This window comes from Myotis daubentonii, chromosome 17 (assembly GCF_963259705.1).
Source record: "Myotis daubentonii chromosome 17, mMyoDau2.1, whole genome shotgun sequence".
NCBI classification, from domain to species: Eukaryota; Metazoa; Chordata; class Mammalia; order Chiroptera; family Vespertilionidae; genus Myotis; species Myotis daubentonii.
This window is the reverse complement of record NC_081856.1, coordinates 33,331,931-33,908,646: the sequence shown is the minus strand read 5'-3', so window position 1 is coordinate 33,908,646 and position 576,716 is coordinate 33,331,931. Positions and strand designations below refer to the sequence as shown.

At 36.4% G+C, this 576,716-nt stretch overlaps 1 non-coding gene and 2 pseudogenes across 1 annotated transcript; 1 reads left to right on the top strand and 2 right to left on the bottom strand.

Moving 5' to 3' along the window:
• Positions 1–159,072: 159,072 nt before the first annotated feature.
• On the bottom strand, positions 159,073–159,180 carry LOC132220228 (U6 spliceosomal RNA). Its single transcript, XR_009449730.1, has one exon. It is a non-coding gene; the product is annotated as a U6 spliceosomal RNA (small nuclear RNA).
• Positions 159,181–332,614: 173,434 nt separating this feature from the next.
• LOC132220134 (peptidyl-prolyl cis-trans isomerase FKBP3-like) lies at positions 332,615–333,277 on the bottom strand (annotated as a pseudogene).
• A 206,276-nt stretch (positions 333,278–539,553) lies between these two features.
• Positions 539,554–540,690, top strand: LOC132219598 (microtubule-associated protein RP/EB family member 1-like; annotated as a pseudogene).
• Positions 540,691–576,716: the final 36,026 nt, after the last annotated feature.

The window sequence follows — 576,716 nt, the reverse complement described above, 5'->3', positions numbered from 1 at the left end:
TGCTCAAGAAAACAGTGATGAACTTATTCAAGAATAGTTGATTTAATCTCATTGTAATGTGTGACAGCATCTGAATTCTTGATTACAATTCCTGAGTACAAGGCCTTGGGTTTGGTCCTTTTAATAAAACAGAAAGTAAAATGCTCTTAACTGGACTTCAGGGAGAGTATTCATTCCATAAACATATCATTGGTCTAAGACTAGGAAACCTGGGTTTCTAGAGTAACTCTAGAAGAGGTGTACCAAATAGTTTGGATAATAGAAGTTTCTGGAGAAGAGCCTAAAAACCCATATCAAACAGCTTCCATGATGGAATTAAATAGACTGAAAAGAGCCTTTATCCCTATATCTCTGTAACATCAGTTAGGACAGTGATTTCTAATTTTTTTTCAAAATAATTAAATTCAAAGAACTTTATGGCTGTGATTCATTCCTAGTGAACTTAAAACATACTCTCTCTCAGGGTGTACTATGGTTTTTAATTGACTCTCCTACCCCCGAAATAACACATAAAAAACCGTACTTTAATACTAACTATAATTTTTGCTAAATAAGCTTTGGAAAAAATATGTGTAACTGAATTAAAGTAGTATATTCATCCCATGTTTCTTCCCATTCCATTCATTATGCTCCATATTCATTGTGAAATGAATACAAGTTACATAATACTAGTCACCCATTGCACGAAGATTCGTGCAATAGGCCTTCCTTCCCCTGGCTGCTGGCACTGGTTTTCCTCCAGCACCCGGGACCCAGGCCTTTGGTCCGGCCACAGCAGTGACCCAGGCCCCCAACCACTCCTTGAGCGGAGTCCAGGGCCAGCAGGAAGCTTGGCTTCCTCTGTCATTGGGAGCAAGCCAAGCCTCCTGCTCGCTCCAGCTCTGTGGCCGCCGCCATCTTCAGTCATCTTCAGCCTTCACTCCACACCTGCATATGCAAATTAACCACCATTTTTGTTGGGTTAATTTGCATAGTCACTCTGATTGGCTGGTGGGTGTAGCGGAGTGGTGGGGTGATGGAGTGATGGTTAATTTACATGTTTCTCTTTTATTAATGTAGATGCCACAATTCCAGGACTTCATGTACTGCAGAATGCTATTACTTATCACACATATTAACAGTGTCTGAGGTTTTATCATGGAATAATAGAAGCAGCTTTTAAGAAAAGGCTGATCTAGTCTATTTTTTATGTAAACTTTTATTTTTAAAACAGCTTTCGATTTATGGAAAATTACAGACAGTGAAGAGAGTTTCACCCTATAATTTAGGACATTACATTAATTTGGTATATTTGTTCCAATTAATGAAACAATATCGATGCATCATAATTAACTAAATCTATACTTCATTCAGATTTTCTTTTTTTTTTAAATAAAAAATATTTTATTAATTTTTTTATTTTTTTTTTATTTAAGTCTTTATTGTTCAGATTATTGCATTTGTTCCTCTTTTTTCCCCCCATAACTCCCCTCCTCCCAGTTCCCGCCCCACCCTCCGCCCTCACTCCCCACCCACTGTCCTCTTCCATAGGTGCACGATTTTTGTCCAGTCTCTTTCCGCAGCTCCCACACCCCTTTCCCCCGCAAGAATAGTCAGTCCATTCCCTTTCTATGTCCCTGATTCTATTATGATCACCAGATTATTTATTCACTTGATTCTTAGATTCACTTGTTGATAGATGCATATTTGTTGTTCATAATTTGTATCTTTACCTTTTTCTTCTTCTTCCTGTTCTTAAAGGATACCTTTCAGCATTTCATATAATACTGGTTTGGTGGTGATGAACTCCTTTAGCTTTTCCTTATCTGTGAAGCTCTTTATCTGACCTTCCGTTCTGAATGATAGCTTTGCTGGATAAAGTAATCTTGGTTGTAGGTTCTTGGTATTCATCACTTTGAATATTTCTTGCCACTCCCTTCTGGCCTGCAAAGTTTCTGTTGAGAAATCAGCTGACAGTCCTATGGGTATTCCCTTGTAGGTAACTGGGTTTCTTTCTCTTGCTGTTTTTAAGATTCTCTCTTTGTCTTTTGCTCTTGGCATTTTAATTATGATGTGTCTTGGTGTGGTCCTCTTTGGATTCCTTTTGTTTGGGGTTTTCTGCGCTTCCTGGACCTGTACGTCTATTTCTTTCACCAGGTGGGGGAAGTTTTCTGTCATTATTTCTTCAAATAGGTTTTCAATATCTTGCTCTCTCTCATCTTCTGGCACCCCTATAATTCTGATGTTGGTACGCTTGAAGCTGTCCCAGAGGCTCCTTACACTATCTTTGTATTTTCGGATTCTTTTTTCGTTTTGCTTTTCTGGTTGGGTGTTTTTTGCTTCTTCGCGTTTTGAATCTTTGACTTGATTCTTGCGCTCCTCTGGTCTGCTGTTGGGTGTCTGTATAATATTCTTTATTTCAGTCAGTGTATGCTTAATTTCTAGTTGGTTCTTTATCACAACATCGAGGGTCTCATTAGATTTCTTGAGGATCTCAATACATTTATCGGCATTCTTACCAGTCTTTTCGAGGGCCTTAATAAGTTTATCGGCAGCTTCTAGACAGTTCTTGAGAGACCTTAAAAGGGTGGTTTTGAGCTCTATATCTTCCATTTCTGACATTTGCATCCTGTTTCTTTGTCTCCGCATTTTTTTATCTTTTCTTGGTGCACCCCCTAGTGGTCTTTGTGCGCAGTCTTGTAGTTAAGCCTTGATTGTTGTTGGTAATACCAGGGGTGATTTGACCTCCAGGCTAACTGGCTATGAGAGTCCGCTGTGTCTGCAGTGGGAGAGCTTCTGTGCTGGATCTCTAGGGCGGTGCTAATCTAGCGTTTGCCTGAGGCTATCCAGCAAATGGTTCTGCGCAGGGCTTGGGCGGGGCGGGTCCCCGGGGATCTACAGGGCGGGCAGGAGCGAGCAGTTATGGCTGATCTCAGTTCCGTCCCTAAGGGCTCTGCCTCACAGAGTCCCAGCAACTGCTGCAAACCTCGGAGAGAAAGCTGCCTTCGAGTTCCGACCAAAGCCAGACAGTCCCACTTCTCCCGTTTGAGTCTGGGTCCCCAGAGACTCGCCCTGATCTGGAGCTCAGAGTCTGAAACTCCCTCCCAATTGAAAACAACAACCTCGCCCTCCGCCGCCAGCCCACTCCACGTGCGCGCACTCTGCACCTGAGTATTTCACTTCAGCACTGCGCCTCCTCTGAGTCTGGGTATGATATTCTCTTTCCTCCTAGTTGTAGAATTTCCACTCAGCCAGCCTTCCTGTGGTTCTGGATGATGTCTCTTCTGTCCTTTAGTTATATCTCTGAAGTGGTTGTTCGAGGCAGCAATCTCCGGCGTTAACCTATGCCGCCGTCTTGGTTTCTCCCAGATTTTCTTAATTTTTACCAAATATATATCCCTTCTCTGCTCAGGATCCCATCAAGGATAGCACATTACATTAAGTCATCATCTTTCCTTAGGCTCCCCTTCGCTATGACATTTTCTCTCAGACTTCCTTTGTTTTTAATGACCTTGACAGTTTTGAAGAATACTCATTAGATATTGTGTAGAATGTTCCTCAATTTAGATTTTAGATTTTCTATGTGCTGTTTTTTTCATAATCAGGCTGGGGATATATGTTTCCCAAGACCCAATCCATAAAGGATGCTAATAAATTTGTCTCATATTTATTTTTGTTACATTACATTTGCACATCTCTCAATGTCTTTATATATCACTGTATGTCACCTTAGACTTGTCACCAGAGGTTTTAATGTACACTTAAAACATGAAGCATTCACTAAATCATTTTTATGGAAAGATCAGTTGCAAATGTTCAACATTTCGCATGAAGTAAGACACACCATAAGGGCATGCTTGATATTGCATCCCTGTGGGAACCAACTGCATGGCTTAAATAGAGAAGGCGCACCAAATCACTGTATCTGAGTAAATTCATACTGAGCAGGCAGTTACGATTTTGTCAAATTTCAAAAAGGCGTGGATCATCTTATGTTTCCCCTGGCGTGGGCAGGGTAACTTACGTGGCGTTACCATGAGTAAAAACTGACAAAAATGTCCCATGAATTACTTCACGTCCATTATCTGCCTGGTGGCTTGTGAGGCCAACGTTTTTGTTTTGCTTGTCAAATCAGTGTCTGCACTCATGCAGGAGACTTACTTTACCAGAAAGCATTTTTATTGCCATTCCTGCCATGGAATCATTTCCATCTAATGCCTGAGCTCCTTGGGGGACAGGCACCTTTCACCTGCATTAGAAAAGTCTCAGCTGACCACCTCTTGTAAGGGCTTAGCATCTTAGCAAGTCTACATGTTTCTCATCATACTTGAGCTCTTCTTTTCATTTAGAATCTGCAGGGAAGTGTTTATACTTGTCAGCTCCCACTGGGTTGCAGTCTTTTTGGAGGAATTTTACCCTAATTTGAGCCACCTTATATTGAAAGAACATACATATATTTACCCACTCTGACACTTTCCAGCAGAGAAACTCTAGCTTTAAATCGCAATTTTAAAAATCTATTTTTAAAAAAAACAGGAAAATGTCTCTTTTTTTCTTTACACTAGTCACATGGGGGAGGATTAAAACGCACTGACAACCCCTCCCTGCTTTCAGCCCCCAGCCTACTCTTCACCCTTGCCCCCTTATTTCAATTAGTGTCAGCCCAAAGAAGTCATTTTTACCTCACCAAAATTATGCCAGAAACGGACATATGCATGGTCCCAAGACAATATGAACTCAACATATTAGAATCTTGAACCGATAAAAATGTGTCAGCTTATATTTATTTATTATTTTTAAATATATTTTATTGATTTTTTACAGAGAGGAAGGGAGAGGGATAGAGAGTCAGAAACATCGATGAGAGAGAAACATTGATCAGCTGCCTCCTGCACACTCCCCACTGGGGATGTGCCTGCAACCAAGGCACATGCCCTTGACCAGAATCTAACCTGGGACCCTTGAGTCTGCAGGCTGACACTCTATCCACTGAGCTAAACTGATCAGGGCAGCTTATATTTATTAACTACACTTCTAGGTGGTACATCCTCTGGCATATTTTTATGATTTGATTCTGTGGAAGTGCTTTTGCTCAATGACTATGGACCCTAAGATAATGCCCATCCTTTGATGAGCAGGAAGCAGAGATCCTAATGAAAGGAGTTAAAACAGAATTAGACAGACAGACAGGGTAAGGGGCGGAAGAAGGAGGAATCATGGAGCTAGTTGGAACAAACAATGTGTTTTGCAGAAAAACAGGATGGATAGCAGAAAGACAGGGTGTTTTGGAACCAGGATTTTTTTCTAGCAAGTGCAAAAACAAAATGTTGCAAAAAGGCCAGTAATCAATCAGAGAAGGGCACCGATAGACAAAGAGCAGGCCTTTAGCAGATGTAAGGGGAAGAGCAGAGTGCTTCAGGGGCAACGCCTTTGACTCCCCCTCCCGAGCTAGTAGCCTGTATTTGTGTGCAATAATCTCCTGCCTGGTTTTAACTCCCCTGGTGTGCGGGTTCATTCTTCATTCTTCCATTCCATGACACAGGACACGGGCAAAAATCCCTGCTCACCTGGTTCCGGTATCACTAATGGTCCTCTAATGGGTGGGGTTGTTCTGAACAGTAGCACTCACAGCGTCAACAGTGCCCCCTTATTTCTGGCCAGATCACATACACAGACCCACCATACTTTATCAATTAAAGTTTTCCGTCCCAAGTACTTGTACATTTGCACTTGGAGGCCACCTGTTCTAATTAGAAAATTATTTCTGATACCCAGCCTTCTGAATACCATTATTTGTAACCCAATTAGCTTGCACAAAGCACAGTGCTGCAAGGTCAGGGCTCTCACTTCAGCCTGTCTGTAAAAGCAAGACTAGCTGACACATCTTAAAACAGTTACTCACAATTAAAAATAATAGCAAAACTTTAAATTATTTTGTCTCCTTTCTGTGTTCTGATGTCCTTATCTTTTTTCCCCCCCTTTCTTTCTGGCAGTTAGAACTGCATGGTTATGAGGTAAAGCACTTCTTGACTCCTGTTTTACCTTTTCCCATACCTAATACCTCAGCAGTTTGCAAGTGCATGCCGAGAAAGTTGCTTCCTGCCAGGCTGGGTCTTGCAAGGCCCCACAGGGCCTCAGCCAATCACAGCACCACCATTGCAGCTGTCTTCTCTCCAGCCATGGGGACCACAGTTTTAGTATCTGCTTCCTTGCCAGCCAGACATCTAATCTGGTGGTTTTCTTTTACAAAACCTCAGGTGCCTCTTCTATTGAGCCATTAGAAGCCACAGGGAAATGATACATTTCGCTTACTTCAGATTCTGGAGTTGTTGTTTTTAACCAGTTGGCCAAAGGGCCAGCGTGCCTGCAGTCAAACTTTTGCAACTGGTCTCAGTTCTCCAGCTCCTCAGCATTTGTTGTCTGGTACCAGGTATGGTTAAAACTGTGATCCTGTTGTTGCTGGGATCATACCCTTCCACTTCCTTTATGTCCCCAGTTCCGTATACCAGAGTGGGATGCTTTGTATTAAACGTACTTTAGGCGTCAATCAGCAGGGCTTCCGTTGTGAGGATGGCCCCCAAAAGGTGACTCAAGACTCAGCCCCGTGTCACAGGCCCTTTAATACGCACAAAATGGCGATTCAAAGCCAGGAAAACAATAGTGGTCTCAGACCAAAGGACAAGCTGCTGTGACTTTCAAATCCCTGTCACAGTGCCCAGTATCACCCCCTGAATAAAGTGTGTAGCCCATTACTCCTTTTCCAGAGAACTCTGCTATTTTTATGGGGGCAGGATATGTGTGTAGGTTTGAGTAATATCCCCGCTTGCCAATGAAAAGCACATCACTTCTTACTGCTTAAATATATCCCTTCGTGTTTACTGTGGGACAAGGTGAATCAAAGCTCAGTGTGCCAGGTGGAACATTTCCTTGTTCTTCCAGGTTTCCTTGAAGTATATGCCTATAGATAACTGGCTCCAGTGTCTACCTACCATGGGAAAGAAGTTTCACAATAATTGAAGAGTAGCACATCACATAAATATTACCAATGACTATATTTGGCTCATTGAAATGAGCCTTGGGTATTATGCCCTTTGAAACTGCATATACCTCAGAAACACTTGACGTTAGATCGTTGGTAACATGCACTTTGAATGATATTCAAACCAAATGGATCTCTAGGAAGAACAGCATCTGTAGTAAAATCTGGAGTTTGGGACCCAAGGTGTTCAAGTGACTACAACTCAAGTCCTAGATCGGATCCAAGTGGTCTTCTTTTAAAATCCTATATAATAAAGAGGTAATATGCAAATGGTCGTTATGTAATGACCGACTGCGTAACGACCAGATCATGGATCAACAGGAGGGTGGGGCAGCGAGCTACAAATGGGTGGCAGAGAGCTACAGGAGGGGGCAGGGCAGCAAGCTATGAGGGGGTGGGGAGAGCCACAGGAGGGTGGCAGTGAGATACTGGCACATGGATTTGTGCGCAGGGCTACTAGTATATATATATTTTTCTGTTGATAGTATTACAGATATCTCCCATTCTATCCCCCTCCTAAGCCCTACCCACCCCCGCCCCCAGTCTTCACCACCCTATTGCCCGTGTCCATGGTCCGTAAAAAGACTCTATTTTCAAGAAGCTTACAGTTGCATGGGATGGAGAACAATAAAAACATGAGCTATTTCATTACAGTATGATATAAACCTTCATTTTGAGCATTTAGAAATGGTTTCCATTATTGTGTATGAAATGCCTAAAAAAAGTTAAAGGATAAACAAAAATAACAAAGTACTAGATCCAGGTTTTAAAAATGCTAATTGATTTTCTTTTTACATTAGCATCCTCACAGATTCAACCTTGGGGCATCAAGAAAGTAGGCGGTGATTAGTGGTGTGGGCATGTTTCATATTTCCCTTCATAAAGATATATCTGTCTGGTACATTGTGTCTGAGGATGTTTGCCTCTCATAATTAGAGTTTATATTACCAAGTGTTATTTATTTTTTTCTCCTTGAGTATGTTTGATAATAGAATAGTTTGTCTTACTCAATATTGGGTTCTAGCTTGTTGTGTTAATAGCATCTACTGAATCATTTGTATTGATTTTTATTTAATCAAGAATTAGAAATCATAAATAAATTTAAACTGTCTGTCCAAGGATTTTGTTGTTGTTTTCCCTTCTAGGACTGTGTCTTGTATTTTTTCCTTTTATAAAAGAATAAAAGATGCTGGTTTGCACTGATTGATTTGTCTTGCTGTTAACATTTAATATATATATTTAATCCATCTTATCTAAATTTTCATTTCATTGCTTTTCATCTCCAACTTTTTAAGATGTGTGTGTGTGTGTGTGTGTGTGTGAATGGTAAATTATATGTGTCATTTACTTCTTTAAAAATTACACCTGAAGTAATTTAGACCTTTGTATTCTCTTAAGAAAATGATGGGGAGAAAACAGTATAGCTTAAAATACTTTATTCACATGTATTAGAACTTGAAAAACTCTACCAATCAGAGGTAATCAATCATTGGCATGATAATTTGCCTCAACAGGGAAATTTTATATTTCAACATATTATTATTATCATTATTATTTTTAATCCTCACCCAAGAAAATATATTTAGAGCGGTAGAAGGCCAAGAGGGAGAGGGAGAGGGAGAGGGAGAGGGAGAGGGAGAGGTATCTTTTGGTCGTCTCCTGTATTACCCAACCAGGATCAAACCAGCCCCCTAGGTATGCGTCCTGATGGGGAATGGAGCCCACAATCTTTTGGTTTGTGGGATGAGGCTTCAACTAACCAAGCCACCAGGCCAGAGCTCAACATCCTTTTGATCTATTTTCTCTTCATATGGAAACAATATTCTGAATGGTACATATATAGGCAGGTGTTCATGAATGCACACATGGTCCGTGTGGGAAGAATTCTTAGGATAAGATGCAAGATCCTGGAATATTTTTCTTCTTTTAAAATAAAGATTAGAGACGTTTGATCATTGGAGTTCACTAGAAATAAACTTATCCACCAAATAGCGAATCAGATAAGACTGTTTGCCCTCCAGGAGTTCAAAATTCAGTAGAGAAGACAATTTATCACCTACTACATAGTATTGTGGTAAGTTCTAGGAGGAGATACACATGGTTGCTAAGGCTGTATAATATTATCGAGGAGGGAGTTGGGAAAGTGAAGAATAAGAAGGAATTAATTTGTCGTTACGTACACAAAGAGCTAAGGCACTAAAGGCAGAATGAACAACATATGCAAGGTAACGGAGATGAGAAAACAAAGTATGCATTTGGGAAATTTAAGCAGTTGGGTTTGATTTGAGCATAGGGAGCATGAGGTAGGGGGGATATTTATGGACCAAATCATGAGGGAACTTGTATTTGTGCTACATTTATCCTTACTAAAGGAGGGCCACTAAATCCTTCAGTCAAGGAGATGACACCATTATGTCTGGGTTAAAAAAAATTATTTATGTTGCAGGATAAAAGTTCCAAGAAGAGGGATAGGGAGTTCTTGTTAGTAGCCATTATAATTAGCAAAGAGACAAGGTGAATCAGAAACAAGGCATGGCAAGTATGAATGGAGAGAAAGGACTTGTGACATATTTACCAGGCACATTGATAGGATTTGGAAACCACTTGGATAGCGTAGATAAGGAAAAGCTCTCAAGATTCTTGTGTGTGTTCGTTTTTATCATAATCAGATTGATGATTAGGATTTATAGGTGAAAAAATCATGATTGAGAACAGTTATAGAGAATAGGATGAGAAAGTCTGTTGGGAAACAGTGAATTTATCTAACACTGGAATGCTCCGTAGTGAATATCTAGTAGGCAGTTAGAAATGTTCACTTGAACTTCAGTAAAATGTGTTATGTTAGAATTCTAGCATCCGAAGACATGCAGTTATGACAGAACACAGCATTACCTTTCATTCTCTGATTTCTGGGCTAAACTGGATTATTGGTCCTCATTTGTGTTTTTCTCTTCCATAACAATAGCCATTCTGCTCTTCAAATGTGTATTTACTTGCATTAAACTGGTAGGGTTTTCTTGGTTGTTGCTTATTTGTTTTGATCCAAGAAATAGTTTATTTAACAGGGTTAAACAATAGGATTTAGACAGGCTTGAACAGTAAGGCTTTTCTACTGTTAGACAAATAGTAGAAGTCAATACACATATGTTCAGTTCCCTCTGTCTCTCCCTTTCTTCCTTCTTTACATTCCATCGTTTCTTTTCTTCTTTCCATCCTTCCTCTCTCCCTCTGTTCCTGCCTTCCTTCTTCCCTTTCTGTCTTCCTACTCTCCTTTCCCCACTCCTCTCTTCATTACTTTTTTTGCGGTTATTTACTGAGCATCTACTACATGGCAGTGAAAGATATAAAGTGGTCAACATCACAGATATATTACCCGATCTTTGGAGATTTTACTCTGATAAGGAAAGACAAAATATACAAGTGGTTTAAAAATACATATTTAACCCAAATTGTTGTAAGTTCTATGAAGAAAATAAAAGGTAAAGTCTTTACATGTAGCACTTACTGCTGCATATCAAGAATTCCACTCAAGACTTTGTGGTACTTAGTAAGCATGTAATAAGTATATGTTGAATGAATGAACAATTATGTTCAGGGAAAGATGAATGGATAAGCATAAATAACCAGAACCCAGGTTTTCTGACTCTTAGTTCAGAAAAGTTCAAATTGTAGCTTGAGTTTTTGAAAAACAAACAAACAAACAAACAAAAAACCTTTACATTTTTGTATTCTGAAATCAAGGCTAAAAACTAGAAACATTATATCAATGCTGTACATGCTATAAGTCATTGAAATTGCTCTTAAAATTTCAGAACAAATTTTGCTTTTTGTTTAGTGTCTATATATCTCACACCATCCCTGCCATATACAGCACTTTTAAATTATTTCTTAAGTAGTTACATATGCAAGTAACTCCTCAGTTAACCCTGGTTTATTTCCTTCATGTAACTTCTGACTGTCATGTGCTTAATCATTTTTTTTTCTATTTCAATTTTATCTCAACTAGAATGAAAGCTAGAAGACAAAGTCTATATATCTTATAGCTCTTGGTTTTCTAGCTTCTAGTATTCTAAATAAATTATAGTTAAATGAATAAATAAATGATTATGAATAATAATTTTAAAATCTCTGTAAGCTTACGGGTTTTAAAATTAACAACAACAAGGACAAAACCCTAATCTGTGCTATATTATTTTACTGCCAGAGAACTTCTTGGTGGTTTTTCAAATCATGATTTCTTTCAAGGAAGTAAACTTATGCTATATTGAATACCATCTGCTGTTATAGAGTTAGAGTGGCAGACTCAAGAGTAAATTTTATATTCCTTTATGAATGCTTTGATTTGTATATAAATATTTTATTTTGTCAAAGCCTCACTCATGTTGGTATCTGATTGAATAGTATAGGCATATTTTTAGTTTGAAATCTAGAATTAATATTGAATGTTCCTAAAAATTTCTTTACAATAAATATATATTCATGATCTATTTTTTCTTTGCTTTATTTCTCTTAAAACAGAGCATCTAGGCCTCACAGTTTTATTTTCACAATATAATGTTTTCAACAACATTTTTCTTTTCTCAAACTTTTTTTGTTTTGTGGGGGGCAGAAAACTTTGATCTCAACACATTTACTCAGAACTCTCTAAGACATCTTAGCTTGGAAAATCTTGTATTTAGCTCAATTCTGAGATCTCTTATTTGTTTTAAAAACAGGTTTAAAAATCCCTCGGCCAGATATACATATAAATATCTGTAGACGCTTTTTGCCTTTGAGAGATTTCAGATGTTTTCTTAGCTCATGATATTATAATTAACTACTTTTCATATTGGTTTATAATCTGTCTGTAAAGATTACTGATTTTAGGCTGGCTGGTATGGCTCTGGTTGAGCATCAACCTATGAACCAGAACCAGGAGGTCATAGTTCAATTCCTGGTCAGGTCACATGCCCGAGTTTCCAGCTCAATCCCCAGAAGGGGGCATGCAGGAGGCAGCAGATCAGTGATTTTCTCTCATCATTGATGTTTTTATCTTTCCCTCTCTGAAAATCAATAAACATATTTTTTAAAAAGATTACTGATTTTATTCTTTTGCAAGCATAGAATATTAAAAAATCATAGGAAGTCCTTAGTAGCATGATGAGTGAATGCCTGTTCTGCTTTGGTCAGCTCTGAGAGCTTGGGGCTTTTCTGTACATTAGGAAGGCCAGCCAAGGGCCTGGAAAAAAATTGCAAAGTTTATTTCATCATCGTAGTTTTAATCAGTTTTGAATGTTATAGTAAGTTTTCTTCTTTAATAATTAATTCCAAATTCTCTCCTTTCCCAATTCACTAATAAAAATTTCCCAAATTACTTTGTGCTATTTATTTTATGGCTGATAATTAATGGAATTCCTTCATAGAATATTTTTCAGAGAAACAATTTCTAATAGTTACTAAGGGTAGTCATATTCATTGGCAGCCAATTTTATCCATTAATTGCAAAGGCAAAATGAAAGCATGAGATTATGCTTTCTTTATTTTGTTAGTGTTTTCTCATATCAGGTTATACAATGTGTTGGGAAATGGAAATCTTGTGATTTTATTAGAGTAGGGTTTTTACTGAAGATTTGTGATGGTTTCAGCTATTGACCGTGAAAAAAATGGAAATTCATTTAATGGCCACTTGTTATAGAGTTGGATGCCATATTACTGCAAGGCAAAAGAATTAATAAAACTAGGGCAGCACATATATATTTCTGTCCATCTTTGTTCCCATCCAAGCATCTTGGCAACATGAATTCAACCCCTCTAGTAGATCTTTTAGAAATGGCCTGGCACGGAAAATTCAGGCCACATTCAATTAATAAGGCAGCATCAACTAGCACCTTATTAATTGAATGTTTAACCGTTAGACAGGAGGTGAAGTGTGGCTCATGGAGAGCTAAATGATTGGAACTTGGGCGAAGGGTCTCTGTGTTTACGATGGGCGCTGAGGGAGCTGGGGAATCTGGGGAATCTGAAGGAAAGGAGTGGGGGTTTTCACAGCATTTCCCACTTCTTTGTGACCCTCTTTTAGGAGTGATCAAATTAAGCAACCTTTGGTAGACTTCTGAGGAACATAATATTTATTGGGCATCAAGCAAAAATAGCACATTAGGCAACAAATGCCTATACTCATATCATTTCATCCTGGGTCCCAAGGGATTCCATCCAGATGGCTGGCTAGTGATGGATATCGTGGTGATGGGGGTGAGGCTTCTTAGACCAGGACTTAGATGCTGCCAAGTTCCCACTTCTCGTACGTATATGTTCTCACAGCATCATCTGATATCAGGCAGGTTGAATATTTTAAAAGCTATAGATTTTATTTTAATAGGTGTTTTTTTTTCCCTTAATCACAGTATCAGGAGTTGGACCTGCATTACAATGAAACATTTTTAGAATTGCTACATCAGATGGTGTGTGTGTGTGTGTGTGTGTGTGTGTGTGTGTGTAACTCTGGACTTACTTATTACTAAGATTCCACACCAAATTTGAGAGCCCACTTCTCATTGGCTGAACTGTTGCTATGTTGCTATTGTTTAGTGCCTCATATCATGAAACATAACTGTTATTTTTATCTCTTGTTCCTTTTATCTCCTCTATATTCCCATGATGTCCTTGCTGTGGGCAATGCTGACTGAGTTTTTGAAAGATAAGCAGCTTACACAATATCTCTTGGTAGAAACAGGCATGCATGCTGCCCCGATAAATTTTAACTACTGATATGAATTTTTAAATGCATAAAGAGCTAAAATTTTAGCTCCAGTATCATATAGTGTTTAATTGAAATCTTCCAACAAAACAGAAAATAAAGACATTAATCATAGTAACCTTATTGTAAGTGATATTAATAACTTGGTATCTGTTGCCTCATTGTGTATAATTGTTGAAGAATAAATAGTAATTTTAGAGAAAAGACCTATAAAGTTGTGTGCTTCAGAATAGCTGCAATATATGTTTATTTAAATAAATAAATCTGTGAAAATTGGCCTTTTCACTTAGAGAACTAGAGGCTATCAAGAGAACTTCATAATTTCTTAACACAGCAGAAATATAATGCATGTGTGTATATTTTAGTTTGTGGTACATGCATAATATGCTACAGATAATCATTTATTTGGATGTAATGTAAGAAGCATGGGTTCAATTCTGGTTCAATAAATAACTTCAAGCATAAGCAATTTTGAGGTTCAAGAATATAAAAATTTACTGTGTGATCTATCACTTGAAAAAAGTGGAATGTGAAACTTAGTTTAAAATTAGAAACAATCAAGAAAATATTACCAGATAGAGACACAATGATTTACATTTCAATATGAGATTAAAGGCAATGCAACCTTTTTTTTTTAACATTTTGAAATAATTTATTTATTTATTAATTAAATCTTTATTGTTCAGATTATTACATTTGTTCCCCTTTTTTTTCCCCCCATAACTCCCCTCCTCCCAGTTCCCGCCCCACCCTCCGCCCTCACTCCCCACCCACTGTCCCCATCCATAGGTGCACGATTTTTGTCCAGTCTCTTCCCACATCTCCCACACCCCTTTCCCCCCCAAGAATAGTCAGTCCATTCCCTTTCTATGTCCCTGATTCTATTATAATCACCAGTTCATTCTGTTCATCAGATTATTTATTCACTTGATTCTTAGATTCACTTGTTGATAGATGCATATTTGTTGTTCATAATTTGTATCTTTACCTTTTTCTTCCTCTTCCTCTTCTTAAAGGATACCTTTCAGCATTTCATATAATCCTGGTTTGGTGGTGATGAACTCCTTTAGCTTTTCCTTATCTGTGAAGCTCTTTATCTGACCTTCAATTCTGAATGATAGCTTTGCTGGATAAAGTAATCTTGGTTGTAGGTTCTTGGTATTCATCACTTTGAATATTTCTTGCCACTCCCTTCTGGCCTGCAAAGTTTCTGTTGAGAAATCAGCTGACAGTCGTATGGGTATTCCCTTGTAGGTAACTGAGTTTCTTTCTCTTGCTGTTTTTAAGATTCTCTCTTTATCTTTTGCTCTTGGCATTTTAATTATGATGTGTCTTGGTGTGGTCCTCTTTGGATTCCTTTTGTTTGGGGTTCTCCGAGCTTCTTGGACCTGTAAGTCCATTTCTTTCACCAGGTGGGGGAAGTTTTCTGTCATTATTTCTTCAAATAGGTTTTCAATATCTTGCTCTCTCTGATCTTCTGGCACCCCTATAATTCTGATGTTGGTACGCTTGAAGCTGTCCCAGAGGCTCCTTACACTATCCTCGCATTTTTGGATTCTTTTTTCATTTTGCTTTTCCGGTTGGATGTTTTTTGCTTCCTCGCATTTCAAATCATTGACTTGATTCTTGCGCTCCTCTGGTCTGCTGTCGGGCGTCTGTATAATATTCGTTATTTCAGTCCGTGTATGCTTAATTTCTAGTTGGTTCCCCAATATAAGATCGAGGGTCTTATTAGTTTTCGTGTAGATCTCATTAAGTTTATCGGCAGCTTCTAAACAGTTCTTGAGAGACCTTAAAAGTGTGGTTCTGAACTCTATATCTTCCATTGACAATTTTGTCCTGTTTCTTTGTCTCCGCATTTTGTTATGCTTCCTTGGTGCACCCCCTAGTGGTCTTTGTTCGCAGTCTTATAGTTAAATCTTGATTGTTGTAGCTAATTCCAGGGAGGGTTTGACCTCCAGGCCAAGTGGCTATGAGAGTCTGCTGTGTCAGCAGTGAGAGAACGTCTGTCCTCTAGGGCGGTGCTAATCTAGCCTTTGCCTCAGGCTATCCGGCAAATGCCTCTGTGCAGGGCTTGGGCGGGGCAGGTCGCACAGGATCAACAGGGTGGGCTGGAGAGAGCAGTTATGGCGGCTCTCAGTCCTGTCCCCAGGGGCTCTGCCTCTCTGAGTCCCAGCACCCGCTGCAAAGCTGGGAGAGAAAGCTGCACTCGCTCTGACCGAAGCCAGACAGTCCCGCTTCTCCCGTTTGAGTCTGGGTCCTTAAAGACTCGCCTGTATATGGAGCTCAGAGTCTGCGACTCCCTCCCGATTGAAAATGCCAACCGCGCCCTCCGCCGCCAGCCCGCTCCGCGCACTCCGCACCTCAGAACTTGACCTCAGCACCGCGCCTCCTCTGAGTGTCCGTGTGCGTTTCTCTTTCCTCCTAGTTGTAGGACTTCCACTCAGCCAGCGTTCCTGTGGTTCTGGGTGATGTCCCTTCCGTTTTTTGGTTTCACTTTTGAAGTAGTTGTTCAAAGCAGCAAACTCTGGCGTTAACCTATGCCGCCATCTTGGTTCTCAGGCAATGCAACTTTTAACCCACTTAAACAGTAACATCTCTTATAAGTAAACTAATGGCCCAGTGCATGGATTCATGCAACATTGAAGGGAAATTAATTGGAACAAAGATTCATGCAGTAATTACGTTACCGCAAAAAATTACATATCAAAATAGTATATAAAATATCGTATTATAAAATCAAAACATGCGTGCAATTGGTGCCAGCAAGAGCTTTATATGTATCGCACATGCATGAGTCAACATTTATTTTTAAATTGCCAGTGCATGTCATATGTGCCAGCTGGTCAGTCATTTAGCTTTTTATATATATACTAGAGGCCCGATGCATGAAATTCATGCAAGAGCAGGCCCTGGCAGCCCCAGCTTCCTTGGCCCTCGCCCCCTATCTACTGGTCGTTCTGAAAGGGTGTTCTGGAAGTGCATTCCACCAGGTCATTAAGCTTTCTGGTCTAATTAGCATATTAGCTCTTTATTATATAGGATATTAAGGATAATCTATACCTTATTATGAAGAAAGTATTTTCTCTGTGAAATCAGAGAAAATATTAAATTATGCAGACATTCTCTCATTTAACAAATAAAATATTACTAAACTTCTGTCATTTGATTTAATGTTTCTGGATAATAATGGTATGATAATCAAGTCAATCACAATATAATTAGTAAATAAGATATTATTATTCATAGCCTTAATGAGAATATTAAAAGTTGTAAGTAATTGTGATTTTCTAAATCAATTTGATGCCAATTATATAGTTTCCTTTATTCCCAATAAATGTGTACACTTTTTTAAAGTAAACAACCTTTGCTATATCATTGCATCTAATATAGGGTTTAGTTTATAATCTATGTATGAAGTACTTTTTTTCTATGTGGTTCCTGTAGCAAATTGGTCAAGCAAGTTTCTCCTCATCCATAGCACCTTCTACCTCTGCTGCAACAATCTGCTTATGTGGATAATATACTTGGAGTTTTTGCAATTTAATTGACCCAAAATATTGTATTTTCTGTAATTTGCCTTTCTTAGATCCATTGTGGTTACAAGAGTGCATTTTCCCTACGTTACACCCACTGTCCATCTGAAATGTCCTAAAAACATTTCTAATTAAATGCTACTGCTTTGCAAATAAAGTTTACAAATGCCCATACATTAAAAAAATCCAAATAGAACAGATATTAAGAAGTATTTACATCCTGAATTCAACAACCCATGAAGCATTTTTAGAAACTGTCTCTGGAGCTACATGACTTTTTCTGTGGTTAAGCTGTTATTATTTTCCATATATACTAGTGTACACACACACACACACACACATATACTATAGTCTTTTTATTGTGGTAAATATACAGAACATAATTATTCCATTTTAGCCATCTTTTAAGTGTATAATTCAGTGACATTAATTGCATTTGAAAGTATGCAAACATCACCATATCTATTTCCAAAATAATTCATCATTATAGTCTTTTATTTAAATAATTTTTCCAAAACCTGTTTCCTGTAAACTGGTTATAAAGTCTCTATACCCATTGCACTCCTTTCTTTTTCCATTAAATTTATTGGGGTGGTATTGGTTAATACAATTATATGGGTTTCAAGTTTAAATTCTATAATATGTCATCTGTATGTTTCATTATATGCTTACCACCCAATGTGAAATCACCCATCACCATATATTTGACCTCTTTTACCCTTCACTAGCCCCCACACCCTTTTCCTCTGGTAACCACCATACTGTTGTCTGTTTCTATGAGGTTTTTGTTTGTTTGTTTTTTTCTTGTTTGTTCACTTGTTGCTAAGTTGTTTTTATTTTATTTTTTTAAATCTTTAATTTCTTTATTGGTTAAGGTATTACAAATGTGTCCTCATCCCTCCATTAACCCCCAACCACTCCCCCCACTCATGCTCTCATCCCCCTGTTGTCTGTGTCCATTGGTTTGGCTTATATGTAGCCATACAAGTCCTTTAGTTGTTTTTAAATGTGTAGGGGTGAACAAAAATATCTGGGTAATTGAATTCCTATTTTGTATAGATAATAGATATTTAATGTAAAATATTACTTCCACATGGTATTACCTTATTATGTGAGGTATTAATTTAAAATATATGCTGCATTGTTTTAACTTTGTGTGTTTTAATAATACTGTGTAATCTTAGCAAAACTCTATTCTGTTAAGTTATATAGAAGCTGGATGCCACAGGTTAACTGCATCAATAATATTAGTAAAAATAATGGGGTAAAGATCAGTATTCGAAAATCTTGGAATTTGCTTGGGCTGAGAGTAACAAGAAATAGTTTCAGCTTTGGTTACAGTCATGTAATGGAGTAAAGGCAAAACTATGTTCAGTAGAAAATGTCAGTTTCATCTATAATATTTGTGTGAGCATAATAACAACTAGCAATTAAAGACCATTCATCTAAAGATTAAATGGAATCTTGGCAAAATTTCATCTCAGGGATGTGAAAAAAATCTCCATGTGAACTAAGGAAGAAAGCCATGATAAAATGAATTTTGGGATGTAAAAAAGAAACATATTTTAAACTATCAAAAAATACAAATCTGGCCTGGCTAGTGTGACTCAGCGGCTGAGCGTTAACACAGGAACCAAGAGGTCACTAGTTCAATTCCTGGTCTGGGCACATGCCCGGTTGTGGATTCCATCCTTGTTGAGGGTGTATAGGAGGCAGCCAATAGATGATATTTCTCTCTCGTTGTTTCTATCTCTCTATCTCTCTCTATAAAAATCAATAAAAACATATTTTTTTAAAAAAAATAAAACTGAAGGCAAAAGATGAGAATAAATTGTTACATTAAAAAGATTCTGAGGTATAGTAAATAAAATATGAAGTTATTGGAATCAAAGCAGCACTTTTGACTGTAGGTAACCATCTGCTTACCTGAATTTGGGCCATTTCATTTGGGCAAATTGTCTCTTATTCCTTTACATTATATTAACCAGTGTCACCCCAATAAATTTAATGGTCTGTCTCTTCATATGTCTCTTTCTCTTCTACCCTGTGCTGTCTGTGCTTCTTTCAACCAATGTGGTTGTCTCGTACTTTGATATCTTCCAAACATTACTTGTAGAAAGTCCTTCTTTGGGGGAAAATATGATTTTAAAAAATAAAAGTGTGAAAAAGAAACACTAGATATTTAAAACCTATTAATTGATTACATCTTAGGGTAAGAATTCTGCTAGGGCTCATGAAAGAAGTGCTGTATCTGTAATTATCTTGGATATCAGAGGTGAACCCAGGGTAATATGAGAACAGAGAAGAGGTATTTAGATAAGCCTGGAGACATCAAGGAGTAGTTCTACAAGAGGTGTCACTTGGGCTGAGAATTGAGAAAATAATATGCTTTCAAATGCAGGGTTGGGCAAAAGTAGGCTTACTGTTGTTCTTATGGAAAAATAATACAATAATTATTAAATAATAATACAAGAATAAACTGTTTTGCATACTGACAACTGTAAATCTACTTTTGCCACACCCTGTGTAATTAAAATCTGTGATTTGTACAATAATACTTAGATGTAATAATGAATGTTAAATGTAGCAAGTGCAAAATAGGTAGACCTTAATTTATCACTAAAAATGTCTCCATTTCCTGCCCTGACCAGTTTGGCTCAGTGGCTAGAGCGTCGGCCTATGGACTAAAGAGTCCCAGGTTCAATTCTGGTCAAGGGCATGTACCTTGGTTGCGGGCACATCCCCAGTAGGGGCTGTGCAGGAGGCAGCTGGTCGATGTTTCTCTCTCATTGATGTTTCTAACTCTCTATCCCTTTCCCTTCCTCTCTGTAAAAAACCAATAAAATATATTTTTAAAAAAGAATATCTCCATTCCCTCTACAGTTTTTTCAGCCAAAAACCGAACAGAATTATTTATCCTTTTGTTCTCTTCTTTGCAATACTGCACCATCACATCTAATTCCAGAGAAAATCTTACTTCTTCAATCTCCAAAATATATCTCCAATTCAGCCATATCTATCATCCTCACTGAGATTGCTCAAACTACCATGAGATGCTGTTCTGAGCTACTGCTACAGTATTCCGGCTGAACAATCTGATTCTACTTCTCTTTTCAATTTATTCTCTACTGAGCAGCCAGCAGAAGTATCTTCAACGCATAAATTAAAGCACATCATTTTTGTTATCACAACTAAAAAAAATCCAAACTCTTCACCATACCTATAAGGCTTTAAAAGAGCTGGTCCCACCACCTCTCCAGGCTCATCTTGTACTATTTCCCCCTTTGTTCACAGTATTATAGTCACTCCAGCCTTTCTATAACTCAAAGATAGCAAAGGTTATTCTCACTTAGCTTTGATTTCTTATGCCTGGAATGCTATGCCGTCGAATCTTTACATGGTTTATCTGTTTGTTTTCATTCAAGTGTCCACTGACATGTGAGGTCTACTGCTTAGAGAATTTGCATGGGCACTCCAGAGCCTGAACAGGGGGCTGAACAATTAGTCATATTTATTTTCATTTTGTAAAATCCCTTCCTTCCTTCTTGATTGCAGTGGTGGACATATAACCTTAAGCATTTGACAAAACCCATAGAATTGTACACATAAAATAATATATTTTACTATATCTAAATTTTAAATAAATCTGTAAATAAATTTTTTAAAGTGCTATAAAAAATACTTGGGTTTTTTTCACAAAAGGGCTTAACCTATATGTTTTAGTTTTAGTTTATTTCAGAAAGACTATTTGGAAGTTGGGTGGAGAACGAAGGAGTAGTGGGCATGATGTCAGTACTGACAAGCAGTAGATCAGTTGGGAGATTACTTAAGTAGTGGAGGCAGATATATTGAAGACACTGATTTGTGAAAATTCATAAAAAGTAGAGAAGTGAATTGGTATAGCATATGTTTTGGAGGTTTAGTGCCAGGACAAGTTGATGAATAAAATATGTGTAAGGAATTATATAAAGAGAAGAATCAAGAATGTTCCATCTTTTGCATTGCTCCTTGTTCGCTATGTCTTTTCCCAAGTGTTCAAATTTGTTGGCAGTGAGAGAAAGAGTAAGAAGTAGTGAGCCCTTGCATAGTAGCTAGCATTGTTTTCCACTCCATGCTTCCAACGAATACAAATACTTTTCTCCTCTTCTTCTCTCTGAGAACTTGCTGCCATCATTTTACTTTGAAGGCACTGGGGTCAATGAGTTGAACACTTAGCAATGGACTTGGTTTTCATAAACCTCTCACTGTAGTTTGATCTATGTTTGTTCTTCGAAAGAGGGATATTTTTTAATCACATTTGTTCTCAAAATGCTTCATCTTGTTCACACTGTTTTCCCTTTGGCTGAAACACTTCTCTCACTTCTGTACCTTTGCAAGCCCATGCTTTTCTCTAAAACAATCCTGCTCAATATGCCCTTCTCTGAAAACATCTTTGTCTTTATGCCATCAGTGTGCGCTGCATTTGCTTCTCTTAGGCCTCCCATCCCAGTGTGTTGAGTAATGACTTGTTTACCTGTCTGAGTCCCCGACGAGTTCGAAGGCAGAGCTAAGATGATTTCATCTCTCACTGTGCAGTGCACTTAGCAAGCATTCAAAAAATGTTGTGAATGATGGCAAGAAAAAATAAGTAAATTGTTTAAAAAGAATTAGTTTATTTTAAAGAATCGAGGAAGGAAAACAATCAACCACACAAGCCAGCAGTGTGCTGCTCTGTTGCCTGTGTGTTGAATTGAAATGCCTGCACTTCGGGGGAAAAAGAAAATTGCATGAAAGTGGAACACAATCTAAAAGCTTATCAACAGGAAAATTGGCTTTGGGTGGTCAAATTCCGGGACTGTTCTGAGATCATGTCTTTAACATCGTCTCAATGAAGAAAGCTGTGTAGGCTGGATGAGATTTTCTCTGACCCTTGTATATCTGGCCCAGATTACCCTAATAGTTCCAGCCTGATGGGAAAAAGAAACCAAATTATCCCCAAATTCCACTCTAACATACAAGTTTATTAAAATCCAGACAGGAATAATTTTCATCTTTTCAAAGGATTCTATGACTAATCAAAAATAGCATGCCTAAGAAGGAATTCACTTACAAAGAAATTGTCATTAATGAGTTACTAGAAACGAATGATCTGGATCATGTAAAGTACAAACTTTCATATCTGCAAACTTTTAACTTTCATGAAGTTTAGAAGTCTAATCTTTTCTCATCATTACTTCTGATTTTTCCCCTCCCTGTTTCACTTCTGATTATAAATGGAGGAAGAAAAATTATGAGCAATGAATAATTCACATGGGGATGTGAATCACACATGGTAAGAGAATTTAAATTGCCTATAAGTTGACAGATCCATCATTCTACTCAATATCACTTCTCCTCCATGAACTGAATCCTTCCCCTACATTTCCACCTTAATTCTATAAACACTAACTGAATATATATTACATGGAAATCACAGTGTCAGGCCATGGGCCATTGGCAAAGTTTAGGCAGAAGTTATAGAAAACCCAAGTATATATTTATATTTCAAATCCATACTATTTTTAGAAAAAAATGCCAATTCATTTAACTGATTAATGGGATTCGGAGACCTATGGAGAACTAATACATTAAAGTAAAAGGGCACAATTTTCATCTTAGACTGAGCTTAAAACTCAGAGACAAAATTCTAAGTAAAACCACAGGGAGAGAGGAAGAAGATAATAAAAATAGTGAAACATTTATATATTTGTTGAAGTTTTTCAAAAGTATTTAAAAATATTTATACTAATAAAGGCACGTTAAAGCTGAAATGTTGAAAAAATAGAAATAGTTGTTTCTATACATTGATATTTCATATATTTAAACTTACATATTTATAAATAGAGATAGATTTAGATAAGCAGATATGAAAAAAGACAGAAAGTCAAGCGTACATTTGGTATTGCATTAATATACCATCAGAATTATATGTAGTTTGATTTGTTTTACCCAGCAGTTATTATGATTTCTCCTGAACTATCCACATTTTTTTCCCTAATAATTGGAGTTATCTGTGCTAAGTATTTACCAGGGGACTGACATTCAATCAATATTAAGATGATACATTATTGGATTAGAATAAATCTAATTATGTTTTGGAGTGATGTCACTCTTGACTTTGGCTTTATTATCCATGCATTCTGATCACCTGGAGAAGAATTTAACAAAAGACATACAGATTAGTAATACAATTTAATTCAAGACTGAGCTTTGATATTTACTAGCTAAATTTAAAATAAAGAATAATCTAAAGTTCTTAATTTCTTTCTAAATAAAACCATGTGATGACAATGAAACCTCACACAAATGATAAGATGATTATGTAAGACTAGAGGCTCACTGCACAAAATTTGTGCACTTGGAGGGGTGTCGCTCAGCCCGGCCTGTGCCCTCTTGCAGTTTGGTACCCCTCGGGGGATGTCCGCCTGCAGGCTTAGACCCGATCCCCCCGGGGATTGGGCCTAAACCAGCAGTCGGACATCCCTCTTGCAGTCTAGGGTTCTCATAGTCCGGGACTTCTCGCTCCTTACTATCTGCCTGCGGTGGAAGCAGGAGAGGCTCCTGCCACTGCACTCACCAGCCATGAGCCCGGCTTCTGGCTGAGCAGTGCTCCCCCTGTGGGAGTGCACTAACTACCAGGATGCAGCTCCTGTGTTGAGTGTCTGCCCCCTGGTGGTCAGTGTGAGTCATAGCGACCAGTCGTTCCACCGTTCAGTCAATTTGCATATTAGGTTTTTATTATCAATAGTATAAAATCCAAGCGACCAGAACGCTGTAACTACCCGTCAGTATAACGTGCACTGCAGCCGGCCAACTGGCCTGATGGGGGCAGCCACTCCCCTGGGCCGGCCCCTCCCCTGGGCTGGCCCTGCCCCCGATCGCACCCCCACCCTGACCGAGGGCGGGGCCAGCCAGCCAACCTTCCTCATCCCCTCCCTTTCACCAGCCTGGCTAGATCAGCCCCCATCGGGGTGGGCCGGCTGGACCCACCTGTGCACGAATTCCTGCACTGGGCCTCTAGTATAGGATAATATATGCTCAAGCACTCTAAACTGTGAAGAATTATGTATACCTGTTTTTAGTATATGGTTTATCATATGCATAAGGACTGCATGCCTGTGGGTTTTCCATTAAATACTTGGCAGAAAGAATGTTTCATGCACCATGGTGAATGCCAGTGTTAGAGGAGGCCTAGATATGGAGTTTTCAAATACATATATTTCAAATTCAAATATACAAAATTCTACGAAAATGAAATATTCAGATGTGGATATTAGTACACCATTTTTAAACTCCTGAAAGTCTGTTTATTTTTTATCAACTTTGTAAATATTTGCCTCATTCAGCACAAATGGTAATATGTTCCTAGACCAGTGATGGCGAACCTTTTGAGCTCAGCGTGTCAGCATTTTGAAAAACCCTAACTTAACTCTGGTGCCGTGTCACATATAGAAATTTTTTGATATTTGCAACCATAGTAAAACAAAGACTTATATTTTTGATATTTATTTTATATATTTAAATGCCATTTAACAAAGAAAAATCAACCAAAAAAATGAGTTCGCGTGTCAGAGGTGACACCACCTCTGTCCTAGACTCTCACACACAGCAAAAGTAAACATGGATCATGGTGATTTACTGCCAGCATAACCACAAGTTAAAGGGACCCATCGAGCCTGGGAAATAGATCCAGTTCTTCTTAGGTGTGATAATTAACTGGAGTTAAGGATCTTTAAAATATTTTACCCTTAGGCTTTAAAAATAATTTTGCTGTGTAAAGGAATTTGAAGCAGATGAAAAGGGAGGCAATAAAGTGGAGACTGCAAAAAAAAAATTGCTTTATACTTAAAATTTTTTTTTAACTGAGAGATTCAGAAGAAAATAATCATAAAGGCAAAAGAGTTCCATTATTTTCTTTCACACGAAAAAGGGATGAGCAGGACAGTTTGTTGGCAGGTGTGTCTGAACCTGGAAAAGTTCATGCAGATGGGATAATGGGGTATTCAGGTTTAAAACAAAATGTACCATAAAAGTGGGTCAAGCTCTCATCTGTCATCAACAAAGCAGTTATTACATAGGTTCAGTTTCCACTATTCTCCCTTCCCCCCATACACAAGTTATTCGGGGCTGATAATAATTCCCTGAAAAGCTCAGGGCTTTTGAGATGGTCTGTAATGCTCTCCTTGCCTTCTTCTTTTCATGTTTTCAGTGTCTACTTTTTATTTTGTAAATGTCAACATTTTATTATTTTCGTAATACTAAGTATTGTATTTGTAAAATATTTCATATTAATCAATGTATTTACAAAGGTGATGCTGGATTTTAATGGGTATCTCACTCATTATTTATAAACAATATATAATACTTGAAATGTACATTAAATTGGAAATGGTGATAGGTAATCTTTGTACCATTTCTGTTCTTGCAAAATTCATCCCATTTTAAAACCACCCATTAGTTTTTCACTTTCCATTTTTTAAGTAAAAATATTTGATTTGAGTAATCATGAACTTTATTTTACCAAGTTTTCAGAAAGTCAGAATTGTAATAAATAGATCAAATGATTATCTTAATTTGGCCTGACTGTTGGATTGTGAAGTTTTATTTTATAGCAACATTTTTCTGCAAACTGTATCCTTTAATATGTATGCATTCTTCAGACTATTACATTCTTATTCACAAAGCTCTTTGCTTTGGTCCACCATAAAATCACCAGCCTCTGCTGGAGTGCTTCATTTATTCTCTAGCTATTGATTTTTCCCCTTTCTAGCACTCAATTTCTGCCAAAAGTTTAATGCTTTAAAATCAATGCATTAAGAAATGTAAGTAAAATGTAAACTTTCTTATGATTTTAAGTATCTACTTACCATTGTTGTAATAAAATAAACAGTTACATCAAAAAAAATTACTGAAAGTTTAAAGGGAAGAAATGCAATAGAAAGATGTAGAGAAAATAATAGTATGCCAATAAATTGCTCACAAAGAGTGCCACGAGCAGCAGTGATAAAAACAATAATAGTGCAAATTGCATAGTAAAAAGGAAAAGCGTAAAGAAGGTCAAGAACTCAGCTTGCTTTCATTCTGGGCTGGTAGTTTTCCATTAGTCTCCCCCACACACCATTGCCTTCAATATATTTCAGAGCTGGATTATTCAAGGTATTGTAGCCGGTGATAGATTTGGAAAAGACCTTGCTGTGCTTTGAATAGGCAATTGATTGCCCTTTGGCTGGTAGGGCAAGTTTTCTGATCATGTTCACCCATTCATTTGACAAATATTTATGTGCCTACTCCATTCTGGGGATAGAACCATGAGCCACATGGTTTCTGTCCTCAAGGAGAGTGCCTTTACTCTGTTACCAGCCGACACCAGTATTAATGAGGCGGCTTTCTGGCGAGGGGAAGGGATCCTGTTTCAACTGAGCTAACCAGTCTAAAGGGACTTATACCTGACATCATTAAAATTTCTCTTGTTAGAAGAGGTATTGTTTGTTTGCTTTTATGTCGGTAAAACACTACAAGGGATGTTGTCAAATTTGAGAGACTCAGGTGATTATGTAGGAAGCTTATTTCAAATGCAAATTTCCAAGACCCACCCTTCAGAGATTTTGATTTAGTAAGTCAAGGCTGATGCTCAGAAACCTGTATCTTTAACTAGTATCTATTCTAAGGTGTAGTCCTTATTTAGAAAAAAAAAAATCTTAACTTCAGTTTATGCAGTTCATATAAGTTTGGAAATATATTTCTGGGTTTAAGCAAATTCTGTTGTTTGTTTCCTCCCTCTACAGGATCTGGAACTTTTTAAAATCTTGTGGCAGTTTCTTGTATGGGTAGGAGATATTTCTGTACAAATTTTGTTTTCTCTCTTTCTTCACATGAATTCTTTTAAAGCTTAAAAAATAGTCTAAAAGAGAAGTTAAATGTATACTATTTCTATTACATAAAATAATACTAATATAGTGGCGGGAACGGCTGAAAATGAGAAAAAAAATTAAGAGAAAAACCTCTTAAGTCTTACAGTTTCAAGTAGGGCAGTGGTGGAGGCCAAATACGTTTCTTCTTCTTCTTTTTTTTTTCTAACACTGAACCTGCAAAGTCAGGTCAAGTGCAACGGATTTGGAACGTTAGCACCCTGATTAACCCAAGTCGTCTGACTTGTAATCTCTTAGAAGTGACTTTTCCCTTGCTGTTGAAGTTCTGCTTTCTTCTCTATGGATAAAATATTTCAAGTTTGCTGTGAACTGGCTAATTTTTCTCTGTGGTCATATACACCTTCAGGTCAACTACAGGTACTACACAGATTAATGCAGAGTATGAAGTACCATTTCTCTCAGAGACAGATCTTTGTGTCCTTCTGTTTCATTTCTCCCAAAGCCAAGGATTTCTCATAGTTCCTCTAACCTTGAAAGGTTTGAAAGTCAAAGGCAGAGAAGCTACTGGTCAAACTAGGGAGTGGTAATAATGTACGGCATGTGAACTTGGTTTGAAAATACTCCAAAAAGTCAGTACCTAGGTTTGCATGTCAAGCTATGCTTTTCTCATCTTTCCTAAGTTGTTATAATCACTTGGTGACTAAGTTTCAACAACTTAAATAGGAACTGCAGTATTCATTTAGGAAGCTCAGTTAAATCAAAGAGAAAAAGAGATGCATTCTTTTAAAAATAAAAATTTCAGAATATGTAGAACTCTCTATTTAGGGAGAGTTCTACATATTCTGACATTTCTGAGAATGTGTACTTACATATTTTTCTATTTCTGTTGTTTTTAATGTAATGAGAGCAGTTACCTATTTTTACCTAAGGAATTGGCAGTATGAAACAAAGAAAAAGAAATGTACCACCAATCCCCCTATTTCTAATAATTTTACATATTATTTCAGTGAAAATTTTTGTTGTTGGTAATTCAATATATTTAACTCTACTCAATTACCCATTTGCTCTGTTTTTAGAATATTCTCTTCAAAGACATAGTAATCTGGGAAACAATTCAATTTGTTTCAGTTAAATCAGCTCTACCTCAGCAGTTCTCAATTTATATTGAGGGAGGAAAAATAATGGATTTAACTGAAACATGAGTAAAATAGGTTAGATAGAAAGAAGAAATTTCTGACAATAGAATTTTAAAATTCTGAAATGAATTACAGAAGGAAGTTTACAATCTCTCCTCAATTGAATCTTATAAATATACTAGAGGCCCAGTGCACAAATTCGTGCACAGGTGGGGTCCAAGCGGCCCAGTCCCAATCGGCCAGCTGGGGGGAGGGGCTGTGAGCTGATGGGGTGGGGGGGCTGATCGGGGGAGGAGCCAGCCAGGTGGAGGGGGCACAGGTGGTTGGCCAGCCAGCCTTGTCTCCCTCTTGGGGTAAAGGGTGCAATTGGGGGCAGGGCTGGCCGGGGGGGGGGCTTGAGGTGGGGTTGGGCGGCCACCCGCCCTTGATCAGGGTGGGAGAGGCCAATTGGGAGCAGGGCCAACCAGGGGGAGGGGCCATGGGAGGTTGGCCAGCTGGCCCCACCCCCGATGGGCTGTTTACTGGCCGCAGTGGGTGTCATAACAACCAGTCATTCCAGTCGTTCCAGTGTTCCGGTTGCTGGCTTTATATATATATATATATATATATATATATATATATATATATATATATATATATATATAATTTATATCTTTCAGTAATGATTCTAGGGTTTTCTTTGCTGTATAGAAATGCTCTTGAATATAAATAACCTCATGCCTATAGGATCTATAAATTCATATTTTGCATTTAACATGAATGAATTTGCCCTTTCAGCTCCTATAATCAGCTCTTCTCATGTATGGCTTAATAGAAATTATTGAGTTTGCTAGTTAACAGGAAAAAAAGTAATACTGTTTCTGATATATTCTATTTGGATAACTAATTTTTATTTTTCAAAAGAACCACTTGGAAAACCCAAACTTTTTGTATTTTATTTTTCTTAAATGTAATTCATATAACAGAGAAATGCAAACAATACAGAGTATAAACGCTCTACAGGATTTACTACCCTAATCAGGACTTCAAACAACTATTTTGAAACAAACATATAATAAAGTTATTTTCTCTGCTAGAATATACTTGTTTAGAGAATTGGCACCCTTTCAGAGATTCAAAAATTTATGATTAAAATGTTGCTGGTCGAGATGATCTCTAAAGCCCATTTCAGCTCCATGGTGCTCTGATTATTTGAAAGCACTGGCATTGTCACAAAGTATGTGAAGAAAACTGGAAATTTCCAATCCCCCCTTTGTCCTCAAATATGAATACATTGCTTCGTATTTGCATCTTAGAGGCTAATCTAAATGAAGAACTTATTAATTTCCTATTCTGTTTGCTATAGCATGTCATATACTTGAGTTTATTGTTTATGTAATTCTGAATGCATAGAATTTAACATTACTTAACCAAATGATTGTTTGCTAATAATTCAGTGTGAAACTATATTTTCCTTTAAAATATTCAAATTAGAATAGTCCCAAAGTGTGCTACTTAAAAAATAGTTTAAATGCCCCCAAAAGGAATAATGAATTAAGCAATGTATAATTTAATAACAGAGAAACCAGAGACTGAATACTATCTTTATATTCTTTTTTTCTATTTAGAAGTGCAGCCTTTTTCAAATGTTAAGGAACACCTGTGGTCATATCATCATTATTTTGGGGGCATGGGGTAGAATGGAGAATAGATCAAACACACACACAGACACACACACTACTGCTAACAGATGCATATGAAGTGCTGCTACCAACTGACTTCTCGGAATAACTAAGTTCATCTTATTTTATTTTTTCGTAAGCTTCCAAGTTATGAATTATTTATATTTCAAAGTTGTTTATAAATGCATTTCATATTTCAGGAATATGCTTTTTTTGGGAAGCAATGCTATAGATGGTGCCGAGCTACCAAACCAATCCACAATAACTGAATTACTTCAGTCCTGGGTATAATTGCATTACTGGAACAAAAAGACAAAGCTGCAGAGATTTTTAATTCAAATGTACAGTTGTGAGAAGAATGGCAAATTAAAACAATGAAATCAATTCAGGTAATATTCAATGAGCTAGGCATTAAACCGATGATACAAAAGTGGTTAAGAACTAGGGCCCAAAAAGAGGTAGATAAACTGTCCCCTCCAAACCAGAAAACTGGGTGTTAAGTGGAAAGACATTCTTATTACATACTGGGATAAACCATGGTGCGTAAGGTAAAGTGTGATGTAAATTGCAGGAGACTGCTGTCATTATGTTTTCAGCAGAAATGGTGTGCTATTCTCCCACTGTAGTTAGAGTTATCTTTTTTATGTGTATGTGTGTTTCCTTTTCACTAGATTGCCCTCCTATCAGGAAGATAAAATAACTTATTGGGAGTCAAGAGAATGTACAGGGGTGAGCAAAAGCAGGTTTACAGTTGTGAATACACAAAACACAGTTTATTCTTATATTATTAGTCATTAACTAGAGGCCTGGTGCACAAATTCATGCACAGGTAGGGTCTGGTCAGCCTGCCCTGATGGGGGCCGATTGGGCAAGGTTGGTTGTGGGGAGGTGACACGGGAGGTTGGCCAGCCAGCCCCACCCCCAATTGGGGTGGGGAGGCAATTGGGGCGGGGCTGGATAGGGGGAGGGGCCACGGGAGGTTGGGGGAGGCAATCGGGGTTTGATCGGGCTAGCTGGTCGCCACAGTGTGCATCATAGCACAGGCTGGGCTGAGAGACTCCCCCCCTTGAGTGCATGAATTTTGTGCACTGAGCCTCTAGCATATATAGATTATTGTATGCTTTTTCATATGAACAACTGTAGACCTACTTTGCCCACCCCGTGCATTCATTGTGATCTGGTTTATATTTTATTACCATGCTCTTCAGAGGAGCTAGGTCAGCCGTGGGCAAACTATGGCCCGCGGGCTGGATCCGGCCCATTTGAAATGAATAAAACTAAAAAAAAAAAAAAAAAAGACCGTACCCTTTTATGTAATGATGTTTACTTTGAATTTATATTAGTTCACACAAACACTCCATCCATGCTTTTGTTCCGGCCCTCCGGTCCAGTTTAAGAACCCATTGTGGCCCTCAAGTCAAAAAGTTTGCCCACCCCTGAGCTAGGTAAAGGTTTGTTAGAATTGATCGGAAAGCTAGGATATGCCTACATTCATCACAATTCAAATGGAGTCTTAAACAAATCATGAAACATCTTTTTGTGAGCAAACATACCAGCCAGCGACAGGGGTGAACTGTTGCTTTTGGTGACACTTTAGACAACTTAAATCGCCACGGCTGCTGGAAAGCAGCCTTCAGTGTAGGCAGTGCCTTCTTGCTTGACAGTGAGGTCCCTCTGAAAGACTTCCTGGGGGAGAAAACAGAAGCAAGCAGCCAAATACAAAGTTGTTTTCTTATTTAGAGTGCTGCTTTAAATGTCAACATTCAAGCGTTAGTTTTCAACTGTAGATCTCTTACACAGATTCCTCCAGGACCTCTGAGAGGAGTGAAGATGTGTGGGATTCAGTGTTTCATGTAAACTCTGTCAATACCTCAAACTGTACAGTGATTAGGATTTCTTATGAGTATCAGAACTTCATGTAGAAATCATCTTGTAGGACTTATTTATGCAACCTGGGTAGAAACCCTTTGTCAGATACATGTTGCAGACATTTTTCCTGGTCTGTGGCTTGCCTGTTCAATTTCTTGTCATGTCTTTGGATAAGCAGCGATTTTTAAATGTGGTGAAACAAGTTGATACATTTTTCTTTTATGGTCAGTGAAATGCAAATTAAACTACAGTGAGAGATCACTTCATGCTTAGTAGGGTGGTTATGAACAAAAAAGAAAAGACAGTGTTGGTGAAGATGTGGCAATATTGGAACACTTGTACACTGTTGGTGGGAACAAAATGGTGCAGCTGCTATGGAAAAGAGTATGAAGATTTCTCAAAAAATTAAAAATTGAATTGCCATATGATCCAGTAATTCCACTCTTGGTAATTATTAAAAATAATTCAAATCAGTATCTTGAAGACATATTTGCTCCTATGTTTGTTGTAGCTTTATTTACAATAACCCAAGATGTCGGTTAGGAACAACCTAAATATCTATAAGTTGATGAATGGATGAAGAAAATGTGGTATACACATAAATTGAAATACTATTCAGCCTTAAACAAAAAGAAAATCTTGCTATATGTGACTTCATGGATGAACCTTGAAGATATTATAAAATAGGATACTAATTTAATTATATTCATATAATTGAATAATCCACAGTCATTTAAAATTAACCATTTATTTAAGTGAAAGGGGTCGGTCACAGAAAGACAAATACTGCATGATTCTATTTATATGAGATAGCTAAAATAAACTCAAAGTAGAATGGTAGTTTCTGGGAGCTTGGTAAAGAGGACTATGAAGAATTGTTATTCAACAAGTATAAGTTTCATATATGAAAGCTAAGTTCTACAACACTGCTCCTATAGTTAATAGTAATGTATTGTACACTTAACATTTTGTGAAGAGAGTAAATCTTTTTTAAAATATATTTTTATTGATTTCAGAGAGAGGAAGGGGGAGTCATAGATAGAAACATCAGTGATGCGATAGAATCATCCATCAGCTGCCTCCTGCATGCCCCCACTAAGGATCAAGCCCACAACCCAGGCATGTGCCCTGCCTGGGGAATCGAACCATGACCTCCTGGTTCATGGGTCAACGCTCAACCACTGAGCAACACTGGCCAGGCAAGAGGGTAAATCTTATGTTAAATGTTCCTACCACAGTTTAAAAAAATTATTGTATAATTTGATAAATCTATTTTACAGATTGTCATTAGATCATTTTTATAATAAAAGTCAGAAAGAAATCAAAAGATATACGGAAAAGAGAATAGGATAGTAATTTAATCACATTCATATAATTGAATAATCCACAGTCATTTAAAATTAACCATTTATTTTTAAATGTCCTATTTATAAAATAAAGTGGTAGAAAAATGTAGATTATAATATACAATTTTGGGGGGGGACTGAAAAAAATCTGTGTATAAATTTCATTTGTAACCTAGTTAACAATTATGTGTCCATATATGTTTGGGTTTATCTCTGGACTCCATCTGTGTTTTTGCTTTGTTGGTTTATCTTTATATAGTGCTATCAAGTCTTAATTATGATCGTAATACTTCAAAAAAGGGGTTATGCTACTAGGCATAAACAAATGAAAAGGTGATCAACATTATTTTTATCAGAAAAAATGTAAATTAATATCACATTGAGATATGATACCGCTGCTAGAACAGCTGAAATAAAGTGAATAGAAGATTTTTTCTGTGCCATGGTATAAATAGCCACTAATTAGAGAGATCGCTATGAAGTTTCTCAATATAGAAGTTGAAGTTTAGAATACCCGGGGCTCATAGTTCTTTCCATGGGCTGCATCATTCATTAATAACCATCATGACTTCAGAACAATGGTTCTTACCCCTGGATTTGCATTAAAATCACTTGGGGGAGCTTTTGAAAACATGATTGTTAGGTCTCAAAACTAGCCAATTATATAAGATTCTCTGAGAGTGGAACCTGGGCTTGGGAATTTGTAAACGCAACCCAAACGATTCTAATGAGCAGTCAAGTTAAAGTTTTGCTTCATTACCATGTGTGGGAGAAATGTCTTCACACATTTCAATTCTAACATTTAACTGAAAAGAAATAATAAGAAATGTAGGAAATATAAGTTGGGCTGGGAATCTAAAATTTTTAAACCTTAATTCTTTTATATTCCTACTTCAAAAAGAATCTCTGCCTTTATGAGTTGTATTGAAAGCTTTGTGGTTATTGCCTGGGAGACGTTGGAGCAAAGTTTTTATTTTCCAAGACTTTCTTTTTATTGCCAGTTCTTTAAACTGTAACGCTGTTGGGCTATCGTAGCAAAAATGCAAGGATGCTCTCTTGTGGAAATACCCTTAAACTTCAGGTCCATGATCCCTGAGCTCCGAATTTCTACACACTGACAGCACATACCACATTAACCAATGCTCATTTTTTTTTGGAGGACAATCACAATATTTGTTTTTGCTAGATAAAAACAATAGGCCCCAGTGGGGGTTGAAATCATGATTATGATACTCTAACCAACAGAAATAGCCAAAACGAAATAAAAAATAAGTCATTAATAAGCTTTAAAATTATGAGAGGTGACTGGTAAAAAGGATAATTTTCTTCATGAAATGTGCTTTTTTTAACAAGCAAGTTATTTTTTATCATATGAATTTAAAAAAAGTGACAAAATTGGACTGATGAGGAGGCAATTATTATTATAGTCTCTGGGCTGAGGAAATTGCTTACATTCGTACAGTGTAGGGAAAGCACTAGCTGATGAATGTAATGGAAGTCAGATCTTGTACCTGTACTCGTATATGTGTAGACTAAAATCTGAGAAGCTTCGTGCTGGCTCTCTTGACTCTTATTATTTTTGTATGACTAACAGATGTCTTCAAGAAATTTTAAGTATTTGGAAAACATTTAGACAGAAGTTGATAGAAATCCAATATGCATTACCATATATAATATACATAATATGACATTCATATTCACAGGCCTAATATTACTGAAACTATTGATGGAAGAACTCCAATAAATTGAGATTTCGTATACTGCAAATCTGTCCTTTCATTATGAAGCTTTGCTTCTGGAAAATAAAAAAGGTGTTTTAAATACATTTTTAAAACATTTATTTCTACTTTTATCTTTTTTACAAATTGATCCCCAAACATGACTATTGCTTTTTCTAAATGTTAACTATTTGCATGAGGATTTGACAATATAGTAACAAAATTACAAAATAAATCCCATAGGAGGAGCATACTTTTGTAATTCCTATACATAGGCTGAATATTCCTTAATCAAAAATAATATTTTGGCAAAAAATCAGACAAATGTGGGGGGTAAAAGCAATAAAAATTGACCTTTATTCCCTTACTGAAAAGGGAATTATTTTAAAAGGAAATACATTGGCAGTTTACAGAAATGAATGTAGGCTGGGAATCTAGGCTCCAATCCAACAGGCAGCACATGGGAAAGGAAGTAGGATCATCATAAAGTTTTAAACAAGAACACCCAGAAATAATGTTATCACTAGCATCTGCAACTATTTTCAAGCCCAGATTTGAGTTCTGGGGAGATTTTGCCACAGTCACATTATGTACCTGTCCTTTGACTTGCCCAATGAGGAAGAGAGAGTTTCTCAAAACATGGTGTCGGAGTAACATTATAAAAGGATGCTGAACATCACAGAATAAACACATCTTCCACACAGAAAAATAATTAACACTGGCTATACTGAAAATTGCAATCTGAAAGTTTTCTGAACACCCAGCTTACTCAAAGAGATGCAGACAGTACCAGGCTTCCTACATACATGTATCTATTTTCAATTTTTTTTTTTTTTAGAAAAAAGGAAAACAAGTTATTTGAAGTTTTTAACTTAGGTCCAGATCTAAAAGAGTGCACGCTATTACTGTAGGCTTCACACATCATAACAATTGTATACGAAGAACAGCCACATGCTGATCACAGGTGAGCATTATTCGAAGTCAAACCTGAATGAAACGAAGACTGTTTTCACAGAGCTGCTGATCAAGTAGGATTAGAAGTATCTACTGAGCTAAGAATCCCATTATCCTGGTTTCTAAATCCAGGCTCTTTTCAGCTGAAATATTGAGACCACATTTGATTTCCAATTTCCATTATAATGTGTCAGGTAGAACATTTGTATTTTTCTGTAAGCCATAAATGCTATAGACAGCCCATGTGAGGATAATACAAAACGAAAACTTGGATCATTTTATTCTTGGAATATTTTATTTGGTTTCATGTTTGCAGAGTTATCTCCATCCTTTTTGACTTGGGAAGCTCTTTCAAAGCATGGTGTCTGATAAAACATTTGTGTTTTTAAATTTAATGTGTCAGTTATGATTTGATTTGGCTAAACATTATGTTATACATTTCCTTTTAATGCAGTCTTTAATTATATTTTAATCTGTATGGTAGACATATTTGATTGCTTTCCCAACAGCCATTCTTCGTCTTCTTTACTTGCAAACAGATCTCAAATAAAATGTCTACAGTGAAACACCCAGCCCATGAGGGTCATTATTTTGAGTTTAATTCTATAAAGACGTTCATATTTTCCTTTATCAAATGATTTTTTCTAGTGACAGGTGTACAATAGAGTTCTAGCCAAAGAGACATAGTGAGAATCTGTTTAAGGCTTCAGGGCAAGATTTTTTTTCCCTAGGAGAGAGGGGATTAAGAATTTTTCCTTATCATGGATAGTGTTCTGTAAGATTGTAATGCTTTAGCAGCTACGCCATATTAAAGTCATGAGAAAAAAGCCAAGAGACGGAGGGGTGACTGCTGCTAGCCTTCTTGAAATATGAAACAAATGTCAAAGTCATGTGTTCTGTAAGCTGTAGCCAAAAACATTTCTAACTGGCGCACTAGGAATATAGAAGTTTGGTTTGTTTTTTATTGAACAAGTGATAACCATCGTTCATCTTAAATTATACAAGAAAAAGTATTTTTGTTGATATTCACAAATTCCTTATAGTGTCATTTGTTATTTGGATTCATATGAGTTTTAAAATAGAGAGATTGAAAGCATCTTGGAGTTATTACATCAAAAATAAAACACATGCTGAAAAATGATCAGTATATTATAAATTTCATTATTAAAGTAAAAGCATTTTAGGCTGCCATTTGCAAGAACTTACAAAGTATACATTGTGGTATGCTATCTATTTCAAAAATTCATAGATTTTCTTCACTTGAAGGACATGTTTGTAATTTTTCTCACCTTTTAAAGGAAGCACTTTATGGCTTCACTTTCACAAAATTGATTATTTGGGGGGTAGGGTCAAGACAGCAGAGTAGGTACATGCTAAACTCACTTCCTTCTCAATTTTGAAGTGTATGCATCTTGACATTTTAAAATGTAATCATCTCATTATATTTGAAGTTGATTAAACCCACATTTTACATGTTTCCTTTATTGATAGATTTTTGTCAGTACCATGTGAAACAGAAATAGACTTGGCAGAAATCTTCAGCTCAGTGTAAGTAAGTGTTATTTAGGAACTCTGGTTATGGTTATACAGTCATTTTCTCTCTCCTTTGGATGGAATGCCACCCCCTCCTCTTATGTATGTGTTTTATAAATGTATATATTTGTTATATTCTAATTGAATGATGTAAAATAGTTTCTACTTCCATTTTATTTGAAATGACCTCCAAAAGTTTATTAAAAATTTATTAAATTTAATATACATATTTTAAAGTTTGCCTAAATATTTTATACACATTGGGCTAGTTTCTGAGAGTCTTAAACAAGCATAGTGTCTTTTATAGACCTTAAGAAATATGCCTGTCTGGTGTAGTTGCGCGGTTGAGCGTGGACCCATGAACCAGGAGGCCATGTTCAATTCCCAGTCAGGACACATGCCCAGTTGGGGGCGTGCAGGAGGCAGCTGATGGATGATTCTCATCACTGATGTTTCTCTATCCCTCTCCCTTCTCTAAAATCAATAAAAATCTATTTATAAAAGAAATGTTTATTGAATTTCTGTGAGTTGCTCACTTAGTAAGTAAATATTAGTAAATATTTTAATTTGACACGTATTGTTAACCATTTACTGATACATTATAGACATATGATATGCATATTTTCTAGTTTCATATTCTCAGGGCTTAATTGGAAATTATAGTTTTGCTGGGGAGGACAGGGGATATAGAAGGCTAGGGGAGATGGGAGGTGACAATTCTTAAGGATACTTAGATACTATAGGAAGAGATGGAGTGGATCTTAGACAAGTTGATTACTTTTTAAAGTGAATTTCAAGATTTTGTTTGGGACTTTAATGATCAGAGAAAATATATAAACACATGGAACCCCCCATTTTTTTAAAACCATATAATTGTAAGGTTCCTAAAGGGAGAAATAAAATAATGTTATCACTCAGCAACTAGCAAAATACATAGCATGCATTGGATTCTGACTAAGTTTTGCTTAAATAATAAATTAATGAGTTAGTTAAATAAATGGTTTAATGAATAGGTAAGTAAATATCATTATCCAAGAGTTATATAATTCAAGTCCATATTAGCTATAGTATATTAATATAGCTTTATGCGTTTAGTACTGCAATGCAGTCTTCCACTCAGGATGATGGGTAAAGAAAAAAAATTGTCTTTTTAATTGGATTCTACGTTTCAACTGTTTCCTCATACAAAGTCTGTGACTCAGAATGCTATAGTTTATCTCATAAAATGAGAAGGATGAAAAACCAAGATACCATGCAAGACACTGGAAACTAATTTAATCTACAGCCCTACTTTCTAACCCTTTTCATGTGCACAGCTAGATACTTAATACTCCCTCTTTCTGTTTTTGTTAAAATCCTATCTTTATATTTGACCGCAGAATATCCAGGTTAACCACCTGCTCAATATATTCCTGCATTGGGTTTGCTTCCTTTTGTAAACTTTCTTGGCACCGCCTTCTTTTCTAGAACTAAAGAGAGGAGAGTTTTTAAAAATTATTCAGACCAATGAAGGTAAGGCTACATTCATAAGTGGATTGGCACCTAGGTTATCTGCATGTTATGTTTTATAATCCTTCTTTTATTCCTTTGAGTAAGACCCCTCCCCTGATCCCATTAGTTCACATTCCACTAGCACAGTAATTCATCAAGAGTGAACATGGTATCCAGCCAATCAGAAGGAATTATAATTATTGCTTTCTTCCCATTGCACCAGGATTTTTTAAAAGAGAGATTGTTCACACCATAGTAATTTTGCCTTAGGAGAGATGATATTAGGTCTTAGAAAAAATGTAGAGGACTTTAGACTCAGAGAAGAAAGAAAAGTTCAAGGCCTTGTGAAATTGAGTCCCTATAAAAAGTTGTACTTTAAGCCAATCCTACCAAACCCTGATCAAGTTGGTTAATGAATAAATCTCCCATATTCTTAACTCACTTTGGAAGAAAACATAGGATTTTAGCGTGGAACTGGACTCTCCTTATTATCTGTTAGGTAACTTTACTGGAGAACAAGTATTTATGGCCAATTGTTTTAAGAAAGTTTGTTTGAAAATCACCCATTTACCAAGGAGTTCACGTATATATTCTTACATTAAGGAAGATGAGCAAAACTGCATATTGTTATGCCCTTAATAAAATGCTTTCTCTAAAGTGCTGCCAGGGCCCTGAGGTCAGCTGGGACCTTCCCTTCCATGCCAGATGCTCACGCTTTGATTGCTGGCCAGGGCTAGGGACTGCACACATGCATAGATTTTGTGCACCGGGCCTCTAGTTTTATTACATATGTCTTTGATACCTCAAATACATAAAAGGATGTGAGATACACATTTAAAAATATTTTACATATAGCAATGATTTAGCTCATCAAAAAATAAAGGATTTTAACAATATAACCTCTATCATGGAAATAAATTTATCCTATAATATCTAAAGCCTGGCAGGTTATATAGGGATTATATGAAAGAATACATTAAATCCTTAACTATTTAATTTATGCATAATGAGTGCATATAAAGCCCAAGGCTATAATATATATGTGCTTGTAAAATCAGGCCTTCAAAAAATACTGTTGCAAAGATTGTGCAAGTAGTCTATTAACTTAATTTTTCTATAATAATTACCAAAAATACTTTTCATAATAAATTATCTCTATACATTAACCACTAGTGATATTTAAAGCACAAGTTTATTATTTTTTAAAGAAATGGGAACTATATATAATGCATCACAAATGAGTTCCCATGAGAAAAATAAATTTTGAAAAGCTTATTATTCTAATTAGTCATCATGTATCTATGGAAATAATCCTTTATTCATACTCAAAATAGAGAATTAGGTCCACAATTATATATCCAGAATCAGCCCAAAGGTGGCCTAATTCTGCACAGTCTGCCTTTTATACTGTGCATATGTAAATAGTTATTAGTGCTCCTTTTAAGGAAAAGAAGATAATGTGAATTTCATTTTGATACTCAAGGCTTAATTAAATTATAATTTTAGAAAAAGGAGGTTTTACTTTTAAGTACTCATATTTACCACTTTCAAATTATTTGAAAGTTTGCTATTTATACATGTAATATAATATCCTAAAAAGTTTTCCTATAAAATCTCACTTTGTATTATGCCTATGTATTGTTATTTAATGTTTGATATAGAACAATATTAATAATTGTACCTGCAGTAGCAATAATAATTAATACCTATTAAATTTTGTTCACTTCATATAGACCAGGTCTTTAATAATAAAAAAACAAAATGTTTACACTAATACAGAAAAATAAAGTAATATGCAAAGAAGCATGAATTTCATAACGTTGCAAAACTAATTGGTACAATAGGGATTCATATTTGGCTTATGTGACTCTAAATCATTTCACTTATACTATATTAAATAGGCATTTGTGTATTAGATATGTTACATTTTATCGTTATCATAAAACCTGAAGATATTTGCTAGAGATATTTGCCACCAAATGAGAAAAATATAAAAACTAGAGGCCCAGTGCAAGAAATTCATGCACAGGTAGGGTCCCTAGGCCTGGCCGGTGATCAGGGCCAATTGGGACCTTCCAGCTACTGGCTGGGGCCTTCCTTCCCCCACTGCCAGGCAGGGCCTTCCTTTATTCTGCATCACCCCCTGGTGGTCAGCGCACATCATAGTGAGCAATCAAACTGCCGGTCTCCTGGTCAAACTCCTGAGGGGACACTTTGCATATTAGCCTGGAAGATAGATAGATAGATAGATAGATAGATAGATAGATAGATAGATAGATAGAAATGATACCAGGGCATGAAGCTTTAAAAAATAATATATGGAAAAAACGAATCTATGGCATTTTTATTTAAATTAAATCTGGGTCCTACAGAACTTAAATTTGCCAAAATAGAATGTTTAATTGAATACTGGGGAGGAAAAAAATAAACTAGAAAATTGGTAGTCCTTAGCAGATCTACATAAGTAATATTAACTGAATTACTGAATTTGGCTGAATATGACATAGCAGTCGTTGAAGAAAAAAAGTACACAAACATTTCAATAGACACCAAAAATAAATTTGGTAAAATTTGACAGAAATTTATTTTAAAACTCTCAGTAAATTAGGAAAACTAGAAACTTTCTAACCAGTTCAAAAGTATCTATTAAATTATTTAAGACAAAAAAGAATCTAGATGGAAAATATTAGAAACACATTTTGTTTTAAAATCATTGAAAAAGAGAACAATTTTTAAAGGTGATGATATGTTTAATATTCAAAAATCAATTGCTTTTCATTACATCAGTGGCAAACATGTAAAAAAGATAATTGAGAAGAAATAATTTACAGTAGTATTCAAGATCTCATAATCAGTAAAACAATATATGGAAAAGATATTTACAGGCAAAAACATAAAGCATTGTTAAATGAATTAAAGAAAACTAAAATAAATGTCGAGATCGAAAAGCTGAATTTCTTTAGTTTTTCTTAATATATAGAGTCAGTGAAGTTTCAATCATAATTCCAACTTGTACTTTATGAAATGTATTAGGTTGATTCTAAAATTTATATGGGAAAGCTAAAAGCCAAAAAAAGCAACAATTCTGAAAAATTCCAACATCATCACCAATTAGAATGCTTATGCACTACTTAAGACTTCCCTATACCATGGATTAAAACATATATCTTAAGCAGGACAAAATAGGGCTTTTTGTTTAAGTAAATAAATGCACTACTTTTAAAATTAAGGTCTTTTGTTCTTTAAAACAAGTTAATTAGTAATTGGGGAAATGCAAATCAAGACAAGGAAGAAATATCATTAGATACTCATTGCATCATCAAGTTAAACATTCACACATCCTCTTACTTAGCACTTGGTAACCTAGCACTTGGTACACATTAAATAATGTATATCAAGACATTCACAAAGATGCCATAAACAATAGCACAATAAAAAAATGAATAGATGATCCCCTATGACAAGAGTGGATACATAAACTGAAATACTAATGGAATCATATAAATTACTGACCTGTGGTGCTGTTTAATAACACATGAAAGTTAAACGCACAATAAGTAACATTAAGTCATCCCAAATTATACACTTAATGATGTCCTTCTTAAGTCGTTAAAAGATTCAAAATTAAGTATATGTCTATTTACTCACATTCACTTCTCAGATATATACATATGAGATAAAAAAATATTTGTAAAGAAAAGTAAGAAAATAAAAATTGAGGGACATGGTTAATTTAGGAGGAGGGAGGTAGGAGCATAGGATAGGGGAGGTTCACATGGCTAGATGCAAATTACTATAAAAGTCTTAGTTCCTGGAGAGGGTGGCTTATAGAACATATTACTTTATTTTGAAAGAGAGGGAAGGCAGAGAGTGGAAGGGTAAGTAAGTAAACAAGCAAGTAAGTAAATAAAACAAGGCAGGCCAGGTGTGTGCCAATGATAAAAGTTTATCATACTCCAAAGATTATTTTCACTCTAATTCTGTTTGAGGGTGATAAAACTATACACACATTTGTGCATGGAAGGAACATTTATGAGTAGTTGATAGGTCTGCAAAGAAATTCTCAAATATAGAGGTGGGCAAACGTAGGTTTACAGCTGTTCATATGGGAAAAGACACGCAGGTTATAATTATAATAACACAAGAATAAACTGTTTCATGTACTCACAACTGAAAACCTCCTTTGTCTAACCCTGTATTTGAGAATTCCCAAAGGAATAGGGAATGGATTATATTATTTTATTCAATATTTAATGAGTGTTTATACTGTAAACCAAGTACCATGAGAGGTATTGAGGGTGGAGCCGTGAATAGCTTAAACATGGTTGTTGCCTTTGTGCAGAGGTTCTCTTGGTTTCCATACTTTTAAAATATATTACAGAGACTTTAGAAATTATTTTCATTTCCAATTGAGACTTATAATATTCAAGTTATTTATGGTGATGGGGTAAGGAAATATGCATAACTTTGGATTAGATTAATCCTCCAAATCACTTAGCACCATTCTAAATCTCTTCTCTTGCCCCCAATTTGAATAAATAATTTTAGAATGTTATCTTCTTTTGTAATAGAAAGTAATTTTGAAGTGTATTGTACCTCCCACCAAATTTGGTAGACTACACTTATGTTTTGGTGGAATTAGAACTCTAGGTCATTTGACATCAAATTATTCTTAGTGAATGACTGATAAAATGTATAAGTGGTCTTGTCCAGCGGAATATACTCCTTTTCACTTTCAGGTGATCAATAATTTATAGTAACCAAAAGTAAGATTGTACAGTTGTCTCTCATTTATATTTTACCCATATTGATTGCTATGTACTTTAAAGGAATATTTGTATCTGGAAGTTGAGAGAGACTGTTCTGTGTGTGTGTATGTATAATTTAAGTAGATCAATGACAGTTTATTTTTTTCCTCTGGACTACCTTGTCAAAAATAATCAACACTCTGTGCTATTGTAAGATTTGTGAATGTCTAATAGGAGTGGAATGTTTTATGGTTTTTTTATACAAATTTCATAACTTTGCACTATTTTCAGGTACCGATGAGACATTAAGTTGATTAGCACATAAACGACTGCAATAAAATGGCACGCAATTAAAAGGTAAATGTAGTCATCACATTTTCTTTATGCTAACGATAAAAGTCTCTTCCATAGACACCCTAAAGTCAAACATCTCCAAATCCCTTTCACTGTTTGCCACAAAAGCAGCTGTTTGATTACTTCAGCTTAGTTTAGAACATTTCAGATTTTTTCTTTCTTCAGGAAATTAACAAGAAACAGATGCTTCATTTGACTCTTCTCTAGGGTAGACCTTTCATGAGGAAGCAACTGTGTTAATCGCAAATGTTCTCAGAAGTCTTTGCCTTTGATCTTGAGTCAGGTCCTGGCATTTTTATGTCACATTAATTTAAAAATGACTTAGATTTATTAACACAGGACTGTTGATGTGCTATGTGGTTAACAGTTACTTTTTTCATTGATTCATAATTATTTTTCACAAGAACATATTTTGGATGGTATATATTAAAGTTGCAAAAGTTGTGGAAAGGATACTCTTCTATATAGAGAAAGATGCGGATATATGTAGATATCATTTTTCACATGTAGCAACTATAAGTATTTTTGAAAAGAAAATGTCCTTTCAGCTACTTGACATTGTCTGGGGCTACCAGACTAATCCGCAAGAATGTTTTTTAAGTAACACCATTGTAGCAATAGCTACCTTAAGGTCCCTAGGTTTTTCATATGGTTTATCTGGTGTCTAATTTATTTTAACTTTTTTTATATTCTCTTTTTTTTAATGTAAAAAAAAATGAAGAATTGGGTCTAGTGATAATATAGTCAAAAGCTGAATATACCTGAATATACCATTTTTTAAATTTTCCCCATAAATATTTTGTGATATAAATGAATAAGTAAGGTTACCAGTGAGGATAATGTATCAATATATTAACTTTTGTATTTGTCTTACTAGTATATTCCTACTGATATGTATCTTTCTCTATAACTCTTAGATAGATAACTAGATAGATAGATGATAGATATTATTGATTGTCAGTTTTTTTTTTTCTCTCCAGTACTTCTAAAAGACTTGAACGTTTTTCAAAAGAGTCTGGTCTTCTCAGTCAAAAAAAGGTGATTCGTGCTGTGGAGACTTTATTTTAATACAACAAAATAACACTTCAACCCAGGGATTCATTTTAAGCATACATTGGCAGACTAAATGATGCCATTAATAAGTCTGGAAGTGGTAGATGTGCTCTGCTCACATAGGTTTTTAAAAAGGGCTTACTTGGAAGTCAGCGACCATGGCAGATTTGGTTAGTGGACTGAGTACTATGAACATAACATATCCTCAGATGAGACCCCTGAGGGGGTGGCGGAGGATTCCTGGAAGGTGAACACTGACAGCAGATGCTCTTTGACAATGCTGAGTGTGGAGGAACTGGAGCTGCCTTCCTCAAATGACCATACCTAGTTGTAACTCAATTCTAGTGACTACCACTCTGGGGCTACAGATCAAAAAGCCTTTTTAAAAAAATGTCCAGGCATCTCATAAAGTACCATAGCCTCAGAATTCTCATCCAATCTTAGGAAGCCGAAAGGATGGCCCCCCTTCCTCATGATGTAGGCGCACTTCCCTCTTCTCTCTCTAATCGAGTGAAGCTGAGTCAACATTCATCAACTTTAGAATCAATACAATTATGTGAAGCTTCTTAAAATGTAACTGCTGTTCATCATATTCTTACTATTACATGAAAATCTGCATGACATACTGGCATCAAAGCAAGATTAAGAAGACCATATTGGAGCTGTCATCATATAGCAGCGATGATGTATATCGTAACAGCTGAATCATAGGCTTGATTGATCATTTTCATTCACATTCATCAAGAAGGACCACAAAGCCTGTCTGAGCATTCATTAGTGCCTATTTTACTTCAAAAACTCATTTTTTTTTGATGAGGTGGCAAACCTCAGATCAGACTCTTCCTATAATGAAGGTCCAATATGAGAAGAAGGGTACCTACATACACAGACACAGACACATATAATAAAATAAGGAAGGCATACTCTATGATATTTAGATGATATAATTTCTTACAAGTATTAAGCATCTAACTCTATGTTTATATTTCCTATTTATTAAGGAAATACAACAAAGACAAAATTATATAAGCTAAATGAAAATAGTTTAGGGAGAACACTTTGAAAAGTGTTTGGAAAATTTAAGGTCATTGCATGCCATATGTTTCTAATCTAAGTAGTTCTCCATTCATTCTTTATTTATTTATTCACCTTGGTCATTGAATGTCCCTTGGTAGGCAATTTCTCCCTCATTTTAATGGCCTCTTCATATTTTATAGCAAAGAAACTAAAAATTCATTAATTTGACAATAAATTGCTTGAAATAAGATACAAAGAAGAAAAACCAGAGGTTCTATAGTCCTCTTGAGGCTTATTTTAAACAACTTATACAGATACTGGCCATTTAATTTCTATCTTGCTTTATTCATATTGCATTTGGATTGTGGCCATAGACTTGCTTCTCGGTGTAGCCGGAGCCAAATGATGGGAAGAACCAGGAGATGCTGGAACACTTTGGTCTGGTAGACCAGAAATAAGAGAGCCTTTCTGGCTGCAGAATGGCCTCTGGGGTTCGGGGAGCAATAGAGAGATTATCATTCTGCCTTTTAGCACCTGGCTTTGGGGCAGGGAATTGGCACCTCGACAAAGCCTATGAGAATCTATGGCATTGGAAGGGCTATTCGCAAACCAGCACAGAAAGTGCTCTGTCGACAGGGACAGTATTGGGGAAAGAGATGGTGTTCGCAGAAGTGGAGAAGGGAACAAGGCTGGCTTTGTCCTGCACTCGGACCTAGGAGGCCACTTGAGAGCGGTTGACCCAGGGCACAGCCAAGGACAGGCAAAGAAATTAACTTTCTCATAAAGTGCCGGTCAGGCGTAGCTGCAGTGCAGTTAACTATGTTAGGGCGGGGGCAGTGACTCAAGTAGTATAAACCACTGTAGACAGTGCACCCAGATGCAGAATCAGAGGTATTACATGGAGACTACAGAAGTTGATGCTTCTGATGGGAACAATAAAATTCATTTTTAATGTCCTCTGAACCCTCTTAGAGACAAACATGAATGAGGGAACTGGATTCCAACTGTCAGAAAGGCAGCACTAAACAAAGTTACTGCCACATAGAAGTAGCTCACAGTCCCCTTCATTAGGCTGGTGTTTAAAAAAGATCCTGTAGTCAACAGCAGGGGGAGGTTGGAGGGGGAAAGAGAGGGACATATGTTGTACTTTAAACAATAAAGGTTTATTTAAAAAAATCCTATGGAGACAACTGGGCTCCTTTCTTTGAGGCCCTAAATACTGTTTTCCTTGTCAAGACCACAGTGACTTCGGAGCTGACGCTACTTAAAAACCTCTGTGTACATGCATTTGCCTGTCAGCCACATTCACTTCATCAAGCTTGAATTCTTACAGACTCTTACCAGACCCCACCTCTTGTACTAAGCCCTCTGGTCAACCCGATCCTCAAAGTAATCTTTGAGAAGACACCTGTCACATTCTACCCTATGACATTTAGTGAAGAAAGGGCAGTTCCTTTCAGGAGGCATGGGATTTGCCACAAAACTATACACTATTTTTTTTATTAAACCAGCTGATATTCAGGTGTAGTATCATACACTTCAAAAGTAGAAATAGGTATTTTTGCAGAACTATTAGGGAGCAGCTTTTCCAAAGACGTCCATGAGTAGGGTCAATTGCTTCTTGCTTCCCTTCTTTCGAATGTTGAAAGTTTCTCTGTACTCCAATTCAAAGGGGACTCCTGACAAGTGTCTCATCGTATGATTAGAACTTGCTGTTTACTAGCTCCTTCGGTTGGTCGTTCTCTAGCATATTGGCTCCATTCTTGTTCTTCCTATTAGCAATGAAAAATCCAGAAATGCTGTCAGCATATCCATTATTCTTATCTGTTTCTTCCCCCTATTTCTTGACCTACACTAGGCCACAAGACCCACATCAACTGCGTAAGAGCGGATTTCTACTTTCACTTGGCTTGAAAATAACTGAATGCTTTATGGCCTAGGTCAGAAATGGCTTTGGAATGTCAGTTCTTCTTCACTAAGGAAAAGGAAGAGGATGGCCCTGGCCTATGTTTCTCAGTGGTTAGAGCATTGGCCCATGCACAGTTTTGTGACAAATCCCATGCCTCCTGAAAGGAACTGCCCTTTCTTCACTAAATTTCAATTCCTAGTCAAGGGCAGGTACCTGGGTTGCGAGTTCACTCCCTGCCCCTGGTTGGGGCCAGTGTAGGAGGCAACCAATCGATGTTTCTATCTCACATTGATATTTCTCTCTCTCTCTTTCCCCCATCCCCTTTCCTTCCACTCCTTCTCTGAAAAGCAATGGAAAAAAAATATCCTCAGGATTAACAGCAACAACAACGAAAGTCCACAATTTTCTATGACCTTGGATTCCTGATAATCTAATCCACCATGCCCTCTGCCTTGGCTTTTATTTCCATGCAACCCTCTAGGGAGGCATAAGGCCACTCACAGCTGAAGGGAAATCTTGACTGTTGTATATATTCTGGGAATCAACACAGTTCTTACATCCAAAATATTTATGTTCTATTTTTCACAGATCTGTATGTTCTGGGCTCCAAATAATTCTTTGAAAGACAATCTTCACTCAGGTTGGACACTGTGTCATACCTAAAACAAGGCAGAATTTCTTGAAGATGTGTGGCTCTGGTGTCTGTTTTTCTAAATCTCTTTTTCCAGCTCGTAGTTGCCTATTTCAGTTCAGCAGACAGCAGGTGTTTGGATTCTCTGTTGCCATTAGTCTCAGCACTTGTTCTGCCCAGCTGAGTTGTTTTCAGCAGGCACTTGTGAGCAGCAGTCAGAGATTTCCTGGGTCAGCTATCAAATAACAAAGTCAACCATGAGCTCCCAGAGCCTTCTGTCACCCAGGTCTCTCTGTTGTGTCTCCGAGGGCCCCTTTGTTACATGTAAGATCAGAGAAAAGCAAGACACCTCTGTATTAATCTGCCCTATAGATATTTGCTGTTACTCTTTGTCATTTACTGAAATAAAAGTGAATTTTAATAGAATTGATGTTGAACTTGTATTTTTCATGTAGCTAATCAAATAGTAACCTGCCAGCGGGAATATTCAAAATGAATGGATGCAGCTTAATGCTGGAGAGAAAACAATAAGGGGGTAAATATAACATTAAGGAAAATGTTAAATTACATCTAATATAAATTATTCAAAATGTGATCCATAATAGTTATACTAACTTTTTAAGAGTTATCATAAGAATTCACCATCAATAGAAACATCCCTTGGCAAGATTTGCCTTTCATAGATGTGTGTTTGTACTAGAAGCGGAGAACAATAGGAATTAACATGAGAAAGGGGAGATGAAGTGGTTAGCATTAAAGAAGAAATATTTCTCATATCCAGCCTTAGGAGAAATGAAACTGATTTAAAACAAGAAAGCTGAGTCAAAATCTCCAGGGCTTCAAATCTTTTCTTGTCTGTTAGCAAAATGACTAATATGAGTTGTACCATATTTTGTAGGTTTAGGATTTCTGGCCAGAAATCTTGTATCAGTTGATTATACCTAGATTTTATTTTAAAATATTTCGGTCAAAACTTAAAGGATATTGTAGACTATGTTGTATTCGGGTTTTTTTTCCAGTCTAAATGTAGAGAGAAATATACAAATCAAATTCACTGTACAATTTTCTTAAAAACATAAATAAGTAATTATGTTTGGCATCTCTTAGCATTCCTTCTACTTTCCCTAACTTGAAAAAATACAATGATGTGTTTTGATTTACTTAAAATATGATTATTGCAATTAATTTGTATATATGTTTTCACTTCTAACCCTAATATAAGTCCATATAAGTATTATATAAATTGGGCTTCCATATTTACATTTTCTAAAAATTATTTTTTTAAGAAGACATCTTTTATAGGGTTACTGGTCCATTACTTTAAGTTAATTGAGGTAAAGATACCTTGGAATTTTAATTTTTATGTAAATGTTATTTTACATAATTGAGGTTTAATTGATATACAACATTATATTATTTTCAGGGGTACAACATAATGATTCAGTGTTTGAATGTATTCAGAAGTGATCACAATAAGTCTAGTTAATATATATCACTATATATAGTTACACAGTTTTTTGTGATGAGAATTTCTAAGATTGAATCTCGGCAACTTTGAAATATACAATACAATATTATTAACTACAGTTGCCATGTTGTCCATTATGGCCCCATGAGTCATAACTGGAAGTTTTTGACCTTTTGATTCTCATCTCCCATTTAACCATCTGCACACCAAACCCTGCTGGCGACCACTACTCTGGTTTCTGTATTGACATGTATATATTTTTAGATTCTACACATAAGTGAGATCATGTGGTATTTTTGTCTTTACCTTGTTGGGCTTATTTCATTGAACATAATGCTCTCAAGGCTCAACTATGTTGTTTCAAATGGCAAGATTTCATTCTTTATTTTTTTATTTTAATTGATTTTAGAGAGAGGAGAAGGAAGAGAAAGAGAGAGACAGAGAGAGAGAGAGAGAGAGAGAGAGAAACTTCAATGTGAAAAACACACATCAGTTGCTTCCCATATGCACCCTGACCAGAAATGGGACCCACAACCTCAATATGTGCCCTGACTGGGAATTGAATTTGCAACCTTTCTGTGTACAGACAACACTCCAACCAACTAAGCCACACTGGTCAGGGCTCATTCTTTTTTTTATGGCTGAACTATATATATATATATATATATATATATATATATATATATATATATATATATATATAAAATTATGTATTTCATTATCCATTTTCTTTATTCATTCATCTCTCAATGGATGGATTTTTCAATATTGATGCTCATAATTTACCTGGCATTGTGTGATGTAGCAGGAATAACAATAGACTTGGTATTTTAAAACTTTGGTTCCCATTACTGTGTTGTATTATCCATGAAGTTTCATGTTGAAGGGTCTATTTCTTCTTTTATAAAAGGGAGCTTATAAATTTTATGTTCCTCCCCCAACTTTTCTTTCTGTGTATATTTAAGAGTTGATACAAGTCTTTCTAACACAAATACTACTCTCTCTTGTAGGCAGTCAACTAGGAGTGCTAATCTTTCTAGTGAGGGTGTTTGGAAGAAACCATTGAATTGAGTGGAACATATAAACAGATTGAGCTATAACTTCACTAACACACCAATTTAAAGTTTCTAGTAAAGAGACAAGGCATGCAATTGTATTCATAGCTATGCTCCTAAACCCACTTATTGGACTAACAGTTGCAAAGAAACTTTTAGTATTTCACAGGTGTATCCACCTCAAGGACATCTCCTGTCTGAACTGCCAAGTGGCCAAACATCAGAGCTCTCTCTGTACCTGTAAATGGCTATATATTTATAAACACTCTATTATGCCGGAGATTTTTAAACATTTGATTTATTTATGGTAGTGTCTACTTGATACCTGAATACAGGGCATACATATTTTATATTGTTGACATGACTTAACAGGTTATTGTCTTTCCATATAGTTTGGAAAATACAATAATAATGAGGTCAGAAAGTATGTTTTTTTGTCTTTCAAAGAAAAGTTTTCAAGTGAATATTTTATTTCATAAGCTCTTTGGTCGAAATGATTACAATTGAATAAGTTTATATGGTATTTAACAGGATAATGCCGGTCAGAAATTTTATAATAATTTTAAAAATTTTATAATTTTTAAATAGGAGTATATCTTCAGGACAGGATGTTTCTCATTTTGATTATTGAGCCAATATAGCTCAATCTTAGATAACAGGACACGAAGAGAACTTCTGTGTCTCCCAGGAAAAACAATGTAGGTCAGAGACATATCCATTTGTAAGGTCTCTAAAGAGGTCAAAGCAATCCAGCATAAATTTTAAGGGTTTGTATTCACTTTTTTGGTAGGCTAAGGATTTGTAACAAAATCATCCAAGGATAGACACAAAATTGATTGACAAGAAATATTTAAAACATATATAATTTAGGGTTAATATCCCTTACATCTTAGGGGAAAATAGCTGCAAGTCACAGACCAAATTTGACATCTTTAAAATCATTATATTGAAAAAATATAATAAAGGATTGATAAGGTCCAGTATTGCTGAAGATACGGATAAAGTACTTCTCCATGTGTGATTAGATGATGAGAGGGACATTTGTTCTAGTCTCTTTAGAAAACAATTCTTTGATAACTGTCAGACATGAAATAACCCCACAGTTTGACCCAAAAATTTATCTTCAAGGTCTCTTTTTCCAGAATCAATGTCCACAAACATACACATATGTATGTGCACATTTATGTACATGTATGTTGCACAAATACACAAATATTAATATGTATACATACATACAAATACAAGTCTATTTAACTTACTTAAAATGTCTATTTCCCTACCTATAAAATAGGGATATTAACAACTCTGGTATTACAGAGTTGCATTTATTAAGTGAGAAGAGATAATACATATAAGCAATTTAGACAATGCAGGACACATGATCAAAAAGCAATCAATTCATTTCTGTTGTTATTGTAAAAATTAAAATACTCTCTTATTCCATTTGGTCACAAAAAAATAACCGAGGAAAACATATTCTAAAACATACCAGAAGAATGGAAATAGGAAAAGGAGTGAGATAGGAAGATAATTTTCATTTTACATAATATGGACCCATGTTTAATCAATTTTCATATAGGATATGTGGGTCTTGTAAATTAGGTATGATGATACTGATGGTGGTGGTGGAACCGTGGATTTAATCTTTAAATTCAGGAATTCTTCACTTAGAAATCACTAAATTTGACCTTGTTTGAAAAAGCTTTTGTTCCATTTTAAATTTTACCATTAATCTATAAAAATTAAAAAGTCACTGGTACACAAGTTCCCTAGGAAGATAACTTGTTGAGAATGGTTCACAAACAGAAATGAATTTTGATTATAGCTATAGAGAACACACCTTAGAAGAAATATCAAAGTTAATTAATTTACTAAGCTTTATTTATATCCGAAATAATTCTGTGTAAGTCTGGAAGGATGTGCAAAGAAAAAAATGCTTCCTGAAAAAATCTTCAGTTCTCTTAAACTGAAATCTGTGAGCTATTACCAGGAGCTTATAATTGCTCTTATCTATGCTGGTTGAAAGTACTGATTTTTCATGATTCGTGCCCTTGATGTTTGAAGTTGATGCTTATTATGATATTGTGATTGAATGAGAATGAACAAGACAACAAAAGCTGATGCAATTAGTGGTTTTTACAAGAAAGCCTTCCTATACCAATCTTCCTTATTGTGGGCGTTTGTAATCACTATTTACCATGTTGCCCCTTAAACTCATAATTATGTTTCTCTAATAACTAATTTCATTTTGACTTTTGTTTGAAAAAGTGTTTTCTCTTAGTATCTCTTCAGGGAATTAATTAAGGCTGTTTGTTACCAATGTGTCTATAAAGCTTTTCACACTGGGGCGCTTCTCATTGTCCTAGTTCACCTTGTGATTCAGTCCCCACGGTCCCCATCTGTCTTGCACGTTTCCTGACTTGCAGAGCCCTGAAGATTCGTGTGGTGCCCTGATTACTAGAATATCTCTTAGTCTGATCGATAGGGCCAAATCTTACTATTGAACCTGTATTAACATCAGAAAGTTCTTACAGGGAAGTAGTGAATGGTTGGTAAACCCCATCACTGAGGCAATAAAGAAGAAAAAAATGGAGTGTATAATAATAATAATAATAATAATAATAATAATAATAATAATAATAATGTAAGTTAAACTCACATCCTAGAAAGATTATCTTTAACTTGTTTTGTTTTGTACTTTCTCCTGCTCAATCTCTATCACTCTGACGCCATGTACTTATTTTCTTCCAGACATTTCTTCAAATTTCTGAATTATTGGTAGCATCTTGTTCCATTACTAGCATTGTTATAATTTTATTTTTAATTTGTATATGATGTCATTTCAATGGCATTTTGAAGGGAATAGAAAATAAATATCTTTACTCACTCATTCATCTTTTATTGCAAATATCAATCTATTTCATTAAATCTGCTGTCAGATAGGGGTTTATAAATGATAGTAACTACTACAGAGAATAGTGATGGGAATGTGTAAATATTTCATTTTCATACACCAGATCAAAATTTTGATCTTAGATGTGAATTGGGAGATCAATCAAGCAAACAAACATGTAAAAATTATACTAAAAATAGTAATACATTCCATCTTCAAAAAATTATTTCCTCATTTTTCAAGAGCGTTTCATTCAAAGGCTGCCTTCATTTGTGTGTAGGAGTTTTTAATGATAGGCTAGAAGGAAGAATGTTTCCACTCGGGTTGTAACAAGAAGAGTAGCCAGAAATGGAAATCCATCACCATTTCCAGTGTGTTTGGTGGACAGCAATCACTCACATTAATCCCGCCAGCATCAGTTTTCCTGTTAAAGTAGTAAATCCATTATGTTCACCAATGGACTGACAAGCTAAAAGGTACAATATTAAGAAGCATCTTTCAATCTATCTAAATATTTCTACATGTATATAATTTATATATGTATTTTTTAAAATATCTGAGTGTGAAACTGATCATCTTTGTATGAATTGTTATAATTTTTTTTTTGGTTTAACTTTATCCTTAATATATATTACTACCTTAAAAAATTTTGCTATAATTATCAGATATATGTGAGTTGACATCATCAGATTATTTAGTTATAATTCATATTCCAACTTTTTATAAAATAAATCTATTTGTCAGTACTTTAGTCATACTTTATTTTTTATTGAATTATAAAAATATCGAGTGCTTTTTATTTTTGAAGGTACCTAATGAATGAGGTTTAAGATTATAGGAGAGATCTAAAATATCTATCTTGATGACTGGAACCATGACTTTACTGGGGAAATATAGTTGGAAAGCAGTCAAAATAAACTGGTAGTTGTATTTTCCCCCCAATAAATCATTTTTAAAAAGTATCCAAATTGAAGGATGTATGAGGATCAATTTTCTGTGTCAACTTGACTACGTTATGATGACCAATTCTTTTGTCAACACTAGTCTATGAAGGTATTTTGTAGATGCCATAAACATTTATAATTGATGTATTTTAATAAAGATTACACTCCATTTTGTGGATGGCATCATCAAATCAATCAAAGGCCTAAAAAGGAAAAACTAAGCTTTCCTAGAGAAGAAGGAATTGTACCTTAAGACTACAACAGCCCTAGCCATTTTGGCTCAGTGGATAGAGCGTCAACCAGCAGACTAAGGGTTCCAGGCTTGATTCCAGTCAAGAGCACATGCGGGGTTGCAGGTTCATCCCAAGTGGGGGGTGTGCAGGAGGCAGCCAATCAATGATTCTTTCTCATCATTAATGTTTCTGTTTCTTTCTCCCTCTTCCTTCCTCTATGAAATTAACAAAAATTAAAATATATATATATATATATTGGCCTATAACTTAAAAAAAAAAGACTGTAACAGAATTTCTAGCCTTTCTGCCTGTCCTACAGATATCAGACTTGCCAGATGCAACAATCAATTCATCTTGTTAGCAAATTCATACATCTTATTGGTTCTGTTCTTCTGAGATCTTTGACTGATAGAGGGTGCTTGCATATAAGTTATATTGAACTTCATATAAGTTATGAACTCTAGGTTGGGTAAAGATAAATATGACAAGAAGGAACAGGGATAGATTTGGTAATGTAGTGAGGTCAATGGGGTGCCCTCAATCAACATAGCCATTGAAGAACTGGGTGGCATGACACATTTGAAGAATTTTCAGCGTTTGTTGATGAACAACTGAGTTTCAGGAGGTAAAATGAAGAGTTTTGAGACAAAAGAGAAAAGTAAATTTAGTGGGATTGTGAAATATGAAGTGTGATATAGAAATAATATTCTAGGTGATAATGCATCTATTAGAAGGCGAGGGTTTACAGTATTGAATGAGGTAAACAGGCATATGGAGAATAATGAAATTAGCATTGATGGAATCATAGAATGGAGGGTTGTTACATCTAAGCTGTTTTCAGTGCATTTCAATGGAAGTTGTCTGGACCCTAAGGAACTCACATCTTTTGTGGGATGGCTGATCCCACTGGAATGATGATGATAATCTTATCTAATAAAAGAGAAACATGCAAATTGACCATACCTTCCCTACACTCAACAGCCACGCCCACCAGCCAATCAGAGCAACTATATGCAAATTAACCCAACCAAGATGGCGGCCAGCAGCCACTGAGCTGGAGCAAGCAGGAGGCTTGGTTGCCCTGGCGATGGAGGAAGCCAAGCTTCCTGCCTGCCCTGGCCGGCTGTGGGCTCTGCTCAAGGCAACAAAGTTTCAATTATAGAAGATAAATAAACACCAGATACCTACTTCCAGCCAGCTTCCACTGGATGCTTGGGTGTCTGGGGGCCATGGCCAGCCTGCAAACAGCCATCAGCCCCTCACCCAGGCTGGTCAGGCACCCCAGCGGGGACCCCCACACTTAAGGGGCTGTGGCCAGCCTGCAAACAACCATCAGCCCCCCACCCAGGCTGGCCAGGCACCACAGCAGGACCTCCACCCCAATCCGGGACACCCTTCAGGGCAAACCTACCAGCCCCCACTCATGCATCAGACCTCTATCCTATATAAAAGGGTGATATGCAAATTGACCCTAACAGCAGAAGGACTGGGAATGACTGGTCATTATGGCACACACTGACCACCAGGGGACAGACGCTCAATGCAGGAGCTGCCTCCTGGTGGTCAGTGCACTCCCACAGGGGGAGCTCTGCTCAGCCACAAGCCAGGCTGATGGCTGCCAGTACAGTGGTGGTGGCAAGAGCCTCTCCCGCCTCCTTAGCAGCACTAAGGATGTCCAACTGCAGCTTAGGCCTGCTCCCTGCTGGCAAGTGGACATCCCCCGAGGGCTCCCGCGCTGCCAGAGGGATGTGTGACTGCCAGCTTAGGCCCAATCCCCCAGGGAGCAGGCCTAAGCCAGCAGGTGGACATCCCCCAAGGGGTCCCAGACTGCAAGAGGGCACAGGCCGGGCTCAGGGACCTCCCCCCAAGAGTGCACAAATTTTTGTGCACTGGGCCTCTAGTAATAATTATAATAATGGCAAAAAGAGGAATAAAAGACAACAGCTAATATTCCTATACTATGTACTGTTGGAATAACAACAACAATAATATTAACAATGACATGAAGAATGAGAAAAGACAAAGAACAGCTAATATTCCTGTACTATGTACTATGTTGTAATAACAACAACAGCAATAATAACAATGACAAGAAGAACAAGAAAAGACAATAACTAATATTTCTGTACTATGTACTATGTTGGAATAATAACAACAACAGTAATAATAACAATGACAAGAAGAACAAGATAAAACAAAGAACAGCTAATATTCCTGTACTATGTATAGTTTAAACCACTTCCCATATGTTACCTATTTAATTTAGTCATTGAAGCTATTAATTAGGTGAAATAATTACCCACAGTTTATAGGTGAGAAATAACTTTTTCAAGGTGATACAGATAATAATAAGACCTTGCAAAATAATCTCTATTTATCTGCCTCTGTTTTATCATCTTTATTAAGAAGATAAATAAATAGCATGGTAGGCTAGATGAACTCACCCAAGCTAAAGACACCTAAATAGTTGAATCAAAGTAACTGACCTGTCCAGAACACACTTGCAGTGTTAGAGAAAGAGAAATCAGTATGGACTAATAAGGGATATAATCTTATAATATAGCTAATAAATGGGAACCTGCCTAAATGCAGACCTGCTCTGCATTGTGCACACACATGTATTCACCAATTGCATCAGTCATGGTACTTGGAGGAAACAGATTACACACATTACAGGGGTAATTAAAATAAATTCAATTAAGAGAAAACACAATTATTTATAAAGTTGTTGGCAGAGTTAAGGGAAACCAGTAAGATAGTGAAGCACACACTTCCAAGCAACAGTGTGGTGGAGCTATTATCACAACAAGGCCTGAAGGAGAAACGTGAAGGAGCAGTGATCGGAATATAGAGAGAATATTCTGCAGAAGTCGGGTCCTTGGTAGAGGGAAGCAGTCAACCTGTGGCTCTGACCATTCTCTTTCCTACACTGAGGAGTTAATTTTGTAGATTCATATTAAAAGACAGAAGGCCATCCATGCTGATGACACAAGGGGTAAGATTTCCTTTTTTTTTTATGGCCAAGTAGTATTCTGCTGAGTAAATGTACCATACCCAGCTTTTTTATTCATTCATCTACTAATGGGCACTTGGACTATTTCCAGATCTTGGCAATTGTAAATAATGCTGCAATGAGGGTGCATATATTCTTTTGAAATAGTATTTTGGGTTTCTTCCAATATATTCCCAAAAGTGTATCACTAGTCAAAAGGCAGTTGCATTTTTAATTTTTTGAGGAAACTCCATATTGTTCTCCACAGTGGCAGCACCAGTCTGCATCCCCAGCAACAGTATGCAAGGGTTCTCTTATCTCCACATCCTTGCCAGCATTTGTTTGTTGATTTATTGGTGGTAGCCATTCTGGCAGATGTGAGGTGATATCTCATTGGTTTTAATTTCATCTCTCTGATGATCAGTGATGTTGAGTTTTTGGGGGTTTTTTTACGTGCCTGTAGGCCATCTGTATGTCCTCATTGAAGAAGTGTCTACTCAGGCCCCTTGCCCATTTTTTAATTGAATTGTTTCTCTTCCTAGTAAGTGACTTATTTCAGCCAGTCAGAGAAAGACATGCCATCTGATCCCACTTATATGTGGAATCTAATGAACAAAATAAACTGATGAACAAAATAGAAACAGAGGCATGGAAACATGGAACAGACTGACAACTGTCAGAGGGGAGGGGTTTTTCGGAGAGTGGATGAAAGAAGGGGAAAGGATTAACCAAAAAATATATATACCTAACACATGGACACAAACAACAGTGTGATCATAGCCAGAGAGAAGGGGGATGGGAGCTAGGTGGGGTGGGCAAATGGGGGGAAATGGGGATGGAAAGAGACTTTGCTTGGGGTGATGGACGCACGATGCAGTGTGCAGATGATGTTTTGTTGAGTAGACATTTGAAACCTGTATGGTCTGCAAACCAATATCACTCCAATAAATTCAATTAAAAAGAAAGAAGAGAGAGAAAGACAAAAGGCAAGGGAAGCCACTGATGAAACCCACAAATATCAGCCTTCCAAGAGCACATAGAACAGGGTGGGAGAGTGAGCAGTTTGAGAAACAAACAGAGATTCTCAAGCTCACTGAAACTCCAAGCAGAATCCATACTGCAAATATCCATGGATAAAGGAAATGCTTAAGGTCATGTATATTGGAGAAAGATCAGAGGTCTTAAAGGTAAAACATTCTTTGACAAGGCAATGAAAACTATGTGACCTTTTTGTCTGTAGACTATATCCTTTTATCTTCTTTACGAGTTTCATCCTCTACAAACCACTTTCCACAAAAATAATATGAAACCTAAGATTAAGAAGTTAGAGAGACTTACCCAGTTTGTAGTTACACAGTGACTAAAGGCAATGATCTTCCCATTCCAGTCCGGCTTCCTGCCGAATCATTGTGTTGCCCTGAGCCTTTGCTTCTCATAGCAAGTTAATCTCACCTGAGGCACTTTCATTTTCATCTCTACAAAGATGTCTTTCTTATCTCCTTTTCCCCCCTACTTCTTCACGTTTTATAGGTTATTTCAATTTATTTTTCCTCCTTTTTCCTGTGTCGCTCTCTTGGACCTAAATGAATCTCATTAGTCTTTTTATTATTGGTTTCCTTCTGCAAATGAACATACTCAGGCCCTACTTAACTGAAAATATTCCCCCCCTTAATTTCCTCATCTCTTTCCTCTTCAAGTTTCACTAATGTCTTTGAAATTTTGACACATTTCCAACTCAAATTATTTCTCTCTTATTTCTCTTGCCCATTTCATTCTGAATTCTGACTGTGTAGTTAGTTCCTCTGAAATGTTTCCTTTGAAATAACCAGGGATTTAGGAAAAGTGATCTCCAAACTTTTTTTCTCTTTTAATATTTATTCCCTGCAACCTAGCTACAGGATTTAACTTGTTATCAAGAGAATCTTTTTAAAAAGTTATATTTTTTTGCCCGGCCAGTGTTGCTCAGTGGTGAGCATTGACCTATGAACCAGGAGGTCACAGTTCGATTCCCAGTCAGGGCACATGCCCGGGTTGCAGCTCAAGCCCCAGTGGCGGCGGGTAGGGGGGAGGCATGCAGGAGGCAGCTGATCAATGATTCTCTCTCATCACTGATGATTCTATCTTTCTCTCCTCCATTCTGCTCTGAAATCAATAATGATATATTAAAAAAATATTTCCACCTCAGAAATGGTGACAGATACATTTACATTAAGAGTTGCTGTGAAAACTAGATTAATGTGCCTGGTATATAATAAGTGCTCAATAAATGTTACCAATTTTTAGTATTTATTATCATGTTTCAGGACTTTTATCTCTCAAAGAGATATTGACTTTTTTGGTTAACTTGTATGGTTAGCCTGTAGTTCACAGCCGACAAATGCCTTCAAATCAGTGCATTAGTTTTCTATTGCTGCTGTAACAAACTAGTGTAGGCTACTTGGCTTAAAAACAACATAAATTAGTTATTTGTTAAATAATATAAATTATTATGAAGTTAATGTAATATTTCTGAAGGCCAGAAGTTCAAAAGGGGCCTTAGCACACTGATGTCATCATGTGGGCAAGGCTGCATTCCTTCTGGGGAACTAGGGAAGAGGTTGCCTCTCCCACCTTCAAGAGGCCACTTGTATTTCTTACCTCTGGTCTTTTCCTGTATCTTCAGCACCACCTGAGTAATAGTTGCAAATTCCTTTCTGACTCAAATGTTTTTCATTCATAAAGATCCTTGTGATTTCACTGGGACTAACTGGATAATCCAGGATAATCCTACCCCATAGTCTTTAATTTACCCTACCCGCAAAGTCCCTTTTGCTGTGTAGAATATTCACAAGTTACTGGGATTAGTAAGTAGACTTCTTTGGTGCTAATTCTTCTGTCTACCTTGGGCAAGTTCTGGAATTTTTGTTTCAGTTTAATTGAGTTTCTACATTATTTAGTGTATATTTCTGCATCTAAGGGGTACAATGAATATCTGTTGAGTAGATAAATCAATAAATGGAAGTATGAATGAATTAATAATAGGACATTTAGAAAATACTTCGATTTTTTTACTCTACTGCTGACACTTCTTAATTATTCAAACCAGAACTTCTTTCTCTCCATTAGAGTAGCAACTAAGGCATGGAAGATTAATCGATCTATTATAAAAAGTTTTGTCTATGTATTACATATACAGGATTCAGCTCCAACAACAAGTGTGCTCTCAGGACATCCTACATCTTTTTGTTAACCTGACTCATTCATTTATGTAATGTAGTTCCAATGGTAATAATGGTTTGGATGAGTGACGTATGTCAGGTATGTTTCTGAAGTTTGCACCATGAGTTTTAGTCATGCTAGAAATTTCCAAGTTGTGGTTTTAACTTGAACACTATTTTACTTTACAGAATGCCAAAAGTTTTTCTGTATTAACTAAGAAAAAAAAGAAAAAGAAAAGAAAAAGACACATCTTTCAATTCATGAAGGCTTAATAAAAGATGTTTGATAAACTCCAGTTACTTACATAGATTGTACTGTTCTTTATATATCAAAATCCTGGCCTTAAGCTTTAGTGAAAGAGCTTTGAATTTGAATGTTTTTATTTATAAACTGCTCAGAGCTGTTATTCAATATTCAGTTTTAAAGGTTTTACAAAGCTCAGTGGAATTTAGTTCATCCATTTAAACTTTAATCATGGCAAAGCAGTACATAGATAATGATTTGTTGCTTCAAAGTAGAACCATGAAATGACATAAAAATGCTCATGTCTTGATTGAAATATGAGTATTTACAAGGTTATTATATTTAATTCACTTTATATCAGCAGCACTAATAGAGTTTTCAGTGTTCTGATTCCGTATTTATTTGCATTACAAACTGTCATATTGGAGGTCGTTATCTCAGTCAGTTCACTTTGCTGCAGGCAGAAAATTCTGTACATGACATTTTTGTCATCTATGTTTCCTTTACAGACGAGTTTTAAATTTAAATTTTTTTTAAAATCAGCTCCATTTATTCATTTGAAAGAACACTCTCCATATTATGCTATTGACTTTGGTATTTTCTGAGAGATTTGAACTAAAATAAGAAATACCTTCCACAGAAGTTTTACCAACATTCAAAACTGTCTGCGGGGTGCCTTATTTGGAATGCAAACATTTTGGAAAATATTTAATTTATAATCACAAAGAAAAAATACTGATAGATGTAGGTACCCCTACAGATATGTGGTTTTTGTTTGTTTGCTTGCTTTTAGTTAATGCCTACTGAGAAGAGAAGTAGAGTAATGGAAGTGCCAACCATATTGTTAAGCAGACCCAGGGGCTAATCTTAAATCCCTAAAAAACAAAAAACAAAACACACACACACACACACACACACACACCTGTTAAAAAATTGTGAAGCCCTAACCGGTTTGGCTCAGTGGAGAGAGCGTCAGCCTGCAGACTGAAGGGTCCCAGGTTCGATTCCAGTCAAGGGCATGCACCTTGGTTGTGGGCCACATCCCCAGTAGGAGATGTGCAGGGTAAGGTGAGACATTTCAAGGACTGTCACTAGTACAGAACTAGAAGAAAGAACCTTTAAATCTAACAACAAAAAAACCACTAACAACTATTTTATTCAATTCAGATGAACTTAATAGAGTGAACCTCATGGTTTGCTCCACATAGTCCCAGTTTCTACCTGTTGCCTCATGTAATTACTAATAACCCTTCCTGATATTCTCAAAGTGTTCCAGTTAGAGTGACAAATGATATGATCACATAAAATTTATAGGCCTAATACTTTAGATCCTAAAGGACCTTTCACTATTGAGAAGAAATTGCTCCCTACACTAAAAAGATGCCCAGGTTTGAGCATCTTTTGCTATTCTGTTGGAATAAAAAGCCATGAAGTTTGAAGTCCAATCTTTGAGAACTGATCTATTTTATGTGTATATTGCTTGGTCCAGTGTGTGACAGTTTCATTAAATTGGTGTAATTTTCTTTGGCAGAAAAGTGATTGTATCTTATTTCAGAGCCAAATCTCTTGAGAACCCTAAGCTAACAATTGCAATATGAGAAGCTTATCAACTATTTAAATTTCATGTTAAGGATTTGTTATGCTTAATGGAATTTTTTTCCCAAGATTTTAAAATTCTGGAAGAGAATGAAACATGAGATATTCGCTTAAAAATTACTATTCTGAGAGGCCTGGTGCACAGATTCATGCACTGTGGACCCCGTGGCCTGGGCTGTAGGAATTGGGCCGAAACTGGCTCTTGGACATCCCCTGAAGGGTCCCGGATTGCAAGAGGGCGGTTCTCAGGGGATGCACTCCAGAACCGGGCTCCCTTCTCTCTGGTTCTGGGTGCATCACCCGAGAACTGCAGCTTCCAAGTCACCATAGCTCAGCGGCTCCTGCGTTGAGCATCTGCCCCCTGGTGGTCATTGTGTGTCATAGCTATAGGTTAGATGGTTGCTTAGGCTTTTGTTTGTATAAATTCTGGGAGAACATTACAATCCCCAATATTAAAATGATGTTACACTTGTGCTAGCTTACCATTGATGTGTCTGTCTTAATGTGCTTCTTATCATTTAGTAATGTGTAGAGCTTCTTATGAAATGACCTAGATTAGTGATGGCGAACTTATGACACGTGTGTCAGAGGTGACATGTGAACTAATTTTTTTGGTTGATGTTTCTTTGTTAAATGGCATTTAAATATATAAAATAAATATAAAAAATATAAGTCTTTGTTTTTCTATGGTTGCAAATATCAAAAAATTTCTATATGTGACACGGCACCAGAGTTAAGTTAGGGTTTTTCAAAATGCTCACATGCCAAGCTCAAAAGGTTCGCCATCACTGACCTAGATGATTTAACTAATATTAATAGAAATAAAATTAAAACAGAAGAATCCAATGTTTTGATTTTATATCTGCATTATATTCGGATATAATGGACTTTGAGGAAAAGAGGGGTACAATACATGATTTTTGCCTTAACAGAAATTATTGTAGTATTAGAAATAACAATCAACATAATAATTAATAATAACAAAGCAATTATCATCATAATGTATAATAGCATCAGTCAAAGTCCTGGCAGGAAACAGAGGTAGCATTCAAGTTGGGTATTTTGAGGAAATTTTAATAAAGGAGCTCTTTTCAAAGTGCTTCTGGTGTAGAGGAAATGCATGGACTAATGCAACATGTTTGAAGCTAGTAACTGAAGAGCTCTTATGACCCTGAACTTCCCAGGAGACACCCAAAGTAATAAGTAGCTAGACTTTACTTTTCCTTCTTATTCCAACCTACTGATGGTGCTCCCAATTGGCCAAAGTCAGTAGGGCATAAGAAGGCAAGGGAGAACACTGACACATTCCCTATAGACTTCAGCCTCCCAAGGCAGAGGTCACGGTACAAAGGAATGCAGAATAGCTCCCTAGGAGAAAATGTGAGACAACCAAAACCACTGTCATCACCCTCATCATGCTAAGTTCTTTGAATTTACCTGCTATATGCCAATGACTGATTATATATTATCTAACCTAATCTGTACAACAATGGCATGACATTATATGGTTCTCCCTTATCCTCTACTAGAGGCCCGGTGCATGAAATTCGTGCATGGGGGAGGGGGCTCCCTCAGCCCAGCCTACACCCTCTCCAATCCGGGACTCCTCAGGGATGTCCGACTGCCTCTCGCAATCCGGGACCACTGGCTCCTAACCGCTCTCCTGTCTGCCTGCCTGATCGACCCTAACCCCTCTGCCTGATCGCCGCTAACCACCTCTGCCTGCCTGATCGCCCCTAACTGCTTTCCTACCAGCTTGATCTAACTGATCCCTTGCTGGCCTGATTGCTCCTAACTACCTCTGCCTTGCCCCATACCCAGGACCCAGGATTCCCTCCTCTGGCCAGCCACAGGCACCCAGGACCCAGGCTGGCTTCGCCTGGGCCAGCTGAAACCACAGGGTACTGTGGTAGGCAGCTTTGCCTGGACCGCAGACGCAGGCGCCTGGGACCATGGGGCAGGCGGCTTGTCCCTCTCCCAGGCTGCAGGCACAGGCACTGGTGCCTGGGATCGCAGGGTGGGTGGCTTGTCCCTCTCCCGGGGTGCAGGTGTAGGTGCTGGTGCCTGGGCCTGCAGGGACTGCAGGTCAGGTGGCTTGTACCTCTCCCAGGCCGCAGCCCCAGCCGCTGGTGCCCAGAACCATGGGGCAGGTGGCTTGTCCCTCACCCAGTCCGTAGCCTGGCTGGTTCCCATTCCTCTCTCACAAGCTCATTTGTGCCTGGCTGGTCTCCCATTCCCCTCTCCCCAGTGTTGAGTATCTGAGCAGTTACGGCATGATGGTGTGAGGGCATGCCGACGTGAGGGTGTGACAACCATTTGCATATTAACTATTATATAGGATAATAAAAGTCTAATATGCTAAGTGTCTGGTCATCCAGTCGTCTGTTCAACCAATCAAAGCGTAATATGCTAATGATATGCTAAGGCCCCTCAACCGCTTGATATGATGTGTACTGATCACCAGGGGGGAGACGGTCGACCAGTTGACCAGTCAACCAGTCGCTATGATGTGCACTGACCACCAGGTGGCAGATGCTCCGACTGGTAGGTTAGCTTGCTTCTGGGATCCAGGCAATCGGGACTGAGTGAGATGGGCTGAATACACCCTGGAGACCTCCTGTGGTCCCTTCCCGGCTGGCCAACCTCTTGCGGCCCTCCCCATCCCTGATTGTACATGGGTGGGGTCCCTCAGCCTGGCCTGTGCCCTCTCGCAATCTGGGACACTTCAGGGGATGTTGGAGAGCTGGTTTTGGCCTGATCCCACTCAATGCAGGAGCTGCCCTCTGGTGCTCAGTGCACTCCCACATGGGGATCACTGCTCAGCTAGAAGTTGGGTTCACAGCTGGTGAGCACAGTGGCAGTGACAGGAGCTTCTCCCACCTCCGCGGCAGCGCTAAGGATGTCAGACTGTCGGTTTAGGCCTGATCCCCCGGGGTAGCAGGCCTAAGCCATCAACCTGACATCCCTCGAGGGCTCCCTGACTGGGAGAGGGCGCAGGCCAGGCTGAGGGACCCCCCACCCTGAGTGCACAAATTTCATGCACTGGGCTTCTAGTTTTATAGATAAAACTCAAACCATTTAAGTAAATCTCTAAGGGCTATAAATTAACTAAGTGAAAAATTTTTCATAAAACCTCAATCTGTTTAGAGACCCTACTCATGTTCTTCTTCAGAGTATTCTTCCTTAAGAAAAATTTCTTTGAAATGCCGGGCATAGATTACTAGTATAAGGAACAATGGGGGAATCATATAAAGAATTATACAGTCCAGAGTATGGTAATTGTCATATATAGAACAGAATAGCTAGTTTGGCTAACAGAAAGAAAATGACACATAGTGAGTGTGTAGTAGGCTTGAGTTTGTATAAAGTTTCTCTGACATTGGCTCTCCTACTAAAATGGACTTAGAAAATCGAGAAATATAAAGCTTGTTCAAAACAAAACTAAACTAAAACACCTTGTGAGACTAATATAGAATCAGTTACTTCAAAATCACAATCAATGATACTAGAAGGTAGAATACATTGAGGAGACCTTCCCGACTGAGGGCCGTGTGACAAGAAGCACTGGGGAGTGATAAACTGTTCCTCTCTGGAGGAAAAAAAAAAAAATCAAGTGTTTAGAAGCAATGCATGCAAAATACTCTTTCTCTAAAGCTGTAGTTCTTGGAATTAAATATGGGAAACTCAAAATTCCTAAAATATTTCTCTCTGTTTAAGAATGTGATGGGAAATGGCATCTCTGAAACTCCATCATCCCAAATTCCCAACTCGTTCTCTTTTTCGTTGCTGTGTTTAGAACATTTGATTAGGATTTGTTGGGAGGACAGTCATAACATGAGAAGTAGAATAATATTTCCCAATCAGTCATTGATACACATAGGGTCTGAACCCCCTTTTCTTTAACACCGTCAATCACATGTAGTCCTTGGATGACTGCAATCCTTCACCTTTCCTTCCACAGAGGTTCATCCTCTAACCCTGTGAAGTTCACTTCTTTATATTGTAACTTATTTCTAAAAAAGATTTTTTGTTTTTTAATAGATGTATATTTTTTATATCATTAAATAACTGACTATTTATTTAGTTCTCCTATGCAAGACACTGTTCAATGTACTATTTATGTATTCAGTTTTAGTTGTATTAACAATCCAAGTATCTCCAGTTTGCAGATAAGGAACACCTCAGACATAGACACGGTAAATTGTGGAAAATCATCCTGCCAGTAACTGTGGGACAGGGGATAAAAACACATCTTCTTTGGCTTCAGAAATATTCTCTTTAGCATAGTGTATAAAACTAAGATAAGCCTTCAAGCAGGGCTTCATGTTGCTACAGAGCATTAAGGAGGCCCTAACTCCTACCTCTTCACACCAGGCATACTTGGGCAGCTTTAGATAGGCGGGTTCAAATTTAATTTTCCATTCAGGCTAAAGGAGGGAACCATGAAGTAGCTAGATAACTTTGGATTCATATAGCTTATTCACAGACACTTAGGTATCCCTCTCCATTCTTTGGGACCAAATTGGCACTGGATTTTTTAATTACATAAACTCTGACCAGAGCTTAATATTCTATGACTCAACTTGTGGTTTTACCCATTAAAAATGTTTGATTATAAAAGAAATATTAGTGATAGCCTGTATATTAAAATCAAATGTGACTTTTATGACTCAGAGCAGAGAAACAACTTAAATTATTGCAAACTGATAAAGCGGCATCAATGATCTGGATCTGGAGTACTTTGAATCTTCGAGTCAGATTTGCTTAAAAATTGAGAAGAACTGGATTGATTTGAGAAGAGTGCTTCAGTTTAATGATCAGGATAGAAACAGTACGGAAATAAAAACAAAACGAAACAAGTGAGGATGATTAAATTGGAGAGACATTTTTAAGAAAAAGATTGAGATCTTAGAGGACAGATTAGATATAGCTAAGAGGAAAATGAGATCTTGAAGCACAGGCTACACTGATAAGTTCTGGTATATAACTGCTCTTAAGGCCATTAAACGAAAGAAGTATTTTAAATGCAATTGAGAAAAAGTGACCGACACCCAAAGAAATTTAAAAGGGAAAAAGAAAATAGCCCAGAGTAGACAAAAATTACTCCTAAAAGGGAATTGGTACTCAGGAAACCATTGAGAGATACTTCTGAAAGCTACGGTTTTTGAAATTGATAATAAGAGCAAATGGAAAATTACCCATTAAAATTATTACAGACATACTTAGAGGTTAAAAACTCTAGATATATTTGAGAGAGGGAGAGCCGAATATTAGAATATAGCCATTGTAGGTGGATTAATGGCGTATTTACCTGTAACCTGGGGGAATATGCCCAAACTAAGAGAAGAAGCAGCAAAGGCACTCATGACAGATAAAGACTATTTCTGGATTTAGAAGTTCAGCTGAATAAAACATACCTCCTAGCTAGAATTATACAATTCAGGAAAGTAAAAGTAAACTACATTTGTTAGATGTGTGTGGCTTCAAATATGGTAACTTCTGAAGCTCTGAAGGAATTGTACCCACATCAGTGAGAGACTTCAGGAACAGTGACTGGAAGAATCCCAGCTGTTCCCAGATGTCGAATTACTCTCTGAGTCTTGGAGCAACTCTGACTTTTTATTCCTCTCATAGCCAGTGCCAACATGGCTCAGTCTCCCAAGTCACCAACCCCAAATCATGTGTGAATGGTGCCTTTGGAATGAGGCTTATTCCAGCCATTCTGTTTAAAACTATCATCTGTAGCTCCTAGCCGCCTCATCATTATTCTCTTTACCCTTTTCCTATCGCACATTCAAAAATTTTATATAACTTATTTAATGTGTTATTGTTTAGCTGATGTCATCTTCTCTAAAAAATGCATGTTTTATTCACTAATGTGTCCTAAGAATTTAGAAAAGTGCCTGTCACACAGGAGACAATAAATATTTGGTTAATGAATAAATGTAGTACTTACAACACTTCAGAAAAACTAATGCAACTTCTGGGACTCAGCAGGAAACATACAATTCCAGAGATATAATTTCTAGCTCCTGGCAGGCATCAGGAATCCCTTCAACCATAGCATTAACAGAGGAAGAGAATTTGGAAAACGGTTAGGATTTAAATTAATACTTTAGAATTTAATCAGTAATCCACAATAGAAGAGGGTTTCATTTTGAACTTTAATTCATTGAATTTTTAACATCATTATAAGGAGGTATAATCTTTGAATTTGAATTTTCCCTAGAGTGTATTAGAAACTTTGTGTTAGATTAGAAGACATTTCTAGTTTTGGTATGTATTTACTTTTGAAGTATATTTGTATGTCTTATTACTTAAGTATTTTTATGTTATTTGTGTTTGTTGAGTTTGTTCTAATTGATATAAAATACCAAATAATCTGGCTGCACTTAATTTGGTATGAAAACAGAAGAAGTGACTTTTTTAGCTGTCAGTGTAGAGTCATCTTGGAGTTAGTTTAATGAATGTGGTGTTTTGATTTACAGATGTTTGGAGAAATGGACTCATGAAATGCGCAGAACTACTCAGATAAACTGCTAATCACTTGAGCCAGAGGAATACCACAAAGTCCTTTAACCAGGGTTCCATTGCTAAGCCCAATATGTCAAGGGGAAAAACTAGGACAGAATAAAGGAGACTTTCTCCTCATGCCTGATATTTTCTTCCTTTAAATAGAGGCCCGGCCTCTTTCCACTTTTACTAGCTCCTTCCCAGGGATATATGTTACATTACCCTATTGATAAATTTGAAAAAAATAAATAAATAACTGGGCAAACTGAACTCAGCTTTTCTACCATCTCTCTTGGAAGCTAAGCCGCCCACAGCGAGCATAATACTTCTCTGCTCCTGCTCGCGGGAGGTCTTTCCAGTCCAAGATGGCCATGACTGGGTAAATTTGCCTCCTTTGGGGTTCTAGTTGGGAGTCCTATTTTGTGCTAACCTAAGCTACACCCCACACATTAGTCTTCGTTAATAAGAAGGATGATATAGTAGCCTCTACCTTTACTCTTTGTTATTCAGACTAAGGTGGACAAGAGTCTGCTATTTGTTGCCCCCTCTTAATGAACCCCACAAATATTTTCTTGCTGATATCTACTTGGGTGAGAGTTCCTCATTTTAAGACTTATGGTGGGGAAGAGCTGTTTCCACCTTTTTTTATTTTTATTTTTTTCTACCTTATCCTGTATATGTTCTCCTGGAGCATCTTGGATCTTACTTCTCTTACCCTCTGGCACAACGTTTTCACTCCAACCACTCCCTGCATGGCAGGTTCAGTGGGCTGCTGCCTCTCTCTACAAGGGCCAGAAGGTGTGAGACACGTTGTTTCACTTCTACCGGGATTATTTCCTTGGCACTGAAAGTCTAAGTAGAAGCTTTTCACTTACCGGTTGTGTAACTATATAATGAGATCCCAACTCCACAAAGAAAGGTGAAAAATTTCACTTTCTAAAGTAATTTAAATGTACTCTGTTAAGTCTTTCTTCCTGAAACTCCTCACAATCCTTTAGAGAAAGGCTGCATTTCTGCACATGAAAAAGAATATAAATCCCTGAAACTATTTTCTTGTCCTCCTGCAATGTCCTATTTCTGTATCTATTATTCTGCAGTATCATCCATTCTTCGGCCTTCAGGTAATGTAATTCACAAAAGCATTTGTGCTGCTCTAGTAGAGGCCATTTGAAAATATTTGGGAACACGTTGGTTGTCAAAATGACTAGGGAACAGTACTGCTATTTTTGGTGGACCGGAGGATGATAATTATACTACAATAAGGCAGACATTCTCACCCAAATGTCAAACGCACCCCATTCATTAAAGTGGGGAAGTTTGTTCAAGTTTGGGCTACTCTGAACGGTGCTGTGGTGATCATTGTTGCACATGTCTTTTCCTGCCTATGTATACAATACCGAAATAGCTGGATATATAGGCTGTGCTTTTGTAAGCTTTCATAGATTTTATCAATCAATTTTACTAAGCAGTTGTATAATATTTATATTTTCATGAGTAATGTTTGAGTATTCCAGTAGCTCTACAGGCTTGTTTCCACTTGGTGTTTTATTATTCTTATTTGTTTTTTAGGTTTACTTGTATTGTTGGGTGACTAGTGTTATTCTGGCTTGATTTATCTAATGACTACTATGGTTGAGAAAATTTTCACATGTTTTTAGGAACTTGCCTCAAATTCTGTTTTGAAATTCCTTTGTAAAATTCTCCTACTTTATATCCTGCCTTTTTACTGTTTGAATTGTATTGTTTGATGAAGCAAAATTTAATAATTTATTATTTTATTTTTCAAATGAAAGTATTTTATTATTTAACATTATTAAAATAAATTCAAATATTTTAAAAATTTTCTCTGTGACTCTTTGACTCATGGGTTATTTAGAAGCAGATCATTTAATTTCAGTGTATCTGGGAATTTTCATGTCTTTCTTTTTTTAAATATATTTTTATTGATTTCAGAGAGGAAGGGGGAGGGAGAGAGAGAAATAGAAACATAAATGATCAGAGAGAATCATTGATCAATGGGCTGCCTCTGCACAGCCCCTATTGGCGATGGAGCCTGCAACCTGGGCATGTGCCCTGACCTCCTGGTTCATAGTCGACTCTCAACCACTGAGCCACACCAGCTGGTCTATCTTTCTGTTTTGATTTATAGTTTATTCTCTTGGAGTCAGAGGAAATATTTAACTTTCACATTTTTTATTTTTCTCCAGCTTTAACGAGATAATTAATAAATAGCATTGTATTAAAGTATAGAAGTATATATGTATATAATGATTTAATATACATGTATGTTTGAATGATTACCACAGTAAAATGAATACATCCTTTGCCGGAAGCCGGTCCATCCTTGCTGCTTGACACAGTCGCTGCAGGATAGAAACATCTGCACAGCATATGTTTCAAGGGACCTGGCGTATATAGCATACTGTTCTTAATATGTTTGCTCCCCTTAGCACTGTGTGTTTTAACCAAGGTCACCTCTCCGAGAAAGGTTGTTTCCCCAGATAGGGATTTTTCCCTGAAGTTAGGGAGGGGATGAAACTCCTTAACTAAGTGCCAGGCGGGTAGTTAATCAATTTAACTACAAACAATCATGCTTAAGCTACATAATCTTTACTCCCTGGAATGGAGATAAGAAATGCCCTAGCCTTTGTAATAGAAATTGACAGGATTAAAATCAACTGGTATAAATACGGATGTAACAAGACAATAAACAGCAGAACCTCTCTGGAGATCCAGACCAGAACTTGGCTGGAGATCCTGGCTGGGCTGCTGATCAACTGAACGCTGTCTCCGTGTCCTTCCTTCTTCGCCGACTCTGTCCACACCTTTGGGGATCCCTGGACCCGCTGGGGTTGGACCCCAGCAATCCTTAACCTCACATAGTTTACTTTTAATTGTGTGCTTGTGGTGAAAATGTTTAAGATCTACTCTCTTATCATATTAAGGTATATAACACAATGATATTGACTATAGTTACCATGCTGTACATTATCTCCAGAACTCATTCATCTTATAACTAGAAGTTTGTACCAGTTCAACCAGCATTTCCCTATATTTTCCACACCTAGCTTCTGTTAACCACTTTTCTACTCTCTATCTGTGAGTTGTTGTTTTTTAAGATTCCACATATAAATGAAAATGCAAAAAATCATGCCATTTAATTAAATGTATTTTTTGATAGACAAATAGATGAGGAGGGTTGATTCCTTCATTTTGTAATTTAGACATTTATTCAGCAAATAGCAATTGAGTGCCAGGGACTCATTAAAAGGACAAGTGCCGGGGTCCAACCCCAGCGGGTCCAGGGGTCCCCAAAGGTGTAGACGGAGTCGGCAAAGAAGGAATGACACGGAGACAGCGTTCAGTTGATCAGCACCCTAGCCGGGATCTCTAGCCCGGATCTCCAGAGAGGTTCTGCTTAGGATCTCCAGCCAGGTTCTGTCCAGGTTCTCCAGGCAGGTCCAGTCACCAGGTTCTAGTCAGGCTCTCCTGCCAATCTCCGCAGTCAGGTTCAGTCCAGGATCCCCTGCCATGCTCTCTCGCCAGGCTCCGCCTCCAGGCTCCGAGGCCAGTCCCTGTCCAGGATCCTCCGGCATGCTCTCGCCAGCGAAGTTCTTCTGTCCCTAGAGAACGTTCTGTGTAGGTTCTGTGCTTAGGCTCTGTCTCTCTTGGTCCTGTCTTCCAAGCCCTGTGTTCTAAGTTCTGTGTTCTGAATTCTGTCTGTTTTTGTCTTGTTGCATCTGTATTTATACCAGTTGATTCTAATCCTGTCAATTTCTATTACAAAGGTTAGGGCGTTTCTTATCTCCATTCCAGGGAGTAAAGATTATGTAGCTTAAGCATGATTGTTTGTAGTTAAATTGATTAACTACCCGCCTGGCACTTAGTTAAGGAGTTTCATCCCCTCCCTAACTTCAGGGGAAAATCCCTACCTGGGGATTCAACCTTTCTCGGAGAGGTGACCTTGGTTAAAACACAGTGCCAAGAAGGTGAGCAAACATATTAAGAACCGTATGCTATATATGCCAGGTCCCTTGAAACAGCAAGGATGGACCGGCTCCCGGCAGACAAGGGTAGGCTTGTGAATAAAACAACAATGACCCTGACCTATTAATGAGAAAAGAAAAAGGATAAAAACATAATTGCTTAATATAAGCATATATTTATATCTATATCAATATCAATGCCTTTACCTACATCTTTGTCAATGCCTATACCTACATCTAAATCTATCATCTATCTATACGTGATATATGATATGTAATGTCAAGTAGTGACAAGTACTATGAAAAACCTTAAAACAGTATAAAGAGATAAAATGTGAAGGAAGGGGCATATTCTTTGAAACAAAAATTAAGGAAGTCATCTACTAGATGACTGTTAAGGTGAGAGCCATGTCCTACATAAGGGGAAAGTGTTGTGCATAAGAAAATTAGCAATTGAAAAGATTTTGAAGAAAGACAATGTTTTGCAAGACTGGTAGGAGGCAACTAAAGCTCAGGTCATGTGGGAACTAATAAATACATTGATGTCTTGGGATCGGGGCTGTATTCTAATCAAATTTGAAAGATTCTTTTGGATCCTGTACCGTGAACAGTCATGTGAGCAGTGGAGGCAGAGAGGCCAGATATGAATTGCTAAAGATGCAGAGTAAAAGAATGTTAGCAGGGCTATTGTCAAATCCTTTTTTTTTTTTTTTTTTGTATTTTTGAGAAATTGGTGGAACATTTGGAACTTCCCTAGTTAGGTATGCTTAATAACTTTTCTATGAGGATACCAAGAGAATGTTGATTAATGACTCAATGTCAACTTGAAATGAACTGAGAGATAGGACTTGGTTTTTAATATTATCCTGTTGAGTATCTTTATCTGTGATTCATTTAGGTGCATGGAAAACATGCTAATGAAATTCACAGGATACCTGAAGCTGGCAGTAAGCCATTGAAACAATAGGCAGGTATAAAATTATCACAGCAGACTGGAAAATACAGTCACATTTTCTAAAGAAATTGTACTATGCTTTAGAGAAGCAAATCTAGGGCACCAGACAAAAACTCCAGACAAAGTCAAGATCACCAATCTTTGTAAGCTCCCATGTCCCGTAAAAACTTTAAGCAACAAAACAGAGTTCAGACTAAAGCTACAATAACACATAAAAACAAGAAAGATTGCCATCAATGTGTCAAAAATCTTCGGAAGTTTCTGTCAGTAAAAGAAGATTTCAGTTTCAGATTCTAGAGAGAAACACAACTAGGGAAACCAGAGTTCAAATCAATAGCAAAAATATATGGTTGATGCAGTAGGAATATTTCAAGGGATATATAAACCAGAGTTAATAGAAATAGTATTGACCCTCTGGCATTTGCTAAAGTTATTAAGTGGAAAGCTTTAGTATAGGTGGGTTTGGCCAGTAAATGGAAGCACTGAAGATTGAAGGAAATGCTTTAGGGAAATAATAATTTAAACATAGTCCTACCCCTTTCATACACTCAACAGAAATAAACACATAAACACTAGTGAACAAGAATTAGCCATTGCAGAAGATAGGGAAATAATTAGAAAGAAAACAATGCCAAGAATGAAAGAAACGAATATATAATCATTCAGTGAATCAAATTTATAAGAAAATTAATAAGTCTTGGGAAAAAATGTAAATTGTATCTTAAATATGATTCCAAGGAATATTGAACCCAATGAGGAAACATTACTTAGAATTCTTGAATTGAAGACATTTTATGATACTAAGTTAACCAAAAAAAGCAAATTAGTGAAGTGGAACATTAAAAAAATATTTAAAACAGTAGAAAAATACAAAAACGGAAGGTTTGAGAAAAAAGTTTAAACACATGGAACATAGATCCAGACCCGTGGTCGGCAAACTGCGGCTCGTGAGCCACATGCGGCTCTTTGGCCCCTTGAGTGTGGCTCTTTCTAAGCCTTAGGAGTACCCTAATTAAGTTAATAACAATGTACCTACCTATATAGTTTAACTTTAAATAAATTTGGCTCTCAAAAGAAAGTTCAATCATTGTACTGTTGATATTTGGCTCTGTTGACTAATGAGTTTGCCGACTATTGATTAGACAGTCTAAACTTTACTTAATAGCAAAAGGGGAACATAACTGAGAGGATGAAGATACAAACAATTAAAATAAAATTGAAGAAATTGTATGACTGATAAGTGAGAAAAACAAATTGTTCTTTATCCTCAGTCAGGAAAAGATAGGTTATGCTGCCGTAAGAAACAATTTCCAAATCTCACTGCTATAAAAGAACAATGGTTTATTTCTTGTTCATACTATATATTCAACTAAACTTGGCATAGGGTTCTGGTCAATTTCATTCTTACTCAGGGACCCAGCGGGTGGGTTATTCATCATCTAAACTACTGCTCATTGGTAGAAACAAAATTTGTCACTGCACATGGCCTCTTAGGGACATGCTTCACACTCCCTCTCCGATGTAGCACACATTACTTCCGCTCATATTCCCTGGCCTGAGCAATTCATAAGGCGAAAGCCTCACTGCAAAATAGAAAGCAAAACAACAACGAAAATATATGCAAAAGGAAGGAGGCAAGATAGTTATTGTAGAGACAACGTAGAATCAAGATATATACAGGGTGTCCCAAAATAATTGTACACACAAACTTTAACAGCTGAGGGCTCAGTTTTGAAAATGAGATGTATTTTAATAAACACTGCCTTTATAATTATTCAAAGTGCATGTATACATTTTTGGGGACACCTTATGTATTGGTATTCAAGAAGCAGAGAACTGTGCAAATGGAAATAAAATAGTAGATAGAAATATGTAAGACATTAAAAATTCTTAAAATAGACTTGAATCTATAGATTGAAAGGGCACAATTCATTATAGGAAAATATCTCCCCTTTGCCCACCCCCACCTAGCCTCCCCTCCCTTTCCCTTCAGCTATCACCACACTCTTATCTGTGTCTATTAATTTTTTCACCTTCTTTCATATAGCGCCCCTCGCCAAACCCCTTCTCCTCTGGCAGCTGTCAGTCTGCTCCATGTACCCATGTCTCTGTTCCTATTTTATCGTCAGTTTATTTATGTTCATTAGATTTCACACATAAGTGAGATCATAAGGTATTTGTCTTTTTCTGTCTGGCTTATTTCACTTAGCATAATGGTCTCCAGATCCACCCATGCAGTAACAAAAATTCACCCCCTTTCAATTTAGTCTCTCTGCCTCAATTCATTAATTTTCTGTATTTGACCCAGAATGATGTCCCATGGATACTCAGGTCCAGAAGATACTTTGTTTAAATCTCAGTGGATTCCCATTAAGTTTAGAATGGCATCCAAACTTCATATGGCATTCGTAAAAGCCTGACATTAACAATACTCTGTTGGCTGACATGTCTTGCCATTCAAGTATTGCATTGACTATCCCCAGGATAATGTAGTGATATTATATCCATTCTTTATCTCAATTTACATATTTTTACTATGTAATTTAGTACTACTGATCAATGGCATTATATTCTTATTTATTTCCTATCTCCCTTTATAGAGGCTGTTTCATAAATAGTGACCTTGTCTTCTTCTTTTCTCATTTTCCCCAGAATCAAGCATAATACTTGACATGCAGTGAATTTATGAGTATTTAGAATAAATTAAGTACTAAATTACTTGGAACCTTACAGTCCAGAATGGCTGTTGGCTAAGGATGCTGCCCGTGTTGTACATTACCATTTTTGCTTCTATAGTTATAAAATAGGCAACGAAAAGGGATTTATAGAATTTTAGCAACAGCTCTTGATTATGTAAATGATTTTGCTTCTTAATGCAGAAAATATTTTCAATTATCTGTAGACAGGGCTATTGGATTGATACTATAGCCAATGACAGGTTTACTTCCTCTTAATTGGTTAAAAGGCAGAGCTAAATTTGCATTGGAGTGCTATGGAGAAGATCAGAATGAAAATCTCAGTTCTTAGTGACTGCAGTTCCATGTGTTTGACCTACTAATTTCTGATGCAATCCAGAACTAATGGTTAGCTTTGTTTTTCCATTCCTAAGGTAAGGGCAAGTTACCAATAAACAACTCCTTTTGTGGAGGTAACAGTGTTCTAGGACTCAAATGCTGGCTCTCAGTTCTCCATTATGTTTTTCTGATATTAATCCACTCCAGGATACCAATCATTAAACAGAATTTTAAACAATTTTTAATGAAATAGCCCTAGTCAATTAAAATTGACATCAGTATAAAAAATAACATAATTGGTTAATATGTATTGAAAACAAATTATCCAACAATGTACTCAAATATTACACTCACTATAAAACTACATTCCTTGAAGTAATTATATTCTTTTCTACTATTAAAGTTATTGATGGTAACAGTAGTTAATAACAGTATAATTTTCAGGTATACACATTATAATTTGGCACCTGTATACTTAAATTACTATTTTATTACCATTTATGAATGAAAAAACTGAGACTCAAGGATTTAGAAAACTCAAACTTAGACATTTGAATGAACACAATTGGATTTCAGATACCTCAGTTATACCCAGTATGTTATAGAGCAACATTATTTTTCTCAGGAAAAAAATAATTTAACTCCTTTGGGTCATAAAAGACAGAAGAATGATTGGTCTTCTTTCTTCAATTTAGGCCATCAAAATCAGGGAGTCTCTTTCTCCCTTTCCTTTTTCCCTCTGAAATCAGTAAAAATATATGTATTTTTAAAACTTTTTTTTCAATTCACTCTATTCTATTTACTTAGAATAAGAGACTTGGATTTAATTTGCCTCTTAAAGTCTATACTTGTGAAGAAAAATGTCAATTTAAGTAAGACAATTTAAAGGTATGTTACCTTCAGGAAGAAGGTAACATACTATACCTTACCATAAAAAAGTTTAATTAGTGAACATACCTATTCCATTTGAAGATAAAGATCAAACTTCAATCAAATTTTGTATAGCTGCTAGTTGGTCTATTTTAGAGCTGACCCATTGTACTTTAAGTGCTGAACAAGAGGATATAATCGGTAAAGCTTATCTGGTACTTAGAACATAGCAAAATACAAGATTCACAGTAAGCAGGAATAGCCTCTTCTTTTAATAATACAGTCTCTTTAAAAAGAAGGAGGAAATCCAATTTAGCGTATTGAAAGATAAATTTAACTTCTTAGATCACCTAACTTTATCTTCCCAGTGATATAGCTTTTCAGTAAATAAACTCAAATTAATGTTACACTTTCCATTTAAATGGGTAATTAATAAACAAAATAATTTAAATTGATTGTCACCAATTTGAAAACCAAGGAAGGTAAAGCTACTGAGGTGCCTATCTTCCATTTGTTTTATCTTCTGTAACTGTGTGTAAGCACACACACACACAATTAAAGAGTAAATCTGAAATTTGAGTAATAGTATTGTCTCATGTGAAAATAAATCTTAAAACTTCTCTAAAAGATGAAGAAACAGAATGAATTAAATGATGGAAAAGAAAATAGAGGCATTAAAGAGCCTTTTCATAATTATTTGTCTCTATAATCATTGCGATAATTACTGATGTCCTTATTTGCAAAATTGGCCATTGGAATGTACTCAAAGTTCTAGTCATAATCCTTCATTTAATTATGACTAATCCGAAAATTAATGTGTCTGCATAATCCAGAAGCATTGCAAAAACTGTTGTCTTGCCAAACCGGCGTCCACTTATGACCTAGGAGGTCACAGTTTGATTCCCCGCCAGGACACATGCCCTCATGCAGGAGGCAGCTGATCAACGATTCTCTCTCATCATTGATATTTATATATCTCTCTCCTTCTCCCTTCCTCTCTGAAATCAGTAAAAATATATATTTTATAAGGCTTTTTTTCTTTTTATTCTAGTTATTTAGAACAAGAGACTTGAACTTAATTGACAGTAAAAGTGAACTCATAACCTTGTATCATGTTGCCTAAGCTGTGAGCATTACTTACAGTGAGATTTGCAGAGGTGGAGTATGTCTATTTAAAGAGGCACAAAAAGAAAGGATGTCCAGAATACTGAGAAATGACTCCTAATTATCTGCTGTCCCACTAGTATATCACAGGGTGATTGCATTCAGAGGCGATTGGATAATAATTGAGGTTTGGAGGGAGTGAAATGTGTGCTTCGTCTATGGGGCAAAGTATTGGAGAAGCTGGTTATGACTATGAAATGTACAGGAAAATTGGCTCAGCATCAAATATTTATTACATCCACTTCCTTAAGAAAATAATAATCTTTACTAGGCCAAAATGTATTGGGTATCAAGAACTATTTAGGTTTGTGCTTTTCCTAGATAATTTAATAGGTTTCCTTATGAATGTTGCTCTAACTTTCATGTAACCAATTTCAAATTAAATCCAATGAATTTTCCATATATTTTATATTCTAATTCCACAGAGCAACATTTTATTAAAAAATTACTAAATCTTTCCAAATGGGATAAAACAAACCACTCTAAGGGCAGACTCCCTGCGTAGCATTATAATACTATTGATTGAAGAAGCATTATTTTTGTTTAATTAAAGAATGATAATTTAATATTGAGCCTGTGATTATATATGACTGTGGGCACTTGAGAAAATCATATTAAATCTGAATCATGCCTCTATCACTTTTAGGTGTATGACCTTGAAGAAGATACTTTACACATTTGTAAAAAGGGATTAAATTAGTTGCCTACCCTATAGACTTGTGAGACTTAATTTATAAAGAATATGAACTTCTCAGAAAATTGGGATACAAACCTTATATTTTTTAGCCTCTCTTGACTGTCCTCTCCCCACCTTCCTAATTAAATTAAGTGCTGTTTCAGAAGGTTTGGAATGTGGCTTCTTAAACAAGAGCAGAAGTTCTGAATGTTGCAAACTGAAGTGCAAGGAAGTTTACTTACCATGGATGGAAACTTAACCAAAGAGAAATGGCAGCTAGTGTTAGCATAGGTCATTAACTTGTTTCTAATAAAGAGAATCAGACATCGTTAAGCATGGTCATCTGCAAAGCATGACCCTGTTTGTTCCCACCAGGAAATGACGCACTCCAGAGGGTCACAGCATTGCTTCACCAAAGAGGAAAACTCTTCCCTTCTCCCTCCTGTACTGGATTTTTTGGGGGAGCAGGGGGAGGTAAGCACATGAACAATAGAAGTCACAATGGTTCAGGGGAGGTTCTTGACTACAGAGGCTTATCAGTCTAACCTGGAAACAAGATCAATTGGCTGGGGGATGGACCCGTGAAAACTTGGGAATTTGACTGGTTATTTTGAAAAAGCTCCTGGTTCTTCCCAAGCCTGAGATAATGTAATCTCACTTAAAATAAAGCAGAAAATTGAATGATATATAAAAATATAGCATGCTGGAGCTCCAGTGGCGCAATCGGTTAGCGCGCGGTACTTATAAAAATATAGCATGCAAATATAGAAAATAATCCTTAAAAAAGCCAATGTAGCTATCCTATATGATAAAGAGGTAATATGCAAATTGACCCTCATGCCCTCACAAGATGGCTGCCTATGATCAGGCCGGCATGGGGTTTAGTGAGGGATGACCAAATGACTGAACAGCAGGCTGCATGGGGCAACCAGGCTGGTAGGGGGAGACAGTTGCAGGCAACCAGGCCAGCAGAGGGTGCAGTTGGGGGTGACCAGGCCAGCACGCAGAGGCAGTGAGGGGCGATCAGGCTGGCAGGGCGGTGCAGTTAGGGGCAACCAGGCAGGCAGGAAGGTGAGGGATTAGGAGCCAGCGGTCCAGGATTGTGAGAGAGATGTCCGACTCCCCGTTTAGGCCCAATCCCCAGGATTGGGCCTTAACCGGCAGCCAGACATCCCCCAAGGAGTCCCAGATTGGAGAGGGTGCAGGCTGGGCTGAGGAGACCCCCCCCATGCACGAATTTCATGCACCAGGCCTCTAGTGAGAATATAAGACAAAATACATTTTAAGAAAGGAAGCTAGAGATAAAAGGATAATTCATATAAATAAAAGGTTAATCCAATTGAAAATTATCACAATACTAAATATATGTTTGCTTAATAGCATAGCTTTAAATATGTATGTTAAATGAAAATGTCAGTGACAGTAAGGACCACTGAGTTTGCCCCTACATAAAAGCTATGGAAAACTGGCCAAAATGGTCAGAAGCAATACTTTCAGAATTCTGGAATTCAACATAAGGCTTGCAGTAACCTAGGAAGCATTTAGTCAAGAAAAATGACTTAATCCTTATAAGAACACAGAGCTTTGTGACATGTTAACTTATCCTTGTCCCATATCCGACTCCTTAGTACAGCAGTAGCCTTAAAAATAATAGCCTGCTTTCTTGGTACAGGTCGGAGCAGAACAGAGCTTGTTTTTCAAAGCCTCATTCCAAAACAATAGTCATTTGAACTGTGGAGTAGTTCCCTGGTAGACTCTAGAAAGTCACACCTTTATCTGATCTCACCCCAATTTACCCAGTGCTAAACACATTTCTCTAGAAGTCAGAGGTAATTGATCAAATATTTTAATGTTTTGAGTGCCTGATAAATAAGAGTTGGAGCAAACGATTGACTAACCAAAGAATGTAAAAGGGAAAACTGAGTAGTCAGATGTCCCTAAGGGCTTTGAAAATCTCCCATTTATTTTGAGAACCTAAAAAAGCACACATAGCTCGGCCAGCGTGGCTCAGTGGTTAAGCATCAACCTATGAACCAGGAGGTCACAATTCGATTCCTGGTCAGGGCATGTGCCCAGGTTCTGGGCTCCATCCCCAGTGTGGGGCATGCAAGAAGGAGCCGATTAATGAGTCTCTCTCATCATTGATGTTTCTCTCTCCCTCTCCCTTCCTCTCTGAAATCAATAAAAATATATTTTAAAAAATAAATAAATAGCCCTAGCTGGTTTGGCTCAGTGGATAGAGCGTTGGCCTGTGGCCTGAAGGGTCCCAGGTTTGATTTTGGTCAAGGGCACATGCCTGGTTGAGAGCTTGGTCCCCAGTGAGGGGGTGTGCAAGAGGCAGCCAATCAATGATTCTCTCTCATTATTGATGCTTCTATTTCTCTCTCTCTCCCTCTACTTTCCTCCTTTCCTCTCTGAAATCAATACAAATAAATTTAAAATAAATAAATAAAAGAGCGCACATAAGCATTGGACTCTGCACATGCTCAGGAAAGACCTAAGAATTCCCCAAGCTCGCACTTCTGACTGATATTGCACAAGCAGAAAGTGAAGGCGAAAGCACAGTTGTAAACCTCTTGGCTGACTAAAGATTTAACTAAAACCAGAATCAGAGATGGAAAGTTTTTTACTGGCCCTTTAGAAATTAATAGGGAATTTAAGAGAATACAGTGCTATGAAAAATTATATGGCAACAAATTAGATAACCTACATAACATGGACAAAATCCTAGATAACACAATCAACCAAAACAGATTGAAGAAGAAATAAAAATTCTGAATAGATCCATAACACATGAAGAAATGTGTTAGTCATAAAAGTAATAAAAGACAAACCATCACCAGATGTCTTCACTGGTGAGTGCAATTCCAGCAAAGGCTTAGAAAGGAATGATGCTTATCTTTCAAAATATAGAAGAGGAGGGTGTACTTCCTAAGGTATTTTATGATGATAGCTTGTATTTCTTTGATACTGACACTAGACAAGGACATCACAACAAAAGAAAACTGCAGACCAATATAGACAAATTTTTCAACAAATTGCTGAAAGTCAAGTCCTAAAGCATATAAAAGGGATTATGTACCATCACCAAGTGGGATTTATCAAAGGAATGCAAGGTAATTTCAACATATAAAAGTCAATGTAATAACCTATATCAATAAGATAAAGGACAAAAAACACATGGTTATCTCAATTGATGCAAGATATGCATTTGACAAAGTCCAACTCCCTTCCGTAAAAAAACATGCAATAAACTAGGAACAGAAGAAAATACTTCCAAGATGATAAAAATGAAAACCCTGTGGATAACGTCATACTAAATAATTGAAGAATGGTTTGCCACTATAATCAGAATGAGAAAAGGATGTCTAGTCTCCCCACTTCTGTTCAACATTGTAATAGATATTTTATCCTGGGCAATTAATCAAAAAAATAAAATAAAAGACATTTAGATTGGAAATGAAAAAAGTAAGCATATTTTTACATATGATATGATCTTCTATATAAAATCTTGAGGAATCCACCAAGAAATATGGGAACTGAAAAATGAGTTCAGCAAGTTTTCTGGACACGAGATCAATGCAAAATACATCAATGGTTTCCTACATAGTAGATATGAGCAAACATGAAATTAAATTAGGTAAGCAATTTCATTTAAATTCCTATACCATCAAAAATACATAAAAGTAGATTTATCAAAAGAAGTCCAAAATTTTTGCTGAAAACTACGAAACATTGTAGAAACAAATTAAAGGAGACAAATAAATATATTTCCTATGTTCATGGATTGAAAGACATTTTTAAGGTAACAATACACCCTGTTTGATCTACAGATTAAAAAACAAAACAAAACAACAACCCATCAAAACCCCAGGTAACTTCTTTGTGGAAATTGACATGCTGATCCTAAAGCACATATGAAATTCAACAGAATTAGAATAGCCAAAATAAGCTTGAAAAAGTAACTAATTTAGAAAACTTCACTTTCTATTTTTAAAACTTAATACAAATTTACAATAATTGCATACATACACTTGCACACATGTACACCCACAAACATACTCACACATGATCAATCAGATAAGGGAGAATATATAATTTCTGAGCTCAATATTTCTGAAGAGAGTACCAATGGATATTTTTTCTTTATACTTGCATATAAGGAGAAAAAATAAAGTAAAAGGGAGAAAGAAGGAAGACAGTGGGAAGGAGAGAGAGAAAAATGACAAAGAAACAAGAGAGGTTGAAGGGATAGAAATTATTATAGAGAATGGTAGAAAAGAGAAAAGATAAGAAGGGAAAGGACAGAAAGGAAAATAATTCACAAAAATGGAATAATTACCTAAATCATTCATGTCGGCACATTAGCCTCACATACACGTAACCTTACGCTTTTTCCTCTGTCTCCTAAAATGTTAGAAATGGATCTCACTCTCTGTATTTTGTTTGAAACAGAGAATTAAAAATGTTTCTTACAGAATTTTGATACCTACCTCCAGGTGAAATATTTGATGTCCTGAGAAGTTTTTTTGGTTTGTTTATTTATTTGTTTGTTCCCGACAATAGCATCAAATAAAATCTTTCACTAACACCCCCCCCCCCAAAAAAAAAAGAAAAAAGAAAAAAGAAATCATTCATGTCAGGAAAAAAGTATTCAAATTTTAAAAATTAGCAGTTAAAGTCGAATATGTAAAATATGCCCTAAAAAATCTTGCAAGTAGCCTTATTGTACTATTTTTCATGTACCGACACAGCTTTGATTTCAGCATATAGAGGAAAATACATTTTTTTGTGTGTGAAAAATGTCACATTATGACTTCAAGCCATACAGAGAACAGAATAAATGTGATTTTAATTCTAATCGTGGCAGACCATCATATGGACAATAGGGAATGGCAAAGTAGATGCAGAAGTATCAGTATGTTATCCTTGAGCCAAAAAATGAGAGAACGCAGATTATTATCTGAGATTATTATTGTCATTGTTGTCATTTGAGTTTGCAGCATAAGACTTCTTGAGAGTAGATAAAATCCCCGATGTACTTTGTAACCTTCTGTATACTGTGAATATGTGTCCCTTAACTGTTGATAATTATGGTGATGTCTAAGGGAATTACAAAGTGGACAAGGATACTGCATTATAAACAGCAATAAACAGTAGTCTGACTCTGAAGACGGCAAAAGCCTTTTTGAGTGTTTGAACTGTGAAGCAAGCCTATTTAATCATTCTCTGTAAGTAAATCTTGGTTGCTATCCTTTGGGGAAGTTTATTGTGTGTCACTGATTTCCACAGAGTGGTACTCAGCCACTCTTCTAACAACTTGACATTATTGTAATAGGGTGCATTACTTGTTATTAGATAAAACCATTAGAAAATGTCAAGGGTCTGGGAACTCCTAAGAACTTAGGGCAGCGGTTGTCAACCTGTGGGTCGCGACCCCTTTGGGGGTCGAATGACCCTTTCACAGGGGTCGCCTAAGACCATCGGAAAACACATATATAATTACATATTGTTTTTGTGGTTAATCACTATGCATTAATTAGTTCAATTTGTAGCAACGAAAATACATCCTGCCTATCAGATATTTACATTACGATTCATAACAGTAGCAACATTACAGTTATGAAGTAACAACGAAAATAATTTTATGGTTGGGGGTCACCACAACATGAGGAACTGTATGAAAGGGTCGCAGCATTAGGCAGGTTGAGAACCACTGACGTAGGGGAAGTTGATTTATTTCTGGGAGGTTCAGAGAAGCTCTGAAATAGGTACCTCCAGCACCTCCAGAATCCTATTCTCCTCATGTTGTAGTGCCCCTTTTTTAAACAAAACAAAACAACAACAAACCCACATTTTCTAGGGATTTTGATTATGTGTGCGTTTTTGGTTTTGTCTTGTTTTGTTGTTGTTTTTTCTGCAGGACACAAGGAAAGTGCATCCACAAGGGGAGGTAGGAGGTATTTTCTTTCCTCCGGCCAGTGTCATGAGGCAGAGCCTTAAGGTTCCTGAAGGAAGGGCCAGACAATGTTTCTCTCATTCCAGTTCTAGCTACCTTTGATTCTTACAGTCCAGTGTCAAGCTGCCTCTCAGCCCTAGTGTATGGCAATAGTCTGATATTTAAGGTTTCCTGTGTCTTCATGTGTATAATACTGTGATATGACATGTTGCAATGAAAATTGAAACTGGTGTTAGTCAGAATGTCTTCATAGAAACTTTGAAGTGTCCTTGAATATACTTTCTAATATCGAGGCTGGATAGATGCAGTGATATGGAGATGCTTTCTCTGTTTATTTGTTTAATTCTTCATCAAACTCTCTATTTTCACCTTTCCCAGAGTGGTGAGTGGAAAATGCTTTCTCCTTGTAAATTTTTCTGGGTACCTCGATTATGTTGCTGTTTGATTTTGAGATCTAAATTTTATAGACTTACTCCATAGAAAATACAGTTTGTGTTTTCCGTTATAATTTTATTTTTCTGTATTGGCTAGTATTTATAAAGAGCATAATTGGTTAACAAAAGTGAACTTTTTCTTTTCCGTAAAAGCTTGAGTTGGTTTTATACATTGTGAAGGCTATAAATATCCATTAACTTTCTGTTTAACAACATGTGGGAAATAAATTGATTAAATTTTCATCCTTAATGGAATGATTGAAATAGAACTGATATCAACTGGCAGAATTATTTATAATTTATATCATCATAACATAAAGGAAGCCTGGAACAGGTTCTTATATTAAGCCTAAATACAATTTACTATTTGTTGTGACCTATGTACTAATGTTTTAAAAAGATGTACATGACTCTGGTTTCACAAAAAAAACAAAAATAAATGTAGGTTAAAAAAATCTCAATACCAAGATGGCATACCTTAGGTTTTTCAGCTATTTTAAATTAATTGATTTTCATATGGTGATTTTAAAAAAAATAGATTTTCATCAGAGAAGGGGTTTCCATCTTTAAAAAAAGGTATTTACCCATCATTATTTGTAACCATTCTGTAACTTCACAATTTTACAACTGGTAATTTTTAGAGTAGCTACTACATCTTTCTATACATTTGTGACTTTAAAATTAGGTATACAGGGATAATAAGGCAATATTATTGGTACTAACAGAGACAGAATTCAAATATTTAATAAATTTTAGAATTTAGACATACTACTTAAGTACAAAAATGGGCATTTGAGGATTTAAAACACCAAGAAGTCCGAGAGGTAGGGGAGACCAGGGGAAGGTCAATGGGGAAAAAAAGGAGACATATGTACTACTATTTGTAATACTTTAAACAATAAAAAATAAAAAAACACCAAGAAGTTAACAAATAGACAAAAGTATGAGACATATATATATGTTAAAAAGTTAAAATGTGATATGTAAATAGCATGCTATATAAATGCTTCATAATAATCAAATGTTGAAAAAATTAATATAGGAGAGTGTTTTTGTTTGTGCAACTTTTGTCAAGTTATACAAACATGAAAATAATGATTTGCCTTCACTTTATTTGATGTCAACTCACCTGCTTAAATATTCAGTTATAGACATTTTAATCCTAGGAATACATAAATAAATTAAAAACAGGAGCTCACAGCAGAAGCAATATGAGAGATTAAGAGAGTGAATTGACAAATGAGAAGGGATTAAAGTACCTCAAATTTTATGAGCTAGAGTGAGCAAAGTCTACCAGGGGACATACAATCTACCTATAAATATCAAGTACTTGTAAACATGGATTAAGGAAATGATTTTAAACCCAAGAGTAAAAACAGGAACACTGGATTTTTTTTTTTTTAAAAAAAGGCTACTAAAATGTACTGGATATTTGAGAAACAACTTCAGAAAGATGATAAAAACCTACATTTTTTTAAAAAGAAAAGTATTTTTTAATGATTTTAGAGAGACAGAAAGGAGAGGAAGAGAGAGAAAAACATTGGTGAGAGAGAAACATCTATTGCCTACTTCCTGCAGGCCCCCTACTGGAATGGAGCCTGCAACCCTGGTATGTGCCTTTGCTGGAATCAAACAGGTGACCTCACGGTGCATGGGATAATTCTCAACCAACAGAGTCACACCTGCCAGGGCAAAACATACCTTTTTTATTCTTTTGGAAATTGCTTCAAAGAGAGCAAGTTGGTATAGTGGCAAAAACAAAAATTAACCCAAAAATGGATCATTAGGCTTAAAAGTAAAACTTACAATTATAAAACTCTTAGCAGAAAAATAAGAGACTATTGTTCTTCACAGTGGAGTACACAAAGCTTTCTTAAACATAACACAAAACACATGAACCATTATTAAAACTCAATATATTAAATTGTATCATAATTATTACTAAGAGGTTTATGTTCAGAAGACATCATTAAACTTTTTAATAAGCCATCCATATATTAGGAGAATTTATTGCAAAACGTACTAGTACATCAGACAATGTACTTGCAGACATGATAGAATAACACATTTGCCCATTTTTCTTAAACAACTAAAATTCAGACACAATATAAGAATCATAATTGCAGACTTGAACCAAATGTAGTATAAGGTAAAGATTGTTGAGAGAACAAATTAAATAAGCACAGAACCCAAACAGAGCCTGGCAACCTTTGTAAGTTGATGAATTTAGAATTTGAGATAGCTAAGACATCTATAATTTACAGGCTAGAGTACTGGAGAAAAGTTGTTTCAGAATTGTTAACCTATATATTCATGGTAAACAACTTTATCAAGTCTTAAGTAAGGTTCCTTTTGCTTTAGTCTCACAGACTCCATTCATTTACAAAGGTACTTAGGTCAGCATCTTATTCCCCCAGTTCCTCTTCAATGAAGTTATTTCATACAGTTGTAATATATTTATATTCTTTTGTAAAATTTTACAAACCATAGGTTTACTCTTTGTGTTGTCAAGTTTTACAGTTTGACAAATTATTACTGTCTTGTATTCGCCATTATAACATCATACAGAATAGTTTCACCAGTCTAAAGAAATCCCTAAGCATTCCCTATTCAACTCTTTAAAAAAAATTTTTAAAGATGTTTTTGTTGATTTCAGAGAGGAAAGGAGAGGAAGGAAGAGATAGAAACATCAATGATGAGAGAGAATCACTGTTCAGCTGCCTCCTGCACACCCCACACTGGGAATGGAGCCTGCAACCTGGACATGTGCCCTGATTAGGAATTGAACTGTGACCTCTTGGTTCATAGGTTGATGCTCAACAATTGAGCCACACCGGCCAGGCTCAACTCTTTTTTATATTAACCTTTTATTTAGTGACTTGCTGTACTTGTTTATTATTTATGGAAATTTTTGGTCCATTCTTTAGGATTTTCTACATAGGCAATCTTGTCATCTGCATATAGATAGTTTTATTTCTTCATTTCTAATCATTACAGTTTTTATTTCTTTTTACTTTCTTATTTCATTGGCAAAGACTCCAGTAAAACAAAGGTATAGAGATTTTCCATATACTTTCTAAATATACAACTACACAGTCTCCCCTATTATCAACATCTCCTAGATGGCACATTTTCTCCAATTGATTAATGCTTTAATTTTTTTTTAAATTTTCCTCCTGTTTGTTGTTAGTACATAGGACTACAAATGATTACTATGCACAAAGTTCTTGCTTTGCATTTTAGTATGGGGCCATACGCATGACTGTTCAAAGTGGAATTTTGCAAAGCAATCTTAATAATCAATGATAAAAATTAAAATGTTACATTCTCCCAAAGGGCATATTCTTCCAGCACCAGAAATGGCCTTTGGAATACAGTAGATGGGTTCATTTTGACCACCTAGAGGCTGGGACACACATGTCTTTGGTTGAAGTTAAGTCACCTGGAGATCATGGTCAGGAGGTCTACCTTGGATATGGGAGACATACCCTTTGAACATAAAGATGGGTCACAGGAGATGTTAATGGTTATATTCCTGCCCAAGTGTCACCAGGACCACCGAGAGTCAAGACTCTGGGTTATAAGGAGGGCCAGTTGTCTAGTTATTTCATTGTTTGCCTGAAAAGCCACAGCTTACCGTGAATGAATGCAGTGTCCAGGAGAAGGGAGACCCCTCAGGCATCCTTGTGAGATGCATTCAACTTGAAATGAGAGCCTGGAACTGAAACTGCTAATGACCAGTATCCAGTTACATTTCTTTGTTTACAAGGAGACAAACCTGCCTGTAATTCAGTTCAATGACTCCCTCTCCTGAGTCTCTAGTCCTTTATAAACGTTAAGGTTAAGGACAAGGAGAAAACAATAAAAGATCCCAGCATCCTATTGTGGGGGTGCTAAAGCATCCTAATATTGCCAAGAACACCAGGATTTTTCGAGAACATTTCACGACAAATAAATATGTAAAAATACCTGGAGGAATTGCTAGAATATCTTTCCCCCCTGTAGATGTGAGACACACAACTAGATTCACCATTTATTCATTTGGAATTGCTAGAAACTTAAGTATTGATTTCAATGAGTGAATGCTGGCAGACAGTGGTTAACACAGAAGCCTCACTTCTCATGAAAGCGATAGACTGACCCGTCAGAAGGAAAAAGAGAGCCACTGAACTTAGGAAGCAAAAAAGACTCCCTCTGACTCTGATTCCATTTGCGGACAGCCTGCTGTATTAGAAAAGTTCCCCTCCTGAATTGTAGGGATGTCTGAGAGATTAATGTTTTCTTGCTCTGGGCCAAACTCCCGGGACGTTTGCCAGCAACTGAGGTTCTGTGTGGCTGATTCAAAAACCAGACTGGATGAAGAAAAAAAAAAAAAAACTGACATGGAGAAAACTGTCAGAACTGGACAAACTGGATAATGACAAGAAACATCTGGAACGTAAAAGAGGAGGGGGAAATATCATTAGGATATTTGTGTGAGGAAGGCTTTTGTGAGGATACTGCTGTCCTTTAGAGATCTGGGGTATTCATTCTCAACCCCACAGCACATAGCCTCTGAGCTCTCAAACACGCAGTAAAGGAGGCTTGCTTATCTTTTCTCCATATTAATTTTTTTAAAACTCTTTATTCTCCCCACTGCCACCTTGCCATCAGGCCTCCCTGAGTCTCCTCAGACAAGAGGACAACAAAGCCAGGAAGGCAACACTGCCTCCCCAAACAGATGCTTGATGAAAAGAGAGGGAACCCTGAACATTCTAAGTCAAGTGGACACCAGAGCCCTCGCTGGAAACTGAATTTTGCCTCATGGAACTTCTATTTCTTCAGCAAAAGCCAGATTAAACTAGTACCATTGAGCTTGCTACTAACTCCAGCCAATGGCTTTTAGTGATTCAAGGATCAAATTGGAGCTGTTTGCAGGCTGGAATGGTGATAGGAAAGATGTGTCTACACAGTAGTCAGAGCTTTTAACAGGAATCCCAGACTTCCAGGAAGAAGGAAGTATAGAAATAGAAAGTGACAATGAACTTCTTTTTTCCTACCCCAACTTCAGCAGATAAATAGACATTTACACCTGGATGAAACAATTTCTGAGACAGTGGGAAGAAAATAGCAACTATCTGTTTCAATCCTGAGGGAAAAAGACCAAATACAATTGGTGAGACATAGGCATAATACACTACAAAAAGAAAATGAGTATTTGGAGGTCAGATAGAATGACAAATACCCCTAGTTTTATTTTTATCCCAGATATATATGTGATGAGCCCCTGAATCTTGGGTTGTTCCAGAATACAATGACCAGCATTCTCTGAGGGGACCTCTGGGGGACTTGGAAAATTTGGTATTTAGCTAGTGTCCTAACAAATATCTTCTAAATTTGTTTTGAGAAAAGTGTTTAGAACTTAGTCCACATTTGTCCACATATATGTGCATGCTCTTGTCACAATTTAGTTCACAGGGATGTTAACATTGACATTTCCTAGAATATCATGCTATAGTAATGGTATCATGCTAGTTGAACCTGAGGAGCCTTCTGGATGCCTTAGTAAGATGTATATACACCAAAGTGATAGAAAATTTCAGGGGTCTGTTATATTGGTGAAGTTTTTAAGTAACCATGGTATAAATATGCTGAGATATCATCTTTAATGTCAAGGCCAAATTGTTGAAACTGTCATGCCCTGCTATCAAGAGAGGAACTCAGACTGCTCCTCCATGGATTTGGGAAGAGTCTTTGAAAAGGCCCAGGAGAGTGTGGTAGGTAGGATTCTCATTCTAATTCTAATTCAATGGACCTTACCCTTGTATAAGCACCTGTGGGAAGAGCTCAGGAGATTTATCTCAGTGCAGTGGCAGATGCAATGGCGTGAGCACACTCCGCCTATACAAGCTTCCTCGGCACACCGGGAAGTGGCAGCACCCGCCTGAGCACACCTCCTAGAGCCCCTACATAGTACCCTGATCTTTCCTACTATTGGCTGCCCTAAGGATTGTGTAAATTTCTGATTGGTCCAGAATGTTATATATGTTGCTGCACTTACACAATAAACTTAGATCTGCGTCACTGAACCTGGTCTCTGGAGTCAGGCATGCTTCGTTAGGACTCCGTCGGCCTCACCCCATGGGACCCCCTGCTTCAAGCACCTCCTAGTAAGTATGTGTGGCACCTGTTCATATGATGAGCCATGACTTCAAGATTACGCTATATTGTATATCAAAAGGTATTTTATCAAAGTAATTAAACTCCCAAACCAGTGTACCTTAAGATAAGGAGATTGTCCTCAAAAGAAATGGAATCTTCCTGGTGAGAAATATTTCTTCAAAATGTGAGAGGATTCAACATTAGGGAGATTCTCTGTAGTTGTCTTTGAAGATGGAGAGCACCAAGCAGCAAAGTATGGAGACAAACTCAGGGAGCTGAAGTAGCCCCGGCTGACAGTCATCAAAGAATGAAAACTTCAATATTACATTAAGAAAGAACTGGATTTTGTCAGCTGTCTAAACGTGCTTGGAAGCAAATTCTTTCTCAGGTTCTCCAGGGGGGAAAAAAAAATCAGTCTGACCAGCATCTTGATTTCAGCCTTAGACCCTTAGCAGAAAACCCAGCCAGACCATGCCTGGACTTGTGACCAGATAGAACTGTGAGATAATAAATGTGTGTTGTAAGTTGCCAAGTCTGGTGTATGCTTCCTAAGAGGCATGGAAAGGATAGTCCTTTTTGGTAAAACTGTAGATAGTGGTGATGGAGGAGGCTATTGAGAGGATGTAGGTGCCTGTTGACTTGCAAGCTGGACCTGGGCAATCAGAGCTCCTGACTCCATGCCATGTTCTTGGAATGTACCTTCCATGCACTATTCCCATAGTAGTTGCTATTTCCAGGACAAAGCCTTTAGAGCAGTGGTTCTCAACCTATGGGTTGCGACCCCTTTGGAGGTCGAATGACCCTTCACAGGGGTAGCCTAAGACCATTCTGCATATCAGATATTTACATCACGATTCATAACAGTAGCAACATTACAGTTATGAAGTAGCAAGAAAAATAATTTTATGGTTGGGTCACAGCATGAGGAACTGTATTTAAAGGGCCAGAAGGTTGAGAACCACTGCTTTAGAGAGTAATGTGTTGTTGAGACCAGGTGGATGTCATACATGACAGTCCCATTAAGGCCTCTGTATAAACTTTTTGTTTGTTTGTTTTTTTGGTGATGTTTTATTTTTATTTTTTGTATAAACTCTTAAGATTCTGGCAGGAGGGTATAGAGATCTCATCTTGTGGCTGCCACCCAAAACAAATCTTGTATGTGAGGTCCCTTGCTTGTGTAAATATATATATATATATATATTTCTGAATGGGGTTTTTATTTATTAAGGTGTCTCTATTTCCATGAAGTATTCTAAATAAAAAAAAATTTTTGTTGTCTTATTTATAGAACACAAGTTCTCTGTGTTTTTGTTTTGTTTCTTATTTAATTTATTGGGTAACATTGGTTCACAAAACTATAAAAGTTTCAAGTGTACTTGCCACCTACCAGTCTGGCGTGGTCTTTTTCTTCCATTCCGCCTTGGCCTCTGTGAACAAGAACCAGTTTTGAATTTCACCTGGGGGTACTCCTGAGGAACTCTTGAGGTTGGAAACCAATGAGTGATAGAGCACTTCACTGTTCCCAAAAAAGAATCTGGAGAATCACTTCTAAAAATGATAAATTCATTCTCTGTCTTTCAGCATTTGTCCAAAGACTCACAGACACGTACACAGACACATATAAAGAGGAATGTCTCCTATTTCAAAATGAAGAATCACATTAATCATTTTTATATTACTTCCTTGAGATTAAATTTGGCACTGGCAATATTTTAATAAAATACACCTTATATTAAGCTACTTTCAGTAAAAAATCTTTGATCATAAATGTGATAGTATTTTCTAAATGATATATAGTACATATTTTTATATATTTAACTAGGGGCCCGGTGCACGAAATTCGTGCACTGGGTGGTGGGGGGAGTGTCCCTCAGCCCAGCCTGCCCCCTCTCACATACTGGGAGCCCTCAGGCGTTGACCCCCATCACCCTCCAATCGTAGGATCGGCCCCTTGCCCAGGCCTGACGCCTCTGGCCTAGGCGTCCGGCCCGGGCAGCGGGGACCCGCAGCTGCACCGGCCCCACGATCGTGGGCTTCGCTTTAGGCCCAGGCAAGGGACCCCTAGCTCCTGGGACTGCCAGCTTCAACCGTGCCCAGCTCCCATCGCTGGCTCCACCCCTACTTCCTGCTATCACTGGCCAGGGCGGAAAAGGCACCTGATTCTCCGATCATGGGGCCGCCTTTGCCCTGCCCCCCAGCTCTTAGCTCCCCCCCTGGGTTTCCGATCACTGTCAGTGGCAGGGGGCTTCTTCCTGCTTTCCCTTTCCCTCCCTGCATTGTGCCTACATATGCAAATTAACCGCCATCTTGTTGGCAGTTAACTGCCAATCTTAGTTGGCAGTTAATTTGCATATAGCCCTGATTAGCCAATGAAAAGGGTAGCTCGTACGCCAATTACCATTTTTCTCTTTTATTAGTGTTGATTATTTTTCAATATTATTTAATTTTCAATCATATTTCCCAAGAGAGCTAAAATTAGCTTTTATTTACAAATATTAATTTATTTTTAATAATCATTTATAGTAATTTTTAGGTGTTCTATTATTAACTGAGATTTCTAGTCACTGCATTTAACCAAATGGTGTGAGACACCTCCCTTAAAAAAATGTAGGTTTCTCACCTGGGATGGGAGGATTATAACTATATGTGATCTTCCTGAAACAAAAGAGTGTTTTTGTTAAAGTCCTTGGCTCTAATTCACACATTTATTGCTAGTAAATGCAAAGTGCTTCTCTTTCAGCTCCAGTATTTTTATGTGTAAAATGGAAACAATATTAATGCTTCCTAATTTAAAGTTGCCAGAAATACTAAATGAGATATTCTGTGTAGATACTTCACACTGTGCTGTTAATATTAAGTGTTAATAAATGTTATTTTTAATATTGTTCCCTCTGTAGATTTTTTTGAATGCTGGATAATGTAATGTTTGTAAAATTAATTTGTATACTATTTATATCTGGTAATTATAATTTTATTAGTATCAAGACTAAAAAAAATCAGTAACTCAGTTCAGGATAATTGATGTCTACTTATTACATCAGACAGAGACAATAGGGCAAAGTCATTAAGTGGGTCAGGAAACAAATAATTGCTCTTCCAATATATATTTTAAAATATATTTTTATTGATTTTAGAGAGAGGGAGGGAGAGAGAGAGAAACATCAATTATGAGAGAGAAGCATTGATTGGCTGCCTCCTGCTCACTCCCTACTGGGGATCAAGCCCACAACCCTAGCATGTGCCCTGACCAGGAATTGAACTGTGACCTTCTGGTTCATGGGTCAACACTTAACCACAGAGCTACACTGGCCGCACTCCTCTTCCAATAGTTTAATGTGGGAAAAACTATCGTTTAATTATATACTATAATATAATTAATTTATGAATTAATGATGTTAAATATCCTGGCTATTTTTTTCTCTGGCCCTAACTATTAAGAATGGACACATATTTGGGATTTTCTTCCTGCAATTGGAAGTAAGCACATTAAACAACTTAGTCCTGTTGGAAGATTGAAAATTTGCTACAAAATAGCCTCATCAGGAGGGGGTGACTGGATAAAGAAGGTGAAGGAATTAGCTAAAGAACATATATGCATATTCCATGGACAGGGACAATAGTTTGGTGAAGGCCAAGGGAGGGGGAGTGTGGGTGAGTGGAGGTGGGCAATTATGTCAACATTAAACATGTTTTAATAAAAGTTTTTAAAAAAGCATAGAATAAGGCATTTCAAAGAGGCAGAATCTAAGATTTAACTCAAGAGAAAAGAATTCAACTAAGAGAACCTGACACAGCTAGACAGCAAGATGTTGTAGACATGGATGTGCGCTGCCCAATTTCCGCTTCATAGAAGGACTGGATGCCCACCAGCAGGGAGAGCAGCCAGCTGCCTAGCTGTCAGCTCTGTCATGCCAGCCTCAGCCACAGAGAGCCAGCCTCCCCAGCATCACACCCTTCCTGTGGCAACCCATGTGCAGTTATTAAATCAAGGGAGGATATAAAGGGTCTGTCATTTCAACAGGGCATGAGACATCCTAACAGGCAATGTGTACTCCAGAGCTCCCTACCGTGTTGGCTGAGCCTTTGCCAGTCCTGTACTGCAGTTTGATTTTTTCCTTCAGCTCAACCCAGCTTTCTCCATTCACAGGTATTGAATCCCAGTAAAGATCTTGTCCCTTAAATTCCATCTCAGTGTCTGCTGCTGGAGAATACAACTTGTGACACTAGAGCAGAGTAAGAAAGATCTTTCCCTAGCTTATGACTGGGATAGAAAACCAATGCAAACTTTTCCCTTCTAAAATTATTAGGAAATATGAGAATATGTAAAACAGTTAAAACCATTTTTTACCTTTGACAATTTCTGGTAATAAACCAAAGCAAATGACCTATATATAAAGGCCTAAGTGACCAGCTGACTGGCTGGTAGCTATGATGTACAATGACCAACAGGGGGAAGACACTCAATGCAGGAGCTGCCAAGCAATAGCAACTTTGCAGAGTGCCTTCTTGCACTCCAGGACCCCCCAAGGGATGTTGGACTGCCTGTTTTGGCCTGATCCCCACAGGCCAGGCCAAGGGACCCCATCTGCTGGAGAGACCTTGCTCACTCCACAGATGCCCTTCGAGCCCCGGCGGCACCCCTGTTGGCTCCAGGACATGTTCAGCCCGCCTCACCCAGTCCCACCCCACCAAACACCTTCTAATTAATTTATTTTCAATGTGCACGAATCCGTGCACCAGGGCTCTAGTATGAAATAAAAATAAAGTTGACTCAATGATATTATTGAGGAAATTAGAAATGTGTTAGTATAGGAGTCCTAAATGTCAAGATTATGGCATATTTTTAAAAATAATATTATGCAATAAATATTTATTATGCAATGGTTATGCTTATTAAGCAGTTCTAATGGGGACACCCCTATGGAGCAGGGCTTGCTTCAGCGTGGCTTTCTTGTTCACTAAGTCTGACCCTTGAGTGTGTTGTTCCTAGGTGTATAGGGTTGTAATCTGGCATGGTCTGACGTTGTCCATCGGGTGCACTGATTATAGGGCCTCCTGGGAGGTGCAAAGCCAGCCATCGCCTGTGCCCTGCCTGGGGCCACCTAGAGCAAGCTTTAGGGTGATCAGCAGATGACTACTACTTGTGTTGGGCTTGGGAAGCCCAGGAGACCCAAACTGTGAACCAAGGCAACCAGCTTCTTGTGCCAGGCCAGGGGCCACTTTTTGAGAGGTATGGGGCATGCTGAGTTAAGTTGCTACTTTTTTGAGAAATTTTTCAATTTTTTAAATCTGAAGTAACTCCATGCTCCTCAACCTTTAAAATTTTTACTATTAAAATCATCTAAATATTTTCTTTCTTTCATTTAGAAATATGATCAAATTATTATTATTTCATGGGATTTCCTAACAATGTCTTATTCTTTTAAAAGGCTTTCTTATTTTTTAAACTTACTCATAGTTACTATACCTGGATAAGATCCAAAGCAAATTTATTTTATTGCTCTTATTTGAATTCCTTTTATTTTTCTCCTACCTCCTAGAGCTCCTTATGGTCTCTGCTTTTAAAATAATCACAGAAAACAGTAGAGTTTTTTTTTTTTTAATCTATTGTCTAAAATAGTCTTCCCACTGTTCCACACTTATTGATTCTCATACTTCTAAAATCTCTTTTATAAATCAATGTTTTGACCTTGACATATTCTTAATTTCAGTATTAAAAATACATTCCTTTCGTTTCATTTTCTTTGATTTGGTCTGCTTTATCGAACCAAAAGTTTATAAAAAGAAAGAGTAAAACTTTTCTATGAGATTTTTTTTTGATGAGTCTTCATTATTCTATTTAAATCATGGCAAAAAATGACAGTACAATCTGGGCTTTATGCTACCTCGTGTTTAATTTATTTTGTGCTGAAAGAACATCTTCTAAATTGTCAAATTTGTTGCTCTATATTCTTCTTTTGTCTTCCTTCCCCACCATTCCCAGGACATACATTCGTGGTCACTCATTCTTACCCCCACCCCACCCCTCACGGCCATCCCTCTCTCACCTCTGCCCCATATGATTCCCAGCCACACAATCTTCTTTCTGACCATGACAATTTATCTTTGGAGTATCTTCTCCTCTACTTTCTCCAATTTCTTTTATTCAATTCACTTTAAATACTGCTTAAAATTTTTCTTCCACTATTGCATTTATTGTGATTAACCATATTCATCTCTAAGTTCTTATGTTGTATTTAAATCTAATTCCCAATAAAGCAATTTGAATATATTCATATGCTTCATTTGCTTTAATAATGTTTATGTGTTTTCTTTGCTTGTAATAAAAATGTCTCCTTTTCTGAGATATAATTAAAAAGTATCTCTTGTAAGAAGTTTTTCTATTTTTACTAGGTAGATTTATTTGAAATTTAGTGCCACTAAATGACTATTTTTTATATATGTTGAATAACAGGAGGCATTCTAAATGCTATTTAATAGTTCTTAAAATTTTTTTTCTTTTTTAGAGAGAGAGGAAGGGAGAGAGAGAGAAACATTGATTGGTTAACTCCCATATAAGCCCCAATTGGAGATCGAACACACACCTAGGTAAATGCCCTGACCAGATTCGAACCCACAACCTTTTGGTGTACTGGACGACACTCCAACCAGCTAAGTCATCCTGTCAGGGTTATTTAATAGTTTAATATTAAATGATTGCTAATTTTTACTAAGGGATAAGTGAAATTAAAGCCTTTCCTTTACACCCTTTTCTATAGACTCTAGGACAGGAAATGGTGGGAGTCAAGTTATTTACTTAAAATATGAACTGTAGACATCTTGAGATGTTTTCTGAAAATTTCCAAAGACCAGTAAATTATCCACCAAATAGTAGTGTTCAATAAACATTTGTTGAATTAATTTTGTCAAATAAAATTTCAATGGCATTGGTCTCCAAAGAGTAGTTACAGTAATTCTGAATTAGCATATTACATTTGTGACTTACTGTGTATCTATGCTTAATAGCAAAAATTATTTTAATCATACTAAATTATTTTTGACCTCAGTATATTAAAGTTAAAAACTTTTATTACGCATAAATATGCTTTAAAAATTAAATGTTTTGCTAATTGCCTTATTCAAGATAGACCATTAATGCTCTCATAGTTAATATAGGTTCTGTATGTAATATTTGTTGTTTAACATATTTCTACTTCTTTTAATTCAGAATACATGAAAAATCAGTATAACCCATACAGCGTTGCTCTAACTGTAATGAAAATCTATGTATTTCCCTATTTCAACTCATGAATGGCTATGTAAGGCAAAACAACTTCAAATCTTGTCAATTGTATTTTCGAGCCAGAGCTAAATGGAGTAGTAGACATGCACATTCAAAAAAGCAGTCTCCCAGTGAGGATAAACATGACCTATTGAGAATAAATCTTTCAATTCAACATATACATGCTTTACCAATGACTTCATTTGGAAGACAGGGTATTGACGACCACTCAAAATAAAACATGAAGGCCTGTGTCAGAATGTTAAAAACATATTACTCTTAAGAGCAGAAGGGAGAAAAGAATGAAAAACACGATGGACCTTGAATAACAACTCAACAGTAATTCCGTTTAATTGCTCTTCATCCTCTCTAGCAGCGGTGAAGCTTTAAAACATTGATCAAAGATGATGACTATCACGAAGCACTCTAAGTGCAGCACATTGTTAAATTTCCTCAGCCTCTGAAATAATTACAGCATGAGCAAGCACAAAGTGATTCCCCCGCCTTCACCCGCCTTCCTCAAATAATTTTCCAGCCCAGGTAGATGGGATTAAAAGAAATCTGACATGAATGAGCTATATTAGGACATCAATGTCAAAGATATATCATAGGCACTTGCCTCAAAAGGATATAAATACCGGGAACATTTCACGTTAATGCACATCAGAATTCAGACACTCTTCTTTCTGACAAACACACTCCTGAACTAAAGGACACAAGCATACCCTGGGTGAGAAAATGCAACACAGAAAGGGGAAGTGTTTATTGATGATATAAAGGAGATAGCTCTTCTCTGCTGAGACTTTATAGCTTATGGGGATAATTAATAAAGGAATCCCCCACCCCAAGAATTTAGTAGTTAATGTTAGATAAATGTTTTAAGCACATGGTTTCATTAGAATTTAACTCTATTAATTTATCCACAATTTAACAAATTAAAACTTATTATTGATATCCTACTAAGTGCCAGGCATTCGCAGGGGCACAGGTTGTGTGCCGTTACAATGGATGCACGTGAGGCTCCGAGCCACGTCCTTTCAGCCCATCGATTTCAGCTCACACAACTAGGATTGATGGTCACACACCTTTGCCTGTTTCCCAAATCAAATGTTCCCTGGAGGCCTCTCTGCTCTGGAATGCCACTCCGTTACAATGAGAGGAATCAGGAACTGAGGGGAATTTAATGCCCTTCAAGTGAGTCTCAGCCATAGATGCTTTATCCTCCACGCTCTCTGGAAGGATAACTGGAAGATGTGATGTACTTTCTCACATTTTGAGAGTGGGTTTGAGTCCTCACTGCTTAAAGCACAATGGTAACCGGCTCATGCTGCTCCATCGCCAGCTTTTCTTCTTTACCTGTCCCATTGTCCCACTCTCTCCATTTTGTTACTCCGCTCTCTTCCCAACCTCCCCCCACGTCTGCCCCAACAACAACAGAAGAAACCCCACACCGAAAAGCATGTTTCAAACGCTTGTTTCAGGACCTGCTTTCAGAGAGGAACCTAAACAAACAGTTGGTAATGGAAGTAGCAATAGAAAGTAGCCGCTTAAGATGAGATTCCCTGAAATTGGTTCCCTCATAGGTCAAATGTCAACAAGAACCCCATCACCCGTCATAAATGAGGTGCTGGAAACTCTGGATAGGCTTTACCACCACATTTTTTAAGACAACTGTGGAGAGTTGAATGAGACCCAGGTGGGGGAGATCCCAGGTGGATGCAATAGCTCTAGCACCTGAAAGCGCTGAAGGCAAGCTATTGATAAGGCTTGTGGGGGGTGCCTCACAAGTCTTGAGGTAAAAGAACGGCAGGCTCAGTTCAGCCAACTCTCAACTCAGGACATGCTAGAAAAACAAGAAGGCCTTCTTGCATTGTTTACTACCTGCAACTGGAGGACAGGCAGCACTGAAAACCAAACCACAACAAGAGGTCCAGGATTTAATTATCAGCGCTGAACACACGCAGGAGACACGGAATGCTCAGCTTCTGTGCGTGTCCTGACATCAAGACGTGGTGTGAATAAGTGGGACCGAGGAACTTGATGGATTGCTGGGAAAGACGGACCTGAGACTGTTGCATCTCCACATTTTCCTGATGTCGCTGGACTTTGAGAGCAGCGCTGTCACTGTTGCTGGAGGGCAATCTCCCCTTGACTGCGGACAATGTAAATACATTACCTGAGGTGAGTGCCTTGTGCTATTATGTTTTCTCCTTTTGACTCAAATCTATACCTATGTTCAACTGTCAGTATAGTCCAAGAGAGGAACTACAGTCTCTGCTATGAGTAATTTATTTTATCAGACAAATCTTAGGACTGGCTAATAGGTGAATATGTATGAGAGGAAACATGTATAGAGTTGAATATTGAGAGTATTTTTCTGGATACATATATAAGGCTGGGGAAGTAAGGCTTTCGTTTACCTGGAAGCACGCTCCAATGGCATAACACATAATATTCTGTGTGAATACCTGGAGCTGGTTTTAATGTGAGGCTGGAAGGAGTCCTTAAAACTGGAATGCAATAGTGGTTTAGAGTAAATGATATGAGAGCCTAGAATCTCCTGAGCAAACTTTTAAGGAAGTGGTTACAGTCGTGGGCCTGAGGAAGGTGAAGGGCATGTACAAGAAAACTATCAAACAGAGAGTTATATTATGCACATAAATTTGACAATGTGATTTTAATTTATTCTCTGCAAGTTGTGATTTAGATTTAACTACATCCCAATTAAAATAACGGGTTTTCTCTTTTTTGGTTAAAATTGACCAGCTGGTGCAAAATTTATGTGAAAAAAGCAATGAACATAGAATAGCCAAAATAATTAGGAAAAATAAGAACAAAGATGGAACTTATACTACCTTGATTTGTATTCCAACTCAAATTTTCACCAATAAGTGAACTGATAAACATATTTAGGTATAAAATGGAATATTACACAGCAACAATAGCAAAACCTGGAATCTTGAGTGTTAAATCACACAACAAAATTGAATCTCAACAATATTTTGAGCTAAAGAAGCCAAATACAGAATTGAATATGTTGTATTACTTTATTTAAATTAAACAGTTTTACATTAAATCAGAACAAGAAAAACTAAAAGGTAAGGACGGAAAGAAAAAGTAGTTTTCTGGGTATTTACTTCCAATGAGACACAGAGGAATTTTGAGGGAATGGAAATGTAAACATGAGTACACCATACATTGGCATAACTCCTTGAATTATACACTTAAAATTGTTGAATATTATTGCACACACATTATGCCTCAACGTTTATTTAAAATATATACCTAAAGAAAAATGAAATTTTACTACAGCCAAATTATAGCTTGCATAAGGAATGTTTGAATAGCACCACAGATTGTCAGATTGCAATATAGAACATGTATTGGTCAAGCAGATTCTCTCCTTTGGGACTTTCAAACTTAAAGGGGTAATAGAAAAACAGGGAGCTAGTTAGAGGTCACTTTTATATCTGCCACAGCAGCAACCCGGTGGGCAAGACAAATCCTTCCTTGTGGTTCTTAATGCCTTTGCTTTCAGAGCTTGTTGGATTTTGCCAGGTTCCTAAGCCTCAGTTCAATCCGATATCCTGCCAATAAATCCCTTTTTGGCTTAAGTGAGTTAGATTCGATTTCTGGCAGGTACACTTGAATATCTCTTTATTAGATTACAACATCTTTAGGAAGCAGAGAACACATTTTATTCCCAGTGATACAGTATAGGCATAGTGCTTAATGCATGGCTTAAACTCAGTAAGTGTACACCTGGAAGAATCCAGCAGGGCATGCATAGAACTTTTTTGGAGAAGCATAAATTGTCCTGTTTGGTTGTAGTGTGACTGCAGGCACTGTGACCCTCAGTCTCGGGAGTGTGGTGTTCCCCAAAGGTCCTTCTCTCTTTAGATCAGCGGTTCTCAACCTGTGGGTCGCGACCCCTTTGGCGGTCGAAGGACCCTTTCACAGGGGTCGCCTAAGACCATCCGGCATATCAGATATTTACATGGCGATTCATAACAGTAGCAACATTACAGTTATGAAGTAGCAGCGAAAATAATTTTATGGTTGGGTCACAACATGAGGAACTGTATTTAAAGGGCCAGAAGGTTGAGAACCGCTGCTTTAGATGTAATACAAAGTCTCGCAGGTACAGCAGGCCCTGGGGTTATAGGGTTACATGGGAGATCCGTTCCTATGGCGACACAACTCGATTTTCACCATAAGTCGGAACCACCTACATAAGCACCTAAGTCACTCACATGGAGCACAGACACAGCAGCAACGTAGTGAAACAGTAAAAAAAAATTAAAAGAAAGATAAAAATTCCAGACCTTTCCTTGTGGTAAATAAATAATAAAAAACAGAAAGCACATTTGTACATATGTCGAAATGATGGACATTTTTTTAAATAAATAAATGGGAGATGGCGACGTAACCACGAAAGGACGCAGGTGGAGTCTGACTTAACCCAAGGACTGCCTGTGTTCCCGCCCACCCCTAGAAGTCAGGCTTTCTTTTTGTTTTCCCATTTCCCCTTTCCAGAAGCAGTGGGTTTCCATCAGGGCCCTCAGGCTGCAGCCTTTAACTCTGCCTCTTGCAGGGGAAGGCTTTTGTTCCTGAGGGGAAATAGCAAAGATGAGTCTGGGTGGGTCACCAGCAGTGGCTGCTATTGTCCTGCCAGCACCACAGGGAAGTTTTCTCGCCATATTTGCTAACCTTGTTGGAACTCGCTGGGGTTCCAGAAGGAAAAGCCCACAAGAGGGTATCCGTCTCCATAGGTCTGCATCTCCTATGGGCTTCAAAACTCAACACGAGTCCACACGTAACCCTTCGCGATTTGTTTGAAAAATTATAAAAATGACTCCTCTTCCTGGATTTTGTGACATTTGGAAACTTCTGTCCCAGGTAAGCAACTGCCTGTTTCTCCTTTTAGTCAATTTTTTGTTTGTTTGTTTGTTGTTTTTTTAAACATATTTTCGGCTAGTTTGCCCTGCAATCTCAATTCCCTCAGGTAAAGTAGTTAACTTATCATTTTCCAGCTTTTTTCTTGTCAGTGTAGAATGATACACTTCCAGCTCTCAACATTTCTTACCTGAAATGGAAAGTATCCTTTTAAGCTATTTTAACATAAATTTTAGAGGAAGCTGTGTGGTAGACATGGAAGTGCTTATATTTTAGAATTCACATACTTGGTCCAACTTCCAACTCTTCCTCTTACGTGTTCACGTATCTCTAAGTAGATAACTTGACCTTTGGTCAACACCAAGAGGTCACTGATACTAACCTTGTAGAGCTAAGTGACAACAAGGAATAGGAAGAATCTAGTACACAGAAAACACCCATTAAATATTTATCTTTTTCTCTTCTCTTGCTCTGGCAAAATGTAAACCTTAAAGTGCTTATGTGTTGTGTGTTCTAACTACTGAATTCTGTAAAAGTAGGAACATTTTCTTATTTAGATTAGACTCATCAACTCCATGCACAGAGCTTGGAACATAATATTTTGTGCTAAAAATATATTCATGCAGATATGCTTAAGGCTAAGTTGTAGGTGGTACTTAGGAAAAGATTTACCAGACATATATTCAGTTTGAAAAGCTCCTGCAAGAAGGCCATAACATTAAATGGTCAGGAAAAAGATGCACAGAAGGGTGAATCATCATCTCTCAGAAGGAACTTTTCCTAGCTGGAGACCTTCAGGGAACAGTGAGTAGCGAACACAGGTTTTGTGGTTAGATAAACTTGTTTTTTTTACCTTGACTGCTCTACCCTGTGTGAACTTAGGCATGTTAGTTAACCTCTCGTGGCTTCAGTTTTTCCTGTCTGTACCTCACAGAGCTTTGAAGAATTGGAAATAATTTATGTCAAGTTTCTTGCACACAGTAATGCTTAGTAAATATGTTATTCTTCGTTTTTACATAAAATTTCATCCTGAGGGAATCATGTTCTTTTAGTAGAAAGGACTTTTTTCTGGTTAAAAAAAAAGTACTCTGTGCACAAAAAGAGCTGCATATTTTCAGAATGTAGAAGAAGATACATGTCTTGACCCATCGAAAATTGGTTCTGTGGAGAATGAGAATTCTTTTCAAAGAGGAGGGTATGGACATACATGGTGATGGACGAAGACTTGACTTGGGGTGCTTAGCACACAATATAGTGTACAGATGACGTGTTATGGATTTGTGCACCTGAAACCTGTATAATTTTGTTAACCTGGGTTAACCCAATAAATCCAATAGAATTAAAAAAAAATGAATGACTTAAGAAATGAAAAATCATGTTTTCTGGGTCAACGGTCAGTGTGCTAAAACAAATAACAGCAAATTTTGAAACACAAATATGCTTGTGTTTAAACCTGTAAATTTTAGTGCTAAACTTAGAGTTAAAGATAGTAACTAGAAGTTTCTCAAATAGTCTCTGAAGACTTACTAAAGTTCTGTCTCTTGAAAGATAGGACAAAAACATGTCAAAATATTAACTTTTCAAAATCAGGAGGGGAAGAAGAAATCTTTTGACTTTGTGGACTATTTTGTAGCCACAGGCTTGAAGAAGGTTTCAGCGAATGTTGAGCTGTGTATTTCACGCCTTCAGACAGAAAAATGATTAGCATTCTGAGGCAAATATTTTTCTATTATTTGATGAAAGATATCCATTTATCCACTACCCATTCATTAAAATATCTGTTATTAAAAATTATGTTGTTTTGACAATAAACTTCTTTGGTTCTCCACAGAGCACCTTCTTACCATTAAAATATTTTATTCCCTCAGGTTTAATTAATTGCGGCAAATTGCAAATTCTTTTCCTGAAGTTTATATTCAAAACACTTTATTAAAACTTTAAAAAATGTAACCTTTTAGACATGTTTTTGGAATAATTTCTAGTTCCTAACCATGTTGCTTGTTTGTTTGCTTTTCTTTCTTTTCTTTTTTCTTTTTTTTTAATGGCACAACCTTTACATTTGAAAAGAAAATAATAGTGTAACCGGACAATCAATGGGTCCATACTGCCTATCACTACTTGGGCCAATTACTCAGCAATAAATGTTTATTCCAGTAATGCCGGCAGTATGGGAGAGCTGTAGGTCATCCACAAAAATCTGCTCTGCAGACCCTCATAAGCCAGTTGCTTATATAGGGTATGACAAAGATGACATGGGGAGGTAGGCAATGCGGGCTGGAGTGGGATGCCATTGTTCCGGGCAACGCCATTGTTAATCTTTCCATAATAATAAGCAATTCTTGAATGAGAATGGACCACATTTCAAGGTTGACTCCCAGGTCCAAGGTTGACTCTGGGGAGTATAGCTCCCAACCAGGTTAGAATGTCCTTTCTTTAACCAATACAAAACAGTCATGGTTAACAGAGCATGATTAATATTTCCCATAACTATATTCTATTTTTGCCCCTAACCATAGCAGATAGATTCATCTAGAATAGAGAAAGAACTCATTAGTAAACATTATTTGCTTAGACACTTATAGATTGCAGAGGACTTTCTCTTATTCTAGGGCAGTGGTCGGTAAACTGCAGCTCACGAGCCACATGCAGCTCTTTGGCCCCTTGAGTGTGGCTCTTCCACAAAATACCACGTGCGGGCGTGCACGTACAGTGGGATTGAAACTTCGTGGCCCATGCACAGAAGTAGGTTTTCGGCCTGGGCGAGTCTATATTGAAGAAGTGGTTCGGAAGTGGGGGGTGTCGGTCAGTCAGGCGACGGGAGACACAGAGCAGGCAGGCCGTGGGATGTGCAGAGCGGGGGAGGCGCGATTCATGCCCGAGTTGAGTGAGCCATTCAGTCAGCAGTCTCATTGTGCAGCGGTTAGTGCTAGTCACGGCCGCAAATCTTGCGCGGGTGGCAAAAGTACCTACTCAAAGCATAAGTTACCTGTATTTTTCCAACCAGCTGCAAATCCTACAGGTATTTTTGTCATCAATTTAAGAATTGTAATTACTTTGTGTTGGTGGCTTTATTATTATAAAATGAAACTTATCTGCTTAGAGGGGTTTAAATGCCTAACCTTGCTAAATAACTTCTCACACTGTTTATTTCCTTCCTTAGCACTCATGACAACTGCAATTATTTGATGTGACTATTTATTTATTTAAAGTTGATCTTCCTCACTAGAATGTAAGTTCCAGAAGGATGTCATGCTAGCTCTTTGTTTTTATTGACTTCAGATAGAGGAAGGGAGGGGGACAGAGGGGTGGAAACATCAATGATGAGAGAGAATTATTGATCAGCTGCTTCCTGCCTGGTACCTACTGGGGATTGAACCTGCAACCCATGCATGTGCCTTGACTGGAAATCTATCCATGACCTCCTGGTTCATGGGTCAATGCTTAACCACTGAGCCACATTGGCTGGGCTGGAATTCCAAACTCTGATGAGAAATAAATTTGGTGAGAAGAAAATTGTAAGTGGAAAAATATACATTGATACAAATATTCATTTTTGAAACCCACTGCTCTATTTTATTTTTGTGTAAATAATATTGAAATTTAAATTTGATTAGTTTTTGACTTGCTTGGAAAATAATTCAGTAGAGTCAATTTGGTTTCTTTTATATAGTTCTAAACACAAAGATGATTGTTATAGTTGAAAGAAAAGCATAGGATTTAACAAGACCATGGTGCCACTTATATAACCCTAATTCCTTCTCCTTTCCTTTCATAGGACTACAAGAAAATATGTGATTTTTATTTTAATTGATAGTAATAAGGTCGTGATCATATAGTGATTGGTCTATGATGTGATAGTAATGATAACACGCATTTTGTTAGATTTCTGTAATATTCACAATTGCCCTTTATATTATTACTAGAGGACTGGTGCACGAATTTGTGCACGGGTGGATGGTGGAGTCCCTTGGCCTGGCTGGTGATTGGGGTTGATGGGGAAGGGCTGGTTGACTGGCGGTCGACTGGCTGCAGGAGGTTGGCTGGCCAGGGGGAGGGACCACAGGAGGTTGGCTGGCCGCTCCCCCCATCAGGGCCAGTTGAGGGGGGCAGCCGGCAGTGGAGGAGGACCACGGGAAGTTGGTCAGCCACGGGAGGTTGGCTGTGGGAGTGCACTGACCACCAGGGGGCAGCTCCTGTGTTGAGCATCTGCCCCCTGGTGGTTAGTGAGCATCATAGCGACCAGTTGACTGGTCGTTTGGTCGTCCAGTAGCTTAGGCTTTTATATATACAGATGCATAATGCCATCAGAGGTTTATCGTAAAAGATATCTGGCATCGTTTCAGGGTGTTATTTGGAAGTCTAATGGCATACTCTAATTTTACTCATGAGTAAATTGTCCCCATTCTCAGAAAAAATCTTTAAAAGAAACATGTTCAACATTTCTTTTTTAAAGGATGACAGTTAAATGTCTGAAAGAGAAAAGAGTGGATCAAAGTGGAGTGAAAATAGAGATGGATGTACTTAGTTGTTGAATAAGAGGCTCAGTCATGAAATTTATCTGGAAAGCTCTCAAGGATAGAGAGTCTAAAGAGGAGTTAATTAAAATAAATGTAAGCATCACTGCCTAATTGTGACCATTTTCCTCCTATACCTACTTGATCTCACTTTAATCCTCACAGTCTAAATATAAAATAATGGTCAGCTGTAGCAATTACTTTGCCAAAGCTAATCCATCAAAGACATTTAGAGAAACTAAAGGATCTGGAAGGGATTTTGTTTTTGTAAAATAGAGATTGCTTCTTTACTTTTTAACCTTAAGCATAAATTGAACATCGACCCAACTCATTTTCTAGTTGGGAGAGTTTTCATATCCTTGCACAGGGTTACCTAGGATACCAAGTCTCTGCTACATTTAGGCACCTGCATAATTGCTCTACGTATATTATAACAGGTCACTTGTGAGACAAATTCAATAAAATCATCTAACTAAGTAAGATTCTGGTAAAATGAAGATTGCAAAATGTTTTGAGGTTTTATGTTTAAGAATTTTCAAATTACTCAGAAAAAGAAAAAACTGCCTTTCTCTACTATAATTTTTTAAATCAACCAATTTTGCTCCAAATAATGTTTATTGCTCCTAGTTTCTAAGTTAAGCCTATACTACCAAAGTTCTGTGACTAAAATATATGGCTTTTTGTTGTTGTTGACTATGAGGTTGATGTGATGGTAAATAGCCTAATTTTATTATAATTTGCATGTTGAAGTCAGTATTAAATCCAGAATGGGCACTAAATCCCTAATAAAAATGTTTACTTGTATTACAAATAGTAGTACATATGTCTCCTTTTTTTCCCCATTGACCTTCCCCTGGCTCCCCCCCCCCCCACCCCCCCATGTCTTGTGTCCATTTGTTATGCTTATATGCATGCTATTTGTATTACTTCAAACAATAGAATAAAGTTAAAAAAAATGTTTAATTGTAGAAAATAGATATATTATGTCAGTAAGAGTCATTGTATGAAAATATGCAGTGTTTTCTTTTTATCTCTCTAACCTGATCTCCAAGAATCTTTATTTTAGTAAATCATACCATAATTCAATTCAATGTCAAAACTTATTGATTTCACTCCAACATATTCATAGTTCAACTCCTTAGTATCCAAATTTCAAACAACTCCTTTTTGGACTATTACATTAGGCATTTAAAGGGTATTCTTGCTTTTATTCTCCTTTGATCCACTTCCACATAGCAGCAAAAGTGATATTTTCAAAATGAAAATTAGAGTATATCACTCACCTAGGTAAAATCCTCCATTTCTTATTATACTTATGTCAAACACAGACTCCTTACATTGGCTTACAGAATTCTATTTGATATGTTCTGGAATATTTCTCTGAGTGCATCTTTTATATGTTCTATCTCATCCACCACACCTAAGAGGCTGGGGGAAGTATGACAGGGGAAGGAGAGTGAGGAGAGTGGTTGTGATAGAGATCTCATGCAATTCTATGAGGAGTTCTGAAGCTCAGATGTACCTTATTGATGCAAGAGAGTCAGGCCTCTGTATCCACCCTAGACCAGTCGTTGAGTACAGGATTCTCTTTAAGGCCGCATGGAAACTTGAGAAAATTAAATCTGTTTAGCCTAGAGACAACTATTATTACCAAGCAGTATTTCAAGATGCTGGGAAAATACTCTTTTTGTTAATTTCATCTATTTTGTATATGCAAAAAGATCATATCTTTTGGGAATAGGGTTTCTGATCTTTTTTTTTTTTTTACCTTGGGAAAACTTATAAAAATACTAGAGACTGGGTGCACGAAATTTGTGCACTTGTGGGGGGCGTCCCACAGCCTGGCCTGTGCCCTCTTGCAGTCTGGGAGCCCTTGGGAGATGTCTGACTGATGGCTTAGTCCTGTCAGTCAGACATCCTTAGCGCTGCTGTGGAGGCAGGAGAGGCTCCTGCCACCGCTGCTGTGCTCCCCTGACATGAGCCTGGCTCTGGGATTCTGGCTGAGCAGCACTCCCCCTGTGGTGGGAGCTCACTGACCAACAGGGGGAAGCTCCTGCATTGAGTATCTGCTCCCTGGTGGTCAGAGCACATCATAGCGACCAGTCGTTGTGCGGTTTGGTCAATTTGCATATTAGCCTTTTATTATATAGGACTAGGGGCCTGGTGCACGAAATTCGTGCACTGGGGGTGTGTGTGTGTGTGTGGGGGGGAGAGTGTCACTCAGCCCAGCCTGCCCCCTCTCACATACTGGGAGCCCTCAGGTGTTGACCCCCATTACCCTCCAATCGCAGTATCGGCCCCTTGCCCAGGCCTGACGCCTCTGACAGAGGTGTCAGGCCTGGGCAGGGGACCCTCATTTCCCCCCATCACTGGTTCTGCCCCCAGCCCAGGCCTGATGCCTCTGGCCCAGGCATCAGGCCTGGGCAGGGGACCCCCAGACCCCTCCGATTGCTGGCTCTCCCCTTGCCCAGGCCTGATGCCTCGGCCAGAGGCGTAGACCCCCATCACCCTCCGATCACCTGATCAGCCCCTTGCCCAGGCCTGACGCCTCCGCCAGAGGTGTCAGCCTGGGACAGGGGACCCCCATCTCCCCCCGATCACTGGCTCTGGCCCTTGCCCAGGCCTGAGGCCTCTGGCCCAGGAATCATGCCTGGGCAGGGGACTCCCATCTCCCTCTGATCGCTTGCTCCACCCCCCGCCCAAGCCTGATGCCTCTGACCCAGGCTTCAGGCCTGGGTAAGGGGACCATCATATCCCCCTAATCCCTGGCTCCGCCCCCCACCCAGGCCTGATGCCTTGGCCAGAGGAGTTGACCCTCATCACCCTCCGATCACTAATCACCGGATCGGCCCCTTGCCCAGGCCTGAGGCCTCCGGCAGAGGTGTCAGGCCTGGGCAGGGGACCCCCAGCTCCCCGCGGTTGCAGGCTCCACCCCTGCCCAGGCCTAACGCCTCTGGCTGAGGCATCTGGCTCGGGCAGCGGGGACCCGCAGCTGCAGCGGCCCCGCGATCGTGGGCTCCGCTTTAGGCCCAGGCAAGGGACCCCTAGCTCCCCGGACTGCCAGCTTCGACCGTGTCCAGCTCCCATCGCTGGCTCCACCCCTACTTCCTGCTATCACTGGCCAGGGCGGCAAAGGCACCTGATTCTCCGATCATGGCTGGGGGGCAGGGCAAAGGCGGCCCCAGGGCCACCTTTGCCCTGCCCCCCAGCTCTTAGCTCCCCCCTGGGTTTCCGATCACTGTCAGTGGCAGGCGGCTTCTTCCTGCTTTCCCTTTCGCCTCCCTGCATTGTGCCTACATATGCAAATTAACCGCCATCTTGTTGGCAGTTAACTGCCAATCTTAGTTGGCAGTTAACTGCCAATCATAGTTGGCGGTTAATTTGCATATAGCCCTGATTAGCCAATGAAAAGGGTATCGTCGTACGCCAATTACCATTTTTCTCTTTTATTAGTGTAGATAGCTAATTGAATTAATTAAAGTCCCTGACACTATAGCTCGTTTCAGAGCGGCAACTTAGATATGTCACCTTGCTCCTCTTCTACCTTCTCCTCACCTTTAGCTGCCACCTCTGAATTCCTGGGTGAGTCTAGTTGCCATATTCTTCTTAGCCTGTGACTGCTGCTCTTGCCCATTTACCATTAACATTTTAGGGGAGTAACATTGGATTATCTAGATCACCTAATATCAGATGTATTCTTTCTTGTTCCATGGGTAATAGCTTCCCTCTGAAAACCAGGACAGCATGGTGACTCTTTTTCTGGCCCCTTAAAACAAGAAGTACAAATTACCAGGCATCAGCTGTAACTACTTTTAATCAGACTTTTGCTTATTTCCTCTGGTAGAACTCCACCAGTGATCACCAGGAGACCTATATCCACACAACTTAGAGTTGTGGAGACAGAAAGCAAAAACCCTAAATGAGCAAAAACCCTGGAGGTGATAGTGAAAGAGGCCACTTCTGTGGTACTTCATTTCTTGGCTCATGTACTCGACATATTACATACATAGAACTGTATAATTTTCATTGATATTGATTTAGCATATATATCTTGCATTCTGAGGATGGCTGTCCATCTTTTTGAGGTACCATCTCCAAGCTGGAGTCTTAGGTGAACCTCCAAAAATATGTTTCTTTTCCTCTTCAGGCTAGTGGTTGCTGAGGGTGTGGTATGTGGGGGAATAAATGGGTTTCATGATCATGTTCTCAGTAATACACATCCTCTGCTTTGTCCTATATGATATAATAAGGGGTCTGTGTCAGTGGCTCACTATACAAATATTTACATAGTGATGCTGGCTGAGGTCCTATAAGAAAAAAAGGCAAAGCCATGTTAAGAATGTGGGTCAGTTTTATTCATAATGGCAGGTGTCCAATGATGAAAGGAGCCCAATGTAATCAATCACCTTGGAACCAAGTAGCTCATTGCTGCCTTCTAGGGACGATTCCATACTATATCTTACTGGATTCTGTTGGATATTCAGCGGCATTAGTAGCTAGGCTAGCCTTAGTGAGTTGGGGTAGCTCTCTTTATTGCTGTTATCATGGGGCCATTATAACAGCACTGGGGTTCCTAAAGACAGGTTGACTTGACCTGAATTTTTCAAGTCAGAACTCAACAAAGAGGGAAATTGAACCTCACTGTTTGCTTTCAGGGCCACACCTGAATGTGGCTATAGCACAGAAAGAGTGCATCTTGAGTTTGTGTCCATATATAAGCTGAGCCATGTACAAACCAAGCTAACCTTCGTTCTTCCATTGTCTGTTTTAAGCACCTCCCCTGCCCACACCCGGGCACCCAGAGGACGGAGCTGAGGGAGAAGTATTGCTTGTGGAGCTCATTTATGCCCTTTGGACCTACCTGTACCCTGTGCTTCATATAACAGTTCTGTCTTATGATGCATTGCTACCAGGCCTCCCAACCTTTCGACTCAGTAACTCAGTCGATCTGACAGAAACTATTTATGGCAGATGTTCTTAATTCAAGGTCACTGGATACCTTTTAATAAGATGTTCCATATTTCCAGTGCATAGTAGCATGCCAGCTTCTGTTTTAACATCATGGCCTAACCTTGCTGTAGAAAATTAAGGTTTTTACATAATGACAATACTATTGGGGCTTGCCATGCTTTCTAAGTGGTGTTATTCCTGCAGGGCCATATGGCCCAAGTAGAACAAGGGCTGCTGGGATCACAACCTGTGTCTGCTGCAGATACCTTTTCTGCTCTGGGTCGCTTTCAAAGCTGTCAGACTTCCAGTCACCTGGCAAATGGATCCAAGTAGTAACACCCAGTGTGAATTATGCTGTACACAGAATATAAAGTGTCTGTCGGGTTCTGTGCTTCCTTTGTAGTTTTGAGTGGTGCAAGATGCAATCTGTTGTTCTTTACATTTGAGAAAAGCCTTGGATAACTAAAATCTTCACTGCTCTGACCAGTTCCGTAGCATTTTAGTGCTTATCTCCCACCTTCTGAAACAAATCTTCAACCATACTTGGCCTTTTTGCTCAGTTGGTTTGATTATCCTGCCATTAATATAGTGAACCAACTTGATAGTCTTGAATATCTTGATGGTCTAGATTCCTAAGGAGTATTTTATGAGAGGGGGGTGGGAGAGTGAACATAGCCTGGGGACGTTGGAAATGTCAACTGATTCTGGTCCCTTTTTACAGTAAGGTTCATGATAATATGTCCTTAAAGAGATAGCTCCTCTTGTACAGAAGCGAAATGGATACCTCTTTGTTTAAATTTGAGGCAGTTGACTGTTATCATCTTGTGTTTATAAGGCTGGCATGACGAATAAGTGAGAATATAATTGAGACCATGATGCTGGATTTTTTTAGGTGCTTAAAGGTAGCACTGACCTCTCCTATTTCCTCTGATAATGTGATATTGTTTTATTTGGTAACGTGGCTAGGGGAATGGGTGGTTTTGCAGGCCTTACGGCAATAGGCTTTTACTATACAGGCCAAGGAACCAATCTTGGGATTGGTTTTGTCACCAGTTAAATTATACACTCCGGGATTATGGAAATGAAGACTATGTGATGGGCTGTTTACTTATTGGACTTCGATGTAGGCCAGACCTAAGCTAGTTATGTATTTACTAGTGGGTCCCCCCTTCCTGCCACTCTAACAAGAGTTGTGTTGCTTCAGGTATCCTATATCAGCATCAACTAGGACTCTGTCCATCAATCTTCCAAATGTTTTTGAATTCCTAGTTTCCTAGTAGTATATTGTTTTCTGAGTAAATAGCCCTGACCCTTTTTTGGAAGAGCCTGGGTGAATTATTACTATTTACACATAATGTGTTTTTTCAGGGACCTTTCTTCTGGGAACTTGGACCCTCCTTCATTCAATCAAATAGTTCTGGGCCTGAAAACTGGTCCAGGACCAAAAAGTAGACACAATATCAAGATTTTTTGATGGCATTTGTGAGTGGTTGTCCTGAGTCTCCTGATAATGCATCTACAATTCATCTTGATTGTTCAGATTGATTATGCAGATAGAGCCATCTTGCCCTAAATATCTTTTCCTTTAGGATTCCATATCCTATTAAAAAAATCTCTGTCTGGATGCCATCTTCCACCCTGGTTTTCCTATGATATTGTTGCTTATGACAATAATGAAAAACAACAACAAAAACTCCACCTTGTTTTTGACAATTAAGAACCTTCACATGGTCTTCTTTATTCCAGGAAACACTCATTACCATTACCATCACCATTGCTATCAAGGAACTAAGTGCGGTAACAGCCTTTCCAGCTGTCAGACCTGGGCTACAGAATCTTACAGAGAAACTACTTCTCTGTGTCTCACCAGTGCATGCCTTATTGACTGGGTAAATGGAGTGTCCTTCAGGCCTCCTTTAAAATATAGTTGACTGGTGGTTTTCAGCCTTACATAATAGATATCCATTTCAGCATTCCAGTTTGTTGAGCTTCTCAATCCCTTTTTACACTGCCAGCTGTGATAGTGATGGCTCCTATTTTTCACTTAGTTGAGGACATCCTTCTCCAGGCCTTCAACTACCATCCTACAAGGTGAGTACTACCTCCTGTGTCCTCAATAGAGTTTTAAATCCAGTTTCACAGGAGATTGATCCCAATTTTATAAATTTCCCTTATCTAACTTTATGTCATGATGCCCTTAATATCAGACTTTCTGCTCCAGTCTCTTACATGGGCTCTGATTCCTGTTAAATACATTTGTCAAGGCTATGTAGCTCCTTCAGTTATAGCCCGTAGTAGATCAAGTGCCATCCCAGCTGAGTTATGTTATCTCCTAACCCTGGCCATTGCTCTCATGGACAAAATAGGAGAAAAGACAGAGAATCTGTGGGAGACACATGTTATCTTTTAAGGCAGTGCTTGGTAGATTTTCTTTGAGCAAGTTGCATGCATGATTTTAACATGGAGGTGTCCCAGGTTTCTGGGGAGCACTAAAAGTCCCGGAGGATTTAGGATATTCTGCAATTTCAGAGAGTTCAGGAGAATATGGAGACTTTAGATGTTTATATGCATTGGCATACATGTCCCAAATCCCAAGTATAAAATTCTCACTCCTTCCAAATTAGAGTTCAGATCATGGGACAGTGGAATTGCTAGGGTTGAGGGTCCAACATTCTCTGGGGCTGCATTACTATTATAGTTAAGTGCTGACCTTGAGCCTCAGCTTTCTGCTTTCTAGCTTCAGGAGGTACAATTCTTTATGTTTCCAAGGTGGCAGTATGGCTTTTAAACACATAGTCTTAAATTGGTGATGTGTTAACTCAGGTTTTTGCTATCTTTCTCCAATTTATTGATCACTCCTAGCAATACTTCTAGCAATTATGTTTCTCATAATTACTATTTCCCCAGAACCTCTCAGTTACCCAATATATTGATACTTCAGTGCATTCCTTCCACTGGTATACCATTCCAGTTCATCATTGATGGAAGTGTTAACAATTACACTGCTATCTCATGCCAGAAACTATCAGTATTACACCTATCCCAGTAAAGGGATTCTCATTGTCAATAGCCAATGAATAATTCATCTCCAAAATACCATTCTTAGGGACTGCTTCCTTCTCTTGACGTTGTCTGTCAATAGCTTGATTCTGCAGAAAATGGAGTCCTAGAAATATTAGGGAATGCTTTAGAAAACAATCCCTTTCAGAGACTCAAGGAAGTAGGACAGGGCAGAGGGAAAACTTGACCTGCAATGTAGCTGCAACAAAATGCTCAACCAGTCTCATGAATGGATCTGAAGCTGGAGTAGCTCTTCAGCAATATCCTGCATTGCATCTCATGGGTAGGAGATATGGGGATGCTTTGTACCCTTGCATGAAACAGTCATTGGAAGAAAGCCATCTCTGCAGAGGAAGAGTTACTTTGGGCAAGCAACTCCCTTTGCCTAAGAACTTTCACAGAGATTCAGCTGTGGGCATCAGTAGGTAACACTTTCAATCCTGAAGGGAGCATTGTGTGGTGAGCCAGTGTACTTGCTACAGGACCCAGGATGAAATAGTTCTGCTACAACTTTGCCCATACACTCAGATCTATAACTTCCCATTGTTTTTTCCCCTCTTCCACACAGAAATCACTTGCAGAATAAGGCCTGCCCTACAATTTTCCACATAAGATATCAAAAACTTGTGAAGATGGGATATTTAAAAAGAGGGAAAATGCAGCAGGGGATGCATTAAGATTTCTTAATTTCTTCATTTTAGATCCCTAATCCTGTAGGTCACACTTTTTCCAGGGAGAGGGAGAGTATGGTGTTCATAAATGGCCCAAAGTACTAGAAGTTGGCTGAAAAAAATGAGGAAAGGAGAATGGAATTCCATTTTACATTCTCCATTTTTTTTTAATACTAACTTAGTGGTCCTCAAATATAGCAGCACCTTAGAATCCTCTTCAATGAATTTTAAAATACATCATTACCTGGGTCCATCCTTGGCCAATTAAGTCAGAAGCTCTGAGAATGGTGCTGAGTAACCTCTGGGTTTTAAATGCTTACTAAGTCAATCTAAAGTTCAGGCAGTATTTCATAGTATATTGGACTTACTGGTTAGAATTACAATCAACTACTCTTGTAACTGTCATCCTGGGAAGAGACCAGAGCCACATGCCCATATTTATACTTCTGATCTGTCAATGTCAACCACTGCTGTTTGTGTATGTATTTGGAAGCATTGGAATGTATTTTTTATTTTGTCCTTAATAGGCTGTGATATGGATCAAGTATATACAGCTCCCTAGGCATAAAATGACTCTCTGTTCTATCTGCTATCTTGTACTAGTCCCAAAGAGAAGTTACATAGAGCCTAAAAAACAGCATAACATTTTTACAAATATTTTAAGATTATCAATGTTAAATAATAACAAAATGATTAAATCCTCTAGAAATTTAAGATCTCATGGAGAAATTAGAATTCAAGAAATAACATATCTTAAAGTTAAAGACATAAAAGTCCACACATGTCCAACAAGCATTTAAATAAAGATCTCAATATTTTCTCCTGTTCAATTTCAGCCAAAAGAATCTCACTGAGATGTTTGGGAGGAAATGGGGTTTCTTTAGTCACTCACTGTAATGAATATAACCTTGCAACAGCTCTGAAAATGATCTTATGTATAAACCTTTAATGTGTTCTACATTTTAAACTCTAAATGATGTATTAGATTCATCATTTCAAGTTTTTATAAGGTAGCCTTCAAACAGACACTCTTGAAAATACATATTTTCAATGCCTTATCTCAGCTAATAATGTTTCTAGTCTCACTTTATGTTTCCAATCAAAGACCATAGCAGAGAATTAGTCATTTCAGACAGAATGAGGTAGAGGGAGAGAAGAAACTATTCTTGCTTTCAACCTTATCTGAATGGTACTAATGTACAAGTTGTGCAGAATTTCAAACTCGGGGAATTTAAAGTAAATTGAGAGCTACATATCAAGAGGCTAGTTTAATCACCATGTTTATTATCTAAAGAGGGAAAAAAATGACCAAACTTCCTTTCTCTTTTAGTAAATGAGATTTATAAATTCTTTGCACAGTTTGGAACAATATTTTAGTGACACATATCTTATTTAATGTGTCATTTTTCCATATAACACATTTAATATCTGCTGTTGAAATGAAAATTTTGATGCAGGTAGGATATGGCCTGAGGTGATACTATCTAAGCTCCCAGGTGATGCTGAAGACATCCAGTCTAAAGATAACATGGTTGTTTTTTTTTAAATGTTTTTGTTGATTTTTAAAAAGTTGAAAGGAGGAGGGATAGAGAGATAGAAACATCAATGCGAGAGGAACATCATTATTTTATTTTATTTTTTTAATATATTTTTTATTGATTTCAGAGAGGAAGGGAGAGGGAGAGAGAGATAGAAACATCAATGATGAGGGAGAATCATTGATCAGCTGCCTCCTCCATGCCTCCCACTGGGGATCGAGCCCACAACCCAGGCATGTGCCCTTGACTGGAATCGAACCTGGGACCTTTCAGTTTGCAGGCCGACGCTCTGTCCACTGACCCAATCCGACTAGGGCGAGAGAGGAACATTATTGATTGACTGCCTCCTGCATGTCCTCCATTGGGGACCATTTTTGAACAATTTTTATATTCCTTTGTGAGAGTCAAATTTATTCTGATTTATTTGGATTATAGATATACTTGGCATTAGTCTATCTGATATCATATTTCTTGATGATATCTTATTTTTAGTCTTTCCAATGTTTTCTTTATCTTCTCTCTCCTCTTATTTGTTAGATAATTTTGGACAGTTTCACTTTTCCTTTTTGTTTTGCTAACCCCATATTGATTTCAATCAATCCTTTTTTCTGGTGACATTTAATACTTGAGCATATATATATTTACACTTGTATTTTTCAATTAGTGATGTTTCTTTAGTACCTCCAAAGTAGACCTGAATTGCAGAATATTTTTTCAGATCTTCACATTCAATACAGTGGATGAAACTTAAAGAAATTATGAAACATAGGAACAAGCTATTTCCATAACCTGTAAATAGCCTTTTATTTTGTTTTAGTAAAAAGAGTTTGAAGCAGTTCATCTAATTTTGGTATACAATTCTACTTGACTCAGAAAAAATACTTATTCTACTTGACTCAGAAAAAATACTTATTTAATACTGTCATACTTAAATAGATTGGGAAGAAGATATTCATTATTTTAATCCTCTTTCAAAATATATCTGCCTGAAAAAGACAACTTTTTTCCAAAACTAACATAGCTTTCTAAATATTTGCAGAGTTAATGATGTGCACATTACTTAAAATTGATTACTATTCATGAAAACAATACTTAAATACTAAAACAATGAAAATAAAATAATCATTTATATCCAGCTAGTTCATGACCCTTTAGTTCATGATATGAAGAGTCACAAAGAGTATAGTTTTTTTTCTCTGTTTTAAGTAGATAAAAAAGTGTCAAGTTGCCAACCTAGTAATTGCATGAATAAAAAGTAAAACCACAATGCAATTAAAATGATCTTTGTCATATTTTCCTGTCATATACTCTTTCTGTGTGGGTGGTCTCCAAGCATGAGATCTGTTCTTGTCATTTTGTTTCAGGTAGAAACTTTGATTTTGAATGTATTATCTCCTAATCATTGATTACTCCCTTTTGATAAAAAGTAATTTTTCTCATTTTCTATATACTTTCATTTCTTCCTTGAAAAGTGCAAGGTGTATAACTCTACATATTCTGTAAATTCCTCAAATTTTATTGTTGAAATGTCAGAGATTAGTATTAACAGATTAAATATCTAGATATGGTCTTTACAAGGATGATGCCTTTTCATTCTAACACCAATAGTACAGCATCTAGAAAGTAGTAATACAAAGCAAGCTTTCACATCATGCAGAGACAAATTATGTGCCCCTTAACAGAATACGTTAAGCACCCACTACATCCAATGTATTTTGTAATTATTTGGGTTATAAAATCAAATTGTTTGGGTTATTTGAGTCAAACTTTGATACCCAGAAGTAGTTTCAAAATGTGATTTCTAACTATAGTTGCACATATAATTAAAATTTTAAAAACATAAGACAAAAATTCAGTAGACCAAAAAGGGCTACATTAATCAAGGGAAAATGTTAATAATCAGTAGAGAAAAAGTATTACTAAATTCTACATCTAATTTCTACGATTCCATATCTATCACGAGTGATGCTTAAATTTTGCAAAAATATTTAAATGAATCGGTTGACTGCTTCTTATTGAAAAAGCATAACAACATTATGATAAAGAAATAGATAATTTGAGACCTATTGATTTATTGTTACATATTTTTGCTGTTAATTAACATTAAGTATTTATATAGAAACTGTTGTTTGTTTTGATGGCTTCCATTCTTAGGGTTTCTTTTCAAATTATATTTTCTGTTCTTATAGTAGCTCTGAGTGTTATAAGTCTGATTTTTCCACCTGTAATATTTCAGGTCTTCAATAGGAGTAAGTGCAAAGGGAAAAAAGAAAACACACTAAATAGCATTTTTTTTTAGTGATTCTAAAAAATGAGTATGTATTTCCTTTTATTCACTAAATTTTGGCAAATCAGTTTTTCCTACATGTATTTATTCAGTGATAATTCAGTGGCTATGTTTAGAAAGATTTATCTCTAAAACTTTGTAAGTCCCCAACCATTTTAGGGCTTGTTCTGAAAAATTAAAATTAATATTTTAGTTGTCAGTGCAAATATTAACTTTTGCTTATGCTATCATTTTGATCATTTATGCTTTATGATTTTAATACCATTTTGAAAGAATGGGTATAGAGTTCATTTCTAAACCATTCTCTACTTGGTTATATGAAGTCATGTAATTTCCCTATAATTCTTACCTTCTTAGTCAGAAATTATGGAACAAATTTAACTCAGGACTATCAACGGGATATGTCAGCATCTGTCAGTTTTTGTTTTATTTTGTGTTTAGCTTTTGAAAGGAAGATAATTTAAACTGATCCCTCAAGGAATCTTTGTTAAGTTTTATGTTCCTTAAAATTAGAAAATAAATGCACGCAGACATGTACATGTTAAAGGATTGTTATAAGTACTAATTTTGATGAGTATTAATTTTATAGTTTATATACTCTAAGTGGCTTGTATAGAAAAATTGTGATTGTCATCTGCTGATCCACTCTTTAACATAAAATTTATATTTCTATTTGGATATTATTCATATTAATAACAAGCTTTTATTTAAACTCAAATTTGCTTTCTATATTTTTTGTAATTCATTAATTTATTTATGATTAGACAAAATACACTAAATATGAATTTGGTTTCTTAATTCATGCTTAATTACTTGTCTAGATGACATTTCATAAATAATTTAAACATAAGCATACATGTGTAGTCCACTTCATATAAACTTTCTATCATGCATGTTTAATATACCAACTTTTAATATAATCTTAAGGCAGTATAACAGATTGGAAAAGATGCTACAGTTAGAAAAATTATATTTAAGTCCTTGTTTTATTTCAAAGTTATTATTTTTATTATCTCCGTGATATCTAAATAATGCTAATAATCCTTGTTTTCATGGGTTAATTTTAATTTATGTTTATATGTCAGATTAATTATTATACTTGTAATTGGTTGGTAAAGTATGAATAGTACAAATTTGTTATTCATGTTGTTATTTACTATTATTATCTAAGAGACGTTCTTGTCAATATCACATATTTTATAGTTATGGAGATAAGGTCTGTTTGTAAGGCCAGATGAGTTTGGGAGTTAAATTGCGTGTAACTATTTGAAGCTATTATTATTATGGGGTATTAAGTACTGAAGGGAACATGAAGAATGGCTCATTGTAGAATTGTAACCTAGTAGGCATAAGCAGTTTCTGGTAAAAGAGTACAAGGTGGAAGTACTGAGGAATAAGTCAACTTAAGACCAACTGCTGCCCAGCCAGCATGGCTCAGTGGTTGAGCATCAACCTATGAACCTGGAGGTCGCAGTTCGATTCCCTGTTAGGGCACATGCCTCGGTTGCAGGCTCAATCCCTGTGTAGGGCATGCAGGAGGCAGCTGATCAATGATTCTCTCTCATCATTGATGTTTCTCTCTCCCTCTCTGAAATCAATTAAAAACTATATTAAAAAAACACACCGACAAACATGTGCTTGGCTACTTAAAAGATATGTATTAAAACTGGTCAATAATTGTGATTGAAGGAAAATTTGACGATGAAATATAATAAACACAATTCTTGGTGTTCAGTACATAATTTGATTGGATTAGATCACAGGAAATATGAGTCTTTCATTTATAAATTATAAACAGATCAATGAAAAGAGGCAACTGCTGAACCAGATACCTTTCATTACAGCAAATACTGAAGCAGGGTGAACCAGACTGCTAGTGAACAGAATTCCAAACAAATTAACATCTGGCAGTGTTAAGAAACATTATTTATGTGATTTTTGAAATTCTAGGTTTGTTATTGCCTTACTCTAGGACTTCTCAAAATTTTAGTTACCTACCATCAAATAGCTACATACATCTTGTAGAACATCTCACTCTCCACTGTAGTGCCCCTTTCATTTTCTTTCCATTTATTTACCTGGCTTATTTTTGTATTTTAACTAGACTCTACACTATTTAAGGACAGAGATTATGTCTGGAGTGTGAATTTCTACCATAGTTCTAGACACTTTGTAGCTATTCAAATACTATTTGTGTGAATAAATTAAACTATCATTTATTCTCTATATATCACTTGCATATTATCCACCCTGTTAATATATTGTTGCAGGACATATAGTAAAATCATATGCATATTTCTTTTAACAGCACTAAATTTGTTTTTTCTTTCTTCATAGAAAGTAACAAAGAAGCAAACAATGACAAAGCATTCCTTAGCCATATACTCAACAGGCACCTAACTAAAGATTTAAAAGCTGTAGATAGTTATATTTCTTGTATACTATTTGGTGTACAATTGAAGTTTTCCAACCTGCCAAATATTATTACAAAGATGAATTATTGAAACTAATATCTACTGTAATGCTGCAGCTATTTTGGTACATTAAATCCAAAAACCTATAGGTGACTCCATTAGAAAGGATGGGTAGATTTTCACCATAGCATCAGCTAAATTAAATTAGTATTCTTACTACCTTTGATTAGCTTAATGTCTATTTATTATGCTAAATTTAACAATCGCTCTCTTGTGTCTTTATTATTCCTATTTTCAGAAAATTAAATGGAGGAAAGGTGACTCAGTGTGTCGTATTTAAAAATTATGCATGTTACATGGAACCGATCTAAATACTAAAAGAGAACCTTTTAAAACTAAAGATGTTTTTTAAGAAACTTTATTTTTAAAAAGTAACACTTCTGATGCAAAAAACTTAGGTAATTTTGGAGTAATTTCTTTGAGGGACTCACATAAGTATGTACATAATTAAAATTGTGTCCATCCCCTCCCATTAAAAAATTACTCAATATGGTCAATCTGATAATCACTCTTTATATTTGTTTGTGTCTTCCACTTTCAATACGCTGATGTGCAATCAATATTTTAGCTTTGTTGGATTTAGATAATATGAAATGTTTTGCATAGTCTGATCCTAAGCATGAATAAAGAGGAATCAAATTGATTTTCAGTCATCATTCAGTAAACACAATATCTATCAAGTAAATCCATGCCTGACATCTTTAGAATCAAAGACTGCTCAGCTACACCGATCAACACTGATTTATTTGCCACTAAAAATCTATATAAATTTGATTACCTTTAAAAAATAATCCTATTTTTTCTCATTTTGCTTTATAATATTCTGTATAGCTGTTTCTCACACTATTACATTTATACACACTGTGTCATTACCTTTTCACTGATGGGCAAACTAAATGTCTTTCAGAGTATTTTACTCAAGTCATTTATGTAGATTTCACACAATGATTTATTAGACAGGAAAGGACTCTGCATAAAAACCATGGCAACTTTGTCCTTATCCTCTAATGTTTTCCTCTGAAGTAAACTTAGAAAGAATTTTTTTAAACCTAACTGAACTAGGTTTTGGTGGTTTATTTTAAATAAATCATAACTACTATGGACAATAGTAATGCTGTCACAATGCTTAATTTGATTTGGGAGTGCATGTAGGATAAAAGAGTCAAAGGTGAGTAGAACAAATTTGATCTTGTAGCAGAAGAGAAAAGGCAAGTAAGTATGAGTGTTTTAGTGACATCCTTGGGAATATACTATATCTGATACTGAGAACATCTAGAGATGACTGAACTGGGAATCTAGCATGCTGATTATAACTTTCAATACATTGTACAAAGTCACCATGAAAAGATATTATTGAAGAATAAACAAAGGGGATGTTTTTGAAGCACTTGTTCCATAACCCATGACCTCAAACCCACATAGAGACCTCGGTATGTAAACAGATGTAAATGTTTCCAATATGAGGTGATGGAAGGTCCTGGAAATAACTCCCAGGCTTTCACAGTGAGGTCCCTCCCCGCTTGCTAACCTGGCATGGTCATCCTCCAAATTACCTAACTGGCATGTTCCCTCTTAAGATAAGGTTAGACGTCACCTCTTCCAAGAAAGGTTTCCTGACCTGTACAACATTCAATTGTCCTGTGAAGTGTCCTGGAAAACTGTTTCTCTTTAGCATGGATTTTATCACATTATATTGACATTTATAGTTTATTTCCCTTATAGTACTGACTGAGATCTGTAACATAGTTCATTTTCTGGCCCATGATAGCCATTCATTACATATTCCCTAAAAATAATGAGTAAACAGGTAAATGAAGTAACAGCAGACAAAATAAATTTGGTAAGTGAGAGAATGAGTTACTTTACTGAGTCTATATTTGAATACATGTTTCATCTAGTTTAGAATTAACATAGGGTCCAACAGCCTCAGGTTCTAAGTGAGAAAGTAACTCAGAAGCTTCTAGAGACACTCAAAAATAAACATTGATATTATAGTTATAAATGCTTCAAATTAGAAATAAAAGGAAGGGGCATCTAAAGGAAATCTATGTAGCATAGGGTGCGGAGGAATTCTACTTAAAATAAAAAACTTGGATAAAATTTTTCAAAAATAAATGTATACTTTTTCTTGAAGAAAAAAATCCTTTATGAATATTTATCATCAAATGATTCAGCTGTAGCCATAAAAATAGAATAGGAATGAAAATATTTGGAATTCACTTAGGGTATTGCCTTAGACCACCCTGAAATAATAAAGGATCCCTATAACTAATTATAAAGAAAACCCAGGGAGACATTTGTAAAGACAAATGACATACCAATAATTAAAATTGCTTTCTTAGGATTAAGGTCAATTTCAGACTTTCTTAACATTTCTCAGAGAAAACTGTGTTGGAAACAGTCCAACTCTCTAACAGTGACTATAATTTCATGAAATTAAATATAAACAAGATATTTAATTGTAATATAAAAATTTATATATCCTCATGAATATATTTATTATTAACTCACAGTACTGGATTTTTGTATAATTTTTCCCCCCATTGATTTTTACAGTGGAAGGGAGGGAGGTGGGGAGAGAGAAACATCAATGTGAGAAAGACACATCTGTTGGTTGCCTCCCACACGTGCCCTGACCGAGGCTGGGGATCGAGCCTGCAACCAAAGTATGTGCCCTTGACTGGAATTGAACCCATAACCCTTCAGTCTGTGGGCTGACTTTCTAACCATCGAGCCAAACTGGCCAGGTCAGAAATTTTTAAAACTTTTCTGTCTATAGTATCATCATAGCATTGGAAAAGTGAAGGGAAAGATTCAAACTGATGATCTCTCTCCTAGAATTAGGATCAAATGTCCACGTTTTCCTAAACCAAATGAAATTATTGTTTATATACCACTTGTAGCTAATATGCCACAGAAAGCTACCAAGAACTTCCAGTATTTCATTGGAAAGCTATTTTATAAATATATATGTCTGTCTTTAGTTTGATCATGGAAGAAGTCTGAGGTTCCTATTTATTGTGATGTATGATTTTATATAATTAAAATTTATAAATTGTCACTTTTAGTGAATTTGGAACACTTTCGATCCAATGTAGTACTTTATCACGTCTTTATTTTCCTCTCATGTCAACACTAACTATTGAGAAATGGCTTTTAAAAAATTATAAGCTAAAAAAAAATTATAAGCTTTTCAGTTAAGTTTAGTATTTTGAATTATATTTTAGATCTCTTCTCTGAATACAAGACGACTGTGAGACTATCACACTTATTTGTGATAAGATGTATACATTAAATGGAGTGGAAAAATACTAAACTAGGTTAGCTAAAGTTATGTACTGGGAAATACTAGAAAAATGACACACAATAAATACAACACATTTGGAAAATGGATCTTTGATCAAGTGCTAAAAGCAGTCATTTTAATTTTTTCAAAGAAAATGAAGCTGAGTTTAAATGGTTCAGAATATATTTACCCTACAATTTACTTTGTAATTTAAAATCATTTGTGGGTGATTCATGATAAAAATCCATGCATGATCCATCACAAGTTTAAGATTTGGCTTTTCCCTGCTTAAACTCTTCCATACCAATAACTCACATTTATTTAGCACTTATTTGTTGTCATATTCTATTCTAGGCTCATTACACACATAATGCATAATCGGTATACATTGCTTTCCAAATTTAATTTTTAAAATGAGGTTTAGAGAAATTGGGTAGTTTTCTCAAGGTAACATGTTTAATAAATGGGAGAGTTAGAATTTTAATGGAGGAATTTGGGGCTTCCAGTTCTAGTTCTCTCTACCAAACTGCTTATTTACCAAACTGCCTATCTGTTCAGTATCATATCTTACTATTTTTATTCCTGATCATCTGGGAATCAAAACTGCAACCTTTTTGGTGTACAGTATGACGTTCCAACCAATTGAGCCACCAGGCCAGGCCTCTTCTACTTTTCTTTTTTAATATTTTTTATTGATTTTTTTTACAGAGAAGAAGGGAGAAGGATAGGTAGAAACATCGATGAGAGAGAAACATCGATCAGCTGCCTCCTGCACACCCCCAACTGGGGATGTGCCCGCAACCAAGGTATAAGCCCTTGACTGGAATCGAACCTGGGACCCTTAAGTCCGCAGGCCCATGCTCTATCCATTGACCAAAGCCAGTTAGGACGGCCCCTTCTACTTTTAAATACATGGTAAACTCCTATTTTCTTTAAAAAGTATTATCATATTATAGGTTTCCAATAAATTCATTCTCCTATAAAATTTAGATATTTAATATAATTAACTGGCTTTAATTATAAATGAAAATATATTCTCTAAGTGTTTGTTAGTAAACTGAGGTCAACTTGTAGTGATGTGCATAACTACACTAGAGAAAGATTTTAACACTTTAAACATGGTCTTCCAAATACATTTAATACACATAACAGTCTTTCAGAATTTCAAAAAAGTGTCCATTTCTTCAATGGTCTTAGTCTTGTCAAGAGAGAGATATTTATGTCATTCACCTGTAGACATTGCTTTCAATCAATGAATTGAAACTTGCTGGACTAGCCTAGTAGGAAAAGGGTTGTAAAAGGTTATTTCTACAGATGAGGCATTGTTTTTATAAGAGTTGTGATAAAAGGAAAAGATGGTCAGAAAAAGAAGGCTTTTTTGTGTGTGATAATACAAAAAAAAATATACACACAACAAGCAAATCTAGGTGGAAAGTTGTATCAGACTACTTTGATTTTTAAAGCATAATTTTAAATAAATGCATGATAATTGTGGGAAATTATTGTGGAACTTTCAAGAATGGCATGAGGTCCAGATAGGAGTAGCAAACTGAAGGAAAAAGCATCTGCAGACTTTGAAGAAGTCTCCCGTGTTGAGAGGGCCACATGGCAAAAAACTACAAATAGTATCTGGGCGCTGGTCCCTGGCTGATGACCATAAAGAACGCAGAGAACTGTCCTACAATCACAAGAAATGAAATCTGTCAATAATCTCAGGGACCTGAAGTGGATTAGTCCCCAGCCTACCTTCCAGAATGTTGTGACTCTGTTAAATTAACTTTTGTTAGGTATACCCTAGCAGTGGTCGGCAAACTCATTAGTCAACAGAGCCAAATATCAACAGTACAACGATGGAAATTTCTTTTGAGAGCCAAATTTTTTAAACTTTAACTATATAGGTAGGTACATTGTTATTAACTTAATTAGGGTACTCCTAAGGCTTAGGAAGAGCCACACTCAAGGGGCCTAAGAGCCGCGTGTGGCTTACGAGCTGCAGTTTGCCGATCACGGCCCTAGGGTGTTGGTGGTGAGCCAGACTTCAAGGAGAGATCACAGAGGGAAGTGAAAATAGAGAAGTTCCTTACTCACAGATCCTGGGGCAGCTGCAAGGCACACCACCAGAATCCATGCGGTGGGAATGTCAAGGCAGGGTGCAGGCCGACAGAGCACATCAGAACCTTTGGCACATGCCTTTATTCGGGTATATGGGCTGGAGTGCTTTGGACTTCCTAGCTAAGGGTGGATTGATCAATTCAAACCCCAAAGGGCACTAGTTTTATAGGCTTCAATTGGATCTTATCAAAGAGATGCACAGAGAAAGGCCTTAGGAGGTGGGGTACAGTGCTTATCACAAGGGAGTTTGGGGGAGTCTTATCAGCAATTGATGCTTACCTGAGACTCTGGAGACTGTAGGGCATGAACTCTGGCAAAGGGCTAGTGGCATTTCAAGGCTCCTGACCGCACATGTGGATACTGAGGTAGCAATATTATGTAGTTTAGCTAAACTCTCAACATAGATGCAGTGCAGCCTGGCTGGACCCTGATTTCAGCCTTCTGAGATCCTGAGGGAAGGACCAGCTAAGCTACGGTTGGACTCCTGACCACAGAAAATGTGAAAGGGTAACTGTGTGTTGTTTTAAGCTTCTATATTTGTGGTAGAAAACAAAAATGAGTCATTTGAACAATTTTGACAGTAGGGTGGCGTGGTGGTGGTTACATATCATAGGTAAAACCCAATGGGGACTTCATCCCCTGACTCAAAAAGATTGATTTAGAGATGGACTATGAAGCAAGCCAAGTAAATAAAAATTCTTTTAAAGGATAGAACTAAACCTTTTATGCCAGTTATCATGCTACCTGGGAAGAGCAAAAATGTGAAAATATGTTATATGTTTCTCTATCCAGCTACACATGCTGGAAGAGAAAATACATGCTTTGCCAATGAAAGAGTCATAGCTTATCCAGACTTAAATTTGGGGTCTATTGTCTATTCCCAACATGTCCTTAAGAATAATGAAATTCTGGCCAAGTTTAACTAAATGCCATCTCCTGAACTCAGCACTTATATTTGACTTTTGTATTTTTCTCTATGAGTTTCTTCCACTGCAGTGCACTACCTTGTGTATACTTTTCCTTGACTTTTTCTATCATCTTCATATCCATTCTTCAATGATAAGAGTTGAAGTTGCCTGTCACCAGAATATCTTTGCTCAAAAATTCAAAATACATTTCTAGAATAATTTTACCTCAGTCATGCAAATTAATTCGTCTTATGGAACTTAGTAAGAATGTCTCTGTGACTTCGTACATGATCATTTTTTATAATTCCTCCTAGCTTATTTGAAAAGACTATATATTCTGGTTTTAGTCTTTTCTTTTTAAGTACTTTTTATCTACTCAAAAAAAATTTTTTTAAATCTTTGTTGAAAGTATTACATTCATTCCCCCTTTTCCTCCATTGACCTCTTCCAATCCTGCCCCCTACCCCAGGCCTTCACCACCCTATTATCTGTGTCCATGGTTTAAGAACTGTTTATAGAATTTCAGTTTTTCAGTTCTGATGCAAGTTTATTGTCTTTTAAATTTTAAAAATATTTCCAATGTTGATAATTTTAAAGGGTTAAAATCTGAAGTATGGAGAAATGAATGTGTGATTCTAAATATAGTTTTAATCAAGCAAAATGGTACCATCTTGACTTTTGCAAATGGGGAGTATACTATAGGGATACACAGGGCCACTGAAACAGGATGCAAAATACCTCCTCTCACTACACTAGTGACTCAGACATTCTGATGCTGACCACGATCCTGGGACCTTTAACAGAATATCCTAATTCTGATTAAAACATTGAGTTTCGCTGGTTTGATATATAGAGCTAACAGTCTACACATCTCATCCCATACTCTAAAAATTTCATACTTGTGTACTTTTCTGCTTCATCCTCTAGACCCGTGGTCGGCAAACTGCGGCTCGTGAGCCACATGTGGCTCTTTGGCCCCTTGAGTGTGGCTCTTCCTAAGCCTTAGGAGTACCCTAATTAAGTTAATAACAATGTACCTACCTATATAGTTTAAGTTTAAAAAATTTAGCTCTCAAAAGAAATTTCAATCGTTGTACTGTTGATATTTGGCTCTGTTGACTAATGAGTTTGCCAACCACTGCTCTAGACTATAAAATCTTTCTGGTATAGGGCTACCATCAGATATCCCTGGGTATGCTTGTCTTCTCAGCTGTACCCCAGGGATAAGCACTTATTTTTACTCAGTACGTCTTTGTTACATAAAACAAAACCAAATGAGGGAAGCTGTATGGACAGCTCAGAACTGAAGCCTAATGAAAATGTTTCTCCTTGGCAGCACCACCTGAGGTTTGCCACGAAGTTAATAACAGTGAATTAATCTGCTCAGGAACAGGAGGTAAAAAACAACAAAACAAAACTTTATGTGACAGCAGCTATGCAATGCACATTCATACTGATATTTTAAAATCAATCATTAAGACCTTACTTGACTGACATATGCTGAACTTTACTATGATATATGCTCTATAAGGGCATGGACTTTGTAGATAGTGCTTACCAACTATCCTCAGCCTCTGTTCTCAGCATATGTTAGGACCTTGATTAATATTGATTAAATGGATTAATGGAGCAATCATTACATCAAGGATTAGAAATCCAAATTAAATAATAGTTTGCTAAAAAAACATCTTCCGTATTTGTTACATAAATTTCTATGTGTCATCTAATGCAATAAAACCCAGAAGTGAATTTGAAAAGCATCGGTTTTTATTTATTTGTAAAAAGTCTGGGTTTATATTAAGGAAGATTCACTCTCACCTCTGAATTCTGACATTTTTGTATCTGTGTTCCACTGTCTTCAAACATAACAAGTCCAACCCTAAGGTCATCATTTTACACTCAAAATAGCTTTCCCTTCTTGTCTTCTTCATTCTATTCGAGGCATTACAAATCCTGCAAACTTAGGATAATTTTCAAATGTTTTATTGCTCCATAATGTTCAGTGACTTGTCTTAGGCTTTGAGGATATCTGCTAATCACATTCATGTTGACAACAACCCAATTAGATGGGAAAGAACTCAAGTCTGCAGATAGGGAAGTGGGGAGTCACTTCCCCAAGGAAGGTTTAAATAACCATTATTCATGCCCAGACCCAGTCCCAGTTTCCCCAGTAGCTCTTTCTATGGCATTCCCTCTCATATTTTACTTTTTTATCCTGATATCTTTTAATGCATATAATCTCCTGTATTTTAATTTTATTAATCTTGTGCTGTAGCTGGACTGTTTCATTTGTGCTTATCATCTCTCCTCAGAAAGCTCTTTGATATCTCAAAGGAAGGCTCTCTCTGGCCACCTCTGAAAGGTGAATACCTGTAGCATTTTCCTTTTACCATGTTAGCTCCTGACACTTCCTTTCAGGGCAATTACCATTCTTTTGAAACAGCCTTGTGATCATAAAGAAATCCCTAGTAGGTATCTAAAGGCTCTGTTTTAAGTTTTTTCATTGTAGTTGACATGTACATCAAGCACAGCTCTAGCCATCAGGCTGAGTTACATTGTCACTAATCTCTGTGAACACGTAGTCAAGTTGAAAAGATACAGAAGAAAACGGCAATTTCAAGAGAATCTGACAGAGATAATGTAATAGGTGCTGTGATCCTGTAAGGCATCATATGATACCTGTACGGGGGACCAAACTTAATGTGGAGAAGCCTTGAAAGTCTTTTTTTGGGGGTGGGAGAGGAGAGAATACTTTTCATTGAGATAAATTTACATAACATAAAATCCATCACCTTAATCATTCAAAATTTACAATTCAGTCAGATGTAGTATAGTCAAAGTACTGTGCAGCCATCACCACTCTATAAGTCAAAAAAATTTAAACACCCCATTAAGAAGTCATTCTTCATTTTCCCCTGCTCCTTTCTCCTGAAAACTACCAGTCTATTTTGTGTCTCAATGAATTTGCTTATTCTGGACATTTCATATAAATAAAAACATATAAATAGATTACTCTTTGTCTAGTAAGTTCAAATTTTGATCTACCTTAGGGACAGTTTCTATTTATTGCGTTTATTCCCCTTCTGTTCATAGGCCATCCTTTCTTGTTTATTTGTTTGCATCATATTTTTTGTTGAAAACTGAAATATGCTGATATTAAAATCTAGACAAATGGCATCTCTGTAAATCAGTTATCCTTCCTCCCCAGGTTTGTTGTTTCTCCCATAGCCATTGCTATTGTTTACGTATGTGACTTTTCCTAAACTAATTTTGTAAAGTCTCTGTTCTCTGTCATGTGTTGCCACTAACGTCTCTGTTCTGTTAGTTTAGTGGTGGGATGGAAATTGGACCGAGGTTTGCTTACAGACCTGGAAACAATGAACTCCCAGTCTTTGCTGATGGCCTCTGTCTGCATGTTGGTCATGCCTTCAACACAGCCAGGCAGTTTACAACTCTGCCTTAGCCTTTACTACCTCCCTACAGCACCTGAAGAGCCATCCGAGGTGAGAGCTTAGGACCATTTTTGTTTTTTCTTGAGCATTTTCCCTGCTCTGAGATTTCACGTGGCCTTCTAGACTCCCAGGAAGATGTTGGAGCTTTAAAAAATGTTTATTACCCCGATGCATCTTATTCCCCAGCTTTTCCTCCAAAGCTTTTTAGTTAGTCAATGGTGTGTTCCAAAGATTATTCATTGTCCCAGTGAACAGTGGCTAATACATCTCCCTTTACTTGACAAATACCCTGGATATCTGCCCCAGCACCAGAAGAGTTTCTATTAAGTCAAAATCATGGCAACCCTTTGGAGGGTCTTCCAGGGAACCACTAGATAGGTCAAAACTGTCACCATTCTTTGCAAATGAGCTATGTTTTGTTCCCTTTAGCACTGGTGCCCTACAAGGGTTATGGGTTGCTATCTTCAAAGACATTGCATAACTAGGGAATGTGAAATTGAAATGGGGTAACTTAAGGTACCACAAAGCTCTCTGTTCTTACCAAGAGTTAGATGCCTTTTCTTGCTTAAGCATTACTCTTATTGCTGAAAGCTTTTGGTGAGTTTCCAGAGTTCGAAGACAGTTGGCTCTGACAGTTTTTACAAGTTTCTCATTGACTTTATGGAAGGATGAACTTTTGGATTTCTTTGCCATTTTCTCTGACAACACTATAAAACATTTAAGATGATGTTACAACTGGGTTTGAAAGAACCCACAGGAATTAGTCAGGTGGAAAAGGTAAGAGAACAAACCAGGTAGAGACAGTATTGGGTCAAAAGGCCCAAAAACACAAGGAGACTGGTCTGCGTGCTGGAAAATGCCCCTAGTTCTTCACGGCTAACTTAGAGGATACATTTAAAGGTAGAAAGACATGAATTTTAAAGGCGATAGGATGGAGACTCAGAGCTCTTTATGCCGATAACATAATATTTGGATTTAATTTGAGCAATGTCAACTGAATTATTTAAAATAGATTTTTTAAACTGTTTTTATAAACATTATGGAGGATAGATAGTTTCTGAATGAATTAAGTAAGAAATCTAGTAAAGAGATTAATATAAAAAACAAGAACCTACAGAATGATAAACCAAACTAAGGATATGATTGTTGAAATGGAGAGAAGAGAATGCTTAGATCAGTGATGGTGAATCTATGACACGCGTGTCAGAGGTGACATGCAAACTCATTTTTTTGGTTGATTTTTCTTTGTTAAATGGCATTTAAATATATAAAATAAATATCAAAAATATAAATCTTTGTTTTACTATGGTTGCAAAGATCAAAAAAATTCTATATGTGACATGGCACCGGAGTTATGTTAGGGTTTTACAAAATGCTGACATGCCGAGCTCAAAAGGTTCACCATCACTGGCTTAGATACTTAGTACTTAGAGACATATGTAGAAGCTAACATTTATAAATAATTGATCTCCAGTCGTTTCATTGTGTGGCAATGAGAAGTGGTGAGGAAAATGTTTAGAATAATGCTGATATTTTGGCTTCAAGAGGGAGGAGACTGATACTATTCCCTGAAATTAAGAAGATGAGCATGAAGTGAAATTGGAAAGGGCAAGGAAAACTAGATGTATTCAGATTTGGACATTATGAGATTAAATTATGAAACATACAGGGTGATATTCACCAGACACTTGGAGACACTGGTTTGGTATTCAAGAGGAATTTAGAGCTGCAGTACAGATTTTGGATAATCAAAGGCATGTAAAAGTGATTTAAACATCTATGAGTATAAAGAGGTCCTTGGAAATAAAAATTTAGTGAGAAGATAGTTAGGGCTACACTGGGATTCATTAATAATTGAATAGATAATTCATCACTCTTCCAAGTCAAATTACAGTTTACAGTAAGTGTCAATGAATGCTACTATTCACGTTAACGTATGAAGGGTATCCCACTCTTAGATGTGTGACTTAACTACAGAACTCGTGAAGTTTTTATGTAATCAAACCAGAACATTTTCTGATGGAAAAATAAGTCTGGAGAAAAAGCTTTGTTCTAATAAGATAGAATCCAAAGTTATCACTTATATTGTAGAACAGCTTATCTGGGGATAATCATTGATTTTAATCTAGGCCATCAATATGAATTTAATTTTTAATAATGTAAGCTGCCAGAAAATCAACTTGCTAATAAAACAAGCCAGGAGCTTTTTAAAAATATAACCAGGAGCTGAAAACTGCTTTTGGGAAATCTGGGGTATAGTAAAATCACCAAACATTAGCCTTATTCCCAACATTAATCTATTCTAATATTAAAGATTTAAATTAAAAAGAAATGATATCCATGTCCTGGCAAATAAGGATTTCCTTCAAGTTTTTTTTTTTAGTAACATCATAGCTAAATAGAATAATAGTATGTATAATACAAAAATACTATATATTGAAAAAATGGAAACATATTACTTATCATATTTTTAAATAAAAATTGAAATAATCAGCCACTGCCAGTGTTTAAATTGGCAGCATCTTAATGTCAATGTTTCATTTAAGGTTAGTATATGTGAGGGGCAATAAACATTTCTGTAAAGATACAGATAGAAATATTTTGGGCTTTGCCGTCCATGCCGTCTTTCATAACTATTCAAATCTGTTCTTGTAGTGCAAAAACAGCCATAGACAAAACATAAAGAAATGAGCATGCTTGTGTTTTTAAAAAAGCCTTATTTACATACACTAAAGCTTGACTGCCTATAATTTTCATACTTTTGATATTTTTTAAAATATTAGGGGTAAAATTACTTAGCTCACCATACGAAACAGAAACTGGCAGAAGCCACACTATGCATTTGGGCTAGAGTTTGCTAATTCCTGGTTTAGAACCTAAAACCTGCATGATTATTTTCTCAAAAAAAAAAATATATATATATATATACACACACACACACACACACACACAAGCTAAGATCGAGTTCTCTGGACTCTGAAAGGTCTAAGGCTGAAGCAGTTTGACCCCATCCCCCTATCTTGCTATTACTTTTATTTGACATAAAATAAAAGGGTTGCTTTTTGTTTTTATTGTGTTTCATTGGATCAAAATGGTTTTTGGACTGACTGTATACTTGTATGACTGAATGAAAATATTAACATCGTTTCTATTCTGGCTGGGCACTAGAAAAAAAAATCAAATGACTCAATTTTCCTTTCCCCCATCATTTTTATGTAGCTATTTTATAAGGACCTTAGTTTCTTCATTGGTATTGATTTGACCCACAATGTGTAAGGATAAATGGTTTTTAAAAATCCCATACTCATTTCAATGGCTCACAAAGGAGCATTATAACAGAGTTTATCCCAGGGTCAGAATAAATAAAGTACATTATTGGTTCCATGCTTACAAAGCTTAGGCATTTAAAGACTCGAGTATTTTTTAAAATTTTTATTGAGTCTATCGGGGTGGTATTGGTTAATTAAATTATATAGGTTTCAGATGGACCTGGAGAGTATTATGCTAAATGAAACCAGTGGGGAAAAGACAAGTACCACATGATTTCACTTACATGTAGTATCTAATGAGGACTCGAGTGTTTTATAACTGGAATGAAGAGTTGTTTTAAATATATCATTACTTAATAAGTGTATGTGTGTAAAAACAAGATAATATTGATTTTTATTTTGGATGCATAATATTATTCTAAATATTTGAAAGTCTATCATCCCTCCACCATGTATTTAGTTCTGCTAACCTTTCCATATATGTAATTCTTCAGTTCATAATAGTTAATAGATCTTGATGTAGTTATTATAGCATCAGGCCTGCAATTAAGCAAAATAACTATAGATCTCAGATTTATTCCTTGCTAGCTATGTGAACTTGCACAGTTTACTTATCTGTGTCTTATTTTCCTCTTCTTTGCATAGAGATAACAATTGCTAGCTCAACGAATACTGATATTTCAAAGAGTTAATATATACAAATGTTTACAACAGTTTCTGGTACATTTTAAGAATTTAATACACATGAGCCCCTAACACATATTAAAATTAGTCAATAAAATATTGTCATAAGCCTGCTTATTTTTAGTTATCTATTTCATCCCACCCAGCAAGATTATAAGATCGGATAAAATAATTTGAAACCCTTAAAGAATATTCCAGATGATTTTTTAATGCATTCAGAAGAATATTTTTCAACATACAAGGAACCTAAATTGAAAATCACACTTAAAGACTCTACCAGCAGAAAGCAGCCAAACACACTGCAGAATTCTACCCTAAGTCATAGAACAAACTGATAGAATGCTTTTCCTTTTAGAAAGACATACTCACATTCACCATAGACATACATTTATTTGTATTGGGTTTCTTTTACCTTCAAATATTTTTTTAGATTGCATATCTGTCTCCTAGTCATGTATAGCTGGATGGGTTTTGCTGCTGTTGTTGTTTGACAATTTGTTGCTGTAGTTGTCATTATTCTTTTTAAGTTATTTCTTAGTGAAGAAAATGCTTGGAAGTTGGTGAATTTCAGTCTAAGATAAATATGGTGCTATTACCATGGTAAATCTCTCTTAACACCCTAAAATTGGTTTCTGTTTTATAATTTTGAGAACATCAAACCATACATTCCAAAATCAAATAATAATTTTCAATTAAAGGCATAATTTAATTGCATCAACTCATTTCTATTTAATCTCCTCAAAGATAAGATTTGACAGTCATATTTTTAGTGAGAGCATATGAATCCATTTCCCAAACTAAGAACTATTATCACTGCTTTATCGCTTATCCAACTCTAGCTGGTATCTGAGAATTGTTATTGATGTGGTGACCACACACTCCTTGAAATTAAGTGAATAGTATTTTTTATTGTTAAGTAGCCAGTTGTTCCTCAGGGGTAGTGCAGTGGCAACTTCTAGGTTCTAGGATGGTTCAGTGCACTTCAATTGATTCAGCTGATGAGGAGACAATAAACCCAAATGAATCTAGAAAGTAGGTAATCAGAGTACATCAGGTAGCATGAACTCCATGTTTGTATCACTATCTTACCCTTGCAAGTCCCACTGGGGTGCTTCATAGGTGGGCCCAAGTGGATGTTGTATATACAGAGGTCTGTGTCACAGCTCAGGAAATATTTAGGAATTCTTATAATGTGACTTCTAGAAAACATGATCACCTTCCTCTCCAGAGAGAAACCTTACTTTGATTACCCTGAAATGTAAGTAAGTTTTCTCTGGGAAGAGAATTGAGATCTTTATATTTGCTATCTTGGTAGATAGGTACATAGGTAGGTAGGTAGATGATTGATAGATAGATAGATAGATAGATAGATAGATAGATAGATAGATAGATAGATTCTCTATATTAATCATTGAATGTAAATAAATTTAAGTAAGTGTATTTTGAATAGCTAGGCATGAAGAAATGTAAGAGATTCATTGAAATTTTCTTCTCCCAACTAAAAGAATCCTTGAGAAGACATTTGAATTAAAGTGAGGAAGCTAGCATCAGAAAAAGGCCAATAACTTTAAAGCTCCGGAGTCACATAAAATGGCACATTAGAGAAACAATGAGATGTTATATTTGACAAAAGCAGAGTAAATAAAGCATATAGTGGTAGAGAATTAACTCAGGGAGATAAACATAGGCAAAATTATATAGAATATTTATTATCAGTTTTAATGTGGAGCTCATGTTGAGAGTCATGGGAAGCTATTTAAGGGCTTGAGTAATGGAATGGCAAGATTTAATTTAGATTTTAGTAACTTCACCCTGGATGCCATGTGGTTGTAAAATTTGAGAAAAAAGTACCCTCTAAGGAAAATGAAAGTATTATAAATCTGACATGATTGTGGCATGTAATAAATTGGTTAGATTCAATATGTTTTGAAATCATAAATGATAGAAGTTTCTGGCAGACAGAATATAAGCAAATGAGTGTAGTCAAGAATGAAACATTATTTTGGACTAAGTGCTTAGGTGAATTGATTTGCTGTTATTACCATGAATAAAACTAAATTGGGGAGTGGATTCAAGAGGGCTGTTTGGATAGAATGTTCCCAAATCAAGATCCCTTTGAGATGGATTAGAAATGCATTAAACTAATTATGCAAAGACAATGACTATAAGTATAAATGTACTAGATTGTTTTGGCTAAACTGGGACCTACGGTCATAGTGACTTGTATATTTGAGATATTTATTAGATATTCAGTTGTATAAGTCAAGTTGGGAGTTGGATAAAGGAGTTCAGTGCTCAGTAGGGAGATGAGATGGAGATAAGATTTTGGAAGTCATCAGTGAATGAATGATGTGTAAGCACACAATAAATATTTGTTGTATTACATTTTATATAAACACTATTGGCTACAAATAGGTTAATTTGGTGTGAAAACCCATAAAATGGATAAAACATTAATAAATGCTCCTATTACAGCTTGCCTGATATTTTATCACCATGTCTACTTACACATGAACTAGGCACACTGCAAACAAGACAGTTATCATGGGTCATGTTTGCATAGACCAGCAAAACCAAAACAAATAAGCCATTTTAATTGGCCAATTCAGAATCCATTTATAAAAAGAAAACATTACAAGCGAATCTAATGGCTTTATGTAATACTAGGGGCCTAGTGCACAAATCCATGCACCCTGAAAGGAACTGGGCTGCGAGGCTGCGGTGGGCACAGGGACAAGTCTAGGCCCATCCTTCATGCCCCAATCTGGCCCCTCCCACCGCAGCCCCTGGTCCCCTGTCTGCCTGCAGCCCCACTCCCGCTGTTGCCGATAGCCATGTGCTTATGGCGCCAGCCCCACTCATACCCACTGACAGTGCAGAATGATTGGGGCTGGCGCCAGCAGCGGGTGTGAGCAGGGCCAGCACCATCAGTGGGTGTGAGCAATCAGGACCGGCTCCAGGTGCTGGCAGCAGGTGTGAGTGGCGGTTCCAGCTCCAGGTGCAAGCCAGACTGGCGCCAGCAGTTTATGCGAGTGGTGACTCTGGCCCTGATCACCCCTCAGGAGCAGGGGAGGTGGAGAAGCCCTGAGGGGCAATCAGGGCCTGCAGTTGTCACTAGCACCCGCTGACAGTGCCAAGCAATCAGGGCTGGTGCCAGGTGCTGGCAGTGGGTGTGAGCAGGGCCAGTGCCAGCAGCAGGTACGAGTGCCGGGCAGGACCATGGTGCGCAGGAGCAAAGAGTTTTCAGTAACCACCAGAGGCTCACCCCAATGACAGTAACTGGCACCCCCACTCACCTGCTTCACCATCCCACCACAGCCAATGCCCGCCATGTTCCATGCTCTGCTGCCTGCTGATGACGCCCACCATGTTCTGCACATGCCCCCTGGTGGTCAGCACATGTCATAACAACCGGTTGTTCGGTTGTTCTGCTGTTCAGTCTATTTGCATATTAGCCTTTTATTATATAGGATTGTTGATATAATTTATACATAATAAAATAAAGTTTTTACATTTTTATTTTAATGAGTTTTAAAATCATGCATACCTATCTACCACTATCTAAAAATGTCCTAGCCTGTTTGGCTCAGTGGATAGAGCATCAGACTGTGGACCAAAGCGTCCCAGGTTCGATTCCGGTCAAGGGCACATACCTCGGTTGCAGGCTTCTCCCTGTCCAGTGCAGGAAGCAACCAATCCATGTGTCTCCCATCAATGTTTTTCTCTGTCTTTCCCTCTCTCTTCCACTCTCCCTAAAAATCAATGGAAAAATATCCTTGGGTGAGGATTAACAAAAAAATAAATAAAATAAAAAATAAAATTAGATATAGAATCGTCCCATTATCATGAAAAGTTCCAGAATGTTTTTCAGTCAATTTCCAATCCTCTACACCCCTACCCTGAGAAAAATCATTTTCTAATTTATATTACGATGACTTATTTTGCTTATCTTTAGGTTTCATACAAATAAAATAATAAATTTTGATTAAATATACTTTCAATCTTATTTCTTTTGCTCAATATAATGCTTTCTTATGTGCTAATATTATGTATTTTTCTTTTTTTAAGTTTTATTTATTAGGAACTATGATGATTATTCCTAAATTAATGGTTTTATAAAAAGTAAATGCAAGTTGAATATTATGAAAATTTTTTTTCTGCATTTACTGAGATGATCATACACTTTTCTCCATGATATTGTTAATGTAATAAATTAATTTTCAAATGAAAAATTAATTTTTCATTACTGAGAACTTTCATTTGATCTTTTACTTAAAACAAATTTGTGTTTGATTTAAGTTTTCAAATTATTGGTATAATGTTCATTATACACATTTTTTTTTATTTTCTTGATTACTGTAGTATATCTGGGTGGTTGTCTACTCTTTCATTGCTGATATTGTTGATTTGTGTTTTCTCTCTTCTTGGTTAGTCTTGCAGGGAGTTTATTAGCTTATTTAATCTTTTTTAAAAAGCAATTATATTTACTTTCTATCCCTGCAGATAGTACCGACCTGCTGTAATGATGGTTCCTAGAATTATAAACAAGCAATAAGCTGTACTAATTGAGGTGGAGATGCTTGCACTGAGCATGTTAAGGTGAATGCACTATCCACTCCGCAAAACACAAGATGAGCATGTTCCAGGGGAAGGTTTGGAGGTCACTCTGTTTACCAAAGTGATGTGGGTGCACTGGTGAGTGGAGCAGTCACCAGCATCTTGGCTGTTCACTGGTAGCTTTCGTCTGAAAGCCAGAGTAGACCTTAGAAAGATTCTGTTATAATATTGTGCTCACTGATAATAATCGGGACATTAGAAGTGCAAAATTATATAGACCCAGAGTCAATGCTTAGTCATCAATTACCACATGTTCAATTATCGTAATTAATAATAATGTCAGAATGACAGCCAAGACCTAAAGGGTGTTAAGGAATATTTAGGACCACACAGGATCTTGAGGGCAAAATATGTGGGCAGTCAATAGGGTTATTCTAACTTTGTAAAATCCAAAGATATCAACGATGGAAGATTGTGTCTCTAAGGGCAGTTGCCCCAATAAAACATCATGATGCTTTGTTTATTTTATAAATCAAAGTTAGTTTTCTGACTCAGAAAATGGACTGAACTAAAGGTTAGATACTCAGGAGGAAGGACTCCACAATAGAATTGTATATAGGGATAATTACCTCAGTCCTTTCCCAAAACAACTGAAACACAAGTATTGTAATAAGTCTGTAATGGTGAGAAGGAGGAATTGGGGGAATACCCAAGAATTTTGATGATGCTGGTCACAAAGTCCAATTTGACATGTATATCTGGAGACCCAAAGTAGCATCATGAATGTTGGTAGAGAATTCTCCATGGTGCTCTCGATTTTCACATATCTTATATCAAATTCTGTTCTGAAATATGTTTTAAAGAATGTTTGTATATAACAAACAGCCTTAGAAGATAAAGATAGTTTCTCCTTCCAGGGCAGAGGTCAGATTATAATTATGGAAATGATAATATAATTATCATTACCTCTGGGGAGGTATTTGATATAGTTTTTTAATAGTGTTTCATTATTGATTTGTATTTTGAAAGCATGAGATCCTCAACTGTGATGCAAAGCTACTCTTTGTGCAGTATCTACCTGGATCTCTCCACATGACACCCAATGGGACTTGGAGAACCGGGGGTGGGGAGGGGGAACTAATGAAAACATGAAACTCAAGATTCTTCCCATGTTGTTAGTAATAAAATTCTTTGTTTCTGACCTAGGAGACTCATGTCTTCTGCTAGCATCCATGAACTTGTGGCAGGCTGACTTGTTAGCTTGCAAGCAGAGCAAATCCTAGATGCTTCCCAGTTTTTAACTATTGTTTTCTTACCCTGCTCTACATTTGAGACACAAAAGGAATAGTTATAAAATTGAGCTCAGACCCAGTGGTTCCATAAAGAGTCCACAGACTTACCTGGTACTCATTTTTCTAAACACTAACCACTAAATACATAATCAGAATGAGTCTATTTGGCATAAGCATAACTTCTGCATTTGGTCCATAGCCTATGGTTCCTCCGAAACTGGTCCTCTCCCACAGTTAGGATTTTAATTAAATAACAATCATATCTTTGAGGGTATAGCAAACATTAATAGCACCTTAGAAACTAATTACCCTGGACAGGTGACTCAATTGGTTGGAGCATCATCCTGTACGCCAAAAAGCTGTGAGTTCCACTCCCTGTCAGGACACATACCTAGGTTGCAGGCTTGCTACTAGGTTAGGGTGAATATGGAAGGCAACCAATCAGTGTTTCTCTCGCACATCTCTCTCTCCCCCCACCCCTCCTGTCTATCCCTTCCCCTTCTTCTCTATTTAAATATATATCTTTGGGTGAGGACATAAAAAGAAACTAATGGATGCAAGAGTGGTAGCCCTACTATATCTCAATTTAATTCACAAGTCCAGATCCTGGAAAAATGAGGCAGGATGTGGAGCATACAAATTAAATTCCATTATCTCAAGTAAGTGGTGACTTTAATTCCACTCGACCAGATGCAGTATCTGTGCTAGAGAAAATTAACATGATCACAGACACATGATATGAGGCCATCGATTTATCAAATTTATTTGTTTATTTCTCTAATCGGAGAGAATCAGAGTAAGCTCACATTCACTTGGAAGTGATAATGGCATTTAGGTACAGATTGCCCAGGGCTATGTTAACTCTGTTGCTCCCTTTCATATTACCCAAAGAGATCTAGACTGTTTGAATATCTCACAGACTACCACTGGTGCACTGAACTGATGACATATCATACAAATAGTACAGCCTTGGTAAAACATGTGCTCATATAACCAGTCAGCACACGCACCTGCCTGAGCTTTTTGCTATCACCCTTATTGTCAGGGCAACTCAGGCATTTACACTTTGCTAAACTTAAGCCATTACTTCCTCCAGGTTCCTAAGGACCACTCTAGCAAAAAGTCCCTTGAAATCCTTGCCTAGCTATTATTATTTCCTGTATCAAGAAAATACCTATGATAATTATTATTTACTTAGTTATGCTATAGTCCCCTTGAGCCCTCAAATAGAATCTCAGAAACTGCAGTTCCTTTTGCCTATAATTACTTTTCACCCTTATCAGGCTCAACATGTCCCCAGCCTGGTAATGATGGTATAACTCTGGTTTTGAGCCTGGCAGTTAGGAAAGCAGCTCCTGAGAGAGTCATCTGTTGTCTTGTAGAGGAAAGGCTATATATACCTTTCTGTACACGGGAGTGCTGCATTGTACTGCACAGAGATGGGTCACCTCTTCAGTCTCTGAATGGTGTTCACACCACAAGTTCTCAGGGTTCTAGGTGGAAATACACCATCACACATCGAAGGATGCCAAGTTTTACAAATGATGCCTGACGTTGGCATACCAGCCAGTCTTGACAACATTTAAGCATCTCTGGTCTTCTATGACTCAGATCCTGAGTTATATACTCACCTGAGTCACTTCTAGTGTAGGAGTCAAGGGCTTTTTTACAGGCTACCAAGTAGGATCTTAAGCTCCTACTCTGACCCTTTAACTGTATTAACTGCCTTCAGTTTCTTCCCAATCATTCCGCTGCAGGACATTAATGTAACTTGGTAGAAAGAAAAGACAATGTTACTGCCTTTGTAGACATTGTTTTCCCTACAACTTGCAATGCCTTTATCCTCTCACCAACCAGTCAAGGCATCTCCCACCACTGGGATGTTTTCCCAGGTCACTATTGATAAAAATCTTCCAGATCTAGTCCTGCTCCCTTGTGCATCACTATGGTCCACGTTCGTTCAGGATGGAGCCTTCTCTGCAGTGGGTAATGAGAGATAGCCTTAAAACTTCACCTTACTGCCTGTTTTCTCAGACCATCCATAGTCCCATTTGTATTAGTTCAGATTAAGAAAACCAAAAAGCAACTACAACAACAAAACCCCGAGAGTAGCTGAGATGTATACAAGTTTAAAGAGAAAAGCAGCCCCTAACAACCGGGAATTGCCCTCAGACCATCAGTCAGACCTTGGTGTTGTATGAACTGCCCCGGCAGTCAGAAACAGACAGCGATATTCTATTGAAATGAACAATCTCACAGGAGTCCCATATGTCACCTTCTCTCTGTGGCTATGATCGATCAACATAAAAACAAGCCTCTTTGTATTGGTCTGCCTAGGCTGCCATGAAGAAATATCATAGACTCGGGATTAAAGCTACAGAAATTTGTTCTCATACTTCTGGAGTCTAGAAGTCCCAAAAGAGAGGTGCTGGCAGATTTGGTTTCTGGTGAGAACTCTCTTTGTGGCTTGTAAAAAGTGCCTTTTTATGGTGTCTTCCCTCTGTATACACTTTACAGAGCTCTCTGGTGTCTTTCATCTTCTTATGGAGGTATTGGTCCTATAAGATTAGGGCCCAAGCCTTATGACCTTATTAAACTTTAATTACCTCCCTAAAGACCCTATCTGTAAAAAGAATAACACTTAGAGTTATGGCCTCAACATAAAAAATTTCGGGAAAAATCAGTGCAGTCTATTATATTCCATAAACATACACATAAAAAGCATGAAAATTGTCCAAGCTACAGTGCAAAACATCCCTGTGACATAATAAGAAATGTATAATTCTTATGATAATATTTGGTCCCTGACCCCATTTCCTGATATACAACTCCTATAACAAAATTATACTCCTATAATTTTTCTGTGAACCTTACTTTCCCATGTGATGAAGCTTTACAATTTATATTCTTTTGTGTACTAATGTGACGACAGGTGACAGGGTAACTGAATAGGATGGGAGGTTGGTTGACAGGTGAAATAGCCATGTGATTAGAGGGTTGAAATTTTCTTTTTTTAAAATATATTTTTATTGATTTCAGAGAGGAAGGGAGAGGGAGAGATAGAAACATCAATGATGAGAGAGAATCATTGATCAGCTGCCTCCGGCATGCCCCCTACTAGAATTGAGCTCACAACCCAGGCAGAATGGAACCCGGGACCCTTCAGTCCATAGGCTGACGCTCTGTCCACTGAACCAAACCAGCTAGGGCATGGAGTTGGAATTTTCATGACTCTCCAGCCCTCCTCACCAGGTTGAGGTAATCACCAATGACCAATAAGTTAATCAATCATGCCTACTCAAATAAAACCTCTACCAAATCTTTACCTGAAGGGATGTGTAGAGCTTCCAGCACATGGAGGTGCTGGAACAGTGGTGACCACCTAGAGAGAGCATGGAAGCTCTGCACCCCTTTCCCTAAACATTGCCCCATGACTTTCTTCCATGTGGAAGTCTCTGAGGGGTAATTTATAATAAGCCTGTCATTTAGTAAGTAAAAGTTTTTCTGAGTTCTGTGAGCTGGTCTAACAAATTATCAAACCTGAGAAGAGGGCTATGGAAATCTACGATTTATAGTCAGTTGATTAGAAGCACAGTTGAGTGACAACCTGGACTTACAATTGGTGTCTAAAGTAGGGTAGGGAAGTCTGGAACAGCTATTAACCAGTGGGGTCTGTGTTAACTCCAGTTACTGTCATAATTAAGTTCTAGGACATCCAGTTGGTGTCTTAGAGAGTTGGAGAATTAGTTGGTGTGGGGAAAAGGCCCACGCATCTGCTTTCAGAAGTGTAGTGTGAGTGTAAAAGAAACAGTGTTTTCCTCCCTTCCATCTTTGTATTCTAGTGAATCTGAGTGACTATTGCTTCTTTACCAATTATAGCTGTATCCTTTCCCTAATCTGACCTTCTTATAGATGGTCAATTTTAAAAGATATTAATGCTCATTGTATATATAAAATATTGGCTTTAAAAAAATAATTTTTCTGTGAATCTTACTTTCCCATATGATGAAGCTTTACAATTTCTAAATGATAGGCTTAAAAATACTGAAATTATTCAGAATCATGCTTCTTAGAAAATTAGAGTGTGAATAACCATTTATGTTATGTTATGCCAGCATTTATTATTTCACAGCTACAAAGACTATTCAATAAAATACTAATTGGTAATCTACAAATCTGACAGTTCTACTCTATTCATTGCATACATATTTTTAAAAATTATATAAAAGAGGTGGAGGTAGATAAAATATGTATGATTGTGGTAACATGAAAGGTAGGAGTACTAGAATTTCCATGGCCTATTCAGTTTTAAAATATATCTAAAAAGTATGATGAAACTTCTGCTACTTCTATAATTTCTTGTCTACTGAAGGTTTTAAAAGAGGCTTTAAATTACTAAATAATACTGGCTGCAAATGCATAGTATCTTATAATCTGTGGTGCCTGAGCCCATTAAAAATGCATCTTCTTCCCGATGTCAGTGTATATCTCCTTTTCTCTTGTATTGTTCCTGAAAATGTTTTTTTCTGTTCGTGTGAGTAACTCCTCCCACTTATTTTCCACAATTTGGCAGCATTTTTTAGGATGTCTGGCAGACATTTCAATTTTCTTGGCTGGAAACATTCCAGGGAACAATGTGTGTGTGTGTTCTTTTGTTTGTTTTTGTTTTGTTTTGTTTTTGTGTGTTTACAATTTTTTATTGAATATCAAAATTGTTTCTACTTATATAGCTACCCAATAATGGTAAAAGTATTACCTTGCAGGAAATTTAAAATGAAGCTTTTACAAGTACCAAATATCCATCTAGATTCATGATAGATTTACACACTAAGATTTGAGTGCTAAAAGAAAAACAAAAGGAAGACTGTAAGCATGTGCATGAAGGTAAAAAACTTGTAACGCTAAATATTCAAAACATGTAAAATTGCTTATATGGAAAACACACTCAATTTGTAAATTATATGACTTGCTATTTCAGGTTCTAAAATAAATATTGACCAGCCCTGGCTGGTGTGGGTCATTTGATTGGGCACTGACCTATGCACTGAATGGTCACCAGGTGGATTCCTGGTCAAGGCATACGCCTGGGTTTCAGGCTCAATCCCCGGTGTGGGGCATGCAGGTGACAGCCAATTTATGTTTAGCTCTCATATTTCTCTCTCTCTCTCTCTTCCTCTCTCTCTCTCTCCTTGTTTTTTTCTTGTTCTAGTGAAAAAAATTATTATAAACATTTAGAAAAATCAATAACAACCAAGCAATAAACAAAACTTTTATATCTGAATACGTAGGCCAGCATATGGCATATCAGGTATCATTGATTCAGTAATGACTGGGTCCAATAATCTATAATTTTAAATGTACCACTCTGCTGATTTTGACAAACAGCTTACATTAGGAACAAATGTAATAGTAGCAAATATCCTCAATAGCATTTCTATAATATTAATATTACAAGAAAGGAGAAATTTACCTGACAGGATTACAACTTCAACAGGGTACGGGCATGTTGTAAAAACTACTCTGAGTTCAGTCTTGCAACACTGGTGTGATGTAGCTTTCAAAACTGGATGTTTCGTGTAGAAGCCAAGTATATGAAATGCAATGCCAATTCATTCAGGATTATAAACAAGGAATTTTCTAGGAAATTAAACAGTGAGAGAAGGAATTGGACATTTGTACTCAAACTAAATGAAAGGAAATAATTATTTTATGTTTCCCTATTTACTGGAAAGAGAAAAGGAACCCATACACTCCTTATGGCAAGACAGAATTCCCTGGAGACTTTACTTTGGGGACTGGCAGTAAGGAAAGTACTAGAACCTTTGCGGGGGCACCTGCTAATAGAAATTATAGACAAACTGTCCCAGGGCCTAGAGCCGCCGTGGGCAAACTATGGCCCGCGGGCCGGGTCCGGCCCATTTGAAATGAATAAAACTAAAAAAAAAAAAAGACCGTACCCTTTTATGTAATGATGTTTACTTTGAATTTATATTAGTTCACACAAACACTCCATCCATGCTTTTGTTCCAGCCCTCCGGTCCAGTTTAAGAACCCATTGTGGCCCTCGAGTCAAAAAGTTTGCCCACCCCTGGCTAGAGCAATGGTAGTGTTTACAACATTTAGTCAAGATTGGAACATTTTACTGCAATATCAGGGGCAATATAATTATTATTTTTAAAATACATTTTTATTTATTTCAGAGAGGAAGAGAGAGGGAGAGATAGAAACATCAATGATGAGTGAGAATCATTGATCGGCTGCCTCCGGCATGCCCACAAACCAGGCATATGCCCTGACTGGGAATCAAACTGTGACCTCCTGGCCCACAGGTTGACACTCAACCACTGAGCCGTGCCGACTGGGCTACAATAGGATTATTAACAAAGGTCTTGGGTGTGCAATCAGAGCTCCACGGTCTTTAAACATCAATGTTTCAGGATTGAAACAGCAATTTTTGGTTGAAGAATATTTTATTGAACAGGACTGCTAAGTGCTTTTAAAAATATTCAGCATGTCTGAATCTTGTTCCAACCCTCAACCACACACATATAGCAGTCTGCTAGTGTTTTTGATATTCTTACATGAGGGCTTGAATATTAAATATTAATGTAAAGCTAGACTTTTATGAACTCTCTAAGTTTTCTTGCCCTGCTCAAATAATACCAATTATAAAGTATCTTATACTCCCCCAATATTTTATTTCTTTACCTTTAGCATTAATTCTTCAGCCTGTAATTCTCCAATATCTTATCTCTATGCTTAGCTCTATATCCTGCCTGTCAGCCAATCCTATTCCATCCTTGTGCACATTTATAAGGCCTCAACAAGCATGTATGTGAAAGAACACACACATGCATGCAATCTTGAATTCTCACAATTCACATGAAAAAAAAAAAGAAAGAAATTAAGTAAGGCAACTGGGTCCTGAAAAACTGAATGGGAACATAAGTGGGAAATGATGAAACAGTTTCTGTGCCAGAGTCTTCGTTTCTTATTTGCTATAGTCTTCTGAGCTTATTCGATTGCTTATAGCAATTGCAATGTTGCCCATGTAATCATATTGGGATATTGCAAGTCTTGAATGAATAGAGCTATAAATTCTGCAAAAAGATAAAAATTAGAAAGTGTAAACGTTGTCTTTATAACTAAAAATGTCCATATTTTAGTTATTAAGAGTCTCTATGCTTTTGATTTTATATCCCAGTATTACTGAATGATTTATTTTTTTCTATTTTATTAGCCTTGTCATCCCAAAGAAAATTTCCACCAATGAATGGTAAAGAATAGCATGGCTGGTGTGGCTCAGTGGTTGAGTGTTTACCTATGAACTAGAAGGTAAATAGTCTTATTCTGGTCAGGGCACATCCCCGGGTTGCAGGCTTGATCCCCAGGAGGAGGCATCCTTGATCTCTCATCATTGATCTTTCTATCTCTCCCTCTCCCTTCTTCTCTGAAGTAAATAAAAATATAATTTAAACAAAAAAGAATAAATGAGGGTTATAGTTCATACTCATTGCATTTGCTCTTCCAGTACACTTAATATAGTATTCAAATATGCAGCAAGCCGAGATTCCCTTTGCTATTTTCAGGTTTAATTCCTTTGCCGAACCAAATGCTGTCTCCTAACCTTTCAGCTTCTTTCCTCCTGCGTGGTAACGTTTTCTGCTTCAGTGGATAGTGATCTGTTGTTAACATGCCAGGCATTTTTAAGACACTGATTTATAGCGGGGTGTAGCAGAGAAATTCCAGCCTACTCCTCTTGATCAGTGAAACAGGTACTCATGCTCCAATTGTGCTCTGCTCTCTTACTTGGTCACAGGCCAGATTGGAAAGCAAAAAGGACTGGGAAAATATAAATGATTGCCTGGGAGAGGTTGTGTGGTACTTTAGGATACAGAGACTCCAGCAGTGTGCAATTTGAAATTCACAATAATGGACATCTCACTTTGAGACATTGCTATTGTGGATAGAACATGCTATAATAGAGAATAGAGAAGAGCTAAAAATAAGCCATTGCATTGTGCTGCTATCTATGATGCAATTCGGCTGCTTAAAACTTCTGCCACTTTGTATGTGGGAACCAATTAGGTACAGGAAGCTTATTGGATGCTACACACAATCTAGCTGGCCCCGTTGCTTATTAAAAGAAAAGAGTGAAAAGACATTTGGAATTTCTGTGTTCTGGTGACATGTGGCCCAAAGGCTAGAAAAAAAGATACAGTTTCCAGCAATTATTCTCGTTTAATTGCAATGCATATACGTGTACTAATATATTTTAGTAATTTTCCTTTTTTTAAAAAAAAATATTTTATTGATTTTTTACAGAGAGGAAGGGAGAGGGATAGAGTTAGAAACATCGATGAGAGAAAAACATCAATCCGCTGCCTCCTGCACACCCCCTACTGGGGATGTGCCCGCAACCAAGGTACATACCCTTGACCGGAATCGAACCTGGGACCCTTGAGTCCGCAGGCTGATGCTCTATCCACTGAGCCAAACCGATTAGGGCAATTTTCTTATCTAATACAATAGTTTAAGGAAAATGAGCCAAAGCTACTGAATCGTATATAAACAATCACCAAAGTCCCCTACTCTTAAAAAAAAAACACAAAAAAAAACCACAGGGATAATTTATGGAAATATATATTTTCTCTACTTTTCAGGCACTGATTTTTTTTTTAAACAATTAAATGTTTGTTGGCATTTTCAATGCAAACTTTATTTTCAAAAACTTTATGACTTGCTTGTAAAAGAAATCAGCACCAAACTAGAATTTGTCATAGTGAGTACTTAGTGGAAGGCAGTGACATTTCAAATGAATTTTTAGAATGTACATCATAGACTCTATTTCCAAGTGATGGGCTGCCTTAATTTCAGAACATTTCAGTGCCTCCCAAGATCTCCTTGCAGCAGCCCTACGTGGATGCTCTACTCTGTGCAGCCTCTTCTGATGCACAGATTGGGGGAACTCTGGAAATGTCAGCAGAGTGTAGGGAACAGAAGGGTAACTTATCCTGAAAAGTTGCTGACTCGGTGAACTAAATCATATTCCTGTATCAGGATTTGGGGAGGGGGCAGGGAACTGGAAAACTCCAGCAAGTTCAATTTTATTATGTGAACAAAATGTTACAGTTTGTAATTTTCAAGTAAACCAATTTCAGATACACCAATGCAAAATAAACAGGGAAAAGCAGTGACCAATGCATTATGTTCAATGTCCTGAGCTTCAGTTAGAGGACAGATAATTAAAGGCAGAAAGGAAAAATAAAACAACAACAAAAATGGATGGCCAGAGAAGGTGAAAAATATACACAGTAGTAAGACATAGGAACATGGAAGTGAAAATCAACAGATGGAAATTTGAGTTATTAATCCATAACTTAATGGCTGTGGTAACAAAGCAAATTATCTCTACTCTTAAGTCTTAGCATCTTCAACTGTGACTTATAGAATTTTGAAACTTTTTAAAATCCCTCCCAGAAATTAAATGCTAAGAAATATCTGTATTTTTTCCTTTTTAAAAAATGAATGGCTTTTTATTATTTATTTATATATTTGTTTTTTAATATATTTTATTGATTTTTTACAGAGAGGAAGGGAGAGGGATAGAGAGTTAGAAACGCTGATCAGCTGCCTCCTACACACTCCCTAGTGGGGATGTGCCCACAACCAAGGTACATGCCTTTGACCGGGTTCGAACCTGAGACCCTTCAGTCCACAGGCCGACGCTCTAGCCACTGAACCAAACCTTCTAGGGCCGTATTTTTTCCTTTTGAAAATAAATGCTAACTAAAAATCCTATAGCTTTATAACCAATTAAGAATTTTATATTATGAAATTAGCACTTAGAAACTTAACCAAAGCCTGATCTTTTCAATTATCCTTCAGTTTCTCGTTTTTCAATTATGTGAATTGTATTTTATGAGACTGAGCTGAATGGTGAGAATTCAATAATACTAAAGAATATTAAAAAATGTACATTTTAAAAAAGGATATTTTAAAAAATGAAAGCAAAAGCGTATAATTAAAATATATTTATGTGTCCTGAAAGATATATAAAAGGTTCAGGAAAATTTATTTTCACATAAAATGAATGTGCTGGAGTCATGGGCCCTTAATACTTTTAAAGCAGGCAGCTGGGCCAGGCCTATAATAGTTTTTTGCTGTACTGCTTGGCTTCATCTATAGTGTGTTCTACTTAATAATTATGGATGTTTTTGTTGTAAAAATTAAATGTATGTATATATATATAATATATATCTATATATAATGTTTATATATATAATCTTGATTTTTCTCTTTATCTAGTGTAGGTTGGCTTTTCTAATAATAATAAAATCAAATTTTCATGTCTAAATACATTTGTCAATTTGTAGAGGAGACTTAGCTTCATAAATCTGTTTTCCTGGCCATCACCTCAAAATCCCAAATGTCTGCCTGCCTCTTGCAGACGGACTTGCAGGAGCAAACAGAAAGGCGGGGATTGGCCTTTTGCTGGGTTTGATGTGGTTCTTCCTTTTAGGGCAAGCCATTTCCTATAAAGGGATCTTTTATTGCTTTTCTAATACTTATTTTCTGAGTTTCTCTCTCCCTTTAGTTATATTCAAATAAACTTTGGTGGGGGAAATTTTTTCTCAAGACCAAAAAAAAGTCTGTAAGCATAATTTCACAAGGCATATTTTTATTTTCCATAGCAGCAAGTCTGTCAATTGGCTATCCCAGGTGGTTTCACCCTTTGCCAAAGTGGATTAAAGTACCAGATTGAGATCAAAGGTTATATTCTTTTCTCTCCCTGCTGGACATGGGCCCACAAGTCAAAATGTAATAAGATGAGATTGTAGACATCCTCATCCCAAACCAAGTGTTGATTGTGGATGGCAGAGGTTTCAAGAACTTATTAAATTGATTTGCAAATTAATTTAAAAAGAAGTAGATGAATAGCTTTGGTGGACACCCCTCTGCCAATTTGGCACTGTCTTTTGAGTTATATTAACTTTTTGGCAAGTCATGAATATGATAATGAAAGGAAAATAATGGCTGTGAAAAGGCAGAAGAGGGCAAAGGATAGGGGAGATACGTGGGGAAGCCTTTTTCTTCAATCACCAAATGAAAGGGATTGCTTCACTCTCTTAAAACAGAAACCTCACCCTGGCTGGTGTGGCTCAGTTGGTTGAGCATCATCACATGCACCTAAAGGTCTCTGGTGCAGTTCCTGGTTCTGGGCTCGATCCCCAGTAAGGGGCGTGCAATAGGTAGCCTATCCATGTTTCTCTCTCTCATTGATATTTCTCTCTCTCTCTCTCTCTCCCTTTCCTTTCCTCTTTCTCTCTCTAAAATAAATAAAAACATATTTAAAACAAACAAACGAACAAAACACCCAGAAATCTCAAAGTCCAGATGCAACGTTGGTATGAATCAGGCCTCAATTTTTAAAGATGGAAAGGTCAAAGGTCTTTAGTTTTTGTTCTCCAAGGACCCTTAGCAACAGCACATATGAGAAATCAGAGCTCACTGAATGTGACCTGCTATTATCTATAGAATTATTTATCGACTCAATCACAACAAAAGCATTTCATAAAGAAAAGTGACATTAGCCCTGGTCAGTGTAAGTGTGGCTCAGTTGGTTGGGCATCGTCCTGTGCACCCAAAGTTGCTGGTTCAATTCCTGGTCAAGTCACATGCCTGGTTATAGGCGATCCCCATAGGGAGTGTGCAGGAGGCAGCCAATAGATGTTTCACTCTCACATCGATGTTTCTCTCTTCTCTCTTTCTCTCTCTCAATAATCAATAGACTATTCTGTAAAACCGAAAAGTGACATTAAATTCAAATTTCAAACTCTGCAGGGCCTAGGCATATAGAGGAGAAATATTCCACTGTGATTTCCTTTGCATGCTATGGGAAATCCGACTGATGATTGCAATGTGCTTATTTCCATGAAGAGTAAACTCAGGTCCACTCTCTCTCTACTCTCACCCTTTCAGGATCTAAGTAACCATGACAGCATCCATTCATCCTCAGCGAGTTTAACAGGATTTAAGATTAGGGTTGAAGAGAAAACCCAGATGTTGGCCTAGGAGAAGTTAGAATTACACAAGGAAGAAAATAAGACCTATTTAAAAAAGAGATGGTTTTTGGTGAAATGTAACAAATTTTATATTCATAAGTGGTAATATTTTAGTTTATATTTCTGGACAATTTTCAACAAACTCTTCTGCTGAAAAACAATACTCTAGAGCAGTGGTTCTCAACCTGTGGGTTGCGACCCCTTTGGGGGTCGAGCGACCCTTTCACAAGGGTCGCCTAAGACCATCGGAAAACACATATATAATTACAGATTGTGTTTGTGATTAATCACTATGCTTTAATTATGTTCAATTTGTAACAATGAAAATACATCCTGCATATCAGATATTTACATTACGATTCATAACAGTAGCAAAATTACAGTTATGAAGTAGCAACGAAAATAATTTTATGGTTGGGGGTCACCACCACATGAGGAACTGTATTAAACGGTCGCGGCATTAGGAAGGTTGAGAGCCACTGCTGTAGAGGTTACAGATCAATCAGTATTTATTGACTTTCAGGAGTCAGGGCTATGATATTAGATCTAACATGAGTTCATGGGGGTGCTGTTGAAAACATGGTTTTAATAGTGAGCAAAATTAATCACAATGTTCAGGTAATAAGGTGAATAGTTAAGTATTTTTTGCATGCCCTGGACACACTAAAAATTTTATTTATTAAGAGCTGTATTCAAATACAATAAATTGATGGCTCAAATGTTACTTTTTACTTTTTATGTTGGACTTTTACTCTATGCATGATTTTGTAATACTTAAATTTAAGTAGTGAAAATAGTACATTGCCAACAAGAAAAATTAGCCTGTTAGGTGCTATATTTCACTTCTGCATTCTAAAGTGTGGTCATAGTAGCCAGTGGTCAGCAGTCATTTAAAAAGCATTGTTTGTGAATTCGTAGGAAAGCAGAGATACAGTATCATACATATTCCTTCCTGGAATTAGGCATGATTGTCATAGAAAAGTTGATGAGATTTGCATATAAATTGATAATTGGTGAATTGTTCCTTTCCAATTGTTTACATTTCATTTATTCTGAGCAAAGGAATATGGTGGGAGGAAATAATATTTTAAAGCAAATCTTCTATTTTTTTTTCAGGAGAACAGATTCACATAATCTTGCCTCTGAAATATATATAGTACAATCTCATATCAAATGAGAAAAACTTTGAACACCACTGAAATAGAGACAGAAGATAAATGTCCACATTCAAAATAGCTATTACTGACATATATCATCTATGGGTTTAATATTTATTGAGTATTAAGAAGATTATACATACAAACCTAAAATGACTTGTATACTTTAAAGTTCTCAGATCTTTCACCAGTTGTTTTACACACACACACACACACACACACACTCACATTCACACGTAGTGTATTGCTTGCTTTAATATAGTAAGGAACCACTGTTTCCTTGACCACATGTGTAAAACTGGAGGATCAACTTTCAAAACACATTCTAGAAGTTATTTGAAACCATAATAACTGTGTATAGAGAGATTGATGGTTTCCATTATTTACACATTTTGAAAGCCAGATACATTTTTTTTCCTGTTATTTGTGTAAGATAGCTCAATCTCCCAGATCTTTAAAGTTAAACAACTATGAAAAAAATAAATACCTGCCTTCCCTCTACTATAGATTTAAAAACTTAGGGTAAATATAGTAATTTGTAAAGTTGGAGACCCAAAGTTCAAGGTACCTTAAATTATCATTTGAACTCCCTGCTGAGTAATAATGACAATGTAACAGAAGGATGAACTCTCACATCTATGCATAACACATTTTTAAACCTAGTATTCTCCCCAGGTAGTACATGATAGCACACATGGCATTATGTTCAGACTGGGAAAGCTAGGAAGTTTTCTGTAACAATGACTAGGCATCTAGTTGGAAATCCTCCAGCTAGACTCTGACTTTGGGATACAGAAGTTCTTCTTAGAGAATACGTATTTCCATGCTTCGAGTGATTAGATATGCTAAAACTGGACTGGTTACCAATATGTCACAAAGCATTTTTTTAGGTGTATTTTTAATTAAATTCAGTTTTCTCTAAAAGCTGAGAGGGAAATGTTTTTTAAAACCATATATAGCTACCATAGTATTTTTATAGCTAAAATGCACCATTTACATCAATTATACCATTTATATTTCTCTCCTTTAAGACAGTTGAGTTTCAGTTCTGTGACAAATAGTTCAAAATCAATCATGAATTCAATGAAATGTATAACGTTATGGATTGTCTTTTTTAATTATTAAATTTGATGTTACATTTCATAAATTTAAAGTGTACAGCATGTTACTTTGATACATTTGTATATTGCCATTGAAGCAATATTTGTCACATAATATTGTAGTACAATATTATTATCTACTAGAGGCCCGGTGTATGAATTCGTGCACCAGTGAGGTCTCTTGGCCTGACCTGCGGGATTGGGCCGAAACCAGCTCTCTGACATCCCTTGAGGGGTCCCAGGTTGCAAGAGGGCACAGGCCAAGCTGAGGGACCCCACCAGTGCACGATCGGGGCTGGAGAGGGATGCGGGAAGTTCGCCAGCCGTGGAGAGACCATGGGAGGGCTCCAGGGTATGTCTGGCCTGCCTCATTCATTCCCAATTGGCCGGACCCCAGCAGCAAGCTAACCTACCAGTTGGAGCATCTGCCCCCTGGTGGTCAGTGCACATGATAGCGAGCAGTTGAGTAGCCTTAGCATATCATTAGCATATTATGCTTTGATAGGTTGAATGGATGACCAGACACTTAGCATATTAGGCTTTTATTATATAGGATAGTCATTATACTGTGCATTGGAGCTCTATGGCTTATTTGCTACTCCTTACAAGAAAATACAGAACGTTTCATGAATTTGCATGTCATGTTTGTGCAGGGGCCATGCTAATCTTCTCTGTTATTATTCCAAGTTTAGTACATGTGCTACTAGAATGAGCACTTGATACGTTGTTTTGAGTTATTGTAAATATAGTAAACTTTAATTATTACAAATGTCTGTTCCACGAGCAATTAAAATATTAAAGTCAAGGTAGTGGATTACATAACTGGTACAAAAATATAAATTATTTTTTGTTCCTTAATTCAGAAACATTCAAATAACAAGAGATAACGATAAGAATTTTTAATAGAATGCAGAGAGGATATTTTGTAGAAAGAAAATGACTAATGTGTTTTTCATACAAGATTATTTTTTGAAAATATTCATTCTCTACCCATTTCTTACAAGGGGAAAGTCACACTCCCTACTCTTTGATTCTGTGCCTGAGCACATGACTTGTTTTGATTAAAGGGATGTTGGCTGATGTAACACAAGTGAGAGATGCTCTCTTACATTTCTGCCACAACCATGAGAAAGTCATACCCAGGCTGACTTCTGGTCCCAGTAGGAAAATTGAAACTTTTGGGGCAGAAATAATTGCTCCTATATTTGCTCAGTTTTGATCTTCTCTAATAAATGACAGTGGTTTAACACAATGACTTCTAACTTTTTTTTGCCACCTTTTAAAAGCAATACTTAACTAGTTGCTTGAACTTAAGACACATTGAAATACTCACTTTTTAAAACAAATATATTTTATTGATTTTTTACAGAGAGGAAGGGAGAGAGATAGAGAGTTAGAAACATCGATGAGAGAGAAACATCGATCAGCCGCCTCCTGCACATCTCCTACCGGGGACGTGCCCGCAACGCAGGCACATGCCCCTGACCGGAATCGAACCTGGGACCTTTCAGTCCGCAGGCCGACGCTCTATCCACTGAGCCAAACCGGTTTCGGCACTTTTTTTTTTTTTGTAACAACGTCTTAACACATTAGATTTCCACAGCCTAGTGCAGTGGTCGGCAAACGCATTAGTCAACAAGCCAAATATCAACAGTACAACGATGGAAATTTCTTTTGAGAGCCAAATTCTTTAAACTTAAACTATACAGGTAGGTACATTGCTATTAACTTAATTAGGGTACTCCTAAGCTGGCCTTTGCTAAAAACATTCTCAATCTGATTGAGGTACATTCGCTGAGGTCGACCCCTTCCAACTCTCCCATCCACACTCGTCTTGTATACTTGTTTCGTCTGTCTCCTTTCTGAAAACCGACTTCTGCGCATGGGCCACAAAATTTCAATCACACTGTACCTGCGCACCCACACGTGGTATTTTGTGGAAGAGCCACACTCAAGGGGCCAAAGAGCCGCATGTGGCTCGCGAGCCACAGTTTGCCGAACCACTGGCCTAGCGTTTTCATGCCCTTTTCAAAGCCTACGTTTCATGGTCCTCTTCAAATGTCACATTTCTCCGAAAACAGCCTCCTATGAAAATTTACTTAAATTTGTTTCCCAGAATATAGCCTTGTTGTTTTGCAATGATGATAGATTATACCTTGTGTTGTAACTATCTGTGTATTCTTCATACATCTGCTACTGGAACATACCTGTGAAGCATGACTTGTGGATACTTATCTCACTAGATATTGCTTATTACGCATATTTCACTCACATTTTTGTAATGAAGAAATATGTTTATTAAATAATGTATTTAGGAATTCTACTAAAAATAAAAATACTTGTTCATTTATTAGAGGTATTGGATAAAGAAACAAATAAGTTTTTATTGGAAAAAGCATAAGTATAAGTTACACACATTACAAACCAGTCTTAGAATCACTGGCTTGCAGAGTTGAGGGTTCCTCAGTTGTTTTTTGGCTTGCATCAACATCAGTATTTTCCTTTTAATACGAAGAAAACCTCTGCTCTAATCCTACTATTAAGGAGATGTCTTCTTCAATTTCTTTAAAATTAATAGAAGATTATTTGCTTGATGTACTGATGCTCTTCTCCTGGTGAACAAAACTGAATAATTTAGAACTAGAACATGAAAATACCTTAAACTATATTTTCTGCCCCAACCCTGATTCCACAAGGAGTCTTGATGCATTTTAAATATATTTAAATGAACAATAGCATTTAGGATCCACGATCTGGTCTCCAGGTATATTTATTATTACCGGGGTGCCATTGCTTCCCAGACTTCTCATTGCGCAGAGCTACGGAATATATGTACACCAATCCCTGTAAATAAGAATTTCAATGTTTCTGCATCTAATTATTTATACACACACATATATATATACTAATAAGTTAAACTTCATTCAAATACCACAGACAAATTGCCTTTTTTTAATAATGTCTTTTTCTTTATTGATTAAGGTATTACTTATGTGTCCTTATTGCCCCGTTGTATTTATAAATTCTTTCTCCAACATTGAGAAACCTGGCTCTTATTAACTACAATATATTCACTTGTTTGATTACTATAGTATACATCCAAAGAGGTTTCAGAATTGCTACCCATATCTCTGCATGAAGCATACTTGTTACATACATATGTTTGGTTTTTTTTGTCCTTGACAATATCCAGTCAAGGTACTATTTTCTGAAATTACTTACAATAGTTCTTTCCTTGGCACCCATCAGCATGCTAATAGAGTTAGGGTTAGTTATTAGTGTTTGTATTCCACTTTGAGTTTTCCCACATCCTGGTTGATTTTAATTGTTGATTTGTCTTTGAAATATATGAAATATTACTATAATTCTAGCAGTTTGAATATACAAAAGATAATGAGAAATGTCACTTCCTTCTAATCTCTGCTATGTTATTAACAATACTTCTTTCCATTTCTTTTTTACACATGCCTGGCAAAAAAACAAACTCTTTTGTTTCTGGTTTATCTTTTCTTCAAAACTAAAAAATAAAGTCACGCTCACAAAAAGATGCAGTCTTAGTATAAAACATCCATCAAACTGAAGTAAGGACTACCTACTTGACCAACAAAATAAATATAATAGACTTGGTTATAACCCAGAGAATAAAAATAATAGTGAATCCATAAATATGTAAATAAATAGACATCTTAACATACTTTAATCACAAAGGATAGACAACAACATTACAGTGGAGAAACCAGGAAGGTCAACATTATCAGTAGTAAGACAGCAGATTATGGTCCTGTGATGTGATGCTTTAAGAACTGAACATTAGCTTTGTGATATTATTGACAAAAAAACATATTTTCAGTCTAGTCATGAAGACGCCTCAGACTCAGCCAACTTACATTGGGCAAAGTAAATTATTAATAATCTTTGAAAGTGTCAAAGTCATGAAAGACAAGGATAGTCTGAAGAACTAAGGAAAAATAATAACTAAATGTAATGTGTGATCCTGGATTTGACCTTGAAACAAAAAGAGAACATTACTGAAAAGACTGATAAAATTTGAATAAAGTATTGTGTGTAGTTCATAGTAATATGGCAATGTTATTTTCTTGGTTCCAACAATTTCATTATAGTTCTGTGAAATGGATATATTAGAGAAAGCTGTGAGAGGGGGATATATAAAAATCTTTGTACATTGTTCAACTATCCTTTAAGTCTAAAGTTAGTTTGGGAAATTTTAAAATATATCTAATTGTCTGGGATTCAAATATTTTTATTAACAATGATCAAAACTGTGGGTAACTTTAAATATCTGTCATGCCAAAATTTGGAGTGAAATCCAGCTCTCCCAATTCCAAGTTCGATAACCTGTCCTTTTAATACTCTTTGTTCTTCCAAATCTTGTGGGGGTATTTTTACTCCAAAGTACAATTGATGTGGTAATTCATTGATCCCAAAGTCTATTGTTAGACATTATAAAATATGAAACTCAATTTTTAAAATGCTTCATATGCCCTATTCTTGACTCCACTAAAACAATCCATAAATTCATCCACCTACTTTTGTGGTATTCAATTAGTTATTCTCTATAAAAGAGATGAGAAATCAAAGATTTACTTTTAAGAAGGCAGTAGGCTGTCTTTTGTTTATAGATCTTAGAATTGGAGAATAGAGAAAAAGCATTTAGAACATTTTAAAATTCTTTTCTATCCTAAGCTTGTTCTTAAACTTGGTTGCTTCAAATTATTACTGCAGTTTTATAATAACCATTGTAATTCTTTGGGGACATTAACAAATAATTCTTAATAAGATAATATACCTTTAAAAAATCTAATTAATAGAGAGCAAATAGCAGTTATCAGTATATACAATAATATTTCCCCCTGATCTCCAAAGTTAGTATTATCATTCTTTAAATCAGAGTTAAAATCATACTCCGGATGCTACATTATTAAATATCACTATCAAGAATTACTGGATATTTTCATTTATTTTGCTCTTTGATTTGGCTGCATTTTTCAGAGCTACCTTCATATCTGACCAGTAGATTGTTATTGAAATGCCACCAGCACTTGTTAAGATGTAGAAAATTAAGCTCACACATTTACATGCTGAATTTTATAGATGGTTCTATAGTGATATTGCTACTGGTATTGAATTCTTGAACTTTTATAGCAGTTCATAAAAATAATATTATATAACTGTGAACATAGAAATTAATAAATGGTAAAAATGAAACATCGTTATCTGGGGATTTATCAGTAAAATGCAATTTTTATTATATTAAAATTCTCAGTCTGGAAATATTAGGCTAAAATTCCAAGTTTATATTATTTTCCTGAATCTTGCACTATAGTATCTGTAATGTCATCATTTAAGTAATTGATTTTGCATGAGCTTTATTCACATTTTGATTAGCTAATTGAGAAGATTATAATTGTCATTTTAATCTAAAACTTAGTGAAGTTACTTCTAAGAGAGATCCTGGACAGAAACAAATAGAGAAAAGTCCATTAAAACAGCACAATACTTTAAAGATCCCACAGAGCAGAACTCAACAGGAGCTGTTGGTAATGCAAACCCTGAGGACATCCTTATTAGTCTGCCCACCAAGTGGACTGTGAGTGTGTTGTCAACTCTGTGGGTTAGCAATAGCCAATAATTTAAAGCTAGTAGAAAGTCACTCCAGACATTTAAAATGCAATCACCTGCCCTTTGCTGGCATTTAAAATAGAATGAGCCAGTGTGAAGTTGGGGAGGTAGACTTGAGGCTCTCTGAAGTGATACATGAAGTCATGTGGTTTTTACTGCCAAGGTTAGTTAAATATGAACCTTTAGTCTATTAAACATTTTCACTTTTTGGGGTGGTAGGGATGAGGGTCATAATATATAATCAAATATTTATTGAGTGTTTATAGTACTTGGTTTCCAGATGTAAGAAAGTAGAAAAGGATTTCCTGCCTAAACTAAAATATTCTCCAATAGAATAATTACTAGCCCTGGTCGGATTGGCTCAGTGCATAGACCACTGGCCTGCGGACTGAAGGGTCCCAGGTTTGATTCCAATCAAGGGCACATACCTTGGTTGGTCTTAAAGAAAATTGTATGAATTTGACCCTAAAGGCAAGGAAAGTAAAGACAAAAATAAATAAATGGTACTATATCAAACTAAAAAGCTTTTGTACAGCCAAAGAAACTGCCAAAGAAACAAACAAGCAACCCACTGAATGGTAGAAGATATTTGCAAACAACAGTTTTGACAAGGGGTTAATATACAAAATATATAAAGAATTCATATGGTATTATACAAAACAAATAAATAATACAATTACAAAATGGGAGTGGGCCTGAACAGACACATCTACCAAGAAGACATACAAATTAGCTAACAGATTTATGAATATATGCTCAACTTCACTAGCTGTTAGGAAAATGCAAATTAAAACTACAATGAGATACCACCTCATACCTATTAGAATGACTATTATCAACAAGACAGGTCATAACAAACATTGAGGAGGTTGCAGAGATTATATTCACTGCTGGTAGGAATGTAAGCTAATACAGCCACTATGGAAAACAGTATGGAGAGTCCTCAAAACACTGAAAATACAGTTACCATATGACGCAGCAACACCTCTTCTTTGTATTTACCCCCAAAATTTGAAAAGTTTTATTCACAATGATATATGCACCCCTATGTTCATTGCAGCATTATTCACAGTGGCCAAGACATGGAAAAAAACTGAAGTATTATTGGATAGATGATTAGATAAATGGAATACTACTCAGCCATAAGAAAAGATGAAATATTGTCATTTGAAACAGCACGGATGGAACTTTGGAATATCATTCTAAGAGAAATAAGTCAGACTGGAAAAGTTGAGAACCATATGATTTCACTCATATGGGGGATATAAAACTAAAAGCAAGAAATGAACAAACAAGAAACACAAACAAAACCTCATAGACACAGACAACAGCATGGTGGTTACCAGAAGAAAGAGGGAGGAGTTAGTGCAAGGTACATTTGGTCAAATATATGGTGATGGAAGAAGATTTGACTTTGAGTGATGGGTACACAATGCAAGATACAGATCACGTGTCATAGAAATATATACTTGAAATCTATATGTTATTAATCAATGTCACTCCATAACATTTAATTTTAAAAAAGAAAGAAAATGATTGACTAATGCATTGGAAGTTGTGGTAGGTGCTTTCCTTATTGCCTTGAGTCTTCTCAAGAACTTTTTGATCATTTTTATGCATAATGGAACACAATATTTAAGATGTGATGCCACACAGCTAATAAAGGCTGGAAGATTTAAAGCCACATCTTACTGAATTGTACCCCACGCCTTTCAATATTTCATCAGTGTGTATCAAATTATGAGAAATTAGATTAGTATTCACAACCCTTAATTTTGGTTCTTGAAGTCGCAAAGGAAACATTTGTTGGTAAACCTTCTTTTTCCTTCTCAGTTCTTAAGAAAACATTCACATTTTACTTGCAGTACCGCCTGATGGACCATATATCCACAGCTTTGTGTTAACCAGTAGGTGGATGGGATAGTGCTCTTTCCTTACAAGAAAGGGGCAGTTTCTGGACTAGCATTTTCATTGTTCTACAAAAAGTCTAATGTGGTGATCACAATTCAGATTGCCTGACACATTTTTGAGAATTCTTTTCTAGCTACATGAACAATTGCCTAACTTCTAGTGGGGCATGAGATAAAGATATTAGGGAAACTGGAATTCAGATGGCCATGCAGTTTAAATTGCTGGTTCATACAATGCCATTCTTCTATTTCAATTTGCAGGATAGAGACTTCTTTGAGAAATTAGTCCACATCTATCATTTTATTATGAGCCATTACTGTTGTTCCCCTTCATATAAATAAGGATATGGTAGAATTTAAAAGGTCACATCACATCCTACTGAGTCAAAAATTTACTGCTTTGTTGGTTTCAAAAATGCTAATGAAGGGGCTAAATTATTTGAACTATCTTTTACAAACAACTCTCCCAAGGTTAAAATGTAATAATACTCCCTTTAAGGCTAAACTATGTAGATTAGAAACAATGAAGGCAATTCCATGATTATGTTACCTTTTGCTTTTTTTGTAATGCACAGTTGTAGGGAATAAATCCTAACATAGTAGATTACCTAACAGTTACATGTTAGGTTTCAAGAAATGTCTTAAACTTAACCATAAGACCCAGGCAGGGAAAGGTACTAGATATTTAGATGGAGTCCGGCTTGAGAGAGGAAATTCTTGGAAACTCAGATTATGCTTCAGATAACACATACATTCTGAGTATCTCTTTGTAGATTATTGCATTGGCATTCAGACATTTTAGGATTGACCTAGCTGACAGTTGGAAGTGATAATATTTCAGTATCCAGGGTTTAATTACGATTAGGAAGAAGATGCCTTGGAGAGATTCCATATGTCAACTTAATTCAGAAATAGGTTTGGACAAGTGGATAAACACAGAAAATCTTCCCCAATGATTGGGGAGACTCATAGAGAATGATTGTCAAGGTTAGGCATTATGCTGTTTAGTGTCTTGTCTCATGTGGGAATCCTTTTTGAATTGAAGTGACTATCCTACTTGTCTCTCATCAAACTCTCTCTGATGAATTTCCATCATTTATTTCTTCACACAGCACCTCCTTTTAGTAACAGCAAGTACATTTTTCTTCGTGAAATTATTCATTCTCTGTAGAAAATTGTTGTTTGTCAATCATGACATCCTTCTGCCAAGGATCTTAAATGCAGTCCCAGCTTCAAAGACTAGAAAAAAAAAGACACATAGAATCAGGTATAAAGTTGCTTTACTTTGGTTTATCACTGGACCAGCAAAAAGGCAGTGTAACTATTATTTAAAAGATCAAAGACATAATTGAGTTGACCATATTCTAGTTCTCACCACTTCTTCATTTTTATCAGTTTTGATCACAAACTATCATATTCACCTTCTTTGGGTAAGGAGTGAACATTTGGTTTAGGTGAAATTAGTGCAATGTTTACCACCTAGAATTTTAAAATGAGCTAACAAACACTAGTTCATTCTGGAGCTAATATCCTGGTGTCCTGTAGAAACTCTCTTTTTATTCCTATATCCTTCTATTCTGTGGGCTAGCTTATATTCCTCATATTCTTATAATAAATATTAGATGTTTTTCTTTCTTAAATTTTTGTTGTTGTTGTTGATTTACAAGCCCTAAGACATAATCCCTTTAATCCCATATGCCAGGACACAAAAATAATTTTGTTTTTACTCCAAAACTGGAACATCACGATGTATTTAACTCTAAAATATCCCTGAGGAAACTTACTACCTTGGCATTAGTCAGTTGACCATCCTTTACATTACATCATCATTTCTTTCTCTGAGTCAGTTATTATGCTTTTGAAAATAATCATTTGCTATTCACAAAATAAATTTTGGTAATAACAGTTTTAGTATGGACTCTGAATTGGTTGGTTTGCAGATGGGTGTCAGGCTCACAGGCAAGTCTTCTGCTCTAAAAAATTAGCCAACTCTGGGAGAGGCCGTCCTTCCCATGCCAGTTAGGCCCGCATGTCAGACCATCAAGATTACAAAAAATGAAAAGATATGCCTAAGACACTTTGTCATGATTCTTTTTAAAATCTACACATTTTAATTCATTATTGTGATTCACCTCATCATTATTTATCAATCCAAGAACTTACTCCAGTGGCATTAGGCGCACTTTTCCTTCCAGAAATCTTGCTGGCTTCTTCCTATGAGATAACACCAGTGAAAACATGCAGTGAACCTGCTTTTTATCGGTTCTCTCTGGCTGGCAAGCGTAGGCATTCACATCTGTTTGCAACTCCCTGAGAACATTGTGGACCCTATGTAGTAGTAACTATGGAACAGTAGAACATCATCTCATTAAAACTTAGGAATAACAAACTTTATATTATTTTGAACAATATAAGACTTTTTATTTTAGTTTGCCTTACATGTACTAGATGTCAGCTTATTTTAATGGCTTATTCAAATTCATCATTTTGTTGTTGCTGTTGGTTAGTTTGCATGTCTTAAATTATCTTGTGTTTTAGAGTCTTTTCAACATATATTTAAAAATTTTGTTCTCTCACTAGTTATGTTTCTCTCTATTTCTTTCTTTTTTTTAAAATAAACTATTGCTAACAAAATTAGAACCTCAATTATTATGTTTCACAAACATTTCTTCTCGTTTCTTTGATTTTTTTCTTTGTTAATGGCATTTTCTAAAATATTTTTATAACAATCTTATAGAATCTAATTATTCAGCCTTTTATTTATAGTCTTCTGGTTTCAGGCCAAGCTTACAAAGGCCGACTGTACTTCAAATTTTAAACTTATTAAGCAAGCTTTCTTCTAATAATTTATGTTTTCATGTTATACTTTCAATACAAATCTTTTATCCACCTGAAATTTATGTTGGTATTTAAGTGTCATCTTAATCATCTAGTAAAATCTAGTATATCTTTGAGAGTGTTTATAGACTCTTTCTGTTCTCCCTACTAACAAAGTTTTTTTTTTGTAAATAATAATAAATATTTTAGTAACTGGTAGCTGGCCAGTCCTTTTTTACTCTATTATTTCCCTTTATTCTGATTCTTCTTACGTGCTTAATTTCCAGATGGAATCGAGTATAATTTTGTCAATTTCCAAGGAAAAAATAAAAAGTTATTTTAATTGGGATTATGTCCAAAATGTGTGTAAACGTCTTTACTCAGAGCTTAGAATATTATATATTCAGTAAGTATTAATCAGTTTTACTAATGATATGAGTCTGACAGTTTACCAATTTCTTCCAAGGTATTTAACTATTTAAATTTTCCATCACAATATGACATTTTTATTTTAAATATATTTTTATTGATTTCAGAGAAGAAAGGAGAGGGAGAGAGAGAGAGAGAGAGAGAGAGAAACATCAATGATGAGAGAGAATCACTGATCAGCTGCCTCCTGAATGCCCCAAACTGGGGATGGAGCCGGCAACTCGGGCATGTGCCCTGACCGGAATTAAACTGTGACCTCCAATTACATAGGTAGATGCTCAACCACTGGGCCATAATAATATTTTAAATTTGTACTTTATATTTTTACCTAATGCTTTAACTTTTTGCATGAGTTTTATAAAGTACTCTGACTCAGTCTACTGTAGCTATGTTGTGACTTTTCTCATTTTTATTTCAGTGTATGTATGGTTCTTTCTGTCCTCCTTTATTAGAATACTAGAGGCCTGGTGCACAAAAATTTGTACACTTGGGAGGGCGGGTCCTTCAGCCCTGCCTATGTCCTCATGCAGTCTGGGACCCCTCGGAGGATGTCCACCTGCTGGCTTAGGCCCGCTCCCTTGGGGATCAGGCCCAAGCTGGCAGTCAGACATCCCTCTGGCAGCCCGGTAGCCCTCAGGGGATGTCCACTTGCCAGCAGGGAGCAGGTCTAAGCTGCAGTCGGACATCCTTAGCGCTGCTGAGGAGGCAGGAGAGGCTCCCACCACCACCGCTGTACTGGCAGCAGTCAGCCTTGCCTGTGGCTGAGCAGAGCTCCCCCTGTGGGAACACACTGACCACCAGGGGCCATCTCCTGCATTGAGCATCTGCCCTTGGTGGTCAGTGTGTGTCATAGTGACCAGTCATTCCCAGTCGTTCTGCTGTTAGGGTCAGTTTGCATATTACCCTTTTACAATATAGGATAGAGGCCTGGTGCACGGATGGGGGCCAACTGGTTTGCCCTGAAGGGTGTCCCAGATCAGGGTGGGGGTCCCGCTGGGGTGCCTGGCCAGCCTGGGTGAGGGGCTGATGGCTGTTTGCAGGCTGGTCAAGCACCCACCCAGTGGGGACCCTCACCCCATGGAGGTTTGGCCACTCTGGATGAAGGGCTGAGGGCCATTTTCAGGCTGGCCAAGCCCCCCAGCGACGGAAGCTCCCAGCCTCTCCTTTTTTTCTTTTTTTCTTTTTTATTCTGGGATTTATTTACATTATATAATTGAAACTTTGTAGCCTTGAGAGGAGCTCAGAGCCGGCCAGGGCAGGTGGGAGGGAAGCCTCCTGCTCTCTCCAGCTCCATGGCCATGGCTGGCTGAAAGCAGGTATCTGGGGTTTATTTACCTCCTATAATTGAAACTTTGTTGCTTTGAATGGAGCTCAGAACTGGGAAGCTTGGCTTTCTCCATCACTGGGGCAAACAAGCCTCTGCTCACTCCAGCTCCATGGCTGCCAGCTGCCAGGTTGGTTGGGTTAATTTGCATATAGCCCCTCTGATTGGCTGGTGGGTTGCCGGGGTCCAACCCCAGCAGGTCCAGGGGTCCCCAAAGGTGTAGATGGAGTCGGCAAAGAAGGAATGACACGGAGGCAGCATTCAGGTGATCATCATAGCCAGGTTCTCTTGTCAGGGTCTCCAGCCAGGTTCAGTCCAGGTTCTCCAGGCAGGTCCAGACACCAGGTTCTAGTCAGGCTCTTCTGCCAATCTCCGCAGTCAGGTTCAGTCCAGGATCCCCTGCCATGCTCTCTCGCCAGGCTCCGCCTCCAGGCTCCGAGGCCAGTCCCTGTCCAGGATCCTCCAGCATGCTCTCGCCAGCGAAGTTCTTCTGTCTCTAGGCTCCGTGTAGGTTCTGTCTTCTTGATTCTGTTCTAAGTTCTGAGTGTTTCTGTCTTGTTACAATTGTATTTATACCAGTTGATTCAATCCTATCAATCTCTATTACAAAGGTTAGGGCGTTTCTTATCTCCATTCCAGGGAGAAAAGATTATGTAGTTTAAGCATGATTGTTCGTAGTTAAAGGGATTAATTACCCGCCTGGCACTTAGTTGAGGGGTTTTATTCCCTCCCTAACTTCAGGGGAAAATCCCTACCTGGGGATTCAACCTTTCTCGGAGAGGTGACTTTGGTTAAAACACAGCTCCAAGAAGGTGAGCAAACATATTAAGAACCGTATGCCATATATGCCAGGTCCCTTGAAACAGCAAGGATGGACTGGCTCCCGGCAAATTCCCCCTTTTTTATTTTTTAAAAGCAAGCATTAAAAAGAAAAACCTGAAACGCTCTCTTGTATCCATTTTAAGAGTAGGATTGGCGCTTTCTGCTATTACCTGAGTCCTGATCTATCACCCCAGGGAGAGCTTGCCAATCCTGCACTTTCCCAGGGTGGAAAGGCTGCAGTGAGGTTAAGGATAAGGCTCCTTGGGCCTACCTTCTCCCATGCCTCTACATTTACCTTTCCGGCACCTTTCCTTCCTCAGAAAAGCATGGACGTATTTCTTGTATAAAATGTTCTGTCTGACTGGGAGTAACCTTAATTCCTCTGCTAACAAGCATATATGTTAAAAGATCAATACGGAGTCTTTTTTCTTTAGACTCAGTATGGCACATCTTCTTAATCTAAAGATCAATACAGAGTCTTCTTTCTTTGGACTCAGTATGGCACATCTTCTCAATCTAAGAATCAATACAGAGTCTTCTTTCTTTGGACCCAGTATGGCATATCTTCTCAATCTAAGTTCTGTACTATCCACCTTCTTACCCTACTTATCCTCTATAGGGGGGTCTGTAGCACCCTGGTGGAGTCCTATCCGTCCCGAGTGTGGGGGTTCTCAATGGGGCGGCTTACCTAAGGGAATCCTGTTCCAGGGGTTCCCAAAGGTGTGGACGGAGTCGGCGAAGACTATCCACCCTCTTCCTACGGTGGAGTCCTATCCGTCCCGAGTGTGGGGCGCTTACCTAGGGGTCCCTGTTCGGGCGCCAGATGCCGGGGTCCAACCCCAGCAGGTCCAGGGGTCCCCAAAGGTGTAGACGGAGTCGGCAAAGAAGGAATGACACGGAGGCAGCATTCAGGTGATCATCATAGCCAGGTTCTCTTGTCAGGGTCTCCAGCCAGGTTCAGTCCAGGTTCTCCAGGCAGGTCCAGACACCAGGTTCTAGTCAGGCTCTTCTGCCAATCTCCGCAGTCAGGTTCAGTCCAGGATCCCCTGCCATGCTCTCTCGCCAGGCTCCGCCTCCAGGCTCCGAGGCCAGTCCCTGTCCAGGATCCTCCAGCATGCTCTCGCCAGCGAAGTTCTTCTGTCTCTAGGCTCCGTGTAGGTTCTGTCTTCTTGATTCTGTTCTAAGTTCTGAGTGTTTCTGTCTTGTTACAATTGTATTTATACCAGTTGATTCAATCCTATCAATCTCTATTACAAAGGTTAGGGCGTTTCTTATCTCCATTCCAGGGAGAAAAGATTATGTAGTTTAAGCATGATTGTTCGTAGTTAAAGGGATTAATTACCCGCCTGGCACTTAGTTGAGGGGTTTTATTCCCTCCCTAACTTCAGGGGAAAATCCCTACCTGGGGATTCAACCTTTCTCGGAGAGGTGACTTTGGTTAAAACACAGCTCCAAGAAGGTGAGCAAACATATTAAGAACCGTATGCCATATATGCCAGGTCCCTTGAAACAGCAAGGATGGACCGGCTCCCGGCAGTGGGTGTGGCTTAAGACATAGCGAAGGTATGGTCAATTTGAATTTTGTCTTTTATTAGTGTAGACAAGAGGCAAGGTGCACAAATTTGTGCATGGGTGGGGTCCAGCCGGCTGGCCTGCCCCGATCTGGACCGGTTGGGCCAGGTGGGGGGAGGGGATGTGGGAGGTTGGCCGGTCAGCCCTGCCCATGACTGTGGTTGAGGGGCCGATTGGGGGCAGGGATGGCCAAGGGGAGGGGCCTTAGGCGGTTAGCCATCCGGCTCTGCCCCCTGGTTGAACTCCTCATTGGGTGAACTCTGGCCCGATGGGACAATTTGCATATTAGCCTTTTATTATATAGGATATTATTTTTAGATAGGATTGTTTCTTATATATTTTTATTATTCAACCCATTCTTCATTACTTAAATACATTTTTCCTAATTTTATATTGTGTTTAAATTCGTAAAGTAGATGATTAATCCAATTTAATTTTATCTTTAACATCAAAACAGATTAAAACTGATATTTCTTCTAAGAATGATTTTGAGTATCCATAAGTTGAGATATACAATTTTACATAAAAATATTTTTCTAGATATTTAGCCACTCTGGTTGTAATTTCCATTTTTCTCACTCAAATTACTTTTCATTGGTTTTTTCTACTCTTTTGTTTTGTTTTCTCTGTCTCTCATTATTTTTATTACATTTACTTATAATAGTCAAAGTACAATTCCTATATTATTTGGTATTTATTGAACTTTTATTGAGATTTGGTTTGCATAATAATAAACAGCCAACATTTTTAAATGTTCCATGAGAATTTGTAGGAAGTCCCATCTTTTCAGAATATAGATTCAATGTATTTTATAAGCCTACACTATTATGTAAACCTTTTTTAATTCTTTATCATCTGACTTTCAGGTACATTGTTTAACATAAACTGAAAGAGGAAAATTAGTTTTCTATTTCTATGGACTTCATTTTTATATTTCCTATACAATGGTAATTTAGTTTTTAAGGATTCATGGGATTTTGGATTTTATCCTATGTCATTTTATAGTACCCTCTTTTGGCCCGATTAAATAAACTTATATTAAAATGTACTTGATGTTAATATCTTGAACTAGGTTTAATTTTGCTAATGCTTGTCCAGCAATTTTCACACATCTCCTACTGGCCTTCCTATATTTTCACACCTGATTCAAAATATAGAATGCTGCAGAGTATCTAAGTAACTCACTAACAGACCCTTTAACCTTTGAGGCCAAATGTTCTGAAGCTATCCTCCCAATGTTCCAAGCACAGTCGTTTTTATGGCAATTTCCTTAAAGAGACAAACAATTATGGACCTCCCCGTGGTATTATTCTATCAGGAAAAGTACTTATGGGAACGGGAAGCACGCTGTAGTAGTGAGATCAGCATTATTTTAAGCACTAAAATGAAACTTACTGAGGCTAATTAACCCAAGTAAGAGCATTCAAAGAGTATCCTCAGGTTTGGGGTTAGCAAATGTTGTCAGTGTCTTTGGCTATATAACATTTTGTGCAAAGTTATAAGCAGAAATGTATAAAAAAGGAATGTCTCAGAAGATACAACTGCAATAAATCAAATTTAGACACTATATATATTGCATTAATATTTTATTGGACTTGACTTTTTGAAATAATGTGGTCAAATATAAAAAGAATACTTAATCAAATTGGTTGCTTCTTAAAAATATTAAGGACTATATATAGACTTGTATTCTCTTCTCTCCCCTTTATTCAAACTTCGGAGAAATGTTAATATTGATTGGGTCATAGATAAACCTGAGATAGAAATCACTTTTATGATCAAGAGCTAATGGTGATTTCATTCCTGCTATATTTACAGATCATAAAAGCAGTAACCAAGTCTCCAGTAATTCTCTCTCCTGAATCCTCACTGCCTAATACTGTACTTGGTGCTGCTTTGCTCATTATGTATTTTTCGCTTTGACTGACTGACTGAATGAATGAATGAATGAATGGGCTTTATTACTGTCCCCCTTCCCCACCAATTCTAAATTAGAAGCTTGTCATAACTGAATGGTGAGATGTTCTATGGGATTGGTTACTACCTTAAAATAAAAAAGTGTAGTGAATGACAATTGTGCGCTTATATGTGCTAGGACCTATTCTTGGTGCTGAAGATACACTCAGAAACAAGGCAGGCAACATGAATTGTTGAGTTTTTGAAAGAAAGCTTTCTGCGAAGTTTGAGCCACTCTGTTCAAGAGTAGAATTTGTATTGCAGTTGACCCTGAAACAATGAAGTGGTTAAGGGCGCTGACACCCCTCCATCCTCACAGTTGAAAATTTGCTCGTAACATTTGATCTCCCAAAAACTTACCTATTGTTCAGAAGCCTTGCCAATAACATAAACAGTATGTTAACACATATTTTTGTGTGTTATAAGTGTCATGAACTGTACTCTCACAATATTGTAAGTTAGAGAAAAAGAAAATGTTAAGAAAATCATAAAGAAGAGAAAATACATTTACTACAATGTATGTATTTATTGAACAATCCAGTTATAAATTGACTATTTGAAAACAATGCGTGACGTTAAATGTTATGATATAAATAACAAGTCAGTGTTCTGTATGACACAATGTATATATAGGTAAATATTTTTGTAAGACACATGGCTAATGTTCAGACCTCTCAAGATTCTTGAATGTGACTTTCATCAATAGCAAATTAATGTATGGGCTCCCAAAGTGCTCTTTTTCAAAATTGAGTGGCCCTTTCCAGGTGCAGGCATAGGCAATCTCATTAGAGGATATTTCTTGTTCTTATTCTTATTCTTATTCTTATTCTTATTCTTATTCTTATTCTTATTCTTATTCTTATTCTTATTCTTATTATATTGGATCCCATACAATTGTGACGTATTATTCCGAAATAAAATCAGGAAAATGTAATAGTATAGACAAGTGAGTTTGTGTATTCTTATGGTGAATGTGAATATTTTAATATCAAAGCCAATGGGCTAGGAAGTCATCATCTCGTATTTTCTCCCTAATTTTTTTCACTCCTTTGATGAAACTGAACCATCAACTTATGAAAGAAATACATAATAGCTTAAACCAGTGTGTTACTCTTTTAACAGATGAAATACCTTATTACTGCTAATGCACTCCTTTGTTTTACATTATAGTTAGAATTTGGTGATTCAAAAGATTCAATATTCTTGACTCTTCCATCACACCATGACTATAAAAATGATGAAATAATAGGAGCTCTTTGTATTAGTAAGAAGTTAAAAAATATCAGAGTTCTAATGAAACTCTAAATCTTGAGCCTTAATGAAAAAATTTTATTTGTTCTTTAAGTTAATACAATTACTTAAATGATGTGGAAAATAATAGATAAACACACACATAGATCTAAGTCATTTATATTGTTAGCAGTGTGTCTTTTATTGAGCAAATATCACTGCCTTTATTACTAAATGCAGATATAAATGAAAATAATTATAGCTCTGAAATTCTTCAAATCCATCCTAATAGATCTATCTGTCTATTTCCTCCACTATTAAGAGAACAAATGGGCAATAAAGCCTGATCTTTTATCTCAGTAATAATAACAATAACAATAATAAAGCTTACAAACACTGTTATATGCGTATGTTCAAGCACTTTATAAATAATTACTCAATTAATATTTGTAATAATCATGTGAGGAAGGATCTCTTATAAAACCTGACTTCAATGCCAGTATATAGATTTAAATCCATTCATTTAAGTATAATATTATGCAATATTCACCAGCATATTATAGCCAGTTAACATTTGTCTCTTCTAATTAATTTATAACAATAAATATTTTTTAAACCTGGGACTGAATTAATACATAAATTAAAAAAACCACAATCCCTCTTCTCCAGGGTCTCATGATGTGAGAATTAGAAATCCATGCATAGACACACTTGAGTATATGTGTATTTTTTGTGTTGCATTTTTTTTTACCTTTTCTGTTTTCAAACCTAAATTTTGTACTATTTTCTTTTCATTTTTCTGTGCACAGTTGAGAGCACATTTCCAAGACTAATTATGAACATCTTTTGAGGCTTTTTCCCCAACAGGGAGAAATTTAATTTTTTAAAGAGCCCCCTATTGGGCTCTAAGGCTGCAGTAATACTATTTAAGTCTAAGATTCTTTTTGAACTATAAAAGCATACCTTTTGTCTGGATGCTACACTACAGTAGTACTTTTTTAGATAATAAAAGTGATAGAATTTAAAGCTTCTATGCAAATATAAATACAATGTTATATTTAAATGTTTGTAATTTAATTTTTAAAATCAGTAAATTATCATTAAATATAGAATGGTATATTTTACTGGAAGGTATATATTTTCTTCCAAAGATTTTACACAACATTATCAAGCATGTAAATCCAAATATAATGTATATCACATCTTTAAGATCTTGTATATAGTATAATTATTGCTGTCTATATTTTTAGTTTTTACTTGCAGAATCCTTGTCTTATTTTTCCCTTTTTTCCTTGGGAGAGATTTTATCAATTTCATGTACTATTCCCTATTCATAATAAACTTATTCCTGTATTTACTCAAATATAGATGCCATGAGCTTCTAATTCAAAATCATATGCAATATGGTAGTTATATGCTTTTTGTTCAAACTGAGCCAGTCTTGAGAATCAAAAGAATCAATAATTAAGCAAATGCAGCAAGTATAAACCAGTTCTGTCCTGAGAATACTGGGACATATGCACTGTATATACAAGCTTTCCAAATCTATTTTAAGTCATCTCCATAGACAAAAGAAGAGGCATTCACAGCCTTCTCACTTTTCCTAATGCTGGGATTTTACCATTTTTAAGGTAGGGTTATGTGTCCGCAATGAGCAGAAACCAAAGTAACCGCTTGAGCTAAAGCTGACCCGATTTTTACCATTTTTAATGTCCTATCTTTTCTGAATATTCAATGAGGATGATTAAAAAAAAAAAAAGTTTGGCCTCTAGAGGCATACTAACCTAACTGTATAAAAAAATCAGTCAGTTAATATATTTATGTATTTATGTGTTCAACAAATATTTACCAAATGCATGCTGACGCTATGCTAGTGTCTGGGAATTCATGACAGAAAAAGGGTGTCTTTTTAAATGGAGACTTAGCCTAGTAGAAAAGGAAAAACATACAGGCAGATGCAGGATAGGCAATATGATAAAGTTCATAACGAGGTCTAAGAGACTAAAAGTGAGGTGAACCTAATTCAGTTTCGGTGAGTGAGATAAATTTTGAGAGAGTAAACATAAAGATTCATGGATTTTTTTTAAGAGAAAAATATCCTGGAAGATTTTTACCTAACCAATTATTTAGAGGGAATGGCATGAATAGAAACAAAGAGGCTATGGAAGCCACGGAATGTTTTGAAGAAGATATAGCTATATTAGGTGAGGATGAACATGTGTGAAGAAAACGATAAGATACTTGAGTGAGAACTCACCTGCTGATGGGAACTTGGGCTGCTTCCAAATCTGGCTATTGTAAACAGCACTGCAATGAACATAGTGAGTGCACATATTCTTTTGAATTAGTGTTTCAGGTTTCTTTGAATATATTCCCAGAAGTGGGATCACTGTGTCATAAGGCATTTCTATTTTTTTTTTTGAAGTGACTCCATACTGCTTTCCACAGTGACTGCACCAATCTGCATTACATACTACCCAAAGCAATCTATAGATCAGTGATGGCGAACCTTTTGAGCTCGGCGTGTCAGAATTTTGAAAAACCCTAACTTAACTCTGGTGCTGTGTCACATATAGAAATTTTTTGATATTTGCAACCATAGTAAAACAAAGGTTTATATTTTTGATATTTACTTTATATATTTAAATGCCATTTAACAAAGAAAAATCAACCAAAAAAATGAGTTAGATGAGTTAGAAAGGGCTATAATAGGCTATGTATAATAGGCTGTGTCATAGGTTTGCCATCACTGCTATAGATTCAAAGCAATTCCTATCAAGATACCTACAGTGTGCTTCACCAGAACTAGAACAAATATTCCAAAAATTTATGTGGAATCACAGAAGACACTGAATAGACACAGAAGTCTTGAGAAGGAAGAGCAAAGTTGGAGGAATTAAGGCTACCTGATATCAAACTTTACTACAAGGCCATAGTAATCAAAACAGCTTGGTACTGACCTAAAAATAGACATATAGATCAAAGGAACAGAATAGAGAGCACAGAAATAAATGCACAACTTATGGTCAATTTATACTAGACAGAGAAGACAAGATCATACAAGGGAGTAAAGATAGTCTATTTAATAAACTGTGCTGGAAAAATTGGGCAAATATGTGCAAAAAATAAAAACTAGACCACCTTCTTATACCATACATAAGAATAAACTCAAAATGGATTAAAGACTTAAATGTTAGACACGAAACCATAAAAATCCTAGAAGAAAATACAGGCAGTAAAATCACAGACATTTCTTGTAGACATATTTTTTCTGATCTATCTTTTCAGGCAAGGGAAATAAAAAAAACAAACAAAAACAAATGGGACTAACATCAAATAAAAAACTTTTGCACAGCAAAGGAAACCATAAACAAAATGAAAATACCACTCACTGAATGAGAGAACATATTTGCCAATGATACATCTGATAAGGGGATAATAACCCAAAAATTTTATAAAGGACTTCTAGCTTTTAAAGTAGCACATTATCACTTTGGCTGATGCAGCTAAGTGGTTAGAGTGTCGACCCTCAGACCGAAGGGTAGCGAGTTCGCTTCCTGATTGGGTCCTATTCCCAACCCCAGTGGGGGCGTGAGTGAGAGGGAACCCGTCGACGTGTCTCACATCGATGTTTCTCTCTCTTTTTCCCTTCCCTTCCACTCTCTCTAAAAAAAATCAATGGAAAAAATATCCTTGGGTGAGTATTAAAAAAAATACTCAAAAAATAAAGTGACAAATTATCAGCTCTTTGGACTCAGATACAAGGCATAATTCTTGGTTAGCCGCATGTTTGCTAAAAGACCTCTGAATTTGTGTCAGATGTTTCCTTTGGGCACCAAGGCTTGACATAGATGTATATTGTAATGACACAGCCTAGAGCTCTTACGGAATGTGTTTTCTATTAAATGCAGCATGGAGAAAGATAAAGTGTCTTGAATTCCTAGGAGGCTTACACTTTGGTTGTCTTTATTTATTTATTTTTTTTTTTTTTTGAGAAAAAAAGGTTGCAGAAAGCTATTTCTGCATGAGTGTTGTGTTCCCCCACCCCCACCCCCGTCTTTATGTGATTAAGTTACTAATTTGGCAAGTCATATTATTTTTTTCTATGCTTTCTTTTTCCCCCATTAAGTTTCCTAGGACTTTCATAGGAATAGCTTCATTAACATAGAATTGACATTCTTTATGGAGGTTGGAGCTCCCAGTAGTTTTTAAAACTATTTTATAAGCTTAGCAACCTTTTGCTAATTGATGTTTTGTCCTTTTTCTAAGCACTGTTAAATCTGTGGATCTAACAAAAGCTAAAGTATTTTGAATTTGAATAATTATATGAGTAACTTCTTAACACTATTTTTATGCACTTATTAAAATAAGCTTACTTTATACACTATTCAAAATTTAACATGGGATTTACAGTTTATAAGATGCATAATGTATTTTTTGTATATTTGAATAAGCTATTATCTTCTCAAATGCTTTAACTGAGTTATCAATTAATGTCTGTTGCATAGTTCCATATTAGCATTGAGATGTGCTGGATGCACATTGGGAAGGGCTATAATAAGCTGTGTATAAGAATTAAACTGTGAACTCTCCTTCTAAGAAATTGAGATTTCCACTGTGAGACCAAACTAATGCTTATTAAACTATAGTCGAATCAATTCAGAATTTCCTGATTAATTCTAGATGCTTAAATGGGTTTTGAAAACTATCTGCAAGCCATCTATTTGTCAACCACGTTCATAGACTGTACACTCTAAGAATCACTTGAAAGTGTTTCGATTTCTGCATTCTTTAGTTAGCATCAGTGTTTAACTACATGAATGCTTTTATTTTCTTTAACTGTACTTTTTATTTATAAAATAAGTACAATGAGATACATGAACAATTTCAAAATACTGTTAAGGGAGAGCAAATCAATAAGGCAACTGAGTAGACTAGCCTTATTGTCTTCTCATCTAAAATCTATATTACCTTTTTTTTTTTGAATCCTCATCCAGGGATAATTTTTTCTACTGATTTTTAGAGAGACTGGAAGGAAGGGAGGGAGCGAGGGAGGGAGGGAAAGAGAAGCATCAAACATCAATGTGAGAGAGCAACTTCTGTTGGTTGCCTCCTGCATGTGCCCCAGATGTGGCTGGCAATCAAACCCACAGCCCAGGTTCATGCACTTGACCAGGAATTGAACCCGTGACCCTTTCAGACATGGTCCACACTCTAACCCTTGAGTACACAGGCCAGGGCAAAACTCATATAATCTTATTCAGCAATGTCACTTCAATAAATTTAATTTTAAAAAGTTAAAACAATAAAAATAATTATTGTGAATGGGAAGATTTCAGATGCAGCTTGAGTATTTGGCAATCACTAGGGGATAGAAAAGGGAAGGCTATTCAAGGTAGAAAGAATATGTAAATTCTAATGAGATCATAAGGTAGAATCAAGGGCAGCCAAAGATAGAGTTGACAGAACAGAAGTGACCTGAGATGGAACAGGAAAGCAATGAAGATCAGAAAGACAAACATGGTAGCAGCAGCTCTGTAAGGAGGCACCTAGAGTAGTAGACGTAGGTATGAAAAAACACGTGGTAAACAGATGACTTGGGTGGATTTGCAATGATCCCGGTAAGATATGTTGCTGACTCTACTAAACGAAGCAGTAAGAAAAGGGAATACATATATGTATCACAAATACATTTTTTCAGATAGTGTTCACTGATACTGGATATATCAAAACCACTTAACCAAAATATGTCTACTTGGATATTTTTATTCACATCCATGTAGATTGAATCCCCTAAGTGAATGATAAAAACTAGCTACTGATAGACATTCTTAAAAGTGTCCCTTCCGCTGGGAAATTAGAAAAGCAGTGGTGAAATTGCAGGAGCAGTTTCCCTGGCATGTTGCTGATAGAACCCAGATTGTAGTGTATGCAGTAGAAATGTTCTGTGGTTGTCAAATAATATTTAATGTTATATGATCTATTTAACTGTTTCAAACAGCATGCATGGTGCAGTCCCAGTTTTGTTAAAATATTTGTTTATGGACATAGGGACATATGATTTTATATGTGAATGTTAAGTGGCTATTCATAGTGGAACTATGATATTCAGTTTTCTTTTTTGAGCTTTTCTGAGGCATTTATTTTTTAATAACACACATGCATTTTTGTAGAGATTATAAAATATTATCTAAATATTAGCTGTTAAGTAAGCAGAGAAAAAAAATAAAAGAGAAATTCAGAGCCTAAGGACTTTATAAGATGGTGAACATACAATTAAGCTTATATTGTGAAAACAGAGAATCAAATATTGACTATTATACATAACACTGCAATGAACATAGGGATGGAGGGATTGAGAAAAAAAAAGAGAGAACTCATGGACATGTTCAACAGTGTGGTGATTGTGGGGGTAAGGAGGTGGGTAGGTGTAGAAGAAGGTATAGAGGGGATAAATGGTGGTGGAAATAAAATAAATACAAATAAAAAGAAAGAAAACAGAGTCAGAGGAGAGAGAGGGTTCATATACAAGACGAAATGTCAATCAGGGAGTGAAAAAGCCCTGGAGAAGATAGGACAGGATACAATGACAGGTCGGTAGCACAGAAACGTCAGCCTGGGAGAGAAAGGCACTTTTTTTCTGTAGGAGGTGATCAGGAGAGATGTGGACTAAATGTGCTGATGCTTATATAGACTCAATCTATTTACCTATTTGAAAACACAGTGGTCACCAAAAATACATGCTGAATGAAATTACTAATGCCCAAATTCTTACATTTACTAAGTACTGGTAAAATCTATTTTAACCTGGTTTGGTTTACTTAAGGTCCAGGTTGAAAAAGTTAATATGTGATTCAGGCTGAGTATCAAACACTAAGGCCTAGGAGAGGTTATTCATTTCAATTCGTTATAATTCATTTTAATCAATTCTTTAAAAATAACAATATTCTTTATTCAATTAAGAGTAAACAATTATTAAAATAAAATTTATTTAAAATAATCAACTGTTTATGTACCCAGGAAAACAAATCCACAGAAACATAGTGTTAGGTACAGCTGATAGGTCTCTACTTTTCAAGTTATGAAAATCAGCTACTAATATAATTTAAATAAATTTTTCAGATGGTGTGCACTTATGCAGGGTACATCAACATTACTTAATCAAAATACGACTACCCAGATCTTTTCCTTTACATCAGTTGTACATTGAACTCCCTAATGGGAAAAAAGTTGTATTCTATTTTTTGAATAGTTTCATTTTGACAGCTTTCTAAATAAAAATTCATGAATATAAATATAATTCTTTTCAAATTATACATGAATTCTTTTCATAGCAGCTTGTTTTGTTTCCGTGCTGGCTTTTAGCTAAATAAGATTTCAAACATTAAGAATGAGAAACCAACATATTACAACAGAATTCACTTTGAACAAAATGAAATGGAATGTAAAATATAAACTAACATCTAAAAATGGGATTTTTGGAAATGCTTGTTCTCATTACTTTTTTGGTAATATAATAATAAGCTGTTCCCTACCTTTATATTTTGAGGCAAAGATTGAGGGTTATAATGCTTTACAGAGAGTATGATGTAAGCCTGCAGATATCAGAACGTTGAAAGAAAGCAATTTTTGCCAACCTATTTATGTTATTACCTTTTAGAGGGAAAGAGTTGGGCAACTCTTTTCTCGATTTTTCATCATATTCAGAAACTGTTACACTTATTTATATATTTGCACAGTATATAATAACTTTCTTATCTAGGGGAGGTGGAGACAAGATGAGCATTACACTAAATTCAGCTTGGGGCATGGGATGTAAAAGATACTAGAGAATCAACAAGATATCTATGTTTTAAGAGCTGGGATATTGTCGGAGTGAGTACCAGCCATTGGTTACCAAAAAAATAGTTTAAGTGTTGCAAGGGAGATCCCAGTATTGAAGCTAAAATTGGTAAATGAAGTTCAATATCGGATAAATCTGCTAAACAGCATGACTTTTTTTTTTTTTTTTTTTTTTGGTTTTTCATTCAACAGGTCATGAAAGCATTGGCTAGGAGCCATCTTAAAAGCAGTACCTGACTCTCAACAGACAGAAGCTAGTAAAGGAATATCACATTGTGAATATACATGTTGTTGCTCAAAAGCATAGACTAGATTTTTTCATAATCAGATAGCAAAATAACCTTATTTGGGCTGTTTATAATTCATCATTTTACATAAAATAATGATTAAATTTAATAGGGAGGGATGTTAAATTAAAGCACATTGGTTAGATGAGAGCTATAATCTAATTTATATCTGTTAGGGTTACCAAAGGAGGAACGCACAAGACCAAAATGGTAAGGGATTATAAATTTCCTAGAGGCCCAGCGCACACGAAATCCTGTGCGAGTAGTTCGCCTCTGCTTGCCTTAGCTGGCCGCCCCGCCCATCGCCCATCGCCACTCATAGCTCATGCCCTGCCCTCCACTGCGCATAGCTCTCCGCTGCTCGCTTGTAGCTCTAGCCCCCCTTCCCCCCGCCGGCTGCGAGAGCCGCTGCTCCTTTGGTCGTGACGGCATTACAGCATTAGGGCCACTGGCTTTTAATATATATATAGATTAGGTCACGTGGATGCTAGATGAGTTGAGCCCCAAAATGGCACCAGCACCCGGGACGGGGAGTCAGAGGTTTTAAAGGACTCTAAGGTGGGCTTTTTCTGGGCGGAGAATTCCCTGGGCAGGTCTGGATCCCCGGAAGTCCTGAGGGGAGAGATAAGGGTCTTAACAAGTGGAGTGTGGTCTAAGGGAAAGGGAATGTCCATCGTGAAGTGGTCTAAAGGTTAGGTCCCAGGGGAGGGGTGCCGGGGTCCAACCCCAGCGGGTCCAGGGGTCCCCAAAGGCGTGGACGGAGTCAGCGAAGAAGGAATGACACGGAGACAGCGTTCAGTTGATCAGCAGCTTTGCCAGGATCTCTAGCCCGGATCTCCAGCCAAGTTCTGGTCTGGATCTCCAGAGAGGTTCTGCTTCGGATCTCCAGCGAGGTTCTGTAGCCATGTTCCTCGCTAGGTTCTCCAGCCAGGTTCTGTCCAGGCTCTCCAGTCAGGTTCAGTGTCCAGGTTCCAGTCAGGTTCTCCTGCCAATCTCTGTAGTCAGGTTCAGTCCAGGATCCCTTGCCACGTTCTCCCGCTAGGCTCTGTCTCTAGGCTCCGAGGCCAGTCCCTCTCCAGGATCCTCCGGCATGCTCTCTCCAGCAAAGTTCTTCTGTCTCTAGGCTCCGTGTAGGTTCTGTCTTCTTGATTCTGTTCTAAGTTCTGAGTGTTTCTGTCTTGTTACAACTGTATTTATACCAGTTGATTCAATCCTATCAATCTCTATTACAAAGGTTAGGGCGTTTCTTATCTCCATTCCAGGGAGAAAAGATTATGTAGTTTAAGCATGATTGTTTGTAGTTAAAGGGATTAATTACCCGCCTGGCACTTAGTTGAGCGGTTTTATTCCCTCCCTAACTTCAGGGGAAAATCCCTACCTGGGGATTCAACCTTTCTCGGAGAGGTGACCTTGGTTAAAACACAGCGCCAAGAAGGTGAGCAAACATATTAAGAACCGTATGCCATATATGCCAGGTCCCTTGAAACAGCAAGGATGGACCGGCTCCCGGCAGAGGGGTAATCGATTCAATTATTTGATCAAACCTAACAATATCTTGATATAACTTCGTTACTGATGTAGCCAGGTTGATAAATTTAAAATATGTTTTCATATTACTAATTCAAAAGCAAAAAGAAAGCAATTATTATAGCAATGAAATACCTTGAGTTTGTTAAGAACCTGACAAAGTTATTCCTGTTTTTATTTGTGGAGGTCCCCTTAATAGAAAAACAAACTAATAGACATTAGTTAATACTTGGTATGTGTCCATTTGCAGATATATATTTTCATCTATGTTAAAACTATTTCTTATTTGTGGATATGTTTTCAGAAATATGTCAAATTTCTTAACTTCCCATATGCTTACTTTAGAATAAATTATTGGTAAAGCAGACCATGACTATAGTACCTATGGTCAAATCTCAATTCTAAAATTGAAGAATCTGAATCCCCAAAATATGAAGTGACTTGCTCTGAATTCTGATTCAAGAATCTTATCACAGCATGGTCGATATCTCTGTTACAAAACACTTTTAAATGGCTTTCATGATGACCTTGTGAATGGCCCCATCTAAATATTTATATTAACCACTTTAGTTGAGAAGTACATAAGAGGCTGGTTTGATAATTCTATTCAATGACCTCTATTATTTAGAGAACAAATTTAGACATTATTTTCCCCCTGAAGAGAAGCAAATAATAAAAATCAACTAGGCTGTTATTTTAACTCTCTCTCCTGGTCTGGGATCTTAGCTAGAATAGATTATGTTCGTTTTGCTCTTCTAATCTGCTATTTCTTTTTAGAATTGCCCCTATCTCCTCCAACACAGAAGTGGATCTCTGTGGTATTTTAGGGAATTGATAATTGATGCTGGCCCAGATAGAACTTATATTTTCAATGGGATTTCAATCTCTAAAGGATTATGCAGACTTAACTCTGCCTGAGGGTAGTGTGGTGCATATAGAGAGAGTTTTTAGAGAACAAACAAATATTAGGATAGAAATAGAGATAGATAGTAAAGCAAAAATAGTTTTTGACAGTTTTCTTGCTTCTGATCCAGCATGCCTCAATCTATTTCTGCTACCCAGTCTACTAATAATACACCAAATATTTGTGAGCACCTATAACGTGACTGTCGTATTCAAAACACTAGGCTACAGCAAGAAGCACACAAACAAAAAGTCCTTATGAACTCACATTCTAGGTGGAAGAGACCATAAACACTTCGTGCAAGATTGCTACAGCACCATGTTGAAAATGAGTAGAGAAAGTAAATTGCCAATGCTAATAGTGGGAGTGGGGAGGAATTTTAAGTGGGGCTACCAGGGCGGGCCTAATAGAGTATTATTTGAGGAATGATTTAAAGGTTCTGATGGGGCAAGACATGTGGCAGATGAACAAGTCAGCCAGTGTGTCTGCAGCTAAATGAGACCAGTCAGCAGGAATTTTATTTATTGTCTCTCACTCGCCATACGGAAGGAAACTCCATAAGGACATGTGTTTTATTTCTTTGGTCCACTCCTATATTCTCAGTCACTAGAATAATGCCTAGCACATGGTTGATACTCACTAAATTTTTGTTGAGTGAATAAATGATCTTTGTGCTGAGACAGTTGCCATTTTGCTTTTATATACAACACATGCATGCACACACACACACACACACACACAGAGCAAGATGATATTATCTGACAATGAAAATAGGTCTAGGCAAACAGAAATAACTGAGAAATTGGACAATTTCTAGATCTACCTATATCTGAAAACAACTCTATCTCTTGGACCTCCTTAATATAGGTCTACGTGAATTATTTTTTAGTTTGGTTTTTTCGTTAGCCAATTTGGTTTAAGTTTCCCTGGCATGCTGCCAAATGAGTCCTGACTAATATGCTGGACATATTTATACTTTAAAATGTCACTTTCCTTTCATTTGGGCTTGAACAGTTTTGGGAGTATTTTACAAGCCTGATTAGTCCTATTATAATTTTAGAATTGAACTTTTTCCCCCCCAAAAAAACTTCTTACAGACTATAACTAGAGACAGAGCTCATTTTAAGCTAATATAAACTGTTCTATTAAATAATTACATGTATATATATATATATATTTTTTTTTTTCTGAAATGGTCATAAAATATTTTTGTTAAGAGACAGATTATAAATCTTCCTAGCTCCTTTTCTTTTAAGAAGGCATGGGAGTGACATGAACTTAAGACAACAGTGGGAGAGTTTCTGCTATTTATTCATAATCATAATAGTTTTGAATGGGGCTATTAGAAATTTTAAATCTTTGGCAGGGAATGGAAAAACAAACAGCAAAAAGTCTTCCAGTTCCCTCAGTTATACCAGTTGCTTTAGTCAAACTATAGCAGGCATATAAATTAATTATTTTTAAAGTATATCTAAAATTTTAAAACAAATTAGTTATTGCATCTTTTTATTTTTGCAATAAAGTTCAGAATACCCTATATTTTATTAGAAATATAAATTAAATATCTCAATTAGCCAATAAATTGTATGGAAAAATTTTGAATTTATGTATTTTCAGATTCTGATGACCGTATTTAATTGAGGGAAGAAAGAGGCATATTGATTGAGGTTCACCAGTTATTTCATCTCAATAATAAGGCAGCTTTTATGTTAAAACTAGAAAGTTATCACAAATATATATTTAACCATCAATAAGGAATTAATATAACTAAATATTGGATATTGTGTAAATAAAGATAGTGGCTCAATCTGGATAGATTAGGTAAACTTGAAGTAAAATGTTTAGAGAGCCTATGGATATAATATTGTAATAACCTAACAAGGGCATTGATCTAAAATACAATGATAATACAAGGCAATAAAAACTAAGTCTAAGAATTGAAATGGAGAAAGCCAGCAAACTGCAGGTGTTAGAAAATCAAGGCAACTAATCATCTCACTAAGTATGATGACTTATAATTTGTACTCCTAAGTAAAATACAGCCCACTGTAATATAACATTCACAATTGTACTCTGCAGCTGCTCTCCTAACCACATGCTCATCTTCTCCCAGGAAAGGCTATAGTTGTGGGTCTTTAAAGATTAGGCTCCTAACTTCAAACTCTAGAGGCTCTAATTATCTCAGACATTGGGTGGGGGGCATCTTCCATTGGACACATCTCTTGATTTAAGTTCTCGGAAATTGTGACACATTAAACATATGTTGTTACTACTTTTTTATCTTTGTGCCTTGCTGAAGTATCTAGTACATGATATATATTATGCTTGTCTGCTCTATTATGTATATTATTGATTTGCCTGGACAGCCAAATGTTGGCAATAGGGAGAATGAGACTTCTAGATACTCGCAACTTGTGTTGATAACTACACCAAATGTAGGAGAGAAAGTGACTCTGATTTTAGGACTGAATGTAAGAGATGGAAGAAGTAGTTTTTACATCTTTATTTTGGAGAGTAATGATTCTCTTGTTCATATAAATAATGTTTAATAAAAAGAATAGAAAGCAGCTGAAATTCCAACAAGTAACTCAGAGATTTTCTTCATCCTGAGAAATGTGTGCGGAGATGGAGCTATTGTTTCTGGGTAAAGGAAAATGAGGCATCAATTAGTAGAAACCTAGAAGCAATGCCCCAAGGAAGAGCAGAGAGCAAGAATGTCAGGCTTGAGAAACATTAAAGAAACAGGAAGCAGGGGGATGTTTAAGCATTTTATAGGTCTGAGATTCTAGGAAATTTTTGTTTGTACTGGTAAGTAATAAGGTCTGTGAGTAAGAGACCCGCAATTAATGGATCTAAAAGTGAGAGTGAGGTTATTTGAAGAATTTATAAATCTCCAGGTTCTCATGTTCAAAATTCAACAATAATGTTTATGATATAATTTTGTTAATAATTGTCTGAGGCAGCTGAGGCTGACATAACAAAGTACTATAGATTGGATGACTGGAACAATAGAAATTTATTTTCTCCGTTCTGGATGCTGCAAGTTCTAGATCAGAGTGCCAGCATGTTGGGTTTTGGTAAGACTCTTCCTGGCTTGCAGATGGCCTCCATCATCCTTGTGCTCACATGACCTCTTTGCATGGTCAAGAGGAGAATTCGCTTTCTTATGTCTCTTCTTTTGAAGGCACCAATTCCATTATGAGAGCCCCATCCATGCTCATGACCTCACCTAATCCTAATTTCCTCCCAAAGGCCCCATTTCCAAAAATCACATTGGGAGAGAATTTCAACATATGAAATTTAGGAGGACATAATTCATAGCAATGATCGAAAAGAGATGTTTTGTTCTCTAGACCCCCAAATCATTTTATAAGAGCTCAATTATTTCAAAGCAAGGATTTGTACACATTTCTCTGTTCTATGTTAATCTCTCAGTATTTCAGCCTGGAGACTTTGTCTTATTCATCTATGTACCTATAAATTTAATAGCGCATGTGTATGCCTCTATCAGGCACTTAGTGAAAGAAAGTAAAGAAATAAACACTAAACAAACATTCTGTTTAGAGAAACTAGAGCGGAGGGTGGCAAAGGCTGATATGAAGCATTTTTTCCAGAGCTGTAGTAAACTTCATAAATGATAGCTTTTATTATCTGTGTTAGTATGGAAGCAGAACTACAACCAAAGATGCAGATACTATTTTAAAAAAATTCTTAAGATGCATTTTCCAATTTATTGAATAAAGCTCATGGTTAGCATTTACATAATGGAGCACAATTGATCGGCTCTCTCTCCCATTATCCTTCACAGCATTTCTCCCGAAGAATCTCTTAAATGTCTATTCCCTCTTGGGTTCCAAACTGACATAGGGGAACAAGCTCAGTTCTATCAGAAACAAAGGAAAATAGAGAATAATTGGATGAAATCCTTAAAATGCTAATATCTAACAAATCAAGAAATCTAGAATATAATATCCAGTGAAATATTATTAAGTTAAAGATAATAGTTTTTTACAAATTAAAAACAAAACACTACCAAATAGTCACTGGAAAATCCAACAATATATGATGTTGTAGAGTGTGTGTGTGGGGAGGAGTTGGGGGAATTGACAGAAAAGGAAAAAGAGGCAACTCTCTGGGGGTGATGAAGTAGCAACTAGTTTCTATATCTTGATTTACATGTTTATTCCTGGTGCTTTTGCATTTCCCAAAACATTTTAGATTGTACACTTGAGATCCTTTTTACCTCATTATATATAAATTTTACCTCAAAACAAACAAACAAAAATAATAATTAATGCAAACATACAACTAGAAACTGACATGGTTGTAATGTCCGGAACCAAAAATTTCATTAAAAATTTCCCCCTAAAATGCAGCATATTCTAATTCTGAAAACATGAAAGAAATTATATAGAATACATCTTGATGTTCTTTATGTAGACAAATTCACCTTCTAGCAGCTATAACTTTCACATTCTTATTTTTATGTCTGAATACTTGTGTTCCTGTAACTGTAGGGCACCATGAGGGGTCACTGCACAGATTATGGTTAAGGGCACGACACAGTTGATACTGTTCAGCTATACTGACCCAGGCTCAGTACTCAGTACTCAGTACTCACTTGAGTTACTGTGATAGACTCCAAGGGTTCATTTTTTCAATGCAAACTGAAGATTTTACAGCAGTAGAGTTATATTATGATCCTATATGTCAGGACCTATGCTAGATGATTCAAATACATCAATTTACGCAATCATCACAGACACCCAATAATTTAAATAGTACAATTATCCTTATTTTGGGTAAGTGAATCCTAAAATTGTTAGGTAATTTGCCAATGACGACAGTGCCCATGTGTGGCAGAACCAGTTCTAATTCAAGTCTAATTTGAGAGTTTTGCTCTTATTTCTGTGACATTCTTCTCAATTAAACACAGACATGTTCTCCATTAGCTTAAAATTACATTTTACATTCTCAAGCCAAATGTGTCTATATTTGCTAGTGTTTCCAATCAGTTTAGTAAGTAAATTTAGCTCTTGAAATTGAGAAGTATCTTAAACAATGTTCAAGGTTTTCAAGAGTAAATAACTAGCAGTGGAAAAGTTCAACATTATTCACTGATGTTAGAATACGACTAACAGGAAATAATAATTGAACCTGTTTTGAGTAATAGTGACAAGGGATTTCCCTGGCATATAGTTAGCTAGGCAATCCATCCTAATAACAGATCACTCTCCCTCCCTTCCCCCACCCCAAATTTAAAATATGAATAGCAGTTTCAAGGAAATGTCTAAATGTCTTCTAATGAAAAAGACTGGACATTGCCATCTCAGTGTCATAATATGTTTTCCAACTGTGCTAAACTTAAACATATTACAATTTGCAATATATGAAATTTAAGAAGTTGAGAATATAGTTTGAAAATAGTTACTGGCAAATCTGAATTTCCTCTTGCTAAACAGAATAACTGAAAAATGGAAGATATCCCTTATTTATAATCAGCATTTTCTTTCTTGTAGATTAGCTAGGAAATATCATGAAGAAGTATGGTTTGTTTACTAGTCTAATGAATGAAATTAATGAATGTGGGACTCTACTCTGGCAGCTACTACCTTAGCAGTCTTAAAAAGTTACCATAACTGAGACTCTTTCATGATTTCACAGCAAGTAAGTCATATACTTTCTCTGACTTACGTCTTATAAACTGCATAGTAAAATTGACTACACAGTAGGTCCAGGCATGTTCGCTGCATGGAATATAAGATTTATGAAAATTAATGCCTGGATATGTTTCTGGGCTTTATTAGAAGATGCTTTGAAGTCAAATTTCCTAGCATCTGACCCGCCTTCCTAGTTTGGAGAAAGGACCATATTTCTGTGGTCCTTGAAGTGGTAAAAAATATTTTTGTTTAGAAAGAAATTAAGAAGACAGACTATGTCCTTAATCTTTGGCAGCAAGGGTGAGAACAAGTTATCTCAGTTTGGCCAATGAGATAAACCTTCCAAGGATGATGAATCTTCAACGAATGACTCAAGATTAAGGCAAAGTAAAAGGAGGATCTTCATGGTGGTGGTGTGGGGAGGGCAGTGCTGTCCATATCAGCGTGTGTGTGCATCCAGTAAAGAAGGGATATTTGTTAGAAGTAGCACTAGCTGCGTTCCTGTTTAGTTCTCCAGTTATCTTGTGGCACCTGTACATTAAATTTATATCCCTGCTAAGTCTAGAACCTGTTTCTAATGTGTGTATCCAAAACACTATCAGATCACGGGAATACCTATTTTATAACTGTTCTGGACACAATTTTAAGTCATTGAGACAATCATATACAACAACTCAACACTAATGACATGCTCTTGACATGTGGAAAAATAAGACATGGCCCTTTTGGCAAGACAAGTGAAGTGGTGGACTGATAGCCTATCAAGAAAAAACTAACAATATGCCGAAATGAAATTAGAAAACGGATCTGAAGCCTGACCCTGAGGACTTGTTCCTGGTCAGTTCATTGTCTAATGATGTGCTTGTCTGCCTGTTAAGGAAGAAAAAAGTGGGTAAAGTCAATCTATTGCTGAAAAGACTGGCAAAGGAATCAGATCATTGTGCTTCTAAATAGAATAAGAAAAGCATAGGAGGTAGCAGTGAAATAACATGACTTTAAGTGCAAATCTGTCCTGGAACATATAAGTAAGATCAACGATCATGAAATTTCCAAATACTGAGAATATCTCATCTTCTGACTGCATTAAGTTTTTGTTATATATTTCTTTGTTTGAATGATCAACCAACTGTAGATTTCAGTAGTTCTCTACATGTCTGGGTATGTGTCTGGAGGGGAAGGGACATATATGAAGCCCCTACACAACTGCTTGAACCATCATTAAATATTTATTGATTTGAATGAAAAGTATGTCTTTTTTATTTTATAGTATCTTTGCTTAGAAAAATGAATACATGAGGAAAATATTATTAAATAATGTTCTAAGAGTTGAATTTTCGAGAGAAATCAAACTCATATTTTGAAGGAAACATAATTAGATTTGAAAGTATTTGAAGAAAACATAACCCAAATCTGATAAGTATACTGAAGGAATAAGGCAAGTCACATCAAATTTATATCTCATTGAGTTAAAAAGTGTTTAGCATATATATCTTTGTGAAACTCAAGATTTTGACAGCACAATCCACTGAAATCAATAATTTAAATGATGAATTAAGACATCTCTTATCATGTATGTTAATAATTCAGTTGAGTTTACCAAATAATATTTTATGGGATGTGACACCGGTAAATCTCAGGGCTAATATTTAAAAATGTCAATACATTTCAGTGATAATAAAAACTTCTATGACTGCCAAATGTCTCTCACTGTATTTCATAAGCCTATTGTATCATAATGAACTCCCCTACCTAGCTGTGCAACACCTGTATGTTAATGTATAATGCACACATAAAGAGTCCAGATATTGCCCCACAAATACAACTTAAGTATGTTTCTTGACTTTACCTGAATTCTACAAAACATTAACAATAATTTTACGATAATAAGAATTTTTTTGATGTCAAAGATATAGAATAAATTAACCATTTACTAAAGAGATTCTACACTGGAATTATTTCTACCACAATAGAGCTATACCATATAATGGCTATAAATGGACTTATTGATTTTATGGCCTCTTGAAAAAGGGAAATGACTAAACACTATTTCTAGATTTTGAAGTTTATAATAAATACATTAGTAAATATGATTTATGTAACATTATTCTCAGGTACAGAACAAATATCAGTTAATAACTGATAATTCTACTTTTTCTTTAGTAGAACATGATTTTAGTTATTTACTAGAGGCCTGGCACACGAAATTTGTGCTTGGATACGGTCCCTAGGCCTGGCCTGTGATCAGGGCCATCTTCCCCAGCTGCCTGCAGCTAGTTCTGCCCGCCGCCGCCACCCATCCCCGGTTCCTCATTCGCCATCGGGTGATCAGTGCCTGACAGCCGGGGGAAGGGACCGAGAGGTGGTCAGTGCACCTCACAGTGACTGGTCCAGTGGTTGTTCTGCTGTTGGGGTCAATTTGCATATTACCCTTTTATTATATCAGATATACTTGGATCGATTTGATTTGTTTATGGAAAATGAGTACTTATTGTTACTATTTCTGATAGTTCTCTGAAAATAATTCATAACATTTAAAAATGAAAATCTATAACTATTTTGACATAATTATTCCTAGAATCATTTTAAAAATCTAAAATATTAATTAAATTATATACTTGAATGATTTGTATATATTCAAGAATGAAAATCACTCATGCCTTAATATTTGCTCATTTATGTTAAAATCCTTTTGTAGAAGATATTTTCATAGATCATCTGTTATGTTCAAACTCTGACCTATACAAACTAGCAAAATAGCCCATTCAAAAATTCATTTTCTTTCTATTAGAACCAGCCTATTCCATTTAGAAAAAATTGTTGACAGTATTACAGATGTTCCCCATTTTCTCTCTTTTGCCACCCTCCACCCAGCCCCATCCCACCACAGGTCTTCTCCACACTATTGTCTGTGTCCATGCATATATGTTCTTTGGTTAATCTCTTCCTGTCTCCTTTACCCCCACACCCCTCTGAAATCTGTCATTCTAGCCCACTCTTAATAAACAAACAAAACAACACCAGAAGCCTGATTTCATTCTTCCCTCCTGAGAGAGCCCATGAAGATGGGAGTTTATATATATTTTTCATAAGATGATAGATTCTTCCCTAAAATATCATTCTTGCTTCTTCATCAAACCTGTGTCCCCTCAGTCACGTGGATGTAAAGATTAATAGACATATTCCATGTTCTTCCTGAGTTTATTATCCAGTTGGGGAAACTGACATGTAATATCAGAAACAGTGGATTAAGTGGAATAGAGATCTTAGTAAAATAAGTTGGATTAAAAGGGGAAGGGTTATTTATGTTGCGGGGACTAAAATAAATCTTCACATTTGAACAAGACCTTGAGTAGGCTACACAGAAAATGGAAGGGTACCCTAGAAGGAAGGAAGTCACACTAAAAAATTTTACACATGTGAAAAAGCAAGGATCACTGCAGTGCATGACCATGGTGAAAATTTTGTGCTATTGGGTTTTGTTTATTTAAGGGTTTTAGTATTTAGCATTTGTAAAATCCCTTAACGTATGCAACCAACTCTGAAAGGTTGAAATCCTGTCAAGACATGTCTGAGAGAATATAATTTATAAACACATATATTAAATGTGGGCAAATAAACATCAGAAAATTAAAATTGTCTGCTAAAACATTTTAAATATATATATATATTAAATTTAATATTTGATATGATGACTCCCAGGCAAAATTTCTGAACAGCTACTAAACATAGATTGGGAGGAATAAGAAAATTCTGCTACTAGGAAGTCTTCTAAAAAGTTGTATAAGAACTGGTGTCCCCCCCCCCTCCTTTTCTTATACTAACACTTAAATTTATATTCACAGTTTTGCATGGAGTGGGCAGTAGTATTCTAACACATTGGTATAGTATTTGACAGCCTCTTATTAGTAAGTTTCAGGACTGAGGAGGGAGGAGAGAGAAGAAGAAAAGGAGAAGGAGGAGGAGGAGGAGGGGAAGGGAAAATGAAAAAGTGACTGAATTTTGCAGAGAAGCAGATTCTAGTTTGTTAGAATATATAAAATTCTAACAACTTGAGTCATATTAAATCGGCATTCATCACAAAACTGTATGACTGAGTCCATGTTGTTGGATCATAAATACACATATCTGGAGAAAAGATGAGTGGGGTGACCTCATAGATTTAATTTTTACTAAGGTTCCATTGGTCTAGAATATAGGCTTTAAAACTTTAACACGTATAGTGGATATGATATACACACTTACGATCATATTTCCCAAGAAAGTTTAATAAAATATCCTTCTGAAAGAAAGAAACCACAGGTGCTTCCCCGCACGCCCCCCCCCCAACCCTTAAAAACTCTTTGAAAATCTTAATTCCCTGCCTCTTATGTCTGCTTGTGACCTAAGACTGAATTCCAGTGAGTGGTTTCTCTCACTGCCAGTTTCCTGTTAATAGATTGTTCTGTGTGTGGAAAGGTGAGTTTCCTAAACTTGAGCACTCATTGAGCACTTCTTTAAGCCTCATATTTCTCATCTCAAAAAATACAATGTTCTCAGATTTTACTTTGTAGGATCGAGGATTAGATATAGTAATGTAAGTTAGGCACATGCAGCAAGGAGTCAATAATATTAGTCAATATTGTCTTAATTATTGTATTATTATCATTGCTCATCATCCATTGATATACCTGGTATATACATTTGCACATACTGGCATATGCATTAAAGATAGTTGAAAGAAGAATTGGTAGTGAGTAGTGTGCAAAGGTGCTCTAAATTTTCATCAAAAAGAATGATCATGGCCCTAGCTGGTTTGGCTCAGTGGATAGAGTGTCTGCCTGCAGACTGAAGGGTCCGGGTTGCATTCTGGTCAAGGGCATGTACCTTGGTTGCAGGCTTGACCCCTGGCCCTGGTTGGGGTGTGTGCGGGAGGCAACCAATGAAGGTGTCTCTCTCACATCTTTGTTTCTCTCTCTCTCTCTCTCTGCCTCCCACTCTCTCTAAAAGATCAATGGAAAGATATCATTAGTCGGGGATTAACAACAACAAGAAGAATGATCATGAAAAGTCAGTCAGAAGAGAAAGATATGTTTCTGCTGCTTTGGACATATAACATGGAGCAAAATGCTATTGAACCCAACAACAATTATTAGCTAGTTTGGTGGCATTATGACAATTTAACCCATACTTACACTAACTCAAATGATATTATCTATGACTTTTGCCACATTACATAGGCAGCCTCAAACATTATTCTCTGTTCATTCTACTTATTCCCCCCTCAACACATTTTTATTTTTCACTTTCCTTTTGATACTGCTGCCAGATTATGATCATTATTATGGGTTTCAAAGAATTGTTCAGAGAATTATGTTTCTCAAAGCCTGTGAGAAAGGGGAGTAGAAACATTTCGCAGATGAATGAAACAAAGACATTGAAGCATAAATAACAATGAGGTTTCACAGCTGTGACTTGATAAATTGTGTAGATTCTAGATGGCTTATTTTAAATCCCATTTTGGTATTACTGTCTTGATAATTTTCTATGCAGCACTGAGTCAGTCTCCAGGGTACTGTGATACACTTTTGTTTCCTTTCTTTAACTACTTGCGAAAGCCTTGGCTAACTCCTCACTGCTTAGAGATTGCATTCAGCACTCACAGGGACATACCATTAACTCCTGTTTTATTAAAGCCAACACCTGCCCCTTTTTAGCATGTCACCTGCAGAGTAGGATAAATTAAGTGATTAAAAAGCTGTGTGAATTTCACTTCACAATGTTTTCACATTTTCATCTTCCTAATGTCTCATATCAATTTTTTTCTTAGCAGTATTGGTATTTGAGAGTAATGCCTGCAAGAAACTTTACTGTGTTGGCAATTTGTGCTTCTGTTCAGTTCAACAATATACCTACTGTGTGTTAGAGGCTTTCTTTTACCAATCTTGGGAGATGAGAATCAGGATTCATTTTACAGATGAATAAACTGAAGTTGATAGAATGTTTTGATTGAAGATACAGGTACAGAGTGTTGAGGTTCAGTTCTGTTTGAATTCCAATCACATGCTCTTTTCATTAGAGCTAAATGTGGTGATTGGGAGAGCCCCCTGGGTTTCCATTTGCAGTAAAGCTGGAAGAGGATGTTTATCACAAATCCATTAATATTTCTGTTGCCTGGAATTTCTTTTTTTGTGTGTCCTTAAGAATGAAAATTGAAATATGACTGAAGAGATTTGAGTCAGTGCCTATTAGCCATTTACTATAAAACCAGAGGCCCGGTGCATGAATTCGTGCACCAGTGGGGCCCCTTGGCCTGGCCTGAGGGATCAGGCCGAAACCACCTCTCCGACATCCCCCGAGGAGTCCTGGATTGCGAGAGGGTGCAGGCCAGGCCGAGGGACCCCACCAGTGCAAATCTGGGTTGGGGAGGGACACGGGAGGTTGGCCAGCCGGGAAGGGACCGTGGGCAGACTCCAGGGTGTGTCTGGCCAGTCTTACTCAGTTCCGATCAGCCGGACCCCAGCAGCAAGCTAACCTATCGGTCAGAGCATCTGCCCCCTGGTGGTCAGTGCATGTCATAGTGAGTGGTTGAGTGGCCTTAGTGTATCATTAGCATATTACACTTTGATTGGTTGAATGGCCGACTGGACAACCCGGCACTTAGCATCTTAGCCTTTTATTATATATGATATCTGGAGCAAGTCACTTTGATTTACTTATATTTCAGCTAGCTCTACTGTGGAATCAATCAGAGTTAGATTATAGTTTTAATGATCAAGTGAAATAAATGTATATATCAGCATAACAGTGAGAGAGAGGTAAAATAATCTATAACTTTAAAGTATTTGAGTGGTATTCAGCTAACTCTGGTGTTTTTCAATCCAGAGTTCCAAAAAGAGACACAAGTAACTAATTTTGTTGTACTCTCCTTTCCAATTAATTACTCGTAATTATGTGCTATTTTTCTTTTTTACCCCTACCCAATTAAGAGACTATCGTTGTTCAAAATGTGAATATTGTTAAACTCTCATACCTAGACTTTTTCTTACACAAATTTCTAATAATCAGGCAGTCATCCCACAACAAGGACTTGATATTAATATGTAAAAATGATATATTTTTTAATGGTTTTCTAGGTGGAGCTTGCCTGTAACTCATCAAAATTTGACACCTATGTATTTTAAAGCCAATATTCTAAAAGGTTCTACTATATGTTAGAAATTATAAGTATGGTATATTATAGCATCATGATGATGGAGACAGAAAAAAAGTGTTATTTATTATGATAGTAAGTCAAGTCACAAAATATCACCTATGTTGAAGCTAGAGGATTAGAATATACTTTAAAGCAATTTACAGTGGTAAGACCTAGACATTTAAAGTTCATCCTAAACTAGGGTAGATAATTAACCTGACTGGCATAAAATGACACAACCTTATCAGGACCTCCGCTGAGCTAAGAGGGAGCAGAGCTGCCAGGTGTGAAGGTAGCCAATTAGCACAAGCCAAAATGAAAGAAAAAAATCAAAGCTTTAATCACTTTCTATGATCATATAAGCAAGAGGCTAACCTCTTGCCTGTTCCATTTTCTCCCATCAAACATCATTCCCCAGGAGAAAAATGGAACCGGGCAGGAGTTTAAAACAAGGGTCAGGTAGACCAACCAGCGCAGTGGAAAAGCACTTAGTATAGTGAGTCAGAGTGGAGAAGAGTGTCTTCAGGTTTCCTCTTCTCTCCCAGTAAGGAAGTCTCCTCAGAGGCTTCTGAGGAAAGCCTTGGCAGAGGGCTCCGGATGAAGAGGTCTCTGAATGAAAGCATGGCTGGCTGGCCTGCGCCCATGACTGCAGCTGCCTTCAGAGAGTGCAACGCTCTGGTCGAGCTTCAAGTCTGGAACAGGAAGGGTAGCTTTCCGCTCGAGGCAGGTAAAGGCTTTATAAGCGCCTCTCGTGGGGACAAAAGAATCACACATACAGGTTTTTTGATCAGGAGCCAGACTCCCTAATTTATTTGAATCAATGGAGTTAGATAGATATAGGTAGATATATAGTTAGAGATATAGACATGTTATTAAAACTCTTTACCCATATGCTTACATACCAAATTACCCTGTTCATTTGTCTTGTTTTCAGCAGACATTTGTTGTCCAAAAGGATATTTCTGCATGTGTTCCCACTGAGACTGTGATTCCTCGTCCTTGCCTGCTTACTCCTGAGAAAAGGTCAGTTCTGTGAGGTAAAAAAATCACCTCTTCATATTTTCACTTTCCCCTCACTTTATCCCACTTACTGTGTACAAATTATCTCTTCCTCTTTTAACTGACTGAATGTGTGTGAAGTCCTCAGGTGAGGGCCCTAGCCTAGGATTGGCACACTCAGGTGAGGGTGTGAGGCATAATGTAGTTTAAGCGTCCATATGTATTGTGCATTTCTCTAGTTCCTCTCATGGAAATGGCTGAATATTTTCATATTTGAAAAAGTCTGTCTTCTCACATAGACCTTAAAATCTGATGACTCAGCAGTGACATTCTGTTGAATTTGAAATAAAATGTAGTGATTAAGTTCTAGAAACCTAATGTACAGCGTGGCTGTTGTAGTTAATAATAACCTAGTGTATACAGTTGACCCTTGAACAATACAGGTTCTAACTAGCCAGGTCCACTTATCCACGTATTTTTTCAGTAAATATACAGTTGCCCTGTGTTTTGCATCCTCTTTGTCAACCAACCACGGATTGAAAACGGTATTATTGTGCCACTGAATACACTTTATTTATTTACTTATCTTTTTAAATATATTTTATTGATTTTTTTTTTTTACAGAGAGGAATGGAGAGGGATAGAGAGTTAGAAACATCAATGAGAGAGAAACATCCATCAGCTGTCTCCTGCACACCCCCTACTGGGGATGTGCCCCCAACCAAGCTACATGTCCTTGACCGGAATCGAACCTGGGACCCTTCAGTCCACAGGCTGACGCTCTATCCACTGAGCCAAACCGGTTAGGGCTGAATACACTTTAAATATCTATGTATGCCTATTATCTTTTTAGAAGCTGTAGGTGTAAAAACAAAAAAAACATAGATTTTTTAATTTGCCTTCAGATGTCTGAATTAGAGGATGGCATGACCCAGCTTCATATGTGGGACTTCATTAATTTTATTTCAGGGCCAATGAGTTGACTAGACTTCCGCATGACTTTAAAAATAGGTATGTATGTTGTACATGTGTTGGACTATTGTAGGTAGAGGGTAGGGATAGAAATGCAAAAATTTCTGTCTCATAAACTTCATTATGATAAAGTGAAGATAAATATATAGCTGAGTAAATGATAAGATTTATGTCAGGAGTAACTAGGTTTGTTGCTGTACTATTAAACAACCTACAATCTCCATATCTAAGAATGGTAAAGGTGTTTTTAACCTGAGTATATAGTCTTTGTGGTTGGCTACACTTGAGCTTCCTATGCTTTCCACTTTAGCCCCAGACTGACAGGGCAGCCTCTACCTGCAACATTTTTTGTTTTTGTTGGGTAAGGAAAATGAGAATGTGGAAAAACATATGCTGATTTTTTATTGTTCTAAATTAATACAATGGAATTCTATAAAACTTCTACTGGTAAGTTGTAAAAGCTATAAACTGAAGGATCATGATATCTTAGATTAGTTTGCCACAAGAGCAGAATTGGAGGTAAGAACTTTGTTTGGGTAGTTTATATTCAATGCCAATTTAAAAAGCCAGAATAAAGCAGTGGGAAGAGAGGGTCAGGGAAAGAGGAAAAGGCTAACATGAAAGTGTCCTATATCATTTGGAGCTCTCCCACCATACAACAGCATTGTTCTGAAGCCCATCAATTTCCCCCTCTTCTTACCTGCAACCCCAGAAGCAGAGATGACCTTGGGGTCCAGAAGGACATCCACACTTCAATCTTCTGAGGAGTTTTCTATAGTAGAACCTACGTTTAGCCACCTCATTAATCTAGAAATGTCTTAAGGCCATTGAAATGCTCACCCATCCTGCCACATTTCTGAGGAGTCTAAAGTTTAACTTGTTTCTACACCTTCCTGCTCAGGCCCTACCTGCCTTTTTCATCCTCAAGGGCAGAGCTGAGGAGATAGTGAATGTTTCCAAGAAGTGTGGGTGGGGGATGGGCGGGGGGGTTGCCAGGAAGATATTGCCCCTGTGGGTTTCTCTAAAATGGAATGGGCTATTCTGATGGGGTAGTAAGTGGCCTTACCCCTGCAATATACCAGCCAAATGGCCATCTCCATGATATTGTGCAGAAGACTCCTGCTTTGGTAGGTTGGACTAGAGCAGTGGTTCTCAACCTTCCTAATGCCACGACCCCTTAATACAGTTCCTCATGTTGTGGTGACCCCCAATTTCATTGTTACAAATTGAACATAATTAAAGCAATGCCAATTAATCACAAAAACAATATGTAATTACATATGTGTTTTCCGATGGTCTTAGGCGACCCCTGTGAAAGGGTCGTTCAACCCCCAAAGGGGTCGCGACCCACAGGTTGAGAACCGCTGGACTAGAGGGTCTAGTCTTCTTCCAGTGCTCCAGTAGCCTGAAGGCCCTCATATGCACACATATACTCACAAAATCCAAACTGTTTTTATAAATTATGTGTTCATGTGTGCACACACACATGTGTATGCTCATTTTCTAATTACAATAATTTGAGATTCAGATATCCTAGTAATTTTTGAGAGTTACAATCTTACACATAGTCTCAGCACCGCTTATTAATAGTTATGGTTTGATATAAAGGCCTCACTTAACCAAACAGCCAAAACTCTTTGGGGTAATATAAGTAGAATTTATTTTGATAAACATTTAAAATTACATCATTCTTATTTGAAGAGCGTTAAAATCAATAATCTGTATCTAACATATAACTGTGAGAGAACTGTTTCTGTTATTTTAGATTTGTAGTACTTTGTTTCACCAGCCCTGGGAAAAACCTATACAAATTGAGAAAATGAGAATTGGCATTGTGGAAAAAATAATCATTTCAATTTACAAATTGACACAAATTAGTAAACATTCTACATATAGAATCTGGGTTTTCAAATCTAGACAGAACCATATAGCCTTATTTTGTTGTTGTTTTCAATTAGTTAAAAGCTTTTGTCATTGAGAATTCATTTCTCCTATGTTTGAGTTGCATTTATTTTTCTTTGTTATCATCATCATTATCATCATCACTGTTATCATTATCATTTTATCCATTAGCATCATCTTCAACAACACTATAAACAAGTATCAAGCCATTTAAGCACTTCATTTAGCTTAGCATAATTTTAGATGTATGATCCCTGCCATTAAGGACACCGAGAACAACCAAATATTGAACAAGCACATAAATAATTAAGAGTGCACTTCCCTCCCTTAAGCCCATTTGTAGCAAACATCATTACAGAGAAATGTTCCCTTTAACCAACTTAATTTCGACCAAGGGCAGATGGCCAACACTGAACGAACTCCAATAATGTGATTGAATGGAACCCTCCACAATGGATCGCATTACACTGTGGATGATTCCTATGGTCTCTAACCCAGCAACAGCCACTTTCAAAACCAAGTGTAAGAGTAACTTGCATTATCAGAGTGAGTCAAGTGGGTCCAAGCTCAAACATGTTGAGAGAAAAGAAGTTGAAGCAAAGATTTCATTAACTTAAAAAAAAAAAATTCGCCATTAACTTTCATAGCCCTGAATCTTAAATATTTTCATCTCATTCCCCAAAGGCCTCCTATAACCTCAAAACCACTCATTTATTCAAACTAAATGTTCAGGATCTTGCCAAAAAAGAGCAGGAAAGAAAATGGTAAGGAAAGAAGGGGGAAAATAGAAGAAAAAAAAAGATAGAAGGGGAATGAGAAGGAAACTGTAGCCGAGCAAGAATGATCTCTCTGGTTCACTGCATTGGGATGACAGGAAACTTGCTTTTCTCTTTTTCCTTTGCTGAGTTTAAAGCTTTTTTTTTTTTTCTATTCTAATGAATTAGAAAAACTGGGCATCAATTCAAATTTTACTCTAATTCTGCTAACTGAAAATTTCATATCAAATAAAAGATTCATTATAAGATAAGCCTATAACAACAAGATGGTGTAGAAGCACTGCCTTTCATGGTAATGGAATTTTACCTCTAAAGCCTCCTCAACATTCTAATGAGTTGTAGAGCTCAAATATCTGAAATTCAGAGATAATTTTTTGTTTAAAAATTATAAGTGATGACTACACTTTAGGCCTAGACAATGCACTCATTCTATTCATTGAATAAATAAGTGAATTATAATTATACATAATGTAATTGCCATAAATAATTATTAATGTGAAACATACATTCAGTAGTCTAATGTAAGGTAATTAATGTCATTAGTGAAAGAAGCATACATTTAGTGTGTTTTTTGTGTGTGTGTTTTTTATTTGCAGGATAAAAAAATGAGAAATTGTCAGTACACCTAAAATCTGAAAGACCATTTAAAGGCTAATTTTATAGTCACCTTGTGTTTCACACAAAATAATATTGTGCAGAATTTACATTTGCCAGAGTGTTCAAAATTCTCCCCTGGATTTCTGAACAGGTCTAAGGCACTCACATTTTTGGGTGGCAGACCCAAAGTGTCTCCTCGATACTTTGGGATCTCTTCGGGAAGAGGGTGGTATTCTAACATCTCTATAATAAAAGCCTAAGCAACCATTACAGCAGAATGACCAGAACGACCCGTCACTATGATGCGCACTGACCACCAGGGGGTAGACACTCAATGCAGGAGCTGCCACCGGTGGTCAGTGTGCTCCCACGGGGGGGAGCGCCACTCACTCAGAAGCCGGGCTCATGGCTAGTGAGCACAGCAGCAGTGGCGGAAGCCTCTCCTGCCTCTGCAGCAGCACTAAGGAGCAGAGAGCCAAGTGGTAAGGAGCAGCGAGCAGGCAGGCGGTAAGGAGTGAGGGGTCCCAGATTGCGAGAGGACGCAGGCCGAGCTGAGGGACAACCCCCTCCAGTGCATGAATTTTGTGCACTGGGCTCCTAGTTTTTCTATATGGTCAACTAGGGCAGTGATGATTAGAAATAAGGTCCAATCACAATTCCATCTCATATGATATAAGTTTACTAGGTATCTTCCTTTCTGTTTTTGTGAAAAGAGAGGTCTTTTACAGGAACTTTGGAAAATTTACTTTCACATATTTTACAAACATGTTCATTTTTCTGAAGTAGATACACAAAGATCTTGATGTGACTTCATTAAAATAACTTTCAAAAGTCATGATTTCCCCTGGCTGGTGTGGCTGAAACAGAAGGTCATGGTTCGATTCCCGGTCAGGGCACACACCCAGGTTGCCGGCTCGATGGACGGTGTGGGGCATGCAGGAGGCATCCGATCAATGATTCTCTCTCATCCTTGATGTTTCTCTCTCTCCCTCTCTAAAATAAAGAAAAAAATATATTTTTAAAAAGTCATGGTTTTTATGCTTCTCTGCAAAGAAGTGGGGAAGTATTAAATACAAATGAGAAAAAGTTTCAGGCCAAAAAGAAGAATTTGATCAAGGCTTCCCTACACTATTTAGAAACATGTATCTTAGCCTTGACCTAAGAAAATACCTTGATGATGATGATGATGATGATAATGATGATGATGATGGTGATGATGATAATAATGTGTAATTATGTAGTTTAGAGTTCACAATGACCTTGAAATCTATTTATTTTATCAAGATAGCACCACTATTGAAGTAGACACTGTAATTCACATTTTACTTGTGAGAAAACTGGCTCAAGTTCTGGTATTTAAGTCAATAACACATTACTTTGATTAAGAGTTCTCACTCCAAGTTCTGTACTGTATAAAAAAGTAAAAAAATGAAAAAGTTCACAGTATTACTATGAACCATCTGTCCTGTTTGCAGACCCTGAGAAGGCTACTGAACAATGAACAGTAAAGAAAATAACTAGCCATTACAGTGGGATTTCAGAGAAAAACCCTCCGTGGTTTGCTCTCCTTCCCCATTCTGAAATAAAGTCTTCCAACCAGTGTTCGTGCAATTGCTCAGAGATTTAAAAGCAGTGTCATTAATGTGAAACATTGCATTTATATAAAGCTTCATGCACAAACCTTCCTCAAAATCCTATTTCCTCTGCTTTCATTCCCTAGTACTACTTGTGTACATATTTCCTTTTCCAATCAGATAAGCCCTGATTGTAGTCTGTTTTATTATTCTTATATCCTTGCATCAATGCCTAGACTAATAAATTTTTAGGAAGTCTTCTGAGAACAGTATAGGGACTTTCTCTGAGAGATTATTTTCTCTTTGACAAAGCTCAGGTTATCATAACAAAATACCATAGACTGTGTGACTCAAAAACATACCTTTATTTTCTCATATATATAGAGAGGTTGTCAAATCTAAGATCAAGATATCAGCTGATTTGGTTTCTGGTGAGGGCACTTTTCATAGCTTGCCAATGGCTACATTTGTACTGTGTTCTTATACTGCAGATATCTATATATCTATATATCGCGAGGGAGGGAGGGAGGGAGGGAGGGAGGGAGAGAGAGAGAGAGAGAGAGAGAGAGAGAGAGAGAGAGAGAGAGTCAAAAAATTAAAAACAAAACCTCTGGTTTCTTTTTATACCATCACAGGGGCCCCACCCTCATGACCTCATCTAAATGTAATTACCTCCCAAAGAGACCACAACCAAATACCATCACCTTGGGGATTAGGACTTTATTTATTTATTAATTTATTAATCTTCACCTGAGAATATTTTTTCCATTGTTTTTTTTTTTTTTTTAAGAGAGAGAGAGAGTGGAAGGATGGGGAGAGACACAGAGAGAGAAACATCAATATGAGAGAAACACATACATTGGTTGCCTTCTGCAGGAGGTTGCCTATCCCCCTACCCCCCAGGACCAGTGATCAGCCTGCAAGTGAGGTGCATGCCCTTGACCTGAATCAAACCCCGGACCCTTCAGTCTGCAGGCTGACACTCTATTCACTGAGCCATACCAGCTAGGTGGGGATTAGGACTTTAACATGTGGGTTTTGTTGGGGACACAAACATTCAGTCCATAACACTTTTTTACCTATTTCTACATGTTTGGGGCAATAAAACATTTTTTCTGCATAACGAATTGGTAGTATTTGGATGATAATTGGCAATTTCTAAGAGTAGACCTCTGTCTGGTGGAAAAAGAGGTAATAAAGTTTCTAATAACCATTGGTAGGCAGAAATATGATAGGCATGTTACATTCTTCATCTTGTTTAATCCTCACAGAAATTCTGTAAAGTATACTCTCTTACCAAAGTTTTGTATATGAAGATATCAATGTTCATAAAGTTTTAGTAGCTCTCCCAAATTACTCACCATTTAAATAGCAGAGACCAGATAAAAACACTTTTTAAAAAAGTTAAAATACTTTATTTTATTCACTGTAGCATAGTAGATTAAGTGGGCCTCAATGCAAGAGTTCCTAGCTTCCATGAGTATAGCTTATAGTTTTCAGGTCACACAATGGGTTCAAAGCAGTCATGTTTTTGTAGCAATAGTAATTTGTACACGGTAGAATGAGACAGAATGAAACTGATGAGTTATCAGAGATCCCATTTTGGAGAAGGCTGACTCTGAATTGAGATTTAAGGTAGAGATGAATCTACAAAGGTACAAGACAATTTAATAGAAAAGGGATGAATTTTTTTTTTTAACAAATTGTACTGGAGCCATTGGAATCTGTACTTAAAAAAGAAATAACCTCAACCTAAATCCCATACTTGATACAAAACTTAATTCAGATGGTTCGTGAAGTTAAATGTATGTCTAAGTGAAATGTTTAGAAAAGAAACACATAGAAGGAAACCTTCAGGACATGGAGTAGAGAAAAATTCTTAGACTTGACACTAAAATCATGATTCATGAAAATAAAGTTAAAATATGGGACCTTACAAAATTATCGACTTTTGCTTCATGAAAATCTTTGTTAAGAAGATGAAAATATGAGAACATAATTGCAAATTATCCTAACACTTTTCAGGGCAGGTATTATATTTGTATCTCTTTGTCATACTACATCTAAAAAAACCTGCCTAATTATAAATAGCCCAGTAAGTTTGAGAATGCCTGTTGAGATGAAACTTGAAAGTCGACTGATAGAAATATTCTTCATCTTCTTTGGTGTCAAGGAGGGCAAATTATTCTAGAATAAAAAGAGCAAAATTAGATTTGGGACTTTATAATTTATGAAAGAAAATGTAAAACATTTTTGAGAGCTCCAGTTTTCTTTGGACTCTGTTTAACACAATGTTTCTGATAAAATGATGTGCATTGCTTACCACGGATGGGTCATACTCTAATGTCCCTGTTGACAAGTGTAATGGATTGCTCCGGAAATTCTCTTGACAGGGCTCAGTCTGCTTGCTTTGCAGAATCTGAGTGTCCTACCACAGGACTGCTTCAAGTCAATAGGAAAAAAGGTATCATTCTCCCTGAAAAGTCCTTTTAGGTATATCCTAGCTATCAAATGTCAACACAGCTGACAAAGTGGCCAGCAAACTGCAAGGACTAGATATCACATGGTGATTATAAAAATTTACAGCTGTCATCTCAAATGAGAATATTTCCCATGGGTGTGAAAGTAAAATGTGAGGATTAGCTGATGAAGCATTCTGCTCTGGCTTTTTCTTTTTGTGAACTAAGATCACAGAGATGTGACAATGTCATCCACAAGGTTCAACAAACTGTTCACCAAGATTTAGAACTTAATATTGGATTTTTAGAAAACATCTTTTTTTTATATATATCAACACTAATAAAAGAGAAAAATGGTAATTGGCGTACGAGCTACCCTTTTCATTGGCTAATCAGGGCTATATGCAAATTAACTGCCAACTAAGATTGACAGTTAACTGACAACAAGATGGCGGTTAATTTGCATATGTAGGCACAATGCAGGGAGGCGAAAGGGAAAGCAGGAAGAAGCCCCCTGCCACTGACAGTGATCGGAAACCCAGGGGGGAGCTAAGAGCTGGGGGGCAGGGCAAAGGCGGCCCTGGGGCCGCCTTTGCCCTGCCCCCCAGCCATGATCGGAGAATCAGGTGCCTTTTCTGCCCTGGCCAGTGATAGCAGGAAGTAGGGGTGGAGCCAGCGATGGGAGCTGGGCACGGTCGAAGCTGGCAGTCCCAGGAGCTAGGGGTCCCTTGCCTGGGCCTAAAGCAAAGCCCATGATTGTGGGGCCACTGCAGCTGTGGGTCCCCGCTGCCCGGGCCGGACGCCTCAGCCAGAGGCGTCCGGCCTGGGCAAGGGGCCGATCCTGTGATTGGAGGGTGATGGGGGTCAACGCCTGAGGGCTCCCAGTATGTGAGAGGGCTGGGCTCAGGGACACTCCCTCCCCCACACACCCAGTGCACGAATGTCATGCACCGGGCCCCTAGTATATATATAAGACAGAATTTTTAAACTACTTTGAAAGACAGGGTGAAGTTGTTAACTGGCAAGAGATACTTCAAAAAAATTAAAATGTATCTTAATTAGCGTCATGCATCTTAATGAATGGCTTCTCAAAGTACACATGAATTGTGGCATCGGTATTCCTGTCATTTAAAGGATGACAGGAATAACTGCTAAGTTAAAGATAAAAGTACGGGCATTCATTTTTCAGTCATGTCTAGAGGGGTCTAGGCCTTCTGAATAAGTAGGGCTATCACTAAATTTTGATTCAATACCTGCACTTCTCTAAAAGGAAATTTTATGAGCTACCATTGTACAGGAGCATGCCTTTCTCAAGACATCTGGTTAAATTAAACACTTTCTTATTAGGGTTTTGCCTGAATATGGATAGAGTCATATTTAATATAAGGACATGTCTAATTTAGTATGGTATATGAATCAGCGGAAAATACAGCCACTTTCTAGAGGTGAAGCAGACAGATAAAGAATGAACAATAGACACATAAAACATGTTTCCTATAGTTCACAAATTGCTCGCTCAAAGTATACCATTGCCAAGTTTATGAGATCAGCCTGACTGCTTAGTACACAACTCTAATCTAATCACCGCCTCTCTAATCTAACACTTTATTACTTCTTTTGAACATGTGCTAACTGGATTTCTCTATCCTCACTTTCTTTCTGTCACATTTACATCACCAGATTACCTTTACCAAAGCACACTGCTGATCACAATATTTATATGTCAAAAATTTGACTATCAAGCAAAGCCATTTCAAGTTAGTATGAAATTCAAAGTCATTGGCTCTTTGGCCTCAATTTATGATTGTAGGAATATTTCCCAGACTTTCCCATCAGTTATCCAAATGAATTAGATAAGCCATGCATGGTACCCACTCTTATTGCAGCCTCTTTGCAATGGCATTTCTCTGCTAGCATTTTTCAGCATATTAAACTTGGAACAGTATGAAACATTGGAGAAGCCACTTCTTATAATATATAGAAACATATTCAATATACTGGAATATATCTAATAACCTGCTGAGGAATGAGAATCTGGTAAAAACAAAATTTTCTTTCTCAAAAATGTAAATGAGGAAACATTAATTGGATGAATTAATTAGCAATGGGTATTGGTGCTGAAATATGCATACACAGGAACCTTGAAGCAGATCTTAGGGCATGAGTGGTGAAGGTTAGCTAAAGTTATAAAAAGAAAGAATATATAAATAATTAGAAGCAATGAGAACAAAGCATTGTACAACACTTACAAGAAAAGGAGTGTTTAAGAGCAATGTCAGCATTCATGATCAGAGGATGCTATTTCCTGTACTGGAGGCAAACACTATAAAAATTTAGTAGCATGAAAATGGCTCCATAGAAAAGGAATTACATAACTATCTACTGTCTACTGACTATTCTTATTGAATAAAATATATTTTAAACTGTATGCCAAAATATTCCATTGTGGAATATTGTCACATTACAATAGAAAAATGTAAACTAAATAAACTTATTATGTGGTTAGGAAACATTTGGAAATATGAAATGAAAATTAGGTTTTTTTGTTTTTTGTTTTAAATACTGAAATAAGTTCTATAGACCTAAACATAAAATTTAATGGGACAATTCTCTAAAAAGTTCATGCTAAATAAGGAAATACTGCAATCATCACCATCTGGTGATTGTTTATAAGATGAATTGTAGACACTGCAGACACAGCTGATTCTCACAGCCAATTGGCCTGGAGGTCAATTCCTCCCAGTGATACCTACAACAATCAAGGCTTAACTACAACAAGACTGTGCACAAAGGGGTGCACCAAGAGTGTCCACCTCAGGTAATTGGGGAGGCTGAGCCACGGGGCCTTTTGGACAACTAACACAGAAAGCCACTCTGTCAACACAGGGAAGCATAAAAAATGTGGAGACAAAGAAACAGATCACAAATGACAGAAATGGAGGAAAGCAAACTACTGGATATAGAGTCCAAAAGCACACTTTTAAGGTTTTTCAAGAATTTTCTAGAAACTGCTGATAAATTTAGTGAGACCCTCAAGAAATCTAGTGAGACCGCCGATAAATTTAGTGAGACCCTCAAGAAATCTAGTGAGGCCCTTGAGGTTATGAAAAAGGACCAACTAGAAATTAAGCATACACTGACTGAAATAAAGGATATTATGCAGAGTTCCAACAGCAGACTAGAGGATTGCAAGAATCAAGCAAAGATTTGAAATACGAAGAAGCAAAAATCACCCAACCAGAAAAACAAAAAGAAAAAAGAATCCAAAATATGAAGATAGTGTAAGGAGCCTCTGGGACAACTTCAAACATACCAACATCCAGATTATGGGAGTGCCAGAAGAAGAGAGAGAGCAAGATATTAAAAACCTAGGAAATAATGACAGAAAACTTCCCCTACCTGGTGAAAGAAATAGACTTATAAGTCCAGGAAGCACAGAGAACCCCAAACAAAAGGAATCCAAAAAGGACCACACCAACACACATCGTAATTAAAATGCCAAGAGCAAAAGACAAAGAGAAAATCTTAAAAGCAGCAAGAGAAAGACAGTCAGTTACCTACAAGGGAATACCCATACGACTGTCAGCTGATTTCTCAACAGAAACTATGCAGGCCAGAAGGGAGTGGCAAGAAATATTCAAAGTGATGAATGCCAAGAACCTACAACCAAGATTACTTTATCCAGCAAAGCTATCATTCAGAATTGAAGGTCAGATAAAGAGCTTCACAGATAAGGAAAAGCTAAAGGAGTTCATCACCACCAAACCAGTATTATATAAAATGCTGAAAGGTATCCTTTAAGAAGAGGAAGAAGAAGAAAAAGGTAAAGATACAAATTATGAACAACAAATACACATCTATCAACAAGCGAATCTAAAAATCAAGTGAATAAATAATCTGGTGAACAGAATGAACTGGTGAATATAACAGAATCAGGGGCATAGAAAGGGAGTGGACTGACTATTTTTTTGGGGGGGAAGGAGTGTGGGGGATGCGGGAAGAGACAGGACAAAAATCGTACACCTATGGATGAGGACAGTGGGGTGGGGGGTAAGGGCAGAGTCTGGGGTGGGAACCGGGTGGAGGGGAGCTATGGGGGGGGGAAAAGAGGAACAACTGTAATAATCTGAACAATAAAGATTTAATTTTTTAAAAAAGAAAAAGATGAATTGTACAGGGGTCTGGATATTTCTATTGGGATTTGATGAGTTTGTTAGAAGGAACAAGGATACACAAAATATTCTCTACAAGTATTATAACTCGGTAGTGTCCCATTTCGTGCAATAAAGGGTACTGTTATGTAGATAAAAGTAATACAGTACAAATCAACTCTAGCTATAGCTTTGTAATATGTTTAGCAGCTACATCATTCATGTTTCAGATACGCAATGTCTTTCAGAGAACTCTGTGTGTGAGAGAGAAAGTTGAGTGGGCTGGATGTTCAGGGGAATATTTAAGGACTGTGAAATTCTGCTTTGAAAAATTCTAATCAAGATTAAGGGATAATCTAAAATGAGTTAGTTTGCGCAAAATGATAAAGATGGGTTTTCAATGTTGAAAAATTCTTCCTGTTAGCACAATGGCCACTTAAGCAAACATTAATTAATTGAAATTTACATTTTGTTAATTTTTTTTCTTTTCTGTGCCAGAACACAATTTTTCATTTTCTCTAATTAAATCATTAATAGGTTAGCAGTACATTTGTTTCTCTGAAGAACTTGAGAGTCTTTCCTTTTATGTTTTTTAATTAATGTTAGAATTAGAAGCTATGTTTGCCACAGAATAACTGGAAATGTTAACACTGCTCTCTTTCAGTATCATTATAGGTATATAGGTGATTATAGAATGAAAAAAATGAATTAGATAAATTTTCTGGCAAATTTCTCAAGGCATCTTAAAATAACTTCCCATATATTATACTATTTTATTTCCAATCTATCAGTCAAATCATTCCTATTTCAGTATTCTTTATTATTTTTTTCTGAGCAATCAAAAATAATCTAATAATATTGGTGATATATGGTAAAAATTGTTTCATTTTTATATTATTTGCTGTTTTGTCAAACATCTATTTTTATAAGCATAGTTACTTAGTTCAACAGAAAAAGGAGGAAACATACATATAGGTCAGAAAAGGAAAATAATTTTTAAAAATAATTGGAACAATAGAATGAGGATTTGCATCTAGAACACATAAATATATTATTGTGCATTAACTGACAATGTGGAAATATTATTACTATGTGTTTATATGTTTATTTTATTCTACCTCACAATCATTCATTCATTAAATTTTATACATAGCATATGGAGTGTTCTCTTTCCCTCAAGAGTTTCTTCCATGAATGAATATGAGTTCCAATGGAATTTCATGAGTTTCAATGGAATTTCATGAGTACCACTGAGGCAAAATATTGCATTGTGGAGCACTGTGGGACTGGAATGAGGATCTGAACTGGGACCAAGAGAGTATACTGATAGGACTACTTGTTTCAGAATGTCATATATTATTAACTGAGTTCCATTACTTTAGATGTTACATAGCCTAATTTAAAAAAAAAAATATTTAGCAGAGAATTTTATTCTGTTCTATTTTATAAGCAATTGTTTCCTAAGTTCATGTTCAAGTATGTTGAGTATATATATATATATATATATATATATATATATATATATATATCCAACATCTTCAATTGTTTATACTTAAACAGTGGAGAAAATCTATTTTAATTTGTTCTTCTTTGGCTTTACATTGGGAAAGCATAATCACATTTTATTTTATATAAATCTTATGCCTTGCTGAGCATTAATATTTCCAGAAAGCCATACATGTGCAAAACAAAAAAATCTATGTGCACAGTTACACTTGTCTGATTTTAGAATTAAAGAGAAACAGAGTCAGCCTGTGATTAAAGAGATAAAATTATATATCAACTCATCTACTTCCTTCTGTTTGCTTCCAGAATGAGATGTCTCCTTTGCTAAGCCTTGACAATCTTCTTCATCCTTCTCATGATTTCTATCATGAGATCTACTGACATATTCACTGTACATCTGGTAGTTAGAATTTTGAAGTGAAAGAACATTTATAAAATATTACAGAACTGTTACTTTATGTTGTAGTCTAAGATGTACACTAATTATGCAATTAATGAAACTAATAAATACTGCCCTGACCGATTTAGCTCAGTGGATAGAGCATTGGCCTGAGGACTGAGGGGTCCGGGTTCGATTCCACCCAAGGGCATGTACCTTGGTTGTGGGCACATCCCCAGTGTTGGGTATGCAGGAGGCAGCTGATCGATGTTTCTTTCTCATCAATGTTTCTAGCTCTCTGTCCCTCTCCCTTCCTCTCTGTAAGAAATCAATGAAATATATTTAAAAAAAACACAAAACTAATAAATACTCTATCAAAACCTGTCTTGGGAATAAGAAGCCATGAAAGTGGGCTCATAAAGCCCTAAGATTGTTGCAAGTTTGTATGTGTGTTTGGGACAAGTTATAGGCACATTATAGACCTGATTTTTTTTCTTCTCTTAGTCCCTTAAAAATTTTTTTATGAATTAAAATATCACTAAACCTTTATGACTGTTAGCACGTATATGAAGTCCCTGTTATAACAACTTTTCTTACTATGGAGTGTCTTAAAGTACAGTCTGCCTATGACAGGTGGACCTAGAAACCCAGGCCAAGATGTTCTAAAACTCAGCTACTATTATAATAATAATACTGAGGTTATTTGCCTTTTCCATTATATTGACATTCGCACTGATAGAGCAAAAACAATGGTGAAGGGAACTGCTGGTGACTTAGTAGAAACCAAGGGAGTGGTCCCAAACTGTAGTAGTTGTCATTTTGTTCTTCACTGTAAGGATGTCTATCATTTTTTTTTAAACAAACAAATAAAAACAAACAAAAACAGTTCCATTTAATAGTGTCCTTGTTGAAAATGGAAAAAATAATTGTCCTTACCCTCATCCCTAGTGACAAGAGGGCAAGTACTATAAAGCACCTGCCTGATCATAGGTAAAAATGATGGTTGTTTGGAAGAAAATTCTGTGATTGTGAGACTTGTGAGCTGATTAGCCCCCCCACCCCCATTTTTTTTTTCAGAATACCATTTTTATTTAAGAAAAACATTAACTGTAATTATTCACACTTGGTTATTCAACTGACATTTTCTGGCAAAAAAAAAGTGAAAGAAATGAGTCTGTGTATTAATTGGATATTGTATAATATTGTGAAAAACAAACTATGATACTTATTTCTAACAATAAGATTCAAGCTTTCAAGAGAAGATTAGATTTTGGTGAAACTTATGTTACTGAGTGATTGACAGCTTTCCAATATTTTCAGTCTCTTTTGATGAGGGCAGTGTAATAATGATTGTGATTGTTTGATACAATGAATTTTGTTAAAATATGGGAGATCTGCATAACTCAATGAAGCAATAGTTTCCATATGACCAATTCATAATATTGCAATGCATAAAGTTAAAAAATGAAATAGCAATGCAATATGTTACAAAATTATGTATTAGTAAATGATCCAGTCAAAGTGTAAAAATAATTCAACATTTCAACATACCTTAAGAAATGCACACTTCTTGAGTGTTGGTACAATATCAAAGAGAAGTTTTGATAATTATCTTTAAAATATATTATAATACACATCCCTTTTTTTTACCTCCTATCTATATGAAGCCAGATTATTTTCATATACTTCTACCAAAAACACATCATCACATACTGAAATGCAGGCATAGTTATGAGAAACCAATTACTTTCTACTAAGCCATATATTTTTAAAGTTTCAAAAAATGCAACCATTGCTTTCTTAGCCATTTTATTTTTGTTTGTTTTACAAACAACTGCTTTTTCATAAAAAATGGTAGTTTATGATAACTATAATGGGTTTTTTATTATATTTAATAAATTATAAATGAACATTTTAAACCATTCTTATTTTCTAATGTAATATAAATAAACATAATTCACAGACACAAGTTCTCTCTGACGTCCTCAAAAAATTTCAAGAGTATAAAGGATTCCTAAGAACAAAAATAGTGAAAGTCAATGCATTATTACAGCTTTACCTTCACAGAACTTAAGTCTTCATATTTGACCTGTAGCTGAGCTAGTTGGCAACAAAAATTCTCAAATAAGATACGACTTAATTGTCATCTCTCATGTGTGAATTTTATATTTTTAAACATGGAATTTAAAAGGAGAAATGATGTTATATGATAATTTTATGATTTTAGTAGATACTAAAATTTGATGTTAAGATATTTACAGGTCTTAATCAAGTTATATTAAAGATTTTTATTTTTTAACTCTGAGTAAATCACTAAAGCTTGTTACATGTCAGTTTACCATTATAAAAACTGCCTCCACTATTCTTATTAAAATATAATGTGTGTCAGGAGAATTAATTAACAAAAAACTGTCAAATAATTTTTCATCTGTAGGTTCCACTGAAATCCTAAATTATAATAAGAAAATTCCAATGATACATAAAAAAGTTAATAAAAATATTAAAATAATATGTAGAAGCAATAAAATATTAAAATTTAAAATATTTCATATTGTTTAGTTAATTTAAAGATGAGGGAGAAATATAATCATGCATGTATTAATACAAATGAATATAGAAAAAATATTGTACTGGACAGAGATATCTTTTGGAGAAAAACTAAATAATAAAATAGTATTCCATGTAAAATATTTCAGATTGCAAGAACCAAGGTATATAAATGACTTTTCAAGAAAAAGTAGCAGGAAGTTTCATTACATAAACAATAAGAATGAAAAGCATCCATAAAAATACTAGGAATACTTAGAAAGAAACTTCCCTAACATATATGTCTTGGGAACCTTATATAATTTCCATATCTAAAATCTACATTGAAATTAAATAAAACATGCTTTTTCTTGAGAATTCTAATTTAATGAAATATTCTATCTTATTAGTATATTTGTTGAGCTTTATTATTTTACATTTTTATTTGTTTCAGAGAGAGAAAGGGAGAGGGAGAGAGAGAGAGAGAGAGAAACATTAATGATGAAAGAGAATCAGCATCGATGGGCTGCCTCTTGCATGCCCCTTACTGGGGATCTAGCCTGTAACCAGGGCACATACCCTGACTGGGAATTCAACTGTGACCTCCTGATTCATGGTTCGATGTTCAACCACTGAGCCACACCGGCCAGGCTCATATTATAGTCATTTTAAGAGTCAGGTGCAAAACCAACACTATTTCAAGGACTTGGAATGGCATTGTACAGTATAAATGTATTTACATATGTTTTATATATTTGCATAGGCAATTAGATCTGAGGAGTAAGATAATGGTGGTAATGGCATCTAACATTTCTTGAGGGTCCAGTATACACTGGCATGGAGTAAAGTATTGTCTGTTATCTGTAAGTTTGGAACTACTCTGTGCTATAGAGATTGAAATAACTAACAAGGACACATTCACCTCTGCCTTTGTATCCTCTGGAATAAAGAACACCAGGACATATTAGGAATAAATTCTTCACCTGGAAGATTATTAAGCACCGGGTATTTAAGTCAATAATATAGGAGTCAAACTAGATCCCATGATTAAACTGATTCAGATAACTTTATACAATATACACAATATCTAAATTTATAATAATTTAAACAGTTGTCCCTCAACAATTACATTCCTATCAATAAAAAAACAACCCTGCCCTACCTGGTTTGGCTCAGTGGATGGAGTGATGGCCTGAGGACCAAAGGGTCCCAGGTTCAATTCCAGTCAAGGGCACATGCCCAGCGTTGCATGCCCAATCCCCAGTGGGGGCGTGCAGGAGGCAGCCAATCAATGATTCTCTCTCATCATTGATGTTTCTATCTCTCTCTCCCTCTCTCTTCCTCTCTGAAATCAATAAAAATATATTTAAAACAAAACAAAAACAAAAACAAAAAACAAACCCTATGAACCACCCAAGGGAGATAACAGGATTAGAAAGAAAAAACTTACCAGGTCAGCCAGTTTGCTGCTGTATTTGTAAATCCTAATTGGGCTAATCTTGCCTTGTAACATCTGAAATATTTCATTCATTCCTTTCTCCTAACCAACGTGAAAAAATCCTGATTTTATAATTTTGCATAAAAAACAAGGGGAGCCCTGGCCCTGTGGCTCAGTTAGTTGGAGCATCGTCCCGTACACCAAAAGGTTGTGGGTTCTATCCTAGGGCAGGGTGTGTATGGGAGGTAACCAAACCAATCGATGTTTCTCTCTCTCTTTCCCTTCCTCTATATAAAGTCAATGAACATATCCTCAGGTGAGGATTAAAAAATAAAATAAAATAAAATAAGGGGAAATGTACATTTTTAGCTTTTCCCACCTTTACCTTCATTTACCTGAATTCAGATGCCAAGACAAGTTTGTACAAGGGAGACTAAGTAATCCAACGAAGTGGGGAAAATAAAAACGTAAAAAAAGTTTTATGCAAATAATGATAATTTCGGATAAGAACATCTTTTAGAGCATAAAAACAGAATGAGGGGGGTGGATTTTATTTTATATTTCTTTGTCTGAGTTAATTTCCAATTAACTTACAAGTTTAGGCTTCTAGTATGTACAAAAGCAATGATTTCAGCAATTCATGTTTGGGAAGGGGGTCTTTTTTTACATCACACAGCCTCATGTAAGTTGTGTTTTTAGTCTGTTTCCTTATTTTGTTTGGCTAATAAGATTTTCTCAACAACAAATTCAAGAAAAATGAAATACCTATTTCCCTCATCTTCTTTACCCTATGTCATTAAAGAGAGAGCAGGTAGGAGAATTAACATAGTTATATAGAATGTGATTTCAAGTGTTAAACAGAAAACATTCATGGCCAAAAGCTTTTCTGAAATAAAAGGCTTACTGAGCCAAATAATAGCCAGAAAAGGGCCAGGTCCCGGGCGTGAAGTCTACACCTCCCGCAGCAGGGCTAGGTAGAAAAGAGAAGCATGCCCGTGGTTCTGGAGTTGAGGGGCTCTTTTAAGAAAAGAGATTGGTAAAGGAAGACATACATTGTTTGGAAAGAATCTGCATTAGCTATAGGAAAAGGAGGTTGGAGAAGGTGAAGCAGGGCTAGTTCTGGGATAGGTACATAGTCCGTCAAGAACAGTTTACTCTTTTGGATTTGGGAGTGTTCACGTCTGGAAAGTTCATGTCTAAGTAAGAAGCAGAGATACTTGGTGGGCAGCGGTGCCCGACTATTCCCTGTAATCTTGGAAATAGCAACCCGGAAGTGAATTTGAAGTTTCAACATGCACTCAGGACTGTAAACAATCTTTGGTTGGTTTTGCCCAGTAGTTGTAACAGATTAGCAGCTCTTGTCTCTTCTGTCTACCCTCCAGCCTGCTGCAATTTAATTTAGGGCAGTTCAGAGTTTTATTCTTGTCCAAGTAAAATGTCGAATTTCTGATGCTCATTTAGTAAAAACAAAACAAAACAACAACAAAAACAACCAATAAAAAATAACAACAAAAAACCCTTAATTTATATTAATCACTTTACTATAAATAAAGGAAGAAAGAGAAACAGATTTTTGAGCTAATGGTCAACATGTAGGGAGAAACATCTTTTTACTTTTGTTTTTATATTTAGTAAGGATGCCTAAATATATTTATTATAATTACCACACTTCTCTTTTGTACTGTGCTGGATGTTGGGAAAACAAAGATACCAAAGCCTATAGTCTAGAAGAAAGACAGGTATGTCAACAAGTAAAATGAAGCTAATTGCCTTACTTGGGTCAGTATCCTACAGGAAAAAATGTAAGTTATACCTTCTTTAGCTTACAGGTTACAATTCATTATATATGTGCATGTCTGTGCTAATGTGTGCATATATATTTATTTATATGTATGCATATCCTTTGCCATTCTGAAGCTAATTTAAAGATTTACTAGGCATAGTATGAACTCCTGTGATCTTAGCAGAAACATTCTTATTAAACAAACAAGCACACAAAAAGCTGTCTTTCTTGGTTGCCTTTTAAGATTTTACTATCCAAATATGCATCTGGTGAAACTTTAGAAACTCTTTATAATTTATCTTTAAGTATAAATGCCATTTTGGACAATAGTCAAATTTGTTTTGTTCCAATAGTGTATTTTTATGAATTCAGTCACTTCCCTTCTCATGATTGAAAGCTATACTGCCATAAAATTCTCTGTGATGATAGAAATTTTTATCTGTGTTTTCATTACGTACACATGAGACACATGTGCCTTTTGAGCACTTGAAATGTGTCCAGTGTAACTTGGAAGTAAATTTTTAACTTAATTTTATGTACATTCAATTTAAATTTAAGTAAACCACATGTAGCTTATGGCTTCCCTATTGTAGAGCACAATACAAAACTTTGATCCTGCAAATAACTTTTTCCACTTAAACTTTTTTACTGGTTCATCCTCATCAAATAAGTATATTATAGAATCACATATATTAAAAAAAATAAGTCCTTCCTCAATCTCAAAGCCATTCTAGTATAGACCTAATTTTCTATGCTAATTTTTTTCCCCAAAGAATAATCCAGTTTTATGTAGTCCCACTTGTTTATGTTGCCTGTGCTTATGGTGTCATATCTAGGAAATCATTGCCAAGGCCAATGTCATGAAGCTTTTACCCTATTTTTTCTTTTAAACTTTTATAGTTTCAGGTCTTATGTTTGAGTCTTTAAGTTCTTCCCTGTTTTATTTAAATACAGTTGACATACTTCACTATGTAAATTTAAGGTGTACAGCATAATGGTTTGACTTACATATTTTGTGACATAATCACCATAGTAAGCTTAGTTAGCATTTATCATCTCCTATGGACACAATAAAAAGGGAAAAGAAATTACCTTGTGTTGAGAACTCTTAGGATCTACTTTCTTAACAGTTTTCATGTACATCATACAGCAATGTATACTATAGCCAGCAGGTTGCATATTACATCCCTAGCACTTGCCTTGTAACTGGAATTTTATACCTTTTGACCAGCTTTCTCCAATTCCCCCACCCCTATCACCTGCCTCTTGTGACCACAAGTCTGATAGCTTTTTCTATGACCTTGGGGTTTTATTTTTCATATTATTTGTTTGTTTATATTCCACATATCATTGAGAGCATGGATTATTTGTTTTGTTTCTGTCTTATTTCACGTAGCATAATGCTCTTAAGTCTCATTCTTGTTGTCTCAAATGTCAGAATTTTCTTGTTTTAGATGACTGAATATAAAAGGTGTGTATATGTATATCACCATTTCTTTGTCCGTCCATTGCACGATGGACACAGGTTGTTTCCATGTCTTGGCTATTATAAATAATGCTGCTGTGAACATGAGGGCACAGATATCTTTTTGAATGAACGCTCTTGTTTAAAAGATTTTGAGACTTTTTTTTGTAAGGTGAAAGATAAGGATCCTATTTCATTTTCTTGCATGTGGATGCTCATTTTTCCCAGCTGCATATTTTTGAAGAGACTATCCTTTCCCCATTGTGTGTTTTTGTCACCCATCAAACTAAAAAGCTTCGGCACACAAAGGGAACAATCAACAGAGTAAAAGGCAACCTACAGAATGGGAAACTACTTGCAACTCATATATCTCATAAGAGATTAAACTCCAAGATATATAACTAACTCTTACAATGTGATAAAAATTATCCCAATTAAAAATGGACAAAGGACTTGAATAGACATTTTTACAAAGAAGACATACAAATGACCAACAGGTATATAAAGAATGTTCACTGTCTCTAGTTATCAGGGAAATGCAACATAAAACCACAGAGATATCATGTCACATGTGTTAGGATGCTGTTATTAAAAATAAAAAAAAGACAAGTATTGTGGAGGAATTGGAACCTTTCACACTGTCAGTGGGAATGTAAAATGATACAGCCACTGTAAAAAAAAACAAACAGTATGGAGGCTCCTCAGAAAATAAAAACTTGAACTACCACAGGATTCAACAATCCAACTTCTGGGTATTTATCCAAAAGAATTGAAAAGTTATCAGCCCTCCTATGTTTATTCCAGCATCACTGACAATAGCCAGGATGTGTAAATAAATTATCCATTAGCAGATGAATAGGTAAAGAAAATGAGCTGTGGACATACATTGGAATACTATTTGATCTTAAGAAAAAGGAAGTTCTTCAGTATGTAACATGGATGAACCTTGAGGAAATTATGCTAACTAAAACAAGCCAGTCACAGAAAGACAAATAATGCATGACCCCACTTATATGAATCATCTAAAAGTCAAATTAATAGACTCAAAGAGGGAAATGTTGGTTTCCAGGAATTAGAAGGGGGGAATGAGGTGCTTCTAATCAATAGGCATGAAATTTTAGTTAAACAAGATGAATAAGCTATAGAGATAAGTACAACATTGTACCTCTAATCAATAATAATCTATACTAATAAAAGAGTAATATGCTAATTAGACTGGAAGACCTTCCGGAGACCTTCTGGACATCCTTCCAGACAAAGCCAGGGGCTTGGCCAGCCTGCAAACAACCCCCAAATGGCCCTCAGCCCCACACCCCCCAGTGGGGACCCTCACTCCGATGGGGGCGTGGCCAGCTTCAAACAGCCATTAGTCCCTCGCCCAGGCCCACCCCACCGCCAGCGGGAACCCTCACCCCGATGGGAGCGTGGCCGGCCTGCAAACCCCTGGCAGTCCCTCGCCCAGGCTGGTCCTGTTCCCCAGCGGGGACCCCCAACCCTGATGGGGGTGTGACTGGCCTGCAAACCGCCCCAGGCCCCTTGCTCAGGCTGGTCCCGCCCCCCAAGGGGACCCCTACCCTGATCCGGGACCCCCTTCAGGGCAGACCAGCTGGCCCCCACCCATGCACCAGGCCTCTATCTCTACTAATAAAAGGGTAATATGCTAATTAGACTGAATGTCTTCCAGATGACCATCCACATGTCCTTCCTGACAAAGCCAGGCCAGGGCGAAGCTGCCTGCCAGCAGTCCCAGGCACCAGCGCCTGTGGCTGGCTGTGGCCTGGGAGATGGAGAAGCTGCCCGCCCCACGGTCCCAGGCCACAGCCAGCCAGAGAAGCCGCCCGCCCCGCAGTCCCGTGCGCCAGCACCTGTGGCCTGGGCAAAGCCACCTGCCCACTGTCGCCTGTGGCTATAGCCGGCCCAGGTGAAGTTGGCCTGGGTCCCGGGTGTCTGTGGCCAGACAGAGGGAAGGAAGCCCAGATTCTGAGTGCCTGCAGCCAGCTGGAGGAGGGAATTCTGGGTACCAGGTGCAGGGCCGAGGCAGAGGTGTTTAGGGGCGATCAAGCCAGCAGGGGAGCAGTTAGGGACGATCAAGCTGGCAGGCAGAAGTGCTTAGGGGCAATCAGGCAGGCAGGCAGGCAAGCGGTTAGGAGCTAGTGGTCCAGAATTGTGAAAGGGATGTCCAACTGCCGGTTTAGGCCTGATCCCTGGGATCGAGCCTAAACCGGCAGTTGGATATCCCCCCAGGGGTCCCAGATTGGAGAGGGTGTAGGCCGGGCTGAGGGACAACCCTCCATCCCCCCCGCACAAATTTAGTGCACCGGGCCACTAGTGTATTATAAGAAAATTTAGGAGGGTAGGGACCATGCTAAATGTTCTTTGCACAATATAATAAAATGTAGAAAAAAACAAACAAGAATCACCTATAGTTACTGTTTTAACCTAATATCTTACTTTTTTCTTTAACCCATTCCAATCGATCTTCAATCCTTACTACTCCACAAAACTGTCTTTTTAAAAGGTCAACATGACTGCTAGTCTGTAAAGTCCAAAGGTTATTTTTCCCCTTGTTCTCATCTTAATCAACTCCTCAACGGCATGCAACACAGTTAAAGTACTCCCTATCTTAATTTAACATCTGTGACTCAATTTTCTGATTTTCTTTTAACCTCATTGTATTCTGTTTCATTTCTTGTATTTGATCCTCTTCCTATCTCCACCAATAATGTTAGTGTCCCCTAAGTCAGTCTTGTTCAAGTCTGATGTAGATGTTGTCTCAAATGATCTCATTTATTACCATGTGTTTACACAGAAATACCATCTATATCCAGGTGACTGCAAAATTTACATTTGTTTGCACTCTTGTTCACTTTATATTTGTTTCTTTCCAAATAAACTTTTTAAAAAGTATATGTATATTAAAATATATATCCAGTTCCTAAAACCATTCATTGAAACTAGAATCAGAAAATCCAAACAACTTTTATCTGCTAACACTGTCTAGACCTCTCTCAATCCATCATTCACCTTTCCCCAGGTGCAGGTACACAGGGTTTGATTCACTTTCTCACATATGGAACACTCTTTCCCACCACAGAGAGTTTGTGGTGCTGGGACACCCTACACAAAGTTGGAGGAGTTGGCCTCTTCATTAATTCATGTGTTATGGCAATGGCCATGTCAGTAGTGATGCTATCTCAGGTCCGCCAAATAGGAGAGCCCCCACGCCAACCTCTGTTTTGTTTTCTTCATAGCTCTTAATATCTGTAACTATTGTATCTGTTTACGTGTTTATTGTCTTCAGTACACATAACAACCCTGTAGGGTTGTTGTGAAGACTAAATTAGTTACTATAAATTACATATTCAGAATAGCATGTAGTAAATGCATAATATCTTTAACTATTATTACTTCTTCAATAGAATGCAAATATCTTAAGACTAGAAATGTGTCTCATTTTGGTTCAGCAATTTATTCTACAAATTCAGTATACCTAGCTCATGGTAGCCACTAAATAAACATCGGTAGGATGAATTACTCTAACTGCAAATGACAAGCGGATTTTTTTTTTTTTTAATTTAGACATCATTCTCAGGGATGATTCAGAGGTCTGAAAATAAGCTCTGCATGAAAAAAAGTTAATGGAATTTTAACTATTCAACTTAGAATAAAGGAGGCCAAGTGTGGTTGTGAATAGTTAAATAACTATATAAAAGCAATCACATCATTTAATTCAGCCACATAACTTCTATTTATTTAAGTTGGGAAAAAAGACAAACAGGTCATTAAGAGACAAAAATAATGATTGTTTCATGGAGTTTTCAGTTTTTAGCAGTTCATTTGATGTGCATAACATTGAACTAATAGAGATGACCAGCTGTTTTCCATTTCTACTACATATCAAAAAAAAATAAAGACAAACTCAAACGAAGTCAGAAGAATAAAGAATAACTAAAAGGAAGGCATTCCTTACTGTAAAAGTCCTTGTAACTCATTCGAATGAATTGTAAAAAATAAGGTCATAAAAAACTTCTTTTAAATACTCTCTTCATTTTCATATCTCTATGAAAATATATCCACATATCTTATTCAGATAGGGGGAATCAAGCAGATATTCTATACAACCATTATATTACTTTGATTCTTTGTTATAATTTTAAAGATTCAATGTAAGATTTACAATAAATTAGTAATTATAATAAAGATGTAACAAAATATTTCTGTGAAGTCTGGAGTGCTTTCTAGAGAAAGAGCACATGATGTTTCTACAGGCAAATAATATTTGATTACTCCTAGAACAATTTTATTTCTCAGAGCAACAGATCAAACCATGCAAGCATTCTTAAAAGTTCAGCCCAGTTTTGTATCAACAATTGAATATCTTAAGTAAATTGTTAAGTTGTTTAATTTGTTTATAATACATAGGTTATATTGAAATTCATTTGTATTTGCTGATCTTAACATTCACCATAGATCCCTCTTAATATCTTACTCGACCAGTTAAGCTGAGAAGACTAGCCATTTTATTTTTTAGATTAAACTAAAAGAAGCAGCATTTGAGTATCTTAATGATATCAAAGTTCTTATCAAATTATATCTAAGGAATTTATAATGACATTAAATATTAGCATAGATTCTCACAGAAATGTAGTCAGGTTTTTCCCTTCAGCATAGAAAATTTAACTATTAACTAAAACAATGTGTATGTTGTAAAATATATATATTTTTAATTTCAGAGAGGAAGGGAGAGTGAGAGAGAAACATCAATGATGAGAATCATTGATTGGCTGCCTCCTGCATGCCCCTTACTGGGGATTGAGCCCACAACCTGGGCATGTGCCCTTGACCCAAATCGAACCTGGAACCCTTCAGTTCACAGGACCGTGCTCTATCCACTGAGCCAAACCAGCTAGTACAATAATGTGTATTTTTTAACACTACACATAGTGAATAGTTTCGGTATTACTCAGTATTGCCTAATGATAGGAAGGCAACTTAACAAAAGGCAGTAAGATATTGCTTCTATTTTTTTTTGAAAAAAAGATATTTTCTAGATATGTTTTGTCTGAATATGTATTGAATTATATATTGTTTAAGTAGGCATTTGTATTGATTAATCATAGTGTTTTCAATAGTCTAAATCATGTTATTTTAAAAATAATTATATATTAACATTAAAATGATAAGAAATTGTAGTTTAAGAGAAGATAGAAGAAATAAATTAGTGCCATAAAAACAATGGGTGATACATAAACCTAAATGTGCAATATATATCCCCTTTATATGGTAAAGATAATGAAGAGTTCTTATTGTAAATCCATTATTCCCCATTACTCCATGCTGCTTCTCCATAAAGGATACATAAAGCCATTTAGCTCCAATTGAAAAAAGCACAAATTTTAACTTGCAGTAGTTTTTCCTTATACATCTTTGGTTCCTTCCCTTGTACAGAGCACAAAGTAGGCTTTGGATGAGACTACATCATGGTAAAAACTGAAAAGTGATGATACCATATTTTATACCCAATTAGATCTGCTTCCACCATGTAGCTACATGTTTACAATATCAATTTTGTACTAGGTGAGGTACATACTATTTAGGCCCCAATACAAGAATGCAGCATTAACCTCTCTGTGATACAATAACAAAACCAGTACCCATTTTCTAATCCTATTTCTCTGTGGTGTAATTATTTGTCTTTCCCTAGGACAATGTTCCTCACCTGGGGAGACATAATGCCTGTGGGTATTTTGGGATGTCACAGTTGGAGGTGGGGGATGTTGCTACCAACACCTAATCTGTAGTGGCCAAAGATGCTGCTAGATACCCTACAGTGCACAGGCCAGCCCCTCACAACAAAGAATTCCCTGGCCCACAATGTCGAACAGTGCTGAGGTTTGAGAAATGCTGCCCTAGTAGGAAGTTGTCTGTAGGAAGGTGAGATATTTCGTGTTGCATCTACAAGACCCAGTGCAGCATTTGCCATGTGTGATGCATCTAAAAATGTGTTGGTTATTGATGTTTCTCTGCAGACAGTTTAGAAAAAGGCCATGTGGCACATATGTACCTGAGGGGATTATTTCCATTATACTCTAAAAGCTCTTTTCTAAAGATATTGCTTTATTCAAAGCCCCAGTCCCTATCAACCTTGATTAATATTGTCCAATCATTTCCGTTGCCTCAGGATAAAGAATGTTCTGATCCATACTTCCTCTCCTACCTCATCTTGTTCTACTCTCTATTCTGTCTGCACTTCATGTACACTAGTCTTTCAATTAAGCAGAATCGAGAAGGACTAAGAAATGCACAGTTAATAATGTACAATTTCTAGTTAAACCTTTATGTGCAGTAACACTTTAAGCACACACACACTTAGGCAAAATTATGTTCATTAGCTGCAACAATCTCATGTGTCAGGACCATTATTATTTCCGTGCCCGGAATGAGGAAATAGGAGCACAGAAAATGGAGAAGTGGCTTGCCGGGGACACCCACAGGATGTAAATCAAGAAGCTTTGGAAGCACAGGGAGGGGATTACTGTATTCCATTTTGAGGGATCACACAAGAAGAGATGAAATGACACGGGGAACATGGGAAATTTGAGAAACTGCATGCAATGAATTGAAGTAAAATAGGACCCACCGGAGCACGACTCACTAATAAAGCTAGAATGACACACATGCTCACTTCATTGTAGGTTGTCCTTTCAAATATCCTCTCTCTTCTCTATCAAGACCAAAATGTTCAAAGCAGCTAATAGATATAGATGTAGATGATATGTAGATATAGATATAGATGGCATAGACATAAATATATCTAAGGTTTAAGTTCCAGCATCTCTCCTCATTCAGAAATACATGTCCTAAAATGTCATCGTAAAAACTTTAGTGAACATTTGCTAAATAAAAATCAATAGTGAATTTGAATGTTTAGTCATAATTATTGTTTCTGTTTTCTGTAATATCTGTTTAAACTCTGGACAGTAAGGGCTGTGTATTAATGTTGGGCCCATGTTTATGAGTAAGGCAATATTAATAAATAAAAGCATCACTGATAGCCTTCAAGTCTAGTGAGGAATGAGGTACTTTGTACATAAACGAATGCATTAATAAATGAAATCCAAGCAGTATGCAATTTATTACTTAGTTATAATTATAATACAAAATGGTTAGGCTGGAAAAAATGGATGGTTTATGGATGAAAAATGTTAAATTCCTAATGTAATAAAATGTATAATGTCTTTGAGTGTTAGACTATAATGATACACTATAAAAATTGTGTACATGAAGTGGAGAATAAGCCCCATGTACTTTCCTAAGTTAGAAATACATAAATAAATAAAATTTTAGAATAGCAACACATGTTTGTTTCAGGTTATATTTCTGTATTTTCACCTTGATATGCTGATTTCCCAGAATGAAGGAAATAAGATATCAAAGAAGGGAAGTCAGTGAGGTAGGTTTTAGACTTGTTTTCTTTTGAACTGTGTTTACTTTCTTTCCTTTTCTTGTATTGTCTAAAGCAGTGGTTCTCAACCTGTGTGTCGCGACCCCTTTGGGGGTTGAATGATCCTTTCACAGGGGTCGCCTAAGACCATCGGAAAACACATATGTAATTACATATTGTTTTTGTGATTAATCACTATGCTTTAATTATGTTCAATTTGTAACAATGAAAATGCATCCTGCATATCAGATATTTACATTACGATTCATAACAGTAGCAAAATTACAGTTATGAAGTAGCAATGAAAATAATTTTATGGTTGGGGGTCACCACAACATGAGGAACTGTATTAAAGGGTCGAGGCATTAGGAAGGTTGAGAACCACTGGTCTAGAGTTTTACATATGTCTCCATTTTCCCCACTTGTCTTCCCCTCCACCCTCCAGCCATTCCCTCCCCTGGCAAGCCCCCAGTGTCTGTGGCCTTTGGTTTGCTAATATGCATGCATACAAGTCCTTTGGTTGCTCTCTAACCGCCCCCCTCCCCTTTGTCCTTAATGTGATAAATTGACTGAACTACTTTGGACATACACTACACAATTGTGGAAACTTTAAAATGAGCAGTATTCTGGGGAGAGGAATACTAAAGTTATCCTCAGCTTTACCTACTTCATTGTATGTGTGGTAAAAATCTAGCATCCGTTTCTCCTTTCCACATGAACTTCGAAGTATCCAGATATTTTCCTTGGGTTTCCACTCCTTTCAATAATGTCCAGATGTGAACTGACCTCAGGTGTGGGGACAAGCCCTGATTAGTGGAAGCCCATCGCTAATTCAATTTAATTGTTTCGATCAGTACGATTCCCAGACTTGCTCCGCTCATACTTCTTGTTCAGCATTTTGTGTGTGTTGATGTGAAGCCTAAATGAAACTAGTTAGCCAATAGGAAGGAGACGGAGTTTAAAACAAGCTACACTACGGAAGGCAGAGGAGGCAGATGACAAGAAACTTGGTCCTCGGTGTCACACACATTGAGCTGCTGAAACAAAGCAAATTAATTCTCTACTTTTTTATTTCATTTAGCCCATAACCCCCTGGATATGTTTTCTCTGTTTCTTAAAGCAGAGCTTCCTGTTTGATAAATAACGATAAAATGATTAGGACTTTAGAAATGGATTTGTACATGTACAAATGATGAGGGGATAGGAGAGAGCTGTGAGATTCATCGACTGCATGATCAGGTGATAGAAAAATCCAAGTTTTCTAAAGGCAGCTATTGGTTCTCTGACAATCGAGGAAGACAGCCCATGTGTATAGCATAATTGTACCCGTCAGGTGACTGCATGTTATGCAAGAATAAAGATCTGATGATAAAATTAAGAAATGGAAATCCAAAGAGATAAATTCAACTTACCAATAAGAGAGACTAATATGTAATGTAAACATAGAATAAAATATAACGAATTCCATTGTTGTTGTAAAATAGTGATCAGATGGTGTATGCATGGTGTACACACATTGATAAAAGTGATTAGTTGCATATGAAGTTACTGAATGAACCTGGTGTGCATTGAATTGGTCCTGTCCTATTTTCTATTAATCTGAGAAACTCAGGTAATCATCCAGGTAAATGAAAGAGATGAGCATGTAGAGTACATGGTTATTACAACCCTGGCCTTTATTGTATGCTGTGACGTGCGCAATTGATTTTAAGAGTATTCTAATGTTACATTAGCTACAACGTGTATAAAGCATGACAGTGGTTTTTTTTTCCTAATTATCATTATTTTATTACATATGTTTTTCTGATTAGATGTACTACACAGATTGTGAAAAGCTTGGTATTTGGGACAATAATGCTAGAATTCAAACTGTCTTTAGGAAGTGGGGAAATCTAATGGCAATTTAATAGGTTAAAAATCTGGAAGGAAAGCTTGTGAGATCATTCCCATAAGGAAGAAATGCATCATCTAAAAGTAAATCAGGTATTATATATACTAGGATTTACGGTGATTTTCTTCTTTCTTTTCAAGTAACCATACATTATGCTGCAGTAACTTGAAGAAAAGCCACCCAGTCTTGTTTTTATTTGTGCTTATATTTCTGAAGAGAGTAATTCATTAAAATATGTCTTACTTTTATTTTGTATTGTCAAATAAAAAAAAGGACAGAGTAGAATTCATATGTATGAGTCAATATATTTTGAAAGTTGAGTCCTAAATACATATTTCAATGGAAATTTGATTTTTAGTTCACACAATCATAAATCCAATTATTAAAATATATTGTAGCACAGGGAATAATATGAATTCTTGTTATAGCTCATTTGTGCATACAACATAGTTGCACAGAAAGGCTTTTATGCAGATGGAGGTTATATATATATATATATATATATATATATATATATATATATATATATATATATATTGCATTTAAAGACTTACACCATTGAAAGACCTGTAGTCAGGTTGTGTTTTTGCTACTTTTACAAATAGCATAATTTTATCCAGTAATTTAATCTCCCTTAAACAAAAACCCAAAGGGGTTTTAAATGTGACTTTTCTTTTTCTGGGCACTTGACCATAAAAGGTAAGTTCAAGGCCATATGCATAAGACAATCTAAAATTTTATAAAACCTATTGTCTGACTCTTCATCATGCATTCCTTCAGTTTATATATAAAAAAGTCCAGGAGGTTGATCAAGAGATGGCAGTGGTGGGGATTCCTTACAGAGAACCCACAGAGTACAGTCCATATCCAGGATCCCTGTGCGGGAAGAAGGGAGCCCCTTCATCGGTGCTCTAGAATAGTTAAGGTAAACTTCGGAGGAACCTGAAGGCACCTTCACAGTTTCCTTGGATTTGGTCACGTCATGTAAACTGGTTCTCAGTCATACCTTAAAAAAAGTCTAAACACCAAGGGTTGACTAGAGCTACACCTGATTACAATGAGAAATGGGAAAATGCCATCTCTAAGAGCATGAAAGAGGTTTCTATTTCCTACTGGCTATATGTGGGCACCAAGGATGAATGAGGAACTGAGTGATTTAGAAAAGGGTAAACCTCAGAGGGAAGGCATGGGGGTGGGGGTAAGAGATCAACCAAAGGACTTGTATGCATGGATATAAGCATAACCAATGGACACAGACATTAGGGAGGCGAGGGCATGTGCTGGGTGGGGAGGGGGAGTGGCCTGGGAGAGGTCAATGGGGGGAAAAGAGACATATGTAATACTTTCAACAATAATTTAAATTAAAAAAAGAACTTGAGACATTAAAAAAAGAGTATGAAGAAGTTGAGTGACAGTTAAAAGAAAGTTTGTCCAGTGCAGATAATCTGCACAGGAAAAAGGAGTAAGTAGTCAGCAGTGTGAATAGTCAATTGTATTACCAAGAAACAGAATATGCCAGTTTGCCCAAGACTGGGATGCTTAATAATCCACAACAGCTTTCGGGGTAAGGAAAAAGACTGCATTTGGAGAGCTACCATATCAGAGGGTGTGTGACTGCCAAGGAAGAGCTACTGATATATTGCAACTTTTTTTCCCTCTCCGTTGTCTAAACCTCTCCATTCTCTGATAGCACAGGGCATGGGGGTTAGGGGGTGGAGCCAAAATAAATAACGAAAAGGAGCTCTCCCATTTCCTGTCCATCCCCTATAGTCTTTGGAGCCTCAGTTAGGCTGGAACTTGAAGGGAGGAAATATTTAAAATAATTATAGACAGATATTATGTTCTGCTAAACTTTAAGAGATTGAAAAGAAAAAGATTGTTAATATCTTGAAGTTTTGGGAATATCTTGCTTAGATATAACTATCAGCAGTGATGAGAAAGACTAACATTGTTTCTGTTACACATAATAAAATAGTTTGATGTTTCCCCTACACACACTCTGATGATGAAAGTTTAGTCAGCTGGTTTTGATAAAACAGTAATAACAAAACAGATAATTATTTTCTGCTGACTATTAAGGTAAATGCTTTATTGTACATATATTGATCTTTCAGTGATCTTAAAAAGTGAATATGATTAATGTCCCACTTGACAGAAATACAAATTGACACTGAGCGTGATTAAGTAATACTTTTAAAAATATATGGGGTTATTGATTTTAGAGAGAAAGGAAGGGAAAGGAATAGAAACATTGATTGGCTACCTCCTGCCAGCTCCCTACCGGGGGGATCAAGCCCACAACCAGAGCATGTGCCCTGACTGGGAATCCATCAAATGATCTCTTGGTACATGGGGGGAGGGGAGTGCTCAACCACTGACCTACACTGGCCAAGCAAGTAATACTTCTGAAGGCACACAGCCAGTAATAGGGAATGCCCACATTTTAATGAAGCTTCGACCAACGTCAAGGTATAATGACTATGCTCTATGCAATCATTCTCAGTCTCATTTAATATACTTTCACTCAAATACACTATTAGACAAACTTTACAACCAGAATAATATATGCAATTCTGATCTTACTCCAGAATAAACTTTTAAAAGGAAGGGGGCGGGGAGGATATTTTCTAGCATCACTTTTATGCATGTCTTTCTCCGGGGCTTTTTTACAAGCTCATTACTAGCATACGGAAGAGATACAGGGTGGGGCATGATAAATGTCAGCTGAGCAACTTCCTATCCGGGCAATATAAGAATTAACCTAAGGAGCTTGTTTTAAAAGTTGAGCCAAGAGGTCAACTATGTAGATATGTATGCTAATGAATTAAGGTTTAGTAAAATATCAACCCATGTGCAACTTTAGAAAACAGTATTAGAGTCTGTGTTTCCACTTGATCCTATATGGTTTTAAAAAAAATGATAGACTTCATCACTGAAACTTATAGTGAATCCTATGAATGGCAGAACAACCTGTGGAACGACCGGTCGCTATGACGTGCACTGACCACAAGGGGGCAGACGCCCATGCAGGAGCTGCCCCCAGCCCGCAGGCGCCAGGCCAGCCAAAGCAGGTGCCAGCAGGGCTCCCCGATCGCCCCGCCAGTCGCCCTACAGATCAACCCTCATGGCCAGCCAGGCCTAGGGACCCTGCCATTGCACAAATTTCATGCATCGCGCCTCTAGTGATAATATAATAAGCTTTTGAAGCAATTTTCTCAGTTCACTCTCTTAAGGTTTATAATACCCAAAACTGATATAAATCGAATATGGTGTAGTGTGTATTTCTTCTTTCTAATGCACTTTTGCAGAAGATAACTTCCAGTGGAACTAAGTTTTCATTTCAGTATTAAAGGGAATACTTTAATTAAAGTAATCAGGCAGCCTTTCCCTATTGTTACAGCAGGTATTCATTAGAGTATTGGGCAATCAAGATATATTGTTATAACATAAATTGTGGAAAGAAATCCACTGAAAATCTAATTTACAAAACCTGCATGACACTTTTTAAATTTTCTTTTTAAGGACTACAGGTGCACAGAATTGGCTTAATTAAAATTCTTTCTTCCTGAAAGGTATCTTCATTTTCCATGAATGGTGCTATTTTTTTTATTGTATTTCATTGTGTTTTATTTTGCTTTGTTTTTTAATACTAAAATGAATACCTGTGTACCCCAAACCGACCTATAACCAGTCACTTGTGTATACTTGTGCGCTCCCCTGTACCAAGCATCTCCTTGCATTTCTCCTGGCAACTGCTATTCAAGTTTTATCTTGATTATTTCCGTGCTTTGTTTCTTTTACAGATTGAAGTAATACATGTGCATGTTTATATGAAATATGTATTTATTTATTGTTTGCTTTTTAACAATAGTCTCTAAATTAAATCATGTCCATTGGGACTCTTTTTAAAAAATACTATGCTACAAAGTTTAATCAGTGCCATTGTGTCTAGTTTAATATAATTGATTTTCATGGCTGTACAATAGTCTATTATTAACATGATAATTTATTAATCATACCTCCTTCAGTGAACACTTACTTATTTTTTTTCTAGATTTAATTTTTACTATTGTAAGGTAATGATGTTATCATAAGTGCTCACTGATATATATGTCCAAGAATTTATTCACCTCAAATTGGAATTTACCTAAAATTGGAAATAGATGTGTGGTCAGCAATGTTAAGTATTTCTAAAAGTGTTTTCCAAAAGTTTTATCAACTTTCACTGCACAAGAGCAATTTGTAAGAGCTCCAATTGGCCAAACAGAAACATTTGATATAGTAAGATGTCTGCATATTTTATCAACTGACTAGATGTAAAATATCTCTAATTTAGAATTACATTTCTCTGGTCATTATGAAGGTTTAACATCTCTTCATATATTGATTGGCCATGTGTTTTCTCTTTTTAGTTTTTAATTCACTTCATTTTTAAAATTGTAATAATTGTACTATAGTATCCCCCAAATGCTAGAGCCTAGTGATTGCCCAAACACATATTAAGCTTTGAGAATGAGGTAATTTTAAAAATAACTAAATATACAGATAAAATAAAGGAAAATAACTACTTTTTGGCTATTATCTGGGCCAGCAAAATACCTTTATTATCTTCTGTAAATTTGCCTGTTATTGAAGAGAACATTTACCATCATTACAAAATTTGTTTATAATCATCCAAATATAGATATACAAAATAATAGAATAGAATGCTGTCAAGAAATAAATTATATTATACACAATTTAGTTCCAGATAAAGAAAACATTGCAAAAACATGGCTGAGTGAAGACATATTAAGTAGAGGAAATGGAGAGGTCTTGCTTAAAATCTGAAAAAAAAAAAAAGAGGTTGAGTGATCAAAACTTCAGACCCAATGCTAATATTGATTTAAAGATTGTAAATAGGTTAACTATTTGAAAACTATTAGCAAAAATAATTTAATAATTATTATTAATACAATTTATTCATGGTTATCTATACTCAATAAATATATATCTAAAAGAACATAGTATTTGACTAGTAGATAAGGAAGCAAAGAAGATAAAAAGGCTATTTGCAAAGAGAAAAACAAAAGAGGTGAGTGATTAATTGTTGTATCCATAAAATAAAATGCAATATACTTTTATGCATATTTAGAGAAATGGATTTTAATACTCATTTAGGCATGTCTTAGTCCAGTGATGGCAAACCTTTTGAGTTAGGCGTGTCAGCATTTTGAAAAACCCTAACTTAACTTTGGTGCCATGTCACATATAGAAATTTTTTGATATTTGCAACCATAGTAAAACAAAGACTTATATTTTTGATATTTAGTTTGTATATTTAAATGCCATTTAACAAAGAAAAATCAACCAAAAAAATGAGTTTGCGTGTCATAGGTTGCCATCACTGTCTTAGTCAATCAGGTGACTGGTATATTGCTATTGCTACTTCATATGAAGAAAAAGCAGATTATGGATATGAATTAGGAATTATAAATATTTCTTAACCTTGACATAGGAATTGATTTCCGGGAAACTATCTTAAAATATTTAAAGAAGAGGTGTAAGTTTAAATGTCAAGGAAGCAAATATGTCAAATTGTACACAAGAAATTCCTTTCCTGCCATTCTATCAGGGAACTCCCACAACTCCTTCCATCACTAACACTAGTCTCTCCTGATATTTAATCTAATAGCTTCTTCTTTACATGCTTATCTTTGCCCTTTCTCCTCAAGACCAAAATCATATTTCTCTTATCCTTCTATTTTCTCAGGTCAAGTAATACTGCCATCTCTTTTCTTGTTTTAGATACTCATGCATTCACATCCCTGGGGTGGGGAGGGGGCATCTCATATTTCGCCCCAATTAGCTTAGAAAGTTATTTTTCTAAGCATACAACTCTTAAAAAGTAACATTCTCTACTTTCTGATATATGTTTACCTGTTAGCCTTTTGGGTCTAAGTATTTTCATCTTAAAATGAAGTGCTGGATTACATTATTTTAATGTGCTTTTATGCTCTGTTGTATTTCTTAGGAAATTATGCTTAATAAGCATATTTATCTTTCTCAGTTTTACTTTTCTTGATGAAAAGTTTGGAAAATGGCCTGGCCAAGTGCTCTGTGGTTGAGCATTGACCTATGAACCAGGAGGTCAAGGTTGGATTCCTTGTCAAGACATATGGCCCAGTGGGTTGCTGGCTCCCTCCCAGTAGGGGGTGTGCAGGAGGCAGCTGATCAATGATTCTCTATCATCATTGATGTTTCTATCTCTCGCCCTCTCCCTTCCTTCCTGAAATCAATAACTTTTTATTTTAAAAAAAGAGTATTTTAAATTGGGAATTTGACCCACAGTTGCATCATGCTTTAATTTTATTTTTCTATTGAATTTGATCTAATTGATTTATTTATATGGCATCTACAATACTTTACTAGTACATACCTATGAATTGTATTTTGAAGAAACATTCTAAAGAAAGATCTTTTTGTTAGTATTCTATTCTTTCCATATCCAATTTCTCATATAAAGTTTTCTATAAAGGACCTTGAGTGACAATGACAGTGTCCTCAGCAGCATTTATAAATAGGCCAGTTTCTTGCACAACACTTAATGAAAGCCGAATGTGTAACATTTCAATAAACTCAATAAAGGTGATCATAATAGCACTTATTATGGCCATTATGCTCCAGGCATTCAACATTTATTATATCAATAATATTGAAATAATTATGCCAATTTCAATATTATTGAGAGATGGATAGTCCATCCCTTACAGAGCATTTGTAAATCTTAAAGGTAAACATCTACTATTGGCCAAGTTAGAATTTGATTTCAGGTCTATCTGACTTGAAAGTCTCTAATCTTTTCACCCAAATTAAAGTAAATCTCCTCTCCTGGGCTAAGTCAATGGACTCCTGACATCCTGGGTAGTTAAAGATTATACTTTGAATTCTTGAAGGGGTGAATGATTTTATTCCATTAACATTCAAATTTTAGTATTCATCAGGGCTTGTTGAAACAAAGATTGCTGAACCTCGGTGCCAGAAGTTCTGATTCAGTAAGTGTGTAATGGGATCCTTGAATTTTCATTTTTAACAAGTTCCCAATTGTTGGTACTGCCTCTGTTATGGGGATTAAGTTTTCAGGATTATTGGTCTAAATTAAAGCGCTCCATTATATAGCAGGTGGTTCCAAAGAAAGGAGCTTAGAATACTTAAGAGAAATCATTATATTTATGGAAATAGAAAACTCAAATCAATAAAATAATAAAAATAATACAAACAGCAAGTGGATTATTATCCCTTTATGGAAATATATAGATATATAGAAAAAAGGATTAGTTACTGTTAAGCACTTAAGGGTTAACAGGAATTCAGCTAATTGCTTTACATGGAAGATGAAGTCCTCATAATACCTTCAAAGTAAACAAGTATAGAGAAAGTGGTAGCATGAGTATAAGCTTTGTGAAGTGTGCATTGTGTTAGCTAACAGTCCATTGGGGCAAAGGAATTAAGCAATGGTTTGTGAAAGAACCAGAAAGGCAGGTGAGAAGGTTTATTTTGCATTTGACTGCCATTATTATTCTGGTTTGTCTTCTGGTCTACCATTAGTTTTTGTTTGTTTGTTTTCCTGGAGAAACGAGTGACAAAATTTAAAAATGTTCTTTGAAAAATATATATCTTTTAAAAAAATTATTTACACCCTATATTACTCTTCTCTATCCCAGCTCTTCTTCTCAAAATCTTTTTCTCTTATCTTTCTAAACTTTAAATTGGTGGTATTTAGAGTTTAATGTTTGACCCTTTCTATTTTTTTTTCTATAAACCCCTCACATCTACGATGCTTCTAAAATATAATCCTTTCATAACTATGTATTTATGCCTTTAAACTTTCTGATTAACATTCTGTAGATGTCTTTTATCTTTCTGTTTATTCATCTCATTTGTCACTTTTATAATGTCACTCCAAACTCTTTTGTAAAGTTCTTCTGTAATTTAGAATATATTTGCATATATCTTGAATATTGTCGGCATCAGTTTGTATTATTCTTATTTATTTGTGTTTCTGTCTCTTCCAAATAACCCTGAAGAGCAGCTCTCATGCCTTCTTAATAATTTAAAAAAATATATATTTTTATTGAAATCAGAGAGGAAGCGAGAGAGGGAGAGAGAGATAGAAACATCAATGATGAGAGAATCATTGACCGGCTGTCTCCTGCATGCCTCATTCTGGGGATCAAGCCTGCAACACAGGCTTATGCCCTGACCAGGAATCGAACTGTTACCTCCTGGTTCATAGAGCAATGCTCAACCACAGAGCCATACCGGCTGGGCTTGCCTTCTTAATCTTATGCCCTTCCCTTCATGGCCTCAGAGAGTATCTGCTCCATTCAAGCAATGTAATGGATAAATGGTTGATATTGTCAGCAAATTATAAATAAAATATTAATATGCTCTCACAATGACATGGGTAAAGCCATTATGTAGAGATGACTAGAATATTGGAAGTGGTCACTTATTTACCTTCCATAGTATCTAGTGCTAGACTGACTGCTGTCTGTTCACCTATGTTAGTCTACACCTCTCTGGACTATGTTTGTTTTCCGTTTCATTGTTAAATTTGTTCTGTTGGTGAAAACGTCCTGTGATAACATCTACTTTGGGTGAGTGGACAAATTTAAAACACTTACTGTTCATTTTGCAAAAGATTATACTAGTAAGAAAATAGTCAGATTTGAGTTGAAAAGAAATATAGAGATATAGAAAAACTTATTAATGAAAACTCATTGGCCTATATAGGGCCATGTATAAGCATTAGGTATATCACAAATTAGCATGAGTATATACTCATACACAATTGAGTTAGAAGTACTGGGTGTAGCAATGAGTAGCAGAGTCTCAGACATGGTAGTAGGGACCTGGAGACAGATACTCTTTAGGCCAAAATTAAGAGTATAGACTTTTCAGTAGAGGAACAAAAACTGTGATCAAATGCAAGCTTGTCTGTTTTTTTGACTCACAAGTTAATCATCCCTACCTAATATTAGCATGTGTCTTGAATTTGGTTGCAGTGAAAAAAAATGTGAAAAATGAATAATGGCCAGAGGAGAGAAAAATCTAAGATCTGCAGACATTTTCTATTTTGACATCTATCCTTTAGTTGTTATGTATATGGCACTTGGGTTTAAATCAGAGAGATCTATCTCCTCTTTGTTGTTTTTATCATCTAATATAGAACACGTAGAAGATTCTCAGCAAATGTATGAAACAATAAATAGATAAATAAATAAAATAAAAAATAGATGGCTTCTCACTCCAATACATTCACTCAGTTTTCTTATACCAAGTTCATCAATCACATCAATCCAGCATTTTGTTAATTTGTTTTTAATTTTGAACTTCTATGCTGAATGTAGTGCCTTAAGAAACTTATCCTATTTTCTGGTGAATTGTAAGCTTGGGATGTCTTTGAGAGTTCCTCAGATCCATTATTTTGCCTCAAGACAGCACTAGGACTAAACAGACTAAAAGAATGGAAATAAAGTATCTGTAAAAACGTAGTTGTTTTACCCTGTAAAAGAGCATATTTCATAGTTTACCTTACTTTTTGATTGGTGTTAAAATGATTTTCAGGGTGTTCAGTGGCCTAAACCATGTCACTATAAAATGAAGGGCATTTTGACTGGACAATGTGCCTCAGTGGTTGAGCATTGACCTATGAACCGGAGGTCATGGTTTGATTCCTGATCAAGGCACATGTCTGGGTTGCGGGCTTGATCGCCACTGTGGGGCGTACATCAATGATTCTCTCTCGTCAGTGATGTTTCTATTTCTTTCTCCTGCTCCCTTCCTCTGAAATCAACAAAAAATAAATTTTAAAAAATGAAGGGCATTTTTTTTACCTGATTCTAGCTAGATATTTTCTCATGGCTAAATTTCAAGTAATTTTAAATACCCTATCTTGTAGAGACATAATTTCAATTCATATCAACATCTGATTTAGTCTGCATTTTCTTGAAAACAGTACAATATCAGTGTTCCAAAGTGTTAAATTATAATAACTGATTACTTTAAACAACTATTTCCTCTCTATAGGTTCTAAAATCACTATATGACCTATTCAATTGCATAGGAACCAGCTAAAATCAGAAAAAAAATATTTTGGCAATAATTTTAGAAAAAATTTGAATTATATAAAGAGAATGTGTCCTGATTAGATGATTAATTATTTTATAAAATATAGTATGATATTACGGAGATACTTACATATAAGACTATAAATTTTATACCAATAGAACTCATTTGTAATATTAATTATTTATATTTTAACTGTATTAATTACAGCTATCGTTAACTAAAATGTTTCAGCATTTTAGAAGAATATAGATTTTTTCCAGTTACTAAATTTTTACTTACTTCCAAGTACTGTGTTTGACTCCAGGGATACATATTTAGGTAGACCAAATTCTTGTTCTTAGTAATCATATACTTTATTGTGGAAATATTCACATAGATAACTTTAATATAATATTGTAAATATATATGTACATCTATATAGATAGATACAGAGTTGAATGTTGAATAAATATTAAGAGTCAGCTAAAAAAAATTCAAACTCATTATCTACTTTTCTACATTTCCACCTTTACTGCCACTATCTTAGCCCACATCTTCGGACACCTATATTATTTAAAAAGCTTTTCAGTCTCTTGCCTTCCTACAAACCATTTCCTCTATGGCTGCCAAAAAAGAATATTGCTAAAATGTAAACAAGACAATACCTGTACCCTATATATTTTCCAATAGCTTCCTGGAACTTAAAATGGGATCCAAATGTTTTATAACCCACATAATGGCCTAAGCTATTCTAAAAAAAATATGGCCTCTGCCTATTACTTTTCAGCTCCACTATACTTATGCAATCTGAATTTTTCCTACTTCTCACAAAGTTAAAACTTGTTCCCTATTTAAAGATTTTAGACTTATTCCTCCCTCTTTGTCAATAAGTTCCTTATGGCTGACTTTTGAGGTTTTAAAATATGACTCCTCCCCTTTTCTTTAGCATTCCTTCTACAGAGAGATCCATGTCTTGGCCTTTGGCATCAAGGGGAAGGTTTGACCAAGAGTGTGTAAGAATTGATGCTGCTTGACTTTTGAGATGCAACTTATGTCTTGCTGGCAGGAAGGCTTATGTTTGGGTCTTTTGCTGTCATATAAGAACTCCAACTGCTGTGAGGTTGCCTGGCTGTGAGTTAGCCAAGACACATGGTCCACATTTATATGTTGTAATCGGCAGTAGAGGCCTTCAAGGCATTCCATCCTGAATGCCATTAATGTGACTGAATGAGCCTTTAAACCATTGCAGCTCTCAGCCAAAAAGTCATCTCCAACCTTTGAGTCTTTCATTGAAGTCCCAGTAGTCATAAAGCAGAGGGCAATTCATCCAACTGTGCCATATCTGAATTTTCCACAAAATTTATTTGCATAAAAAAATGGTTGTTTAGCTATTACACTTTGAGATAACTTGTCTATGCCACAACAGTTGCTGATAGATACATCATATAAATTGTGTTGGTATAACACATCCTCTGAAAGAGTTTCAGATCAGTTTATTTTAATTTGATCCCATCACCAAATTTTATTAAACATAATATCCAAAGTTATACTACTTGTTATAGTTACAATCTATAAATAACCCAAATGTTTATCTATAATTGAGATAAATTTTGATATATTTACACAGTGGAATAGTACACAATAATTAGAATGGAGTATCTAAATTTGCATAAAAATCATCAATGAATTTCCAAACAAAATGTTGAATAAATGGAATCAGATGAAAAAGTATACTTCTGTGTGAATCCCTTTATATAAAGAAAAAAACAACAACCGATGAAACACCCCGTGTATATCTATTTCCTAAAAAAAGGCAAGAGGACAGCCTCTGGTGCACTGATAATGCTGGGATCTGAGTGCTGGTTGCAATGTGTCACTGTAGGTGTGGTACACAAGTTTACAGTATTGACCTTCAGTTATTTCCCCCTTACATGTTATTTTATTTATAATTTAAGTCATTAAAATTATCTAGTATTATCAATGTAATTATGCACTTATAACTCTGTTGTCTCCCTGCTAAAATGCACAGAGACCAGGACTTTTTTTTTCTTTGCATGTTTTTTGTCAGTTAATGGAATTAATATCAAATTGTGTACATTAGTCCTCCTTTTATCCCTGGGGGATATGTTTCAGGACCTCCAGTGGACAGCTGAAATCATAGATAGTACTGAACCCTTTAAATACTGTGCTTTTTCCTCTATACATGCGCACCTTTTTACTTAAAGGAAGCACTTCACAGCTTCGCTTTGGCATTTCTGAATTGCCAGCATCACTACTCTTGTGCTTTGGGGCCATTATTAAGTAAAATAAGGGTTACCTGAGCACAAGCACTGCCATACCCCTACAGCCAATCTGATAATTGACAGGACTGCTAAGGGACTGTCCAGAGGGTAGTGTATGGAGCATGGGTATGTTGGACAAATGGATGATTCACATCCAGGGCAGGATGTAGGAGGAAGGTGTCAGAGTGCATCACACTCCTGAGAACTACATATGAATTAAAACTTATGAATTATTTCAGAATTTCTCCATTTAATATTTTCAAACCATGCTTGACTGCAGGGAACTGAACACTGTGGAAAAGAAAACTGGAGAAGGGAGGACTACTGTAATATTAATTTTATGTAGTTCTTTGTAAATTATATTTTAAGATTTTATTATATTATTTAATGTTAGTTTAGAAACATTTAAAGGAAAGAGCTATTTTGGAGAGAATCCTAGTAGACGGTGCAATTGAATCCAAGAGTAGTTAACCTTTAATATCAGAAAACATGTATCTAGAAACTACTAGGAACAAACCATTGTGTCATATCTGAATTATACAAAACTAAATCACTATTTTATGCTGAACTTCCAAGTTTTAAGAGGAATATAATGGAACATATTCAGAGGAAAATAACTGGAAAATTAAAACAACTCCAGAGCATATACTAAGGAAAAAGAAGTTTTTGTCAACTCTCACTTGAAACTCTATCTCCTATTTTATGCTTCAATGGATCCTACTTTATTTAAAAAGCATGGCAGAGCCCTCAATTTATTCTCTTCTACAGAAAACTTATGGGTTATTAATTTAACCATTCATTAAAGACAAAATCTTCACCAGACACTTTTTCATTTGTTTCTATTTGCACTTTGATCTCTGTCTCCTTATCTTAGTGAGCATCTCAGAGAGAATGATGAACTCTGCTTGGTTTTTCTCTCTATATTCTTGTGACTGCATCTCAAGCTATGGCAAAGTTGGTACTTTATTTCCCTTCTTCCAGGAACTAAAATCCTCTCCAATATGTGCAAACAGTTTTCTAGTTATTTACAATGAGAGGACAGTACTACTACCCATTATCTATATATATAAAAGCCTAAGTGAACAGACGACCAGATGACCAGCCAGTAGCTATGATGTGCACTGACCACCAAGGGGCAGACACTCAATGCAGGAGCTGCCCCCTGTGGTCAGTGTCCTCCCACAGCGGGAGCGCCGCTCAGCTGACTGATGGGCGCCCAACGCCAGGCTGATGGCTGGCGAGCGCAGCTGCAGTGGCATGAGCCTCTCCTGCCGGCATTCCCCTTGCATGCCTGAGTGGTGGCAGCCGCAGGGGAGCTGGGATGAGTGCAAATGGTGTGGCGCCCAGCCCGGGCTCAGACTCCTCCCTGGCCGCCTGCTGCTTTATGCAATACTTTGTGCTGTGCAGTATCGACACGGACAGCGGGCAGTAGCCCCACGAGCTGGCCAGTAAGGCCAGGCTGTGGTGGCGTGGAGGTCCACTGATCCCCGCAGGCCAGTCCAAGGGACCTCACCAGTGCACAAATCCGTGCAAGGGCCTCTAGTTACATTATATTTGGATACAGAATCATCATCCTAGAGTTCAGTTAAAGGTATAAATTTTACAGTTACATCATATCTGCCTCTATCCTAAATTGCAGTCTCCAGGAGAATAGAGTCCTACCCATCTTTAAAAATAAAAACAAAGTAACAACAACAAAAAATACTTCTTAGCCAGTCACTAACACTACTTAATCTGTAAAAGCTGCAAAGTAAATATATGCTAAATGAATAAAGTCACTCATTTAAAAATCATGGCAGAGTTCCCAATTTATTTTCCTCAAAAGAAAACCCATAGTGTGTGATTAATTTAACAATTCATTAAAGACAAAATCTTATTAAGCCAGTGAATGACTTACATCATTTATTCAACATATATTTATTTTGTAGCTATTACATATTAGGTGGTATGTTAGGTACAGACACCTAAGTAATATATCTACAATATATATATATAAAAGCCTCAGCGACCATTGTGACTGGATGATGGATGACTGGATGACCAGCTAGTAGCTATGATGCGCACTGACCACCACGGGGCAGATGCTCAACACAGGAGCTGGTCAGTGCGCTCTTACAGCCAACCTCCTGCGGCCGGCCAACCTCCTGTGGTCCCCCCCCCCCCAGCTATCTGGCCCCAATTGGCCCCAATCGATGGCCAGGCCAAGGGACACCTCCCCACCATGCACGAATTTGTGCACCGGGCCTCTAGAGTGAGTGTGTGTGTGTGTGTATCCAAGATTCACTTTTTTACGAGGCAAAATAAAGATATTTCCTGTCATATTTACAATTTTATTTAATTCTACAACCTTATATGAAATTACTACAGCCATAAGAAAAGTGAGAGTCACAGAATTTAAGTTGTTTTTCAAAATTTGTAAAACTAGTGTCAAAACATGAATATGAACTTATAATTTTTTGCTTCACCATGCTACCAATATATCTTTTATTGCAATAGCATGATTTGGTGTATCCAATATACCAAACTGCTTTGTAGTCAAGTTATTTTTCATGTGTTCATTATTTCACAGGAGTGGCATATGGTATGAATGTAAACATATTTGTTGGGTAATATATAATTATTGTCCCATCCATATGTTAAGTCTTTGAATGGCAAGAATAATTCCATACACCTATACAATATATGTATATGACATATAAGTAATTAATTCATATCTATTATTTAACTATTCATGTAATATGAGGTTAGAATTGTTACACTATTTAATCACTGCTATCTATTTGTGCCATATATACTTAAGCAATAAACTGTGTATCTCTGGATCTCATATCCACCCACAACTAATGAAATTCTACCCACTTCACCCTCAAAAAAAGAAATTAAAATGTCTGTTGTGCTCAAGTCAGATACAATTGTGGATATACCCATGTAAATAAAATACAATACTCTTTCTGCCCTTTCTTCCTCTCCTCATCTAGACTCCTTTCATGTTGTATCTACTAAGAGCTCTTCTACAAGCAGGAGCCCTTTCCCCCCAGTGACCACTGTGTTTGAACATCATAAGGATAATAATGTCCCAGATAAGACGTTCTGTCTCCCCAAATGCTACTTGTTTTTCTTCCTTCTTTGATACGGATTATTACTCATATGCAAAATTCATACTGAACTAAGATACATGTGCTATTTTTCTACTTGTATGATGGTTTTCTCCTAAATGTCTGTCCAGGCCCTTATTCTTATATAGACACTGGCCTTCTCACTATTACATCAACAAATAGGATTACAACAGTTTAAGTATACAGTTTGGGTTTAAACTGTGAATCTAAACACAGTGGGGTCTTGACTTACGAGTGTCCCGACTAACAAGTTTTTTTAGATACCAGCTGTCTCTGGGCCGATTTTTTGCATTGAGTTGACAGAGTAACTTGAGTTAACGAGCTCCTTAACGAGCTCCTTAAGGTGCTCGGTCTCAGAACGAATTAAACTCGCAAGTCAAGGCCCCACTGTACATTTCATATATGCAGAACAGTCGCTGCTAATGTGCCATCCTCTGTTTTGCTTTTGTCTAGATTTATTTTCTTGTACTAGTTTTTATAAGTGATATAGTTAAAAAGGAGCAGCATGATAAAGATAATTAAAAAGTGACAAAGATAAGTGAGTGGGGCTCAATGTGGACTTCTTCTCTTATTCAAATATTTCCTTATCTACAAAGCAGATTTGTGAATATCATCCATTAGATGATCTCAAACTTGCTATATGATTTAATTAGTTAATGTGGACTTCTAAATGTGCATACTTCTATTTTTGCAGGAAGGGTTTATATTAAAAATACAACTTTGCTTGAATTAACTAAAGTCTCTCATCAATCTCTGCCCAAATGTGCACAGGAGAATACTAAAACAAATAGCCTTTATGTGATAGTGCCATGAATTCTGGGGAGAATCAATAAATATTCATTGCAATATTAATTGAGTCATTTGAAGTGAACACACATAGGGCACTTCCTGGTGTTGCTTGCTTAAACTATTCATTTATTGTCAACCCAGGATTTTTAAAAAATTGGCTTACAAAACAACTGCAAAATGGAAGCACGGTGCATGACAGAAAATTTGAGGGATCTTCTAGGCAAAATAAGAATAAATTCTTGTGGATACCACATGTGAACTAACTTCAAGAAGATTGTGAACTCTCTACAACTGCATGTAAATGTTAGACATAAGTAAATGCTCATATGTGTTTTTCTGGAGTAGTTTCATCGTGTTTAACGAGTTCTCAGAAAAGGCCATTATACTTTTTTAATTCTACCATGATTCCATATTGGTCTGTTTCAGCAATTCATTCTCTATTTATAGTAATGGATCAAAAATAGGATACTTGCATTGTTAATTCTCCCCTAGACACAGAAGAATGGAAAAAGCCCTATTCTGCATGATTGTTTCTCAAATTTATGTTTTCTAGTTATTAAAAGTCTTCATGTACAGATTGCTGGTTTAATGTATCTAGCATGACTGATAAGGTCACCTATATTCTTTGCAATATACAGGACCTTATTAAATGGAGAAAACAATGAATACCAAATTCATTTTTGAAGTAAATAAATAAATATAGATGATGAAAGTTATCAGAGACATTATGCACAGGCTTAAGGAGTGAAATAATAATCTGATTAAACTCCTGGATTACTAGTTTGTAGAAGGGATTCATCAGCACTGCTAAGCATAAGCCTTCATTCAGAATACTGCAGTTTTGAAACTCTGAAGGAATTTTCTACCTTGGGAAAGAAAGATGAACTTTTTTTTTTTTTTATTTTTTTTTTTATTTTTTTTTTTTTATTGCTTAAAGTATTACAAAGGGTATTACATATGTATCCATTTTATCCCCCCGCCCTAGACAGTCCCCTAGCCTCCCCTATCACCCAGTGTCTTATGTCCATTGGTTATGCTTATATGCATGCATACAAGTCCTTTAGTTGATCTCTTACCCCACTACCTCCTGCCCCCCAACCCTCCCCGGCCTTCCCGCTGCAGTTTGACAATCTGTTTGAGGCAGCTCTGCCTCTGTATCTATTATTGTTCAAAAGTTTATAATGGTCTCTATTGTCCATGAATGAGTGAGATCATGTGGTATTTTTCCTTTATTGACTGGCTTATTTCACTTAGCATAATGCTCTCCAGTTCCATCCATGACGTTGCAAATGGTAAGAGTTCCTTCCTTTTTACAGCAGCATAGTATTCCATCGTGTAGATGTACCACAGTTTTCTAATCCATTCATCTACTGATGGGCACTTAGGCTGTTTCCAGATCTTAGCTATGGTGAATTGTGCTGCTATGAACATAGGGGTGCATATATCCTTTCTGATTGGTGTTTCTGGTTTCTTGGGATATATTCCTAGAAGTGGGATCACAGGGTCAAATGGGAGTTCCATTTTCAGTTTTTTGAGGAAACTCCATACTGTCTTCCATAGTGGCTGCACCAGTCTGCATTCCCACCAGCAGTGCACAAGTGTTCCTTTTTCTCCACATCCTCTCCAGCACTTGTCGTTTGTTGATTTGTTGATGATAGCCAGTCTGACAGGTGTGAGATGGTACCTCATTGCTGTTTTGATTTGCATCTCTCGGATGATTAGTGACTTTGAGCATGTTTTCATATGTCTCTTGGCTTTCTGAATGTCCTCTTTTGAAAGGTGTCTATTTAGGTCCTTTGCCCATTTTTTGATTGGATTGTTTATCTTCCTTTTGTTAAGTTGTATGAGTTCCCTATAAATTTTGGAGATTAGGCCCTTATCAGATATGTCATTGGCAAATATGTTTTCCCACACAGTGGGTTTTCTCGTTGTTTTGTTGATGGTTTCTTTTGCTGTGCAGAAGCTTTTTATTTTGATGTAGTCCCATTTGTTCATTTTTTCTTTAGTTTCAAGTGCCCTAGGAGCTGTATCAGTGAAGAAATTGCTTCGGCATATGTCTGAAATTTTCTTGCCTTTGGATTCTTCTAGAATTTTTATGGTATCCTGTCGTACATTTAAGTCCTTTATCCATTTTGAGTTTATTTTTGTATATGGTGTAAGTTGGTGGTCTAGTTTCATTTTCTTGCATATATCTGTCCAATTTTCCCAACACCATTTATTGAAGAGACTATCTTGGCTCCATTGTATGTTCTTGCCTCCTTTGTCAAATATTAATTGAGCATATTGGTTCGGGCCGATTTCTGGGCTCTCTATTCTATTCCATTGATCTATATGCCTATTCTTGTGCCAGTACCAGGCAGTTTTGAGAACAGTGGCTTTGTAATACAACTTGATATCTGGTGTTGAGATCCCACCTACTTTGTTCTTTTTCAGGATTGCTGCAGCTATTCGGGGTCTTCTTTTATTCCAGATGAATTTTTGGAAAGTTCGTTCTAGATCTCTGAAGTATGCTGTTGGTATTTTAATGGGAAGTGCGTTGAATTTATAGATTGCTTTGGGTAGTATGGACATTTTAATGATGTTGATTCTACCAATCCATGAACACGGTATGTTCTTCCATCTGTTTATGTCTTCCTCTATGTCTTTTTTCAACGTCCTGTAGTTTTCTGAGTAGAGGTCTTTTACCTCTTTAGTTAAGTTTATTCCTAGGTAGCTTAATTTTTTTGGTGCAATGGTAAACGGGATTGTTTTTATAATCTCTCTTTCTGAAAGTTCACTATTGGTGTATAGAAATGCCTCAGATTTCTTGGGGTTAATTTTGTATCCTGCTACATTGCCAAATTCATGTATTAAGTCTAGTAGCTTTTGGATGGAATCTCTAGGGTTTTGTATGTATAATATCATGTCGTCTGCAAATAAGGACAGTTTTACTTCCTCTTTTCCAATTTGGATGCCTTTTATTTCTTCTTCTTGCCGAATTGCAATGGCTAACACTTCCAGTACTATGTTGAACAGGAGTGGTGAGAGGGGGCAGCCCTGTCTTGTTCCTGTTCTTAGGGGAAATGGTGTTAGTTTTTGTCCATTGAGTATGATGTTGGCTGTGGGCCTGTCATATATGGCTTTTATTATGTTGAGGTATGATCCTTCTACTCCCACCTTGCTGAGAGTTTTTATCAAAAATGGGTGCTGAATTTTGTCAAATGCTTTTTCTGCATCAATTGATATGACCATGTGGTTTTTTTCTTTCAATTTGTTTATGTGATGTATCACGTTTATTGATTTGCGGATATTGTACCATCCTTGCATCCCTGGGATAAATCCTACTTGGTCATGGTGTATGATCTTTCTGATGTACTGCTGGATCCGATTTGCTAAGATTTTGTTGAGGATTTTGGCATCTATGTTCATGAGGGATATTGGCCTGTAATTCTCTTTCATTGTGTTGTCTTTACCTGGTTTTGGTATTAGGGTGATGCTGGCTTCATAGAATGAGCTTGGAAGTGTTCCTTCCTCTTGAATTTTTTGTAGTAGTCTGAGGAGGATAGGTTTTAGTTCTTCCTTGAATGTTTGGTAAAACTCCCCTGTGAAGCCATCTGGTCCTGGGCTTTTGTTTGATGGAAGCTTTTTGATGACTGCTTCAATTTCTTCCATAGTTATTGGCCTGTTGAGATTTTTAGATTCTTCCTGATTGAGTTTTGGAATGTTGTATTTTTCTAGGAATTTGTCCATTTCCTCCAGGTTGTCTAGTTTGTTGGAGTAAAGCTGTCCATAGTATTTTTTAACAATCATTTGTATTTCTGTGGGGTCTGTTGTTATTTCGCCTCTATCGTTTCTGATTTTATTTATTTGGGTCCTCTCTCTCTGCTTCTTGGTGAGTCTGGCTAGAGGTTTATCAATCTTGTTTATCCTTTCAAAGAACCAGCTCTTGGTTTCATTGATTTTCTGTATTGTTTTTTTGGTCTCTATGTCATTTATTTCTGCTCTAATCTTTATTATCTCCTTCCTTCTGCTCACTCTGGGGTTTTCTTGTTGCTCTCTTTCTAATTCTTTGAGTTGTAGAGTTAGATGATTTACTACCATTTTTTCTTGTTTTTTGAGATAGGCCTGTAGAGCTATAAACTTCCCTCTCAGGACTGCTTTCAATGTGTCCCATAGGTTTTGGATTGTTGTGTTTTCATTGTCATTAGTTTCCAGGATGTTTTTAATTTCTTCTTTGATCTCATTGGTAACCCAATCAATATTTAATAGCATGCTATTCAGCTTCCAGGTGTTTGAGTATTTTGGGTTGTTTTTATTGTAGTTTATTTCTAATATTATGCCATCGTGGTCTGCGAAGACGCTTTTTATGATTTCAATCTTCTTGAATTTGGGGATACTTTGCTTGTGACCCAGTATGTGGTCTATTTTTGAATATGTCCCATGAGCACCTGAAAAGAACGTATATTCTCTGGCTTTGGGGTGAAGTGTTCTGAAGATGTCTATTAAGTCCATCTGATCTAGTGAATCATTTAGGATTGCTATATCTTTGCTGGTTGTTTGTCTATAGGACTTATCCAGTGCTGTCAATGGTGTATTAAAGTCCCCTACTATGATTGTATTGTTGTCGATCTCTCCTTTGATATTTTCCAGGAGTTTTTTTATGAATTTGGGTGCTCCTACATTGGGTGCATATATGTTTACCAGGGTTATATCTTCTTGTTGTATTGATCCCTTTAGTATTATGAAGTGGCCTTCCTTATCTCTTGTTAAGGCCTTCACTTTGAGGTCTATTTTGTCCGATATAAGTATTGCTACCCCAGCTTTCTTTTCCTTTCCATTTGCCTGAAAGATATTTTTCCATCCTTTCACTTTCAGTCTGTGTGAGTCCCTTCTAATGAGGTGGGTTTCTTGTAGACAGCAGATGTATGGGTCATGTTTTTTTATCCATTCAGCCACTCGATGTCTTTTGGTTGGAGCATTTAGTCCGTTTACGTTTAAAGTTATTATTGAAAGGTATTTGTTTGTAGCCATTTCTTTTTTTGTGTGGCTGTTTTCTTTCTGAACTTTTTATTTCTTATTTTTATATCAGTCCCTTTAGCATTCCTTGCAATGCTGGCTTGGTGGTGACAAACTCCCTTAGCCTTTTTTTGTCTGTGAAGCTTCTTATTTCCCCTTCAAGTTTGAATGATAGCCTTGCTGGATAGAGTATTCTTGGATTCAGTCCTTTGCTTTGCATCACTTTGTAAATTTCAGTCCATTCTTTTCTTGCCTGATGTGTTTCTGTTGAGAAGTCATTTGACAATCTAATGGGAGATCCCTTGTATGTAACTTTCCGTCTCTCTCTTGCAGCCTGTAAGATTCTCTCTTTGTCCTGAACATTTGCCATGGTGATTATGATGTGTCTTGGTGTGGGTCTTTTCAGGTTCACCTTGTTTGGGACTCTCTGGGCTTGTGTGACTTTTTTCTTCCCCACCTCAGGAAAGTTTTCTGATATTATTTCTTCGAGTAGGTTTTCTAATCCTTGTTCATCCTTCTGTTGTTCTGGTACTCCTATTATTCGTATGTTGTTTCGTTTCATGTTGTCCCAAAGCTCCCTTAGGCTCTCCTCCTGTCTTTTAATTTTTTTCTCCAATTGCAGTACATTTTGGGTGTGTTTTGCTTCCTTGTCTTCTAATTCACTTATTCGGTCCTCTGCTTCTCCTAGTCTACTGTTGATACTTTCAATGGAGTTTTTCATTGCAGCTATATCACTCTTCATTTCCTCTTGGGTCTTACTTAGGTTGTTGATTTTTTCATCTGTTTCTTCTAGCTTCTTCCATATGTTATCGATTTTTTCATCTGTTTCTTCTAGCTTCTTCCATATGTTATCGATTTTTTCATCTGTTTCTTCTTGCTTCTTGAAGAGGTTGTCGATTTTTTCCTCCATCCGGTTTATGCACTCTAGGATCCTTATTCTGAATTCTTTATCTGTCATGTTGCATGCCTCTGTATTACTTAGCTGCTTTTCTGGAGAGTCCTCCTTCTCTTTCCTTTGGGGGTTTCTTTGTCTACCCATGTTTGATCTCAATGACATATCTGGACGTTGAGTTGTTCAGTGGTTGCTCCCTTGGTGGCAGTGACTCCTTGGTCTGTGGTTGCTCTTCGGGCGGTTGCGGTAGCAGCTGCTCTTCAGTTGTCAGCAGCTCCTCTGGTGGGTGCTGTTCACAGCTGTGGTGGCTCTTCTGGCTGGTGGGGCGAGGTTTCACGTACAGCTGCTGTTCCTCAGCAGAGGATGTGGTGCTCAGGAGGTTGCTGTTGCTTGGATCTGCTGCGTTGATTTAAAGGCACAAAATACAACACAACAAGGCACCACGTACCAGGCACTATACACAAATATATTTACGATATTAATAACCCCAAGTAAAGGTGACCACCTGAATTAAGAGAATTAGGGGATAAGGAAGACGGAAGAGAAAAAGATAAAAGAGAGAAAGGAAAAGAAAAGTAGGGACCAAAAAAAGGGAGTGCAAAAATGAAATTGGGAAAAAGGAAGGGGGAAAATAAAAGCGAGAAAAGAAAAGAAAAAAAAAAGAGCGAAAAGAGAGAATGAAGTGGAAGAGGGGAAGAGACTTTTTATATGAGGAGAATACTCCTATAGAACAGCCATTAATCCCAACAAATTCCAGCAACAGCTCCCTGGATATGAATGCAAACTAGAAACAACCAATAATATAACGATGAAAATAGAATGGTGAACACTAATCCCAAAATAAAATAAAGAAAAAATAAAATGGCACTTTAAAAAATGGTAAAATGGTAGCAGTAATAATACTGGTTAAAAATAAGAAGGTAGTAATTAAAAGGGTAAAATCAGGTGATGGAAAAAGAAGAAAAAAAAAAAAAAGAACAGAAAAAAAAATTAAAAAAAAATTGGTTTCTTAGTTAAAAAGTGAAAAAAGAAAAAAAAATTGCAGTAGTGAATGTCCTTCGTTTCTTCTATTCTTCAGTGTGGCTCGCCTTAGACCTTCCAGGTATTCAGGAGAGTGTTGAGATTCCCTGCGATATACTGTTCCTCTGTGTTGTAAACCACAGTCCTTATTTTAAAGCATGCCGCATTTATTTCCCAGACTGCCTTATTTTGTGTTTAGCAAAGAGTCAGTTTGTGGGTCAGCCTCTGGGTGGCAGTGTTCTGGGGTTGGCCTCTGAGGCTATAGGGCCTCTCTGTCGAGTGGAAGTTCACTGCCCAGAGCTGACTGCGTAGTAGTTAGTTACCGGCGCTATGTTGTTGCTGGGATTGAAAATCCCCCTATAGGCCAGACCCTGTTAACTCCCAGGGACTGATCAGATTATCTTAATCCTTGATCTCGTTCAGGGTGGAATCTGGGTGTGGCTGTGCTCCTTGCCTGGGGGCTGGGCGGAGGAGACTCACTCTCAGGAGCGGGTGGCTGCCCCAGTCCCAGGCTCTGGGGTGTCTCAGCACTCAATTCACTACCACCTCTCCCGGCTCCCCCTCTTTCCCCAGTCTCTCCCCAGATTCCACTCCTCAGCACACTCTCCCTCTCTTCAGCACAGGTGAGTGTCTGTATCCGAAATGTCCCATGAACAGGATTCAGTGTAAACAAACAAACAAATGCCGGCCGCGGAAACGGGGAAGGCTTGGTTTCTGTAAGCTTCTTCTCTTACCGGGACTGCATGGTCAGGTCAGCTCTTCAGGCTGCCCCCTTTAGGCTCAGTCCTCCGTGATCACAGAACCCAGCTCTCAATTTCCCTGGCGGCGCCAGGAATCCCGCGGTTCTCCTTTCCCCCGTCAGGGGCTGTGCCTGTCCCAAAGGACGCGGCTGTCTGCCACGCGGTCTCCCTCCGACTCTCTGGGCTCAGAGGTCAGGCAAACTTTCCTGCCCAAATCCCTGGGTTTTTTTTACCTTTCCAGGGGAGTTCTGCTCTTCCCGGCTGCAAACCCTCTCACCAGCTGAGCAATTTCGCCAATTCGGTGTGAGTGTTACTAGCTTCAGCTTCCATTTGCTCCGGGACACGACCTGGGACACGTCTGCCTATATCGCCGCCATCTTGGTTCTCCGAAAGATGAACTTTTTAAAGCTTTGGAGGAATTTGGCAATATCAGGAATAGTTAGTCAAATGACTTTTGGAAAATGAGACATTGTTCTTGTGATTCAGCAGTGATTGGTTGTGCAAATTGACTTTATTGAGAAATTATGGGCAGAGTAGTTGAAAGAATCAGTGTCCTGTGCAAGAGGAATGGGAAAGAGCAAATGCAAAGGTCAAGAGAATGTGAGGACCACAGAGATATCCCCCTTGGTTAAAAGGGAGACTGAGTCTCATCATTCAGTTGCACTTAGGTTTGTTCAAAACTCTGTGGACTGCCGATGGCCATCTGACTTCATTGGTGATAATAGCCATTGTGGCTTCTTGTGCCTATTTTCTTTGCAGTTGGATTAGCTGCATTTCAGTCATGTATTTGTGAGTGGCTATAGAAGCATTTCAGCCTCTGGAGAAAACCCAAAAACTAACAGTAGAGAAAACAAGTATTAACTTGAGAGTTACCAGAGAGTCTTGGACAATAGCTCTTAGCCAGAGTCCTGCTACTGTTCGTATTAAGTAGGGAAGTAGTTCTTGTCCCAAACCTGGCTCAGTAGGGAAGAAAACTTTGATATCTACAGATTTACAGAAACTTTGTTTATCCTCTTGATTTGTCCCAAGAACTGAGACAGAAGAAAACCTTTAAAATCTCATTTTAACAATAAAAATTCTTAAGGCAACTCAGTGGGAAACTTACTTTTCTTAAAAGAAAGTTGTTGGTATATATGTCCTAACCCATGCACCGGGGATCAAACCTGCAACCTTTTCATGTATGGGATGATGCCGAGGCACATGACCTTGACTGCAGTTGAACCTGGGACTCTTCAGTCCACAGGACCGATGCTCCAACCATTGAGCAAAACTGGCTAGGACACCTTAAGATATTTTTATTTTTAGATCTCTTTTTGGTATAGAAATCCAGGAGGTGAGTGTATTATATCTTTTTAACTGGAAAACATGTTTACAAAAGTTGATTTCCTAGGGTTTCACTGCTGTTTGTGGTTATCAGTATCTTCCAGTCAATCAGCTTCAATATTGGTCTTATATTAGTGATGTAGCCAATAAACCAGGACTCTGAGCCGAAGGTCATATAGGGATGCCTATGATTTTATACTAGGAAAAAAACCACTCTGACATGTTGATGACATGCTTAGGGATACTGCAATAAGACCCTTCAAATTTAGTCATCATGACCCATGGAATAGCAGAGTGAAAGACAGAGGGTTAGATTCCCAGTTGCATGATCAGTTCACATGGAGATAATCAGTGTTTTCTGTTGGAGAGATCTGAAGGTTGTGAGATAACTGAGTTATCTCAGAAGGTTGGGTTAAGATAACTAATGTTCCCTGGATAGTTTTGCAAGGTTTAGCTTCAATGTATTATACACCCATTTTACTTTCTCTGAGGAGTTGAAGTAATAGAGACAGGAGTATGTCAGCACAAAATGTATTTTTAATTTTTTCAAAAAAAGTTTTCTTATAATACAAGTGGGTACATATTTCTCAATATTTCAATTGTCATTTAAGTTCATTTATGACAAGGAAAGACTTTTTCCAACCAGAAAATACATATAGAATTATAAAAAGAGTAGGGAGGTGTGTATCTGAATAAACCCAATTTAGTTACTCTAAAAGCCTGTAGGTTTAAGCTCCAATTAAGAGCCAACCTTTAAAGTTTTCCTAATACTGTGGGATTGAAAGGTGAGACCTGCACCAGGGACATCCATTTCAATCTTACTGAAAATTTCCCACCAAAGCATATTTATGATGGTTCTTAAATTTTTATTTCCATGGTGGTAAGGAAAGTAACATTTTTAAGAGACACCATGTTAGCATCTTAGGGTAAACTGAGCATTTGTCTTGTTGCCCCAGAAGACCATCTGGTTGTAGCAAAAAATATGATATTTTCCTGTGTGGTACTTGAGGATCAAGAGCTCAAGATTAGAGTTGACTCAAGACTCAATGCCAATAATCAAGAGTTAGTTTTGGCTTTGATGTTTGAACTTTGTGGATAGCCTAAATCTGTGTCAAAGGAGTGTATTTAGCATAATAATCCTCTAAAAATGTCCTTTGCTTCTTTAGTGTGCTGTATAGTGTGTGCCTCATGCAGAGGAAGCATCTAGTAGGATTTCATGTGGTACTATATTTAATAAGGGTATCAGCTGCAATTAATCGGCTGTGTTGCTTCCAAAGCATACCAAAATCATTATATACCTGTAAGAAATACCTGATGTCTGCATAGACATTTGCTCTCTGCACTCTAAATCATGGTCATAGTAAAAGCTACAGTTTGGCAAACCACTACAGATGTGGCCTCTGGAAGGCTAGATTCAAATAATTTAAATGGGTTGTACTTGCAAATCAGGCTTAAAACTCTCTTTGGTCAGCTTTCAAATAGAAGCCATCAAAAAGAAAATCTAAATCTGGGTTATATAAAGAGATTTCAAGGAGGTTAGAAGCCAAAGCATTTCTTGACAAGTACATGATTGTCCCAGGTGATCATCCACCAGGAGAGAAAAATGGTTGGTAAAGTTCAGAATCTTACAGCAATGGATGGAAACATGCATAAGGGAAAGAACAAGGATTAATAGGCGTTCAGCCTTGTAGCAGGAAAATGTCTGTTATAAGAGACTAAGAGATTATATGGAGATTTTAAGAATTCAATGGGCAGGAGTCTGTTAATTGGGAAGTTGCTGCAATTGTGCAGAAATAGGCGGGTAGGTTTTGCCATGAGGTCAATAAACAATGATCTCTAACTTTTATTGTCCTGTTGAGATAAAACATCAAATCTGATCATGATCTTTCATGTACAAGTAGGAAGAAAAGCTCATGGCAATGGGAAAGTTCAACAGGAAGGGGTTTTTAAAAAGAAGTATTTTGTGTTACAGAATACGATCTTTCATTGATTTCAGATTTAACTGATCGGCACAGGGCAAATAGTTGGTTGTGACAGTTTTTGTCAGATCAGATATAGGGCTAGCGGATTCAGAAAATTTAGAAATCCAATGTCAATAGTGCTTTTAACACTGAGCAATCCTCTAAGATAGCTTTTGGTAATTAGCCAGGAAAAGTCTAGAATAACATCCAAACTTTGAACAAAATGGAAAAAAAAACTGCAATAGATAATGTATATGGCAGAGGAAGGCTTAGACAATGGGTTCAGTGGTCCTTTTTAAAGTGAACATTAGGTTAAATTCAGCAAAGAGATTAGTTGAAATCTGTAAGGGTTTACTGTCCCTTATATGTCCCAGGCCCTTTTTTTTCCTTTGGCTCTAATGCTAATGTGGTCAGATTTAAATTCTGAGATTTTGGTAGGGAAGCATCAGATAGTAAATAATCAGTCCATGACATTATTAAATTATAGTCCGGGGATTTTTTCCCCTGGATGTTCCAGAAAGAGGCCTTCTGGTCCAAATTTAATAGGAGTACACTATTATGAACAATAGGCCTATTCTAAAAAGATTCAGCAGAGGGTACGTCATTTGAAGGCCTCAGAAACTCAGAGAGGCAGGAAGTGGCTGAGACAAATACAGAGTCTGAGGGTCATTTGAAAGTCCTACTTCTAAAACCCAAACCGGTTTTCTGTTCCAAGGACAAATGATGGAAAAGTAATAGGTTGATGGTAGAGAGGACAGACACAGCATCAGACAGTAATAGAACATTTTGTATTTGCCGTTGTACGGAAACATCTCCGTATTTTATTAAGGGAAATTGTGGGTTGATCAGAACAGCTAATTCCAAGGGGGGGGGGTCATTTTGTCAGACAAAGTTTGTCCTTTATCTACTTTGTCTTTCAAGGTAAGGGAGGATAATTGTTCTTTTAATGACAATTTCTTTATAATAACTACAGGTATATTTGACTATACCGACTTAGACATGTACTTGTGCATGAGTTTATCTGGCTTAAACAGAAGAGCTCTAAATTAGAGTTTAATATTTCCTTTTTACTAAATTAAAGTATCTTGAAAGGACTCAGGAATCTCTTGTCAGGATTAAGACTATCAACGAAGAAAGTAGATAGGCCTGTTGTAATCATTTCTCCCTGAATGAGAGTGAAATATTCTCTGAGGATGGAAATGAGATGGCCTGTATAATCTGAGAGCTACATTTCCCCCACATTACAGCATTGAATATTGATCAATCAATATTGACAACAAACATCTTAGTGTCAGATACTAAGAGGTCTTCTCCTACTTTTATACTCTTTTTATATTTACCTTTGGTCAAATTTTGAAGCATATGTTTGATGTCATTTTGGTTTTCAATCCAGCCTGTCTTTTCTAACCATTTTTTTTTTATGTCTTGTCTCTATACAATGATGAATTCATTTCAAGACTTTTTATAAACTTCTTTATTTTCCTGTAAACTTTAACTCTTTTTTATGAGAAGATTGTGACAATCGTGTGGAGGGAAGAAGTTTTGGGGATGGATTGCACAAGAGAAGGAGAATATTATAGTTCTTAAAAGGGGCCATGGCAAGGTACAAAAGAAACAAATGCAAAAGATTTTTAAAAATACGTATATTTTTAATTGATTTCAGAGAGTAAGAGAGACAGAGAGAGAAAACACACACACCCATCAATGATGACAGAGAATCACTGACTGGCTGCTGCTGTACCTCCCGCATGCCCTACACTGGGGATTGAGCTCTCATCCTGGGCATGTGCCCTGACTGAGAATCGAACCGTGACCTCCTGGTTCATGGGTTGATGCTCAACCACTGAACCACACTGGCTGGGCAGATTTTTGTATTTTTATTAGCCTTTTATAAGGAGTCTTTCGGGGAAGCAATTTTAGAATTTTCCTGTCTTTTAGAAGCCTCTTCATATCAAAATATAATATTGTGCATGGAATATTTAGTCTTTGAACTTTTTAAATGTAAGATGTGAAATTCCCCAAAGTGACCACTGAAATTCTAAAATGTCAGAAAAATCCTATAAGAGCTGTGGTGCCATAACTTTTGCACATGTATGATGCTGAACAATGAATGAGAGTTTTATTGAATGACTGCTGAGGGTATATATCCTGTGCCGTCTAGTTCTGAAAAACAGCAGGTTTAGAAGCAGCAGATACAGTCTCCTCCCAGTCACATGGAAAGCTGTAGAAGAGTATTACATAGAGCATCGCTAGGCATAAGCTTTATTAAGAATGCCATGGGCTGACAACAATCTAGAAAGATTGGTCTACCTTGGGGAAGAAAGGTAGACTTTAACCAGATGGGTCAGCTGAAATTCATCCAGTTTCTATAATCATTGTTCAAAAACAGTGCTCAGAAGAGGGACAGATTGTTCTTGTAATTTAGCAGCTGTTGTTTTGCAACTTGGGTTTAGCAAAAAAGGTGAAAGGTGGGTAAGAATATTTTGGGGACCTAAGCGTACCCAAGGGTTATGCTGGAAATTTTCAGTCTGTCGGGATATTTCACAAACAAAAAGTTCATAACATATCTCAGGGAGAAAATGATATGGATAATTTACAAAAAAATATATATACCACAAGGACAAATACCAAACTTCTCTTTTTTCTCTTTTTGTCTTTTTCTAAATACATGAAAAATTGATATCTGAAATATTTAAGATTGAGTTTGGTTATTTTGACTTAGATTATTATGAGACTATTTTATCATTTTTCCTTTGTTTCTATGCAATTTGAGGTTTCTTTATTATTAAATACACATTATTTTAAAAAATATATATTTATTTTATTGATTTCAGAGAGGAAGAGAGAAGGAGAGATAGAAACATCAATGATGAGAGAGAATAATCATTCGGCTGCCTCCTGCATGGCCCCTACTGGGAGTCGAGCCCGCAACCCAGGCATGTGCCTTTGACAAGAATCGAACTTGGGACCCTTCAGTCTGCAGGCCAACGCTCTATCCACTGAGCCAAACCGGCTAGGCCTATACATTACTCTTAAAGCAATAAATTTTTATTAAAATTATGTTGATAGATAAGATATTTTATTAAAATAATGATTTAATCAATAAATTAGGTTAAAAAATGATACCTAAATATATTATTTTGGTTTTATTTTTTCTTGTTAAATGTGTCACTTTCATGCATTTAAAATGTTATTTCTGTTTACATTTTGTGGCCTATAATTTCTGTATTCTTTTAATAAAATATTTTCAATTTTTGCTATTTATAATGGAAAGTTAGAATATTAGTTCTTCATAAAAAGGGAGTACATGAAAATATGCAGAGCTTCTAAAATGTGTGTACATGATACACAAGTTATAATTACACTGATGTATATATATAAAAGTCTAAGCGACCGGCTGACTGGTGGACCGGCTGACCGGTAGCTACGACGCACACTGACCCCCAGGGGGCAGATGCTCCACGCTGGATCAGAAACCACAGGCATGGAAACATGGAACAAACTGATGAATCTCAGAGGGAAGGGGAGAGTAGAGGGAGGAAGAGATTAACCAAAGATCTTATATGCATAATAGAGGCCCAGTGCACGGATCCCCTGGCCTGTGGGGTTTGGGCCAAACTGGCTCTCCAACATCTCCCGAGGAGTCCCAGATTGTGAGAGGGCTCAGGCCAGGCCAAGGGACCCCACCAGTGCGCGAACCAATGCACCGGGCCTCTAGTACCAGTATAATTCCATAATCCATTTCTGAGAGAAAGCAGCAGTAGGCTTTCCTTCAATGTCAATAGGAATTCCCCTTTGATGTTCACGGGTGTGGGGAATTTAAATATCTAAAAGTAATGTCATATTTACTCGTAGAGTCAGATTTCCCCTAGAGAATTCTGATTCAATCTTAAGAATGTATCTCATTACCTCTGCCTGTCTGTCTGTCTGTCTGGCTTGCTCTCACTCTCACTCATATGCTTTGTATTAAATGTCTAATAACAATAAATAACAAATGAGTGATTATTTATGGAAAGATATTTTTAAAATGTGCATGTCAATGTAGTCATTTCTGGAAGAGTAGGATTATTGGGATTATTGATTTTCAAAACTTTTCTTTTGATTGAATTTTATAATTGTATGTAAAAAGAAGATATTGTTTTGTAAAAGTAATAAAATAAACAAATAATAAATAAAATGAATGAGAAGGATTTGGATTTTTAAATAGGTTTTTTTCCCCTGAATACATGTAAAGCCAAATGTGCCTTCTCACCATCTTTGTAAAAAAATAGTTTACTCCAAATAATTTTCTTTGTTGAACATTCACTGCTCATCAATTCCTTTAATCATTCAAGGATTTCAGAACATTTAGAATAAAAAAGGTAATTCAACAAAACATTTAGCTGAAAATGAATTAAAAGCAAAGAAAATAAAAATAGTGTGAAATGTCCACAATTCTTTAAAATGAGCATAGTACTTGAAGATGAAGAGTTATAAAAATGCTGTTATAAACACACACACATACACACACACACAAAACATAAACAGATATACACATGCACTTAAAGAAAAATTTTCATAATTTTACCAAATTGCCCTGTTTATCAATTTGTATTTTTACTAAATTAAAAAAATTAAGCAAAAATACATATTGTAGCTTAATGAAACTTTTAACATGTAAAATTTTCTAGTAGCGCTAATTTCCTTCCAAGCACTTAAAATTTGATTAAGATTTAATGCCAGTCATCTCAGTTGCTATATGAGTGATTTAACATTAATTATCAGTAAGCTCAGAACTGAATAAATAATGTGCTAGTAACATTCTTATGCTATCACTTTTATAATAACTTTCTACAGTTAAAATTAAAGCAAGAAACAAACGGAGAAGGGAACTTCATAATAAAGAAATATCTGCACTTTGCTTTCATTTTATTGTCCTTTCATTTTTAGTAAGTTATCCAAACTCCTGTTCCCATCAAGTATGCAAAAGTATTAGATTCTCCATTTGTAGATTCTCAACTTACACAATAGGACACTTTACGATATCTCTGTTAATATGATTGAGATTATTAAGTTACCTCTTCTAGTTTTCCTTTCTGACTTAAAAAGTTTCATTTTCATGAACTCTATTTTTAACTAAATAATGTCAAAATTAAAAAAATGTTTTAATGAATGACTATGTAACGTTTTAGAAAAATGAAACAGTGATATAGATTACGTCATTTTTTTCTTCCATTAGAAAAGAGCCCTTTTATCTTTTAATAAGTGGGACAGAGACTACCCTAGATAATAAAAATCTGACTTAATAAGAAATGGCTGGGATGCTCCTTTCTCTAGAGAGCTGCAGATAGATGATCCCAATTGGCATCAGGGTACTTCACAGAATATTGTTTCTTAAAGAGGCTATCGATGTTATTAAAACTAAAGCGGGAAGTGGGATATGTCATAGTCTGTGTTGGTACCAACTTTCAGAAATGTGAACAATCCAAAACCTCGTTCGGATAAATTATTTTTAACGTATTTTTTTTTATCACTAATAGTCCTTAATGGAGCTTCACATATCTTCGCATACCTTATTATCACAAACATCTACTTCTGAGATAGCCAAAGGTGTCCCCCATGTGAAGCCAGGGACATGAACCAGAGAGACAAATTGGCTTTTGCAATATCACTTCACCCGGCAAAACAAGCAAACAAAAGCTAGACTTTGAGAGCAGGCTTTTTGCTTCTAACGCTAATAATCTTGAATAGAACTTACATGCCTCTCAGTATTCCTCTAATTATCTGAAAATGACCTAGATCCCTTTACTTCTTTTCATCTGGCCTGGTGTCATCCGGTGGCTGGCATCACCATCAGGAGAGAATTGAATAGTTTATTTTTTCTTTTTGAAAGCACTGCTTGTTAACCACTTATCCCTACTTAAGAATCTTAATTACAGTTATTTATATAAAACATCTATGCAAGTATACACAATCAAATAAGGCATTTAAAAGTATTCTCATGCACAAATTGATATGCCATTCACAAAAGCTCCTGTATTATCTTTTGAATAACTGAAATCTTTATAGTGGCATTTATAATGTTTGCCTAAATGGTTCTGCTTAGGTAGTAAAAATACCAACTATGAGTGGCTCATTTGTAGCTGAAAATATCCATCTACCCACCAGTCATTGCCCATTCTAGAAAAAAAGGCTAATTAATCACTTTTCATGTCAGGTTTCCCCGTGAGAATTGTTTTCCATTTCTACGAGTTTGTATTTATTTTATTTTAAATTAAATTTATTGGGGTGACATTGATGAATAAAATTACATAGGTTTCAAGTATACAATTCTTGAAATATCTTTATATATTGCATTGTGTATCCACTACCCAAAGTCAAATCTTCTGCCTCCATATATTTGACCCGTTTCCTTTTGATTCCCTCTGTTAACCACGGGACGATTGTCTGTGCCCATGAGATTTTATTTGTTTATTTTTCTTGTTTGTTCATACGTACCAGATATGGTACATATATATGATGTACTTCTACTCAACCATAAGAAAGGATGAAATACTGCCATTTGCAACAACCTGGATGGATCTTGAGAATATCATCGTAAAAGTGTTTTTAAAATGGTTTTTCATTCTCTACAACTGTACAGAACCATGTGGCCTTTTTGGGGATGGAGCATAGAACAAAGTTCTGGGGACCCCTTTTTATTTTTTCCAACAGCATCTGCAACTTTAATATATTTACACTGTAGAGTTCTGAATGAGGTTTTGTTGTAAAATTATGCCTTACACCATAGTCTGAAAAGGAAGACAAGGTGACGGCTCAAACTTTATATTAATTCCCCAAAACATGTGAATTCTGTTTCTTCCTCTTTTTATTATTTCTTTATACTGTGTCAGGTTGATTCAAAAATTGATATGGGTCCAATATTAAAATGTATTATTTGTTTTTATATTTTTCCATTTTTATTAAACTTTGTTTTTATTGTTTACACTATTCACTGATGCTCCTACTTTCTCCCCCTTTGTCCACCTCCACCCAGCCCTTGCCCCGCCTTCCCACTGGCCAGCTGTCCTCTTGTCTATGTGTTATGCATATATGTTCTTTGGCTAATCCTTTTCCCTTCTTTCATCCAGTCCCTGCCTCCCCACTTCCCTCTGATATCTGTCAGTCTGTTCCATGTATCTATGACTTTCTTTCTATTTTGTTTGTAAGTTTATTTTTAAAGGGAATATTTGACAACTATATTTAATTTTCACATAAACCCAACAGAAGTAAATTTAAAAATTATCTGCTTAAAGTTAAAGAATAAAAATATTAATATTGCCTTCTTCAAAATCATTCCCTTCCAATTTGCTAATGTGAAATTAAAGCTAACTAAATAATTTTAAAATAGTTTACAAAAAATTAATTGTGTGCATTATTTGCAAGGAAGTGGGCTGTTGTATACTAAGATCAATGGTCACAAGCTGGACATGTCCATATTAGACCCAGTTTTTTTAATGAAAGACACCATCATTTATTAAGATACAAAATCAGATTAAGAATATTTGAAGAATAATGTGATATGAGCTATTTTTTTATTAATGTCCATGAAGACAGGGAGTGTGTAGTATTCTTATTCACACAGCTGTGTGACTGGCAAGTTGTAAGCACGCAAAAGTGCCAGTTGAATAAATAAATGCATCTTTCTGAGTGGCTGAAACAAAACTTTAGCAGCAATTCGGCCAAAAGTATAGGGTAGAAAATGGACTTGGAAAGGCTATTTTTAGAAGTTTTTTGTAGTTGTCTGAGTGGAAATGATATCTGATGTATGAAAATGTCTGAGGGAAAAAAGAGAAGGATTTTAATAATATTTCCAGATATAATGCCAACTACATTTAGCAAGTGATCTTTGTGTGTTTAGTAGAGCCTGGCACTGAGTTGAGTGGGCTTCAAACAAACAAGTAAATAGGTCAACTACCGGCATACTTTGCTTTATTGTGCTTTGCTTTATTGCACTTTGTAGATACAGGTTGCGTTTCTGTTTTACAAATTGAAGGTTTGTGGCAAAGCTGCATCAAGCAAGATTATGGGCATCATTTTTCCAACAGGCTCAGATGATGGTTAGCGTTCTTAGTAATAAAGTGTTTATAATTAAGCTACGGACATTGTTTAGTTAGACACATCTATTGCATAGTTAACAGGCTATCAGAGAGTGTAAATATAACTCTTGTATGGACTGGAAAACAAAAATTTATATGACTTGCTTTATTTTAGTGGTCTGGAACTGAACCCACAATATCCCAAAGGTATACCTGTATTATTTGTGCAGTCGTGCATTACTTAACAATGGGGGTATATTCTGAGGAATGTGTCATTATGAGATGTGCAAACATCACAGAGTGCACTTACACAAACCTAGATGGTATAGTCTAAAAACCTAGATGGTACAGCCTACTATACACTTAGACTCTATGGTATAGCCTATTGTTCCTAGGCCACATATCTGTACAACATGATACTGTACTGAATACTATAGGCAATTATAACACAGTGGTAAGTACTTGTGTATCTACATATATCATAGAAAAGGTACCATAAAATTACAGGATAAAACAATTTAAATGGCACACCTGCGAGGGAGCGAACCACGCATGGAGGTCGCAGAACTGGAAGTTGCTCTGGGCGAGTCAGTGAGTGAGTGGGGAGTGAATGTGAAGGCTCACTGTAGACTTTACAAACGCTGTCCCAGGAGTCCTCCCGCTGCTTCCTTCCAAAAGGGTCCGAAATAGAACATCAAAGCTGTCCAGGCTGCTCCATGAACAGGGGTGTGGGCTAGGTTGACTAAAAATATTGAGGAGAATCTGGTATATACCACCATAATAGTGGTTGTCAGGGAGAATTAAAAGGTAGCTTGAGAATCAGTAGAAATAAGAAATCAAGATGGAGACATACAGGGACACAGTGGATCATCGTGGCAATGTGGTTTTGGCTTTTGTGTGTCAGAGAAGTGGTCAGATTAAGGAACTTCTTGGTATTCATGAAAAAAAATGTTTGACACAGAGAGGCTGTAGAACTGAGGTCTCAAAATTTTTATTTCAAAAATTTGTTTTCGATTCCTTTGACCTTATCTGGCCGAAGGGACTCTCTCTGGCATTGAATTGATGGAAGAAATAAAACTTGTCTATGCTTTACGTCATTAAACCTGAAAATATTTTAAAAGCACAGGGACAGGCTGGCTCTACACTACAACAGAAAGCTTTTATTACAGTGGCAGTGGCACTTAATACCTGTTAAGGCAGCTCTTCGGGACCTGTGTTCTTGTACAGGATCTTAGGTCCTCAACATGGAATTTATAGCAACATACTCTGAGGATCATCCAGCTACCAGTAGCCCTGGGAAGACTGCATTGCCCTCTGAATAGGCATGACTTGAGGACAAGCTCCTCTCTGTTGCAACAGGTCATAGCTGCCTGACTGGGATGCCATCTGTAAACCCATATTGAGGTACTAGAACTGAGAGGGAGTCTATTGCCAAGCTCCACAGATATTGCTCCCATCAGAGAAAAAAATTTACTCCTGAACCACATGTCCTTCCTCTTCTTACAGGAAATTCAGCTCCATTATAATCCTACGGGGACACTGTCATATGTGCTGTATGTGATTGACCAAAATGTCATTATGTGGTACATGACTGCACTGTGTTATGCTGGTTTGAGTTTGCTGGTAGATGGAGAAGGAATCAAATGAGGAAAGGCTTAAATGCCTTATGAGCAGAAAAGAGGAAATGAAAGCTAGATAAGTATAAGACAGCAAAAGCAGGGATTCTCATAGAAGCCAGTTGAGGAATTTCTCAAGTCAGTTATCCAACAGAAGGGAAGGAAATAATAAAATTGAAGAAAAAGTTATAAAATGCTTCAGGCCTCTTATAAATATGAAAGTAGATTTTTAATGTTATATTATACTAGAGGCCCAGTGCACAAAAATTTGTGCACTCAGGGGAGTCCCTCAGCCTGGCCTGTGCCCTCTCGCAGCCTGGGACCCCTCGGGGGATGTCCACTTGCCAGCGGAGAGCAGGCCTAACCTGCAGTCGGACAATCTTACCGCTGCTGAGGAGGCGGGAGAGGCTCCCACCATCACCGCTGTGCTGGCAGCCATTGGCCTGGCTTGTGGCTGAGCAGAGCTCCCCCATATGGGAGCTCACTGACCACCAGGGGCAGCTCCTGCATTGAGCATCTTCCCCCTGGTGGTCAGTGTGTGTCATAGTGACCAGTCATTCCCAGTCTTTCTGCTGTTAGGGTCAGTTTGCATATTACCCTTTTATTATATAGGATAGAAGCCTAGTGCACTGGTGGGGGCCAACTGGTTTGCCCTGAAGGGTGTCCCAGATCAGGGTGGGGGTCCCACTGGGGTGCATGGCCAGCCTGGGTCAGGGGCTGATGGCCATTTTCAGGCTGGCCAAGCCCCCCGGCGACCCAAGCTCCCAGCCTCTCCTTTTTTTCTTTGTTTATCAGCGCCTCCTTGGGCAGAGGCCAGGGCCAGCTGGAAGCAGGTATCTGGGATTTATTTATCTTCTATAATTGAAATTTTGTAGCCTTGAGCGGAGCCCAGGGCCGGCCAGGGCAGGTGGAAGCTTGGCTTCCTTCATTGCCAGGGGCAACCCAAGCCTCCTGCTAGCTCCAGCTCTGTGGCCGCCATCTTAGTTGGGTTAATTTGCATACTCACTCTGATTGGCTGGTGGGTGTGGCAGAGTGACAGTGTGATGGTTAATTTGCATGTTTCTTTTATTAGTGTTGATTTAGAATGGTTCTATGAAGATTGCTATAACGTGGGTGAAACAAATATCCTTAACATGGGTAAGGAGTGAAGTAGTTTTAAACAATGAAAACTGGTGAATTATATTATCAGTTTTTTTTAAAAAATATGTTTTTATTGATTTCAGAGAGGAAGGGAGAGGGAGAGAGCCATAGAAACATCAATGATGAGAGAGAATCATTGATTGTCTGCTTCCTGTTCACCTCCTACTGGGGATTGAGCCCACAACCCAGGCATGTACCCTTAACCACAATCAAACCCAAGACCCTTCAGTCTGCAGGCCGATACTCTATCCCAGGGGTTCTCAAACTACAGCCCACGGGCCACATGCAAATAAAAATATTGTATTTGTTCCCGTTTTGTTTTTTTACCTCAAAATAAGATATGTGCAGTGTGCATAGGAATTTGTTCATAGTTTTTTTTAAACTATAGTCCAGCCCTCCAACGGTCTGAGGGACAGTGAACTGGCCCCTTGTTTAAAAAGTTTGAGGACCCCTGCTCTATCCACTGAGCCAAACCATGTAGGGCCATGGTCGGCAAACTGCAGCTCGCAAGCCACAACCGGCTCTTTGGCCCCTTGAGTGTGGCTCTTCCTAAGCCTTAGGAGTACCCTAATTAAGTTAATAACAATGTACCTACCTATATAGTTTAAGTTTAAAAAATTTGGCTCTCAAAAGAAATTTCAATCGTTGTACTGTTGATATTTGGCTCTGTTGACTAATGAGTTTGCCGACCACTGAGCTAGGGATGAACTATCAGTTTTAATTATTAACTTAAAATTAAAACATGTATGGAACCTGAATACTTGACAATTATGCCCGTTTGTGCAATTTGGGGAAAAACATTACTTGAAAGATTGCCTATCTTCTGTGCCCATTCCGTCATCTCTTTAGTGTCTCTTATTGGCTCTTTTAACTATTTTACTCATCCAGAATAAGTTATAAATAAGTTATGATGTTTTCTCTGTTTTAACTCTGTGGGAATTATTCTGCATCGCAGTATTACTGTTCCTTTATCTCTTCATTCCCGGTAGCCTTTTTTCCCTACATAATCAATCAATCCAGATATTCCTCATTACATTTGGTTACTTTTAAGGAAAAGATTATATGCTTTTACGGAAAATTCTTCTCTACATCACTTTCCATTTGAATCACATCTTCATGTAATTATTTAATTGTTTTAAGCAGGGGAGGTCAAGCAGGAATGAGTAGGGCACTTTACTATCTGGAATCAAATGGTCCACTGAGGACACTGCCATCTAGTGGTTAGTCTCTTAAAACGATTCCTGAATATCTTCGAGGGCTGCCAAACTCTGGCAGATCTTTACCAGTGTACACCAATTTCTGTTTAAATGGCCAAGAGTATTATAGTTTTCGAGTGAATCAGCTTATCCCTCTTTAGGAATGTCAACATGCTAATGCTAAAAAGCGTAACAAAGTCCAATAAAATACATTTTATATAGGACAAAGCTAGTTATTTAAATACAGTGTAAATGAGTAGACTAAAGCCAGAATATGTATCTGAGTATGAAGACACGAATAGATTTCTACCATCTGTGTAATAACAATAACTGCTAATGTTTACTTAGTGTGTGCTGTTTATGAGACTCTGTTCTAAGTTTTTAATATCTATGAACTCATATAATTTTCTAGTCCCTTAGTAAGGTAGTTCTCTCTTTTTTTCCTCCTACCTTTCTTCCTCTTTTTCTCTTCCTCCCTCTCACGTACACCCCATATACTATATGTTTATATAGAATTATATTTAATCTATAATATCTATGTATATGTTATAAACAGAGGATATGATTAGAGTACTTCTTAAATATATATAATATATGTATATATAATACATTTAGGTATGTTTAGGTATGTTTATACTTACCTAGATTCAATTGTAAATTAAAAACAAATGGATCATTTCTTTTTATGACTGCTCTTAAGTTTCCCTTCTCAAAAATGATCATTCTTCCAATTTCTTGGCATTTTTATTCTGGATAAATTATTATATAGTCATATATGTATGTTTATATATAATATGCATATATGTGTGTGTGAGTGTGGATGCATGTTCATGTGCATAATATCTGAGAAAGCACAAACATATTTCCTTTTTTTATGTGCTGATCTTCAATTTTTATCTGTGTGATTTTGAGCTATATACCTAATAGTTCTATGCGTCTGTTTCCTTTCTGCAAAGAGAAACTAATTGTGTCACCTACCTCTGAGATTACTGGGAAAATTAAATAATAATGTTCATATAAAGTTATGTTTTCAGATTATGTCCTAGAATGTAAGTCCTTCAATTAACAGACACATTTTTGTAGTGATGTTTATTATTATTATTATCATTATCTTTACTATTATGATAATATAAAAAGAATTTCAAGTAATTTTATCATAATCCCTTTAAAGAAAGAAAAATATAGAACTGTCTATTTTATTAAGAAGGACTTTTACACATAGACTCACAGGACAGGCAGCCATTCCATATGTGAGATTCTTATAACTCAGGGTAGTTGTTAGCATGGAAACAGTGGGTCACACTAATATTTGAAAACCCTTATAAATATTTTCTTCAGTTATATAGAGTCAAAAACACATGTATCAGTGATAGAATGAAACTTTTTTCAAAAATTATTATGATATGTTTTAGATAACAAAATAATATTGATATTCTATTAGTGTCATTTTAAATAGTGTCATTTGTTTCTGATTATAGCTTTTTAAAATTCATTTTAAAAGGTAGGACAAGATTTTGAAGTTACTACAATGTCATCTCTTAAAATGTGTAGGGTGTTCATGGTAAATTACTGATTGTACCAAATCAGGAAATAATTTCCTGACAGTCCCTTTTACCACAGGTTAACTATCTCTAATTTTTATGAGGTGTTTTTATTTCTGGTGTCAGCGAATGTGTCACTGCACTTTCCCTAAAGTCTCAGCAGGGATGCCAGAGCCTGCCAAGAGGAAACATTAATTTCCGGGAATCAAATCAAGGTCTTCCTAAGGTTATCAAGAATTGCTAACAACCAGAAAACAGTGTAATGTCTATATGTATGTCCGTGCTTCTCATTTAAAATAGGTTTTAATTAAATCTTATTTAAGTCAGTGTTATTTAGACATCATGATAACCCTTATATAATTGACCAATCAAAAACAAGCTTCCAATTCCATAACTTAGCATTTCCTACTACACAATTTTCTAAAATGTGCAATTATTTTGCCATTTGGGCATAAAATAAGAACATTCGAAGCATGAAATGTCAACATACATCTGTGCAGTTAATTTTAAATGTTTAATAATATCCTCTGATATAGAAAAGGGAAAAAAAGTGTTTATTGTTTTCACAAAATGGAAAGTTGGACATAAAATTCATTAATTTCCCCGAGCGTTAGCTTTCCTTTCTGTGTCCTGTGCAGTGATATCACCTTAGAACAAGTATTAAAGTGACTCTGAAAAATAAGACACAAGATTTTGTTTTATTTATAAAAGCAAAATACAGTTTTAAAACTATAACTTATATTATTTTTACCATGCTAAAAGGCAGGACCTCCATGGTTACACATGTTTGTTTTACTAAAGAAAAATATTTTGTGGGTAATTAATACTCAACATGCTTTGGCTTCAATTGTGAAAATTATGAAACACTTATGGAAATTTATCTAGTTGGCATATTGACTTGTCTTACCTATTTGGGAATATTTTCAATATAAAAATTAATATAAAATAAAATGTTTCCTAATTAGAACTGATATATATTTATATTTATTATTAGATGCTATTTTCACATACTTTATATTAAACTGGAGGAAGATTTCCCCCTAATATTCACAAAGATAATGAAAGGCCATGCACAAAGCATATATTCTTTTTAAAAAATGTGTTTTTATTGATTTTTCTTTAGAGAAGAAGGGAGAGAGAGTGAGAGTAGAAACATCTATGAGAGAAAAAATCATCGATCAGCAGCCTCCTGCATGCCCCCCACCAGGGATCAAGCCCACAACTCAAGCATATGCTCTGACTAGGAATCGAACCGGTGACCTCTTGGTGCATGGATTGAGCCACTGAGCCACACCAGCCGGGCCTAAGCATATATTCTTTAGATGAAGTTGAGATAAATATCACACTTCGTTCCCACAGCTCCTGGAGAAATGATTCAGCACTGTGTTAAAAAAAATTGTCTCTCAAGTGGCCCTGGTTGATTATTAGGATTTTCCACTGAACACTCTGCAGAGTGTAAAGCATTTCATTTCCTCTCAAAAAATTCAAGGTGAAAAGGATAAAGTAAGATGTGTCTGCTCATACAGTTATGGCACTCTGACATATAGAAAGAAAACAAGTCAAAGCAGCATGTGGAAAATAAATACAGCTGAGATGTGTGTGTACATAACCTTTCCTCCTTTTATTCCTGATGACAGTATTTTATGGTCATTTAATTATCATGTTTCAAGTGATTGAAAATCATGAATATTAAAACTCTTTGGAAATAACTTTCAACAGTGCTTTTCCAGGTGATTTTGGGACAGTAAAGTTACTAGTAAGGGGATCTATGAGAAGGTAGCATACTTAGCTATAAATATTTGGCATTTTAATTCTATTCATCATCTGATCTATTCATTCAATGAGACCATTCCGAGATTATTTCTTCTGCAGGGAGTTTGATGGCACACAATAATGACATGAAGTTTAAGTCACTACAAAGAAGCTTCTTTTTCATCACTAATCTATAAACGCGGGTTATATAACAAAGACATTTGCATTACCCCATTGTGTTCCATATTTATCTGACGGGGTTGCTTTTCTATAACATTAGCAAGTGAGTGGTTAAACAAACCGAAGAGGAAAAAGAGACAGAAGAAAGAGTTGATGGAAATATCTCAAAGCCATGGTCCAAATAGCCTACTCCAAACCACATCCCTTAATATACTACCTTGTCTGTTAAGAGCTATTGGGCTTTTAGCTGTGATTTACCAATCAAAATGAGAATATCACATTTCTTGTAATACAACCTTACCTATCCCTGAAAAATAATAACCCGATTCTCGCTTTTTCTGAGAAAAAGTGATCTGAAATACCATGAGACAGTATGTACTCTAATTCAAAGGTGAGCAAGATTAAACTTCAAACCAACTGCTTTCAAAGAATTGTCAAATATTCTAAGACCCTTTTATCTCAATCATCTCTTGCTCTTTTCTCCTGTACCACTGTGTCTCCTAACTGCACATCCAAAATGACTGCACTCAGAGGCTTGTCCTAACACAGGGAGACTCGCTGTCAGGAGTGCCTTGCTAAAATGTAAATAGTGTCTTGGTTATCAGAGAAGAAATAATTGGTCAAGAATATGAAGTCTAGTCACTCTTCGGAAGGTTTCAACTTTGATTTACTGACTAGCTCACACAATGTACCCACTCTTCTCGGACCTGCAACTAGCAAGACCCTAAAATGCAACGCTAGGTGGGTAATGGTTTGACGTCATGTTGAGCAGTTTACTGGCAGCAGGATTCCTTTTAAGTATAAAAGGAAAAGGATCCTGTCGATTCGGTCCAAGGCAAAATGCCTCAAACACTGGTGTCAAATTCAGTAACAGCTTTCAAACTAAAAGCCTCAGACACACACACTTAAAAATGTAAAGCATTTAATTAATCTATATCTCACATTTTCAATGTGAAAAATTTTTAGCAAGTTAATTTACTCTTCCTCATAAGTATCTACTACGATGCTTGTCATAAGGAATTGTATCAAGTGACATATGGTATTTTTTAATTTCAATTTTACTTTAGGGTTTTTTTTTGTCTGTCATTGCTATCATTTAACACCTGATCTCTTTGGTGAAAAGATAATAACAATACTTATTTCTAAAAGTAAAATTATTTATAATTTTCGCTGCATCAAAAATCTCAGCTATGCACAATTGGTAACTGAGAATATTAGTCTGTTTATATCATTTCATCTCAAACAGAAATGGCCATTTGAATGTGAACCTAGTTCACAAGTATTACATATCCATTTTAATTTATATTATATATTATATTATATTAATTATATTAATTATATTATATTAATATGCCATAACTCTTCAAAGCCAAAGTACATAGCGATAAATACATAAAGATATGTGTTCTCAAAACCTCACACTCCCCTGGGAGAGAACAGCTATGCCCAAATAAAGCAATATGGGCTCTATAAAAGTTGTGTGAAGGGTGTTACTGAAGCAAGAAGAAGAATAGGCTGAAGTTCTCTTGATAGGAAGAACATGGAAAGCTCAGGGGCAAATATATTCATTTCGTGATAACGTATAAACATCATGCGTGCTTTGATTTCGAGGTGAGGGTGGTTTTCAGAGCCTACAGTATGTTCAAAGGTGAAGGCCTTGTGTGGTTTTGGTGAAGAGGAAGACATTGGTGTGACAGAACATAGTGATTTCATTTCAAATGGTTTAAGTTCTCTCTGCCTTACTTTCCCCAACTATACAAATTAGAATAATTCGTATGTACAGTAGCTCCCCCTATTGACAGCAAACACATTCCAAGACGCCCCAGTGATGCCTGAAACCCTATATATACTATGTTTAATTTCTATACATACATGCCTGTAATGAAGTTTAACTTATAAATTAGGCACAATAAGATATTAATAGTAACTATGAATAAAATAGAACAATGATGATAATGTGCTGTGATAAAAATTATGTAAATATCTCTCTCCCTTCAGTAATTTTTCAATCCAAATCTATTCCTGAATCTATAACCATCCCTCACTAGTAGTAAATGGCTTAGTGTCACTCATTTTAGGGGATCCCTTGCTGAATTGAAGTATTAGGCCCAGTGCTTTCTGGCACAACACATCACTGTCTATCAAAAATGTCAAGAGAACACATTTTCTGTTCATGTCTTACACCCACAAGTTTAATGCTTTTTCCATCTTAACTAGGCACTTACCACTCACTGTGGCCGTAATTTGTAGTTTGAGGTGCAAATCTAGCATAAAAGTCTTTTACTTTCTTCACAACGTCACTGACAGAAGATCCATACTTAGAGTCGATCTTAGCAACCTCAGCATACATTATATTTTCTTTCCTTCTTAAGTTGAGAACTTTCACCTTTTCACTTAAAGGGAGCACTTTACAGATTCTCTTTGGCCTATTCGAATTGCCAGCATCATTACTCTTGTCATTTGGGGCCATTATTAGGTAAAACAGGTTACTTGTACACAAACACTGTGACAACTAAGAAAGCTACTAACTTGATAGAATATATAGCATGGATACTTTGAAAAACAGATCATTCACGTCAGGGTGGAAAGAAGTGGGAGGGTACAAGGTTTCATTACCTTAATCAGAGGTATTACAGTGCACAATGTAAAATGTATGAATCATTTATTTCTGGGATTTTCCAGTACATATTTTCCAATTCTGGGTAACTGAAATACGGCAAGCAAAACCGCAGATGAGCGGGGAACCACTGTTCATAAAAGTAATGACATGGCTCAATGAATGGCAGCTACATTTATTACCAATATATAAGTGAGATAAATGATTTTCTCTGTAAAGAAAAATGCAAAGGAGATATAATCCTTAGGTTTAGTAAACTTAAAATTTTACTCTAGTCTTTTTGATTGCTTTCACATTTACACAGATTGACAAAAAAAGTTGTGATCCAAATTGCTAAATTGACTGAATCTGACTTAATTATTCACTTAGCCAGGCTAAAATTTAAACAGACTTCTTCCTGACTCTGGGCCATGACCTCCCTTTCATTAGAGCACTTACTTTAGAAAAGCTTTAACTGTAAATTATTTCACTGCCCCTTTTAGATGTAAACCTTTTTAAAGGTTTCTTGCCGGCTTTTGAACCCAGGAATGCCTTTGCCAAGGACCTGGATCCATCGCCTTTAAGCACAATCATCAATGAAGGGAACACCCCCAGCTCCCAGTTTTTGTAACAAGGTGGGAGTCTCACTTCTGCAGGTGGCTTAGAAGTTGAGGTGCTTCACTGGGCTGGATAACGTTAAGCTAAATCAGAAAGCAGGCCTAATTAAGCAGGTTTGTTCTATATATATAGAAGGCTAAGTTGACTCATGCATGTGTGATACACACAAAGCTCTCACTGGTGCCAATCCCTTGCATGTGTTTCCATCTGTCATTCTTTTTTTTTTTTTTAAATATATTTTATTGATTTTTTACAGAGAGGAAAGGAGAGAGATAGAGAGTTAGAAACATCGATGAGAGAGAAACATTGATCAGCTGCCTCCTGCACACCTCCTACTGGGGATGTGCCCGCAACCCAGGTACATGCCCTTGACCGGAATCGAACCTGGGACCTTTCAGTCCGCAAGCCGACGCTCTATCCACTGAGCCAAACCGGTTTCGGCCCATCTGTCATTCTTAATCGTGAATTTGGTTGACGCTTCTATTATAGAGAAAGGGCGAATAGAGATATTAAAATATTTCTTCTAATTAGTTTTCTTTCGATGTGCACAAATTCATGCACTGGGCCACTAGTTTACAAATAAAAAGGTACCTCAGAGATGTGCAGTAATACATCCAAGGCCAAAAAGTTAATTAGTAGGCAAAGTTAAAATTGGAAAATATTTTTCCTGTCTTATATGATTTTCTCTTTTTGATACAAGTTTAATATTATAGTGCAGTCTTAGAGGTATAAATAGTACAATGACTATTCTTCTTAAATGAATCAACCCCATGATTTAGAAAGCTCATAGACCATATATAGGCTGAGATACCTACCTTAAAAACAACTCATAATAAACTTTATGAAAGTCTGTGATAGACAATGTGTTTACAGTTGTCATTCACCCAGCAAGTAGTTACTAGGACTGGAGGCTGTATCTCCATGTTTAATACATGAACTTTCAGGCTGTCGAACCCGTGCATGTCAAAAATGCAGTTATACAAAGTATTATGCTTTTGGAATATACTGCATAACTCACCTTCACCTTCAGGCATCCTTTAGATGGATTCACAAAGCTGGAAGAAGAATTTGTTCATTCTAATAGTCAGCCAACCCATAACTAATGTGTATCAGGAGATGAAGTTAAGCAGAAAGAGATTATTCTCCTCTAGGCATAGCAGAATTGCTTTTTCCTTATTTCATCTACTGTTATGGGGCTTAGAGATGATGGCATAAGCTATGGTGTAAACCAGCAATCTTCTTTTATATTTATTTATTGATTAATTTTTAGAAAGAGGGGGAGAGAGAGAGAGAGAGAGAGAGAGAGAGAGAGAGATCAATTTGCTTTTTCACTTATCTATGCATGCATCGATTGATTCTTATATGTGCTCTGACCAGGGATCCAACCTGCAACCTTGGCATGTCGGGATGACACTCTAACTAATTGAGCTACCTGGCCAGGGCCATACACCAACGATTTTCACCATGGGGTGTGTCCATGGATTTTTAAAATATATGATACCTGACAATTTAGTCAAGGGCACTGACCTCTTTTCCCTTCGATTGTCAAATAAAAATGACAATGGCCAACACAACAATAGCCATCTGATGTGAATGCTCTATCTTGAACCATAAATATAAACGTCATGTAATAGAGTTGCATCTTATTGGTCATGTCTCAAAGCTGTGTTTGATTGTTTAATTCTTGGTACCAAAAATCCTTATAGACTAGCATAGGCATTTTTTTTAAGTCTGAAGCAAAAAGATGGGTAATTACTATTATTTTTTCTCTTTGTAAATCAATAAAAAAATATACCTATTTTTGTTAATTCAGCAAAAATATATTTTTTGGCGTGCCACAGAATTTTAGCAATTAGCTTATGTGTGCCATGAGACAAAAAAAGTTTGAACATAGGTAGTATAAACAGTCATAGAGAATATAATACGTATGCCCCTTTTCACAATATGAAGAACAAAGAAACATTTTCAAAACAAGGCAGTTGATGCTTATTTCTAATGTCAACATAGATTTTAGAGTTTACCAAAGCATTTGTTGTTTGGTTTAGCAAAATATTTCAGTACATTTGCTCTGGAGTTGTGCCTAGGTCTGATCTTGAGAAGTAAAAAATCCAAAAACAAAACCAATAATTTTGTGACTTTGGGAAGGTTCTTTAACTTCTTTATCATTCAGTTCTCTCTTCAGGAAAACTGGGCTGTTGATGTCTACTTCATAAGGTTGTTTTAGGTATTGAATCTGTTACCTGTGCAATTGCTCAAACATGCCAGACATATAGTAGATGTTCAGAAAATCTTAGTTTTTCTTATGAACATTTATAGAGTCTCTAACTCAAAGTTCAAGGTAATACAAAGTAAACCATAGCATTTATGCTCATGGCAGAGCTGTCATCACCCATTGTATTATACTCTGTACTCAAAACCAAAGCAATGTCAAAAGAAATGTAAAACTAGAAAATAAAAAAGACATTTATATGCTCAAAAACAAGATAAACATCTCCATGATCCAGAAATAAAACAGAAACCAGAGATCTGCAGTGGGGCCATGAGATTATGCAGAACACACTGCACTTGAGACATGGGATAGAGGACCCAGACTCCCTGCATTAGGCAATGACAAACAAAGGCCTCATGAATGTTGTTGAAAAATGACATGCCATCATTTGGCTTTGACTTTATCAGTAACAGTGAATACAAGATAATGTAGGACAAGCAGGGATGATTTCCAATGGCTACAAATATATAAGACTTTATTCTAGATTGGGAACTTGCCAGACAGAAAAATATAATACAGCTACCAAGAAGAAAATAAGAAAACACACATAAATAACAATAAAAGCAAAAAAGAACAATGAGTAATTCTTCCTACTCAAAATAAGTCTGCAAACCAAAATTACATAGCACATGAATGAATGAAATACTACATACATAACCTACAAAATCAACATGAGACAAATTCATTTCAAATGACTTTAATTTGTAAAAAACAACCTGACAAATATTTAAAATGAACATATTTAAGAAGTTCAAATTGATTGTTAAAATCATTAAAAATAAATGGTGAAACTAATATAAGTACATATGAAAGAAGAACAGATAGGAATGAAAAAAGTAAACAAATCAATGTTTAATAGAAAAAACTATTTTTATTTAGATTGCCTCTGAATTTAATTGAAGTTTAATATTTAGTAATTAACTCAAAATTTCACAAAGAGATAAAGATCAAGTGTATTAAGAAAACATAAGAGACACAAACTGGACAATGCCTGCATTTTTCAAATAAGAGTTTTAAAGACTGTAAGAAACATCAATGTTACAATGTTTAAAGAAATGATTACCAAGAGTTTAGCAGAATTTTTTTTAAAAAAAGAGGAATGAATTTCAAGTGCAGAATAACTATCAACACACTTAGTAGATAAGCAGAAAAGAAACACATAAAAGAAGAAAGTCCTAAGAACTACTTAAAGCAGACTATTTACAAGAGAACTGCAACTAGACTGAAGCAGATCTATGACTAGCAATAAGTTTCATGTATCTAATATTCAAATATTTGTCAAGTGTCTACAGTTTGCCAGATATTGGTATTCATGCCCTGGAGAAAGCTATAAACAAAATAGACAGAAAATCCTGCCCTCATGGAACGTATTACATTCTAGTTTGAGTACAAGGAAGTAATAGAATATATTAAAAAGTTCTAGGGCAAATAACTGTGAATTTAGTATTTTTTTTAAAAAGCCATTATAGAATGATAGAGAAAAATAAAGATATTTTCAGACATGTGAAAATGGTGAGAATGAATATTAAGAAAGATTGTCAAGTAAGAAATAAATAAAAAGAAGGAGAAAGAGCTGGTGGACAGGGACAATAGTGTGGTGAGTTTGGAGAGGGAAGGGTGTGGGCAGAGATAGAGGAGGGTATGGGGGGATAAATGGTGATGGGGAAAGACATAAAATCTGAATACAATAGTAAAAGACAAAAAAATCAAGAAACACAATCACTTCAAAAATATGGAAAAATTCATTAAAATACAATGCTTTTTCGTGATTTTATTAAGATAATTACATGGTATCAGTTATACCAGTATATGGTGGAAGAGGCTGAGATGCTAACCGGGAGACACTGAGGCAATCTAAAACTTAAAGAAAGCAGGAAGCTGTGATAATTGTTCTTAGAAAAACTTCAAAAGTATTAGATAAAGCAGTATGAGTATAATCTTTGCTGGGAAGGGTTTCTTAAAACACAAGCATGCGAACTGAATAAATCGGTGCATTTTGCTACATTACAATTAAAATTTGCTTTTCAACATGACAATGTTTTTTTGAAAATTCATTTAGAAGGAACATTTTCAATGCCTCTAACTTCTAATGAATTCTTCTCCAGAACATAAAAATATCCTAAAAATTATCAAGAGAAGATAAAGAACCTAAAATATAAAGGGCAAATAATATGAAAGGAAATCTAAAGGACCAATAAAATATAAAAACAAAATAGTACTACAATATATAATCAGGCTGCCCTCATCACGTTGGCATAAATTTAGAAACATGGAAACACAAGTATTGCTGAAAAAGCAGAGCAAAGGAAATGTTCATAAATTGCTGCTGGGATGTCAGAGCAAATCTTACGAGCAATTTAGCAATCCTAAGTGTCATGAAAAATGTATTGAGTTGAGTCTTAAGAAGATTATATAATTTGCCTAAGGTGCACAGTCAGGATGCAGAAAACATGATTTTGAATTGTTATCTTAAATTTTGTCTGCTATACTCTACAGAACTATGTGAAGAAACAATTTACGAATAGTTACTTTAAATGATAGTAAGTTCTAAAATGATTATTGTTTGAGTGGCTCAATAAATTTTGTTTACCAAGGTACGAGGTTCTGTAAGCGGAGGTAGAAGTCTGGTGAATAGAAGGTAGAAGGCCTGAATTGAGGCAGCTCTGTTCACAAGAAAATGCTCTGGTCTGAGATGGACAAGCATTTCTCTTTCTTCATAAATTTTTTTCAAATAGAGTTTCTTAGAAATTTTAAGTTCTTCTAGTCCAATTCCCGAGTGTATATTTTACATTCACATACTCTCTTATCAGATGTATGATCCCCTCAGTCAGTCCTTATGTGGAGTTCTGCTTCTTTACCCATTCTTCTCATGGCTGGAACTAGGCTTCTTAGAATTTCCATATTTCTGATGTCTGTCAGTTTATTTCTCCCCAAACTTGTCTCCCTTACATTCTTTTTTTTTTTTGTATTCCTAGACAGAAATATTTTCACCTTCACAAAGCCCTTGTTTTCAGTAGAAATACTTCTTTCCCAGCTAAGGATACTGACATACTCTAACAGACTAAGGATAAACATGTGAGCCTTAGTGCTCAGATAGTTCCTAGAACCACCTCAGGTTTTTTGTAGGTGATTTTTTCAGTGCATTACTTCTGCCTTCTACCACCATTATTCCAATGGAATTGCCATCAAATCAAAATTAAGCAGAAAAAAACTAACTCAGAAAACTCGAACAGGCCTATTTTCTATCAAAAAAACTAGATAACCTGTTTGTCACAAAGCACTTCCCCTATCATTAATTCACATTGACTTCAGTTCTGTAATGGTATTTGGGTTCCTAACTTTTATAGGTTGCACTAAAATGTGTCTCTAAAAATCTTGTCTTATATAAGGATAAGAACTGGGTCAAATGTATTTCTAAAGACTATTTTAGCTCTGAGATTCATATACTATATTTCACTTACTCATTTGTTGCTGCCACCTGTATTTTGCAGGGGTTTTAGAAAATATTAAGGACCTTCACCGTAGACTATACTCATTGCTTCAGCTACAGCACCAATTTTCAAGTCACCCATATAAATGGCATTAATCCATTTGTCTGGGAAATGTTATAGATTAATTTCTATAATAAAAAAAAATCTTTGCCCTGGCTGGTTTGGCTTGGTGGATAGAGTGTCGGCTTGCGGACTGAGGGGTCCTGGGTTCGATTTCAGTCGGGGGCACATGCCCGGGTTGCGGGCTCAATCCCCAGTGGGGGGCGTGCAGGAGGCAGCTGATCGATGATTCTCATCATTGATGTTTCTAGCTCTCTCTCCCTCTTTCTTCCTCTCTGAAATCAATAAAAATATATTTTAAAAAATCTTTAAAAATACTGATATTTAATATTAGATTGTTATATATCTGCATAAATTATAACATTTGTTTCAAAAAATTTGCAAAAACACAATATTTCTGTTTGTAAATATTTGCACATGTAGATAAAGTGAAACACATGCACAATTATGATCTATTGATTTGTAATTGTCATTAAGAAATGTGTAATTTTATTTTAGAAAATGAGCTAGGAGACAACTCGCTTTTAATACAAATGCTTTGTCAAAATTAAAAAGGTACAAGTAAGATTATTTATATTTAAATATTTCTCCCTGTTAAGCAAACTAATCCTTTAATGTTAAATGGTTCATGCTGAAGATAATGTGTTTTCAGGTTAAGAGTTGCCTTGTTGCATTTTTTTTTTTTTAGCTTCGAGTTAGAATATTCTGGTAAGATTAAAAGTATTATCTTGTCTTCATGTCATGAACGTGAAGGTAAGCTGAGCTCCTCTGATAGGAGATTGCTTCAGTGACAGCAGGGATGAGTTCCCTGTGGTGAGCATTTGGCTCTGACAGTCTTGAATGCTGTGGGTTCTGAGGATTCGTAGCAGGGTGGGAAGCAATGGGAGCAGATAGAACCAGCCAGCTGACAAGGAGCTCACTTTATGCAATTTGGTTTTCAGTAGAAAGATGAACTTAAGTCATTTTCCCCACACAAAATATAATTTCATCACATAATTAAAGAATATCTACTTTAGTCATTTAATTTATAATTAGTAAGATGGTTTTTGAAATTAGTAAAAAGAGGAACGCTACATCAGTAAAAAAGAGGAGTGATTAGACTATCTGGTGACTTAAAAAATAGATTCGATTAAATATACATCCCCAATACATAGTTTAAACATTCAAAATGGTGGCCATTTTAGTGAAAATAATTGGGTATCTGCTATATATTTTTTGTGATACTATATGTGGTACTTTTTGAATGTAATGTTGATTCATTATGGAGGATAAAATCTCAAGCTTTGGAATCAAACTGAATTAAGTTTAAGTTTTAGCTTTACCACTTAACTTCTCTAAGCCACACATTTCTTCATCTGAAGAAACATCAACATTGTTAATCCTGGCACATTGTGGTAGTGTCCGGTTTAATGGGAGGACACAGATTGAGCACCTAGCACAGTGAATGGAATTCAATATTTGGTGAGGTTAGACCACTAATTAGTCCAGCCAGATTCATGAACAAATATTTTAATCATTAGGCCATTTTACCTTTATATGTAAGATTAAAAGTATTAGTAAGTATGTTGCACTAAATAATTATTTAAGGTAATTTTTATTTGGTCTGGCCTATTAAGGAGTTTATTTAGGTTTAGCTGTAGCTTACTTTAAAAAAGTATAACCATGCCCTGACTGGTTTGGCTCAGTGGATAGAGCGTCGGCCTGCAGACTGAAAGGTCCCAGGTTCGATTCCAGTCAAGGGCATGTACCTGGGTTGCGGGCAGATCCCCAGTCGGAGGTGTGCAGGAGGTAGCTGATTGATGTTTCTAACTCTCTATCCCTCTCCCTTCCTATCTGTAAAAAAATCACTAAAATATATTTAAAAAATAAAAATAAACATAAAAAATAAAAAAGTATAACCAGTCTTGAACTTGTACGTGTACTTTCTCCTTTGAATTAATTTTATAGAATTTGGAATGTTTTTCCATTTAAATAACATTGTAAGTATATGTTTTTATTTTTCAAAACTATATCTCAAAGACCACTGTATTCAAGGCCTTACAACACTAACTAGTTCTGTTAATCTCAGTTTCGGTTTCTGTATAGATGTCATAGAAAAGACAGGGAAAGATGGGAAGGACTTTTGCTTCTCTTCCTCACCCCTCTTTTAGACCAACATCAACACTGGAAAACTTCATTTTCTACTCCTTCTCCTTTTGTCTTCTTCCTCATCTTGTTATTGTTATTAATATGACTTTAGTCTTTGACTTGTTTTCCTCTCCCATGTTAACTCCATTACACTTCTTATGGTACCTTTTGCCAAGTTGCCAATAAAGCAATACCCTGGCAGTAGCACTCTACTATACTAAAAAACCTACTGTATACTCCAGAGTGCTTCAGACTCCAATTTATGCTTCTCATGTCCCTCTCAGACCAAAAACATCATTTCCATTAGTCAGATCATGAATTTGAAAACTAGATGCCTGAAATTAATTCATGGTAAAAGCAGGAAGGATTTTAAACTCTTAAACCTTCCAGAGTTATTTCCCTTTAAAAAAAGAACTATTCAATCCCTTGACTCTCTAAATATTAATATTTCAGACATTCTAATATCACTGATGTGACTGTGTCCAAGGAGTCATAATAGAGTAATTTATTGGCATCAGAGCAGCAAAATGCAGCCCAGGTTCTTCGAACGTCTGTTCCTAGAGGGGCCTCCCTAAGCTCTTCCTGGTTTTCACAGATTTGTCTACTGTGCTTGGCATCGAAAGCAAAGATGCTGATAATCAGGGGCACAGGGATTCTTTTGAGAACAAACATTTTTAGGGCAGTCATTCAGGGAAAATAACTGCAGAGACCCAAAAGCAAGAGGTTGTGGGAGAACAAGAGGCAGATGGCTCTCATTTGCAGCCTGACTGGTAGTTTGAAGCATACTACTTACATGTATAAATAGAAGATTCTTCAGGGAATTAATGTTCTTTTATAGTCAGTTATTAATTCACTAATTCATTCAATATTTTTATTTTTTTTATTTTTTATCAAGGCCTTCATGTGCTGTGCACTGAGGCTGTAGCGTTGATTAAACAGGCAGTTTGACTTTCAGAGATCACAGAGTCTAACAGGGAAGACAGATAGCTAAACAGGTTTTATTTTAAATTAACATTTTTATTTTTATTTTTATTTATTTTTTTTTTATTTTTTTTTTATTGCTTAAAGTATTACAAAGGGTATTACATATGTATCCATTTTATCCCCCCGCCCTAGACAGTCCCCTAGCCTCCCCTATCACCCAGTGTCTTATGTCCATTGGTTATGCTTATATGCATGCATACAAGTCCTTTAGTTGATCTCTTACCCCACTACCTCCTGCCCCCCAACCCTCCCCGGCCTTCCCGCTGCAGTTTGACAATCTGTTTGAGGCAGCTCTGCCTCTGTATCTATTATTGTTCAAAAGTTTATAATGGTCTCTATTGTCCATGAATGAGTGAGATCATGTGGTATTTTTCCTTTATTGACTGGCTTATTTCACTTAGCATAATGCTCTCCAGTTCCATCCATGACGTTGCAAATGGTAAGAGTTCCTTCCTTTTTACAGCAGCATAGTATTCCATCGTGTAGATGTACCACAGTTTTCTAATCCATTCATCTACTGATGGGCACTTAGGCTGTTTCCAGATCTTAGCTATGGTGAATTGTGCTGCTATGAACATAGGGGTGCATATATCCTTTCTGATTGGTGTTTCTGGTTTCTTGGGATATATTCCTAGAAGTGGGATCACAGGGTCAAATGGGAGTTCCATTTTCAGTTTTTTAAGGAAACTCCATACTGTCTTCCATAGTGGCTGCACCAGTCTGCATTCCCACCAGCAGTGCACAAGTGTTCCTTTTTCTCCACAACCTCTCCAGCACTTGTCGTTTGTTGATTTGTTGATGATAGCCAGTCTGACAGGTGTGAGATGGTACCTCATTGCTGTTTTGATTTGCATCTCTCGGATGATTAGTGACTTTGAGCATGTTTTCATATGTCTCTTGGCTTTCTGAATGTCCTCTTTTGAAAGGTGTCTATTTAGGTCCTTTGCCCATTTTTTGATTGGATTGTTTATCTTCCTTTTGTTAAGTTGTATGAGTTCCCTATAAATTTTGGAGATTAGGCCCTTATCAGATATGTCATTGGCAAATATGTTTTCCCACACAGTGGGTTTTCTCGTTGTTTTGTTGATGGTTTCTTTTGCTGTGCAGAAGCTTTTTATTTTGATGTAGTCCCATTTGTTCATTTTTTCTTTAGTTTCAAGTGCCCTAGGAGCTGTATCAGTGAAGAAATTGCTTCGGCATATGTCTGAAATTTTCTTGCCTTTGGATTCTTCTAGAATTTTTATGGTATCCTGTCGTACATTTAAGTCCTTTATCCATTTTGAGTTTATTTTTGTATATGGTGTAAGTTGGTGGTCTAGTTTCATTTTCTTGCATATATCTGTCCAATTTTCCCAACACCATTTATTGAAGAGACTATCTTGGCTCCATTGTATGTTCTTGCCTCCTTTGTCAAATATTAATTGAGCATATTGGTTCGGGCCGATTTCTGGGCTCTCTATTCTATTCCATTGAACTATATGCCTATTCTTGTGCCAGTACCAGGCAGTTTTGAGAACAGTGGCTTTGTAATACAACTTGATATCTGGTATTGAGATCCCACCTACTTTGTTCTTTTTCAGGATTGCTGCAGCTATTCGGGGTCTTCTTTTATTCCAGATGAATTTTTGGAAAGTTCGTTCTAGATCTCTGAAGTATGCTGTTGGTATTTTAATGGGAAGTGCGTTGAATTTATAGATTGCTTTGGGTAGTATGGACATTTTAATGATGTTGATTCTACCAATCCATGAACACGGTATGTTCTTCCATCTGTTTATGTCTTCCTCTATGTCTTTTTTCAACGTCCTGTAGTTTTCTGAGTAGAGGTCTTTTACCTCTTTAGTTAAGTTTATTCCTAGGTAGCTTCATTTTTTTGGTGCAATGGTAAACGGGATTGTTTTTATAATCTCTCTTTCTGAAAGTTCACTATTGGTGTATAGAAATGCCTCAGATTTCTTGGGGTTAATTTTGTATCCTGCTACATTGCCAAATTCATGTATTAAGTCTAGTAGATTTTTGATGGAATCTCTAGGGTTTTGTATGTATAATATCATGTCATCTGCAAATAAGGACAGTTTTACTTCCTCTTTTCCAATTTGGATGCCTTTTATTTCTTCTTCTTGCCGAATTGCAATGGCTAACACTTCCAGTACTATGTTGAACAGGAGTGGTGAGAGGGGGCATCCCTGTCTTGTTCCTGTTCTTAGGGGAAATGGTGTTAGTTTTTGTCCGTTGAGTATGATGTTGGCTGTGGGCCTGTCATATATGGCTTTTATTATGTTGAGGTATGATCCTTCTACTCCCACATTGCTGAGAGTTTGTATCAAAAATGGGTGTTGAATTTTGTCAAATGCTTTTTCTGCATCAATTGATATGACCATGTGGTTTTTTTCTTTCAATTTGTTTATGTGATGTATCACGTTTATTGATTTGCGGGTATTGTACCATCCTTGCATCCCTGGGATAAATCCTACTTGGTCATGGTGTATGATCTTTCTGATGTACTGCTGGATCCAATTTGCTAAGATTTTGTTGAGGATTTTGGCATCTATGTTCATGAGGGATATTGGCCTGTAATTCTCTTTCATTGTGTTGTCTTTACCTGGTTTTGGTATTAGGGTGATGCTGGCTTCATAGAATGAGCTTGGAAGTGTTCCTTCCTCTTGAATTTTTTGTAGTAGTCTGAGGAGGATAGGTTTTAGTTCTTCCTTGAATGTTTGGTAAAACTCCCCTGTGAAGCCGTCTGGTCCTGGGCTTTTGTTTGATGGAAGCTTTTTGATGACTGCTTCAATTTCTTCCATACTTATTGGCCTGTTGAGGTTTTTAGATTCTTCCTGATTGAGTTTTGGAATGCTGTATTTTTCTAGGAATTTGTCCATTTCCTCCAGGTTGTCTAGTTTGTTGGAGTAGAGCTGTCCATAGTATTTTTTAACAATCATTTGTATTTCTGTGGGGTCTGTTGTTATTTCGCCTCTATCGTTTCTGATTTTATTTATTTGGGTCCTCTCTCTCTGCTTCTTGGTGAGTCTGGCTAGAGGTTTATCAATCTTGTTTATCCTTTCAAAGAACCAGCTCTTGGTTTCATTGATTTTCTGTATTGTTTTTTTGGTCTCTATGTCATTTATTTCTGCTCTAATCTTTATTATCTCCTTCCTTCTGCTCACTCTGGGGTTTTCTTGTTGCTCTCTTTCTAATTCTTTGAGTTGTAGAGTTAGATGATTTACTACCATTTTTTCTTGTTTTTTGAGATAGGCCTGTAGAGCTATAAACTTCCCTCTCAGGACTGCTTTCAATGTGTCCCATAGGTTCTGGATTGTTGTGTTTTCATTGTCATTAGTTTCCAGGATGTTTTTAATTTCTTCTTTGATCTCATTGGTAACCCAATCAATATTTAATAGCATGCTATTCAGCTTCCAGGTGTTTGAGTATTTTGGGTTGTTTTTATTGTAGTTTATTTCTAATATTATGCCATCGTGGTCTGCGAAGACGCTTTTTATGATTTCAATCTTCTTGAATTTGGGGATACTTTGCTTGTGACCCAGTATGTGGTCTATTTTTGAATATGTCCCATGAGCACCTGAGAAGAACGTATATTCTCTGGCTTTGGGGTGAAGTGTTCTGAAGATGTCTATTAAGTCCATCTGATCTAGTGAGTCATTTAGGATTGCTATATCTTTGCTGGTTGTTTGTCTATAGGACTTATCCAGTGCTGTCAATGGTGTATTAAAGTCCCCTACTATGATTGTATTGTTGTCGATCTCTCCTTTGATATTTTCCAGGAGTTTTTTTATGAATTTGGGTGCTCCTACATTGGGTGCATATATGTTTACCAGGGTTATATCTTCTTGTTGTATTGATCCCTTTAGTATTATGAAGTGGCCTTCCTTATCTCTTGTTAAGGCCTTCACTTTGAGGTCTATTTTGTCCGATATAAGTATTGCTACCCCAGCTTTCTTTTCCTTTCCATTTGCCTGAAAGATATTTTTCCATCCTTTCACTTTCAGTCTGTGTGAGTCCCTTCTAATGAGGTGGGTTTCTTGTAGACAGCAGATGTATGGGTCATGTTTTTTTATCCATTCAGCCACTCGATGTCTTTTGGTTGGAGCATTTAGTCTGTTTACGTTTAAAGTTATTATTGAAAGGTACTTGTTTGTAGCCATTTCTTTTTTTGTGTGGCTGTTTTCTTTCTGAGCTTTTTATTTCTTATTTTTATATCAGTCCCTTTAGCATTCCTTGCAATGCTGGCTTGGTGGTGACAAACTCCCTTAGCCTTTTTTTGTCTGTGAAGCTTCTTATTTCCCCTTCAAGTTTGAATGATAGCCTTGCTGGATAGAGTATTCTTGGGTTCAGTCCTTTGCTTTGCATCACTTTGTAAATTTCAGTCCATTCTTTTCTTGCCTGATGTGTTTCTGTTGAGAAGTCATTTGACAATCTAATGGGAGATCCCTTGTATGTAACTTTCCGTCTCTCTCTTGCAGCCTGTAAGATTCTCTCTTTGTCCTGAACATTTGCCATGGTGATTATGATGTGTCTTGGTGTGGGTCTTTTCGGGTTCACCTTGTTTGGGACTCTCTGGGCTTGTGTGACTTTTTTCTTCTCCACCTCAGGAAAGTTTTCTGATATTATTTCTTCGAGTAGGTTTTCTAATCCTTGTTCATCCTTCTGTTGTTCTGGTACTCCTATTATTTGTATGTTGTTTCGTTTCATGTTGTCCCAAAGCTCCCTTAGGCTCTCCTCCTGTCTTTTAATTTTTTTCTCCAATTGCAGTACATTTTGGGTGTGTTTTGCTTCCTTGTCTTCTAATTCACTTATTCGGTCCTCCGCTTCTCCTAGTCTACTGTTGATACTTTCAATGGAGTTTTTCATTGTAGCTATATCACTCTTCATTTCCTCTTGGGTCTTACTTAGGTTGTTGATTTTTTCATCTGTTTCTTCTAGCTTCTTCCATATGTTATCGATTTTTTCATCTGTTTCTTCTAGCTTCTTCCATATGTTATCGATTTTTTCTTCTGTTTCTTCTTGCTTCTTGAAGAGGTTGTCGATTTTTTCCTCAATCCGGTTTATGCACTCTAGGATCCTTATTCTGAATTCTTTATCTGTCATGTTGCATGCCTCTGTATTACTTAGCTGCTTTTCTGGAGAGTCCTCCTTCTCTTTCCTTTGGGGGTTTCTTTGTCTACCCATGTTTGATCTCACTGACATATCTAGACGTTGAGTTGTTCAGTGGTTGCTCCCTTGGTGGCAGTGACTCCTTGGTCTGTGGTTGCTCTTCGGGCGGTTGCGGTAGCAGCTGCTCTTCAGTTGTCAGCAGCTCCTCTGGTGGGTGCTGTTCACAGCTGTGGTGGCTCTTCTGGCTGGTGGGGCGAGGTTTCACGTACAGCTGCTGTTCCTCAGCAGAGGATGTGGTGCTCAGGAGGTTGCTGTTGCTTGGATCTGCTGCGTTGATTTAAAGGCACAAAATACAACACAACAAGGCACCACGTACCAGGCACTATACACAAATATATTTACGATATTAATAACCCCAATTAAAGGTGACCACCTGAATTAAGAGAATTAGGGGATAAGGAAGAAGGAAGAGAAAAAGATAAAAGAGAGAAAGGAAAAGAAAAGTAGGGACCAAAAAAAGGGAGTGCAAAAATGAAATTGGGAAAAAGGAAGGGGGAAAATAAAAGCGAGAAAAGAAAAGAAAAGAAAAAAAAAAGAGCGAAAAGAGAGAATGAAGTGGAAGAGGGGAAGAGACTTTTTATATGAGGAGAATACTCCTATAGAACAGCCATTAATCCCAACAAATTCCAGCAACAGCTCCCTGGATATGAATGCAAACTAGAAACAACCAATAATATAACGATGAAAATAGAATGGTGAACACTAATCCCAAAATAAAATAAAGAAAAAATAAAATGGCACTTTAAAAAATGGTAAACTGGTAGCAGTAATAATACTGGTTAAAAATAAGAAGGTAGTAATTAAAAGGGTAAAATCAGGTGATGGAAAAAGAAGAAAAAAAAAAAGAACAGAAAAAAAAATTTAAAAAAAAATTGGTTTCTTAGTTAAAAAGTGAAAAAAGAAAAAAAAAATTGCAGTAGTGAATGTCCTTCGTTTCTTCTATTCTTCAGTGTGGCTTGCCTTAGACCTTCCAGGTATTCAGGAGAGTGTTGAGATTCCCTGCGATATACTGTTCCTCTGTGTTGTAAACCACAGTCCTTATTTTAAAGCATGCCGCATTTATTTCCCAGACTGCCTTATTTTGTGTTTAGCAAAGAGTCAGTTTGTGGGTCAGCCTCTGGGTGGCAGTGTTCTGGGGTTGGCCTCTGAGGCTATAGGGCCTCTCTGTCCAGTGGAAGTTCACTGCCCAGAGCTGACTGCGTAATAGTTAGTTACCAGCGCTATGTTGTTGCTGGGATTGAAAATCCCCCTATAGGCCAGACCCTGTTAACTCCCAGGGACTGATCAGGTTATCTTAATCCTTGATCTCGTTCAGGGTGGAATCTGGGTGTGGCTGTGCTCCTTGCCTGGGGGCTGGGGGGAGGAGACTCCCTCTCAGGAGCGGGTGGCTGCCCCAGTCCTGGCCTCAGGGGTGTCTCAGCACTCAATTCACTACCACCTCTCCCGGCTCCCCCTCTTTCCCCAGTCTCTCCCCAGATTCCACTCCTCAGCACACTCTCCCTCTCTTCAGCACAGGTGAGTGTCTGTATCCGAAATGTCCCATGAACAGGATTCAGTGAAAACAAACAAACAAATGCCGGCCGCGGAAACGGGGAAGGCTTGGTTTCTGTAAGCTTCTTCTCTTACCGGGACTGCATGGTCAGGTCAGCTCTTCAGGCTGCCCCCTTTAGGCTCAGTACTCCGTGATCACAGAACCCAGCTCTCAATTTCCCTGGCGGCGCCAGGAATCCCGCGGTTCTCCTTTCCCCTGTCAGGGGCTGTGCCTGTCCCAAGGGACGCGGCTGTCTGCCACGCGGTCTCCCTCAGACTCTCTGGGCTCAGAGGTCAGGCAAACTTTCCTGCCCAAATCCCTGGTTTTTTTTTACCTTTCCAGGGGAGTTCTGCTCTTCCCGGCTGCAAACCCTCTCACCAGCTGAGCAATTTCGCCAATTCGGTGTGAGTGTTACTAGCTTCAGCTTCCATTTGCTCCGGGACACGACCTGGGACACGTCTGCCTATATCGCCGCCATCTTGGTTCTCAACATTTTTATTTTAAATAGTTGTGAATTTATAGGAAAAATACAACCACAGCACAGAGAGTGTCTATAATTCCGTAACCTATTTTTCTTATTATTAATATCTTACATTAGTATAGTACATTTGTCACAAGCAATGAACCAATATTGTTAATAAAAAACATATATATTTTTATTAACAAAGGTCCATAATTTATTCAAATTCCCTTAGGTATTACCTAAAACCTTATTTATGTGCTAGGATTCCATCAAGTATTACATTTATTGTCATGTCCAGAGTTTCTTGGACTTCCCTTGTTTTAGATGCCCTTGACAGTTTTGAAGGGTAATAGATATTTTGTAGGAACCCCTTTGTTGGAATTTGTTGTATGTATTTTATTTTCTAATTATTCAGAGAATTTTTCCAGCGTTTTGGAAACAAAACCACAGAGGTAAAGTGCCGTTTTTGTCACTTCATTTGAAGGGAACACACTATCAATGAGTTATCACTTCTGATGTTCACCTTGATCCCGTGGCAAGAGATAGTGTTTGTCAGATTTTTCTAATGTAAAGTTAATCTTTTTCACCAGTCCATACTGCACTCTTTAGAGTATAGTTAAAAAAACTGGTACTAAACAGGTTTTTAACTATAAAGTGGGAAGAATGCTAATAAGAAGGTACAGGGAGTTGTGAGAATGTGTAGGTAAATAACCAATGGCAACAGGAAACGACCCCTGTAAGAAAGTATTCTTAACTGATATTTATGGATGGAAATTAATTAGTCAGCAGATGTATGAGATAGTTGGGAGCAGAATAGGTATGCAATTAGATCTGGCATTTTTATATTTCCTATTCCTTTTGTATAGGTTAATGATCTCTGTAATGTATACACATTTTAATATCTAATGTAAACTTCAGTTTAACTATCTGAATAGATTTTAATTCAAATAATTTGTACACTGGATTTTCTATTTAAATTGAATATTGTACCCTATGGATGATGATAAACTTATGAAATGTATGTAGACTTGGTTTATAGATTATATCTCATTTCATAGCAAAATGCACTTTTCAAAATTTTACTTACTATAGCCTTTGGAAAGTCAAGTCAATCAAGTTAATATAAGCTGTTGGCATGTGTTTCTACTAAGTTCTATATATCCTTCATAATCTTTTAAAGGCAGGTGTTAACGCTGATGTTTTGAAAGAAAGGCTGATAATTACTTGTAAGAAAAAATGATTGATGCTGTATAAACGGACTGGGTGATAGAGGTAGGGGTGGCCTAAATCCATTGTCCTTATTTATTTTTAATTAAATTTATTGGGGTAAAATTGGTTAATAAGATTATATATGTTTTAACTGTGCATTTCTATGATACATAATCTTTATATTGCATATGAAGTGGGCTCAAGTGATCCCACCATCCAAAGTCAAATTATCTTCTGTCACCATTTATTTGGCCCCATTTATCTTCTTCTATGCATTGGTTTACCCCCCACTGCCTTCCTTATGCTAACCACTATTTTATTTTCTGTGTCTATGAGTTTTATTTCTTGGTTTTTCTTGTTTGTTCATTTGTTGCTTTCAGTTTCATATCAGTTTCAATCAGTTAAATCATATTATTCTTAACTTAACCCAACTCCTGAATGTCATGGATACAATACACAAAAGAGAAATGAGTAATTGCCAAAATTTGCAACTGTTCTATCATTCAGCAGAAAATATTAAGACCCTACTATGGAAGAGGCAATATTATTTATTATAATTAATATAATGAGCATACTTCACATAGCCCAAGCAACTTTAAGGTTCTAAATACAAACATACTCAAGGATTTGTTTTTCACATTTTACTACTTAACTATGTAGATATAAGTCAATAAGGCTAACCAAGATTGCTTCTCATATACCTTAAAAGGCTACATTCCTTGAGAACATAAGGGTTTGGGCAGAACAGAAATTATAATGGCACATAACAAGTTTTCTTAAAATAACATCCTCTAAAACCAGTGTCAGGATTAATAGGGCTGATATGGGGTGTGGAAGATAGAAGCAAGAGCTAGAATTCACAATAGGCATCTACACTAATAAAAGAGAAAAATGGTAATTGGCATACGGCGCTACGCTTTTCATTGGCTAATCAGGGCTATATGCAAATTAACTGCCAACAAAGATGGCGACTAATTTGCATATGTAGGAACAATGGAGGGAGGCAAAAGGGAAAGCAGGAAGAAAGCCCCCTGCCACTGACAGTGATTGGAAACCCAGGGGGGAGCTAAGAGGTGGGGGGCAGAGCAAAGGCAGCCCTGGGGCCGCCTTTGCCCTGCCCCCCAGCCATGATAGGAGAATCAGGCGCCTTTGCCGCCCTGGCCAGTGATAGCAGGAAGTAGGGGTGGAGCCAGCGATGGGAGCTGGGCACGGTCGAAGCTGGCAGTCCCGGGAGCTAGGGGTCCCTTGTCTGGGCCTAAAGTGGAGCCCACGATCGTGGGGCCGCTGCAACTGCGGGTCCCCGCTGCCTTGGCCGGATGCCTCGGCCAGAGGCGTTAGGCCTAGGCAGGGGCGGAGCCTGCAACCGCGGGGAGCTGGGGGTCCCCTGCCCAGGCCTGACACCTCTGCCGGAGGCCTCAGGCCTGGTCAAGGGGCTAATCCAGTGATTGGTGATCGGAGGGTGATGAGGGTCAACTCCTCTGGCCGAGGCATCAGGCCTGGGCGGGGGGCTGGGAGTCCCCTGCCCAGGCCTGATGCCTGGGCCAGAGGCATCAGGCCTGGGTGGGGGGCGGAGCCGGGGATTGGAGGGATATGATGGTCCCCTTGCCCAGGCCTGAAGCCTGGGTCAGAGGCATCAGGCTTGGGCGGGGGGTGGATCAAGTGATCAGAGGGAGATGGGGGTCCCCTGCCCAGGCATGATTCCTGGGCCAAAGGCCTCAGGCCTGGGCGGGGGTCAGATCCAGTGATCGGGGGGAGATGGGGGTCCCCTGTCCAAGCCTGACACCTCTGGCAGAGGCGTCAGGCCTGGGCAAGGGGCCAATTAGGCGATCGGAGGGTGATGGGGGTCTATGACTCTGGCCGAGGCATCAGGTCTGGGCAAGGGGCAGAGCCAGCAATCGGAGGGGTCTGGGGGTCCCCTGCCCAGGCCTGACACCTCTGTCAGAGGAGTCAGGCCTGGGCAAGGGGCCGATCCTGCGATTGGAGGGTGATGGGGGTCAACGCCTGAGGGCTCCCAGTATGTGAGAGGGGGCAGGCTGGGCTGAGGGACACTCCCTCCCCCCCCCCCCACACCCAGTGCACGAATTTTGTGCACCGGGCCCCTAGTAAAGAATAAGAATTTCTGAGGGGTAGGGCTGAGAAATTGGCATTTTGAACAAGTTCTCCAGGAGATGACTAAAGCACTAAATCTTGAGACCCCCTAGGACTGGCTCCCAAGATATATGTAACAGCAAGAAAAAGAAAGAGAAAACCGACAAGAGAGTAGAAAAAGAGAAAAAAGGGGAAATAATATATCTAATTAATTACTAATAGGCACACTCAGAGCTCCCAAATATTTAAGAAGTAGTCAGAAAAGTACTTCTTATAAAATAGTAAATGAGTTTATGAATCCTAAAGTTCTACAAATACATATTGAATATGATTTTTGGTTTGTTTTTATTTAATTTATTGGGATGACATTGGCTAATAAAATTATATAGGTTTCAGGTTTGCAATTCTATAGTATGCCATCTGCGTATTGTATTGTGTGCTCACCACCCCATGTCAAGTCTTCTTCCATCACCATTTATCCCCCCTTACCCTCTCCTACGTCCCCCTACTCCTTTTTTCCCTCTGGTAATCCATATGGTGGTCTTACCTTTTGTGACAGCAAAGATGGACCTGGAGAGCATTACGCTAAGTGAAAGAAGCCAATCAGAGAAAGACAAGTATCATATGATTTTACTTATCTGTGGAATTTAATGAAAAATAAATAATCTAGCAAACAAAATAGAAACAAACTCATAGATACAGAGAACAGACTGACAGCTGTCAGAATGGAGGGGTTTAGGGCGAAAAAGTTGAAGGGATTAAGCAAAGAAAAAAGTTTTAGACACAGTCATGGCTATTTTTTTTTAATATCTTTTTATTGATTTTTTTTTTACAGAGAGGAAAGGAGAGAGAGAGAGAGAGTCAGAAACATCAATGAGAGAGAAACATCGATCAGCTGCCTCCTGCACATCTCCTACTGGGGATGTGCCCGCAACCCAGGTACATGCCCATGACTGGAATCGAACCCGGGACATTTCAGTCCGCAGGCCGACGCTCTATTCAGTGAGCCAAACCAGCTGCGGCTGGCTATTTTTTTTAATCAGAAGAATGGAAATATATAAGTTCATTGGGCAAGGGCATAGGTATGCTGTGAGAAATGATGAGGAAACAAAGGATACTGAAATATTAATAAAAATTGCAATTTTATTTTGTCTCTGCAAAAGTTAGTAGAAAAGTAACTATGTACAATTCATTATAGAAACAAAAAGTAAAGCTTCAAAATGCTTTTGTAAATGTCAAATCCTGAGCAAGCACAGCTAATGTGTAATTGTTCAAGGAAACGTTCGTATGTTCTCACACTTCATCTTCTTGATACTCAGGTCTCCACCTCTAGCAGTCTTTTTCCTCAATCTCATGTCTTTTTTAAAATTCAGACTTTAGTGAGCAAGCTGGTTAAGTCTTTTTAAACTCCACATGCCTGTTTGTTCTCATAGATTAGCCTGTTGTCCTGACCCTCATTTAGCTTCCCCCTTGTACTTTCTCCCTTCAGATAGGATCTGACCCATGGTATCTTGTCTGCCTTCCAAATGATTTGCGCTCTTGCCCCTTGCCTGGAGGCTCGGCTTCAGCTGTTTCTGGAGGCCTATCGTTAACCTTTGTCAGAAGCATTTACGGGGATTTGGTTCTGAATCAATTCTACGCTGCTCTAGTCTGATGTCTCATTCTTTCAACAAGCAATCATTGAGCATTAACTGTGGCAGATTCCAAGCTCAGCACTAGAAATGAAGACATCTAATTACCAGCTGTACCTGGAAGAAGAATTAAACTTTGATAAATTCCACATTCCTCTCCAGAAAAAGATATAATAATGCGGCATTGTAGGTTTTAGTGAGAATTACATAAAATAGTAAATGTAAAGTGAAAGGCTCAGTAGGTGATGCTAATGGAAGACTAAGAAGCAGTATAAAATATTAACTTCTATAAAATGTTTAAAATTTTCTATTCTACTGAATGTCTTTCTATGACCAATTTATGACATAATTCCTGTTTCCTGTCTTTACAACTCATTCAGAGCCACAGTCTCTCTGAGATTTAAGCCTATCTTAACCACTTAATCTTATTAGGATCCCTAGTCAAATCTCAGATTATATTTGGATGACCAGAACTATAATAATTTTAATCAATGTATCCCACAAATAATCTGTTTTATTTTATTAGGGATAATAAAAATGAAGTGATTGTTACATTATATGAGGAAGGATATGAATAAAATGATTGATAACATTGATTTTGGCTACACAGAGCAGTATAAATAATTTTTCTAAATTTAATTATACATAGGTATTCTAATGAGGAACAGCTCATTGTGTAATGTCTTAACTTTTATTTAATAAGCAATGGTTTATAATGATTCAAGGGCAACCTTAGATAATCTAGAGAGCAAAAATGTCTTTTATTATTGTAATAAGTATGATTCTTGGACTTATAAATGTTCACTAATTCTGTATTCCATTTAGTGAAGCTCTTAAATTGTAGTGCGCCAATAAGGAAATAATATAATCATTTTTATCCAGAGTGCCATATATTGGCATTGTTGCCTCAAGTTAAACCAATCTAAATATGCTGCTTTGCATAACTAACTTCAAATTTTTAAAAAGTATACAAAATATTAAGTATTATTTTGGTTTTTAAGAATTGGTTGTTCCAGTTTTGTTTTAGAAGAAGATGAAGAAGAACAGCTATAATAAGGATAAGTAAAAAGAAAATCATAAAATAAAGGCAAGGCATAATATATAGAGCAGTGATTCTCAACCTTGGCTGCACATCAGAATCACCTGGGAATCTTTTTAAAATCCTGATTTCTGGGCCTCATCCTCTGGAAATTCTGTTTCTTTGCTATGGTGTGGGGCCACAACATTAGTAACAAAGAAACAGAATTTCCGGAGATTGAGGCCCAGAAATCAGAATTTTAAAAAGATTTCCAGGTGATTCTAATGTGTAGCCAAGGTTGAGAACCACTGATTCATATAGAGAAAGCTGCCAAGCTGTAGATTTCTGCAACCATGAAGAAGGAACCTTATTTGTGTTCACAAGTCACAAATAAAATTGCAAGTGGAAAGGCACAGAGGAGTCAGTGATAGACAAGCATTTTTTGGCATAGTAATTTGAGAGGATAAATGAAAATTTTCACCAAAACTCTGACAGTCTTTATTATTATTTAGCTTTTATCATTAATTAGTGATAAAAACTTAGGGAAATGCCCAGCCTGGTTTATCTTTGTCCTTACGTGTACAGTTATGATACAATTTATTCGCTAACCAATTTCATCCTATTACAACAGCGGTTCTCAACCTGTGTGTCACGACCCCTTTGGGGGTCGAACGACCCTTTCGCAAGGGGCACCTAAGACCATCGGAAAACACATATATAATTACATATTGTTTTTGTGATTAATCACTATGCTTTAATTATGTTCATTTGAAACAATGAAATTGGGGGTCACCACAACATGAGGAACTGTATTAAAGGGTTGCGGCATTAGGAATGTTGAGAACGACTGTATTAGAATAAAAGAATGAAAGAGAAACACTTTGAAAATCTTAAGGCATTATAAAACTATAGGAGATTATTGTCAGATCAAAACATAATTTACAAGGAAATAATGTGGAGAGTATAATAATTGGCCAATTATGCAACAGCTTCCAAACAATTTGTGTCTATGGTAAGCCACAACAAATTATTTTCTAATAACAGGCATATCTTGGAGTACAGATACATTTTTTTTTCATTTTTTGTATATTTATTTACCTAAATTTATTATCATTAGGGACTATTCTCAAAAGTATTGATGGGTACCACTATTAACGTCCATGTATTTTAATTTTATGTACTTTGAGGAGAAATAAACTATCATCAGCTTCAAGCTTCAACAACATAACTTGTAATAACATCTCAGACAGATATCAAAATTTTGCTTTCTCTTTTATTGCTCCATGGGGGTTTCTTTGAGAAATCAAGCAGTTATATCACTTAATAAGTCAGCAATTTGTAAACATGGCTGAGCATGCTTTGGTTTTAATGTTTTTAAGCGGAAATAGTTGTGTATGTTTATCATTTCAGTAAGTATTACTTTTTCCACTGAGATCTCATTTATTCATCGGAATTAGGGTTTGGAACTTTTCACAGGCTGTCAATGCTTAAAACAAATAAATCTAATCAAGAAACATCTTCATAGTACCACGTCTTTCTTATCGACCTGATTCTGCAAAAAATCTCAGTCTTCCTGGCTTGAAAAAAAAGTGTTCATAAGGGTCTTTTTTGACTGATATTTAATGACTTTGCTTATATTTTAACTGACTAATAAGTAAACTTTTAAGCATTTTCACTTGTTGATAATTTATTTTTTAATTATTTAATAAGAAATTGAAAATAAAACTTTTGTTGAGCATAATACAATATTGAACATACCTAAACAAATGTTCTTATTTTAATTTGAAAAGGCTTATTCACATCTATTTGTCTAATTTCTTGAACCAATAACTTGGACCCACATTCTGGGAGAGGATTTGTTTCCGATGATTAAAAATATGAAATGAAGAACAATTCAATAATCTTTTCTTGATTTTCTAAGACAGACAGACAATCACAATATGGGAGTGGTGAGCAAACAATAGTATAAAAAATAAAAGGCAAAAATATTCAGATTTCAGTATCTTAGATTTTGAAACCATGTAAAATGTAAAAGTATGGTGAATTTCATCAACCTACATATAAATATAATAATTTTGTGATCATTATATTAGGTGCTCCCTCTTTAAATCAATACATGACATAGATATATAATACATATGTTTAATGTGTACATTTTGACAAGTAACAATTTATATATGAGCTACAGTTTTATGGTGAAATAATAGACTACATATTTACTACATCTAATAGTGGATATCTCTGATAGGAAGGTTTTCATTTATCTTATTAAAGGAAGGAAAACAGAGAAGAGGCTACTGAAGGCTACTCTATGTTACCAGATGTCAGTGAAGAGAGAGGATTCCTATCTACACAGATAGAATGAAAATAAGCTTATACTGTAATGAATTACAGTGATTAAATTGATGCCCATGCATGGTAGTCCGAGTGAAAGCTTTATGTGTTCTCCTCAATTAAAATCATATTTGAGAATATACCATAATTCACCATATGGATGAAAGAATTCCATGAATTGAGACCGATTTCTTAGATGATGTATTTCTGGATTATCTTTAAACTTTATATTCTTTGGTGAGGCTCTTTACAAAGTAGTGAGCTTTGGAGAATTAATTAGAAGATACTTCTAATAAAGGACTACAGTATAGAATATTTAAAATTCTGACGGGGCTATACTTTCTTGGCATTGTTATAATTAAATTTAATTTAGTAGCTATATTGGCATTTATGGCTCAAATAGTATTAAAATAAAAAAATTATAGGTCTATGGCTGTAGTGGATTTACTTCATTTGTATTAAACTTTGTAAAAAATAGTGATTTTTATACTTTATTTTTCTCCCTCATAAGCAATATTCCAGTGATGTCAATTATATTTCAGTGGAAATAAAAGGCAATGGAGAAAGAGAAATGTACATTAGTATATTTCACACTTCAAACTGATGGGGAACTCAAAATGAGCTTCAGTTTTCATGAGATTAAAGATCTGATTTCATTCTATATTTTCAGTAAAGCTACTATACCATTCATTTTCTAATTTTTGCTCTTTCCTCTCATAATTATCACTTACAAAAAGGAATGAGTCACCAGTAACGGGACAATTTGTTCTTGTGTGTATATTTGGCTCCCATCATATGAGAAGACTATGTTCAATATTAATAACAATTTGTGGTGTTTTAATAGAGATAAAATAAAGTAAAACAGCAGTATGTAGTCAAACATTTTAACTTGAATTCCATCAGCAGCCCCTAGTTCTGCCTGTGGGCTAAGTGAGAGGCTATTAGATATAGCTTTCAAATGGTTTTGAATAAAATTACTTTACTCCTGGATGAAAATGAAAAGTTCAAGGGGAAAGCAAATTTGCCAAAATTTTTGAGAAGATTATTTGCAAATATTTTATCAAAAATAAGTGTTTTGGTATGGTGATAGTACTCTACTATTCTTTTCTTAGAGACATTCAGATTTGCAGGGATTACCAACTTAACTTATAAACATGTTAGGATCTCTTACATATGAAATATATATGCAACATGTTTGATAATGATGGTCCTTTAACTTTTTCATACTATCATTAATGACTAAAATGTAATGCTACGATATCAGTGACAAAAGTAATTCATTTTCTTTTTTCTTTTATTATTTTTTAAATTTCTTTATTAAGGTATTACATATGTGTCCTTATCCCCCCCCTACCCCCCCCCCCCCAAATCCCCCACTTATGCCCTCATCCCCCTGTCGTCTGTGTCCATTGGTTAGGCTTATATGCATGCATGCAGGTCCTTTGGTTTTTCTCTCCCAAAGTAATTCATTTTCTGGGCAATATAATGGAACATTGATAAGTCACATTGATAGTATGTACCTTAATAGGATATGATGAGAATGACACTTTACTGCTATGGTCATTCTCTCCAGAACCCATAACTTTAAGAAAATCTTGATAAAATTACCAGGCAAATCCCAATTGTCTGTCCTATCTAATAAAATAGTAATATGCAAATTAACCATCACTTCACAATAAAGATGGAGGCACCCACAGTCAATACAGAGGGAATATGCAAATTGACATGACAAAGATGGCAGCGCTGGCCAGAGCCACAGAGCCAAGCAAGCCAGAAAGTGGGCACAGGAGGCTTGGTTTCCTTGGTTGCCCCAGATGGCCAGAGAGCAGGCGCAGGAGGCTTGGCTTCCTTGGTTGCTGAGGCTTGGCTTCCTTGGTCACTCCAGCCGGCTCCGTGGCCACTGCCCAGACAAAGCCATAATGGCAGGACCGAGGCAGAGGCCGTTAGGGGTGATCAAGCCAGGAGGGGAGGGCAGTTGGGGGTGATCAGGCCAGCAGGGGGGGCCAGTTGGGGGTGAGCATGCCAGGAGGAAGGGTAAGTTGGGGGCAATCAACCTGGTGGGGGGGGGCAGTTGGGAGTGATCAGGCTGGTGGGGGGGGGAAATAGGGGGCAATCAGACCAGCAAGGGTGGGGGGCAGTTGAGGGTGAGAAGCCTGGCAGGGAGAATGCTTAGGGGTGATCAGGAAGGCAGGCAGGTGAGTGGTTAGGAGCCAGAGATCCCGGATTGCGAGAGGGATGTCCAACTGCCGGTATAAGCAATAGAAACCCTGACTATTAAATCATTATTTTTATTTATATAAGTATAGTTGGTATGCAATATTTTATTAGTTTCAGGTGTATAATATAGCAATTCACCACTTATATACCTTATCATGTGAAGAATATACCACACTCAGTCTAGTAATTATCCATCACCATGCAATGTTTTTACAATATTATTGACTATATATTCTCCTTCTATCTTTTTCACACATCTCCCCACATCTTTCCCCTCTGGAAACTATTCTTTTGTCTCTGTTTCTATGAGTCTGTTTTGTTTGTTTGTTTGGTTTTTTAGATTCCACATATAAGTGAAATAATGTGGTATTTTTCCCTGTTTAACTTATTTTGCCTAGCATAATACTCACTAGTTTCATCCATACTCTTACATGTCTACTATTTTATTTCAATAAACAATTAAACCAGAGTTCACCCTGTGATTTTTGAGCAGTCATCCCAGAAATCTGTACCAGTACATTTTTCTTATCAACTTGTAAAAACTTCCTTGTGTAACTTTTCCCTCCCACATTTGACCACAAATTCTTCTTTGTTCTTTGTCTCTGAAACATGTTCTTTTGAGTATTTCGTCTTTGTATTGGTGTCCAGTACTCTTCTTAAATTTTAGATTTTCACATATATTTTTTGCAATGCACTTTTCAGAAAATACTCATTGGGAAATTTTAGAAGTGCTTACTCCCACTCACTGTGCAGCTATGTGCTGCAGGCCAAACATAATTAAAATTATTGCAGTCCTCTGAATACTAGACTGTTTTCTAACAAATTAGCATTAAAATGCCTGAAAAAAAATGAGCCAAGCTGACACTGCTAGATAAAATCCATTGGTAAGCTTTCTTCATTTTTGCCTTAGCAAGATCCTTTCAGTTCTGAACGCCTAACAGCTTATCAAGGTCTGTATAGAAACATTGATAAACTAGATTGGTCAGCAATATGTGGATATTTTTTGTTTTATTTTTTCTAGCTAATATATTTACTTGTACCAGAAGCTTAATATTTTCTTTCCTGTTCATAACACAGATAATTGCTTATTTTGTAATCTCACAATCTTTTTAATTTTAAAGATTCTTTAGTTATGGCATTCTACTAAGATGGTACTTTGACATGTTTAATCATTCAGTATATTTTATTAAGTCCAGATTATATGTCAGATTTAGTATGAAGTGCTAAGAATATAAAAGACACAGGAAACAAATTTTTTTTGTGTGACAAAGAGCTCACAGTTAAATGTGGTGGACATAGAAGTAAGTAGATAATTAGAAAACAATATGATACTCACATAATTGAAAAACAAGCAATATACTTGCAAGTTTTTCTCTTCATCTTTCCTCTGTCTATTGACTAATATATGTTTAACTTCTTGAAACATTTGTTCACCCTAAGGTTACAGACATTATCTGGCTTAACATTAAAAACACTAGTAGCAATCAGGACAGGAAGATCAGAGTGATTTTTGTAAAATGATGAGTTTCAAGTGAGAAATTCATCATTGTTAATTAAAAAACAAACAAACAAAACCCAAGAGCTGCCAGTATTATTTATGTACACCCTCATTAGTGCTTTGTAAACAGTGTTTCTGAATCAGGGTGGATGTTCTCAAGTATATTTCAGAGGTGTTCATGCACCACTGGTTCCCGTTCTGACTACATTTCCACTTCCAATTGTAATCTCACCTAGTTTATTGGTTGCTCTTTTGATTTACTTACATTTTCTAGTTTAAAACTTGTTAATTTTAGAGACTTTGGTTTCTCCCTATTTTCTCACAGTTACTTCTTTGGTGATCTCATCCCGTATTACTATTGTACTACTAATTATGGGTCCCTGAATAATTTTTAAAAATATATATTTGTCATTAGACTACTATCCTGTATTTATTACAGGCTCATATAATAATGTAACTTATAAAAACTTTACTCCTGATGTTTTTGTTCAAAATATGCTCCGCAATTAACTTTAATATATATATTTTATTGATTTTAGAGAGAGGAAGGGAGGGAGAGATAGAAACATCATTGATGAGAGAGAATCATTGATTGGTTGCCTCCTGCACACCCCCCACTGGAGATCGAGCCTGCAACCCAGGCATGTGCCCTTGACCAGAATCAAACCCAAGACCCTTCAGTCCACAGGCTGATGCTCTCTCCACTGAGCCAAACCAGCTAGGGCCACAGTAACTTTTCGTTACTAGTTTCATAAGCTGTAACTCCTTCATTTTGATTATTCAAGGCAAAGGTTTTGGAGTTATTCTCCTCACTTGTACCTCCCATATATGTTATGTTAAGTTTTGTTAACGTATCCAAAATTTGACCACATGTTTTTCACTAGCACTGTTATCTTCATCTAAGCCACCACTATCAGTTAACTATTGTTAGTAAACCACAACCATAAAACTTCAGTAGCTTACACAATACACATTTGTTCTTATCAATATATTAGTTGGTGTGATTCTCCTTTAAACTGTCTTGGCTGGTCATTGGTGATCAGGAAAGCTCAGCTCCATAGCTCTGCATCATTTGCTCTCATCTTTCTCGTGAGACCTGTGCACCAACTGCAGCATAGTCACTTAATGAAAATTGCAGAAGCATAGAAGTACAAAGAGCAATACACAAGGTCTGTTTAAGGCTTGGGATGAGAATGGCTAAGCCCCACCTCAAGACGGTATAATACACTCCACTCATGATGACAATGCAGCAAGAGTATTGATGTGAGAGGAATGCAGCATTTTGGCTAAACATTCATTCTCTCATGGCAGTGAATGGAGAGTCATCCCCCTGATATCACTGACCAAATCATCCACAGGGTAATGTTAACTGGCTCATTTTGGCTAACATCCAACAATCACATAACCAATATTACAAGCAGGGTGGAGTAAATCTGTTTGCTAGCCGTTGGCCATGGACCCAACCCATTGGATAAGAAAGGGTAGGGTCAGCAAATCCCATCAAATAAAATGTTATGTCAAGGAAGGAAGATTTCTTTTGTCATAAAATAGGGAAAAACTTGGTTTTCTTAGCAAACTTTTTATCTGAGTATACAAACGAACAAATGAGGTGAGCTAATTCAAGTTCAAAAATGCACTGATCGACAAGCTAATAGTTTCCTTTGTTGTGTTTTCCCAAAAAATCTGCAAAAGAATAAAGCTTATAAATATTATATTTAGGTATATATTTCTTTTAAACAATTTCAATCATGCACAATATTTCTCTAATATTTATTTAACTTATTCCCTAAAAAATAATATGATGAGCTATAAATGCAAGATTTTGGATTTCTATGGTTAAAAAAAATTTTCTTATCGTCTTCTGCATTGTTAATTTTTTAATGTCTGGTATATTGATCTTTAAATCCTTGACACTTACTTTAGGCACTTCTTTTAAACCTCAAGTTTAAAAATCCATATGCTTCTATTGGTTCACACTAGTTCTAGGAATATATTCTAAACACTTAAATAATAATTACCTTCTGGAATAAAAAAGGATTGTTTTATTTTTGTTTTGATTCAAATGGCTCATATACCATTTGAAGAACATATTGCTGACGGTCTTCATTTTCAACTCATTATCAGTTTTATAGAGCCCAGCATGCCAGGGCCTAGTGACTATTCTAGAAAGAGATGGCTCCTTTTTAAGGAAGAAATTATAATGATAAATTCTTACAATATAAAGGGCTTCATAATTACTTTATCCCTGATGTAACATTAATAGAGTTTGTTTAATAAATCAGGTTTATTGCCCATTAAAAACCTATGACGCTGGGTTGCATTGTAGTTGCAGTCATATCTGCATGGTGCAGTTACACCCCTTAGATGGTTGACTGTTGCAAAGACATAAATAAAGATTAGGGAACAACAAATCCTGGAATTATGCCAGTTGCTTTAAAATTATAACTTTATTACCATTAAATCAGCATTTTGGGGGGCAAGTTATTTGTGGCAAGGAAACTCCAATGGTTTGCAAAATATAACACTTACATACATGATAAACTATTTATAATTTGTTTTAGAGAGATGCTTTGTATTAGAATGGTAAAATATTACTCAATTATTGTCATTATGAAAATGATTTGAATATTAACAGTTTACTGAGTGTGGCATGGTACCAGAAGTCCCCTAAATACATCTTGTTTTCTGTATATCAGCAGGGAGATACCCTGGAGAGGAGCTCAATAAAGATGGTTTGAATTCATCTTAGTCAGATTTAGGTTAGATGAGTTTATCAGGCATTCATCAGTTATATCTGCTCTGGAGGAAATATCACCTCCTGTTGTAACACTCTTCTTCCTCCCGCAGGCTTAGGGATGCTTCACATTGCCATGACATAGAGTTACCCACATCCCTTCAGCATTCCAATCACAAACTTTGATGTTTGGCTTTATTTATTTCTCTTCACCAAAATGGATAACCGGTTGGAAAATAAGTAGAAACCCTACTTTGTTCTACTCTAAATTAAAGAAAGTGACAAACACACAGTGCAAGGTAGGAAAAGATTCTCTTTTATGACTGCTGAATTTTCACAAAAGTTATGCCAGCTAAGAAACAGTTGACGTGGATGAGTGTTACAAATACACTCTATTTCATACCTTCCACCTTTTATTCCATGACTCATGTAATATTTATTTGGCACCAATTCGGTGGCAGGTACATTAATCTGGTTGAGTACCCATAGCTCTAAAAGTTGGTTCATTTCAGATCCTTGTCAGAGAAACAGTAGGTGATGCTGACATTTAAAGTTCCCGTCTCATGATACTGCAGTGTGCAGACAGCACTGACTGGGAAAATGGAAGGAGACAGAATTATTGCCTTGGAGGAGTTATCAGTTCATGCAGTGGAAAACTTAGTACAGCAAAATAACCTCTCCAAGCTCTCGCTTCTACAGTCATGATTTGGATAGTAGAATACTGGCATTTATACACACTTTCTGGATGTATATCTATTTTCTGATATGTAAAACAGCCTCTGGCTCAGTTGACTATGAGAACCTGTCAAAAAAGCTGATTAATCAATGAATCATACAGTTAGGGTGATCTGATGAGAGATAGGAGGAGTTCTCTGAGAAGAATGGAAGACCCATCCATGTCAGGCACTTCTCTCATTTTCTTCATATGGACCAGATTGACTAATAGTTATCTCAAACCTGTGGCAGAAATTGGAATCATATTTCATAGATAAGTCAACTAAGGCAAATCAATGAACTAATTTTAAGCCACACATCTGTTATAAGTTAACTCTAAGTCAAATAAAGTTGGTCAGAGTCTAAAAACAGAACACCTAGGAAAGGCAAAAGTGCAAATTGGGAATGCATTGAGAGTTTTGGAAAACTTTCACTAAAAGTATTTGCCAAGAGAAAGAGAGAGAGAGAGAGAGAGAGAGAGAGAGAGAGAGAGAGAGAGAGAGAGAGAGAGACTTGTATCCTGGTCCTAACATGAGGTTCCCTAGCACCTATATAACTGGTAAAGTCAGATGTTGATTGAGAACTAAAAATTAGTTTTTGCCCAGCTAGCCTGGCTCAATGGTTGTATTTCTTTTTACTCCCCTCTCTAATGTTTATCTTATTTACATCATTATTAAATTCTTAAGGAAAGACTGTCTAAAAAATGCATACTTTTTGTTAAAAAGTTTAATTTTCATGCAATCCTTGTGATTAGTAAATGGTTGTGAACATTAAAAATACTGTAGGCATTAATATTCTGAGAAGACCATTTATCATAAGACTTACCCAAATACTATTTCCAATTTTAAACTCAATAGCAAATTCAAATTTTATAAGAATTTTATAATTAATTATATTAATATTACTTCCTAATAATCTGTTGCCTCTTGATAGAATTCATGTACTGTTATAAATGCTCTTTAAACAGTGGAGAACAAATAAGGCCTTTTTAATGAAGTTTAAATTCTATTGAGGGAAGGTGAAGTATAAACATAAGCAAATAAACAGCATGAAAATATAGAGAAGCAATTTGAGAATGTTCATCAGAAAACTACTTTAGATGCTCACTTACCAAAGGTTTCTTTGTGGAGATAATGCTTCAGACAAAATTTAAGTTATGAAAAGGTAGCAGCTATGTGAGCTTTAGGGCTCAGAAAAAATAGAAAAAAGAACGAAGCCCCAAATATAACAAATGTGGAAAGTGTAAGATGCCGAGGAAGATGAGTGAGCAAGAGAAAAGATTTTAAGAGAGAAGACAGTAGAGTTAGGTAGAAAACAAATCCTGTCTGGCCTTGCAGGTCACGGTCAAGACTTTGGCACTTAATCTTGAGGTCCTGGAATGTCACTGAAAACCTTCTGAGTGAAGAGTGAAATGACCTGATTGATATTTTTGAAGGATGGTTTTGCCTGCCGTCTGGAGAATGGATTATATGGATGGGAGAGCTAACCTAATGAGTCCTGTTGGAGAGTTACTGCCTCCGTCCAGATGACAGAAGATGAGGGCTAGACTTAGAGCTGTAGTAAGAAAACGGAGCCTGGTCAGGTTTGAAAAATATAGGGTGTCCCAAAATTCACGCAAGAAGTAATTTTGATAGAAAACACAGGTTTATAATTAAAAATTGTAAATTTTTTATTGCTTCATAAAGTATGCAGTATAGGGTTATGTATGGAATAGAAAATTGGGTAAATGGCCTCCACAGTTTTGCTGGCACATACGCAAAGCCGTGGTCTTCATTGGTCTTCATTGTCCCTGCTCCTGGGCCATAATTGGTACTTGCTAATGCTAATCAAATTGAAGGGATTGAAATCAAAGGGCAACAGATATTAGAATCTGATTCAATAAACCAAGTAAAATTAGGCTTTTTTAAAATATATTTTATTGATTTTTTACAGAGAGGAAGGGAGAGAGATAGAGAGTTAGAAACATTGATGAGAGAGAAACATCGATCAGCTGCCTCCTGCACATCTCCTACTGGGGATGGGCCCGCAACCAAGGTACATGCCCTTGACCAGAATCGAACCTGGGACCTTTCAGTCCGCAGGCGTACGCTCTATCCACTGAGCCAAACCGGTTTCGGCTAGGCTTTAATTTGTTGTTGTTAATGCTCACGCAAAATTCAAATCTTGCGTGAATTTTGGGACACCCTATATTTTGGAGCTAGAAGGCATAGCATGAATGGTTAGCTTGCTGGGGAGCCTGAAAGCAAGAACAGGGACATAATGGTTTGTCAATGGTGTTATTATAGCATCACTTTCCCTTTGACCTCCAAGATGAGCACAGAATCAGCCTGACATCTGAGCAACAGAACAATTTAACTTTCTAACAAGCTAACATTATTTCTGTTCGTTCACATGCCTCACATTTCATCAAATTGAGATCATCATAGGTAGAAAACAAATCCTGTCAGGCCTTGCAGGTCAAGGTTAAGACTTTGGCATTTCTATTTCGTTTTAATGCACTTCACTCTGCCTAGAATGATCTTGACATTCATCTTTGCCTCTTAAAATTCTGTCAGTCCTGGCTGGTGTGGCTCAGTTGGTTGTGCATTGTCTCATGCATCTTGAGGTTGCAAGTTCAATTCCATGTCAGGACATATGCCCAGGTTTCAGGCTCCATCCCCAGTATGAGGCATGCACGAGGCAACCAATCAATATTTCCCTATCTCAAAAATGTTTCTCTCTCTCTCTCCCTCTTCCTCTCTTTCTAAAATCACTTAAAGACCTTAAAAAATCAACAAAATTTTATCAAATAAATGCTAAACTTTATCAAAGTTTCTCTGAGCCCTTTAGATATTGTTCTCTTTATGATACCCAAGAATTTAATTTATAACTCTGAAATTATTAATAGTAAAATGCATTTCAGTTATTTGATCAGTCATCTCTTCTATTATCTATTCAAAAGCATGACTACTGCTTTGCATTTTTTTATACTTTATTTTATAATAATCATTCTTTTTATATAGTACATGCTCATCAAAAGTATATAAAAGTAAATAAAAATATATTTAAAGTAAACTAAAAATCCACAAATTGGTTCAAAGTTAGTTCCATTATTTTAGAAAAAAAAATAAAACTTGCTTTATAGTGCACTGCAATTCATTTTTTATATTGAAACGAAATACAGAACAATTGTTTTGTTTTTTTAATAACTCAGCTGTAATTGAGGAAGCCATCTGAAGAATGGGCCTCTCATCAGGGGTCACCCATATTCAATTAGTTTTAAATAGGAAGACCAAGGGCAGGCGACAGGGGAGTAAAATAGCCTGGCCCTCTAGCACCTGAATCAGAGCCAGCTCTGAAAGGTCATCCTGGCTCCAAAGCTTTCTGTGGGATTGGATTTCGCAACATAACAACTGTTCAATTTCTCTGTCTGCCCCGCCCTGTTTCTCACACTCTCTCACAGGTATTGTTAGTAAGTGTTGCCACAAGGAAACTTCTGTGCATGAATCTTTGTCTCGGGGTTGTCCTCCAGGAAGCATGACCCCTCAAATACAAATAAATCTAAATAAAGTGAAAGAAGCAAAAACTATATTACTAAATTAAGCCATGCAGTTCCATGAACTTTATATTTAGGAATCTAAAAATATCCACTCAGACCAACTAACTTTAGAGCAATGTTTTGATCAACATATTGTGTTTGTTTTTAAAATATCTTTTGAATGTTATCCTATATAACAAAAGGCTAATATGCAAATTGTCCCCTTGGGAGTTCGACTGATCGGGAGTTAGACCACTCACTATGACATGTGCTGACCACCAGAGGGTGGTGCAGAATGAAGGAAGGCTCCAGCCAGCAGCTGGCAGTTGGAGGAAGGCAGGCCCTGATGGGCAGCCAGAAGGCCCCGATTGGCCCTGATCGCCGGCCAGGCCTAGGGGCCCTACTTGTGCATGCATTTTGTGCACCAGGCCTCTAGTATATACATACTTTGTTCTATTCTTTATCCTGCTGAATTAGAAAAATTTAACTCGTATGGCATTAGGGATCGTAGCAAGCAAGCTTATGTGGATACCGATATTCTGGTAAAATGTAGATGAAAATTTAATTATTTCTTAAGTAAACAAAGGAACAAATTTGGAAAAATGGATACTTCAAATATTACTAGTGAACACAATTACTGATCAAACTTTGGTTACATTAACATGTTTCTTTTAAATTTGTCCAATCATATATCATCACTTTCTCTCTGTAGTTAACAAAGAAACTCTCAAAAACTATAAAATTGGGCCCTTGCTGGGTAGCTCAGTTGGTTAGAGCATCATCCCAATACACCAAGGTTGTGGGTTTGATCCTCAGTCAGGATACATATAAGAAACAACCGATGAATGTATTACTAAGTGGAACAACAAATCTTTCTCTCTCTCTCTTCCTCTCTCTCTCCTTCCCTCCCTCTCTAAAATCAGTCGATAAATTATTTTTTTAATTATACAATTGACAACCTCTTGAGTCATTTAATAAATGTCTTGATTATATGCACAAACTTAAAAAAAATAACTTTCAGCCATGAAAGAAAACATTAAATCTATTCTATATTCTAAATCTTTTGTTAAGACACATCACCTGAGCAACTCACTTTAAAATACAGAAATAGTCTTGACTTTCACTAGTGTTGAAAAGAAATGTGTAGGGTTTTTAAAAATCTCATTCCTCCTATAAAAAATGTTTGTGAGAACATTTTTACTCAATAAAGAACAAACTGAATATTGATCAAGTAGAGCCTTGAATGCCCTGCCCATTTTTTTTTCTCATGAACCAGAGATGATTTGCCTGTCTCAATGCTTTAATAATATTCATAATTTTCACTAGATCCTTCAGAGTTGTTGATCACTGTCTATGCTCTTTGAATAAAGTGGTCTTTGCATTAGCTTTCAAGAAAATTCCATTTCATCTCTAGCAAGCCTTTGGTACTGAGGGATATATAGTGGTGCTGTAAACTTTTTAGTGGAATGGCAATAATTATTTAGAGTGGCTTCTACAACTAGAGATTATTATAGGGACTTTATCTTATCTAAAATATAGTTTAATCTTTTTATCTCATATATTTAAAGTGACTTCATATATTATTTATAACATAAACTATATGTTACTGGTGGGAATAGAAAAAGTTAGTGTCTTTGTGGAAAATTAAGTTGGAATTAAATACCAAAAATATTTAGTTCAGTTAGGCAGAAACTTTATCTAAGAATTTAATCAAAGCAGATATCAGGCATGGAAAGTAAGATTTATAAGCAGGCATTGATTTAATACCAATAAAATGGTATTAAATAAGATATGTTAATGTGATAACATATTTAACTTAGTATTTGATTAAATAACCTTGTTATAATCTAGACAAGTTGATACCTACATCTGATCATCATAAACATTGTAAAACATGAACACGTGCACCTAAAAAGCAAGAAGTAGAATGGTAGAAAATGCTAATATTGGCTTCCTTTGCTTGATGAAAATACACAAACTAAAGCAGTTTGGATATATTCAACTATCTTGGAAAATTCACATTTTAACATGATAGGCTGTGATTACAAACTATTATCCCTAATGAATTGGTGAGTGTCTATAACTTTTTAGATAGTAATATGTAGTATTTAGTTTGTTTCTAGTTAAAAGTCATTATTCTTGAAGAAAAAAATAACACTAACCAAAAAAGCCTGAGTCAACTGAAAAGAATAACATTTTAAACTCTGTTATATACTATATATATATATATATATACATGAATTCAACAGTTGTTAGGTGAAGCAAATCTATATATTTAATTATATCTAAACTAGTGGCCCAGTGCACGAAATTTGTGCACATTAAAAGGGGATTAATTAGAAGAAATATTTTAATATTGCTATTTGCCCTTTCTCTATCAGAGGTGTAAGAAAATTAGTAAAATGTATATGAAAATCTCCCTCCTGTCAGAGTCTGGGGAGTGCCACAGGACCTAGAGTCAAGTCTCCACCCACCACCCTCACATGCTTCAAAAATGCAGGAGACCCAGACCCAGCCAGCCCCACCCCCATTGGGTGAGACCCAGACCCAGCTGGCACCACCTCCGTCAAGGCCCACTGGGGGCACAGCCTGAGGTCCCCCAGCCTGGTGCCGGGGTGGGGGGCACAGCCTGAGGTCCCCCATCAAGCTCTTCCAGGCTGGGGGCGTGGCCTGACATCCCCTGTCAAGCCCAGCCAGGCAGAGGGCACAGCCTGAGGTCTCCCGGCCCGGCATCAAGGTGGGGGGCTTGGCCTGAGGTCTCCTGGCCTGGTGCCAGGGCGGGAGCTGTGTCCTGAGGTCCCCCGTCAATCCCCGCTGGGCAGGGGGCGTGGCCTGAGGTCCCCCATCAAGCCCCGGCCAGGCGCCATGTAGCCTCAGGTCCCTGCTGTTCAGTTGTGATGTTGTGGCATAATGCCTAATTTGCATATTCCTCTATTATATAGATAGACTTGAAGAAAGTCACAGAATCCTCCAGTGAACTTCTGGTGCAATTTACTATATCATTAAATAATAGCATTCTGTTCTTAATAACTAGTAATTTGAATTTAATTGACACTGATTTGGGAAGTAGCAAGTGTTTTGTAGTTGTCTTTGCTTTTGAAAGCATAGAGTCTTTTTGAGCATATATTGTATATGTAAAGTTACTAAAATTAAGGCTATTACTGTGCCTTAAGAATATAAGCAATAGGTCAGGTGAAAGGGAATTGATTAATGGATCTTAGCAAATGGCTTTTCAATTACACTGAAACTACCACATTTTAAGTATAGAAATTTCAGTCATGTTGTCCTTGTTTTTTATTAGTATATATTATGCATTTAGTGGCTTTATATATATATTTCTATGATTATCTGAGCAGAATGTTTCTGGACAACCTAACTGTATTTCCTCTCATGTGAATTTTACTATTCCTTTCTATTTTTATTCCTATTGGGGATTTGATATTTTTCTTCATAAAATTATGTGAGTGAGATTCTTATCATATGTAAAAGTCATATTATGTCAGTTATAAAAAAAGACTACTACTATTTCATCTTAAGAAATTTTATAGAAAAAATAAGAAGTGGTTGTTTCAACATGGTTATCATTGCTAGTGAAGGTACTCTATTTGATTGGTATATGCTTCACATGTCTCATTATTTTAAAACTCACAGAAGCAACATCATAGTGTAACACAGGAAATGAATATAGTTGAATGATTTTAATTATGTAAGTAGCAGTATCTTGAAAACATTTGTAGTGTAACTAAGAGTGGGTTATATACTACAAATTTGATATAAAATACCTAGATATAGACATAAAAATATTCATTAATGTCCCAGGATTCCAAATTTAAACTCTGAAAACATCAACTTCCAATTTCTGATGTGCACAAATAAGGCTGTGGGTACAAGCACACACAAATACATGCAAAAAATGTCATATTTATATAACAGTTTACACCTTGGGGGAGACTTTAGGACTAACTTTTTCATTAATCAACATAATTAAGTCTCAAAATGTAATCAATTTTGTTTCTTGAAGACTATAGAAAACACTAGGTCAAATAAATGTGAAAAATAATGAGTAGCGTCTATTAACTGAAATTCTGCAAAGGAGATAGCAGCTCTGAAGTGGAATGTAGATACAGCAATGTAACTAATTAGACAGCCATCTGGCACCATTTAGATCAGGGCAAGAAGGACTCCACCTCTTAATAATCCTTTAAGGCATTATTCTCCTCCTGCAGTGTGCTAATTGATAGTCTTAGGAAGGCTGCCTTAGAACAGGAATGTGAGTTATGCTCTGCATACTCTGATTAAGATGATTAGCAAACTACATTGTCAGAAGATGTCAAAACAAATCATTAATGTTTCCAACAATTTCAATAATTATAAAAGAAAAAATGTAAGTGCAAGATGCTTTCTTTGAGAATTATTTTCATCAGAAATTTTACCTCCTTCCTCTCTTCCATCCCACTTCTTTACTTGCCTTGAGAAGTTCAAGAACTTAAAAAAATGTCATGCCACATCAAACTAGATGACTAGGGAGAATTGTGAAAGACACACGATTTTCCTTTTTAATGCCTGGAGTTGTGGTTGAGCCACCAAGGTAAAAGGAAAGTGACAATGTGACCGAAAATGCCATTCATGTCTTGAACTAACTGGGTTGTTGGCACAGCCTGCCAAGATCCATGTATTATACTGACTGTGTGAAACCTACCTTCCTTCTCAAACATATGATTGCCCAGCAAATCCCAGTTCCCTCATGGATTTTGCTATTTTCTGCTGTGTTCATCTGTCAGTCATTATTTCATTACTGATATTTCCAGCTTCTCTGACTTCTGCTGTAGTTGATTCTATAAGCAGGAGAGACAAGGCACTTTTTTTCTTTTAAGGATTGTCATCAGAATAGCCTTAAACAAATGCTGGAATAGTGTTAAGAGGTAAAATATGTACTTTTAAAACAAGAAAAGTGCTCAGGCAAGTACATATATAATTATTAAACGAACAGGAAACTCCCAAGTGTGTAAAATATGTTGTCATTGGGAGGCAAAATGTGCTTCTCTCTATAATATATAGACTGACTTTCCTTCGTCTCTAAGTCCTTTGGGGACTATTTATCTGTGGCACTTGTCTGGCAGGCAGTTCTTTCGCTAGGATATGTGACTAACTTCCCCATTCTCCCCGGGGATTACACGGAGAGGACATGCCTATCAGATTGGCTTTCAATGGATTTAGTTGCTTTAAAATTACTTGTGACCAGTAAAGTGTGGAGGTGGTCACTCCATAGGTTCTAAATCTTTGGAAGATTATTTTCAAAGAAAATCCTTTTAAGCTGCTATGAAATGAACTCTTTTATTTAGAATGATGGGAGAGCATCACAGAGAAGAAGCATAAGGATCACCTTTCTGATAAACTCCTGGAATACGACTTCTTGCCTAGCTAAGGATAATGCACCAGTTCTGTGACGGAAGAAGCTTATCGAAGAAATAAAGTCCTAAATACATGCAGATAGCACATCAAAAAATCACAACAAGAATTTAGTCTCTAAAATGTGTATTATTTAATGTAATATACAAATTACGACTAGGTTTTTACATCATACCCCTTAGTTCTCAAACTGTTTTTTTTAGGTTCATTTTTCTTTGGTACTGTCTTTGTACCAAATGCCTAAATATCTCTAAGACTAACATAGGCAATAAGCTGTTCTTCCTTTGAGATCTAATTTATTTCTTAAACGTGTAAAATAAAATACTTTTAGCTCAACTTATTTTTGTTTCAGAAAGATGGTACACCTTTTCTAACTAGTTATATAGGTTATATTGCTTATATCTTAATTAATTTTGCACATGTCTGTCTATTAGGAAAAAAAATAAGATCCCTCCAGTTTATGAACTGACTTCCTTTAATAATCTGTCTTTTTCCCATTCCTGTTTATTTTCTGGCTAATAAAAAGGTTGCAACATATATTGACACACGATAGAATTTGAGTTTTTAACCTAAGGTACAGTGACTCATTTTAAGGTATTTGATGTCTTTTCAATGCTATGGAACAGTTAGTGTGTAAACCTTTTATTCCTGAGAAGATGGCACATGGCTTCCATCCCATTATCCATACCCCAAAAGGCATGAAGAACCCCTGCCATAGATGAAGTGGGCGGGCCTTGGAGGAGCTTCCACGTGACTGCACACGTGACCAGTGCGAGCCAATGAGGCGCCCCCGCGGGCCAAGGAAGTGTCCCGAGAAGGCGGCTGCTGCCACTGCTGTTGCCATGCCCAGGGCCACAGCCGGGAACCGGGCACCACCGGGCCCAGTGCATCCCCGGCCGCCCGCGCCTGGGCCCCCAAGTTCAGGGGCAGACAGGCGCAGAGGCCGGAGGCGGAGGAGGAGGGCGGCGGAGAGCGAAGAAGACAGTGAGGAAGCAATGCAGGGTGAGCGAGGGAGCAGGCGGGGGAAGACAGCCATGAAGATGGAGACTCCGAGGCGCAGGGAGGAACTCAGGCGGAAAGTGAAGTTGACCCAGAAGTAGAAATGGCAGCAGAGAGAGTGGCCCGAGGGAGAGCCCGGGCCGTGGGCTCGCTCTGAGCGCCTCCTGCCAGGAAGCTACCCGCTCTCCTGGGCCCCTGGCCGGGCCTTGGCCCCAGACCCCCACCTCCCCACCCAGCACCAGCCTTCGGACAACCGAGCAGCAAAGACTCAGGTGCAGGAACAGTGGGAGGCTGGAGTTCACGAGCTCAGACCCCAAAGTGAGTCTTGTTCGGAATTTACTGAATGTTGGCACCCCAGGCAGGGGGTCCCCCGGTTCTGGGAAGTTCACTTGATGCCACTTTGCTTTTGTGAAAGACCAGCATCCGTACCTGTTGCCACGAACGGAAAGAAACCCGGAGAGGATTTTCGCTGTGACCACTTTTAGGAAGAAAAGCGAAAACAGCCTCAGCCTGGGCTGTGCAAGGCGCTGTTACAGGCAGCACAGCCCCCAGGAGCAAGTGGCCCTGCCAGGCTCCTTCCCGAAGAGCTGCGCTCAGCATCTCCGCATCAGCCGCCAGAGCTGTGCATCTGTGTTTTATTTCCATTTATGTTGTGCATCCGTTAGCAAGATGTGTCCTAAGATACCAGGAAAGCCTAAGAGAGCTCCTAAGGGTGTTCCACTTAGCGTCAAACTGGTCATTGAGCCCAGCCGTGTGGCTCAGCGCCTGAGCGTTGGCCTGTGAATCGAGGTCACGGTTGGGCACTTAGGCTGATTCTGAATCTTCGCTATGGTGAATTGTGCCGCTATGAACATAGGGGTGCTTATATCCTTTCTGATGGGTATTTCTGGCTCCTTGGGATATAGTCCTAGTGGGATCACTGGGTCAAATGGGAGTTCCACTTTTAGTTTTTTGAGGAAACACCATACTGTTCTCCAGGATGGCTGCACCAGTCTGCATTCCCACCAGCAGTGTACCAGGGTTCTTTCAAACCTCAGAGGGAAGGCAGGGGAGGGTGGGGCTAAGCGGGTGAGATCAACCAAAGGACTTGTATGCATGCATGTAAGCATAAGCAATGGATACAGACACTGGGGCATGAGTGGGGGGATGGGGGACAATGGGGGGATTAAGGACACATATGTAATATCTTAATCAATAAAGGGGGGCGAAAAAGAGGTCACGGTTGGATTCCCCCTCAGGGCACATGCCTGGTTAGGGGCTTGATCCCCAGTGCAGGGCATGCAGGAGGCAGTCAATCAGTGGTTCTCTCTCATCATTGATGTTTCTCTTGATCTCTCTCTCCTTCCATTCCTCACTGAAATCAATAAACATATTTAAAAAAAAAACAATTCTAAAACAAAAATATAAAACAGTCTGTATAATTTCCTTATTTTTATTGATATCTCTTCATGAAAACTTTCGTACTTTGTAGGACACTTATCCAGCCTGTGTTAGGAGCTGAATTGTGACCCCCCTGGATTCACATATGACAACAAATAATCAGTTTGAACCATGCTTTGATAGTGAAACAACCAGAATGTGCCAGAAGACAGGGCAAAGTAATTTTGCTTCATGATAACGCACCATCACACACTTCAAAATCAGTTAAAGACACGTTAAAAGACCTTGCCTGGGAAGTATTAACTCACCCACCATATTCACCAGACCTTGCTCCTTCAGATTAGCACTTGTTCCAATCGATGGCACACGCACTTTCTGAGATACTTCTTCAAAACATATGAAGAAGTGGAAAATTGGGTCTCTGAATGGTTTGCCTCAAAACGAGAAAAGTTCTGTTGGGACGGTATCCACAAATTACCTGAAAGATGGGGGAAATGTGTAGCTAGTGATGGACATTACTTTGAATAAAGCACTTTTGATGTTTCTCTTGAAATTATCGTGTTTTTTCTTTAATTACAAAACTTGCATTATTAACCGGTATACCTAGTACATGTGGGACCCAGTTTACAATTACACCAGGGAAGTTCCAAAGTTGCAAAACAACATCTTTTCTCCAAAATACTCTTGGACGCCTTTTTCAAATTATCAGAGTTCATTTCAAATTCCACTACTCAACTGTTGGAGAGTATATGAGTGGAAGTTTTATTAAATCCAGCTTTTATTTATTTATTTTTTTTTTAGGACAAAAGTCTCTTAGTTAAAATTTTAACTGTATTATTGATGTCAAAATTAAAAGCAACATAAAAATTTTAAAAATTCTACAAGTCATTCAAATTTTACCATGTAAAAATTACCAATTTTACAATTTAGTGAACATTTTTCACTACAAAATATGGGATAGGATCAGTAAATAGATAATGAGAAAATCAATTTTATTATAAGATTACAAATTATGTTACACATGATATTTTAAAGAAATATTGATTTTATTTTTTTCTCAAGAAAAAAGTGAAAGTAAAACTTTAATTTACTGAAATTAAAATGAAAGTGTTAAAAAAGATGTTAGTCTTAAAGATTCATTTGAAATTAACCTGGGATATTATTTATAATTATTTCACCGCTTTATTTTTGTAATAACATGTGTTCTTTAATAGGCACTCCCAGTACTCAACTAGTAATGAGATTATCTTTCTTGTATGCATTTACACCTATATAGTTTACCAAGTCTTTTGATCAAATTTCAATAGGAGCTTGTTTGCTTACCATAATTAACTGTGACATAATTTTACTATTAGCTGTGGCAGATTTTTGTTTTGTTTTAATCCACCCCTTGCTTGGTTGGATATTAGAACTAAGAAGTTCTTTTAAAAAGTGTTCAATGTGGCTATATTCTGGGACTGCTATGATTTTTGAAAATGTCTTGAAGTTGCCTTATACTTGAATGACAATTTGACTAGGTATAATTTCCTGGCTCACATTATTCTCTCAAAGTCTGACAAATATTGTTCCATTTCCATGTAGTTTTCAGCTGCCTTGAAGAAAACCTGGTATTTTCCTCCTTTCATTGGTAAGTACTATATTAAGGAATGTTTACTTAATCTTTGATAGTTAATAATTTATAAGAATGGGTTAATCAGGATCATTTTATTTTGTTATATATTATAATATAATTATTACATAGTTAATATATGTTTACAAATATATATGTATAATATTGCTAAACATATGGGAAAAATGTTAAGTAGTTTTTTTCCTTACATCTTAAAATAAATGTTAGTGAATTAAAAGTTGTACGTATTACAAGACAACATAGGAAATGTTCCAGTTCCCCAGCTTATAACACATTTTTAACCCTTGAAACCTACTCCATCACAGCCCTTCGCACAGAATGAACATTCATGTCCCTGAGAGTAATTGCAACCTGAGATCTAGCATCTTGCTTAGCTTTAGAAACCTATGAAAATTTCTCACGTATAGATAAGAAAAGTGTATTTAACTGATATATTCTCACTAAGGGCATGAATATTGGTAAATCTTTTATTAATGCAAGATTGTATACATCATAGCTTGAAAGGTGAAAGTGATAATTAAAACTAATGTAAATTGGGAATTTAAGCAATGAAAATTGAAGAAATCACACAATAGTAATTTCAAACTACCATGACTTTGAAAATTAAATTTTATATTTTTATGAGAGTATAGATGTCCTAATCTTAAAATTGCAGATTATTAAATACTAGAGGCCCGGTGCATGAAATTCATGCATGGGTATGGTCCCTAGACCTGCCCTGCAATCAGCGCCCCCTGCCACCACCCACCAAAGTTCCCCATTCGCCATCGGGTGATTGGGGCCTTTGGGCTGGGGGCAGCTCCTGTGTTGAGCATCTGCCCCATGGTGGTCAGTGTGCATCATAGCAACTGGTTGTTCCATGGTCAATTTGCATATTACCCTTTTATTATATAGGATTACACTTCTATTTTTATGTACTGGTACTCAATTAATTATAATATCCTTATTTTAAATAAATTTCATTGCTATATTTCCTAGGAAATTGAATGAAGAAAATTGCAATATATATATATAATCCATTTTAAAACAATGCATGCTGTAGGCTGCTTTATGATCTCACTGAATTAGAATCTAATAAAATAAGACCAGTATTTTTGGACACATCTAAGTTCATACCATTTTGTCCTATATATTTGAACTTTTAAAATAATTGATTGCTTTTCTTTAACTTTTAACTGAAAATTAAACTCAAGTTTGAATAATTGCTGAAATATAAGCTTTAAAGTTTAGGATTTTATTGAATCTGGGCAAGATTGAGATGTAATTAAAATAATAAATGAAACAGTAGGAGATTTTGATATGAACAAAGAAAATATATTGTTCCTTAGAGGCCTGAAGGAAGTGGTAATTCTCTTTTCTAAGTGACTAAGTACTGTTGAGGATGAGAATAGATTTTTGGATAGAGCTGAACTTAGTCATTTGGAAAAAAATAAAATAACATGGCATAGTAAGACTGTTGCCAGAGCATTAGCAATTCCTCCATTGCTAGTGGCAGTGGGGTTCTTGGGGTACCGCTAGAATAAGAATTTCTGGAGGCCCCCACGAGAGGATGAGATTTGGTAAAAGGCTTTATTTTTTTGGAGTTACATCCCTCAGTTTGCAAAGTCCTGTTGTCTTTAAACCAGCCCTGAGAAATGTGCTGCTGGGGTTTAGTAGAGGTAAAAGCAGGGCCAGTGTCCAGAGTTTTCGTTCCATGGTGAAGCCGGGTCTGATGAAACATCAGGCTAAAGTACATTAGTCCCTTGTGTTGGTCCCACATGGCCGTGGGCCAGGTGCGTCTTTACAGAGCATATGAGCCCTGAAAGCCAGGAGTCAGGAGCAAACAGCAAGAGAGAAAGCTCCTTTGTTCAGGAGCTTAAATATAAAATCTTTCCAAGTTTGCAGGGGCCATGCCTTCTCTGGCCGCTGACTCACTCACAGGTGTGACTGAGAAGAAAGCATCTTCCCAAATATCCAAACATTACTGGGCATGCGTCTGTTGTCCAGTTCCTTCCCCCATTGATCTGTGGGAAATAGACCTGGAGAGTGGTAACCTGAAGCTTTCTAGCAAAGCTGTACAAATGGCAGGCCCATAGTGTTTGGCCTTCCCCCTCTTTCTTTTCTGTTATTTAATAACCAGGTGATTGCAACAGTATCAAGACTAGGCAAGCTACACAGAGATGATGTGATCCTAAGAGAGATCATTTACACTATAGTTGTGACTGTTTCTTCCTGATATTTTTATCAGTGGTTGGCAAAATAAGAGGATTAATAACAGAATATGAACTTAAGGTATTTAGAACACTGCACCTTTCTACTAATATTACTATATTTTTATGATTCAACATTACCACATTCATCAAATGCAAAATTTGATTCCTAACATACAAAACATTAGCACCTATCCACTTAAGTACTTGCTTTGCTAATACCTTTCTCTGTTAACATCTATTTATTTTGGAATGCAGAGGATCATTTTGCAACATAAGCGCTTTTACAATTCCACCTTAGAGAAATTTTGAGAAAGAGCACATTTACATAGCCTAAGAGATGTGTACGTCTAAAAGAAGGTCACACATTGAGTTAAATCTTGCTGCACTATTTGGTTCAAAGGGAATTTTCCAGAAGCTTAAGTATATGCACAATACTAATGAAGAGAGGGGGGAAAATGAAGTGCATATGATCAGCTATGTGGAAAAGAAAATTAGTCACTTCCTAGAGGGAGTGAGCCCCTTCATTTCATGTTTCTAAGCTGTGCTTACATCACATCTGCAGGTTTTTAAGACTAGAATTTCTTACTGAATGGATAGTCCATTATTAGTGGGAAAATGTCCCTCTCCCCCTTTTAAAAATTAATAGACTGTATCTCATGGAGCAGCTTTAGGTTTACAGAAACATTGAACAGAACATACAGAGTTCTTAGGCACAATCTGTCTCTTCACATCCCTATTATTGACAACCGATTGGTATGGTACATTCCTTACTATTGATGAAACAATATTGATAATTATTAACTAAAGTCCACAGTTTATGTTAGAATTTCTTCCAGTGTTATATAGCTCTGTGAATTTTGCTATTTATCAATTATTGTTTTATAAAAATAGCTTCGCTTCCCTAAAAATCTGCTGTACTCCACCAATTCATCCCTCCCTCTTCTGTGCCAATCCAAACCCTGATGATCACTTACTTTTCAGCTCTCTCTATAGTTTGATAAAAAATGCCCCCTTTATGAATGCTATTTTGCCTTCAGTTTAAATACTACAGATATACTATGTAGCAAGTTTAAGCAGGCACATGTACATGGAAGTGGAACCCATATGTTTTCCATACAAAACAACCCACTGTGTGGACATCTAAAAAAAATGGACTCAGGTCTGGCATACATGAAGTAGGAGCTAGAAAATAAAAATTTCCATATCTTGGAAATATTGAGGTATCCAGAATTGAAGGTAAAGAAAGGTTTCCTGTAATTCCATTAAACTGTTATGACATGTACCAGGCAGTGCACCTAAATAAAAAAGAAACCTTGTTAAAAGTAACTTTCTGAATTGTGAAGGTAGTGACTAGTGCTTATCATTTCTCTCTTCTGGAGACCACAAGCCTGATCATCTGATATTTATTTACAAAAAAAATTTCAAGGTAGTGTTTAAATTGAAATGTTATAAAGACAAAGGAATGTCTCATTGAAAATGACTAAACCTGTAATTCTAAATATAAATTTATTATTGACCTATACCAGTGATGGCGAACCTTTTGAGCTTGTCGTGTCAGCATTTTGAAAAACCCTAACTTAACTCTGGTGCCGTGTCACATATAGAAATTTTTTGATCTTTGCAACCATAGTAAAACAAAGATTTATATTTTTGATATTTATTTTATATATTTAAATGCCATTTAACAAAGAAAAATAAACCAAAAAAATGAGTTCGCGTGTCACCTCTGACACGCGTGTCATAGGTTCGCCATCACTGACCTATACAGATATCTTAACACAATTATGTAAAACAGATGATATGTTGTGGGTTTCTGACATGCTTTTGCATTTCTGTCCTCCCTAAGAAAAATGTTGAAAACTTTACAACAGATGATGGCTAAGAGAAGTATTGCTGTATTGGTTAGAGCTTCAAGCTGCTATTTAGTTTTTCAAGATTCTCAGGTTTTGTTCTGCATTTGCTGTGTAATTCTGTTCTCGATCTTGGTTCAGAGCTGGAATATTGCTTGCTTATATCGAGGCCTTTATTACCAGAACATACATTATTTACATATGGCCCCCATGGAGGTGATTTGGATGTTCCTCTTCACTGCTTCTAAAGCCACAGCGAGCTTCTGGCAGGTGTTTCTTTCAGCTACTCATTATACACACTTTAGTCCTCTCAGGTGACTTAGGTATTTCCTATGACTTTCAGTGAATCCCGGATTGTCTGCTGACGTTTATCTCCAGAGTGCTAGACCTGTACCCTTGTAGGTGTCCTGACAAGGCAAAAACCTTGCACCTTAGCTAACAACATGATGCTTCCCTGTGTTTGTGTGGAAGCTCGCATTTGCTCCTGTTTGGAAGTGTGGCTCCTACTATCCCAGTTCAAGTGAAATGGTGGATAGAGAAGCTGTAGTAAAGTAAACATTATGCAGTCAACTCAGGATAGTGCACTGACTGGGAGCATTTGCATATGAAAGATTCCAGCCCTTGAGCTTTCTGTGTCAGCTGCCATACATTCTGGCATGCTAGCTCTCATTGCCTCTGAGGATACAATAATATGGAGAATGGAAACCAAATCTGAATACTAATATACTAGAGTTATTTGGGGGAAAGAGTAGCTTTAAAATGCCTCTGTGTTGGGCAACATTAAATGAGGTATATGTAAATCTTATTTTGATCTTGCTTAAAAAAAATCTGAAGTATGGAAATTTCATAAACCATAGTGCCAAATTTGCCTCTCTCTAAGATACTCAGCCAAAGGCCTGACACTACACTGCAATGAGCAAAATAACAAAACGTTAGACGAAGCCTTGTTTTTATTTTATTCCTGATTTGAGAATAGAAATTCTTTTGTGAGACTCAATATTTAAAGTTATTTAATTCAGTTGAGTGATTTGGGGGAGGGGGGCTGAGAATCAACAAAGATGAGCATTTTTCTTTAAAAAAAGCAATGGTAACTCAATAATAATAATAACAACTATAAATATAATAATACACATAACAAAAATAATATACCAGCTTTTAATGAGTGCCAGGCTCTTTTTGTAAGAAAACTTTTTTTTTTTCTTCATTGATTTTAAAGAGAGAGGAAGGGAGAGGGATAGAGAGACGAAACATCGATGAGAAAGAGAAACATCATCGATCAGCTGCTTCCTGCATTCCCCTACTGGGGATTGAGCCCGCAACCTGGGCATCTGCCTTGACCTAGAAACCAGGACCAGGAATCAAACCAGCAACCTCCTGGTGCCTAGGACTACACTTAACCACTGAGCCACACAAGCCGGACTGCCAGGTTCTTCCTTTTCTACTTCATTTAGTTCTCACAGGATCCCTCTGAAGCATGTTATATTCATCTCCATTTTAAAACAGAGGAGCCTAAGACTTTGAAATGTTAAGTCTTTTGTCCAAAAGCAGGTGGTTACAAAATGATAGAGCCAAACAAAAACCCAAGTCCTTGTTACTCCAAATTTGATTATCTTAATCTTTTTAATAAGCTAGATATAATGATAATATTTTTAAATGCCAAATTTATATAAGAAATTTACATAAGTGACTTAGGATCATCAGTTAGTAAAAATATATGCTTTATGTCATTTCATGTACTCTTAAAGATATAAAAATATATTTAGAAAGATACTTATAATTTATTATATGTAAATATTAATACATAATATTTGGACATTTATATTCTATAATGAGTATTAAAACATTTCCTTCCCTCTTTTTTATTATAAAATCATGTTAGTCAATTCATAAGATTTCAAAAGGCAGAACTGTACTAAGAAGAACATTTTAAAAAATATTTTTATTGATTTTGACAGAGGAAGGGAGAAGGAGAGAGAGAGAAAAACATTGATGTGAGAATGGAACATCAATTTGCTGCCTCCTGCATGCCCTCTTCCGTGGATTAATCCCATAATCCAGGCATGTGTATTGACTGGGAATTAAACTTGCAATCTTTTGATGCATGACATGCTGCCCAACCAACTGAGACACACTGGTCAGGGCAAGAAGAACATTTTAATCATTGAATCATTCTACCTAGTAGTTTTCAATGCAGTTTGCTGAATTTCTTTACAAGTTTGTACTCATAAAGGTGCATGCACCCCATAAATATATAATATTCTATTTATTATCTTTTACCTAAGTAGAATCATACCTAATTTTCCATTTAATATTATATCATGAGTCTTACATAAACATTACAAGATGAATCAAAACTATAATAAAATATTATTTGTGATACGTTATATTAAGTATTTCCTGCTCTGCTAGATTATGTTTCCAAAACAACATACTTAATCATAAAATGTTAGAAGACTCTCTTCTAAAACCAGAAGCAAGATAAGGATAACACCTCTCACAATACAAAATGTATTTTGGAAAGGAAGAAATTAAACAGCCATTATTAATATGACAATCTACCTACAATGTCCAAGGGAAGACAATGGAAAGATTCTAGAATTAATGACAGGTCAACTGCATATTATGTTCAAATTTTAAATGGAAAATTTATTGCAAAAAATTATAGAGAGTATGTTAGAATAACTTACTTATAACTACCATTAAACCTGTTAAATACCAAAGTGTAAGTCTGAGAATTGCATTGGACTTGTACAATTATATACTCTAATAGAGCACAAAAATTAACTAAAATAAGAAAAAAATTGGGTACAATTTCATGTTAGTGAATGGGAAAATTTAGTATTTTAAAATGACGATTCTAACAAATATAATCTATATATTCCATACAATTGGAATCAAAATGAAAAAGAAACCATTAGGGAATTTAATGAATAAAATGGCAAGTTCACATGTATGCGTAATGGTGATCTCTTCAATAAAATTGTGTTGGTGAAAATTGTTATATATTTGAAAGAAATATATTCCTACTGTACATTGCATTAACCAAGAATTTAAGGTAGAGAAAATTTTCATAATCTTAAGAATAATTTTTATAATTCTAAAAAGTAGGATAAAATATATAGGAGCTGTAAGGAAAATGGCTAAGATATTTTACCTTAAAAAGAGGTCTGTATTCCAAAATAAACTAAAACTCCATTCATAAGGCAAGTAGCAGATTCAGGAATATGTCTGCAGCATATGCATTAGGCCAAATGTTTGTATTTAGAATAAAAACCTCCTCAAAGGTATAAGGAAAAGACAAACTAAAAAATAGAATATGAGACAATGACATAAATTGGCAGGTTACAGTATTTAAAAGTGATTAGTCATACTACTTACTAATAAACATATCTTTAAATAAATATGGATTTTTACTTACCAATTAGAACTATTAAATTGATAACATCAAGTGTTAGTGAGGGAGTGAAATAACATATACTTTCATTCTCATTTGTAGATAGTACAAATTTGTTAATGAATTTGATAAAGCAGTATATTATTGTATATCAGCACTATATTTGTATGCCCTTTAATCACCATTTCTATTTCTATGAATCTATTTTGCAAAACTACATGTATATGAGCATTAAAATGCATGTATATAATTATTGAAGCTTTGCTTCATTCTTTTAAAAATAAAACAAGAGAACACCTACCCATCAATGATGAGTTCAATAAATTTTATATAACTACTAGGGGCCCGGTGAACGAAATTCGTGCACTGTGTGTGTGTGTGTGTGTGTGTGTGTGTGTGTGTGTAGTGTCCCTCAGCCCAGCATGCCCCCTCTCACATACTGGGAGCCCTCAGGCGTTGACCCCTATCACCCTCCAATCGCAGGATCGGCCCCTTGCCCAGGCCTGACGCCTCTGCCAGAGGCATCAGGCCTGGGCAGGGGACCCTCATTTCTCCCCATCACTGGTTCTGCCCCCAGCCCAGGCCTGATGCCTCGGCCAGAGGCGTAGACCCCCATCACCCTCCGATCGCCTGATCGGCCCCTTGCCCAGGCCTGACGCCTCCGCCAGAGGTGTCAGGCTTGGACAGGGGACCCCCATCTCCCCCTGATCACTGGCTCTGGCCCCCGCCCAGGCCTGAGGCCTCTGGCCCAGGAATCATGCCTGGGCAGGGGACCCCCATCTCCCTCTGATCGCTGGCTCCACCCCCTGCCCAAGCCTGACGCCTCTGACCCAGGATTCAGGCCTGGGCAAGGGGACCATCATATCCCCCCAATCCCCGGCTCCGCCCCCCACCCAGGCCTGATGCCTCGGCCAGAGGAGTTGACCCTCATCACCCTCTGATCACCAGTAACCGGATCGGCCCCTTGACCAGGCCTGAGGCCTCTGGCAGAGGTGTCAGGCCTGGGCAGGGGACCCCCAGCTCCCCGCAGTTGCAGGCTCCGCCCCTGCCCAGGCCTAATGCCTCTGGCCTAGGCGTCCGGCTCGGGCAGCAGGGACCAGCAGCTGCAGCGGCCCCGCGATCGTGGGCTTCACTTTAGGCCCAGGCAAGGGACCCCTAGCTCCCGGGACTGCCAGCTTCGACCGTGCCCAGCTCCCATCGCTGGCTCCACCCCTACTTCCTGCTATCACTGGCCAGGGCGGCAAAGGCGCCTGATTCTCCGATCATGGCTGGGGGGCAGGGCCAAGGCGGTCCCAGGGCCGCCTTGGCCCTCCCCCCCAGCTCTTAGCTCCCCCCTGGGTTTCCAATCACTGTCAGTGGCAGGGGGCTTCTTCCTGCTTTCCCTTTCGCCTCCCTGCATTTTGCCTACATATGCAAATTAACCACCATCTTGTTGGCAGTTAACTGCCAATCTTAGTTGGCAGTTAACTGCCAATCTTAGTTGGCAGTTAATTTGCATATAGCCCTGATTAGCCAATGAAAAGGGTATCGTCGTACGCCAATTACCATTTTTCTCTTTTATTAGATTGGATAGTATGCAGTACTGTGCAGCTGTTAAGAAAGGATAAATCAACTCAAATGAATTGATATAGAAAATCTTGAAAATGTTAAAATTTAGTAGTGATTATAGGGCAATACATAACAGGGTGCCATTTGCTTTTAAGGTGTGTATGTATAAATATCTATTCCTAAATTCATAAGAAAGTGGACTCTGAGTGCATACTGTACTGTATACTGGTTGGCTGACTCTATCAGTCCTATAAACTCTCCAGTCATATGTTTTAGCATTGGTTGGGTTTTTGTTCCAAGGGTGAGCCTTTTATGATGTAAGTCGAACGACTGTGTAATTTATGATCCAAACTTGGATATGTTTCGGAGTGAATGGGCACACTATTAATAATTATGCATAATAAAAGGCACAAACCATATCTCTCCCAGCAAACCTCACTACTGTTCCAGCCATTCGTGATATATGATCTCTATAATTTATTCCAGTCAGTGAATTCTATTCTTTCTCCACCATTTGTTTGGATACATGCATCTAATCTAAAAAGAGTCAATTACAAAAACAAGACTTTTGTAGATACTACTACTTAAAAAGCAAATAAAACAAAACACAGGTTGGCTGAGTTGGTGGGAGCATCGTCCTGTATACCAAATGGTTGTGGGTTCGATTCTGGGTTAGGACACTTACCTATATTGGGGATTTTATCCTGGCCTGGGAGCATATGGGAGGCAACGGATGGTTCTCTCTCTCTTTAAAATCAACAAACATATCCTCAGGTGAGAGTTTTTTGTTTTTTTTTTAAACCCCTTTCTCTGAACGTTGAATATACATTTTCCCATATATATGGCAACAGGGAGTTTGGATTCCCTGCAGCTATTTTGAGAGCACTAAGAAAACACCTAGAGCTGTGTGTGCCCTGAATTTTGCGGATGCTGTGGCAGACCATAGAAACAAGTAAATCAAAACATTTTTTGGAGGCACTTAAATCATACCTCACTTGAAAGTAGTTTCAGAATAGTATCATACTTTTTTCAGTTACATTAAAAAGTTTCCTGTTTTGATCAATTAGAGTTGGTTTTCTGTCTTCTCAACACATAGTACTAAGAAATACACACTCAGAATCATGGTCAGTGATGGTAACCTCTCCTTGGTGTTTGGAAGTGGAAAATACATAGAGGCACAATAAGTTTATATTTTTTCATGTTCCATCTATGTTTTTAATATTTTTAATATTATTACCCTTTATAAAATAAATGGCAAATAAATACTCTTTAAGACTTTTATATGATAGATTAAGGATTAAAACGATATATTTTGATTTTGTGTTTTGCAAATTAGGAAAAAATTACATATTACTGTATCTCTTTGAAGAATTCCTTTCTATTTTGAAATACCTTTAATAGAAACTTTATTTTCTTTCTTTGGCTTTCAATTACTGAGTTATTTTAGGTTATATTATTTTAATACTTTTTTAGCCAATTATGTTTATGATCTATAATATCTATCTGATGTTAATGCTCAGTATTATTTTTTATTTTACTTTATTTATTAAAAGACATTGGGTAAATTTTTATTGAGCCTTTTAGTTTACAGCATGAGGTAAAAGGAAAATGAGTTTTCCTTGACCCGTCTTTTACACAGCTGTAGTAAAATATTTTAAACTTCAGAAATGTATAGCGGATTACATTTCTTAAAAGTTTGGGGAGAAAGAAACAAGTTCTAACATAACTCCTTGAATTTTCCAGTTGACTCTTCCCTTACAACAGTAACTAGCTATCTTTAGTTACATAAGTTTCTTCAAGGCCATTGCTGATGTCTTTAGAACTGAAGCATTGTTATTTCAATCAATACCCACTAATTCCACTTCAAAAATGAGTTTTGCATTTAGTGGAATTTTGGCGTCAGGCTGACCTTTCTCTCTCCATAAGCCCATTCTGGCTCAATCTCCAGTTTTTCTCCTTTACTCAGAGTCATGAGCGCTTCATCCCATCCTCTGATGACTGCCTATTCCAACCTTAGAGCTTAAAGGCTTGGCATTCTTCTTTCAACTCGTTTGAATATTGGCATCAAAAACTGTGCCATCTTGTAGTATCTCTGTATACCAGCAGTGAGCAACATCTTCCTTTTGGGGGAAGTTGGTTTAAACCCCATCCCCTTTTAAGGACAGATTTTGTATGTTGGTGGATCCTCATCCAGAGTCTCTTCAGACTTGGTTTCTTTGGGTTTATCTTCATTAAGCTTCACATTTTTCATCTGCTCGGACACTACTTATACTTGGAATATCCTTGACACACTTTCAAAGAGATGGTTATAGATTGTACCCAAATGGTCCCTGTTAGCTACGTTGGCCACATTTTTAATGTTTCCTAATAACAGGTTTTGCAAGAAACCGTGGCCCTGTAAGAACTTGAGTGTCCTTCTTGGGTAGCTGCTCACTGTACTGCTGCTTCATGGTCCAGGCCTGTGGCATGCCATCTTCCCTGCTGTGCAGCTTGACTCTCATTTTTAAAATCTATATTTCATATTGTAAAGTATGATTCATTTCTACTGACTGCACTACATCTTTAAATCATGTTTTTCAAAAGTAATTCATCTATTGTCTTGAAGTATACTCTATATAAACTTGTTACCTTTACATGAAATATAAAACTTGAATTAGTATATTTCTTTTAGTCATGCTTTTTTAAAAATATACTGAATCTTGTGCCATTCATTGTCAGGAAAAAAAAAAAGAATAGTCTTCTAAACGCTTATTTAAAGCTTAAAATATTCTCTGTGTAGGTTTGAATTATATTTTGTCTTCAAATTTATAAATAATAAAATATAGCAAGGTAATATTTATTGTATACTATATCCTGACAAATGGTTACACAAGTCATAATCATCTTATAAATTTTTCCAGGCATTCTCTGAATTAATTATTATCATGAATGAATGAATTTTAATTCACTTCTTTTGGAATGTGATAAACCTTTAAATGTATTCATACTTTAAGTTTAGACAATTTTTCTGACCATTGTTTTGGATATAATTGATATCCTAATTTTGTATTTCTTCAGAACAACGTAATTTTGCATATCCATTCTCCATCCTTCAGATCTCTCAACTTTTCCACTTTCTTCCTGACTTCTCTATTCTACTCTGCAGTTTAGCACATCTTATTAAATTTTTTTACACAACACTGGTGGGGTTTTATATTAAAAAAAAACAATAAGACTTTTCTCTTTTTTTTATTTTCTTCATTATACATTTAAAATATGTAATCTATAATAATAAAAGCATAATATGCTAATTAGACCGAACAGCTGGACGTCCTTCTGGATGAAGCTGGGCCTGCGAGGGCTGAACCTCTTACACGAATTTTGTGCATCGGGCCTCTAGTTGTTTTATAGGTTCCCTTTCAATCCATTTTTTAAATCAGATTTATCATTTCATTTTTAACTGTGGTATTTTCTATTCACTGCTCCCTTTTATCTTTTCTGTTCCATTCTACTTCAGTTTTAAAGCGATATATATATATATATATATATATATATATATATATATATATATATATATATAATCACTAAATAGCTCTATAAACTTTTCTCCTATTTAATTTGAGAAAAACTGTAAGGATTTCTGCCCTTCCCTCTTGCCTGAATAGTGTTAAGGTCTATAGTTGTTAACCCAGTGTTTGATGTCTGAATTTATTTTGTTTCTGCTGACTTAAGATGCTATTTTGTTTCTGCTGACTGATTCTGCTAACTTAAGATGTGGACATCTTCTAACACAATTGCTAGATTTTGTATTTGAAAAAAAATCAAGAACATAAACCATTGCAATCTCCAGTTTACTCTCAGATCTTTCCTAATTTATGTTTGTGTTTTAATTCTGGGAATTTCACTACCTATGTGAAATATTTTATTGTTGTTACCTTACCTCTACTTCTGTGCCAAACCAAGATTCATTTTATACCAGATATTACCTTAATGCTCGATTCTTTATCCTATTACATATAAAGTTCTGATACCAAAGAGGGTACATATTACCAATGGCTACTTGAAAATGCGGCAGCCATACTGGAAAAAACGACAACTATAAGATTTTTCTGATAGAAAGTAAAGATGGACAAACTGTCCTCCTAATCTATTTCCCTGCCAGCATGTTTGCTTCATGACAAGCCATGCATCACAGTGAGTGATGAATTGCTTCTTACAGTTAAGTTCCTGTGTCCCTGTATAAAGTAAATTTTCTCCTTTTAGATGGATAAAGAGGTTTGGTATGTCTCAACCAAGTATTGCATTATGTGCCTTGTTTCTTTTTCTGTTTTCTCAATTCTGCTGGAAGTTATCAGATGCTATTTTTTAAAACAAATTATTACTTTCTAAGCACCATTTAACATTACTGGGAAAGGCTTGTTCTATAAAAAAAGATCTAAGGGAAATATATGTTGTCAATCTATTTGTAAATTATGGGATTGTGATTGACTTACATTTCAAATGCCTCAATTTCTATTTTTAATTTAAAAAGTAAAGTCATTTGTGTTGTTTCTATTTGTGTGTGTGTGTGTGTGTGTGTGTGTGTGTGATTTTCATGTCTATTTTAAAGAAAACCATGGCATAAATATGAACATGAATTTAATTTTAGAAACTCTTTGTGAAAGTTGAAACGAGCACTATTATGTGTCTTGTGGTTTACTTGGCTTACATGGCAGTTATTGACAGAGGAAGAACTTCTACATTTATAGACCTCAAAAATTATTCTTCTAGTGGCGGCTCAAATACATACATAGTTTGGTCTGAACTTCTGTCCTGACTTTCAGGGTAATGACCTCTGGCATAGAGGATAATGCTCATCATTGCTATTGCTGTGGGTAGTAAAAAAAGACTTATGTAATACCATATTGGTAGGAACATGTCCTTACCAATTATTGCACTGCCAGTGTCTGTCTGTCTGTCTGTCTGTCTGTCTCTCTTTTTGAGGACAGGATCAGATTAGGATGATCTTTCAGTTCACCTTGTAAAGATTATTTTCTAGTACTGCTATTATCTTGAAGATTATATATGAGTCATTTTATAAAAATAAAAATACATGTGAGTGTTAAGTCTGTAGAGTTGTCACATGTTCTAATTTAACATACATAATTGGTTTCTATACTTTGTTGATACATCCCAAATATCTCACAGGATAAATGTAGCTAAGGACAGAAATATTTTAATCACTGTATTTATTTTAGAATTGATTTACTTTTCATGTTTTTATGAAAAAGAATTGCCTTAAATAGTATTAGTTTTATATCTATAAGAATTTTCAAGGAAAGTAATTGTATTAAAATCAATTTAGATAGATAGATAGTTTGATATATTATAACAGCATATGACAAGTAAGGGAATGAAAAGAGGTATTACATTAAAAAGAAAAAATTATAGCATTCATTTATAATTCAGATAACTTTTGAAAGAATTAACTGTGGCTTTTTTTATTAATATATAAAAACCCTTAGGTAAATGCAAACTAATAAAAACTCATTTATTAGTTAAAAATTATCTTTTTTGCCATTTAGTGTGAATAATAAATATTTTATAACAATACTTTCAATATACACTCTCAACAATTATTAGGCTGTAAGTATTCCATTGTTTAAATTGTTATTTGTTGCATCCTTTTATTTATTCATTCTTTCCTTTGCTACTTCCTTTATTACAGTAATGGCTTACATCCACAAATATAAAGAGCAAGCTAAAGAACTATAATCAGACGTCTTTGTAGAGCACATAGCTCCAAGTAGTCATTTTTTAAGCCAACATTTGACTTAAAATGTGCACATTAGAAAAAATCTTTCTCTGTTTTGGGGATTATTCATTGCTTTTAAATAGAAATCAAAGGCAACTATTCTTGGTGTGGTATAAAAAAAAATCATGCCTGGTGTAAAAAAACACCCCCCCCCCCCCCATGTAAACAGGAAAGGCGGGGGTGGGGGGAAACTTGGTGATTCTACACTATAAGAAGAGAAAATGTTCTTAGTCAGGATTGACTAAATAAAACTTGGTTTCCCTTTAGCAAATCACAAAGCAAAATGAGAACTAAAGTCATGGTATAAGGGAGGAAGATTCAGGAGAGTGATTTCAAGTTTCTTCATGTAGAGACTACTCTTTTTATTTTTTTATTTTTATTTTTTAAATATATTTTGTTGATTTTTTACAGAGAGAAAGGGAGAGGGATAGAGAGCTAGAAACATCGATGAGAGAGAAACATCGATCAGCTGCCTCCTGCACGCCCCCCCAGTGGGGATGTGCCCGCAACCAAGGTACATGCCCTTGACCGGAATTGAACCTGGGACCCTTCAGTCCACAGGCCGACGCTCTATCCACTGAGCCAAACCAGTTCGGCGAAACTACTCTTTCTAAAAAAAATACTTTATTTTATGTTTTTTTTTGAAATTTTTCAATTATATTTTGACATATTATATTAGTTTTAAGTATACAGCATAGTGATTAGAAATTTATTTAATTTATGACATAATCAACCTGTTAAGTCTAGTATCCATCTGACACCATATAAAGTTATTACAACATTATTGACTATATCCCTATAACTACTTTTATAACTGGAAATTTGTGCATCTTCATAGAGGATTTTTATATGTTTTAGATTGATTTTAAAGAGAGTGGAAGGGAGAGGGGGATAGAAACATCGATGAGAGAGAGACATCGATAGGGTGCCTCCTGCACCACCCCTACTGGGGATTGAGCCCACAACCTGGATATGTGTCTTGACCAGGAATTGAATGGGTGAACTATTGGTTCATGGGTTGATTCTCAACCAACCACTGAGTCACACCTGTCAGGCAATTTGTGCATCTTAATTCATTCCCCCTTTTCACCCCTTTCTTCAACCTTCCTCCTCACATCTGGCAATCATTAAAATGTACTCTTGTATCTATGAATCTGTTTCTGTTTTGTTTATTAATTTATTTTGTCTTTTACATTTCATATATAAGTGAAATCATACGGTATTTGTCTTTGAGGCTACTTTTTATGATCATAGGGGGAAAAATGATAACAAGTGAATTGTGGATTTACATCAGTACCAGTATCCTAGTAGTGACTTGATTAGTATTTTATTAAGTCTTTCTCAAGATTTATGCTTTTTTATCTTTCTTAGGTATATAAAAGAGAAAGTCTAATATATTGAGGGTGTCCATGCTCAGGAGGAATGCATAATCTTACTGAGAAGACAACTTTTCAATACAGAAGCTCAGAAATATTCAGTAGAGAACATGATCAAATTCTAAATTGTCTAGCTCTTATTGTAAATGCAGTTTGAGTTAAGAGAGGAATAATTTCAACATTGGAATTTAAGAGCATCTCTGAACAGGCTCTGAATGTTGGAAAGAAAGGAAGTATAAGTAGGATGAAGAATTTAAGACAGATAGCTGATTTTAATTGAGTGACTTACTGTATTAGTTCTCTATTGCGTCCAAAGCAGATTGTCACACATTTAGCATCTTAAAATAGCACAAATTATCTCACTGCTTACCAATAAATCCAGGTGTGCGCAACTGATTTCTCTGTTTCATGTCTTCCAAGGCCAAAAGCAAAGCATTGGCTGTCTGAGGTCTCACCTGGATGCTCTGGGAGAGAATCTCCTTCGCAGCGTTTTTAGCGTGCTGGCAGAATCCAGCTCCTGTTGTAGGGCTGGGTCCTTGCTAACTGTTGTCTAGGAGCCTCTCTGATCTCCTTAATATCTCATGCATTTCTTGGTTTATGGTTCCATTCATCTTTATAAGTATCATGGTGGATTGAGTTTTCACACTTGAATCTCTCTGACCTCCCATCTTGGCCCCAGCCTGAAAACATTCGATGCTTTGATAGGGTTCATGTGATAATATTGGACCCAAACAGATAATCCAAAATCATCTATTTTAATCTTCATAAATAAATTACATTTGCAAAATGTCTTTTGCCTTATAAGCTTACATACACATTAGGCTATGAGAATTAGGGGGGGACTTTTTATTACCATTTGAGAATGTGCTGATGGGACTGTCAAAACTTCATCTGTTTGCTTGAGGATATTTTTTGCCTTTCCAAATTTGTTAAACTAGTGTGCAATATGGGCAGGAAGTGCCAGAGAATTAATACTCCAGAGTAGCAAGCAGCCTTCAACTAATGAGTAAAGGAATCGGTATATATTTTATAAAGCCTCCTAATACATCTGATGGGAAACTACTAAAAAATGTGTCCTACATCATTTCCCAGGCTTCCACAACAAGATTAAGGCCCAGTTGTCAATAGTAGTCATTTATTTAAAAGTGAACCTTTTTTTTCTTTAATCTTCTTTTTTTCTTTTAATTCCTTATTCCCTAGCAATGTCTCCTGGGATTAAATTCAAAATAACTACTTGCACTTATATTTTTGACCAAGAATGTACTTTTGGAATTCTTAAATTCAGACAGGTAAAATAACCTTTTTTTTTTTTTTACTTTTGCTCACTGATTTATGTTCAGAGTGTGTTTAGCATACAAAATAGTAACTAACAATTGAAACACATTTTAATACTTAGAAAGATCTATTCCCAGCTATTGCTGTAGTTAATACTTATAGAAATTTTCTGAGATGGGAATTTTTATAGCCCATTTTAGAGATGAAGAACATAAAATTACAGAGGTTGGGTAACTGATGACAGTCATGGATTGTAAATAATGCTAATTATATATTTAGAATCTCAACTCGAATCCACTGACTTCAAATCTTTTACTTTTCCTCTTCCATACATTGTGCTCAACAAGGTAAATATCACCTATTTCCTTATTGCGTGCATGGATATTTATTTACAGAGGGTTTATATAATTTGACTAAGGTCACAAAGCTAGAGGGGAACATAATCAATACTATAATTTCAGTGTTCTTATTCATAATTTTGTTCTTTCCAATATATTGCAAGATGTTTAAGCAAATTGAAGCCAACTATTAAACATTTTGAATATTAACCAAAAGGTTTGGGAAATAACCATCATGGCAATTAAATTGCATGAGAGGTTTTTGGAAAGTTAAATAATGAAAATGTTATTTTATATTGACTTATTTGATTGCTTTTGGCCAAAAGTCTGGCAAAGAGTGTTTTAAGAAAATTAATCTGCCAAAGGTATGCAGGATTATTTGGAGGAGTACAAGACTGAGGTCAGAGAATGTAAAGGAGAAGTTATTTTATCCAGGCATCACGTGACAAGGACCTGAAATAGGCAAGGAGACAAGAAATGGATAAGTGCCAGGGACAATTATGGAAGAAACTAGAGGCCCAGTGCACAACATTCGTGCACTCGGGAGGGTGGGGGTCTCTTCAGCTGGGCCTGCCCCCTTTAGCAGTCCGGGAGCCTTTGGGGGATGTCCGACTGACAGCTTAGGCCCTCTTCCCATGGGGAGGGACAGGGAGTGGACCTAAGCCACAGTCAAGCATCCTTAGTGCTGCCACTGCTGCTGCACTCACCAGCTGTCCCCCGGCTTGTGGCTCAGTGGGACTCCCCTTGTGGGAGTACACTGACCACCAGGGGGCAGCTCCTGCATTGTACATCTGCCCCTTGGTGGTCAGTGTGCATCATAGTTACTGGTCCTTCCGCCATTCAGTTGATTTGCATATTACCCTTTTATTATACAGGGTAGAGTAGTAGAGGTGAGAAATTTATTACAAGAGAGAGATGTTGCTATCCTGTATAATGAAAGGGTAATAGGCAAATTTACCCTAATGACGGTATGGGGATGACTGGTCACTATGATGCACACTGTGCACCAGGGGGCTGATGCTCAACGGAGGAGCTGCTCCCTGGTGGTCAGTGCGCTCCCACAGGGGGAGGTCCGCACAGCCACAATCCAGGCTGACAGCTGCGAGTGCAGTGGCAGTGGCAGGAGCCTCTCTTGCCTCCTTGGCAGTGTTAAGGATGTCTGACTGTGGCTTATGCCTGCTCCTCGCCTAAGCCGTCAGTTGGACATTCCCCAAGGGTTCCCAGGCTGCCAGAGGGATGTCTGACTGCCAGCTTAGGCCCAATCCCCAGGTGGACATCCCCCATGGGGTCCTGGACTAAGAGAGGGCGCAGGCTGGGCTGAGGGCCCCCCCCCCCCAAGAGTGCATGAATTTTCGTGCACCGGGCTTCTAGTGTTATAATAATAATACATCTGTATTTTTCTTCACTACATATTAAAAAGTATTTGTTTGCCTGTGACAATATATATGAATGTGTGTGTGCAAAATCTATAGTAGAAAATTTAAAGTGAGATCTTACTCAAATTTTTTGAGTATATGTGTGTTACCTACTAATCTATCATCAAACAATCCTTTTTTCACACTGTTTAAAGGCCTAGAGATTCATTTCCCAAAAGGGAATAGGATTATAAGTCTCTTTTTCAAAAGTAGGTGTTGATTACTAACATTATTAACACACTTATCAGGGTTAGTTAATTACCTGGAATGCATAAGAAAATTCCAAGTTATATGGAATAACCTAATTCCCTAGTAAGACTGGAAGACCCACAGAGTTCTTCAGTCTGTATGAAAGAAGCCATATTAATACCCTTGTTTTGCATATAGTTTGTAACTATACGCTTTTGTATGTACTTTTGGTATTGTCATACCAGGTTATAAATACAACTCAAGATACTTTATCATAAGTATTAACCTCATGTTTACATAATGAAAGAAAGGAAATAATCTGATAATTTACCTGTAATGCATTATCCTGTCTCTTATGAATGCGTATAACAGAATTCCACAGGGTATCCCAGCTTCCATTTTACCTGTCACTCCTTTTCATAGTCTATTCTCAATTTATAGCAGCTGCAGAGAACTTAAAAGAAAAATAATCTTAAATCATTTCATGCCATTTCTCTACTTAAAACACTCCAGTAGCTTCGAAATCCTAAGCCTTTATCATGATAAAGAAATCTCCATCATGCTCTAATGTATGCCCATGTACTTGACTTGATCTACTTCTCTTTCTTTCATGAGGTTTTAGCTCCCTTGATATTCTGTATGTTCTTTAAAGCTTCTTTCACCAATTTCCATTATTTTTTACCCCTAAGCCTTGCCTGAAACCTCCTAAAGGACTTCACATAACTGCTTCTCCTCATAATTCAGAACTAAAATCCAATATTACTTCCTCAGAGAGGCCAGCCTAATTGGTCTAGAATACACCTTGCATAGCACTCATATCTATTAGAATTCATTTTTGTTTCATTGATTTATATTGTTTGATTCTCACTACTAGGATATTTCTCTATCACAAAAACCAGTCATAATAGTGAGTAATCACTAAATAACTGTTAAATTCATTAATAAATGGAATAATAGAAGGCACTAACCAATAAATGATTGTATAATCATTTTAATTCTTATAATAAACTGCTTGGTAGATATTTTAATATCTAAGGAACTTAGGTATAGATTATGTCTAATTTATATCTGATCCTTAATAGAAGTTAATATTTTGAAAAGTATGGAATAGTTATCTTTACATCAAATGATCATTTTTAACTATAATAATTAGACTGTGGATTTTATATAATATTATGTGATTTCCTAATAATTTATATCTAAGTAGATGTTTACAAAATGTACTATGGGTATGAGAAAATAGAATGAATTATAATTGAATATGTTAATGTATGATATTTTTGAAAATTATTAAATTATGATAAGAAATAATGAAAGGTAGTATAAAAGTAAGAAAAGAGAGGAAGAAGAGAGGAAAAAGAAAGAGGTGGAGGGAGAGAGAGAAGAAGAGAAATACAGAAGGGGAATAGAATTAACAGATATTGTAAAACAAGTCTACTGTGAATCTAGCATTCTCACTTTTAAAAAGAAGGACCATAAATTTAAAGTCATCATTCATCAGTATAGTTTATCAATAGCAGCAAAAATTGATTCTGAGATAGCATTGTTGATATCAGTTCAGACTTTTAAAAACTTAAACGTGAGGTAAGCAACATAGAGGCACTATTTTTTTTATTGGAATTGAGGAATTAATATCAATTGTGGCCCAGCCAGTGTTGCTCAGTGGTTGAGTGTTCACCTATGAACCAGGAGGTCACAGTTTTCATTTTTGGTCAGGGGACATGCCAGGTATCCCCCGTGGTGAACATGCAGGGGCAGCCACTCAGTGATTCTCTCTCATCATTAATGTTTCAGTCTCTCTCTTCTCCTTTTCTCTTGAAATCAATAAAAATATATATTTAGAAAAAAAACAATTGTGATAGCAGTCACTTAGGCTATAGTGTCACATAAGTAGTACTGTGAAAAGGTCGTTTCAGAATACTTACAATAAATTTTCATTAGTGGATAGGGAAGGGAAAATGCAAAGCTTTAGGAAAAAAGATAAAGGGACAACTTAAATAGGGTTTTGCAAGCTACATTAAATTGTCTGGATTTTGAACTCCTTTAGCTTTTCCTTATCTGTGAAGCTCTTTATCTGACCCTCAATTCTGAATGATAGCTTTGCTGGATAAAGTAATCTTGGTTGTAGGTTCTTCGTATTCATCACTTTGAATATTTCTTGCCACTCCCTTCTGGCTTGCAAAGTTTCTGTTGAGAAATCACCTGACAGTCGTATGGGTATTCCCTTCTAGGTAACTGAGTTTCTTTCTCTTGCTGCTTTTAAGATTCTCTCTTTGTCTTTTGCTCTTGGCATTTTAATGATGATTTGTCTTGATGTGGTCCTCTTTGGATTCCTTTTGTTTGGGGTTCTCCACCAAACCAGTATTATATGAAATGCTGAAAGGTATCCTTTAAGAAGAGGAAGAAGAAGAAAAAGGTAAAGATACAAATTATGAACAACAAATACACATCTATCAACAAGTGAATCTAAGAATCAGGTGAATAAATCATCTGATGAACAGAATGAACTGGTGATTATAATAGAATCAGGGACATAGAAAGGGAATGGACTGACTATTCTTGGGGGGGAAAGGGGTGTGGGAGATGCAGGAAGAGACTGGACAAAAATCGTGCACCTATGGATGCGGACAGTGGGTGGGGAGTGAGGGCGGAGGGTGGGGTGGGAACTGGGAGGAGGGGAGTTATGGGGGAAAAAAAGAACAAATGTAATAATTTGAACAATAAAGATTTAATAAAAAAATTGTCTGGATTTTTATCTCAAGTTTGATGTCAAATTTCATGTAAAGGCTTTATATGAACAAAATTGCATGTACATTTCTATTTTCAGAAGGATCACTGGGGCGGGGGAAATTGGACTTTTAAGAAGTTGCTACAGGTATCTAGTTGGGAGATAATGGTGGTATGGAGACAGAGGTGGTATTCTGAGAGGAGGGACAAGTTCAAATCAAAGAAAACTTAGACTATTTTATTTTACTGGAGCTAGAAATATTAGAATATTAAAAATAAGACATGTCAAAATGTAAGTGATTTTAAATATCTGTTCTAAGATATTCCACTGTGCATACTGTGTTAAAATATGTTTTGTGTGTGTGTGTTTTTTTTTGTTTTATTTTGTTTTTAGGTTAGTGGTTTTCAAACTAGAAACCTATAACAGCATTAGCATCACGTGAGAACTTAGTAGATCTACTAGTACAAATGATTGTGCCTCAAGCCAGTCCTACTGAATTAGACACTCTGAGGTTCCTGACAGGCAATCTGATGTTAACACATCCCTTCCTCTGTCCCCTGCCCTGTAATTCCAATGCATACTCAAGTTTGAAAGCACAGTAAAACCTGCATCCCTTGTTTGTTTATTCATTTTGTTTTGTTTTGTCTTAAATAGTCCCTCATTTGATTTTCAATATACATTTCAAAACAGCATATCAAAATCTCCATTTGCAAAGTGAAGGTTTTTCAAAATAATATGGAACACAGGACATTACACAAATTATTAGACACAAGTAATCAGGGGCACAAGGCCCTGATAATAAGGTGCTGTGTAAATAAACTAAAATAGCTTATAATGGACAAAAGCTAAGGACTTTGGAAATTAACCCCTATCGGGTATATCATTGGCAAATATAGGTGCTGTGTAAATAAACTAAAATAGCTTATAATGGACAAAAGCTAAGGACTTTGGAAATTAACCCCTATCGGATATATCATTGGCAAATATGTCCTCCCATTTAAAGGTAGAACTTTTAATTTTGTTGGTGGTTTCTTTTGCTGTGTAGAAGCTTTATATTTTAATGTAGTCCCGTTTGTTTATTTTCTCTTTAGTTTCCCTGCCCTAGGAGATGTATCGGTAAACACATTGCTGTGAGAAATGCCTGAGATATTTTTGTCTATGGTTTCTTCTAGGAGTTTTATGGTTTCACGACTTACATTTAAATCTTTTATCCATTTTGAGTTTATTCTTGTGTATGGTGTAATTTGGTGGCTTAGTTTCATTTTTTTTCCCATGTATCTGTCCAATTTTCCCAGAACCATTTATTGAAGAGACTGCATCTATTCCAAGGTATGCTCTTGCCTCCTTTGTCAAATAAGAATTGAGCATAATGGCTTGGGTTGATTTCTGGGTTCTTTGTTCTGTTCCATTGACCTATTTGCCTATTCTTGTGCCAGTACTAAGCTGTTTTCAGCAGTGGCTTTATAGTACCATATAACTTGGTGTCTGATATTGTGATTCCTCCAACTTGGTTCTTCTTTCTCAAGATTACTGTGGCTATTCAGGGACTTCTTTGGTTACAATTAAAAAATGTGTAAAGGACCTAAATAGATACTTTTCCAAAATGGATGTGCATATTTTCTATGTTCTAATATATTACACTCCATTACTGCTAGATTAAATTTTTTGTTAGATACTGAAATTTGTGTTTTCTTCATTTATCTCTGGATGCATTTAGCCCTGGAAAATAAAACTTTGCAATTTTTGGTAATATTTGAACATGATTTAAAATATACCAAATAACATGTCATTATTTCCTTTATCTGACAAATAAAAACAAGTAAACATCAAGTGTTACTTAACATTCAAGCTTCCATCAGTGATGCGGTTTGCTGTAATCATCATAGATTACATTAAAATAATCATTATATTTGTATCATGAAATAAATGTCAATTCATTAAAGATTCTAATAATATAGAGCTTGGAAAAATCACTTACAATTAAAAAGTCTATTTTAGCATTATCTGTGTCATAAATATAATTTTAATTTCTCATTTCAGCTAATCATCTGAGTAACATTCTACTTAACAATTAATATTTATTATATCAAAGCGGGGCTTTTACTCAACTCTCATTTCTTTGGAAACCATGTTTAAACTCAATAATGATGCTCATGTTATTCTTTTTTTTTTTTTTCCAAATTGAATAAATAACAGAACATTGTTGGCAGCACACTTTTTCTGTGTCTAAACAAATATATATTAGCATTTTAGGAAAGCCCACTCCTTGATATGTATAGAGACTGTACTTCATAAAGACTTATCAATCTCTTTTCAGTCTAAATCATAGTGTACAAAATAACCATTAAATAAAAATCTTATGACTAGCATTGAATTTGGGAAAGAGAAAAAAAAATGCTAAGCCCGTTTTCTTCTAACATGAACTACTAATATGACAAGAGCTAATACATAGTCTCTAAGTCAGGGATTTTGTCCAAATACAATTTAAACAATCTTCTAGCATGCATATATAATAATCATTGCTTTTCCACATTTGATGCATTAATTTTATATGAAGTCTAACTGTCATTGGGAGGAATTTTGCCAAAAGCTTTTTCTGCTTTCTCTGTGAGAATAATATTCTCATTAATATTATATCTGATTTTGCTAACTCCTTAAAAGAAGTTTGACTTGGGCATGTTTTTGCTACAGTTGGGACAACTTTGAATGATGTTTCTGTTCTGGGGCACATTCTTGCCTTTAGCAACAAAATTAATCAATTTTGTATGAGTGAACATTACTTTGGTTTTATTCTGGAAAACACAGTTTCCTGAGGTATCCTTTGCTTTATTTTAAAAAACGAAAAGATTCACATTATTGATGTTTCATGATGCTATTTGAAGTTTCATAAAAGACAACATATTGGGAAATAGAATAATATAAGTCCAATAAATTTCATATTTCAGATATTCATTAGCACACTTCTAACTCTCACTTCTTTTGCTTTGTTTTGGTTACTTGTTCAAAACAATCTCACTCAGAAATTCACTTAGCTCACCACTCAAGATAAAAAGTTTTATATTAAAGTTTGGTTTTCTCATAAATTTAATAATATCATTTTGAATGATGTTTTATTTATTTTCATCATTATTTTAGCCCCTCATAATAATTTCTAAAGCATTGACTTAATTTTATAGTTCAGGTATAGAAATAAAAAACTTAAAATATAACAAACATAGCAAAATAGAAAAACATGTGATCCTGTATAATAAAAGTCTAATATGCTAAGTGTCCAGTCATCTGTTCAACCAATCAAAGCATAACATGCTAATGATATGCTAAGGCCGTTCACCTGCTCGCTATGACATGCACTGACCACCAGGGGGCAGACAGTTGATTGGTCGACCAGTCGCTATGACATGCACTGATCACCGGGGGCAGATGCTCTGACTGGTAGGTTAGATTGCTGCTGGGGTCTGGCTGATCGGGACTGAGCGAGATGGGCCAGGCACTCCCTGGAGCCCTCCTGTGGTCCTATTGGCTGGCCAACCTCCTGCACCCCTCCCTGGTGCCAGTCGTGCACTGGTGGGGTTCTTTGGCCTGGCTTGCACCCTCTCGCAATCTGGGACCCCTCAGGAGATGTTGGAGAGCTGGTTTCAGCCTGATCCCACAGGCCAGGCTGAGGGATCCCACTGGTGCATGAATTCGTGCACCAGGCCTCTAATCTAATATAAAAAAATATTTTGCCTTTTAAATGTTAGTGGATAAAAAGTTACAAGTAACAACTTTACCATAATGTTTAGTAAGGGAATCATGTCATTTCACTACAAATTATAATTTGTCATATATTTAAAATTTGTGAAATGTTTTCTAATACAATTGTTTTATTATTTTTCTGTGTTAAAACTACCATATAGCCTAAGAAAATTTCAATAGACAGAAAAACCACAAATGATTCTCAGACTGCATATCTGCCCGCCTGCCCTAATCATAAGTATTGTGATTTTATTAAATTAAAGTGAGTACTGTTTAATCAATTTAACTTTTTTAAACTTTATTTTTATTGTTGGTAGTATTACAGATGTCCCCATTGCCACCCCCCCCCCATTGCCCACCTCCACCTGACCCCCACTTCTTCCCTCTGGCCATCACCACACTGTTGTCTGTGTCTATGTGTCCTGCATATCTTTGGCTAATCACTTCACCTTCTGTTATCCAGTCCTCCCCCTTCTCCTCCCCTCCGACAGTTGTCAGTCTGTTCTATGTATTCATGCCTCTGTTTCTCTTTTCTTCATCAGTTTATTTTGTTCATTGTATTCCACATGTGATACTTATCTTTCTCTGACTGGCTTATTTCGCTTAGCATAATGCTCTCCGGGTTCCTGGTTTCAGGACACTGTCCTCAGGGGAAAATGAAGAGGCAATTTACTGTTGCTCGCACAGCATTGCAAGATTAGGAGAAGACACACAATCTTGCAACTTCTCCCCTAGGAGGGAGCAGGAGGGATGGAACTTACATCCAAAGTCCTACTCTGTAGGTGCACTCCCCTAGGGGAAAGGAGTGGGTGGCTTACTGTGGCTAATTCAGCTCTGCAGACTGGGAGAAGGTGTTACAAGAGCCAAGATATGGAAGCAGCCCAAGTGCCCATCAGTAGATAAATACATAAAAAAGCTGCAGTACATTTACACAATAGAATACTAACTCAGCCATAAAAAAAAACAAAAAGACAACTGTCAGAGAGGAGGGTATTTGTGGGACTGGGTAAAAAGATGAAGGAATTAAGCAAAAAACCCCACAACACACACACACACACACAACACACACAAAAACCCCCCACAAAAAACTAAAACAAACAAACCAAAAACTCATAGACACAGACAACAGTATGGTGATTAGCAGAGGGAAAGGAGGTTGGGGGAAGATAGAAGACGGTAAAAGGGGGATAAGTGGAAGGAGACTTAACTTGGGGTGGTAAGCACACAACACAATATACAGATGATGTCTTATACAGTTGTGGCCCTGAAACCTATATAATTTTCTTAACCAATGTCACCCCAATAAATTCAATAGTTTTTTTAAAGGAACAAAAAATAATCGTCTTAAGGAAGCTCAGTGAATTACAGCACAAATAGACAATTTTTTAAAAAGATCTGTATAAAAAGTAATTAGAACATAAAAGAAATCTTCCTTTTTGCTGCACATATAACTTCCACTTACTTCCCACAGAAGTTAAAATATTTAGTTTATAAATGGGTTGAAATATAATAATATGATTAAGACTAATAATAATAACTATATTATTATAATTATTTTATGTGAGTAGTGGGAAGATTAGTATGATTAGTAGAGGAACAAGGATATAAAAACATACCCAAATTAAGCTTCTAGAGAATAAATTTACAATATCTAAGATAAAAAGTCATTGACTGAAAGTAATAGCATATTACATACTGCAGAAGAGACAGTGAACTTGAGACAACAGCAGGAACTATTCAAAGTAAAACATAAGGAGGCTCTAGCCACTTTGGCTCAGTTGATAGAGTGTAGGTCCACAGGCTGAAGGGCTTCAGGTTCAGTTCTGCTCAAGGGCACGTACCTTGGTTGTAGCAGGGGCACATGCGGGAGGCAACCAATTGATGTGTCTTACATCGATATTTCTCTCTCTCTCTCCTTTCCTCTTCCACTCTCTCTAAAAGTCAATGGAAAAATATCCTCAGGTAAGGATTAACAACAGCAACAAAAAAATAGGAGAAGAAAGGACGAACAGATTATCATCAGCAAGGGAATATATGTCAGCCTAATTTTCATATAACTGGAGTCCCTGAAGGCGAGGAGGAGGATAACATTATTATTTTTATAAGGCTGAGATTTTTAAAATTTAATTAAAACTATATCCAAGAAGGCCAACAAATCTCACAAGAAAGACAAAGAAAATTACACAGTTTTCACTCTAATTAAAATACTCAAAACCAATATTAAAAGCAGCCAGAGAAAAAAGGCACATTGCATAGATTCTAATATGATGTTGACAGCAAACTTCTGGACAGACACAATATAATCCAAGAGACAGGGGAGCCACATTTTAAATTAAGAAAGGAAAGAAAAATCCTCCCAGTATAGTTAAACCAAGCAAAAATATCTTCAAAAACAAAGATGAAATAAAGACAATCAGACTTCAGCAGTTGAGAGAATAAGAATTAATCAAGCACTATAAGAAACTTTAAAGGACCTCATTAAAGCAGATGAAATTTATACCAAATAGAAATATGGATGAAGAGCACTAGAAATGTTTATTTTTGTGTCTGTTAAATCTCAATATGGTTTCACGTATACAGGGTGGGGCAAACGTAGTTTACAGTTGTTTGTATGGAAAATAATATAATACTTAATAAATAAAAATACAAGAAAAAACTCTGCTTCACCTACTCAGAACTGTAAACCTACGTTTGCCCCACCCTATATTAAAGAAGTGAGAAATAAGTGCACCAGAAAATGTGTATAGAAATGTTTGTTAACACCAGAATTTGTCTTTAAAACTGGAAATAGCTCAAATGTTTATCAACAGTACACTACATTAATAAACCAGAGTATGTTGATATAATTAAATTACTTTTATATAAAGTGCATGAATCTTGCAAACATAATATTAAGTAAATGATGCTAGAGCTAAAATATACATATGTTTCCCTTTCATTTATATAAAGTCCAAAACTGTCAAATCTTCAATGGCTTTAGAGGTCAGCACAGTAATTACCTTGGGATACTTGAAGGTTTTTGATTAAAGAGGTTTATAATGAAGATTCAGGTGGTATAGCTTACGATATGCATCCCTGTGTATTTATTATGTGTTCATTCACTATACTTTTATTTTTATTGAATATTTTAAGGATTATGTTATAGTTATCTTAAGAGAATCAAGAAGCTATAAATATATATTATGCTGGGAAGAATAGCATACTACATTTTTATCTCCACAATAGAATTTAAATAGATAATATTCATAACTCATATCTTTAAAAAATAAATGTTAATATTTATAAATGCGCATTTAATGGCAAAAAGGTTACATAATTGCTAACTTTTCCCTCTCTGAAGTAGTAAAATATAACCCATATAATATTTTTGACTTTCAAGTCTGTAATGACATGTTTAAAAATGGCTCAATTCTTAAGGATCTCACATTATATGGAGCAATAAATATGCTATATTTCTTCATAATTTATTTTATTATATTACATATTTATTTATTAATTTTCTTTACTCTGTAGTATATAAACTATATTACATTAGGAAATTTATGAGATTCTTTTGTTATCTCTGAATAACTCAAAATTATATTTAACATATAATACCACCCTATAAATATATATGAAATTAATGTATAAATAAATGCATTGATGACAAATATTAGTCTTAGACTCAGAGAAAATTTATTTCATAGAAAGATAAGTAAAAATAGTTTAAAATAATTGAAGGGAAAACATTAGGCTCAAAGATTTAGATAGAGTCAAAAATGTCAATGTCAATGTCAATCTTACCAAAGTGTCAATTACCTCACAAATACATGTTGTTTTTATCTTTCTTGGGAAATCTTGGCAACATGAAAAATTGGCCACATTGATTGAATATAATGCTTTTATTAATATTTTATCTCTCTATTTATTCCATTATCTGAGGACTCAATTTTAGATTTAAGCTTCTCAAGTGATTGTCACTGATACAAAATAACTTCCAGTAAAAATCCATTTGGGCTGTTGGATTCATTACAAATGTACATATTTATTGATTTTTCTATTCTTTCTATGAGTTTAGTACCTCCACCACTTTTACATTTGTAGGACCAATGGGCGAGTCAGACATGGCTATTGTGTAAAATGATAGCTTTAAGCAGCTGCTCTCTTCAGCAATTCAACTTTTTCATTACCACTACATGTGAATTATACTAACACTGGGGATTACATAAAATAATTATTGAATAAAGAGCATGATCACAGACATCTGTCTTTTTTAATAAACACAAATTATAAATGATTAAAAGTTGCTGAGCAATGTTTCTTAGATGATATCACCAAGGTGTATTAATTATACTTGGATTTAATTATAAAGTTGGTTGTGGGGCAACTAAACATCAGGAGAGCAGTTGTTTCGGTGTGGTATTATATTTTTGATACTGAACTTTGCGGTCAGTTACATGCTAAATGATATAGCTTCCAATTCTAATTGCATATTTTAATTGTATTATGCTATCATATCAGAATGTAAATAAGATCAACATGAATCATTACTGGTGGTGTTAACCTTTATTGTTTAAGATTAAATCTGCCAGTCTTTTCTAGTGTAAAGTTACTATTCTTCCCCTTTCTATCCCCTATTATATGTAAGGCAGTTGCTAAATCGAGTCCCCTCTCAAGAGGAGAGGGCTTATATTACTTGGAATTCTGTAGAAAGATGTGAATTTTCTAACCCTCATGTTTTAATTAACCGTTGGCTCTGTATTTTCTACAGTCTAAAGTACAAGTCCTTAACATAGTGTATACTCCTCTTTAATTAGGTACTTGCTTGACTAGCTAACCTGATTTATAGATTACTTCCTCTAATAATCTGAAACGACCAACTCTAATTTGGTGTGAGTGTACCACCATGTTCCAAACCTCTCCTTTTGCTTATATTCATCTGGAATGACCTGTTCACCTTGGAGATTACCACTGATGACCTTTGCTATTGTCTTTTGACAACATTCTCAGAGGGAATTGACCAATTATTTCTTTGTGGCATTGTTCTAGGATTGGACCCTAAGACCACCTTTACTAGTGCCTTTAACAACTTTTTTAAATTTCTCATTCAATACAAGATTCTACCAGGGGTGGGCAAACTTTTTGACTTGAGGGCCACAATGGGTTCTTAAACTGGACCGGAGGGCCGGGACAAAAGCATGGATGGAGTGTTTGTGTGAACTAATACAAATTCAAAGTAAACATCATTACATAAAAGGGTACGGTCTTTTTTTTTTTTTTTTTTTTTAGTTTTATTCATTTCAAACGGGCTGGATCCGGCCCGCTGGCTGTAGTTTGTCCACGGGTGTATCTAGCCTGTAAACTTCCTGCACACTAAAGACATTCCTATTCATAATTTCACTGCCAGATTTCAGATTTTCTTCCATAATTATACTCCGTGAATGTTTGCTTAATGGGTAAGAAAGCTATGTAACATCTTCTAAGGTTATTGTTACGTGCACATGACTAAAGCTGTGTAGCACTTAGGTGGAGGAGGAAACAATTAAAAGAAAAGAGGTAAAGAAGAAGGAAGGAAGAAACCAAGGAGGGAAGGAAGAAGGAAGAAAGGAAGGGAAGGAAGGGAAGGAAGGGAAGAAAGGAATGCTTAATGGAGGAAAAATTTAGTACAGAGAAAAAACAAATTCTATCTTTCTGGGAAATAAAAACCTAAAGTCCTCCAACCACTCTCATCCTTCCCAGTTGGATCTGTGTTATTTTCTATGTACTGCTCCACTCTAAGCAATCATTTCATGCATAAAAATTACTTTTGCCAGAATGCCACTTACAATTGAATAAGTCAAGTGTAGAGAGGTTCACGCCCAGAGCATTTTCCATTAGCATTTATGTTTGAGGATATTTGTGACTTTCACTTGCAAGGCATTTCTGGACCATGCAAGGCCTGTGTCAGCATATTCCCTGTTTTTTCATAGTAGCGTATCACTGATCATTAACTTGAGTAAGACGTGTGCTTGGGGTTTCTTTGCATTCAAATAATTAATCTTTTAAATTATGATAAATGCCCCTGCCATTAACTCTCCATCCCGCTTATTTTACATTTCTTAGATTGCATGTGAGATATCTCCTCTCCATAATGCTGTAAGAATATTTTAAGGTTTTTCAGAGGCAATGCATTTTGCTTGTGAAAACAGTATTCATGTTTATCACTAAATAATATTTTTCTCTGTGGTTTTAAAATTAACTTGAAGACAATTCTTTCATAGTACATTCATAATACATTACTCTGGCTCTCTATGCATCATCGTGATTGATCATTTTGTTACAATGGCATTTTATTTGTTTTGAAAACCTGATGTACATGGGTGGATATATTTTGTTTCTTCAGTAAAAGCTGATACAAGTGACTTTTTAAATAATTGATCATAAGAGCAAAATCTATATAACAGTTGTTTGCAAAGAAAATTTATATTAACAAATATTAATCCAGTTGTTCAGATGTGCTGTTTTTAATGAAACCACTCATTATAACCATTTCTTTCTCTATAATTTGTCTTAAGCTGCAAATCATTTTGCATTTTCCTGTAAGTAGATGTATTAAAATTATTTTATTATTATACATTTATGGTAAAATTGCAAACTTACTGTGATATAAATTATTAAGATATTATTAATGATTGAATTTACTTTTTTACTCACTAGAAATAAAAAATAACATAAGAATTATAACTTTATAATGGAGTAAGACATTTCTCCATATGAAATTAGTCAATAAAGCATTTACAGTGGGGCCTTGACTTACGAGTTTAATTCGTTCTGAGACCGAGCAGGTTAAGGAGTTCGTTAAGGAACTCGTTAACTCAAATTACTCTATAAACTCAATGCAAAAAATCAGCCGAGAGACAGCTGGTATTTCAAAAAACTCGTTAGTTGGGACACTCGTAAGTCAAGGCCCCACTGTATTTCAGTGTTTAGAAAGAGTAATTGAGACTTTAGGCAATAACATATAAGCATTCTTGGTGAAATAAATATGTACTAGTAAATAGGAAGCTATGGTGTTTTGCTTAAATTATACTTATCTGGTGAAATGGTACTTATGTACCATTAGGTTTATATTTTCTCTTTCTCTCTGCCTCCCTCTATGTCTTCCCTGCACCTGAATGTATGCATCTATGTATGTATGTATGTATGTATCCATCCATGTATATTAAAGGGCAAACATTTTAAATATAATATTGATGGCATAAATTCCATGTCAGATTGATTGGATGTAGAGAAAAATTGGGAAGCTATGTGATGACTGCTGTTTGTACTTCGATAGTGCTCTAAGTTAGTGACCTTCGAACTGGCTTATTCATGGCCTAGAGGTACTCCAAATTTTTCTTAAGTAATTTTAAGTTAATCAATATTTAGGTTTATAAAATTTCTCTCTATTATATGTTGAAATAAATTTGCCAGAGAACGTGCCTGTGGTTATTTTTTCTCCAATTTTAAGAGAGAGAGGCATAATCATATGTCGCCCATTGGTATATTACTCTGGTACATTGCCCAGCTTGTAAAATGTCCTTGTTGCCAACAAAAATGAGACAATTATAAGGATCATTGCTTGAATTGGCACTTATTGTTAATAATAAAAATATTTTAAGATAAGACGATTTCCAATAATTTATGTTCAGTTATATTTAAGAAGGAACAAGGCATGTATTTTGATGACAAACATTATGTAAATTTAAAAATAAAATTTGGGATAAGCTCAAAGTATCAAGTGGCATTTCTTTAAGAATTCGTATTCCATTTTTTTATATTAATTTATATAAGGGTTTCTCAATAACTTAAACTATAATAGAGGAAGAAATAGAAAACCCATTTCAATCTAGCGATACTAAAACCATCCATGGAATTATAATGATATAGAATAAAAAAGCAGACCCATCTAATCCATTAGACTACATATTTATAATTAAATTTTTATTTCTTGTAACATTATTAAATTACATATTGGTGTTGTCTTGATCAATGATTTAATACTAATATATGTAATGAATACTCAATCCAGAAGAAAATGTTAATACTTAGATTTTTATAGTGGCAGAATATTTTTAAAATATGTTCATTTTTACATAAATATTTTTGATGCAGAGAAGTATGAAATTATGAGCATAAAAATTATATTAATAATTTTACTTTATTATATCTAAATTTATATTAAAAAAGCATGAGTTTATTAGAGTGGTAATCTGGTTCAAGCTGGAAATAGAACTATTTAACGTTCTGTCTGTTGAGATTTTTAATATATTTTATAAAGGATATGACAATAATCATAATACCTACCAACTATAAGTACTTACTTTATTCTTGGAAATTTCCTAAGTACTTTACTTATATTATAATACTATAATACAACATATTTATATTAATTATTTTAATTCTCATAGTAACTATATAAGATACGGCATTATTTTCCTCACTTTAAAGAAGTGGAGACTGAGGCAAAGTGGAGTTCGATTGCTTGCCTCTAATCACACAAATAATTAGGGAAGAACAAGTGTGAACCCAGACAGACTGGCCCACTTTGCTAAACTACTGGATTATCAGATTTGTGTGGCCTTTATATTATATTATTTTGAATAAATTTAAATTTTGAGGCTACTGTATGTTTTAAAATTCAATTATTTATAGATATTGCCCCAAAGCATACTTTTCTCTTATTCAAAATTATAGAGTATTTCTGATGTTACCTTAAAGGTGTATAAAGAGGTTAATTTTCTTCTAAATTATTAATGGCATATATGAGGAAAATATTTGAAGTCCTCGGTATAAGTCTTGGTTAAGCGTGAGTTATTTGCAGCCAGACTGAAAGTATAGGTATATACTGGGGTTAGCCACTTCCTACTCATGAGTCTTTTGGCAATTGGCAAATTCTTACGGGAAAAACAAAACAAAGCAAAATACACACACCAAAAATCCTGACTTGTGGGAAAAAAGTGAATTTCAATTTAAATATATCCAATTTGAAATTCCTGAAGGATATCCTAATATAATGCCCCTAATATATTTAACAACATGGTCTTACATACAACTTTGGTGGCTGATTCCTTCCAGTGGAATTCAGAAAAGATGCCTTTACCTGAGGTCATAGTTAACTTTCTTCTAGTTGCTAACACATCCCCAATGCTTTTAAACGGAATTGTATTCACTTCATCCTGTCTTAAGCAGACTGAGTCTCTTAAGATCAGGATATGGATCTTGATTCATCTCTGCAACCCCTGTTCTTACAGCAAGCACTATCAGAAGTTAGACCTTCCATAAGTTGTAGTAAATTGGTTAATCAGTTTATAGATCCTGTTAGTCAACAAGAGTTTATGACTTTACCCAGTGGTATACTATGGGGTACAGAAAAAAGAAAAGAACCAAAGACTCAATATGAGGAAAACTCATACAGTAATCTAAAGATTGTGTTCTAAATGCATAAAAATAACAGGTATATTCAGTTTTTACAGTATTCATTCAGTTGCAGTATTGGTATCACTTTTGGTTGTCTGAACTCTGCCTTTATATATAATACAAATGTAATTAAAAATTGCGTTTAACATTGGGTTTGTACAAGAAAATAATGACGTACAGAAGCAGATGCTGACTGCCTATGAAGGCATCACCGAATTTAAGGGCAGAAGCACTGGATTCAAATTTACTTACCACGTCCTCCAAACTGGGATCCCGGCCAAGTTATTATCATTTCTGTATTTTGAGATTCATTTTCTTTAAACTGTAATCTTAACAATACATAGTTTATGGGGAAAGTGAAAGGATTAAATAAGATACATGTAAAAATGTAGATCTTGGAAGCAGGCACAAAATAAATATTTGTTACTGTCTACACATTTGAAAATGTGCAGGGAAGAAGAGAGAAAAGAGATGCTAAACCATCTACCAAGTTATATTTCAGAATGTATCTAATGTTGAAATTTGTTAAATGGTAAAGTAACTTGTTATAAAAATCCTGAATGCCAAGAGTATTCTCTAAACACCTTTTCTTTGACTCCCTTATCTTTCTTTTTGTATGTGTCTGTGAGTTATTGATTGATTGCTTAATCCCTTCACATTTTCACTTAGCTCCCTGACAGTTGTTAATTTGTGGTCTCAATCTATGAGTCTCTTTTGTTTGTTATTTTACTTTGTTCATTGGGTTCCACATAGGAATGAAATCATATGGTACTTGTCTTTTTCTGACTGTCTTATTTCACTTAGCATAATGCTCTCCAGGCCCAACTTTCAACAAAAACAAGTGTGTTATGGCAAATTCTAAAATCCAAAATTGATCAAATATCTACCAGAATAGGCAGTTGGACTCGACATACATTGTTTTGTGGTTACGTCGTCATCTCCCATTTATTTATTTTAAAAAAAAGTTCTGTCATTTCGACTTATGGTACATATGTGCTTTATGTTTTTTTTATTATTTATTTACCACCAGTAAAGGTCAGGAATTGTTATCTTATTTTTAAATTATTTTTACTGTTTCACTTCATTACTGCTGTGTATGTGCTCCATGTGAGTGATGTAGGTGCTGATGTAGGTGGGTTCTGACTTACAGCGAAAATCGTGTTATGTGGAACAGATCTCCGACGTAACCCAAGGACCTACTGTATTTAGTACTTGAATGGGTTTGAAGTTTATTGATTGCATGCATCCTTCAAATCAGTAAACTGCAAGTATGGACATATTTCATTAATAAGTATGTATAGATTGGTACTGCATCGCTTGGCAAAAATTGAACTTATTTTATTAGGGAAGATTATCTTGCTTTAGAATTGCTGTCCATGCCGCCTCTGTGAACTGTCTATGCAACTGCAAACCCAGTGGCGTGAAGGGAAGAAATGTATTTGGTGCTATCTACGTTGCTCAGGAAAGATTAGTGTTTTAAATGGGAGTTAAAGTTATAGCACTTATGCTGCCTAAGAACAAGAAGAAATAGCCTTTTACCCTATGATTGATTGGAGTGTTGTTATGAACCAGATTTGATTCTTAACGTGGTCCTTGAAGGTGATAGTGTTATTTTTCTCATAAATATAGCTAAAATCTTTGTTTTTATTTTCAAAAATCATTTTTACTCACCCAGTCTTCACTTAAAATATAAGATGAATATTATAAGCTATATTAGATTAATCTTCTTCTCATGGAACATAGAAGACTGTTTCCTTGTGCTTTTATGCCAACAGATTTTTTTTTTCTTCCATATACCAGTCAACTGAATTTCGTCGAACCTCTCTTATTTGTGGGACAGTAATTCGGAATTTATCATAATTTAGATAGGTAATAAATTAGAACTTTTTTCTTTTAGTTTTAGTATTGAAAGGATAAAGATGTCTACATCCCTAAACTTAGCTTACTCTATAGAAACAGACTTTTTAAAAGAAAATTAATGTAAAATATTATTAGAGAATATGTTTTTAAACTTTACAAGCTATGTGTTTGTTTTAAACATCTTTACTTATTTTCCAGATATTTTATATAAAAGTTACAAATAACACTTTATATTTTTGTGATAGTATTTTATTTACATGATTAAACAGATTTATATTAGATATTATTGTTTATTCCTTTACATAATTGTCTTATGTAATTCTCCCCCAAATGGGTTATTTCTCATCTCTACTAGATGGCAAAATACATGAAGAACAGGATTGTATTTTTATTCATCACTGTACTGCCCTCCAAGCTTAGCACTTAATTTTCATCAAATAAATCCTTATTCTTTTGAGAAGTGATGAAAAATAGATCATGCTGCTTGTCAAAGATCATGCTTTCAATAAAAGTTAGAATATGGATATGTCTCAAGCAATCTGATCAGAGAGCCTGAACTCTTTTGTACTTAATATCTAACAAAATATTGACACCTATAAATGATCATTTATTTCCCCAGAATGATTCTTCCTTGTTTTAATATGGAAAAGTATTTCCACCAAATTCTTAAGAAGAGGAGGTAAGCTTAGAATAAGGGAATTATTATTTTTGCTCTATTCTATCTGGGGTTAGTCTAGGATTTGTTACATATGGAATGCTGAGAGAAACATTCATGAATATTTACATTATGACCATACAAAATTAGTATATGGCCAGACAGTTGTCTGAAAGCTACAATATATGTCTTGAGAACTAATTTTCCAACATTTTAGTATTTTATACCAGGTACATTTAGATAATCGATACATATCAAAAGCTAATATGAAAAGTATCCCCGTGGGAGTTTGGGAGACCAGGAATTCTGTCGCTCACTATGATGTGTGCTGACACCAAGGGGCAGCGCAGAATGAAGGAAGGCCCTGGCCGGCATTTGGCAACCAGGGGAGGGAGGCACTGGCTGGCAGCCAGAAGGCCCTGATTGGCCCTGATCACTGGCCAGGCCTAGGGACCCTACCTATGCATGAATTTCGTGCACTGGGCCTCTAGTCTACTATATATAATTTATCCATTAGGGAAGACATTTTCCCTTTGCCCATAATAGCTAGACATGCTCTAGGTAGATATGTTTGTCAAAAAATAATAATAATTTGGAAATCAGTAAACCATACAGCATATCATTTCGGTGTTATCTAGAGATACTATTTAGCAAATTCACTTAAGAATTATTTCATAACTAGGAAATTTTACATGTAATTAATTTTGTGATTTAACATTTTAATAAACTGTGAGTTTATATGATAACTTGTAGATTTCTGTTTACTAGAAAAGATACCATCAATTGTTTTCTTTCTTTCTTTTTCACTCTCTATAGGACCAGTTTTCCATCTATTTTTCTCAAACAACCCTCCTCCCCCAAAAAAAGAGTATTAAAAACCAGTTCCTCAAATGTTTTCTTTTTATTTAGCTCTATTATCTACTAATTCTCTTTGCTAATTAATGAATCAAGTTAATATATTTGACATCTGCTCATTCTATGTTTGTATGAGAGCCATGTTTATAACCTTGAATAATATAACTTGAATGATATATGCAATATGCCAATGCCCTTTGGCCAGAGATTACCCACGGTACCCCTGTAATTGAGCAAGTTGGTTTCATTATGCCTTGCAAGGAGGGAAAATGTATGCCTTAGATGATTCAGTAAGAGTGGTAGAAAGGACTTAAGGGGTTGGGATCTTATTTGGTGATATTGGAAGAGTTTGAGGGAGCAAAGTTTTACCCTAGATCAGATGCTGCCAGGAAGCATGGGTAATTTTGTGTATCTTAATGGAACTTATCTAGAGGGAGGAAAAAGTAGAATGAGGCTACACTATAACTGGTAGAGAAGCAGTAGTCATTTATATTAGCTAGGATGGGACATATTCGAAATTTTTGTACAATGATCTTGTTTTTGTCTGTACTTCGAAAAGATTGAGGAGTAGTCTGGTTTTATGGTCTCACTTTATTCTGGTCACAGAATATACAATGTGTTCTGTGGCATTGTTTCTGTTCAACAAGGAAGTACAGAAAACTAGCTGTGAGTACCAGAGCAGCTCCTAATGATATGAAAACAGACACGTTACTGGATGTGAGGGGCTGCTTTCCTCTTTCTCAAAAGAAAAGAAGAAATTTAAGTAACTAATAATAATTATTATTATCAACTTTTTTTTTCTCATTCAGAGGATTATGGGAAATGGAAAGAAGAGGGTCCAGAGAGTAAGGAAGTTATATGTGAATTTTCCAATTTCTTACGAGGGGGGTTGGCGCATTCAGACAGGCGTCAGGCAGTTCTGATCCTGCCATGCTCTTTGGAGTTTCTGATATCCACTGAAACATTTGCTAGGACTTTTACAGGGAGGGGGTATCCCTTCCCTGAGCACTAGGATCAGACCTCTTGTGAGTCACAGTATCTTCCCTGTGAGGAGAGGTGAGGCGGGATCAACCAGGGATTACTAAAAGCTTCTGCATACATATTCCTGCATGGCTTCAAAATTTGCTAGCAATTGCAAAATTTTCCAAAGTGCTTTCAAAATTTTGGATCCCACCATAGTATTAGATTTTCTATGTTTTATACTGCCAGATATTTTTGCTTCAGTTTGATAATATCATAGTGTTTATAACTCCTAAAGGCTTTGCAGGAAGTTCACTGTATCACACCTGGAAAGCAAGAAAAAATATAGAGAAAGAATGCACTCCTCTACATCTGTTTCAGAGCCTCCAAAGTAGATACATTCATGGATCACCTTGATTAGCTTTGATTTAAACCAAACTATTTTTCCCCAATGTTATAAGTCCATGGCCATAATCTAAAGCAGATATTGTAGCTCAATACAAAGTAAACCTTGTTTTGATTTTTATTTTAAGGGGAGATGGAACTAGTTGCATATTTTATTCCCAAAGTAATGATTATATTTCCAATAGATGAATGGATCTAAAAGTTGTGGACACCTAAAAAAATGAAAGAAACAAAACCACTGGAAAAACTTTAACCAAATAGGAAAATGTTTAAGACACCTGTTAGCAAATAATACATTTTTCTCATGAGTAGCTACTATAATTTCTTATCTTTAAAATAATGAAAACCATGATATTAAATTTAGTTCCATTTGTTTTGATGTGTTTTTATAAAGTATCTTATCAAAAATTCTTTAAGAAAACAAGATGAGTTATTACTGGATGTGAATGAAAGCGAAATATGAAACTAATTTTGCTTGAGAAGGATGATTAGAAAGATTTTCTTTTACATTATTCATGTACTTATCCTTTGATGCAAAGTTGTTGTTTTTTTAATGGAACATAAGATTTATAATGAAAGTAAACTCTGAAAATGGCATCCATACTTTTATGTGTCTGGATTTTTAAAAACTTTTAAGGTTTTTCCATATTACATGGAAAGAAATCCCAACTCCTTAGCATAGCCTTCAGTGGTCAAATTGAGCTGGCCTCTTTCTGCTTCTCAACTTCAACTTCTACATCATTCCTCCTTTCATATTCAGAGAAAGACAGGTATCATATGATCTCACTCATGTGTGGAATCTAATGAGCAAAATTAACTGATGAACAAAATAGATCCAGAGACACAGAAGCATGGAAGAGACTGATGAATCTCAGAGGGAATCTCAGGGGTCGAGAGTTATTAACCAGGAACTTATATGCATATATGCATAGCTCATGGACACAGAGAATAGTGGTAAAGGCTTGCAATGGGTGGGTGCGGGGTGGAGTGGGTCAATGGGAAAAGCAAACAAATGAACAAACGAAGAAAGAGGACACCTGTCATACTTTCAACAATAAGTACATTTTTTTTTAAGTTTTTGAACTGTTTTTTCTTCCTCAACTCTAATAGTATAGGGCCAATGCACTTACATATCAGCTTTTACATAACTAGTCCTTTCTTTTTATAAAGATCTTTGGAAGACTATTACTATTACTTCCTCATTGAAATTTCCCTTATTATCTCAATTGAAAGAGAGTCAAAATTTAACTTGCCACCTGGATTTATTTCTGTCATGGCATGACAGTTCACTGACCCAGGATGTCAATGATTATAACATACACTGTTATTTTACCAAACACTGAAAGAAAAAAAATGCTTTCATTTATATTATAACACAACTAGAGGCCTGGTGCATGAAATTCATGCGCCCTCTCGCAGTCCAGGAGATATTGCGTGGGTAGGGTCCCTAGGCCTACCCTGTGATCAGGGCCATCTTCTGCCCTGTTGCCACCCCGCAGTTCACTGATCACAGCATGGCTTTTGTTCCCCGGAGCCTCCGGGCTAGGAAGAGGGACCAAGAGGTTGGCTGTTCTGCCGGCTCACCAGTCCCGCCAGTCCTGCCCCGCTGCCACTCACCTTGATTCGCCGTGGTTCCCTGTTTGCCATGCTGCGATCAGAGCCTGCAGGCTGGGGTAGGGACCAAGAAGTCAGCTGTTCTGCCCACTCGCCAGTCCCACCCCACCTCCACTCACCTTAGTTCACTGTGGTTCCCTGTTGGCCATGCTGCTATTGGAGCCTGTAAGCTGGGGAGGACAGGACCGAGAGGTGGTCAGTGTACCTCATGGCAACTGGTTGAGCGGTCGTTCCTGTCATTACGCTATGGCTGCTGGCCTTATATAGGATGATATCTTATTTTATATGTTCTATTTTGTATCTTTTGAGACTCATTAGAATTGCTTAAAGAATTTTTACAGGTAATATTTCTTTCTCATTCTTAGGTATTGAAATGAAATATGCAAACACTTATCTAAAACTATAAGAGGACTCTTTCCTGACTACAAATTCTCACTTAATGGTTGGAGGCAGCCATTAAATACAGGATTATAGCCGAACCCGGTTTGGCTCAGTGGATAGAGCGTCGGCCTGCGGACTGAAAGGTCCCAGGTTCGATTCCGGTCAGGGGCATGTGCCTGGATTGCGGGCATATCCCCAGTGGGGGATGTGCAGGAGGCGGCTGATCGATGTTTCTCTCTCATCGATGTTTCTAACTATCTCTCTCCCTTCCTCTCTGTAAAAAATCAATAAAATATATTTTAAAAAAAATACAGGATTATAAAGGGTGTCAAATAAATTTGAGACTCAGTATCATTACTAAATAAAGACAGATTTCAAATTCCTAAATAGTTTTTATCCACATCTTTTCCACAACTTTATTAAGGCATGATTAACAAAAATTATATATATTGAAAGTGTACAAGCTTATGCTTTGATGTACATCTACATGTGAAATTATTAACCCAGTTAAGCTAATTAACATGTCTATCACCTCACATTTTTTTTGAACATGTGGTGAGAACACTTGAGATATATTCTTTTAGAAAATTTCAAGTCTTTTCTACAGTGGATTACTACAAGTGTATAGTTAATGTAGTTAGTAAAGATGTATAGTCCACATCTTTTAATATTTTCAAGATCTGCTCTAGGGGAAATATTAAAATAATCAGCTCCTACAAGGTTTCAGGCACTTTACTGTCAAAGGGATCATTAAAAATAAAATTTACTTTTTGTAAAAGCTTATCATATAATGGAGGACATTTACAAAAGAAATATAAACCCATTGCCAAATAACATCTATATATTGGTCATAAAAATGTTCTTTTTTTAAAAAATCCCAAGCATGTATATATACAAGGAAAGCTGACTTACACATATCTGTGCTTTGGATTGGAATGTTTATATTACTATTCTGGCTCTATAACTTGCAGTAGATCTCACATATATTTCCTGATATTGCTACTCACCTCATATTTATTTCAGAGGATTAATGAGAGATTACATTCAAGCAATTAGCACAGTGGCAAACACCACTCCATAAAAGGATAGATTATTATATATTCTGTTTCATATTTTCAATAATTACAGGTAACATAAATTATCAAAAAACTTATTTTTATATAAAATATATTTTGCAATAAAACATTGTAATGATAAGGAATTTTGTTCTTTAACATTTCTTTCAATGTATCTGAATATTATCCATTGGGAATAATGACAAGATCACCATCTAGTGGCAACCCCTATAAATTACAGACCCGTGGTCCCTGGAAAACTAGAAAGGCTCTGGGGAATATCAAGCCTCCACACTGTACACAGAAAGACCAGATTTAATATGCAGAAAGAGTAGATTTAATTTTACATATTAAATATGAAAAATGAAGATGTGTTTAAGTAGACCAAAGGGCCATCTCATTAATTACCAATTCAACATAGCACAACCATCCATTCTCAAGGGAGCAATTCATATAAGTTTGTTAAAAATTACTTTTAAAAGACAAACAAATACTTGTAGAAGTAAATAAGAGGTAAACTGAATCACAAGAGACAGATGTAACATGGAGTATGTATGTAAGTGGCCATATATTTTAGAGTAGAAATAAGGCATCTGGGTCCTGGATTGAGCTAGATTCTTTATATACCTCAGCTCTGTAACTGTTTAATTTGGGGGCCTTAGGCAGGTTATTTCATCCCAAGTAATTTAATTCTCATTTTAATATATTTGTAAATAGTAGCAGTGCTATAAGGATAATGTGACATGATGAATAATAAGAACACAGAAAGTACTCAATAAAATTATTTCTCTATACTATTGTTTCAGTACTATTACCAATTCTGCAAAGAAAACAATCACAATAATGACTTGTGTATTTATTACCCAAGTTAAAATGAATGTAGTCAATATTTTATGTCAATGCTTATTATAACGATCTAAGTAATATTACAATTTTATTAGCAATAAGTTTATAACTTATCATTAAGATGTTAAAATAAAATTCATATTTTCAATTTCTTAGAAACTATTTATTCAACAATTGTACTGTTAAATTTCTTTAAATATAACAGTAGCAATGTAAAAGTTAGCACAGTGTTTTATCCTATATAATAAGGAGCTAATATGCAAATAGTCATCACATCCTCCTGCGCTGGCACCGGGGCCTGGGTACTGAGGCCGCACCCCAGGCAACGGGGCCAGGGGACCTGAGGTCATGCCCCCTGACCAGCAGGGCTTGATGGGGGACCTGAGGCTGTGCCCCTCGCCTGGCGCCTTGCCGGGTGACCTGAGGCTGAGGTCCCAGCCCTGCAGGGCTTGATGCGGGTGGGGCCAGCTGGGTCTGGGTCTCCCACGATTTTGAGGCACACACGGGTGGGTGGGGACTTGACTCTGGGTCTTGCGGTGCACCCCAGACTCTGAAGGTGATTTTCATATACATTTTACTAATTTTCTTTCAGCTCTGACAAATAGCAATATTAAAATATTTCCTCTAATTAATTCCCTTTTAATGTGCATGAATTTCATGCACCTGGCCACTAGTATATATATAAATCAAATGTAATATATTTTAATCCAATAAAATATTGTCTAGTATGCTGTTATAACTAACACCTGGGCACATTTCTGTATCATTAAATAGTATATTTTTATTTAAAATATTTGGTTTATCCTCAATTTGAGATTACTCGTTTGGAAAGGTAATTTTTATATTTTTTCTATTTTTAAGTTATTTTATTTTTATATTTTGAAACTAGTACTAAACTGATATATGTCAAAATACCCTAATAAGTTTGATGCAAATAGTGAAGCTTATTTTTGAAAAAGGAAACTTACGTTGTAAATAAGAATGTCTATCGGATCTATTATAGTTGACTATTGCACATTACTGAGGACATATGACAGAAAACAGTTTGGCACACAGAGATGGAACTAGGCTATTTACCTGAGTACAGCTCTGCATTTTTCTTTAATTGTGGTGATCTGATTAAAATTGTGATGGCTTTCTAAACACTAGAGATGTTTTCTTAAATTATATTCATTATAAACTAGTCCAAGTAAACTGTAAGTGTGCTATTATACATACTACGTTCTCTCTAGATTGCTGCTTTAAAATCTACTTCAGGTGGTAATAAGCTTTCGATTTAAGAGACAGAGAGAAAGAGAGAGCGAGAAAAAGAGAGAGAGAGAGAGAGAGAGAGAGAGAGAGAGAGAGAGAGAGAATAATTATGGGAAAAGAAGCTCAAAGTTTCATATCAGAATTTACATAAAGGGTTAAAGTTATGAGAAGAGTTGAGAAAAATGTGTACATTTTAAAGTAATGATTTCTTAGTTTTCCTTTCTATTGTTTTAAAAGCTGTGCATATTTCATGTATACAACTTCATGAGTTTGGAGATAAGTATACACCCATAAAATCATCACCCACAAACCTCAAGGTCATAAATGTATATATCACCTTCCAAAGTTTTCTACTGCCCCCTTTATTATTATTATTGTTATTATGGTAAGAATACTTAACATACATGTGTCCTCTTAGCAGTTTTAAGTATATAATATATATTGTTAGCAATAAAAACTATGCAATATAGTAGATCTCCATAATTATTCATCTTATAAAACTGAAAGTTCATATTCTTTAACCATCACCTCCTAAATTCCCCTCCCCACTACTTCTATGAGAGAGACTACTTGACTATTTCAGATTCTGCTTATAAATAAAATCATACAATATTTGTCTTGTATCTTATTTCATTTAGCATAATGCCTTCCAGGTTCACCTATGTGTCACATAAATGTATTCATGGATTGGAAGAATTAATATTGATACAATGTCCATATTACCCAAAATAATCTATAGATGGAATGCAAGATCTATCAAAATCCTGATGGTATTTTTCACAGAAACCCCTCTCTGTGCCTTCTGCAGCGTCGCGGCCCACGGCTCCTTTTCAGGTGCATGAATTTGTGCACTGGGCCCCTAGTTACATAATAAGATTGCTCATTCACAGGCTACTATATTGAACTAAAATTTATCTAATTCAGTTCATCTGAATTTGCTCTACCTGACACTATTCTTCCATCCCGAAGACAAAAAAGGCTGGGCACTTATTAAATGACATTTTCAGTACAATGAAATTTGCATTGTGCAAAATTTCTTTAAAATTTGCATTGTGCAAAGTGAATATAAGTTTACATTATAAGAGCAATCATATTGAAATATTATGTTTTTGTTTACTACCAATGTTATTTATGTTTGCATACTATTTTCTAATAAGCTTCAATACACTGTCTCATTCAACATCTTCATTATGTAATAAAATCTCATTATGTAATAAAATCTGTACATTTTTTGATGCTCCATTGGCCAAGGCAGAAGTTAAAACAATACTTTTCCTTGTACATTTTAATCTATCTCCCTCCCTTCCTACCTATCTATATGTAAATACACAAAATATTATAAAGTTTTAGTTATTGTCTGCAAGCCTCTAATTTTTCTTTTCCTGCAGATCTTTACAAACCTTATAAAATTGTACCAGGAAACCTCCCATCTACACTTTTCTAGGCTGTGCACTGTACAAAGACTCAGTAGGCGGAAAATGATTTCTTGCCTGAGATTAATTTGCTGAAAACTATGCCATAACTCTGGAGGAAAGCGTGAGGCCTGTAATTCATGTGTCTTTTTGCACTTTGCACAATAATTCCTTGGCATATTCAGGAATCAATAAGTAGTAGACTGATAGTAATGGTGAGTTCTATCTCAGTGAATAGTGGAAATTATAGTAAGGAAAATATTTTGAAACTAGGCTATATTGAATACCAACCTTACAAAGCCCTATTACATTCAATACATAGCTTAGAGTAGCAGAGTATTTATTCAGGCATTGTTGATTCATTCTGAACAATTTACTATGATTTTTGAGTACTAAAAAATTTTCATTTATATGGAAGCTGTTCTTTTTATCAAAATATCTAATTGTTGTTAAGGTATAAAGAGATAAGTTCTAGCAAGGAGCTGGGGTTCCAATTCCTGATCATTTAAAAAATTATGTTTAATTATAATTAGCATCCAATATTATATGCTACTCAGGTGTACAACATAGTGATTACACATTTATAGACCTTACAAAGTCATCACCACAAGTCTACTATACCATACATAGCTACTACCATATTATTGACTACATTCCCTACATAGGAATGTTCATTACATCCCCGTGACTTATTATGTAACTGGCAGTTTGTTCTCCTTAATTCCCTTTATCTGAACATTTTAAATATTGACTTAATTTTGAATTTTAAGGATAATAAGTTCTGTTAATTTTCAAATAAATGCAGAATTTTTTAAGCAAAACATGTTTCAAAGCTTCAAAAGATATGTAATGGATTTTTTTTCTAACATGCCTTGTGTATAAGAGGTAACTGTTAGAAAATAAAATTATCCGGCCAAGTTTGAGATAGCCAAGTGGTTAGGGCTACAAAACAATCTACTGGATAAGAAAAAAAAAAAAGTTTCCATTACTTTAGAAACTATCCTGAAAATAGGACAAAATAAATCAGCATTTAAAGCTGAGAGAAATCTGTCTTCTGCCTGATGAGGTAGTAACACAGGGTCATATTGTGTTGGGTCAGCGGCAGCATGCTGATTTATGATCATCACTGATTAGAAGGCAACATGGATGTGTTTTATCTACACTGATTCTGATTTAGAGCGACCAGATGTTGTTGGCACCTTTTACCAGGAGCTTTGGTTCATTTAGTCACAACGATTAGTAGAAAAGCACATGCTAGACTGAATCTACTATCCTGTAAGCAAAGCTGAGGCAATGATGGAGCAAAATAGCTTATGCACAGCAAGTCAGTGGGAAGTTCTGTTCTGTCACCTCTCTTCATTAATCTGTACACATGACTGCTTGGAGAGCCGGTGAGTTGATTAGGTCTGCAGCACCATCAGCATGCAGACACTCATCGCTACTTCTCATTTTCATATGACCCAGATGGTGTAGCTGCTTGACTGCAATTTTCCTTTATATGTGTTTTTAATAGGTTCCTTTTTTAGATATTGACTCTGCACCCTCTTATGGATATGTAAAACCAAGCTGAATTAACTTCTCTTTTAGTAACAGCTTGATGTAACCACATATTGAAAAAAATACTTGTCTGTAATTTTCAAAAGATTGTTTGCTAGTTTTCTTTGTGCCTAAAGAAATCACATGTGTCAAAATTAATAGTTAGCTGGTTTCTGCAATGTCCTAAGGAAGTATATTTGACATATATTCCCACTCTATGGCTAAAGAAAAGAAGGCAGTAAAATAAAATTTAAGAAGTAAGACTGCCTCTTAGGTAGGATCTTGCTATTATTCTAAACCAATCAACCATTTTATAAGTGAGCACATAAGTGAAGAGAATTTAAATTATTTGACAGAGATTGCGCAGACAGAGTGAATGGATTCAGTGTTATATTTCTGAAATACCTTCTTATACAAAACTTATGATTATCTATTATTTTTTGTTTTGTGTTTTATTATATATCAGGTTATTGGATTTTTGTGGATTTTTTAGCTCACTATTCTTTTTCAAGTTAAATTATTTTTCCTGCTCTAATTCCATATTTGTAATACAATATGTTTTTGAATTCAGAGAGGAAGGGAGAGGGAGAGAGGGATAGAAACATCAATGATGAGAATCATTGATTGGCTGCCTCCTGTACGCCCCCTACTGGGGAGCGAGCCCGCAACCCAGGCATGTACCTTTGACTGGAATTGAACTCGGGACCCTTCAGTCTGCAGGCCAACACTCCATCCACTGAGCCAAACAGCTAGGGCCCTAAATTATTTATATAAATTTTAAAGTAAGTTTATAGAATTTCTCAAACATTATACAGTCAGCTATTCTCTTTGCTTATTTTTCACACACTTGACAATCTTTAAAAGAGTACTGATTAGTTATTTTGTAAAGTATATTTCAATTGGTTTTGTCTAATGTTTTCTCATAATTGAAGTTAGGTTCTGCATTTTTGGCAAAAATATCACATAGTTAATATTGTATTTTTAGTGCATCATACTAACAGGTTCTGATATTGAGTGTTCTTATTACTTGTAATGTTTACCTTGATCTGATCATTTGATTAAGTTATTATCTGCCAAATTTCTCTTTTTCTAGTTGATAAGTATCTTGTGGGAGATAGCTTGAAACTATAAAATTCTTCTTTCTCCTCAAACTTTCAGCCACTAATTTTAGCATCCAATGGTGAGTCTTTTCAACATCTATTACTGAAATTTAATATAACTTCCTCTTCTAGATATTGTTTCACAGTTATGTAAAATTTTAACATTGGGAAGTGTGGTAAAGAATGTAGGTAAACTCTGTTCTATCACGGCAACTTTTCTATAAGTCTAAAATTAGTTTAAAAGTTTTAAATAAATATAAAAGAAACCAGGATTTTACTTGGAATTATATTGAGTTCATAGATTAATGATCAGTTAATTAGAGGACAATTAACATCATATCATTTAATGTCAACTAACACCTTATACATTTGGTTGTCCCATCTAATAGTATAATCCAACCATCTTTTATGAATAAATTGTTTCATGAATAAGAAAATGATGAGTTTTCTCAAGTGATATTTCTGCATCAAAACAGGTAAGAATTTAGGTTTAATAATTTTCTTTAGCAATATGTTACTGGTTTTTGGTGACCTTCCTAAAGGAAGTTTCAGTGGAATAATACATTGAAGTCTAATAAGAACAAGTTCAATAGAGAATGTAGAGAAGAGAATTAAAAACAGCATACACAGTTATTTTAAGAAAAGTTTTTGTAAAGGAAAAGAGAGTTACAGCTAATAGCACAGTTATAGCTGGAAAGATCCATGGATTGAAGATGTTTCTTTCAGTCTGTCTTTTATTAAAGGGCACATGAAATAGAGCATGGTCCTGCACTGATGGCAGTCATCTCGGAGGGAGGAGAAACTGATATGGGATATAAAGGGCAGACTTAGTTGGAACAATTTCATGAAGATACTACATACAAATGTAGGAAGTTGGCTAGCTAAAGAAAGAATAGTGAGAACTGTCAGTATTGTTGAAGGTTTCATTTAAGCCATGTGCTATACTCCTAATGCAGACATAGACTAAACTGAAGGCTACATTTGGCAGGAGTTTGAGGTTTATTGTTTGTTTATTTTAAAGGAGCACAACATAAGAGAGAATTAATATTCTTGAGGGTAAATGCCGGTAAATAATTATGATGGTTTATTACAAAACCTAAGCTTGGAAAATGAGAGGTGAGAACATAAAAATGCTTGGGTACAGTAAAAAATGGTGACAGCAATGTATTATAAATCCCATTAATGTCAATAGTTTATGACAACTGGAACATTAGAATGAGGAAGCTTTCCATGTCTTTGATATTTATGCATATAGTTGATTTCCCCAGTCATATGAACCATGCTGTTGCCCGGGAATGTAGAATCGATCGCAATAGTTCTAGTTTAAAATAACAATTCTTTTCCAAATACTATTTGTTTCTTCTACAAAGACAGGCTTTGTAGTAGATATCAGGTAGATGGTAGAAAGATAAGTAGGTAGGTAGATGGACAGACAAAATTTATAGATATGTATCATATAAGAGATCACCTGTACTTAAAATATTAATGCAAAAGGCCTTTTTATAATTTTCAACATCTCTTTCTCTCTTCCATTATGGAAGTGCATGTGCTTTATGTCATTACATACAGGAACTTTTTGTTGATGACCATTTTTTTTCTCCTGTATCCTTCAAGGGAGCTAAAATTTGGTGAATACACACACACGGGGAGAGAGAGAGAGAGAGAGAGAGAGAGAGAGAGAGAGAGAGAGAGAGAGAGAGAGAGTCCTTGGAAGATATAGTGTTCAAATATAAATGTATTTAAGAATTACTTTATTTTTTTCTGTATGCCCACATAATATATTCATAACTTGGGTATTGATATTACTGCCTTGCATTCTGATTATATACTCAGCTATCTCTCCTTGCCTCTCTCATTCTTATACATAATATAGACAGTTTTACATTATTTATAGCTACAGCATTAGGGCAGTGCTAGGAACATGTGAGGTGCCAAATATTTATATACTGGATAAATAAATACATGAATAATATGTTTAGAATAAGTGAACAAAAGAAATACCCTGAAGAAATACTATAAAAATAATGTGAAGTATCTTATGCTTATATTTATTGTGAAGTATCATGAACTAGTGAAGGTATTTTGCCTGACAAAACTAACTTTATTAAAGGTACATGTACATACAGTTTTATGATAGTCTTCATACGATCAAATCTTTTATTATTTGAGGAAGTACCAAATTAGTAATTAGAGATTCTTATGAAGAACTTGCATAAAAACAAAGGGATTTGCTTTACAAAGTATATAACAATGACCAGTAATGTTTAAACAGTGCACTAAATCTTGCTGTCATTAATAGTCATTTTTATTTAGTCCTTTTCCTACTTAATCCATAATGTATGAGGCTTTATTTTAAAGTTAACCTGGTAAATCTGAAATTCTAAGATCCTGTCTCACCGTATTAAAGGTATGTTCTTCCAAAGATAGGCCAGGAAATCACTCAAAAATGTATACCAATAAAAAGTTAGCCCTAACCGGTTTGGCTCAGTGGATAGAGCATCGGCCTGCGGACTCAAGGGTCCTGGGTTCGATTCTGGTCAAGGGCATGTACCTTGGTTGCGGCACATCCCCAGTGGGGAGTGTGCAGGAGGCAGCTGACCGATGTTTCTCTTTCATCGATGTTTCTAACTCTCTATCCCTCTCCCTTCCTCTCTGTAAAAAATCAATAAAATATATTTTAAAAAAGTTATGTACCTTTATTGCCAAAATAGGATATAGATATAGAGCTATCATGGCCCTTCAAGAGCAGAGTCTTCGATGACACATTGAAGATCTCCAATGTTTAGCCATTTAGCTTCTATCTTAACACACACAAAAAAAGGAAGAAAAAGATGACCATTTTTACAAGCTAAGTAAATATCTACATATTAACAGAGCATATAAATATATACAATCTAGAAAAACAGGATGATAGGTAACAGTTAACTCTTACTGCAAATTCACTACGAACAAGTAGCATATTTTCTTTGTTTTGTAGTCTTATTGAGATATAATTGATATGCCATCACTGTATAAGTTTGAGGTCTACAGCATAATAGTTTGACTTGCATATAATATTCAATAATCACTGCAGTAAGTTTCGTTAGCATCAATCATTTTATATAGAAATAATAGAAAATATATTTTAATTTCTTTTGATGAAAATTCTTAGGATTTACTTCCTTAACTTTTCTGTATAACACACAGCAGTGTTAACTATAGTGGTCATGCTGTACATTACGTCCTTAAGTACTTATGTCTCTTATAACTGAAAGTTTGTACCTTTGGACCCTGTTCCTCCAATTCCTCCTCACCCCAACCTCACCTCAGGCAACCACAAATTTGATCTCTTATTCAAGTTGTGTGTTTTTTTAGATTCAACATATAAATAAAATCATACAATATTTGTCTTTCTCTATATGACTTATTTCACTTAGCATAATTCCCTCAAGGTCCATCCATATTGTCACAAATGGCAGAATATTCTTGCTTTTTATAGCTAAATAATTTCCCATTGTTTTGTTGTTGTTTTTGTTAATCCTCACCCAAGGATATTTTTCCATTGATTTTTAGGGAGAATGGAAGGGAGAGGGGGAGACAGAGTTAGAGAAGACACATCCACTGGTTGCCTCTCGCACACGCCCTAGCCAGAGATCGAACCTGCAACTGAAGTACATACCCTTAACTGGAATGGAACCCAGGACCCTTCAGGGTGCAGGCCAACTCTGTCATCTGAGCCAAAGTAGCTAGGGCTCCCATTGTGTGTGTGTGTGTGTGTGTGTGTGTGTGTGTGTGTGTGTATTCTACAACATCTTTATCCTCTCATCCATTGATTAGTAACATATTTTCTTACCTTTCACAACTATATGAGTCTAAAATTTTTGTTATTTTTATAGGGAAGTAAGGAGACTGTAACCTAGAAAATATTAATCAGTGACAATGGGTCACCTATGATGAACAACAGCCATATTTAAAGTATTTTCAGAATTTTGTCAGTTTATGGTTAAAATATGGCCCAGGATAAGTCACAGAGAGAATATTGACACATAGGAAAGTTGTGAATGCACACCTTCCCCGCCCCCTACTCAGTTGTTAAAAAATTTACCAGTAGCACTGATTAAGTTACTCATAAAAGCAAGGATAAATAGTAAGTGGCAGGCTAATGATATGAAACTACCCTCTGAAAGCCCATGCTCTTAAGCAGAGTTTATAGTCAGTTTTACCAATGGGACTCTTTCTGGCTGCAGATGGGGACCTGGGACTTCAGAGGACTCTAAAACCAAAACCAAAACAATGCCTGTTTTAGTTGAAAGATAATGTATAATATCTGAATCTTGAGAATGATGCATTTGAAGCATACACAGTTTAAATGATAGAATTAAAATCTTACTGTTTGTCATGACTTGAATATTATCCTCCAAACAATTGTCAGAGTGATCTCCCTTAAAAAAAGAAATCTATATAACTACCATTTCAAAATTCTTAGATGTCTTTTAGTTCTTTATGCATTGAACTAGAGGCCTGGTGCATGAAATTCATGCATAGGTAGGGTCCCTAGGCCTGGCCGACAATTAGGGCCAATCAGGTTCCCCTCCTCCCCGCCTCCCTGCCTCCTCCTTTCCTCACTGCCTGTGCACCACCACCACCACATGGTTCTCTGCCTCCTGGCCTCCCACCTCCTCTTCCCTCAATCCCTCAGCGCCCCCAGCTGCCACCGCTGGTCAACCACCATGTTCCACGCCACCCCCTGCTGGTCAGCACACATCATAGCGAGAGATCGAACTCCCTGTCTCCTGGTTGAACGCCCAAGGCGACAATTTACGTATTAGCCTTTTATTATATAGGATTCTAAGATTTTCTTTTGTAAAACTCATACAGAACTGCCCTGGCTGGTGTGACTCTGTGGGTTGGGCATCTTTCTGTGCACCAAAAGGTTGTGGATTCCAATCAGGGCACATACCTGGGTTGTGGGCTCGATCCCAGGTCAGGGGCACGCAAGAGGCAGCCAATCCCATGTTGTTTCACCCTCACATGATCTCTTTCTTCATCTCTCTCAAAATCAATTTTAAAAAACACATTAAAAACGTATACAGTACACCATGGCTCACAGTTTATTTAATCTTGTGAGTCCAAACCTTGTTTACTTTGTTGGTTGGTTTACTTATGTATGTATTAGCTTTATATTGTAGCAACAAAAAATCATTAAGTTACTGATATGTTTATGCTGTCACTTCCTAAAGTAATTCTCTGCTATCATTATTTTTAAAGGTCTTTATTTTTTAAAAATATTTTTATTGATTTCAGAGATAAATGGAGAGTAAGAGAGATATCCTATCTAATAAAAGAGAAACATGGTAATTAGCCATTACTTCGCTACCCTTTCCCTTGGCTAATCAGGGCGATATGCAAATTAACTGCCAACCAAGATGGCGGCCGGCAGCCAGGCAGTGAAGTGAAAAGGAGACTTGCTTGCTCCACGATGGAGGAAGCCAAGGTTCCCCGCCTTCTGCTGCTGGGCTCTGAGCTGCAGTTTAAGAAACATTGTTACAATTATAGAACCTAAACAAACCAGATGCCTGCTTTCAGCAGAAGAGACCTCAAGCTGGAGCCGGCCTCAGAGCTAAAGCTGGCTTTCAGCTCCAGTGACAGCCATAGAAGGTAAATAAATCCCAGAATAAAAGAAAAAAAGAAAAAAAGGACAGGTTGGAAGCTTCAGTCGCCCACCAGCCTGAAAATGGCCCTCAGCCCCTCATCCAGGCTGGCCAGACACCCAAGCGGGACCCCTATCCTGATCCAGGACACCTTTCAGGGCAAACCAGCTGCCCCCCACCCATGCACCAGGCCTCTATCCTATAAGAGTAAACGGGTAATAGGCCTCCCAGCACTGGGAACAGCAGAGCCACGAGGCCTCATGCCCCGTGATCAGCAGAGCCGCGAGGCTTCCCGGCACCAGGATCAGCGGAGCAGCGAGGCCTCCCAGCACTGGGATCAGCAGAGCAGCGAGGCCTCACTGCCCCTGTGTCAAGTGGAGCCTCTAGGCCTCCTAGCGACCGGATCAGCTGAGCAGCGAGGCCTCACTGCCCCTGTGTCAAGCAGAGCCGTGAGGCCTCCCAGCACTGGGATCAGCAGAGCCGCGAGGCCTCCAGGCACTGGGATCAGTATGACAGGGGGCAGCGCCCAAACCCCCTGGATGCCCTGTGGCTCTGTGTGTGACAGGGGGCGGGGCCACAACCTCCCTATCCGCCCTGCTCTGTGTGTGACAGGGTGCGGCGCCCCAACCCCCTGATGGGCCCTGCTCTGTGTGTGACAGGGTGCGGCGCCCCAACCCCCCCATGGGCCCTGCTCTGTGCATGACAGGGGGTGGCGCCGCAACCTCCCCACCGACCCTGCCTTGACTGTGACAGGAGGTGGCATCCCAACCCCCCAATCGACCCTATCCTGAGCGTGACTGGGGTGGCATCGCAACCTTCTGATCCGCCCTGCTCTGTGCATGTTAGGGGGCGGCACCCCAACTCCCCTGTCGGCCCTGCTCTGAGCCCAACCAGGGGCTGCACCTAGGGATTGGGCCTGCCCTCTGCCACCCGTGAGCAGGCCTAAGCCAGCAGGTCGTTATCTGCCGAGGGGTCCCAGACTGTGAGAGGGCACAAGTGGGGCTGAGGGACACTCCCCCCCCCCCGCCCCCCGCCAGTGCACAGATTTTTGTGCACCGGGCCTCTAGTAGAAACATAAATGATGAGAATCATTCATTGGCTGCCTCCTGCACACCCCCTATTGGGGATCAAGCCTGAAACCAGGGCATATGCCCTGACGTCCTGGTTCATAGGTCAAAGCTAAACCATTGACCCAAACCAGCCGGACTATTTTTTTAAATAATAATTCAGGAATACATTTCTCATAAATTTATTTTGCTTTTATTTTGAGCCCTCACAGTAATATTCTCTTATCTTTATTGCTGTTACTGCTTGGCAATTTAACTGTTTGCTGATGTCTCCCCATCTGCCAGTACTTATTAATGGATAACCTGTATTGGATATGTGGTACATACTGAATATGTATTAGCTGGATGAGTAAATTAAGAGGTAACAAGCATGCATAGAAACTTTCCTGTGAAACCAAGAAATATCTTTTACAAAAATCCTAAAAATAATATAAAGAGTTTTGTAAACTACTAAGGTATGATGAAATTATGAACTAATGACAACCTGTCTCCTGCCCACATTTTGTTTTTCTCAGTGGAGGAGAAACAACCAACTTTGTGGTTTCCTTTAAATCTATAATATGGGAATAAGAAAGAGCCACAAGCTGACTTTATGGAAGGAAAAGGGAGAATCCAAAACAGAACACTAAGGAAGAAAAAATTTTTTAAAACTTTCTTCAGTATCATTTTGATGTGTGGGAGAGCCACACTTTTCATGACAAGCAACATGACATGGGATATGACATGACAGGGAATATGCCAATCTAATGTCAAGGAATATGACATACATTGTTATTTTTTCCTGCTAATGCTCATGCATTTCTATGTCATTAAATCTAGAAACAAAAGGGCTTGGTGGATTGAGAAACCAACCAAAATGATCTCTGTGAGCAAAGGAACATTTAGGAATACAAAAGCAGAAAAACAAGCAACAGGGTAAGAATTAAGAAATGGAGGGAAGAAAAATAAGTTGTTTTGTTGTTGTTGTTGTTGTTTAAATAGCTAAAGTAGCTTCTGTTTAAACTGACTGTCAGGGGAAAAGCCCATCAGTTGGGTAACTCTTCTTTCAACCACTCCTGTGGAACCACCTGCCATATGGCTCACTAAGGAGCAGTTAGCTATCCTCAGTGGGAATGGACTGCTTGATTAGGTATAGATTCCTTGTTATGGTAATTACATCAATTACCTTCTTTCCCTGCTCACTTATGAAATTCACCCCTGGCAAAAGAATAGAGGTGGATATTAAATATCAGCTAAATTTTTATTGATCTTTCTGAAAATAATACTACATACAGATTAGTAAGCATTTCCATTTTTTGCTCTGTCAAAGTGAGACATGTTCTGAGAAACAATGCATTATTCAACTTATTTTTTTTGTTTTAATCACCAAACGTTTTCACCAGTGGTTATGATAGGGTTAGATAAGGGCTGGGATAGAGGTATGTTCAAAGTCGAAAATGGGATCTACATCATAAAAGGAGAATTGTGATAGGAAAGTTAGATTAAGTCACTAAGACAAAAGAAAAATATTAACACTAAATACAACTCTAAACAACACAATTGACATAGTGACTCAGAAAATATCAGCATAGAATTTTTTCTTACTAGTCATCTTACCTTTTGACTTATTTATAGAAAGCAAATAATAACTCATTCTTCTTCGGGATCTTTGCATTTAATGTTCCTTCTTTCTGGAATGCTTTCCAGACTAGGCATGGATTAATTATTTTATTCAGATCTATGCTAAAATTTCACTTTTTTTTTTAAAAAAAGGACCTTCCTAACCACTCAAAACACTTTGCAAAAACATTGCAAATCATAGCTTTCAAGTGTCTGCCTAAATATCAATGTCAGTATCCACAATTTCTGTTGATTTGGTGTTACAGTTTACGTTGTAATAGACTGTTCTTATCTCAGATTCCTTCCTTAGTTTTAGGAATATAACTGAAGATATGCTTCTTTCTCTCTCTGAATACTTTGAAATTTTTCATACTGGAGTTAGCATATTACTACTGTGAGTGAAAATTATTTAATCATAAGTATGGCAGACTATATAATTTTCCATTTTCATGGGTCTTTAGCACAGTATTTTCTAAGCCTATCTTTGGCTTCTGCATTTAAACTCACCACCAATCGTCATTTTGGAAATCAGTTTCATATTTCTTTTTTACCTCGGCATCATTTATCTCATTTTATTTGACTGGTATTAAATATGGGCTCAAATAATTAAAATGTGTGATTTATATTCTATATGTGTATGTATTATATATAAAGTGTATAGATATGTAGCATATATACCATTTAATGAATTTACTGAAGTATTCATTGAATATAGTGAATCTGTCTGTCTTTCATCTGACATATCTCTTGATTTATTTCAGTGGAATCTTTGCCATCATGAAATTTTCTTTGATTATACCAATTAAACATTAAGTTGTGCCCTAATGTGGCAAGCCTTCATGAGCTTCATCAAGGATTCTACAACTGATAGCAAAACTGCTTAGATCATTATCAAATAAATTACTTAATATTAACAAATACATTCTTTAATGAATACTTTATAAGATGCATGCAAAATATATCACTTTTCACTATTGAAATGGTTCTCTTACATTTTCTTCCTTTTAGGGTGACTAGAAAGTATTTTATGTGCTCATTGCAATAGACTGTATGTTTAAGTCAGATTGCTTTAAAATCTACATTTTGATAATGTATGGCAAATTAAGGTTTACTTAGGATATTCTTCATCCTTATCCTTTTAATAGTTGGTGATTTCTTGCCTTTTAGTCTTAGCATTTATGTTCTAATTTAGGCAATACTTTCAATACTCTTATTTTTCAGTACATATCAATTGCATAAGACCTATGTTTACACCCATTTCTTATCTCAAAAAGCAAACTGTCAATTTACTCTTAACATTTCATTTTCCTTACTAAGTATAAAAATATATGAATAATAGTTTTAAAAGGAGCAAAGTTGCCTATTTTCTGTAGAGATCTTTTCCCATTGTGCCACTGTCAGGTGGCTATCTTCCTGCTCAAAAGCAACCAGCTCTTAACAGGTTTCTTTCTCCAAACAGGAACAGTTCATTCTATTTTTTAATAACCACTGTTCTCTTGCAAATTTTGGCATACTGATGGTAATGCCTCCTAACTATGATTAGCCCTGGGGCCTTCATGATCTCAGATTAGTAATTTTCATTAACACTGCTCACATCTTTGCAAAATTAAACTTAATTAAATTTTCCTCAGTCACCATGTTTTATCCCCTTCTGTTTCCTGCCAGGATCTTCAATTATACATTTATTGACAATTGAATGATGCCTCACTTCTTCTTCTTCTTTTTTTTTTTTTTAGCAGCTATCTGCGATTGAAAAGACAAACAAAAAACAACAAAACCTGCTGTTTAAAATCTACTCTTTATCTTCTCCATTTCTAACCTTTATGCCAATCTAGCGGAGTTCACTATGAAGTTCCACCGAAAGTACATGGAAATTTAACACTCTGTAGTTACAGTCTATATTACTCATTCTGTGGATAACTGTGTGTTTCTTTCTCAGAGACATGCTATAAACGTTATTGACTAACATCCCTTTGCTCATTGGGGAACAAGAAATAGAAATTAATTAAAAGAAAAAGATGTTTATGGAGTAACTAATATATATTAGGCACTATGCTTAACATTTTTCAAATGCTATTTTGTTAGCTGACACTTTGCTCAGGGAAATCTTTATTCAGCAAGTGCAACCTACTTCTGAAAGTGAGTGAAGATACAAAGAAAAAGGATTAATTTGTTTATTGATTTCACTTAGAGTAATAAAAAGACCTTCAAATCTTACGGTAAATCCTTGTGGAAGCTACAAGGAAAATGGACAATCAAGCGCAAGTATTGCTCTTATTCCTATTGACATGTACCATCAAGAAGAGTAATTTAAGACACCCTCAAGGTCACTAGAAAAGAAAGTGATTTCATTAAAGCTATCAAACTTGTCTCAACCATTGAGTTTCTGATTATACCATAACTCACTCTTCTTTAACTAAAATAAAGCTAAAATTTGTATTAACTCTAAATGTGGTTACCAGCAGATAATTCTTAAGAAATAAAACCAACACATAATAATTTTCCAAATAGTACTGTGTGAAAAGGTAGTACTATTATGAAAATAAATAAAATAAATAGATGGCATTGTCCACGCATTTCTCCTTTTATTCATAAAATTTGAGAAAATGAGCCTAAAGACAGTATATTCTTATTCCACTATAGGGTTTTAAATGATACTAAGCAAGGGGTTAGACTCTCCAATATAGATTTCTCAATTAAACTTAATGTGGATCTGGTTGAAACTATAAGGGAAGTGCCAAATACATAAAAAAAGAGTGTATTATTAAATACACTTATGTCTTTTATTGGCACAAAGTCATTTTTATTTTGCAAATTTAGCTTCTCTTTATTTTTACTTCAAGTATATTTCAAGATATAAATATAAAACGATTGCAAAATACAAAGAATAATTACATATACTTACCTTAAATCAGAAAATCCCTGTAAGGTGCCTGGTGCCATTCAGTTGTCATGGTCCTTCCTTTCTAGCAATTATTACCACATCCTATAATATGCCAATATTTTTTAAATCTGGGAGGAACTGTTATAGACTATTCTCATCAGATTTTTCTGCAAGTTGTATAATACACAAGTTTAAAGATATAAATTGAGTAAAAATCAGAATCAATGTCATATATAACAAGTTTCTACATTACTCAATCTGTTAGTGATTGGGGTTACCTGCTTGGGACCTTGGATCTTGTCTTCTTGAGGGAAAGATTTCAGTCAAAAGACAAAAGTGTAGAAAAGCAAGCAAGAATTTATTGACCACAGCAAAAATATACTTAGGAGAGTGAAACATAGTAGGGCATAGAAGAAGCAACAGGAGAGCCTAGGCTGGGCTGTGTTAGCTCACCGAGAAGTCAGAGAAAATGGGGCCTTAGAGACAGGTTCAGGGGGTTAGTTTGGGACAAACTGCTGCTGCCCATTTCTCCCCTGGGGTCTCATGGGGTCCCTTAGAGGCTGGGGGATACGTGCCAGTGGGGGGATGGCACTGGCATGTTCCTTGGAAGGAGAGCAATGCACTGGCTCTTTTGTCCTGAGCATATTTTTCTCTCTTGCAGGTGGAAATCTTAGGGAAAGTCTCAGCAGAATCTTAATAGAATAGTCATCAGTTTTCCAGGTGTGCTCTTTCAGGGTGGTGTTCTCCACTGATTGGTCAGTGCAGGGCAGGGGTTCATTAGTGTAGCTGTTCCTGAGGCAGCCAGTTTCACTTGTCTGGTTTTGCTGATTTTCTGGGCCTGGAGCTGGAATACAACTGAGGCCTCAATGTTATCTTTAGGGAGGAAAAGTTTGGGGGGAGGTGGTGTCTAAATTGCCTGACCAGGGATATGAAAGATCAGGGTCCAAATCACATGACCAGTGATATGCTAGGGGAGGATAGGTTACCCTGCAGGCAAGGTTCTTGTTTTCCCAGTTTTGCCCCTTGTGAGTTTCTTTTTGCCCTGGTGAATTTCTGTGCCTGGTTCATCATCCTTGCTCTGCTCATGTCTAACAATTCATCATATTGAGCAGTAAGTATTTGAGTTTCTCAAGGATTAAAGAAAAACCCAAATATTGTCTTTAAGCTTATGTAAATACTAGAGGCCCAATGCACGGAATTCATGCAAGGGGATCCATGGCCCTTGCAGTAGCAGCCCTGGAAGGAAGTCCAGAAGGACGTCCAGTGTAATTAGCTTATTATACTTTTATTATTATAGATTTACCAATTTTAGATACTTATTAAGATTTTGACTACTATTTTTAGAGATGTCAGAATTTTCAATAAGTTAGCCCAGAGAGAATATTAATAATCAATGATCTGATTGTCTCTATAAATAAATAAGATGAAGGCTGGTTGAGGCATTAGATTCCTCAGATTCACCTAATCTTAATAATTTTGTCTCAATGGCCAGATTACTAGGGGTTCTGAAGTGTAGTAGAATGGATGTTAAACTTCCTTTATCATTGCTTCTCGGAAATAAATAAAAAAGAACACCATTCTCATACATTAAAAAGAGACATTTATCTTTTAATTCTTGGTGACACAGAAATAGACAAAATTTTTCTTATTACAGATAAGGTCAAATAAAGTTTATTTTTCTACCAGAGGACCTTTTAAGGGCATACAATCCTTAGAGAGTAGAAATATTTCAGAAAAGTTAAAATTATATCTCAACATGCTTCAATAATTTTCTTATTGTTTAGAACTAACTATACCACCGTTTATGGGTGTAACTTTAGAATTATAATATTTATCATATTACAATATTCAATTTAATACTTAGTCATTATAATAAAAATTTTAACAAGTTATACCCTCTAATTTTAAATGAACATGGGAAAGTTTAATAATCTAAAATTAAATGATTAAAGTTTAAAACAGCAAATCACTCTAATAAGAAATGAGAAATTTTGTGTCATTAGGCATTTTTGATGGATTAATTAGCAAATTTAAATTCCAAGTCCAACTCTTTATTTTTCTTTTGTGTTATTCAGAATTCCCTGTATGACATACAGTCTCAAAAAATAAGTGCATTTTTCTGAGAATTTTTTTTTAATTAAATCTTTATTGTTCAGATTATTACATTTGTTCCTTTTTTTTCCCCCCCATAACTCCCCTCCTCCCAGTTCACGCCCCACCCTCCACCCTCACTCCCCACCCACTGTCCTCATCCATAGGTGCACGATTTTTGTCCAGTCTCTTCCCACATCTCCCACACCCCTTTCCCCCCCAAGAATAGTCAGTCCATTCCCTTTCTATGTCCCTGATTCTATTATAATCAACAGTTCATTCTGTTCATCAGATTATTTATTCACTTGATTCTTAGATTCACTTGTTGATAGATGCATATTTGTTGTTCATAATTTGTATCTTTACCTTTTTCTTCCTCTTCCTCTTCTTAAAGGATACCTTTCAGCATTTCATATAATCCTGGTTTGGTGGTGATGAACTCCTTTAGCTTTTCCTTATCTGTGAAGCTCTTTATCTGACCTTCAATTCTGAATGATAGCTTTGCTGGATAAAGTAATCTTGGTTGTAGGTTCTTGGTATTCATCACTTTGAATATTTCTTGCCACTCCCTTCTGGCCTGCAAAGTTTCTGTTGAGAAATCAGCTGACAGTCATATGGGTATTCCCTTGTAGGTAACTGAGTTTCTTTCTCTTGCTGTTTTTAAGATTCTCTCTTTATCTTTTGCTCTTGGCATTTTAATGATGATGTGTCTTGGTGTGGTCCTCTTTGGATTCCTTTTGTTTGGGGTTCTCCGCGCTTCTTGGACCTGTAAGTCCATTTCTTTCACCAGGTGGGGGAAGTTTTCTGTCATTATTTCTTCAAATAGGTTTTCAATATCTTGCTCTCTCTCATCTTCTGGCACCCCTATAATTCTGATGTTGGTACGCTTGAAGCTGTCCCAGAGGCTCCTTACACTATCCTCGCATTTTTGGATTCTTTTTTCATTTTGCTTTTCCGGTTGGATGTTTTTTGCTTCCTCGCATTTCAAATCATTGACTTGATTCTTGCGCTCCTCTGGTCTGCTGTCGGGCGTCTGTATAATATTCATTATTTCAGTCTGTGTGTGCTTAATTTCTAGTTGGTTCCCCAATATAAGATCGAGGGTCTTATTAGTTTTCGTGTAGATCTCATTAAGTTTATCGGCAGCTTCTAAACAGTTCTTCAGAGACCTTAAAAGTGTGGTTCTGAACTCTATTTCTTCCATTGACAATTTTGTCCTGTTTCTTTGTCTCCGCATTTTGTTATGCTTCCTTGGTGCACCCCCTAGTGGTCTTTGTTCACAGTCTTATAGATAAATCTTGATTGTTGTAGCTAATTCCAGGGAGGGTTTGACCTCCAGGCCAAGTGGCTATGAGAATCAGCTGTGTCAGCAGTGAGAGAACTTCTGTCCTCTAGGGAGGTGCTAATCTAGCCTTTGCCTGAGGCTATCTGGCAAATGCCTCCGTGCAGGGCTTGGGCGGGGCGGGTCGCACAGGATCAACAGGGTGGGCTGGAGAGAGCAGTTATGGCGGCTCTCAGTCCTGTCCCAAGGGGCTCTGCCTCTCTGAGTCCCAGCACCCGCTGCAAAGCTCGGAGAGAAAGCTGCCCTCGCTCTGACTGAAGCCAGACAGTCCCGCTTCTCCCGTTTGAGTCTGGGTCCCTAAAGACTCGCCCAGATCTGGTGCTCAGAGTCTGCGACTCCCTCCCGATTGAAAACAACAACTGCACCCTCCGCCGCCAGCCCGCTCCGCGCACTCCGCACCTCAGAATTTGACTTCAGCACTGCGCCTCCTCTGAGTGTCCGTATGCGTTTCTCTTTCCTCCTAGTTGTAGGACTTCCACTCAGCCAGCGTTCCTGTGGTTCTGGGTGATGTCCCTTCCGTTTTTTGGTTTCACTTTTGAAGTAGTTGTTCAAAGCAACAAACTCCGGCGTTAACCTATGTCGCCATCTTGATTTTTCTGAGAATTTTTGAAAAGAATTTTTAAGTGATATTTTTTCATATATACTTGTTTAAACACAGTGGAGTAGCATAGAAGATAATGACTACAAGTACATTTTACAAAAGACATAAAAATTCCCTGTATAAACTGAAAATTATTTTATCAATTTTTCTACAAAATCTAAAAGAAATGAAAGTATTGTAATCATCTATTTGGTGAGCACTTGTTCCAGAGAAGTAGTAGGTAGATAGGTAGGTGAAAAAGGTGAAGGTGAATGTAGTGAGTAATCTATATATATAAAACCCTAAACAACTGGATGACCAGATGACCGGCCAGTAGCAATGATGCACACTGACCACCAGGGGGCAGACGCTCAATGCAGGAGCTGCCCCCTGGGGGTCAGTGTGCTCCCACAGCAGGAGCTTCGCTCAGCTGACGGATGGGCGCCAGACTTCAGGCTCACGGCTGGCGAGTGCAGCTGTGGCGGGGTGAGTCTCTCCCTCAGATACTCGCCCTGCACACCCCCTCCCATCAGACAAACTGGAGGGTAAGGCTGAGCTGCCACTCAGCGAAGGTCCACTGATCCCTGCAGGCCAGGTCTAGGGACCCCACTGGTGCATGAATCCATGCACCAGGCCTCTAGTAATATTATAACTTTGCATTGTGACAAATAATACTAGACTTAGTGTGGTGATCACATCATCAGTTATATAAATGTCAAATCATTCAGTTGTACAGCTGAAACTAATACATATATTGTAGGCCAGCTATACTTTTAATAAATATAAAATAATGTTTGTGAAATTGCTTAGAATAGCTTTGCTTATAGTACGTATATATTACACTTTGGTTGACTCTGTAGAAAACTTTGTCTAGCAATTATAAATAGGCAGTAGATAGATAACACTTATTCCCTTCTGTTAGGGAGATAATTTAACTAATAAAAAGATATGCATACACTTAAAATAATTGCATATATAAGCTAACCTTTGCTATTGTGCTATTGCTATATTCAGATTTAAGAAAATTTTCTGTCTTTGAATAACTTGAACACTTTTTGCACCCTATTTATAGTTTTTCTTTATGTCCTATGTCTGAAACACACACACACACACACACACACACACACACATCCTATTCTGTTGTATAAATACTTGGCATCAATTTAGTAATACTCTATTACTTTCTTTATATAATGTTTGTAATGTTTGTTGTATAACTGCTCCGTAGCAATGACAGTGATAGAAGAAAGGTGGGAAGACAGCACCGTAAGTGCTTAGTAGAGGAACTAAAGCTGGGCCATGGAGACTGGGTGCCACTGAAAAAAAAATATTCAGAGAATAAGTATAAAATTGTTCCAAAGAATAAAACAGCATGATAATAAAGGAAGCAGGTGTGCATGTGGCATGCTTGGGAAACAGTGATTACACAAATTTGGATGAAATTAAGAGTACTAAAAGATAAACTGGGAGAAGTAATTCTGCTTAAAACACTAATACAGAAAGATGTTCAAGTGATGATAGTAGATAAAATGTATAGAAATCTTATTTTTCTGATGAATGAACAGGGAGGGTACAGCCTAGATTTGGCAGAGCTGCCACAACCAGAGAAACTAAGCAATTGGAATCACTCATTAATTTCCATCTATTCTTTTCTGGCATGCAATTCAGAATAATCGGAATCTATAACTATATAATGCTCAAATCTGATAGCTCTCCTAAAATAAAATTCTTTCTAGTCCTCTATTTTTAAGTGGTTTTGCTTCACCAGCTGGCAAAGGCCTCAGAAACCTCTCTAACATGAAACCATTCTCATCTTTTCAAGTCATTAGTTTTTTGGTGAAAATCATGGCAAGCCAGACCTCATGCTGAGGACATCTGCATCTGAGCATCACAAAGCAGCCTTGAAACCTGAGATCCAAATGGGCTACCACATTGACTTGCATGATAGCTCCATTTTCTCCTTTTTATTAATCTCCAAATAATTTGATCTGAGAGCCATTTCAAGCTATATTTCAAAGTTAGTGAAACTTAATTACTCATAGAGCAAAATGTAAAAAACAAATTAATAAGTAAAATTAAGGATGCGAAGGAGACAACCTTAACATAATAGCCCCCATGTTTATTTCACTCATCTATTATATAGAAGTAAGTTTTTAAATCCTTATTTCTTTATCATTGCCCCATCCCTTCCTCCTATACTTAAATGTGAAATTTTGTTAACATCATACATTAGCTGTGGGACTTTAGCTAATTTGTTTAAACTTACTAGACCTCAGTATTATACGGAAATTAGAAAAGTAATTCATTTCAGAAGTTTTCTTTTGAAAATTAAATGTGATTCAGCATATATACAGCTTCCATCACAATGTCTGGTATTTATTATAAATTACTTTTCTTCTCTGTTCATATTTGAATTTGACCAATTTAATTTTATAGTACTATCTAGAAGTGGTATGAGTTTTATGAAAGGTTATGCCACTATGTAAAATGACTGTTAAATGGTAATAACAACCAAATATATATTAAATCTTGACAAAGTGCCAAGTTTTTAAGCGCTTTATGTGATCTCATTAAGTACCAACAACAAACCCATTCAGATAGTGAGGTGAAATAAGGTGCCCTTGACTACACAGCTATAAAATGCAGAGATGGATTCTGATCTCATGTGGTCTAATCAGGAGCTTTTAACCACTGGATGCTCAGTGAGCACTGAAATATAAATCTAACATTGTGTATGTGTATGAGTGTGTGTGAGTGAGTGTGTGTGTGTGTGTGTGTGTGTGTGTGTGTGTGTGTGTGTGTTTAAAATCTTACCAGGAATTGTACCTTAAGGTTAGTTTCAAGAATGCAGTATTAGCATATATTCCAATGTTTTTGTGCTTAATGCTTATGTAAATTAACTTTCTTTAAAAAAGAAAGGAAAATAAAATGCTTGTAAAACGTATAGTAGTACTAATGTTACCATCCCATTTCCAAACTACATTTTTAATGTATTGAGTCAAAGCAAATATAATGGAATTTTTAGATATATAAAATTTAAGTACAACAAATTAAATAAAGGGACATTTTACATGAATCCAACACATTTTTAAAATGTTTTTACTCATGCCTCGGGAAGTTTATTTTGGATAGATTGTTCATATCCTTCAATTCCCCATGATTATTTCATTAAAATTTAACCAACATAATCCATGTTGTCATAAATTAATTTTGTGTTGGCTGAATAGTCCGTGTAGAAAATGTTCTATTTTAATAAAAAAGAAACGTTCCCTATTTGTCCTATCAATGTAAAATACTTTTATATTTAACAAATGCATATTTCCAACGTAATTGGATCATTACATAATTATAATTATTGCAATGTGATTGTTTTATATTTTAATATAAATATCTCCATATCAGTATTATATCTACCTATACATCTGCTTTCATTATAATAAATGCGATGGATACATGGGGAATATTCAGTTCTAGTTCTAACAATTTTCAGAGTATAAGTAATAAGTACCCTTTAGTCAATAGCATATACATTATATTTATTTTCATAGTTACATGGCTAGATGATTTGATATTCATTTCTCCTTGTATCTTTTTATACATAAATTTTAGCATTTTTTTTAGGACAACAACTAAACTTCAGATGTTTAGTTACACAGATCAATCAAATAACCCAATAAATAAGATCTTATTTGGCATTCAAGTCCATTTTTTTACAGTATCCACCAATGTAAAATTTTATAAAATTTTATTTCAAGACTATCAAATTTAATCAGGTAGGCATTTTTTAGCCCAAACCTTGTACTCCCTACATTTTAAGCTTGTCATAGTAATAGAATAGAGGCTCTGGCTATTTGCATTTTTTAATCGTATTTTGATCACATATAAAGAAGTAAAGCAAACTATAGCCCTGAGCCAGTTTGGTTTTCTCTTTTGCCATTAAAATTCCCTGCTCATGTCTGCCACCTGACTCTTCTTATACAATTCTGTCATACACAACATTAACATTCAGATAGTAAGAAAATGGATGGCATCAATTTGATTTATTTTTCTCTCAGGTGAACAAAACACATGTTTTACAGAAACTAATAGTTGTATGTGGTTTGCCTGCAAAATGGTATAGCTGATATTTCAAGCAGTTGTTTGCAGTCTGCTAGCTCATTAATTAAAAAAAATATATTTTCATTGATTTCAGAGAAGAAGGGAGAAGAAGAGAGATATAGAAACATCAATGATGAGAGAGAATCATTGACTGGCTGCCTCCTGCATGCCCAACCCTAGGGATCAAGTTCGCAACCCTGGCATATGCCCTGATGGGAATCGAACCATGACCACCTGGTTCATTGGTTGATAGTCAACCACTGAGCAACACTGGCCAGGCAACTCATTCATTTTTGCTTATTATTTATATTTTCTCTCTCTCATTGCTGTTTCTCTACTCTGTCTCTCTCTTGCCTCTCTCACATATGCACATACATTGTAAATAATACTAGAGCAAGATAAAACTCAGTTTAGATACCAGTATTTCCATTCACTCTGCGACTGTGGATAAGTTACTTTATGACTCTGAGCCTCCTGTTCCTCATCTGTAAATTAGGGATAAAAAACTCATTTATAAAGTTTCTTTGAATATCTAATGAGGAAATATCTATAAGTGCATAGTGTGAGGTTCATACCATATCAATATAAAATTATATAAATTTTCAATTATATAAAAACTATTATATATATTAAGAGTTTCCAGATTATTAATCATTTTGGCTGTTGTTTATTTCAATAGCACAAATTTTTTGTTTAGATTTATAACTTATCAATATATACTTAGACCTCCACAAAAATATATTAACTACTGCAGAAAATTGGACTGTAATACCTAAGAATGATGGAGTTAAGGAAAGGTAAGAGTTCATTAACAAGCAACTCACTCGAACACTGTTTGGTGGGTGGCTAGCTGCGTGAATGACCTTAACTAGACCTCCATGGAATTGTCTTTAAATAAGCCTCTTTGTGACTGGAGTCCTGACCAGTGTGGCTCAGTAGGTTGGGCATTGTCTCATGCACCAGAAGGTCAGCGGTTCAGTTTCTGGCCTGGGATGCGGGCTTGGTCCCCAGTGTGGGGCATGCAGGAGGCAGCCGATATGTATTTCTTTCACATAGATGTCTCTTTCCCCCTCTTCCTCTCTCTCTGAAGTCAATTAAAAAAAAACAACATTAAAAAACCTGTCAATGGCATTTACTAGTAGAGAAAGGGGTTCCTATCTATAAAATAATATCACAGGATCATCCCCACTTAGATTAAATTGGTTATTGTAAAAAGAACTAGAGTTTGTTTATTTGATGGACCCTGGTGGTTAAAGAATGGTAGGTAGCCACATCTACATGTTCTAGTTGGTAATCAACGGTGTATATAATGGAACAGTATTTAATCCAAAATTGTTCCATTTAATAAACTGGGTTTTTTTGGCAGATGATCTGGATCCAGATCCTCTATCACTATTTTCTCAGCAGCCTTGAGCATAATAATAAACTTCCCTGAGCCTTTTGTGTTTGTTTTAAGTATGCAAAACTACAAACATGAAACATCTGTTGTATAGTAGATACTTTAAAAAGATAGCTGAAAACTAGGACAAATTCCATTAAATGTAACCCAAACTGTATCCTTATGCAGAGACCAAAAAAGATGTTTTTAAGCACTTAAAGAAGATATCATCTCTCTGACTTTGAGTCTTAGGGGAGTTGAATGCATCTGTGATGTGTTCTTTGACTTGACATTTCAACCTTTTGTGTTAACACAGCATTCAATATCTATCAACCTCTCATCTGTCTATCTCACTCTGTCTTTATTTCTAACTTAAAAATTCCTTATAATGGCCCTGACTGGTTTGGCTCAGTGGATAGATCGTCGGCCTGCTGAGTGAAGGGTCCCGGGTTTGATTCTGGTCAAGGGCATGTACCTTGGTTGTGGGCACATCCCCAGGAGGGGGTGTGCAGGAGGCAGTTAATCGATGTTTTTCTCTTATCGTTGTTCCTAACTCTCTATCCCTTTCCCTTCCTCTATGTAAAAATCAATAAAAAATATATTTAAAAAATTCCTTATAATGGATTACTATATGATACCAGTAGACCAGTAGTACTCTATTTATTTCCCAACTTTCCATTTCATCCTAGTCAAAATCACTAGGAAAATGAAAGCTGTCATATGCAAATCTCCACTTCATAATTTTATGAGTTCTGAATCTTGTATTACCAAATAGATCTTACATAACTAGTCTCTGAATTACATGGAACATCCCAAAATAATGGCTATCTGATCACTAAAGTTTAGAAATTTCTGGAACCCTTTTCATATATCCTACTAGATTAAAAAAAGAAAGTAAACAAATACACACACATAAACTCTTCATTGTTCTCTATTTGGACTGCTAACTTGTGTGAGCAATTGAACCTTTCATACCTCTCCCAAGTGTACTCCTACTGTACCAAGCATATATATCTAATATGCAGAGTGTCCCCTTGAGAGTTCGACCCACTGGGAGTTGGATTGCTCACTATGACGTGTGTTGGCCACCTTAGGGCGACACAGAATGAAAGAAGGCCCCAGCCAGCAGCTGGGGAAGGGATGTCTTGGCTAGCAGCTGCTAGTGACCCCACCCATGCATGAATTTTGTGCACTGGGCCTCTAGTTATTTCACAGTGAGTTTATGTTCCTAAAAATCAAACATATGCTGTCATGCATAAGATTGTCTTTTACTACTGTGTAGGGCTGTAGAGAAGAAGAGGAACTTTACAGAGATTCCCTTAGGTTTTAGATTGGTGCCGCCTGATAAGGTAGCTACTAGTGGCTTGAGGGCTACTGTTGAACACTTGAAATGTAGCTAGTTCAAGTTATGATGCCCTATGAAAGCAATATGCCTACTGGATTTTGAGGACAATACAAAAGACTGACAGGATGTATAATATCTCATTAAGGTTTGTGTTTATTTTGGTTATGATATATTAAGTTAAGTAAAATAGATTATTATTAACTAGAGGCCCGGTGCACAAAAATTGTGCACTCGGAAGGGTCCCTCAGCCCGGCATGTGCCCTCTCGCAGTCTGGGACCCTTCGGGGAATGTCCACCTGTTGGCTTAGGCCCGCTCCCTTGGGGATTGGGCCTAAGTTGGCAATCAGACATCCCTATGGCAGCCCAGGAGCCCTTGGGAGATGTCCACTTGTCAGCCAGGAGCAGGCCTAGCTGCAGTTGGGCATCCTTAGTGCTGCTGAGGAGGTGGGAGAGGCTCCCACCACCACCGCTGTACTGGCAGCCATCGGCCTGGCTTGTGGCTGAGCAGAGCTCCCCCTGTGGGAGCACACTGACCACCAGGGGGCAGCTCCTACATTGAGCGTCTGCCCCCTGGTGGTCAGTGTGTGTCATCGTAACCAGTGATTCTCAGTGGCTCTGCTGTCAATTTGGGGTCAATTTGCATATTACCTTTTATTATATAGGATTTTTTCACAATTTAGTTATTAGAAAAATTAAAGTTACGTATATCTTAAATTCGTACTTAATATTTTATTTCTTTTGCATAGCATTGTTCTAGATACATAACAATAACACCTTGAGTTATGGATAAACATTATACTTTGTAACTTTCATGGAGTTCGGGCATGCAGGAGGCAGCTGATTTGGTACTTAAGATGTCACTTTGATTAGTTTTGTAGTGTGGAATTCACTCATTTGTGGAATATAATGAACAACATAAACTGATGCACAAAAATAGATCCAGAGGCAGAGAAGCATCAAACAGACCATGCAATCTGAGAGGGAAAGCAGGGGAGGGATGGGGTAAGAGGTCAACCAAAGGACTTGTATGCATGCATATATGCATAACCCATGGACACAGACAGTAGGGGGGTAAGGGCATGTGCGGGGGGTGGCGGGGGATGTCCAGGGAGACGTCAATGGTGGAAAAAGGAGGCATATTTAATTCTTTAAATAATAAAGAATTTAAATTAAAAATACTACAGACTTATACCAACACCTATTTATCTTATTTTTTAAAATATATTTTTTGCCCTAACCGGTTTGGCTCAGTGGATAAAGCGTTGGCCTACGGACTCAAGGGTCCCAGGTTCAATTCCGGTCAAGGGCATGTACCTTGGTTGCGGGCACATCCCCAGTAGGGGGTGTGTAAGAGGCAGCTGATTGATGTTTCTCTCTCATCAATGTTTCTAACTTTCTATCCCTTTCCCTTCCTCTCTGTAAAAAATCAATAAAATATATTTTAAAATAATAAAATAAAATATATTTTTATTTCTTTCATAGAGGAAGGGAAAGGGAGAGATAGAAACATCAATGTTGAGAAAGAATCAATCATTGGCTGCCTCCTGCACCCACCCACCCTTACCAGGGATTGAGCCTGCAACCTGGGCATCTGCCCTGACAAGGAATGGAATGGTGACCTCCTGGTTCATAGGTCAATGATCAACTAAGGAGTCACACTGAGCAAGCAAACCAACACCCATTTATGATTTTATATATCTGCATGCCACAAGTCCGGGCGTGGTTAAACTGGATTCTCTGCTAAAGGTCCTATACTCAGTAGTGCTGAGTGGGCATTTATCTGGAGGCTCTGGGGAAGAATCCACTTCAAGCTCATTCAGGTTGTTGGCAGAATCCACTCTGCTAAGGATCTGTCTCAGGTCCGAAAAGCTATCTGCTGTTCCCTGGCATGTAGCCCCTTACATCTTCAAAACCAGCAATGAGAAGTCAAATCCTTCTTGTTCTTAAATGTTTTCTTCCTCTATCTCTGACTTCCAGAACAAGATTTGAAGAACTCATGAGATTAGGTCAGTTCCACCTGTTGTATAGTCTCCCTTTTGAGTAACTCCAGAGAATTTATTAATAACCTAAATTACACTCCCCAAATCCTTTCTCTACATTTAACCTAATCACAAGAGCAATATCCCATCATATTATGTCTTTCTATACTCAAGGAAGAAAATATACAAGTATGAGTGTCATGTGGAGGTTGAGAAGGCATATGTATTCTGTCTACCACATAGCTCATACTGATACTATACAATGTAGGAAAGTAAGTCATATACATGCATTATTTTTCCATGTTGTATAATCCCTCTTTTGAACATTAAAAATAAAGTTTTAGCATCCTAGTTTACTTAACTCATTCCATACTGATACTATCCACATGTGTTTTTTATCGTCATATTCTTTTTGCAAATGAGAAACATGATAAATAAAAATAACTATGATTCTAAGGTACAACAGATGGATAAACTGATCACTTGGGAAATGAAAATTGAGAGAAGAATGCGAGAGCCACTTCCATAGCAGATAGAACAGCTGGTCAGGTCATTTAATGTAGCTGTTCTCTTGCTCAATGGGGTCATATATGGGGTTGTGAAGAAGTGGCTTTCTACAATACCTTCCAACATTCCAAAGAAGCAGAGCCAGAACACACTCTTATAACTGTATCTTTTATTAGAGAAAGGCACCCTCATATATCCATCTGGATCTGCTTGTTAATTAGGTTGCATGCCTTAAAATGGTGGTAGTGGTGGTGTGTTTGTGTGGCGGGGGAGGGGGTGGTGGACTAAAGGGAAATTAGGATGAGTCATCCTGAAATCTTGTTTCATAAGAGATTTGTGAATAACAGGTATCTTTGTTTCCATTTCTCTTTCTGTTGTCTTACTTAATAGCTTGATAATAGCCTAAATTTTTCTATTTTACCAGTAAGCCCCTATTGGTAAAATAGACAATGGTTTTGGCCTTCACTATTATAGTAAGTTTTCTCCAGATAGCTGACTATGGTGTTTATTCTTATTGTTAGCTCTCCCTGTAATCCTTGCCCATCAGAATGTTCCATGTCTAGCCTCTTCTCATTCAGATCATGACTTATTCTGGTTTGCCCCTAAGTTGCCCGGTTTTGCATCATGGGATTTTATAAAGATTATATACATATATTGGAGTATAAATATATATGTATACATGAAGATGCTACAAAATACTTATACAAATATAAATAATTACTGTAATTTACAATGTGCCTTTTTATCTACCTTTCAAATTCTTGGCTGCAAAGTTTTGCCAAGTCTTTTTTAGGTAATTGCTATAATTTTGGCAGAATTTTTAAGACAACATTTTTTGTCCTCATGGAACTCTTCGTTTAAAAGAGAGAAAACATAATAGGAATGCAAATGTATTTTTAGAAGAAACAACCACGCTGAAATATGTTAGAAAGCTAACTGTCCTTCAGACTTTGTACCTGGAATATCAAGTCTTCTCCTCTAGAGGACACATTAAACCGATGGAACAGTTTCCATCTCTAAGGGAAACTCAAGTTATATTTATGCTCCTTCCTACTTGGCAGTTAAACTGAACATGTTTGAGTTGCTTGTAACCTGAAGACCCTTTTGTGCAAATGGTTAGCAGATCCAAGCAGTTTGTTCTGCCTTCTGGAGCATTGTTGTAAATCAACTCAGAGAAAGAGTTCTGGAATCAATAACCAAAATTCAATATCTTTATCTGAAAATTGTTTATCATGGAAGTGCTTTAAAGAGAAGTGAGAATGGATATTGTTTACTAAGGCATTCAGTTTTAGGAAGAACATGTTGATGAATATATGGCCTTCATTATTTCCCATTCTCCAAATAGTTTTAAAAGCTATTTGTCAAGCACTGGACACTGCTGTCTACGTGTTCAAAGTATTGTGAAAATTTAAACAGATGTGTTTCTCACCTTGCCTTCATGGGCTTACATTTCATCTAAAAACTAAACCAGGGATTTTTTTTTTAATGCAATGATAAATGCTGTGGGCAAAAATAAAAGAGAGATAGTGAATGTCAAGGTAGGGAGTTGCCATTGTAATGAGATCTGGGAGTAATTCCTTCATAATGTGACATTTGAGCAGGGACTGAGTAAGTGATCCATGTAGGTAAATGGAGAAAGGATGTAATAAGTAAAAGAAAAAGTGAGCAAAGGCCCAGAGGAAGGCTGTGCATAGCCTAGATTTTGAACAAACAGTAAGGAGCCCAAAATGACTGAAAAAAAATGAGCATTTGTTATAGAGAGAAAAAAGGAATTTAGAGAGAGAGGACTATTGCTATGATGCAAAGTCATTGCATAAGTGACCTGAGAAATTTGTGATTATATCTCCTGAGGAGCTTATATTTTATTCATTATTTTATTTGGAAGTACTTAATCATTATATAAATAGAAAAAATGGAGGTACAAAGAATACTAATCTATGAGAAATATGAACCTGAAAACACAGTGATAAGTGACATGCACATGTTATTTACTTCTTATGATTGGTATTTTTATTGATGTCATCATCTGTATCCATGGTTTTATGTGTAAATTGCAAAACAAATTGAAAGAATATCCCCTCTATAATTTGCATCTAGTTTTCTTTGTGTGTTTTTTTCTGTGTGTCTCTGTTTTTGTTAATCCTCATTGGAGGATATATTTTTCCCATTGATTTTTAGCAAGAGTGGAAGGGAAGGAGGAGTGGGGGAGAGAGAGAGAGAACCATCACTGTGAGAGAGACACATCGATTGTTTGCCTCCTGCATGTACCCAGAAGGATCCTGCAATCCAGGCACATGCCCTTGACCAGAATAAAACCGGTGACCCTTCAGGGCGCAGGCCTATGCTCTAACCATTGAGAAACTCTGGCTAGGGCTGAATTTAGTTTTTTGTGTGTTTTTTTGTAATAAGGTTTAAGCTAGTAAGTTTTCCATTACAGTTAATTTTGACAACATGTTTTTTAATGCTCATACTATTAAGAGCCCCTATACTTTCCATTTAAGAAGCTTTTATTATTCCATGTAATAAACATTGTGAGTATAGGAGCAAGCTTGTACATGCACACACACACACACAGTGTAAATATTTCTAATTATTTCTTTAGCATACATTAGAGGAAATTAGATTTTGCCTTATGTAAAAAGTAATGTTGATGCCTCTAGTTCTCCAGTTGCTTACTACAATTTACATATCTACCAACACTGAGTGATATCATAAGCACTTTATAAACATCAGTATTATATAAAATTCTTTCTGTGCTCCCTGTCTCTATATTGTCATTAATCATGTATTAGCCAATTACCTTTAACAACTTTTATATAATAAAATATTTTATGATTGCACAGAGATTCACCATTTCCAGTGACAGTCATTCTTTGAATAGAGATTTCCATACTGTATCTTGTGTTATTCCTGAAGGATTTTACATAGTACTGGCCTATAGTTTATTATTTCTTTCAGCATTTGTATATCTGAAAAAGTCTTTCTGCTACTTTTAAGAAATATGTTTTCTGAATAAAGCAGTGGAGTTTAGCAGTTTTATTATTTAGTAATTGAAATATGTCAGTCTACTGTCCTCTTAGATTGATTCCAAAAGATGTCTGCTTTAATTCCTTTTTTTTTGTTTGTTTCTCTAGACAATATTCCTTTTTCATCTAGTTGCTTTTAACATACTAAATTTATCAGTGCTTTTTAGAAAATTAACTTTTATGTGACATAGTGTAGTTTACTTTATGTTTGTTCTGTTGCTTTATGGTTTCAATAAAATATGAAAAGTTGACAACCATTAATTCCTCAATTTTTTTTTTACTTTTTTGTTTTATTATCCCTTGGAAATCCAAATTATACATATATTTGGTCCATTAACGTTGTCCCACAGCTCACCAATATCTGTTTATTCATGGTCAGCCTCCTTTCTCTCTGCATTTCATTATTGCTTGACTTCAAGTTCACTAATATTGCTGTGTTTTGTTTCCTGCAGTTACCAATCCACTGTTTATTTCATAGTTTGCTTCTCAGATCTTGTAAATTTCTCTCTAAAAATTTACTTTTATTGACCTTTAATATTTTTTATATTTATTAATATGCTTAATCTTTTATCTACCTTGTTGAACATAAGGTGTTTAATTATAATAAATATTAGAAGGTCTTTGTTGACTGACTCTCTAATGTTATTTCTAGGTATGATTCTACTGAATCTTCTCATTAAGGTTTGTATTTCTCTGCTTTGTGAATACCCGGCTCATTTTGATTAAGGGTTAGATATTGTGGATTTTTGAATTTTACCCTACTGGCCGCTAGATGTTTGTGTATTCCCTGAATTATAATTGAGTTGGTTCTGAGACACACTACATTTCTTGGAGACAGGTTGTTTCTTTCAAGGCTTGTTTTTAAGCTTCTTTTGGGACCCAGGCAGCTATCAGTTTGTTGCTCATTTTTGCCATGACTGAGTCAGTATCCTTCTGAGTCCTCTATCTGATGCCCTGTGATTTACAGTTTTCCACTTCAAGTAATAAAAACAGTAAATCTTTTCCACTTTTTGTTAGCATCTGGGATTGTTTTTTCTGCTTTTTTTTTAGGTGATTATTTTCCTGATCTTACATAGTTTTTTTTCTCACTCAGATGCTGATCAGCCCTTAGCGACATCTTGAGATGGGCAACTTGCTTGCTTTGTTGTCTGAACCTTACGTTTCCCCCCAATATAATTGCCTGCAAAATCTATATGCCTTGGATTTTCCAGACTCAGCTTTATCGTCTGAACTAGTAAGAGTCCTGAGCTCCACATTGGTTCCCTTTCCGTGCTGCAGCCTAGAAACTCATTCCAGGGCCATATGCTACAGCAGTGGTTCTCAACCTTCCTAATGCTGCGACCCTTTAATACAGTTCCTCATGTTGTGGTGACCCTCAACCATAAAATTATTTTCGTTGCTACTTCATAACTGTAATTTTGCTACTGTTATGAATCATAATGTAAATATCTGATATGCAGGATGTATTTTCATTGTTACAAATTGAACATAATTAAAGCATAGTGATTAATCACAAAAACAATATGTAATTATATATGTGTTTTCCGATGGTCATAGGCGACACCTGTGAAAGGGTCGTTCGACGCCCAAAGGGGTCGCGACCCACAGGTTGAGAACCGCTGCGCTAGAGGATCATAGGACCAATCCCATTCATTTCCTCCTGGCTATGAATCAGTCCCTGCACTGTCTACTATCTAATGTATGAAAACTGAAGATATTTTATCTTTAATATTTTGCCAGTATATTTAGTAGTTTCTACCAGGAGGATAAATCTGTTCTCTCTTATTCTATACTTCCCTGAAGTAAAAGTCTCTTTATTTGTAATATTAAGTACTAAATTTTGAGGCACCAGCTGTTTCAGATTCTTTGTATTCTTAAAGAATGTAATACAGCAAAACTGTGGATGATGATCCATGCTTACTGTATCAGTGATATGCTAGTATTCCAGATACTATTATAGTTAATATTTTTATATATCACTACTTAACCAATGTCACTGGATTTTACATATATATACGTGTGTGTGTGTGTGTGTGTGTGTGTGTGTAATGAAAAAGCAAAGAAAATATATATTCTGATTTAAATTATAGATTTAATCTACCTTGTAAAGACCAATATAAACCTGAATGAAACTACCAAGCAATTTCTTTGGAAATATAAGCCAACATATTAGAAGTGTAATTGGAAATGACTTAAAAAAATTAACCAAAAGAAAGTGGAAAGAAGAAAAGTTCACCGTAATTCCACTAGGGAGCATAAAAATACATTTTACTGCCAGACTATTTGCAAGTTATATTTAAAGATACCATCTCTGTGAATATTTATGTACTGTGAACATGACTCCTCTTCTAGTAGTCAGAAATTTGTGTTCAGCTGTCACTCAGAGCGGTGACTTCAGTATCCAGCTTTGAAAAAGTCATTGAAAGTTTTAACATCTTTCTTCAAGGACATCCTTTTCTAGGATGCCAAAGGGCGCCCTGGGAAACCCGATACATCTTCATGTTCTCTTTTGATGACAGTAACCTATTAACCATTCCAACAAATTTCAGTTACTATTTACATCTTACATATGATAGGGGAAGTAGGGCCTTGAACGTGGATAATACTTTAGAATATAGAGTATCTTTTCACTTGAAGAACTTTCTACCATATTGTTCTGTTTAACCAAAAATAAAATATTGAAATATTTTGCTCTTGGATTAAATGAAGTAAAATAATTATCTCTGTAACTTAGATTTTTTTATTTGAAATTAGTATTTTTACCTACTACATGAGTTTTCTCTGAAAATTTTTTAGACATTTACTATATTTTAATTTTGGAGTCATTTCAGATTTACAGAAAAGTTGTAGAGGTAATACAATGATTTTCAATATAATCCACACCCAGTTTTGTTCTTATTGGCATCTTACATTAGTATGGTATCATTAATGAACGAATGTTGATTCGTAATTATTGACTAAAAGTTATACTATATTAGGATTGCCTTAGTTTTTAGTTGAAGAGTCCCGTTCCTATTTTAAGATCATTGTGTGCCTTTTCAGGCTTCACGATAGGCAATTACAAAGGCTTTGCCTGGCAGACCACATGGAGAGAGCTGTCCTTCCCACACCAGACTCAGTACACAGCCATTGCGAGAGCCTACAGTGTGACGTGTGCAAGGACTCCGGCCCCACTGATCGGTCATGTTCTTCATATGTTGACTTTCCCAGGCCTGTGCCTCTATTCGTGGGTCTCTTTAGATGAGATCTCCAGGCACCTTTGCTGAGACCTCATTATGTGAGAAGGAAGAGAAAGCCTTAAAGACACTTTTCCGCACTCTAACTCGGTACTCAGTACATTTCCACAACTAGCCCTACCCCTCATCACGCCCCCATTCCCAGGGTCATTAAAACCGCCATAGCCGTTTGATCAGGGCCGTCTCATTTGTGAGCGGATCCGGCCTTCTGCGCGGATTTACCAGACCTTCTACTGGTGTGCCCTTCCGCGGGGAAAATAGAACAGCGAGAGTCAGCGCTTCCTCTGGTCTTAGACTCTTACTTACACCGCCAGAGTAAGTAAAGGCTAAACTCTTTCATTTTTGACATGTAGTTTGCCTCTCCATCACCTTGGAGTTTAGGTCTGTCTCTTCCAGCTCAGCTGAGCTCCTCACACTAGTCTTTTCATTCCCTTCACAGTGTCTGTTAGAAAGAAATCGTTTTTAATTTTAATGTAGTCAAGTTATAAATTCTTGCTTCCATGAATTGTGTGTTTGGTGTTATATCTAAAAACTCATCACCAAAACCAGGTCATATAACTTTTTTGCCATGTTTACTTCTAGATATTTTAAAGTTTTGCATTCTATATTTAGATTCATGACCCATTTTGAGGTAGTTGTTGCATAATGTGTTAGGTCTGAGTCCAGATTAATTAATTTTTATATGGGCATGCTGTTGTTCTCATACCATTTTGTATAAAGTCTATTCTTTCTCCATTGAATTGCCTTTTTTTTTTGCGTCAAGTAAAACAATAAAAACAATTGACTACATTCGTATTGATTTACTTTGTTCATTACATGTATGAGTCTGTTCTTTTGATTTTTGTTGATTCAGAGTAAATCTTGATATCAAGTAGTGGTGATCCAATAATTTTTATCTTTTCAGCAACTTTGTGTTGACCATTCAGGTCTTTTGTCTTTGCATATAAAATTTAGAATCAGTTTATTAATATTGACATAATCATTTTTATTTAATATCTGGAAGTCTGTACCTCTTTATTACCTTTACCCATTTTGCCTACCACTTTAACCCCCTTCTCCTCTGGCAACCATCAGTCTGTGTCTATGACTCCAGTTTTGTTTGTTTATTTTTGTTTTGTTTTATTTTAGATTCTATGTTAAGTGAATAAGTAAAATCAGATGGTATTTGCCATTCTCTGTTTATTTCACTTAGCACAATGCCCTCAAGACTCACCCATGCTGTGGCAAATGACAAGATTTCCTTTTTTTATGGCTGATTAATATTCATATCTCTATATATGTATGTATATATATATATATATATGTACATACATATATATTAACATCTTTATCCATTTATCTATTAATGAACACTTAGGTTGCTTCCATATCTAGAATATTGTAAATAATGCAGTGACCATAGGGCTACATATATCTTGTTGAATTAATGTTTCTCATGTTCTTTGTGTATAGTCAGAAGTGGAATTGCTGAATCATATGGTAGTTCTATTTTTAGTTTTTTTGAGAAACTGCCATACTGTTTTCTATAGTGGCAGCCCAATTTCTAGTTTCATTAACAGTGCATGAGGTTTCCTCTTCTTCACATCTTCATTCACACTTTTTTTTCTAATGACCATTCTAAAAGATGTGAGGTGATAGCTCATTGTGGTTTTGATTAGCATTTCTCTGATGAATTAGTAATGTTGTACATATTTTCATGTGCCTGTTGGACAGCTTTATGTCTTCTTTGGAAAAATGTTAAGATCTTTGCCCATATTTTAATTGTATTTGTTTTCTTTCTTTTTTTATTGTGTTGTAAGAGTTCTTTATTCTTTATTTAATTGTGGATATTAATGCCTTATGTGATACATGATTTGCACACATGTACTTCAATTCAGTTGGTTGCTGTTTTGTTGATAGTTTTTTTTTTTCTGTGTAAAAGTAGTCCCTTTGTTTATTTTTTCTTTTATTGGTCTTGATTATGAAACCAGATCCAAAATAATATTGCTAGGATGTATGTCAAGAAGATTATTGCCTGTATGCTACTAGAAGTTTTATGGTTTCAATCTTATATTCAAGTCTTGAATCTATTTTGAGTTGATTTTTGTGTATGGTGTAAGAAAGTAGTCCAGTTTCATTCTTTTGCATGTAGTTGTTCAGCTTCCCAACACCATTTATTGAAGAGACTGTCTTTTCCCCATTGTATATTCTTGCTTCTTTTGTCAAAGGTTTATTGACTATATATGTGACTCTTTATTTCTGGGCTCTGAATTCTGTTCCATTGATCTATATATCTGTGTGTATTTGTGTGTGTGGTGGTGGGGGGATGCCATTTATTTCTGGCCTCTGTAGTCTGTTCCATTGTGTGTGTGTGTGTGTGTGTGTGTGTGGTGCCATTACCATGCTCTTTTGATTACAATAGCTTTGTAGTATAGTTTGAAACAGGGAGTGTGATATTTCGCTCTGTTCTTTCTAAAGTTTATTTTGGCTATTTGGTGTCTTTTGTGGTTCCATGCAAATGTTAAGATTATTTGTTGTAGTTCTGTGAAAATACCATTGTTATTTTGATAGGAATTTAATTGAATCTGTATATTGCTTTGTGTAGTATGGGCACTTTAACAATATCAATTCTTCCAATCCATGGTCAATTACCAATATAATTTTTGAACTCTCTTAATGAGTATAGGTATTATTTAAGTATATATTTATTTAATTATTTTTAAAACCGTAAAATTATATCATCAAAATTGGTTTAGGAAATCCAGATGGTATGGCCACTGGACATACCTAATTTATAAACAGGGAATTGATTGATCTTAATTTTGCTTCTGAAATTAAATGCATGACTAATAATACCCTAGATTATTATAAATCTTATCAGTGGTTCTCAATGTTGCAACTAAAAGGTTTGGTACAAATATATGCTGCCATTTTATGGAAATAGTGTGGAAAGGAATTTTTTACAGGAATTGACCCACCAGTTATAATTTTCAAAAAGAGTTGCATCATGTAAAAGTAATGATAGCCAATATTGTTGAAGGCTTACTTCTCTCATACACTTGTTTTTTGATCTTCAATGTGTATTAATTATTTATTTCTGAACACACACACATACTCAAATTAAATACTATTATCATTTGTTGTGCAGGAAGAAACCACAGAGGCAGAGCTAATAAGTCACTGTCCAAGGTAAAAGAGCTGGAAAATTGATAAAATGTAATTAAAACATAGGCATCTGACCCCTCAAATTTTGTAGCAGGCCCTATGTGTAACCATTCTCATTATGGAAAGGTACACCTGCTGATTGCTAGTCTATATAATAAAAGCCTAATATGCAAATCAACCGAATGGTGGAACCACCAGCAGAACAACTGGTTGCTAGGACGTGCACTGACCACCAGAGGACAGACGCTCAACACAGGAGCAGCCCCCAGTCTGCAGGCCCCAGGCCAGCCAAGGCGGGTGTGACACCCCCATATCCACAATCACCCTGCTGATTGCCCTGCAGATTGGCCCTGATTGCTGGCCTGGCCTAGGGACCCTACCCATGCACGAATTTCGTGCACCGGGCCTCTAGAGTAGAGATTATCTGAAGAAACTCCTCTCTGTTACAGTAGCCAAGATGTGTTATTCAAACCAGTAGAGGGAAATAGAGCTATCAGTAAATAAAATATTATTCATGGTAGGTTTGTAGCAAAGAATGAACTGCAGTTAAAAATTATAATGAACAATAAAGTAACTCATGTCACATCTTATTATGAATATAAAGCACAAGAATATGTTAATTAGTATCATGTACACCATGAAAGGGAAGATTCAGAAAATGCAAATATATCTGGAACTTCAAACACACTTCTGTAGCCAAAAGTGTTATGAGAGTAGTGAGAGTGTCTCTTTGAAAACTTAGAAGGTATAGACATGGTGCTTGACAGTAATATTGCAAATAAAATCTAATTAGTGAATATGCTCATTGTCTCCCCACCTTTAACATTAACAGGAAATGATATTGTTTTCAAAAGCTAAAGACATAAAATTAACTTTATATAATCATATCAAAAGAATTGAGGTAAAATTATAAACCTTAACTTTTCACATATTCATATAGAAAATGCATTGTTACTTCAAATTTTTTAGAATTGAACTGCCTAAAATTAAAAACAGTATCATTGCAAAATCATATATATATATATTTATTTTATTTTATTTATTTTTTTTGCTGGGTAAAAAAAAGTGAACAAAATGCAATTCTCAGTAAATCGTGGGTGGGTTTCAGAGCATACTGAAAACAGAGAAAAAGAATAGCACAAAGACATGAATATAACATTTACAACCTCCATATAGCTTTTCACAGTGTTTTTGGCAGAGTTTCTCATTTAAGTCATGTAGCTTAGAAACAGTGTCATTTTGAATCAATAGTTTTCCTTTACAACAACCTAATACAGATTTTATGGGCAATTTATTTACATAAGTTTCCGTTATGCAATCTTACATTTATTAGAGTTTTATTTTCACTTATATGATATATTTATGTATGATCAATTGGATTTTTATCTTTTAATGTAATTCACCTTATATTACTTTGAGTTCCAATTTATCAAAGTATTAAGGTAACTTTCAGTGATTATATCTCTGGAATACAGAAAATTTGTTTGGCATATGTAATTACTCTAAATCATCTCAGACACTCTTTCATAGTTGAATCCAAAATTTGTGTACAAAATTTTATATGATAAACAAACTCTCCATAAATATTTATCATCATTTTATTTTTTGAAACCCCAACCAGTATCAATACTTGTCATCTCCTGATGTAGAAAATAACTAAAAGATCAAAAAATGTATTGCAGGATACTAAGTTTAACCAAGCTAATTTGTCTAACAACAGCATGAAATATTAGTAGATGTAAATCACAGAAATAAGTGTCATTAAGTTCTAAGAGCTTCTCCTTTAATGATACATCATAAGTCTTAATGCATAACTGAAAAATATTAAAATAATTAAATTTATGTAGAATGCAAAATCTCTTAGATATTTTCAAGTCTCATTAATTTTGCATATTCCTGTAATCCTTTTAAGACAGTCTTTGATGCTTTCGCTATGGGGCATTCTTAATATGAACAATGCTCTAATGCAGAAAATATGGTAATACTTAATGGAATTGACAACTGTAGAAAATTAGTTTCTATTACTGGAGAATGACCAGTAAAACAAAGTTTATACTGAGTACCAATCATATGCATAGTATTCTGATAAAACTAAAATATCTAGAAAGAAGAAAAAAAACAAATGGTTATATTACTTTTGCAATAATATTAAACTTTGTTAATAAATTAGAAAACAAGCCAGATACTTGTGATAGCCATTGAATAAAATATAGTAAAATATAGGCTTTTATTGTAACAAAGGAGGGAAGAATTGAATAACCTAAGTGTTGGTATGGAAACCTAGAAAAAATGTCTAGGTATTGGTTTCCCAATGTTTGCTCACATTTTATCTATTATTTATTACACATGACTGTTCCTTTCCTTCTAAAAAAAACAACTAGTTTTCCTGCTAGTATTCTTGCCATAGGTATCATTTCTATATAATGGCTTCATTCTTGTCTGAAACCCACTGCATTACTGCTCAGTAATTACTCTTTGTTTATTTTTGTCATAATTTTAATTATTCCGATTTATTCCTTTTATTTAATATTCCTTTTTGCTAAGTTGAGCCACCATTACTAATATAGATTTATGAGGATCTTAAAACCTAAATATATACCTTCTTTAATTTACTATCCTTAAGGTATAGTTACTATATTCTAATTCCTTTTCCCATTGATTATAAAAAATCCTGGAAGTATCTATACTTCACTAGTCTTGTTTCTACTAGTTAATTAAAAGCCCAAAATGTGATTGCCACCTTTTTTCAAGATTTAACTCTAAATCAATTTCTCTACAGTTATTACAATTTGTGATGTTAGAAATTATGAACTTTCAGAAGAGATTAACCAAAGAACTTGTATGCATATATGCATAACCCATGTACACAGACAATAGGGTGGTGAAGGCCTAAGGTGTCGGTTGGAAGGGAGTTAGAAGAGGTCAATGGGGAGTGGGAGGAGGCATAAGTAATACTTTCAACAATAAAGAGTAAAAAATAAATAAAATAAATCATGAACTTTATACAATCAGATAAATAAGGAAACAAGAAGATAATTTTTATTATAACTATCGAGTCATTTCAATATTTAAAGTAGGTTTTCAGATTTCTCTTTTTAGAAAAGACAAATAATTATGTAATAGAAACCTACGAATATGAACTTTATGAGCAACTCCGATAAGTTATGGAGTGACTGTTATAGTGAATTTAGAGACAAGAATGTATCCCCAATAATGGCCAAAAATCTTTGTTTGCCCTGGATGGGAATGTGAGATGCAGAGTTGGTGGCTTTCTCTGGTTACAATGACAGTTCATCTGGCTGTCAAATGTTTATTGGTCAAACGTTTGTTTTGGAAAACAACTTCAGAGTGGGGAAGTTCTCCTTTATTGTAATAATATTTAGGATGAAAATAGATGATGCACTATTTAAAAACAGCATTTTAAATATAATTATGATATTTGATGTATATTTCTAATCTTCAAGAAAATTTATCCATTGGATAACATATTATACTTGCAATTTCAATTAATATTTTCATGAAACAAATGAAAAAGCTGTTAACACAAGTCTATATTTCACAATATACAGATATTATTGCAATAACTTAAGAATATATATGTTTTTCATTCAAACAAGTAGTTGGGAAGGTTTTGGTAGTCAGACAATAGAAGCATATAAATTTAAAAATATATTTATAAATTGAATTTAAACTTAATAATGAAAATTGATTAACTAGGTTGTAAGGGTTTCTTAAAGGCTTAGATATTATTAGCTAGATGATGCATTCAAGTAATTATAAGTTAATACCAAAGTTTAGGGAAAAACTCACTTTTTAAATTTATAATTTGAAAAAATAAAAAATCAGTATTTTAAAAAATTTTCTTAATATACTATGCAAATAAATATTGCTCTTAAAGAATGTATGTAAGTTCACATTTATATATGACTGCCCATTTTTTGCAAAGTTTGACATTTACTTGACCTCTTTCCACATGCCAAGAATTTCTCAATTAATACTCTATTTCTATGTGTTGGAATATGAACCAAACTTCAGGGTCCAAGCTTAATTCCATTATCTCCATAAATATTTTTAGCTTTCTCCTTTAAAATTAAATATCCTCTTTTCTCTGCATTTTTCTGATTGTTCTCATTGATACTACTTTCTTTACTATATTGAAATGTTCACATACTTCTCTCTCTTTCTCTATGTTTCCAGTTCCTTGTATTGAAGATTGTATTGAAAGAAATGTTACAAATTTGCTTTGAATAGACAACTGCTTGATTCTGATATCAACAGCAACACAATGTGCAGCAGCCCATTAACACTTAGCTTCGGTCATAAAAGAAACAATATACAGAATTTTAGGTGGATGAGTGGAAATTCATTAACATTAGATAAATTGAATTCAAAGCATACTTTATTACATATGAATGTATTTAGCATAATTTTATTATGAAAAAAGATATTCATTTATTGTTGAGAAGCCCTTTTGGACAAAGTGATCTAGTAGATTTCATGTATTGAGTAACATTGAGTTGAGTAAAATGGTTATGAATAACTGTGGAATCTATGAACTACACAGTCAATAAATTGAACCACATGGTTTCTATGTGCTCTATTTTAAAGCATGCAGCTAATAAAAAAGAAGAGTCAAGTATTTATTTAGTTCATTGAGTAAAAGTTGGTTGTAGGAATAACAAAGACTAAAACGTAATATAGTATATGATGTGACATTAACTTTGTTAAAATATGCATTTAAATGTGTCTTTATATCCATAAAAACTATAAAATTTATCATACATGCTAATCAGACTATTCAAAAATTAAATGTGGTAGATTAAAATGTGACTCTGCTTTTGAATAACAGTACACTTAATGTATTACATGAACAAAGGTACTATATCTATAGGATTTTATGAATATCAAAATCTGATATAAGAACAGTTGAATAACTCCATAGTCTTAAAATATATGGTTATATTACATTTTATTTTTTTATAATTCTGCACAGATTTTATGGTATAGTATTTTTTTCTATTTATGTGAAAAATACCAATGGAAATTTTGATAGGGATTGCATTAAATCTCTAGAACGGTTTGGGTAGAATGGAATATTTATTAACATTATTTTAAATCCATTAACACAAGATATCTTTCCATTTGTCGTCTTCTTCTTTTATCAATGCATTTTAGTTTTCATTGTACAGATCTTTTACTTGCTTAAATTTATTCCTATGTATTTTACTGTTTGTGATACTATTGTGAATGGGATAATTTTCTTTAATTTTAAAAATATTTTGCTGTTGATCAGGTTAGAATTATCCTGATACCAAAGCCAGACAAGAACACTATAAGAAAAGAAAACTGAGACCAATATCCTTCATGAATATTGATGCAAAAATACTCAGCAAAATATTAGTAAGCCAAATTCAACAACACATTAAATGAATCATACACCATGATCAAGTAGGATTTATCCCTGAGATGCAAGGATGCTTTGACATAAACAAATCAATATACTAGTATGTGGTATACCACATGAATAAAATAAAAGCTAAAAATCCTAAGATCATGTCAAAATACATAATTTCATGATAAAAACCTTCATCAAATTGGCAATAGAAGGAACATATAATAAATATGTTCAGTATAATAAAGGCCTTATAAAACGAGTCCAAAGCTAACATATTTAGTGAAAGGTTGAAAGCTTTTACTCAAGGTCCAAAGCAACACACGGTTTCCACGGTCACTAGTCTTGTGATCATACTCCTTAATGGCCTAGCTAGAACAATCAATCAAGAGTAAATAAACAAAAGTCTTCAGAATCAGAAAGGAAGAAGTAATATTGCCTTTATTTGCAGATGATATGATCTTATACATAGATAATCCTAAAGACTCAACCAAAAAACCATTGGAACTAATCAACTAATTCAGTAAAGTTACAGGATGTGAAACCAACATACAGAAGTTAGTTGTGTTTCTATACACTAATAATGAATCAATTCACTTTGGATTGCTTCTTTTTAACCTGTAATACTTGACAATGAAATCACCTTATTTTCAATTAGAATTTACAATAATAACATGTTAAGATAAAATTCCCCATATTGTTTCTGCATGACATATCAGTTTTTATTCCAGACTATCTTTTCAAGAAAAATAGAGGTAGTGTTTCCCTCAGGGTCAGAAGACAAATTTGTTTCCTGAACAGGAAATTGCAGGTAATGTATTTTCTGAGATAAAACTTGGTGGGTTTTCCAGTAATTTCTTTAGAAGATTAGGAGATTCCTAAACCTATTGCTTATATTGCCTGCGGTGTCATGAGTAATAGAGTCTTTTGTTTTTGATCTAGAAATCTCACATCTTCTGTCAGCATATATGAAATTGTGCAAGGTCTTATGTAAATTTGCAAGTATAGTAAAGTCTCAGACTCCTTACAGTCTTGACATAATAAGCTCAAATGTGGAATACATTTTAAAGATGACTTGCTAGTCTGATGAGGAAACTGAGGAACATACTTGTTCATTGATATGACAAGATACCAATTAGTGAAATGACCCATTTGTTGTTTGTTACTGCCAGACAATTTCCAGGTCACTCAGATTCTCCTGTCTTAGATGATATTTCTTCTTTCTCCTCTATTCTCAAATCTACAATATCTTGTCTTCCATCCTCATTCATAATGACTTTATTTTTTACCTTTTTGAGAAATATAAATCAGTTGAGAATAGACACACACTTTCTACCCCTACTTACATGCCCGAGTTTATATTTTTATACAGTGCTTACACTCCTATTTTACATCTAGTGAACTCTACTTGGTCTATATAAAACCTCTTCCACTTGTATACTAAATCCTATTCCCTCATTAACTGAAAGATTTGATGTAACTAATGTTGCCTTCTAGCCATTGACTTTAATTAATGTTTTCTTTCCACTGAATTATTCCTACCAGTAAAGATACATGCATAATAACTACCATTTAAAAGAATCACTCACATTGTATGCCTTTTCCTTTTATAATTCCATTATTCTGCTCCCTATTTTAGTAAAACTTACTGAAAAATATATTCTCCCATATTACCTACTCAACTTTATTATTGCTAGTCCATCAGAAAATAACCTAAGGTCATCAATAAATTCACATTGCTAGAATCAAAGCTCAATTCAGAATCTTCCTCAATCTTTCTGTTTCATCTCAAATGATGCAATTCATCCTTTCTCTTTGGAAGATACTTCACTTGATTTTTAGAACACTGTATTCAATATCTGCTTCTCTTCCTACTTCATTAACCAATCTGTCTGAATTACCTTTACTTTTTTTGTTGGACCTCAGTTCATGAGTTCAGCTAAGAAAGAATTCAGACCCAGGAACTCTAACACAAGAAGTTTATTTAGAATGTCACAGAGGTAGAAGAGCCAGCTTGGTGGTGTGGACTCAAGAAACAAGCTACAGAGCCAAAATAAGAATCCGTAGAGCTTAGCAGAAAGAAATCAAAGTACAAGTCTGAGAAAGAAGGTGTGGGCATGCTTGAGAGAGGGGTTGGGGGTCGGAGAGAGCATTCCCTGGGTTCCTTGTTTTAAGGGTTTTTATCTGTTTTCTAATGACAAGAATTTTAGGGGAGGATCTCAATAGAATATTCATCATTTTTCCAGATATGTCCTTTTCAGGTCATGGTCTCTAGGCATTATCAATGCTAGGATAGGGGGTCATTAGTCTTGCATCTGGTTCTGATGTCAGGCATGGCATCTCTTTGTCTAGTTTTGCTGCTTTACAGAGACTAGAGCTGAAACACAACTGAGACCTAAATGTTAGCTCTAGTTTGACCCAAACTCTGTCTCTGTGGTCTTGTTCCTAAAATTATTTGGTGCAGTCTGAATGTCACTGTTCTGAGGACATAATGATTAAGGGAGTAGTCATGCAAGGGCTTATATGAAAATCCTATGAGGCTGTTCTCCAGCCCCCATGTTCCTCCTCTAAGGGGGTCCAAACTGCATGAATAACTACATGCTGGGAGAGGAAAGATTACCTTGGGGGTAATGCCCCTAGCCTGTCATACTTTTCTCCCCAGTTTTGCCTTTTGCTAGGCACCCAGGATTTTCTAGCCTGGTGACATTCTGTTCCTGGCCTATCATCCCTGCTCTGCTCATTCCTGTCCATTGCTTCCCAGAGCTCAACACTTAGACCTCTTCTAAACACAATCCCTTCATGATTTTAACCAGTTCATAAATTTAAATGCCTTATATGATGATAACTTCCAAATTTTTATGTCTATCCTGAACTTACCCCTTTAACCCTGCCTTGTAAATTTGAATGCTAAACATTTGGGGTTAGGGCTTCAACATATTAATTCTGTTGTGGGGGAAGAGTAACACAAACATTCAGTCCATAGTAGTTTTCCTTTTTTGTTGCTATTTTTCTGGTTTTGACCCTTCTGAAGTTTTAGGAGTAGTTTATAACCCTTTTGTGTGACATGTAAGGTAATTATCTTTCCTCTTTGTCATTTTTAAAAATAAACTTGTACTTACTAGTATGTATCAATGTATTTACATGCATTTTTTAAAAAAGGATAGGTTTTCTTTAATTGCCTCTTAAATATATGTCATAGTTAATATTTCCCTTATTCTAAGACTATAATACAATATTGTTTAAATACTTATGAAGTTTTTTTTCTTACTAAATGAACTGGTAAATATTTCTAGCTAATGATTAATAATAGTGGCAATATTTTTAGCAGATATACTTGTTTGCTTTTGACATTAACTATAGCTCTTTGATATCTCTCTATTAAAAAGATTATAGTTAGGAGCAATATGATATGCATCATACATATACACACATTCAAATGCATGTATGTGCTGTGTGTGGAGCCACCTATAGAAGCCAGATGAATTCCCACCCAATATGTATTTCAGATGTCCAGATTTATGACACCATACATGAACTAAAACTCAGTAAAAATATTTTGTTACTGGTTTATAACAACATAATGAGGTTTTCTGAAGAAAGTAGGATGGCCTGCAACCAGGAAAAATAGGCTTGTTTGAGTTTTTTTATTGTGATTAAGGGGTAGTGCCAGAAGGCCCAGAGGTTTCTTATCAGCATATCTAGATGAGGGTCAGAATAGGAAAGTGGGGGGGGGAAAGGGTTGTGAGGCTTAACTGCTGTGCTCATGGCCTGGTTAAGTCATCCATACAATGAATGTCTACTGAATGTCCATTGATTCATTCATATACAAAATGTCTATGGATGTTAGATGGCAAAGAATCACATTGTTAAATGTTTCCTGTACAGACAAATTATGATAATTTGGGAAGTGGTGGCTCAGGAAGAAATTATCTATTCATTACAAAATAAAAACCAAAAGTGGGGTGTAATGTTATAGGCAGAAGCAGCTAAGCATAAAAAATGAAGTCATACACTTTATTAAAATATAAAAGTGTCATTTAGGCTGTTCTGTTTCTAATGGAAAATTATGTTTTCTGAGAAAATCATTTTATCCTATCTTTATACTTAATTATATAGACTATTTCAAATTACTAATACATTTATTTGCATAGTCATTTCACCCTCTCATAAGGTATTTTATTTATTTTTTTAATTTTTATTTTATTGTTTAAAATATTACAAATAGTAGTCTCATGGGGTATTTTAGTTCCCTGTGTTTTTATGAGCATTTTGCATTTACAATCCTTAATTTTATGCAGCAGCAAATTTGTCCTTCTAATACTCATAGGTTTTGTTATATAAACATTTGTTTATTTTTTAAATAATCAACATTTTATTAGTTAAACTATCCTGTTTATGTATTTTCCTTTTCCTTTTATCATTTGTTCTGCTTTATTATTTTACTAGCATAATGGATTGTCTATTTAATAATTATCTTTATTAGTATTAGTTTTTAAAGTTCTGCATTTTCTCCTAAGCACAACTGAACTAAATTAAGTAATTAATTCTACAAATTGATTATCAATGCAATTTTTAGCATGTTAACAATATTCTCTTTTGTTATTAATCCTATCTAATAAAAGAGAAACATGGTAATTGGCGTACGACCGATACCCTTTTCATTGGCTAATCAGCGAGATATGCAAATTAACTGTCAGCCAAGATGGCGGCCGGCAGCCAGGCAGCTTGAAACTAACATGAGGCTTGGTTGCTTCAGTGACGGAGGAAACCAATGTTCCCCGCCTGCCGCTGCCTCTGAGCGGGCAGTTTAAGAAACTCTGTAACAAATACGCCCAACTTCAGCCAGCAGAATCGCAACATTGTAAGCAAAGGCCAGAAACCTACTTTCAGCCGGAGGCCTAAGAGCTGGAGCCAAGCCTCAAGCTAAAGCTGGCCCAGAATTAAAAAAAAAAAAAAAGGAAAAAAAGGAAAAAAGGAGCGTTTGGGAGTTCAGTCACCCCCAGCCTGAAAACAGCCCTCAGCCCCTCACCCAGACTGGCCAGGCACCCCAGTGGGGACCCCTACCCTGATCCAGGACACCCTTTAGGGCAAACCAGCCGGCCCCACCCATGCACCAGGCCTCAATCCTATATAGTAAAAGGGTTATATGCCTCCCAGCACCGGGATCAGCGTGACAGGGGGCAGCGCCCAAACCCCCTGATCGCCCTGCGGCTCTGTGTGTGACAGGGGGCGGGGCCACAACCTCCCTATCCACCCTGCTCTGTGCCTGATAGGGGGGAGCTCCCCAACCCGCCCCCACGGGCCCTGCTCTGTGTGTGACGGGGTAGAGCCATAACCTCCCCCTCAGCCCTGCCCTGAGTGTGAGAGTGGCGGCGCCCCAACCCCCTGATCCGCCCTGCTCTGTGGGTGATAGAGGGCAGCACCCCAACCCCCTGATGGGCCCTGCTCTGTGCGTGACAGGGTACAGAGCCCCAACCCCCCTGATGGGCCCTGCTCTGTGTGTGACAGGGGGTTGCTCCACAACCTCCCCATCGACCCTGCCTTGAGTGTGACAGGGGGCGGCGCCCCAACTCCCCAATCGGCCCTGCTCTGAGCCCGACCAGGGGCTGCACCTAGGGACTGGGCCTGCCCTCTGCCACCCGGGAGCAGGCCTAAGCCAGCAGGTCGTTATCTCCCGAGGGGTCCCAGACTGCTAGAGGGCACAGGCCAGGCTGAGGGACCCCCCCCCCCCCCGAGTGCACAAATTTTTGTGCACCGGGCCTCTAGTTTCAATATAATAAGCCTGGCTTAGGAAGAGGCAATCTTATTATTTTAAATATCACTAAATGAAGCAAAATATTTTTATAATATAGGCAGCTACAAAGCATTTGTAAAGCACATAACAATTTTATCTTAAAATCTTATAACAGAATTGATCACATAAAATTTGAAGTAATATTTATAAAGGTAATAACTGAGTGAAATGAAGTGAATTCTGACAACATTAAAACATATACAGCCCTAGCCAGTTTTGCTCAGTGGATAGAGCATCAGCTCACACACTGGAGAGTCCCAAGCTTGATTACAGTCAAGAGCACATACCTCAGTTGCAGCCTCCGTCCCTGACCCTGGTCCCCTGGTCGGGGTGCAGGCAGTAGGCAACCAGTTGACACTTAGATGTTTCTCTCTCTGTCTCTCCCTCTCCCTTTCACTCTCTCTAAAAATCAATGGAAAAATATCCTCACCCTTAGGTGAGGATTAACAAAAATATTTTTAAAACAAATAAAGTCATATACAAACATGATAATCTTATATATAAAGAAGAAATAAGCTTGATTTGATATCTTATAAAATCAAGCAAATTTATAATTGCAAATAATCTATTTCCAATACTATTCTTTGGCTGAAATTAGTAAAATTTCTTTGGGGCTTAATTTTTATTAAGAGATATTGTTTTAGATGTTTTTAAGTTGAAATAAAGAATGCATGCATATGCAAGATTATGGGAAATTGATTGGCATTTATGATACGTCAAGTAATGTGATAGAATATCATTAGAATTAATACTCATGAGCCTTGCTTGTTTTGTTTGTATAACTAGATTACTGATAAAGCATTAGTCAAGTTTTATATCCTTTTATTTTTTAAATTTTACGTAAGAAATGTTTTTACATAGAAACACTTTTTCAATTGGAAGTGCTGTACAATAACTTCAAAACTGTCCTGTGATTTAGAAACGGGTTTGTTTGCCTGTCTGTACAATACAGGTCATGGAAATGCTACCCATGTGTGATCAGGCATGATATCTTTTCATCATCAAGTGTGTTGAAGAATAGCTTAAATTTACCATGATTTTAATTAATAACATCCTTTCCTTTTAGTCTATTAAATAACATTTTATTTTTACCGTTTAATGTCATTTTTAATCACCCCACATCCTATCTCTGCCATCTTTTTCTCATACTCAAGTTTAGGTCACTCCCTAATCTTGCATGGTACAATAGACAATTTCTTTCAGCCTTTGTACTCATCAGGGTTGTCCCTTTCAACTTATTCTCTTTTGTCTTTTCATGCAGGCTGTGCATTTTTGCTCACGTCCCTTGTTATCCATAAGATTTATAATTTTTTCCTGCTGCTTTGTTTTTCATTGCAGCACTTGGTATTTTATTTTCCTCCAGACTCCCAACATTTCTCAGATGCATACTCATGCATTTGTATTCTAATTAAAGTTATATATTGATGCACTCTTGGCTTCATTGGGTAGTATATCACTAAAGTAGAGAGTGAGTCAGAGAGTGAATGTTCCCAAATCATTTTATAAAATGTTACTCCTTGAAGTATCTTCCTTTACAGCAATTTTGTTTGTGCCAGTATTTTTTATTATAAACAATACAATACCTAGGCTTGTGAAACAGAAATAATATTGATAAAATTATACAAATAAATCCCAGTAATATTTTACTATATCACACTTGTATTACTTTTTAAATATATATTTATTTACAAAATTTGTCCTGGAATGAAGCTATTCTTAAATCCTCTCCCCCGCCCCCCCCCCCCCACCACCCATTGTATTGACTTGTCTGCATTGATGAGATCCAAGGATAGAAATTTGTATGGATTAGATACATTTTGAACTATTTTCTATCTTTGTTGCTTTATAATGGGTTATTTTCCTTTTTGTTTGTTTAACATTTCTTACACATTCAAAGTTACATGTGGAATTGTCCCTTTTTGGTCATCATTATTTTGTAATGTACACATATCATCTCTTAAAGTAGCTCTCTTTTAATCTTCCTTCAGGGTTGGTTTTGCTTTGTTATGTACCCAATTTTGTTGCTTTCCCCCCCCCCCCATTCAGACATGAACATTTTTTTTATCAGCAGAGATATAAGGAGTCATGGGATTGGAATGCTATCTATTTCTAAACTTGTGGTTTCCTTTCTGATCTTACTTAGCATATTACTACACAATTGTTGAGGCTTCTTTCTCTGGGAATGGCTTTGGAAAAGATGTGAACAGAGTTTAATAATTCCTTGGAATTTACTATCAGTCCAATGCTAAGTTGGCATAGATATAGTAAGGAAAAATGTTTGGGTATAAATTTTAAAAAACTAAAAGTACTTTATTAATACAAGTAACATGATTATGAAGATATGAGAGTAATGAGCTATTGCTATGTAGCTATCAATATAAAATTTATTTTTTACTAATACTGTTTTGACAGTAGATATGAAATAATAATCCATAGCTGTTATAAAAGGAGATAAATCATATAGGAAAAGTGATTACCTCTATTTTTGTAATGGAAATACTTTTTAAAAATTAATTTGCATGTAATTTATTTTCTATCAATTATCACAATTCTCTGTGACACGCAGAGCAAGACAGTTGCCTTTTCAGCTTTTCTAACCTTCTGATATTTGCATGTAATTATTTTATCCCATAGGCCCCTCCTTTCTAATCCATATTTTTTTCATTGCTTTTAACTATTCCTCTATGGCAGTGGTTCTCAACCTTGGCTGCACATTAGAATCACCTGGGAATCTTTTTAAAATCCTGATTTCTGGGCCGCATCCTCTGGAAATTCTGTTTCTTTGTTACTAATGTTGTGGCCCCACCCCATAGCAAAGAAACAGAATTTCCGGAGGATGAGGCCCAGAAATCAAGATTTTAAAAAGATTCCCAGGTGATTCTAATGTGCAGCCAAGGTTGAGAACCACTGCTCTATGGCATCCTTATTTTTTAATGTACAGTGATGCATATGTAAAGGTTTGACTTACAATGTGCATCTGCAACCTAGAAAATAGGAAAACACTGGGGGAAAAGGTATTTTTAGGAAGGGAAATAGATGCCATTTGTGGCATCTTTTGAATAGGCCATGAGATTTTCCTTCTTTTTTATAACAAACACTAATGAAAACTTAATTTGCTGTCTTTCAAAATCTTCTAAAAGGGAACAAAATTAATTATGTCAAATGTTGACTCACCTCATTTTTCTCAATGAAAGGAAGATAAAGTACTATAAATAACATATAAATAATTTGTATTGTACTAATGAAACTTTAAGTGTCTCAATGAGATGCCTTCAACTATCTTAATTTGTCATCACTGTAATTTTTTGTTGTTTTGGTTATAATTTTATATGAATTACTTATAATTTAATGTTGCATTTCCAATATATATAGTTTCTAGTTTTTGTGATATGTGCATTGAAGTCAATAAAATCTCAGGTGATCATTTCTTCATACTTTCTAGTACTACATTGATACTAGCATTATATTTTAACTAGAGGTCCCATGCACGAAATTCGTGCAAGGGGCTTGCCCCCCCCCGCTGCCGTGGTGGCTTGCCACAGCCCTCACAGCCCCGACTTCGTCCATTCTAATTAGCATATTATTATAGATATTTTATTATTATAGATATTTTATCCTTGCACTACTTGAAATAATATTGTCCTGTGTCTTAGAAACTGGTCCATATATCTGTTGGTCCAATAGAGGTCATGTAAATACTACCCACATGTGATCAAAGTTCATCTTTGTTCCATATGGATATTCATTATTTCTAATTACATCTATTAAAGAAAACCTTTTCCTCCAACTGATTAGTCACCATCTTTATCATGAATAAAATTGCCATATATATCTGGACCATGTTTACCAGTATTGTTTCATTTTAAAATTTTATATCTGTATTAGTTCCACAATGCCTTTTTCTGATAGGCTTTGAATTGAATTTGTCAGTTTAGTTAAGAAAAATGTGGCTCTTTATGTCTTTTTAATCTTCTGTTGAAAAATGCCATTATAGAGGATGCTACCCATATACTGTCTTACCCTTTATCCTTGCACTTTGAGTTTGTCCCTCCCTGTCTTTGTATTGAAGAACTACCCTCAGGCTGCCAGTGTCCATTGTGTTTGTGTTTTCGCACAAGTGAACAGGAATTTATGTCACAATTGGTGGATTGTAACTAAAGCCCGAGAGATGAGGGAGCATTATTAACACTTCAGATCCCTTTCTGCTGATTGGACAATGCCAAGCTATGACCTGTACCATTTCCAAAGTGCTCTTGCACAATTGAACCATGGGGTACCCTCTCTGATATTATTTCCTGGCTTGGCTGCTTCCCATTCTGGTCCTACGTTCTGTCTCCTTTATTGAGTTTTCTTTCAGAACTAATAAATTCCTTCCACACAATTTTCCCTCTCTGGGTTTACTTCCAGGAAGCCCAACTTGGGACATTTTAAACCAATTTTTAACTAATTTTCCTATAGATTTGGGAAAATGGGTAGGGAAAAGAGGAAAGGGTGATTTCTAGTTTTTCCATCTTATTCCTGAACAAATGAATAAGTAATGATGCCATGGAAAAACAGAAGAAAAAAAGTTAATAGAGGAATTCCGAAGTTTACTATAGGAAATGTCATAGTTGAGAGTACTAATATCTATCCAATGTCAAATGTGCAGTGCACTATGCAAATCTAGAATTTAGAAAGCAGTTAGAGCTGTACATGTGGGAATCACAACATATTAAATGGTATTTAAAATCATAGGACTAGATACAAAGATCTAAAGCAATGCCTTGTCAAGTTTTTTTAATCCACAATATAAAGCATTTTACTTCTTAACCCATAGTCATGTAAAAATGCTGAAATAAACTTTTCACAAAATTAATTGCATTGATTATGCAGGATTGAATATTTGAAAGAACTTACAAGACTTCATAGTTTGGATACTCATTAAAGCTTTAATAAAGTTAAAACATGCAGTGCAACAGGAAGAAGCATTACAGGCAATTATCGGTGGCCTGAGAGATTTCTCAGCACAGCTCCCCAGCGTCCTTTCAAAGCTACACAGGATGCAGTTCATCTTTAGTTTATGAACCACTGAGACATGCACAGGGAATCTTTGTCTTAAAAGAGCTCAGGAAATAGTTTCCATTCCCAGTCATCTCTTATACCTCACTGTCACATTCCCAAGACAGATTGTTCAAGAAGTCAAGCAAGTGAAAGCTATCAATTTGTATATTGCTGAATAATGTGAATAAGCTTGTCCTGGATGCTTTTCAAGGAATTTCCACCTTTAAATTATATATATTTAAACAAATAAATTAAATAAATTATATATATATATATACACACACATATATGTGTATATATATATATATATATATATATATATATATATATATATATATGATTTATTAAAGCTCATTCTGATCTTGACCTAGAGTTAGTACAAGATTTCAGGCATTCTTAGAGATAAGCATAGAGCTGTCGCAGTTCAGTAGTCCAATAACTTTATCTCATGCACTTTCTATGTATGAGATTCACTGATATTTTTAATTCAATTCTCATTTTGTTCTTGTTTTCGGGCCTCAATATGATAAAACACACAGTTAGAATGTTGTGGAGAAGGGAAGGGGGCATAGAGGCAGGATCCTTGGAAATACCAATACCTAAAGGTCAGAAATTGAAAGAGGAGATAGGGAATAGCTTTGCTGTTCTAACCTCCAAAATGACCTATGTGCCTCTTCAGTCCTGAGGTAGTACTTTCCTTGCCACTTCCACATACAGATGGGTAGCATTTTTCTTGTCCTCATTTAATAGAAGGAGCAGAAATTTTATGACTACTCATTATGCAGGTTGTTCAGTCTTGTTCCAATACAAAAAGTTTCCTGTGTGGAATTGTCATAGACTCCTTCGCTTTCAAGGCTCTCGTGGAACCATGGCAACCACAATATAAAATTGAAATGTCTTGAATGGACATAAAAGTTACATGAATATAAACTTCCATTCCACTTTTCACTTGTAACTCTTTTATATCCCTTCTACTTCATTCTTTTTATTACCAGTGTAGATGAAAGTCTTTCTACAGTGATCTATTTACTATATAACTTACTAGCCTGACTTATGACTCCTTCCTTTTAAGTGTTATTTTTACCTCTTTAATATATGCCTTAACTTTATTACCTGATCTATTTCTATCATTCTTTAAAACCCTGTTCAAATATTATCACATCAATTAAGCTTAACCCATTTCTTTTATTCTAATTTCTGCATACGTACTAGTATACCTAAATGTTTATCAATATTACTGCTTTTGAAATTACTTTCATCATGATATAGCAATTTACATATTTGTCTTGTTCTCTAGCTTGCAGTTTTATCAATGAGAGATTTTTTGTCCCTTTGTTTGTTTGTACTTATATTACTTAATACAATTTCTGAATATAGGAAGCATTTAGTAAAGTGATTGTAGAATATGTCAGTGAGTTAAGTGATTATTTAGCTTTGCGGCAAGGCAAATGTTTTATATGGGTGGCACAGCACTATGGTACGTAATAACTTGAAAGACTGCATATAAATTTGGGGTCTTTTTAAGAACATACATTTTGTTTTATTTTTAAATAAATGGTATCAAATTCAATGAACAAATATATCAGCTCTCAGATATGGTGTTTATAGGGACATAAGCAATTCATTAGTCATTTTTAATAGGTAGAATTATATGAAATTGCCATTTATGTGGTCACGTTGAATATTATCAATTTCATGTGTTTCAAACTAAGTATCTTTCAGTACAGAAAAAAAAATCTGCATGTACATTACCTCTCTACCAAGTATCTTATAAAGCTATTTAAATTCTTCAGCAAACTTTAAGTGCACACATTTAATTTATGTCAAATACAATTTAGATAGGGGTGATATATATGTGTGTATATACAGATATATATCTACATATATATATATATTATTATCTTTTTGATGAAATTTTGCATAGTAAGGATCTTGCATTTGAACAATGCTGAAACAGCAAAATATCAGTGTTTGCAGTGACATCATAACAGCTCTTGGCAGTAATTGTGCTCTCGGTAATGCAAATATAGTGCATAATTAAGGTAGAGGATACACCATGATCAGCAGAACGCCTCCTCTGGATCCTATTTGATGTCCCTGTACTATTGCTATGAGAGCAATGACTGCATCGTGCCTCTCTGAGGAGAGCATGTAATGGGCAATGTGTGAGTGTCCTAAGTGATGGAAACTGACATGTGCAGCAGCTGTGTATCTTGGTTTCCTCAGACACTTATCCATTAAATACATGTTGCTCTTTTTAGTCTGCCCAGATAGTATGAGTACTCATCACAGAATAGATTAGGGGGGAAAAGGCAACTACACAAATTTCTGTGACGGAAACTGTTTTAAAGTACAAGCTATTCTTGGTCTTATGAACTATTTCTCAATTTACAGTGCAACAAATGACAAAATATTGTATTAATGTTCTAAATGCTTTCTGTAATACTTTAAGATCGCAAAACAAATTCTACCTCATATTCATATATTGATAATCCTTTTACTGAGAGACATAATCTAATTTAGTTAACTTTTTAATATTTCTATTGTCTCATCTATAAACAGAGAGATATGGATCCTCTACATTTAAATGAGATAATATGCTATAGTGTTTATTTGGTTCTGTGCCTATAAAAATGCAGATACTCAGTGCATTTTATTTATTTATTTTTATTTTTTTAAATTTTATTTTATTGTTTAAAGTATTACAGATAGTAGAACATATGTCTTTTTTTCCCCCCATTGACCTTCCCCCGGCCTCCCCTACCCCCCAGCACATGCCCTCACCCCACCCCCCAGTGTCTTGTGTCCATTGGTTATGCTTATATGCATGCATAAGAGATCAACCTCAGTGCATTTTAGATATTATTATTACTATAATTATTATTTGTTAATCCTGACCTCCTCTCTTATAAACATTTACAGTTAAATGATGTCACTTAATTTTTAAAAAATGCTTATAACTAATAATACCCACAGCCTTTAAGAGGAATCTTCAAGAAAGAGTGGATTACTTTTTATGTATATCCTATATCCTTCCCTGTGGTTTTTTTTTAATATATTTTTTATTGATTAAGATATTACATATGTGTCCTTGTCCCCACGTTACCCTCTACCCCCCCACCCCCCGCTCATGCCCTCACCCCCCTGTTGTTCGTGTCCATTGGTTAGGCCTATATGCTTGCATATAAGTCCTTTGGTTGATCTTTCCCCCTTACCCCTCCCCTCCCCTACCTTCCCTCTAAGGCCCGACAGTCCAATCAATGCCTCTCCGTCTCTGGATCAGCCCTTGTTCATCAGTTTATGTTGTTCATTTTATTCCACAAATGAGTGAGATCCTGTGGTATTTATCCGCTCTCCAGTTCCATCCATGCTGTGGCAAATGGTAAGAGTTCCTTTTTCTTCTTCCTCTTCTTAAAGAATACCTTTCAGCATTTCATATAATGCTGGTTTGGTGGTGATGAACTCCTTTAGCTTTTTCTTATCCGTGAAGCTCTTTATCTGACCTTCTATTCTGAATGATAGCTTTGCTAGATAAAGTAATCTTGGTTGCAGGTTCTTGCTATTCATCACTTTGAATATTTCTTGCCACTCTCTTCTGGCCTGCAAAGTTTCTGTTGAGAAATCAGCTGACAGTCGTATGGGTACTCCCTTGTAGGTAACTGACTGTCTTTCTCTTGCTGCTTTTAAGATTCTCTCTTTGTCTTTTGCTCTTGGCATTTTAATTATGATGTGTCTTGGTGTGGTCCTCTTTGGATTCCTTTTGTTTGGGGTTCTCTGCGCTTCCTGGACTTGTAAGTCCATTTCTTTCACCAGGTAGGGGAAGTTTTCTGTCATTATTTCTTCAAAAAGGTTTTCAATATCTTGCCCTCTCTCTCCTTCTGGTACCCCTATAATTCTGATGTTGGTACACTTGAAGTTGTCCCAGAGGCTCCTTACACTATCTTCATATTTTTGGAATCTCTTTTCTTTTTTCTTTTTCGGTTGGGTATTTTTTGTTTCTTTGTATTTCAAATCTTTGACTTGATTCTTGGGATCCTCTTGTCTGCTTTTGGATCTCTGTAAATTATTCTTTATTTCAGTCAGTGTATGCTTAATTTCTAGTTGGTCCTTTTTCATGTCCTCCATGGTCTCACTATACTTATTGAGGGATTCATTAAATTTATTGGCGGTTTCCATAAAATTCTTGAAAAACCTTATAAACGTGGCCTTGAACTCTATATCCAGTCGTTTGCTTTCCTCCATTTCTGCCATTTGTGACCTGTTTCTTTGTCTCCGCATTTTGGCTGCTTCCCTGTGTTGATAGAGTGGCCCTGCGCGCCAGGTGTCCTGTAGGGCCCAGTGGCTCAGCCTCCCCAGTTACCTGCGGTGGACACTCTTGGTGCCTTGTTGTAGGATCTTGTTGTAGGATCACTGGGAGGAATTGACCTCCAGGCCAATTGGCTGTGAGAATCAGCTGTGTCTGAAGTGGGAGAACTTCTGTGCTGAAGACACCCTTCTGGGGCAAGACTTGCTTCAGTGGGGCTTTGGTGCTCACTGAGTCTGCTCCCTGAGTGTGTCCCTTATGGACCTGAGGAGTTGCAATCTGGATGGTCCCCCTCTGACCACTGGGTGCAGTGGCTCCTGGATCTAAGGAGGTGCTAATTCGGCCTCTGCCTGAGACCACACAGCAGGAGCCACGAAGAGGCTCAGCTGTGAAGCAATGCAAGCCGCTGCGGGGCCTTGGGCCTTCTCTTGGAAGTTCCGGGTCTGCCTGGCTCGGCTGCAGTTAGGTACATTCACATGCAAAAGCCTCTGCCGCAGCCTGGGTGGGGCGGGGTCTCAGGGAATCAAAGGGCGGAGCAGGCAGCTATGGCTGATTCTCCGCCCAGCCCTAAGGAGTCCCGCGTCTCAGTGTCCCCGTAATTGCTGCAAGCACCTCTGAGGGAAAGGCGCCCTCAAGTTCGCCCACTGCCCGACTGTCCAGCTTCTCCCCGTATGAGTCCTGGGTCCCCAGAGACTTCCCAGAACTGGAGTTCAGAGCAGTCGGGAGCTTGTGATTCAAAAAGACAGCCGCGTCCTCAGGTGCCACCTGCTTTCCGCGCGCGCACGAGCCACCGTACCTCTGCACTTCACCTCCGCAGCTCCTCTGGCTCTCAGTGTGCTTTTCTTTCCTTCTAGTTGTAGAATTTACACTCAGCCAGCCTTCCTGTTGTTCTGGATGATGTCTGCTCTGTCCTTTGAGGTATTTTTCAATTGTTGTGGGAGGCGCCAATTTCCCAGTGTTTATCTATGCCGCCATCTTAGTTTCCTTCCCTGTGGTTTTTACCTTACTAGTTACAACACTGTTGATAATTCTTCCGTATCTCTAATGAAAATTATTTGGTATTAAAAACAGATTTTCCTCTACTGCCAATCCTCAAAAAATAATGCATTTACCTTCTCAAATATTGAAGTAAATAATTATGAAGTATACTTATTATAAAGTAGATAATGCCTTGCACAATTACTCCAGGTTTGGAGGGAAAAAACAATCACATTTCACAGTGAACACATTAATGATAACATATATTCACTCAACAATATTCTTTTCCTCCCATGATTGAGAAAACTGAAAATTTTATACCCATAAGTACAGAACAAACTGATCTTCCTTTTGCTTTTATATTAAAGGCATTCTGAAATTTCAAATATCAGAGCAGATTCTACTCAAAAGACCTTCTTATGCGCCCCACAAGATTGGCTATCATGGAAATCTTTAAGCATTGCAGAAGCATAGGGGGCATTTTTCAATTTGATTTTGATTTTCTGTCTGAGAAAGTAGATACTGGCTGTTAAGTGTCAGAAAGCAAGAATTTGAAACACTGCCTTTTTAAAAAAAGCATCTTATACTAACCCATCTGATCTCTATTTCTATGGAAACAGGGTGAAAAAGGAAGGCAACAATTGAATAGGGCAGATTTCAAATGTTGGTTGCCTATAGAAAAAACTTAAGTTTTAATATATGAACAATTTTTAAATGTTTATAACTTTTCTTTAAAGTCAGAGTGCTTTTTTAGGTATATTTGAATATGTCATTTGTGTATTTCTAAGTTTACATGCTATCTTACAATGTTGAATATATGTAGTTGAATTCAGAATAAGTGTATATTATATCTATCTATCTATCTATCTATCTATCTATCTATCTATCTATCTATCTGGCTAATATGCAAAGTGGCCCCACGGGTGTTCCACTGGGAAACCAGGAGTTCTATCGCTTGCTATGACATGCACTGACCACCAGGAGGCAGCTCAGAATGAAGGAACGCCCCGACCTGCAGCCAGGGAAGGGAGGCCACAGCCAGCATCCAGAAGGCACCAATTGGCCCTGATCGCTGGCCAGGCATAGGGACCCTATCCGTGCATGAATTTCATGTACCGGGCTTCTAGTGTATTTATAATTACATAACTAATAATATGTGTTTGTATATTTATCCTTAAAATAATTTGATCTTATTTTATTTTCTGTTAGACCAGGCATTAATTGAATCATTGTACATGCTATATGTGTTGCACATCCTTTAGTTATAAAACATAGGTGATTTTAAAATTTCTACTTTTGTTCTCACATAGCATAACTTCTTATAATTTTAAAATAATCTTAGCCTGGCCAGTGTGGCTCAGTGTTTGAGTGTCAACACTTCACCCATGCACCAAGAGTTTGCTGGTCTGATTCCCTGTCAGGGCACATGACTGTGTTGCAGGCTTGATCCCCAATAAGGGATATACAGGAGGCAGCTGATGGATGATGTTTCTCTCTCATCGATGTTTCTATCTCTCTCTCCCTCTCCCTTTCTCTCTCTCTAAAAAACAATAAAACCATTTAAAAATAAATAAATAAAATGGCAAGATATATAAAAAATGCAAAAAGGAGGCCCTGACCATAGTCAGCTGAGCTGTAGTGGCTTAAATAGCTGGTGACAGGGCACTCCTTTATCCAGAAACAATTCCACAGAATACCAAAAGCATCCAAGGTCATTCCGTGATCATGATGGAGTGAGACAGATACAAGACCATTCTATAAAAATGACTGAGCACAAAGGAAAACTGAAACTGTCCAAATCACACAAATGATCTAATTTCCACTCTACATCATCCCTGCTAATATAACTGTTGCTTCTTTAGCATGTAAAACTTAGCCCCACTTCATTCCTTTTTCCTTTTAAGAAAAAATTGTTAAGAGACCCTGCCATACCCTATGCAGAGCAACACTATACTTTCTTGAACCCTCTCCACAATCATATAATGCAAGTCAAAATCCTCTAACTATTCTCTCCTATGCTCTTTCACTGAAACACTGCATATCCACATTGTCAGCTATCTCACTTGTTGGAGTGAGACAACAAACTAGCTTTATTCTGTCGTAGGTGTGTCCCTGGTGGTCTTCAGGGAGAATTGACAAAGAAAATCCTTAAAAGATCTATGCCGTTGTTGTATGCTATTAATCATCTGGTAGCACTGTGCATTTTTCTTAGAAAAAAAATGCTAGGTATAGATATGGAACATTTATTTTCTGCCAAATATCTTTGGCAATTTACATATTGTATCTCAACCAGCCTGTGAAATTTTGCAATTTAAGCAGCTGGGTCAGTGGTAAATAATAGATCAGTAAGTGAATGAGTGTCTTGTCGATAAAGAGTTTTATACTATGCAACACATGTATAGCAGTGTCCTATTTTCACGTTTCTTACAATTAATGAATACCTAAGACAAGCATGCACCACAGAAAGAAACCTCTTCTATCTGACAGCACATATCTAACAGTGGATTGCTTAGAACAACTATCTATGAAATTTTCCACTGCTCCAAACTCCATGATTTCATATTTTAAAGATAAAAGTTTTAAGGTTTAGAAATTTAGGAGAGCTGCCCAAATATATACTGCTGGTAAGTAAATTAAACAGGATAATCAGTCTTTTGCATATATTTTGATCCAACATTTCATATTCTTGCTTTTATCATGCTCCCCTTTCCAACTCTGTTTTCAACTAGAAGCTCTTTTGGTAAAGAAATATGTACTTTTGATGTACTCGAAGAGTTCAATAAAAATGGAATTCACAATAGTAAAAAATATCTTAAAGCCTACAATCATTAAATACTATTATTAACAGTATTAATTTTACACACTACATTATTTAAAATATACTAGCATTAACTTAATTTAAGTAAACCTTTGTTCAATGGCATTTATGCTTATAAGTAAAATAGTTTATGATTCTTGGGAGATAGTAATCAACCTGTATAAATTTAGGGACAAATTTATAATAGGATTACATGCTATCCAGACCTAAATTGGGTAAGCATGTCAATTTAACAAATGTGGACCTCTCTTATTAAGTAAAATTAATCTAAAACATCAAGTAATACATTGTTACAAAGTATTTATTGGAAATATAAATGCATGTAAGCAAATAAAGCTTCTTAAAAGGTGATGAAAAAGTTTGGAGAAGCTACAAATCACAGTTCTGTACTGTTATAAAAAGAGACATCTTTCTAAATAGAAAATATAAGTATTGAAAAGATCAAATATTCCTACAAAACTTATACTTTAGGAAATCAGTTTTGCATAAAAAATGAAAATTTTAACAAAATATATAAGGGAAATTCTAGCAACTCTGAATTAACAAAAATACTCTCCAGTATTTACATTATATATCCAGATACTTTGTATATTTAGACACACTAGGGTACAGTATGATGCTGGGCCACAAAAATGGAGGCTATTCCAAAGAAATGTGAGAAAAAGAAGTACAGAAATCAGTGCAGTAAAAGGGAAAGTTTGGTTTTGAAAGCTAATAAGATAGAATTATAGCATTATAAAATATGATCATTGACATTAACAGTACGAAAATCATCAGGGTTATTGGTGAGATGTTGGAGATGGGTGCAAAATTGGAGTGGGTTGAAGGGAACATTTGTATGTGTGAAATAAGGAAGAGTGATACGTGGAGAATACGTTGAGATGAAAAGGAATTGGTTTTGAACGCTCAGCTTTGTTTGTTTAAAAAGTGGATTGCTCAGGGCATGTTTGAATATTGATGGCAATGATCTAGTAGAGTGGGTACATTTAATATTCAAGAAAAACAAGAAGTAAAAATCCTGGGAAAAGATCCAGAGTACAAGTGAGAGAATTAATCTTTGAAAGGAGGAAATGCTTTTTCTGCGTTAAAGAATAGAAGGATTAATTAAAGGTAGACACAAATATTATTTGTTTGTTACTGTTGTGTTAGAAACTTGAGGAAATTGCCGTATTTTGGCTCTTTAATCCTTGTGAAGTGCAAAGTGAGGTCAACAGCTGAGGATGAAGAAGTTAAAAAGAATGTTCAAAGTGTGGAAACGGGGGGCGGGTTGGGGGGAAACACTACAATAATTAACTGTCCTTACCACCCATACCCAAAAATGTAACCAGCTCATCCCCAATATCAATGTATCTTTACCATCACTGTTCTATGCTTTCTTTGAACATGGCTTTCAAAATATTTCAGTTTTGAATCTTTATATTGTGGAATGCTGTAAAGATGTATGCATTATTATTCTACCATTTATCTTGTAACTTTTCCATTTTAATCCAAAATGCCTAATTATTTCTTGATTTCAATCTTAGCATCATGAAACTTGAAAGTATTTAGAAATTACCAAATTCAATTTCCATGAATTAAGATGTAAAATATAATTATATCTCCCAACTTTAAGAACTTTGAATTGCTTCCCATTGCCCTTGGAATAAAGTTCAAATATTTTCCAGTGGCTTATGATGCCCTGCGTAAACTATTTTCCCATCCTCCTTTGACTTTCCTTATTCTCATGCAGAACATTCCAACCAAAGTAGCATCCTTGACTTAGTAGCATCCAACTTCCCAAACTTCTTTCTGATAGAGTAAATGGCATTCCTTGTGCCTAGCAGTGGTCGGCAAACTCATTAGTCAACAGAGCCAAGTATCAACAGTACAACGATTGAAATTTCTTTTGAGAGCCAAATTTTTAAAATTTAAACTATATAGTTAGGTACATTGTTATTAACTTAATTAGGGTACTCCTAAGGCTTAGGAAGAACCACACTCAAGGGGCCAAAGAGCCGCATGTGGCTCGCGAGCCACAGTTTGCCGACCACGGGTAGAGTTATGTTCCTCTTTTATCACCCCCTGTGTATCCATTCCTTCATATCTCAGTGACAATGTCTATTCCTTAGAGAAATAATCTGTACCTGCACACTCCATCTCTCTATTTTCATCAAACACTTCCTTTTTCCTTTTGTGCAATGCATCACACTGAAATTACAGTTACGTAGCACTAGTTTTCTCCAGTATGTTAGTTAAAAGCTTCAAGAAGCCATGGATACTGATTCAACTATATGGGGCTCTATTCTCACTGCATTCATTGCAAAGATCCCGCCACACTATAAAACCTAATAAATACTTTAGATGATGTGTGTATAAATAAACTCCACTCTAAGGCTGTCTATTGAGTGGATATTCCTGTATAGTGAGAAATTAAATGAGAACATACTTTAATAAAGACATCAGTTAGAGATTTAACCAAAAATGGCATTTATAATAGAGATTTAGAGTAAAAAGGAGTGGTGACATTTTAAGATGCATGAATAATACTTCCTTTTTAAGACTGTCATATAACACCAAATTATTTTACTGTCCTTGCAGAATGGTATTTCTCTGCTCTCATGACCAGTTGAAGGATAACCTAGTTCTTATTGTGATTGTTAAACTTACTAATATAACTTCAATGTTTTATATATTAACATTGAATAGGAACTGGGCTAATGTAACCTCTATTTCATGATTTTATGGACCTGAACAACAGTTTGAATTACCTGAATAACAGTTTGATTATGTATGAATGTTATGACTCCCTATACAAGAAGAAATACTTTCTTAAACATAGCTTCTATAAATTATTCACCCTTAATATAAATATTTTTGTGAAATGCAAATTTGGGCAATGATAGCTCTCCAAATATTAATATTTATGATATTAGCTACATAGAAATAGTTATTGGTTTTGTGACTGTAAAATATATATATATATATATATATATATATATATATATACACATTTAAGTATGTGTGTAGGTATATTTCAGTAAGAATATGGCCTTTATCATAAATATTAAATTTATTTTACCAGTCTGTCATCAAAATAATTTTAAATGCTCTATAGGCAGACTTTTTTTGAAGCTCTGATATTAGGAAGTCTTGTCATGTTTGCCTAAAGAGTTCTTCCATCTTTCTGCAAATAAAATGAATAATTTTTAAATGAATCCAAGAGCTTTTCTAGTAGTTACTTTAAACTGATAAATCATAATAATATTGTTCACGTTAACTGGGAATAAGTTATAACACAATGTCTTCACCATTCACTGATCTTACTACCACTTCTCCAAGAAGTTAAGTTTGCTTAGATCTGATCCTAATAAATTAACCTAATATTCTCAGCTTTAACTTTTCCTGTCACACAGCTTCACCTTCTACATTGGCAAGGTTTGTGATTTGAATAACATATTCATTAAGTATTCCAATCATTTCGGAAAACTGAACTGGGTGAAAACTGAACCATATCGATGGCTTTTCCAACACTCACATAAAAACACATATGTGAACAAAGGAACAAAGTATACTCATCTGCACACCATGTGCCTTTCATTAGACAATTTGATTCTAATTGGTTGTGTATGGACCTTGTTATCTAATTATAATCTCATTTTTTAATATAAAAACTGTTACATTGGCCATCTCCAGTCTTAATCATAGACATTAATATACTGTTCATTGAAATTCAATTTGACAGCCTCTTTAAATTCAAGATTGGCTTGGTAGAGACCTCCAAGGTCATGATCCATCAAAGCAGTGTTTGTCAAGTTGCCCTGACACACCTCCTGCATGAAAAACTACTCTTTGATTATTAATGTACAATAGAAAAATGGCATAGCCTTGCATACTGATCTTATAGATCAAGAAAAAAAATTGACAAAGTGAGCAGGAAAAAATATCTTGAGTTAAACCTTGTATATATGATGAATGCAAAAAAAGAGTATGATATAATATGTGAATCTTTACTTCTGAAAAAAGAATATGAGCAGAGAGAACTAAAAAAATAAAATAAAAATAAGTAAAAGGTAGTACAAATATGCTGGGAGATAATTCATGATAGTTGTATCCTCAATATGAAATATATCAAATATCTGCAGGTAGATTCTTGCCTTCACAATTGAAAACAGTAATCAATAACATTGATTTACAGCAAATTAAATTATATAAACTAGTTTCAGTTTATAAGGAAATAAGTCTATTCTCCTCTGCTACATTATGTTTCATGTCAATAAAAATATATTCACCTAGCATATATTTCATTTACCTTGTATATAAACATATGTATATATATTTAATAATATTACACATTAATAATGATTTTCAATACTGTGAAAAATATGCACTAATCCTTAGATATATTATAATGCTTATAATTAAGGGGTATTATTTTTATAAAATATGTTTGTAATTGATTTGATAAATTTTTCATGAAGTTGATATTTATGGAAAGATACTTATCAATATCTCTTGTATGTGTGCACCCATGTATATATATAATACTAATATAATTAATCAGTTTGCTATAACAGAAGAATAGTAAGTCATAAGTAGATTGTAATTATACATCAGAACTTCCAATGATAAAGAAATAATTCCAAAAATTCTAGCAAAGAAGTAAATTTCACCTGGTACCTGATTTCTCATTGGTAAAGCTATACATCAGAGGACCTTAAAAATGGTTTTCAAGTTGTATCACTCACATGTGTAGAACATAATCTACTTTGTATCATAATGCAAGTGCCTGTGGTACACACTTAATATATACAAATGTAGAAGATCAAGTTTCTACCCTCAAGGAGCCCATTTCTATCTATCATTCCACTCTGCACTGTCTCTGTGCCTCTCCTATAGTCCCCAGAATCTAGCAGAATTGCTTCCAGCACTTAAGGAAGGCAGATTTCCTATACCTATACTATTTTATATAAGCCCATAAAAACTTTACTTTTTCATGAACTTTTATCCAGCTACTTAAAGTTAACTTCTTCTTAATTATTTATATGGTCTACATACAAAAAAATATTTTATATCATCTTTCTCAGTAGAAGTAAACATAGCAACATGCAAACAAAAATGACAAAAGTTATCTTTAACTATATGTATTGGTAACATGGGGGATAACTTTAATATATTAAAACATTATATAATAGATTCACAGTATTTTTTTTTAGTTTAAACTCCTTTTTTAAATGGTTATAAGCATCTGGAGGGGTATGTTGCAATTCTGCTATGCTTAAGAGCTGACCCCTCCTCAGTTCTTGTCTCTCTTGTAGGAAAAATTTCAAGAGTGAAATTTTGGACAGCAGTGCAAGGTTCCCCTTTTACTTTGTTGTGGCTTTTCTTAGGATGTTTGTATATACACCTGATCTTCTTGGCAAGTCCTAAGACTGCTGGCTTCTTTGTTCAGTGGGTGAGCTAAAACTCTCCCTTCTTTCTTTCTCCCTCCCTTCCTTCTGTGATTGAAGCTATGTATTTTCTTGTTAGAGAGGAAAGGTATTAACTATTCTCAAGTGTCCTTGGGTGGGGAAGATAAGGTCTTGATGCAAGCTGGCTGCAAGATGCCCAAGCTGTTTGGCCTTGTTTAATTGTCTTGTCTCAGTTTCTCTATTCCACTTGCCCAGGCATTTCCCTAGCTTCTTGCTATCTTATTACAATACCTTATTACTGTGTGCAAGAAAATTTAAAAGAAATATGTAATAGATTTCTTAAAATTCTCACATAGTTCAGAGAGATCACTGAATTTTGAACAATTATCCATCCTCTGAAGGCATTGTCTAATTAACATTTTTTAATCAAGAAAGTCTTTAGTTTTCAGTTAACATGATTCATTCTTTTAATTGAATTGTGAGATGAACTTTAACAATCTCTAGAACAGCACTTCAGTTACTTAGATCATAAGCATGATTGGAGCTGGTCTTGTAGATGAGCATATTGTTTGCATCCAACACAAATATAATTGTGTTTTTCTTTTTAAATTGAGATCAGCATGCTTCTTTAGAAAGTTTGAAATAAAAGAGGGGGTTTATAAATATTTCCCAAGCCACATGACAGTGGTTAATAAATAATAATTATTTTTATAATTCCATTAGTTTGAAGATATTACCAAATAACCCAACACTTTCAAAATAATCTAATCCAGAGATTTCATAAATAAAAGTCATTTAAATAACCTGGATGGGAAAATTAAATTCACAGGCCCATGTACTGTGTTTTGTATTTTAAAAATATGTTCCCAAATATATTGGCATGCTGATTTTTTATAGCAAATGCCCTTCATGTCAAATCTCAGACATGAAGTCACAGTCTTGGCTCTGACTCTTTTCAGTTAACATAACCAATATCAAACCAAATATCTTCATATTACTGACTACAATAAAAATACTCCATTATTTCCACTATCTTTCCTCAATTATAAATTTATGAAAATTGACTAAATTTAATATTTACATCTCAATATTTGTATTTTTGGTAGTATTTTTTAAAAATTCTTTATTGTTTAAAGTATTATATATGTCTTCTTCCCCCCCCCCATTGACCTCTCCCCAGCCATTCCCACCCCCCAGCACATGCCTTCACCCCCCTACTGTCTCTGTTTTAATTTTTATCACTATTTTATCTTTATTATAATATGGGATGCTGGTTTATCCTTAAAAGTGATAATACAAAGTTTATCATATCATTACATTTAAATAAAAATGTGTGCCCATTAACGAAATAATATTTTAGATATTAGTGTAGTTAAGACGTGGCCAAAGTGCAGGAAATGATACCTAGGAAGGTGCATTTTCCTAGAAGGAATGATTAAAGTTTGAGAAACCTGACTCAGAGCATTGGGAGGACAATAGAATTTTAAACAGAAGTTTATTCTCAAGAGTTATTTTTCTTCTGTGTATTAAACTTTTATAAATAACTCTTCTTGTTCAGTTCTAAATTCAAATGCCCCTGTTTTACCATATTGCCATGTGATTGATAGTGATTTAAATTAATAATATGTATGTTACAAGGCTTTTCTTCCCCATTTTTTAAAACATTGTAAGATTTTTCATTAAGTGACAATTCATATAATAGGGTATTTTAATCTTCTCAGTTATATGAAGAAGGCTTTGAAACATTATTCTTACCACCATGTATTATAGTAATATCCAAAGTTTGAAAATGAAATTGCTACCTGCCATTTTAAAGCATAGAATGTACTGATTGCATACTTATGTTCTGTCAGAATGTTTTTACAAAATAACTGTCTTTTTAAAAATCTAACATTTCCTTGACATTACTTTTTAAAATTTCTAACACATACAATTGAAAGGCTCTTTTTAAAGATTCAGAATATTATTAAAATGAAGGGGTAATGATAACTGGTTATGTTGTTTAAGTACAAATGAATATTCTGTATCTATAATATATAAAAATTCTATAATAATCATATTTATAGCCATGATCCATACTTTTAAGCAAATATTCCAAAATAAGGGTACATGGTCCAATTTCAGTGCACATTGATATAGTGAAGAAATTGGACTTAAAATGAATTAGCTCTCCTGTGGCCAATACTTACAAGCTTATATGCATATATGCAAAACCTATACAATAGTGCAGTGAAGGCCTGGGAAGGAGGTGGGAGGAGGGTGGAGGAGATCAATGGGGAAAAAAAGGTGGACATCTGTAATACTTTCAACAATAAAGATAAATTTTTAAAAAGCTGCATTCTGAGAAATGTAGGCTCTGGCAGCTTGATTAATCAATAAATTAATGTTGACATTTGTTAATGGATGGATTCAGGCTTTCATCTGGAAGTGTTTACTTACAGGTGGAGATAACCTTCATTATAGTGAAAAGTAATGGATTTTCTTTTATGACATAATGAAAGTCTTATTAGTTGACATTGTCCATTGAACCTATATCTTAGCATTTCACATTACACATCAGGTCTTGTCAAGTAAAGAAAGTGAAATATAGAAATTAGGTATAGATACTTTTGAGATATAATTTGGCAATTGGAATGGAGGTAAAGTTTATGAAACTCCTTAAGGGGAAGAAACACAAAATACATGTCAACTGTCAGACAGAAATCTGAGGATTCAATTCAGAAATGCATATGGAGGCTGGACAACCTGGGATCAAGATTTTGAGAAGAGTTTCTGCTTTTAGATGTCAGCAGTAAGAAAGGTTGATTTAGAAACAGTCATTTTCTGAAACAGAGCCTGTGAGCTGACATCAAGGACCACAGAATGAGTGAAGAAGGGAATACATGCATACACACACACACACACACACACACACACACACACACACACACACACACACATGAATGTAGAGGTTGCCATTCACCCAAGCAAAATACAATGGCTATAGAATTAAATTATAGATTGACTTTCTATTCAATGGGTATAAAGTTTCAATTGTTGCACAACATCATACAATAGATAATAATTCTTTATTGTACACATAAACAGTTTTAAAGGCTAGATCTCACGTTAAATGTTCTTACTACAGTTAAAAGTTTACCTAGAGTTCAATTACGGAAACATTGCCTAACTCCCACTGAATTCCTTTTACTCCACTTTACATACAGAGCAATAAGCAGATAGCTGTTCCAATAAAAATGATGATGATGATGGTAATGATGATGATGTTGGTGATGATATTTACTGAATCTTACTACACTAATAGCTTTGAGCAATATAAATGCAGTTTATTTTCATGTATATTCATTTCATTTATTTATATGCATTTATGTTTATATTTACACGAGAGGCCTGATGCACAAAATCAGTGCAAGGGGCTCGGCCTTTGCAGCCCTGGCTGCCTCGGCCGGCCCTCGCAGACCCGGCTTCGTCTGGAAGGTGGTTCTGCTGTTTGGTCTAATTCGCATATTAGCTCTTTATTATATAGGATATGAATTTAATCTTTGTGAACAGCTAATATAATATGAAGTGTTATTTTATTATTTTATAAATTAACACATTGACTCAACAAAATCTAAATTGAGACCTGGCTGGTGTTGCTAAGTTGGTTGTAGTGTCATCCAATACACTGAAAGGTTGCAGGTTCAATTCCTGGTCAGGGCACATACCTTGATTGCAGGTTTGATTTCCAGTTAAGGACATGTACTTGGGTAGCAGGTTTGATCCCCGGCCCAAGTCTGGGCATATGTAAGAGGCAACCCAATCGGTTCTCTCTCTCTCTCTCTCTCTCTCTCTCTCTCTCTCTCTCTCTCTCTCTCTCTCTCTCTCTCTCTCTCCCTTTCCCTTCCACTCTTTCTAAAAATTAATGGAAAAAATATCCCAACAACAACAAAAATATCTTACAAAGTTTATTCTCAGACCACTGTGAAATTAAAATCAAAATTCAAAAAGGAATCTGAAATATTCACAAATATTTGAAGCTTAGACACCACACTTTTAAAATAATGTGTGGATGGATGAAAGAAGTCTCAAAAGTAATTAAACAATACTTTGAACTAAATTAAAAAGAAAACATAACATCAAAATTGGCCAAGTTCAGTATTTTACTTTGATGATATTTTGTGGAAATCTGTCACTGAAATTAACAAATTCATATATAGATATATAGATATAGATATATAGATATAGATATATATATATATTAGTTTAGTGATCCTTGATTTCTTATGATTTTATGTGTCAACTTCATATATCTGTCACAGTATACCTAGATGGCTAATTATTACTCTGGGTGTGTCTGTGAGAATGTTCAAGAAGAGATTAGCATTTGAATTGGTGGGCTGAGCAAAGCAGGTGGCCCTCTCCAAAGCGGGTGTTCATCATTCAATCCTTTGAGGTTCTGAAAAGAACAAAAATGCAGACAGAGAAAGGTTGAATTTGCTCTTTGCTGACTGTTGGCTAGAACATTTATCTTCTGTACTCCTTACTCCTGATTCTCTTGCCTTTTGTCTGAGGCTGGTATCTCCATCAATGACTCTAGTTCCCAGACCTTTGAACTGCACCACTAGCTTTCCTGGGTCTCCAGCTTGCAGATTGCAGATAGTGGGATTTCTCAGCCTCCATAATACATGAGCCAATATACATACACACACACACACACACACACACACGTATACACACATTGGAATATATATAATATATAGCATGCATATATGTAATATTAATATATATGTTATATATGTGTGTGTGTGTGTATCCTAATAATATATGAGCCAATAAATTATGTTAAATGTCTTTATATACTAGTATGTTACATTAGTTCTGTTTCTCTGAAGAACTAACAACTGTTTTTCTTATTCTCTGAACATGTGGACTATTTATTTATTTGTTTATCTTAAGTCACTAACATAATGCAAAACATATTAGAAACCCAACAATTATTAAATGACAAATTAACTAATGGAGGAGTAATATTTACCCCATTGTGGATGGTGTATAATAAAGACTGGAGATATTATCTAGGATGGATGCCAACTATTAACATTAAAGGATAAAACAAAACAAAGCTAAAGCAAGTATTACATGACCCTAATAAATTTAAGGCATTGTTATACTAACATATATTTCATTTCAATGCTTTTAAAAAACATTTTCTTAATTTCATGTCATCTTAAGTGCTTGAAAAATATATTATTTCCAGCAAAATGTCCATAGTCTTAAATAATTAGAAAATGAGAATTAAAACTTTTAAATATTATTTCAGACAGATTAAAGAATGCCTTTCAAATACAAAATAATATGACCCAATTTATCTCTATTCTACCCAGTAAATTCAGTTCTAGATAACAAAGAAAATGTGAATAGATTTTGAATTGGTTTAATTTTAGATGAGTTATAATGTAATAAATAAATTTTTTTGTCTAATTTATGGTTTTCTATCATGATCTAGTTCTTTGAACCCAGACTTTCAATTCAAGTTACTTATTGGATTATAGTGAACATTTGATGAAGTTTCTATTACATTGAGACAATTTCAATAAAAAAATAAAATAAAAAGTAAATTTTTTTCCAAGCATGAATCTACCATATTATATGAACCTGAAAAGAAAAGTGCCCATAGTAGCAAATACATAATGATACTTATTGCATTTGTTTCAATATATTATATTCAAAGCAGGCACATCTAACATGCTACTCCTTTGTCCTTTGGCTGATAAAGCTTTTGATAAGAAATCTGTTTTTTTAAATCATGATTTACCTAGGTAATGTATCATTTTCCACAGTATTGTTTTCTTATATTAACTTCAAAAGTGATTTTATCCTGGGAGAAAGCTGAGGGTAATTATGAAAATAGGCACCCAGGTTGTTTAGTTTGATAACATCTGTTTTGTGATGTGGGTGAGTGCAGAGGTGTTTATTTTACAGCAATTCATTGAGTTCTTCCTGACTTTCATACAATCTTCTTTATATACTTTAATGAAATTTAAAACATTTCAAAATAATGAAAAAATCTTTTGTGCATATTCCAAAATATTTTGCAAATATACAACTATGTATACAAACTCTGTTTTACATGAAAACATACAGAGTAGTCTGCACCATGTACAGCATCCTTTTCTTTTCTTAAACAATGGTATCTTTAAAAAAATCCTTCTAGCCCTGGCCCGTGTGGCTCAATTGGATGTGTCATCCTATGCACCAAAAGGTCACCAGTTCAATTTTTGGTCAGGGCACATGCCCAGGTTGCAGGCTCAATCCCCAGTAAGGGGCATGGATGAGGCAGCCAATTGATGTTTCTCTCTCACATCACTGTCTCTCTCCCCCTCTCTCTACCTTTCTCTCTAAAAATAAATAAATAACATATTGAAAAAAAATATTCTATGTTCATATTTATATATCAAGGTCGTCTTATTTTAAAATAAAAATGCGTATCTTTAAATATAAGAAAGTATCTTGAATTAAAAGTATAATGTGTTAAGATTATTTATTTATTCTGCATTAAAATGCATTACACATTGTGTTCTGAGATTGGTACATAATTAGTCATTTCTTTATAAATGTTTGGGGAGCCGGCACGGCCATGGCATACTCAGCCCCAGGGCGCCTTATGTGCCATGCCAGCTCAGCCTGGTTCAGTGACCCTGAGTGGGAGGGTGAAAGGATGGAGAAAAGACAGACAAGAGAATGAAAGCTGGGTCTCGGCGGGATGCTGCTCCCTGATGAGGCACCAGCGCCCACAAGCCCTTTCTTTATTTTATAGCAGATCCCACGAGGCAAAGTAGGGGCATGACCAAGTTGTTTACAGCATTCTTGTGAGTTTCAACCTCACTTAACTACATGCACCCGAACTCTATCACAAGGCACGTGGGGCCACGTGTTCGGACCATAGGTTCAAGCTCACAACCACAGCTGTTGGCTATGATTGTGCTGGGAGGGCCCTGCCCTTCCAGCTGGGACTTGCACGTGGCAATGAGAGGACCCTGTCCTTTCATTAGTCCGAGGCTTGAACCTGGACAAAACACTGTAGCCAAGCCCCACAAATGTACCATAATTTACTTGCCAATATAAATAGTCTTGCCTATATTTATCTAAAAGATAAATCTCCAGAAATTACATTTCTCATAAAAATAAGCACTACTAATTTTGATAGACAATGTAAAATTCATAGCCTTAATTGATTAAACAAACATTAATTCCCATTAGTAATATAAATGGGTGACTGCAAATTATCTCTTTAAGCTAGATAATTAGTAAAGTATATTTTTAAATATGATAGGTTAAAATTAGTATTATATGTGGCTTATATATGTAAAAACATTTTTATTAAGGCAGACATTAGACATACATTAAAACATATAAATAATGTTTTTTCAGTAAATAACCTGACCCCTTTGACAATAATTTTTCTACTGGGTTATTTTTCTTTCTCTTATTCATTTCATATGCAATGATGAAACACCAGATCAAAAGTCAGTATGAGGAATACTGTGTTGTTGTGTTTTAAATACATAACCTTTTTAGTGGCATAAGCATAGTATTAATGCCAGATGTTATATTAAGGCCTTCCTATATAATAAAGAGCTAATATGCCAATTAGACCGGCAGAACGACTTTCCGGAATTACCAGTGTGTGTGTGTTGGGGGGGGGGGGGGGTCGTGAGGCTGCAAGGCAGCCGGGTCTGCGAGGGCCGAGGCAGCGGGGCCTGAAAAGGCCTACCCTTGCATGAACTTAATGCATTTGGCCTCTAGTATAGTATAATTCTTTATATGAAAGCTTTCTATTATTCTCCAATGTGTGAAAATATTATGCTGCATATTCATGCAGAGCAAATTGCTAAACTGTGAACAACATAAAGGCATTCTTAATTCAAGATACATGCTTCTTTGAAGTAAGTTTTGTCATGGTATATCCTTGGATAAATAAGCTAATAGAATTACTTAATACTTACTATACCTACCTATACAGTTATTCTATATTTTCCTAATATATAATAGCATTGCTATTACAAATACCAGTATCAATAAAAATAGAAGTAATAAACAAAACATCAGTATCTTATTAGTGTTTTCAGTCAGTTATTATAGTTAGTTATTAAGAAATAGATATAGTAGAAGGTACTGCCATTTAATTATAATATTAAGTGAGTTATTTTACGGAAAATATTAAGACCATTTGTTTAAATGGAAAATCAAATAATATTTGGGTTGCTTTCAGATACCAAAACATTTTTAACCCTACTTGTTATTAGGATTATACTTTAAAATATTAAATACTGACTGGAATGCAATAAAGTTTTATCAAGAAAATTTTTTATGATGCAAATTATCATACAATTAAATAATTCTTTTAAATTATTTTGCCCAAGTACAGTTATAAAAATCATAAAACAGCAGGGATTAGAACAGCATGTACTTCAGTCTTCATTTATAAAACAGAACTAGTTAGCAAAAATTTCCTGTTAGTAATATCCAGATCTTTGTGTAAATCAGAGTATTTATTACATGGTAGTTCATAGTCACATATAATGGTAGCTAAGTGTAAGAAATGGATTTTAATAGTAAAATCTTATCTACGTATAACTATATTCCTTAGAAAATATATCCCCATTCTACATTTTCTTGAAACTGTCTAATTAGGCATTTTTTTACATTTCTATCAGACTTTAATGAATAATAATAGATTAGTGTACACTGTAAGTTTAAATCAGTATCCAAATTTTAATGTCTATTCTAACTTATACTTAATCATGCTTGCATTTCTTTGCATACATAACATATGTTGCTAGTGTGCTTCATATTCCACGAGTGAAATTACACTTTCAAACACAGAAGGTATTTATGGCAGCACCTAAACAAAGCATCCATTAAAAGAAACAACACATTTCAGTTTGTGGTTGTTTCCATATAGTATTTCATGTGTATAGAACAGTGAAACGTGGGGGTTCTGGGTGCAGACTTTTCTTCCCGTGGGTTCTTGTCCTCATGAAGTTTGAAGAATAAGCTCATGGACAAAGACTTGTTTAATAAAAAATATAGAAGTGTATTGGAAGCTGGAAGCAGATACAAACTCCATCTGGGCAGGGGTATCCCCAAAGGGGTTCCCTCTGGGGAGGGGCCCTTCAAATGGGAAAAGCCTGCTGTCTCTCTCTCTTATGGGAAAATCAATCTTTAAAAAATGTGTCGCATGTCCCTCAGTCTCCGGTTTATATAATGCAGTTCTTTGAACCTGACCCTTTCTTATTGGTCCCTTTCCTTAATTTGGGACCCCCATGTTTTCCTCATTGGTCATTCTGCTCCATAGAATTAGTTGCAAAGCTCAAAGCCCACGTGGTGCCCTCCTCTTTCTTTCCACCTTATCTAGCTGGTTGGAGTTGCCTTTGATCTCCCAGCTGCCCAGGCTAGAGATAACCCTGTCCTTGGTTTATGGCTGTTTTAATTGCTCAGATTAGAAATATTTCTATTTGCCTATGGCATTTCTCTATCCTCTATATAAGTAAGATAAACATCCAGGCATCTTCAAGTTTCCATCTATGTATTCCTTTCCATGGACCGTCCTCATTTCCTAAACCTTCCTATTAAGCTAGCTAACTAACTCTTTCAATAGGAGTGGGGAACGTCTGTTTAAGGCCCACAGAATCATTAGGTCTGGCTCTACAAGGCATTAGGGGTGAGTTACTTAAATGTTTGACCAAATATAGCAGGCTAATTTTTTAGTTGACATTTTGTAGGGCCCTTGAATGATGTTATAAATATCCAAATAGCCCTTGGCAGAAAAAAGGTTCCCCATCCCTGGTTTAGAATCAATGTCACCACAGGAAACTAATCCCAATCTTTTAAATTCTAACATCAATGTCACCTTTTCCAGCAAGCATCATCAAACATCATGGAGAGGCTAATAGTACTCTCTTCTGTGTTTCCAAAACATTTGATCATGACTGTTACTTGATCACACCTCTGTCACGGAATCTACTGCACTGTATTGTGATTTATCTGTGTCCGTTCTTTCTCGTCAGTCATGGATCTCCTTGAAAGTAGAATGGTTCCTTAGTCACTTTCACGTGGCTTACTCTAGCATGGTGACACACTCTTTGTGGTCATCTTTACTGCATGACTAAAAGACTCACTGTATTTTATATATGGAAATCTTGAAAGGAGAACTTTCCCCAAATACTTTATATACTACCTATTATTATGCCCCAGCCCAAATAGCAAGCATAATTTTTTTGAGAGAGAAGGTACATTTACTAGTACTGATTTATTCTGTAGTTTCATAAACTTTAGCAGCTACATATAATTTATTGTTATGAATGTTGTCTTTTAAAAATGTGGCATCATGAGTAAATGGTGAAGGGGTTAGGCTTTCAACTTTATAGCTATAGTGTTATAGGTATAAATGTTAAACAATAAATTGTACATATTTTAGGTACATACTATTCTGAATTTTGACATCCATAACACCATCCATCACTACAATCAAAATAATGAATAAATGCATCACTCCACTCCAGAAACTTTTCTATGACCCCTTTGTAATCTACTCCCATGTCTTACCTGATTGTCTTTATGTTCAGGCAATTACTAATCTTTTTGTTATTACATATGTTTTCCTTAACTTAGAGATTTTCATATATGGATTAATGAAATACTCATTTTTATCTAAGTTCTTTCACTCAAAATAATTATGTTTTTAATGTACAAATATTTAGTCATAGTTTATTCATTTACTTACATAGTTTATTCATTTACTTGTATTTTGGTCATGAGGACTCCCTTTTCTCTACCTCCTGGCCAGCAAATGTTGTATGTTGATTTATTCATGGTAGCTTTTCTGACAGGTGTGAAGTTGTATCTCGTGCTTTTAATTGGCATTTTTTCTGATGATTGGTGATATTGAGCATTGTTTCATATGGCCATTGGCTGTCTGAATGTGCTTTTTGGAGAAGTATCTATTCAGGTCTTCTACACACTTTTTAATTTGATTGTTTGTTTTGGTATTGAGTTGTCTGAGTTCTTTATAAATTTTGGATATTAACCCCTTATCAGATGTATCAGTGGAGAGTATCTTCTTCCATTTACTAGGTTGCCTTTTCGTTATGTTGATGGTTTTCCTTGCAGTGCAAAAAACACTTTTAAGTTTAAATTAGTGTCATTTGTTTATTTTTGTTTGTTTGTTTCCCTTGTCCAAAGAGATATATCAGAAAAAATATTGCTAAGGGAAATGTCCAAGATTATACTGCCTATGTATTCTTCTAGGAGTTTTATGGTCTCAGGAATTACATTTGAGTCTCAACTATTTTAATGCTCAGTTGTTAGGTGCGTCCATGTTAATGACTGTTAGGAATTCTTGAAAACTTGACCATGTATCATTATGTATTTCCCCTCTTTATACTTGATAACTTTCCTTGTTCTGAAGTCTTCTTTCTCTTTAGTTAATATAGATATTTTTGCTCTCTGTTAGTCTAGTGCCGTGGCTCTTTGGCCCCTTGAGTGTGGCTCTTTCTAAGCCTTAGGAGTACCCTAATTAAGTTAATAACAATGTACCTACCTATATCGTTTAAGTTTTAAAAATTTGGCTCTCAAAAGAAATTTCAATCGTTGTACTGTTGATATTTGGGTCTGTTGACTAATGAGTTTGCCGACCACTGGCCTAGTGTATTTCTCCATATATTTACTTTTTGTAATTTATTTTTTATTGATTTCAGAGAGGAAATGAGAGAGAGATAGAAACAAAAATCTAAGCATGTCACTCTTTTATCTGAAATACTAGTAGCCCTGTGCTTGAATCCATGTGCTAGTAGATCCCTGCCACCCTCCTGTAGCTCTCCACCCACTGCCCCGCCCTCCTGTAGCTCCCCCTACCTCCCCCTCATAGCTTGTTGCCCTGCCCTCTTCTGTAGCTCTCCACCTCCTGCTTGCTTGCTTCCCTGCTCCCTCCTGTAGGTCTCTGTGGCCCACTTGTAGCCAGTAGGTCTCTGCTGCCCTCCTGTAGCTCTCTACCCACTGTCCTGCCTCCTGTATCTCCCCCTGCTCCCCTCCCCCCCCATAGCTTGCTGCCCTGTCCCCTCCTGTAGCTCTCTGCAGCCCGCTTGTACCTCGCTGGCCCACCCCCCCGCTGATCTGTGATCTGGTCATGAAGTGCTTGGTCGTTATACCTCGCATAACGGCTAATTAGCATATTCATCTCTTATATAGGATTTTCATTGCTCTCCTGTTCTTAGAGTAAACTCCACTTTATCTATAATTTCTTACCACATTTGACTCTGGTTTTCTGTTGAAGCCTTACGCTGAGTTCCTTTCTTCACCATAATCAGATATTGTTGACACTTTTTCATAGTGAACACTCATGACCCTCACAGATACTGTCCTATCTACCTGAAAAGCACTCACTCATTACATTTTTTGCTGATTATTTTTTCTATTCTTTTAACTTTCATTTTATATGTTTCTTACAAAGATAATCTGTCTTTGACCATTCAACTAGGTCAAATATCTATTCCTAAAATTATATAATTTCCAATACTTCTCTTTTTAAGGATATATAAGAATTATAATTACTTTTTTTCTCTAATTAGGATCTTTTCTTGCTCTTCATTCTGGGTTTGTGGCTTCTCTGATTATTGTATATCCAGTGTCTATCTCTCTCTCCAGCATTTAGCAGGGGTCCACGAACTACGGCCCGCGGGCCACATGCAAATACAAATATTGTATTTGTTCCCGTTTTGTTTTTTTACTTCAAAATAAGATATGTGCAGTGTGCATAGGAATTTGTTCATAGTTTTTATTTTAAACTATAGTCCGGCCCTCCAACGGTCTGAGGGACAGTGAACTGGCCCCCTGTTTAAAAAGTTTGAGGACCCCTGATTTAGAGTGTACCAAATGAGTATTTTTTGAAGAAATCTATTGAATTTTGGTGAGAGATCCATCTTTATTTTGACCTCATGGACTACTTTATTGATAAGCCAAAACTAGAAACCAATTTTTACTTATATTCTCCTTATAGAGAATATTATCCCTTTCCAAAAACTTAGAAAATATATTTGTTGCATTCTTGTGTTCAGTGGCAGCAGCTAGTTAGCTCTTTTCTTTCTAGCTTGTATATCACATCATTTTAAATTTATTCTCACAATTTCTACAATACTTTATATTCCTTCTGACAAATGCTTGTAGGTAAGAACAAGAAAAGAAAAATGGCTAAATTTAAATAGTTTTGGTCTTTTCTGTGATTGTATTAAAATGTCACATTATTTTTGTAGCTATGTTCTGATGAAGTGAATACCTAATGTTAATCCTTGGAAATTTTACACACATGCAATTACACATAAACTGTTTGAATTTGCTAATGTTATAATATTTGCCCCAAAGTACCTGCTTTGTTAGAAAACTACTGAATATTCTTTGCAGAAATAAACTTCTAACCACGAAACCATTTTGCAAGTGTATTGCTGTTATAAGAAGTGGAGAAAACACTCAAAGCGAGATGTGTGACAGCAAGGCTGGACACCAGAGAGCATTGAATTGTGGCAGAGGGGGAATAGTGTAGGTGAGACAGGGATATGCCTGGTTAACAGCTGATATGTTTACGCCATCTGCTATCTCAGGCTTCCATTGTCTCTGAGGCACAGGATGTAAGCAAAGTCAACCAAGGTCACTTAATTCTTTGGCAAAGTCATGTGAGGGGGAAAATAAAATTATTTTCATTGAGTAATATATAAGCTTTTAATGCAAAGTAACTTCCAGACATAATCTTTTATTATTTAAATGTACATATTCTTCTACAGGACTCCAGATATGTAAATGTAGTATTCACACATCCAGGGGAATTTTAATTATTCAGTTTGTATAAATTCATTTGTTTGCCATTTCATTTTTTATGAGAATTGATGATCATTACTTGGTTAAGTTATTGCTATTATTACCTCTGTGCATTGTTTTCCTTGATAGGTAATTAGTCAAACCCTGCAATGAATGCTTCACAAGAACCTTTCCTCTTAAATTTTGTATTCCCATTCAGTTATGGACTAAAGGAGTGTTTCCCCAAAATTAATATGTTGAAACCCTATCCTTCACTGTCTTCCCATAATCTTAATTAATTTCCCATTAATGTCACCACTTTTGTTCTAATTCTGTATCATGTGATATTTCTTCCCACTAGTTAGAGTTGAACACTAATATCCAAATAATGCTTGTTTCAGCTTGTTTCCAAACTTATAATTGATAAGATAAAAAAATAGTCTCCTAGTTAATGTTCTTTGGAATGCATTACTTCTCATATTCATTGTAGGAAGTAATGTGTCTTTCTGGTAAAGAGACACTTCTTTCCAGGCACCATGTGTTTCATGATAATTTATTAAATGTCCCAAATGCATTCAGTAATAGAAAGGTCCCTAACAGTATATTGATACTTAACTCTACAACTAAGAAGTTTAGTACTAATATTGTCTCCATTTATTCATGGGGAAATTTAGACATGAAACAAACAACATTGACAAATTTTGCTTATTGATAATGAGATTTTGGACTTCATAACACTACTCTTAAATGTTATTTTCTATTGAATTTCTGTATCCAATATATTTGATTACAACACATGAAGAAAAAAGGAAAAACTCCTGAAGATGTTAGTTTCCTTACATTCTTCACAAGTGGAAGTTATTTATTCTCTCACAAACCACATATTACAGGCTCAAGATTAGATCACTGCCCTTTTTGTCTGATCCCCGAGCCACATACAGATCATTATTTGTCCACCTTTTTGTAAAACCATTGAAAGTTGAGGTTAATAACATCTGGCAACACCATTCTCTTACTCTCCTGATTTCTGACATCTTAACTTACTGACGATATCACATCTGGCCTGTCCTAAGTGATTTTAACACCAAATTTGCAATTTGACCAAAACTCTGGCCTCTTATGTTCCTCATGTTCCCCAGACATTCCTTTTCACACAAACATTTCAAAACATTTTTGCACATGTTATCTCCACACTTATTGGCCGTTTATTTCCTAGTACACTGTGGTGCCATTAAAATGGTACTTAGTAGTCACTTAAAATTCCTCTCTTACTAATTCCAAAAGCACACTTCAACTTTCAATTTGTTTGACCCAAATAACATTTAAAACATGTGTTTAGAACTTTCATTCTGGCAGGAGTTTTCCCATGGATAACTAGGAAAGCTAGATAAATTAAAAGTATATTTTAAGGCAAAGGAAAGCTTATGTCCTTCAGGAATGCTGTATTCATTGGACTTGCCAATTCTTAATAGAAACAGGCATAGGTCCCCAATGGAGAACCCCAGATAAAGGGTGATAATGATGGATAAAAATGAAATAAAATATTGGGGTTTTGGATTTCCAAAGAAGTCAGAAATTTGGGAATACCATTTTTTGGTGACTAGCAGTTAAGCCCATCCTATTATTGGTTTTCTCCTAGAAAATAAATTTATTTATGTGAATGAAGCATAATGATAAGGAGCAAAGCAAGATGTAGCAAGACACAGTGATGTTCTTCAAAGCCCCTTGTTCACGAGAAAATAAATATTGCATTTTAGGACATGGCAACATGGGGGATCTCTGATAAGTACCATGGAATCCCAAATGGGACATTATAGGGCAATAAAAAAAAATAAGGATGCATTAGAGGAAGATAGAGCATTGCAGAAACATTCACTTCATCTCAAGTGAGTTGAGTTATCCATTAATCTGCCCTTACTCTATCTGAGTTCAAGTGAGTTTTCTCTGAAGAACATTACAACATTCAAAACCTATAGAATGTTGTTTATATAAAGTGCCCATAATTCAACCAAAACCCACCACAAATGTCAAGAAATAAAGAAAAGATAAACAATAGGAAATGTTAATAAACCCCAAATGGCCCACATGTAGCAGTTATCTGTAAAATAGATGATTGATATTTGCAAGAAAACTAATGGTAAAATATAAAGTGTACTAGGGAATTAGAATCAATAAGACTATATAAAAATAATATAATTGGAAAGTGCAGTGAATAAAATTCAAATCTCAGAATATGAAATTACTATTAAATTGGATACAATGAAAAACAGGACTAATAACTGGAAGTAAGGTCAGGAGAAAATATTTAAGATGAAGCAAATAATAACAAAACACAATTAGAATGTAAAAAAAAAGAGAGAAAAAAAATTAAATAAAAAAGAAAGAATTTAAATATTTTTATCTACATGAGTAGTACTAACACCCATTTGCAGATTCAAAATTTTAAACACTAGATCAGCCGTGGGCAAACTACGGCCCGCGGGCCGGATCCGGCCGTTTGAAATGAATAAAACTAAAAAAAAAAAAAAAGGACGTACCCTTTTATGTAATGATGTTTACTTTGAATTTATATTAGTTCACAAAAACACTCCATCCATGCTTTTGTTCCGGCCCTCCGGTCCAGTTTAAGAACCCATTGTGGCCCTTGAGTCAAAAAGTTTGCCCACCCCTGCTCTAGATGATATGGTCAAGAGACACATATGATTATATAGGCTACTAGAGGCCTGGTACACGAAAATTCATGCACTCGGGATAGGTCCCTCAGCCCAGCCTGTGCCCTCTCACAGTCTGGGAGCCCTCAGGGGATGACCTACTGAAGGGGAGCAGGCCTAATCCGCAGTCTGGCCTCCCTCTGTGGGAAGTGACCTGGCAGGTGATCAGGGGATGGCACTGCTCCCATCACCCCGCTGTCGCTGCCTCCGCCAACCTCCCTTTGCAGGAGGTGACCGGCAGCCCATCAGGGGATGCCCCCATCTCCCCTCTGCCACTGCTGGTTGCTGCTGCCTCTCTACCCCATTGCCGTTCCCTCCCTCTGCCTGCTGGCTGGTGCCTTGGCTGGCCTGGCACCCCCTGCTCACCGGCCCCACCCCCTGCCGACTGGTCTTTCTGCCATTTGGTCGATTTGCATATTATGCTTTTATTATATCGAATAATAGATTATAAATAAGAGAATGGACAAAAGTATGCCATTCAAGTCCCAATATAAGAAAGATTATATCGTTTTGCAAATGTCAGAGCAGACATATGAAGAAGTATTACAGTAAAAAAAATAATCATCATAACATAGAATTATTCAACCAAATAATAATTCTAAATTTGTATTCCCTAGTAACACAACTTCAAACCATATAATACAAATTCATAGAACTGAAAAATAATTAAAACACATATACTCCAAATCATGGCAGGAAACTTTCAGTGCCCTTCTCAGTATCTGATAAAATAAGCAGAGAAAGCCTAGCCAGGGTGTTTCAGTGGTTGAGCATCAACCTATGAGCCAAAAGGTCACTGGTTGAATTCCCTTAGGGCACATACCCAGGTTGCGAGCTCGATTCCCAGTAGGGGGTGTGCAGGAGGCTGCTGATCTCTGTGATTCTCTCTCATCGATGTTTCTATATTTCTTTTTCTCTCCCTTTCCCTCTCTCTAAAATCAATAAAAACATATTTTTTAAAAAAATAAGCAAAGAAAAGTATTAGTAAGTTCATTGATGATTTGACTAAAAATTCTTAGCAATTTAACTATTAATGTAAATGTATACATAAATATGCATACAATTAAAACTTTAAAGTGTACATGTTTACCAAAAGTGTTCATGCTCTGGGCCATGTTATAAACCTCAACAATTTTCAAAAGTTTCAAGTTACTTAGACTCTATTCTCTAATCTGATTAGAAATAAGTATGAAGTGAATAATGTATAATAATAATAAAAGCATAATATGCAAATCAACTGAACGGCCGAACAGCAGAACGACCGTCTGGACATCCTCCTGGACGACCTCCTGGACGAAGCTGGGGCTGCAGCCACGGGATTGAGGCAGCCGCTGCCACTGTGAGGGATCAAGGCAGCCATTGTGGCTGTGAGGGAGGGATTGAAGCAGCCGCCATGGCTTCGAAGGCCTACTCTTGCACGAATATCGGGCCTCTGGTAATAAAATAAAATACTAGGAAATGCTGAGATCTTGGAAATTAAGCAATGTATTTTAAAATTATTACTGGGTCAAAGCAGAAATTACAATTGAAATTTAAAAATGTTTTATATTTAATACCATACATTTTACATTTTATTTTAATTTTTGAAATAAATCTTTATTGTTCAGATTATTACAGTTGTTCCTCTTTTCCCCCCCATAACTCCCCTCCACCCAGTTCCCCCCCACCCTCTGCCCTTACCCACCCCCACTGTCCTCATCCATAGGTGTACGGTTTTTGTCCAGTCTCTTCCTGCACCGCCCACACCCCTTCCCCACCCCCAAACCGAGAATTGTCAGTCCACTCCCTTTCTATGCCCATGATTCTATTATATTCACCAGTTTACTCTGTTCATCAGATTTTTTATTCACTTGATTTTTAGATTCACTTGTTGATATATATGTAATTGTTGTTCATAATTTTTATCTTTAACTTTTTTCTTCTTCTTCCTCTTCTTAAAGAATACCTTTCAGCATTTCATATAATACTGGTTTGGTGGTGATGAACTCCTTTAGCTTTTTCTTATCAGTGAAGCTCTTTATCTGAATTTCAATTCTGAATGATAGCTTTGCTGGATAAAGTAATCTTGGTTGTAGGTTCTTGGCATTCATCATTTTGAATATTTCTTGTCACTCTCTTCTGGCCTGCAAAGTTTCTGTTGAGAAATCAGCTGACAGTAGTATGGGTACTCCCTTGTAGGTAACTGAGTTTCTTTCTCTTGCTGCTTTTAAGATTCTCTCTTTGTCTTTTGCTCTTGGCATTTTAATTATGATGTGTCTTGGTGTGGTCCTCTTTGGATTCCCTTTGTTTGGGGTTCTCTGCGCTTCCTGGACTTGTAAGTCTATTTTTTTCAGCAGATAGGGGAAGTTTTCTGTCATTATTTCTCCAAATAGGTTTTCAATATCTTGCTCTCTCTCTTCTTCTGGCACCCCTATAATTCTGATGTTGGTACGCTTGAAGTTGTCCCAGAGGCTCCTTACACTATCTTCATATTTTTGGAATCTCTTTTCTTTCTTCTTTTTCGGTTGGGTATTTTTTGTTTCTTTGTATTTCAAATCTTTGACTTGATTCTTGGGATCCTCTTGTCTGCTGTTGGATCTCTGTATATTATTCTTTATTTCAGTCAATGTATGCTTAATTTCTAGTTGGTCCTATTTCATATCCTTGAGCATCTCACTAAATTTATTGGCAGTTTCTAGAAAATTCTTGAAAAACCTTATAACCGTGGTTTTGAACTCTATATCCAGTCGTTTGCTTTCCTCCATTTCTGTCATTTGTGATCTCTTTCTTTGTCTCCACATTTTGGCTGCTTCCCTGTGTTGATAGAGTGGCTTTCTGTGCTAGGTGTCCTATAGGGCCCAGTGGCTCAGCCTCCCCAATTACCTGAGGTTGACACTCTTGGTGCACCCCTTTGTGGGCTGTGTGCACAGTCTTGTTGTAGTTAAGCCTTGATTGTTGTTGGTATCACTGGGAGGAATTGACCTCCAGGCCAATTGCTGTGAGAATCAGCTGTGTCTACAGTGGGAGAACTTCTGTGCTGAATACACCCTTATGGGGCAAGACTTGCTTCGGTGGGGCTTTGGTGCTCACTGAGTCTGCCCCCTGAGTGTGTCCTTTATGGATCTGAGGAGTTGTAATCTGGATGGTCCCACTCTGACCACTGGGTACACTGGCTCTTGGATCTCTAAGGAGGTGCTAATTTAGCCTCTGCCTGAGGCTACCTAGCAGGAGCTACAGAGAGATCTGCAGATTCCTCTTCCTTGTTTGGGGTTTGGAGGTGCTCAGATGAGGCCCAGCTGTGAAGCAATGCAAGCTGCTGTGGGGGCCTTGAGCCTTCTTTTGGATGTTCTGGTTCTCTCTAACCCAGCTGCAGTTTGTTAGATAATTTTAGATCTCAAAGGGCCAGCCCATTCATTTGCAAAAGCCTCTGTGCTCAGCTTGGGTGGGGCGGGTTCTCAGAGAATCAGCAGGGTGGTGCAAACAGCTATGGCGGATCCTCAGTCCTCCCCTAAGAGGCCCCTGGGTCTCAGTGTCCCGCGGTAATTGCCGCAAGCACTTCTGAGAAAGCTGCACTTGAGTTCCACCCGCTGCCAGACCAGTTTCTCCCCATATGAGTCTGGGTCCCCAGAGACTCGCCCAGAACTGGAGTCAGGGCTGTCGGGAGCTTGAGACTCCCTCCCAATTGAAAAAGACACCGGCATCCTCCATTGCCAGCCCTTTCCGCACGTGCCTCCGTACCTCTGCACTTTACTTCCGCACTTGTCTCAGTGTACTTTTCTCTTTCCTTCTAGTTGTAGAATTTTCCCTCAGCCAGCCTTCCTGTGGTTCTGGGTGATGTCTGTTTTGTCTTTAGTTGTAGTTTTGAAGTGGTTGTAGGAGACAGCAATTTCAGGTGTTCACCTATGCCACCATCTTGGTTTCTCCTTGCCTAATGTTGATTGTCTCACATTTTACATAAAGCTTCCAAGATGCAAGTAATGCTATACTTGGAAACAATTTTTTTAACTTAAATGATGTCATTAAAAGAACAGCTGAAACTGATTACTTAAGTATCCACTTCAAAAAGATAGGAAAATATTACAAATTAATCCTATGTAAGTAATAGAAAGAAAATAAAAGTATACAGATAGAAATTAATAAAATGCTCATTAAAATACAAAAATTAAAGAAGAAAATTAAAAATTATTACTTCAAAAGCCTAATAAAATGCGTGATCTCCTAGCATGCTTGAGAAATACAAAAGAAAGAAATTGCACATTAATAGTACTGGGAGTGAAACAAGTGTCATCACTATGGATCCCAGATTCAAACAAAAAGATAATAATGGATATTTGAGCAATATTACGTTTACATAAAAATGGCAATTATATGGAATAATATAATTTCCCATGCATTATACAAAATAATGGAAAAAGAAACAATTCCGTTCTTCTTTTATGAGAATAATACATTCTCTATAACAAAAATAATAGTTCAAGAAAAATATAGTAAAATCTAATTGTATTTTGAAAACAGATGGCATCTCTCAAGTGTTAGTGATCCAAATGCAGTGATGTACAAACAAAAATAATGTCATCGTGAAACTAAATTTATTCTAAGAAAGCAAATCTGATTTAACATTTAAATATCAATAAATAAAATGTACATCATTAAAGATAAAAAAAAGCACATAATCCTCCCAAAGGTGTCAAAAATACATTTACTAGAACTCAATATCCATTCATTATGATGATGATTTAGCAAACTAGGATAAAGAGGAAAGTCTTAGATAAAGAACAGAATTTAAACTGTTGTTAGTGATTAATATTAATTAACTAAATTGTAGTAAATGAAATTCATACACACAACTGTGCAGGGAAGACTGTTTGTAGTATAACCTGTGTGAAGAAAATGGATATTTTGCATATAAATTATGTTAAAAAAACAAAGACATTGTATCAAAGAAAATAAAATATAATTTATTTTCATCAGAAGTATATTATATATATTATAATAACTCTTCAGTATATTTAAAATCAACTTAAACATTTCTACTTTACCCTCTAATAAGTGAAGGCAATAAAATATCACAATAGGTATAGAAAGACAAGAATAAAAATTTTCTGTATGTTTTAAGACTATACTATTAAACCAAAGACTAAAACAATAGTAAATGTGTGAAAAGTAGAGGTTCAAGATACACAGAGAGGATTTGCTTTGTGAAAGCCATATATACATATATATATGGCTAAGTGACCATTACAATCGGTCATCCAAATGACCGGTTGACCCGTTGCTATGATGCGCTCTGACCACCAGGGGGCAGATGCTCAACACAGGAGATGCCCACTGGTGGTCAGTGCGCTTTCACAGCCAACCTCCCGCAACCGGCTGGCTAACCTCCTGCGGTCCCTCTCCTGGCTGGCAGGCTGGCCCCAATCGGCCCCGACTGGGTGAGATGGCCCCAATCGGCCCCAATCGGCCCCAATCACCAGCCAGGCATAGGGACCCCACCCATGCACAAATTCATGCACCGGGACTCTAGTTATGAATAAAAAGTATTCACTTTGATGACTACATACATTTAGCATGATCAGAAAACAGAGTGTTTATCAATTCATAGTGTATTAAAAAGAAAATGTACTGAGGCTGAAAAAAGCAGACAACAGCAAAAAAGTATAAAAGTTGTCTCATTAGACCATGAAATGAAATAAATTCAACATTAATATCTAAATAATTCAAACCATAAGGAATGATTCCTTGATAAATTGTTCCCGTTTGTTCGTGAGCATATTATGATATTTTGGTTTACTGAGCATTTCCTTTTTTATCTCAATATATATGAATATGCACTTTTGTATACTCTAGATGTAAATTTGCCTTGCCAGAGTAGAATTTTTTTTAAGTGCTATGATTCCAGTTACTTATCATTTAGTAATGAGAAATTCATGTTTATCAAAAGCAGATAAAATTTTCACAATTTAATATTTGTCATTTCACTAAATATTATTTATGGAATTTTATAGACACATTAACTGGATGATAATGTGTTTTTTTATTTTTATTAAATATATCTTTATATTTCAGAGAGGAAGGGAGAGGGAGAGAGAGAGAGAAACATCAATGATGAGAGACGATAATGGATCGGCTGCCTCCTGCACACCGCACAGAGGGGATCAAGCCCACAACGCAGACATGTGCCCTGACAGGGAATCGAAACATGACCTCCTGGTTCATAGGTCGACATTAAACCACTGAGCCATGCCGGCCCAGCTGGATGATAATGTTTAAAATAATATAATGCTTTTTATTGTTTAAAGTATTACAAATAGTTGTACATATTTCTCCTTTTTTCCCCATTGACCTCGTCCCGGCTTCCTGTACCCCCGGGTACATGATCCCCTCCCCTCCTCCTCCCAGTGTCTTGTAATAATACAATTTTTAAAATATTTTCCAATTACAACTGACTTGGTCTTTGCCATTCTTATTAGTGTCTTCAAAACTGATTACAATGAGAGCTGGTGATGAACTAATAAATGCCTTGGATTCATCCATCCCCACTATAACCACATCTGCATATAAACTATATCTATTTGTTGCATATATATGCCAGCCATAGTGGAGCAGTTGTATAAAATATTAAGAAACTAGAAGCCCAGTGCACAAAATTTGTGCACTGGGAGGGGGGGGGGGTCCCTCAGCCTGTCCTGCGCCCTCTCACAGTCTGGGTGCCCTCGGGGGATGTCCAACTGACGGCCATCAGTCAGACATCCTTAGCACTGCCCTAATGGCAAGAGTCTGGCTTCTGGCTGAGAAGCACACCCCTATGGAAGCACACTGAACACCAGGGGGCAGTTCCTGCATTGAGCATCTGCCCCCTGGTGGTCATTGCATGTCATAGCAACCGATCATTCCGCTGTTCAGTCGATTTGCAAATTAGCCTTTTATTATATAGGATAGTGTTCATGATGAACTATAATGTGACCGACACAGCACATATAACAATGTACAGGGCTAACATCAATGACAAAAACTTCAGAGAATTTACCATAGATTACTTCAACAAATATTTATTCATAACCTACTACATGTGATATAAGTGCACAACCTGCTAAAGGCATGAAAGAACAGAACAAAATGAAACCATGAAAACCCTTGCCTGATCTTACATATAAGCTTGTATACTAAGAAATCACACAAGGATACAAATAGCTAATACCTAAGATAGAATGTAATTTGTAATATGGAAAGTCTAAGAGTTGTGGGATTGCAGAGTTGATTGATTAGTTTGAGTTCTTAAGAATGAGGGAAAGAGGCATAGATAGAGATTTTAAAAAATAGGTTTTATCCTTTGACAGCTTTGACATTGAATTCTAGTTTTTTAAATATTTTCCTGATATATTTCACTCCTCTATTAAATGGTATTATTATGAAAATTTTGTAAAAATAATGCATATAAAACCACGTGTGTGTTAATGGGTCCTTCAGAGTATTGTAAATTAGAATCACATGCAGAGATTATAAACTTTATAATATCTGAAATGACACACCACCGAACTAAATTAGAATTTCTAGTGATGGTACCCAAGCATTAGTTTTTTGTTTGTTTTGCTTTTTGTTGTTTTAAAGATCCCCAGGTAATTCCAATGCACATCCTATTGATAACTACTGCTTAGTAGTTCCTTTATGGACATAAGACTTTATACAAATCAGGAAAGATGATTAAGTTGGTAGGTGGTGATGGTCAACTTAAATTTTCACATTATTTTTTATAGATATTCTCTTTTTTAATATATATGTTTTGTTTCAGAGAGTAAGGGAGAGGGGGAAAGAGATAGAAACATCAATGATGAGAGAGAATCATTGATCACCTGCCTCCTGAACACCCCACACTGGGGATTGAGCCCACAATCTAGGCATATGCTCTGACTGGGAATCGAACCATGACCTCCTGGTCTATAGGTCGATTGAGCCACACTAGCCAGGCTATAGATCTCCTTTTTTCCCCTTCTAAGTTGTCAATATACTTTCAAACTACTCTAAATTTTAAATTCATCTTGCTTCACCTTTCTTTTCTATCAAGTTACTGAGATGCCTTGCCTGAGGGATATTCATTCTTATTTTATAAGCAAAGGGAAAGAAAATATAATTACATTAAAAATTAACTCACATATATAGCACAAAACAGTTCGTATTTCTGAATAAAATATACTAAAAAAGTCAAGTGAGTTCTAGTATTTTTATTCAGGCTATATTGCTAGATTTTGTTTTTTTTAAAATATATCTTTTTATTGATTTTAGAGAGAGAGGAAACGAGAGGGAGAGAGAGAGATAGAAACATCAATGAGAGAAAAACATCAATGAGAGAGAAACGTCAACATTGATTTACTGCTTCTTCCAAGCCACCCCTGGGGATCGAGCCTGCAACCTGGGCACTCCCAGGACCTCACCACCCCATTGTCTATGTCCTCAGGTTATGCATATATGAATACAAGTTCATTGGTTGATGTCTTCCCACCCACCCTCCCCTACTTTCCCTCTGAGTGTCAACAGTCTGTTCATGCTTTTATGACTCTGGGTCTATTTTTGATCAGCACTTTATTTGGTTCATTAGATTCCATATATGAGTGCGATCACGTGATACTTTGCTTTCTCTGACTGGCTTATTTCACTCAGCATAATACTCTCTAGGTCCATCCATGCTGTTGTATATGGTAAGAGTTCTCTCTTGTTTATTGTTGCATAGTATTCCATTGTATAAATGTACCATAGTTTTCTTAACCCACTCATCTGCTGATGGGCACTTAGGCTGTTTCCAAGTCTTAGCTATTGTAAATTGCACTGCTATGAACATAAGGATGCATATATTTTTTCTGATGACTGAGAAAAATCTTTATTTTTAAAGAAAGTTTTACTCTTAAAGTCTTAAATCTCTTACCCATCTTCTTACAAATATGATCAATTATTTAATTAGGGCTCCAAAAGAGAATGAAATCTCTTTGACTTTTGGCCAAGCATTTAATATTCATTATTTTTAAAATGTTTTGAATTTGTCTATAAGTAATCAGTGCATACAAAGTGCTTAAGTTTTCTGTTTTCACATTTCTTAGATTTTAGAAGTAAATTTATTTAGGGAGAAAACAGTAGGGGTGTTATTAAGCTATTTAATAGAAATGGAAGATTTTACACACCAAGAAAAAAATATTATTTTTACTTTTAGATGTATTTTATTTTTGTTAGTGATAGATCATAATCACACATGCATCGTTTGCCACTGGGTTGTAAGAAACTTGTGTCGCAAAGATAAAATAGAAGATAAGAAGCTTTGAATTATCAGAAAAGTAAAGAAAGATTCCTTATGTCAGATTGAGGCTGCAGATTTCTCAAATTTCAAGATTTGGCAAGCAGGAAGAAATGATTCAATTTCCATTCCCTGTGAGAAAATTATAAACAAAAGTAAGGATTCTCCCCTATTTGGTAAAGACAAACTGACCCAGATTAGTCTCATGCTGAGAGATGTCCCCAAGTCAATATTTTAAGTGTAAAGGTCTTTCTGTCTGGACAGTTGTCATAGGTTGATTGACCTTTGAATGGTAGTTGAAACCAACCTGATAGTCTTAGCCTATCTCATCTTTTCTAGATATAAGTGATTATCTTTGTGGTTTTGGGCAAAACGTCTTTCCATTAGGTTCAATACATTCCGAGAAAATAAATGTATTTAGCTTATACAACTATCCTAAGAGCTCGATTTGGCTTGATCCTAAACTTTGTATTGGGTTGGTATTGTAACTTGTGTAGCTTACTGATTCATAGAACCCCCCCTTAAAAGTGGGACAGAACACTTATTCAGTAAACATGCCTTGTTGCTCAGCAATGTTCATGTTGATTTTATATGTTAGCTTGTAGTCATACAATTCCTTTAATAAAAGTAGCATGAGTTATTGAATCAGAATGACTAGAGTTTCAACCTGGCTTGACCACCGTAACTAGTTTGGCTCAGTGGATAGAGCGTTGGCCTGTGGACTGAAAGGTCCCAGGTTCGATTCTGGTCAAGGGCATGTACCTTGGTTGCAGGCACATCCCCAGTGGGGGGTGTGCAGGAGGCAGCTGGTCGATGTTTCTCTCTCATCGATGTTTCTGACTTTCTATCCCTCTCCCTTCCTCTCTGTAAAAAATCAATAAAATATATTAAAAGAAAAAAAAGAAGAAGATGGTGGCCACGTCAACATCATCTTTAAATAAATAAATAAATAAACCTGGCTTGACCAAGATGACTTTATTGTTTCTCTCGGCTTGACTAGATGTTAGGCCAGGTTTTTCCTAAATGCTGGTTCCTGACCTCTCTTTTCTTACGGTATTTACTTTGGGAAACTTGTAAATTGTTTCTCCATCATTTGAGATCTAATATCTTTAAAGTCTCTGGCCAGGTTTACAACATGGGACTGTCCTTCTCAAGGACCTGGGGACATCTCTTTGAAATGTAATGATCAAAGCCCCTATCTCCCAATTTCTGTGAGAAAGTAGAACTTAACTTCAATGGGCACCTTGCCTCGATTGTAAAACCATCTCCTGACCTGAAGAAAAGAGAATGCTTGTTGTTCCTTTGAGTGAAGCCTCTTAACTAGCACAGATGACCTGTGATCCCCCCACTTGAGGTCTTAAAACTCTTCTGACCCTTTGTTTCATAGAATTGGGCATGCAGCTTCGTCCGCTTTCTCCCCTATTGCTGTCAATAGTATCTTGGAATAAAATCCAGTTTTGTTTGCTTTTCTTGAGTAATTTTTTTTCTTAAGAGTTCCAGTATATACTGGCTTTCTGGTATTAGGTGAGTTGATAAACTTTCCTTTTTCTCAATCCCCTTGTGTGTAAAATGAAAGACTCTATCTGACAGAATTGTTTAGGGAAATAAATGAAATAATGCGTGTCAAAGCATGTAACACTAACATACATTATACACTGGATAAATATTTCCTTAGCAATTCTTCTTTATCAAGAGAATACACTTTAAGCGCCCAATTTTTCACAGATATTTCTGGCATTGATCTTGACTTTCAACACACTTGCACCTATCAAATGTATGAAGGAATGTGTATGCCCCTTATCTGTATCTCTGCTTCCCTAATAATTAATCCGAGAGTATCTTGTTGCTTCCCTCTACCATGATGATAATGGATGTTGAAACTGCATCCCTGAAGAGTTTACTAAGCAAAAAAAGTGCTTTCATGAGACGTGGCATCAGCCTTCAGAAATTTTACATCTAGTGGTGCCTGATGACAAGCATGGAAACAAATAAAAATAATGTGATGCATAATTAAGTGAGAATTATAATAGAAGTATAAATAGAGAATGATAAAATAAAAATTATCCCCTTACTACCTTTGAAATGTAAAATAACTTTGGAAAATATTTCTGCTCCATTATTTAAGTTAAATATAATGGGCTTAATCAAAAACAATTATCTGTCTCTGATGTCTGAGTTTCTCACAATAGGGAAACCTGTCCTAGAATCAAGGACAACTGGTCCCTGAATATTTCTGATGTTGCCTGACTCTTTTCTGTCCTCTAGTGGTAATCTGTAGAATTACTTTACCTTTATGTCAAGACTGAACCATCCTATGCTGAAAGCAATTGTCCCAATTCCTGCATGTCAGGATTAAGAATGTGAGACCCTCAAACCTCAGAGGGAAGGTAGGGGAGGGCAGGGGTAAGGGGGAGAGATTAGCCAAAGGACTTGTATGCATGCATATAAGCCTAACCAATGGACACAGTGGGGTGAGGGCATGAGGGGGGGGGGGTAGGCAATGGAGGGATAAGGACACATATGCAACACCTTAATCAATAAAGAAAAAAAAAGAATGTGGGAAACATTTTGTAGGCAAAAGAATTACAGAGAAAATAATTTTATGTTTTCTGAAATTATCACAAAAATTTTATCACAAACTCTTCTAAATTTATACTGGGTTCTATGTTGGTTGAAGAGTTAGTTGGCCATCTTAAATTGAAGGGATAAAATGATAATATGAGTTAAAAAAAAGGATGAAAAGGAGAATCAAACTTTAGTGAGTATTTGCTGTGTATCAGGAACTGTGTTAAACGTTCCACATGCATTTTTTTCATTTAATCCTCACAATAAACTGTATATATATGATTGACAAAGTCCTTCTGAGTTTAGGGTGGTAAGTGCCTTGTTCAAGATCACACAGTTACCTAGTAAAATATGTGAAATCTGGCTCAGCTTTCTAATGTTAAAGCCCTTATACTTAGAAACTATACATTCTTCTCTTTCAAATGTACTATGAATAAAATTTCTCAGGTAGCAATGGATTGTAACAAGAGCCCAAATGTTATTGTTTGTTTACCCCATATTTTCCCATAATTGTCACTTCATTTCTCTATAAATTACCAAAATTTGTAAAAAGTATCTAAAGAAATACTGTCCCTTCTTCACTTCCCATTTATAATTCAATCTATTTTAGTCTGGCTCTGGTTCCCAACTAGTCCTCTGAAAATGCCTTTGTTAAAATTAGTAGTAATGACCTGTGTCATTGAAACATCAATGATATGTGTAGTTTCTTTTTAAAAACATAATTTTTATTTGATTTCAGAGAAGAAGGAAGAGGGAGAGAGATAGAAACATCAATGATGAGAGAGAATCATAGATCAGCTGCTTCCTGCATGTCCCAACTGGGGATTGAGCTCTAAATCCGAGCTTATGCCCTGACTGGGGGGTCAAACTGTGACCTCCTGGTTCATAGGTCGATGCTCAAACACTCAGCCACACTGCCCAGGTGATATCGGGGTTTCCAATGAGCCTTACTGAAACTCTAAGGGATTAAATATAAGGCCACTCCCATTTGACCCTGTGATCCCACTTCTAGGAATATATCCCAAGAAACCAGAAACACCAATCAGAAAGGATATATGCACCCCTATGTTCATAGCAGCACAATTCACCATAGCTAAGATCTGGAAACAGCCTAAGTGCCCATCAGTAGATGAATGGATTAGAAAACTGTGGTACATCTACACGATGGAATACTATGCTGCTGTAAAAAGGAAGGAACTCTTACCATTTGCAACGTCATGGATGGAACTGGAGAGCATTATGCTAAGTGAAATAAGCCAGTCAATAAAGGAAAAATACCACATGATCTCACTCATTCGTGGACAATAGAGACCATTATAAACTTTTGAACAATAATAGATACAGAGGCAGAGCTGCCTCAAACAGATTGTCGAGCTGCAGCGGGAAGGCCGGGGAGGGTTGGGGGGCAGGAGGTAGGGGGGTAAGAGATCAACTAAAGGACTTGTATGCATGCATATAAGCATAACCAATGGACATAAGACACTGGGTGATAGGGGAGGCTAGGGGACTGTCTAGGGCGGGGGGATAAAATGGATACATATGTAATACCCTTTGTAATACTTTAAGCAATAAAAAAAAAAAAGAAAGACAAAAAAAAAATATATAAGGCCACTTCCTTGTTTTCAGAATTCTTCTTTTAATTCTCATTACATTATTATTTCACATTTCTTCTTCTCTTCTCTTCCCTTCCCTTCTCTTCCCTTCCCTTCCCTTCCCTTCCCTTCCCTTCCCTTCCCTTCCCTTCCCTTCCCTTCCCTTCCCTTCCCTTTCCTTTCCTTTCCTTTCCTTTCCTTTCCTTTCCTTTCCTTTCCTTTCCTTTCCTCCTCTTCCTTCTTTTCCCCTTGATCTACATCTTCATCTCAAGAAAGTTTTTTTGGTTTATTTTATAGACTCAAATCCTCTACATAAATTCAGGATGAAGGAATTTTTCAGCTTCATTTTTGGCTCTCTGTTCATTCCATATGTTAAAAAGTAGAAAATGCTTTTATCCATGTTACAGCCAAAATTACATCTTTATACAATCTCTAATCTCCTATATATGTAAGTAATTGCATCTCCATTTTAAAGTCCCAAATTAATCTAAAACTAAATATTTATCTTGGTTTTCCATACCAAGTCACAATGTCTTCATTCTGACCTGTTACTCCACATTCTGTCTGGCCCTTCAAACTGGAAAACTTGGACCTAAGCTTTATTTCAACTTCCCTTCTGTAACAACCCATTCATCATTTTGTTTTGTTTTGTTTTGTTTTGGTCTCCTCTCTAGCCTCCAATTGTCCCTATGACAGCATAGTTGGGGACGCTAACCTCAATCTCCATCACTACTGCAATAGCACCTTAATCCTCTCACTGGTTGTATGCTAGCCTATTCTACACCAGCCATTTTATTTATTTATTTAATTATATCATTTTTAAATTTTTCTAATTACAGTTGACATACAACATCATATTAGTTTCAAATGTAAATCCCAGCGATTAGACATTATATAACCTACTAAGTGATCATCCTGATAAATCTTATACTCATCTGACAACATACATAGTTTTTAGAATACTAGAGGCCCGGTGTACAAAAATTTGTGCACTCAGGGGGGTTCCCTCAGCCCGGCCTATGCCCTCTTACAGTCTGGGACCCCTCAGAGGATGTCCACCTGCTGGCTTAGGCCTGCTCCCTGGGCGATCAGGATCAAGCTGGCAGTCAGACATCCCTCTGGCAGCCCGGCAGCCCTTGGGGGATGTCCACTTGCCAGCAGGGAGCAGACCTAAGCTGCATTCGGACATCCTTTGCGCTGCTGAGGAGGCGAGAGAGGCTCCCACCGCTACCGCTGTACTGGCAGCCATCAGCCTGGCTTGTGGCTGAGCAGAGCTCCTCCATGTGGGAGCACACTGACCACCAGAGGGCAGCTCCTTCATTGAGCGTCTGCCCCCTGGTGGTCAGTGTGTGTCATAGTGACCAGTCATTCCCAGTCCTTCTGCTCTTAGGGTCAATTTGCATATTACCCTTTTATTATATAGAATAGAGGCCTGGTCACAGATGGGGGCCAACTGGTTTGCCCTGAAGGGTGTCCCGGATCAGGGTGGGTGTCCCTCTGGGGTGCCTAGCCAGCCTGGGTGAGGGGCTGATGGCTATTTGCAGGCTGCCCAAACCCCCTTCAGGGTGGAGATCCCCACTGGGGTGCCTGGCCAGCCTGGGTGAGGGGCTGATAGCTGTTTTCAGACTGACCAAGTCCCCTGGCGACTGAAGCTCCCACCCTTTTTTTGTTTATTTTTTATTTGCTCCAGCTCCATGGCCATGGTGACTGGAAGCAGGTATCTGGGGTCTATTTACCTTCTATAATTGAAACTTTGTTGCCTTGAGAGGAGGCAGCAGCCGCTGGGAAGCTTGGCTTCTTTCAATGCAGGGGCAAGCAAGCCTCCTGTTCATTCCAGCTCCGTGGCCACGGCCTGCTGAAAGCAGGTATCTGGGGTTTATTTACCTTCTGTAATTGAAACTTTGTTGCTTTTGAGTGGAGCTCAGAGCTGGCAGCAGACCGGCTTCCTCCATCACTGGAGCAAGCAAGCCTCCTGCTCGCTCCAGCTCCTTGGCTGCTGGCCGCCATCTTGGTTGGGTTAATTTGCATATAGTCACTCTGATTAGCTGGTGGGCGTGGCTTAAGGTGTAGCAAAAGCACGGTCAATTTGCATGTTTGTCTATTATTAGGTAAGATTATTGACTATATTCCCTAAATTGTACTTTATATCCCCATGACTTTTCTGTAACAATCAATTTGTACTTCTTAATCCCTTCACCCTTTTCACCCATCTGCCTAACCACCTTCCCATCTGGCAACCATCAAAATTTTCTCTGTATCTATGAGTCTGTTTCTGTTCTGCTTGTTTTTTTGCTTTTTTGATTCAATTGTTGATAGATATGTATTTATTGCAAATTTTTGTTCCTATTTTACCTGTTTTTTCCTTAGAAAGAAAACCTTTTAACATTTCATGTACTTGTTTGGTGGTGATGAATTCCTTTAGCTTTTTCTTAATCTGGGAAGCTTTTTTTCCGTCCTTAGATTCTAAATGTAGCTTTGCTGGGTAGAGTAATCTTGATTATAGTTTCTTGCTTTTCATCACTTTGAATACCTCATTCCAATTGCTTCTGGCTTGAAAAATCAGCTGATAGCATTAGGGAAACTGTTTCTCTCTAGCTGCTTTTAAGATTCACTTTGTCTTTAACCTTTAGCATTTTAATTATAATGTGTCTTGACCTGGGCCTCTTTGGGTTCATCTTGTTTTGGACTCCTGAATTTACTGTATTTGTATGTCTATTTCTTTCACCAAGTTAGGGAAGTTTTCTGTCATAATTTTTTCAAACAGTTTTTCAATTTCTTGCTCTCTCTCTTCTCCTTCTGGCACACTCATGAAGTTGTCCCAGAGGCTCCTTACACTATCTTTATAATTTTGGATTCTTTTTTTCTTTTTGCTGCTCTAATAGGGTGTTTTTTGTTTGTTTGTTTTTTGTTTTGTTTTGTTTTTTGCTTCCTTATATTCCAAATCACTGACTTGATCCATCTACTCTACTATAGATTCCCTGTAAAATTATTCTTCATTTCAGTTGGTATATCCTTCATTTCTGATTGGTTCCTTTTTTTGGTTCTTATGTGCTTTTCCATCCTGTTGAAGTTCTCACTAAGTTCCTTGAGCAACCTTATAACCATCATTTTGGACTCTGTATCTGATAGTTTGCTTGCCTCCATTTCACCAGCCATTTTAAAAGACCTGGTTAATAGTCAAATACTATTTCATTTACTTAGTTAAAATATTTCTACAACTTCTGATTTTGCATAGAATAAAACCCAAACACTGTATGGCCAACACAGTTTGACATCTACCCATGTCTCCCTCTATTCTTCATCTCATATAAAACATCACTCACTTTTGTCTCCTTTTATTTCCTCACACATATTACATTTCTGTTTCTAACCTTGGTTGGAAACTTGGTTTCTGAAGTCTTATGTTCTGACCATAGGAAAAAATAGCACCATATATTGGTTGCTGTTTTAGGAATTATTTAACACCCTATATGTTATTTCTTTCCCAAAAGAGTGCTGCCATCCAGCTGTCTTATATCAGCCGTATTTCTGATTTATATTTTTCCCATGTCAATTATCACGTTCCTTCTTGGTAATTATGCTGCTTTTCTTGGTCAATTTTTCTTCACTAGAATGTAAATTTTATGAAAGCAGGGATCCTTGTCAATTTTGTTCATTTATGTGACTATCCATAACAGGGCCTTGCACATAGTGGAAGTGCCATAATTATTTGATGAATGAATGACAAAAAAAAAAAGTGTCATTTTTAAGAAATCTATATTAGGCCCAGGAAACTAGAATATAGACATTCAGCTTACCCATTCAGCATCTGTCTACTTTTACTCAAATTATTTTATTTTCTCTGAAAATGAATTTAAATTGTTTGGCATGAGACGTAACGTTTCTTGTTTTATTTGGCAAGACACCTGTGACAGTTATATTTATTGTTCAATTTTACCATGCATTCTAGACACATATTGAAAATAGAAGTTATAAAAAGAACTCACTTCTAACTCAAGTGTAAGGAGCTAATCTGGACTGTCAACACATATTAGTTTTTACCCATTACAATCCTATTACATGAGCACATTCTAAAGAGCATGTAGTGGAAAATGTACTTTTATTATAAAATAAGACTTACTTGAGCCTACATTCCTGTTCACTATTGTAACTAAATTCTTAAATATTCAGGCATTAAAATTATCAAATTTTGCTCTCTTGAAAATATTAAAACACAATGATTTAATTTTATCAAAGTTTTAAACCCATCAAAAAGTTATTGATGTCTTAGAAGTCTACTTTACTTGATAGCTCAAATATATTTAAATGTAACTCAAGAAAGTAATTTTATTTTAGCAATTGTAGAATAAAGACAGAGAATAGGATAACTTTGTACTTTAAGAATAATGAAATTATGCATAACTTAAAAAGTGATATATTTTCATATCATTCTAACCTTATAATATTGTTTTTATGTGTATTCTAAAGTTAATATAAAATATACATTATAGTGTTTTACTCACTTTTTAAAAATTAACTGGTTAAATATTCTTAGAACGTGGAGAATATAATTGGAAAACAAATGTATTTATGAGAAAATGTTTCCTGAACTCATCTTTCTTGAACTCATCTTTAGTCTGATATCATTAATTATTGTCTATTTAACTATTTTTTAAAATATACTTATATTTTGAAATATTTGTATTTCTAAGTATTTTTCTGCTCTTATTGTCTCTTTATCACATCATTTTCTTGAGATCCTTTATATAATATCACTTAAAACAATAAACTCACATAATTTATTTTAGAATTATCTCTTGCTTTTAAATTAAGGGTAACATTTTGTTTTGTTTCATTTCCTACTAATTTAAAAGAACTCTTTAAGAACTAGGGAAATAGAACAACCAAAAATACATTGATAGCCATTTCTGGATTATAAAAATGATAAGCAATAAGAAAACCATTTTTTTCTGAAGATTTACATGTATTAAATTGTGTTTAAATTTATTGAAATCAAAATATAATAACAGGAAACAATAACTTTTATTCTTTGGCCTGAAAGCCACAGATAATCCAGCCTATCATTCAAAGTAATCACTGTTTATGTAATTTATCTCTACCTTTGTCTTCAAATCATTTTTCAACATTAGAAAAACAATACTATTCATGTGTAAATTATATTTACACCTATAGACTTATAGGCAATGCCTTTTTTACTATCTATCTTAAGTCTCATAACATTCTGTAATTATCTTATGAGTCATGCTTCTACCTTCATTCATTAATCCCTCCCTAGTTGCAAAAAGGCCTTATGAACATCATTAAGCTAAATTTATGATTTTCTTTCCTTCAAAAAGCAAGCTGAGTGTGGTTGCCCCTCCTCTGTACTTCCAAGCACCTCATACAATCCTTCATTTTAACACTTATCTAACTGGGCTGTATTTGTTTGCATTTGTCTCTCCTGTTAAATAATGATCCTATTAAAGCAATGCCTATTTCTCATTCAATCCTAAATTCCTGTTACCTAGCAAAATTTTTGGCATATAGTAGACTTCAGGAAGTAATTGTTAAATGAATGAAACCATCAAACCTCCTATATCACTGTCACTAGCTTTAATGGCCCAATCTGTATAGCAATGTTGACAGAAAGGCCTGCTATCATTAAGTTATCTTTAGAGATTTCACAGCTGCTATACACAGCTTGAGAGCTGCCCAGGTAAAGAATACATCATAGTATTTGTGAGCTGCCCAGGTAAATAATAAATTTACAATGTAGATTTCTGATTTGGCCTTTGTCAACATCAAAAGAAATAGGACTAGTTACCATTTTGTAATATGTTTATGTATCAAATCATCAGGTTGTACACCTTAAACTTATATAATATTATGTGTCATTTATATTCCAAGAAAGCTGAGAAAAATAAAGAGATGTTTAAAAAAAAAAAAAAGGACCAGAACATTTTCACAACACACTCAGAAAGTCACATTGGTCTTTATTTACTGAAATTTAGAAAATCTTTAAAACTCTCAGTTTTCTGTATCCTAGGTAAAACTACCAAAATCCACTATGCCTCTCCTGCCAGAGATTTACAATTCATTCTTGATTCCTCTGTTTCCTTCACTTCCACATCCAATTGCTTGTCACTGCTACCTCCAAAACATGCCCCAAACAAGTCAGCTTCTCTCTGTTTCATAGGCCTCTAGTCTAGTCACCTGTATCAATCACCTCACCTATATCACTAAGATGGTCTCCTGAATGGTCTCTTTATTTACATATTTTCTCCCTTTTATTTTTTCTCCTAAGGGAAGCAAGCATAATTGGCACAAGCATAAATTCACTCATCTCTCTCCTCTGCTTGAATCATTTGGGTATATTTCAAATCATTTTTTTTTTTAAAAAAAAGCTCCTCAATATACTTTATAGCACCCTGTGTGACCTATCTCTTAGTTATCACTACAAAAAATGTTGGTGACATTTCTTTCTTATGAACAAATGTCAATTTTCAAATTTTTCAACATGACACTCTTATCTTCCATCATCTTTTTGTTTTGAGACACATCACATAAAACTTACTTTAAAATGTCTTGGTGATGTTTAACATATTCACAAGGTATGCAATCATACCACTATCTAATTGCAGAACATTTATTATCACTTTAGAACAAATCCTATATCCACTGGCAGCCAATTCCTATTACTCGCTACTTCAACTCCCTGGCAGGCACTGATCTAGTTTCTGTCTGGACATCTATACATATAAAAGCCTAATAGGCAAATTGTCCCTGTGGAAATTTGACCTGGAGACTGATCTCTTGCTATGACATGCGCTGACCACCAGGGGGTGGTGCGGAATGAAGGGAGGCTCCGGCCAGCAGCCGGAAGGTCCCAATCGGCCCTGATCGCTGACTAGGCCTAGGGACCCTACACATGCACACATTTTGTGCACCGGGCCTCTAGTTTTACATAAATAGAATCATACAATATGAATTAACATGTCTGGCTTCTTTTATTTAACCTACTGTTTTCAGTTCCCATCCATGTTCAATCTATCAGCATTTTATTCTTTTTTTTTTGACTGAATAATATTCCATTACATGGATACACCAGATTTATTTAATATTCCATTGTATGAGTTCAACAGTTGATGGAAATTTGGGTTACTTTCATCTGATTATTATGAATAAAGCTGCTTTAAATATTCATGTGCATGTTTTCTAGTGGACATGTTTTCACTTCTCTAGGGTAATTATTGCTTCATTTGAGAAATCAATGTTTAGCTTTCTGAGTTCCACAACAAATATTTTTACAGCAGAAGAACCAATTTACATCCCAAGAGTAATGAATGAAGGTACCAATTTCTCTACATCCTCATCAACTTTTGCTATTGTTATTTCTTAAAATTATTATTATGGCCATTCTAGTTGGTTCAAAGAGGTTTAACTTGCATTTCAAAAAACACTAATGATGTTGAGTATCATTTCATGTGCTTATTGCTAATTGTATGTCTTCTTATATTTAGTCAGACTATTTGCCCACTTTTTAATGATAAATAAGTAATAATAATTAAAATGTGTTCCTGAATTCTGAGCCACAAATTATCAAACTTTACAGCCAAGCCCAAGGGATTTGAATGAGGGTAGGCAGGGGACCCACTACTTGCAGTTGATGTCTGAAGTGGGAAGCAGTCTTGAGAGAATGCGCCCTGGAGTCTGTTCTAACTCCAGGTAGTTAGTGTCAGGATTGAATTGTAGGACACCTGGTTGCTGTCAATAGGAGAGTTGGAGCATTAGATGGTGTCGAAAAAATAATAACAAACAAAAGAAACATTTGGTTCCAGAAATATTCTGTGAGAGGAGTAACAAAGTTTTTTCTTTTACACATGCAAAAGACAAACCACCACCACATCAGTTTGTCTATGAACTAGATCAAAAAGAAATTATAAAGTAGGAGTTAATGATAGTTTTGAGCAGTGGCAAAATTCTTGGTCTTTCTGAATGCTATAGCAAATTGGGCAATCTGAATGGTCCAATACTCAATTGAATGAAGTAATAAAATCATTCATATTGCTTTATTATAACAATTCATAGAATCTCATTGTTTCATATTAGGACACAGAAAAAAAGTGAACAAAATCCCCCTTCATTTATAATTTATAAAATTAAAGCACTTTCAAAGAATCAAATTAATTCAAAGAAATTAGCAATATGGATTTGTTGTTATTGTTAGAACACCATTAGGGAAACGAATAAGGTTTATTTTTATTGTTGTATTTATTATATGGCATACTACATTGAAATCCAAGAGACTATATGGTATAGATTTAGAATAGCAGACCAAATAACAGGATTCAAACAAATAATCCAAATCAGAAATTTAAATGTAAGCTGGTAGGTAATTATCAAGAAGACATATAGTAAAAAATAAAAAAATTAAAAAAAGAAGACATATAGAATGTCTGCACCGTTTTATCCCAAGCAAACATATTTCTACATTTGATACATTTTGTTGATCTTATAAGGCAGTTCTTTGTTTAAGCTTCCCCTCAGTGAGCAGTGGGTTGAATTGCAATTCTCCTTCCTGCACTCAACTTTACAGAATAAGTGAAGCTGCTTCTAGAAGGAGGTAAACCTGTGGTCAAAAGTGAGGATTGGGGGCAAGGAGACAGTGTGAATTTCACTGTGTATGAACAATAACAATTACTGCAACAACCTGAATATTTTTAATGTGTCATGAAAATACTTCCTGGGAGACTTGTCTCATTAGGAGGTGAATGAATGATTTCACTATGTAAACTCTGGCTTAAAAAGAAAAAAAAAACATTCTGTTTATTCAGAGTGTCTGTTTTCTTCGAAAACCAATCACCACCTGCCCGTATAATTGCCAAGTTGATGAATTATAGTTTTCCTTCCTGACACCTTTTACGGGTACTATGTGAAGAGTGATACTCTAGTGTAGGAGAAAAAGCTGAAAATGAATCAATCCAGGGTTGAAAATTTTAGTAGGCTAGACAGATGTGCAAGCAAATTATTTTAATACAGTATTCTAGCAAATATCTATTTGTATAGAGTTAATCATGTGAACAAAGTGGAAATCTGTCAAAATGTGCTAAAAATCTAATTAATAATTCTCTATTCTGTAGTTAATGCAACCAAATCATGCTCATAATTTGAGTTTGTGAAAGAAAATATATTTTTTATTTTAATGAACCTTGGTACATATATCAGTAATTGCCCTTTGCTTTTCAACTCTCCTACATGCAATGGACATCACTAAGTAAAAACTGCAGGAAAAATATGTAACTCTGGTGCTCATCACTGAGGACATGAAGAACTAAATAGGTTGACAGGTCCTTAATTATACTGATGAGTAAAAAAAAAACACAAGTTTTTAAATTAACTAATTTAGCTTTTATGTTACAGATAGCAATTCTAACTTTTGTTATGTCTACTCTAATGCCCAGGGCATTTGGCATAGCTAAACAAAAAAGAATATATCATTGCTGAAGAGATTGATAAACATGCTGTTACCTTTCAACTGATTTTTAGAGACTGTTAATTAGATAACTTGTTGTGAAGATTCTTAATGAGTTCTCATGTGAAGTGGAAATCCTAAGCATCTTCTTTTTGTGCTTTAATACAGACTTGATTATTAGCTTCAGGGTAATTATTTTAAAGTACTAAAGCAAGAATACTGGAAAGAAGTACATTTAGATTGTAGTCACTAAGAAATTGTATAAAATAAATATATTTAAAATTTAATATATTAGAAATATTGCAATTTTGGCAAACTATTCAAGGAAAATTAAACTATATTAATTTTAAATACATTTCTGGTTTTGGAAATTATGTGATTTAGAAGTATTTCGATGCAATAATCTTTTATGTCAACTGTCAATGTATTTGATGTGATTTATACTTAGATACAAACTTATCAAATATATCTGATAACTTAAGGGCATTTTCAAGGTTATATACATGGCAAGCACAAGTCACTCTTCAAGGTCAAATTCATCAAGAGACTACCATGATATCCTTTCTCCAACCTTCACCTTTCTTCAACACTAAGCTCAATAGTTCTATTTTGTATATATTGTGCCAAAAGGTGTTCAGAATATAAATCCCCTAAATTGTATTTAAAATGTTGTGTGTAAGGGGTATGCTTTTTTCTGTAGAGCTATATCTATATATATAATCTATATATATAAAGAGGTAATATGCTAATTGGTCTTAATGGTGTCACAGTCACAACCGCTAAGAAGGAGGCTGCCTGCGCATGCGTGCCGGGGTGTTGCACCTGGAGACAGGGTGTTAGCGGGGAGGCGACCAGAGGAGGCCCGTGCCTGGGAGGGCGGGGGTGAGAGCCCGTAGTGCCCCCCTCACCAGTCCTTCGCCAGCCACCGCTTGCACTCAGTGCGCCCCACTGCTCACCTGCCTGGGGAAGGAGCACAGCTCAGCAGGCAGGAGGCTTCCCGCTCTCCTCCAGTGCCATGATGGGGTGGAGCCGTTGCCTTGCTCCAGAGATGGGGCAGAAGCAGGGAGGTGTCCGGAGAAGGCAGGACCATCCCAAGGTGACTCAAGGCACTGAGGGAGGGGCTTGAAGCATCCAGAGAAGGCCAGAGAGGTAGGGGGCTGGGCCAGGTGCACAGGAGCTCTGCGTGGAGAGGTTCGGGTGTCAAGGCGGCAGGTGGGTGGGCAGGCCATGTGATTTCGTGCACTGGGCTCCTAGTATTATCATAAATATGATAAAAGCAATCACAAAGTTTAAACAAGAAACTCTATCTTTGGTGTGTGACTTACAAGATAAAATTAATTAAAATCTTAATTTTTAATTATTACCTTTAGAGACTGAATAGCTATAAATATATACATAAGTGACAGCATTCGGCTGAAGAAATAAGCCTCTTTTTCAATCTTTCCTCTCTGTTGGAACTTTATTTAGATAAATATTAGACCCTTTCTTTGTATTTCTGATAGCTCATGACTTTAAAAATGTTTTTTTTCTCTCTCTCTCTCTTCTCTGTGCTATGGTCTACATTTTTTTCACATGTATCACTAATTCTAACTTCATCTCTTTTTACTCTGCTATAAAAACAGCAGCAGCACAGCTCTAGTTTGGGGTTTTAGCGTGCCATCATGCTCATCAGACACAATTAGGTTTTGACCTAATACTGCATTCATGTAGCTTTACAGATGGACACAGGGCAGGGTTAACCATACAACAGGTACAGATTCTTCATCCCATCAGGGACCAAGAAGTTGAAGAGTACACAGCTTCTTTTAACTCCTGGTTCACACAGATGCATACACAACAAATGAAGCAGGCAAAACATCCAGAGGGAGTTCTGTTTGTTTGTTTTTCCCCCAAAATAATTCACATTTGCATATATCTGTCACCTAGGTGAGTGCAGTAGTGATCTTAGATCACCTTAATCCAATCAGAGTTTGAAAAGCCTGAGCAAGGTATTCAAGTCCCTGGGAGGACGGCTTATTTAAGGTTTACTGTTATTCTCAGGATTTATTCAGTCAGAGCTCTGCTCTCCTGAACGGGCCCTACAGCACAATGTGATATATTAGTGGATCTCATTGTGCTGTGTGTTGTTCTCAATAGCTCTTCCTAGTTGATTTTTCTTTGTTCATTAGAATGGTAGCTGTGAAAATTTTTTGAGTACCGAATTTAAGCTGTTTTGCCAAGAGAACATTGATTTTAACTTTTTGAATGTTGTCTGTGAGCACTAACAACCTATGATCACGCCCTCCCTCCCAGATGTTTTTCAGAGCTCCGAAATATTCTAAACTAAATAGCTTGCTTCCATTGGATGGACTTTTGATCCTGAGTTCTCAGGGGAAGGTTTTGTACTGTCTTGTCTTATTTTTCTCTCTTTGGCATCAAACATCTCTAAGCTGACTAATAGTTTATCACATTTCCCAAGAAGTATGATGCATAAACAAATCCGATGCTTGGAATTAGTTTTTATTTTCTAACTGTTTAAAATAAGGAAATATTTTCAATGATTCTATTTTCAAAACTTAATAGAAATAAACTTGTTTTAAAACTTGTTTATAAAAATAAAGCATTGCTTTTTTCAATTGCAGTTTACATTTAATATTCGGTATTAGTTTCAGATGGATTTAAAGGGAACATAAAGTTAGTCTTATTTTTATATTAGAAATTTTAGAAAACAGGTATATCTGTTCTACATTTTTCTTTTTTCTAATAGTACACACTTGATCAAGACTGCAAATGTATATTATAAATGCTTATAAACATTTACTGGGGATGATATAGTTTTTCGTCCTTGCTTATATGGTAGAACTTCAGCTGTGAGATTGACATATGAATATGCACTCATATCTGTTGCGCTATTCAATAAAGATTAAGATTTATAATTGATGTGTTACCAGTCCCGAAAAGAAATGAAGATACCTGTAGAAATAAAATAATTAACTGAAATATTAATAGTTTATTCAAGGCATTAAATTGACTTATGAAGGCTTTACCATGTCACGGTACCCTGCCTATGGCCAATCAATGCCAGTGTAAACATCTGTACTTTTATTAAATATTTAAAAGATAGTTACTTATAGAATGTTCTTTAAAATTTTCCCAGCATTGTGTTTTTGATACTAAGAAATAATTTGCACATATATGATTAAATATTGCTCATAAACTTTTTAAAATCTGTTTAGTTCACAGACCCAGAAATCTATTTTATGATGTATAGAATATATTTTTCTGTTTCTTTTAAATACGTAGACATTTTTTTTTTTTATTGCTTAAAGTATTACAAAGGGTATTACATATGTATCCATTTTATCCCCCCGCCCTAGACAGTCCCCTAGCCTCCCCTATCACCCAGTGTCTTATGTCCATTGGTTATGCTTATATGCATGCATACAAGTCCTTTAGTTGATCTCTTACCCCACTACCTCCTGCCCCCCAACCCTCCCCGGCCTTCCCGCTGCAGTTAGACAATCTGTTTGAGGCAGCTCTGCCTCTGTATCTATTATTGTTCAAAAGTTTATAATGGTCTCTATTGTCCATGAATGAGTGAGATCATGTGGTATTTTTCCTTTATTGACTGGCTTATTTCACTTAGCATAATGCTCTCCAGTTCCATCCATGACGTTGCAAATGGTAAGAGTTCCTTCCTTTTTACAGCAGCATAGTATTCCATCGTGTAGATGTACCACAGTTTTCTAATCCATTCATCTACTGATGGGCACTTAGGCTGTTTCCAGATCTTAGCTATGGTGAATTGTGCTGCTATGAACATAGGGGTGCATATATCCTTTCTGATTGGTGTTTCTGGTTTCTTGGGATATATTCCTAGAAGTGGGATCACAGGGTCAAATGGGAGTTCCATTTTCAATTTTTTGAGGAAACTCCATACTGTCTTCCATAGTGGCTGCACCAGTCTGCATTCCCACCAGCAGTGCACAAGTGTTCCTTTTTCTCCACATCCTCTCCAGCACTTGTCGTTTGTTGATTTGTTGATGATAGCCAGTCTGACAGGTGTGAGATGGTACCTCATTGCTGTTTTGATTTGCATCTCTCGGATGATTAGTGACTTTGAGCATGTTTTCATATGTCTCTTGGCTTTCTGAATGTCCTCTTTTGAAAGGTGTCTATTTAGGTCCTTTGCCCATTTTTTGATTGGATTGTTTATCTTCCTTTTGTTAAGTTGTATGAGTTCCCTATAAATTTTGGAGATTAGGCCCTTATCAGATATATCATTGGCAAATATGTTTTCCCACACAGTGGGTTTTCTCGTTGTTTTGTTGATGGTTTCTTTTGCTGTGCAGAAGCTTTTTATTTTGATGTAGTCCCATTTGTTCATTTTTTCTTTAGTTTCAAGTGCCCTAGGAGCTGTATCAGTGAAGAAATTGCTTCGGCATATGTCTGAAATTTTCTTGCCTTTGGATTCTTCTAGAATTTTTATGGTATCCTGTCGTACATTTAAGTCCTTTATCCATTTTGAGTTTATTTTTGTATATGGTGTAAGTTGGTGGTCTAGTTTCATTTTCTTGCATATATCTGTCCAATTTTCCCAACACCATTTATTGAAGAGACTATCTTGGCTCCATTGTATGTTCTTGCCTCCTTTGTCAAATATTAATTGAGCATATTGGTTCGGGCCGATTTCTGGGCTCTCTATTCTATTCCATTGATCTATATGCCTATTCTTGTGCCAGTACCAGGCAGTTTTGAGAACAGTGGCTTTGTAATACAACTTGATATCTGGTATTGAGATCCCACCTACTTTGTTCTTTTTCAGGATTGCTGCAGCTATTCGGGGTCTTCTTTTATTCCAGATGAATTTTTGGAAAGTTCGTTCTAGATCTCTGAAGTATGCTGTTGGTATTTTAATGGGAAGTGCGTTGAATTTATAGATTGCTTTGGGTAGTATGGACATTTTAATGATGTTGATTCTACCAATCCATGAACACGGTATGTTCTTCCATCTGTTTATGTCTTCCTCTATGTCTTTTTTCAACGTCCTGTAGTTTTCTGAGTAGAGGTCTTTTACCTCTTTAGTTAAGTTTATTCCTAGGTAGCTTAATTTTTTTGGTGCAATGGTAAACGGGATTGTTTTTATAATCTCTCTTTCTGAAAGTTCACTATTGGTATATAGAAATGCCTCAGATTTCTTGGGGTTAATTTTGTATCCTGCTACATTGCCAAATTCATGTATTAAGTCTAGTAGCTTTTTGATGGAATCTCTAGGGTTTTGTATGTATAATATCATGTCGTCTGCAAATAAGGACAGTTTTACTTCCTCTTTTCCAATTTGGATGCCTTTTATTTCTTCTTCTTGCCGAATTGCAATGGCTAACACTTCCAGTACTATGTTGAACAGGAGTGGTGAGAGGGGGCATCCCTGTCTTGTTCCTGTTCTTAGGGGAAATGGTGTTAGTTTTTGTCCATTGAGTATGATGTTGGCTGTGGGCCTGTCATATATGGCTTTTATTATGTTGAGGTATGATCCTTCTACTCCCACCTTGCTGAGAGTTTTTATCAAAAATGGGTGTTGAATTTTGTCAAATGCTTTTTCTGCATCAATTGATATGACCATGTGGTTTTTTTCTTTCAATTTGTTTATGTGATGTATCACGTTTATTGATTTGCGGATATTGTACCATCCTTGCATCCCTGGGATAAATCCTACTTGGTCATGGTGTATGATCTTTCTGATGTACTGCTGGATCCGATTTGCTAAGATTTTGTTGAGGATTTTGGCATCTATGTTCATGAGGGATATTGGCCTGTAATTCTCTTTCATTGTGTTGTCTTTACCTGGTTTTGGTATTAGGGTGATGCTGGCTTCATAGAATGAGCTTGGAAGTGTTCCTTCCTCTTGAATTTTTTGTAGTAGTCTGAGGAGGATAGGTTTTAGTTCTTCCTTGAATGTTTGGTAAAACTCCCCTGTGAAGCCATCTGGTCCTGGGCTTTTGTTTGATGGAAGCTTTTTGATGACTGCTTCAATTTCTTCCATAGTTATTGGCCTGTTGAGATTTTTAGATTCTTCCTGATTGAGTTTTGGAATGTTGTATTTTTCTAGGAATTTGTCCATTTCCTCCAGGTTGTCTAGTTTGTTGGAGTAAAGCTGTCCATAGTATTTTTTAACAATCATTTGTATTTCTGTGGGGTCTGTTGTTATTTCGCCTCTATCGTTTCTGATTTTATTTATTTGGGTCCTCTCTCTCTGCTTCTTGGTGAGTCTGGCTAGAGGTTTATCAATCTTGTTTATCCTTTCAAAGAACCAGCTCTTGGTTTCATTGATTTTCTGTATTGTTTTTTTGGTCTCTATGTCATTTATTTCTGCTCTAATCTTTATTATCTCCTTCCTTCTGCTCACTCTGGGGTTTTCTTGTTGCTCTCTTTCTAATTCTTTGAGTTGTAGAGTTAGATGATTTACTACCATTTTTTCTTGTTTTTTGAGATAGGCCTGTAGAGCTATAAACTTCCCTCTCAGGACTGCTTTCAATGTGTCCCATAGGTTTTGGATTGTTGTGTTTTCATTGTCATTAGTTTCCAGGATGTTTTTAATTTCTTCTTTGATCTCATTGGTAACCCAATCAATATTTAATAGCATGCTATTCAGCTTCCAGGTGTTTGAGTATTTTGGGTTGTTTTTATTGTAGTTTATTTCTAATATTATGCCATCGTGGTCTGCGAAGACGCTTTTTATGATTTCAATCTTCTTGAATTTGGGGATACTTTGCTTGTGACCCAGTATGTGGTCTATTTTTGAATGTGTCCCATGAGCACCTGAAAAGAACGTATATTCTCTGGCTTTGGGGTGAAGCGTTCTGAAGATGTCTATTAAGTCCATCTGATCTAGTGAATCATTTAGGATTGCTATATCTTTGCTGGTTGTTTGTCTATAGGACTTATCCAGTGCTGTCAATGGTGTATTAAAGTCCCCTACTATGATTGTATTGTTGTCGATCTCTCCTTTGATATTTTCCAGGAGTTTTTTTATGAATTTGGGTGCTCCTACATTGGGTGCATATATGTTTACCAGGGTTATATCTTCTTGTTGTATTGATCCCTTTAGTATTATGAAGTGGCCTTCCTTATCTCTTGTTAAGGCCTTCACTTTGAGGTCTATTTTGTCCGATATAAGTATTGCTACCCCAGCTTTCTTTTCCTTTCCATTTGCCTGAAAGATATTTTTCCATCCTTTCACTTTCAGTCTGTGTGAGTCCCTTCTAATGAGGTGGGTTTCTTGTAGACAGCAGATGTATGGGTCATGTTTTTTTATCCATTCAGCCACTCGATGTCTTTTGGTTGGAGCATTTAGTCCGTTTACGTTTAAAGTTATTATTGAAAGGTACTTGTTTGTAGCCATTTCTTTTTTTGTGTGGCTGTTTTCTTTCTGAACTTTTTATTTCTTATTTTTATATCAGTCCCTTTAGCATTCCTTGCAATGCTGGCTTGGTGGTGACAAACTCCCTTAGCCTTTTTTTGTCTGTGAAGCTTCTTATTTCCCCTTCAAGTTTGAATGATAGCCTTGCTGGATAGAGTATTCTTGGATTCAGTCCTTTGCTTTGCATCACTTTGTAAATTTCAGTCCATTCTTTTCTTGCCTGATGTGTTTCTGTTGAGAAGTCATTTGACAATCTAATGGGAGATCCCTTGTATGTAACTTTCCGTCTCTCTCTTGCAGCCTGTAAGATTCTCTCTTTGTCCTGAACATTTGCCATGGTGATTATGATGTGTCTTGGTGTGGGTCTTTTCGGGTTCACCTTGTTTGGGACTCTCTGGGCTTGTGTGACTTTTTTCTTCCCCACCTCAGGAAAGTTTTCTGATATTATTTCTTCGAGTAGGTTTTCTAATCCTTGTTCATCCTTCTGTTGTTCTGGTACTCCTATTATTCGTATGTTGTTTCGTTTCATGTTGTCCCAAAGCTCCCTTAGGCTCTCCTCCTGTCTTTTAATTTTTTTCTCCAATTGCAGTACATTTTGGGTGTGTTTTGCTTCCTTGTCTTCTAATTCACTTATTCGGTCCTCTGCTTCTCCTAGTCTACTGTTGATACTTTCAATGGAGTTTTTCATTGCAGCTATATCACTCTTCATTTCCTCTTGGGTCTTACTTAGGTTGTTGATTTTTTCATCTGTTTCTTCTAGCTTCTTCCATATGTTATCAATTTTTTCATCTGTTTCTTCTAGCTTCTTCCATATGTTATCGATTTTTTCATCTGTTTCTTCTTGCTTCTTGAAGAGGTTGTCGATTTTTTCCTCCATCCGGTTTATGCACTCTAGGATCCTTATTCTGAATTCTTTATCTGTCATGTTGCATGCCTCTGTATTACTTAGCTGCTTTTCTGGAGAGTCCTCCTTCTCTTTCCTTTGGGGGTTTCTTTGTCTACCCATGTTTGATCTCAATGACATATCTAGACGTTGAGTTGTTCAGTGGTTGCTCCCTTGGTGGCAGTGACTCCTTGGTCTGTGGTTGCTCTTCGGGCGGTTGCGGTAGCAGCTGCTCTTCAGTTGTCAGCAGCTCCTCTGGTGGGTGCTGTTCACAGCTGTGGTGGCTCTTCTGGCTGGTGGGGCGAGGTTTCACGTACAGCTGCTGTTCCTCAGCAGAGGATGTGGTGCTCAGGAGGTTGCTGTTGCTTGGATCTGCTGCGTTGATTTAAAGGCACAAAATACAACACAACAAGGCACCACGTACCAGGCACTATACACAAATATATTTACGATATTAATAACCCCAAGTAAAGGTGACCACCTGAATTAAGAGAATTAGGGGATAAGGAAGACGGAAGAGAAAAAGATAAAAGAGAGAAAGGAAAAGAAAAGTAGGGACCAAAAAAAGGGAGTGCAAAAATGAAATTGGGAAAAAGGAAGGGGGAAAATAAAAGCGAGAAAAGAAAAGAAAAAAAAAAAGAGCGAAAAGAGAGAATGAAGTGGAAGAGGGGAAGAGACTTTTTATATGAGGAGAATACTCCTATACAACAGCCATTAATCCCAACAAATTCCAGCAACAGCTCCCTGGATATGAATGCAAACTAGAAACAACCAATAATATAACGATGAAAATAGAATGGTGAACACTAATCCCAAAATAAAATAAAGAAAAAATAAAATGGCACTTTAAAAAATGGTAAAATGGTAGCAGTAATAATACTGGTTAAAAATAAGAAGGTAGTAATTAAAAGGGTAAAATCAGGTGATGGAAAAAGAAGAAAAAAAAAAAGAACAGAAAAAAAAAATAAAAAAAAATTGGTTTCTTAGTTAAAAAGTGAAAAAAGAAAAAAAAATTGCAGTAGTGAATGTCCTTCGTTTCTTCTATTCTTCAGTGTGGCTCGCCTTAGACCTTCCAGGTATTCAGGAGAGTGTTGAGATTCCCTGCGATATACTGTTCCTCTGTGTTGTAAACCACAGTCCTTATTTTAAAGCATGCCGCATTTATTTCCCAGACTGCCTTATTTTGTGTTTAGCAAAGAGTCAGTTTGTGGGTCAGCCTCTGGGTGGCAGTGTTCTGGGGTTGGCCTCTGAGGCTATAGGGCCTCTCTGTCGAGTGGAAGTTCACTGCCCAGAGCTGACTGCGTAGTAGTTAGTTACCTGCGCTATGTTGTTGCTGGGATTGAAAATCCCCCTATAGGCCAGACCCTGTTAACTCCCAGGGACTGATCGGGTTATCTTAATCCTTGATCTCGTTCAGGGTGGAATCTGGGTGTGGCTGTGCTCCTTGCCTGGGGGCTGGGCGGAGGAGACTCACTCTCAGGAGCGGGTGGCTGCCCCAGTCCTGGCCTCAGGGGTGTCTCAGCACTCAATTCACTACCACCTCTCCCGGCTCCCCCTCTTTCCCCAGTCTCTCCCCAGATTCCACTCCTCAGCACACTCTCCCTCTCTTCAGCACAGGTGAGTGTCTGTATCCGAAATGTCCCATGAACAGGATTCAGTGAAAACAAACAAACAAATGCCGGCCGCGGAAACGGGGAAGGCTTGGTTTCTGTAAGCTTCTTCTCTTACCGGGACTGCATGGTCAGGTCAGCTCTTCAGGCTGCCCCCTTTAGGCTCAGTCCTCCGTGATCACAGAACCCAGCTCTCAATTTCCCTGGCGGCGCCAGGAATCCCGCAGTTCTCCTTTCCCCCGTCAGGGGCTGTGCCTGTCCCAAAGGACGCGGCTGTCTGCCACGCGGTCTCCCTCCGACTCTCTGGGCTCAGAGGTCAGGCAAACTTTCCTGCCCAAATCCCTGGTTTTTTTTTTACCTTTCCAGGGGAGTTCTGCTCTTCCCGGCTGCAAACCCTCTCACCAGCTGAGCAATTTCGCCAATTCGGTGTGAGTGTTACTAGCTTCAGCTTCCATTTGCTCCGGGACACGACCTGGGACACGTCTGCCTATATCGCCGCCATCTTGGTTCTCTAAATACGTAGACATTTGAGCCTACCAATAATTTTTTAGATGATATGCAGAAATTAAATTAGAATATTGTTAGAGCAACAGGAAAAAGTCAAAGGTAAAAAATTATAAAAGATTATTTAAAAGTTATGAAAAATTAAATTTCTTCCAGATACCAATACTGATATGAAATAAATAATTGATAAATAAATATAACAATAGAATAAATTGGCCATTGAAATAATGCTCCAATGAAAGACTCAGATTAATCCCTTGGATATTTCTTGTTTATCCAGAATAATTTGTAAATTCAATATGGCAAATCATTTAATGAGTTTTTCTCCTGGTCTTCTGCCTTATCATTTTTGGAATTAATTAATGATGAGTATGTGGCTTTCATAATTTTATTTTTCACAAGCTAGTATTGCAACTCCACTTGTGTCCCGGTTTGTACCTATGCGTCCTTAGGTTGGTTAACACCTCTACCCCTTGAGTTAGACGGTACTGAGGCTCAGTATTAATTAGATGAAAAATCTGAAATTCAGTAATATATTTAAGATCTGCCAGGGAATATGTGATGCATTCAAATTGGATAATTTGAGGGGAAGTTAGTAAAGGGTTTGTTTTCAAAGATGAAGTTAGAAACTGCAAGGGATAGCATAGACTCCCAGGGTTCACTACAGAAAGGAACGGTTTCTATCCTAGACCTAAGAAATCAAAGAAGCTCATATTATCGGAATCTGGAAAAGGTATCTCGATGGAATGAGCCACCTGATGCAACAGTGGCTGTTGATTGGGGGATGCAACAAAATCCCAACAACATGACTGACAAGGGGCTCACAGAATTAAAACTCTGACTGCACTCTTCATACATCCGATCTCTTGTGAAGTCGCCCATTGACTGGACTAACTCAGAGGCCCGACCAACATGCAATCTGTTAATGTAGTCCACGCTGGTGAAGTCATTTGGACAGGGCACCCCGAAGAAGGATGGATGAAACACCCATAAAAGACATACATTTCTCTAACTTTTAAGATCATATCTGAGGAAAAAATGTATTATTCTCACGTTGAAAAATCACTTGTGGTCACTTTCATAGGCACTGAGGTCAGTGAAATGAGAAAGATAAATAAACTTTCTACCTTCATTAAATTTAAATTAGAGTGGGAGGAATAAAAATAGTGGTAGACAAATACATAAAATGATTACAGTTTTAATAAATATTTTGTTGGGCTAAGCACCTGAGGGTGGGGGATGGAGAATAATAAATATATTATCTGGACAGAGCAAAGTGATGAGCATGTCTATTTCAGAGATATGAAAATTTAGAAATTAACATTATGCAAGTTTGCATATTTTAGTGATAGACATAAAAGACAAATTTTGTGCTCATATCCAGTTTTTTTTCTCTCTATTCCCTGTCAGTGGAATTTTAAAATATGAATCTATATCCCCTTCAAACTTATATTTCTTTGTACAATTGGTACTTCCACTATTTACTGAACAAACCTTGCTGTTCTTGTTGCCTCAGGAAAGTGGTGATGAAGTAGAAAGCAAAGAACATTATGAATCTCAAATAGGTTGGCATTATAGATACTCGGTGTATGAAACAATCCCTGTGAGTGATGGCAGTCTCTTACTGAGACTAAAAAAATTAGCCCATTGTGAAAAGGCGGAGAGATGGAAAGGCTGAGCCTGGAGCAGAAAAGGTGAAAACAAAAACTAACAAACTAACAAAAAGGAAGAACTTTCAGATGGAATCATATAAATTTGGATCTAAGAACATAAGAATGTGTGTCCGTATTCCCTGAAGAACCAGAATACGGGTTAAAAAAAAAAAAGCACAAAAATGACTACTTAGTATGCCTAAACAAAGGTTTCAGGATCTATTTGATAAAATTCTGTTGAACCACAACAGATAAAAGAGCAGTGGTTTCACTTACATTAAGATTAGTGATACTCTAGTCAGTTTCCCAGTGATTAGAACCTTGCCTGGCAGACTAAAGGGTCATGAGTTCGATTCTGGTTAAGGACACCGATCTTGGTTGTAGGCTCAATCCCTGCCCTCTGCTGGGGTGCATGTGGGAGGCAATCAATCAATGTATCTCTCTCACATGGATGTTTTTCTCTCTATGTCTCTCCCCTCCCTTCCATTTTCTCAACATCAACAAAAAAATCAATGGGCGGGGGGGGGAGGGGGGGCGGGCGGTGATATCCTTGGGTGAGGAATAACTACAACAACAAAAAACAACAACAAAGAGTAGTGAAAAGCCTTACAGGGCAACATGGATTTGCATACTAGAATTTCCTTTGGTTCTAGAGTAGTGAAATCTGGCTAGGATAGGAACAGAGAATGAACTACATAGTGTTCCAGACTTATGATGGTTTGACTTAATGATTTTTGGACTATATGATGATGAAAATCAATATGTGTAATAAATTACATGAGGTATTCACATTTTATTATAAAAGCTGGTTTTGTGTTAGATGATTTTGCCTAACTGTAGGCAAATCATAAATGTTCTAAGCATGCTTAAGATAGTCTAGGCTAAGCTATGATGATTAGTTTTATTAAGTGCATTTCTGGCCTACAATATATTTAGTTTATGATTAGTTTATCAGGATGAACCTCATCAAAGGTTGAGGAGCATCTGTAGATTTAAAAAAGACAAAAAACAGACCACAATAATTTGAAAACAGACATGACACGTAACATGAATGCCAGTGTGTTTAAATGATGTCAGGCACCGTATGAAACCCTCTCAGGTGACCTGATTTTTAACAAAATAATTTGTGTCTTTGCCACTTTCTATCCTATCTAATAAATACAGAATATGCAAATTGACCATCACTTCATGACAAAGATGGCAGTGCCCACATCCAATAAGGAGGGAATATGCAAATTGACATGACAAAGATGGTGTTCTGTCCTGCCTTGGCCGCTCCAGGCCTCTGGGCAGTGCGTGAAGGCTGAAGGTGGCTCCGGGCCAGAGCGAAGGCAGTGCCAGCAGCTGGGGGATGGAAGGCCTATTCTTGCACGAATCTTTGTGCATCGGGCCTCTAGTATGGTAATAAGCAGCCATTTTGGAATAAATACTATCTTGGAAATAATAGTGTTTTCAGACCCAGAAAACATTCACTTGGTTTTGCTAACTTAAGTCACATGTGTTTTGAATGTGGGAAGAATTCTATAATCACAGAGTAAGCATTTATTAAATGAAAGGAAGAAAAAGAAAGAAGCCTAAAAAAGGACTTTTGGAACACCATTTTACCATAAATTATGGTACATCCAGTCTTCATCTCTTCCTGGATGGGGAATTTAATATCTCTGCTTCAGATTTTGACTCAATCCCCAATTTGTAATCTAATATAGTTAATGATACTCTTGGCATTATTTTCTGACTCTAACTTCAGGGACATAGTGAAGTTCAGTGGAACACCAGCTTCACTGAATACAAGCTGTGTGTTTACCAGATAGTTAACCTCTGAGAGCCCCCGTTCCTTTATCTGTTAGTCCAGCCTATCTCACAAGAGCAGCATAAGGATTAAATGTAAATGACATGTGGAGTCCCTTGATCTTCTCTTAATGGCAGTCATAATTACTGTCCTCACCTGTGCTGTTGCTCTTGTTAATGATTAGTGTAGCGCCTGACTTGCTCTAGCTAGTTCCCCCCAAACTCCCTTTATGCCAAGAGTCTGCAGGTCAGGGCCCTGTTCTTTCTGTTCGAGTTCCCTGATGCTTTCTGCCTAACTGGTTCTGATGCTTTGCTTTTCTTCCTCTGGCATTTTGTCTTCTCTCTCCTTATATATTGCGCCCAAATGACCCTGTACTCTCACCTATCACCTTCTCATCAAATTGAGCTTCCTCTAGTGCTGGCTTTAAAGTAATAAAGTTGGGATCCAACCAGATATTTAGACAAAGGAAGCCTTGACCCAGGCATTAATTGGGATACACTTCCTGTAAAAATGAAGATTTTAATTCTGGCTGTTCATAAAGCTAGCTATCTGTTACGTCACTTAATTTTAAATGATACTTTTAAATACAGTGCTGAGTTGAGTGAGATGACAGTGATCCATTCTCATTTCTGTGCATTAAATTCTATAATGGTCATTCAATTATATGTGTGTGTTTTTTCTTTCTAACTAGGAAGATTAACCATTACAACCACCACCCTCCCGTTGTGTGTGTGTGTGTGTGTGTGTGTGTGTGCTAGTACAACCATCACTCTGAAAATAGAGAAAATAGTAGAGTCCTTGAAAAAAATAAAACAAAACTGTATTTTTTAGCATGTTCCAATGAATTTGATTTTATTAGGCAAGAATCCTAAAGGAAACTGACTGTAAACACCTGATTACAATTTTTAATCATACCAGCCCTTTGAAATATTCAATTCTGGAAAGGTAATATTTCATAATGTCACCTTTAAAACAACATTAAAATTGCCAAAATTTCTTTTGCTTTTTAGTGCTTTGGAAAAAAAATTTAAGTGGCTTTATCCATATTCAAACCATTCTTCAACTATTTCATCAAATGGCAGTCTCACAGAGCATTTCACACAGCCTCTCCCTTTTGCTAAAGTGGTTCCACGTGGCAGCACAAAATACGGAATCTAATTTACAAGGAGGCAATAGAATATTGGCACCAGCCAATTGTTGATGTCAAGACAAAAAATGCAATAAAGGTTTGCCTATTACTAAAAGAACCTACAGGTGATTTGTGAATCCTATTCACAATTCAAAAAGCACATAAATCCTGATGCCATTATCAACAGCAAACATTTCAAAGATTAGGTAAAGTCAGCACTTGAGCCCTCAAAGCTGAAAAAGACTTCTAGAAGGAAAGGAAAATAAGGGCAGAAAACCTGTTGGAAGAAACAGCACATGGTCATTTATGTTTACTGATATTTAAAAGAATGAAGAAATATAGTATTATGTTGGTAACTCAAATAATATAAATAAAATATGCCTGGTAATTGCCTGGCACATAGTTTCTGTAGTGCTTTATGGGGTCGACCTTATACAAAAGGTCCTTTATGAGGTGTTCTTACATTTATGTGTATGGATTTGTAAAAATATTATGATCACAGAAGACTGGAACTGGTGTTGGCTTTTGTTTGAATGAAGGCATCTTTAACCAGGCCAACAGCATATGATACAGCCTATTAAAATAGTTCTGCACAATATGACCACATACAGTAGATGGTGATGGGGGAGGAAGTATCTCCATTCTTTAAAAAAATTCTCAGTTGGTTTTCAGTGGGTATTCAACTTAAGAATCATTGAAATATTGCTGACTTATCAAAAGGCATTTAAGACCTTGAACATGGTATCTTTATTTTAGACTCTTCTTTCAACTCCTTAGTCCTGAAATATTTGTTAGAAAATTGAAGCAAATCAAAGAAAACTAATGTAAAGATATTGTTTTCAAGGAACGTACATTCTAATAGAGAAGATTAGTCACAAATGCAAAGGTGTATTAAATAATTTAAAGTGTTCACTAAATATAAGAGTGTAATGGGGGACAGGCAAAGTTGAAGAAGGAAGGAATAAATTACTTTTGCCATGTCAAACTAAGGAGGATTTCGTAATAAGTGACATTTGAGATCAATTTTAAAGGATAAGTAGGTTTTTACCATAGAGAGAAGAGAGAGAAAAAGAGCACGCCACGAAGCTCATATAGACACACATTTAAAAATAAACATAAAACGATTCTCTGCGTTTGATTCAGAAGTTCTGAATGACTGAAAGGGAGGAGAAGCAAAGGGAAAAACTAAAGTGAGCAAAAACTGGATGTTGTGACTATTAAACTGAAATTAATTTTCAATCCTCAATTTTCTCATCTATGAAATAAGAATTAGAGTCCTTACAGCAAAATGTCTTATAAGAACTCATTGAGCTCCAAGTATAAAACCTCTTATAGTTAACCAATAAACAGAAGTCTCATTTCCCTTTCTCCATAAAAAAAAAAAAGATATGGGAATCCATGGAAAATACAGTGCAAAATTACAATTAATTATGAAAAAGAGCTTGGAGGAGCTGGAAAAGAAATGATTGAGTAGAATATTTGTCTCTATCTCATGCTGCAAATCTGCTGTTATTACTTTGCTACAGGGATGATAAAAAGAATTAATATTTAAGTCCTAAGCACATCCTGGAATGTCAGAATGAGCTATTTCATAATGCTTTCTTTAATGTTTTCTAAAAGGTACAATTTGCTAATTAGTGAATCCAATTTTCTATTGGCCTTTGACTTTAATTATGAAACCAGAAATATGTTCTAATAAACCCAAAATCTCCATATATATAAAGGCAGCAAATCTTCCAAAATAATGCATTGTGGAGGAGTGATTACGTTCTGCTATATTTTTATTTGTCTGCAAATTGTCACTGGTTCTTTAGGAAAGATTAATTCAACTAAATTCAATATATGTTTACTGACTATTGCTATGCACCAAGCACTTTAATAGTTACTATACTTTAACACCTTAATACAAGTAGTATTAAGAAATAACAAGGAACTCATGTATATTAAGGGGAAAATTGAATATTCCATAACTTACTTTAATGTTGGAAAGATGTCAATGCTATAAACTTTCTGTACCTCATAAGTACTATGTGATGGTTCATATTTGAATCTAAGAAGTTGCACTAATTATGCAAATCAAGATTAAACAAAAATAAAATCAATTTATAATTATTTAAAACTAAAGAGCATACATAAATTATATTTTTCTATTCGCTGTGGTAAAAAATAAAACACAGGGAACCGTCCATAATATTTTTAAAGTAAAGTTACATTTTATATAACTTAATAATGTTTTACATTGCATTGAAATCTGTAACTTTAATTTAACATGTAAAAAGTGAGAGAGGCAGAGGAGAGACAGTCTGAGAGATACATAAAAATGGTGAGGAAATATGGGATATAATCGTAGTCTCCTTTGCTGTTTTGCACGCTAATAAAATGTACTGGAGGGGAATTGAACTGTGCTCAAAATTATGAAGGAGAAAGGAAGTGAAAAGATATTTTAAACAGAGAAAATAAGTGTCCGAGAAAGAGGAATGAGCCTGCATAGCGTCATCAGAGAATGGTGAGAAGTTAATCACTATTAGGACAAGTGGAGAGTTGGCAGGATATACATATGAAAGTATAGGTTAGGCCAGAGATTGGGGAAACTTAAATACAGGTCCAGAAGCTTAGACATCATCCTCTATGTAACAGAGATTGCTCCAGAAGTTTGAGACGCAGAAGCAGTATGGATAGACTTCTGTTTGAGACAATAATCTTGACATCAGTGAGAAGGATGGATTCAGGTTGGACAAGAAAGTGCATATAACATCATTCCCCATGAGAAATTAGGGTGGATTAATCTAAAAGTTGACAGTACTAAAAAGAAAAAGTTACCTGCTGGGGACTGAGAGGGACCTCCTGAAAAATAAATCTCTAATAATTCTTAAAAAATAAGTTTATTAATAAAGACTGAAGTGTTCATGGTTTCTTATAATCCAATTTCAGGGATGAATGTTAAATACTTTGCTCAACTCTCTACCCAAATCAAAATCTCTAATATAGCAAAACAAATATATATTCTTTCTTCCTCACCTACCTGTACCTCTCTATTGCCTGGGACAATATGCAAGAATTTATTCTTCTCCTGTATTTCCCATTATGAACAACACATTAGTTTCTATGTGTTTATTATGCCCTTAATCTTTATTCACTATATTCCTTCTATTTACACTGTCTCTTTGTCTCTTGGCTCCCTTCACATTCTATTTCAGTGTGATAATTACAGCAAGTACCAAAGTAGAGATTGCTGAGGGGTATTCTTCAGTAAAATTCAAGATATCAAAGAAAAAGAAGCAGAATAAGTCCTTTAGTACAATTAGCCAATAGAAGTAATAAATACAGCCATGTAAGAAATAACTCAAATGTGAACTAGTTTGAGGGATGAGCAGACACATAATGAGTTTTACTCTGTGCACCCTTTTAGATTTGATCAACATATGACATTCCTTTCACGGCAATAAGAAATTAGTTCAGGATAAGAAATTTCCTGAGTTGAATTGGCTTAATGAAGATGGACAGAGTAGATCTCAGCTCTGAGATTATAGTTAGAGAGATTTTCTCTGACAGTAAAGTATCAATTTATTAATTGCATTATAGATAAGATGTTAAAATCATCCACAGCTGTTTAGATTATGTAGCTATGATTCATTAAGCTAATTTCATAATCAGCTATATTTTTAAATGTAGCAATCCTGTAATAAGCCATGCAAATAGCAGAAATAAGAATATTCTGTAACTTATTCTACAAACAAATTCATATATGCCAACCAAAAATAAATTCTTAATTTTCAATGGCATGTGCTTTTTCAACACTCTGTTTCTGCAATGGTTCTCAACATATCCTGTTCCCATCACCTGAAGTTAGTTTTTTGTATATATTTGGTAAGGGGAAAGAACTTCAATGACATTTTGTTCATTTTATTATTTTTTGACAGTGGTTATTTAAGAGATAATTTGAGCAGCTTAAACCAAAATAGTGTAGCAACCAAGACATATTTTATTGTTGTTGATCATCTAAATAATGGAAAACATGAGATAGTTTTAAGCATTAGTAAAACCATATTTGTAAATTTGCAAGTTCACACTGTTGATAAATCTGAATTAGAAGTGGTTAAAGTATGGGGAAAATTAAGAGGCTATTTCAATGAAAAAAATTAGGAAAATATAAAGGATGGAACAATGTAGTACTAATGGGAGTGAAGAAAATAGGAAAATATGTTAAATTTTTTGGAATATATTCTCAATATAACTTGTTAATTTTGTGAGTCACATGAGTGAATGGCTCATTCACATGACAATTCTATTCATTGGGTTTATAGGAGGTGGTACAGTTTTGGTGAAAACAATGTGTGTCACTTGCCTTTAAAAAATGCCATTAATAATTTTAAAAGTAAAAGACAGGAGATAAATATTGAGTTTGTTACTGAAAGTGTGTGCCAGCAGCACTGGAATCCACTGGGAGGCAGAAACTATGAAAGATAATCAGGATAAATGAGAAGGTTTGAAATTCATCTAATAAGACATTGACTGGAAGAGAGAGACTGAATGAGGTATGCTATTCAAAGATATAATGAAAACCAAAGTTCCAGATTTTATTCAGAAAGGTCAATGAATAGCAAGCAGGATAATGCAAATAAATTCATATATGGACCTTTTGGGGATACTTCTAAACAACAAATGCAAATAGGATAACTTAAAAAGATTGCCAACCAAATAAAACATGTGATAAGAAACTTCTCAGTGGAGATATATATACTCCAACAGAACTGTGTTAAAAGAACTGTAAAATATTCTGTATTAGAAATGGAATTCCAGTCATATGGTCTTGTTTTTTAAAAAAATGAAAATAAATACAATATTTAATACACACATGTATAAGTACCAACATTCTTGGTAGCAAAGAGAAATTACTGAGAAAAAAAATAATAAAAATTGTCCATAGCTTTCTTCAAAGGGATTTTCTATGATGTTTTTCATCTAAACATTTTTCAATGAACATGCATTAATTATTTAATAAAAATAATGATTATTTTAAAACAATCATCAATTATTCACATTTACTTGAATATCTGTTAAAACTAATTCAAAGTTTTAATTAATTTTGATGATGGTTGTTTAAGGGGAAAAAATGTCTCAACAATTTTCATTCTTCTTTTTTCCTCTTTCATGAGGGTGATCAATATTTTCTACAAACAAAAATACTAATTGGAGTCTGAAGTGTCAGACGTGCTCTAGCTGTGTGTGAGGTGGGGAGAGGGCAGTTAGGAATTACTGAATATGTTACATGCCAGTTTTCCTCATATGTGTTTTATTTCCTAGTAACTTTAATCTTTCACAAGTTTAAAGGCAACTCAAATATTGAAAATGATTACTTAAAAAAACTTCAGTTTGAAATAATTAAAAAGTTGTGAAAGTGGTACAGAGTTCCTGTGTACCCTTCCCGCAGCGTCTCCTAATGAACGTTGCCATTTTACATAACCAACGTGCATTTATCAATGCTAAGAAAGTAACACTGGTACAATACTATTAACAAAGTATATGCTTTCATTGAATTTCACCTTTTCCACTAATGTCCCTTTTTTAATTTTTTTTTTTTTTTTATTGATTTGAGAGTGGAAGGGATTGGGAAAGAGAAACATTAATGATGAGAAAGAATCATTGATTGGCTGCCTCCTGCACACCCCCAACTGGAGATGGAGCCCGCAACCTGGCATGTGCCCTGACCAGGAATTGAACCGTGTCCTCCTGGTTCATAGGTCTACACTCAACCACTGAGGCATACCAGCTGGGCTGATGGCCCTTTTTAAATATTTCAGAATCCATCCCAGAATGCCATGCTGCCATTTACTCATTTTGTCTTCTTATCTTTTTTCAATTTGTGATAACTTCTCAGTATTACCATTGTCTTTTTTTTTAATATATCTTTTTGATTTTTTACAGAGAGGAAGGGAAAGGGATAGAGAGTTAGAAACATTGATGAGAGAGAAACATCGATATGCTGCCTCCTGCACACTCCCCACGGGGGATGTGCCCGCAAGCAAGGTACATGCCCTTGACCAGAATCGAACCTGGGACCCTTGAGTCTGCAGGACATAGGTGGGCTCCAGGGCATGTCTGGCCCATCTTGCTCAGTCCAGATCGGCCAGACTCTAGCAGCAAGCTAACTTACCAGTCGGAGCGTCCTCCCCTGGTGGTCAGTGCTCATCATAGTGAGCGGTTGAGCAGCCTTAGCATATCATTAGCATATTATGCTTTTATTGGTTGAATGGACGACCAGATGACTGGACACTTAGCATATTAGACTTTTATTATATAGGATAACTTTTTATTTTATAACAGAAAGTGTGTACTTTGGAGCCCTTTCACCCATTTTGTCCCACCCCTCCCCCCTGCCTCTAGAAACCACCAGTCTGTTCTCTGTATCTATGAACTTGTGTGGTTTTTTTGTTTTAGTTTTTATTTTTTAAAATATATTACACATTTAAGTGAGATCATACATGTCTTTGTCTTTGTCTGACTTATTTCATTTAGTGTAATGCCCTAAAGGCCCATCCATTTTGTAACAAATGGCAAGATTTTATTCTTTTTCTATGGCTAACTAATGCGGTATAATATATATCACATTTTCTTTATTCATTCATCCATTGATGGACACTTAGGTTGTTTCTGTATCTTGGCTGCTTTAAATAATGCTTCTTCATTGAATATGTGCATTAATATATCTTCTCAGATTAGTGTGTCCATATTCTTTAGATAAATGCAGAAGTGAAATTGCTGGATCACATGATAGTTTAATTTTTATTTTTTTGAGGAACCTCTGGGCTGTTTTGCACAGCGGCTGAATGAACTTATATTCCCAGCAACAGTGCACAAGTGCTCCCTTTTCTCTGCATCTTTGTCAACACTTGTTTCTTATCTTTTTTATAATAGCCATTCTAGCAAGTATGAGCTGATACATCATTGTGGATTTGATTTTCATTTCTTTGCATTTCCCTTATAATTAATGATAGTTTTTCATAAAATCATTATGGTCTCCTCTTTAAAAGGAATAAACTTACTAGTACCAGCATAAGCTGCTACCTGCTCAAAGATAGTACTACTAAAGTACTTAGTTGTGAAACTTTAAATCTCACAATTCCTAATATTTTTTTTCTTTTGGCAGCCTTTGCCTCTATATTATTTCTTGTTCAAATAAATTCAACATGGGGGTTGAGCTAGGGATAAAAATCAGTCTTAACACTAGTTATTATTTTCGAAAATAGAAAGCAAGCTCCGAAGAATGTTGACTCTGTTAGCAGATATATTTTGAGCTCCATAATTTTATTTGGGGTTAGGGGGAGGGATCTAGATATAACAAAAATAGAGTATGAGATGTAATATTCAGTGAAAAATACCAAATAGAGGATTAGATGTGAGGAAATATATACCTTGAATGATGGGGACATAAATGAGAAAAGTGGACTAATTGCTAAAGCAAGGGGATAATAATAATAATAATAATAATAATAACAATAATAATGTTTTCTACTTCATAAATTTGACCAAAGCTGGCCTTATTAGAGAAATAAAGGTGATAGAAGTTAGGAAGTCCCTTGAGAATTTCTGTTCACTAGTTCAATGTCAAAACCCATTCGCTAGGAAAAATGAAGTTAAGGTGGACTGTTATCACCAATCACTTACTCTCTAGATGATATAATCATGTATCAATGGAAGAAGAAAGCAATTCAGAGGTGAATAAACAGGATGCCATCTGGCCATAACCACTTATCCACATCGTGTCCTTGAAAAAGCATTTCCTATTTCTGAATATTGGCTATGATATTATAAATAGAATACCCAACTGCATGTGCTTATTGGAATGAACAAACAAACATATTTTGATTGATAAAATGCAATATATATTGTAAAACATCACACACACAAACTGGTAGTATTGTATTGACCATTAAATTTGAGTGATTTTGAATCTTACATTTGATATGCTTAATTCCACCTAAGTATTTATTTCTGTTAATTTGCCAAGCTGCACATTAGATTCTCTTTTACCCTTTTCAATTATACACCCGTATGGCTGCCATTCTTAAATCCAGCAGGCAAAATTTGCCCCATCTGAGTTGGAAACTATTTGTTCAAACCCATTTATAGGGAAATTAATGCAGTGCCGCTGGAATAGAAGATCCTCACTAGATCAAAATTAGATGCCCTGACTTCCTGGACACTTACCAGGCATACAACTCTACTTAAAACAAAAACAAACCTTAACCATATACTATTAAATGCACAAACTCCTCAAAAATAATAAAAACAGACACTGTTATTGTTTCTTAAAAATTATGAATTGATACAAATTTACCTGAGTACAGAGAACGCCTAAGAACAATGAACTTGGGTGAAAACCACTATAAAGAGAAAGCCTCCCAGCGGGAAGCAGAAGAGATCAGGCAGCAAAAAAATTCAGACAAAAAGTGTGTTGGCATCTCTGGAGTGATTTGTTTTCCTTCCTACTGTTAGCTCTATTCAATGCAGTGCCCTGGGCACCTCCGATAGTTAAAAGGAACAAACAAATAAACAAACAAACCAGACATCTCCCCAGCCTCTGTCACTCTTTCTAATCTCTACTATGCTCCAGCTAATGTAAAACACACTTTGGTAAAATTTTGTTATAAAATATATATTACCTCTTATCTAATTCTCTATTTGGGATTTTTCACCGAAGATTACATCTCATACTCTATTACTCAGAGAAATAGCTTAGATGCATTTTAATGAGGTCTTTGAAAGAGATGTGGATATATTAGCTGCCCTCATCCCTTACACTTGAACAGTGCACTTTGTAATTAGTGGTGTGGTAAAACATTTTTTTTTAAAAAAATGTATAGACACTAAATACATTTTCAGGCTGTCATAAGAAAACCCATGAAACACAAAAGATCCGTGAGGCAAGATTTTTTTGTAATACTTATTTGCTTTGCAATGGACATTTTAAAAAGTGCATTTTTCTACATTTCTTCATTATTTACCTCTGTGTAGTTTCAAGTAAACAGCTTGTTAATTGCAAATTAAATGGAGGTGATAGTCTCTTTTAAAATTTTCATTTTATGTCTGACCCTCTGATTTTCTTTCATCATCAAATTGTTTTTTCATTCTTCTTTATTGCCCTGATGTATTTTTCCTTGTTAATGTTGAATGTTTTTCTCTTCTATTTATCTTTTATTTTATTTTCTAGCCAAGTATGTATAGAGTAATATATCTTTATAGCAGAACTCTTTTTCCTCTGCTTAGTTGAACAAATAGTATGCTCTGAAAAATTTACTACCAAATGATAAGAAGGTAAATTTTTAAATATTTTACTTCCCATAGAACTGTCAGAAATGAAGGCTTCCTGACACAGGCCTGAATATTTTAATATATGCTAACAAAAGTGACATATCACTATTTTACTCCATATAGAACTGTTTTTTCTTTTCTGCTAAGGAAATATATTTATGTGAACGTACTACTTTTTGACTTTTTATAATAAGAATCACAAACTGATATATTTGTTTTGTATATTGAATTTGATCATTGACAAATCTGTTTCACTGGATTAGGTCTATATTTTGTTTCTACTTCTTTTTTTAGACATGTTGCCTTGGATATTTATATAAACTAGTCCCAAAACAAATTAAACCATTTTTTTTATGCTGTTCATTTTCCTATGATCTCTGACACTGGGCACTCCAACTTTTAGTCGTATTCTCAGCATTTCAAGTACATTCTTTGCTCAGATCTCCTTGCTCTTGCCCAAACTCCTCTTCTGGGTGGAAAATATTTATTCCTGGTCAAGGATTCCACTTAAGCTAACCCTTTCCCAGGATTTCTTCATTCCTCCCAGGGCCATCCCTGCCAAATGTGTATGTTTGGACATTGAGATCCAATGGACTTTGTATTCCTTTAGAATTTCCTCCATATCCTTGGTCTTTGCCAGTCTTTCTTTATCAAAGTGAGGCTAGAGCATGCCTAAAGACAGTTAAGAAGGTCCAACAGGATACAGTGGGTGGGAAAGCTGTTCCTCACCAAGTGTAAGGTAGGATGAACCTGGAACTGGCTCAACAATACAAACCAGAACCAAGGGGGTTAGGAAACTCTGTGGTTGCTACTGCCACTTCTCATGCAAAGTTACAAAGAGAGATTTTTTTAAAATATATTTTATTGATTTTTTACAGAGAGGAAGGAAGAGGGATAGACAGAAACACCGATGAGAGAGAAACATTGATCAGCTGACTTCTGCACACCCCCTACTGGGGATGTGCCCACAACCAAGGTACATGCCTTTGACCGGAATCGAACCTGGGACCTTTCAGTCCACAGGCCGACGCTCTATCCACTGAGCCGAACCGGTTAGGGCCAAAGAAAGATTTTTGAAAAGCAATCAGGCCCAACTGGTAGGGCTCAGTGGTTGAGCATCGACCTATGAACCAGAAAGTCAAGGTTCTTCTATTCCTGTCCTCCCAGTTTCGGGCTCAATCCCCAGTGTAGGGTATGCAGTAGGTAGCCAATCAATGATTCTCTCTCATCATTGATATTTCTATCTCTCTCTCCCTCTCCCTTCCTCTCTGAAATCAATGAAAGTATATTTTCCAAAAAAGCAATGAGGACTAGATAATTAATGTGTTGTAGGTATTATTCAGTAATCTTCACCACTGGCTATGAGTTTCTTAAAATAATAATTGCATAATCTATATGACTATACCCAAAAATCAGTGCTTGAATATAGAAAATGCTCAATGATTATTTGTCAAATGAATTAAATTTGAAAAGAGAAATAACAACTGAATTATAATTAAATGACCAACTAAAGAGAAGATTCTTCAAAGAATCCCAATTTTAAAATATCTGCACATGTTTTAATTAGAACTACTTCATTGAACATTTCTTCCCAATTGGGAAATTCCCAACAGAGTTCTCAATAGCATAATATAGTGTTTACAGTTAAGTGATGCTTTCATTATGGGGGGAAAAAGAGGGTTAAGTGATTCTAATACTTTCCCAAGTCAAATTGTTTTGCACCCATCCATGTAAGTATGTATATCTTTCATTTATTTTCTCCTCCCAATGTGCTTAATTAATCTGTAATCCCTTTAAAATTTTATTCAGTCAATTTAACTACTCCTGACAGCTTCTACTAAGCCAATGTTTGCTTTCTCTTTCAAGGAAGATTTTAAGAACTTTCACCATAAATGTCTTATGGGTCCCATAAAGGCATAACCCTGGAAGAAATACTTTCTACAATTTTCTTCAAAGCAAGTAAAAACAACAACAACAACAAAATTCACTAAAATGTTGTGTTACGAGGATGCTTGGAAACTCTCCTAATGATAACCGTCATGTTATGGGACTGAGAATTTTCAGATGAATAGATCAGAAGCAGTGAGTTAAACTTTAAGAAAAATATCCCCAAGTTTTTGAGAACTAAAGCATTGACATTTGCTGGAAATAAAAACATGACACTATCCAAAGAGTGAAAGTGATTGGATACATTAATTTTTAAAAGTAGTATTTTATTGCCATTAGTAAGAATGAAATTCAAAATAAGAAAGCTCTTGTGAAATACAGCTAAACACTATGCAGTGGTAAGATTCTTTGAGGTGCTGATTATTTCTGCATTTTCTCTATGTATCATAAAGTAAGTTTGTATAAAGGAAGAGAAAAAATAGAGAAGGCAGTGTCATATTCTTAACCAAAGAAGAGTATATGAAATTTTATAGGGACAAATATCCAACTGAATATTTTTATATGAGATGTTCTTGCTATAGGTTTAGGGTTTTGTTTTGTTTTTAAGATTTCACCTAAAAAGTACACACATTTGTTCACTTTTATACTTTTGTTGGAAATCACTCTTTTTCTTCTACTTGTTACTACAGAATGTCATTTTAGAATTTGTACAATTTTTCTAATCCAAAATTTAGAAAAAGGCAAGGTGAGTGAGCCATTAAAAACAACCAAGTTACAGTTTTACCACCAGTACAGGTGGGCAGGGGTCCAAATATATCTAAGTGAACTATCCATGGCTAACTTACCATATGGTGAGAGGATGAATGTCTCTTGAGGCAACGGAAAAGCTACTTGAATCTAAAGATAGCTCCTCAAATTGTCCCTCGTTGGTTACAAATAATGAATGGAATTTTCACTCTGCTGTTCTAGCACTGTCTGCTCTTTGAAATCCAGAACCTCCCACACTAATGCTCAGGGACACATTTACTCTACCCGCCTGCAGATTGGACTGCAAAACAGTAAATGTAGCCAAGAGTTAATGCCTTTCCTGATATTTCTAAAAGTTGCAAATATGAAAATCTCTCTTTTTTACATAATACTTTAAATCTTTCTCAGAATTTCATACTTACTAAAGAACATCTTAACATTCACATATACATCTTAATGATGATAAACAGTTCAAAGTCAAGATGCAGCAAGTCACAAACTAGTGTTTTCGATGTTCACATGTTTCGATTAAGCCTAATGCCTTATAAAATGGCCGCTTACCTGTATAAAAATAACTTCTTGTGGACAGGTCTCTCTTGTTAGTTGTTTATCAAGTCCATGACAGTTAAGACAAAAGCAAAACTTGGAAAATGGGCAGTGTGGCTCAGGACTGTCCTTACAAACCACCAAAGTGAAAATCGACATTGTCTACTTTTACTAAACTATCACTAACATTTAAATTCCACCAGGGTCCCACCAGAAGTTTCCATTCTTACTTAGCTACCAGGTCCCTTTCCTTGGAGGTTTTTCACAGGCTTGAACCCAGTGCACCAGATTCTAACATTTCCCCTGAATTAAATGCACTGTCTTTGCTCCAGAACTATAGACCCTGCACAGAGCAAGTAGGAACTTGAGTGGGTTTTCTTCAGGGAGAAATTTATCAGAGATTTTTTAAAAAGTAAGCTGCTGCAGGAGAGGGAAGAAAGAAGACAATGGTGAGGGCGTGCTCTCAACCTTACAGTGCCTACCTAAGGAGGTTATAAAAAAGTGGGCAGAAGACCTGAAAATACACCTTTCCCAAGAACACATATGAACAGCCAGTAGATATATGAAAAGATGGTCAACCTCACTGGCAATTAGGAAAATGTAAATCAAAACTACAATGGATACCACCTCAGACCTGTGAGAGTAACCATTACCAATAAGACAAGCAATAACAAGTGTTGGAGAGGCTGTGGGAACAAGGGAACCCTCGTTCACTGCTGGTGGGAATGTAGACTGGTACAACCACTATGGAAAGCAGTCTGCGATTCCTCAAAAAATTAATAATAGACTTACCATATGACCCAGCAATACCTCTCCTGCGTGTGTACCCAAAAAACTCGAAATAATGTATTTGCAAAGATATATGCACCCTTATATTGATTCCAACATTATTCACGGTGGCCAAGACATGGAAATAACCAATGACAGAGGATATAGAAGATGTGGTACATGTACACAATGGAATACTACTCAGCCATAAGAAAAGAAGAAATAGCTCCATTTGCAACAACATGGATGAACCTTGAGAACATTTTGCTAAGTGAAATGTTAGTCAGAAAAAGCTAAGAACTATATTTTGTTTTCCACACATTTTTCCTATAATCATCCCCAGTCTTTCTCCTTAAGCTTTCTACACTCAGGTACAGGGAAGAACTTCTGCTACTCAAACTTCATGCAGACAAGCAATATGAGTCCATCTAAAAAGAAACTAGAACAATTTAGCCCTTTGTTCCTTAATGTAAAAGTTTACCCCACATACAATGAGCAATATATTCTCTTTTATGTTCAGGATAGCACATTTTAAGATAACACAATCTCAAGGGTTTTTTAAAAAATATATTTTATTGATTTTTTACAGAGAGGAAGGGAGAGGGATAGAGAATTAGAAACATTGATGAGAGAGAAACACTGATCAGCTGCCTCCTGCACACCCCCTACTGGGGATGTGCCCACAACCAAGGTATATGCCCTTGATCGGAATTGAACCCGGGACCCCTCAGTCTGCAGGCCGACGCTCTATCCACTGAGCCAAACTGGTCAGGGCAATCTCAAGTTTTAATAAGCTAACAAATTGGTGGAAACAACATGCATCCAAATAATTAGAATAAATGAATTAAATGTAATACAATGTAAAGTTGAAGCACACAGGTATGTTACTTAATAGAAGCAGGGTGAAGGTTAGGGAAAGATGCTTGGAGAAAGGAGCCTGAAACATATGGTTTCCATGGAATTCTACCTCATCTTTTCTGTGGGCAACTGTAATTTTTAGGTAACATAGTTAAAAGAGAAATATTGAATTTTTTGTTTCTTTCATGTGTATTTCTGTCTTAGTCATGAAAAAAAGCAAAACATATGTTTGACAAAGTAAAATCAATAACTCTAAAAGTTACCTTACTTTTTCCAATAACAGAATTAGTCATACACATAAATATTGCATGTTATAGTATGAAAGAGAGCACTGTATGTTGTAGGAAAAACAACTTACTGAAGGCAGCTAAGATTTCTGTGAGAAGTGCCCAGTGGCATTGAGAATGAAGGAAAGTGGATTTGCTGGGACCTATACTTTATTTTGGTACAGAAAATGTGTAAATATAAGGGCTACTTCAGGGATGATAAGCATCACCTTTCTTTTTATTTTATTCATTGTTTTAGCCGAGTCTAGATAATTTGCATTCACCTAACAAATATAACTCTTTGGTTTATGGATAAGTAATATTTGAATCTGATCATATTCTTTTCCTTCCATTTTTATGGGAATACATATTGTCTATCAAAGACATTTAGGAAGCTTTTACAAAAACGTGCACTGCATATGTAATTTCAGAATTTAAAATCTGTTGGGGAACTACGTCAGTATTTTTTTATAATTTAAGTATAGATTCATTAAGTAAAAATTTTGAGTTGAGTAAAACTACTTTTATAGCTCATTGGAGAAATGTTTAAGTTCCAAGTAAACTGTCACCCAGGCAAACTGTCAGTCTGGATATCTCTAACTGATTATAGAGAGAATCATGTCCCATTGCACCCTCCTTCTGGTCAAAGCACATGTGCAAGGTTTTAGTAAAATGTGTTATTAACTTCCTAATATATAACACTGAGTAAACGTGCACATTATTCTGCTTGAGCGAAAACACCACTAACTGAACCAACAAAGCCCAACAGTTTGTTTTCAAATAAATGTCTCTTTTGTGTTCACTCAATGGGAATACATTCACTATCTTTCTCATTCTACATAATTATAGCAGATGGGAACGTTTTTCCTTAGATTGAGAACTTGGCATTTTACATGTTTAATTTGGCTCAAGATACAACACTTATAGAACTGCACGCCAAGTACTGATTTTCTGAGATTCACTATCGAGTATAAATGTAATTAGGTTAAATATTCCACCCATAAATAAATTATAATCCTACTCCTAAAGGTTATTCCTTGGGCATAAAACAAAAACATAGACTGATTTTGCTATATTTTTTAGGCCACTGAGCAAAGGTCTGTAAATTGCTACTCCAGGGTAATAATTGACTTAACATTTGAGTATGAATACAATCAGCTTTAACTAACTCCCAGAATAGTATATTAAGCTTAATTATTATGATTTTCCATTGTGTATTGATTAATATCAAGGCTCTTTCTACATGACTGTCTGATAAAAGGCTGAAAGGGATAAAAGGATGCTTTTATTAACACTGGTTAACTGTGTATTATATGAGAATCTTAGAAAGAATGAATATTACCTGCATAGAAAATAAATGTATGAGGGAAGGCAGCGGTCATAAGCCACTTAAAGGATGGGTGAGGTTAAAAATATGCAAAAAGGAGGAAAAGCAGAATCTCTTTTGCTCTGAGCTACAGAATCCATGGCATGCTTTTTCTATACTAAATGGTTTAAAAATTTTATCACATGTACACTTAGAAGCCTACCACTATAAGATAGCGCCCACATCACCTTGACTACTTGTAGCTAAGCACAATTTGAAAACCTCTGATTAGGAGATAAGCATAGTTCTTTATGCAAACCAAGTTTGCCTCTACTCATAAATATTAAGTAGGGAACACATTACAGACCCATGGCATAAAACAAATAACAATAACAAAGACTTGACAATACCAATTCCTGACATGGAGCAAAAGGATATTCATTTCTGGTAGGAATTTAAATGATAAAACCACTTTGGAAGGTAGTTTGGCAGCACCTTAGAAAGCCAAACATAATTTCACCATTCAATCAAGCAATTGCATTTCTAGGTATTTACCCAACTGATTTGAAAAGTATGGCCATGCAAAAACCTGCATAACTAATATTTATTTCAGCTTTATTACAATCATGAAAAGCTGGAAACTATTAAGATATCCTGCAACAAATGAAGGGGGTACAAAATTTCAGTACATACATACAATGGAATATTATTCAGTGATGAAATGGAATGATCTATGAAGTCACCCAAAGATATGTATTAATATCAAATGCATACTACAGTGTATGATCAAGTTTATAGGAATTACCTGATCAAATTCAGGAAAAGGCAAAACTATATTGACAGTAAAAAAATAAATCTGGTTTTAGATTAGGCACTGGTTTCTTAGATAGGATATCAAAAGCACAAGCAAAAATAAAAACAAAAATAAATAGACAAACTAGACATTATCAAAATAATGAAGTGAACATTTTAATTACAGTTTATAGGCTGACATTTGAGAAACTTGAAAGTTGCCACTTCATCCTAAGACAAACAACTGTCTTACCCCCTTCAAAGCAGTGAAAAATAAGGGGTGAGCACCACACTATTAAGAGAGTAAGACGTGGTGAATGAAAATTCAAGCAAGTATCTTCAGACAGACAGGAAAAACATGTATGCCTTTAAAATTAACAGCATCAACATAGCATTACACATCAACTCAATGAAGGAACATACATTGTTTGACAATGTGTTGGGTATTGAGGACATAATTAAAAGCAGAGACTTACAAGTCACATAGTGGACAACATGTAAAGAATTTCCCGGGTAATGGGATGCCACACATACCCAAGCAAAATTTTCCTTGACTTGGACATGGTCCATGCCAAATCTTCTGAGGGGCATTCTTTTTCTAACTATGCATGTTGCAGCCAGAATAAAAATAGTTTTTAAAACTCACCAGAATTACTTACTTTTAGGAAGATATTTCTCTGGTAGTGGTGAAGGGGAACCCTAAATACTTAAAGAATTAAAATACTTTGGTTACCTTGGAAATCATACCTATATGAGTATCTCTAGTTATTCAAGAAAATACCCATGTAAGTAGGGCACCAGTTTTAGCACAGTCTTTCCTTTTAGTGTTTACATTTAAATTCTTTTGTATGCAAAACAATAGAATTCTACATTCTATCACCATGCTCAAGGGCCAGTATACTTCTCGAATTTGTCTATATGTTCTCTTTTTATTATAAAATTTAGCTGCTAGTGTAGTGACACTTTAGTTCTAAAATTACCTTATTATCATTGAATATTGTGGGATGGTACAATAACAGAACAATTCTTTCCCTGAAAATATTATGAGATTAGCAGAATTCAAATTTGATTTCTTCATAATGCCAGATGAAGAGACTTTGATATGATCCATAGCATAGAGGTGAATTTGAACATTGTTAGTAAGTGGAAAATGGGAGTCCAGAGAAAAATGAAACATTACAAAAACTAAAATATTAGGATGAGGAAAATAGTGACATATATATATAATTTTTCTCCAATTCTTCCTCCAAAACCCTAGCATTTCCCAGCATTCTTTTCTCCATTCAAGCTCTACTCTCTACCCAGAATACCTTCTCTCTCCTTGTCAGTTAATTTCAAATGTCACTGTTTTTGTATTTTCTTGAAACTGTCCTTGACCTTCAAAATGGATTTATTACTTTTCCTCTGTATCCTCAAAGCATATTATTTTAAAAGATTAAGGTTAATTAACATACTCATTTTTTTATTACATATAATCGTTAAACTACCTAAAATTTATTAGTACAAAGTTATCTCAACACATGAGTTATGTTGCTGTATGAATTATCACTTAATTAAACCACACATTTTAAGAAACCAAGCAATATAGAACATATAACTAAATCATAAGTTTCAAAAAATAAGAGTCCTACCCAGTTGTTTAAGAAAAAAAGCAAAATTTACACTTAATATTAGTTTGCAATTTATTGCTACTTAAAATAATATCTATATAAATTGAAACAATGTCATTATATCTAAATCCTCTTATAGTCAAAATGAAGGACCTACAAAATGATGCTGGAAAAAAAGCCTGATATTAGAGAATCAATATATGCTCAAGATTAAATAACATAATTTATTTTTACTTTAAATTGTGACACGTCAGTGGAATTTACTCTTCTATCACTTAAATATGAAACAATTCAACACAAATATAAAAAATTAATATATGTGAAAAATTAATTTCCTTTCAGTTTACTATGAAATAGCTCCCTGGGTTAAATTTTGTTGACATTTAGACTAGAGTAGCTCCATAAGGGTAGTACACAGAGTTATTTTTCAATATACCAATTATTGTACATAAATGTCATAAAATAAAACATTTCATATTACCCCAGGCATAAAATAAGACAAATATATGGAAGTTTTATCCTCTTAAGGCTCCATGTCTTTTTATATCTCTTTAATTTAATTTTTTCCATCACCATTTATCCCCCTATGCCTTCTTCCACCTACACCCATCCCCCACCATCACCCCTATAATCACCATACTGTTGTCCATGTCCATGAACTCTCTTTTTTTTTCTTTTTTGCTCAACACACACACACACACACACACACACACACACACACACACACACCCCAGAACTGTCTGCCTGCTCTCTATGAGTCTCTCTTTATTTTGCTTGGTAGTTCAATTTGTTCATTAAATTCCACATATGAGTGAAATAATGTGTTATTTGTCTTTCTCTGACTGGCATTATTTCAGCATAATATTCTCCAGGTCCATTCATGCTATTGCAAAGGGTAAAATTTTCTTCCTTTTTGCGGCAGAGTAGTATTCCACTGTGTAAATGTACCACAGCATTTTTATCCACTCATCTACTGATGGACACTTGAACTACTTCCAAATTTAGGCTACTGTAAATCACGCTGCAGTGAACATGTGGGTACATACTGGTATATTCTTTCGAATTACTCTTTTGGGTTTCTTCAGATAAATTCCCAAAAGTGGAATCACTAGATCATAAGGCAGTTCCATTTTGGTTTTTTTTGAGGTAACTCTTTTGAAAGCAATTATTGCCTCATTGATTCCATGATAATAACTATTTTCCATTTTGAAAAAAAGTATCAGTAAGACACAAATAGAGGAAAAGACCTTTTTTCCAATCTCAAAAAGAAAAATGACAAAAAGTTAAAGAGAATGCTGTGTAAAAGTTGTCATATTTGTTTATATTATTTTGTACACTTATTTTCATGGTCCCACTTTTCTTCTGTATTGGCTTCAGAATGACTAAATTCTTTCCTCTTTCAAATGTCAGAGATTTTTGCTTGTCAGAGGTGAACAGTGGTGTCATAATTCAAAGCTAATACTTTTTTGGCTGGTTACAGTTCAGTGGCTTTCTATTTTTGCAAAAGGACATATCTAAAATATTAGAAAGAAATCCAGACAAGTTCTCTCAAAACTCCAGTCCAAATGCAGTGGTCCCTATCATGCTTGCTTACATGGCCGGGCTTACATTCTGCCAGCCTGTCAGAGGCTGCTGCACAGACAGAGTTCTAAGGACTCGGTGCAGCCTGTTTGCTGCTTGGAGCAGTGATAAAAGAAATAAATCTACCAGAGTTGAGAGCACTGGTACTTGATTTCAGGCAGTGCTGCAAGTACTTGAACATACAAGGGTGAAAGTTCAGCATTCTCATCTCCTGCCCCTTCACCCCTGAATAAAAATGCTCAGTCACAAAATAATAGTTACTACATAATTATCATTTTTTTATCTATTACTACAAAGTTACCAGTTTACATATATTCTCCTAAATTCTGAATGGTTAAGGTAAAAATCACTTTTGAGCTCCATGGTTTCAATGGAATGTGTTCTTTTTTTCTCCTAGGACTTGCTGAAATCAATGCGTTGGGTCCGAATTCATTAGGTGAGTTAATTTTCAGATGTGCTTCATCTTTCTGTGTCCCTGAGATGATAACAAAGTTTGTGGTGTTGCTAAATGGCGAATCGTTGAGATTTGTCTTAGTAAATTAATGATAGCATAATTATATTGGAATGTACACTGGAATCAGGTGTAATTAAAATATTGCTATAAAAGTTGCAATGAGATGTCATTTCAAATGGAAAATAATAATTTGTTCAAGTTTTCTAAATACTATAATTAAGGATGCTAGAGAATTTACCATGAGAAATTCTAGGTGTTGGCATCCAGAACACATGTCACTAATCACATAATCAAAAACATGAGAAGCTATTAAATGTTACACACATTTAGGGTTTCTTTCATGAATTTTATTTTGTAATTCCTCTTTTCAGGTTACTTTGTTCAAAATAAAAATTTGGAATTGTTTTAGCTCAGAGAAGCAGAAGTGAAAAGGCATCTCTCCCATTCCTTCTAACAAGAAAAAATTTGTACAAAAGGCAAATTAATGACTTTTCTTAAATCCATCGGGGCACTGAAGTCACAGGACAAACCCTTGGGGAGGTGCAGAAATGTGTGTTTGACCAACCACTATAACTGGAAGAGGGGCAGGGCACTTGTGAAGATCACAGGACTGAGAACTGGGCTCATGGTACTGGCACAAAACAGGTTTAATCTGAACATCAGACAACACCCTCCCCTCCCAGTTCCAGATCCCATCACCATGCTTATATCATCAAGTAAAAATAAGAGTGGATGGCAGCTATGGGAGTTGCAAGAGAGATTTCATTGGTGGGAGAGTAGAAAGGGAAGCCTAGCAGGGAGCAAAAAATAGAAAAACCTTGTAGTAAACTTGCCCAGCTGAGTTTAAACACTGCAGTTGATGCACCACAGGCTCCAGGGCTTTTGGAGAAATGGCTGATTGTAGGATTGGGAAAGGAACAAGACAAGATGAGCCTGGAGCATCCTTTAGAGCCAGAAAGTGAGAAAATGATAAAAAGAAAAATTGATGAGGCCTGAGGGACATAGGAAACACCTTAGCAGAGCAACCAATGCTGAAATGATTTGAGCAAGAAAAGTGGTTAGGGCAATCAGGCGGGCAGGCAAGCAGTTAGGCCACAGCAGTTCTCAACCTGTGGGTCGCAACCCCTTTGGCGGTCAAATGACCCTTTCACATGGTCGCCTAACACCATCCTGCATATCAGATATTTACATTATGATTCATAACAGTAGCAACATTACAGTTATGAAGTAGCAATGAAAATAATTTTATGGTAGGGTCACAACATGAGGAACTGTATTTAAAGGACCAGAAGGTTGAGAACTACTGAGTTAGGGGCAATCAGGCGGGCAGGCAGGCCACAGCAGTTAGGAGCCAGCAGTCCCAGATTGCGAGACGGATGTCCGACTGCCTGCAGGATCAGGCCTAAACCAGCAGTCTGACATCCCCCAAGGGATCCTGGATTGTGAGAGGGTACAAGCCGGGCTCAGGGCCTTCTCCCCTCCTCCACCCCTGTGCACAAATTTAGTGCACCAGGCCTCTAGTAAGCAATAATGCAATTACATGCTGTGTTAACATCATCTGTTTTCTTTGTTTGGTCTTAAAAGTTGATAAGGATTTCCTGCAGCTTCTAATATTTGAGTTACCTTATCTTTTATGTGTACTCCCTCAGACTTCAAATACTCCTATAACCAGCTCCTCCTTCTGAAATGCATAGCATGTGTCCTCTCTTCATGCCTGCGTGGTGCAGAGAATGTTCCTAGTTATCAGCATAATGAATGTCAAGAGACCAACAATAAAGTTTTCCACTTTGCTTGCTTTGAATACAATTGATATTGGGAGCATTTCTTTTTGCTTCTCAAATTTTGCAAATAAAAGCATGTGAAGTTTGAATTTCAAAGAACTCTTAGTATCTGTAATTATAATCTGTGCAATTCAGGGCATAATAGGACAGATTTAATATGATCTCATAGCCTGACATATTTAACTGTAGGATTTTAAGTACTATATTAGTGATACTGCCAGCATATAATTTTATATTTCAAACAACTACTTTTTATGTCTATGGAATATTACAAAGATCATGTTTGAACATCTTTTCAGTTATATGCTTTTTTAATTATAAAAAAATAAAAATAAAGGTGTACAGTTTTGATTTGAACATCTTTTCAGTTATAGACTTTTTTTGCAGATAAGACCCACACAAAAATAAACTTCTAGAATCAGTTTGAGCCATTTCCAGACAATGATGGTAAGGAAATAGGTTTACCAAGCTGTTATGGGAAAGTCCATGTTATCATTTTTTTCTATTGCTAGCATTTAATTCTGTCGATATTAAGTTCTGTATGATTTTAAATCTCATGGAATGCAAAATTGTTTATAGTGAGGTATTTGGCCAGATTTATGAGACTAGTGATCCTGTTTTTGTTTGTTTGTAATTATAAGAAAGAAAAAATAATGGAGCTGAGAAGAAAAATTTGTAAATGTTTTTATAAAATGTTTGGGGCATATGAGTCATCTATTACTTCTAATAAATATAAAAAAGAGTAGACCTAAGACTAATTAGTTAGTAAGTAACAACAATGTTGTCATATCAGGCTGGCAGTTGACTAGGAGAGAGACAATGATTCCTTGCTGGGTCCAGTTTGTTACTTACATAGACATGTAAAACAAGATGAGCTAAGGTGATAACGCCCTGCCATATTCCTTCTCTCATAGGATGGCACTGAAAAAGTAGGATGGAATATCTCTTATACCAAGCAAATCTGAGTTTGTCATGTCACTTGCAGCTGTGCCAGGAGGAGGGGGAAGCACAAAGTCTCAGACCTCATCAGAACCCTGGAGGTGATAAGAAACTCATGACAGCTCACTGGGAAGAGAGGGAAGTGAGCGAGCAATGACCTTATAGCAGCTATTCACTAACCTCTATGTCCTCATTCTCTGGGAGGATTACTGGGTATTCAGCCAATGCTCATGAGTAAGCCTTGGCTAGATGGTCTGTGTGAAACATGAAACATCAATAGGGTGGCACAGCAAGGCCATTCCCCTACAAAAATTACACCTAATACCAATTGAAATGGTATGTTCTATAGTTGGAACTAATCACACACGGAAATATACAACAACACCTCTAGTCCTGTGTAACTCAAATCTGTTTGGTATAAGAGACATTCCATCCTACTTTTTTCTTAGTTACTTGGTTACAAGATGACTATCAACAGTTATAACTTGCGAGTGTTTAAGGCACTCATCGGGCGGGGGGTGGTTGGGGAGTAAAAGAAGGGTATACTTGATATGTAAGATGGTAACTGCAGATCAATGAGGTAGATCCCATGACTGAGGTCAGCATATGACACCCTGGAGGCACAGAAGCGGGACCGCTACACTAAACTGAAGGCTTGAGCTGCATCCTAAAGGACAAGGAGGCATTATCTTCGGGAGTTGGGAATGTCTGGCCCATGGGCCATACAAGGCCCAATAAATCAATTGATCTGGCCCTGCCAAGGAGTTAGGGTTGAGTTAATTAAATATTTGACCAAATATAGCAGGTTAATTTTTTAAAATTTTTAAATATATTTCATTAATTTTTTACAGAGAGGAAGGGAGAAAGATAGAGAGCTAGAAACATCGATGAGAGAGAAACATCCATCAGCTGCCTCCTGCACACCTCCTACTGGGGATGTGCCCACAACCAAAGTACATGCTCTTGACAGGCCAACGCTCTATCCACTGAGCCAAACTGGTTACGGCAGCAGGCTAATTTTTTAAAATATATTTTTATTGATTTCAGAGAGAAAGGGAGAGGAAGAGAGAGAGAGAAACATCAATGACTAGAGAATCATTGATTGGCTGTCTCCTGCACACCCCCTACTGGGGATCAAGCCCACAACTCAGGCATGTGCCCGACCAGGAATTGAACCATGACCTTCTGGTTTATGGGTTGGTGCTCAACCACTGAGCCATGCCGGCTGGGCTAAAATTGACAAATATTTACTTGGAGCTAGATACAGATAAGGTTTATAAGCTTCTAAAAGAACCCATAAATTATATATTTTATAATCTTTAGGGTTCACATATAGTTAAAAGTAATACATGCTTGATTTTATTAAATTGTATTCCCAGTTTTTCTTTTTATACCTTTAAGTCCCTCTGTAGTCAGATGCTTACATAATTGCCATATGTAAGCATCACCATAATGGCTTTTTTATTAATCAATAAACTATACATATTTTATGTTACACACAGAAAACCTCAATCAATTTATGGTCAAAGCACATTCTCCAGATCATAAAACTTAGATGCATATAGTCCTGCTTATATTGAAACTCTGAACATGTGAGCATCAGGCTGACATTTTAGAGTTTAGTATATATGTCTCCTTGGGGGAGATATTCATTGCTGTTTCATGCAAATTTATTGCTCTGTTTGAAGGAAAACAAAAGCTTGTGTTTGGGATCTGAGAGTTAGACATAGGGGAAGGGTGGGGCTTTCTCCTAAGAGGCAAATGATGGGGAGTCAGTACTTGCTGCTCTACATATGCAGGACACCTTAGGCATTCGACTAGCAAATCATCTGTTTCAGCTAACATTTATACATTTCAGAGAAAATAAAACTAATTCCAGTGAAATTAAAATAGGCATATATGTTATAAATTATGAATATAGAATTTCTGTTTTTGTTTTATACTATGCTGAATCTCAACCACTTCTATTTCCTGTGCTACAGGGGAGTCACAAATATGCAAATGTGAAAAGACATTCTTTATTTTTTTGTAGTTTCCTAAACAATATGTTGCATTTTGTTCAGATATGCTAGTTTATCTTTCTGTTTGATTTATGTTAAATATATCAAAGAAACATGTTGATTAGCTCATCAGCAGACCACAAAAACTTCTAAATAGCTTTGGAGGGAGGAAACAAAAAAATATTTAGATTATTTAATGGGGACAATTAAAATGATAAAATTAGCATGTGTTTTGCTTTTTCAGCATGATAAATGCATATTGAAAGTCTAGTAGTGCAAGCTGTTGAGGTCAATCAAAACTACATAAGATGGGTTTCCATGTTTCTAGAAATTAGTTAATAGGATGAGATGATACATGAATTACCACAATAATAGAATGTACTTAGTGCATCACTTATGAATGATATACAAAGTAAGTGTTTTACTAATTTCAGGGTTGTTGTTTTTTTATTAGAGTGTGAACAGAATAAGATAAAGTGAATGACAAGTTTACCCAGGATTTTACTAGGTGTACCGGTTAATAATGCGAATTTTTTTCAATAGATGGAATTACACATACTAGTATGTTGATATATATGCAATTTGATATGTATGCTATTTTGTTGTATTGACAACCAGCTTCAGAACTTCATATGTCAAAATTTTTGAAGGTGTTAATATCATAGATATTTTTACGCTTAAATATGTTGAATTTTGTGCCAAAAAAAAGAGCATTTGTGGGGAGTTTTAATTCATTGCTTTATTTTGAAGAAAAGTGCTGCTGAAAGTTATTGTATACTTTGGGAAGCTTATGGTGAACATGCTCCATCTCAAGATACTAGTGAATGTTGGTTTAAATGCTTTAAAAGTGATGATTTCAATGTGAAAGACAAAGAACATCCAGGTCAACCGAAAAAGTTTGAAGACTAACAATTACAAGCATTATTGGATTAACCCACCTGCTGTATTCACCAGACCTTGCTCCTTCAGAACTTCTTCCAATAGATAACACAGGCCATTGCTGAGCAGCACTTCAAAATGTACGAAGAAGTGGGAAATTGGGTCTCTGAATGGTCTGCCTCAAAACAAGAAAAGTTCTATTGGGACGGTATCCACAAATTACCTGAAAGATGGGGGAAATGTGTAGCTAGCGATGGACATTACTTTGAATAAAGCACTTTTGATGTTTCTCTTGAAATTATCATGTTTACTTTGATTACAAAATTTGCACTATTAACAGGTTAAGAATTAATCTGCATCGTTAATAGTTAAACCGAACTATTAGCCGGTTAATGATGTGGATTAACTCTTAACCAGTTAATAGTGCAGACTAGAGCTTACAGCTCCTATGGCAATGGAAGCTAAGGAGAAAATAAACAAATGACACTACATCAAAATAAAAAGCTTCTGCACAGCAAAAGAAACCATCAACAAGAAAGCCCACTGCATGGGAGAACATACTTGCCAATGCTAGTTCAGATAAGGGTTTAATCTCCAAAATTTACAGGGAACTTATACAACTTAACAAAAGGAAGATAAACAATCCAATCAAAAAATGGGCAAAGAGCCGAAGCTGGTTTGGCTCAGTGGATGATGCGTTGGCCTGCGGACTGAGGGGTCCCAGGTTCGATTCCGGTCAAGGGCATGTGCCTTGGTTGCGGGCACATCCCCAGTGGGGGGTGTGCAGGAGGCAGCTGATCAATGTTTCTCTCTCATCGATGTTTCTGACTCTCTATCTCTCTCCCTTCCTCTCTGTAAAAAATCAATGGAATATATTTAAAAAAAAAATGGGCAAAGGACCTAAACAGACACTTTTCAAAAGAGGACATTCAGAAGGCTGAGAGACATAAGAAAACATGCTCAAAACAACATCTCACACAACTGTCAGAATGGCTATCATCAACAATTCACCAAATGCAAATGCTGGTGAGGATGTGGAGAAAAAGGAACCCTTGTGCACTGCTGGTGGGAATGCAGACTGGTGCAGCCACTGTGGAGAACAGTATGGAGTTTCCTCAAAAAGTTAAAAATGGAACTGCCATTTGACCCAGTAATCCCACTTCTAGGAATATATTCCTAGAAAGCAGAAACACCAATCAGAAAGTATGTATGCACTCCTATGTTAACAGTGGCACAATTTACCATAGCTAAGATTTGGAAACAGCCTAAGTGCCCATCAATAGATGAGTGGGTTAAAAAACTGTGGTACAATGGAATACTATGTTGCTGTAAAAAGGAAGGAACTTTTACCATTTGCAACAGCATGGATGGAACTGGAGAGCATTATGCTAAGTGAAGTAAGCCAGTTGGAGAAAGATAAATATCACATGATCTCACTCATATGTGGGATATAATGATCAATATAAACTGATGAACAAAAATAGATCCAGAGACAAGGTAGCACTGAACAGACCGTCCAACTTTAGAGAGAAGGTGTTGGGGGCAGGGGGTGGTTAGAGATCAACCAAAGGACTTTTATGCATACATATTAGCATAACCAGTGGACACAGACACTGGGGCAGTGGGGGCTTGCCTTGGGGGTGGGAGTGGCCTGGAGGGGGGTGGTCAATTGGGGAAAAAGAAGACATATGCAATACTTTAAACAATAATAAAAAATAGAAATAGTATCTAAAAGTCGAACTTTATTATGAGGTATATTACTGAGATGTTAGAGAGGCTCAAGGATTTTTTCCCTTTATATTCCTCTTCTAACTTAATATCATAGTACACTCATCTTAATATAAACCAAATATCTTCAAAATTTAATAGGTGTATTTAAGGCCCATCTTTTTATATCTTTATCTATCCTTTCATTTACTGTTTTAGTCATCGTGTGCTGCAGTAGCAGGTGACATTAATTAATACTGCCAAGACTTACAAGACATTTATTTCTTGCTCTCATTACTTGAAGGTTGCTAGTTGGCTGAATCTCTGGTGAGTTGATCCTGCTTATCTGAGGTCACCTTCTTCTCAGAGAGAAGGACTAGCCTTTATCTGGGGCATGGTACTCTCTAATAAAAGTGAGGAAAAGAGGCAGAACCAAACCATGAAAGCACAATTTAATATGTCTACTTTGATGTGGAATATGTCACATCTACTTATATTTAATTTGTCATAGCAAGTCACCTGGCCAAGTCAGTGGTTTAAAGTAGTATTTTACTTGAATGGAGTCCTATTAAAGGCAGGGAAGAAGTGAGTAAGTGTGAATAGATAATGACGTATGTCATATCTATGTACAAATATTTTAAGCAACTCCTTATAGACTCTGACTTAGGCATATATTTTAATCATATTTAGTTTATTTTTTATAAATAAAAAAGTGGGCCAAATATTCCTAAACCTTCTCAACAGAGTTCAAAATTTTCTGAAACACATACTGGCCACCAGATATGAATTTTTTTCTTTTACTACCCATTGTGCCATCAAGTATGTTGCTCATGCAAAATTTCTTAAAATAATTCATGAAATAACAAAAAGCCATTCTTTATAATTATGAAAAAGTAGCTTGAATTGATTCCCACTTAGGGAATTTATAATGTATTTCTTATTCACCTCCCCTTTCATCACTCCACATGAAACCATTTGTTCCTAGTGTTAAATGGGTACATTTTTATCCTTTTGTTCCTGGAAATTTCTTTTAAACCACTGACCCAATACACAAGTTATGATGCTAAAGTATTTGAAATTCTCTCATGTAAAGACATTAACAACTACCACAACATGATTGCTGCCTATGCCTGACATCTATTGTACAGTGCATTGTGATTTTAGGCGTGTTAAATGTGAAAGTAAGTGTGTATGTTAACATTGATTTGACTATTGTGCCTTCTTCACTTACAAATAATTTCAACATTTCACTACTTTTATCTATTACTAAAGGCCCGGTGCACAAAAATTTGTGCACTCGGGAGGAAGGGGGGGTCCCTCAGCCTGGCCTGTGCCCTCTCGCAGTCTGGGACACCTCAGGAAATAACGACCTGCTGGTTTAGGCCTGCTCCCGGGTGCTGAGGGCAGGCCTGATCCCTAGGTGCAGCCCCTGGTCGGGCTCAGAGCAGGGCCGATTGGGGAGTTGGGGAGTCGGCCCTGTCATGCACAGAGCAGGGAGGATCGGGAGGTTGCGATGCCACCCTCAGTCACGCTCAGGGTAGGGCCAATTGGGGAGTTGGGGCACTGCCCCCTGTCACACTCAAAGCAGGGTCGATGGGGAGGTTGCGGCGCCACCCTCTGCCACACACAGAGCAGGGCCAATCCGGGGGTTGGGGCGCTGCCCCTTGTCATGCACAGAGCAGGGCCGATCAGGGGGTTGGGGAGCTCCCCCCTGTCACTCACAGAGTAGGGCTGATAGGGGAGTTGGGGCACCACCCCCTGTCATGCACAGAGCAGGGCGGATCAGTGGGTTGGGGTGCCGCACCCTGTCACACTCAGGGCAGGGCCGATGGGGAGGTTATGGCTCTACCCTGTCACACACAGAGCAGGGCCCGTGGTGGGAGGGGGGTTGGGGCGCCACCCTCTATCACCCACAGAGCAGGGCCGTTCAGGGGGTTGGGGCACCGCCACTGTCACACTCAGGGCAGGGCCGATGGGGAAGTTATGGCTCTACCCTGTCACACACAAAGCAGGGCCCGTGGGGGGGACGGGTTGTTGGGGCACCGCACCCTGTCACACACAGAGCAGAGCCGATCAGGGGGTTGGGGCGCCGCACCCTGTCACACACAAAGCCGCAGGGCGATCAGGGGGTTGGGGAGCTCCCCCCCATCAGGCACAGAGCAGGGCTGATCAGGGGTTGGGGCGCCTTCCCCTGTCACGACACGAACAGAGCAGGGCGGATAGGGAGATTGTGGCCCCACCCCCTGTCACACCCCGAGCCGCAGGGCGATCAGGGTGTTTGGGCGCTGCCCCCTATCATGCTGATCCCGGTGCTGGGAGGCATATTACCCTTTTACTATATAGGATAGAGGCCTGGTGCACAGGTGGGGGCCAGCTGGTTTGCCCCGAAGGGTGTCCTGGATCAGGGTGGGGGTCCCCACTGGGGTGCCTGGCCAGCCTGGATGAGGGGAGGATGGCTGTTTGCAGCTGGTCACACACCCTTCAGGGTGGGGGTCCCCACTGGGGTGCCTGGCTAGTCTGGGTGAGGAGCTGAGGGCTGTTTTCAGGCTGGCAGGTGACAGAAGCTCCCAACCGCTCCTTTTTTTCTTTTTTTTTCTTCTGGGCCAGCTTTAGCTCTGAGGCTCCAGCTCTTAGGCCTCCGCTCCTGAAAGCAGGTATCTGGTTTGTTTCGGTTCTATAATCGAAACAATGTATAACTCCAGCTCTGAGATCCCCGCTCGCTGAAAGCAGGTTTCTGGGGTTTTGTTTAGCTTCTATATTTGTTACAATGTTTCTTAAACTGCAAGCTCAGAGGCCGGCAAGGCAGGCAGGGAACGTTGCAGTCCTCCATCACTGAAGCAAGCAAACCTCATGTTCAGTTTAAGCTGCCTGGCTGCCGGCCGCCATCTTGGCTCGCAGTTAATTTTCATATCGTCCTGATTAGCCAGTGGGAAGGGTAGCGGTCGTACACTATTACCATGTTTCTCTTTTATTAGGATGGTTGTGATGAGATTGTGCAAGATTACTTTATCAGAGAATTTTTAATTATACTTATTTTGTTTTGTTTTGACCCTTAATATATAATAAAATTTACTGAATATTTTTTCTGTATCCATTGAGATAGTCACATGATGTCCCTCTTTTATATTTAATTATCGTAAATTCTATTAAGTGGTTCTAAAATAGTAATTCAATAGTGCAGTTTTGAGGTAATATAAGCTTAATTATAATGCATTCTTATTTTATTTATTGGGGATTTGTGTGATTTTTAAATAATCCATGCCTGGATTAAGTATCAAAGTTGCATATCCAAATAAAAGTAACTTAGGAGTGGTCTTTATTTGCCTTTTCCTGGAAAAGATGTATATAACAGTGAGTCACATAAATCTGAATGTTTAGTGGAAATAATCTGTTAATCCATTTGATTAAAGTGGTTTCTTTATGGAAAAATTTGTGAAAGAGTTATTTATAAAATAGTCATAGAATTTTTTAGGTTTTCTTTTTCTTCCCAACTTACTTGTAATGATTGTATGTTATATAGATTTATCTATTTCTTCTAAAATATATAATTTATTAATAAGAAGTAGCTTAATATTTTCCTATTACCTGAATAATTTTGTAGCATTTATTCTTATAAATGACTAGGGGCCCGGTGCACGAAATTCGTGCACTGGGTGTGTGTGGCGGGGGGGAGTGTCCCTCAGCCCAGCCTGCCCCCTCTCACATACTGGGAGCCCTCAGGCGTTGACCCCCATCACCCTCCAATCGCAGGATCGGCCCCTTGCCCAGGCCTGATGCCTCTGGCCTAGGCGTCCGGCCCGGGCAGCGGGGACCCGCAGCTGCAGCGGCCCCACGATCGTGGGCTTCGCTTTAGGCCCAGGCAAGGGACCCCTAGCTCCTGGGACTGCCAGCCTCGACCGTGCCCAGCTCCCATCGCTGGCTCCACCCCTACTTCCTGCTATCACTGGCCAGGGCGGAAAAAGCACCTGATTCTCCGATCATGGCTGGGGGGCAGGGCAAAGGCGGCCCCAGGGCCGCCTTTGCCCTGCCCCCCAGCTCTTAGCTCCCCCCTGGGTTTCCGATCACTGTCAGTGGCAGGGGGCTTCTTCCTGCTTTCCCTTTCGCCTCCCTGCATTGTGCCTACATATGCAAATTAGCCGCCATCTTGTTGGCAGTTAACTGCCGATCTTAGTTGGCAGTTAACTGTCAATCTTAGTTGGCAGTTAATTTGCATATAGCCCTGATTAGCCAATGAAAAGGGTAGCTCGTACGCCAATTACCATTTTTCTCTTTTATTAGTGTTGATTGTTTATTTCTAATATTGTTTGTTGCCTTCTTTATATTTTTAAAGTTTACTTTGTAAAAGGTTTGTCCTCTTAATAACTACTTTTGAATGTAAAAGGGTATTGTTTTACTTTGATTGCATATTTATTTTTTAAAAATATATTTTATTGATTTTTTAATTATTTTATTTAATATATTTTTTATTGATTTTTTACAGAGAGGAAGGGAGAGAGATAGAGAGTTAGAAACATCAATGAGAGAGAAACATCAATCAGCTGCCTCCTGCACATCTCCCACTGGGGATGTGCCCGCAACCCAGGTACATGCCCTTGACTGGAATCGAACCTGGGACTCCTCAGTCCGCAGGCCGACACTCCATCCACTGAGCCAAACCGGTTTCAGCTTTTATTGATTTTTTAAAGAGAGGAAGGGAGAGAGATAGAGAGCTAGAAACATCGATGAGAGAGAAACATCAATCCACTGCCTCCTGCACACCTCCTACTGGAGATGTGCCCGCAACCAAGGTACATGCCCTTGACCGGAATCGAACCTGGGGCCCTTCAGTCCGCAGGCCGACGCTTTATCCACTGAGCCAAACAGGCTACGGCTATTTTCTATTTTTAGTTATATGATTATTATACATTTTCACTATCTATTAACTTTTGAAACTCTATTAAACAGAAGTTAAACCTTCATAATATAGCCTCCCTAATCCTATCTTAATCACTCTTTTGTATTATTTTTCACTCTGTAATGCATTTTATATATTTCTTTGGATCCCATCTTCCAATTCATTATTTCTCTGTCCAGCTTTTTCTAATCTTTTTTAAAAATGTATCTACTTATAATTTCTGTTTTCTTTCCAGTGTCAACTTCTCACCCATTATTGTTAATTATATTTAGGGCTCTGTTCATTTCTTTAAATATTTTAAACATAGATATATTTTAGTGTCAAAGATGACAGTATAAGAAGCCTTAGTGCATGTGATTCTGTTATTATTGTTTTCCTGTCTCTTACAATTAAAACTTTTATCCTCTTTTTAATAAGTAAAATTCTCACTTTCCTTAGGATCTCTGTATTTTCTATGGGAATTTATCTGAGCTTTAGTGTGAAGGGATTTCTCCATATGGTTTGTCTACTAGTATGTTTCTATCAGTGGCTTGGCATTTTCAGTACAACACCCTGTGACTAAATTAATTATGTTTGTTTTGGACCACATCGGTAAGATAAATTCGTACAAAAGTGACAGGCTACTTACTTCAGTTCTCAAAGATCACCAACCACAACACCACTGTGTCCAGTTTCTATAATTTTCTTATTAATTCATCTGTGCATCAAATTTATTTCTTATTTACTCTTTCTCTGAAGGTGGGGCTCCTTGAGATATTACTTTTATGCATGGATCCCTAATTTAACTCGTCATCTTGGGTGAGTCTGAGTATTTATTTCCAATCTCCCACATTCTATACAGCAGTTAAAATGGAAGGTCTCAGTTACTAAGATTTGACTCAAGACCCTCAAGTAAAGTGATTTGAGCTAGATTGTCTTCATGACACCTGTTTCACTGAGTTTTTGTCCTCTACTAATTCCTTAATTTTATGCCAGCATAATTATTATTTCAAATGTGTATATAAGATTCAGCTTTTGAACTGATTTCTTCAAATGATTATTTTAGGCTGTATAGTTGCCAGTACTACCAGGAACAGTCTGAGTATATGAATATGCACATTTGAAATATCAACATAGATTACTTTTATATTTATATATTTGCAAAAAAACAAGACAGGATGTTATCAATATTTTTGCTTAAGGATTCATAGACTATATCCCATTTTTAAAATGTTAATATGCATCACATCCCAAATATGTGATATAAAGCATGTTTTTGTTTATTTATTGAATATTCCCTTTCTTGTATGCATTACCTTTTCATAAACTCTCTTGCTTTTCTATTGGTTTCTGTTGATTTCTTTTCATATTCCACTTTGTTGTGCAACTCACATATAAGAAGCTGTTTAATAAAGGGTTAGTATTGCTAAAATATAAAATGCATACAGTTTAAAATACAAGGAGATACCGTTGATATATCCCTATTTCTTTTGGCAAATACAATGGCTTCTTGGTAATGTGGTGAGGCTTTCCTTTTCTGATGTAAGCACCCCTCTAAATGGCCAAGTATAAACCACACCATCACTTTGAAAGCTATGCAAGGCTGCCCCCTCCTGTCTGGCAGATAGCAATATATTCTGGCAATATATCCTGAATATGCAGATAGATTTTTCAAATGTAATTGGACAGACAGTTGACTCAGTAGCAACTCAGAAGAGCAAAGCACATCAGTCTAAAATGAACAATTGACAGGTAATGGTTGGCTGCTGGTAAAGAAAATAGGTTTGCTTTTTGCTCCCACTGGGATTTTCCCTGACTCCCAATTGCAGCCTTTCCTTACACTCGATTTTTCATCTTCCTCTCTTCTTTTTATTTCTTAATATGTGTTATTTATGTAATTCAGGGGAGTACTTGTGAAAGCAATTGATGGGTACATATAAGGAGAGAAACGGGAACATATGTATTAAGATTGTCCTTAATTTTAAATTTGCTTTTGTGAATGATGTGACATACATCTGTGTATCCATCCTTGTAGCAGAATGTCTTTGTTTTAGTTATTAGAGTATTATATTACATTTTATATGCCTATCATACCTTTAAAGTTTTTTGCATACTCAAAACATAATTTATTTTTCTCAAAAGTCATTGATATTGATGAATGTGTTTCCATACATTGTCTTGAAATATACTTTATGCTCATTAAATTATGAATAATAAATAAAATATCCTCTTAATCTTTGAAAGTTTGCCTCATTGAGCAAGAATAAAAATCATTCTCAAGCTTTTGAAATTATTGTAAATCTGTATGCATGGTTTATCAGTTAGAGTTTACTGAGAGATGTAGACTACTATGAATGAAATTAAATAACTTTTTAAAGGCATTAGACATCACACACTTATGGTGCCTGGCTTAACAGTCTTTGTATGACTATTCTGGCTCTATCTCTGGGGCTGAGCTTGAGGCTGAGAGGTATTAACGTTCTGAAGGGACATGAGCATGAAATTAAAGTGACCAGGAGCACAATGGGAACCCAGGAAAGCAAATCGCAACTTCATCTCTCAATACCTTCAGTCTTGATGTGGCGGCAGACTTTCAGGGTAAGTGGGCACTCTTCACCACAGAGCTGCAGGCGCGCTGGGCCCAGGCTGTGGAGAAGCTAAAGGAGGAGACCTGGAGACTCGTGTACTTGGTTTGATGCTCATGTTACTTAGTTCATGCTTAGCTCCTTAAACTCCATCCCTGCCCACCATGGGCACATTGTTCTTGAAGACAGTTGAAGGAAATTGGCTGTCATCAAAAGAATAGTCATTTTGTCCATCTGCTTCATATGATCCTCCTCTGAATCTAAATCTTTGCCAGTTACTAATGCTGCACAATAAACCGCCCCAAAACTCAGTGGCATGGAAAATGCATTATGTTCACTAATTCTTTGACTTGTCTCACCTGCCTGATGTTGGGGACTCTACTTGGTAGACTTGATGCATGGAAATAACTTTGCAGGTGTCTTTACTCATATACTTTGTGGTTGATGCTAGAGGTTGGCTGGAACTTCAGCTCGGGTTGTTGCACAGAGTACCTATACGTGGTCTCTTTCTGTGGCTTGAACTCACAGCATCTTGACTTTAGAGGACTCGGACTTCTTTCCATTACTTTCTACAGACATCTTCCATAAGCAAGTGCGCCCAGGCAACCAGATAAGCTTTCTTCCCTGCCTTCAGAAATCGCCTGGCATCACCTTTACTTACTCCATTACTTAGAGTAGTGAGCGGTTCAGGGGTGAGTGCACAGTTCCTACCTCGTAACAGGAAAAGCATGTGAGAATTATATCCCAAAGAACAAATTAAGTAATTTCTTATAAACTCGGAAAAAGCAGGGCTCTCTCTACATGCTACATTTGAAAAACCTTTGATATATTTACCATAGATCTATGTGCTATTCAAGGAGTTGTACAAAGATTTAAAAACACTGACTTCACATAGGCTCACAGCTGACATCTGAAACGTAGCATAGTGGTTGATATATAATAAGTTCTGCATAAATATTTGCTGTTGCTGAATTATCATCTCCGGTGCCATTATTGTATTGAACATTCATAAAGGAATAATATGAGAAGAGTTATACCTTGTATACAGGTTACAAAGTTAATTAGAAGATCAGAAGATTTAAGGTTCATTAGCAGAGATTTTTTCCAGTAATAACATATTTTAATAAAAATCACAGTAATAGAGGAAATTGGTTCCCTGAAAATATTGTAGTGGAAATTGGAGTCTAAATATTAGACAATTATATATTTATATAATTGACTTCTTTATAAAAGGTAAAGTGAATTCACTATAGTGGATGCAATTTAAGTTAATGCTATTTCTAAATGCAGACAGATACAAACTGTGTATAAAATATGAAAGTATAATTGTATGAGAAATGTTTAACATGGGAATTAGAAAATTTGGATTTTCTATCTGTTGCTTTGGAATATAGTAAATTAAATTAAAACTTTCACATTACTGAATAAAACTCAGTCTCATTGGCAAACAACATTCTTATGCATCATTTGTAAAACATTTTAATTATTTTGATTTGTGTCAGACTGGCAAAGTCAGCAAACTCACCAGCCATGTTTATGAAAGTGAAGGGAAGAACTGTGACAGTCTCTCAATTACACCTGCTACCCAATTGGCCCTGCAGTGATATTCATTCCAGGAGCTCCTATTGAGACATAGTATTGCAGTAATATTTCGGGACACCTTTATAGTATATACAATAAGTAACAGGTAGTCTCTATATTACCCAGCCCTCAATTTTACTTTTTATGAGCCTAGTTTCTATGCCGAGGACTGAAAGCCAGCTCAATTTGCTGTTTCCAAATGTGTAAAATTCAAAGATAAAGACTAAGGTATTTTTCAAGCAGAGTTATTTTGTCAGAAGTTAGATGCAAAGCTCATTAGTATGTAGTAATCAAATTAGAGAACTAAAAAAATTCACTCCATTAATGTGTTAAATACTTATGGGTTGTTTGTCATACATAATGAACATAGATCTAGGTATTATGTACACCAACATACTAGACCATGCCAAATGTTATAATTTTCTGAAGAGGCAAAGAAATAAAGCAAATGCTAGTATGTAGTTGAGAGGTAAACCATACAGTTGGTAAAAACACTAGATAACAAGGGAGGGAGAAGCATTCAGAAAACCTTCCCAGAGGAGGGCAAAACAGAACTCAAACATAAAAAAAATATATAACATGACTTTCTTGCTAAATGACTGGTTTTTGAATGAGAATTTTTCTAATTAGTCATAAATTATTATAGAGCATTTCCCTATGGAAATGTTATAGATGATGCATGTAGTCACTGCAGTACGAACTTAACACATCAAAAATGTGATGCAAAATTTAATACCCAACATCTGCTCTCTCTCTTGAAATCAGGCCCCTTAACAAAAGCTTTCAGCTGAACTGCAGATTTGATCCAAATCTTTGCTTTTCTTGGTTCTGTATGTCAAAAGCTCATGGAGTATTTGATCAAAAAGAATGCATGTTAAGTTTCTGAACATAGAAATTTGTTCTGATTACAAGAGTGATGTATGTGCACTATACAAAGTTTTGAACATGCTAATACAACAGAAACTCAGCAAAGAGGAAAATTGACTTAGATATTTCTCATTGATAGTAATAATGACTGACACCTTATATTTGGTTAAACATATAGGCTGTGTAATCAGGAAAATCATTTCAAATCCTTGTACTCCCTAATTTAAATCTAATTTTATTTCACCACCTAATGGAAAAAAAGATCCCAATGTACCTGGAATGGCTTGAAGCTAAATCAGCCTGTGAGTACAAATAGTGTCTCTTTCACCTTCAATATCCGAATTGCGTTGCCAGGTTAGTCCTTTCGTAGTAACACAGGTATCAGGGCATCCACAGAAGGTTTCCATGTTATCCTGGCCGGGCTGCTCCAAGTGTCCCATGTGTTATCTGCTCCAGCTTCCTCATGTAAACACTCCCTGCACACTTTATGCCTCAGCCTCTGTGGTAGGTCTCTGTGGGCACGGCCTCTATGCCAGGGCAACAGCCTCTGCTTTTCTTCTAGTTTACACAATCTAACATGTGTTGCCAGTGTGTTCCCCAGAGAGATGAGGATACTATACCTTTTCTCAGTCAGTGTTAAGCCTTGTTGCTTTGACCTTTGCACAACACAGTATGTAAAATAAGGACCCTTTGCTGCTGGGTGTATATTTCATTTCCATAGACTTTGAAAGAGAATCTACATTTTCCTATCCCTCTTTTCAGCTGAGGGATAATGGGGGGGAATAAAGGGGGACCTTTTAATACTTTCAACAATAAAGATTTTTAAAAAAGAAAGTATTACAGATGTCCCCCTTTTCCCCCCCATTGACCCCTATATACCCCACACCCATCCCCAACCCCAGTTCTAGTGCATAGACCCTCTTTGCCCTCTGTAGGTTCCAAATGATTACTGAGCCAGCCCCTATTGCAAATGCAAAGCGATTAAAAGTGATGTACATGCACATGTGGCTAGGAGGGAAGACTATTCCTCTTTGAATCCAACCCCTGTTAGGCTTCAACATCCTGCTAAATGTGTAAAAATATTTATAAAATAATGCAATTGTGTGATATTATATGTACATGTATAGAAAGGGATTGAAAACTAAACAATATCCTTCCTAATGTTTTAAATTTTGAAACTGTCAGAAGCACCTTTAGTAAACGTCAAAAAGAGGAGATGAAGAATAGGTTGCTTTTCAAAAACCAGAAATTACACTGAGGTTTTTACAGCATATGGGAAAAGCAAACATATCTCTAGACGGAGAACTCAGGGAGTTCATTGTAAGTTCAGGTACAAGTAAAGAGATTAACAATAAGTACAAATTCTGAATTATTACTAGTTGTAATACAGTTGTGTTTCATGCATTTCCAACATTATCTAAAGCATGCCACCAATCCATCCACATTTGAAGACTTAAAGTGAAGTTGAGTAATAACAATCCCAGAAGTAAAATAATTACACACCCACAAAACAAATTCACGTTTTTACATTAAATGATAAAACAGCACAATAATTACAATGAATATGAAAGCATAAAATGTTTTAATTTTGCTTGAGACTGAATTAATTCAAGATTAAACAACTAAGTCAAAAATTTAGCTCAGTTTCAAGGGTAAAATAATTGATATGTTATAGCACAGCCTCTAGATGACTAAGAGGGGTCTATTGCATTGTTTTTACTTCTTCAGCTTTGTCCTATGTTTACTACAGGACGCTCTGCATCAGTGACTATGATGCTAATTATTCAAGCTCAGGGAAATTAGGAGTTAAAAATAGCTCTTCTCAGCAAATGTGGTAGAAATGAGAGTGGCTTCTTTCACTAAAGTGGGGCAAAAGTAGGTTTGTGCTTGTGTGTACATGAAACAGAGTTTATTCTTGTATTATTATTTATTAATTATTGTATTATTTTCCATATGACAATTATAAACCTGCTTTTGCCCCCACCCTCTATACAGTGAACCACCAGCAAACATTGTTCTTTTTGTCCTCACAGTTCTGAGCTTTGCTGAGTTTGAGATCTCAGTACTCAAATGAGAATGTTTCCAGCAAGGGATCCAATAATATTATCATTGTATTAGAAGCTGAGATTGCCCTATTTCACTTTTTTTTTTCTTATTGGGCTATTGGAAGAACTAGATAGGAAATAAAAAAGAAGAGAAACTAGAATTTTGGTAGGTGTATGATCTGGAACTTCTTGAGTAAATAGAGTGGATGTTACAAAATAGAGCAGAAAGTAGGTAAGAGACCAAAGGGACTGAAATATCACATAGGTAAAATCTTCAAAGGCTTCGATCCCCCAGGAAGGGCTGGACCAATCCAATAGGTAAAGAAAAAATAAGGAGAAAAGAAAGAAATCAACTGAGATGAAACCAACAGTAAGGGAAACAAGGAAGATGGTGTAGAAAACAAGTAATAGGTGCAAAATCTCAAAATCAGTTGCAGAAATGAGGAACATAGTATTCACTCATTTTCTTCTATGTGGCACTATACATATGTTTGTATGTATTAACTATATATATTTGATTTTGCGATTTAGTCCATAGATTAGAGAATATTGAGGCAGAAATAGATCATTTTAGGAAGAAATAATATCATACACAGATTGCGGGCTTTGAATTAAGTATCATATGATGTCACTCATATGTGGAATCTAAAGAATAAAATAAACTGATGAACAAAATAGATCCATAGACATAGAAGCATAGAACAGACTGTGAAATCTCAGAAGGAAGATAGGGGTGGGTGAGTGGGTGGGAAATGACAAACCAAAAAACTTATATGCAAAAATGCATAACCCATGGACAGACAATAGTGTGGTGAAGGCCTGGGTTTGGGGATGGGTGTGGGGTATATAGGGGTCAATGGGGGGGAAAAAGGGGACATCTGTAATACTTTCTTTTTTTAAAAATCTTTATTGTCAAAAGTATTAAAAGATCCCTCTTTTTTTCCCCCCATTAACCCCTCCAGCCCACTCCCACTGGGCCCTCACCACCCCACTGTCCATATCCATGGCTTATGCATATATGCATACAAGTTCATGGATTGGTCTCTTCCCACCTCCCCTCCCCTGCCTTTCAACAATAAATATGAATTATAAAAAAAAAAGAAAGTGCATGAAACTGTGGTCATCATTTGGGGTAGAATTAGGATAGGTTTAATTACAGAAGAGATTTTTATATGGTGTTAGGCAGAGGCACTGCTCTTGCTATTGTTTTTTTGGAGGTTGGATATTTGAAGAAGGAATAAGGTGTATGTTGATGCGAAGCAGTTGGAATGGTGGACCATAGTGTATATTTTTCATAGTTTTTGGCTGTCTACAATATTGAAACACCCTGTGCAAGTGTAAATAGTGTGTAGATCTTTGTTTGAAGTCAGAAACGTACTTTCCCTGCTTTTTTATTAAAAATGTTCAATGTTGACATAATTGCAGGTGTTCCCCTCTCCCCATCCTTTTAATTGATATGAACTCCATCAATCCAAATTGTTTATACCAACTTCAAAAGAGATGCAAGAAATCAAAGAAGTAGGATGGTAGTTGATTCGCCTCTGGTGAATGTAATGTCAAATTCAACTGCCCAGAAGCTTTTAGAAGCTCAATTTAAAAATTCAGAGGTTTTAGGAAGAGTGGCTAGTAGACAGTATTAATTGTGGTATCTGTGCCCAGTGACAATGGTACAATTGTCATCGCTGAAAAGATAATGTGCTCTGGGCTAGACAATGCTCATAGTTGTATAACTTCCAACTCTGGTTATTGGGCTTTGAGAAGATTAAAAGTTATAAATATGTATTCATGTATTTATTTTCTGCTAAAACTAGCTGTAGTGGGTCTCTCTGAAAATGCCCCCAAAGTGATAAAGTGACAGAGCACAATGATAACCTCATTCCTTGGGTGAGGAAGGGATAAAAACGAAAAGCAAAACAACATACACACACAAGAGCTCATTACCTCTGACTCTTCAGTAACAGTGAACACAAAACATACATTGTCTCAAAAAAGTAACCTTCTCTCTGAATGGAAATTCTTATGTAATCAGAATGGAGGTCTCATTTGAGCCTAATCACAAATCCCCCCCACTGATTTTTTTGAATAACATGCGTTAATGCCAACATTTTCAGAAAAAAGAAAAGCTGGAAACACATGAAAGAGCAGTGTCTTAAAGCAGTCTTTTCAAGACATGAAGTGATTATAGATTTCAATGGCTGCTGTTGCAAGACAAAAGCAACTAAGAAAACAACTTAAGGGCAAAAAATTCCCTTGTTAAAATAAAATAAAAAAAAAGGAATCTGTGGCAAGTCAACATAATTAGGTCTAAGGCAGAACACACTTTGAATCCCACATAAAGGACAAGAGAACAAGAAAAAGATAAGAGTGGACTTCAGCGGTTTGGGGGCTAGGACTCACTGTGCCAATTTGTGGGGGTTTTCTTTCTGGGACATGCTAGAGCAAACATGGTCTGTAACTGTACAAATACCATCAGGTAAGGTTGCCACCACTTTCCTGCTCTCCAGGAGGGCATATATAGACAATCTTCCTGCTGGTGGGTAACTAGCAGAGAGAAACAGCTCCCAGAAATTAAGATGTAGGTACTTACATCTTTTGACATACAGAAATTTCCTACAGGATTCAGACTGAGATATGCACCAATCCTGAGACAGAAATAATTGGGAGAATCAAGAAATGGGACTGTGGTCTATATTTGCCTTGCATTTTTGGCATGGGATCAGATTTTAGATCATGCTAGCATTTATGATTTCTAAGAAGCTTCTTCTCCAAGTTCCTAAAGGGTTAGAGGCAATGACATGTCCCTAACGATCTCATGTCATTTAATTTCCTTAAAGAACATTAGACTTTCAACAATCAAATCTAGATATCTATACCTGATTTAAAATATATATATTATTGCACCAGTTCCAACAGTGGAGGGATATATAATAGAGGTGTTCAACATTATTTATTTAGATTTAAATCAAATAGTGCCCACCTATAGACTTGTTTTATGTATGGAATGAAATAGTTTATTGTATTGACTATTCTTGTATACTAAGAATATAAAAAAAGTTGTAAGTGTTACTGTGGAGATAAAAATTGCCAAAATAAAAGATAATCATATTTCAGATAAACCACTTTGCACATTTTGAAAAAAAAAAGATTATATGGGTAAAATAATTTACATGATATGACATTTCCATCAGGACTTTTGTGGTTTGTAGTAAAAGATTTAATAGAGGTGTTTAATTTATATCCAGAGCTCTTAAGTAAAAATTCAGTAGCATCTCATTTTTCAACACTACATATTTTTTACTTTTTTATTTAATACCCACAGTTTTCTATTTTCAGTTATCTATGCAAACATTTTTTTCCACAAAGTCAGATTGCCTTTGGAACTTTCTAAATAAAAACCTGGAATTTTTCAAGGTGATCTTTATTATCATTTGTGATCTTTATTAGCATTCAGATATGCTTCCTTAATATGAAAAAGCCTCCTGCTTTTTCTTATCTCAACATTCTCCAAACATAAAGGAGGAGAAAAATGTGTAGGAAAGAAAGATGCAAAGATATGAAAAATATTTTTCATACTAGATAGACTATCACTTATATGCAATTAATGTTAGCATATATGATTCAAATAAAAGTAATTTTCAAAAACATATGGACACTCTTATAATTGAGAAGGCAATTCTGCAGTGTGAATCATTTGTCAGCATTCACAAAACATGGGGTGGGGGACTAGCATTCTCTCTTAATTGAGACTGAGGAGGAGAATGACAGTGTGATGGCCTGCAGTCTTCTGTTTATGCATACTTCCTTCAGTGATTTATGTCTTTCATAGCAAAAGTCAGGAGTCCCTGCTAATATATGAATATATTACAGGTGTCAGAAGAAGTGAAATACATTCTTGCTGAATAATAAAATAAAAATCCATTAATAAGGAAAGGTAAATACTGTTGAAAGCAGGCTGCTCATATCTCACTCATAAAATAATCTCAGCAAAATGTGATGACTTGTAAATGTTTTAAATATCTGCTATCTATTTTGCAGTTATAATTTAACAGGTTCAGACCCCATAACTATTAATTCCTCCTCCCAAAATTTAAGCATAAAAAATAAAATCGATAGATGTAGATAGTTAAAATTAGATTATATGTATCTATCCAATATCATATATACATACATATATATATACACATAACATAGGTTTAAAATCATTTTTTAACAAAAAACAATTAATATATACAATATTTTATGTAAAATGTGGTCCCAGCAAAAGGAGCAGGAGATCAGACAGGAGACTAGAATTAAAAACTGAAGAGATAGTAGATAAAGAGAACAAACTGTGAGATAGAGAAAAGGGACTTACTCAAATATAGTTAGAAGTGCACTTAATCAGTGTTATGGTAACTGAAAGTTCTATGTAAGAGGAATGAAGTAACACTGAAGTTGACTAACATGAAATATAATATGGCATGGCCAGTGTTGCTCAGTGGTTGAGTGTCAACCCATGCACCAAGAGGTTACTGGTTTGATTCCCAGTCTGGGCATATGCCTAGGTTGTGGGCTTGATCCTCATGCAGAAGGCAGCAAATCAATGATTCTCTCTCATTGATGTTTCTATCTACCTTTCCCTTCCCCTCTCTCTAAAAATCAATACAAACATTAAAAAAAGAAAAAAAATATATGTAATATGGATAATTCAGTCAATTAGGAAAACCAATGAAGCAGTCCAATAGATAGTAAGAATTATGGGAGTGGAGATACAGATGATAGAAGTCATAAACACTTATGCAATATTTAAAAATCAAAAGTGCAAATGAGATAAACTTAGCAGACCATATATTTCTAAAAGAAAAGAAGATGTATTTCGTGGGAAGCTATAGGCCAATACTCTGTATTTTTCATTTTGATCTTTCGAGCTCCTATCATGATGCCTCACACAAATTTAAGATTCATATATCTACAAATGTTCATAGAACAATTGACTACCAAATTTAGAAATAGGCAGACATAAAGGAGCTAATGTAACACTGAGAAAGAATAGAGAGATTAAAAAAAATAAAAGTTTACTTTCTTGTTCACCAACTCAATTTGAGAATTTCAAAAGGATGGAGTTTAAAAATTTGAAAAATTCACTAGGAATGTATATTAAAATAAGCCATTTGGGAGGAAATATTTGCTTAAGACATATGATAAGAACTGTTATCCAAAATATACAAAGAATTCTTAAAATTCAACAATTGGTAAGCAAACAACCTTATTAAAAAATAGACAATAAGACCTGAACAGTCACCTCATCAAAGATGACATTCAGATGTAAAGTAAGGATCTGAAAGATGTTCAACTCATAGGTCATTAGGGAATTGCAAATGAAAACAATGAGATATCACTACACGCCTATTCAAGTGGTCAAAATTTAGAACACTGACCGATATATTATCAATGAAAGCCCCCTCAATGAACTTAGTGATAAAAGGGAAAGGTGTGGACAGCAGAATATGATTAATTAAAGATTAAATGTAAAATATTGGTGATAATTTTTCTATGAATGTGTAGTGCCTTTTCAACTCAGTATTTTATTAACATTGACATTTTCTTTTGAGCAGACCCTTGGGTTTGTTTTTGTTATGGGTTTTGCTTGAACACTTAATGCTGGCAAAGATACGAAGTAACAGAATCGTTCTCACATTGCTGGTAAGAATGTTAAATGTACTAAGCCACTGGAGAGAAAAGTATGACAATTTTTTACATACACTTACCATAGGATATAACAAATTCTTTGGCATTTAACCCAGAGAAATAGACACTTACATTCACACAAAAACCTGTAACCCAATACTCAGAGCCACTTTATTCATTATAGCCTCAAGTCATAACACCCAAATGTCCTTCAATTTGTATATTTCAAACTAACTGGGCTACATCCATACAATGGAATCCTACTAGGCAATAACAAGAAATAAAATACGTTTTAAAATATATTTTTATTGATTTCAGATAGAAACATCAATGATAAGAGAGAATCGTTGATTGGCTGCTTCCTGCATTCTCCCCATTGGGGATCAAGCCCTCGACCTGGGCATGTGCCCTGACTGGGAATTGAACCATGACCTCTTGGTTCATAGGTCGACGCTCAACTACTTAGCCATGCCGGCTGGGCAAGAAATAAAATTTTGATGCAAGCAACAACTTGGATAGATATCAAGGGAATAATGCTGAGTAAAAAAAAAAATCTCAAAATGTTGCATACTGTATGACTCAACTTATATAGCATTTTTGAAATGACAAAATTGCAGACATGGAGAATAGATTAGTAGTTGTTAGGCATGGAAGGGGTGGGGAGTAAAGAGAGAAGGTTATCTATAAAATAATAACACAATGAATCTTTGTAGTGGAATTGTTCTGTGACTTGATTAATTTACTAATTCTCTCTTTAGCTGTGTTTGGTATGCTGTTAAACACATCTTTTAAAATAATAATGTGATTACCGTATTTTCAGTTTGAGAATATCATTTCTTTTAAATTTATTTTCTCATATGCTAAGTCATTTATCCTTTCCAGTTCTCAACCAAATTTTTCAAGCTTGATTTTATCTCTTTGAGCATGTTAAGCATGGTTTTTACCATCTGTCTCTGATAATTCCACTCTCTGAGGTTCTGTGCATGTGTTTTTGTAGTTTGTGGTTTCTGTATGTTTTTAATTCCTGTTGTCTTATCTCCTTATGGGATTGATTATCTTTAATTATATGATGGGCTTTGTATTTAAAAGTTATTTATAGGAATATATTCAAACTAAGGATAATGTTATTTTTCTCAAGATGTTTGCTTCTGCCAAATGCATGGGGTACTTATTCTGTAAAATCTCTTGAATCCAATTTTGGAGTAGGAGATACTGTGAGGGGCCACTGAAGATAGCTTGAAGCTAGACAGCATTTCACATGAGGGTTGGTTTACTTCTTGAATATCTTACTCTGAGGGTAAATTCATGTATCCTTCACTCGTAAGAGTATCCTGGACTCCAATTTTCTCTCTGGTGTCCTACAAACCTACCAAAAGTAATGCTGTACTCCCTGGCCCTTATTCAGAATTGGCAATGTCCCAGGACAAAACGAGCTCCCAAGGCAAAACTTACATCTATGTATTTTTAGTTTTATTTAATTGAACTAGTGGGCCTTATCTTTATTTTTAGCTTTCAAATATTTTAAGAAGATTTTCTTAAATATTGTTATGCGTTTTTAGTTGTTTTCAATGAGAAAGTTGATCTGAATTATATATTCTGACATTCTAGATTGTCAGGTTAGACTTACTAAATTGACTCAGGCAAAACTTTTACTTGAAGCATCCTGATGGTGAAATTGTTTCTTTATCTAAATGTGTTGCCTAAAATTATATAGAATATTATTTCAAAAATTAGGATCTTCTTCATATTTTTCCAGTTTACAGCCATCTCAGCCCCGGAAAATCCAGCCTCATTGTGCTCAATCAGATAGTCCATTCTTAGCTTTTAGGTTCTGCCTCCTGTACCTGGAGTCCACACATCCCTTCCAGGCAGAAGCCAGGGCAATTGTAGTTTCATTTCATTTTCATTTTGTGCTACTTTTCCTTCAATGTCTGGAAACAGCTCTTTCATATATTTTGTTCAGTGTTCTAGCTATTTTTAACTTGATGTTAAAATATTTACTCCATCATGGGTGTTTTTTCCTTTAAAAAATTTTGAGTTTGTTATTTTATTATTGACTTTTAGAAGACATTCATTTTGAATATAATTTTTCACAAATATTTGCACACAAAATAATTTTAGCCATTTTCTGGCTTTTTGTTAATTTTCTTAATGTTGTTTTTTGATGAATGTATTTTTATGACATTGTTAAAATTCAATGATAATCTATTGATTTATAGCTAAAATTTTAGTTTTGTAATAGGTCATATGATTGTTTTCTCCCTGGTTACTAAAGCCAAAGAAGTTTATTTATCTTTTGTATAACAGAGTAATGAATACTGAATAAATAAACAAGCAAACAAACAAACAAAACCTATGTGATTATAGCAATTATACCAGCCACTGGCACCCATGGTTAAATACATATATAATATTTGATTACTGGAAGAAACAGAGTGTTCTAGCTTAGCCTCCACCTCAACAACAAAAAATCAAACTTGAAGTACTAGTTTGTATTACTAGCTTTATGACTACATAAGATTACTTTCTGGTCTTCATTTTCCTCAGTTATAAATGGTAATAATATTCCTTACCTTTCAGATTTGTTCAAACTATAAATTGCAAATGTTAAATGGATATCAACATCAGATCATAAACTTAGTTTCCTAGGTAGCAAAGATAATGCTAAATTTTCTTTTTATTTTACTAACTCAACTTTTTGCTGAACTGACAGAGACTAATAAATAGAACACACAGATACAATAAACGAAACAAAGCAGAACAAAAAAAGGGCTTAAATTGAATATTAAACCGCTTACTTAATAATCTCCACAGTTACTAAGTTACTGAGACAATTCTAAATTTTGCATATGCCAAAGCATCAAAAAGTATTTGGAGCTTACCCTCCAACTTACCTTTCACTGATAGAAACGATGTATATTTATATCCTAATGTGGTTGATGTCAATGCTTGAAATACAAAATTCTCTGAATTTTGTTGTAGCTCCTTCCACCTGAATGGGCCTGTCTGAGACCTTGTTATGTAATTGTCACTGCCAGAAAGCTGGGCCCACTTTCCATTTGCACTGGAATGCACACAAGCTTTTCTCTGTATGTTTCCGTTTCTCCCAGTTTTCTTAGTGTTCCAAGCCTGGGGAGTAAAAGATACTGCCTGTTCTTTGGGCACTTCATGATCATTTTGTTTATTGAATCTTTTTTGTAAAGGGAGAAATTTTGTTAGTGGAATTGTTGAGTCTATGTGTGTGGAAAAACATTACAACATATTCTGCCAAAAAGTGGCACCTATTTTCCCTTTCACTTGCAGTGTATAAGCCTGCAAAGCATGTGCTATTAAAGTATACTTTTATAATATTTTTATAATAATTTAAGTAATAATGAAAGCTCATTCGTGAATTTTGAAAGAGACAAAACCATATGAAATAAAATATGAAATACCTATGACTGCACCATTTTGAATACTAATGCCGCTAATATTTTGGTGTATTTCCTTTCACTCTTACATTACATAGAAGTATATGTATGTATATAAACTATATCTAAATATAAATTATTTAAGCTATATTTCCTAAATTCTTTTTAAAATTAATATTGTACTATATATATATATATTATGCTTTTAAAAATATAGGGTCTTTATATTATCATGAATTTAGCAACATTTTTAAACAGTCTCTTAATAAATTAAACTTATTTTTGTTAAATTTTGAGGTGACAGTGGTTCATAAAATTATATCGGTTTCAAGTGTTCAATTCTATGATACGTTATCTGTATATTGCATTGTGGGTCCACCACCCAAAGTCAAATCTCCCTTCGCCACCATATACTCAACCCCCTCCACCCTCTATTCTACTACACCCCTAATCCCCCTTTTCTCTGATAACCACCATACAGTATGGTCTGTATCTGTGAGTTTTTATTTGTTCATTTGACTTTTTTAAGTAAACATTATAAATATCACTGATGTAACCCATCATGAGTATATTGATTTTCAATTTAAAATGTCAGTAAGTCAAACATAAGCAAGAGAAAAAAATATTCTACTTCTGAATGCCTCAAAGAGTAATCTACAGATTCATTAAGGACTTTCAAAATTCACAAATAAAGGTGGTTTATGCATCTAATAAAAGATGTAAAATGCTATAATAAAAATCAAAATGTCTAAACTGTGACAGCAAAGAGAAGCCAATAGGGGAGGCAAACTACTCCAGATAAAATAGTTTCCACCTTTGAAATTTTGAAGCCAACTCAAGGCAAATATTTTTATGATTAATAAAATTTTATTTTAAATTTAAAATAATGTTCTTGGTAAAAGTATAAAGCTACACTTCAGGAGCTCTGGGTTCTTTGCTTAGATCTGCTATTCATTTTTTTTCCCAGAATTGGAGAGATATTTTGGTTTGAAAAGCTTTCAGAGTTGTATCTCATTTTCTACTACTTTCACAATTCTAAAATAAACATTATTAAAAAAGAATATTTAGACTACCTTGTCTACAGTTTGAAAAGGAATTTGTGTTTCATGCAAAGCCAAGTGGAGAAAAATAGCCATGTTTGACTTAAGAAAAATCACTTTACCTGACTTTAATCCATAAATATTCACTGTATTCCTTCTGTCTTCATTTTGAAAATCTTAATTTATCCCCCATTGCAGATGCTATGAGTGCCCTGGTCCTATTCTCTCAGCACTCAAAACTCCAAACCAATGGCTGTTCACTGGGAACACCCGTGTCTCTGGCTGCCAGTGTTGCTGCATGTACCATGATCAAGTTAAGGCACTCAGAGTAACCTTTAACCCATGGTGAACTGAGTTGATGAACAAATACTCTAGTTTACTATCCCCATGGGTAAGAAAACTCAGAGGCACGGTTTTACACTGTCCCAGAGGTTTGCAAAGGAGACTTGCTTGATAGAACAAGCTGCCTTCACTTCACTGTCTCACTCCTCCAACTCCCTTCCTAGTGTTTCTGGGATCACTTCCCCAAAAGTCACTTCCACATGAATCCTTGTTCCAAAGTTGATTTCCAGTGATACCCAACCTAATATATTTCTAACATATTTTTTAAAAACATTTAAATACCCTGTTTACCATGCAGACTTTGAACATCCACACTTGACCCAATGAAATGATAAACATGAAATTTTTAACCTTAAGATTTTATCAGATGGGAGTATTCCACATCTAAAAATTTTAGCAGGTTCATAGTTTTAACATGATTCCAGTAAATAAGTTTTAAAATATTAGAAAATCATCTATATGTTTTAATTTTGAATCGAAGTTGTAGCTTTGGATTAAGTTTCAAAACAGCAGCAGTGTGGATGATGACACTTTCCTAAAAATTTTGCCACCAGGAGGGAATGTGAATACTACAAGGTAGAAAGAGGCTAGAGCATGGCAGATACTGTAGTAAGTTTTAGCAGGAACTTAAGTAAAAGGTGATAAAAATTGGAATGAGGAGGGAGGTTGTTGAGATGATGCAGTGGCATGAAATCTACAGCTATTTGAAAGATGTATAAGAGTTAAACATGGACGGCAGTGGACGTGGTTCCTCCGCGAGCCAAAGATGGCAGTGAACGCATATTCAACGTCAGTCACCAGTGAGAACCAAGTCGACATGACACGCTGGCCTGGATCAATGAGTCCCTGCAGTTGAATCTGACCAAGGTCGAGCAGTTGTGCTCAGTTTATGGACATGATGTTCCCTGGCTCCATTGCCTTGAAGAAAGTGAAATTTCAAGCTAAGCTAGAACATGAATACATCCAGAACTTGAAGATACTACAAGCAGGTTTTAAGAGGATGGGGGTTGACAAAATAATTCCTGTGGACAGATTAATAAAAGGAAAGTTTCAGAACAATTTTGAATTTGTTCAGTAGTTCAAGAAGTTTTTTGATGCAAACTATGATGGAAAAGACTATGACCCTGTAGCTGCCAGTCAAGGTCAAGAAACTGCAGTGGCTCCCTCCCTTGTTGCTCCAGCTATGAACAAACCGAAGAAACCTCTCAGCTCTAGCAGTGCAGCTCCACAGAGGCCCATTGTGACACACAGAACTACTGCAACCCCTCAGGCTGGCCCCGGTGTGGTGTGAACGAATCCTGGTGTGGGCAATGGGGACGACGAAGCAGCTGAACTGATGCAGCAGGTCAACGTATTGAAACTTACTGTCGAAGACTTGGAGAAAGAAAGAGATTTCTACTTTGGAAAGCTAAGGAACATTGAATTGATTTGCCAAGAGAACGAGGGGGAAAACAACCCTGTATTCAGAGGACTGTGGACATTCTCTATGCCACAGATGAAGGCTTTGTGATGCCTGATGAAGGGGGCCCACAGGAGGAACAAGAAGAGTATTAACAGCTTGGACCAGCAGAGCAACATCCGAATTCTTCACTCCAAATCATGTGCTTAACTGTAAAATACTCCCTTTTATTATTTTTAGAGGACTCACTGATTTCTTTCCACAAGCAAAAAGTACTTCTTCTTAAAGTGCACTTTGCAGAAGTTTCACTCTTTTTTCAATAAGTTTGAGTTAGGAGCTTTTACCTTGTAGCAGAGCAGTATTAACATCTAGTTGGTTCACTTAGGGAGCAAAGAGGCTGACCATGGGCTCACCGTATGGATGCTGGTAACACTGATTGCTGGAGAAGGTGTATTTATGTGATACGCTGAGGTGGATACCTCAGTAGTGAAATGTAAAGACTGATTTTAATTTTAAGCTAATGTGAAATCTTGGCAGAGAACGTTTTAATAAATGAATGCCTTAAGAGTATTTAAATTACGTTTGCATATTTCAAAATATAAAATGTAACCCGATAGGAGAGTTTGTGTGTTGCCCTTGTGTCTGGGAAGGAAGGGCCAGAACTTGGAACCTTCAGAACTTGCTGTTCACAGGCCTTGCCGAGCTGCTTGAATCTTCATAGGCCTAACCTTGACCCAGAGGGAAAATTTAAAAAGTTGCTCTCTGAAGCCATTCGGTGTCCTTGACCAATTGCATCTCTGCAAGAGGCATTGTTGGCTGAATGAATAGAGAGTATGTGTCAGCCCTGAGATATTTGAGTTGAATAGCTTGATATTCATTGAGCATTTCTCATGATTTTTCCAGTTACCCCTGAAATTTCTGTATATTGTGTCTTTGGGAAATGCGGTGTGTTCAGTTTTAAAATCTAACAACTACTTTTGGGGACTTGCCCACATCTCTGGGATTTGAATGGGGGTTTGTGTCCCATTTTGCTGTCTTTTAAGTTTACATTTAACATGTTTTTCTGCATCCCTTGCCCACTGGGGACTCCTCTTTGGCTCCTTAAAGTTTACTGCTTAGAGTGAAAGTTCAGCAGGCAGGTGATCATGCTGCAAGTTCTTTTTGGACTTCTGACAAAGGAGTGATCAGTGAAGGCCATCGCTACCTTGAGATCTGCAAGGCTGGGTGTTTTGGGACCTGCTGTCCACAGCCCTCCACTGTTATCAGAATACTTTGCCAGTGCACTAATCTCCTTGGAGATAAAATTCGTTAGCGTGTTACTAAATGTTAATTTTCTTTTGCAGAAAATACAGTACCATGTCTGAATTAATTATTAATATTTAAACTATTTCATTCCTTAACATTCCTCATTTGCTTTGCCTACCTTCTATTCGATTCCTTTGTCTGGCAGAATTCTGCAAAATGTGTGTCACCCACTACTGAGCTTGTTCAGCCCCTGATGTAATTGTATTGATTTGTTGATGGTGGTAGTTTGTCCTCAAATGTGTGTAGAAAGCAGGTATTTTATAATAAACTAGAGGCCCGGTGCACAAAAATTTGTGCACTTGGTAGGGGGTGGTCCCTCAGCCAGGCCTGTGCCCTCTCGTAGTCTGGGACCCCTCAGGGGATAACCACTTGCTGGCTTAAGCCTGCTCCCCAGGGTATTGGGCCTAAGATGGCAATCAGACATCCCTCTGGCATCCCGGCAGCCCTCGGGGGATGTCCATTTGCCAGCGGGGAGCAGACCTAAACTGTAATCGGACATCCTTAGCGCTGCTGAGGAGGCAGGAGAGGCTCCCACCACCACCACTGTACTGGCAGCCATTAGCCTGGCTTGTGGCTGAGCAGAGCTCCCCATGTGAGAGCGCCCTGACCACCAGAGGGCAGCTCCTGCATTGAGCGTCTGCCCCCTGGTGGTCAGTGTGTGTCATAGTGACCAGTCATTCCCAGTCTTTTTGCTGTTAGGGTCAGTTTGCATATTACCCTTTTACTATATAGGATAGAGGCCTGGTGCACAGGTGGGGGCCGGCTGGTTTGCCCTGAAGGGTGTCCCGGATCAAGGTAGGGGTCCCGCTTGGGTGCCTGGCCTGCCTGGATGAGGGGATGATGGCTGTTTGCAGCTGGTCACACCCCTTTCAGGGTGGGGGTCCCCACTGGGGTGCCTGGCCAGTCTGGGTGAGGGGGCTGAGGGCCGTTTTCAGGCTGGTGGGCGACTGTAGCTCCCAACCTCTCCTTTTTTTCTTTTTTCTTTTATTCTGGGATTTATTTACTTTCTATAGCTGTCACTGAAGCTGAGAGCTGGCTTTAGCTCTGAGAGCTGGCTCCAGCTTGAGGCCTTGGCTGCTGAAAGCAGGTATCTGGGGTTTGTTTGGCTTCTATAATTGAAACACTGTTGCAGCTCCAGGTCTGAGGCCTCCGCTGCTGAAAGCAGGTATCTGGGGTTTGTTTAGCTTCTATAATTGCAACATTGTTTCTTAGAGTGCAGCTCAGAGCCCGGCTGCGGCAGGCAGGGAACTTTGGCTTCCTCCATCACTGGAGCAAGCAAGCCTCCTGTTCGCTTCAGCTGTGTGGCTGCCGGCCGCCATCTTGGTTGGCAGTTCATTTGCATATTGCCCTGATTAGCCAATGGGAAGCGTTTCGGAGGTACTGTGAATTACCCTATTTGTCTTTTATTAGATTAGATTGTTGTGTAGTGCATGCTCTGTGTGAAATTCAGAGAGAAACCCAGATTCAGTGATTAACAATGCCAAAAATGCAAGTAACTAGCCATTGTTTAAATAACAGTGGTGCTATTTCTCTTTTGTGGCCTTTAGACTTTTGTAGCCCTAAAATTCCATTTTATTGGGAACCCATTTTCCACCTGGTCTTTCTTGATAGGGTTTTTTTTTTTTTCTTTCTACTTTTAAGCAGTTTCTAAATAAAATTCTTTATTTCAAAAAAAAAAAGAGAGAGAGAGAGAGAGTTAAATATGGGGAGATGAACATCAAGCAAGTAAAAGAAGGGCTTAGACATCCATCCCATTATTCTAAGTGGATGAGTAGTAAAATGGGCTATCACTGAGAAAAACCTGCAAAAGGAGTAGATTTTAAGAAAGATAATGGGTACTGTTTGGGCAATGCTAAATTAGAAAAAAAATTTTGTTATATAGGGAGATGGTAGTTGGTGATCAATTTGAAGTTATAAAACAAAGATAACAGCAGTAGTTTTAAGAGAAAAATGAAATGAGTATTTCTCATTATTAGAGTGAGAAATTGTTGTTGACAATGGAGCCAGGTGAGAAGAAATCTACCCCATCTATTTCCATGGTGATTAGGGATTTAATTATTTTTATCGTGGCAAAGATTATAGTCCTAAAAGACACAATTCACTAAACTAAATATCAAGAAAATTTGCTCAATCTATTTAAATTCAATATATTTTGGATTGAATTTCTCCTATTCTGAACCTCTTTTGCATGCCTAGTATTCCAATGTATTATAGCACCCCCTTCTTTCTTATTTCTCAGGCCTAAATCCTGGAATCATTTTGATCCCCATTTTTGTCTTTCAACCAACACCCAAGGCATCGGGAAATCTACTCAGCTCCACATTCAGTGTATCTACGATTATACTACATTATCAGCACCCTCATTATTACCACCTTATTTTGAGCCACCATCCTCTCTTGTCTGGATTATTGGAATAGTCCATGATTTTTCAGCTTCTCCACAAAATAGCCAAAGTGATCCTGTTAAAAGTCAGATCATTTTACTATGTGTTCAAAACCTTTCAAGGAACTATCACTAGGTTAAAGGCAAAGTCCTTACAATATGGACTGCAGAGCCCTACCAGTGTGACCTGCTCCAACCCCTTCCTCTCTGGTCTTATCTCTTTCTGTCTGTTTTAATCACATTTGGCTCCTAGCCTCCTACCTTTCCTTTGTCATTCAAGGTATGCTCTAATTGTAGAGTATTTGCACTGGCTGATCTGTCTAACACTTTTCACCAAATATCCACATGGTTAACTTCCTTATCTCCTTGCCCTTTGTTCTCAGGTCACCTGTCCAATATTGGCTGCCTGCTTTATTATTTAGTAATACCGCTGACATTACTTTGCTCTCTCCACTTTCAGTTCTGCCTTACTCTGCTTTATTTTCTTTATAATATCACTATTTCACTAATTTATTCATGTTGCTTATCATACAATGCCTGTCACTCTCACTGGAAAATATATGGGTTCTCAATAAATATTTGTTAACAAATGGTATACTGCTGACTTCTCCAATAATGAACATAATTAGGGTAATAATTATAATACCCATGTTTTGTCTTGTTACTATACATAATAATATGACAATGGGTAAGATCTGTATTATACAGTTACTAAAGCATTTTCCTACTTGCTATTTTATCTTTATTAACTTCAAGATTTTTATTTATGTAGCCACCTAATGGACCAGAACTTGTCCTTTCCTAATCCTTGAGTTCTAAAATTATGTTCTCTCAGGAAGATTTTGTCTATCATGGAAGTATTTCCTGTGTCTCAATTATTTTCCTGATTCTTTCTACTTCTTGGTTCATGTTAAAATTTTACTTCCCATTGACTGTGTGACTTGCTTTGGTCAGTGAAATGTGGAGGAGAGATTTCATGTCACTTATGAGTGGAAAGTATAAACTGGTGCTTCATTTGCAACATCATCTCATTTTATTTACCGCAGCAACAAGAAATACCCCATACAGCGGTTGCTCTGTCAGCTTGTTTCCTAAAGAGAAAACCATGTGAAACAGAACCTAGTGAATTTACAATCAATATATAGTAGAAATAGGAGAAAATATAAATGTTCTAACCACTAAGGTTTTGCAATTAATTGCTATTTCAACATAAGCTATCATTGTAATTGATAACATAGTCATTCATCAATTAGTTCATTCTGACTTAATTTTCGCTAGCTTTTTTGCTATATATCTTTCTCTGCTGGCTATGGAATCTCCAATTAATCCTTTAAACTCTATTTTATGTGATAATTAATTTATTTGTCCACTCACGATTTTATTCATTTACCCAACAGTTATGGTGTGGATAGAATGGGCAAGACATCCCCAGTTACAGTCAAGAGAAATACAAATAAAAAACCTAAAAGTTAACTTTTTAAAATGTAATGAGGAATAAGTATGAAACATATAAGAAGTATAGAAGAGTGATTTGCCTTTGTCAAGAAGCTCAGAAAATACTTTCTGGAGGAATTAAAGATGGATTTGAGAAACCAATGAATGATAATAATTAACCAAAGAAGAGGGAAGAAAGCACATTAGAAGAGAGTTAATGTGTGAGAGACCCAAAGGCCCGTACAACAACAGGACAAGAAAAATAGATGAGCGTGTTACAAAGAGGTTGAGCTACAGGGGACTCCAGCTCATAGATCCTTATAGTCCCTGATAAGGAGTTTTGATTTAATTCGGAAGAATGAAAAGCTCCTGAAGAATTATAAGCTTAGAAGAAAGACAAATAGATATGCAATTTGAAAGTGTCTCTCTGAATGCATCAAGGAAAAGAGATTATAATTCAGTAAGAGTGAGTGCAGGTAGTCTTATAGGAGGCTACTAGATTATTCTAAGTAAGATATAAAGGTGGTTTACACCAGGCTTGTAATGTAGACCTAAAGAGAAGAAAATGGATTTGATGTGTGATAGGGAGATAGAATTCACTACATCTAGTGATATATTGTTCATGGGAGTGAAGGAGATGGAAGAGTTTTTGGTTAATTTCCAGATTTCTAAATCTCATAAGTGAATAACTTATGTAACACTTCATTGAGAGAGAAAAAATTAGAATAGGATTACCTTAGGGAAATGCATACACTTCTGATTTTTATAATTGTTTGTAAATGTATATAAGATATTATCCAATTAAAATCTTTATGATCAGAGCTATATCTGACATTTCTTTACCCTTGGTGATGTGCTGTAATGTGAAACGAAGAAACAATAGCAAAAAAGAATAAATGTTGCAAAACTTCTAAATAAAATGAGTAGCAAATACTTTTAAAATTACATAAGGGAAGAGAGCTAGGCAGTGACATTTTACCTGGATGAGATAACTAGTGGTTAGCATTGAGTAAAGAAAAGAGAATGTTTTAATAGGGTGAAAATCTACATTTTCCTTTATCATTCCGCATGTTCTTTTCTGCTAAACTGAACACTTTGTCATTGAAATTAAGAATGTTCATAATTATAACAACTGCTTGACATATTCATTCTAACAATAATGGGAGGAAAACGATTATTTTTTAGCAACCTGAACCACATTGTGCCCTAACTCTGGGTCTGAACTTGGACACTCAAGCTATATTGTTGTTTTTTGTTTATGTTGGTTGTTTTGTTTTTTTATTGGGTTTGAAAAACATCATTATTTATTATGTGATATCTGCTTAAAACACTTATTTTAGTGGATATTTTTCTCCTATTTGATAAAAATCTCATGCCATTTTATTGAAACATATGGCACTGGAGTACTTGAGTCTAAACATGGGCATCTGACAGATCTTGTTCCTTGCTGAGAAACAATTATTTCAATATAGCTTGACAATATGGCTTTTTCACAGACATTCTATGTTTCATTTTTCCCTGAAGTAAGCATGCTGTTTAGAAAATTTATTCACACAGGATCTTTTATTCAACCTACAGCCATAACAATAAACTTCCTTTCTCCTAAGTCCCTCTCAGATTTCCCTCTAGTGACAGTAACGACACATTGCATCTCTGATTCAATATGGTTGCATTAAATTTTGAGTACTTAAGTTCATTCCCTTTCTGGAATCACCGCCTCCTAGGAATTAATGTAGAGCTTCTATTTAATCTCGGTACACAGACATCTTTCCATAATAATATCATCTGAAGTTAACCTTATCCATTTTTTATGTGCCAGTGTTTCTGATTGGAGAGTGATTTGAGCATGGATTTTTTTTTTTTAAGTAATTTTATCAGCATTTCAGAGATCTAACAGATACAACAACAAAACAGATAAATGACACATGCCTTTGCAAAAGCAAAGGATTGATAAAAGTGACCTTTCATTATTGCAAAATGTTTTTATTTAGTTTACTTACAACCTTGGCATTTGGTCTCAAGAGTTTTTTTACGGTGAAGGAGACAGACAACTGAAGCATGTGTGTGACACAGGGCAAGCACTACTTGGCTCCCTGAGGAGCCCATGTCCACATTCTATACTCCAGTAGCCTTCTTTTACAAATGTCAGCTTGACTGAGACAGTTTGACCATGTGCTTTATTTTTCATTTGCCCTTGACTGTGTTTGAATTATTTCAAAAATGTGATCTTATCTTGTCATAAATATAAGCAGTAGCAGGGGTATTTTTGTGGTTATTATCAGGATATGGATTTTTTGTTATTAGCACCATGATTTTTTTAAATATTTTATTGATTTTTTACAGAGAGGAAGGGAAAGGGATAGAGAGTTAGAAATATCGATAAGAGAGAAACATCGATCAGCTGCCTCCTGCACACCCCTCACTGGGGATGTGCCCACAACCAAGGTACATGCCCTTGACTGGAATCGAACCTGGGACCCTTCAGTCCGCAGGCCGACGCTCTATCCACTGAGCCAAACAGGTCAGGGCAACACCATGATTTTTTTAAATGTCCTTAGTAATATTTTCATTGTACTTTCTATTCAATTAAGAAAATTATAGTTAAATATTTAATATTTAATTCATATTTTTATTTCCAATTGATCTGAGAAGGATTTATTAAAATATGTCCCTGATTCACATACCATACGTGAAATATAAAATTGAAGTTCTCTTTAATCTTACAAATATTTCTTCAGAAACTTTGGGTCTCTGATATGTTGTCCTGCTACATTCTGTGTTTTGATTACACTGTGCTTTGTGCTATAATTATGTAATCTTTATCTCATTATATAATGCTTTATCCACTTTGAATAAGTACAGAGCTATTTCTATATTCATGCCCAAACCTCAATTTAACACATCTCAATATTCATTTCTGTGACATGTACTCCTTATAATAGTTCTTGTAGAAAACTTTCATTTGTTCTGATTTATTAAAAACCTATGCTTTCCTATCACATTTGTCTGGCTTCCTCATTAGAGTGTTTATCCACCATTACCAAGGCCGTCAGTAGAATAGTAAAACAGAACTGACCTGCACAGGAGGTGTCTGCAAGTTTCCTTATGATCATGAAAATGTACCAGAAATAAATTAAATTAGAAATTTATGTATTTTTAATGTAGATAGAATATAGACTCTGGTAATAAAGAAATGAAAGTTCAAACAAAAGAGTTTTTTTTTTTTCATTTTCTTAAGTAAAGAAACCATTTGGAAGAACAAGAGAGAAAACTGTGGGACACTGGCTGAGATAAGAGAACACAAGGTCCTTAAGACAAGAATATAGGACGGCTTTTCCTTTTCCTCCTAGAGGCTACCTGACCCCTGTTCTCACGACACAAGCATTAATGCAATACTTATATTCGCATTGCCTGCTATATCATGGAAGAAATTCTCTATAGTTGAGTTAGTTTGAATGAATGTCTCTTCTTTATAACTGCAGGAGCTCTAACTCAAAAAGTATATTGATATTTCCAATTTCACTAGGTCTATATTTAGAAAAATTTTCAAATTGCTTTTAAGCACAGTAAGGAAATCCCCCATATCATTGCATATTATTTTATTTGATATTTGCTTATCAAAGTGTGTAAAATCAATAAAATATCAGCATTAGAAAGTATTTGCACTTAAAAGTGCTTAAGAAGACAACTGTATAAATCAGATTGTCTATATTGCATTTTTCACTTGCTTTTCCATTTGACAAGTCCCAACTTCTAAATTTTTTATCAAATAGACTTTATTAAATAGTATAGCTTTTGCCACATTTTGCTGCCATATATAATCAGTGATTCAATTATTTTATTAAGGCAGTCTGTCTTACTATTATGAAATTAAATAAAATACCAAAGAATAGTTTTTCAGGGCAACATCAATTGTCTATATATATAAAAAGCTAATATGCTATGTGTCCCTCCACCCATCTGACTGGTTGCTATGATGTGCATTGACCACCACAGGGCAGATGCCCAACGCAGGAGCTGCTGTGATGTGCATTGGCCATTTACAGAGAAACGGCACCACGGACCTGGTGCCTACAAAGCAACACTTGGCTTCCCCCAAGTGGGACACTGCCGGGAGCCGGTACATGCTTGCTGTTTCAAGGGACCTGGCATATATGGCATACAGTTCTTAATATGTTTGCTCACCTTCTTGGCACTATGTGTTTTAACCAAGGTCTCTGAGAAAGGTTGTTTTCCCCAGGTAGGGATTTTCCCCTGAAGTTAGGGAGGGAATAAAACCCCTCAACTAAGTGCCAGGCGGGTAATTAATCCCTTTAACTATGAACAATCATGCTTAAACTACATAATCTTTTCTCCCTGGAATGGAGATAAGAAACGCCCTAACCTTTGTAATAGAGATTGATAGGATTGAATCAACTGGTATAAATACAGTTGTAACAAGACAGAAACACACAGAACTCAGAACACAGAACTAAGGACACAGGGTTTGGAAGACAGGACCAAGAGAGACAGAGCCTAGGCACAGAACCTACACAGAACATTCTCTAGAGACAGAAGAACTTCGCTGGCGAGAGCATGCCGGAGGATCCTGGAGAGGGACTGGCCTCGGAGCCTAGAGACAGAGCCTAGCGGGAGAACATGGCAAGGGATCCTGGACTGAACCTGACTACAGAGATTGGCAGGAGAACCTGACTGGAACCTGGACACTGAACCTGACTGGAGAGCCTGGCCAGAACCTGGCTGGAGAACCTATCGAGGGAACATGGCTACAGAACTTCCCTGGAGATCCAAAGCAGAACCTCTCTGGAGATCCAGACCAAAACTTGGCTGGAGATCCTGGCTAGAGATCCTGGCTAGGTTGCTGATCAACTGAACGCTGTCTCCGTGTCATTCCTTCTTCGCCGACTCCGTCCATGCCTTTGGGGACCCCTGGACCCGCTGGGATTGGACCCCAGCAGGACACAGGCCCCACCACCACCCCGGAGCAACACCCCACCAAATCCTAGCTGATGCTGCCCTGGCACAAAATGTGGCCCACAGCCCAGCCCAGCCTAGAAATGGTCATTGTAGGCACCGGGTAATGACATCACGTAGCAACGCCCGGCTTCCTCTCCCTAGTGACTAGCCTCCTTGGAGTTTCTTCAGCCCAGGAACACGACTTGCGTTATAGCCAGGTGGAAACAATTTACACTTTAACCAAATGTTTATGAAGCATTTTCCCATGCCTCGTCTCATTTGATCCTCACAGAAGTCCTGGAGTAGGTAGATAGGAGACTCAGTAGAATCCTATTTTCTTTTCATTAGCCGGAAAATGAAGATTTAGAAAGTTTAGAAACTTGACCCGACTGAAAAGAAGCAAGAAATGGTGGACCTTAAAAATGACTTCAGGTTTTCTCACTGTGCAGACTATAGTCAAACAGCACTGCTGTTAAATATTTTACCCTTTGTTCTCCTTGTATGGTCTACAATAATAATCTGCTTCCTGTTGATATTACTGCTGTGTTGCTGACAATTACCAGAAAGAGAATTTGGGATGCTTCACTTGGCTTGAAAAAGTTTAGCTAAATCAGAAAGTAGGTATAACTAAGCAAGTTTATTCTATATCTATAAAAGGCTAAGTTGGCTTGTGCATGCACAATACATATAAAGCCCTCGCTGGTGCCAGTTGCACGGGTGTGTTTCCATCTGTCATTGTTGATCGTGAATTTGGTTGACACTGCTATTATAGAGAAAGGGCGAACAGCAATATTAAAATATTTCTTCTAATTAATTACCTTTCAGTGTGCATGAATTCATGTACCAGGCCACTAGTGTTAAATAAAACCAGATAAAAAGGGCTTCAAAGAACACAGAAATTGCTCTAAAGGAAGTGCAAGATGGTATAATTAAATGAATATGATGGATTACTATGCATTATAGTTGGTTTACAGTTGGATTCCCTTGATATTTTTAACCCATATATTCCTCATGAGCCTCAGGGTCATGTATCCAACCATGTGGGTATAATTTCTATGAATGTCATGCTTTCTACCTAGTTGTATAGTCAAAACATTTAACTTTGTTTCACAGTTTCTCTTTTGACTCTCACATCCAGTCACTAATTCCTGTACTGTCCATGTCCTACTTATCTTTCTAGTTCAACTACTTTATTTAAGTACAACTTTCATTTCACAGGGTAAGCTATAATCTTTCAACTGTAATAATATTTGTTTTTAGTCCTAATGTCTCAAAGATGTTCACTAAATTATCACCAGAGAAATAAATCTTTGAAAATCTGGATTTCATTCTGTAATTCTCTTTAAAACACTTTAGTGGACTGGCCTTATAGTTAGGATAAAATCTACAATATTTATCATGGTCTCTGAAGCTTTGTGTGATCTTTACTTTCTATATTTCTAAGGCATATGTCTCATTATCCCCTTCTTTTGTATTGTTCTTCAATATACATGTATAAGAATCCATTCCCTGGGATTCTTCCTGACCCCCAAATTTTGGATTTGCTATCATCCTGTGTGTTCCTTAACACATTGCACCCCACCAATGCCCTTGCTTTAGTAACACTCTGTTGTTGTGGTCTCACTGCATAGCCTTATACTTGAAAATCTGTCTACATTATTCAACACTGCAATTTCCACACCTCTTTCAGTTCCTGGAACCATATAAGTCTTTAATAAATATTTTCTCTATTTTAAAAATATCTACTTTGGGCTGGGCAAACATATTTCATTTCAGGTGTTTACCTATGCTGCCATCTTGGTTTCTCTTTCCCCATTCACATTTATTTAAAGATCAGTCATAATTGTAATGAGAGAAATGTGAATGAAATCAATGAGATATCATTTTTGATAAATTAAGCAAAGATTTTAAAAGAAGTGTTTTTCAAAAGTGTGGTTTATTATCTGCAATTATAGCTCAAAAAGTTGTAAAAATAAAAATATTTATTGAGGTATTTTTGAGAAATAAAATTGTAATATATATAAAGTATAAAATGTGATTGTTTGATATCTGATATCTATATATCCATTGTAAAAAATTCCCATACTAGACTTAAATATCCTATACATCTCTCAGCTCACATATTTATCTTTTTTTTTTTTAGTAAACACTTAAGATTTATTTTCTTTGCTTATTTCAGTTATATCAACCACAGTCACTGTGCTGTGTTTTAGATCCTCAGACCTTATTCATCTTATGACTGAACGTTTTTACCCTTTTACTAACCTCTCCACATTTCCCTTACTTCTAGCACCTACAACCACTATTTTACTCTCTGTTTCTAAGAGTTTGAATTTTTTTAAAAAAGATTTTTAAGATTCTATTTATGTATAAGTAATACCATGCAGTATTTGTCATTCTCTATCTGGCTTATTTCACTTAGCATAATGACCTCCAAGTTCATTCAAGTTGTTGCAAATGGTAGGATTTCCTTTTTGTAAGGCTGAATAATATTCCATTTTACACACACACACTTTCTTTATCCATTCACTTGTTGACACATACTTAGTTTCTTTACATACCTTAGCTATCATGGAAACTACTGCAATAAACATATATGTCTTTGAGATAATGGTAGCAGAGTTGCTGGTTCATGTGGTTGTTCTATTTTTAATGTTATGAGGAACCTCCATACTGTTTTCCATAGCAGCAGAAGAAAAGATCATATTAAATAAATGAAGTTTCTACACAGTTCCACTTTCCTTTTATGATATTTTCACTCCTCCTTGGTTCTCACAAAAGTACCTCTTCCCTACCCAAATCCTTTTTAATACTCTCTGCTTGGGGAACATATAGTGCTTTTACTTTCTTGGTAAATATTTATCCCATATTTGCCATCTTCTTATCACAGTAGTCTCATGCTTTGGAATTAATGGAAGCTCTCTCTCCTCTGGACCAACAGTATTAATTTGTCTTCAACTAAAAGATTACAACAGAGGCCAAATACTCTAGTGACACGCGGAAATGTGGGCAGTACTAGGATATTGTCTGTGAAGGTAAAGGGAACTAATCATGAGATAATTATGAGGCAGAATAGTAAGAAGCTAGGAAAACTTCTTGGAAAGTGGAATAAGACAGATAGCTAAACAAGGCTGAGCAATTTACAGCCATCTAATAAATCCTAATGTCTCATCTTCCCTAACCAAGGACATTTAGGAGCAAGTGGTTTATACATTGCAGGCTGTGTTGGGACAGACCCATCTCAGTCCCAGTCCCTGTTCAGTCACATTCTTTGAAGGTGAAACTGATCAAAAAATGACCTGACCCCTCTATATGCTCATTTTGATGAATCAGCATATTAAAGGAAATGCCTGGAAAGCTGATGAATATTCTATTGAGGTCCTTCCCTGAGACTTCCCCTAAAAACCTCCCTTAAGAAAATAGATACAAACCCTTAAGATAACAGACACAGTGTGTGCTCTCTCTCAAGCAAGTTCCTGCCTCCCCCCTCTTCATTCCTCAAGCATGCATCTTTGCTATCTTTCTGTAAGCTCTAAGGGTTTTGACAAGACTTGCAACCAGGGGAGCAGCAGGCAGTGGCAGCTCATCCCAGGCTAATCCCCTGAACCTGTCCCCAAGGGTCCTCCTTTTACCTAACTTTTCAGTGAGCCAAAAAGAAGCTCCACCTAGGCTTGCTCCTGTTGCTGTGATCTTGCCTCTTTTATGGTAAGTTAAGCCCTTTTTTTTTTGTTTCATTGTCCTCGACTAAAATAAGTGTACTCTCAAATTCACCTGGACTCACTTTGTTAAATTTTTCCCACATGAAGTCAAGAACCTATACATGCTGGCAGACCCTCCCAGGTCCCCATCCCTTTCCAGTGACAGTTAACTCCTAATGTTATCAGCGACTCATTTGAGATCATGATCCACTTATTTGATGGTCAACTGAAAAAATGCTCTCTCAATATCAGGTTGGATCAATACAGAAATGCAGTGCCCTAGCTACCTTTTTTTTTTTTTTTTTTTTTTAGAGGAACTAGAAAGGGCATAAGCAAATCATTTAAAGTAATTTAATCCATAAGGTCATTGGCCTTTTTCTAATTTGAAAAAGAATGCAAAAGAGTGGATAGTAAGAAGAACCTCTATCTTTGATCTTTGATTGTGCATTATCATTTGGCAGGAAATACTTATTGTCATTTTTGTGGTTATGGGAAATGGATACATTTGAAAGAAACTGCTCTGTAAATAATTACAAAGTCTGTATACAAATTAATTGTTCTTTCCCCCCGAAGAACGGGTTATATCAGCATTTCCAAAAATATTTTTTATCACATTTGAAAAAATTTACTTTGAGGCATAAACATTTGTATCTTTAAAAAAGCACCAGAGGTGATTTGTATAGTCACAGTTTAGGATATAGTGGCATCAATCAATGAGTTTCCACAATTTAAGAATCAGAATAGTCTTGTAAAACTTCTTTTTAAAGACGAATCCCAGAAACTATATCCTAAAAATTTTGATGTGGTGGGTCTGAGGTGAAGCCTAGACACTTTTTAAAGCATCTTATTTTGAAGTGCACTTGGGGCTGCAAACTACTGAGTCAGAGCCTGGGGGGAACACAATTGCAGCTGAATTCTGAACTTGAAGTGCTCTGCTCAAAATCAGCTTCCTCCATCCCTATGGTAACAGAGAAGAACACATTTTGGGAAGGAATAAAATGATCATCACAGTTTCTGGAGTCCATGTGTCTGTATGAACACATCTGGAGTAAGGGAGTTCAGAGAATTTTCTCTAACCTTGATCAAAGATCTGTTGTTTCTCTAAGTCTGCAGAAAATCGCTTGCCCTTCATCCTGAGTCAAAAACCTCAGAAAATCAAGTAAACTATTTCAGTGTCTTACTGGCCTCAGAATCCCTTTCCCCTCCCCCCTGCCAATCTCTAATAAAAGTACTTCTAAAGGAACTCCAAAGTTAATCAGAGGTTTGCAAATTCTTGTCTCTTTCAACTCCATCAATACACTGTACAGAAAAGTTAATGGAATCCAAAGACAGAAGGAAACATCTATTCTTGGAACTATGGAAGATTAGATAGCATGAAAAACCACACATTTAAGAATTATCAAAAAATGCTGAATAGGATAGGACAAAATCTTTTCTGTTAAAACATTATTTTCCAAAGTTAAAAATAGAGCTCATAAATACATAAATGAACACGCATCAACGATCTATTAACTAATAGTAAAATGGTAATGATTCAAAGAACATTTGAGAAAGAATGATTTATATATTCCAACAGAATTTTTTTTAGACATTGCTAGTATTACATAAAAAATTAAAATACTGCATAGCAATAAATTATAGGCCTTGGGGTTATCTAGTCTAACTGAACAGAAATTATTTTTTATTGCTATTTGACAAGAATTCTCTTTATTATTTTTGATTTTCTATAAGTTAACCTCTATCTTACAGAGTTGTAAAATATTTTAATCAATCATAAATAGAATGCCTAACATGTGTACATACCCCTAGAGAAATAGATACACAATGCCTAGCACTATAATGAAAAAATACCCCACTTGTCCATTTTGTCAAATGCCAAGTTTTAGTTATTTTTCTTAATACTGCTCACCCTTATAATCATAAATAATTCTCAAGAATTATTATTTACCATATAACGATGGTCTCATTATATTCTTGCCTGGTTCATAGGTCCAGGAAGGATTAATTAACATGTAAAAATCTCCTTATATTGGTCAGCAAATGGCGAACCATTTGATATTAAGCTTATATGGGACCAGAAAATTAATGCCTACCTGGAATTTTTATAAGAAATCTAGGGTTGTATTTTCAAGAGGATATATTGTTTGCTCTTCTATATGAGGCTCAGGCTAGGCACCAAGCCCAAGAAATATACCATCACCTCTTGTTGAGGTCACAAAAATTTGCCAAGGTTCCTGGCCTTCAAGGAAGTCACTCTTTACTGTGAGGCTTTGCTCCTAGAACAGGTAGTGTGCCAACTTCCTGAGGGCTTTGTTGGCACTTTCTGCACATATAAAGTGCAGCACTTGATCCTTAGTTGTGGGGTTATCATACCTGATTACATAAGTGGTATTCTCAAATATGACGCTCATGGCCTTGGTGACACAATTTACTGTCCAATAATAGCCTCTTAAGTAGAAGACACATTCTCTTTGAACCAATTAAATGTTTTTACCTAGCCTTCAGGAAAAATATTTAATTTTGAATTTTGAGTGGTCAATGAGAGTCATATACATATTTAGATTTCTAAATTTCAGTTTCTAAAAGCACAGTCTACTAATTTGTATATTAAACATTTAAAAAAGATAAAATACTTCTTCGTTTACTTATCAGAATACAGACTATTAAAATAATAACAACAATCTAATAATTTTATAAAACAATTAAGTACAAATATAGATTTTTAATTAGTTTATGCAGTGTTTTATAAACTGTAAATAATTGTTATTTTGTTGAGTCTTGGGTCAGCAATCAGCTTAGGAGGTTGTCTGTCTGGACAAAAAAAAAATGCAGATGTCACGATTCATTTTCTTAGTATACTCTGATAATTTTCTAAGAGAAGTCAGCACACATGCCTGAACCTGAAACTGTTATTTGAAGCATCAATTATTCATAGTCCTTTCACTATTTTTCCAGAAAATTCAATTGATACTTTGTAGTACATAGAAGAGTTTTCAGACAATAATCAGAACAAAGGAAGAACCATTAGTTTATTAAAGGTTCATTCTTTTTAATAGTCTTGACATATTTTCTTAATTGCTTTGAGCAAAAAAATAGATGAACATAATATAAACAAATAAGAAAAACATAGAGACAACCCTATTTCTTTTCTCAATCAACATAGAATAGATTCCCATTTCTACTAACAGAGATAGCCAAATGGTCAGATCACAAAACCAAATTTCCAGTCTTTTCTGCCACTAATGGGGAAAAGGTCAAAAACAAACCAGAACCGGAATAAAACCCAAGAACCATAAGCAAGCAAGACTATAAAATCAGAAACTATCAATCCCTCTCAGAAATCACTCAGGGAGCCAATAATAGTCATGCCTGGGATTAAACAGCACTTGATATATTCTTATTCCACTTGTGCGGCCTGCTCATTGCTCCTGGCTGATTAGTCCCCATGAGCATCTTAGTGGAAGACCCAACAATGTTGAAAGTGTAATATTCAAAAAGCTAAAAACATGATACTCCAAACACATGTAAAATTAGTGCATGTCAAAGATTACTAAACAACTCATTAATGATGGAACCAGTAAAATGAAAAGCTAGTTCAAGGGGCATTTGTGAGCAGAGACTTTCTATTCCAGTAGAAACATTTTTTTTGTATGTAAATGGTGGAGTAAGATTGCCAAATGAGATACAAAATGGAAAATGTTCTTTGGGACAATAAAGGATAACCTTTGAGATTATCTTTTGAATAGGACAGCTGTCATTTACATTGGTCTCAAATGAGAGCAATTTGCATAGTAATGTCTTCTGCAAATTCACCTCTGCACTTAGTTATAAAATATCCTAATCAATAGTAAATAAAATGTCAAATGATCTGTATAGCCCTAGAAAATGAGATATCACCAGTAAGATACTACATAAACTCAGTAAACTCTTTTGGCTATTTCCAAGTTTTTGATAATTTTTCTTGAATTCATACAAGATAAGTAAAAATCCCCAGTGACTACCTCCTCTAAAAAAACACAACACACAAAAAACTATAGATGGTATATTAGTTTTCTGGGGCTGTCATAGCAAAAGTCACAGATTGGGTGACTTACAAACAGAGGTTTATTTTTTGACAGTTCTAAAGGCTGGATGTTCAAGATCAAGAGGTTGGCAGTTTTGGTTTCTACTGCAGTCTCTCTCCTTGACTTGCAGAAAACTATCTTCTCATTCTGTATTCTGTGCACATATCTTTAGCATCTCTTCCTTTTCTTATAGTAAGGAAACCAGTCCTATTGGATTAGGACTCACATGTATCACCTCATTTAACCCTAATTTTCTCCTTAAAAACCCTATCTCTAAATATAGTCACTTTAAAGCAGCAGTTCTCAACCTGTGGGTCGCGACCCCTTTGGCGGTCAAACGACCCTTTCACAGGGGTCGCCTAAGACCATCCTGCATATCAGATATTTACATTATGATTCATAACAGTAGCAAAATTACAGTTATGAAGTAGCAACGAAAATAATTTTATGGTTGGGGTCACAACATGAGGAACTGTATTTAAAGGGCCAGAAGGTTGAGAACCACTGCAAGGCTTAGGTCTTCAACATGTGAGATAAGAGACAGGAGTCAATCCATAACATGGCATTAAAAAAGATCAAATAAAACTGAAGATTCATCTGATTTATTGGCATTTGACTATCACATTATCATTGAGCCTTGCATTTTAATTTCAAAGAGAAAAGATTCAAGGACCGGAGCCCAAACAAAATGAAGAGTTAGAATGCTGCACGTAATCAATGTCCTCAATGTTTTTATTGTGAGAAAAGGAATGCATTTTAAAAAATGACAGTGACAAAATAGATAAGAAAACATTAACATATTTGGTTGAGAATGGGTTCTGTGTTAAAATTTTAAAAATCTACTCAGAAGGCAGATAATTTCTCAAGATTTGGGATTTATACACCTACTACCAGAATAGTTTGGAAAAGCTAACCTAATAAATTGCTGTAAAGTGGTTCTATTTGAGAATGTCATTGGATATAAGGTCCAAACAAAAAATTTTTATTTGGTTTGTATCTTAAACTAAATAAAGTACTAACCATATAAACATAAACTCACATCCTCAAATTATAAAACATTCTAGCAAACAATTAGTAAAAATCAACAGGAAAAAAAAACACAAGAAAATTATGATGGGAAGATTTTCAGATATTATGATTATCAAATGTAGAATATAATGTAAGCATGTTTAATACATTTAAGAAGTGAAGAAATTACTTAAAAAAGTTAGAAGAAAATAAAATACTATTTATTAAAACCTTCAAAATAAACACACACACATAAATAAATGAATTTCTAAAATATAAAGAGTATAATATTGAAATTAGAAATTCAATGGATGGCTTAAGCAACATTATAGACATTGCTTAAGGAGAAATAATACTTATAAGAGAGATCTCAATAAATTAGTCCTGTGAAGCCTAGAGAATAAAAATAGCAAGATGCAAAGTTATTAAATAGAGGTAAGGAAATCTGGAAGAGAGGATACAATTACTATTCATCCCACCAGAGTTCTGGAGGAAAGGCTTTAGCAGTAACATTTGAAGATAGAGTTATTAAGAATTTTGTAGAATTATTGAAAGAGATATGTATTCAATTTGAGCAGGGCAATGAATCCCAAACAAAATACCTAAAAAGATACCCAGGCCTAGATACATGAGTCAGCAAAACACCCAAGACAACTAAATGAAAACAGCTGAGAAGAAAAGATTACTTATGGAGCAATTGTAATTAAACTGTCAGCAGGCTTTCCAAATGGTAGAGGATATGCCAGAAAGCCAAGATAGAATATCTTCAAAGTTGAGAGGAAATAACTGTCAACCCTAATTTCTGTGCCCTGGAAGAACTTCCATGCAAGTGTGGTGTGGCAAACTGTAATGCTCTTTCTGCTAATTAGCATTGAGGATATAATACTACAGTTTCTTATTCTTTGAAATTAAAAAAGATATTTTATAATACAAAACATTACTGAGAACACTTAATCCTTAAAACCATAAGATTAAAGAAACTTTGCTCTTGGAAAATATACCAGGGACTAGAAGACCAGAATAAACCAGCTATAAACAGGGGGGGGGGGGGGAGGATGAAATAATGAAATTATTGAAGCAGCCATGATTTTGGGTAGGAGCCTATGAGCATTTTTCCCTGTCTATGTTAGAAATCATCAAATCTGCTCTTCCTGAGTGCATATAAGAAGACCTGCTTGAGCATTTTTTAAGGAAACTGCATCTTAATGCAGGTGTCCTTTGCCTAGAAAATTCATGAATTCAGCTTTGTCACCCACATTGAGGGATCTTTATGCTTTATCAACAATCATTAGATCCAATTGCGTACATTTCCAAATAAACAAAACCAGGCAAAAGTAATACTAACAAATCTACAGTATACGCCAGGGTTGTCTGATTCTATGTGATAAAAAAAATGTTCTGCATCTGCACAGTCCAATAAAGAGCCAGACACACGTGACTATTGAGTGTTTGAAGTGTGGCTAATGTGACAGAGTAACTGAATTTTGAATTTTTAAATTTTTTTTCACAAATTTTAATAGCCACATATGGCTATTGACTACCTTATCAGACAGCTGAATACTTTTAGAGGCAGTTTTTAAAAAGGAGAAAAGTAAACCTAGAATGAAAGTGTGAGATAAAAAAAAAAAGCCAGAAGGATGCAAAATTTTGGTAAACACCTGAATTAAATTATTGATTGCATATTTTTAATATCTGAGATTTAAAAAGGTTAAAATAACAGCCAGGAATGATAATAAAAATTGAATTGAGTTAAAATTGGTAACACTCAGATATTATTATATTGTTCTGGAGGCAAGTAGAAATATTGATTAAATTTTTACTGTGTATTCTCACACATAAACACACAAACACACACAAAATAATTTTCTAGGAATAAAGGGGCAAAGTGGAATAATATGAACATTAACCAGTCAAACATGTCAAGAATGACTGAAAAAGAAACTCAGATTCCAAAATCACTTTATTTTCTGTGCAAAGGACCATGGATAATTTAGAGAAGTAAAATATTATCTCTTGAATCTCTCTAAACAAAACTTGAACCTAACTGCTTTTTTAATCCTGCTTTTCCTCTTTTCTCTACTAATGTGTGCAAGTGATCTTCTCCTATCCTTTCCTCTGTTCTTCTTTCCTGTCATTCTGGTAATCCTAAAACCCTGAAAAGTTAAGTTAAATCCATTCATAATAGAGAAAGGTACTTGATTTTAAATCTACTTCTAAGTCTAGATTGAGATCCACTATTCTTTCCAAAGCCTAGTTTTGGGAGATAGTAATAAACAAAATAATTTAAAATAATCTTAAGGACATGCATCCATGGCTGTAAAATTATATCAATTGTTTCACATGTTATTAGGAACCTTGGATTATTTTTTTTTAAGATGCAAAAGACAGATAGGAAAGACACTGAGGATGACCTACAAGTCTCAAACAGCAAATCCCATAAGGATATCAAGTGTTTAGAAAAGCTATGGTGTTTTGACAAAATCTTTTTGTCTTTCCTTTAAATTAGATTAGGCCCTAATTCAGTTCTGCAAGCAAAGACATGGTAAATCCATGTAGACTTCAGAAAGAACTCTTCCACACCTCTAGGCAAGTTCAGTAATGGTCCCTGTCTCTGATATGACCCCAACTCCTCACTTTGTGTGAATGACCTTAACCATGAGTGGATTTGATATACCAGCAAAGAGTACAATTGGAAGATCCCATTGTTGGACATATAATACTTTGCTGAAAATTTTGAGTAAGTATTAACACAAAAACAGAATAAGACCCAGAAACAACTAATGACTTTCAAAAATAACCAGTACATGCTCCCATGCAGGTAAAAATTGTCAATGGATGAAACTTCTTAATAATGATGCCTATAAATATTTTAAGAGGCAATAACTTGGAAAAATAATTATATTGCATTAGCTAAGAAAATGAAAGGAAAAAAAATAAGTGGGTAAACAATGAAGGTCTCTCTAATGAAAGGAGGTTGAAGTGCCCAATCTTTCCATTTTACTCTTAAACTCACAAGGAGGAATGCCACAAAATATCAAAAAAATAACCTTGAATCATCACATAATTTTACCCAACTGCCCATGTTACAGATAACTATAATCTTGGCAATCCTGATGTTTTATTTTATAATTCTCACCCTCAACTTTTAAACAAGGATTGTTCCTTCCTCTTTTGTGACCTCACTAGCATGGCAGACAGGGTGTGCTGGAATCAACTTGCACTTTATTATGGGAGCTGACTGTTCATATCTCTTCCCCATTCTGCATTCAGCGGTAAGTTGCTAAATTTACCACAGTATATAAATGAGGACTTTCTTTAAATGAAAGCTGTTTGTTATACATAAATCATTATGCAAATAAAATGCCTTATTATGTAGTTTCCTAAGATGTCTTCCTGCAGAGCCCATGGGCCCACTTATTCATAATCTAGTCATAGATGATTTGGACATTGATTTACCAGTATCTTTTATGTCCAAATCTACCCCAAAGTGAAGATCTTCAGCAGGTACTAGATTGTTACTAATTTCTACTTATATGTATAGAATTTGTGGAATTCTCATCAAGTTCTGATTAATCCACCCTATAGAGATACGCATTATGCTCTGAAACTAGAAGTAAAACTAAAGCTAATGGAGAAGGTACTCCTCAGTTCTTGTAACAAGCTAATCCTACCAGTCAAGAAAACCAATGGACAAGGATGGAGATGGATGCATAATTTCAAGGCCACAAATAAAATATTTCCCTGCTTCCCATAGTTCTGAACATAAGTACTATTTTATCTTCAGTGCTACTATGGCTGTATCTTTTACAGTCATTGATTTGTGTTCTGCTCTCCTTAGTGTCCTTCCAGATAGTGGTTATCAATAACCGTGTACCTTTCCCAGGGAAATCAACTCCACACTTGGACAACAACAGTTTACCTCAGAATTTTACTTAGAAACCCTTCCTAATTATCACAAGTACTTAAACAGGTCTTAGAAATCTCAAACTCCCTTATAATGCTTGTTGTTTCCAATATATTAAATTCAATTACTTTTTTGCAATGTTTTAAAGGCGAGGTGTGCTCTAAAACTAATTCTATTTGCTGACTTGGCCCAGTTTTTTTGTTTAGTTTTGTTTTTAATTTCCAAAGAAAAGTTTATTTGCCAAAGCAAAGAGTATTGCGTAAGACTTTATTTATCCCAATGAGATGAATCCTTCACTTCTGGTGGACTATACACCATTCAAAAATGCTGCAGTCACTAAGAAAAAAATTAAAACAGGATAAATGAATATCTAAATTTTCTGAAACTATTATCCTGCTATATGATTTAGCCAAGTCCTTGGTAAGCAAATCCCTTTCTTTGAAGTTAAATGTGATTTGAAATGACCTTTTCAGTAACCACTCACACTTACTAATATGAACCTTGGTACCTATTTATACATGAGAAATAGGGACAGCCATTGATATTTTGACCAAATAAATGTCATACGTATAATTACAGACTTTCTCTTCACCTAAGGTCAATTCTACCCCCTGTATATTAGGGAAATGATAGCTGCATTTTAATTATGTTTGTAGTTCTCCTTAACTTCTATGATCTCTTTAACACTGTGCAAACTTGTTATAAAATAAGCATACTTGGCTTACCACTTATGTAATGCTATTACTTTTTTCCAAATGCATTTTCATATAACATTATGAAACTTTAAAATCTGCTGTTGTCCTTTTATTACTAAAAAAAAAAAAAAAGGAGAAACTCATTACTGCCTAGCCTCTGTTATAGAATTGCCTGACACAATCAGACTTTTAAAGACCCTGTGGAAATCCCAAGTTTATTATTGTTTACCAGAGGCCCAGTGCACAAAAATTTGTGCACTCGGGGGGGTGGGGGAGGGTACCTCAGCCCAGCCTGTGCCCTCTCGCAGTCTGGGACCCCTCGGGGGATGACCACCTACTGGCTTAGGCCTGCTCCCTGGGGGATCGGGCCCAAGCTGACAGTCAGACATCCCTCTGGCAGCCCGGCAGCCCTCAGGGGATGTCCACGTGCCAGCGGGGAGCAGACCTAAGCTGCAGTCGGACATCCTTAGCGCTGCTGAGGAGGCAGGAGAGGCTCCCACCACCACCACTGTACTTGCAGCCATCAGCCTGGCTTGTGGCTGAGCAGAGCTCCCCCATGTGAGAGCAACCTGACCACCAGAGGGCAGCTCCGGCATTGAGTGTCTGCCCCCTGGTGGTCAGTGTGTGTCATAGTGACCAGTCATTCCCAGTCTTTCTGCTGTTAGGGTCAGTTTGCATATTACCCTTTTACTATATAGGATAGAGGCCTGGTGCACGGGTGGGGGCCAGCTGGTTTGCCCTGAAGGGTGTCCCAGATGAGGGTGGGGGTCCTGCTTGGGTGCCTGGCCAGCCTGGGTGAGGGGATGATGGCTGTTTGCAGCTGGTCACACCCCTTTCAGGGTGGGGGTCCCCATTGGGGTGCCTGGCCAGTCTGGGTGAGGGGTTGAGGGCCATTTTCAGGCTGGCCAGTGACTGAAGCTCCCAGCCTCTCCTTTTTTTCTTTTTCATTCTGGGATTTATTTACCTTCTATAATTGAAACTTTGTTGCCATCACTGGAGCTGAGAGCTGGCTCCTGCTTGCTGCAGCTCTGAGGCCACGGCCTGCTGAAAGCAGGTATCTGGGGTTTGTTTACCTTCTATAATTGAAACTTTGAGCTAAGAGCCAGCTTCATGGTCATGGCTGGCTGGGGTTTGTTTAGCTCCTATAATTGAAATTTTGTTGCTTTCGGAGCTTAGAGCAGGCCACGGCAGGTGGGGAACCTTGGCTTCTTCCATCACTGGAGCAGCAAGCCTCCTGCTCGCTTCAGCTGCGTGGCTGCCGGCCGCCATCTTTGTTGGCGGTTAATTTGCATCTCTTGCTGATTAGCCAATGGGAAGCATAGCGAAGGTATGGTCAATTACCCTTTTTTGTCTTTCATTAGATAGGATTATTAGATAGGATTAATGATTTACATGTTAAAACAGAAACAGAGAACATGCTGGAGCCACCTTTATAGATAACTTGCCTTACTAGATAATATCCTTTGCAATAAGCAAAATCAACCTGGATGATAATACTCATTGCACTTACCAGAGATTGCTAATTAGCACAAGTTAAATAAGCTACTGTGTATAATGGCATGTCTGTGATTTTTGAATGCTTCCAAAAGTTAAGTGTCCTTGACCTCCACAGGCACTCCAATTTAAAAAGTTAAAGAGGTTAAAGAACTCTTAATGTTTTCTGAGTATTTCACTATAATAGCACAAGCCATACAAAATAAATGATAAAGAGGCAGAGAAAAGTACCCTAAATGATAAATGTTGGGGAAAATCTGATTGAAAATTATACAAAGAGATGATCTAAAATGGGACCTTATAAATATAAAGTTGTTTGCAATTATCTGTTACACAAGGAAAAATTTGCACGAACTTAATATTTGGTAGGGAAACTATACATACTGCTGGGTTGTTTCTAGTGAATATTTCACTTGTCACCAGTATAATCCTGGTAAAAGTTATAATATTGGACATGGATAAGTTTCTTGATCCTTGATTCATCATCCCCAAATTGATTTAATACTCTATTTCCATCTTCACAATGGGTTTTGAAAATGAGCTATTCACTATTTACTTATTCACAGAAGGGACTAAAGCGTTTTCTTGCTAAAGAGTTATAACACTGAAGGTCACAGGAAGAGAAATATTTCAACCTTGAGAATCCACCCCCTCTCCCCCCAGAGATGAGGACAAACAGATTGCTGATACTTTCATAAAATAGCTTTGAAAACATTACCACTTACACTGAAACTTCACTAACATATCACCTATAATCTTTGAAAAAAGTGAAAAAAAAAACAGAATACTAAAGTTAGAGAAGTTCTCTTATACACTTTAGCTTTTGTTACTTTGGCTGTATGATGGAATTCACTGCTGTGGGTGTTCACTAACTTTCCCCTTATTGAGACCGTTACAGACAGAACCATACATCTACCAATATCACTTTCTTCTCTGCTGCCTTGTTGCAAATAAATATGACAAATATTGCAAGAGACTTATTAAATGAAACTTATCTTACCATGCAAAGTACAAACTATAAACAGCATTTCCTCACTATCCTCCTAACCAACAATTTTATGTTGTAAAATCGAGAGAGGTAAATTCTGATGTTCTAGAAGAGATATCAAGAAACTACAACCTTCCAAATTTAATTAAAACTATTTTAAGTTAGTATTACATAGCTAGCACATCATTAAATCCTCAAATGGTTAATCCTTGGATCCACATCTTTCTAAGAGATACAGTTAATACTCTAATTATTAAAATGCTGTTGCACTCTGTGTGTCAGTATTCTCCAGAGAAACGGAACCAATAGGATAGATATAGGTATAGATATAGATATAGATATAGATATAGATATAGATATAGATATAGATATAGACATAGACATAGACATAGACATAGACATAGACATAGACATAGATATAGATAAGTTTAATCATAGGCATTGGCAAACATGGTTAAGGAGACCAAAAAGCCCAATGATCTACCATCTGCAAATTGGAGAACCAGGAGAGCCACTGATATAATACAGTCTGAGTCTGAAGGCCTCTGATGTCCATGAGCAGGAACACATGTCTCAGCCCAAGCAAAGAAAGTAAATTCCCCCGTTGTGCTCTAGTTAAGCCCTCAAGAGTTTGAGCTCAAATGCTAATCACTTCCAGAGACATCCTCACAGAAATAACCATAAATAATGCTTTACCAGCTATCTGGGCTTCCCTTAGCCCAGTTAAGTTGACATATAAAATGAACCATCACACACTCTGAAAGCTAAGCTGAGAATTTTTTAGAAAAACGTCAGAAGTAGATGGTCCTCAAAAGAGGAGGTAGCATCCACCTCAAACATCAGAATGTACAACTGCATAATATAGGCAAATACCAAAAAGCACCAGAACTAAGAGTTACTATGCTTATTTTGAATATTCTTCTCTAGAACAAGATTCTGAGCCAAGATTCCATCCTAGAACAAGAGCCCATGGACATGCTTGTTTGTTATTCTCCTAAGTGTTTTCTTTCCACTTGGTGGCCTATTGTCCTTAGATTTCACATCCTATATAATAAAAGCACTGTAGACACATGCTAAGTGTCTGGTCGTCTGGTTGGCTGTTTAATCAATCAAAGCATAATATGCTAATGAGATGCTAAGGCCGCTCAACCACTTGCTATGACATGCACTGACCACCAGGGGGCAGACAGTCGACCAGTCAACCAATCACTATGACGTGCACTGACCACCAGGGGGCAGACACTCTGACTGGTAGGTTAGCTTGCTTCTGGGGTCCGGCTGATCAGGACTGAGCGAGACAGGCCAGAGATGCCCTGGAGCCCTCCCATGGTCCCTCTCCAGCCGGTCAATCTCCCATGGCCCCACCCCCCCCCCCGGGCCTGATCATGCACCGCTGGGGTCCCTTGGCCTGGCCTGCACCCTCTCGAAATCCAGGACCCCTTGGGGGATGTCGGAGAGCCGGTTTCGACCCAATGGTGGAATGACCAGTCACTATGACATGCACTGACTACCAAGAGGCAGATGCTCAACACAGTGGCTGCACCCTGGTGGTCAGTGATCTCCCATAAGAGGAGCACTGTTCAGCCAGAAGCAGGGCTTATGGCTGGCAAGTTGCAGTGGTGGTGGCAGGAGCAAGCCTAAGCTGTCAGTTGGACATCCCCTGAGGGCTCCCAGACTGTAAAAGGGTACAGGCTGGGCTGAGGGACTCCCTCCCCCTGAGTGCACGAATTTCGTGCACCAGGCCTCTAGTAGAAACATATTACTTTACTCAGAAGGCCCATATTTTTTACACGAAATCCTCCTTAGACACAATATTTAGACAATTAAATCTCTGTCTGCAATTTCCCTGCAACTTGGCTAAAATACATAATATGTAGTAAATTCAACTGATGGTTTTTAACTTTGCTTTGGGGTTGCATTCAGCTTTCTTTAGTGCCCGTTTTTTTTACATAATTAATCAGTTGATTTCTTGAATAAATGGAATCAACTACTCAGTATCATTTTAACAGGTCAGGCAGTTAAAAAATAAGACTTCCCCAGCCGGTGTGGCTCAGTGATTGAGCATGGACCTATGAACCTGGAGGTCAGGGTTCAATTCCCAGTCAGTGCACATGCCCCAGTTTTGGGCTCGATCCCTAGTATGCTGGTAACTCTAAAACCCTAGGCATCACGTTGGCTCAAAGGCAGAGGGAAATCATAGCCAGTGGGTGGAATGGAAGAAGCATATTGTAAATTGTAAAATAATTGTTTTTGGCTTTGGAAGAAGCATATTGTAAATTGTAAAATAATTGTTTTTTTAATGATATGATGTTCTTGGTAAGGACAAAAACAATAAGAAAGAAAAAATCAGAAGTCAATCGATCTATGTTTCTCTCTCATCGATCTTTCTCTCTCTCCCCCTCTCCTTTTCCTCTCTCTAAAATCAATTATATATATAGAAGTAGGCCTCCAGAAAAAGTCCAAGGCTTGGAGATTTGGAGAAGCACCTTTTTTTTTCTTTTAATTGTGAGAGAATTGTTTAAATCAAACACAAAATGGTGACCAGACTTGCAAATTCCCTGAGCAGACAAAACCAATTAAGCCATACAAGCAAAACTTAATCTAGCTTATACTGCAAAGCAAGCAAAACTTAACATGGGCTGTTCTGAAAGTCATAAACAAAACAGTTCCCCAAATTGACATGAGGTAACCACTTCTAAACAATCCTCTATCACCAGGGAAGCTCTGATGCTTTTTCCAATCACTATAAAGAATAAACAGCCTCTGCTTTCTCACTGCATAAACTATTTTACAACAATATACCTCTGAGCCTCATTCCTGCTGTCGGTTTGAGAGGTCCCAGTTTGCAGACTGTTTTTACGTGCACAATAAACTCTGACTAATTACTGTTTTAGTGATCCAGTGGTTTTACTTCTGCTATTTCTGATTTTTTCACATCATTATCATATGTCATTCTGCAAGTTTAAAGTGTATAATGTATCAATTTGATACATCCATGCGTTGCAAAATGATTACCACTGTAGCATTAGTCTAACACCTCTATCTCCTCATGTAATTATTTTTTTGTGGGGAGAGCAGTGAAGATCTAGTCTCTTAGCAATTTGGAAATATATAAATATAACATTGCTGACTTTAATCGCTATGCCGTGCATTAGATCTCCTGAACTTATTTATGTACTAGTTGCAAGTTTATAATTAGCAGAAATACCACAAGGTGAGATCCTTTTATATTAGCTCCTAAGAAGAGTTAAATTGTGTGTGGGTTTTTTGTTGCCTAAGGTATGGCAATCTCAGGGAGGTAATTACCCTCTTGAGAGGGAATTTCTCTCTAATGAGCTTTAAATATACACATGGTCAACTCAAGCTGGAACATTTCTTTTTGTTTCTCTCTCTCTCTCTCTCTCTCTCTCTCTCTCTCTCTCTCTCTCATTATTTCTCATTATGTCTTAGTTTTTAAAATGTTTTTATTCTCTTTTCTTCATTTCTCTCTAAGAATCTTGACTACAGTCTCTTTAACAGCAATTTGGGCCCAGAATATAATTTATACATTCAACTTTGAAAGCACCTCTTTTGATAGTGAAATACTATTATAGAAGACAATTGATGGCATGATTATGCAGCAAACAGGTTTGATTTGAGAACTTGGTTATGTTTCCCGAATTTGGTGAAAGTAAGTTCTTTATATTATTTTGTATGTTATTTGTCTTCTGAAATTTTTAAAATAAAGGACACAGGACATGGAGCTATCCCAGTTAGGAACTGCTTAAGGAATGGGTCTAGGAAGAATACCGCAGACTGCCTCTGACGATGAAGAAATCTCTTCTGGAAAGACACTCCCGAGGAAGCCACCGTGGCTGGAACAGAGGAGCAAAAGAAAATGTGCAAAGGCAGATCGTGATGTTATTTTTGGATATTAAATTCTCTGTGTGAACATAATAGGAGAGATTAATTTTAATTAGTTCTGAGGGGATCTATAATCTGGTAATGACAGGAAGTTTGCAGTGATCAAAATTTTCTTATCCTATAAAATTTGAAACTTTTATATTGCTGGCATTTTATTACTTGGGCTAAATTGATGTTAATTATATACCATGCACACATTTTTCTAGTGAGATTGGTGGAATCATAAATATGAATAATATACAAGAGAGGAAATAGACTAAGAAATCTTATTTGGCTATGTTTATAGCCTTAGATAAAAGATTTTCACAGAGAAAAGTGCAGGGCTCAGTTGAGGCTGAGAGAGTAGACATATAAGAACAGCAGCATATGTAGCTACAAATGGACTACACTACTTATTCACAGAGATAACTCTGAGTACCCCCAGCCAAGATAGGCACAGAGCTAGACACTTACTGTGCCCAGATGTTTCAATGGATCAAAAGGATTGTAAGTCATGTATATTTTACTGTATATTTTAGAAAAGAGGTGATGGAAAGAGTTTATAGCAAAACTGTTTTCCAGATTTTTGGCTGCCTCCTTCTATATCGTCCATGGACTTTTTAAAAATTCTCTTCATTTAGCTTCACAGGCTCTGATTAATTTTTCAGAAAACAGTCTGTCTTCAGCATCTACATCCATATTTATACGCCAATCTGTTCATAAAGGGTCATTTAATTATTAGGATCTAGCCTGACAAACAGAAGGTATAAAAAAAATGTATATTTCACAAATATTAGAAACACAGATCTGTAATTGTTTAAGTGGGACTTTATTTGCTTATTTTCCTCCATAAGTAAAACAGCTTAGTTTCCTTCCTGAGGAAAACAGTAATGTCCCTCTGAGCACCTACTTGTATTTTGAGTTCATTTCTTGTGTGTTTTCTTTTAAATTGAATTTATTGGAGTGACATTGATTCACAAAACCATACAGGTTTCAGGTGCACAACTCAATAAAACAACATCTGCAACATCATGTGCCGATTGCCGCAAAGTCTCCTTCCATATCCATCCCCTCCTCCTTGGCTTGCCTTCACCTGCCTGTTTTTTAAAGCCAGAAGAATAAAAGGCTAAACCATTGCGGAAGCTCATTATGGCTTCCCTTTCATTGTCCAGACCCTGCTCTGATGGGGATGGAATTCAAAGGGATTTTTATTGTGCCTAAGTGACAAGAAATGGGCAATAAACTTTCTCCACGAACCATCATAAGTCTTAACCTCTGTTGATGTCAGGGTGGTGTTTCTGAGGAGCAACATAAATCTATAATAAGAAAAGCATAATATGCTAATTAGACCGGATGGCTGAACAGTGGAATGACTGTTCGGACGACCTTCTGGATGACTTTCTGGATGAAGCCGAGCCCCTTGCACGAATTTTGTGCATGGAGCCTCTAGTGTGGTATATAAGCTTGGAAAAGAACTAAATCCCTCCATTTATCCAAGGCTAGGGAAAGCCAGGAGTGAGGAATGAAGGGAAGGTAGATAATTAGTAGTGATGGAGAGGTGAGAGGGAGCTATGGAGAACAGATGCACTGGATGTAGATTTAAGTTGCACATTTGTTCATTTGTGATATAAATGTCCATGTCCATCCCCTTATAAAATCTTTAACAGAGCCTAAAAGAAAAAGTCACAGATAGCTTGATGTTGTCAGAATGTGGTTAGAAGTTATGTAAAAAAAAAAAATAAGGGACAAAGTCAGTGTGTTATTTGTCACTGATCTGAAATAGAATTGGGCTGTTAGAATACAGTTCCAGCAGACTTCCAGGTTAAATACCACACTAGACTTCAACAGAAAGTTGGTAGCATGTATGATTTTAAAAACAAATTTTTGATTTCCAAGAATGGAATCTCAAGCAGGCTTTATTTTAACCTGTCAATAATTTGGCTTTGCACAGCGAACCCAGTGTCACATAAATAAGGAATATGTGTACAGAAAAGCTTTAGTGCTGCCTGTTCTTCTCTGACCATGTGGAGGAAAGAGATGGTAGAACTCCAGCCCAAATAGAAGCAAGAACTTTAGCTTCTTACCTCCACAAGAAGGGTGGGCCACAGGCTATGCACAGGGCCAGAACTTGCCCTGCCTACTCAAAGGAAGAGTAATAATTCTTCAATAATTTGTATTATAGCAGAGAAGATGTTACAACACAATGTAGGTGATTGTTCTGCTACTCAAACCACCTTAAAAAGGTGACCAATGGGTATAAATTGTATTACTTTTGTCTAGGTAGTTACTGAGGAAACCCAAGCATTCGAAACCATGATGCTTCCTTGTAAAATGTTGATTTCTATTTAAAATGCATTGCTAAAAACCAATTGGGGTCTTGTGCGTCAAATATAGCAATTGTACCTCATTTAAACTTCTACAATATAAACAAGTTGCACTTGCTAGTTTTATCCATATGTCTTATATAGTCTTAGGACAATAGAAAAGATGTCTAGTGACTTAAGTAAGAAGCTTCTATATTCAGTAGAAATGAAAGAAGCTGGATCCCAATGGAAGTTCTTCCCATTCGGGATCTGGGTCCTTTCACCTGATTAATTATTTGTGACAACCACTTGAGAATGAGATCACCGCTATCCATCTTAATTCTGAAGACTGACAACTGAGGCCAGCTGCTAACATTTAAATATTTGCTGTAGATCGTTCTTGCCCGGAGTGGTAAGCCAGGAAATTAATAACTTAAGTATTGACTTTTATAAAACAATTTCGTTGGGCAAATATTTAGTCCTCTGAGCACACTATTCATTTTCATGGCAGTAGATTAATAATCTGGGCAAAAAGCTTGCTTTTCAAACAAGTGCTTACTAATAAAAATTTGCTTAAAGATTCTCACCAATACTAAATCTTTATGTCACGAATGTTGGCTAATTCAGATCAGATTCTTATATTTAGTGATATGCCGTAAACCATTTGATGTCAGACCTCTCAATACTATAATATCCTACCAATATTCCCCTTCTAATGCCCCGCTAAGACTATCAAGGTGGGATTTTTCCTGATGTAATAGGTTTGATAACCTCAGCTTTACTTAAAGAACAGGTAAATTCTGGCAGATTTGTTTATCTCTTATATGTTTTTTCCTGCTTTGTTATAAATATTCCCCTTAGGTTCAGAGTAACTAATATAAAATTATTTTATTTATTTTTTATTTGACTATTTTCTGTCATTATAAAAAGCAAATGCCCGTATTCCTGAGTTTAACCTAATTTTTTAGTATATTAAAAACCAAAGTAATATTGATATATTATTATTAAATATGTTAAACCTTTATTTAAGCTCAATAACTTTAAAGCAGATCGAAAAAGAGCACTCAATGGGCTTAATTTGTAGAAGGAAAGATTTAGGTTGGAAAAAAATCAATAATTTTTGGACTCAGAGACACAAAGTATAAAGTTATTGGAGAATCTCTTTTTCTAGAAATACCAATTATCTTGGATGTTCTGAATGTACTAACAAGCTTTCCTGAGGGGTAAGAAATATTCTCTCAGGTTTCTCAAACTTTTCATTTCTATTTTTGTAATAAATCTTAATTTTGAGATGAGCATTACTATAATACCTAGGACAAACCATGCATATTAAGAAAATGCAGCTATATATGTCACAGTGTTGAAACTCATACATTTCTTGCTGAGATAATCTTCCCCAAATGAACCAGATTTTTGTATTTATTTTATAAATGTACAGTATTTATTTTTATTATGTTTCCCTCATTAATTCAATGTTAAAGCAAGAAAGGGAGGTGTCCTAGTCAACTTGAGCTGTCTACTGCTATGACTTTTTTTTTCAGTACTGCTTTAGTTGAGTGATACAAATGTTGTGTGTCATGTTTTGTTTCATTCCATTGTGCTAAAAATACTTTCTATTTTCCCTTTTAGTTTCCTCTTTTACACATGCATTGTTGAGACAAGTGTTACTTCGTTTTGAATCAGACTATTAATCCCCAGAGGGAAAGTAGGGGAGGGTGGGGGTAAGGGGAAGAGATCAACCAAAGGACTTGTATGCATGCATATAAGCCAAACCAATGTACATGGACAACAGGGGGATGAGAGCATGAGTGGCGGGGAGAGGGGAGGATGGGGGTTAATGGGAGGGAATGAGGACACATTTGTAATTCCTTAACTAATAAAGAATTTAAAGATAAAAAAATAAATAAAAAAGAAAACACTTGGGAATAATCTAGGTATTTTCCTGTTATTGATTTCTAATTTAAGTACATTATCCCCAAAGAAAAAGTGTTACCTGAATCTTTTAAATTTATTGAGACTTTTTATTGCTCAAATATGGGCTGTCTTGTGTACCTTTAGAAAAAAAATGTGTATTTTGCTGTTGTTAGCTTGATTGTTCTACAAATCTCAATTGTATAATGTTGGCTGGCAACCTTGATACATATGCTTCTATCACATTTATGTTGAGGTTTAGAAAGTTTTAATAGTTATCCAAGATCACAGGATTGGCAAATGAGGAGCCTGAAATCTGAAGTCTGATTCCAATTTCTATTTTTTTAACAAATGCCTGGGTCCTGGGTGCCAGAGGGAAGCTGGTACTGGCAGCTGGGGGAAGGAAGGCCTACTCTTGCACGAATTTCATCCATTGGGTCTCTAGTATTGTCAATAATAACTTTGCATAGTGACAGATGATTACTAGAGTTAGTGTGATATTCACATTATAAGGTGTATAAATATCAAGTCACTATGATGTATAGCTGAAACCAATATAATATTGTATACCAACTGTGTAAAAAATAAGTAAAATATGAGAAATATTCCAATTATGTCTTTTTAAATCCATTTTTATTATTAGGCAGCCTGTTGTGGATATTGAGAGTATAATGTCCAGAGTTAGGTAGACCTGAGTTCAAATGCATTTCTTTAACAAACATTTCAATGTCTATTATGTCACAGGCACTAAGGATCTAGCTACACACTCAATTTCTTACCCTTTTAGGGAGCTTATATGCTAGTATATACTAAAAACAAAAGGTAAAGATAAGGTAGAGATAATAGTTATTGAGATCATTTTCTCTGCTCTAATTCTCGTGAATATTAGACCTTGGGTAAGTTAATAAACCACTCTGAGCTTTTAGCTCCATTATCTGAAAACTGCGGATAATAATAGTACTAACTCAGAGTTATTATGAGAATATATGAGATAATGCATGTATACTGGTTATCAAAATATATAGAAAATTAATGGCTAAAAAGCATACAATGTTATGGTGATTATTAATAAAAAGTTAGCTGTCTTCCCTGATATAAATTACTTCCTATATAATAAAAGGCTAATATACACATCGACTGAATGGCAAAACGACCGGTCACTATGATGCGCACTGACCACCAGGGGGCAGACACTCAATGCAGGAGCTGTCCCCTGGTGGTCAGTGCACTCTCACAGGGGAAGTGCTGCTCAGCCAGAACCAGGGTCATGGCTAGAGAGTGCAGCGATGGTGGTGGGAGCCTCTCCCGCCTACACTGCAGGTGGGTTGAAAGGAGCAAGGGTCTTGGACTGCGAGAGTCTTGGACTGCGAGAGGGATGTCTGACTGCTGGAGGGATCGGGCCTAAGCTGTCAGGTGGACATCCGCTGGGGGGTCCCGGACTGCAAGAGGGCACAGGCCAGGCTGAGGAACGCCCCCACGTCCCAGTGCATAAATCTCATGCACCAGGCCTCTACTATTACATAATGGTTTTACAAGAAATAAATATCACCATTAAAAGAAAATATCTTCTAATATCACCATTAGAAGAAAAAAACATTTTTTTCCATTTTTTAAATTTCACAATGTGCAATTGTGGGTAATATTTTCAGTGCTGAAAATGAAATCCTTAGGAAACCCTACTGTATTTTTAAAACTACATTAAAAGTAGCAATGATTTGTTTCACTACAGAAGTCATTTTTCTGGACATTATAGTGAGTTAATGATTGATGTATCATTTCTTCAGAAGCATTACATGCACCAAGCATTGCCAGTTATGATGATTTCAATGGTTATGGTTCCTAACCATTAAAGCCATCATAATCACCAGTGTGAATCAAAGAACAATACATTGTTCTTGACTCATGAAATTTGGTAGCCATATTATTCAAATATATATTGTAAGAGTATTGGCTTTTCATTTGTGTTTTTAAATTAATAAGTAATTTATTAAAGAAATTTTAGTGCTAAAATCATTTTTTAAAATATAAATTAAAGGTAACTAAACATGTTTTCTAAATTAACACAGCTTTTGCTCCTTGAAAATTAATATTAGGATTATCATAGTGTGATTGATTACTTTTTAAAATACTATAACAGTTTATATTCAAATAACTGTTTAATGAGCTAGTTTTAATCTTTCATGACTTACATTCCACTTACATTAATAGGGATATATTAATTTTATAATGATTTTTATGACAGTAATTCACGATGCGAAATCAAAATAAGGAAGTTACTGAAACAACCTGAAATATAATAAGATCAAATATATAATTACTTGTGAATAATGTTTAATTTATAAGCCCCTCTGATTATACGGGAGGCAAATTTGTACAGATTTTGTTTCATGTGTTGCTGATTCTCAGTTTGCCTAGCCCCACCTCCAGATACTTTCTCTTCCCTTCTGGGCCTGGCTATGGCCTGAACCTCTGGGCTAAGTCATCCTCGCCCCTTGACCGCTGGCT